The sequence below is a fragment of the Chiloscyllium punctatum genome, chromosome 5, assembly GCF_047496795.1.
Source record: "Chiloscyllium punctatum isolate Juve2018m chromosome 5, sChiPun1.3, whole genome shotgun sequence".
In the NCBI taxonomy this organism is placed as follows: domain Eukaryota; kingdom Metazoa; phylum Chordata; class Chondrichthyes; order Orectolobiformes; family Hemiscylliidae; genus Chiloscyllium; species Chiloscyllium punctatum.
The window spans coordinates 69113208-69689923 of record NC_092743.1 but is presented as its reverse complement, the minus strand read 5'-3'; the positions used below and the strand labels follow the sequence as shown (position 1 = coordinate 69689923).

The 576716-nt window shown below is 40.5% G+C and overlaps 1 protein-coding gene across 1 annotated transcript; it reads left to right on the top strand.

Annotated features, from left to right (window-relative positions):
• The first annotated feature begins 129683 nt into the window (after positions 1–129683).
• On the top strand, positions 129684–556759 carry st18 (ST18 C2H2C-type zinc finger transcription factor). Its single transcript, XM_072570512.1, has 24 exons — positions 129684–129894; positions 137640–137753; positions 223063–223188; positions 354604–354710; positions 356463–356517; positions 371053–371083; positions 402847–402986; positions 404966–405781; positions 412738–412872; positions 433784–433874; positions 460973–461074; positions 463120–463328; positions 465598–465800; positions 468881–469117; positions 476810–476925; positions 482211–482273; positions 505648–505716; positions 507692–507754; positions 507848–507931; positions 524443–524664; positions 540302–540393; positions 542904–543007; positions 543586–543729; positions 548590–556759. The coding sequence occupies exons 3-24, from the start codon at positions 223092–223094 to the stop codon at positions 548728–548730; spliced, it is 3321 nt and encodes a 1106-aa protein (XP_072426613.1). The 5' UTR covers positions 129684–129894; positions 137640–137753; positions 223063–223091; the 3' UTR covers positions 548731–556759.
• The last annotated feature ends 19957 nt before the right edge of the window (positions 556760–576716 follow it).

Below are 576716 nucleotides of genomic sequence, written 5' to 3'. Positions count from 1 at the left end.
TTTTACAAGAAGGGGTAGCAGATTTAAAACAGAGATGGGGGTCATGAATCTGTGCAATTCACTACACTAGAGCGTGGTGGATTCTGGGACACTGATTAAATTTAAGTAAAGCCAGAATTTTAATTAGTAATGGGTTCAAGAGTTCTGGAAAGTGAGCAGGAAAGTGGACTTGAGGTTGAGATGAGATCAGCCATGACTTTATTGAATAGTGGATCAGGCTTGAGGGTTGAATTGCCTATTGTTGTTCCTGGTTTCCATGTTCTTTCATCCGTGGGGATGGACATGCTGCTATATGGCACCACATTATTTCAATGTCACACTTATACCATGTGTCTGAAACGTTTTACTTAGCCGCTTTCTTTTCAGAAACAGGGGCAAGAGTTTATTCAGATAATAAAAGTTATTTTTGCCTTATTTTTAAACCAAAGAATTTGCTTGATTTTTTGGGGGTAGAAACAATGATGAGACTGTTCACCTTTATTGTGAATTAAGTTGACAGACATTTCCAGGGCTTGTTATTTCCTGAACCCACAATGAGGCTCAAATGTCATACACTTCCGGATGACTGGAGATAGGGTGCACTGAAACATATCCTAACCATTCAGGGAAAAGAGTTCACTTCAACCTCCTGCCCCTCAGATCGGCAGCAGCTGGTGTTGCTCTGCCTGTTGTCCCACCTTGCTCCCATACTTCATGTGGACCACTTTGTAGAACACCAATGTTCTGTTACAAAAATGACCCTGAGCTTCCAGTTGCCTGCCACTTCAACACATCACCATGTTCCTACACTAACATTGCTTTCGCCTGATGTAATGTTCCAGCGAGCCTCATTGCAAGCTCGAAGAATACAAACTCATTTTCCGCTTAGGCACCCTACAACCTTTGAGACTTAACACTGAGTTCAATAACATTAGAGCTTGACTCCATTCTTCCATGTCTTTCATCTCCCCCAACCTGTTATGACCTTTTAACACAGTCACCCATTCTAACCTACTCCTGGACTTATTATCACATTATGAGGATTACTTTCAGTGCAGCTCACCCATTCTCTCCCACTGTTAGCTCTTAATATCACTTATTCAGCTTTTCTTCTGTCATCGAGTCATACAGTCACAGAGATCAGAAACAGATTCTTTGGTCCAACTCTTCCATGCCGTCCAGATATCCTAAATTAATCTAGTCCCATTTGCCAGCACTTGGCCCACATTCCTCTAAACCCTTCTTATTCATGTAGCCTTTTAAATGCTGGAATTGTACAACCTCCACCACTTCCTGCGGCAGCTCATTCCGTACATGCACCACCCTCTGCATGAAAATGTTGCCCGTAATGTCTCAGGTAATCTTTCCCCTCTCACTCTAAACCTATGTCCTCTAGATTCTGGACTCACCCAACCCAGGGAAAAGACCTTGTATATTTACCCTATCCATGCCCCTCATGATTTTATAAACTTCTGTAGGGTCATTCATCAGCCTCTGACGCTCCAGGGAAAACAGCTCCAGCCTATTTAATCTTTCCCAATAGCTCAAATCCTCCAACCCTAGCAACATCCTTGGAAATCTTTTTTCAACCCTTTCAAGTTTCACAATATCCTTCCAATAGGAGGGAGACCAGAATTGCACACAATATTCCAAAAGTGACCAATGTCTTGTAATATGTCCTCAACATGTCCTCCCAACTCCTGTACTCAATGCTCTGACCAATAAAGGAAAGCATATTAAATGCCTTCTTCCCTATCCTATCTACCTGCAACTCCACTTTCAAGGAACTATAAACCTGCACTCCAAGGCCTCTTTGTTCAGCAACACTCCCCAGGACCTTAGCATTAAGTGATTAAATCCAAATTTGCTTTTCCAAAATGCAGCACCTCACATTTATCTAAATTACACTCCCTCTGCCACTCCTTGGCCCATTGACCAATCTGATCAAGATCACTTTGTTCTCTGAGGCAACCTTCTTCACTTAACATCAGCCTTGATATGAAAACCTTGATAAATAGAGAAATGTTTATAGTTTATAAAAGCTTATAGTTTATAATAGTTTATAAAATATTAGAACTACGTAGTCCAGAACAATGGGCAGATTGAATTGCTAAATTAAATTATCATTATTCTGAGTGGAAGAGGTGAAAAGTGGTATGCCACAAGGATTAATGCTGGAACCTCTGTAGTTCAATTTTGTTGTTATCTACAAACTTACTAACTATACCTCCTGGGCTGTTATCCATAATCTCCTTGCTTACCTATCCCTTTCATAGCTCTCTCTCTTGGTTTCAATCTCACCTCTGTCTCTTCCCCCACCAACCACCCCCACCCCACCCCCACCCCCACCCCACCAAATGCCCTAACTTCATCTTCAGCACAAATACCATATTTTTTGAGCTGCTAACAGTTCTGATTAAACTGACTCAAAACATTAACCCTACTTTCTTCCCACAGTTGTTGCCTGATCTACTTTCACCAGCAATTTCTGTTTTAATTTCAGAATAAATATTGATTGAATATTGGTGAGGTTATTACAAATTATCCCAGATTGTCGAATAATGTTTAAAATGTTTTTATGAAATGTGGAATTGAATTGTTACCTGAAATTGAATGGGTAGCATTATAGGGAGAAGGTGGGAATGGCAGCACAGTGGCACAGTGGTTAGCACTGCTGCCTCACAGCGCCAGAGACCTAGGTTCAGTTCCTGCCTCAGGCAACTGTCTGTGTGGAGCTTTCACATTCTACCTGTGTCTGCATGGGTTTCCTCTGGTTTCCTCCCACAGTCCAAAAATGTGCAGGTTAGGTGAATTGGCCATGCTAAATTGCCTGTAGTGTTAGGTGAAGGGGTAAATGTAGGGGAATGGGTCTGGGTAGGATGCTCTTCAGAGTGTCGGTGTGGGCTTGTTGGGCCGAAGGGCCTGTTTCCACACTATAAGTAATCTAAAGTTAAGATGGTCCTTTGGAGAACTGCTGTATGCATGATGCAGGTCTCTTTCTGGACCCTTACAATTCTGTAATTCAGAAACCCTGAGACAAATTAACAGTTTCGGGAGATATACCATGAAATGACATTCAAAAGCCTCTTCAATGGCTTGTTTATTCCAAATAGCTACTTGAAGAGATCATTAGGTCAAGTAATATGTGCTAAAATATTCTAACCCTCTTTAATCAGTACTACCAGACTGCCACAGTTGGCAGTCATCCTCTTAAAGATCCCCCGATGTCTGTTCCTTGTACAAACTTCAGCTTGTTTACCAAGATGGTGTCTAGTGCTAAGCCAGTGTTTCATTAAAACAAAGCCAATTAATTTGTTGTTTTTGCTTATTCATTTATATTTTGTTGTGAAAGACAAAGGAATGATTTTTGCCACACGGCTCACACACAGATGACGACAGACAGTTGGCAAGCTCCCCAACTCAGATTTCCAGTCATCTACTTTCTGTTAGAATTTGGCACCCTCTGCAGGGAATCTTTACACTAGCAAGCTTAACAACAATGGTAAAGATCTTGATAAATAGAGAAATGAATAACATTAGAACCATTGAATAACATTAGAATAACATTGTCAGGGACAATGAGCGGAATTAATTGCTAAATTAAAGTGTAGTTATTCTGAGTGGAAAGTGGTGTTCCACAAGGATTAATGCTGGAACATTTTCATTAATAATGCTTCATCATTGACCTTCCTTTCCTCATAAGTTCGAAAGTCGTGATTTTTGCTGATGATTGCACAATGTTCAGCATTACTTTTGGCTCCTAATATACTGAATCAGTCATTTTCAGAAGCAACAAGTCCTGGATAATAACGAGGATTGGGCTGATAAGTGGCAAGTAATGGATAACATTAGACCAGAACAATGGGCAGAATGAATTGCGTAATTAAATTATCATTATTCTGAGGGTGAAAATTGGTGTTCCACAAGGATTAATGCTGGAACCTCTGTAGTTCACCTCCAATTTTGATGTCATCTACAAACTTACTAACTATACCTCCTTGACTGTTATCCATAATCTCCTTGTTTATCTCTGCCACATGCCACACAAATGGCAGGCAATGACCATCCCCAATAAGTGACAATCTTACTACCACCCTTGACATTCAATGGTGTTGACATCACTAAATTCCCCAATATCAATATCCTGGGAATTACCATTGACTAGAAACTTAACTGGACTCACCAGATAAATACAGTGGCGACACGACCAGGTCGTATGCTAATAATATTGCTACAGTGTACCAATGCTACTCCACCTTTCAAGTACCAATGCTACTCCACCCCCTGAGTCCCCAAACCAAGTCCACCATCTACAAAGCACAGGAACATGATAGAATACTCTCCATTTGCCTGGATGGGTGCAGATCCAACAGCAATCAAGAAGCTTGACCCCGTCCATCAAAGCAGCCTGCTTCAATGTGCTACAATGATAATAGATTCAGATAAGGAAAAATCAGTGGAGACTGTAGTGGAGCATAATTACCAGCAAGGCTTGTTGGAGTCAATTGTACTGTATGTTCTCAATAACACTGTATTTATATATGCAATCCTATGTAATGCCTGTTAGCTGGACAAGTAGCACAGAGGCTATTCAATCGTGAGATTGAAGAATCCTTGTCAAGTACTAAATGGAAAGTAAAATCAGAAAATGTAAATTAAATTTAAACATTGTACAGAAAGCAAAATAAATCTTAGTTAACACATCAGATATTAAAAAGAAAGAGATGGAGTCATAGAGATGTACAGCACGGAACTCACCCTTCAGTCCAACCTGTCCATGCTGACCAGATATCCCAATCTAGTCCCACCTGCCAGCACCCGGCCCATATTCCACCAAAACCTTCCTATTCATATACCCATACAAATGCCTTTTAAATGTTGCAATTGTACCAGCCTCCACCACTTCCTTTGGCAGCTCATTCCATACACATACCACCCTCTGTGTGAAAAAGTTGCCCTTTAGGTCTTTTTATATCTTTTCCCTCTCTCCCTAAACCTATGCCCTCTAGCTATGGACTCTCCGACCCTGGGGGAAACATTTTGTCTATTTATCCTTTCCATGCCCCTCATGATTTTATAAACCTCTATAAGGTAACCCCTCAGCCTCTGACGCTCCAGAGAATACAATCCCAGCCTATTCAACCTCTCCCTATAGCTCAAATCCTCCATCCCTGGCAACATCCTTGTAAATCTTTTCTGAACCCTTTCAAGTTTCACAACATCTTCCAGATAGGACAGAGACCAGAATTGCAGGCAATATTCCAACAGTGGCCTAACCAATGTCCTGTACAGCCGCAACACAACTTCCCAACTCCTGTGCTCAATACTCTGAACAAAAAAAGAAAGCATACTAAATGCCTTCTTCACTATCCTACCTACCTGCGACTCCACTTTCAAGTACCAATGAACTTGTACTCCATAGAGTCATAGAGATATACAGCATGGAAACAGACCCTTCAGTCCAACCCGTCCATGCCGACACCAGATTTCCCAACCCAATCTAGACCCACCTGCCAGCACCCGGCCCATATCCCTCCAAACCCTTCCTATTCATATACCCATCTAAATGGCTCTCAAATGTTGCAATTGTACCAGCCTCCACCACTTCCTCTGGCAGCTCATTCCATACATGTCCCACCCTCTGAGTGAAAACGTTGCCCCTTAGGTCTCTTTTATATCTTTTCCCTCTCACCCTAAACCTATGCCATCTAGTTCTGGACTCCCCAACCCCAGGGAAAAGACTTTGCCTATTTATCCTACCCATGCCCCTCATAATTTTGTAAACAAAGCAGCCCCAGCCTGTTCAGCCTCTCCCTATAATTCAAATCCTCCAAAAACATCCCCAGCCTGTTCAGCCTCTCCCTATAGCTCAAATCCTCCAACCCTGGCAACATCCTTGTAAATCTTTTCTGAACCCTTTCAAGTTTCACAACATCTTTGCGATAGGAAGGAGACCAGAACTGCCTGCAATATTTCAACAGAGGCCTAACCACTGTCCTGTACAGCCGCAACATGACCTCCCACCTCCTGTACTCAATACTCTGACCAATAAAGGAAAACATTCTAAACGCCTTCTTCACTATCCTATCTAATTGCGACTCCACTTTCAAGGAGCTATGAACCTGCACACCAAGGTCTCTTTGTTCAGCAACACTCTCTAGGACCTTACCATTAAGTGTATATGTCTTGCTAAAATTTACTTTCACAAAATGTAGCCCCTCGCTTTTATCTAAATTAAACTCCATCTGTCACTTCTCAGCCCATTGGCCCATCTGATCAAGATCCCGCTGCAATCTGAGGTAACCTTCTTCACTGTCCACCAAACTTTCAATTTTGCCATCACCTGCAAACTTACTAACTGTATGCTCTTATGCTCGCATCCAAATCATTTATGTAAATGCAGTGGACCCAGCACCGATCCTTGTGGCACTCCACTGGTCACAGGACTCCAATCTGAAAAATACCCCTCCACCACCACCACCCTCTGTATTCTACCTTTGAGCCAGTTCTGTATCCCTGTATTCCATGAGATCTAACCTTGCTAACCAGTCTCCTGTGAGGAACATTGTCAAACGCCTTACTGAAGTCCATATAGATCATGTATGCTGCTCTGCCCTCATCAATCCTCTTTGTTACTTCTTCAAAAAATGCAATCAAGTTCATGAGACATAATCTCCCATACACAAAGCCAAGCTGACTATCCCTAATCAGTCCTTGCCTTTCCAAATACATGTACATCCTGTCCCTCAGGATTCCCTCCAACAACTTGCCCACCTCCGATGTCAGGCTCACTGGTCTATAGTTCCCTGGCTTGTCTTTACCACCTTTCTTAAACAGTGGCACCACATTAGCCAACCTCCAGTCTTCCGGCACCTCACCTGTGACTATCGATGACACAAATATCTCAGCAAGAGGCCCAGCAATCACTTCCCTAGCTTCCCACAGAGATCTAGGGTACACCTGATCAGGTCCTTAGAATATATCCACGTTTTTGAGTTTCAAGACATTTAGCACTTGTTCCTCTGTAATATGGACATTTTTCAAGCTGTCACCATCTATTTCCCTCCATTCTATAGCTTCTAGGTAAATAGTAAATACTGATGTAAAATATTCATTTAGTATCTCCCCTAAAAGAACAATACGCAAATGGATATACTGGAATAAGTTTTAAAGTAATTTGCAACATTAATGTTAATTTGATGGGAGAAGACTTCACACTTGTAAAAGTAATTTTTCAAAATCTGATGGGTTACTGAGTGCCAATCATGACCAATACAACAATAAAATCTCAGTTAGTCTAAATGTTTTAATATGTCTTCCATTTGAGAATATGTACAATAGTTTAGGGTTATGCCTTGCAATGAAATTCCTGTCGATTTCTGTTCCATTTTTGGACTATGCTGAGGATCAGGGTGTTTATTTACCTTCCAGATGCTCACATTTAACTGCACAAAAGTGGATCCCAAAAGTGGTTGACAGTTTTACCATGTAAAACCGTATATTATCACAGCTCACCATCACATTCTCAAGGGTAATTAGGAATGGGTAACCGAATGTTGACCTAGCCATTGACATACCACATTCTCGGAAAAAATTGAAAACATTGGCAAGTCTGACAGCTTTGCCATTTTTAATGTGGTAAAACCTGGGGCAATATTTTTTGACTAATACATAATGTAATACTGCTCCATATATGGGTAAGAGAAATCCAAACAATACCAAAGATCATAGTGAAATTCCAGATGTGTTTACAATGCATCATATAAACATTGAAACTTATAAGTTAAAAAAAATGCTGTTAAATCAGAAGACTTCTGATCACATCTTTCTGAATTGTGGATCATACGGTGCATATTTGAAAATGCTCTCATGCAGCATGATTTTGGATCTATAGTACTTTGAGAGATTGTTTGGGGCTTTGGAAGTAAAAATATTTCAGGCGTGCAAACTGTTTATTAGTCTATACTGGATTCAAAGGGATTCTGGTGAATTGTCAAACTTAGAATGCAAGAGAGAAAGATAATTAATTCAATCTGCAAATTGTGAACTGCAAAGAGTCTCTTGAATTGGATTAAAATGCTATTGCATTAAAGTTGGAAATCTGAGCAGTTAATCTAACCAACAGCATATCTCAAAACCCAACCGTGTCAGAAACAATGGTCTGAACTATCTGCCAAATTCAATTAACTTATTGCTTAATATATGTGCTAATATGAATTTGAATCAAGTATTCTGAAAGCACAGAGCATACCTTTTTAATTGCACTGCTTATTCATTGTGGGTGAAATGATAAACCTCTTTTGTAAATAATATAAATGGAAATGCACAAGTGGCTTGTGAGAAGATGCTTGTAAGGTCACAAGGAAACTAGCATGCTGTCACCTCATAACAGGCTCATCTGAGGATTGCGCTTCCCCGGTCCCCAACCCCTTATCTTCACCATGGACATCCAGTCCCTGTACCTCTCCATCCCCAATCATGAGGGACTCAAAGCCCTCCACTTCTTCCTTTCCCGCCGTACCAACCAGTACCCTTCCACTGACACCCTCCTTCGACTGACTGAACTGGTCCTCACCCTGAACAACTTCTCTTTCCAATCCTCCCACTTCCTCCAAACCAAAGGAGTAGCCATGGGCACCGCACGGGCCTCAGCTATGCCTGCCTCTTCGTAGGATATGTGGAACAGTCCATCTTCCGCAGCTACACTGGCACCACCTTTTCCTCCGCTACATCGATGACTGTATCGGCGCTGCACAGTTGAACAGTTCATCCACTTTACCAACACCTTCCACCCCGACCTCAAATTCACCTGGACCATCTCAGACTCCTTCCTCCCCTTCCTAGACCTTTCCAATTCTATCTCGGGCAACTGAATCAACACGGACATTTACTATAAACCGACCGACTCCCACAGCTACCTAGACTACACCTCCACCCACCCTGCCCCCTTTAAAAACACCATCCCATATTCCCAATTCCTTCGTCTCCGCTGCATCTGCTCTCAGGAGGACCAGTTCCAATACCGTACAACCCAGATGGCCTCCTTCTTCAAAGACCGCAATTTCCCCCCAGACATGATCGACAATGCCCTCCACCGCATCTCCTCCACTTCCCGCTCCTCCGCCCTTGAGCCCCGCCCCTCCAACCGCCACTAGGACAGAACCCCACTGGTCCTCACCTACCACCCCACCAACCTCCATGTACAGCGTATCATCCGCCGTCATTTCCGCCACCTCCAAACGGACCCCACCACCAGGGATATATTTCCCTCCCCACCCCTATCAGCATTCCGAAAAGACCACTCCCTCCGTGACTCCCTCGTCAGGTCCACACCCACCACCAACCCAACGTCCACTCCCAGCACCTTCCCCTGCAACCACAAGAAATGCAAAACCTGTGCCCACACCTCACCCCTTACTTCCCTCCAAGGCCCCAAGGGATCCTTGCATATCCGCCACAAATTCACCTGCACCTCCACACACATCATTTATTGCATCCGCTGCACCCGATGTGGCCTCCTCTATATTGGGGAAACAGGCCGCCTACTTGTGGAACGTTTCAGAGAACACCTCTGGGACACCCGGACCAACCAACCCAACCACCCCGTGGCTCAACACTACAACTCCCCCTCCCACTCCACCAAGGACATGCAGGTCCTTGGACTCCTCCATCGCCAGACCATAGCAACACAACGGTTGGAGGAAGAGCACCTCATCTTCAGCCTAGGAACCCTCCAACCACAAGGGATGAACTCAGATTTTTCCAGTTTCCTCATTTCCCCTCCTCCCACCTTGTCTCAGTCAAATCCCTCGAACTCAGCACCGCCTTCCTAACCTGCAATCTTCTTCCTGACCTCTCCGCCCCCACCTCCACTCTGGCCTATCACCCTCACCTTGACCTCCTTCCACCTATCGCATTTCCAACACCCCTCCCCCAAGTCCCTCCTCCCTACCTTTTATCTTAGCCTGCTGGACACACTTTCCTCATTCCTGAAGAAGGGCTCATGCCCGAAACGTCGATTCTCCTGCTCCTTGGATGCTGCCTGACCTGCTGTGCTTTTCCAGAAACACATTTTCAGCTCATCTGAGGATTCCTCAAGGACCCTTTAGAACAAAGAGTGAAAACGTTTATTTACACAATCTTTAAGAAGATCAAAATAAATCTTTAAAAATATTTTTACTCATGGATGCAAGAAAAACATCTGGAAAAGATGTTTTAAAAGATTGTAGTTTTGTTGTAAAATGTTAATTTTGTTGACACTTATGCCATAGAATTTACTTCCATAGCACCTGTACTTTTGACATGACAGATGCCATTTTGACACCAAAAGCATGTTTTTTTCTCCCTTCTGACATTATCTGTGCTGAATGTTGTCATGGTGTGTGAATCAGCATGAATGTTAGAAGTATGTATTGGAACTAGCAGAGCAGACGGATAATGAATTACGTCAGTATGCTTTGATGCCCTCACTGCCATTTTTGTATCCCATTGCCTAGCATGGGAAATCCACGGTCCAGAGAGTGGTTATCCCAGGACAAGCCTGAGCTGAGATTCTTCACCGTGTTCTTCTTCTTAAGATCTCCAGATCATCAGTGGATCATGATTGTGAGCAGAATTTGGAACATCGTTGGTTGAGCTGAGCTGTAATTGACAGATCTTTATGCAGGCTTTGGCCTAATGCCAATTCAGTAACCAGCCATCCAGAGCTATGACCTCTGCTAGTGCCCGTGCTGCAGGTCAGGGTGACTGTAAAGAAGGTGGAGGAGGAATTGCCAGTTGGACTCTGAACCGGAATTTCCTGGCTTCATTCTTGTCCCGAAAACAGAGCAATGACCCCAGTGAGGAACATGATGGCTACCTCAGCGCCGAGTATGTCCCAACAGTTCATCCACACAACAGGGATGAGGGGACTCTCCCAGTCACAAGATCATACGTGAATGGACATTGGGTCTATGGATAATTCAGTAAACTGTTAAAATGGGTATTAAAATTGCTAATATTATCTTTTGTATCATTAATTCTATGACCAAATCTGTTTCTAACTTGGCTTACCTGGCCAATATCAAAGTGGACCTGTTTCTGCAGGAGTACAGGATATCCCACCTCAACAGCTACAGGAAATGATCAAGCCTATGGGCCTTCAATTTTGTCATTGGAACTGATTGCTGTTCCTCTGGCCTGGCTATTCTGCTGCAGCTAGGCAACTTCACCAGCTCTGAGATGAAAGTGGTAATGGGCAGGTGCCTCCTCCGAGCAGATGCGATGCACAGAAATATCTGAGATTAGTTAACTTGTACACGCCGGTGGTAAAGAACGAGCGGCTGACTGTCCGCAGAAGTTCCCATTGCTGCTGGCCATGTCCAGGCCGGTCATTCTGGCCAGAGACTTCAACTGCATCATCGATGCAGATGGACAATCTAAAGGGGTTTACAGCAAACTAGATGCAATATTCAGATTCCTGATAGAAACAATTAAAGTTGCGCGATGTTCTATGACCAGAAGTGTGCCATAAGGATCGATACTGGGTCCACTGCTTTTTGTCATTTATATACATGATTTGGATGTGTATATAGGAGGTATGGTTAGTAAGTTTACAGGTGACACCAAAACTGGTGATGTAGTGGACAGCAAAGAAGATTTCATCAGAATAAAATGGGATAGGCTGAGGAGTGGCAAATGGATTTTAATTTAGATAAATGTGGGGTGCTACATTTTGACAAGGTAAATCAGGGCAGGACTTATATACTTAATGGTAAGGTTCTGAGGAGTGCTGCCAACAAAGAGACCTTGGGATGCAGATTCATATTTCTTTGAAAACAGAGTCACAGGTTAACAGGGTAGTGAAGAAGGTGTTTGGAATGCTTGCCATTATTGGTCAGTGCATTGAGTATAGGAGTTAGGAGGTCATCTTGGGGCTGCACAGGACATTGGTTTGGCCACTTTTGGAATACTGCATTCAATCCTGGTCTACTTGCTTTCAGAAAATTGTTGTGAAACCATAAAAGATTTACAAGGCTGTTACCAGGATTGGAGAGTTTAAGCTGTAGGGAGAGGCTGATAGCTGGGGCTGTTTATCCTGTAGCAGCAGATGCGGAAGAGTGACCTTACTGAAGTTTATAAAATCATAAAGAGCAATAGTCAAGATCTTTTCCCTCAGGTAGGGGAGTTCAAAACTAAAGGCATAGGTTTAAAGTGAGAAGGGAAAGGTTCAAAATAAACCTAAGTGGGAACCTTTTCATGCAGAGGGTGGTGCATGTATGGAGTGAGCTGCCAGCGCTGGTGGGGGAGACTGGTACAGTTACAACATTTAAATGGTATCTGATTGGATACATGAATAGGAAGGATTTAGAGGGGTATGGGCCAAATGCTGGCAAATGGTACTAGATTAATTTAGAATGTCTGGTTGGCATGAATGCGCTGGACTGAAGGGTCTGGTACCATGATGTCTCTCTCTATGACTCAGCACCCTTGCTGATGAATCAGAGTGTGAATAGACCTGTTCATGATCAGACAGGTTTATCTGCTCAAGATAGACTTCATAATGGCATCCAAAACATTCTTAGATCCACCAACATCAAACCAGTGTTCTTCCTCACCACTGCCTCCTGCTGACCAACTGTCACCTACAGGATGACCAGCAGACTGGCAAGGGAATGTGGAAGTTGAACAAATAACTATTGACCCAGAAAACATTGAGGAGCTTCAAAGGGATTACACAGGTTGGAGAATCATGAACCCCTCTTTTGACTCTCCAAAGGACTGGTGAGGAACAGTCAAAGAGAACATCAAGAGGTTCTTTATTCTCAGGAGGTGTTCAGAAGGTGCGGGAGGGACGGGGAAATCTATCCAAACTCCACAAAGGTATGCAGAATCCACTCCTGCTGCAGATGAATGGGTTTGATATCCCACAGAGGATCTCCAGGGCAAAACAAGCCTCACTCTTTGCCTCAGAGGCCTCAAAGATAATCTATCAGTCCAGGGTCCACAAAATGAAGCAAGTTGAGATGTACTTGTGTTTCTTCCAGAAAGTGCACAAGTAGAGCTCTGCATTCAGCATCCTGAAGGAAGAAGTTGGCATGGTAATGTCATCTCAGTCTGACGTTCTGGGGATCAGCAATTCCTTTTATGTCAGACTGTATGTCATGAAGCTCACAGAGTGGCCTCCCAGTCATTCTTATCCTCCATCACAGACATCTTAGATGACAGCATGCAGGAGAGGCTGGACCAGCTGTTATCTCTGGGTGAGCTGCCCAAGGCTCTTGAGTCCTTAGAAAAGAATAAAGCTCCTAGATATGATGGCCAAGTTGTATTCAGCCCTATGGGACTTGATTAGCCAGGACCTACTGGAAGCTTATGACAATCGTATGTGTGAATCCATGAGGAAAGAGCAGATTATCACCCTCATCTACAAATAAAAAGAGGACAAGGAGGGAATTAGAAATTGGTGACTGATTTCACTGTTAAACGTGGATTACAAAATCCTGTCTAATGGGACAACTGGGTCAGGTTGACTTTGTGACTGGTGACTCACGTTGGCCAAAACTGTACTGTATTGGGCAGGACAACTTCTGAAAGTCTCGCGCTGCTCAGCTATATCATCACCTACGTTCAAGACAGGAAGGGTGGACACCTATCTCATCAGCCTGGACCAGGAGAAGGCCATTAACAGGATATCACACCCCATGTGGTACATGTTGTCCGAAATGGGCTTTAAGGAGAAAATCCAAGTTGGATCTGACTGCTCTATACCAACATCAGTTGTGCAGTCTTATACAATGGGTGAAATTTAAACAGCTTTACGATCAGATCCAGAGTCAGGCAAGGGGTGACTATTCCTGACAGCAAAGAGCTGTAGGTCAAAGCCTCCCTACACATAGATGACATTGCCATTTTCTGCTCTGATCCACTGTCAGTGGTCAGACTCATAAGCATCTGCTGCAGGAGCCAAGGTAAGTTTGAAACAAGATCGAGGCCATGTTCTTTGGGAACTTGGCTGATCAAACTTTTATCCCCTTCACTGCCAGGACAGATTACCTGAAGGTGCTAAGAATATAGTATGTAGGGGCCAAGCCTTTTGCAAAAGCTTGGGAGGAGCATATCACCAAGATGAGGCAGAAACTGGGCTTTTCAGAGAATTGTTCCCTCTTCCTTGGATGGTCTTTAACGCAAGGAGTGTAAGATTGATGAATTGATGGTGTGGTTTGACACATTGAAGTATGAAATTGTTGCCATCACATAAACATGGTTGAGGGAAGGTTGGACTGGCAATTCAACATTCCGGGGTATAGGATCTTTAGGCAAGACAGAAGAGAACGCAAAAAGCACGGTGGTGTAGCTGTACTAATTTAAGGAGTCAATTACTGCAATAAGGAGAGGTGATATCTTGGAAGGGGCCTCAAATAGGGTTTTGTGGGTAGAAGTTAGGAATATTAAGGGACAGCCACTTTATCGTGAGCATATTATAGGCTCCGAAAGAATCAGCAGGAAACAGAGGGACAAATACGTAGACAGTTTATAGACGTGTGTTAGAGTAATTATCAACTAATTATACCAGGGAATTTCAACTTTACCATCATAAATTGGGATAGTCATAGTGTTAAGGGTTCAGAGCGATGAATTTCATGAAATACGTCCACAGGATTTTTTTGTATCAATACATAGAAGGCCCAAGTAGGAACAAGACTGTGCTGGATCTGGTTCTGGGTTTGATGTGGTAGTGGGGGAACATTTAGGCAATTGCAACTGCAACACAGTATGGTTCAAGTTTGGACTGGACAAGGAAAAATGTGGCCTGCAAAAGATGGCTTTGGACTGGCAGAAATGGGTGAGTGGTAGAGAAACTATTACAGAAAATACCCACATGGAAAGACATGGGTTAAATAGAGATAGTCAGCATGGCTTTGTCAGAGGGAGGACATGCCTAACAAATTTATTAGAATCTTTTGAAAATGTGATCAAGAATGTCGATGAGGGAACTTAAGTTGATGTAGTTTACGGATTTTAGCAAAGCATTTGGTCCCACATGGGAGACTGATTGAGGACATTAAAGCACATGGAATTAAGAGAAACTTGGCAAGATGGATCAGAAACTGTCTTCATAATAGAACACAAAGGGTAGTGTTGGAAGGCTGTTTGACTACAAGTCCAGGACATAGCATCCTTGAGACTATGCAGAAAAAGGAGAGGGTGAATCCTGTTGGGTTCTTTCCTGAACAGACTATAAACGTTATTTCACGGATTGACTCATCACCAGAACTTTCCAAAAGGCACCTAGACATCACTTGTCTGGTGGTAAGAAGTGAGATTCTTCATGTATGCTCGAACCCTCTGCACCATTGCATGCTGCCCTCAAAGAAGGGAGAGAGGGTAGAAATTGTCACACTTCTTCTTCTGGAATGTGCCTTTGCAAAGAAAGTTTAGAAAGAGATGCATTGGCTTTTGTCGAGATTCATCCCAAGCAGCTCCATGGCACAGGACTCTGTGTTCTACAGGTTGATCCCTGAGATGCATTCCAAGATAAACATCAACTGCACCTGGAGGACCATCCATTCAGTGAAAGCCGCTCTCTGGTCTGCCTGAAAATCCTTGATCTTCCAGAGCAAGAAGTTGACCGAGTGTTGCAGACTTGGAAATTTCAAGGTCCAGGATTACATGCTGAGGGACACACTAAACCTTGAGGTAGCTGTGGCCAAACACAGTGGTGAAAGATCAATGTCTCAGGTCTTTCTGAAATTCATGAGGGTTTCAGAAGTTAAATGGGGGTCTATTCAGTTATTGGATGACTCCTGGTGGCTCAAGTATATGTAACAATAGTCTTGTACTAATAAGAAATGCTTTTGGTTTGTTCATTAGATATCAAACCCCACTGTTTGTTTGTTTCTTCAAATGATACAGTGCAGAACCGAATGGCATTAGTGACTATGTAGGTATATAAAGATATTTTTATGAATAAAGTATATTTTGAAATAAAAAATGGATCTCACTGCTCCAGGTTACATTTCCGTGGACAGTTGAACATGCAGGAAGGGCATACAGCCTCCAACTACCAGTGCTTTAAAGGGGTCACCAACTACTTCCAACTTAACCTTTACAAGCCCTGTGTGATTTTGTGTGTTTTATGGATTTGTATGTATTTGCTGAAACCTGTAGTGAGTGTTGCTGCCAGTGAGAAGGCAGTGGTTGTAATTAGAAGGGCTCTGCACACACCTGTATTCCAAAGTGGCAGTCTGCATGCATACCCAATTTCCATAAATACAATGCCAGGTCCCCGTCTTGCACAGTCCTATATATTATCATCCTCACAATAATAATTTTGAAGCAAAATCTACAACAAGATAAGCATTCAATGATACACATTCTTCTGGGTGTCTTTGCTCTTACTATTTCTTCTGTACAATGCACACTGTTGGTTGCAGCATGGCCAGTGGGAGGCTGCTGGCTTTCAGTTTGCGAGGCTGCAGATGCCTTACAAGACAACCTCGGAGCCTAGGGAATGCTTGGCTTTGTAATGCATCATCTGGCTGTGGGCATCAGCAGTATCGACTGGCTAAGCATGAAATAACAGTAAGGGTATTGGCAGAACAGCAATAATGGAAGCACAAATATTGTTGTCCTAAGAGGGAACAGCAGGTTCATGCACCAAACAACCACTGTCACTTTATCATGGCATTTCATCAGCAATTTGAATAATCTGCTGCAGTGTAAATTGCTGTTAAATCCTGCAAGTCTCATTTGGGCCATTTATTGTCATGATGGCTACATCTGAGCTTCCACGGGCTTTTGCTTGTGCTGTACCAAGACCTGACAGCGCACCAAGCAGCTATGAGAGTGTATTCCATTGACCTTTCTTAACGCAATATCTTAAGTTCTTCTTTGACTGCTCTGAGCAACATCACATAATGGTTACAGTACAGAAGGAAGCCATTCTATCTGTGGTGTCCAAGCTGATTGCAAGAAATACTGAAGTAGTCCCATTCTCCTTAAGGATCTGTGGTTAATTTCAACAGTATCTCTTGGTGATAGCACACATACTACTGCTACAGAGCATAGGCAATGGAGGGAGTGGATGCTTATGGGTGGAGCCAATCAAGTGGGCTGGGTGGTTTCAAGCTTCTTGAGTTTTGTTGGAGTTGTGTCTATCAAGGTAAGTTGGGAGTATTCCAACACACTCCTGACTTGTGCCTCATTGATGATGGACAGGCATTGAGCCATCAGGAGATGAGTAACTCAACACAGTATTCCCAGCCTCTGACCTATCTAGTAGCCACTGTGCTTATGTGGCAATCATGTTGAGTTTCTGTTCAATGGTAAACCCAAGGATGTTGATAGTGAGGGATTCAGTGATGATACCAGCACTGATTATCAAGGGGCAATGGTCAGATTGTTTCTTCTTGGTAATGGTCATTGCTTGTCATTTGTGTGGCACAAATGTTACTTGCTACTTGTCAGCCCAAGCTTGAATATTTCCCAGATCTTGTCGCATTTGAAAATGGACTACAGTATCTGAGGAGCTGGGAATGGTGTTGAACACTGTGCGGTCATCAGCGAACATCCCCACTTCTCACCTTGTGATGGAGAGAAGGTGATTGATAAAGTAGCTGAAGAAGGTTAAACATGGGATACTGGCCTGAGAAAGTCTAGCATGGATGACCTAGAGCTAGATGACTGATGTTCAATAACCATAGCCATCTTCCTATGTGCTAAGTATGACTCCAATCAACAAAGTGTTTGCCTCCAAATCCCATTGATTCCAATTTTTCTAGGGATCCTTGATGTCAAGGGCTTTCACCCTCACCTCTAGAATTCAGCTCTTTTGTCCTTGCTTGAACCAGGATTGTAAGTGAGTCAGGGCCTGAGTGGCCCTGGCGGAACCCAAACTGGGCGTTGCTGAACAGGTTATTGCTGAGCAGGTGCTGTTTGATAGCACCGTTGGTGACACCTTCCATCACTTTACTGATAATCGACAGTAGACTGGTGAGATGGAAATTGGCTGGGTTGGATTTGTCCTACTTTTTGTGTACAGGCCATATCTGGAAAATTTTCCACCTTGTTGGGAGGATGCCAGTCTTGTGTCTGTACTGGAAGAGCTTGACTAGAGGAGCAGCAAGTTCTGGTGCACAGGCTTTCAGTACATTTGCCAGAAAGTTGTCAGGGCCCATAGCCTTTATCAATATCTCCAACCATTTCTTGACATCATGTGGGGTGAATCAAATTAGCTGAAGAGTGGCATCTGTAATGTTGGGGACCACTGGAGGAGGTAGAGATGGACCACCATGTTGGCACTTCTGGATAAAGATTCCTGCGAATGCTTCAGCCTTATCTTTTGCATGATGTGTTGTGCCCCTCCATCATTGAGGATGGGGTTATTTGTAGAGCCTTCTGCTCTAGTGAGTTGTTTACTTGTCCATGATCATCCAAGATTGGATGTGGCAAGACTGTAGAGTTTAGATCTGAACAACTGGTTGTGGGATTGCTTAGCTCTGTCAGTGGCTGCTTATGCTGTTCAGCTTGCAAGTAGTCCTGTTTGGTCGCTTCACCAAGTTGACAACTCATGTTTAGATAGGTCTGGTACTACTGCTGGCATGCCTCCTGCACTCTCCATTGAACCAGGTTAATTCCCTGTTTTTTTGGCAATGGTTGACCACTGTATTGGAGTACATCTCTGCTTCTGTTGGTGGCCAACAGCACCTCATGGATGGCTGAGTTGCTAGATTTTTGAGAAGTCTATATCTTTTATCATGGTAATAATGCCACACAACATGATGGACAGTATTCTCAATGTGAAGGCAGAACTTTGGCGCCACAAAGACTACGAGGTGGTCATTCTTAACAATACCGTAATGGACAGATGAATCTGAAGCAGGAAGATTCTGAAGAAGAAGTATGCTTTTTCTTCTTGCTGGTTCCCTCACCACCTGCCACAAAGTCACTCTAGCAATGATGTCCTCTAGATTCAACCAGCTGGATCAGTAGTGCTGCTGCTGAGTCATGTTTGGTGATGGACACTGAAATCCCCCACCCAGAGTATGTTGCTCCCTTGCCATCCTCAGTGCTTTTCAAACTGTTGTTCAACATGGAGGAATACGGATTCAGCAGCTGGGGAAGGATTGCACGTGATAATCAGCAGGATGTTTCCTTGCCCACATTTAACCTGAAATTTTGGGTCTTTGTGACATCTAGAGTCAATACTGAGAGTCCCAGAGCAACTCCTTTCTGACTGTATACTATTGTGCCACCACCTCTGCTAGTGGGAATGGACATACCCAATGATGGTAATTCTTGTGTCTGGTCATTGTCTGTAAGGTATGATTCTGTGAGTATGACTGTGTCAGGCTTTTGTTTAACTAGTCTGTCAGAGAGCTCTCTCAATTTTGGCAATGGCCCGAGATGTTAGTAACAAGAACGATGCAGGTCAACAGGGCCGTTTTGCCACTTGTTCTTATGGCGTCTAAGTTGATGCCAGGTAGTCCATCTAGTTTCATTTCGTTTTTGAAACTTCATTATGATTAATACAACTGAGTGGTTTGTTACGCCATTTCAGAGGGCATTTGAGAGAAAGCCATATTGCTGTGTGTCTGGAGTCACATGTTGGCCAAAGCAGGTGAGGATAGCAGGTTTTACTCCCTGAAAGAAGGAAGGAAGTGAAGGGCATTATGAGCCAGGTAGGTTTCATGGTCATCAGTAGATTTTTAATACCAGATTTTTAAAAAAATTGAATTTAAACTCCATCATCTGCCATGGTGGGATTCAATCCCAGTCCTAACAAGGTTAATTAAATTTCTGAATTAATAATCTAACAATAATACCACTAGGTCATTGTATCCCCTTCGCTGTTACAACAGTCAGATTAAAAAGAATAAATAGTTAATTGACAATGGTATAGGATTAATAAATTAATAAAGAATAACTGAAAAGGTACCCTTTCTTATACATCCTTGTACGTGTTCAAAATCTGTGGTGATCAAGTATTAGTCACTTCCTACATGGTCCACTCTGAGTGATAAAAGGATTGTCAAAATTCATAGACAGAGTCCTTGTTAACTGTTTCAAAATGCCCTTTTGTCTGGAATCCATGAACAGAATCTTCCATGCCACCCAGAGCTCTTACAAAGGCAAAAGGGAGAATTTAATTGGGTGGCCCGCTAAACTTCGACTTTCCAATACCAGATTAAAGTTTTAGTGCTAACTTGAATAGTGTGACTATTAGGGATGCTAGAAGAAACCTGGGGAATTGAAGTTAAAAATCACACAACACCAGGTTATAGTCCAACAGGTTTAATTGGAAGCACACTAGCTTTTGGAGCGTCGCTCCTTCATCAGGTGATAGATGAAGGACCGTCGCTCCGAAAGCTAGTGTGCTTCCAATTAAACCTGTTGGACTATAACATGGTGTTGTGTGATTTTTAACTTTGTACACCCAAATCCAACACCGGCATCTCCAAATCATGGGGAATTGAGGTATGTGACTGACAGGCAGTGGGGAAAATCACAGTGATTGAGCAAAACCGGAGCAGTAAGGGTAGGAGCTTAATAAATTAAAGTGTAGAACAGAATGGTGTAATGAGGTATGTTGGCAAGACTGAAGGTGCACGTAAGTTGAATAAGAGGTGATGTAAGAAAAAGGATGGTTACAGGGAGCTGGTTGGCTGACAGATTGGGGAAGGAACATCATTAATGGGGCCTCAGTTACAGGAGGAAGATTGAAGCATGATGAAGAGAATGCCAGAGAAAAGGATGATGGAGGTAATGAGTGTAGGATGGTGGATGAAGACTCAGGTTGAAAGAATCAAAAGAAAAATTTGCGCATTCATTCTCTTCAGTTTGGTCAATACAGAGTCCCTTAGTGACAATGTGGAATAGAAATGAGAGGATCCTAAATTCCATTTGCACTTATTCCTACACAGCTCTGCCACACAAATATATGTGTAAAGTAAAACCAAAACCAAACAAAAATAATTGTGCAAGCACTCAGTTAAGGACAGTATGCTGAAATTATGCATTCACTGCAGCATGGAAGTTTTACAAGCTCTAACCACTCATACTGCCAACATCTCAACCACACTCTTAACTGCACTGAACTTGAGCTGGTGGGCAACCCACTCTGAACAATATTGGTAGTGGTGTGTGTGTTGGAAGATGTAAAGCCATGCAGGAGCCTTCACTTGCCCAGGTATTAGAATCTTATTGACAAGGGAATGAAGTCATGCCTGCTGTTGATTCCAAGAAGGAAGAGTTGTTTCAGAGAAGATAATGAAGGCCAAGGTGCAGGATGGGCAATGTACCACATGCATGGAAAGCTCAATGACAATGCTCAAGGCTACAAATTTCCTGTACATGGCTGAGTGAGGGAAAGGACAAACTGTAGCAAACATATGGGATACTGGAGAAATCTAGCAGGTCCAGCACTATCTGTGGAGAGAGAAACCGTTAACGTGTCAAGTCTTCAGAATTTAACTCCACTTTCTGCTAGCATTTAAGTTATTAGATTGTACCAACATATCAAACTTAGACAGACCTTCTAGTTTTGAAGGGAATTAAATTTGCAGGAATAAAAAGAAGCCCTGCTACAGCAAATGATGGAAGTACTTAAAAGTTCTCAAAGAAGGTTTCCAGTAGTACTCATTGTGCCAATGTGGCAATCAACCATATGATAGAAAAGGGGCAACGGAATGTTAACAGGATGGCAAGATTGTTTAAGACATAGGTATCAATACAAAATAAGAATTTTAACTAACAGAGGTTAGGATGGAAATGCTTTTGACAATTACTTTTTTAAAAACCCCAGGGTGTAGACAACCACTATTTCAGTGTAATTAAAATGGCCATTAAATGATGAACTGAACCAAACCATATAAAAATGTGTTCAAAGGTTTGGAGGAAGACAGCGGAAATGTGGATCAAAAAGAAAACACTATACTGGTCATTAGAAGTTTTAGCCCAATGATGAATATGTTGGTGGTGGGACCGTTCAATGTAGATGTGCATCCATGATATAACTTTACAATGGGTGGAATAAATTAGCTAAAATGTTACCTAGACTATCTGAATAATATAGTTCAGTAAAATATTAAGAAATTTGAGAGTTCCACTGATTTCAGATATAAATGTGATTTTTTTTTAAAAATAGAGCAGTCATTTGTTGTAAAGTAACCAGAATCAATTATTTTTTAAGCACAGATATAGTATCCAGTGAAATACCATTATTATTGAGTAGGCCATCATTGAAAAAGTATGGGTGAATCAGGGGAAACAACAAAGCCATTGTTTTTGGAAAATCTATGCCTTTAATGGAAAATAACACCTTCACTAATGAAATTGAAGAAATTATACTGAGATGAAGAGGCAGACATTTAGAATATATTTAATTGTTAATTATGTTAAAGCTGCACAGACAATTTGCCGAACAATGCTCCAAAAAGTTAAAACATTTGGCAAAGGATGCAGGAAAAAGGGAGAAATACAATAAGTTTATAGTAGTGATAAGTGATAAATCAGATTTGTATGAAATGTCAAAGGACACTTTCATGGTCTTTATTAAGACTGCCATTAGCAGAAATAATGGTTGTGTCTCTACAGATGTGAGGTGAAGGCATAAAAGATTTTCATTTACATTGTACATTTGTATACTTGTAGATTCAGTCAGTTAACACATAACGAAAATAATGACAGATAAGATAATAAAAAGTGGATAGAGATAGGATTTGGAACTACCAGAAAAATTTCTCACTGTTGATGAGGGAACTTTACTAATAGAATTTAGAGATGTGTGTGCAAATATGAATACAATAGTAATGAACGGAGCATTAGAAAATCCTTTTTAGCAGCAGCATGTGTGAAAGGAACTATGTAGCACTGTCCATGCTAAGAATTTACTACAAATGATCAGAAGATATAGTTTATGTTAGACAGGTTTTGAATAAATATTTAAAGTTTTATCAGTAGTAAGAAGCCAGCTCTCAATTTGGGAAAAGACCGCAATTAGTCCTACCACTTTCGAGCACTTGAGTGGAGAAAGGCTATTATTAAGCCAAAAGTTTCAAAGAATTTGGCAAGTCTGAAGAAATAATGCAAGATCATTGTAAACAAATTTCACTCAGATGGATGGGAGCTTAAATATTGTGGTGGCACAGATAAGAATGTTGGTAAAAACACAAAAATAATAACTTTACAACATGGGAAACAGTCTGTTCAGAGACACATTTTACCTTAACCTGAAGATTCCATGACTCTAAGTATATCTCAATATTATATGAGAATCAGACTTTTGCAATTGACAGATTGGTTCCACTGATGAGGCCCTTGGTTTCAAAAGATAAGTACCAAAAATGGAATGGAAGTCAAATATTTATCAGTCTTCAATGCAGAAATACAACTATAAATAAAGCAGGGAAAGCCAAAGGAAAATACATAAGTGATTGTGTGTTCAGGATGAAGAGTAGTAAATCAGTATCAGGATTGAGAAATAAATAAATTAAATACAAAAATGGAAGGCAAGAAAATGCAAGACAGTGGCACTGGGAGCAAACATGTCCTTGGAAAGAGATTATGAACCATTGTAAGAAATCCTATTAATGGGAGGTGGAGATCAAATACCAACAGTTCAGAAAAACATAGGGTAGCCACTTAACATCGTCAAGAAATTGAATGTAGAACAAGAATGCCAGCAGCAGCGGAGGTCATATAATCAGAAAGTCTTGGTGATGACAAATAGATTAGCTTTTCGCAGCAGAGAGCGGCGGGAGCTGGGCGGAAGTTCAGACGGAGCGCAAAGCTGGTCGGGTAGGTAAGTGATTGTTATTAGAATGGGTGTGTTCTAAACCCCAGGTCCTACAAAGTAGGGTCTCCCTCCCTCCCTCCTCCTCTAACCTTAATTAAGAGTCCACAGAGTTGCCATAGGAAGAGGGTCTAAGGAAGTTTAGATCGAAGAGTGAGGCTTCAGCTCAGGAATCTTGATAAGGAGGTTGAGTAAAGAGATTACGCCACAGTTGAAGAGGGTGAAGACATGACTGCTCAGCTGGTTCAGTGCGCTACGTGTTTGATGTGGCAAGTCAACGACTCTGGTGTGTCTGGCTCGTATATGTGTGGAAAGTGTGCGCACATTCAGCAATTGACCGAGCATATTGCAGCGCTGATGAAAGAACTCGAAGACCTTAGGCTCATCCGAGAGAATGAGATCTTTCTGGACAAGACCTTCAGTGATGTTATTACACCAATCATGCCAGAAGAGAGCAGAAGAGTGCAGACGATGAGGAAGGCAGAGCGGAGACAGGTGCAAGAGACCACGGGAGAAGTACCTGTCAGGAACAAGTTGAAGCTTTTGGAAACAGTAGAGTCTGATGACACTACCAGTTCACAAGGTGGCCATGTTTGTCAATCAAAAGTTGCCGCAGAAGCAGAGCGGAAGAGTCGGACATCGCATAAAGCCGTGGTAATAGGGGACTCCATCGTGAGAGGAACTGACCGGGGTTTTTGTGGCAGCAGACGGGATTTAAGGATGGTGTGTTGCTTTCCTGGTGCTAGAGTGAAAGACATCGCGGACAGAGTGCAGGACATCCTCAAGGACGAGGGTGAAGAGCCCGAGGTGGTGGTACACGTCGGCACAAATGACGTCGGGAAGAAGAGGAGGAACATACTACAGCGAGACTTCGCAGAACTAGGAAGAAGGCTAAAAAGCAGGACGTCCAAGGTGGTTATCTCCAGTTTGCTTCCAGTTCCTCGGGCTAGTGTGGTCAGAAACTGGGAGATAATGGACTTGAACGTGTGGTTGGGGAACTGGTGCAGGAAGCAAGGTTTCAAGTTCTTGGATCACTGGGGTATATTTTATGGTAACCATAAATTCTACAAGAGAGACGGCTTGCACCTTAATAGAACAGGGATCGGCATTCTGGCAGGCAGGTTTTCTGCTGCAACACCGCTCCATTTAAACTAAGTAGCGGGGGGGAGGGGACAAGCTGGATGTTTAAAAAGGAAATTGAAGGGGTAGTTAGAACAAGAGAAGTCAAGAAAGACAACTGTATCAAGGAGGCAGAAAACTGGAAAAGGCATCATGCTGTAAAGTTGAGTGAAATAAGGGTTGAGGGGAAGGGTGAGAGCAGTAACAAATTAAAAATTCTATATATGAATGCACGAAGCATTAGACACAAGGTGGATGAGCTTGAGGCTCTTTTGGAAATTGGCAGATACGATATTGTGGGGATAACTGAGACGTGGCTTCATAGGGACAGGGCCTGGGAAATGAATATTCAAGGCTACACGTGCTATCGTAAGGACAGACTGACGGGCAGAGGGGGTGGGGTGGCCTTGTTGGTAAGGGAGGATATTCAGTCCCTTGCGCGGGCGGACCTAGAGTCAGGGGATGTAGAGTCAGTGTGGATAGAGCTTCGAAACACTAAGGGTAAAAAGACCCTCATGGGAGTCATCTACAGGCCCCCAAACAGTAGTCTGGATGTTGGAGGTAAGTTGAATCAGGAGCTGAAATTGGCTTGTCGCAAAGATGTTACTACAGTTGTTATGGGGGATTTTAACATGCAGGTAGACTGGGAGAATCAGGATGGTATCAGGCCTCAAGAAAGAGACTTTGTGGAGTGCCTCAGAGATGGATTTTTAGAGCAGCTGGTGCTGGAGCCGACCAGGGATAAGGCGATTCTGGATCTGGTATTGTGTAACGAACCAGAATTGGTCAGTGACCTCGAAGTGAAGGAGCCATTGGGAAGTAGTGACCATAATACAATAAGCTTCAATCTGCAATTTGAGAGGGAGTGGGTACAATTTGAAGTGACAATATTTCAGTTGAATAAAGGGAAATATGGAGCTATGAGGGAGCAACTGGCCAAAGTTCAATGGTTCAATACCTTAACAGGGAAGACCGTGGAGGAACAATGGCGGATATTTCTGTGTATAATGCAGAAGATGCAGGATCAGTTCATTTCTAAAAGGAAGAAATAACCCAGGAGGAGACATGGGCGGCCGTGGCTGATGAGGGAAGTAAAGAAACATATAAGGTTAAAAGAGAAAAAGTATAACTTAGCGAAGATAAGTGGGAAAACGGAGGACTGGGAAGCTTTTAAAGAACAACAGAGGATTAGTAAGAAGGAAATACGCAGAGAAAAAATGAGGTACGAAGGTAAACTGGCCAAGAATATAAAGGAGGATAGTAAAAGCTTTTTTAGGTATGTCCAAGGCAAAAAAATGGTTAGGACAAAAATTGGGCCCTTGAAGACAGAAGCAGGGGAATATATTACTGGGAACGAAGAAATGGCAGAGGAATTAAATGGGTACTTCAGATCTGTGTTCACTGGGGAAGACACAAGCAATCTCCCTGAGGTAACAGTGGCTGAAGGACCTGAACTTAAGGGAATTTCTATTTGCCGGGATTTGGTGTTGGAGAGACTGTTAGGTCTGAAGGTTGATAAGTCTCCGGGACCTGATGGCCTGCATCCCAGGGTACTGAAGGAGGTGGCTCGGGAAATCGTGGATGCGCTGGTGATTATTTTCCAGAGTTCAATAGAATCGGGGTCAGTTCCTGAGGATTGGAGGGCGGCTAATGTTGTGCCACTTTTTAAGAAGGGTGGGCGGGAGAAAGCAGGAAATTATAGACCAGTTAGTCTGACCTCAGTGGTGGGAAAGATGCTGGAGTCTATTATAAAGGATGAAATTACGGCACATCTGGATAATAGTAACAGGATAGGACAGAGTCAGCATGGATTTATGAAGGGGAAATCATGCTTGACTAATCTTCTGGAATTTTTTGAGGATGTAACTCGGAAGATGGACGAGGGAGATCCAGTGGATGTAGTGTACCTGGACTTTCAGAAAGCTTTTGATAAAGTCCCACACAAGAGGTTAGTGAGTAAAATTAGGGCGCACGGGATTGGGGGCAAAGTACTAGATTGGATTGAGAATTGGTTGGCTAATAGGAAACAAAGGGTAGTAATTAACGGCTCCATTTCGAAATGGCAGGCAGTGACCAGTGGGGTACCGCAGGGATCCGTGCTGGGACCGCAGCTTTTTACAATATATGTAAATGATATAGAAGATGGTATCAGCAATAACATTAGCAAATTTGCTGATGACACAAAGCTAGGTGGTAGGGTGAAATGTGATGAGGATGTTAGGGGATTATAGGGTGACCTGGACAAGTTAGGTGAGTGGGCAGATGCATGGCAGATGCAGTTTAATGTGGATAAATGTCTGGTTATCCACTTTGGTGGCAAGAACAGGAAGGCAGATTACTACCTCAATGGTATCAAATTAGGTAAAGGGGCTGTTCAGAGAGATCTGGGTGTTCTTGTCCACCAGTCAATGAAGGCAAGCATGCAGGTACAGCAGGTCGTGAAGAAGGCTAATAGCATGCTGGCCTTCATAACAAGAGGGATTGAGTATAGAAGCAAAGAGGTGCTTCTGCAGCTGTACAGGGCCCTGGTGAGACCACACCTGGAGTACTGTGTACAGTTCTGGTCTCCAAATTTGAGGAAAGACATTCTGGCTATTGAGGGAGTGCAGCGTAGGTTCACGAGGTCAATTCCTGGAATGGCAGGATTGCCTTACATGGAAAGACTGAAGCGACTGGGCTTGTATACCCTTGAGTTTAGAAGACTGAGAGGGGATCTGATTGAAACGTATAGGATTATGAAAGGACTGGACACTCTGGCAGGAGGGAACATATTTCCGTTGATGGGGGAGTGCCGAACCACAGGACACAACTTAAAAATACGGGGTAGACCATTTAGGACAGAGATGAGGAGAAACTACTTCACCCAGAGAGTGGTGGCTGTGTGGAATGCTCTGCCCCAGAGGGCAGTGGAGGCCCAGTCTCTGGATTCATTTAAGAAAGAATTGGATAGAGCTCTTAAAGATAGTGGAGTCAAGGGGTATGGAGATAAGGCTGGAACAGGATACTGATTTGGAATGATCAGCCATGATCATATTGAATGGCGGTGCAGGCTCAAAGGGCAGAATGGCCTACTCCTGCATCTATTGTCTATTGTCTATATAAGATAAATTAATAAAAGCTGCCAAACAACTGAACAGAATTTGGGTTTTACACAGAAACACCTGATTCGATGGATCAGTGAGACTTGATGGGTTGAATGGCGTCTATCTGCACTGTAGAGATTCTGTGTGTCTAGTTCTCGTCTCCTTGTTATAGGAATGATATTATTAAGCTGGAGAGGGTTCAGAAGAGATTTACTAGGATGTTGTCAGGAATGAAGAGTTTGAGTTATATGAAGAGCTTAGATAGGCTAGGAATTATTTTCATTGGAGCATAGGAGTTTGAGAGATTTATAAAACTGAGGGGTGTAGATAAGATGAATGGCAGGTGAGGAATTTCAAAACTAGGCAGCATTTTTTAAGGTGAGAGGTGAAACATTTAAAAAAGGTATGAGGTGCATTTGTTTTTTTACACAAAGTTCTTCATGTGGGGAATGAACTGCCAGAGGAAGTGGTGGGTGTTGGTACATTTACAACATTTAAAGATGCTTGGATAAGTACATGAATTGGAAAGGTTTGGAGAAATAGGGCCAAATGCAGGCAAGTGAGACTAGTCTACTTTGGGATTATGGTCGGTGTACATTGGTTGGACCGAAGGGTCTGTGTCCGTGCTGTATGACTCTGTGATTAAAGTCTACTTAAGATTAGGCTGCCTCCAGCTGAAAGTAGACATTTACAATATTGTTATTGTCAGTTTGGGGACATCTTTCAGTCCTGTTTAAAATGCACATACATTAAATTTTGGGGGCTGGGAGCATGAATATGAAAACATTATCACACATGGAATGAAAGCAGAATACAAAATTTGAAGTCAGACTTCTGGGGATTTTAAGCACTTTGGTTTTGAAAGCAGAAAGAATCGATCAAATGTCACTTTGCATCAGAAAACTTACTTGGAAAACATCAGACCTGTTGCTGTAAGTCAAAGGAGTGCCTCACAAAATGATGCTTCAGCTTCCAAAATTGATGTGGAGAAATTGCAAGGTCTAATTGAACAGCTGACTTGATTGGCACCCAAGATGTTTAGTTTGAGATCTTAGAGTTGAGTACAATGAAAAATCACAAGGTGGAAGATATTAATTGCGCAAGCAAATCATTGAAAAAATTTAAAATGCAGCATTGTGCTTTGAAATGTCCACTATTAGGAGTTGTCAGGAAGATGAGTCTTACTGGTTCTAATGAGGTTTTTAATGCAAATCTCTGTAAAAGGTACTCAAGTGGGGGAGCGTTTTAATTTTTCTTTTGAAGGAAGGAGGGAAGTGTTGCTTGGGAAGTTAAAAAGTTCAGACAAGCAGTAACTTTGCTCTTTCGTTAAGATTGTAGATAAGACATTTACCTGAGCAAAAGTACTGGAAGACATTCTGAAAATGAATTCAGCAGCAATACCTATTGTGTACAGGTAGTTCTTCTGTAATGTGATGGCTGCATCCTTGTTACAGCCAAGACACATTTTAAAAGTTTGCATTTTAGAAACAGTGTCCCCAATTCATCAATTGCGTTACAGCAAATTTGGGTTAATTAAAAGCGTGTTATAGCAGAACGACCTGTACTACAACTACCAAGTCACTGTGGAGTAATGTACATACATTTACCAAAATGTGTGACAAGAATAATTGAGGATCGATATCACAATTTTAAAACAGATGCCGGAGAATGAAGAAATCTCAAGACTGAAATGAGTGGAAAGAAGCAGTGGACTGTTTGCTTGTGATGAAACAAGATAGTTTTAAGAAACAAACACAGAATAGGCTGAATATACTCAGTGGTCTGGCAGCTCATTCAACCTATCTTGCTATAGTCAAAGGGAGATAGACCTATGACACCAAGGTGTGGGGAATTGGTTCATTAAGGACTACTGAAGTCAAGATCAAGATCATTGACATTCTATGCCACCTCTTATGGACATTAGCAACATTAAACAGTAATATTGATCGTCAAGCACTTCTACTAATACAAAAAGGGCCAATGAAAATCAAATCAGCAACTCAACTGAAAGCATTTGACAGTTCCTTTAAATAATACATGTGGAGCTTCTTCCTGTTACTTAATATATGTTTGCCTGTATCATTTGGAGGCAGTTGTGTAAAAATGTGTATGGACCTCTTGCAGTACAGTACTAGTGTCCCTACCTCTGAGCCAGGAGGCCTGGGTTCAAGTTCCACTTGATTCCCAGGTGTGTAATAACATCTTTGAAAAGGTTGATTAGAAAATGTACATAAATGGCTGTCCTAATTTGATGTAATCACAATGATGATTGGTTATGGTTATTAACAATGAAACTAACAAGTGTTAATCTGCATCAGCTCACCACTGCCTGAGAAGAATCTTGTCACATTGCTTATGATAAACTTAAAGGAGAACAGGAGTTGCTCCTAACGTCAAGATGGGGCTTTTCACGTGTATGATTGTCTGACCTAGTCTGCCATAGTCATGTGACCTCTACATTGAGGCTAGCACATTCTGTAGGTAGACATTTTGAGTTTACTTGTAGAAAGTAATTTTGTTAATATGTTGTTATACAGAAAAAAAAACACCTGTGTGAGAGCAAGAGAATGTATTAGCTGGATCATCAAGATCCAACACAGTAAAGCTAAAACAGTAACAGTAATGCAGTGTCTAGATTAGAGTGATGCTGGAAGGTCAGGCAGCATTCGAGGAGCAGGAAAATCGATGTTTAGGGGAAAATCCCTTCATCAGGAATGAAGGCAGGGAGCCTCTGGGGTGGAGAGATAAATGGGAGGGGGTGGGGCTGGGGAGAAAGTAGCAAGGAGTACAATAGGTGGATGGGGGTGGGGATGAAGGTGATAGGTCAGAGAAGAGAGTGGAACAAATAGATGGGAAGGAAGATTGACAGGTAGGACAGGTCATGAGGATGGTGCTGAGCTGGAAGTTTGGAACTGGGGTCAGGTGGGAGGAAGGGAAATGAGGAAACTGGTGAAGTCCACATTGATGCCCTGGGATTGAAGTGTTCTGAGGCAGAAAATGAGGTGTTCTTTCTCCAGGCGTCGGGTGGTGAGGGAGTGGTGGTGGAGGAGGCCCAGGACCTGCATGTCCTTGGGAGTTCAAATTTGGGTCATGGGGTAGTGGGGTTGATTGGTGCGGGTGTCCCGGAGATGTTCCCTAAAACACCCTGTGAGAAGGCGTCCAATCTCCCCAAAGTAAAGGAGACCACATCGGGAACAACAGATACAACAAATGACATTGGTGGATGTGCTGGTGATACTTTGCTGTATGTGGAAGGCTCCTTTGGAGCCATGGATGGATGTGTGGGGAGAGGTGTGGGCGCAGGTTTTGCAATCTCTGTGGTGGCAGGGGAAGGTGCCAGGAGGAAAGGTGGGTTGTTGGGGGAGTGTGGACCTGACCAGGTAGTCACGGAGGGAACGATCTTTGCAGAAAGCGGAAAGAGGTGGGGATTGAAATATATCCCTGGTGGTGGGGTCCGTTTGGAGGTGACAGAACTGTCGGCGGATGATATGGTTTATGCGAAGGTTGGTAGGGTGGAAGGTGAGGACCAGGGGATTCTGCCCTTGTTACAGTTGGAGGGGTGGAGTTTGAGGGCAAAAATGCGGGATATGGATGAGATATGTTGGAGAGCCTCAAACCACGTGGGAAGGGAAATTACGGTCTTTAAAGAAGGAGGCCATCTGGTGTGTTCTGTGGTGGAACTGGTCTTCCTGGGAGCAGATACGGTGGAAGTTGAGGAATTGGGAACACGGGATAGCATTTTTGCAGGAGATAGGGTGGGAAGAGGTGTAGGCCCAGGTAGCTGTGGGAGTTGGTGGGTTTGTAAAAAAATGTCAGTGTCAACTCGGTCGTCATTGATGGAGATGGAGAGGTCCAGGAAGGGGAGGGAGGTGTCAGAGATTGTCCAGGTAAATTTAAGGTCAGGGTGGAATGTGTTGGTGAAGTTGCTGAATTGCTCAACCTCATTGTGGGAGCACGAGATGGCGCCAATGCAGTCATCAATGTAGCGGAGCAAGAGGTGGGGAGTGGTGTCGGTGTAACTACGGAAGATCGACTGTTCTACGTAGCCGACAAAGAGGCAGGCATAGTTGTGGCCAATGCGGGTGCCCATGGCTACCCCTTTCATCTAAAGGAAGTAGGAGGATTTGAAGGAGAAATTGTTAAGGGTGAGCACCAGTTCAGCCAAATGAATGAGAGTGTCACTGGAAGGGTACTGTTGAGAACGTCAGGAGAGGAAGAAATGGAGGGCTTGGAGGTCCAGGTGTTGGCAGATGGAGGTGTAGAGGGATTGGTGAAGATGAGGCGTTGGGGGCTGGGGAAATGGAAGCAATGTGCCGCCATCTGAGGGCCACACTCTCTCAGAACTGCAAAGGACCCAGCCTGTACTATATCCTAAGCAGAATTCATATTCTCAAAAAACAATATTTCAACACCATCTCAAACATCAAAAACTATAAGTACCCACTGTATATATACCCAACTCCATAACCCCTCTCCCATTTATCTCTTCACCCCAGAGGCTCCTTGCCTTCATGCCTGATGAAGAGCTTTTGCCCGAAACATTGATTTTCCTACTCCTTGGATGCTGCCTGACCTGTTGTGCTTTTCTAGCACCACTCTAATCTAGACTCTGATGTCCAGCATCTGCAGTCCTCACTTTTGCCTAGTAACAGTAATGCAGTTAAGTCACTGATACAATCTGTAGTGTTAATCAGCCCATCTATTCAGCATATTTCTGGTGAGTATTCCTTTCAATTGAACTAACATTCTCATCAATACGGCATCTAGCATGGAAGCACCTGAAGTGTGTGCATGTACTAAAGATACCAGGTGAAAGGGCACTTGTAGCACTAAAAACATTGGGCACTAAGGAGCTGAATGCGGTAATGAGAATGCTTTCAACTTGAGTTAATTTCTAATCTTAGCTGGGAAGAACATAGAGGTGATAAGGATAAAGGGGATTTTTGAAAGTGAAATGGTTTAAAATAATTAAAACAATAAGAATTCTTCGACTTTCTCTTGTGAGGAAATGATAGAAACAAATGCTGGAGCTGTGAAAGCATGTATTAACTCTTAACATGAGCTTTAACTCTTAAAATTGGTGGATTTAAATAAAAAGGCAGTTAGCTAGATTTATATTTATGGACAGTAATGCATAAGTTTTATGATAGACGTACCTATGAGATTGGATTAGTGGTGCTGGAAGAGCACAGCAGTTCAGGCAGCGAAATCGACGTTTCGGGCAAAAGCCTATGAGACTAACACATGAGTTTTGTTACAGACAATTAGTATGAGTATACATTAAATCCAACACAGAAACTAAAGTTTGTTTGTGCAACACCTTTCAGGACACTCCAAACCTTGACAATCAACATTTGAAATTTAATCACTATTGTAATGAAAACACAGAAGCTAATTGCAGAAAGCTCCCACAAACAGCATTGAATAATAGAGCAGAAAAGCTGTTTTTAATTATTTTGGTTGAGGGATAAACACTGATCAGGATATCAAGGAGAACTTCCCTATTCCTCTTTCAAATAATGCACTGAATTATTAAATCCACTCAAAAGAGTGGCCTCCAAAAGATAACAACCTGTTGCTAAATTTGAAAGATGTTTGAAATATTCATGCTTCAAATGAAATGTTAACATTTTTGACAGTTTTTAAAAAAGTTATTTGATTGACTGGAACTCTTCATCAGTTTAAATTATAGGCAGGCAGGAATATTGCCAACCCTTCAGAATTGTCTTAGACCTAAATGGGGTAATAAAGCTTTTTATTCACTTCTTGAAACATACTTTTAGATAAGTTATCCAAATATTGCTGATGGACAACAGGCTGTCGGATAGTCAGAGGAAGCAGGTTGTGTGATAAAACCTCCAGAGTTGGCAACGATAAATGGAAGAGGAGAGAGATGAGGGAAAGAGAATTCATGGAGGTTAGGGGAATTAGGGAGTGCTGCGATGTGGGGAAGGTTGGGGGGATCAGAGTGATGGAAGGGTGAGTAAAGGAGGATGAACATAGAGAGAAGCAACAGTAGTGAGGGTGAGAGGTGAGAGAGCAAATCTCAGTGGAAGAGGAGAGACAGAGTAGGGAAGGAACTGAGAATATTTTGATGCCAATTTTCTGCCACTTTAACACCAGAAACAAAGGAATAATGCTGGAAGTGAGGAGAGAATGGAGATCTCTAATTAAATGAAAAACAGACACAAAACATAACATCTTATTTTAACTGGTTCTCCCTGTGAATCTAATGCAGATATATAGCTGGAAATCTGGCATGCTGAAGGTTGTACTCCTGCAATGTCTCATTGGAACTGGCCCTTTATTAATGAAGTTCAGAACTCAGTGGTCAGCCCAATTTCTTGATGTTCTCTGACCATCTCTTTTTCTAATAAATTCATTTTTATACATGAAACATTGCATTTTTTCATTAACCTATGGTATAAGAACTACTACAGATGTGCTTTCCAGTTTGACTAGTTTAAAAGATTTCAAAGTTTGCTTGGGTAACATTTGAGATCAAAATATAAATATAGACATTTTTATAGAGATGAGCTTTTACTGTAAGTTATTGTTAACATTTTAAAAGTCCATAACAGCATACATAAAAATAAGAAGTTAAGCCAGGATTTTCACTATCTAATTGTTAATATGGAAATGTTTATCTAAAATATAGGCATCAAAAAGCAACAAATATTTTACAGTTCCACTTGGTCCTCATCAAAATTCTTATGTTTAACTTACCATTATTTAAAAAGTTAAAGACACTTGAAAATCTCCAAATCTCCAAAGTGAAACAGCAGAATTTTTCATGCCTGTAAATATTTATTGCAATTATAAACACATCAACATGTTTTTCTGAGATAAGTGACTCACAGTGGAACTTTGAAATGTGAAAAGCTAAAGATGCTTTAAATATAGGAACAAGTAGCTCTAGATTGTTGCAAAGTATTCACTGCTCTCAAACAAAGTGACATTTTTTTCATATCAAACATTAATTAATAATAGTATATCAAGAGAATGTGGGCTTTGTTGGCTAGGCCAGCAAAATCAACTGTGGTTTCTAATTGCCCTGGAGAAGGCCTGGATGAGTTGCCTTCTTGCAATGGTTGGGGTATAGGTACACTCACAATGTTATTGGAAACAGAATTCCAAGATTTTGACCCAGCAACAGTGAAGGAATGACAATATACTCTAAGTTAGGATGGTGTGTGACTTAGAGGGGAAATTGCAGGTGTGGGTGTTCCCACATATCTGCTTCTCTTACGCTTCGAGGTGGTAGAGGTTACATGTTTGGAAGGTAAATTGTAATTTGATGTATACATTGGCTCTAAGTGGGACTTTGTAGTAGTGGACTTTAATGGGGACTTCAGCCGATGATTTCAAAATGTTCAACACCATTCACGACTCCTCAGTTACTGAAGCAGTCCATGTACAAGTGGACAATATACAGGTTTGGGCTCCATTTCCGAGAAGAGATAATCTAACTATCACCCCTTGAAAATCAATGCTATTACTATCTTTGAATGCTCCACTATCAGTATCCTGGAAATTGTCATTGACCAGCCATTTAACTGAACTCGCCATCTAAATATAGAACACATAGAAGGCACAAGTCAAGACTGTGATGGAATATGCCCCAGTTGCCTGATGAGTACAGCTCAACATTCAAGCTTGACACCATCAAGGACAAAGCAACCCACTTGATTGGTATCACATTCATGAATAATCAGTCACCCCACTAACGACAGTCAGTATTAGCAGTGTGAACGATTTACAAGTTACAGTGTAGAAATTCACCAAAGACCCTTAGGCGACACTTTTCAAACATATATTCACTTCCACCGAGAATGACAAGGGTAGCAGGTATATGGGAACATCACAACCTGCAAGTCACTCATTGTCCTGACTTGGAAATATAATCACTTGTTTCTGTTTCTTCAGTGTTGCTGGGTCAAATCCTGAATTTGCTCCCTCACGGCATTGTTGATTTACCCATATCAAATGAACGAAAGCAGTTCAAGAAGGCAGCTCCTCACTATCCTCTTAAGGGCAATTAGGGATGGCCAATGAATGCTGGCCAGTCAGCGACATCCATGTACCAAAACTGTATTTTAAAAAAAGACCTCTTTGGCCCAATTATGTAAATTAACTATGTCATTCAGAAAAGACTGTCAATGCTGTTTTGATGGGAGTAAATATGAGAATGTCCTTTGTGAATGTGTCAGACACACAAACTGTTCAGTCTAATATGGAACAGCTAAAAGGGTTAAAGCAGAGAAAAACAATCAAGCCACCCAGACACGAGCACGGTTAGGCATTCAGACAGTAACAAACTTGTTAAGGGGAAGAAGGTTAAGAGAAAGCATTACTGAGACTGTTATTCAACTGAATGACAGAAATCCAGAACAGGCTGAGTTGGGTGCAATGACACAGGTGGCCCTATGTCACACCTACGGCGAGTGGGTAGTAGGACAACTAAAAGTCAAGCCAGCCCAAATCCAACAAGGTTAAAGTACACAATTGGATCACACTTCCTACCTCCATGACAACACACAGCAACCAGGTTTGGTGAATGCCTACATTTTCAGATGAACAACCAGGGTCCACCTAGTTGTCAAAGCTGCGCAGCAAGTAACACACTGAGGGTGGGGGTGATATCCATTATCTCCATGATTGAATCAGATACACAACCTCTGTACCAAGTGGAAGACATTGGCCTAATCCAAGGGGAAACCGATTTTAGATATTGTCCAATGAACATCTATAACATAGGGAGGAATGGTACATTTAGAGGAATGTCCCTGACCAAATGTCACCGGAAGAGCTGCTTAACCATATGCCGATACTCATGTGCAAGGGTGCAAAGGATAAGTGTAGCTATAAGAGGACAGATGGATGTATATTAGAAGTATCCCACCAATCATCTCTATGCCTACACTGGGTAAAAATGCCACATCAGGCATTGCATTTTTACCACTGATCTTGAGTATCATTATGTGTAATATCACTATGCCATATTTCTTCTTTAAATCCTAGGTCCCTGTTACCATTGGACATGAAAGACTGGTATATAAAAACAAGGGAGCTGAATACAATAAATGCTACAGATTGGTTTGGCAAGAATGTGAAACAACATGAAGACACCTAGCATAGAATAGAATAGAAATTTATTGTGATGTATAATTTTACATGAAAGATACTGTGAAATGTTTTATAAGTCACCACACCATGGCACCTATATTAATGTCAGAAATCATACATAATAATAAAGTTAAGACAAAGTTCATCAGAATTTAGTTAATGACTCCTGGGCTTGGGAAGAAATGATGGAATGGCCTGAAGATGAAGCTGGAATGAAACTGCCGTTGTAGGACAAGAACACCACACTGGGCTGGAAGCCTTCACCAAAGATGACCACCATGTAAGGCAGCTGGAAGCCACCCTGTACTGGGCTGCTCTTCTAGACAACCACTGTGTATCTCTTTTGCTGATGCATCTGCTCCTTGGCCCACCCTGTGAGCCCAGGACCTGCTCCTCATTTGCAGGGAGACCCTGACTGGGGTGGAGCCATGTCCGGCTCATCGTGGTGTTGCTACTGGTACAGCTGGATGATACTTCCTTCACCCGCCACTCTCCAGGCTTTAAAGAAAATAAAATAAAGAGAAAGAACAAGAGCACAATGAAGAAAAGAAGAGAAAAAAAGCCAATGGGACTGGATGAGCTCCAAGCTTAGATTGGAAGAGTTTACCCCAATTACCTGAACACTGCCAAAAAAATTAAGGAGTGAAGCATCATTGAAACCTCTCATCACATCTGATTATGTGGATATGAAATGAGAGATCAGCCAGGCAGAGGGAAAAGCAGAAATCCTGGGGGAGTAGCAGGCAGGCAGCAAGTAAGGAGATCGTAAAGAACATCCAGGACAAAAAAGTTCTCAGTAAAGGTCACTGAACTCGAAACGTTTGCTGTCTGTCCACAGATGCTGCCAAGCTTGCTGAATTATGTTTTTGTTTTAGCCAAAAACAGTCTGGTTAATCTGGATCACAGACAGTGAAATCAAGAGCCAACAAATTAACCATTAGTCGGTTGTGGCTGTAGCACATAATGATGGAAATATAATACACTGCAAATTACTTGTATTCCAACAAAGACATAAAAGAAGGGCAGAAAGATTATAAGAACAGGGTCAATTCCAAGTTCCCCTTCAAGATACATCCATGCTTGAAGAGCTCAGAAGACAGAATAATATTCAGTTTCTTGCAGACTTATGTAACTTTGTAAGATATGTCCTCCTTTCTCTTATTACTACTTTATGATGTAACAGGAGATTTGAACAGATGGACAGATCAAAGGTCATGAAGCAGGATTTTTTATTTCACTAGCATCAGTTAGTTACAAACATGAATGGAAATTAAGGTTAAACAAGGAATAATTTATAATATGTTCATTGAATAAAGCCTACAAGTGGCTGAAGAATCCTTTGTCTATCTGCCCCTTTTTCCCATCAACTTTCTTTTTCCAAAGACACACGTTTTCTAACAAGGGTCCATTTGAGTGTTCCACCAGTCCTCTTTCACCATTAGCATCAGTTGGTGGAGGTCTTGGCACAGCCACTTCAACGTCCTTGCTTAGTACCCTCCTTCACTGTTCCTACCTGCTGCTTGAGGACCTGTTACAATGAATTACCTGATTTACCTTTGCATCTCCTGTGGACTAATGGAATGCAGGTGCTTCCCTTATTTTCATCAGCATTTCAAAGTCAACATTGTGTTTTCCCTTGCAGCATTGGGTAGTGCTAAGCAGCTACTATAATTTTGTGACCTGTAGTCTTCTCATTGTTTTTGTTTTATGGGTCTAATTGTAACAGTTAGCTGTGGAAGTTCTACTTCTGTCATCAGCAATGAGAGCTGTGCTTTGTGTCTGTTGGAACCATGCTAGTCTTTAGAATGGAATCATTCACTTGTTTCAGTGTTGGAAAGGTATGAATTGCTCACTTTCCTAAAAACAGCTTGCATGATATTCTTGATGCAGCACCATTTAATGTCTTTGGTACTTAGAATTCTACCAATCTCTGACTTGAAATTTTTGATGGCTTAGTGTTCAAACATCTGGGGTAGTGAATTCCAAGGTTCGCCAAGGTTGAGTGAAGGAATTCCTCCTCATCTCATCCCTAAATGCCCGACAACTTATTCTGAGCCTAGATATCTTAGTTGTAGGCAAACCTGCCCAGGGAAGTATCCTTGCACCAATTGAAAATTTAGATGGCAGTTCACATTTGAAAGGTTGACTGATATCATGAGATTTCCTCGCCCATTGGATATATAAACAGATGCACTGGAGAGGAGCTAACTAGTGGCAGTTTCCTTGTGCCAGGTTCCATATTGTAATATTAATACATACTTACTGTTAAGTGTAGCTTGAGGTTTCAACTAGAGATTATCGTGTAACTCAGGTATAACGTAACTAGCTCTCGCATACAGTGCTATAAAGTCTCTCTCCTGCCAAAGAGATGGATACACATCCTCATTTGGTATCAATAGTTTAGACTATTATCTAAAGGAAGTATTGGCAACATTGAAGATACCAAAGTAATTCAATTAGTACCACTGACTACAATTGCCACATGTCCATTGATGGTGGTGTAATTGGACTAATAATCTCGAAGCAGGAAAATCGACATTTCCAGCGAAAGCCCTTCATCAGAGCTTTTGCCCGAAACATCAATTTTCCTACTCCTCGGATGCTGCCTGACCTGCTGTGCCCTATACTCTCGACTCTAATCTCTAGCATCTGCAGTCTTCACTTTTGCCTAGTAATCTAGAAATCCAGAATAGTGACTTGGGGCTGAGAGTTTAAATCCTCATGGTAAAAGTTAAATTCAATTAACTTTAAGGTGCTCTTGTTATACAGTGAAAATTTTCAGATCTCTGAGCCAAGGGACATGAATAAAAGTCTCACTCGCATTACAGGTTTGTAATAACATTTCTGAAAAAGTAATTAGAAAATATCTATACCACGGTAGAAGCAGGTGGTCAGCTCTCTCTCATAATATGATAACAGTAGTTGGCTTTTGAAGAAATCTTCAGTTTTATGCAAGACGCATTCATTCCTCGAGAAAGAAGGAAAAAAATTTACTGAAATTTATCTTTCAGCAGCTGGCAGACCTATTGTTTCAACTCATTCCTGCCCCCTATCCTGACTCTCTCATTGACTTGTTCCATCCCTGAAGCTTCCCTTCCTTTCTTTGAACTCTCTGCTTCAATTTCTGGAGAAAGCTTGTCTACTAAAAAGATTACAAGCAGGCTGACTCCCAAAATCAGGCTGACTATATCTCTTCACACACTGCTTCCTGCAAGGATACTACCCAGTTTCTCTCTCTGCCTCTCTTTTTGTTCTGATGATGCCAATCTCTACTACATTGCCTCTAACAAGGCCTCCTTTTTCTTTAACCAAGGATTCCCCTTCACTGGAATAGCCAAGGCCCTCATTTGCTTATGACACACTTCCCACACTTCTGCTCTCAGCCCCTCCTCTCCCTTCCAGAAGAACAATAGCATTTCCTTTATCCTCACTTTCCATCACAGCAGACTCCATATGCACTGATCATCCTCCACCATTTCCTGCATTTGTAGCACATTACAATCACCAAACCTACTTTAACTCTTCACTCCCTTGTCAGCATTTTACAGAGATCTTTCCCTCCATAACACTCTGGTCCACTCTTCTGTCACTGCTAACTCAATCACCATGGCACCTTCCCATGAAATCACAGAGTGCATAGCACTTGACCTTTTACTTCTGCCTTTCTCAATGTCAATGGACATAAACAGTTTCCAGATGAAGCAGCAACTTACGTGCACTTCTGTGAAACTAGCCTACGACACTCACTACTCATGAGCGGTGGCTCAGAGGTTAGCACTGCAGACTAACAGTACCAGGGATCCAGGTTCGATTCCAGCCTCAGGCGATTGCCTGTAAGGAGTTTGCACATTCTCCCCGTGGCTGCGTTGGTTTCCTCCCACAGTCCAACCAAAGAGGAATGGGTCTGGGTGAGATACTCTTTGGAGGGTTGGTGTGGACTGGTTGGGCCAAATGGCCTGTCTCCACACTGCAGGGATTCCATGAATGAATTATTTAGATTGGTGAAAGTAAATGCACACCAGGGGGAATCACTTTCTGGAATATCTCCACTCTGACTGTAAGAATGACCCAACCTTCAGTTACTTGCCATTTCAATATGCTCTCATGCTAACATTTTCACCCTAGGCCTGCTGCAGTGATCCAGTGAAACCCAATGCACTATGAAGAAACAGTACCTTAATTTCACTGTCAGCTACTAATAATCCCCATGAGCAGGTATTCATTCTCCCAGGCTGACCTTTCCCCATTCCTTTGTCCAACAGTTTTTCTCTTGCTTTGGCTCTACCTCCAGCTATTATTTACTCTCTCAGCTCCCCACCTCCCCCCTAGCCTTAGGCAGCACCATGACTCAGTGCTTAGCACTGCTGCTTCACAGTGCCAGGGACCCAGGTTCTATTCCTGGATCTGAAGCATTAACACTGATTTATCTCCAAAAATGCTGCCAGATGTGCTGAGTTATTCCAGTGATTTGTTTTTGTTTTTGAGTTTCAGCAACTGCAGTTATTGACTTATACAGTCATAGAGATGTATTGCACGGAAACAGACCCTTCGGTCCAACTCGTCCATGCCGACCAGATATCCTAACCTAATCTAGTCCCATTTGCCAGTACTTGGCCGATGTCCCTCTAAACCCTTCCTATTCAAATACTCATCCAGATCCCTTTTAGTATGGGAAATACAGTTTTGTAGGCAGCACGGTGGCACAGTGGTTAGCACTGCTGCTTCACAGCGCCAGAGATCCGGGTTCAACTCCCACCTCAGGCGACTGACTGCGTGGAGTTTGCACATTCTCCCCGTGTCTGCGTGGGTTTCCTCCAGGTGCTCCACTCTCCTCCCACAGTCCAAACATGTGCAGGTTAGGTGAATGGGCCATGCTAAATTGCCCGTAGTGTTAGGTGAAGGGGTAAATTTAGGGGAACGGGTCTGGGTGGGTTCTGTTTCAGCGGGTCGGTGTGGACTTGTTGGGCCGAAGGGCCTGTTTCCACACTGTAAGTAATCTAATCTAAAGTTTCCCCCTCTCACCCTAAACCTATATTGTGGGGTAAAAACAATGACTGCAGATGCTGGAAACCAGATCTTGCACTAGTGGTGCTGGAAGAGCACAGCAGTTCAGGCAGCATCCAAGGAGCAGCGAAATCGACGTTTCGTGCAAAATCCCTTCAGGAATAAAGCTATGCTGTCTATTTACTTTCTTCATGCCCTTCATGATTTTATAAACCTCAATAAGGTCACCCCCTCAGGCTCCAACACTCCAGAGAAAGCAGCCCCAGCTTATTCAGCCTCTCCCTATAGCTCAAATCCTGCAACCTTGGCAACAGCCTTGTAAATCTTTTCTGAACCCTTTCAAGATGGCTCAGTGGGGCGGCATAGTGGCTAGCACTGTTGCCTCACAGCGTTAGGGACCTGGGTTCAATTCCAGCCTCGGGCGACTGTCTGCGCATTCTGCCCGTGTCTGCTTGGGTTTTCTCTGGGTGCTCCAGTTTCCTCCCACAGTCCAAAGATGGGCAAATTAGGTGGATTGACCATGCTGAATTGCTGATAGTGTTCAGGGATGTGTGGGTTAGGTGTATTAGTCAGGGGAAAATATAGAGCAGTCGGGTAGGAGAATGTGTCTGGGGTGGGATTCTCTTCAGAGGGTCAATGTGGAGTTGTTGGGCCAAATGGCCTGTTTCCACACTGTGGGGATTCTATGATCCTGTGAAAAATTTCACAACGTCCTTCTGGTAGGAGGGAGACCAGAACTGTACACAATATTCCAAAAGTAGCCTAACCAATATCCTGTACATGACCTCCCAACTCCTATTTCTTTCCATTTTTAGGACCTTATTTTTCCCTTAGATACCTGAGTTCAGCAACTATTAACCATAAAGGCTGTTGTCCATTTTGATGACACTCCCTTCCTTCCCTTTGCCTTGTCTGCCTGGATTTGTTCTTAGCTAAACTGACCTACTTTCTACTTTTCAAAACTACTATTAACACTAATTTCATATCAATCTACTGTCTGTACGACCATTTACATTCCCTTTGTCTTTTTCTCTGGTCACCCTCACTACCTGATCCCCTCAGTTCTTCTTTCCCTTTGGTAACAGCATTATATATATATTTTAAAAATCCAGCCCCTTTCAGTTCTGAAGATGTCATATTGGACCTGAAACACTAATGCTGGTTTCGTCTCTTCACAGATGCTGATAGACCTGCTGATTTTCTCTGGCATTCACAGTACTTCACTTTCACTTGGCATTCTACCATCTATAAACAGGTCAACACAAACTCTGCTGCATATGTCTTAACAGATACCAAATCAGATTCACTCTTTACTCTTATGCTCACTGATTTGCATTGCTATTGTTAAGGTAGCTTCAGTTTGAACATTCTTGTCCTTGCTTTCAAATCGGTATCTATGCAATTTCCTCCAGGCACAGAACCCTCAGAATTTGGCGGTTTGCAATTTTGCCACATTGAATATGCCCAATTTTATTTGCTCTGCCTTGGGCAGCTGTGGTTTCATTTTCCCTTGTCTACATTCTTGAACGCCATCCCTAATCTCTTCACGTTGTTATTTCACCTTCCTCCTTTTAGAAACTCCTTACAACCTACCTTTGCCAAAACATTTTTTTTGCCATCTGCCCTAAAACTCTACATGTATTTCAATGTCATACTTTGTTAGCATATTGATAAATTTTATATCCTAAAGGCAGTAATAAAGATCAGTTGTGGGTCAATGTGACTCCCGTACATGCACTAAAATTGACAGCTGAAATATTTAACAAAATAGAATGTGTGACAGGCAGGCATTTTTGACATGCTGCCATTTGTTTTTCTTCTCAAATTCACACCAAATCAGGTAATAATTTACTGGTAAATGTGTACTACAGACTTTAGATAGACTGCAGCTCATCACCATCTTTTCAAAGACAACTAAGATTTGGAATAAATCCAGCCAGGAACACCCACATTCCACGAATAAATAAAAATAAAATATGGTTAAAGCTAACTAATGATCAAATTGAGAAAGTTAGACTATTGATAAAACAATTTTGTTAAATGGCAGTCTTACCTCAGTTTGACTTTCCTTACTTTTTAATTTCTGAAGTCACATGACACCAAATTATAGTCCAACAGGTTTATTTGAATCACAAGCTTTTGGAACACTGCTCCTTGGAAGTGAAGTTCATCTGATGAAGGAGCAGCACTTCAAAAGCTTGTGACTTCAAATAAACCTGTTGGACTACAACCTGGTGTCATGTGACTTCTAACTTTGCCCATCCCAGTCCAACACCAACACCTCCACATCATTTTTAATTTCCAGTTAGCACTCTTTCGTTCTGATCTGATAATAAAGCTTTAAATACTCGGGGTATTACTACCTACAATACAATGTACTTTTGCCATTTCATATTAATTTGAGAGTTTACTGGAGGAGGAATCGATGGAACAAAGGTAGTTATTTAATAAAGTGCTGTTTAATATTTAAAATAATAGAATAGTTTAGTTCTGTTGAAAGAGTTTAGAGGTTGCTTTTTGTTTTGACTTGACTATTAAGTATATGAACAATTAACAGATTAGCATTTATAATGGTGAGAAGAGGAAGGGTTTCAACTATAAACCTATGCACTTAACTGAAAATTATTCCTATTATTACACACTCAGCATGATAAGCTTTCAGTATAATTAGCAGCAAACAATTTGCTTTTTCAGAAGCCATACTCTCAAAGGGGACATGTCCACTTTAAAGCTAGTACAGTATATAAGGTAGCAGCAGAAAATATTAACTATTTACAGGCTAAAATTAAATTTAGCAGAAAAATGACTGAAAATGCCATGAATTAACCTGAATCAATGTAAATTATCAGGTTTATTCCAAATTCAAATTCCCATTTTTGCCAATCCATCTTGCATAACAAATACCTCACAAATTAGCAAAGATATGTTCCTAGTTGGAGGAAGCTCTGCTACAAAAATGCTGAAGTAAATGTTTAAAGAATAGGATAGTTTTAACACTTAAACTTGAAGATTATTTGTTTTTACTCCAGCTTGTTGAAGACTTATGTTCACTTTCCACATGATAAAGCATTTCACCTTCAGTTATCATATCTGTGTCAATATTTCTCCAGGGAAAAATAAAGTTAAATGATTCATTTTACTCAGACTTTTTAATTGTAAACATTCCAATATCTTGATGAAAATCAAACATTCAAAGGCAATCAATCACTCAAACAAAGGTTCTGCTTTGTTTCTTTTACTTGGAATGCCAGAAGAATTGTATTAAAACTATTCAATGTTACAGATCTTTTGTGTTTCTTCCCCAATTACTTCATGAAATTACACTGATCACTTATCTTTGGGCACCACTTTACCTTCAACACGGAGCTTCTTGTACAATAAAGTGTGGAACTTCATGAGAACCTACCTTTTTTTCTAAGAATAGCTACTTAGCATATTCAAAAGAACCTGCCTCATTGTGACATTGGAGTTATAATCTGGAGGGTTTAGTAGCATGTCCTTTCATATCATGGGGCCCTTGAGGTTGTGGTTTATATATGTCGGAGGATTAATCAGTAAATTTACAGATGATTTAAAAATTGGAGCATTGGTAAATAGTGAGGAGATGGCCTTAGATTACAAGAGGATATAGACGGCTGGTCAGATCAGCTGATCAGTGGCAAATGGAATGCAATCTGGACAAATGTGAGGTAATGCACTTGAGCAGGACAAGCAAGACAAGGCAATACATGATGAACAATATTGTGGCCAATGGCCTAAGCAACACAACCCAGCATAAAATTGACTAAACAATTTCTGCAATCCTGATAGAATGCAAAAATGCCAAGGCTACCATAGGTCAAATGCCAGTGGGGATCAGCCTAGATATCTCTTGCATATTGATCAGAGGTGCTGGACCTTAACACACCATGGGCATCAGCCACTAGCACATCATATCCAAGTTCATTGGCATCTGAAATGTGCGAGCCTCTAACAATCCTCATGGCATATCTTGATGCACCTAAATACGTCTGACCAGACCCTGACTGAAATGTTTGCAGCTCCTCGATTAATGATACAGAATTTCCTTGACTAATGGTGGTAATGCTAAAGGACTGACTGCTGAACACCCCTCAGACCACACTGTGAAAAGTATAAAAGATAGAGTAAGATTAACTTGATGTTGCGATGGGCCTTGTCCAATTCTTCCACACATCTCACCAAACTTACGTTACTCAAACATCTATAAAATATCAGCCCGATTGAATCTTTTCAGATGATGGAGATAAAAAACTTGACAAAATATTGCTCTAGTGCAGTCAAAATAATTTCCAAGCACTCTTTAGATCTGCAGCGTGAGAGAATGTATTCATAACACTCAACAAATTCATTTGTTGGATCCAAACTGTTCTGATTTAAATGGGCAGAATCTTTGGGTCCACCAAAGGTAAGAATGAAAACACATTGGGCCTGCCTGACCCACAGGACCATCTATCCAAAAACATGTGTAATTAATTGAGCATACTGAAAGCCTTGTTAACACTAATTAAAAAGAGGGCCAAGCAAGATTTTCCAGGTGACAAGCCAAAAACCAACAGCTCAGACAGACTTGGAGGGTCTCCCTGCTGTTTGGAGGTTGGAACAGGCAGAGGCCAACTTCACAACCAGCACTACTCCTGCTTCCATCCCAAAACACACATCCACCAAATCCCAATGCAGGATTCTTTGTTTCTCTTACCTATTTGACATTTTTGAAATAGGTTGGGGGAGAGATAGGGGTTTTTACGTGATGTAAACACTTCATTGCTTTTACCATTATTTGCCTTTATTATTATTTACACTAAGTGCTGTTCACCTAAGATTCTAATACTTGCAACTTTAACTTTAAATACATTGATTTCTGAAGAAGCAACATTTTGGTGTTAAAGTACGTATCCATCTGTGGCTTCATCCCCTATTTCTGTAACTCGCTCAAACTCACAAATCTCTAAGGTATCAGCATTCACCATCTCATGGCATCTCCTGCTTTAATTTGGTGGCTGTACTTTCCACTGCCTCGGCTCTGGAACCACATCCCTAAACCTCTCAATCTCCATACGTTTCTTTCTTCCTTTAAGACGTGCTTTCAAAAATATCCCTGCCCAAACTTTGAAAAATCTGGCTGTTATAGTTTTACATGACTCTATGCTTTATAAACTTCCTATGAACCAACTTGGGAAATTTAATTATGTTAAGATTGCTAGATTAATGCAAGGTTATTGCAAACCGTTGTTGTGATGCAATGGCAAGTGTTTTGTCAAACTTAGAACATTTGCTTTAAAAGACAGGAGAACAAAGAATTACTACAAGAGACAATATACAGTGTGATAGCTTCACCTACAACACGTCAGGCAGAACAGTAAACCGAACAAACAGCTGACGCCGTAAATGAGAAACAAAATCAAAACTTTCTGGAAAAGCTCAGCTGGTCAGGCAGCAATGGGACCTTAATTAGATGGGCCAATGGGCCAAGGAGTGGCAGATGAAGTTTAATTTAGATAAATGTGAGGTGCTACAAGTTGGAAAGGCCAGTCAGGCCTAAACTAGAGGGCATAGGTTTAAGGTGAAAGGGGAAATATTTAAAAAGGACCTAATGGGCAACTTTTTCACGTAGAGGGTGTGTAAGTATGGAATGAGCTGCCACAGAAAGTGGTGGAGGCTGATATAATTACAATACTTAAAAGGTGTCTGAATAGATACATGAATAAGAAGGGGTTAGAGGGATATGGTAAAAACAAGGACTACATATGCTGGAAACCAGAGTCTAGATTAGAGTGGTGCTGCAAAAGCACAGCAGGTCAGGCAGCTTTTGCCCGAAACATAGATTTTTCTGCTCCTCGGATGCTGCCTGACCTGCTGTGCTTTTCCAGCACCACTCTAATCTTAGAGGGATGTGGGCCAAATTCTGGCCAATGAGATTAGAGTAATTTATGTTGTCTTGTCGGCATGGATAAGTTGAGGTGAGGTTCTCACCATGAGCTGTGGGAGCCATATTTGCATTAACATCCTTATGATGACATCCTCTCATTTCACTGACCTGGAGTTTCCAATTTTCCCAACCATTGCATAGAAACTAGACAGCAACAATTCTTAATAATCAAAGTAAGAGGGGTAACTTGACAATTCCAGTTCACCACTTGTTCCTCCAGAACACCATCAGTCACAATCTCAGGAAACTCTTTATGGGCAGTGACCACACAAACCATAACTCCACCCCTTTCCCATCCAGCAGTAACATCAATAAACTGGGGTGCCAATTAGCATCTCTCCAACATGTCCAGGACAAATTAAAATGAACCATTCAAGGCAGTTGTATATGACGTGGTGCATGTGTAGGATTTAAAGGTGGCATCAGCACCAGGAATCCTGAGAGGTTCTAGCAATGGTGGGTATTTCTACCTACAGTAAATGACAGAATATGATGATCAGGATCCACAAGGACAAGGTGCATAGGTAATGAGGCAAATTTGGGGGAGATAGTCTGTAAAAACTCATTTGGGCTTGTGGAGTGAAACATTTGTTGGTTAAAGTTTAGCCCAAAGTCACCATCATCAAATTTATTAACTGAATTTAAATCCCATCAGCATCAATGACGGAGAAGATTGGGATTTGAGCTCATGTCCCCAGGATACTGGCCTGGGCCTCTGCCATCTCTAACTAATTCTCAGAAATCTATTATAGATCTGCAGATAGCACTGAGGATTTAATCTCTATTATTTATGTTTCAGTAGAAGCTGTTGTTTATCTATTTATAACAAATGTAATTTGATTGCGTCCTGACCCTGAGTTGCTCCTACTAGCACTGGCAGCAGTAGAGAACAAAAGCACACATTTGTCTTCTCTGGTGCCATTGTTGGAGTGAAAGTCAAGTGACTTGCAATTTCTGACTACCATTTATTGTGGCACCAAATGTCATTTCATTATATTTCACACTTTCAGAGGGTTCGAATATAAATGGACTCAGGAGATATTCTCAAGGATTACCTTAAATCTACTCCAAGACAGGACAAAGTGGCACAGAGAAATCTGTGAGGTGCAAGTCATTTATATTTCAAAATATTGGAGAAATGAGCAGGGAAGAGCAAAGTGAACACAGATGGAAAAAAAGCTTTACCCAGCCAAAACAGAATATCAGGGACACAAGTGGGGAGACAGTTAATCTCAACAGATGCCCAGGAATGGGAGGAAGACAGACCTAGCTTTGGAACAGGAATAAGTTAATAGTGGCAGTCTCCACTGGTAACACTAAGTAGTTGGGGCTGAAATCAAAGCTATAATTCAAACAGACATGAAGATAGGACATTTAGCCAGATGATACAATTAGTGTATTCACGTTTACTGATATAATTAATTCAATATGTTCCAACATTCGTAATTATAGGTAAGTAAAATGAATCACCAAGCTTACAGTAGCTCTTAAAATCATTCTTACATTAATCTTTATTATTAAATAATTAATTTATCCAGTCATAAATTCATGTTAATTTGAATATATTGCCCATAGAAGGTCCCAATATCTTCTCTATTCAAAATAAAATGCAAGTCATTTACTTTAAAGTCAGGTAGTCAAATTGGAAAATGAATTAAATAAGTGTGTTGACAGTTATAATTCATCACCTCTAATCCATTAAATAAGTTTAATTTAGAAAAGCATTTTGGTGCATAGAATCTGGGAACATGAACACACTTGGTTGTGGACTAGAAAATGAATGTTTTTGTAGCTAATCATATTGTTTTACTGAATGGCCTGCCACATGCCACAGCAAATGTTGCCACTGTTCATATTTTTTCAAAATCAAAAATGCCTAATTTTTGACTCTGGAAGATATAATCGCATGTGAATTTAATGTCAAGGCAGTAAAGAATGTGAAACAAATTGTTCATGAAATGAGAAGCTCAATGCTAAGGTGAGCTGATGAAACCAAATGACTTTTTCTGGCTCCTGCGTTCTAGTTAGGTTTGCTTCAGTGATCAGATAAACACAAGAATACATCTCCACTCTGTGCAGTCATATTAACTACATTACTCTATATCAGAATCATTGATAAAATAGAGTGACAAGGGAATTCATTCAGTGTAAGATGACAAGGGATTGGGTGTGCATCATTAATTGTATTAGTACTATTGACAAATGCAAATAGAAACTATACAAAGCTTACATGCTAAATGTTTCATATTTGTAATACAAATGTTTCATGGTTTTGTAATTTTTAAAATCAGGACTTTTATAGGTGTACAGAGTACATTCACACCCCCACAAATCTATTTGGTGTGTTTTTCAACTCTCTTTATAATTTCTAACTATTATATTGAAAGAGATATCAGGATAAAATCAACATATAGCAATTACACTGCTAAAACAATTAGCTATCAATAACCTCACATACAGACTAAATTTGCCATTATGAATATGACAAATAATGAAGTATATTTTTTACACTGTGGTCTTATTACTGATTGTAGAATTGAAAAACAATATTGTTGAATTTCCTATTTCAATATCAGCAGCTTTTTCTGATATTCCTAACACGAAACTAAAGACAATCTGTCTCTCTCTTGGGAACAACTATATTATCTTAAAATAATTCAGATGGCTTTGATATTTACAACTACAATGTGCCATGTAAATTGAAATGTAGAATCAAGCTACTCTACGCATATTGCTTATAGAGGAATTGTACACATAGGCCTCACAGACAAATAAGTTTCAATTTTTTTGTGAAATTATCAGATTTGAGCTAGGATGGTAGATTAAATCCCTATGTTTTGGGAGCTGAACTCACCTTGGTTCCCTGTACTTGGTTAACATCTCAAGAGCAGGAGAGTAGACGTTTCGGGCATAAGCCCTTCTTCAGGAATGAGGAGAGTGTGCCAAGCAGGCTAAGATAAAAGGTAGGGAGGAGGGACTTGGGGGAGGGGCATTGGGACTGCGATAAGTGGAAGGAGATTAAGGTGAGGGTGATAGGCCGGAGAGGGGGTTGGGGCAGAGAGGTCGGGAAAAAGATTGCAGGTCAAGAAGGCAGTGCTGAGTCCGAGGGTTGGGACTGAGATAAGGTGGGGGGAGGGGAAATGAGGAAGCTGGAGAAATCTGCATTCATCCCTTGTGGTTGGAGGGTTCCTAGGCGGACGATGAGGCGCTCTTCCTCCAGGCGTCGTTCCGCAAGTAGGCGGCCTGTCTCCCCAATGTAGAGGAGTTTCAGAGAACACCTCTGGGACACCTGCACCAACCAACGCAACTGCCCTGTAGCTGAACACTTTAACTCCCCCTCCCACTCCGCCAAGGACATGCAGGTCCTTGGCCTCCTCCATCGCCAGACCATGGCAACACGACGCCTGGAGGAAGAGCGCCTCATCTTCCGCTTAGGAACCCTCCAACCAAAAGGGATGAATGCAGATTTCTCTAGCTTCCTCATTTCACCTCCCCCCACCTTATCTCAGTCCCAACCCTTGGACTCAGCACCACCTTCTTGACCTGCAATTTTCTTCCTGACCTCTCCGCCCCCACCCCCTCCTTGGATGCTGCCTGACCTGCTGCGCTTTTCCAGCAACACATTTTTCAGCTCTGATCTCCAGCATCTGCAGTCCTTACTTTTTCCTGACATCTCAGGAGCCCAACATCCTTTCCTGAAATGTCAGATGAGGAAGAAGACAACTCAAATGTAATGTTTCTATTATCTGATATCATGGAAACATAAACTATTGGTCACTTCATAAGATTTATCAGAAGTGTTATAATCTCCACAGAGACCATTAACATTTAAAGACAAATTTGCACACCCTGTGATCACTTGGAAGAACTACACCACAAGGTTTAATGCTTTTAAACAAAAGAAACTTAACTTTCATTTAAAAGTAATCAAAACTAACACTACTAGCTCAGCACTATAATTTCCCTGCACTTAACAGTATAATTCTAGTTCCCCTTTTAAATTCTACCCAAGGTTTCCTTAGATATTATATGAGCTTGAGGGTTATTCATTCTTTTCAGAACGATGCCAAGACTGCCCCATCTCTTCTGAATTCACATTGATTTCTTCTCCCCTTCCAGCTAATTTGCAAGGTTTGAGATTTCAAGAGTTGTTTTGGTTAAATGAGCCTCCAAAATTTCATTAAAATGGCATGACTGCAGGCTTTTCAGTTCAAGATTAGCTCTCACTCTATTCATGTTCAGTGAATCAAAATATCAGGAACACCCCTAAGCTTCTGAAGGCCTCTATGCATCTTGGCCCTGCTTTAGAATAAGCATAGACATTGATCTCCAAGTCTGCTCCCAAATCTTTTGTATAACTCTTGGTCCCATTGGTGGTTTGCAGCTCCTGGAAGACATTCTCTCTCTCTGCGTCTGCGTCAAAGCTCTAATCAGTCTTACTGCTGCCTATTTCTGTGAATAAGAGTACACAACTAAATTAAAACAAAATTAACTATTCTAATCCCCAGAGCCCATTTTCTTGGCAACAACGGCATAGAATGGGATGCTCCAAACAAAAACTAATCAACTTTCACATTCAAAAAAATTCTATTGATTCTGTGATGCACATGCATAAATTAAATCTATAATGGAATTAAAGGCTGTCTTTCCATATTTGCTGGTTCCATCAAGAAACCCTTTCATTTCTAAAGGTACTTTTATTTGATCTACAAGCTACATGACTAATTTAAATCCTTATATTAACAACTGTAGTAACTAAGGTCTTATTAAATAAGCACAAGTTTACATTCTAAACTAGAATTATCCTAGGTTTGTTTATCAGTTTTTCAATAAAATGTCTTCAGCATTCACAGTTTGCTACCTGCAACTTCACTTCAGAAACAACATATATAAACTATGATGTTCTTAACAGTAGCAGAATAACATCCAATGTTTTCACGGGATGGAGAACATTTTTGGAATAATATCGGTAACAATCATTTGAAACCATCCATTAAACTGAAATACTGAAAAACTACTTGAATTAGGGAACGCAAAAAATATTTCTGCATATTAGAAATATTAGGTAATAAATTAAGGCAAATGTGCTCATATGTTTTATGCTAAATAATTAATATGGCTCATGCCAAATCACCTATAGGACGTTGAGAGACATTTACTGAGATTTGATATTGGCTGATTACAATTGTAGTCGAGAGTGTGGTGCTGGAAAAGCACAGCAGGTCAGGCAGCATCTGAGGAGCAGGAGAATCGACATTTTGGGCAAAAGCTCTTCATCAGGATAGAATGATGAAGGACTTTTGCCCAAAACATTGATTTTCCTGCTCCTCGGATGCTGCCTGACCTGCTGTGCTTTTCCAGCACCACACTCTCGACTCTAATCTTCAGCATCTGCAGTCTCACTTTCGCCTGATTCCAATTGTATACCTTTGAAAGTTTTCCTGTTCAATTAGAGCCATAGAGTCATAGAGATGTACAGCATGGAAACAGACCCTTCAGTCCAACCCGTCCATGCCGACCAGATATCCTAACCTAATCTAGTCCCACCTGCCAGGACCCAGCCCATATCCCTCCAAAAATCATTGTGAAATGAAGATTTTTCTTCAGAAAGTGCAAGAAAACACCTTATAAAAAGAAGCACAACGAATTTCTGGCATCTAATAGATAATGGAGGTTTTACATTTTGAAGAGTAATGAGTGGGGGTGAGTCTTTGTTGGCACATGTAAATCCTGTTTTCAAATGGACTGGCAATAAATTGAAGTTACTGTTATCTCAAAATGACCAAACTCACTTCAGTTGAATCTATAATCTTACCAACCTCGCCTCAGTGACTACCTACAGGTAGTTCTTCTATAATGCAATGTTTGTGTTCTTGTGAAACCCTGTATTTTAGAAAAATTGTGCTTTAGAAACAGTGCATAAATAGTTCATGATGTAATCGTGTTACAGCCACATGTTTTAAAAGTTTACGCTGTAGAAACAGTGTCCCCAATTTGTCAATTGACTTCATGTTACAGCAAATTCATGTTAACGAAACATGCGTTATACTAGAATAACCTGTATCTTGCCATTATGGTGGCCCTCACATCCAATTCTATCCCCATCTTACTGTATGTTGTTCCCAGATTACTCGGTATCCCTGATTTGATTGGCATGCCTTGCACCTGTACCATTCTCAAAAATCCTTTCTGCACCATTGGCCAAATAACATCAGTCTAACTATCATAAAACAAAGAACAGTGAGTGCTTATGATCTGAAACAAAAACAGGAATTGCAGGAGAAACACAGCAGATCTGACAGTATCAGTGGAGAAGAAGCTGAGTTAATGTTTCAAGTTCAGTGAAGAAGGATGACTGGATTTGAAACATTACTGTGCTTTCTCCCGACAGATGATGTCAACCCTGCTGAATTTCTCCAACAATTTCTGTTACCATCAGACCAATCCCTGAAAGTACCAATTCTGCTTGCCCTCTTGCTGCTGCCCTATTCATTCACTTGGGACACTTTGTTACCTGCATCAATTTTCTAAATCCTGAAAAGTCAAAAGACACAGGGACCACGGAAATACCTTTTGTATTGAGGAAAAAAAAATCACAACTAACCTTCAGATCAAGGTGTGCAGGAGAGCACAGTTATCCTTGTGTGATGAATAGTTGTACCATACTCCAATGAACAGGATTCAGACAAATGTTTGCCATAGCATTGATAAACAGCCCCAAAAATAAGCAGCTGGGAAATAAGGTAGAAATGGTCAAGGGGTACAAGCCACCACGTTCTTGGCTGAAGACCAGGAGTTCCCCTACATCAGCTTGAAGGAAGAACAAAGGTGACTATCACCAAAAAATGTGATCTGAGCAAGTGAGTGGAACCTTTCTTTGGAGGTTTTGGCCCATGTATTGTTTACACAGCCAGGAGTCAGAGAATTGTTGTCATGCTAAAGACTCCTGTCCTCCACAATTGAACCTAATATAGAATCATAGAGATGTATAACATGGAAACCGACCCTTTGATCCAACTCACCCATGCCGACCAGATGTCCTAACCTACTCCAGTTCCATTTACCAGCACTTGGCCCAGGTCCCTCTAAATGCCTCCTATTCATATACAATTCCAGATCCCTTTTAAATGTTGCAACTGTGCCAGCCTCCATCACTTCCTCTGGCAGCTCATTCCATATTTGCACCACCCTCTGCATGAAAAGGTTGCACCTTAGGTCTCTTTTATATCTTTCCCCTCTCACCCTAAACCTAAACCCTCTAGTTCTGGACTCTCCCACCCAAGGGAAAAGACCTTGTCTATTTACCCTTTCCATGCCCTTCATGATTTTTAAAATCTCTATAAGGTCACCCCTCAGCCTCCGACGCTCCAAGAAAAAACAGCCCCAGCCTATTAAACCTCTCCTTTTAGCTCAAAACCTCCAACCCTGGCAACATCCTTGTAAATCTTTTCTGAACCCTTTCAATTTTCACAACATCCTTCCGATAGGAAGGAGACCAGAATTGCATGTAAGACTCGAAAAATGGCCTAACCAATGTCCTGTTTTGCCCCAACATGACCTCCCAACAATACTGTGACCAATAAAGGAAAGTATACCAAATTCCTTCTTCACTATCCTATCCACCTGCGAATCTACTTTCAAGGGCCTATGACCCTGGACTCCAAGGTCTCTTTACTGGATTAGTGGTGCTGGAAGAGCACAGCAGTTCAGGATGCTGCCTGAACTGCTGTGCTCTTCCAGCACCACTAATCCAGTATTTGCTTTCCAGCATCTGCAGTCATTGTTTTTACCTCCAAGGTCTCTTTGTCTAGCAACACTCCCTAAGACCATACCATTAAGTATACTAGTCCTGTGAAGATTTGCTTTCCCAAAACGCAGCACCTTGCATTTATCTAAATTAAACTCCATCTGCTACTCCTCAGGCCATTGGCCCATCTGATCAAAATCCCTTTGTAATCTGAGATAACCTTTTTCACTGTCCACCAAACCTCCAATTTTGGTGTCATCTGCAAACTTACGAACCATACCTCCTATGTTCACATCCAAGTCAATTATACAAATGACGAACAGTAATGGACCCAGCACCGATCCTTGTGGCACTTCACTGGTCACAGGCTTCCAGCCTGAAAAACAACCCTCCACCACCACCTTCTGTCTTCTACCTTTGAGCTAGTTCTCTATCCAAATGGCTAGTTCTCCCTGTATTCCATGAGATCTAACCTCACTAACCAGTCTCCCATGGGGAACCTTGTTGAATGCCTTACTGAAGTCCAGAGGGATCATGTCTACCACTCTGCTCTCATCAATCCTCTTTGTTACTTCTTCAAAAAACTCAATCAAGGTTTGTGAGGCATAATTTCCCACGCAGAAAGCGATGTCGACTATCGCTAATCAGTCCTTTCCAAATATGCATAAATCCTGTCCCTCAGGATTCCCTCCAACAACTTGCCCACCACCGACATCAGGCTCACTGGTCTATTGTTCCCTGGCTTGTCCTTAACACCTTTCTTAAATAATGGCACCACATTAGCCAACCTCCAATCTTCCGATGCCTCACCTGTGACTACTGATGATACAAATACCTCAGCAATCTCTTCCCTAGCTTCCCACAGAGTTCTCGGGTACACCTGATCAGGACCTGGTGATTTATCCACCTTTGCAAAAGACATCCAGCACTTCCTCCTCTGTAATATGGACATTTTTCAAGATGTCACCATCTATTTCCCTACATTCTAAATCTTCCATGTCCTTCTCTACAGTAAACACTGATGCAAAATACTCACCTAGTATCTCCCCCATCTCCTGTGGCTCCACACAAAGGCGAGATTGCTGATCTTTGAGATCTCTCCCTATTTACCCTTTTGTTCTTAATATATTTGTAAAAACGCTTTGGCTTCTCCTTAACCTATTTGCCAAAGCTATCTCATGTCCCCTTTTTTCCCTCCTGATTTCCTTCTTCAGTATACTCCTCCTGCCTTTATACTCCAAGGATTCACTCAATCTATTCTGTCTACACCTGGCATAGGTTTCCTTCTTTTTCTTAACTAAACCCTCAATTTCTCTAGTCATCTAGCATTCCCTACACTTACCTGCCTTTCCTTTCACCCTAACAGGAATATACTGTCTCTTGACTCTCATTATCTCATTTCTGAAGGCATCCCATTTTCCTGCCATCCTTTTACCTTCAAACATCTGCCCCCAATCAGCTTTTGAATGCTCTTGCCTCATACCATCAAAATTAGCCTTCCTCCAATTTAGAACTTCAACTTTTAGATCTGGTCTATCCTTTTCCATCACTATTTTAAAACTAATTAGAATTATGGCCATCGGCCCCAAAATGCTCCTCCAGTGAAATCTCAGCCTTATTTCCCAAGAGTAGGTCAGGTTTTGCACCTTTTCTAGTAGGTACATCCATATACTCAATCCGAAAATTTTCTTGTCCACACTTAACAAATTTCTCTCCATCTAAACCCTTAACACTATGGCAGTTCCAGTCTATGTTTGGAAAGTTAAAATCCCCTACTGTAACCACCCTATTATTCTTACAGTTAACTGAGTTCTCCTTACAAGTTTGTTTCTCAATTTCCCACTGACTATTAAGGGGTATATAATACAATTCGAATAAGGTGATCATCCCTTTCTTATTTCTCAGTTCCACCCAAATAACTTCCCTGGTTGTATTTCTAGGAATATCCTCCCTAATTACAGCTGTTAAGCTATCCCTTATCAAAAACACCACTCCCTCTCCTCTCCTGTCTCCCTTTCTATCCTTTCTGTAGCATTTGTATCCTGGAAAAGTAAGCTGCCAGTCCAATCCATCTCTGAGCCATGTTTCTGTAATTGCTATGATATTCCAGTCCCATGTTCCTAACCATGTCCTGAGTTCATCTGCCTTTCCTGTTAGGCCTCTTACATTGAAGTAAATGCAATTTAATTTATCAGTCCTACCTTGTTCTCTGCTTTGTCCCTGTCTGCCCTGACTGCTTGCCTCGCTTCTTTCCTAAACTGTACCAGTCTCAGATTGGTCTCTTTCTTCACTATCTCTCTGGGTCCCACCCCAACCACCCCACATCCCCCCACCCCCACACACCCCACCCCACCACCACCACACCCATCACCCCCACCATCCCCAACCCCCCACCACCAACCACCAACACCAACAACCCCCACCCCCAACACCCACCAACGACCCCACCCCCCAACATCCACCTCCAACCACCCCCAACACCAACACCCCCAACCAACCCCCCACCCCCCAACTGCCACCTCAACCACCACCACCCTATTAAACATGCTGTGAGAGCCCATAGCCATAACTGGAAGAAAGCTAGTTCCCATTCCACATTCCGTAAGGAAGTCAGATTAGCTGGTCAATCATTAACACTCACCAGGGGTATTATGTATAGCAATATCTCAAAACCTTCACTCTTCCAATCATGTCCAGAAAGGTGTATACGATAAGGGTTGGCTCCCATTCTTGTGAAACAGAAATTCTATACGGCTTAGATAATTTTAAACATGATGACGCTTCTGGTTATTTCAGACATGTGGCCAACCTCTAACAAGTGCAGCTTTTGGAATTTTGCTTCTATTTTTAAAATTGTCAGCTTAATTTCTTGTTATTACTCTCCTCCATGCAGTTTTCTAAAATCAGAAGAGGTTTAGTTCCCAGTCACATTATTGTGTTTTTGTTTCTTTTAGGATCAATTGTTCTCAAAGTAGGTTTTGCCGATGTTGATCTGAGAGTAGTCCTGCTCCCTTATCTGCTTTCCTGAGCAATTTTATGACTCATTCTTTCTCTCAAGATCTAAGGCAGCATATATTAATTACATTATTTGGAGAATTTTAGTATAGAATGTACATGTGTGCCCCTCTTTGGTTAGAACAGTATCATCTCTCACTTGGTCCACACCAAACTATTATTATTGAATTGTGGAATTGTTCCATTATGTCTTTGACTCAAAACTATCTTTGATGATATGAAAAGAATATGTTTGAAAATTTAAATAATATATATAAACAGGAGATTTAGAATCTCCTCAGTTCAGGAGACTGACTCTGAGTTGGCTGGCCATAGCCAGTGTACTGTGCACAATTAAATAAAGGTTAACTTGGTGATGGGATACCAGTCTCTACAATTATTTTATCAGGATAACAAGAAAAGATGGACAAAACAGAAACACAATCACAGATCATGGAATCACAGCATTATAGCATAGAAAGAGGCTATACAACCCATCAAGCTTGTACCATACTTTTCAGAGCAAGCTATTTAATCCCACTCCCCTGTTCTTCTCACAAACTTGCAATTTCTTGATTCCTTCTAGTACTTATATAATATCCTTCATAAAAGTACTATAGAATTGGTATTTAACAGTCATGTTGCTGCCGGCTCTCTTGCCAGTCACCCTACATCTGTGTCCACTGGACATTATCTGCCATTGGAAAGCATTTCTCTTACTCAGTAGAAACTCATGATTACATGAAACATGTCAATTAAGCCTCATCTTTGTCTTGTGTACTCTAAGGAGATCAAGCCCAGTTTCAGCCCAGGAAACTTCCTGATGAAGGGCTCTGGCCCAAAACGTTGATTCTTCTGCTTCTCGGATGCTGCCTGACCTGCTGTGCTTTTCCAGCAACACACTCTTGATTTGAGAATGATATAATGGCTGATGAGGAAACTGACAATGTATGTTCGACATGTGTGATACACAAGAAAGGAAACTTATCCGGCTAGTTCAGTCATGAGTGATATGATCCTAGATATTTATAAATAGAAATGCAGAACAATGTTGTTTTATTTATTTTTAAGTATAATATTTTACTTTTAAAAAATATATTGCCTTTGTCTGTTAAAATTACTAACAATCCTCTTAAATTTACTTGCAGGTCTGAAGATTCTACATTTGACCAGGCCCAATTGTCATGCTTGCAAGCCTAGACCTAATAGAAACTTATTGGATTACTGCAGGCCTGATTTCCCTGATCTTGAGGAAACTCAGAAGTGAGGCCTGTCCAGTCCAGGAATTGAACCTGACCCCACAGTGAGCCAACACTACGGAAGCCAACTCCAACCACGAGGAGACCCAATCAGCCCAGGAATAACACCTGACCTTAACGGTACTAGACAATGTGGAGGTCCAAAAGAACCGACTCAAAGCCCCCCCAGAGCAGCTGTGCTAAGGACACCATCAAATTTCCTCTTGGTGCAGCAGACTTCCATCACCATTGCTTGGGATCAACCAGAAACAGATACCTTACTGGTAAGTGTGAGAAACCTGCAGGTGAGACTGAAATAATGTGTTCCAAGTCCTCCCTTCACAGCACATTCCTGGTAAATGTCCAAGATATTGAAAACAAACTAGATGACCTTAAAGCTAGGCTTACCTTCCAGAGGCAACTGAGAGACTGATGTGAGCTCTGTTTTACAGAGACATGACTCACTCCTGCTACACTTGACTGTGCTATACAACTTGAAGGTATCTCTATACATCATATGGACCACACAGTGTTCTTGGGGAAGGTTAGGTCCAGTGGTTCTGCATCTTAATCAACACCTCCTGGTGCTCAGATGTGGTGACCCTGGTGAGTTATGGCTCTCTGACCTAGAATATCTAACAGTGAAATGTTTTCCCTATTAATTGCCATCCGATTTCACCTCTGCTATACTTACAATAGACTACATACCATTCCATGCGGAAGTGAATAGTGCATTAAATATACAATGCTACAAGTAGACTTGAGACGGAATACTCCAAGGCTTTGTTCATCATAGCCAGTGACTACAGCTAGAGATCAACTTCAAGAGTGGGCTACCATCAACATGTCTCCTGTCCCACCAGTGGGCCAAATTTTTGGCCAATGCTGCGCAACTATCAAAAATGCCTATCGCTCAATACCCTGGGCCCATTTTGGAAAATCAGATCACAACAGTGTGTCCTCCTCCCTGCTTACAAGCAGAAATTGAAATGTGTGGACTCAGTTCAGAAAGCAGTGAAGTACTAGTCTGAGGAAACATAAGAGCTTCTACGGTTCTGCTTGGAATTGGTGAACTGGTCCATATTCAAGAATGCAGTAGCCAACCTAAATGAGTATGCCACTATCAGTACAAACTTCACTAGCAAATGAATAGAAGACTGCATGCCAAAGGAGTTACTCCAAATGTTCTAGAACTGGAAATCATGGATGAACTGGGAGATCCTTTGTCTACTACAGTCCAGGTGTGAGGTATTCAAGTCAGACATCTCTGGCCTTTAAAGGAAATCCAGATATAATCTCTGTTAGGCCATTAGAAACATCAAGAGGCATTACCGGACTAAGCTAGAGACCCAGACAAAACACATGGACACCTACCATTTGTTGCAAAGTCCACGTGACATAATGGGCTACAATGCAAAGCAAAACAGACTAGTGGACAAAAATATATTCTCCCTGATGTGTTTGTTTTGGACAGAAGGTCATTGAAAATGATGTCACCTGTCCTGATAACCTCAGATACACCTGTTCCCTCAGTCACTGCATGTTGCAGACATAAGACTGGAGTAGGACATGCCCCCATCTACATTAACAAAGCTAAAGTGGAGAGGGTTGAGAGTGTCTAGTTCCTAGGAGTGACGATAACTGACAACCTGTCCTAGACATTCCACTTGGATGCAACAACAACAGCTCTTCCTCCTCAGGCATCTTAGGAAATTCAGCATGTCTATTAGGACCCTTACCAACTTTCAGAGATGCACACAGAAAGCATAATATCCAGTTGCATAATGGTCTGGTATGACAACTGCTCTGCCCAGGACCAGAAGAAACTACAGCAGGTTGTGTGCACAACCCAGACCGTCACAGAAACCAACCTCCCATCCATGGACTTCGCACTGCTGCAGTAAGCCTGCCAACATCATCAAAGACCCCTCCCACCATAGTAACGCTTTCCCATAACTTCTTTCATCAGGCAGACATTATAGAAGCTTGAACACATGCACTGACAGATTCAAGAACAGCTTCTTCCTTGCCATTAGTAGACTGCTGAAGGGATTCTTTAACTTCAAATAATGTTGATTTTTCTTTGCACATCACCTGTGCAGTTATAATCGGTATGCCTCGCTCTGTCTAAGCACCCTACGATGTGCATATTTTTGTTTGCTATGATCTGCCTGTACTGATTGCAAAACAAAGCTTACACTGTATTTAGGTCATGTGATTACAATAAATCAAATCAAATCAAATTGGCCTTTTGAGTGCGAACCACAGAAATTAAATATATATTAAAAGTAAGGTCTTGGCCGATGTTGTAGAACAAAGAGACCAAGGGGTTCAGATTCATAATTCTTTGAAGTTTGCATCACATTGGGTGATTAAGAAGGCATTTAGCATGCTTGCATTCATTTCTCAGGCCTTTGAATATAGGAGTTGGGACATTATGTTGTGGTTGCATAAGATGTTGGTGAGGCTTCTTCGGTAGTACTTTGTCCAGTTCAGGTCTCCCTGTTATATGAAGGATATTATTAAGCTAGAGAGGATTCAGCAAAGATTTACTAGGGTGTAATAAGGAGAGGCTGGATAGGTTGGCACTTTTTTCATTGGAGCATAGGAGATTGAGAGATAATCTTATCGAGTTTTATAAAATAATGAGAGATATTGATAAGGTGAATGGCATGTTTCTTTTCTCTAGGATGGGCAATTTCAAGATGAGGAGGCATACTTTTAAGGTGAGAGGAGAAAGATTTAAAAAAGACATGGGGGAAATTTTTTTTATGCAGAGAGTAGTTCATGTGTGGAACGAACCTCCAGAGGAAGTGGTGGATACGGATACAGTTAGAACATTTAAAAGACATTTAGACAAGTACATGAATTAGAAATGTTCGGAGGGATACGGGCCAACCACAGGCAGTTAGGACTAGTTTAGTTTGGGATCCTGGTTGGCATGGACTGGTTGGACCAAAGGAACTCTTTCCATGCTGTATGACAAAATGAAAGTGACTTGCCCAGATGGAATCTCCAGCCGTGTACCCAAATCCTGCATGTACTAGTTGGCGGAGTATTTGCTGACATCTTTAACCTCTCCTCATCAAGGTCTGAATTCCACAACTTTTCAAGAAGATCAACAAACTGGTACCAAAGTAAACTCAAGCACCAGCCTCAAAGACTACTGCATGATGGAATTATGAAGTGCTTTAAGAGGTTAGTCATGGCTCACAGCTCGTCTAACCTCCTAGTCTGCCTTGATCCCTTACAATTTCCCACTGTCACAACAGGTCCATGGCAGACAGCTTCACTCATCTCTGGAACATCTAGATAACAAGGATACCAATGTCAGGCTCCTACTTATTGACTACAGCTTTGCCTTCAACACCATAACTCCAACCAAACTAATCTCTAAGCACTGAAATCTAGGTCTCTGCTCTGCTCTCTGCAAGTGAATCCTTGAGTTTCTGAACCACAGATTGCAATCATTGAGAACAGACAACAGTACCTCCTTCTTGATAAACCTCAAAACCAGCACCCCGCAAGCCTGTGTCCTCAGCCCCTTATTATACTCCCTATACATTCATGACTATGTGGCCAAATTTTGTCCTAAGTTCACTGATGATACCATCATTTTAGGCTGGATCTCAAACAAAGATGAGACAAAATACAGGATGGCATGGTGCACAGTTAACAATCTCTCTCTCAATGTCAGCAAAGTGAAGGAGTTGGTCAAAGACTTCAGGAAGCAAGGTGGAGAGCATGCCCCTGTCTACATCAGTGGTGTTGAGGTGGAGATAGGGGATAGCATCAAGTTCCTGGGAATGATGATCATCAACAATCTGTCCAGGTCCACCCATGTTGATGCTACAGTCAAGAAAGAACAACAACGCCTCTACTTCCTCAGGAGGGTAAGGAAATTCAGCATGCCTATAAAAACTTTTACCAATTTTTATAGATGCACCATTGAAAGCACTTGATCTGGATGCATCATGGTTTTGTATGGCAATTGCTCTGTCCAGGACCGCAAAAAACTGCAGAGAATTGTAAACACAGCCCAATCCTTCACATAAGTCAACCTTCCATCCAGTGACTGCACCAATACTTCTCACTGCCTCAGGAAGGCAGCCAACATGATCAAAAGCCCCTCCAACCCCTAATCTCTTTCAATTTCTTCCGTCAGGCAGAAGATACAAGAGCTTAAATACATGCACCAACAAATTCAAGAACAGCTTCTTCCCCACTGTTATCAGACTTCTGAATGGATCTCTCAAATTTTAAATTTAAATTTTGAGCTCGCTCATTGTACTCCTTCTCTGCAGCTCCCTCACTCTGTTCAAATACCCTAATGCGCTTTTAATAATATGAGCCGTCTGTACTGCATGCAAAATAAAACTTATCACTGTACCTAGGCACGTGTGACAATAATAATAAATCATGTCAAAAAGTTGTTACAATATTTGATTGAGAGTTTTTTTAATAAGAAGATGAATTAAAGGTAGCCCATGGCAATTTACACACAATTGCTGTTCCTTGAATGGCGTTGAAAAGAAGTGATATTGCATTTGCAGATTTGAATTTGCATATATATTCTATTTTGTTAAAAAAGCACACAATCTGTAGACATTCAGTCCATGTGGCATTTTATAAGTTCGTACTTTGGAAGTAAAACCAGTCTTGACTCCAGGATGAGATACAAACAGACCTGAAATATAGCCTCACACCTGAAAGGCATTGTCTGACCTAAGGTGTCACCTTTATTCTGATAAAACCTGAAGTTATCTTGGGGCAGGGATTTACATATGAATTAATCAAAAACTGTTAAAAATCACACAATACCACGTTATAGTCCAACAGGTTTAATTGGAAGCACTAGCTTTCGGAGTGCTGCTCCTTCATCAGGTGGTTGTAGAGTACACAATTGTAAGACACAGAATTTATTGCAAAAGTTTACAGTGTGATGTAACTGAAATTATACATCGAAAAATACCTTGATTGTTTGTTGAGTCTTTCATCTATTAGAATGACCATGATAGTTTCACTTCTTCTATATGTAAATCACAAAACTTTTTTTAAAAGTTACATTCTCAGGTTAACTGTAACAATTGGTGTCAGCCAGATAATATGTTGAAGGTGTTAGCCCCCTGTGTACCCTGTCTGTGCCATAATGTTTAGACTGATGAGGGCAGAGTGGTAGATGTGATCTATATGGATTTCAGTAAGGCGTTCGACAAGGTTCCCCATCGGAGGTTGATTAGCAAGGTTAGATCTCACGGAATACAGGGAGAACTAGCCCTTTGGATACAGAATTGGCTCAAAGGTAGAAGACAGAGGGTAATGGTGGAGCGTAGATTTTCAGATTGGATGCCTGTGACCAGTGGAGTGCCACAAGGATCAGTGCTGGGTCCTCCAACTTTTATCATTCACATAAATGATTTGGATGCGAGCATAAGAGGTACAGTTAGTAAGTTTTCAGGTGATACCAAAATTGGAGGTGTAGTGGACAGAGAAGAGAGGGTTACCTCAGATTTCAACAGGATCTTGACCAGATGGGCCAATGGGCAGAGAAGTGGCAGATGGAGTTTGATTCAGATAAACGCGAGGTGCTGCATTTTGGGAAAGCAAATTTTAGCAGGACATATACATGTAGCAGGATGTAAGATCCTAGGGAGTGTTGCTGACCAAAGAGACCTTGATGTGCAGGTTCATAGCTCCTTGAAAGTGGAGTCGCAGGTAGATAGGATAGTGAAGAAGGCGTTTGGAATGCTTTTGTTTATTTGTCAGAGTATTGAGTACAGGAGTTGGAAGGTTATATTGCAGCAGTACAGGGCATTGGTTAGGCCACTGTTGGAATATTGCATGCAATTCTGGTCTCCTTCCTATCGGAAAGATGTTGTGAAACTTGAAAGGGCTCAGAAAAGATTTACAAGGATGTTGCGAGGGTTGGAGGATTTGAGCTATAGGGAGAGGCTGAACAGGCTGGGGCTGTTTTCCCTGGAGCGTTGTAGGCTAAGGGGTGACCTTAGTGGTTTACAAAATTATGAGGGGCATGGATAGGGTAAATAGGTAAAGTCTTTTCCCTGGCGTTTGGGAGTCCAGAACTAGAGGGCATAGGTTTAGGGTGAGAGGGGAAAGATATAAAAGAGACCTAAGGGGCAACCTTTTCATGCAGAAGGTGGTACATGTATGGAATGAGCTGCCAGAGGAAGTAGCGGAGGCTGGTACAATTGCAACATTTAAGAGGCATTTGGGTGGGTATATGAATAGGAAGGGTTTGGAGGGATATGGGCCAGGTGCTGGCAGGTGGGACTAGATTGGGTTGGGATATCTGGTCGGCATGGACTGAAGGGTCTGTTTCCATGCTGTACACCTCTATGATGCTATGATTCTAATCTAAAAAGTGAGTTAACAGAGTCTTACATGGATTCATGCAGTTTTGAGCAAAGTACAATGTAACTCTACAAGTACAAATTCACCTCACAAATGTATATGTGTGCATATGGGTTTTTGTGTGTGTGTCTGGGTTGGGGGATGTGAGTGTCTGTGAGAGAGAGTGTAAATGTGTGTGTGTGTAAATGAGTGCAAAGTGGTCTAAGTCTGTGGGAGAATGGATGTGTGAGTGTGGGAGCGTGTGTGCCTGTAGGAGTGTGTGTGAGTGTCTGTGTGCGTGTAAAAGTGCCTGTGTATGTATGTGTGTGTGTAGGAGTGTCTGTGTGTGTGTGTGTGTGTGAGTGTGTGAGTGTGTGTGTGTGTGTGTGTGTGTGTCTGTCTGTCTGTGTGTGTGTGTGTGTGTGTGTGTGTGTGTCTGTGTGTGTGTCTGTGTGTGTGTGTGTGTGTGTGTGTGTGTGTGTGTGTGTGTGTGTTTGTGTATGTGTGTGTGTGTGTGTGTGTGTGTGTGTGTGATATGAACCCAAGGTCCCAGTTGAGGCCCTCCCTATGGGTACGGAACTTAGCTATCAGCCTCTGCTAGGCCACTTTTCGCCACTGCCTGTCCCGAAGTCCACCTTGGAGGATGGTCACCCGAAGGTCGGAGGTCGAATGTCCTAGACCGCTGAAGTGTTCCCCAACTGGGAGAGAACACTCCTGTCTGTTGATTGTTGTGTGGTGCCCATTCATCCGTTGCCATAGCCTTTGCTCGGTTTCCCCAATGTACCATGTTTGAGGGCATCCTTGCCTACAGTGTATAAGATAGACAACGTTGGCTGAGTCACATGAGTACCTGCCATGTCCCCACGTGTAATGGTGGTATCTATGTCCACACTCTGACACGTCTTGCAGTGCCTACTGTGACAAGGTTGTATGGAGTTGTCCTGAAAGCCAGGCAGCTTGCTACGAACAATGATCTGTTTGAGATGTGGCAGTTGTTTAAAGACGAGCAGTGGAAGTGTGTGGAAGGTCTTGGCGATGAGCTCATCCCCATTGATAATGTGTTGCAGGCTGTGAAGAACATGGCGTAGTTTTTCAGCTCCTGGGAAATACTGAACAACGAAGGGTACCCTGTTGGTTGCAGCACATGTCTGTCTCCTGAGGAGGTCATTACGGTTCCTTGCTGTGGCACATTGGAACTGGTAGTTGATGAGTTGAACATCGTACCCTGTTCTTATGAGGGCATCCCTGAGTACTTCCAGGTGCCCGTCACATTCCTCTTCATCTGAACAAACCCGGTGCACGCGTAGGGCTTGTCCATAGGGGATGGCTATTTTCATATGTTTTGGGTGGAAGCTGCAGAAGTGTAGCATTGTGAGGTTGCCTGTGGGTTTGTGGTAGAGTGTGGTGCTGTGCCCATCCTTGATGGAGATGCATGTGCCTCCAATCAAAAACTGCACCTCCAATCAAAAAGTGCACCTCCATTCTAACTGATTACTGAGTTAATAGCTATCTAGGTCTGTTCAATACATTCACCCTTTAATCTTTTACTATAAATTCAGTGTCCAATGTATCCTTTCTCTCTCGTTGCCTGAGGAAGGAGCGGGGGCTCTGAAAATTTGCAATTTTAAATAAACCTGTTGGACTATAACCCGGTGTCATGTGAGTATTGACTTTGCTAGCAAAGCAGCTCCATTGTCAGATCTGCTGGGAAAGACTGTTCCATGAGAATGAATGGAACAAAACCCATAATCAGTCAGCAAGCTGAAATAAGCATTAGCTCAAGCTCCTGCACTATAGACTCCAGACCCACAGCTACCATTTGCATTAGAAGTAGCAGCCACTGTCACATTAGCAGCTGCACTGTTATGAAATCAACATCAGCATTTAGATTCTGTCTCTTATACCTCCAAGCTTAGTAACACCAGTAGAATTAGGTTTCTCGTTTGTTAAAAGCATTTGCTTTCTGTTTTTGGCAGTACAACATTTTTCATATCGAATTAGCCTTAATTAGTTTACTGCTCCTCGGATGCTGCCTGAACTGCTGTGCTCTTCCAGCACCGCTAATCCAGAATTAATTATTTTGCATTCTAACAGAACATAACCTATTGCACTATTCAAATACTGCTGAATCTTAAGGATTAGGAGAAAGTGAGGATTGCAGATGCTGGAGATCAGATTCAAAAAGTGTAGCGCTGGAAAAGCACAACAGGTCAGGCAGCATCCGAGCAACAGGAGAGTCGAAATTTTGGGCATAAACCCTTCATCAGGAATATGCGGGGGCCCCAAGGGGACTGAGAGTTAACTGGGAGGGATTGGGGCTAGGGGGAAGGTAGCTTGTAAGGCGATAGGTAGATGAAGGTTGCGGGGTGATGGTGATTTTAACGATATTAGTCAGAACAGAATAGCTTGATGGACACTATGTTACAAGGCTTACATATCAGAGACGAAAAACAAAAATAACATTTTTAACAGGCAATTTGTTTTATCAAGAGTGAACCACGTGTTTGTGCTGCACTTGAAGCAAATGACCGTAAAGGACTATTTGATGGGGGGGCGGGGGGGGGGGGGGGGGGGGGGGGGGGGGGGCGGGGTTATGGGGACAGGATACAGATGGCCAATTTAAAATCTTTATCAATGGCTTCCCCTATGGTAGAAGACAGTAAGAGGAAGACAGGAAATTCAACTGGGTAACACATTATGCTCTGTTGTAAAATTATCAAGAAATATGAGTACACAAGCAGCAGAATTGGCAGTGGCAGCCGGTACAGTAAGTTCTCCTGAAGGATTCTCAACCCTATCAGGCCTAAACTTGAGAGGGCAAGCCTTGGCAAAACCTGGTATTGACTGAGTTCAAAACAATGTTTACCATCAATGGTATGTGTTCCTTGACAGCATGGAAAGTAACACTGCAGACTCCAAACCACTGCCTCAAGAGCAAAAATCTGTTAGACCTGAACAGCAATTACCACCATCTCAACCATGTCAACCCCAATGTCAACAGGTGGTAACACCTACGGCGGTAAAGAAGACAAATGGTACATTGGCCTTCACAGTGACAGGACTCGAGTACAGGAGCAGAGGTAATTTGTTGCAATTGTACAGTGCCTTGGTGAGACCGACATAGTGTATTCTGGGCAGTTTTGGTCTCTTTATCTGAGGAATGATGTTCTTGTTATAGAGAGAGCACGGCAAAGGTTTCGCAGACTGATCCTTGGGATGACTAAATAAACAAAGGAAAAAGATGAAACCTTGAAGGGTTTTCGTTAAAAATTAATTTTCAAGTATAATTAGAATTTATTGTGGTAAAAATTGGTACACCTTCCGCCTGATTAGAAGATGCTAAAATGTTCAGTTCAACTTTTTAGTGGGCTGGGTGTGACTTTACAATGTGATACCTGATTTAGCTGAGTGAATTTCACTAAAATTAATGTTAGACTATTTGCTTGCTGTGAAACATAATACCTTTAAATTTTATCACTTTTCTCAGTGGTTTCTTAATCTGCCTCTGGAAGGATTGGGTAGGATAGGCATGTGCCAAGAATTGACTATCAGTATTAGGTAACAAGTTCAGTTACATCCATAGGTTACACTATTGTACAAGTAGTTATAGGGCAGCGTGAGTCAATTCTCATGAAGGCACTCAGACTACTTATCACACTCACTTTGAAATACTACATATTATGCAAAGATAAGCACTTTCACAAACTATGGCAACTGAGGCATTTATTTATAATTAGCATAAAACACTGAGAAAAATATCAAACATAAATCCAACAAAAAAGTATGTAATGGATTAATGTCCGGACATTAAAAAAAACTACTTCTGAATTATATAATAGCTTTGTGGTTTCTAAGCAATATTCTGGTTACATGTAAAAAAACATGACCCTTAAATTTTTGCATCATGTTTGGTACTGGCCAAACACAAATTGAAGCATCTACCTCAAGTAGGCAGTTAAATTAGAGGCTTTTAGTTTGTTCAGACACCAGAACTCATTAAAACTGTGCTGCTTTTCAATGTTCTGTTATCAAGCACTCAATTCTTTAAAAGTTAGGTTTCCAGGCAACCTAAGCATAATTAACAAAGCAAGTGTACATTTATGAAATCAGAGTACTGGATGTAATTCACATTAGCTGATATCATTAATGGTCCCTTTTCTAGCACTGTCCCAACCCCCTTTACACATGCCATCATTCAGCAATCTAAAAAGACTTGCCTTTGATGCTTCTTTCCTTGCAAATTACATCCTATTTATTGTGCAGAAGCAGGACATTCAGCCCTTTGAGTCCACACCAACCCTCTGAAGAGCATCCCATTTGTTCAATCAACCATTTCTCCCCTGCGCCCCTCAACCCTTCCCCCGTAACCCTGCATTTCCCATGACTAATCCACTTTGCCTGCATTTTCCTGGGCAATATAGGCAACTTAGCACGACCAATCCACCTAACTTACACATTTTTAGGCTATGGGATGACACCCAGCGGAAACCTATGCAGATGCAGGGAGAACATGCAAACTCCACAGAGACAGCCACCCGGAGGTGGAATCAAACGTGAGTCCCTGGCATTATGAAGTAGCAGTGCTATCCACTTAGTCACCATGCCACCCCTCTCTCTTTTTCTTCTTCAAAGTCCTTGAACAAGTTGTCACCTCCCAAATCCATTCCCAGCTTTCCTGTCTAAATATCTCCAGTCAGGTTTCTGCACCCCATGCCCCAACAGTCCTGTAAGTCTTTGTCAAAGTCTCAACTGGCATTCTAAGTGTCTGTGACACTAATAAAGTCTCCTTTCTCATTTCTATAATTTTCAATATGGCAGCAGTATAGTTCACTTCAGCCAGTCATCGTCCACTCCATCTGTATCTTTCTCTTCCTTTTCACTTCTTTCTTTCCTTCCTTTATTCTTCTTCTTTTCTTCATGCATGGACCCAGCAAGGCAGTCTCTCAGCAGGCTAGTGAGGGGGCCCTGTCTCTCAGTGGCCTGAGGCAGTGTCTCGACCTGGTCACTCAGTGGCCCTGTGGCAGCATTACAGCCTGGCGTGACAGTGTTTAGACCAAGTCTCTTGGCGATTAAGGGCGTTCTCTTAACTCAGCATGCTGGTATCTCAGTGTACGAGTGAGACCTGCCTGGGCATGTTCCAGAGTCAGCAGGAGACGATCAGGGAGGTGGCAGCTTCAGCAGCACACTGATGGCACCAGGGTAGAGGAAGCGGTGAGGGAGGTTCCCTGGTATTTGCGACAGCAGCAGTAACAGGTGACTGAGGTCTCCCGAAGAGCGAGCTAAGTGGAGGACTTTTCAAAGACTTTGAACTTTAACCTTGTTCCTTTGTTTTTCTAGTTTATATTACGAAGGGCTTTAATGTTAACTATTACCTTATTTCTTTATTTTTCTGTTTATTCTATAAGGGTAAGGCTTAATCTTTTAAGTTAGTTTATGTTACTGTTTTGTACCTAAGTTTTTTTGTATCTAGATACATTTGCGCCAAAGATGGCGCCATGTGTGGCGACATTATAAAGTTTTCACTGTGCTTCTAAATTTGAGTACATGTTAGAATAAATCTAAATCATTGTTCTCAACCTGTCTGCAGCTTTGACAGAATGACAACACCATCGTCCAAAGCCTCTCTTTTAAGACCATAAGACCATAAGACATAGGAGTGGAAGTAAGGCCATTCGGCCCATCGAGTCCACTCCGCCATTCAATCACGGCTGATGGGCATTTCAACTCCACTTACCCGCATTTTCCCCGTAGCCCTTAATTCCTTGTGACATCAAGAATTTATCAATTTCTGCCTTGAAGACATTTAGTGTCCCAGCCTCCACTGCACTCTGTGGCAATGAATTCCACAGGCCCACCACTCTCTGGCTGAAGAAATGTCTCCGCATTTCTGTTCTGAATTTACCCCCTCTAATTCTAAGGTTGTGTCCACGGGTCCTAGCCTCCTCGCCTAACGGAAACAATTTCCTAGCGTCCACCCTCTCCAAGCCAAGTATTATCTTGTAAGTTTCTATTAGATCGCCCCTTAATCTTCTATATATCTAGCTTCACTAGCCTGGTTCCATTCTTATCTATCCAATCATAGCCAAAGAATTATCCTTCCTATACTATTAATTCTGGTATCTTCCAAACATCAATTCTTTCCTTTCTTCTACTCCTCATAAACATGACTGGAAAAAACATAATGTTAGTTTTCACTGAAATAAAACAAAGGGTTGTGGATGCAAGAAGATGGTTGCTGAACTCAAAACTTTAACTCTGTTTTCTCTCCACAGATGTTGCCAGACCTGCTGAGTTTCTCCAGCAATTTATGTTTATGTTAGTTTTCACATGTATGTAGACAGCACTCAGCTTTACTACACACCATTAAATCTCTCTACTGGGACACCGTCTCTGATCTGCAACACTGTTTTCTCAATACTCAATACTAGATAAGCAGATATTTCCTCCAAATAAGCATGGGCTCAATTTAATCATTCTGTAAACCCTAACCACAAACTCAAGCTTCTGACCATATATCAGCTGTATCACCAAGAACATATGAACAAGGGTAAGCAACTTGGTCCTTCGATCCCTCTGAGCCACTCAATGAGATCATGGCTTATCTGAATTTAACATCAACTCTTCATTCCTGCATGTCCCTAATAATCTTTCATCTGCTTGTAAATGAAGAGTTTATCTACCTTTGCCTTAAATATATTGAAAGATTCAAGATCCACTGCCTTTTGAGGAAGGGAATTTCAAAGTCCCCTCAGGATCTTATATGTTTCATTTAAGTCACCTCTGACCCTTCTAGATGCCAGAGGATATAGGCTTATCCTGTCCAGCATTTCCTCATAAGATAATTTTCTAATTCCAGGTATAAGTCTAATAAACCTTCTCTGAACTGCTCCCCATGTATTAACATCCTTCCATAAGTACAGTAACCAGTACTGTCTCCAGTAATCCAGATGAGGTCTCACTAGTGCACTGTCTAACTGAAGCATAATCTCCCCTGCTCTTGCATTCTATTCCCCTCACAATAAAACATACCATATTGCTTGAAGAATCTGCATACTAACCTTTCCATGATACATGCAATAGGACAACCAGATCTCTGCATCTCAGAGTTCTGCAACCTCTCACCATTTAGATAATATGCTTCTTTTTTATTCTTACTAACAAAATGGGCAATTTCATACTTTTCCACATAGTACTCCACTTGCCAGATCCTCATCCACTGACTACCTGCTATCTTTTCTTTAAAAGCTTATCTGCATCTATGCCACAGCTTAACGACTGTTAGAGGTCTTGTCCATGCCTTTTCTACCTCTAGACTTGGTTAGTTCAAGCTTCCCATCTTCTACCTTGTTTGTATTCCTTCAAAGCTCTGCTACCCATACCTTAAGTAGCAGTAAATCCATTCACCACCAACTACATAGTCATTGACCTGAATTTGTTCTTAATCCAATTCTCCTTCTGTATCTCTGCTGTCAACACTTAAAACAAAAGCAAAACCAAGCAATTTAGTGATTGGACGTCTGTGCCAACTATGGACAGATGTTAGCCGAAGTGCTCACCTCACAAATCCCTTTCTTTTTTGCCAAGGTCAGAAAAAGACAAAGACATCCAAAAGAAGCATTAGACCTCTTAAATACATAAATTGGGTCTAGCATGTATTGAAGGATCTTACAAGGAAATTATTCAGTAATAAATACAAAGGTGTAAGTATCGTCCACTCAATTATTTTTCAGTAAGACTGGCTAGTTGCCAATTCCACACTAAAGAATTTCCTCAGGAGCTCAGAGCATAAGGCTTCTTTGAGGATCTAATTTTCTTTCTGAGGTCTTACTGAGATCTGCTGTCATCTGACTCACGATCGATGTCTCTGTATGTGAAGAATATTGTCAGCTGCACCTACCTTTAGTGCAGTTGAAGACCAGTTTCCATCAATTCTCAAGCCTCAAGAGTCATAGCCACCCAGGATTCCTAGTCTGCAGATTCTTGGGATTCACAGAACCCCAGATAGAGGCCATCTGGCCCATCAAGTCGGCATCGATTCTCAAAGAGTATCCCACTCAAACTCAACCTATCCGCCATGGCTAATCCACCTAGCCTGCACATCTTCAGACTATGGGAGAAAACCAGAGAATCCAGCAGAAAGCCAGACATAGGGAAAATATACAAACTCCACACAGTTGCCCAAGGCTAGAATCAAACCCAGGTCCCTGAGGCTGTGAGGCAGCAACACTAACCACTGTGCTACCATGCTGCTCCAATAGTAAAGTTGTTGTTATCATATACATATATTTATTATCAACACCTGGAAAAATAGTCAATTGTTAAAGTTGTTAAACTTATATTTTCAATGTTCTCAATGTTCATAAGACAGAAAATTACATTGTTCACCAGCAGAGGGGGGTGGTTGAACATCAGCTTCTTAATTTCCGAATGAAACAGAGTAAATGATGTACCTGTGTGAATAATTGCGTTGTAAAAATGCAATGAGCTCACTTGAGCCCAGAAAATCAAGAAATATTTGCCCATGATGTCACCAAGAGTGAATTAAAGTGAAATGGGAGGAGGAAACAACAAGCTGTTATTTGCACAAAAACTGTAATATTCCTGTTTATCTCAAGAGTTTCCCCACTTATCATGTGTTCCCCGAACATATGTAGAAAAGAGAGTAATGACATGGTCTCCTGTTGCAAAGTCCTGTCTCTAATGCCCCAAGATCAGATGGGCATGGTGCAAATGAAAAAGATATTTGCAGCAATTGCACTCACACAGTGATAATCAAATGGTTTTAATTTTATGTTTTTTTAATGTCTGGAAAAATAACTATTCAAAATGAACTACATTTTTCGTTCAGATGATACTTTAATTAAAAGTATGATAATCATGCTATTTGAAATGTGATTTATCTCTGAGCAGTTTTTTTTCCCAAGCCAAATTACTTCTGCCACCACAAGTACCAAATAGGTTAGGTATTCACTGAGGTCAAATAAGTCACTTTTGGTTGCAAAGCTAATTTGTTTTCACTATTAGATCTAATGCTCCATTGGATACATTAACTTAGCATCAGCAATAAATCTGCAGTGGATAAATTATGCACTATCAGTTGGATTGTTAATGTATGCGATTACACATTGTTTCCACTGTGAAAACAGCCACGTCATCTGTAGAAAGTGTAATCATTCCATGATACTTTAATGATTATGAGAATATATATCAGATATGAAAGATAACTTAAAAGGCAATGATTCCAAAAATGTCATGAAAAATTATCAGAATATCTCTGCCATAGAGTCTTCCTAATGTGTCTAATCTGGTGGCATCTCTGACAGACAGGATTGTACTACAGGGCCCTGAGAACTTTGTGCTTTGCATGCAACAAAACTACAAACCCATTGCTCACACAATTTATTCAACACAGAGCACAAAAGAAATCTTACCGTACAAAAACAGAGTAGGAGATACTATCACAATTGCAAGTTACCCCATAGATTTAAATGGGTTTAACAGAAGTACTGACTTATGTACAAAACAAAACACATATCTAAAGGAAATTACAGCACAATTATACAGCAATAAATGCTTTATCTGAAATACACTGATCAATTCTAATTATCTTGTACAATTTGTCTTTACTAGATTAGGTTGGGATATCTGGTCAGCATGGACGGGTTGGACCGAAGGGTCTGTTTCCATGCTGCACATCTCTATGACTCTATGACCTTGTCAACCTTAACTCAACAGTGATGTTTTCAGTCGAGAGTGTGGTGCTGGTAAAGCACAGCAAGTCAGGCAGCATCCAAGGAGCAGAAAAATCGACATTTTGGGCATGAGCCCTTCATCAGGAAGGCTGCCTGATGCTGCCTTGGATGCTGCCTGACCTGCTGTGCTTTTCCAACACCCCACTCTCGACTCTTATGTCCAGCACCTGCAGTCCTCACTTTCTCCTAGTAATGTTCACAGCTCTAACTTTAGATTTCATGGGTTCAAGCCCCATTCTGGCAACTAAATAGATAATCCAAGTAGATGTTTCAGGGTGCATTGTGAGCAGTGATGTTATATTTAAATGATATGGTAAACTAAAGCACCATCTGTCCTCTCAAGTGGACAAAAAATAAACTATAGTCGTATTTTAAAATGAACAGGGATTCGCCCAGTGTCTTCAGCAAATATGACTAAAAGTATTACAGATCATTTAAGCTGATTGCTGCCCCAAGAATCTTGTATAAATAAATTGACTATTCCTTTTGTTTCTTTAGCAACTGATTCTATGCAATAAAAAATATTTAATTGGTTGTGAGATACTTTAAGACAGCTTGGCATCTTGAGGATATGAAAGACATGTACTTTACTTACTCATTCCCTATCATTTTTGTAGATTTTACTTCCTCAGGTGCTTTTCTTCCTTTTCAAAATCAGCATCCCTCTGTATTATAACAATGCTGCCTCATCTTCAAATTTCCAAGCACTGCAAGGTTTTTAAATGCACTGTTGCATTATTGAAATCTGACCATCTCTGACTCACAACACTGTTTGAATCCTTCAGAACAGATTTTCACCCTTATCAATAACTGAGACTAATATCATAAATTACATTTTCCGTTGCTGACTCTTTGTGCTCTTTGGGCTCTTTGCAGCCTTTAGCCCAGTCAACCAAGCTATTCTCTTCCCAAGCTTCTCCTTGGTTAACCAGCTCCTCTTTGTTTGCACTGCCAAAGAGAACTGCCAAAACTGGCTTCTCTCCTCACCTTCATATCATTATTCCTGCAAGTCCTTTATCTTGTTCATCTATATGCTTCCCCTTTGTGACATAATTCACAGATATTGGACCATCTCTGTTGGCTGTTTGTCATGTAATTTTTGATTAACCTCAATTTATTTCACCTAAGTATTTGGGAACTTTAATTCACACCACAAACTCAATATCTCATTGCCCTTCCAATGGTAAGTAGACAATTAAAACTTCTTACATTACTTGATAGCTTGACAACAAAATACAAAAATTATCATGAATAGATATTCAGCCTTTTGGGCGTGCTCTTCTGTTCAATAAGATCATTGTTAATTGGATTGTAACTTCAATTCCACAGTCTTGTCTCCACTTTAGAACCCTTGATTCACTTGGCAATCAACAATGTATCTAACACAGCCTTGAATACATTCAATGAGCCAGCCTCACTGCTTTCTGAGAAAGTAAATTCACAAACTAATAACCCTCTGAGAGAAAAAAATTCTCTTTACAGCATTAACTGGAAAACACATAAATTTTAACATACTCCTTTATTCTAAGCTCCTGCTCAAGGGGAAACATCTTCCCAGCATCCATCCTGTCAGGTCCCCTCAGGCTCTTATATGATTTTAAAATGATTTCATTCTGCAAAGCACCAAATAGATATAGGCACATCCTCCAGAGCTAAAGCTTTCATCCCAGGAAACAATTGAGTGAACCTTGTTTAAACTGTCACTAAAAGCCCTTCATAAGAAAGAGATCAAAATGGTACAGAATACTGCAGATGCAATTTAACCAGGGTGCTATACAGCTGCTGTAGTACATGCCTATTCTATATTCTATTCTACTTAGAATAAATGCCAACATTCCACTTCGTATTCATAATGTACCAAGTTGGAACTACTTACTCACATTTTGTCATTCATTATCAGTTCATCCAGATCACACTGGTCCAAAGTTCTGCAATCTCCCTCTCCATCTCCATCTCCATCATTCCTGCCAAAATGGACAAATTTACACTTTCCCACAATATGCTCTGTCTGCCAGTTTTTTTCCCCTCTCATTTAGCCTATCTACATCAATTTCCAAACTCCTTGTGTCCTCATCACAACTTGCTTTTTTTAAACTTATGTGTGTCATCAGCAAATTCAACAACCATAAATTCAAGCTCTACATTAATTTCATTGATATGGACTGTAAATAGTTATGGCCCCAGCACTGATCCCAAAGTAATAACATATTAGAGTACTACAAATAGTTTGACAATGTGAAAATGACCTATTTATACAAACTCTTTGCTTTCAGTTAGCTAACCAAATCCTCTATCAATGTTAGTAAGTTACCTTCTATGTCATGAGCTTTTTTTTGTAGCAACTTCTGATGCCGCACTTTATTGAATGTCTTTTGGAAATCCAAGCACACCATATCTACAGGTACTCTTTTATTCACATTGTTTATTACCGTCTCAATGAAGTCTAATAAATTATCCATACAAGCTTTCTCTTTCATAAAACTGTTAACTCTTCCTGATTGTATTATGATTTCCCAAATGACCTATTACCTGCTTTATCATGGATTCAAACAATTTCCCAATGACAGATGTTAGGCTAACTGGCATTTAACTTCTTACTTAGGTCAGTTAACAAATCTAATATTTTAGTATTATAAGTGTTATTTCTGTTATGAAGACTACAGCTACCTCCATGAAAGTATCTTCCTTAAGCAATTCTCAGCCCATCAGCAGGTGAAGCCTTTTCCCATGAGCATTAAAACTCCGAACATTGATGTTACAATACTGTCTTGGAGATAATTCATCTTCTATCTGTCAACTCGAATATATCCATATATCTAATCCCAAAGCAAATCTGGGTCATCTAACACACCTATCTTTTGCTAATTTACATTGGTTCCTGAATCTCCAGCACCTGTATCACAACTGTGTATTTATTGTATTATACATTTTGAATGTGATCTAACCAGACTTTTAAAAATGGACACAGAATCTTAGAAGGTGATTCCTACAAACTGCACAAAATACTTTGTATTGGAGCATAAGATATAGGAGTAGAATTAGGACATTTGACCCATTAAGTTTGTTCTGCCATTCAACCATGGCTCATGTTTCCCTGCCTTCTCCTTGTAATGTTTCTGTCTTGAATACATTTAGTGAGTTGGCCTGCACAGTCTTTTGCAGCAATGAGTTTCACAGATTCACCACCCTCTGGCTGAAGAAATTCCTCCTTATCTCAATTCTAAAGGGTTGTGCCTTCACTCTGAGGCTCTTGGGTCCTTGTCTCTCCTAAAAATGTAAACATCTTCTCCACACCCTCTCTATCCAAGCATCACAGTGTTTTGTAAGTTTCATTGAGATCCCCCTCATCCTTCTAAACTCCAAATACAGAACCAAAGTCTTTAATTGCTCCTCACATATGAAAAGTCCTTCATTCTTGTAAACCTTCTCAGGACTCTTTCCAAAGCCAGCATATCCTTGGCTAGATATGGGGCCCAAAACTGCTTACAATATTCCAAATGTGGTCTGACCAGAAACTTATATAGCCTCAGCAGTTCATCTCTGCACTTGTATTCTCACCTTCTCAAAATGAATGCCAGCATTTGCATTTCCATCCTAACTGCCAACTGAGCTCTCGTGTTAACCTTAAGAGAATCCTGAATCCTTCCTCCTAAGTCCCTTTGTGCTTCAGATTTCCGAAGCTTTTCCCATTTAGAAAATGGTCTATATCTCTATTCTTCTTACCAAAGTGCATAATCCCACACTTTTCCACACTATATCCCATCTGCTACTTTGTTGCCCACTTTCCTAGCCTGTCCATGTCTTTCTGCCGCCTCCCTCAATACTACCTATCCCTCCACCTATCTTTGCGTCATCTGTAAACTTAGCAACAATGTCCTCAGTTCCTCCGTCCTGATTGTGAATGTATAACATGAATAGTTATTGTCTCAACACCAATCTCTGTGGAACTCCACTATTCACCACCTGCGATCCTGAAAAAGACCCTATTATTCCCACTTTCTGTCTTCTGCCAATCAGCCAATCCCCTATCCATGCCAGTACCTTTCCCCTAATACCATGGGCTCTCATCCTTTTCACAGTGTCCTCTGTGGCATCTTGTCAAATTCAGGAAAAAGACTTGGATCATGTCTGCTGGTTTTCCTTTGTCTAATTTGCTCAACACCTCCTCAAAGAATTGTAACAGACCTGTCAGGCATGATCTCCCCTTGATGAAGTTATGCTTATTCAGTGTTTTTTTTATCGGGCACTCTGTAATCTCATCCTCAATAACATACTCTAAAATCTTAACACAACTGAGATCAGGCTAATCAGCCTACAATTTCCCAGTCCTCTGCCTCCATTCCTTCTTAAACAGGGGTTATTACATTATCCATTTCCCAGTCCCCTGGGAACATCCCTGACTCCAGTGGTTCCTGAAAGATCACCACCAATGGCTCTATAATCTCCTCAGCTATCACCTATAGAACTCTGGGGTATAGTCCATCTGGTCCAGGTTATTAATCCACCTTCAGACCTTGCAGCTTCCCCAGTACCTTCTCCTTAGTGATGGCCACTACACGCACTTCTGACCCTAACTCTTGAAGTTCTGCTATGCTACTGTTTGTCTTCCACCATGAAGACTGATGCAAGTACGTATTCAGTGCCTCCACCATTTCTTTGTTACCCATTACTCTTTCTTCAGTCTTGGTTTTCAGTGGTCACTGTCTTACCTTTTAGATATCTAAAAGGACTCTTGCAATCTACTTTTATATTACTAGTCATATTTCATCCTCTTTTCCCTTATTGATTTTTCAGTTGTCCTCTGCTGGTTTTTAGAGGCTTCCCAATCCTCTAGCTTCTCATTAATCTTTACAACATTGTATGATCTTTGTTTTACTTTTATGCTCTCCCAAAATGCCCTTGTCAGCCATGTTTGCCTTGTTTTCCCCTAAATATGTTTCTTCGTCCTTGAGATGAATTTCCGCTGTGCCTTTCAAATTACTCCCAGAGACTCCTGCCATTACTGCACCACCCTCTTCCCTGTTAGGCTCCCCTTCAATCAATTCTGGCTAGCACCTCCCTTTCATCGAGGGCCAAAGGGCCTGTACTGCGCTGTATTGTTCTATGTACGTGTACATAATTGTCATACCATTACATTTGATTTCAGCTTCTCCCTCTCAAACTGCAGGGTGAACTCTCTTATATTGTAGTTACTGTCCCCTCTGGTTCATTCTCCTTCAGCTCCTTAATCAAGTCTGTTTCATTACACATCTGCAAATACAAAAGTGCATGTTCCCTAGTGGGTTCTACCACAAGCTTTTCCAAAAAAAAATCTTCAGGCAATTCACAAATTCCTTTCCTTGAGATCTGCTATCAACCCAATTTTCCCAGTCATCTTGCATATTGAAGTCACCAGTGATTATTGCAATAGTACCTTTCAATGTCTTTTCGATGTCCTGATTTATTTTCTTTCCAAAATTCTGACTACTGCTAGGAGGTCTGTACATAACTCCAATCAAGGTCTTTTTTCCTTTGCAGTTCTTCAACTCTACCCATTCAAATTCTGTCTTCTGATGCTTTATCGCTTCTTGTTATTGATTTATTTTCATTTCTTAGTATCAAATCAACCTCATCCCTGCTGCCCATTGGTCTGGCCTTTCAATAGAATGCAAATCATCGGATATTTAGTTCCTGGCTCTGATTCCCATGCAGCCACACCTCTGTGATATCCTGTGTATTAAATGTGTACCTGATGTCTCTGTGTATTCTATCAGCTATCTCTGTGAAAAGAAAAAGTCATGGGAATTTCTTATTTTTTTATTTCCAAGTTAATTATGTAAAAATGCAGATTTTATATATTATACATATATTTCTAAATCAGACAGAATGATGTATTATCTCAGTATTAATCATAAATGGATACACTTAAAATCTGACAATCCTTGGACAACATAGGGGTCTTTCTAAAAGCATGAGGATTTAAAGCTTTTGAGAAATACGTCCAGAGTAGTTATTTGGGTGGAACTGAGAAATCAGAAAGAGATGATCACCTTACTGTGATTGTATTATCGAACCCCCAATAGTCAAAGCAAAATTGAGGAACAAGTTTGCAAGGAGATCTCAGTTATCTGTAAGAATAATAGAGCGGTTATAGTAGGGGATTTTAACTTTCCAAACATAGTCTGGAACTGCCATAGTGTCAAGAGTTTAGATGGAGAGGAATTTGTTAAACGTGTACAAGAAAATTTTCTGATTCAGTATGTGGATGTACCTACTATAGAAGGTGCAAAACTTGACCTACTCTTGGGAAATAAGGTAGGGCAAGTGCCTGAGGTGTCAGTGGGGAGCACTTTGGGGCCAGCGACCATAATTCTATGAGTTTTAAAATAGTGATGGAAAAGGATAGACCAGATCTAAAAGTTAAAGTTCAAAATTGGAGGAAGGCCAATTTTGACAGTATTAGACAAGAACTTTCAAAATTTGACTGGGGGCAGATGTTCGCAGATAAAGGGACAGCTGGAAAATGGGAAGCCTTCAAAAATGAGATAACGAGAGTTCAGAGAGAGTGTGGTTCTGTTAGGGTGAAAGGCAAGGTTGGTAGGTGCAGGGAATGCTGGAAAACTAGAGAAGCTTGAGGTTTTGGTCAAGAAAAGGAAGGAAACATATTTGAAGTAGAGACAGCAGAGATCGAGTGAATGCCTAGAAGAGTACAAAGGCAGTAGGAGTGTACATAAGAGGGAAAGCAGGAGGGTAAAATAGGGTTATGGAGAATCCAGAAGGATTTTATGCATAGATTAAGGATAAAAGGGTAACTAGGGAGAGAATAGGGCCCCTCAAAGATCAGCAAGGCAGCCTGTGTGTAGAACCGCAAAAGATGGGGGAAGATATTAAATGAGTATTTTGCATCAGTGTTTACTGTGGAGAAGGACATGGAAGATACAGAACGTGGGGAAACAGATGGAGCCATCTTTAAAAATTACAGAGGAGGGGGTGCGGGTGTCTTAAAATGCATAATGGTGGATAAATCCCCAGGACCTGATCAGGTGTACCCTGGAACTCTGTGAGACCTAGAGAAGTGATTGCTGGGCCCATTGCTGAGATATGTGCATCATCGATAGTCAGTGGCGAGGTTGACTAACATGGTCCCACAATTTATTAAAGTGTTAAGGACAACCCGGGGAATTACAGACTGGTGAGCCTGACATCAGTGGTCTGCAGATTGTTAGAGAAAATCCTGAGGGACAGGATTTACATGTATTTGGAAAGGCAAGGACTGATTAGAGATAGTCAACATGGCTTTTGGTGTGGGAAATCATGTCTCACTCACTCCCTCCCACCCCAGGGAAAATACTTTGCCTATTTATCCTATCCATGCCCCTCATGATTTAATAAACCTCTATAAGGTCACGCCTCAACCTCCGACACTCCAGGGAAAACAGTCCCAGCCTATTCAACCTCTCCCTATAGCTCAAATCCTCAAACCCTGGCAACATCCTTGCAAATCTTTTCTGAGCCATTTCAAGCTTCACAACATCTTTCCAATAGGAAGAAGACCAGAATTGCATGCAATATTCCAACAGTGGCCTAACCAATGTCCTGTACAGCCACAACATCACCTCCCAATTCCTGTACTCAATACCCTGAACATTAAAGGAAAGCATACCAAACATCTTCTTCACTATCCTACCTACCTGCGACTCCACTTTCAAGGAGCTATGAACCTGCACTCCAAGGTCTTTTTGTTCAGCAACACTCCCTAGGACCTTACCATTAAGTGTATAAGTCCTGCTAAGATTTGCTTTATCTAAATTAAACTCCATTTGCCACTTCTCAGCCCATTGGCCCATCTGATCAAGATCCCGTCGTAATCTGAGGTAATCTTCTTTGCTGTCCACTACATTTCCAATTTTGGTGTTATCTTTTAACAAAGAGGATTGATGAGGGCAGAACAGTGGATGTGATTTATATGGACTTCAATAAAGGCACTCAATGGAGTTTCTCATGGTAGACTGGTTAGCAAGATTAGATCACGTGGAATACAGGGAGAACTAGCCATTTGGTTACAGAACTGGCTTGAAGGTCGAAGACAGAGGGTTGTGGTGGAAGGTTGCATTTCAGACTGGAGGCCTGCAACCAGTGGTGTGACACAAGAATCAGTGGTGGGTCCACTGCTTTTTGTCACTTATATAAATGATTTGGATGGGAACACAGGTGGTATAGTTAGTAGGTTTGCAGATGGCACCAAAATTGTGCCAGTGGACAGTGAAGAGTGTTATCTCAGATTACAAGGGGATCTTGATCAAAAGGGCCAATGGGCTGAAGAGTGGCAAATGGAGTTTAAATTAAATAAGTGTGAGACATTGCATTTTGGAAAGCATATCAGGGCAGAACGTGTACACTTAATGGTAAGGTCCTTGCGAGTGTTGCTGAACAAAGAGACCTTGGAGTGAAGGTACATAGTTTCTCGAAAGTGGAGTTGTAGGCAAATAGGATAGTGAAGAAGATGTTTGGTATGCTTTCCTTTATTGTTCAGGGTATTGAGTATAGGAGTTGGGAGGTCATGTTGTGATTGTATAGGATATTAATTAGACCACTTTTAGAATATTGTATGCATTTCTGGTCTCCCTCCTATCGGAAGAATGTTGTGAAACTTGAAAGCGTTCAAAAAGGATTTACAAGAATCATGCCAGGGTTGGAGGGCTTGAGCTATAGGGATGGGCTAAATTGGCTGGGGCTGTTTTCCCTGGAGCATTGGAGGCTGAGGGGTGACCTTAAATAAGTTCACAAAATCATGAGGAACATGGATAGGGAACTAGACAAGGTCTTTTCCCTGGGGTCAGGGAGTCCAGAACTAGCGGGCATAGGTTTAAGGTGAGAGGGGAAAGATATAAAAGGGACCTATGGGGCAACTTTTTCATGCAAAGTGTCATGCATATATGGAATGAGCTGCCAGAGGAAGTGATGGAGGCTGGCATAATTACAACATTTAAAAGACATCTGGATGTGTCTATGAATAGGAAGGAATGAGAGGGATATGGGCCAAGTGCTGGCAAATGGGACTAGATTAGGTTGGGATATCTGGGCAGCATGGACAAGTTGGACCGAAGGTTTTGTTTCCGTGTTGTGCATCTCTATGACTCTAAATCAAGAAACTGGAATGACATCACAGGGAGCTCCAGCATAATTGACTTTGCTTTGTTAAACAATGAGTCACTAAACTTTTTGTAGCAGCTATTTTATTTTGGTTGTGATAAGACAGGCTGTGAGACAAAATTTTGTCAGAACTCCAACAAGCACTCCCAGAAACACCGTCAGAAAAAAGGAGATCTCAGCAGAGAGACTGGTGGACACAACCCAGCTGAGGACTGTTGTACTGAACGAAGCTCCAATAGCCACACCTTGTATGCTGGGATTGTGAATAAAGGAGCTCTCATTTCCCCCCAGATTCTGTCCTGTTTAGTTACCTGGGTGATATATCAACTAATCAACTACAGAGTTGATTCACTCAGGGGATGTGGCATCATGGGCTGAGCCAGAATTTATTGTCTATCCCTAATTGCCCAGAGGGCGGTTAATAATCACCACATTCTGTGGGTCTGGAGTTACATGTAGGCCAGACCAGATAAAGATGACAGATTTCTTCCCCAAAGGATATTGTTGAAGCAGATGGGTTTTTCTGGCAATGGTTTCCTAGTCATCATTGTTCCTTAATTCCACCAACTGCTGTCTCCATGAAAAGAAAAGGTAATGGGTATTGAATCCAGAACATTAACTGAGCTTCTGGATTAATAACTTAGAAATAATACCACTAGGCCACTGCATCCTCTTATTGAATTCTGAGATCAGTTTTCAATTCCTTCACTTCAGGAAGAGGAGCACCAAACAAGTCACAGGCCTATAATGATAACAAATTGAATTTGCAAAGAACAAAGAACAAAGAAAATTACAGCACAGGAACAGGCCCTTCGGTCCTCCAAGCCTGTGCTGATCCACATCCTCTATCTAAATCTGTCACCTATTTTCAAAGTATCTGTATCCCTCTGCTCCCTGCCCATTCATGTATCTGTCTAGATACATCTTAAATGATGCTACCTTGCCCGCCTCTACCAGCTCTGCTGGCAAGGTGTTCCAGGCACCCACCACCCTCTGTGTAAAGAAATTTCCATGCATTTGTCCCATCAACCTTTCCTCTCTCACTTTGAACTCATCACCACTAATAATTCCCACTCTGGGAAAAAGCTTCTTGCTATCCACCCTGTCTATACCCCTCATGATTTTGTAGACCTCAATCAGGTACCGCCTCAACCTCTGTCTTTCTAATGAAAATAATCCTAACCTACTAAACCTCTCTTCAAAGTTTACGCCCTCCATAATAGGTAACATCCTGGTCAACATTCTCTGCACTCTCTCCAAAGCAGTTATGTCCCTTTGCAAATGTGGCAACCAGAACAGTACGTAGTATTCCAAACGTGGCCGAACCAAAGTCTTTACAACTGTTTACTTTCATCTAAATGAGTATCTTTGATCTGTACTTACTTTTAAACTTTGAACTAGTATTTTAGCGAATAACTATCACATTTTACTTTGTAACATTCAGTCATACTGAATAATAAACTAACCTTTTAAGTTGCTTGAGACTAAAGCTTTGCTTTGTTATTTATTAATTGGAGAACTCAAAAATCTACAAGAGGTGAAATGAGCTATACAAATTTGCAGTTCCTGGACCACTACATGGACATGCCTATTGCAGTTATGACACTAGCAAAGTAAAATTCACTTCTTTATGTTTCAAGTCTACCAAGGCATTACCCAATCTTTCCTTCATACATTTTTTCCATCCTTACAAACAAGCCTCAGCAAATCCCAGCAAATTTCCAGTCAGTTGTTCTTCTCCCTTTTCTCATCCCAATAGCTATTCCCTTAGTTGTCCTTCTTGGCTATCCATCACCTCCTTTTCTGATTCCCTCAATAAAATTTTCTGACCAGGATTTTGGTTATTCATTCAATGCTCCTGCTATCTTCCTTCATTTTTAAATAAAATGCAATGTGCTTTAGAAATGAAAGATATCGTTGAGAAACACCATGTGTACTAGGTACTCATTATATTGAAACCATTCTCAATCTGGGCACTGAAGTGCTATTATCTGTTGATGCTGTTTTGGGTGTGTAGGAGTGACACAAAATGACATGCAATGAATTTAGTCCTCAAGGAATATATTAAGCAAGTAGCTTGGAGTAATTAATGTGCCTAATAGAGTTAAGATAATTGTTGAATTTGATCAGTCGAATATAATAATGATCACACAAACAAAGAATAGCTTACTTAATGTAGTCTGTGTTTTGAACTACATCAATGCATAAATATTGTGATCTCAGCAATAAAACTATGATCTCAAGAGTTGACAGGTTTAATGTGGTGAAAGTGAATAAAGCTGCGAAATGAAATACATGATTTCCCAAATTAATTTCCACGTTATTTCTGCACTAGTTTTATGTTGTAAAAGCAAGATTCTCCCAACCCCACATTATTGATATTATAGGCTGCTTCTAGTCAACATTCAACAAGATTATAATCTATTGGGAAAGAAAGACTTCAAAAGAAGGATAAACCACTTGTGGCTAATTAAAGAGGTTAAGGATGGTAGCAAACTGGAAGAAAAAATGTACAATACCATGTAGAATCATGGTCAGGCAGAAGATTAGAATAAATTTAGAATTCAGCAAATGAACACAAAAAATAAAAGCGAAGAAGCTAGAATATGAGAGTAAACAAGGAAGCGAAAAAGACTGTTAGTAAGAACTTCTACAAGTATCAAGAGAGGAAGAAAGTAAATAAGCATATGTTGGTCCCTTAAGGAGTGATGTTGAGTAATTGTTAATGGAAAACAAGGGAATAGCTGAAATTTTAAACAAGTATTTGATTCTGCATTCATGGCACAAGATAGAAAAAGCACCTCAAGCTACATTAGATGTCAGACTATAAGTCAATCTTTGAATTTACCAAAAAATAACTCCAGATACAGGGGTTGACTTATACTGCAAGTACAAAACATGAATCACGAGCCTGAGTGCCATTTAAAACGTACAAGAAAGCATCAGTAATTTATAATTAATTAAAGTGCATGGTTTATTGAATAATTAATTGTATAATTGAATCCCTGAAAAAAGCATTTCAAATCCAGTCAAATTCATTGTTTTTGAAATTCAACTCAAAGTATTTGATAAATTCATTGAGAGTCATTTCAGCCTATGTTACCATTGTATGACTCTCACTCTGGATTAGATGTGGCACTTTTCGTTTTAGAATCATCTCAACTCAGCAAATCATCTTCACCTCCAGCAATTGAATTGGATATTCAGCAATCTAATAGCATCCTACAACTTGATAACAAAACTACACAAAATTCCAAGTAGTACAGAATGCATACTCTTACTCTTTGTGAAGTTTTTTTTCCCCCACTAACAAATGCAATATTTCTTTCTGGCATGCAAATAAAGGTTGAATATGGACATAAATACAATCTGAACAGTATTTATTTGCAGGTGCCTCTTGATTTCATATACAGTTGTGAAGATGACGCATATTAATAAGCTACATTCTTTGCATATGTGACTAGTACGTTTATTCTGCATACTATTAATTCAAAACTTCACTCCATCCTCATTCACCAGACCTTTGTCACGGACATCCACAAAGTCTCCTGCTGGAAACTTAATTTTGAACATATGAAATTTGAAATAGTGAAGAATGTTTTTCCATTGGCCATGCAGGTTAGTATCATCATGAATCTTGTCTTCTCATAGCATTATATAGTCCAGAAGTCACCCTACAGCTAATCGACTCTGCATCAACAAACACTAAATCTACACTGGTTGCATTTTTCTGCACTTGGCCCACAGCCTTGAATGTTATGGCATTTCAAGTGCTCATCCAAATACTTTTTAAAGGTTGTGAGGTTTCGCACAACAACTAATCTCCTAGTTAGTGCATTCCACCACCATCTTCTGTGTGAAAAATAAATTCCTCAAACCCTCTCTAAATCTTCTGCCTTTCACCTTCAAACTATGCCTCCTTGATAATGATGCTTCAACAAAGAGGAACAGTTGGTTCCTATTCACCTTGCCCATGTCCTTTATAATTTTACACACCACAATCAGGGCCCTCCCAGCCTTCTCTACTCTAAAGAAAACAATCTGAGCTTATACAGCCTCTCTTCATAGCTAAGCTGCTCCATCCTCTGCAACTCTTCCTGTGCAATTCTCATCTTTCCTATACCAAGGCAACCAGGACTGCACACAATGCTTGAGTTGTGGCCTAAACAAAGTTTTGTAGAACTCAAACATAGCCTCCCTGCTCTTATAATCTATTTCATGATTGATAAAAGCAAGTGTCCAAGCTCCCTTCTATTACCCTATTGACTTATCCTGCCACATTCAGGGATCTGTGGACAAAGTCTTCAAGATCCCTATGCTTCTCTGAACTTCCAGTGGCCTACTATTCATTAAGTATTCCCTTCTCCTTCCAAAGTGCATCACCTTAAAATTATCAGGGTTATGCCCTGCTGTTTTCATTTGAATTGTTTCAAAACATTTCCACTCCACAGTTCCATTACTGTGCATATCAGAATTCACGGTTGTTTCATCCTTGCTCTGGATGTGGCATGCGTGCTTATGTTTCCACTGTAAATAGATGATGAATCTCTGAAAATTAGTAATTTTGAATCATCATGAAGACCATCATGGTCTTCTGCAGCAATTAGCCATTTCCATTCCATAAAGTGTCTGCTGCAGTGGAATCTTTGCTAGACTCAGGATTTGATTTTGTTCATTCAGGTGTGCATATATGCATTTCTATGAGGTTGGTTAGCTTAGATGGCTGGTTTGAGATTCATATGATGCCAACAGTGTGAGTTCAATTCCTGCACTGGGCTGAAGTTATCATGAGTTCTCCTTCTTAACCGCCCCCCTCATTTGAAGCGTGGTGATCCTCAGATTAAACCATCACCAGTCACCTCTCTCTAATAGGACAGCAGCCCTCTAACCAGGTGAGACTATAGCAACTTTACCTTTATGTGATATGCATTTCAGTTATGGTGATGAAAATGACATTCTGGCAGCTTTCAAGGACTCACTTCAAAACACGCTCCTCAATAGATGGCCAGTAGCTGATCCCTGTTCTCATGACACATTTGGGTCTTGGGCATATTCTTCGAGGTAAATTTCTTCTTTTTTCAGTCTCATACCAATTTTTCACCAACACAGATTTCCCTCATTGCAGGAAACTTATTTGACAAATTAGCAAATATTGTGAATTGTAACTTGAATACTTTATTTATAACTTCACAATTTATTCACCTTGTTGAAAGGTTCATTTCTCTTTGTCATTCACAATATGAGGTAGCCCTATGTGGGTGTATCTCAAACTTCCATGAACCTTCACAACACACCATCAGCTCAATTCCTTCCTCTCAATTATAACATAAGTAAAACATGCATTTTTAGAACTGACTAATAATATGCGTATAGCATAATTGAACTCTCAGAAAATGTTTGCCAAAGTCCCACATAAAAGATGATTGTGCAAGAGTAAAACACATGAGCGTGGGGGAAGTGTGTTGAGATGGATAGTAAACTGGTTGGCAAAGGGAAAACACAGAGTAGGAATTAATGGGTCCTTTCAAATTGGCAGGCAGTAACAAGGTGCCACAGGGATCTGTGATGGAACCCCAGCTATTCACAATATATTTTATTGATTTGGATGAGGGCACAAAATGTAACATCTTAAAGTTTGCAGATGACACCAAGTTTGGTGGGAGGGTGAACTGTGACGAGGATGCAGGTTGGGTGAGTGGGCAAATCATGGTGGCATAATGGCTCAGTGGTTAGCACTGTTGCCTCACAGCACCAGGGTCCCAGGTTCAATTCCAGCCTCGGGTTACTGTCTGTGTGGAGTTTGCACATTCTCCCCGTGTCTGCGTGGGTTTCCTCTGGGTGCTCCGGTTTCCTCCCACAGTACAAAGATGTGCAGGTTAGGTGAATTGGCCATGCTAAATTGCCCATAGCGTTAGGTGCATTAGTCAGAGGGAAATGGGTCTGGGTGGGTTATTCTTCGCAGGGTCGTTGTGGACTGGTTGGGCCGAAGGGCCTGTTTCCACACTGTCGGGAATCTAATCAATGGCAGATGCAGTATAATTTGGATAAATGTGAGGCTATTCACTTTGGAAGCAAAAACAAGAAAGCACATTACAATGTGAATGGTCGTAAATTGGGAGAGGGGGGTGTGCAGCGGGACCTGGATGCCCGTGTGCATTAGGTGCTGAAGATAAGCGTGCAGGTGCAGCAGGTGGTAAAGAAGGCAAATGGTATGTTGGCCTTCATCACGAGAGGTTTCCAGTGCAGGAGCAGTGATGTGTTGTTGCAGTCATAAAGGCCTTTGGTGGGACCACACCCAGAATATTGTGTGCAGTTTTGGTCTTCTTTTCTGAGGAAGGATGCTTTTGCTCTTAATGGAGTGCAGCAAAGGTTTATCAGGCTGATTCCGGGGATGGCAGGGCTGACGTATGAGGAGAGATTGACTAGGTGGCTCAGTGGTTAGCACTGCTGCTTCACAGCACCAGGGACCCAGGTTTGATTCCAGTCTTGGGCAACTGTCTGTATGGAGTCTGCACATTCTCCCTGTGTCTGAGTGGGTTTCCTCCAGGTGATCCAGTTTCCTCACACAATTCAAAGATGTGCAGATTAGGTAAATTGGCCATGCTAAATTGTCCATCACGTTTGGTGCATATAGTCAGGGCAAATGAAGAGTAATAGGGGAATGGGTCTGGGTGGGTTACTCTTCAGAGGGTCAGTGTGGACTTGTTGGGCCACATGGCCTGTTTCCACATTGTAGGGATTCTATGATTTCTATAAGGTCAGGATTGTTTTTGCAGGAGTTCAGATAAATGATATTTCTTAGAGACTTATAAAATTCTAAAAGGACTAGACAGGGGAGATGCAGGGAAGATGTTCCCAATGATAGAACCAGAGGTCACAGTCTGAGGATTCAGGATGCATCATTTAGGACACAGATGATGGAGACTTCTTTACTCAAAGAGTGGTGAGCCTGTGGAATTCATTACCACAGGAAGTAGTTAAAGCCAAAACATTGAATGCATTCAAGAGGTGGCTAGATATTGCACTTGGGGCAAAAGGGATCAATGGTTATGGGGAGAAAGCAGGATTAGGCTATTGAGTTGGATTGTCAGCCATGATCGTGATGAATGGTGGAGCAAGGTCGAAGTGCCGAATGGCCTCCTGCTGCTCCTATCTTCAATGTTTCTATGACATGGCTGAGAAATGGGATGGGGAAATCAATTAATATGCTAAGTCCACCTATCAATCTATGCTAAGGGAAATCAAGAGCAAAACAATCAGTACAACTAGACAGAAAATACTAGGAAACAATGGAATAAAATTAGTGGGGGCAAGTCCCCTGGATCTGTTGGCCTACATTTGTAAGGCTTTAAAGAAATGGCTGCAAAGATAACCGAATGCATCGTTTGTGTTCTCACAAGGTATCCTACATTCTGAAAATGACCCAGGAAACTGAAAACGACGAATGTAAAATCTTTATTTAAAAAAACAGAGGGATGTAGAAAGCAGGAAACTATAGATTGGTTATTGGATGGAAGTCATTATTAAAAATAATGCAAGGATATTTGGGAAATCTTTATATTGTCATACCGATTCAACATAGGCAATCTTCCTTTGATAAACTCTTTTAATTTTTAAAAATGTTTTTAAGGATGTAAAAAACAGGGCAGACAGGGGAATCAGTAGATATAGTGTGGTAAAATCAGTAAGTGTTGGAAATACTCAGCAGGTCTGGCAGAATCTGTGGAGAAAGAAAGCACTAATGTTTTTAGTCAAATATGATATTTCTCTTCAGATTTCCACATCTCCCTTCAACTGACCGCTACTATTATGAACGTACACTCTGAGAATGAGAGTTGTGAGCAGCCATCTTTCACATGGCCATTTCAACAGAGACAGAGGAATTGGGAAAATGGAAGAGAGTCTTTACAGGAAGCAGGGTGTGAGGATGCATAGTCAAGGTAACTGTGGGAGTTAGTGGATTTGTTGGGGATATTGGTGACTAGCCTATCCCCAGAAATGGAAACAGATTTTGAGGAAAAGAAGGGAGGAGTCAGAGATGGACTAAGTGAAGCTGAGAGCAGGGTGGAAGTTGGAAGCAAAATAGATAAACTTTTCCAATTTTGGACCACAGCAAGATTTTTGTATCTTATAATCTGCCTGTACTGCATGGAAAACAAAGCTTTTCACTGTATTTAAGCATGTGACAATAATAAATCAAATCAAATTTCTGAGGGGTCACTCAACCAAAGTGATAACTCTGATTTCTCTCCACTGATGCCAGCAGATCTGCTGTGTTTTTCCAGCAATTTGTCCTTTTGTTTCAAATTATGTAACTGATTTTAATGAACCTGGGCATTTTTGCATTCATCTTTTAGCTGGTTGCATGTTCCTTTGGAACTTTGGAAACTTGATGGTAATAATGCGTACCTCATATTTTATCTTACATTATATCTTGAGCAGCATATTTACATTGTCACCGTACTCTATACTCTGCATTTGCTCAAACTTGTTGCTACTGTGAGAGATGGTAACAAATTGATTCAAATAGTAAACTAATTGACATTTCATGGGTATAAGCTGCTCAATTTATTTTTACTTATGATCTTCACTCCAGTCTGCAACAGGTGTCCTGCAAATGGGTATTGCCACAAAAGCTGCATGTAATACCTGCTAGAGCCTGGCAAAACTTGTCATAAAACTACAAATTAGTCAGCATATAAACCATGCAAGTTGAAACTCTTGTGGAATACTGGTTAGTGTCCCAGCCTCTGAGCCAAATGTTTTTGGTTCAATTCCACTTTAGCCAAGGAAAGTGCATTATTATATCCGCCAAACAGGTTCAGTATCAACTTGTAGATCCTTCCAACATACAATAAGAGCAAGAGAGACCATGTGATGGAAAGAATACTGCAGCCTTGACCATCATTATCCATAGCTCTAAGCTATAATATGCTTGTAAAAGTGCACTTTTGTACACTTACATGCATGTTGGCTCAGCAACTCAGATTACTTGAAGAGCAGCTGGTGTAGATTAGATCAGTGCCAATAATACAAGATTCAATTGTTTAATCTGGGACCTTTCTTGCCTAGCTGGTGGTGGAGATTACAGTCCTGTGGGTTGGAACTACCTCCAGGCTGAGAACTAAAGTAGGAGCTGTGTAACGAACATGAAACCATTTACGTTTCAACTTCCCAGCTCAGCAAACATAGCCACAACTACGGCAACCGGTACCCAAGCTAGAAATCTTTACACAAACCTTGAAAACTGTTTAGGTTGCTTTACAGATGCTTGGACAAACTGGGAATGAATTTCCTACATTTGTATCTCTTTTTCCATTTGATTAAGTGAAAATTAACTCCTTTATAATGTGATCATAATTGTAAAGATTAGTCCAAACATCTAAAAAATTGTGTCAGATTAAAGATGTATTGGGAACCCACCTGAAGTAATTCAAAATGAAGAATGCCCATATCACTAACTAGGGCATACACTGTAAAGAATTTTAAGATACTAATTTAGTGGTGTATTGCACACAAAATTGCCATTAAAAATAAATAACACAACTCTTAATTCCCAAGTTATGCTTTATATTTTGGAATCAGTTTAGTATGATTTCGTACCATCCATTGATGGCTGATACAAAGTACAATAAGAGATTGATTTAAGAGCTTGGCAGCAGTACTCAGACCACATGTAAAAGCTGGTTAAATGTTGCTAGTGTTGCAGCCAATGAAACCCTTGTCCTATGACCTTTAACTGAATACACAGGTGGTGTAGTGTATTCTTTTTCTGTTGCTCATTGCAAAATGAGTGACCTAATCTGTTATAGAAAATAGGTGCAGGAGTAGGCCATTCAGCCCTTCGAGCTTGCACCACCATTCAATGTGATCATGCCTGATCATGCAATTACAGTATCCCACTTTCACTTTCTCTACATACTCCACGATCCCTTTAGCCACAAGGGCGTCACCCAGTTTCCTCTTGAATACATCTAATGAACTGGCCCAAACAGCTTCCTGTCGGGGAGAATTCCACAGGTTCACAACTCTGAGTGAAGAAATTCTTCTTCATCTCAGTCCTGAATGACTTACCCTTTATTCTAAAACTGACCCCTTGTTCTGGACTCCTCAACATTGGGAACACTCTTCCCACAACAAGCCTGTCTAGTTCCATCATGATTTTGTGTTTCCATGAGATACCCCTCACTCTTCTCAATTTCAGTGAGTACAAGGCTAATTGAATCAGTGTTTCCTCATATGTCAGTCCTGCCATCCCAGGAATCAGCTTGGTGAAACTTTGCTGGATTCCCTCAACAGCAAGAATGTCCTTCCTCGGACCAGGAGACCAAAACGACACACAATGCTCAAGGTGTGACCTCACCACATGCTTTTGCTGTGAAGGCCAGCATATCATTAGCTTTCATCATCGCCTGCTGCACCTGCATGCCAATCTTCAGCAACTGTTCCACCAAGACACCCAGGTATCATTGCACCTCACCTTTTCCTAACCTGCCACCCCCTCAGACAATAATCTGCCATCCCTTTTTTTGCCACCAAAGTGGATAATGGTACATGTATCCACATTATATTGCATTTGCCAAATATTTGCCCACTCAGCCAATTTCAGTTACCCTGCAGCCTCTTAGCATCCTTCTCACAGGATACACTGCCACCCAACTTAGTACTGTCTGCATATTTGGAAATTTTGCATTCAATTCTTTTGTCCAAATCGTTAATGTCAATATGTTAATCACGGACATTGTGAACAGTTGGGGTCCCAGCACTGAACCCTGTGGTACCCCACTTGTTACTGCCTGTCACTCTGAAAAGGACTCATTTATTTCAACTCTCTGCCTCCTGTCTGTCAAATCTTCATATTATTTACCTTCATAATTTAATGTTTCATGTGCAGATAGAAGCTAATTATCAGTGTTCCTCAAATAAATTAAAGTGCACAGGGGCAATAGTCTATTTCCATTTCTCAAAAGTATGACCATTTGCAGAACTTAAACATTTGATGTTTTACCAAGGTCAGAACTGACAAGCTAACGTCATTGCGCAAGTTTGGATCTATTGAAGATAGTTAAATGTTTATCTATTCATTTAAAGACTTTTAACACTATACTTAAATTGGCAGCATTGAGATTATGTGCAGAAAACATTGGACTACTTCTGAGGATCAGAATATAATGGGCTGAATTTCACAAGGGATGTTTGGACCTTGATATCACAGTAAAGAGGACTCGTGGCAGTGTGACCTACTTTATTATTATTATTATTATTATATTATTACATTACCATCAAAGATGGCCTCCTAATTGGCTTCTTATGGGTTTGCCATCCAATTACGGATGCAGGGCAGGCTCTTGATGCTGCCAGTTCTGGCAGTTCCAAAGCCTCAGCGGCACCACCAGGAGAAGTGGTTGTTGCTGAAGTACGCAGGTTTGACTGTGTGTACAGAAGATAGTTAGAACAAAATCCTGGGGATCAGTGCCAAGGTCAAGATTATTTGAGCAAATTGTTAGGCTCATTGGCAGCAACCTTCCCTGCCCTCAGTCCTATGTTGGAAAGACCTCACCATCTCCACCTTTTTTCCCAATCTGGCACTAACTGGAAGTTTGCCTCTAGTTGGTAGCGTGTCCATGCATGGGGTGGGTGGAGGTGGAGGTGGTGTTTTGGTCTAACTCCAGTAACAAACCAATGGTACCATAAAATGGCCCCAAATAAAATGTGGCTGCTTTTGCCTCTTTGGAATACACTTCCATTTCCTCTGTTGCTAAAATGCCTCTATAGTGGAACACGGCTGCTCTACACTTTGACATGGCTGTCTGATTTCTCCTCAACACCCCAACTCACTCCTCATCTCCCAGGTAAAAGTTTGGCCAATGATCAGATCCACACTATTGTGCAGGCTGCGTTTTCTCTTTGTATATAAACCTAAAATCATAACATTAACGTACCATATCCAGTTCTGAAATTTTCTGTTTACCTATTGTCAATAGCAAGATCTGGGAGAGACTTTCCTCTAGTCTTTGAGTATGCAAATATGTTCTGATATGTCCTTCCAGCTTAAATTTTCTTGTGCACACTCCCAGCAGAGAAAAGATTCTCTCTCTCTCTCTATGAGATGAAATCCTTTAATCATCCTAAACACTTCAGTCTGATCACCCCTTAATCTGTATCTAAAAAATATAAATCTGCATTTACATCCTACCCTCAAAAATTAACACTTTCATCTCCAGTGTCATTCTTCTTTCTCTATGCTGCATCTCTTTAAAGGCCAATATAGCCTTCCTGAAATGTCCAGAGTTAAATATAATACCCCAGACGAGATTTAACCAGAGTTTTGTATGGCTGCAACATAGGGTTAAATGGCATTTAATCAGACTACTGGGAGCTGGAAACATGAAAGATGGGCTGACTTAACCAGGTGGGAGCAAAAACCTTGACTCAAAGATGCATTTAGTGGTGTCTCAGTTTCGAGTTGGGACTCTCAGCAGCTGGTGGCAGGAAACCCTTTTCCACAAATATTGATTAAATTACAACTTTGCCAAAATTAATCATGCCTTCAGGATCAAGTCTACAACAAGCAGGAGACTCGTGTCACCTGATATATTTCTTTTTCTCTAATTTTCCATGGGATGTCATTGGAAAGGCCTTGTTAGCCATCTCTAACTGATTTTGAGTTGAGTGGCTTGCAGCTTCCTTGGATATTTCAGAGAGCAGTTAAAAGTTAGCCACATTAGTGTGGGTGTGGAATTACATATACATCAGAGAGTCAGGAAACAGGCAGATTTCTCTCCTAATGGGCATTAATGAACCAGATATTAAATGCAGCAAGCAAGGTTGGATCATAGGTCAGCAGCTGTCCTTGTTGCACTGAATAAAATAAGAAGGGGAGCAGAAGAATTTTCACAGTCCTGCACTACCAGTAGCAGCAATATTGAAGAGGGCTGCTTTCCAAATGAGATCAGAACCTGAGCAGGGGAAATGACAAGATTTGCAAGAATTGATTCAATATAAGATTAGGAGTAACATGAAGATACGAGCATATACATGACTACAAGAGGACTAGTGGAAATTTTGATAGAGCAGACATTGGGTGTATAGGGCATGGTCCATATTGCCAGTGTCAGGCCCTGTGTGTCTAAAAGATACAGATATACCAAATAGGTAAGTTCCAAGAGGGATGTTGAAGTTTGGTGGAAGATCGGTCCATCTTGGAAGGAGGGCAAGTTAACAGTATCTGACAGTGAATGGAAGGCTGCAGAGGGCAGGTCAAGGAAGATGGAGTCAAGTTTCAGGATCACTGAATGCTGATCAAGGGTGAAGTTGTAAGGAGTGAGGGGGTGAGATGGAAGATCTAGATTACTGTCATTGCATTAGCGATGATGATAGGAAGCTTCGTTTGATAAGGCTCACAGTTGAAGTGTTATACTGGCTTGTCTGATGACACTGCAGCAAATCACAGGTTCAGTAGGCCAAGGTCCACTTTCAAGTTGAAAGATGCCACTGTGCAAAGGGAGATGTATTAGATGATTTGCAGTGGAGTCACCGTGGGTGTTGTCCACTCAATCTTTCTGCAATCTCAGGAGGAGCAGCAGAGGATTCACCAGAGGAACAATCAACAACAGAGGCCATCAGGCCATTAACAGACAGTACAAGAGGAGGACACCTGTGAAGAAGAGGCTTGTCAGGAGGCAGGCACCAAGACTGGACTTGGTTGCTGCTGAGCAGTATCACATTACTGCATGCTGCAAACCTGAACCAATGACATCTGTTTGAGAGGCAATGCCAGAAACAGCTAAGGATCTCCTATGAAACAGTCATCACCCATGTGTACTCCTTCAAGATGACCTGCAATCCCCTGGTGGCAGTTGACAGTAGTGATACATTTCTATACCATCAGAGCTTTCAAAGGGTTCACAGGGATCACATATGGCATATGCCAAGCTGCTACACATAGATATGTGAAGGAAGTCACCAATGCCCTGTTTAAAGGCATAGTTGAGGCTTCCAGCCAATGCAGAGAAACAGGTCACAAGGTCACTGAACTTCAGGTTATCATTTTGTTTCCATGAGTGCAGGTGTCATTGATTGCACTCATGTGACCATTCCATTAGTTTTTCCTGGGTACATCCAGAAGGGTTTTTACTCCCTTAATATCCAGCTGGTCTGCAACCATACAAATGGATAGCATAACGCTGTGCTGAGTTCCCAGAGAGCTTAATGGCTCCAATATATTCATTTATTCCCAATTCCTTGAGGCCCCTGCCCAAGCTGACATGCGGATTCTGGGTGACAAGGCTATTCTTTCAGGTATGGCTGATGACAACAGTACAACATCCCTCCAGACCTGTGGAGGAACATTACATTACAGCTCAGGCTTCAACCAAAGAAAACATGAAGCAGGTCATTGCGTTCTTGAAACTAAACTTCAGCTGTCTTGACCAGTCTAATGGAGCATAGCAATACACTCTGCAAAGGGTATCACAGACTGCCATGGCATTGCAACGAAGAGAGATACTGCATGATAAAGACATGGAGGAGTTGCATCCTAATCCAAAGTTAAAAATCACACAACACCAGGTTATAGTCCAACAGGTTTAATTGGAAGCACACTAGCTTTCAGAGGTGTTGTGTGATTTTTAACTTTGTACACCCCAGTCCAACACCGGCATCTTCAACTCATCCTAATCCAGGTGAGGATGATGCAGAGGATTGCTGCAACAACTTTCTAAAGAGATAACTTTACTTTAAATTGTTTTGCACTATTGTCAAGCACCTAACTGACCAGAACTTCATCGTTAATGAAACATAGCCTGCTTGTGATGGTTTTCCAACTTGGTCAGCTTCTTCACAAAGTCAACTTCAAACACAAAGTGAATCTTTTAATAACATAACCACAAGTTCCCCAGAAAAACTGCTGCAAATGTGGATATAAATCACCAAATATTCTATGACCCATTAATTTAGAATCTAGTCCATCTTGAATCCACATAGCATTTGATTTCCATCAGTTGCAAATGACCTCAACCAGTTTCCTGAAGAAGGGCTGATGCCCGAAACGTCGATTCTCCTGTTCCTTGGATGCTGCCTGACCTGCAGCGCTTTTCCAGCAACACATTTTCAGCTCTGATCTCCAGCATCTGCAGTCCTCACTTTCTTCTCAACCAGTTTCCAGACCACTGCATGTAAGGGAGGGCCAGCAGTGACTCCAATGTATATTGTAATTCCTGTCATATACATGAATAAGAAATAAAAAATGAATGTAAGCACTCCAACAATGTTCCAACTCAAAAACTAAGATTCCCTCTTTACCCCTGCAGCCATCAGCAATTGATAACCTTGAGTCATGTCAGGACAATGTTTGCTCTGCTTAAGTCAGTCCCAATAAGTAAACATAGTGTGCATGTAAATAAAGTACAATTTAACATATTCACATGTGAATAAGTACAAAGTAGTTGAACACCAGTTTCATGCTTGTGCCCTCATAAAATTGTCCTTTACATCCCAGTACATTATAATACATCCTGACATCAGACGAGTTGAGTCAACTGCTGAGTGCTGAGACTCACTGCCAGGGAAGATATTGGCACAGTCCTCTGGGGGTCTGGCCTTGAGAGGTCCCGCTTACTGGGGTCACCCGAGAAGCACCCTCCTTAGCTTTACCTATTGGAGGCATATGGTCACCAAAGTGGATAAGGAGTCGTTGCTCACTTTGACTGTGCCTCTAGCATCTCCTCCAGACTTCTCCTAACTGTCCCCTCATTTCAGTAGGCTTCTTGTGGCTGAAACCAGAGACCCATTACCAGAATAGAGCTCAGTAATGGCGGACTCTCTAGCATTCTTGGCCCTCTCTGTGCATTGTGGGTTAAAGTGATATTTAGTGCCATGCCAAGTCTGGAGGCATCTCCATGACACTTACTGACATGTCGTTTGTAAATCATGCTCATTCTTTTTCTCAACCAAAGCTCTCCCACAGAATGGCGCTGAATATTGTGCAGTTCCAAGACTGTGCATAATTTCATCTCCCTGCTTCTTCTCATACATACATTGTTTGATGATTTCCTGACAGCCCCACTGATGTACACCACCACAGCAGTTACTCTGTTGGATCACAGGATGATGTATGTCCTGCCCATCCTATCACATGATTCTACTTGCTCCACATTGTCACAGTCAAATTTTAAAATTAGCATTGAATCATGCAAATGCTGGCCCCCAACAAGCAAGCAGAAGGGGCCCAATTCCATATCGGTTACCACACCTCTCAGCTTAAATTCTTATTGTGATTGCCAGCCATTTGTACACCAGCTCCCTAATGTTCTACTAGCTTTTCTAATTAATTTTAGTTCAACCTACAAATGGTAGTGATTTCTATACTTGAACCCCCAAACCCCTCTGTCTATCTATAGTTACTAGCCTTCATCCAGTTTGAAATTACTGTGCTTTATCTTTCTTAGGTTTAATTTAGATGATCTCGCACCTTCCTGCATTGAATTCTATCTGTCACAGTTTTTATCATTTGCATAATCCAATAATGTTCTTTGCAATTTTCTGCTCCTATCCACACTTACAGTACCACCTAAGTTAGTGTCACCAGCAAACTTAAATATGTGCCTTTCCAAATAAGTTATGAATTTGGTGAAAATCTGTGGCTCCAGTACCAATCCACAGGGGCCAATGCTGGTCACATCTTAACAATGTGAGTACATGCTCCTTTATTCCTACTCTCCAGTTCCTGTGCCCTAAACAATTTCCAATAAGGCTGATCAGTTATCTCCAATTCTATGTGCTTTTATTTTGCTATTAGAGTTGCATTGTTGAACTCCACCTGAAAGTATATATAAACGTTCATAGATAGACCCTTTTCTAAGACACTAATTATCTCCTCCTCCTCATTCAGCCAAGTTCATTTGTCATAAATCAACCTTTACAAATCCATGCAGATTTTCTCGATCATTTCATATTTGCTCAAAGGTTGAACCATTGTGATCATAATAATAAATTCTAGTTATTCCCTTGCAATAGATATTACACTAATAGGCTATGATTTCTTATCTTGCTCCTCATTTTGTTTTTAAACCATGAAATAAAACAGAAAGCTTTCCTATCTGAGGTTAAATTTCTTCAGTCAGCAGACTTTTGGAAAATCATGAGTAATCATCAACTATTTCCTTACTTCCATCAGGTCCTGAAGATGCGATTATCTTCAATTTAGTTAGTTCTCCTATCACTATTTTTGTTTTATTGTTTCTGTATCTAGCTCCTACCTTGATTATTTTTAGTTTTCACCAAAACAAATCCAAATTAAAGATGACCATTAAGAGATAATAAAGACTGAGTATGATAACTAATTTGGAGGACTTTTGTTGCAGTAGTATTGGCATAACATTTCTCCCTGAGCCAAAACCTCCATGCTCAACTGTCATTCTGGAACCTGCTGGCCAAGGAAAGTGCAATCATAATGCGACTAAATAGGTTGACTATGAACATGTAATGACTTCCAGCATGTGCCAATGGCAAGTGATAAGAGTGGCAGAAATTCTTGGTTAGCCATGTGATGGAAGGAACTAGAGATCCAACAAATCACCATCTATAGCCCATACGTCTAACACTCATCAGTTCATTGACTAAGAGGACATAGAATTACTTGCCCTCTGAAGCTTCAAAACTGTCTGTGAGTAATTTCACAATATGGTTGAGAAAAGAAAAGTAAACCTCAGCTATTTTATTTCCAATTTTCTCTTCCCCAAATAATCTCTGTTGTATTTTAGGGATTCCTTACTATCTGCTCACTCAAAGAACCATGTTTCTTCATTTCAACCTGCTGACAATAGACAACAGTGGTGAAAGTCACTTGGTCACAACATGCCAATGTTGATACTTCAATTGCTGTACTATCTTTACAGAAATGCTAAAATCGGCCTCAAGAATTTAGATTTTACTCTTCTGCACCTACGTTACTGTTTCAAGTGGCATATTTTGGTGCATTGTGCAAAACGTGAGCCAGTAGTTTGTTGCAACAACGTGTGGAATTCATAGACCTCGCCCCAGCACCTGAAGGGGCAAAGAGTGCTGAATGAAGACCAAATTGCATTGTGAAATTATGACATAGAAAACTTTTGAAATACTAAACCCAATGGGCCCTGGTATGATGGAACATGCACTGGACATCTAGTCATTCTCAATTTTCATGAGATCCTTGCCATTCATTCATAACTTCAGTTTAGATTTATTCTAAAATACAGGGAAACGGCGGAAACTGAGACTAGGAGAACCACTTCAGAAATTCCAGTTCTTATTGCACAGGACTCGGGAAGAACAATAAACACAGAAGATATTCATTCAATTTCCCCGGACAGGACTCCCCTGAGAAAAGAAGACATAATATTTTAATGTAAATGGCATCCGAGTGCCATTTTGCCACTTTCAATGCTAAGTGTTTAAAAATCTTTTAAATTTTACTGTACCAAGAGTGGAGGACAGATTTCCCTGCATTTGCACCCAGATGCACTGGATCAATTGCAGTTGGGCTGAATATCAGTGAATTGAACATTTCATTTATGGATGAGCTGTCTAAACTGCCTAATTTTCTGAAATTTGTTGGGTCTTCCCAAATGTATAGCAAGGAAATCTATGTGTTTAACATTAATACTGAGGATACTGGAATCCTCAATTATATATGTTAAATTAATGTGGCGATAGAGGTTGGCAATTATGAAACCAGGTCAAAGGTTTTCTGCAGTAAAATGCAGGGAAAAGGAAGTTGAAAAGAAAACTTTTTGCAAAGTTGCATTTCTGTTTCAAACTTTGGAACAACATAAAATATCTGCGTTTTTCCCTGGTTTCATAAATTTGAATTGATAAGTTTATTATCACATTTTAAAAGCAATCATCAAATCTTAAACTGCTCTGTAAAATTTTGGCAACCTCTACTTTTCTGCACTTGATGCAGAGTTTTTTTTCCAATTTTAAAAAAGTTGCACTATCATTCCCTTTACCGATATCACCGTAATCCGTCACCCTGCACCTTTCCTCACCACTGTTTTTAACCACTTCCTCTCAAAAAGATCTGTTGCTTGTTTTTTTAATGACTCATAGTTCAACCCAAGAATAAAATAAGAAAACAGCAGAATGTTCTCAGAAAACAGGAAAGTTACCTACAGTTCACAGACTGTGTTCACACAGAACAAACTACCTGTAGATGAGAACAACATTTTAAGAAAATGAATGACCTGAATTGAAACTGAGCAAATAAATATTTAAAGGGATGGAAATTTAAAAACAAGAAAAACTGAAGGCAGCCACAGCAGGTGTTATCAGATGTTTGCAAATTTTTGCAGATGTACATTTGACCCCTTTGCATCAGGCAAATTAGATGTGCAAGTTTACAAAGGTTGCATTATCACACCTCAAGTCTTTTGAAAACAAACTGATTTAATTGTAAGTCTTCATTATGAATGCAATGTACTTTATGTTCTTTCTCATAAAAGGTAATTTTCTCAGTTTCAATATTAAATGAGTCAAACCATTTTAGAACACATAGCTAAGAATCATTCTGTGCATATGGGATGATTATAACTATCAAAATAATGAGTAGAATTTTACCAGGTGTGCCAAAGCAGAAGGCTGTTTTAACGTCCAAAGCACATTTTCGTGGTTGTGTCGATTTAAAGGAATGACTTCCTCATCTGCTGCTCCCAACATGGTTGAGTACTTATGGGCCCACTTTCCATCCACTAAAATTAACTCCTCCAGTCAAGAAATCAGCCTTTGTTTATAGAAAAATAAAAGATAGGAGAAAGAATAGGCCATTTGACCTCTCAAGCACGCTCTGCAATTCAAAATGATCATGTCTGATCAATAACCTAAGCCCACCCTCCCCATATTCTTTTAGCCACAAGAGCTATATCTACCTCGTTTTTGAAAACGAAATGTTTCAGCCTCAACCACTGACTATGGTAGTGAATTCCACAGGCTCACATTTCTCTGGGTGAACAAATTTTTCCTTACCTCGTCGTTATCCTTAAACTATGACTCCCTGGTTCCCCAGAATCGTGAACATCCTTTCTGTTTATACCTATTCGAACTTTACAGAATTTTATGACATTCTCCCTCATTCTTCTAAACTCCATTGAATATAATAGATATGTATTCAATGTGTATTCATATGCCATTCCTGCCATCCCAGGAACCAATCTGGTAAACCTTTGCTGCACTCCTTAGATAGCAAGATCTCTTTACTCAGATAAAAGACCAAAATAGCGCAAATTATCCCAAGTGTGGCCTCACCAATGTCCTCAAACATAATAGTGGATTTGTCAAGCAGGATTTTCCTTTCATAAATCTATGCTGACTGGTTCTACTGCTGTTTTCTAAATGCTATAAGATCCTTGAAAATTGATTCTAGCATCTTCCCTATTACTGATGTCAGATTCACTGGACTATAATTCCCTGTTCTCTCTGTATTTTCCTCCTTATATTAGTTATTTTAGTTAGCTATTTTTCAATCTGTAGGAACTGTTCCAAAGTCTAAAGAATCTTGCCACTAATACATCCACTATTTCTACAGCCACTTCTTTAAGTACTCTGAAATGTAGATGATCAGATCCTTGGGATATATCGACCTTCAATCCCATCAAATTCTTCAGCACTATTTCTCTATTAATAAAGATTTGCTTCAGCTCCTCTCTCTCACTAAAACTTTTCTTTCCCAACATTTATAATCCATTATTTGAGAGAAGACGGAAGCAAAATATGAAATTAGCATGTCTGCTATTTCTTTATTCCACATTATAGTTTCCTCCATTTCTGACTGTAAAGGTTACATTAGTTTTCACCAATGATATTCTCTTTATACACTTGCAGAAAATTTTACCATCAGTTCTTATGATCCTCAATTATTTTTAAGAAGTTGTCAGGAAATGTATGTGGTTGTTAAGTTGCTATGATCTCAATAGATCATGAAGAAGTGGCATTTATTTGCAGGAAGAACTTCATATTTTGGAATTTTCTACAGAAATTATATAAGCTAAAATAGGTTATATTCTCACATTTATTTTCACACTTTGTGTGAAATACCAATCACACAGAATATCTCAAAATTGCATTGTTTATTTTTGCTTCAGTTCAGTTCCATGTTTGGCAATTGATTTCAGCACTTCTTCGCATCTGATTTAATGGATGTGCCATGGAATTGTAAAGCAATATCAGAAAAGTTGGTTATTGGGTCTATCAAATCTGCACTCAGGTTACACAGCCAGAGTTTGGAGAGAGTATCGAGGAGAAGAGCTCTGTCAGCTATGCATGCATGATAGGTTGCATCCACAGTTATGCTGCCAACTGCTTACGGGCACACTACTTGATGGTAACAGAGGAGAAGAGGTTTGAGGATTCTGATTCAGTAGAAAAGCAGTGTCACAGAACATAGAACTTTACAGCACAATACAGGCCCTTCTGCCCTTGATATTGTGCCGGCCTTTTATTCTACTCTAAGATCAGACTAACCTACATACTCTTCATTGTACTATCTTACATGTGCCTAGCCAAGAGTCACTTAAATGTCCCTAATGTATCTGACTTTACTACCACTGCTGACAGTGCATTCCATGCATCCACCACCCTGTGTAAAAAACCTACCTCTGCTATCTCCCCTAACCTTCCTCCAATTACCTTCAAATTATGTCCCCTCTTGATAGACATTTCCACCATGGGAAAAAGCCTCTGGCTATCCACTTTATCTATGCCTCTCAACATCTTGTACTTCTCCATCAAGTCACCTCTCATCCTTCTTCATTCCAATGAGAAAAGCCCTAGTTTCCTCAACCTTTCTTCATTAGACATACTGTCCAGTCCAGGCAGCATCTTGGTAAATCTCCTCTGCACCGTCTCTAAAACTTCCACATCTTTCCTATAATGAGATGACCAGAACTGAACACAATATTCCAAGTGTGGTCTAAACAGAGCTCTACAGAGCTACAGCATAACCTCGTAGCTCTTAAACACGATCCCCATGCTAATAAAACCCAACACAGCATATGTCTTCTTAAAAACACTATCAACTTTGATGGCAACTTTGAGGGATCTATGCTCATGGACCCCAAGATCCCTCTGTTCCTCCACACTGCCAAAAATCCTGCCTTTAAACCTGCATTCTGCATACAAATTCAACCTTCTAAAGTGAATGACTTCAAACTTTTCCAGGTTGAACCCCACCTGCCACTTCTCAGCCCAGTTCTGCATCATTTCAATGTTCCATTGCAACCTACAACAGTCCTCCACACTATCCAAAACTCCACCACACTTTGTGTCATCGGCAAACTTTACTAAGCCACTCTTCCACATCCTCATCCAAGTCATTTATAGAAATCACAAAGAGCAGAGGTCCCAGTACTGATCCCTGCAGAACATCACTGGTCACTGAGCTCCAGGCTGAGCCCTTTCCATCTACCACCACCCTCTGTCTTCTTTGAGCCAGTCAATTCTGTATCCAGACAGCCAGATTTCCCTATATCCCATGCCTCCTTACTTTCTGAGTTAGCCTACCATGGGGAACCTTATCAAACGCCTTGCTAAAATCCATGTATACCACATCCACTGTTCTAACTACATCAATGTGTTTAGTCACATCCTCAAAGAATTTAGTAAGGTTTGTGAGGCATGACTTGCCCCTCACAGAGCCATGCTGATTATCTCTAATCAAACAATGATTTTCCAAGTAATCATAAATCCTGTCTCTCAGAATCCTCTCCAATACTTTGCCCATCATAGACGGAAGACTGATTGTTCTGTAATTCCCAAGATTATCCCTATTCCCTTTCTTGAACGAGGGAATATCATTTGCCACCCTCCACTCACCTGACACTACTCCAGTAGACTGTGATGATGCAAAGATCATCGCCAAAGGTGCAGCCATCTCTTCCTTCGTTTCCTGTAGTGATCTAGGGTATATCCCATCATGCCCAGGGTATTTATCTATTCTCATGTTTCTCAAGAATTTTTAGCACTTCTTCCTTCCTAACATTAATCTGTTCTAGCATATCAGTCTGTTTCACACTGTCTTCAGAAACATCAAGCCCCTCTCAGTAGTGAATACTGAAGCAAAGTATTCATTAAGGACCTCCCCTATTTCCTCCAACTCCAGGAACAAGCTCCCTTCACTATCCCTGATCGGCCCTACCCTTGCTTTGGACATCCACTTCTGCTTCACATAGGTGTAGAACGCCTGTGCGTTTTCTTTTTCATTTAGATCTGCACAGAACCACTATGTTAGGAAAAGTATGCTAGTGACATTTTTATTTAAGAGACATTCTTTTACATGTCTGAGCTGCCAGTAAATCAGCCACAATCTCCAGCTACACGAAACTGTGTGAAAATGGCCTTACCATCTCCTAACTATAACGACCATACTTTGATGTACTGAGTCTTATTCTCCATGAATAGAAAGAAAATATTTGCTCAAAGTTCAAACTGTAAAATCAATTTCTTTAACTGCATTAAACAATGTTTCAGTTGTGTTAGTGGCTTTTTTCCTTTTTGTTTAGTGTTGTCATATATTGTGTGATTTCTCACTCCTAAATCTGGCTTCCCATTGGAAAAATGTTGTTTGCTGCCTGGTCACAGGCTTTCTGTGAAAGCTATTTGACGTTCAGATGAATATGTAACCCTTTGTGCAGGTTACTCAAATAATCCTACTGAGAAGCAACATGTACTGTGGCTTTGATTTGACCAGCTGATCATTTTTAATCGAGGTAAATGTAAGGTTCTACACTTTAGATTCAAAGAGCTGTACAGCACGGAAGCAGACTCTTTGGTCCAACTCATTCATGCTGACCAGATATCCTAAACTAATCTAGCCCCATTTGCCAGCATTTATCCCATATCCCTCTAAACCTTTCCTGTGCATATACCCATCAGATGCCTTTTAAATGTTATAATGTAGAGTTCTTGAGAAGATTTGTAGCTCGGGTTGTGAATAAATTTGTGGATTCGTTCGCCAAACTGGGTGATATCATTAGTGCGTCTTTGATAAGGTGTTGGTGGTCTGTCCTGCCTGGTATTTATATGTCTCTGTTGGTACTTCCAGTTCTGTATCTAAGTGGTTTGTATACAAGGTCCAGTCCAACATGTCTATTAATTGAGTTTCAGTTGGAGTGCTAGGCTTCAAGTAAATCTCTGGCATGCCTCTGTTTTGCCTGTACCAGGATGGTTACATTGTCCCATTTGAATTTGTGTCCTTCGCTGTCTGTGTGGTTGGAAATGAAAGTGTGCTGGTCGTGTCCAGAAGTGGCAAGCTGATGTTTGTGCACTCATATTGTTAGTTTTCTTCCTGTTTGGCCAATGTAGTGTTTCTCGCAGTCTTTGTAGAGTATCTTTTTGATAACGTTCATCCTGTTGGATGTGGGAGTCACATCTTTAACCTCTGTGAGGAGCTGGTGGAAGATGTTTACTAGTTTGTGGACCACAAAGATTCCCAGGGGGTCTGAGTAGTCGGGTAGTTCTCTCTGATATGTCTTTGATGTATAGTATGGTTGCTATCATGTCTGATTGTGTAGTGCTTTCTTGTTTGGGTTTGTCTCATAAGTACCAGAGGATAGTGCTCTTGGGGTATCCACTTCAGTTAAATCCTTTAAATAGATGTTCCTATTCTGCCTTCTGGAGTTCCGAGTTACTGAAGTATGTCCTTGCCCATTGAAATAATGTCCTAATTCAGCTCAGTCTGTATATGCTGGGATGGTTGCTGTTATAATTCGGTACACAGTCAGTATGGATGTTGTTCCTGTACACACTGGTCTGGAGTTACCCGGTGACTATGCGTTCCACTAATATGTGAGGAAGGGAAGTCTGCTGTAATTTTCCTCTTCTTTAGTCAACTTTATTCCAGTGAGGATGTTATTGATGTGATGGGTGGGTTCTTCAAGTTACGTGCGTTTAATGACAACAAAGATGTTATCTGCATTCCGGATGCAGAGTTTGGATTGGCTGGTGGGGATGGCTTTCCATTCCAAGCTTTGCCTTACTACTTCTGCTGTCAGTCTTGATATCAGGGACCCCATTGGTGTGCCGCTGAGTTACCTGTATACTTGTCCATTTAATGTAAAGTGAGTTGTGAGGAATTTGTCTAGTAATTTTAATATGCTGTTCTTGTTGATGCTGTTAATGTCATCCGGTGTCATGGTAACTGCTTTTTCCAATCTCATTACCAACCACACTGACAATGAAGGACACAATTTCAACTGAGATGATGTAACCATCCTCACAGGAAAAACAGAGATATTCCAGAGAATTCCTTGAAGTCTGGCATTCCAACTGGAACTTAAACAATAGACACATTGAACTGGACCCCACATACAAACCACTCAGCTCCAGAACCGGAAGTACCAACAGTCAGAGAAATATAAATATCAAGCGGGACACACCACCAGTACCTTATCAAAGACGCACTGACAATTTCACCTGGTGAGGCAATGAAACATTTGCAGAAAAATACACTGGCTCAGTAAACGAATCCATGACTTCAATTTTGTAATCGTACTAAACTCCACCACTTCCTCTGGCAACTCATTCCATACCCTCTGTATGAGAAAGTTGCCCCTTCGGTCCCTTTTGAACCTTTCCCCTCTCACCTAAACCTATGTCCTCTAGTTCTGGACTCCGCCACCCCAAGGAAAAGACCTTGTCTATTTACCCTACCATGCCCCTCATGCTTTTGTAAACCTCTGTAAGGTCACCCCTCAGCCTCCAACACTCTCCAGCCTATTCAGCCTCTCCCTAAAGCTAAAATCCTCCAACCCTGGCAATATTCCTATAGAATTATTCCAAAAGTAATCTAACCCATGTCCTGTACAGCCAGAACTTGACCTCCCAACTCCGATACTTTCAAGGAACTATGAACCTGCACACCAAGGTCTCTTTGATCAGTAACATGCTCCAGGACCTTACCATTAAGCGTGTAAGTCCTGCCCTGATTTGTCTTTCCAAAATGCAGCACCGCACATTTATCTCAATTAAGATTCATCTGCCACCCCTCAGCCCATTGGCCCATTTGATCAAGATCTTGTTGCATTCTGAGGTAATCTTCTTTATTGTCCACTACACTTCCAATTTTGGTGTATCTGCAAACTGACTAACTATACCACTTATGTTCACATCCAAATCATTTGTATCAATGACAAAAACCAATGGACCCAGCACTGATCCTTGTGACACACCACTGATCACAGGCCTCCAGCCTGAAAAGCAACCTCCATCATCACCCTCTCTCTTCTACCTTCGAGCCAGTTCTGTATCCAAATAGCTAATTCTCTTTGTAAAACATGTGATCTAACCTTGATAACCAGTCTACCATGAGGAAACTTGTCGAACCCCTTACTGAAGTCCAGGTAGATCACATCTACCACACTGCCCTCATCAATCCTCTTTGTTATGTCTTCAGAAACTCAATCAAATTAGCGAGACATGATTTTTCATGCACAAAGTTATGTTAACTATCCCTAATCAATCCTTGTCTTTCCAAATGAATGTAAATCCTGTCCCTCAGGATTCCCTCCAAAAGATGCCAGGCTCACCAGTCTATAGTTCCCTGGCTTTTCTTTACCACCTTTCTTAAATAGTGGCACCACTTAGCCAACTTCCAGTCTTCAACACCTCATCTGTGACTATCGATGACAAATATCTCAGCAAGGAGTCCAGCAATCACTTTTCTATCTTGCCAGAGGTCGAGAGTACACCTGACCAGGTTCTGGAGATTTATCCACCTTTATGCATTTTCGGACATCCAGCACCTCCTCCCCTATAATAAGGACACCTTACTTATTTAAATCTTCCTGAGCAGCTGTAGCAAATTTCTCTGCCAGTGCATTAGTCCCCTTCCTATTCAGGTGCAATCCACCCTTCTTGTACAGATCACTTCTACTCCAGAAGATTCCAATGATCCAAAAATGCAAACCCGTCTCCTCGGCACCAGCACCTCAGCCACGCATTATTCTGCTCCATCCTCATATTCCTAGCCCTACTAGCTCATAGCACTGGAGTAATCCAATATTACTACCCTCAGGACCTCCTTTTTAAATTCCTGCTAAATTTCCTCTATTGTCCCTTCAGAATTTCATCTTTATCTTTCTTATGTCATTAGTTCCAATGTGTACAATGACCTCCTGCTGGCCCCTCTTCCGTTGAGAATACTCTGCACTCTCTCTGAGATATCCTTTGTCCTGGCACCAGGGAGGCAACACACCATTCTGATTTCTTGCTGTTGGCCACAGAAATGTCTGTCTGTGCCTCTGACTAGACAGTCCCCTATCATAATCAATCGCTTGGAACTTGACGTACCCCTTGTTACTCAGAGCCAGTGTCAGCACCAGAAAATTGGCTGTTCGTGCTATATTCCCCTGAGAGTCTATCACCCCCTATATTTTCTAAAACAGCATACTTGTTTGAGATGGGGATAGCCATACGAGACTCCTATGCCACCTACCTCCCTCTCCTACCTTTTCTGAGGTAACCCATCGACCTCACTCTATCTGCGGTTTTTGTCCCTTCCATCACAGCCCCTGGCTCCTGTAGATTACTCATTTCCTCAAACTGTCACTCCAACCGATCCGTGAGATCTGATAGAATTCACAACCAAACACACTTACTGCAGATATAATCATCAGTAACATGGAAATGCTCCCTAAACTCCCATATCTGATCAGAAGAGCACATCACTCTACTAAAGGCCATCCTTGCACTTTAACAATCTGCAGACCCAAAATAGCACAGTTTTGATTCTCTAAAATACACTGCTCCAGGCTAACTTAGTACTTATGTTTTATATGTTTAAAATTTAATCAAGAGACAGTTCTCAATTAAAGATATAATCAACAAAGAACCTACTCTACTCACTATTGTAAATATACAAATAAAAATACCAAAGTTACACTTAAAACTATGTACTTAGCTGCTCTGGTTGAAGGTTGATAAGTCTCCGGGACCTGATGGCCTGCATCCCAGGGTACTGAAGGAGGTGGCTCGGGAAATCGTGGATGCGCTGGTGATTATTTTCCAGAGTTCAATAGAATCGGAGTCGGTTCCTGAGGATTGGAGGGCGGCTAATGTTGTGCCACTTTTTAAGAAGGGTGGGCGGGAAAAAGCAGGAAATTATAGACCAGTTAGTCTGACCTCAGTGGTGGGAAAGATGCTGGAGTCTATTATAAAGGATGAAATTACGGCACATCTGGATAATAGTAACAGGATAGGACAGAGTCAGCATGGATTTATGAAGGGGAAATCATGCTTGACTAATCTTCTTGAATTTTTTGAGGATGTAACTCGGAAGATGGACGAGGGAGATCCAGTGGATGTAGTGTACCTGGACTTTCAGAAAGTTTTTGATAAAGTCCCACACAAGAGGTTAGTGAGTAAAATTAGGGCGCACGGGATTGGGGGCAAAGTACTAGATTGGATAGAGAATTGGTTGTCTAATAGGAAACAAAGGGTAGTGATTAACGGCTCCATTTCAGAATGGCAGGCAGTGACCAGTGGGGTACCGCAGGGATCCGTGCTGGGACCGCAGCTTTTTACAATATATGTAAATGATATAGAAGATGGTATCAGCAATAACATTAGCAAATTTGCTGATGACACAAAGCTAGGTGGTAGGGTGAAATGTGATGAGGATGTTAGGGGATTACAGGGTGACCTGGACAAGTTAGATGAGTGGGCAGATGCATGGCAGATGCAGTTTAATGTGGATAAATGTCTGGTTATCCACTTTGGTGGCAAGAACAGGAACGCAGATTACTACCTCAATGGTATCAAATTAGGTAAAGGGGCTGTTCAGAGAGATCTGGATGTTCTTGTCCACCAGTCAATGAAGGCAAGCATGCAGGTACAGCAGGTCGTGAAGAAGGCTAATAGCATGCTGGCCTTCATAACAAGAGGGATTGAGTATAGAAGCAAAGAGGTGCTTCTGCAGCTGTACAGGGCCCTGGTGAGACCACACCTGGAGTACTGTGTACAGTTCTGGTCTCCAAATTTGAGGAAAGACATTCTGGCTATTGAGGGAGTGCAGCGTAGGTTCACGAGATCAATTCCTGGAATGGCAGGATTGCCTTACACGGAAAGACTGAAGCGACTGGGCTTGTATACCCTTGAGTTTAGAAGACTGAGAGGGGATCTGATTGAAACGTATAGGATTATGAAAGGACTGGACACTCTGGCAGGAGGGAACATATTTCCATTGATGGGGGAGTGCCGAACCAGAGGACACAACTTAAAAATACGGGGTAGACCATTTAGGACAGAGATGAGGAGAAACTACTTCACCCAGAGAGTGGTGGCTGTGTGGAATGCTCTGCCCCAGAGGGCAGTGGAGGCCCAGTCTCTGGATTCATTTAAGAAAGAATTGGATAGAGCTCTTAAAGATAGTGGAGTCAAGGGGTATGGAGATAAGGCTGGAACAGGATACTGATTAGGAATGATCAGCCATGATCATATTGAATGGCGGTGCAGGCTCGAAGGGCAGAATGGCCTACTCCTGCATCTATTGTCTATTGTCTATTGTCTGGTGCTGACAGCTCTCTCACACCGGTTCCTCCAAGATCAATTCTGAATATCGCTCTTTGTTAATGATTCTTAAATGTACTCCAGAGATGCCCAGAAATACTTGACCTCAAACAGCAAAGGCAGTAGCTATACAGATTCACTGCTGTGTCAGACAGCAGTGTAGGTTTCTTTCTCGTTTGATTCACTGGCAATGTGGTCTCTACCTTTGTCTCCTTTTCCCCCTTTTTATCATGCCATTGTTTTGATTTTTATTCCCAAAGCTCCAAAACAATGCTACAGCTTATAAAGCAATAATTGCAGCTCCTGGAACTTGAGGAAGTCACCTAAAATACCTCAAAAAAGGAGCAGCTACAGGCACAATTTTTTCCTGTCCTCCATCTTGTTTGCTAGGGCAAATCAGGGCAGCACCTTTACACCTAATGGTAAAGGCTCGGGGAGTCTTGCCAAAGAAAAAGACCTTGGTGTGCAGGTCATAGTTTCTTGTAGAGGTGGACTGGGTAATGAAGGCAGTGTTTGGTATGCTTGCCTTTATTGGTCAGTGCATCAAGTATAAGAGTTGGGACATCATGTTACAGCTGTACAGGATATTGGTTAGGACACTTTTGGAATACTACATTCAATTCTGGTCTTCCTGCTATAGGAAAGGTGGTAAACTTGAAAGGGTTCTGAAATGATTTACAAGAATGTTGCCAGCATTGGAGGGTTTGAGCTATAGGGAGAGGCTGAATAGGTAGCAACTATTTTTCCTGGACTGTCACAGGCTGAGGTGACCTTACAGAAATTTATAAAATCATGAGGGGCATGGATAGGGTGAGTAGTCAAGGTCTTTTCACCAGGGATTTTTTCGGAGGTGGAGAGTAATAGTGCAGGATAACCTGTCTACACTATAATCTGGTGTGGAGAGTATGTCATAGATTCAAGGTGCGAGGGGAAAGATTTAAAAGGGACCTAAGGGATAACTTTTTCACACAGAAGGTGGTGTGTGTATGGAATGAACCAGAGGAAGTTCTAGAGGCTGGTACAATTCTAGCATTTAAAAGGCATCTGGATGGGGATAGGAATAGGAAGGATTTGGAGGGATACAGACCAAATGCTGGCAGTTTAGGATGTCTAGTCAGCCTGGACAAGTTGGACTGAGGGGTTTGTTTCCATGCTGTACGTATCTGTGACTCCACTGCTTTTACAGTATGTCTTTTTCTACTTGGCCTTCAAGACTGTTAAAAGTGGATCAGAGTATTTTGGATATTGCAGGCTACCTACTGTGCAGCAGCAATCTAAATATCCCTGAAAGGCAAGTTACCTGCCTGAAAATAGAATTTGTAACTCCACTGAATGTAACACTGTGATGACATACTCTCCACACCAGATTATAGTGTAGACAGGTTATCCTGCACTATTACACAACTATGTTAGGAAATTTCTGAGCGATCATATCAAGGCAATTCCCTGAACATTTGCCATATTCCTGCTCTTTTCAGCCAAACGTGCTGAGTGTTGCTGAATTGAATGGAATTTATTGTCAAGTTTACCGAGGCACAGTGAAAAGCTTTGTCTTGTGAGCAATACAGGCAGATCACATAGTTAAGTAGCATAGATAAGTAAATAATAGGTAAACAGTGGCAGAAACAAAAACACAGGTACAGGTGAATGTTAAGAGCTTGTGGGTTCATTCAGTATCCTAACAACAGTAGGATAGAAACTGTTTCGAAACCGGCTGGTGCGTATGTTCAGGCTTTTGTACCTTCTCCCCGATGGTAGAGATTGTAGAAAGAAATTTCCAGGGTGGGATGGATCTTTGGCATTCATCATGTCAGTTATCTGCTCCCATACTTATTTAAGCAACCTTTTCCAGGGAAGATACTCTTCAATGTCAAAGAGAGCAGCCTTTCTTTTCCTCCCTGATGCAACATTACTTCACGCGCACTACCTGTGAGTCTGTATTCCTGGCACAAGCTGACATTTTTCCAGGAACATGGCAACTTTACTGACATCTCGGAAAAGATAATGACACCCTTTCAATGACTACTGAAATTATTTCAAAACTTGGCTCTGTCAGTTAGCTCATAAAAATAATCATTTTATACAACTAATAACACTTACTTACAGAGCACATCACACATTCCTAACGTACCTAGCTCCTGGAATCAACTTCTGGGCAAGTCCCCACGTGCCTCCTACAGATTGTCCACTGTTTCTGATTGGACTAGTAGGTCACATGACTCCTGCTTGTACTTAAAGGAGCCAACTATTAAGTCCCTGATAACACCTCAGAATCACTAAATTACAGAAACAGTAATGATAATGAGCATTTTATATTAGTCCACCAATAACTCAGTCTGTCAGGTGACTTCATTCCCAAAGAGCAACATAGCTCAACTGGCTGAAGTTCTTCTAATGAGTTGGTTACTATTGGATTTATTTCACAAGAACTTGTTCCTTGTGCCATTGTTTCACCTTCTGTTCTTTCCTCTGTTTCCTGCAGGATGGCAGTCTGGCCTTTTACTCACTGATCTGACATTCCACTCCCCAGGCAACATACAATCCTATCCACTGGCACCATTGGAACAGATCATGACACTGGCTCTTGGGAAGACTCTTCTTTTAACAAGTAGTCTACATGCTTTTTTAAAAATCTTGTCTTGTGTGTTAGTCTCATAGAACACCAGCCCTGTTGTAGCCACAACTCCTGGAACTCAATATGGTCTATCAACAAAATTCTTCATGAATGCTGATCATCTACCTTGAATGCTTGGCATTTTTAAACAAATCATGGCTCCTCTTTTATTTCCACCCTTCCAAAGAAATTTGGGCACACCAAGCTTAACCTGACCCTCAATTGACAACCCATCAGTAACTCAGGTGGAAAGATTCCAGAGATTGTGTGTAGGTGATTCAATTTGTTAGCAGGAACTGAGTCAACTTGGTATTTAAATATGTGGGTGGTTGCTTCTGCAAGCCAAGCTTGAAAGTCTACATTGCTGTCTTGGCCAGTCCATTGAATAAAGGATGGTACAGTGTCTTTTTGATATGTTTTATTCTGTTATAAGTTATAAATTTCTGCAACTTGTCATCGGTAAAACTTGTTCCAGTGTCTGAAACAAGGACCTCTCATACCTGTGAAATATGAAACACTGGTGCAAGTTTTCAATTGTGGTACATAGTTGTGCATCTCTATCCACTTAAATGCCTCCATCTGCTTTGAATTGTCTAGTAACAACAAAACCTTTGTGCCCATAAATGGTCCCACAATTCCCCAACCAATAAAGGCAAATATGTCATACACCTTCTTTATCATTCTACCTACTTGCATGGCCACTTAAGCTATTTTTCCTGATCTGCTAAGGCTTCATTTCTTCTGAAAGTCTTTTGTTCTGCCAACCATACAATGTAATCAATTTCACCTCTGACAACAATGGGTCGCTATTAGTCCAGTACTTATTTTGTTGAGCCAACAACGACAAACTGTCTGGAAAAATTATAGACATTCTTATCTCATCTGGTATTGTGTGGGATGTACCCATCTCTGGCAGGGAATACAACTCAGGGCATTTACATTGGCTTTTTGTATTTCCTGATGATATTTAATGGTGTACTTATAAGCTGCCTTGAGCAATTACCAACGCTGTAATTGAGTGAAAGGTATTAGTGGAATTGCCTTATTACCCATGAATAAATCCTACAGTGGCTTGTAGTTTGTTACTACAGTGAAACATCTCCCATATAGATATATTGAAATGTTTACAAATACATAGAAATGTCTCCAATATAGAGAGGGCCTAGTAGGACCCAACTGAATGGCCACAAATGACTGCTAGGCCCTGTCTCTCAATGTAGAATATCTATTCTCTGCATCTGTTAAGGGTTCTCAACACATATCCCAAAGGTCTGTATGACTAATCATTCATTCTCTGGGATAAAAGAACCCCAACATCATATGGGAATGCATCATATGTAGTATTATCTGGATTGCAACACCATATCTGGTGTTTCTTTAATAAAACACACAGTGGAGCTACTATTGTAGACTATATTGGAAGAATTACTTGCCCAAAGTAGTAAACTATCTCCAGAAAATATGGGAATTCAGAGATAACCCAAAGGACCAGTGACTCCTTGATTACTTTTATCTTCTACTCCATGGGGTGCAACCCTTATGCATCCAACAAATCAACTATCTCACTAGCCTGGAAGGTACATTTCTTGGTCTTGAGGTGCATTCTTGTTTCCTGGAATTTTCTGGAATTTCCTTAATACTTCTTTCAAATTTAACAAGTGCTCCCTTTCAGTAGGTTCCATTACTAATACAACATCCAAGTACACAACAATACCCAGCAAGTCTTGCAATAAACTTTCCACAGTTCTGCATTGTATAGCACATACTGATGAAACTCCAAAAGGTAAGTAGGTCATTAGTACAAGCTTTTATACATGTTTGTGGTAACCCATTCACTCATGGCATTGTCCAGCTCCAGCTGCTGGGAGGCATGACTTATATCAAATCTAGCAAATGTATTACACCCATCCAGTTTCGCACATAGATCTTCAATTTTGGGAATGGGGTGCTTATCCAGCTTCGAGACCGAGTCCACTGTCAGCTTATAATCCCCATATATAGGAATGGTTTCATCAGGTTTCATTACTGACACAATGGATGCTGCCGACTCTGCAAATCATATTAGTTGAATGATACCAAGCTTTTCCGACCTTATCAATTCAATTTTGACCTTCTCCAAGGATGCATAGGGGGCAGGCCTAGATCTGAAAATCTAGACATGACTTCTAGGTTCACATGCGGTCTGCAAAAATATCTTTGAGCTTCCAGTTGCCTGCCATTTTAACACGCCACTGTACTCCCTGATCAATATCTCTTTCAAACTTGCTGTCATTATCCAGCAAAGCTCAACTCAAGCTCAAAGATTCCCTGATTCTCAGGAACCTGTAGCCTTCCAGATTCAATATTGAGTTCAACAATTTTAGAGCCTGAGTATCTTCTCCCAACTTCTTATCCCAATCCCTGGCTGTCACCAGGTCTTGTCATCACTAATGCTCCCCATTAGCTGCTGTTTATTCTCCATGCTGACCTTTACCTATTCATTTGTCTGCCCAATTGTTTTTCTCTCTCTCTGGGCTATACTCTGTCCCCCTCCCACCACCCATTCTTTTCCGAGCTACAATCAGTTCTGAAGATGGGTCACTTGCTCCAAAACATTGACTGTGCTTTCTCTCCACTAAAGGCAGCAGAATGGGTTGCTTTCAGTAGCTCACCAGAGCTACTGTTACACCTATTACCACAACCACCTTTCTCATATATGTTGCCAGCCTGGTCCTAGGGCTCTTCAACATCAGGGGTGGGCCCCTTCTTACACCTACTAGTAGGTTTGTTCCCGCACAATAGTAGCAAAGGCCCAAGTGTCCACCTTCCATCTGTAATACCTTTCCACCTGTCAATAATCTCACAGTGATCACAGCCACTTTACTCACCTTCACATTATTGACAGTCGAAAAGTGTGGCGCTGGAAAAGCATGACAGATCGGGCAGCATCCAAGGAGCAGGGGAATCGACGTTTCAGGCATAAGTCCTTCATCAGGAATGTCGGGGGAGGGGAAGATGCTGACAGATAAATAGGGGGTGGGAGTAAGGTAGCTAGTAAGGCAATAGGTAGATGCAGATGAGGTTGGTAATAGGTAGGAGGGGAGGATGGAGAGGATAGGTGGGAAGGAAGATGGACATGTAGGACAGTTCAAGGGTGCTGAGTTGAAGGTTGAATCTGGTATGAGGTGGGGGAGGGGAGATGAGGAAACTGGTAAAGTCAATGTTGATGCCTTCTGGTTGGAGGGTCCCAAGGAGGACGATAAGGTGTTCTTCCTCCAGTCGTTGGATGGCTTGGAATTGGTGGTGGAGGAGGCCCAGGACTTGCATGTCCTTGGCAGAGTGGGAGGGGGTGTTGAAGTGGTTGTCCACAGGGCAGCGGGGCTGTTTGGTGCGTGTGTCCCAGAGACATTACCTGAAATGTTTCACTAGTTGATGCCCTGTCTCTCCAGTGTAGAGAGACTACATTGAGAGGAATGGACACGGTAGATGGGTGTTTTGATGTGCAAGAAAATCTCTGTTCGGATGTGAAAAGATCCGTTGGGGCCTTGGATGGAAGTGATGGGAGAGGTATGAGCACAGGTCTTATACTTCTTGCGGCAGTAAGAGAGGTGCTGGGAATCGAGGGTGGGTCAGTGTGGGGGCGGTGTGGATCACACAAGGGAATCGTGGAGACATAACTGTCCAGTCTGCCTCACGTCTATATTCCATTTGATACACTGATGCTGTATTGTTCGATTACACTTACGCCTCAAATCTCCTTTTTGTCATTTGAAGCATTTAGTTTCCCTAATTCTGTACAGCTCTTGGGAAGGAGGATGGTGTCTTCAACTACATCTGTATACTCTGCACATTCAGAATCTATGCAAGGCTGTTAGTTTAGTCTCCTGTAATTTCTGGAGCTTCCAATTTCCAAATTGATTTCCTTGCTTGGACCAGTGCATTCATACTGGGTGCTGCTACTGCTAATATTTTCCCTTCCTAATTCATGGACTGCATTGCTTGGAGCATCCAGGACGTCTCCGACCGGGTGTATAAGGTTCTAAAAGGACAGGGCGAACAACCAGAAATCTTGGCATGTTGGCACTAATAATATAGCCAGGAAAAGGATCGAAGATATAAAAAGTGATTTCAGGGAGTTAGGATGGAAGCTGCAAAGCAGGATGAACAGAGTAGTGTTGTCTAGTTTCCTACCGGTGCCACAAGATAGCGAGGCGAGGAACAGGGAGTGGGCGCAGCTTAATACGTGGCTGTGCAGCTGGTGTAGGAGGGAGGGCTTCAGATATGTAGATAATTGGGATGCCTTCTGGGGAAGGTGGGACCTGTACAAGAAGGACGGGTTGCATCTGAACTGGAAGGGGACCAATGTCCTGGGTGGAAGTTTTATTCGAGTTGTTTGAGAGGGTTTAAACTTGTATGGCAGGGGGAACCTGAGCTGTATACCTGAGTTGATGCAGATGAGGCAATAGCAAGAGGTAGACCAGCTAGTGGGAAGGATTTTCCTGGGAAGGAACCAAGGTATCAGTTAAAGTGTGTTTGCTTTAACGCAAGGAGTATCAGGAATAAAAGTGACGAACTTAGAGCATGGATCAGTACCTGGTGGTTGTGGCTATAACAGAGACATGGGTTTCTCAGGGGCAAGAATGGTTGCTGGATGTTCCAGGGTTTAGAGCACTTAAAAAGAATAGGGAGGGGGGAAAAAGAGGAGGGGGTGTAGCACTACTAATCAGAGAGGCTATCACAGCTACAGAATCTTCCATTGTCGAGGAAAATCTGCCTACCTAGTTAGTATGGGTGGAAATTAGGAACAACAAGGGAGCAGTCACCCCTTTAGGGGTTTACTACAGGCCCCCAATAGCAGCAGGGAGATGGAAGAAAGCATAGGTCGGCAGATTTTGGAAAAGTAGGGTTGTTGTAATGGGTGACTTTAACTTTCCCAATATTGATTGGAACCTCCTTCAAGCAGAAGATTTGAATGGAGCTGTTTTTGTAAGGTGTGTTCAGGAGGGTTTCCTAACTCAGTACGTTGACAGGCCGACGAGGGGAGAGGCCATTCTAGACTTAGTGCTCGGAAATGAGCCGGGGCAGGTATCAGATCTTGTGGTGGGAGAGCATTTTGGTGATAGTGACCACAACTGCCTCACATTCTACATAGCTATGGAGAAGGAGAGGATTAGGCAAAATTGGGAGGATATTTAATTGGGGAAGAGGAAACTATGATGCGATTAGACGTGAGTTAGGAAGCATGGATTGGGAGCAATTGTTCCATGGTAAAGCCACTATAGACATGTGGCTTTAAGGAACAGTTGTTGCAAGTGATGAATAAATATGTCCCTCTGAGACAGGCAAGAAGTGATAAGATAAAGGAACCTTGGATGACGAGAGCGGTGGCGCTTCTCGTCAAAAGGAAAAAGGTAGCTTACATAAGGTGGAGGAAGCTAGGGTCAAGCTCAGCTCTACAGGATTACAGGCAGGCGAGGAAGGAGCTTAAAAATGGTCTGAGAAGAGCCAAGAGGGGGCATGAGAAAGGCTTGGCAGAACGGATTAGGGAGAACACAAAGGCATTTTACACTTATGTGAGGAATAAGAGAATGGTCAAAGAAAGAGTAGGGCTGATCAGAGATGGCATAGGGAATTTGTGTGTGGAGTCTGAGGAGGCAGGGGAAGCTCTAAATGAGTTTTTTACTTCTGTCTTTACGAAAGACTTTGTAGTGAAAGAAACCTTTGAAGAGCAGCTGTGCATGCTGAAATGGATAGAGATAGAGGAAGCTGATGTGCAGAAAATTTTGTCAAACGTTAAGATTGATAAGTCGCCAGGCCCGGACCAGATTTGGCCTCGGCTGCTTTGGGAAACGAGAAATGCGATTGCTTCACCACTTGCTAAGCTCTTTTCATCCTCGCTCTCCACTGGAGTCGTACCAGAGGACTGGAGAGAGGCAAATGTAATTCCTCTCTTCAAGAAAGGAAATAGGGAAATCCCCGGCAATTACAGACCAGTAAGTCTCACGTCTGTCATCTGCAAGGTGTTAGAAAGGATTCTGAGGGATAGAATTTATGACCATTTGGAAGAGCATGGCTTGGTTAAATGCAGTCAACACGGCTTTGTGAGGGGCAGGTCATGCCTCACAAACCTTATAGAGTTCTTTGAGGATGTGAGTAGAAAAGTTGATGAGGGTCGAGCTGTGGATGTGGTGTATATGGACTTCAGCAAGGCATTTGATAAGGTTCCCCATGGTAGGCTCATTCAGAAGGTCATGAGGAATGGGATTCAGGGGAACATAGCTGTCTGGATACAGAATTGGTTGGCCAACAGAAGACAGCGAGTGGTAGTAGAAGGAAAATATTCTGCCTTGAAGTCTGTGGTGAGTGGTGTTCCACATGGCTCTGTCCTTGGGCCTCTATTGTTTGTAATTTTTATTAATGACTTGGATGAGGGGATTGAAGGATGGGTTAGCAAGTTTGTAGATGACACAAAGGTTGGAGGTGTCGTTGACAGTATAGAGGGCTGTTGTAGGCTGCAGCAGGACATTGACAGGATGCAGAGATGGGCTGAGAGGTGGCAGATGGAGTTCAACCTGGATAAATGTGAGGTGATGCATTTTGGAAGGTTGAATTTGAAAGCTGAGTACAGGATTAAGGATAGGATTCTTGGCAGTGTGGAGGAACAGAGAGATCTTGGGGTGCAGGCACATAGATCCCTTAAAATGGCCACCCAAGTGGACAGGGTTGTTAAGAAAGCATATGGTATTTTGGCTTTCATTAACAGTGGTATTGAGTTTAAGAGTCGTGAGATCTTGTTGCAGCTCTATAAAACTTTGGTTAGACCGCACATGGAATACTGCGTCCAGTTCTGGTCGCCCTACTATAAGAAAGATGTGGATGCTTTGGAGCGGGTTCAGAGGAGGTTTACCAGGATGCTGCCTGGACTGGAGGGCTTATCTTATGAGGAGAGGTTGACTGAGCTCGGACTTTTTTCATTGGAGAAAAGGAGGAGAAGAGGGGACCTAATTGAGGTATACAAGATAGTGAGAGGCATAGATAGAGTCGATAGCCAGAGACTATTTCCCAGGGCAGAAATGACTAACACGAGGGGTCATAGTTTTAAGCTGGTTGGAGGAAAGTATAGAGGGTATGTCAGAGGTGGGTTCTTTACACAGAGAGTTATGAGAGCATGGAATGCGTTGCCAGCAGCAGTTGTGAAGACAGGGTCATTGGGGACATTTAAGACATTAGTACCCTTTGAGTAACTCTGATTCCAACCCTGTGAATGGTTTGATATCGGAGCATCTGGAGAGAATAAGCTTTGAATCAGAATACGTCTGTGCCTCACATGCAATTAACAAAATCAGTCCGTGTTTCTCTTCCCCCCTCTATCTCATTCACACTGAAGAAGGGTTTTAAACATTCTTCAATTGTCCATAGCCCTACTCTTCTCATTAAAGAATGATGACTGGTGGTGGGTGACCGTCTAACCTAAGGGTGAGGGAAGAGATTGCATAGTAGAATCCTTCATGATAACCTCAGCCAATGTGAGAATTGAACCCAAACTGTTAGCATCATTCTACCCTGCAAACCAGCTATCCAGACAATGAGCTATTATCTTTTGTTATTATATTAGGCCAAATCTTCGGTCACCAGATTGAATGGCTCTAATTTTCCAAAAAGAGGTATTTGAATGTTCTCTTCTGGACTTTTCTGACTTTTATTTTTTGCAATTTGACCAGCTGTTCTTTATAACCTTGCCAATGAAATAACTTCAAAGCTTGACTCTGCTATTAATTTATAGAACACAATGGTTTAGTACAATCAATAATACTTACTTACAGAACAAATTATGTTATTCTTACAGGCTTAACTCCCCAATCAATTGCTGGGCAAATCTCCACTGCCTGGCTCAGGTAGGTCCCTGAGTTGACTAGCAGGTATGACTTCTTCCTCCAAATTCATTCTTAAAGGGGCCAAGTACAACAGTTATTGAATCCTTTTAAAGTTTGACAGCTGGGCCCATGAGCAATTTTCCCAGTGGCAGTGATGCGAAGGTGGCAACATGATGGAACCTAATTTAGATTTGATAATTAACTGGTAATTTTCCAGTTTTTTATTCGAATGAGCAGCCTCCCACTGAGTGAAAGTGAGTACTGTAGATGTTGGAGATTACAATGGAGAGTGTGGTGCTGGAAAAGCAAGGGCTTTTGCCTGAAACGTTGATTTTCCCGCTCTTTGGATGCTGCCTGACCTGCAGTGCTTCTTCAGCATCAGCCTCCCACTGAGACCACATGTCAGTGATTTTTCCACATGCCCTACCAACAACTATCAGAAATTATGCAGGCATGCATGTCTGATCTGGGCACAGAATATTATTTACTTTGAGAAATAACGGAGGGTAGGCACCATTTCTTGGTCCCATTCCTATACCTGCCTGGGAGATCTTCCCAGAAGTGGTCACTTAAGAGATACTTAAGGATAATGAGTGAGCGTCTGAGATTACAGACTCATCAGAAGGCAGCCCCACAAGCACAGCCACTATCATAGAGAGACAGTGAAGCTGCTTTTATTTTGATTTAGTTAAATAAGTAGAAGCAGCTCCAGGCCACCACTATAGACAGAAAGCTCCACCAGTGTTGGCAGCTGTGGCTCTAGGCTGAGGATTAAACAGTGACCTTATGAGCCCACAGGCTAGCTGCCAGGTTACTGTCACCGCTGGACTTCACCTCACTGGGGGAAAATTCTTGTTCAGTGGGGTCCCTGCTGAGTCCTAATCATACCAAAAGTGGGTAGATAATTCTATAGATTGGTTATCTATTCTCCCAACACCAAATCCCTGATTACTAGGCAAGCAGCCTCTGCAGGAGGTGGACTGTCTCCCAGATGATAGTTCTGAGGCAGGAAAACATTAGCTCACTGACCTGTAGCCAATTTCTGTGTAAAACTACTTCATTCTACCCTCAGACCCATTTCTGTAGGACACAGAAGCTTCCAGTCTTGCTGAGTTAAGAAACTCTTGCTGACAAATTGCAAGATTGTGGCATTTTGTTCAATGTTGAGAAGGCAGGACCATTCATAGTTACCTCAGCCAGTACAAGATTGAACATGTGTTGTTGGCATCACTCTACATTGCCAACTGAGCTAACTGACTCCTGAGGTGGGAGGTGAATCAGGAGGACCTCCTTTTGGATCTGTTCCTGGGCCTGTTCAAGGAAGCCTTAAACAAGTCAGTAGAGAGGGACAACTTCATTCAACTGCCTGCTGCATCTCTGTGGATATGTCCACACCTGGGTGGACCTGGAGAAGAAGCATGCAATGGCTGCTGATACTGCTTGAGGGCTTCCACAATTGATAGTTACCACAGGGGTGCTCAAGAGCATCATTTTTCTGCTAAATCTTAACGTAAATTTTGCAAGTTTCTTTGAGAATTTGATTTTTGTTGTAGTGCTTCTTTAAGTGGTTGTAACTCATTATATATGTTTATTTCATGTATTGGTTCTTATGGTATAACTATGCAGCTTTGCAACCAGGGTGCCATTTGGCCCCTTGTTGGAGTGTTACCCAACATCCAACACTCTCTCACAACCTTCTCTGCTTGAAGTATTTAAACTGTACAGTGTCTCTCTAAAGAAGCAGTAGTTTCTGTCTGCACTACTCTCTGTAACCAAGTAGCCATGTTCCTTTTTTAACTTATTTGTTGTGAATTGGTTACGAATTGTATGTGCTCAAACAATAATGTAGTACTCTGTCATTTGAACCTTGCAACATTAGTATTTTATATCCTTCTGAGAAGGCAGTGGTCCCACCAACAGCACTCTGTATTTGATCCTATTGTCAAATTTAACTCAATCTTATTATTAAATTGCCAAGTAAAAGGTAGAAACAAACCATAGAAACAACCTTGGTATTATGCAAATAGTGCAATGCAAATATGATCACTGATTCCACTTCAATTCTGATTTGACTTTTCATGTTGACAAGTTTCCTTCAGTTGACAATTGCAAATGAGCAGAAAATGTCAGCGTTTGTATTCAAACATGAAAGCCTGACGTTCTCACTCTGCTGCGGTTTTCATTGTTTTGAATATTTCAGTCTAAACAACACAGAACCTCCATTGCCTAAGAAGAAAACGATAGAAAACATTTTACAACGATCAACGACTCTGTCCAACATGTGGGATTTTCTTTGGAGTTAAATGTTGGATTTAACGTTAGCACGGTAAAGATACTCGTTTTAAACAAAACCAGACGTTGGTGTAAAGCTCAGCTGGTCTGGCAGCGTCGATGAGGAGAAATCAAAGTTAACGTTTCGGAGACGGTGACCCTTCTTCACAAAATGCTGCCCGACCTGCTGAGTTTTTGTTCTGATTTATAGCATCCGCAGTTCTTTCGGTTTTTTTTTAAATAAGGTACTTGTTTTGTTTGGGAGTGGCAGTTGTAATAAATTTTCACCTTGATTCATTCTGACTTCTTCCCTGGACCTAGAAGTAACTCCTAAAAGAAGTGTGTGTGAATGCACACTGAACCGGTCCAGCTGAAATAAAAAAGTTTACGGTGAACTTTTATGTGGTTTCCTGCAGGAACCCGGAATTGAAATTGTAAAAATTTTCAAAAAAAAAACCAAAAACACGCCAAACCAAATGTATTGCTTTTGTTTGGGATGGGATGAGTGAATTCAAAGTAAACCTGTTTGACAAAAAAAAAGTCAGAATGCAAAGAAAGTCGTTGGTGCTGAGTTTACAGACAACTGAGTTTAGTCACATGGTGCACAAAGTTTGTTGTGAAGTTTTGCCTGAAGTCACTCAACAAAAAAAAGTTTAACAGAACAAACTCTGTAACTTCTTCCGCCAAACCACACCCAGAACTACTTCTGCACGAACACAGTAAGTTGTTTTTAAAAAACAAAATCAATGTAAAGCATCTTTTGCACTTTAGTTAAACATCAGAATCAATTTGCGAATTTGGTTTGCTATGGATGGAACAGAGTGCAGAGAGTAGAACTGAGAGACAGAGCGCGGGACGACTGGTCAGAGACCCAGACAGAAATTGAGACGCAAGGCTGAATGCAGACAGAAGCAGAAACTGAGGAAACGCAGAAAATCAAAGGGTATAATAGGGACAGTGCAACACTCCACATCAGACAAGGACGGGATAAACATAAACGGTTGTACCGGAGAGCATTGGTGATGGGAAACGTGGAAAATTGAACCAGATTGGCAGGAGATGAAAAGGATCCGACACAATTATAAAAGATTAATAATAGGTGCGATGTCTTAGCCCCGAAAAAAAAGCAGGTACTTAGGCAGCAATAAACCCAAGGAGCGATGGGTAGAAAGTCTGGCATTCGGAGACAGATATTCTGAAAAAAAAATAAGCAAGCAGGGGAAACCTGGAAGGGAACGGCATTAAGATGCAAATTAAAAGGTGCAGAGACCATCAGAATCAGGAGCAGACAAGGACTACCCCAGTGCAACTGCTGAGAGGGAATTTGAAGAAGAGAATCGAAGGGGATCGATAAGGATAGGCAGATTGAGATAATAAAAGTGGGGACCGCGAATCAGACAGAGGAACATGCAGCATGAGAGTTCTGAGAAATGCCCGACCGACTGTGGCTCGACAAACACCCGGAGGAATGAGAACAGATTCCGAGTCTTACGGTGTGGAAAGTGATGCTCTGACTCTGAACTGAATACATATACGCCGCCAGCTCTCCAAGGCTGACATCCCTCCAATTTGCAATTGCACAGGCCCCCAAAAGCTTTTTGCTGGGTGATTCGTTCAGATTTGACCGAGAAGGAAATAGACTACCTTTCTGTTTGAAAGCTATAAATCTCAGTTTAACCTTGAGCTGAATTGTCTGACACCTTTCGATCTTAAAGAAAAGTACTAGGATCTTGATTTTGTTAAAACAAAACTATTGTTTTAAAATGGTCATTTTATTTTTGCACCAACCACATGGATTAATGAATTAGATTTTCTAAAACAATTCCTGTGTGTACACACTTCTGTATTTTTATTACAAACAAAAACAGAAATTGCTGGAAAAGCTCAGCAGGTCTGGCAGCATCTGTGGAGAGAAATGAGAATTATTGTTTCAGCCGGTGACCCTCAGAACGCTCATCATTTTTATTGTTGATTGTAAAAGTTTGGAAGCAGCAAAGTTTCAAAGCTCTTTTTTCATTTTTCTTCTGATAGACTGCGGGTTGTGTTCATCAGGTGGGCTGTTGTTTCGGTTCTATTTCTCTCTTGTGTACAAAACATTGTTCCCGTCACAGCCGCGCTCAACTTGTTCAGAACTGGACTGAGGGAAGATCTGGCTGCTCTCGACTTTAGGCAGGCAGGTCGGGAAGCTGTGTAAGCATTATATTAACGTAAGAACCGTTCCCTCTCTTTTTTTTCCCGAGATCATACTGAGACCAGGTAGAAGCGCTTTCTCACCTCCGCAGCCACTGGAGGGCGTGATGTAAACAACTTGTGTCTCAAAGTAACAGATGGACAACAACTCTGGTGACTTTAAAAGTTGGATATACTCTCGAGAATGTAAGTGAATACACTTTTATGTTTCCGTTTTGGTTGAAAACACTGTGATCAATATTAAAATCGGAGCGGCCAGATTATTCATCTTCCAAGGAACTGACTGGAACAAAAACATCTGCTGTGACAGAAATGTCTGGAGAAACTTAGACTCGGCAGCATCCGTGGACATGGGCTCAAAACATTGACCCTGCTTTCTCTCCATAGATGCTGCCAGACTTGCTGAGTTTCGCCCAGCAATTTCTGTTTTTGGTTCAAATCTTCAGCATTTGCAGTCGTTTGTTTTCATTCCCACTGCAGTTGGACAGACCATCAGTAGAATGAAAACTCTTGATGATAAAGAATTGCTGACTTACTGAAATAAAGGATTGTTTAGAATTTTAAATGGGTGAACAGATGAGGAATACTAGGAGCAGTTTTTCAAGACATTAGAAACTAAGCTAATTGCAGGACGATCAAATAATGTGAAACCCCAGAATGGTGAATTGATGTTTTGTTGTTATAGAGTCATAGAGTCATAAATTTGTACAACATGGAAACAGACCCTCCAGTCCAACTCGTCAATGCCGATCAGCTATCTTAAATAAATCTAGACCCATTTGCAAGCATTTCGCTCATATCCCTCTAAACCTTTCCTATTCATGTACCCATCCCTGATGCCTTTTAAATATAATTGTACCAGCTTCCGCCATTTCCACTGGCAGCTCATTCCATATGTGCACCACTCTCTGTGTGAAAAAGTTGTCTCATTAGGTCCCTTTTAAATGTTTCCTGTCTCACCTTTAGCCTGTACCCTCTAGTTTTGAACTACCCTATCCTGGGGAAAAGACCGAGACTATTCATCTTATTGATGCTCTTCATGATTTTATAAACTTTTGCAAAGTTACCTCTCAGCCTGTGATGCTTTCGGAGCTCTGCTTAAAGTACCATTCCACAGGTTTTCCTCACAGAACTGTCGGCCTGTGGACATAAAATTCAACTCATATGTGGGATTGGAGAGGGGGTCATTTTATGAGATAAGGTTAGACTGGCTGAGCCTGTATCCATTGGATTTATCAGAATAATCTTTTAATTTATTTAGGAGATGTAGGCTTCAACAATAATAACCTGAACCTAATTTAGGATGCTGCTTTCTTGAACCATATGACCCATAATGCTGCTAAGGAGGGAATTCAAGGATTTGACCCAATGATACTGAAGGAATGGTAATATATTTCCTGGTCTGGGTGGTGAGTGGCTTGAAGGGGAACTTGCAGGTAGTAGTGGTTTTGGATGTAGGTTTGCTCACTGAGCTGGAACGTTTGTTTTCAGACATTTTGTCACCATGCTAGAGAATTCCTAGAAGCATGGCATTCCAACTGGAACTCTATCACTAAACACATTGACTTGGATGCCATTTACCACCACTGAGAAAAAGAACAGGAAATGACACCACCACAGAAAATGACATCACCCAACCAAGGAAACTTAAACACATACATAGAAAGTGGGCCATGCAACCAGTGCTTCATCTGAAGCCTCACTTATGTTGTTACCTAGTGTGGTGATGAAAACGTTTGAAAACGAACCTTCCATCTCAGTGAGTAAACCCATATCCAGAACCTCAACCTGAGCTACAAAATCTTCTCAAAACTTGCTAGCAGTGGTTTTCCCCTGCCCTTATCCTTGAGGTGGAAGTGGTAGTGGATTTGGAAGGTCTTTGATGAGTTTCTGTAGTGCATCTTACAAATGGCATCCTGCTGCTACTTAGCATCAGTTGTGGAGACAGTGGATGCTTAAGGGTGTCGTGCTAATCAAGCCGGTTGCTTTGCCCTGGATGGAGTCAAGCTTCTTGATTATTATTCAAGCTATACTCAGACATGTGGGAGTATACAATCACATTTTAGGCTTGTGTCAGGTAGATGATGGACAGGTTTTAGAGAGTTAGGTGGTGTGTTACTTCACTGCAGATCAGAAATAAAAGCAGATAATGCTCAATGCTAGAGATAGATATCTCACTACAACTGTGGAGATAGAAACAAAGTTAACATTTTGAGTCTAGTCACTATTCTTTGGAACTGAATGACACCTTTTATGCTGCTGACAAAGGAGAAGGAGCAGCGAATGGAACAACTAGTGAGGATGTCAAAGGAGGTGCTCGTGCTGGTAAGTTAAAGGTTGCAATATAAAATAAGTGTTATGGCTTGAATAGGAGAAAATTGGTCAGCTTTCCTGAGAGCAAATCCAACAAGTCATGGGGTGGGGAGGGATGATATAATCAAAATAGAGAACTGTGTTCATGTTTTAAAGCTTTTGAACTCAGTGTTGAATTCTAAGTGCTGAAGTGAAAAACAACATTGCATTTTCTCTTATGAAAGATGGCCATTACCTGTGACTTGTGACACAAATGCTAATTGCAACTTATCAGACCAAGTCTGGATATTACTTGTGTTTTACAGCATTTGGGCAGGGACCAATTCACTATCTGAGGAGTTGTGAATGATTGTGAACATTGTGCAATGAGTAAATATCCCCAACTTCTAACCTTACTATGGGGAATATCATTAATGAAAGAGCTGAAGATGCTTGGGTGTAGGACACTACTTTAACTGGAATTTAACTCTTTTTTTCCATGTTTGAACTGAGGATATAATGAAATCAGGAGCTGAGTGGCCCTGGCAGAACCAAACTAAGCATCAGTGAGCAGGTTATTGCTAAGCACATACTGCCTGATAATACTATTAATGATCTCTTCCATCACTTTATTGATGTCAAGTGTTGACCAGTAGTTGGCTAGTTTTGATTTGCCATTCTTTGGTATTAAGGACATACTTATGCAATTTTCCACACTGATAGGTGCCTGTATTGTAACTATACTGGAACAACTTAGCTAGGAGTATGGCATGTTCTGGAGCATGACTCATCAGTGTTATTGTTGTAAGGACTCATAGCCATTAGATTATCCAGTGACAGCTGTTTCTTGATATCACTTGGAGTGAATCAAATTGGCTGAAGACTGTCATTAATTATGCCAGAGATCTTTGGAAGAGTAGGATTCTGAGGGGCATTTACTAGGGTAAATGCTGAAGGGTTACTCCCTCTGATAGGAGAAACTCGAACTTGGGGACCTAGATTATAAATAAAGGGTCACCTATTAAAGGTGGAATTGAGAACAAACTTTTTACTTTCAGAGGTTTGAGAGTTTGCAGAACTCACTTTCCTAGAGAGCATTGAAGGTGAAATCATTGTCTATTTTTATAGATAGATTCAAATTTTATCATGGATAGGTGGGGATGTGTATTTGAGGGCACAGTCACATCTGCCTGAATGTATTAATTGTTGGAGAAAGTGAGGACTGCAGATGCTGGAGATCAGAGCTGAAAATGTGTTGCTGGAAAAGTGCAGCAGGTCAGGCAGCATCCAAGGAGCAGGAGAATCGACGTTTCGGGCATGAGCCCTTCTTTCCTGAAGAAGGGCTCATGCCCGAAACGTCGATTTTCCTGCTCCTTGGGTGCTGCCTGACCTGCTGTGCTTTTCCAGCAACACATTTTCAGCTCTGTATTAATTGTTGGGGCAGGCTCAATGGACCAAATGGCCTACTCCTACTCCTCACTCATGTTTCCATGTATGATTTGTCTTACACTGCTTTAGTTTTTTGTCAAATTGCAGCATACACTTTATACATTTAGTATTGGCACAAATTTTATGGTTTAATGTTTCTTACTAAGTTTCTTGAATGTTCAACCAATGGCTACAGCCGTCTGTTGGGAATAGACAGTAAGAAGTTATTTTTATCAATAAAGACATGGATAGCTGTATAAAGTGATTTATACCTCAGCTAACCTTGCATATTACAAGAATAACATACTTACATGGGAAAAGTTGAGATATTTTAACCCGAGGAAAGACAACAAAAATGAAATTCTGGATCCGGACAAGATGTGGGAAAAGTTTAATAAACTCATAGTACAGAAATGATCAATTCAAGGTGCAATTAAATCATGACAATATGGCCAAAGAGACTAGGTTCATAATGGTCAACTAATATCGGGAATCATAATCATTGTAAATCTTTGTGTGATTTGAGCCTGAGATAAGCCTAAGCTGATATTATTTTTTCTGTCATGTTTCCATGAAGACTAGCAAGATTTCTCATCATGTCATCGCATGATACTTCACTAACTATCTATCTCACCCTCATGTCCAATTCTAGCCTGATTCTACCACTAGTCATAGCTGGAATAACTTATCACTGATTGCATATCCTAGGAAAGACTAACATCCCTGATAAGCATGACATCTTTAAAATGTCATTACACACCAAGATAATTTATGGAAGTTAGCTCGCTGAGCTGGAAGGTTTGTTTTCAGCTGTGTCGTCACCATGACTAGGTAACGTCATCATGATAGCCCACAAACTTACCAACATACGTAAACAGTGACTAACGAACCTAAAAGATCCATTAGATACTACCAGCAAAACTGTCGTTTACAAAATACCATGCAAGAACTGTAAAAAACACTAAATGGACAAACAAACAGGAAACTTGCCACCAGGATACATGAACACCAACTAGCCACCAAAAGACATGACCCGCTATCACTGGTTTCCATACATACAGACAAAGAAGGACATCACTTTGACTGGGACAACACACACATCCTAGGACAGGTGAAACAAAGCCATGCACGAGAATTCTTAGAGGCATGGCATTCTAACCAGAACTCCATCAATAAAGACATCAACTTAGATCCTATCTACCATACCTTGAAAAGAAAACCAGAAATGACATCACCCACCTTAAGAAACCAAGACCTGTAAATAGAGGGGCGTAACTTACCACCAGTGTTTCACTGGACAGTCTCACTGATAATGTTACCAGATCATGGTCTGAAAATAACCTTCCAGCTCAGTGAGCTAACTTACATACTTATCATTAACCAAGATAAATGTCAAGCCGCCTACTTAGAAATGCTGCCCCTGCTCAGTGACCAACACAGAGTAATACATTGAAATTACATCGTGCACGCTGAACTTTTCTCATCCCTGCCCGACATCAACAAAGTTATTTTGCATCCAAGAACAAAAAAGCATAAAGAATAATGCAGACAGGAATAGACCCTTCAGCTCTCCACGCCTGCACCAACACATTTTGCTCTTCCATACTAAAACAGTCTTCACTTACAGGATCCGTATCTCTCTATTCTCTTCCTATTCATGTATTCATCCAGGTGCTCCTTGAATGCTGCTATTGTGCTGCTTTCACCACCTCTCTAGCAGTGTGTTCCAGGCACTCATCACCCTTTGTGTGAAAAACCTGCCTCCCACATCTGTTTTATCACCCCCCCCACCCCCACACACACACACGCACATCTTGAACCTATGTCTCTTAGTAATTCAATCCTCTACCCTAGGAAAAAGCCTCCTAATTTCCACTCTATCCATGCCATTCACAATCTTATAAACTTCTATCAGGTTGCTTCTCAACCTCCTGCATTCCAGTTGAAAATAAACCCAGTTAATCCAACCTTTCTTCATAGCTAAAATCTCCAATACCAGGCATCATCCTAGTAAACCCTTTCTGCACCCTCTTCAAAGCATCCACATCCTCTGGAGTGTGGTGATCAGAACTGTGTCCAATATTCTAAGTGCGGCCTAACTCAAGTTCTATAAAGCTGCAGCATAACTTGTCTATTCACTAGTGTATTTCATAATTTGCACAGTGCAGTTGCAGAGGGAATAGACTCTGTGTTCCATACCCTGAGAAATGATACATGAACTATGTTAATTGTGGATAGAACCACCACTTTACAAGGTGATACCATCTACTTCTCTAAGTTGTCTCTGAGCACTCTTCAAGGACTGATGACAAGGTAGATATTGTTGTTGACCAGCATATGATCCCTAAATATTTGTGCACTGTGTGCATTTCATATTTACTATGATATGATTACAAATGAAAAGTACTTGCATTCTGCAACTACTTGATTGAAACATTTCTCCCTTCACTGGTCTCCCATCCAGCTGAAGCGAAAATCCACAACAATCCTCACAACAGCTGTGCTGCACCAAGGGAGGCTGTGTAAGCGCACTAAGCTATGCTGAGGTACCCGTAAGACGGGCATTAATAGAAAGGGGAATAGTTCATTTCTGTTTGCATAGCTAAATCTGTATTGTGTGAAAATATATTTGTGGATGATTTTTGTTACACACTGTTTCGGTTGAGCCCATGACTCATGTTTTCCATGCGTATTTCAGTGTTGGAGGAGAATCATGAGACATGCATTCAAGGAATGGTCTCTAGTTCTCCATGGAGGACAGACTGCCTCAGAATGAAAGAATCATGGCTATTGTCTGGTTGTATACCAACTCCACTTTCATAGAATGGTAGCCTTTCTAGTTCTTATGGTGGAGTTTTCTGCTTCCTTGATTGACATAATATGAATGACAAGAATCTTCATGTTGAAAGAAAAGATTTCCTCTTTTCCACTTAAGTTTGAAACAGCAAATTCAGAATTCCCACCAAGCAGGGAATACCTTATTTCTATGCATTTTATTTAATTATTAGCCAAACTTGTACTGTTTCTAAATCAGAAATTGCCGGACAAACCCGACATATCTGGCATCATCTGTGGAGAGAAAACAGAGTTAACATTTGAGTCCAATGACTCTAACGGTTCTGAAGAAAGGTCACTGGATTCAAAATGTCAACCCCGTTTTCTCCCAATAGATACTGCCAGACCTGCTGAGTTTCTGCAGCAATTTCTATTTTTATTTGTTTGACATCCCAGTACCTGCAATTCTTTGTTTTGTTACATTGTTGCCAATTCTAAGCTACTTTCAATGTTCCTCTCTTTAATTGAGAAACTAGCTGGCATCACTTCCCAGATGGAAGTCAGAGCAGTTACCTTGAGACAGCAGCTTGCTACTTGCTTCTCTGGGCCTTTATTCAACTCCATGTTCATTGTAATGCCTTGACATGCTCTCCAGCCACTACACTCATCGAAACAAGTTGGAAAGCTTCATTCCGATTCTTGGATCAACGCACACCTCACTTTAACCCTTCAGGTCTTCACTTTATGACATACATGCTTCTGTCAGATCATTCTGTGTGCATGATCACATACATCCACATGGGATGCATTTTATGGCTCTTAGTTTTATTACTTATTGTTCACTCACTTTTCAGAGGCTGCTAACCTATGTGACTTATATTGTTAAGTTTTCTATCTGTGATGCAGGACCACAGGAGTGAAAGACAGGTACTGGCTTGCAACCTCTGAAGTGGTCTGCAACTGGGGTTTAAATATGGCACCAGTGGTGTGAATGTCAGAAGTCCGAGCTGTGGCGAGTCCATCTGGCTCTTCTGTTTCATGATGCTGTGAGATGGGTGCAGATATGTTGTTTGCATAATTAATGCAATGAAGAGCAACAGTGGGAAAAGTCACTGTTGCACCATGGTGGATCAGCCGTCATAAATCTCACACTGTGTCAAAAATGGGAAAATTAAGCCTTATATGTTGCTTCATGTACAATATCTGGAATCTGTCTATTCTACAAAAACATATGCCTGTCATCCTGGTTCCCACTGCCGAGTGAAAAATCTGAATTCCATGATATTTTGGTTTGTCTCCAATAAAATAATTGGATTGCACAGCCTCTTTCTGTCCCACCCTTATCTGCCACCCATCGAATTGACCGTGATGTCTGCCTAATCAAAATTCAGTCCCATTGTGTTGCTGAATTATTAACTTGTTACTTTTTAATGCAGGGAAAATGAGAAAGAAGAATTCTAAAAGATTTGGATGTAAATTCTCAAAAACATTTAAAGGAGAGCAAGACTGACCCGAAGTTTGTGGAACCAGAAAATGAGACAAATTGCAAGGTAAATTAATGCTTTTTAAATCTTGACTGTTCATGTTTGAAATAAAAATACTGGTATTACTCAATGATGAAGAAAATAGATGATTTATAAAAGTGCATGACTTGAGGCTTGAGCCACTAACATTTTGCTGAAAATATTATGAAATAAACATTAATAATCACAATAACCTGGTCTATCGTTAACTCCCACCGTGCTGCCAGAAATGTAATACAGTGGGATTTTCACGCCCATTTCCTGAAAGTGAGCCCATTGAGGCTGAGACCAGTTTTGTGGTGCATGCCTAAAGGTGAAGGGTGACGGTAGTGGGTCAGGAGAGGGACTAGCGGTGGGGTGCTTGGTATCTGCACCAGCGACTTTCCTCAAGCTAAAAGTAATGGCAGTGCGCGATGAAAAGAATTACATTTTCAGTGTTTTAAAAATTTACAGATGTTAGGAGTAGGTGTGGAGGTGTACCGTACGGCTCTTCCAGCTTCCCCAGTAGGGACCTTTACTTCAAATTCATTTTCACACACAATCCCAAGATCTGACTCTAGTCAAAGTGACACTTCAAACTTTAATACCCTTTGCCTTCATTCTTAGCAGTATATGATGACATGATTATATCTCAGGTTGTGATGACAGGAAATAAATTGAATGGTCTAATCCTATAATTTCTGATCCATTTAAACAACCTTGCTTATATTTGAGCAGATATATTGCATTCTTGACATAATGAAACACTGAAGAAATTAGTTCAAATCCCACTCTGACAGCTGGCAGATTTTAAGTTCAGTAAGTAAATTGGGAATTCAAAACTCATGGTCATCATGAAACCTTTTTCAATTGTCATGAAAAACACATCCGCTTCACTGATATATTTCAAGAAAAGAGATCTGCCAACCTTACCTGGAGTGATCTATATATGAGTCGAGAGTGTGGTGCTGGAAAAGCACAGCAGGTCAGGCAGTGTCCAAAGAGCAGGAAAATCGACTTTTCAGGTGAAAGCCCTTCAACAGGAATGTTCCTGCTCCTTGGATGCTGCCTGACCTGCTGTGCTTTTCAAGCACCGCACTCTAATCTCCAGCATCTGTAGTCCTCACTTTTGCCTATCTAATGTATATATGACACCAGGCTCAAAGTAATGTGGTTGACTCATAAATGACCTCTGAAATGAACCAGCAATGCACTCAGCTATATCTAAAAGCTTCAAAGTTGTAAAGGAATAAAACTGGACAAATCACCTGGCACCAACTGGGCACAAAATGTTACAGTGAGAAACTCAACCCTTCTGGCTCTGTGAATTTCATCTTACTAACTTCAAGGGACTTGTGCCAAAATTGGGAAGGCTTTCCCAAGGTATATCCCAAGGCTTTCCCAAGCCGGGGCTCATCAGCTCCCACCACTTTTCCTTTCTTTCTTTTTTTTTCTATTTTATTCTGGCTATTGAGGGAATGCAGTGTAGGTTCACGAGGTCAATTCCTGGAATGGCAGGATTACCTTACACTGAAAGACTGGAGCAACTGGGCTTGTATACCCTTGAGTTTAGAAGACTGAGAGGGGATCTGATTGAGACATATAAGATTATTAAAGGATTGGACACTCTGGAGGCAGGAAACATGTTTCCGCTGAGAGGTGAGTGCCGTACCAGAGGACACAGCTTAAAAATACAGGGTAGACCATTTAGGACAGAGATGAGGAGAAACTTCTTCACCCAGAGAGTGGTGGCTGTGTGGAATACTCTGCCCCAGAGGGCAGTGGAGGCCCAGTCTCTGGATTCATTTAAGAAAGAATTGGATAGAGCTCTCAAGGATTGTGGAATCAAGGGTTATGGAGATAAGGCAGGAACAGGATACTGATTAAGGATGATCAGCCATGATCATATTGAATGGTGGTGCAGGCTCAAGGGCTGAATGGCCTACTCCTGCACCTATTGTCTGTTGTCTATTGTTTCCTACAAACTAGTGAAGCAACAGTCTATCATTGTGAGATACTCAGATATATCTTGCAGACAATACTCCAAACATCACCATCATCACCGTTCACTATATAATGTCCCACCAGGACAGATCCAAAGAATTATCAGCAAAGTACTATGCAGTTAGAAATGCGTTGCCCTAGAAATCCTCAACATTAAGTCCTGACTAAATGTCATGGCATCAGGTCACACATGGACAGGGAAATTACCACCATCCACCTCAGTACTCTTCTGTGTTAAACACCAATTGGAAGAAGCTCTGATGGTGGTGTTATGTCTGTAGTTGGGTGTTTGTTGCCTTTTTCAGGTAGCAGATCAGGTGACCTGGAGGCAGGAGCAAAGGGAGGAAGTCTAAGACTGACTGTGGAGCTGAAAGGAGGTGCAATAAAGTATGCCCCATTTAAGCCCCATCTACTTCATCAAGATGGCAGTGGAGTAGGGGTTCCTGAGCCGGGGCTCATCAGCTCCCACCGCTTTTCTTTTCTTTTTTTCTCTCTTATTGTTTCCTTCTCTTTTCCTTTACTTAAACCTCTTGTCCTGAGCTTGGAAGGCATTGGTGGTGATGAGGGTTCCCAGCGCGAACCGTTTGGTGGCGATCAGTGAGCTCTGAGCACATTCCAATGAGCTCTTATTACCTTTTCCGGGATTAACATGAGACCTGACATCAGAATTGGTAACTGCTACATGAGCGAAAGTGACATTCGTGAGGTAGGCCCAGTGGCAAAAGAAGGCTTTTGAGGATCAGCAACTTTGTTGTTGGTCGAGTCCCATACTGGGAGTGTCAAAACAGTGACAGGAGTGCATCACATCTACACCAAAGTGGGCCCGAGAGGAGAGATGAACTCTGATAATGGTGGGACCGGTGCAGGCAGCAGCGAGGCAGTGGTGGAGGAGAATCAGCCCAGCAATGAAAGGTGACACCTAAAGAGTGACAACTTGAACATTGATTGTGTCCAGCGTAGATGATGACGAGGCGGTGGAGGAGGGAGGGTGGTACAGATGTCATTGATGATGAGCTGGCTCAGGACTTTTGGACTCCCTTTAAGCTAGATCTTTTTTTCCGCATCTTCTTAAGCTGTTCAAAACTAATAACCTGACCTAACCAGATCATGTTGACAGTGGAAAAGCCTTTCACAGTAATTTACTGGTTTTTTCATCATTCGTCATTCATGTACTATTCATGGTTCTAGTGAACCATAAACATAATAATTGGTGACAAGAATGGGATCAGGACACAAACCGCGTGCAAATGCAGATTTTGTTTGTCGAAGGAAGGATGTCACCTAGACTACGAAAATGGCGCGGGATTGTGGAGGTAATGTCATGGCAAGCAGTGATGAGGGGACTCAGGCCACAGCTGACTGCTGAAGAAGGGAGTACTCAGCCAGGATTTATGGAAGTCATTGTGAAGAGAGAAGTATTCACCCAGGATTTACGGAAATCGTTGTGAAGAGCGAGTGCGCAGCCAGAATTTACCAAAACTGGTTGGCACGGTGGCTCAGTGATTAGCACTGCTGCTTCATAGTTCCAGGGACCCAGGTTTGATTCCACCCTCAGGTGTTTGAGTATGTGGAGTTTGCTCTTTCCCCCGGGTCTGCGTGGGTTTCTTCCGGGTGCTCAGGTTTCCTCCCACAGTCGAAAGGATTAGCCAGGCTAAATTGCTTATAGTGTCTAGCAATGTACTTGCTAGATGAGTTAGTGATAGAAAATGCGGGGTTACGGGAATAGGGTGGGTAGGGTTGGGATGCTCTTGGGTGGGTTGGACTCAATGAATGGCTGAATGGCCTGCTTCCACACTGTAGGGATTCAATGATTCTATCACAAACAAAAACAGAAGTTACTGGAAAATCTCAGCAGGTCTGGCAGTACCTGTGAAGAGAAATCGAAGCTAATGTTTCGTGTCCGGTGACCCTTCCTCAGAACTTCTGATTTTGTTTCTGATTTACAGCATCCGCAGTTCTTTCAGTGTTTATACAATGATTCTGTGTTGTGAAGAGTGAATACTTAGTCAGGAGCTTAACAAATTCATCACGGAGAGCAGTCATGAGGGACTCGGGCTGTTGTCGATGCCAGGGCAGGATGATACACTAACACACTCAGTGAGAGATCAGCTAATGTGGACAGTGTTCACTGAGGGGGCTTGGAATGTGAATGGCTACTTGATTCGATTGGTGGGAAAACAAAATGTAGCTGATTTGGAGTGATGGGAGCATTTGACGAAGGGAATGCATGTTGAAAACTGTATACCAAACATTTTGATGCATATTTAATCATGAATAAAGTAGCTGAAGACATAATGATACCGATTTTCTTGAATACAGTTGGGAACAAGGCCTGCACAATTCTAAGGAATCTGTTGCAACCAAAGAAACCCACGGAGAAGACATAACAAGAACTATGTGAAGTGTTGGGAGTTATTTTGCTTCAAGGCCACAAATGATTGAGGAATGTTCCTGTTTTTATAAATAGGGACATCATGAATCACAGTCCATTATCCAATTTGTGACTGCCTTGAAGAGGTTAGCAGTAAATCAAATTCAGAGGGTCCTCCAAGATACCTTGTGGGACTATTTGGCGAGTGGCCTTCAACACAAACCCATACAACTGAAGCTACTAACAGTGATGTGGACAGAGTCATTTGTCTCTGAGTTAGGTATGGCCATACCCAGGTAGGCGATAACAGCAGGATCACAGTACAATGACAGCCTAAGAGAGAGACGTATCTACAGAACAACAGGAGTTTTCAGAAGTCTTGGAGACTGAACTAGAAAAGGTTTCTGAGACAAGGAGATGGTCTTTGAGGGATCACCATCCCCCTCAAAGACTGAAAAATTGATAATGTTGAAAAGTATTATTTTCTTTTTCCAAGTGTTTTTTTGTAAGTATTCCTGACGTTGCAAGAATGTTAGCTAAAATGCTTGTGTAATAGTTGTAATTGTTGGATATATTGATAAGGGGAGTATGGAAGTAAAGGTGTTATGTTTGTAGCTGGGAGTGCTACCTCTTTAAGAGAGTGGATCAGGTGTCTCGGAGGCAAAAGCTGAACAGGCAATCTAAGACCAACTACGGAGCTGAGACAACACACGATACAACATTCCCTGTTCAAGTTTACCATCCATCTAACTCGTGTTCTATTTATGGTCCTAGTGAACCACAAATGTAATAGATGGCAAAGGTGTAGAAGGTACTCTGAGTGGGGGTTTCAATATGTCTCTTTAAGAGTGGCTCAGTAACAGCACTATTGACTGCTGGCTGTGTTCCAAAGGACAAAGCTACAAGACTGGGTTGTAGCAGGGAGGGAACCAACAAGAGGGAAAAGTCTACTTAGTCTCGTCCTCAACGATTGATCTTGCTTTAACAGTATAATATCCTATCTTCACAGTGATGATACTCTCCTGCTGTTTCTGTGACACGACCAGCATGAAAAACAAGATAGATTTTGAATTGGGCTAGCAACTCAAAACTGGGCATCCCTGAGGCTCAGTGGATCATCCACGACAGAAGAATGTTTGTGGTGGGTGGTGTACATTCTTGACTAGGATTTAAATATAGGAGATATGATCAAAAAGTTCAAGATGGCATGAAATTTATTATTCATGGTAAATAGTGAGGAGGACAGCATAAAGCTCAGGAGGATATCAATGGACTGTCAGATGGGCAGAGCTATGTTAAATTGAATTCATCTTGGAAAGTGTGAAGTAATGCACTTTAGGAGAGCTAACAAGGCAGGAGATTGCATTATTAATAGTAGGACCCAAGAAAGTACTAAAGATCAGAGGGATCTTGGTGTGCATATCCACAGATCCCCAAAGGTAATAGGTCAGATGGATAAAATGGTTAAGACGACTACTATGGAGTGCCTATATTCATCAAGACATGTAATACAACAGTATGAAGTTATGATGCAACTTTGTATTATTAGGCCACAACTGGAGGATTGCATGCAACTCTGGTCACCACATTGTAGGGTTGCACCTGAGAGGACTCAATGAATTACTAATCTAATGTATTGCTATGGATAGGGGAAAGAGAGGACTGCAGATGCTGGAGATCAGAGTCGAGAGTATGGTGCTGGAAAAGCACAGCAGATCAGGCAGCATCCAAGGAGCAAATGAATCAACATTTCATCAGAAATGATGAAGGGCTTATTCCCAAAGCATTGATTCTGCTGCTCCTCGGATGCTATCTGACCTGCTGTGCTTTTCCAGCACCATACTCTTAATACTACGGATACAAATAGAGTCATAGAGTCAAACAGATGTACAGCATGGAAATAGACCTTACGGTCCAACTCGTCCATGCCGACCAGATATCCCAACCCAATCTAGTCCCCATCTGCCAGCACCCAGCCCATATCCCTCCAAACCCTTCCTATTCATATACCTATCCAAATGCCTTTTGAATGCTGCAGTTGTACCAGCCTCCACCACTTCTTCTGGCAGCTCATTCCATACGCGTCCCACCATCTGTGTGAAAAAGTTGCCCCATAGGTCTCTTTTATATCTTTCCCCTCTCACCCTAAACCTATGCCCTCTAGTTCTGGACTCACCAACCCCAGGGAAAAGACTTGTCTATTTATCCTATCCATGCCCCTCATAATTTTGTAAACCTTTATAAGGTCACCCCTCAACCTCCGACGCTCCAGGGAAAACAGCCCCAGCCTGTTCAGCCTCTCCCTATAGCTCAAATCCTCCAACCCTGGCAACATCCTTGTAAATCTTTTCTGAACCCTTTCAAGTTTCACAGCATCTTTCCGATAGGAAGGAGACCAGAATTGCACGCAATATTCCAACAGTGGCCTAACCAATGTCCTGTACAGCCGCAACATGACCTCCCAACTCCTGTGCTCAATACTCTGACCAATAAAAGAAAGCATACCAAATGCTTTTTTCACTATCCTATCTATCTGCGACTCCACTTTCAAGGAGCTATGAACCTGCACTCCAAGGTCTCTTTGTTCAGCAACACACCCTAGAACCTTACTATTACATGTATAGATTTGTTTTCCCAAAATGCAGCACCTCTCATTTATCTGAATTAAACTCCATCTGCCACTTCTCAGCCCATTGGCCCATCTGGTCAAGATCCTGTTGTAATCTGAGGTAATCTTCTTCACTGTCCACGACACCTCCAATTTTGGTGTCATCTACAAACTTACTAACTGTACCTCTTATGCTCACATCCAAATCATTTATGTAAATGACAAAAAGTAGTGGACCCAGCACCGATCTTTGTGGCACTCCACTGGTCACAGGCCTCCAGTCTGAAAAACAACCCTCCACCATCACTCTCTGTCTTCTACCTTTGACCCAGTTCTGCATCCAAACGGCTAGTTCTCCCTGTATTCCGTGAGGTCTAACCTTGCTAACCAGTCTCCCATGGGGAACCTTGTGAAACGCCTTACTAAAGTCCATATAGATCACATTTACCGCTCTGCCCTCATCGATCCGCTTTGTTGCTTCTTCAAAAAACTCAATCAAGTTTGTGAGATATGATTTCCCAAACACAAAGCCATGTTGACTATCCCTAATGAGTCCTTGCCTTTCCAAATACATGTAAAATGTTTAAACTGTTGCGGCAGATTGGAGAAGGCTCTTGAGGGAGTGACTAGTGCTCAGGGACACAGTTTTTGATAAAGAGATCTCCCAGTTAAGATGGAAATGAGGAGAATTTCTTTCTGTTAGAAGGTGTCAGTCTATGAAACAGTGTGTTTTCCCAGGTTGGTGCCTAGGCTGGAGGATCTGAGCTATGAGGATAAATTGCTGGGTTTGTTGGAAGTGTAAAGGTTGAGCAACACCTGATTGAGGTATATACGATTATGAAGGGCATATATAGAGTAGTTAGGAAGCTACTTTTTTGATTAGTAGAGGAGCCAAAACCAAGGTAAGAGGTAAAAGATAAAAGCATAGTTGAGGGAAGTTTTCATGCAGAGGGTGGAGAGAGTCTGTAACTCACTGACTAAAAGAGTGGTTGAGACAGAAGCCCTCATAAAATCTCAATAGACATAATAAAGTGCAAAGCCGGATTTCCTTGGTCAGGCTTGGGATTTTGATATGTGTCTCCAAGATGAGATCATTTTGGGCTCACTTTGCAATTTTAGGTGGGGCAAATGGTTAGTAGTTAACTTGACAGGTCAAGGTGGATGAGGTGAAATGCTTGGTAGAGTTGAAAACAGTAACACTAAAATAACCTATGAATTTGGAGGGACATTAAGAGATAAATTCAGCGGATCATAGCAATTGGAAAGTACACCATAAGGGGAACTGAGACAATTACAGTAATGTTGGAATATACCTATTAATGGTGCTATGGGGAATGTGGCAAACAATATCAAATTAAGACAGATGGATACAGTCAGTCTAGTAAAGGGAGTTTTATATCAGCAAAAGGAGAAAACTATAATTTAGAGAACATTGTATTGAAGGAACAGCTGTTTGGGGAGGATACAGGGTGCAATGAAGGATAAAGTAAGGCAAAATTAAAAATCACACAATGCCAGGTTATAATTCAACAGGTTTATTTGAAAATACAAGCTTTCAGAGTGCTGACCCTTCATCAGGTCACTAGCTATCTGACAAAGGAGCAGCGCTCTGAAAGCTTGTACTTTCAAATAAACCTGTTGGACTATAACTTGGTGTTGTGTGCGTTTTAACTTTGTCCACCCTAGCCCAACACTAGCACCTCCACATCAAAATAAGGCAAGACAGATGAGAAGAGAAGAAAAAGGTGAGAGATCATGGCCAAGAAAATGACAGCAATGGAATAGAGCTAATGGTTCTTGGCAGCTGCCACATGCATCAGCAAGATCATTCAGATTGCAATATTAACATTCAGGTGCCAGAGATAGAATAAGTCCATTCACTAGAATCATTAGATCGATGAATGGAGTCACCAGTTGATTTAACAATTTTGTGCTAGGAACTTGCTGGTTGGAAGCAGGGCCTTTCAAAAAAATTCATGAAGTCATGGTGGTGTAGTGAGAATGTCACTCAACTAAGAATCCAATATAATGAAAACTGAAAGAACTGCAGATGTTGGAATTCAGGAACGAAAACAGAAATTGCTAGAACAGCTCAGCAGGTCTTGCCGCATCTGTGGAGAGAAATCGGAGTTAATGTTTCAGGTCCAGTGACCAGTCTATTCAGAGGAAGGGTAACTGGACCTGAAACGTTAACTCGGATTTCTCTCCACAGATCATGCCAGACCCACTAAACCTTTCCAGCAATTTCTATTTTTGAATCAAAATTAATGCTCTAGGTACAAATGTTTAAATTTATTGGCACCAGATTGGAGGAGGTTCACTTGACTGATTCCTGGAATGGATGGGGTTAGTATGAGAAAAGGTTGGACATACATTCAGTAGAGTTTAGAAGAATGGGAGGTGATCTTACTGAAACATATGAAATCCTGAGGAGGCTTGACAAGGTGAATACGTTTTCCTCAACAGCAATGGAGGATTGAATATTTAAAAGGCTGAGTTAGAAAGATCTTGATTAACAAGGTAGCCAAAAGGTATTGGGGGTAGGCAGGAAGTTGGAGTTGAGCTCATATTGCAATCAAGAATGATCTCATTGAGTGGTGGAGCATGTTCAGGAGGCTGAATGGTGTATTACTGCTCCTAATTCATATCTTTTAAATTGACTAATTAATTATTAAAACCTATAACTTAAAAATAGTCTTAATAGTGGCAGTATGAAACTATAGAAACAATCCTGTTTACAGCATGTAGGTAGGAAGAGAGATGGGGATTTAAGGCAGAAATTCAGGGAGCTAGGGTGGAAGCTTGGACAAACAGAGTTGTTATCTCTGGTTTGTTGCTTGTGCCACGTGCTAGCGAGGCAAGGAATAGGGAAAGAGAGGAGTTGAACATGTGGCTACAGGGATGGTGCAGCAGGGAGGGTTTTGGATTCCTGGATAATTGGGGTTCTTTCTGGGGAACGTGGAACTTCTACAAACAGGATGGTCTTCACCTGAACCAGAGAGTTACCAGTATGCTGGGGGTAGAGGAGTGGGGGGGGGGGGGGTCGAATTTGCTAATGGGTTTAAACTAGTTCAGCAGGGGGATGGGAACCGAATTTGTAGTTCGCGTATAGAGGTGATTGAGAGTAGGGAGGTCCGAAATAAGGTTTCAGGATCGCAAGAGGGCACTGGCTAGCAAGACGTTGGTTGAAGTCTGTCTATGTCAATGCCAGGAGTATCCAGAATAAGGTGGATCAACTTGCAGCATGGGTCAGTGCCTGGGATTTCAATGTTGTGACCATTTCAGAGACATGGGGAGAGCGGGGACAGGAAAGGTTATTGCAGATTCCGGGATTTAGATGTTTCAGTAAGAACAGAGAAGGTGGTAAAAGAGGTGAGGGTGTGGCATTGTTAGTCAAGGACAGTATTACGGCTACAGAAAGGACGTTTGAGGACTCGTCAACTGAGGTAGTATGGGCTAAGATTAGAAACAGGAAAAGAGAGAGGAGTTTTATATAACCTCCAATTAGTTCCAGAGATGTACAGAAAAGGATATCAAAGATGATTCTTGATAGGAGCGAGAGTGACAGTGTAGTTGTTATCGGGGACTTCAAATATTGACTGGGAATACTATAGTTCAAGTACTTTAGATAGGTCAGTTTTTGTCCATTGTATGTAGGAGGGTTTTCTGACACAGTATGTAGACAGGCCAACAAAGGACAAGGCCGCATTAAATTCAGTACTGGGTAATAAACCCGGCCAGGTGTTAGATTTGGAGGGAAGTGAGCACTTTGGTTATAGTGACCACAATTCAGTTATGTTTGTTTTAATAATGGAAAGGGATAGGTATACATCAGAGGGTAAGAGATACAGCTGGGAGAAAGATAATTAAATTATGATGTGATTAGACAAGTTTTCAGATGCATAGGATGGGGAAGGAAACTGCAGGGGGTGGGCACAACAGAAATATGGAGATTATTCAAGGAACAATTACTGTGTGTCATTGATAAGTATGTGTCTGTCAGGCAGAGAGTACGTGGTCCAACAAGGGTGCCATGGTTTACTAAGGAAGTTGAATCTCCTGTCAAGAAGAAGAAGAAGAAGAAGGCTTATGTTAGGATGAGATGTGAAGGCTCAGTTAGGGAGATTGAGAGTGACAAGGTAGTCAGTAAAGACCTAAGGAGAGAGCTAAGACACATGAGGGGGGAACATGAGAAGTTGTTGGCGGATAGGATCAGGGAAAATTCTAAAGCTTTCTATAGGTATATAAGGGATAAAAGAATGACTAGAATAAGATTAGGGCCAATCAAGGACAGTGGTGGGAAGTTATGTGTAGAGTCAAAGGAGATAGGAGAAGCATTACATGAATATTTTTCATCAGTATTCATACTGGAAAAAAAGTGCTGCTGAGGAGAATACTGAGAAACAGGCTACTAGACTAGATGGGATTGAGTTCTCAAAGGTGTTAGAAATTCCAAAAAGTGTGAAAATAGGTAAATCTCCTGGGCTGAATGGGATTTATCCGAGAGTTCTCTGGGAAGCCAGGGAGGACATTGCTGAGCCTTTGGCTTTGATCTTTATGTTCTCATTGTCTACAGGAATAGTACCAGAAGACTGGAGGATAGCAAATGTTGTCCCCTTTTCAAGAAGGGTAGTAGAGAGAACCCTGGAAGCTATAGACCAGTGAGCCTTACTTCCGTTGTGGGTAAGTGTTAGAAAAGGTTATAAGAGATAGGATTTATTATCATCTAGAGAGTAATAAGTTGATTAGGGATAGTCAACACGGTTTTGTGAGGGGTAGGTCATTGCCTCACAAACCTTACTGAGTTCTTTGAGAAGGTGACCAAACAGGTGGATGAGGGTAAAGCCATTAACGTGGTGGATATGGATTTCAGTAAAACATTTGGTAAGGTTGCCTATGGTAGGCTACTGCACAAAATATGGAGGCATGGGATTGAGGACAATTTAGCAGTTTGGATCAGAAATTGGCTCGCTGAAAGAAGACAGAGGGTGGTGTTTGATGGGAAATGTTCATCTTGGAGTTCAGTTACTAGTGGTGTACTGCAAGTATCTGTTTTGGGTCCACTGCTGTTTGTCATTTTTATAAATGACCTGGACGAGGGCTTGGAAGAATGGGTTAGTAAATTTGCAGATGACACTAATGTTAGTTGTGGATACTAAGCTGTAGATAGTGCCAAAAGATGTTGTGGGTTACAGAGGGGCATAAATAAGCTACAGAGCTGGGCTGAGAGGTGGCAAATGGAATTTAATGCAGAAAAGTGTGAGGTGATTCACTTTGGAAGGAGTAACAGGGTAGTGTACTGGGCAAATGGTAAAATTCTTGGTAGTGTAGATGAGCAAGGAGATCTCGGTGTCCATGTACATAGATCCCTCAAAGTTGCCACCCAGGTCTAGAGGGCTGTTAAGAAGTGTGTTAGCTTTTAGTGGTAGAGGGATCAAGTTTCGGAACAATGAGGTCATGCTGCAGCTGTACAAAACTCTGATGTGGCTGCAGTTGGAGTATTGCACACAGTTCTGTCATCACATTGTAGGAAGTTTGTGGAAGCTTTGGAAAGGATTCAGAGGAGATTTACAAGGATGTTGTCACGTATGAAGGGAAGGTCTTATGAGGAAAGGTTGAGGGGCCTGAGGCAGTTTTCGTTGGAGAGAAGAAGGTTGAGAAGTGACTTAATTGAGATGTATAAGATAATCAGTGGGTTAGATTGGATAGACAGTAAGAGCCTTTTTCCTAGGATGATGATGGCTAGCACAAGGAGCATAGCTTCAAATTGAGGGATGATGTATATAGGACAGATGTCAGAGGTAGTTTCTTTACTCAGAGAGTAATAAGTGTGGAACTTACTGCCTGCAACAGTTGCAGACTTGCCTACTTTACGGGCATTTCAATGGTCATTGAATAGGCATATGGATGAGTATACGGAATAATGTAGGTTAGATGGGTTTCAGATTGGTTTCACAGGACAGCACAACATGGAGGGCTGAAGGGCCTGTACTGCACTGTAATATTCTATGTTCTATGTCCTGCATGGAAGGAATTAAATCATCGTAAGTGGTTTAGCCTTTTTATGACTCCAGATCCACAGCAATTAACTTTGTTTTGACTCCTAACTGCCTTCTGAAATAGCCTCACAAACCATTGGTTATAGCAAACCTTACAGAAAAGTTAAAAAGGAATAGGATTTAATAGGCCACCATCATAAAGAATGAGTTCAGAAACAAATATGGCATAACCAGCCCTGTCAATCATTAAAAGTGATACTAACATGTGGAACTTTGCCAAAATTAGAAGTACCATCTCTGAGCTTTACATTGTCATACTCACCAAATAACATCTTAAAGTCACTGACCTGAGCACCACAATTCATCTTCCTGGATGCACTCTGTTGGTGGGACAAACAGGGAAAGAGGTGCCACAGTGCTGTACAGTTGCGAGGGACTTGCCTGGGTTGCACTCGATATCATGTAGTCTTATGGAATTAAGTCTGAAATGGGCTGGACAAATCCCTATATAAAAACAGAATGCTGGAAAAATTCAACTTGTGTGGCAGCATTGGTGGAGTGATAAACAGAGTAAACATTCTGAGTGTGATATGACTCTTCATTGGAAAACGTCCAACTGATTCCCATCTACTTGCGGTTCACACAAGTCACAAAATATTACTGCCTAAAATGGAACGCTATTTGGAACAAGCACCGATGATGGCAAATGATTTCAACAAGGTCACCCAGGTGGACATCATAAAATATGAGATCTCTGATTGGGACTGTTAATCTGGACCAGTTAAGGACAGCTCTGACTGACATATAAAAAGAGGAGTGTCAAACATTCTGACCCTCTGAAAGCTGATTCTGAGAGAGTTGAACTAGTGTCAAGGACATTCCACATGTAAATAAAGGGTGACTTTGTGACAGGATACCAGGCCTCTGTGGAGTTATTTCAGCAAGAGTACAGAATCAACTCTGGGAGTGGGACTGAAATATCCATAAACCAGATACAGGTAGTTCTTCTATAACACAATGGTTGCATTTTTGGCAACCGTGTGTTATAGCAAAATCATGCTTTAGAAACAAGACTGAGAGTATTGGTGCTATAATTGGGTTACAGCCAACAACCTTTTAAAAGTTTGCACTTAAGAAACAATGTCCCCAATTCGCCAATTGTGTTACAGCAACTCGCGTTAAGGAAACAGACATTATTGCAGAACAACCTGTCGCTTCATTCGAATCACTATTGGCTGAGTCCTGAAAGACATGTCAGTGCTGAAGAAAGGTCACGGGATTCGAGATGTTAACTCTGTTTTCGCGCTACAGATGCTGCAGACCTGCTGAGTTTTTCCAGCAATGTCTGTTAGTATTTGTTTCCCATCTTAAGCATTTTGAGTACTTTGCTTTATTGTAGACATTTCTGCTATACTGAGTCTGCGGCAGGTGGTGAGGAATGCAACAAGAGGGAAAAATCTACTGGATCATGTCTTTGTCAATCTACCTATTGTTAGTACATCTATCCATGACAAATACTATTAATATAGAGTCCTTGTGAATACAAAGTCTCATCTACGCACTGAGCAAGAGTGGCAGTTAGAGTGACTGCTCTTGATATCAAGCCAGAATTTCATCAAATTTGGCATCAAGTGCTCCAGCAAAATTGAAATCAATGAGAATCATGGGTAGAATTCTCAATTGGTTAGAAATGTAATCAGCACAAAAGAAGATGTGTTTGTTGGAGGCTAAATAAATCAGTGCCAGAACATTGTGCAGGAGTTTCTCAGGATCATATCCTAGGTCCAACAACCTTCAAAGGCTTCATCAGTGATCTTCCTTCAATCATAAGGTCATAAGCAGAGATTGCACGTGCACACACTGATGAGAAACCAGGGGAAAGTAAGGACGACAGATGCTGAAGATCAGAGTTGAGAGTATGGTACTAGAAAAGCACAGCAGGTCAGGCAGCATCCAAGGAACAGGAGGATCAATGTTTCGAGCATAAGCTCTTCATCAGCATTCCTGATGAAGGCCTTTGCCTGAAAAGTTGAATTTCTGTTCCTTGGATGCTGCCTGACCTGCCGTGCTTTTCCAGCACCACACTGATGAGAAACTATTCAAGCAGATGGTTGCATATTGTGCAGTGACATTTATGTGTCCACAAGAGATACCTGGACAACATTCAAGCTTGGGCTGATAAGTGGCAAGTAATTCCTACCCTTTAAATGCCAGGCAATGACCATTTCCAACAAGTATTAATCTAACGATTGCCTCTTGACAATCAATGGCATTACCATCATAGAATCCATCATTATTTAAATCCTGGGATTACCATTGATGAGAACAAGAACTATCCATATAAATACTGTGGTTGCAAGGGAGGGTTAGAGGCTAGGAATTATAAGGTGAGTGACTCCCTAGATTTTGGTTGCCATCTACAACGCACAAGTCAGGCGTGTGCAGAAGTTGTCTTGTTGAGTACAGCTCAATAAACTTAGCACATGCCAGAATAAATCAGCTACTTGATCAGTACCTTATCTACTAACTGAAATATTAATTTCCTCTCCAATCAATGCACTGTACCAGTAATGTTTACCGTAGACTTAATGCACTTCATCAACTCACTTTCTCAATGACACCTTCCAACCTCATGATTTCTTGAAGATCAAAGGCAACAGGTTTATGAGAACATCAGCAGCTGCAAGTTTCCCTCAAAGTCTCATGTCATCCTGACTTGGAACTGAAATGCAGTTCCTTCATTCACTGGGTCAAGCATCCTGGAGCTCCTTTTCTCAGCAGCATTGTCGGAATGCTTGTTCCAGATATAATGCAGTAGTTCAAAAAGGCAGCTCATGATTACATTCTCAAGGGCAATGAGGCATGGGCAAACAATGCTAGTTTAGGCAACAATACACACTCCATCCTGTGTAATAATAGTAAAAAAAAACAGAATGCAAGACTAAATGTAAAATAGTGACTGTAAAATTTGATAAATGACTTTTTCATAATAATTGATATTTTAGTGTTGTTTCTCATTTTGCATATTGGGAAAAATGAATGACAGATGGAGATAATTTTCTGCATAAACACTAATATTGAAGAGCCTTACTCATTGCCAGTATATCTAAGAAACCTTTGGGTGTGTTGCTGCTAATTTTGGGATGTGCATTGGCCATGGGCATGATTCCATCTTGTTTGTACACGTTTGGAGGATGGAGACAAATTGAAGAGATTTTAGTTCAGTTGGATTTTTTCCAGTTTTCTTGTACTAAACCTCTGTTCCACTTGAAAATTTCTCTATAGCTAATGTCATGTGAAGTGCATGTGAAATGTAGTTGTATTTCTTTCACTACTTTTTTATTCATTCAAGGGATATGGGTATCACTGGCTGGGCCAGCATTTATAGTTGCTCTGTTCATGGTCAGCTGCCTTCCTGAACTGTTGCACTCCATTTTTTATGTGGGTAGACTCACAATACCACGAGGGAGTTTCCAGCATTTCCCTGGTAGATACCTAAAATTAGTGCTTCTCCTCAAATAGAGTGCAGCATTTGAACTATTTTGAACTATTGGGCTATTTTGACATTGATCAAATGAATGCATTGATGTTTTGGTAGCCTTAGGATTTAATAGACAACAGGAGCAATGTGAGCTCATGGTGAAGCTATTACCAAAGGCTCCACCATTGTCAGCCTTACCACATTGTTCATAGAGTTAACTGCTAATTGAATAGTTAACTACATTGAATGCTATGCTGGATGAGCCACGGAAGCTGAATCTAGTCTTCCTTGACTCTGTATACTAACAAATTGTTCAGTGCACTTAAGAGGGCCTGGTGTACAAAATTTTTAAAAAATTATGCTAAGCTCTTGTTGCATCGTTGCATATTGCAGCAGGTGAGGGTGAAAGCTATTCTCTAGCAATTTACATTTTGATTTTTCTCTTCCCTGATGATCCTGCGTAATTGGGCTGTGTGCTTCTACCACAAAACATTCTCCAGCTTATCTTTTACTCTTGCAGCTAACACTTTTCAAAGTAAGATTGAGCGACATTCTCAGCATGTCCTCTTCTAACTTGTTAGCTGCCAGGTGTTGTATATTTTCTTCACCTTTATCTGCCTTGCACTACCTTCCCTGTACAATGGCCATGCAGCCTTTAACTCCAAATCAGATTTTGGTCTGTACTTCTATTCCTTTGGCATTCTCCATTTTTAAACATCCAACTTTGTTTGACCCCACTTGCCTCTTCCTTAAAATTTTTATGTAATCCTATTATCAAGCCAAAGGTCTTCACCAAAAAAAAATCCTCTCTTCCACAGTCTCTAAGTAATTTATAATTTTTGGTAATTGCAGTTGCAATCTGAACTCTCCTTGGCACTTGTTCTCAGTTGATCTTCCTTTGATCTGTCCTTCCATGTAAACTTTCCCACTATAGCTGTGATCACACAAATAACCTAACTGTATATATTTACATATATGGGATGTATGGAAAAGAAACATTCAATTCAACCCAACAGATTAACTTTGCATTATTTAACCTTCCTACTGTCTTTCCTTGTCTAATGCAGGGCTTATGCCCAAAACGTCGATTCTCCTGCTCCTTGGATGCTGCCTGACCTGCTGTGCTTTTCTCGTGCCCCACGTTTTGACTCTGATCTCCAGCATCTTCAGTCGTCACTTTTTCCTCATCTAAATCTGTCAATGCAAACCTCCCTTTCCTTCTTGCACAAATCATTGTGCAGCTTCCTCTTAATTGTATCAATCTTTGATTTTATTTGTTAATGGGATCTATGCATCGCTTGTTAGATCAGAACTTATTACCCATTACTTGTTGTCCTGGAGAAAGTGAGCGTGAGCTATATTCTTGAACTACTGCAGTTTCTGGGGTACAGGCATATTGCCACTGCTGTTAGAAAGGGAGATTCAGAATTTTAACCCAATAATAGTGGTAGATCAATGCGACAGTTCTAAATCAGGGTTGTCTATGACTTTGTGGATAAAATATAGGAGGTGGTGCTCTAATGTATCTGAAATGTGCTGTTGAACAAGCCTTGGTGAATTATTATAGTGTGTTAGGGGAAGTACTGTGGCATAATGGTTAGCACTGCTGCCTCTCAGCACCATGAACATAGACTCAATTCTAGCCTTGAGTAACTGTCTGTATGGAGTTTGCCCATTTTCCTTGTGTCTATGTGGGTTTTGCCTGGATGCTCCAGTTTCCTCCCACAGTCTAAAGATGTGGCGATTAGGTGATTGACCATGCTTAAAACATGCCATGTAGTGTGCAATTTCGGTGGGCTAGCCATGGTAAAAACCCCATACAGAATTATGGGGATGGAGTGGAGGCACTGAAGTGTATTCCATCACACTTCTGACTTGTACTTTATAGATGGTGAACAAATATTGGGGAGACAGGAGATGACTTGTTCACTACAGCATTCTTAGCACTTAGCCATTGTATTTATATTGCAGATCTGTTTCAATTTCAGGTCAATGACACCCTGTAGGATGCCAATAATGGGGGAGTCTAGTGATTAAAATGCTGTGGAAAGTCAACACTTAGATTCTCCTGCTTGGAGATGGTCACTATCTGCCACTTCAGTGGTGTGAATGTTACTTGTGACTTATCAGCCCAAGCTTGAATGTTGTCCAGATCTTGCATATGGGCATGGATTCTTCAGTATCTGAGGAGTTGTAAACCATGATTTCTGAAAAATGTGCAATCATCTGCGGTAATCCCCATTCCTGACCTTACAGTGGAAGGAAGGTCAGTGATGAAACAACTGAAGATGGTTGGACATAGGACCCTACCCTGCAGAACTCCTGCATGATGTCCAGGAACTGAACTTATTGATTTCCTATAAACACAACTATCTTTCTTTGTGTTAGGTATGACTTGAAGCAACAGAGAGATTTTCCCTGATTACCATTACCTCCAGTTTTGCTAGAGTTCCTTGATGTCAAGGGTAGTCACTCTCACCTCACCTTGGAGTTCAGCTCAGTTGTACATATTTGGACCAAGGCAGTAACAGGGTCAGGAGCTGAATGGACCTGACAGCATCCAAACTGAGCTATAGAAAGCAGGTTGTTGCTAAGCAAATTCTTCTTGGTAGCATATTCAATGAGACCCTCCATTACTTTGTTGTGATTGAGAGTAAACTGACATGGTAGCAATTAGCTAGGTATACAGGACAAGCCTAACAATCTTCCATCATGTCAGATAGGTTCTGGTATTGCAGTTGCACTGGAACAACTTGGCTAAGGGTACGATTTGTTCTGATCTTTTAGTCTTCATGATTGTTGCTGGAATGTTGTCAGGGCCCATTGCATCTCCAACTATTTCTTGATGCTACATGGAGTGAATGAAATTAGTTGAAGACTAAGATCTGTGATGCTGGGAACCTCATGAGGAGGACAAATAAATCATTCACTCAGCACTTTTCCCAGATGTTGGACACAAATTCTTCATGTAGTCCTTTGCACTGGTGTTCTGAGTTTCCTATGGTTGAGAATGGGGATATTTGTGGAGCCTACTCCTACTACTGTTGGTTATTTAATTATCCTCCACCGCTCATGACTGAATGTAGCAGAACTGCAGAGTTTAAATATGATCCATTGGTTCGGGGATTGTTTAGTCCTATCTGTTTTACATTATCTCTGCTGGTTGGCATGTAAGTAATCCCAAATTGTAACTCCACCAGGTTGACACCTTACTAAGTATACTTGGAGCTGCTCCTGGCATATCCTCCTGCGCTCTTTATTTAACCAGGTTTAATACCTCAGCTTGATGGCAATGGTCGAGTCAGGAATGTATCAGCCTATGACATTACAAATGGTGATTGAAGAAAGTTCTGCTACTGTGAATAACCCCAGCATTTCATGGATGTCCAATTGTCAGTTGTTAGAAATGTTTGAAGTCTATTTACCACTGAGGAAGTGCCACATGATATGGTGGAGGCTGTGTGAAGATGGTTTCCAAAGTGACAGTGGTCACTCCTACCAATACTGCAATAGTTAGATTGCTGAGCATAAAGTCCTATTGTTGGTTGCCTGATTATCTGCCATAGACCAATTCCTGCAGCTTTATCCTTTAGGACTTGGCCAATTTGGTCAGCACTGGTGCTATTAGCCACTTTTGGTGATGAACTTTGAAGTTGCCACTGCACTTGCCACTTTGTACTTTCACAAGTGCTGTTCTACATGGAGGAGTACAGATTCATTACCTGAAATTTAAATTTAGGTGGTAATCAGCAAAAGGTTTTCTTATTCATATTTAACCTGATGCTATAAGACTTGATGGGATTTGAATTAAATGATGAGAACCTGTGTGGCAGCTTCCTCCCATTGTATAACTCTGAACCACCACCTGATAGTTCGATAGATTCGGGGTTGGTTCCTGAGGATTGGAGGGTGGCTAATGTTATACCACTTTTTAAGAAAGGTGGGAGAGAGAAAGCAGGAAATTATCGACCAGTTAGTCTGACCTCAGTGGTGGGAAAGATGCTGGAGTCTATTATAAAGGATGAAATTACGGCACATCTGGATAGTAGTAACAGGATAGAATATGGATTTATGAAGGGGAAATCATGCTTGACTAATCTTCTTGAATTTTTTGAGGACATAACTCTGAAGATGGACAAGGGAGATCCAGTAGATGTAGTGTACCTGCACTTTCAGAAAGCTTTTGATAAAGTCCCACACAGGAGGTTAGTGAGTAAAATTAGGGCGCATGGTATTGGGGGCAAAGTACTAGATTGGATTGAAAATTGGTTGGCTGATAGGAAACAAAGGGTAGTGATAAATGGCTCCATTTCGGAATGGCAGGCAGTGACCAGTGGGGTACCGCAGCTTTTTACAATATATGTTAATGATATAGAAGATGGTATCAGCAATAACATTAGCAAATTTGCTGATGATACAAAGCTGGGTGGCAGGGTGAAATGTGATGAGGATGTTAGGAGATTACAGAGTGACCTGGACAAGTTAGGTGAGTGGGCAGATGCATGGCAGATGCAGTTTAATGTGGATAAATGTATGGTTATCCACTTTGATGGCAAGAACAGGAAGGTAGATTACTACCTCAATGGAATCAATTTAGGTAAAGGGGCAGTACAGAGAGATCTGGGTGTTCTTGTATACCAGTCAATGAAGGCAAGCATGCAGGTACAGCAGGTAGTGAAGAAGGCTAATAGCATGCTGGCCTTCATAACAAGAGGAATTGAGTATAGAAGCAAAGAGGTGCTTCTGCAGCTGTACAGGGCCCTGGTGAGACCACACCTGGAGTACTGTGTGCAGTTCTGGTCTCCAAATTTGAGGAAAGACGTTCTGGCTATTGAGGGAGTATAGCGTAGGTTCACGAGGTCAATTCCTGGAATGGCGGGATTACCTTACACTGAAAGACTGAAGCGACTGGGCTTGTATACCCTTGAGTTAAGAAAACTAAGAGGGGATCTGATTGAGACATATAAGATTATGAAAGGATTGGACACTCTGGCAGCAGGAAACATGTTTCTGTTGATGGGTGAGTGCCGAACCAGAGGACACAGCTTAAAAATAAGGGGTAGACCATTTAGGACAGAGATGAGGAGAAACTTCTTCACCCAGAGAGTGGTGGCTGTGTGGAATGCTCTGCTCCAGAGGGCAGTGGAGGCCCAGTCTCTGGATTCATTTAAGAAAGAGTTGGATAGAGCTCTCAAAGATAGTGGAATCAAGGGATATGGGGATAAGGCAGGAAGAGGATACTGATTAGGAATGATCAGCCATGATCATATTGAATGGCGGTGCAGGCTCGAAGGGCTGAATGGCCTACTCCTGCACCTATTGTCTATTGTCTGTTGTCTATTGATGGAACAGAGCATTTCCAAGGACAGTAATGCTAGTGTCTGGACATTGTTTATAATTGCATGTGTATCACAATATCAGGCTGTTGCTTGACTAGTCTATGGAACATCTCTCCCAATTTTGACCTATAAAACATAGAACATTATAGTGCAGTACAGGCCCTTCAGCCTCAATGTTATGGCGAAACCAATCTGAAGCATATCTATTCTACACTATTCCATTTTCATCCATATGTTTATCCAATGACCATTTGAATACACTTAAATTTGGCAAGTCTATAACTGATGCATTCAGGACATTTCACACCCTTACTACTCTCTGAGTAAAGAACCTACCTCTAACATCTGTTCTATATCTATCACTCCTCAATTTAAAGCTATGCCCCCTCATGCTAGCCATCACCATCCAAGGACAAAAGCTCTCACTGTCCACCCTATCTAATTCTCTGATTATCTTGTATGTCTCCAATAAGTCACCTCTTAACCTTCTCCTCTCTATTGAAAACAGCCTCAAATCTCTCAGCCTTTCCTCATAAGATCTTCCCTCCATACCAGGCAACATCCTGGTAAATCTCCTCTGCACCCTTTCCAATGCTTCCACATTCTTCCTATAATGCAGTGACCAGAACTGTACGCAATACTCTGAGTGTGGCCGTGCCAGAGTTTTGTACAGCTGCAACATGATCTCATAGCTCCAAAACTCACTTCCTCTACCAATAAAACCTCACACACCTTACACCTTCTTCACAATCTTATCAACCTGGGTGGCAACTTTCAGGGATTTATGCATGGACACCGAGATCTCTCCACTCATCTACACTACCAAGAATCTTACCATTAGCCCAGTACTCTGTATTCCTGTTACACCCTCCAAAGTGAATCATCACACGCTTTTCTGAATTAAACTCCATTTGCCACTTCTCAGCCCAGCTGTGCAGTTTGTCAATGTCCCTCTGTAACTTGCTACATCCTTCTGCACTGTCCACAACTCTACTAACTTTAGTGTCATCTACAAATTTACTAACCCATCCTTCTACACCCTCATCTGGGTCATTTATAACGATGACAAACAGCACTGGCCCCAAAACAGATCCTTGCAGTATACCACTTGTTACTGAACTCCAGAATGAACATTTCCCATCAACCACTACCCTCTCTGTCTTCTTTCGGCTCGCTAATTTTTGATCCAAACTGCCAAATCACCCTCAATCCCATGCCTCTTATATTTTCTGCAATAGCCTATCAGAGGGAACTTTATCAAATGCCTTACTGAAATCCATATACACCACATCAACCGCTTTACCCCCATCCACCTTTCTGGTCACCTTCTCAAAGAACTCAATAAGGTTTGTGAGGCATGACCTACCCTTCACAAAACCATGTTGATTATCCCTAATCAAATTATTCCTTTCCAGATGATTATAAATCCTATCTCTTATAACCTTTTCCAACACTTTACCTTCAACCAAAGTAAGGCTAACTGCTCTATAATTACCAGGGTTGTCTCTACTCTCCTTCTGGAAACATTTGCTATCCTCCAGTTTTCTGGCACTATTCCTGTAGACAATGCTGACATAAAGATCAAAGCCAAAGGCTCTGCAAACTCCTCTGCTTCCCAGAGAATCCTAGGATAAATCCCATCCATCCAGAGGACTTATCCACTTTCACACTTTTCAAAACTGCTAATACTTCCTCCATATGATCCTCAATCCCTTCTAGTCTAGTTGCCTGTATCTCAATAACATTGTCTTTTTCCTTTGTGAATAATATTAATAAGGAGGACTTAGCAGGATTGATGGGGCTAGGTTTACCTTTGTTATTTTTAGATCTTACATCAATGTTGAGTGGCCCATTCAGTTTCATTCTTTTGTTTAGTCTTTGTAATGGTTTAGTACAACTGAATAGCTTGCTAATCCATTTCAGAGGGCAGAGAGGAGTTATGGGGCTGGAATTACATGTAGACTAGATATTTTTAGTACACCTCATGTGTTTTTATAGCAATTAACAGTGCTTGTTATGTCATCACCATTATATGAGCTTTTCATTTCAGATATTTTTTATTGATTAAAATTTAACGTCTACAATAGTGAGATTTGAATCCATGTTGATAGAGCTTTAGCCTGACTCTCTGGGTTACTAGTTCAGTCAGATTACCTCTATACCTTCACCTCTCCTAAACCCACCTAAATTACTCCTTGTTATAACTATTTCCATTTTCTTACCTTTCATTGGATAAAGAAGCTTCCTCTGATTTCCTTATTGAATTTGTTGTTGATGATCAGGGTGGCCTCTAATTTTGCTCTTCTCCAGAAGGGGAACCAATTTCTCTGGTCCACAATATCAACCTTTCACAGGATTTTCTCTGCCCCTCAAAATCAGTTTTGTTTCAACATTAATCTTTATTTGGCATACTTATGTCCCTTGCTATCATCATCTTAAAGTGTTTATAGAATGCTTACTGTTACCTAGATGTCCTCTACCTTTATTTCTCTGATCTGCTGTGTTTCGTTGCCCATTACTACACATAACAGCAAATGTTCCATGTTGAATTAGAAAGGATTTCTGTGCATATCGTGGTTAAGTGGTTATTTATTTAAACTTCCTTTTTGATCCTATTAATATATCGGCACAGTTGAAATCCCTCTTCAATATTATTTTATATTTTCATTGTATTTATGTATCTATATATTTCATTATATTATAATTCTCTAATTTGTCTGCATAATTTGACCTCCAATCTTTGGTGTTCTCTGCACCTAATTGGTTGATCATTCCTTTGCTTTCTTTTACCTCTTGAAGAGCCAGTACAGACAAGACACCCCAAATGGCCTCCCTCTACATCCATACCTATCTGATGATATGGATTCTAATTTTCCCTTGCTGTTAGCAGTGTTCGTTTTCTCCTCTGACATTATGTTATCTCTACTTGTACCCCATCTTTTTTGACCTGGGAAAGGACCTAAGTGGATTCTTTCCCTAATCATTGTCATTGCTTCAAAGCTTGCACTTCAATAAAGAGTAGAGAGTGCTAGTGGTTATTTGGTGAGATACTCGATTTGATACACAAAGAAGCTGTAGTTTTTGACAAAGCCATTGTGTGTAATTTGTGTATGAGTGGAAGTGATTGTCAGTCAGTGCTTTATCTGCTATAATTTTTTTGTTCTATACATTTTAGAACTATATTACTATATTACTAAGCATAGTCAAAGAGAGACAGTATTTTTTACAATCTCAATTCAATACATAAAAAAAACTTTGAATTTTTAAGCTGACTATCTCAATGTGGCTATAGCTGATGGTTATATAAAATTACTGTTTATAATTTACACCTGTAAAACAGATATTCTCATGTCAGAAGCCTATGAGAACAAGGAACAGAGAGATACAGAGACAGGGAAAGTAATAAATAACAAGCAATATCCTATTAATTGAGGGTGGAGTGTCGTGTGACTCATAATTTGCCCTCAGAACAGTCATTTGAGTTGGGGTTTGAGTGAATGATTACCAGTTAAATGATTTACAGTACAGTAGAGAGTAGGCAGGATACAAAATTTATGTTGTTAATTTAAATGGACATAAGAAACAAAATATGCAAAGAAAAAAGTGGTGAGTAAGATGAGTAAACAAGTGAAATGTATTCATGGTTACAAAATGAAAAAGCTAAAGGCTTTATTGGAAAGTGTATTTCAGGAACATTTCTTCCCAATATGTGCTGCATAATGTAATGACTTGTGCACTAATGTTTTATTTGATCAGTGCAGCCTTCTAAACCTTTGTACGTGATTTTATTTTTTCATGGTATTGGTATTTGCTTCATTCCTTTTGAAATAAAGAGCAAGGTCTAATGTTTGCCTTACTAATTGTTTCTTGTACTTGCATTCTGATGTTCTATGTAACATGTATGAGCACACTCTATTTTATGTGAACGTTTAATTGCATGCCTATTATAAAGTGTTCTGCTTTTCTGTTTTATGGCAAATGTTAATAAAGTCTTACTTTCTCACATTACATTCCATCTGATACCTACAACAACAACAAAACAGCAATTGCTGGGAAAGGTCAGTAGGTCAAGCAGCATTTGTGGAGAGAAATCAGAGTTAACATTTTGGATGGAGTGACCCTTCCACAGAACTGATATCTAGTTGCTTACTCACTTCATCTATCCACATCCTTCCAGCCTCTTTGTATTCTCCTCACAGCTTACATTCTCACCTATTTTTGTATTGTCAGCTAACGTGAAAAATTACTGTCGGTTTCTTTGTTTAAGATGTGAATACAAATTGTAAATAGCCGAGATCCCAGAACTTTGCAAACTGCAGTGGATACATCCTTTCATTGTGAATATACCCTATTTATCTCTACGCTGATTCCTCCATTCATACTAATATATTATGACCAAATCTATGACCCTTGCCTTAACTAGTAATCTTAATATTTCTTTGAGATAGACAAATGACACAAGGTTAGGTCATGAATTTTGACATGCTTCAGTTTAAGCCAGAAGGACAGGATTAAATATTATATTATGGAAACTTAGACAAGAATATTATACAGAACTATTATGAAATGCTTTAATTTCCATATTATAGATCATGTCATTGAGTGCATTGAACTACATTCATAGAAATTGGTAATTGCTTTGTCTGCTGGCTTGTAGATTTACATGAAATATTTACTGCAGTGGCTTTTTTGGGAGAGTTGTTCAAAGACAGGATGCAGGATAGACAAGCAAAATCTGACAGGCAAGTATCTATCAGTGACCAACTTGTTCAGTTTACACCACTTAAGTGTCTACCCCTTTCAAACATATAGGTTTTCAAAAAGTCCAGCATTTCCACAATTCATTTCAGTGGAAGCATTTTCAGTGAAGTGTACAGTAATGAGGGTAATTTTCTTTAAAGTGTGTAATTTTTTCAGTCCATGCCTCTATTCTCTACCATTACAACAGATAATTATTCAACTAGAATTATCGGTAGTGTAAATATCATACTCTAAGCTGGGAGTGTTAAAAGTTTAAATGGCTGAAGAATATCTAAATGGATGGATATGTTGTTAAATGTTTAAATGAAGACAAGTGCCATGCAGATCAGATAGAGTAAGTTTCAATCCTTTGGGATCATCAGTTTCATTACATTGCTCGAATTTTCATGCTTTTCTAACTAAGCAGAGAAACATACATTGCAAAACAACAAAAAGTAGATGTTAAAAAATTTCAATGTTTCACATTAAAGCTGCATCTTGCAATACTTTTTATCTGGGCTTAAACCACCGTCACTGAGATCATCTCCATTTCCTGACCCTGCACCATGTTGGACATAGTCACTTAATATATTTTTCCAAGAAATTATCATGAAGTGGCCAGAGGGTGGCTTGCTATCCAATTTAGGACAGCAACTGACTCCTGAGATTGGAGGGTCAATAGAAGGTTCCAGTCCTGAGTTGGCATCTTGCCAGCGCAGCTAAGGGAGAGAGAAAAATCAGAAGCATCTTCTCAGCACTTCTAAAAGATCTGAAATTAAAAATGGTCATGACTGCCTTTTGGGCTTTGTGAAGAGGAGATCTATCAGAAGAGGTCTTTTGACACAACTGTGCTCATCTTTCTGCATGACACAGATGGTTGGTGAAAACAATGACTGCAGATGTTGGAAACCAGATGCTGCCTGAACTGCTGTGCTCTTCCAGCACCACTAATCCAGAAAGATGGTTGGTGGTTTAAATGCCATCACAAAGCTATCTCCTTTCACTGGTCATATTTCAGACACCACAGTGACCTCACTGCAAACTGCTAAATTCAAGTTGGTGGGGATTGTACTGCCTTTATGCTTGCATTAGGGCAACCATTACATCCCTGGCCAGTTTGAAAATGGTGAAAACATCCCAGCAGACTGACATACAGAAAGAACATGATCAAGAAACTCAGCAGGTCTGGCATCATCTGTAGACCAATATAAAAAGTGTTAATTATTTCAAGTTCAACATGATTTTTTTTTAGATCTGAAAAGGGGTAGAAAATAATAGTTTGTATCCTGTCAATGGAAGAGGGAATGAGTGATTAGAACTGATTGTGAGGCCTCCCAAAGCAAAAGAAAAGTGAGAGCTATTGGCGATAAAGGAGAGCAACTGATGAAAAATTGATATAGGTGAAGGTGTGAAAGAAAAGAAAGGTCCACTCGGCTGACAGCAACGTCAGCAAGACACAAATAAATCATAGCTGGCGGAGATGATGTAGAGAAATGGAGGACAGGGATCATGCTATCAAGTTATGAACTCAATATTGGAAAATGAGTTGTAGCCCCATTTGCTTGCATTGAGGTCTGTTGGCACACAGATCAAAATAAGCCCACAAAAAATAAAGAACTATAGATGCAGAAAAACTAAAAGAGAAATTGCTGGAGAAACTCAGCAGGTGTGACAGCGTTTGTGGAGAGAAGGCCTGCTGCCATGAATATAAAGTTTCCAGTCCTTGACTTTGAGCCATGTCTCTGCTATTATCACCTCATCAGAGCTCCATGTGGCAGCTTATACAGCAGCTCAGCAGCTTACTTATTTAATATGCCCCAGTAATTAATTTACATGTACTCCACATCTATTTCAGTCTGCTTTGCATTTGTTCCTGCCTGATTCTTTCTATCGATTCACCTTTCTTATGTTTCATCTTGATGACTACCCACTGCCAAATGAGTTAAACCCTTCCCGACATCATCTGTAAACTTTTTACAAGAATCATGTTCTGAAAGTTGTTAGGTGCAAATTCAACAACTTTGAGTAGAAGGCCCCAGAAATCTGGTCCTTCCTCCTACATATTTCTTTCGCTGCATTTGAATTGTTTTATTCAACTGTTCATTTACTCACTAGTAAGTAACACTAAGAAGACCTTAGAGATAACATCCTTTGAGGTTCTGTTCGTTAGTGAACTCCCAAGTCTTTGAAACTCAGACTGCAGAACCTCAACACTTCTCTTTTCAACACAGAACTTCTCTTTCTTTCATAGACTGTGAGTTTTGGTTGGTGGATGCAGCATTTCACATGGCTGTTTTCAAAGAAGAACAGGGTGCTCCTTCTGTGTAGGGGTTAAAATATATCTGTCATTCAACATCACTAAGAGTAGATCACCTGGCCAGTACATACATATCTGGTCATTTTCAAGAGACTGTTCATGTAATATTCTGCAAATTGTTTGTCATGTTTTCTAAATTGCAACAGTGTCCAACATTTTGGAAGTTCTTTATTGACTGTAATGTACTTCTTTCATTGTGGTTCTGTTCGCCGAGCTGGGAATTTGTCTTGCAAACGTTTCGTCCCCTGTCTAGGTGACATCCTCAGTGCTTGGGAGCCTCCTGTGAAGTGCTTCTGTGCTGTTTCCTCCGGCATTTATAGTGGCCTGTCTCTGCCGCTTCCGGTTGTCAGTTCAAGCTGTCCGCTGTAGTGGCCGGTATATTGGGTCCAGATCGATGTGTTTGTTGATAGAGTCTGTGGATGAGTGCCATGCCTCTAGAAATTCCCTGGCTGTTCTCTGTTTGGCTTGCCCTATAATGGTAGTGTTGTCCCAGTCGAATTCATGTTGCTTGTCGTCTGTGTGTGTGGCTACCAAGGATAGCTGGTCGTGTCGTTTCGTGGCTAGTTGGTGTTCATGGATACGGATCGTTAGCTGTCTTCCTGTTTGTCCGATGTAGTGTTTTGTGCAGTCCTTGCATGGGATTTTGTACACTACATTAGTTTTGCTTATGTTGGGTATCGGGTCCTTCGTTCTGGTGAGTTGTTGTCTGAGCGTGGCTGTTGGTTTGTGTGCTGTTATGAGTCCTAGTGGTCACAGTAGTCTGGCTGTCAGTTCAGAAATGCTCCTGATGTATGGTAGTGTGGCTAGTCCTTTGGGTTGCGGCATGTCCTTGTTCCGTTGTCTTTCCCTTAGGCATCTGTTGATGAAATTGCGAGGGTATCCGTTTTTGGCGAATACCTTGTATAGGTGTTCCTCTTCCTCTTTTTGTAGTTCTGGTGAGCTGCAGTGTGTTGTGGCCCTTTTGAATAGTGTCCTGATGCAACTTCGTTTGTGTGTGTTGGGGTGGTTGCTTTCATAGTTTAGGACTTGGTCTGTGTGTGTGGCTTTCCTGTAAACCTTTGTGGTGAAGGGGACGAAACGTTTGCAAGACAAATTCCCAGCTCGGCGAACAGAACCACAACAACGAGCACCCGAGCTACAAATCTTCTCCCAAACTTTGTACTTCTTTCAGTCCAGAAGTCATGAGAAGTGCTAAATAAGTAAAGCTTCTTTCTTATGATTCATGTGAATGTTTCAGATTCTTTTAAATGCTCAGAAATAACACTTCAAAGTATTTGTTTAATCAAAACAATTTTGTTTTGAGTAGGCTTGTTGTAGGAACATTTTATTATTCATTCGTGGGATAAGAGCATTGCCAATTAGGTTAGCAGTTATTGTCCATTCCTAATTGCCCACAGGGCGGTTCAGAGTCAACCATGTTGCTTGGTTCTGGAGTCACATGTAGGCCTGGTAAAGACAGCAGTTTCCTTTCTTAAAGGATATTAGTGAACTGAATGGGTTTTTCCCCAGACAATCAATTTTATGATCACCAGTCAGCTCTTAATTCTACATTTTAATTGGATTTACAGTCCGCCATCTGCTATAGTAGGATTTGAACCCAGGTTCATCCAGAACATAACCAGGGTTGCTGGATTAATAGATTGGTAATAATACCACTAGGCCATTGCCACCCCTAACAAGGAAAAGTAGAATGTTGGTGGTACATGACCATTCAGTTCAGTAGAGTCATATAGACTTACAGCATGGAAACAGACCCTTCGGTCAAACTCGCACATGCTGAACAGAAATCCTACATTAATCTAGTCTCATTTGCCAATATTTGGCCCATATTCCTCTCAACCTTTCCCATTTAAGCACCCATCCTGATGCCTTTTAAATGTTGTAATTGTACCAGCCTCCACCACTTCCACTGGCAGTTCATTCAATACACACATCACTTTCAGTGAGGAAAAGTTGCTCCTTAGGAAAAGACCTTGGTTAGTCACCCTACCCATGCTCCTCAAGATTTAATAGACTTCTATAAAATTACCTCTCAGCCTCCAATTCTCCAGGGAAAATAGCTCCAGCCTATTCATCCTCTTCCGATAACTCAAACCTTCCAATCCTGGCAAAATCCTTGTAAGTCTTTTCAGATTTTACAATATCTTTCCTATTAGCAGGGAAACCAGAATTGAATGCAGTATTCCAAAATTGGCCTAACTAGTGTCCTGTACATCTGTAACATGACCTCCCAACGCCTATACTTAATGCACGACCAATTAAAGGCAAGTGTACCAAATGCCTTCTTCACTATCCTGTGACTCCACTTTCAAGGAACTATCAACCTGCATTCCAAGGTCTCTTTGTTCAGCAACACTCCCCAGGACCTTACCATTAAATGTATAACTTCTGCCCTGATGTACGCTACCAAAATGCAGCACCTCACATTTATCTAAAGTAAACTCCATCTTCCACTCCTCAGCACATCTGAACAAGGTCCCGTTGTACTCTGAGGTAACCTTCTTGGTATCATCTGCAAACTTACTAACCATGACTCTTATGTTCACATCCAAATCATTTATATAAATGACAAAAGCAGTGGACCCATCACCGAACCATATGGCACACCACTGGTCACAGGCCTCCAGTCTGAAAAGCAACCCTCCAACATTAGCCTTTGTCTCCTACCTTTGAGCCAGTTATGCATCCTAATGTATAGTTCTCCCTGATTTCCATGTGATCTAACTTTTTTAACCAGTTTATCGTGTAGAACCTTGTCGATCATCTTAATGAAGTCATATAGACCATTGGCATGCAATCAGATTGCTGACATTGGAAGTACATTTCAAAGATGATTTGGATGTATGAACATTTTAGATTGGGAGGTATAGAATATGCAGCTGTTCTTACATGCTTGCCCTACATTATGATAGCTTGACCCATTGTGCCTTTATGCATTTCTTCCCTCCTGCAAACCCCACTAGGTGTCCCCCACCACTACACCTAACAAGTATCCTGCAGTCAGGTAATCTCCATCCAGAAATGAAAAGACAAATTTGTAGAGGAAAATAAAACAAGGATTAGTAGGGAAAAATATATAAAGTTTTATTCATTAATGGAGTGTGGACATTGCTAGTGAGACCAGCATTTTCTCCATAACGATTACTTTTGAGTGACAGTGGTGAGCTGCCTTCTTGAACCAGTACAGTCCGTGTACTTGAGGATATAATCGCAGTGTTGTTAGGAAGGGAGTTTTCGGATTTTGGTTAGGTGACAATTTAAAAAAAGGATATATTTCTAAGCCAGGATTGTGAGTAACTTGATGAGATATTGAAATGGGGCTGTATATGCTTTATTCTTCTAGATTGTTGTTGAAGTGCATCATGTAAGTGATAGCTACTAATGTCATGGTCCACTGGTGGTGGAAGGAGTGAATGCTTAAGGCAGAAGATGGGGTGCCAGTCTAATGAGCTGCTTTGCCGTGCATGAAGTTCAGGTTTTTGAGTGTTGTTTGGACTGCACTCATCCAGGCACATGGAGAGTAATCTATCCTGAATTCAGTGGAGAGGTTCTGGGGAGTAAGGAGGTACGTTGCTCACTACAGCACACTTAGCCTCAGGTGTAGCCAAAATATTTATGTGGCTTGACTATTAAATTTCTGGTTTACGGTAACCTCCAACATATTGATGATGGGAGATTCAACTATGATAATGGTTGAATGTCAAGGGAAGTGAGTTAGATTATTTATTTTTGGAAATTGCCCTAACACTTTTGTGGCTTGAATGTTACACTGTCAATAATCTGCTTCAGCCTGAATGATGTCCAGACCTTGCTGCACTCATATCTATTGTTGCTCTCCAAGCATTCAAGTATTCAAAAACAGTACTGGGGAACACATGGACTAAAATGAAGATATTTGTACATGATCTTGGACACTGGGTCAGACTCTGATTCAGTTCCCTTTGATATCATGTTGGTTTAAATGGTTAAACATTGTTGCATCTGTCATATTTTTAAAAAAAGCAACAACCTGTATTTACACAACCCCTATGGATAGATTTTAGGCTGGAATTTTGCTGACCATTTGAGCTGAGTTTGTGCCTGTTCAGTGTTGAAAATAGAACTTCAGGCCTCACCATTATTCTTGGTGCAAAGTGCCAGCACCAATTTAATCAGGCAGATGATCCAAGCAAAGCCTCCTGTTGTGCCTCCTGTCTGGTGAAGAGCTACACTCACAAGAAGTGTACAGAGAAAATAATTGACTTCAGCCTGACATAACCTGCCCATTTTGGAAAAACACATTCAGCATATCTATCTGTGGGTTTTATTAACTGTTAACACGCTCTTCCTACAGCATATGACTGCAGCAGTTCAAGAAGGCTATTCACCAACACCTTCTTTACTAAGCATTGCAAAATATGTTGACTAACCAACAACACCCACATCCCATAAGTGAATTTAAAAAATTAAGAATCATCTCTCATATTCTTCAATTCTCCTTTTCTCTTAACAATGTCTCTTGATCTAATCTTGTATGGTACCTTATTCTATAATTCTGTTACACAAGAAAAAACTCACTAGCAGTTGTCTCTCCTTCTCTAATGAGAGAGTCATCCATGATCCTGTGGAACTGCAACAACTTTCACTTCAATTTCCTTGTAGTTGCAATATGCTGTCAAAGATTGGAGTTGTACTCCATGCCAAGCCTGCTGCAGGCTACTGCCTTATTTGTGGTTATATTTATTGCACCTGAACACAATGTAATACATTCATGGATTATTTTTTCACTATCCCTTAATTAATGGATCATTATGAGTGACATCTGTGATTTCTTGTCATGTAAATGGCTGTTAAGGTTGAAAAGGTTTATTATCCTCAAAGATTTTGCAAACTCAGAAAATCAACCATAAACTGCTTGACAAAGTCAATAAGAGAAGATGTTGAGTACTTAATCCATTCAGAACCTCCTTGTCCAGTGTTTGTTTGACTGTTGGTGCAGCAGAAGTTGTGCCCTGTGGCAAAACTGACTAAGAAGGGGCATAAAAAGGAACTTTGCAGATGACACAAAAATTGGCTACATGGTTGTTGGTGTGGAGCAAAGCTGTAAATGGCAAGAAGATGTCAATGAGTTGAAAAATGACAAATGGAATTCAATCCCTAACAAATGTAAGGTTGTGCATTTGATTAGATTAGATTACTTACAGTGTGGAAACAGGCCCTTCGGCCCAACAAGTCCACACCGACCCGCCGAAGCGCAACCCACCCATACCCCTGCATTTACCCCTTACCTAACACTACAGGCAATTTAGCATGGCCAATTCACCTGACCTGCACATCTTTGGACTGTGGGAGGAAACCAGAGCACCCGGAGGAAACCCACGCAGACACGGGGAGAACGTGCAAACTCCACACAGTCGCTTGAGGCGGGAATGTGAAGCATGTGTCAAGCATGTGAAAGGAATGCAGAACTACAGGAAGAAGGCTGAGTGATGAGAGACCTTGTTGTGCACTGAAATTATTAAGATAAGTTGAAAAGATACTTAAGGAAGCATATGGAATACTTTCCTTTATTAGCCACAACATAAAATATAAGAGCAGGAAAATTATGCTGAACCTATTTAAAATGTTAGTGTATAATGTATGCAGTTCTGATTAACTTCAGAAAGGATCTAATAGCGTTAGGGAAGGTTTAAAGGCGACTTACAGGATATTGTCAGTACTTGCAAATTGCAGTTATCAGGAGAGATTGGATGGCTGGGGTGGTTTTCCTTGCAACAAAGAAAGATGAGGAAAAGTTTGATTGAGGTGTACAAGGTTATAATCGGCCAAGATAGAATGGATAGGAAGGACTGTATTCCTTTAGCAAAATGACCAATGACTAGGAGGCATAGATTTAAGATGATCATTAGATGGGAATTTGGGAAATATTCTGTCCCCAATAGGGTGGTAAGAATCTGGAATTCATTGCCCTAAAGTGTAGTAGAGGTAGAATGAAGCCCTCAATTCATTTAAAAACAGTGTTTGGATATGCACCTAAGTCTTCTAATTTTCAGGGATACAAACCAAGTGCTGGAAAATGAGATTATGCTGGATGGTTCATTTATCAGTGGTTATCATAAACTGGATGGTATGGTGGCTCAGTGGTTAGCACTGCTGCCTTATAGTGCCAGGGACCTGGGTTCAATCCCTGCCTTGGGCAACTGTGCAGAGTTTGCACATTCTCCCCATGTCTGTGTGGGTTTCCTCCCACAATCCAAAGATGTGCAGGTCAGGTAAATTGGCCATGCTAAGTTACCCATCATGTTAGGTGCATTAGTCAGGGTAAATAATGGGTAGGGGAACGGGTCTGGGTGGGTTACTCTTTGGAGGGTCGGTGTGGAATTGTTGGCCGCATAGCCTCTTTCCATACTGTAGGGAATCTAATCTAAACAGGTTGACCTCCTTTGTGCCATAATTTTAAAAATATACTTAGCATCAGCTCTGATGAAGAGTCATCTGGATTTGAAATGTTAGCTTGCTTTTTCTACACGGGTGCTGCCTGACCCGCTTTGATCTCCAGCATTTTTTGTTTTCAGTACAGATTCCACACTGTAAGTAATCTAATCTAATCTAATCTGCAGTAATTTGCTCCTTTAATCCATTCTAATTGTCTAAAGAAGAGAATTGTGCAGGGATGCATGTAAAAGGCAGGGGAGCGGGCAGTGTGTGATTTGTTCTTGAAGGCCAGACTGACAAAACAAGTTGAATGGCCCTCTTCTGTGCTGCTTTGATTCTACAATTCTATGAGAAAAATGATTAAAGGATGACATTGTTACTTCCAAGGAGAGAAACTGACTATGTATATCAATTGCATTTTTGATAGTGTTTGTAGGCTTATAAGCTTTCATCATAACCACGTTTTGAGAGTTAATTAATGCATCAGCTTAATTAAATATAATAAATTAAAGTTTGAGGGTTTAATTTATTATATTTAATAAATATATTCAAATAAGTGGACAGTTTATAGCAACTTCTACTAATTGAGATGATTTTAATGGCTGAAATTTACCAAAGCAGTAGTTTAGAAAGAGTAACTTTTGAATAATAACAAAATAGATTGGCTTGATTTAAAACTTTACAAAATCCACCTACTTGCACAAAGTTAAAATTATACCTAATGTATATATTACTTTTTAATTTTAATTTTATAATTATGGGGGTGAAGCGGGGAGCTGACACAAGATGACAACCATGCTAGTTGAAAATATACTCATCTCTTCTGCCCAACACAGTACATTTTATTTTACATCTGTATAAAAGAACTCAGTGGATGTCTTGTCTAACTTCTGTTAAATGTTTGATTGAAGGAAAAATCAGAGAACAAAGTGAATGTTGTTGAAAGAGTTCCTATCAGTGTCTGCTCCTGTTTATCACACTGTTCATTTGAAAACATTTGGCTGTTTGTATCTCCTTAAATTGAGCCAGCTGCAGTGAGCTGAATTTTACAGGAAATTATATTTTTAGAACAGATGTCTGTATCGGATTCAAGGGCATGAAGCCAATAATAGTTAGTGGCTTATAATTGTGTTCTGTCTGCTGCATTTGGGTCATACTGAGCAACTGTGGTTAAAGTACAACTATTATTTTCCACCAGACATGAATTGTGTTTTGGAGATTATGCTGCTTGTTTAGCAGAGCTCAAACAAAAATAAATAATTCAAATCCTTTTATCACCTTATGAATTTTAACTCTATTTTGTCATTGTTCAGTGAGCAGGTTATGCAAAAAATACAAAGTTTGATAGAATATTGCATATGAATGAATAGCTTATCTATTTGTCAGTGGAACAGTTTTTCAACTACAGTTAATGCTATAATCATATGCCCACTGCTGGTATTCAATCACATTTTTTTTGTTTCTGCCTTCCTTTAGCTGAATATTTCACAGATAGTTTCTTCATTGAAAATTGAAATGAACAAGAAATATGGTTTCAAATCTGAATGCGTTCAAATTGTGATTTTTAGATTATGTCCAAGAATTAACTCTTGTGAATATTTAAAAAGTAAGATAATAATGTGCAAACTGTTTTATTGGGCTACATTTTACTAGTCCTCTGTGTGGTGGTGGTAGGGTAGGAGATGACGGGTGTGGCGGTGGCGTGGTATGATCAGAAAATTACAAAGGGCGACAGGGATTGATTGCCTGTCACCTTCACAACACCTTGGCAATCTGTCAGTGGTAGGGAGGGGGAAGGACAACTTTCACATCTCCAGATTGAATGTGTTATTGAGGTGACCAGTTAAGATCTTTTTTCACTCCAGCATTTTACCTGTGGACATCCCAATTAAAGATCGGGTTGAACTCTGGACTTGGACACTGTGGCTGATGGAGGAGTCCATTGCAGCCAATGCAGGCCCTGCAGCTGTTCTGGTTCTGTTTGTTTCCACATTATTAGGAATCCTAAACTAGAATGGCAATTACAGATGGGTTCTATTTAATTGAAGATATGCTACAAGAAAGCATAGCAGCACTCCCTCACTTATATGCTGCAAGCTAGACTTTTGATGACTGCTGGTCATATATTCAACATCATGGTTACTTGCTCATTATTATATTTCTCTTAAAGTGAAATCACACCATCCCCTTCCAAAATAACATTGCACATTTTAAAAATGAAAATACGTGTAAACACAAAAAGGGTTTTAAGAATTTAAAGGTTTGAGTTTAAAATTTAAGATAATTTAATTATACTCTGGGATCACATAATGTATCTCTCTTCCGGAGATATAAACTTATGAGCTGAAAATGTGTTGCTGGAAAAGCGCAGCAGGTCAGGCAGCATCCAAGGAACAGGAGAATCGATGTTTCGGGCATCAGCCCTTTTTCAGGAATGAGGAAAGTGTGTCCAGCACGCTAAGATAAAAGGTAGGGAGGAGGGACTTGGGGGAGGAGCATTGGAAATGCGATAGGTGGAAGGAGGTCACGGTGAGGGTGATAGGCTGGAGTGGGGTGGGGGCAGAGAGGTCAGGAAGAAGATTGTAGGTTAGGAAGGCGGTGCTGAGTTCGAGGGATTTGACTGAGACAAGGTGGGGGGAGGGGAAATGAGGAAACTGGACAAATCTGAGTTCATCCCTTGTGGTTGGAGGGTTCCTAGGTGGAAGATGAGGCGTTCTTCCTCCAACCGTCGTGTTGCTATGGTCTGGTGATGGAGGAGTCCAAGGACCTGCATGTCCTTGGTGGAGTGGGAGGGGGAGTTGAAGTGTTGAGCCACGGGGTGGTTGGGTTGGTTGGTCCGGGTGTCCCAAAGGTGTTCCGCAAGTAGGTGGCCTGTCTCCACAATGTAGAGGAGGCCATATCAGGTGCAGTGGATGCAATAGATGATGTGTGTGGAGGTGCAGATGAATTTGTGGTGGATATGGAAGTGTCCCTTGGTACCTTGGAGGGAAGTAATGGGGTAGGCGTGGGCGCAAGTTTTGCATTTCTTGCGGTTGCAGGGGAAGGTGCCGGGAGTGGAGGTTGGGTTGGTGGGGGGTGTGGACCTGACGAGGGAGTCACGGAGGGAGTGGTCTTTTCGGAACGTTGATAGGGGAGGGAAGGGAAATATATCCCTGGTGGTGGGGTCCGTTTGGAGGTGGCGGAAATGACGGCGGATGATACGCTGTACAAGGAGGTTGGTGAGGTGGTAGGTGAGGACCAGTGGGATTCTGTCCTGGTGGCGGTTGGGGGGGCGGGGCTTAAGGGCGGAGGAGCGGGAAGTGGAAGAGATGCGGTGGAGGGCATCGTCGACCACGTCTGGGGGGAAATTGCGGTCCTTGAAGAAGGAGGCCATCTAGGTTGTACGATTTTGGAACTGGTCCTCCTGGGAGCCCTTCCCTCCCCTATCAGCGTTCCGAAAAGACCACTCCCTCCGTGACTCCCTTGTCAGGTCCACACCCCCCACTAACCCAACCTCCACTCCCAGCACCTTCCCCTGCAACCGCAAGAAATGCAAAACTTGCGCCCACACTTCCCCCCTTACTTCCCTCCAAGGCCCCAAGGGATCCTTCCATATCCACCACAAATTCACCTGCACCTCCACACACATCATTTACTGAATCTGCTGCACCCGATGTGGCCTCCTCTATATTGGGGAGACAGCTGCCTACTCCAGGCGACTGACTGTGTGGAGTTTGCACATTCTCCCCGTGTCTGCGTGGGTTTCCTCCGGGTGCTCCGGTTTCCTCTCACAGTCCAAAGATGTGCAGGTCAGGTGAATTGGCCATGCTAAATTGCCCGTAGTGTGAGGTAAGGGGTAGATGTAGGGGTATGGGTGGGTTGCGCTTCGGCGGGGCGGTGTGGAGTTGTTGGGCCGAAGGGCCTGTTTCCACACTGTAAGTAATCTAATCTACTTGTGGAACATTTCAGAGAACACCTCAGGGACACCCGGACCAACCAACCCAACCACCCCGTGGCTCAACACTTCAACTCCCCCTCCCACTCCACCAAGGACATGCAGGTCCTTGGACTCCTCCATCGCCAGACCATAGCAACACGACGGTTGGAGGAAGAGCGCCTCATCTTCCGCCTAGGAACCCTCCAACCACAAGGGATGAACACAGATTTCTCCAGTTTCCTCATTTCCCCTCCCCCCACCTTGTCTCAGTCAAATCCCTCGAACTCAGCACCGCTTTCCTAGCCTGCAATCTTCTTCCTGACCTCTCCGCACCCACCCCACTCCAGCCTATCACCCTCACCTTAACCTCCTTCCACCTATTGTATTTCCAACGCCCCTCCCCCAAGTCCCTCCTCCCTACCTTTTATCTTAGCGTGCTGGACACACTTTCCTCATTCCTGAAGAAGGGCTGATGCCCGAAACGTCGATTCTCCTGTTCCTTGGATGCTGCCTGACCTGCTGCGCTTTTCCAGTAACACATTTTCAGCTCTGATCTCCAGCATCTGCAGTCCTCACTTTCTCCATATAAACTTATGACCTTGGTATTATCAATTGCGTTTTTTTTTTGGGCTGCCTGTTTTAAAGGTGGTCGCCCACAATTTTGCTCTCTGAATTTATCTTTAAATGTATCATTTTGATAACTTACAGTGTGGAAACAGACCCTTCGGCCCAATAATTCCACACCAACCCTCTGAAGAGCAGCCCATCCAGACCCGTTACCCTACATTTACCCCTTCACATAACACTACAGCAATTTAGCACGGCCAATTCACCTAATCTGTACATCTTTGGACTGTTGGAGGAAACCGGAGCACCTGGAGGAAACCCACACAGACACAGGGAGAATGTGCAAACTCCACACAGACAGTTGCCTGAGGTGGGAATTGAGCCCAAGTCTCTGGCGCTGTGACGCATCAGTGCTAACCACCGTGCCACCGCGCTGCCCATTGTGTGTGGGACACGTACAATGGGCAGCACAGTGGCCCAGTTCCACACACAATAAGGGTTTTGGGTTAACTTATTCCTTGAGTTGAGTTTCTCACTAACAATATATGATGTTGGACTTTGTAGGATCTAATCTGACTGCACTCTCTGGATATTTCTGCAGGTGACCAGTTCCCTTGCAGCCCATAAATGATTCCAACCTTTTTGTTCTACATTTAGTCAATACAGTTTCACACTTGTATGTTTGTCATGTGATGTCTTCATTTTCCCTTGTTTTTGATGAGTTTGTATTTCTCAGAACTTAGACAGGTGATGGCCTGGCAAGATGTCTTCATCTGCCTTCCAAATATCATTTCCATTTTGAGCAGAACCTTATTGGGACCTAAGCAAAGTGGGCTCAAATGATATCCGCAGCAGAATTGGCCAACAAGTGGGCTGTAGCCCATTGTGACACCGAGACCATCACCTTCCACATTTTATGCTTTTCATAAGTAACATAATATGTTTATTGCTAGGCACTAGCGAAATGCCAATTAATAGTCATTATTGTTCCTTAAACATTTTGTTAATGACACAGCTTGCCTCATTAATATTCAGAATCCCATCTTACTTAACTCGCCAAACAGCTGGATGAAAGGGAAACTTCAACTAGGAAACCAGAGCATATTCCTTGCAGATTCAGCTTCTACTTGCTCCAAATGACTACTTTACTGAACAATGGGCAACAGCATCTTAGGGCTCAATCCATGGACACCAGCCAAATGCGCTCCTCCTCTCTGTACATCGGCATCCAGAACCAAATAACTCATCATAACCATCTTTGCACTTTAATGTTTCATTAGCATTGCATTTTGGAAGTACGGACCTACATTTCAGACCAGAAACTAGCATTGAAAGGAGGCAGCTGTGTATATGTGACCAGCTAATGTATTGGACCAGGCTGCATCTCAGATACGCTTGCTTCATCTTTTGGTAATCATTCACTTAGCACTGACCTCCATGCTCACAACATCCCTGCCTTGCCATGTCATGCCAAAAAGAGCAGTCATACAACCACACAGCTTGCATTGCTGCTAAAACGTCTTCAGTCTAGAGGGCACATATCTTGCTGGATGGCAGTGTGCTATGTTGATCTCACATCTGCACCATTTGCCAGCAGCTTACAATAAAAACACATGTGCAGCAAACAGGCAGCCATTGATTTCGTCAATAGGTTAGTAATGGCAGGAGCACCTGGCCCCATAGAATGCTCCTCTTACAATATAGGGCAAATCAGGGTCCCTGGTAACTAAGTATGCAGGAATTGTGTGTTCAGCTGGAGCTCCTGATTTGCCTCCTGGAGCTGTGAATGGACTCACTATGGAGCATCCATGAAGCTAAGAATGTCATTGACACAATTAGTAAGTTAGTGACACCTCCAGTAAGGATGACACAGACAGACAAGAGGAGAAGAGAACCAGGAAGATTAGGGTGTGAGGGCAGGCAGGGCAGGACTCCTCTGTGGACATTCCCCTCTCAAACAGTTACCATATGCAGGACTGTTGGGGAGGATGGCCTTTCAAGGGAAAGCAGTGGCCAGATTAGTGTACCACGACCGGCTCTGTTGTACAGCAGGGAGGATCAAAGTGTAGGTGATAGGGGACTATATAGTCAGTGGCATAGACAGGCGTTTCTGTGGCTGCAAGCGAGACACCAGGGTGGTATGTTGCCTCTGGTTTAAGGATGTCTCTCTGAATGGACACAGGGTGTTCTGAAGGGGGAAGGTGAGCAGCCGGTCCATATTGGTACCAATGACATAGGCAGAAAGAGAGATGTGCTTCTCAAAGTGAATTCAGGGAGTTAGGTAGGAAGTTGAAAAGCAGAACCTTTAGGGTTGTAATTTCAGAATTACTTCTTGTGTCCTGTGCCAGTGAGGCTAGGAATGGGAAGGTAGTATATTTAAATATGTGGCTAAAGATCTGGTATAGGAGAGAGGGCTTCAGGCATGTGGATTATTAGTAGGTCTTCCAGGGCAGATGGGACCTGTACAAGAAGGGTGTGTTGCAACTAAATAGGAGGAGCAGCTATATCCTGACAGAGTGGTTTGCTAGTGTCACACAGGGACAATTTAAAAGATATGATGAAGGTAGAATTGTAAACCAGAGCAGTAGGTCAGCAAGTAAAATAACTGAGGAGCAATCAGAGACTAAGGTCAGAAAGGCTAAGAGGAAGAACAGGCATAAAGAGGTTACTCAATGTGGCAGGACTGATGGTCTGAGGTGTATTTGTTTTAATGCAAAGTATATGAAAGGTACGGCAGATGAACTTAGAGCTTGGATTAATAGGTATAACTATGGTGTTGTAGCTATTATAGAAACTTGGTTGAGAGAGGGACAAGACTGACAGCTTAATGTTCTGTGATTTAGATGTTTCAGGCAAGAGAGAGAGATATCTAGAAGAGGTGGGGGGAGTTACTTTATTTATAAGAGAGAATATTGCAGTTGAGAGAGGACAACTAGGAGGGCTCGTCCAATGAGACCGTATCGTGGAGCTCAGGTGTAGGATGGGTGCTGTCACTTTGATGGGATCGTACTACAGGCCTCCAACAGCCAGCAGGTGATAGAGGAAAAGATATATCGTAAGAAAAATGTAAAAACAACAGGGTTGTTGTGTTGTGTGATTTTAACTTCCTAAACATTGACTGGGACTTGCTTAGTGCCAGGTCTTGGATGGCAGGAGTTTGCTAACTGTGCCTAGGGTGGTTTTTTTGAAGTACTATGCGGATGGTCTAATAAGGGAAGAGGCCATACTAGACATGGTAATGGGGAATGAGCCCGGCCAGGTTATCGAAGTTTCAGTTGGGGAACATTTTGGGAACAGTGATCACAATTCTGTAAGTTTTAAGTAATTTTGATAAAGATAAGAGTAGTCCTCGGATGAAAGTACTAAACTGAGGGAAAGCTAACTACAACTGGGGAATGGAAAAGCACAGCTGGTCAGACAGCATCTGAGGAGCAGAAGAATTGACGTTTTAAACATGAGGTCTTCATTAGGAAGAGCTTAATCCCGATGAAGAGCTTAAAACCGAAACGTCAATTCTCCTGCTCCTCAGATGCTGCCTGACTGGTTGTGCTTTTCCAGTAGCATACTCTCGACTCTGACCTCCAGCAGTCCTTACTTTCTCCCAGGAACTGGGGAATGTAGACTAGGGGCAGCTTTTTGAGGCTAAATCCATATCTCAAAAGGCCAGTTGATTAGAGCTCAGGACCAACAAGTTCCTGTGAAAATGAAGGAAAGGAGTTTTGGACAAGCTCAGCACCATCCTTATGACCTGTCCTACCTGCCAATCTTCCTTCCCACCTATCCACTCCACCCTCCTTTCCGACCTATCACCTTCATCCCCACTTCCATCCACCTATTGCACTCTTAGCTACCTTCTCTCCAGCCTCACCCCCCCCTTCCCATTTATCTCTCCACTCCAGAGGGTCCCAGCCTCATTCCTGATGAAGAGCTTCTGCCAAAATGTCGATTTTCCTGCTCTTTGGATGCTGTCTGACTTGCTGTGATTTTCCAACACTACTCTAATCTTGACTCTGATCTCCAGCATCTGCAGTCCTCACTTTCGCCAAGTGGAATTGAGAGCTTAGTGAAAAGAATGGAGGCTTAGGAAGGTTTAGGAAGGTTTAGGAAACTGATGACAGACATCGAAGGATACAAAGATAGCAGGCAAGAACTCAAACAAGGAATAAGGAGGGCTAAAATGGGGCATGAAATGTCTTTTGCAATCAGGATTAAGGAAAATCCCAATGTGCTTTATATATACACACATATATATATATATATATATATATATATATAAGGAACAAGCTGGCGAAAGGATAGGTTTACTCAAGGACAAAGGAGTAAGTTATGTGTGGAGCTGGAGGAAGTAGGTGAGGAAAGGAGAAGCACATAGTGGATGGTGAGTCTTGGTTGGAATATGTTGATATCCTAGGCATGTTAATTTTAAAAAAAGAGAGTTTGTTGGGTGTTTTGAAAAGCATTAAGGGAGACAAGTCCTCAGGACCTGATGGGATCTATCACTTTATATTGAAGGAAGCACATGAGCCCTTGTATGAAATCTTTCTATCCTGTTTAGGAAGATGAGAGGTCTCAGAGGACTGCAGAGGAGACAATGTTGTTCCTCTGTTAAAGGAATCAACAGGGATAATCCAAGAAATTACAAGCCAGTGAGCCGTATGTCATATCTTATTGGGAAAGATTCTTAGAGATAGCACTTGCTCACATTTTGAAAAATATGGACCTTTCAGGGTTGTGAGTCTTTTGAGGAAGTGACAAGGATGATTGATGAGGTAAGGGTGGTAGATGATGTCCATAGATTTTAGCTAGACCTTTGATAAGGTTCTTCATAGCAGGCTAGGACAAAAGTGAAGTCATATAAGATTGTGGTGAGCTGATAAGTTGGATACACACCTGGCTTAGTCGTAGAAGACAGAGAGTAGTTTTGAAAGGTATTTTTCCGACTGGAGATCTGTGACCAGTGGTGTTCTGCTGCAGGGATCAGTACTGGGAGTCCTACTGTTTGTTATACATATAAATGATTATGAGGAGAATGTAGGTGCCCTGATTAGTAAATTTGCGGATGACACAAAGATTGGGGAAGCTGCAGATAGTGAGGAGAATTGCCAAAGGATACCACAGGATATAGATAGGCTGGAGACTTGGGTGGAGACAAAGCAAGTGGAGTTTAATCCACACAAATGCAATGTGATGCATTTTTGGAGATCTATTGCAGGAGGGATGTATACAGTAAATGGCAGAATACTTAGCATCAGTGTACAGAGGGATCTAGGCATTCGGATTCCCTGAAAGTATCAACACAACTGGATGAGGTGGTCGAGAAGGCATATGGCATGCTTGTCTTCATTAGTTGGATGAGTATAAAAGTTGGCAAGTCATGTTGCAGCTCCACAGAGCTTTAATTAAACCACATTTGGAATATTGAGTACATTTCTGGTCACCACACTTCTAGAAGGATGTGCAGGCTTTGGAGAGGGTACAGAAGTGATTTACTTAGGATTTTACCTAGTTTGGGGATTTAGCTATAAGGAGAGATTGTCAAACTTGGGTTGTTTTCACTTGAGCATTGTAGGATAAAGGGTGACCCACTAGAAATTTACTAGAGTATGAGAAGCCTGGATAGAATGCATAATTGGAATCATTTTCCCTGGGTAGATAAGTCGTTTACAAGGGGACATACATTTAAGGTAAAAGGGTATAAGGTAAAGGAGATGTGAGAGGCAAGTGTTTTACACAGAGGATGCTACGTGCCAGGAATGGACTGCCAGAGGAGGTATGGAGGCAGATTTAATGGCAGTGTTTAAGAGGCATCTTAATAGAGATATGAAAAGGCAGGGAATACAGACTAGATAGGGGCAAAAGGTTTTCAGTTTAGAAAAGCATCACGTGTTGATGCAGTCTTAGTGGGTCAAAGGGCCTATTCCATGCTGTATTTTTTTTTGTTCCTTGAAGGAGGACAGAAGGATTTGCAAGTGTGGAATATGCTGAAGCATTACTGTAAAGGGTGTCATGCCTTTAGTGGGGAGGGGTGTTGACCGTAGTCAGGAGCACCCTGGCTTCGAGGGTGAAGGTTGGAGTAGTGTCTGACCAAACTTCATATGTCAGGGTCATGGTGTGAAGGACAAGCAGATGTAGGCTATTGTAAACAGGATGCTGAGGACCAGGTGAGGTTTGTAGCCTGGGGGATTTCTCAGATGTCCCTGTGAGTTTATCAGAAGGATCGTGGCTATTTGGAGGGTCACAGACATGGTGAGGCTGAGGCTGGAAGCCACTGGAGGAGGAGTCCTCATGGCTGCCTTCCATCAAAACTCGAAAGTGAGCAACGGGGAAGAAAATAGCTGCAACCGCACTCGAAGTAGGCTTTGTAAGTAACATGGCCATTAAGGGAAATGACTGGTGGACACACTTCAAAGGGCTTTAAAAGGGGAACAACATCAGTCACAGACCTATGGAAGGTGGAGCACAGAAACAAGCAGACTGCCTACTCCCTGGCAATCCTACAGTATTGGGTTTCTGTATGTTGGAAATCTTTGTCACAGCCACTGTTGAACAGCTATTTGACACCCACACCTCTGCATGTGGGGGTGAAGGGCCTAACCATTTCTGCAGTGTTCTGACTGCAAACCGCGGAGCAGTTTGCATGTTGTTCCACCTTTAACTGGATGCCTCCTGACCCCACTCCAGCTCCTTGTTAGGAGATAGCACCTGGACTAAGGACAGGGATCCCCACTTCTCCTGAGGACCAGTGGCTGAGGTGTGGGAGTGCAGCATCTATAGTTGCCAATGAGGGTGTTGGGTGTGTCTCTCCATGGCAGCTCTCAACCTGTCCACGGAAACAGCCAGTAGGTCACATGATTCACTGCTGCAGCCTCAGGCAATGAGGGCATGAAGTCCCTCCCACATTCCTGTCTGCCGCTGAGACATTTGGATGAATTCCAGATTGCCAACACCCATAAGGTCATGACCTGGGACAAGGGCAATAGATTCTGTATCATAATTGTCATATCATTATCATTCTGTTTATCAATAGTGTGATTATGTTTTGTTCATTCCTAATTGCAGTCACTTACAGTCCTTTGGTTAATATATGAATATAACAGCAATTTATCCTCTATCAAATCTAAATATGTAGAGCAATAAATTTGGAATACTGTAAGAGACAAGCGGCATGAAGGATAACGGTGATGCAACAAAGTACTTTAACTCCCATAGCACGAGTTGTTATAGTTCATCATCACCACCTACTCTTTGCACCATTTTCTTCATGGTGTTCTCACTTGAATTCATTTCACAGTTGAAAATAAACATTGAAATTAGAGAAAAAAATATTTTTTTATCTAAAGGATTACCTCATTCAGTCTTAATGCTGTTTATTGGATCTATTTATGTTGTTTGCTAAAGTTATTGATTTTTTGGATGACTTTTCCCTGAAAATATTTCAAAAAGACATATATTTAAATATCATGCTCTTAAAGCAATTATGGTCACAGATATCTTTACAAAGGAGACAAAAATGGTATTGAAACTTTTTAGCACTTCAGGTCTTTTCCAAAAGGTTAAAAATAATAATCAAATAGTAAAACCTACACAATAATTGATAGATGTACTTCACTCATTAGCTATAATTCTAAGTTTAGCTACAGTGTAAAGTGAGTGATGTTGATTCCAGTGATCTTTAAGCACCTCTTTTTGTGGAATCATAAAATTAGCCTACACCTAAAATGGATAAGTGAATGAGGACAGAAAGGGGCCTGACATCCACAGCATAATTATTATTTCTGTCTTGAACATGTTTAATGTTTGAGCTTCCACAGCCCTCTGGGATAGAGCATCTCGAAGATTCATCACCATTTATGTGAATAATTTCCTCTTTCTGAGTGAGGGGAACAGTCTTATTTGCATCCACCCTGTCAAGCGTATATGAATTTTGTTAGTTTCATTGAGATAATCTCTTGCTCTTTAAAACCCTGGAGAATAGATACAGTTTCTTCAATCTCTCCTTATAAAATAATCCAGCCATCGCATGGATTAATCTGGTGAACCTCCACGGCATTCCGTCCATGGCAAATATGTCTTTTATTAGATTAGGAGAACAAAACTATACACAATACTCCAGATGTGGTCCTATCAAGGCTCAACACAATCAGAGAAAGACATTGTTACATCTTTCTGTGATAGAAGCCAACATGCAATTTGGTAGTATTCTAGTGCCTGAGAAACTCCTTCAGAGATGTCCTGGAGCTGAAATGACTGACCTCCATCAATAACAACTTTCTTTCTTTGTGCCAGGCATGACCCCAACCAGTGGGACTCTTCCTCCTGATTCCCATTGACTTCAGCTTTTCTTTGCCTCTGTGATGCACATTTGTGCATTATACTGCCTTGATGTCTGGGGCTGTCACCCTCACTTGAGTTAGTTTCCTTGTCCTTATCTAGACAAGGCTGCGTTGAAGTCAGGAGCTGAGTAGGCTTGGCAGAAACCAAACTATATGTCAGTGAGCAGTTATTCTTCAGCTAATGTTCCTTCACAACTACATCTCAGTAAGACTGTATACACGCACAGTTATCAAGGCTGTTATGTAAGATGCATGTACGTTTTCTCTGTGCTTATTCAGATTTCCTAAAATATGACCAGACATCAGGTGCAGTCAGAAAAAAGAATTTTGTGCTTCATGTGTAGTTATTTTGGGGCTATTAAAAAAGATATCTTCCCTATGATCTGAACAATATTTTCTTCCCCTTTAATGCATTTTTATTGCTTAAATCACATCTAAGTAGTATAGATCTCTTATTTTAGGTTCTTTAATGTGTTATGCCAAAAGTGAATGAATGATTATTGATCAAGATGGAACTTCAATTGGCATTCTTACAGAAGAACGACATGTACATTAATATGAATATACCTTGACCACCATTTGATTGTGCTGGTTTATACCCATATTCACATTTGGATATATTGTGCTTAGATTAGCAGGAAATTCTGATGTTTCTTGACATTGGGAGAATGGGCATGGCAATTGAGTGTTTTAAGGTATACATTTTAAGACGTACAGACAGGGAAATTCAAGCTAGCTTCAAGTTTGTTAATAACATTACTGATTTACATTTTATGATATCTCAGACTTATACGTACTTTGGATTCTGTGCTTACTGACATTATTATAAATCACATGTACATAACTAACTGACTGAACATGGTACACTGACTCCATTGCACTGAAAATGGAACTGAAGGTGAAGTGGGCACACTATTTAGAAATATAACATGCCGTGATGTCATGCAAATGGCCTGTGGAATCTGTGCCATCGCACAACACATTGAAATGAAACACTAAATGATGATCAGCACACCTGGAACCATATCTCAGTGAGAATTAGCAGTTCCAGAAGATGGGAGATAAAAGAGGAGTTTTTTTTTCAAATTTTCCACAAATGCAATGACAAAAAGGAATAAATAGCATATATAATGACAGTTACAGACTGAAGCTGTGCATTCTAAACAGAATGTGTGAAAGTACCACTGTCAAAGTTTGAAAAAAGTTTCAAAAAGAGGGTACAAAAAGCTCCCTGTAAAGATTACTGCCCGTGTCACTTGGTTCCATGCCCTGGAGCTATCACTGGGCCTCATCGGATGACTACAGCTCAGGGCATGAAATCATTTGTTCACTCAGTTTCTGTGAAAAGAGTTTAGAAATGTGTTTTGAATAGACAGCATTTTCTTTGTACAGCGAGTAAATAACAGCACAAAGTTGGTCAGCAAGTTTGTTTCAACATTTCCGGCTGAAGCTTTTATATTGGAAGGCAAGTTTTACAAATACGTTCCACTTTTAACTTGAATGAGAAATTAAAGGTAAGTTAAATTACAACTTGGTTACTAGGATGTCAATGAAGCAAAAATGATTTGTTTGAAGAAATATTATGATTTATAATGCTTTAAAAAGTGTGTTCTAAAGAAATGTCAGAATGTTACTTAGGGAAAGATTTCCTATGGTTGCTGTATGCTTATGTTTAAATGTAGCAGATTAATGAGAGTTAATTTGAGGTTACTTTGCCAAACAAGGGGTTCAGTTAACAACCCATTTTTTGTTCTGCCCAACAGAGAGCGAAGATGGGCAGGGGATAAAAAGATGCAGCTAATCTGAATTTGTCTAATAGAGAGCAAAGTTAGGCATGGTATAAAGAGGCACAGCTAACCTGAATCCACTATTTTCTACACAGCAAGTTAGATGCAAGTTAAGGGATAATCACTATTTTTAATAAGGTTATCAATATTTAATATTTTTGAACAGTTGAAGAAAGTGAACATAAGAACTCTTTGCATCAGGTTCAGGTCACTAATAAATAAAGAAGAGAAAGTGAGGACTGCAGATGCTGGAAATCAGAGCTGAAAATGTGTTATTGGAAAAGCGCAGCAGGTCAGGCAGCATCCAAGGAGCAGGAGAGCTCATACCCGAAACGTCGATTCTCCTGCTCCTTGGATGCTGCCTGACCTGCTGCACATTTCCAGCAACACATTTTCAGCACTAATAAATAAAGAGCCAAGGAAGTCTGAACGTGTAAATTCTTTGGGCCAATCTTAACTTCCAATTAGTTGAAATGCTGTGTGACAAGAGCAAAAGGCCATTACCCATCTGCTGTGTTCCATCTAACTTTTCCTACTATTGCACAGATCTCCAAGTTTAGTGCATAGCAGTGACTTCTGAAACTGGAAGTCAATGTATCTTCATCTCAATCAACATGCCTAGACATTCTGAAAGGCTATGTGTTTGCACAGCCACACAGTCTTGAGAAAGCTTTGTCTGTTTATATGAAAGTGTTTTGTCCTTTACCTTAATCATCAACCTATCCAGGCTGAAGTTTTCATCATTAAATTTTGAAAGTTCTAGCAAATTAATTATTTACTGTTAAAATTATACATTTTGGTTATGTTGAGTACGGATTAATCCACACTGCTGCAATAAAGGACTTCTTTTTAAACTGTTTGGTCAGCCATATGTTGAACATGAATGGAAATCCAATGCTGTATTTAAAGGCATTGGATTAGATTATTTACAGTGTGGAAACAGGCCCTTCAGCCCAACTTTAAATTAAATTATTGAAAAATCTGCACCTGTAGTATCCATTCTCTTAACATGGAGTGCACTGATACTTCAAGGAGACACTTAGCTAACTCAAGAAAATTTAGTTTTGTGGAGCCAAGATTTAGAAGAAGTAGGTAAAATTCTGTTGAAAATCTGAAATAAAAACAAAAAATGTTGGAAATGCTCAGCAGGTCAGGCAGGATCCGTGGAGAGAGAAACAGAATTGATGTTTTAGGTTGATATTCTTTTGACAGAACTTCTGACAAAATTTCAATGGTCATCAACCCAAATCATTAATTCTTTTTACCTTTTCCACAGATCCTACCTGGCCTGTAAAGTATTTCCAGATTTTAATGTGTTTTTTTTATTGCTGTTGAAGTTATCTATTAAGAGCCATGCAACATATCAGTACAGAACATTGAAGGGGTAGCAGGGCAAAACAATTGTGGCTTTCAGAAAGGAATTGAGTAAATGTCTGAAGATGAAGAACTTTTCAAGATTATGAGAAAATGATAGGGAAGTGACACAAGAAGGAGAAGTCTTGATGAACAAACTATCTTTCATCTGTGCTGTAACTGTTCTATGACCTGTGGTGTTAATTGATTCATTATAAGGCAAACAAAATATCTAGGCTGGTCAGCTTGGTGCAAGTTTGATTTATCGTGTTCATAAGACTAGCTGAATCTGGACTTATGGATTTAGTCTTTGCAGAACGTAGTGCTAGCCATTACATCCTCCCATTTCAATGCTAGGCTGTTTCATTGCTAGGTACAGCCTCCAGGCCTCAGTCACCTCTGAGATCCTCACTAGCCTTCGATCTAAGACTGAAACCCTGTGTACAAGTCCTCGCCTTGTATGATATTAGAAGGGGGAGAAAGTGAGGACTGCAGATGCTGGAGATCAGAGCTGAAAATGTGTTGCTGGAAAAGCACAGCAGGCCAGGCAGCATCCAGGGAACAGGAGAATCGACGTTTCAAGCACAAGCCCTTCTTCAGGAATCATGATATTAGAAGTCAAACGTTAATATATTCATGTGACATTTTAAATAAATGAGTTGACACCTGTACTAAAATAGCAGACAGAGGAATGATATGCAAATATAGACATTCATCTGGTAATATTGGCAATGAGGCAACACTGATTACTGAGCAGTCTTGCAGCCATTACGGAATATGAGTGAATTCCATCTTCATTAGCATAGCACCACCAAACAGAACTGAGTATTTCCTTTTTCCAGTTTTTCCTTTATTAATTTGGAAATGGTGGTCTAAGTGTTGGAGTAAAATACATTGCATTATTTTTATCTGTCAGTTTCAGACGCTGGTGTAATATAAACAAAAGAGTTTGATAACTCAGCAGGAAAATTAAACCAAAAGGGAACAATAGCAATAATTCTGGTTGCTTGACTATGCAGTGCTTTTAGTTTGTTTAGTTAGTTGATTTTATTTTACTCATCTTAGACTTGATAACTGCTGTATTAGTATATTGGTTTATATGCTGTAAATAACTATGCACAGCTGAAGTTGTGGGACACAATTTGATTCTTTTAATTGTTCATTTCATACAACAGCGTTATAACCCTGTACTGCAATAGAGTTAGTCTTGACGCTATAGAAACTCAGACATTCTCCTCATGTGGGTCTTGCAGTGTTTCTGATAGAAAGTACTCCAAATTGCAAAACAAAATAGTCTCTACTTGTCGTATTTGTGACAAATCAGCCACTGTGGCTGTGGCCATAGAGGATGACTGCTCTGTCAAACCTGTTGCAGAGACTAGATATTGACCATTGTGGTTAATGTTTCATACACAATGTTCCAAGATTGGGAAATGGTTCCACTCAAACTAGTAAACTTGTAGGATTGCTTTAATTAAAATGTAATTGACCTGTTATTATTGAATCTATCCTGAGAGAAACAAGATGATACACCATGAACAGTAACTGGCATATTGAAAGAAGCAATGAAGGTAATTCTCAAAGTCAAGGTGCTTTTGTATTGTGCCAGATGCTTCTTAGTAGTGCTGAGTTCCCCATGTGCAGTTTCTATGGAGTTGTGGTAAGTTTAATGTAAAACAAGTATGACTAGCCACCACTGGCTGTTGGTAAGAACACTTGTTTTGAGAGTTTTTTGGGCAACTAGTCTCAGTGACTTCCAATGATTTTACATTGGCATGTAGCCAATTGCTTGAGACCTGTTTTAGGGAAACCTGTTGTTAGCATATAAATTCGATGTCTGCAGTTTTCAAACATACTGCAGCTTGAAGAAGGAAACAAATAATTGCAAACAAATAGTGACTTAAAACTGTCAGAAATCAAGACATGGAAAAGCATATTTGAATTATATGTAAGTAAATCTGTATTGTTGTAATTCTCATTGTCAATATACGAGCCTTTGTATCTATTGGCAAACATTGACACCTCCTTATAATTTACCACCCCAAGAAAGAGCCAACATTCATCTGTTTGCAACAGGTTAACAGAATATCACTGCCAAGGAAAATGCGCTCAAAATAACTGCATAGAGGCAGTCACCAAGTCACCCTATATTTACTTGTGCACAGTACACTGCCTATGACCAACCAGCAGAGTCAGTCCCCTGAACTGAGGAGATTCTAAATCCTCTGTTTCCATTGTGGGAGGCATGGTGGCACAGTGGTTAGCACTGCTGCCTCACAGCGCCAGAGACCCGGGTTCAATTCCCGCCTCAGGCGACTCTCTGCGTGGAGTTTGCACATTCTCCTCATGTCTGCGTGGGTTTCCTCCGGGTGCTCCGGTTTCCTCCCACAGTCCAAAGATGTGCAGGCCAGGTGAATTGGCCATGCTAAATTGCCCATAAGGGGTAGATGTAGGGGTATGGATGGGTTGCGCTTCGGCGGGGCGATGTGGACTTGTTGGGCCGAAGGGCCTGTTTCCACACTGTAAGTAATCTAATCTAATTGGTCAGCCAGGTTATTGGCCTTCCTGACTGGTCCAGTTTAACAGCCCCAGTCAAGGATTTTGTAGTCAACAAGATCCACCTGGTTGCAATCATTGCAGTGCTCGATCTTAATTCTACACTGTTAAGGATAGAAAACCAAAGCGTCATTCCCCTCAGCCTGTTCCTAAGTAAATTCCTTATCACATATCATTAATAATGAGTATCTTCAGCTGTCACGCTGGAAAAACTTGCAAATTTAATCCTCCAAACAACCTGCCTCCCAGAAATATCAGTCTACAGAAAAACAGTCTCTGGAAATATTTCAGCCAAAAATGTTCAGTTTTCTGACCCTTTCCCTCTATAGATCCCCTCTCTTTATCTGCTCTGATGCTGACACAGATGTTCTTGGGTCAGCTAATTTAATTATTGTTGTCTGGGATTATTAATAAAGTTCCAGCTGTTCTTGAGTGAGGCCTGTTTTAAAATAGGGGAGGCTGCCTTTTATAAAAATTATAAAGTTGACACAGTATCCAAGTATTGTTGATTTATAATTGATTTCTGTATGAACGAAGGCGTACCCTTAAAACATAATTTCTACTTCCTAACCAATGCTGGACTTTGAAAAGCAAAGGGTTTTTGAGCATTCAGTGTTGTGAAGGTGATAATGAAGGACTACATGGACAACATATTTCTTTTGCCATCCATTTTGAATACAATGATGTAAGATAATGGTTAAGTCCCATTGTTAATGAATGTGTCTATCATAAGTGATGCTTGCTGAAATCAAGATGTACTTGTAACTTAGACCTGACCAGCAAGGTTGTAGGAATGCTCTCTCCTACCTAACTATATAATATACATTTTGAATAAAAGGTTGATAGGAAGATTGTCTCACCTCTCTGGACCTCATAACATAGTTGCAGTGTCAAAACCCTTTGCTTGATTAAACTTCCAGGTTGACCTGACTGCTTGAGGGAACAGTTAATGCAGCCAGTAGATCTCAAGGAATGCCTGAAGCAAAGTAGGGACAGGTACATTAAGGACACCTTGTATGATGACATCATGTCAGTTTGTGCAGAGAACTGGAATCATTAAGGAGTAAGATCTAACATTCAGTTCCTTCCCATAGTCTCTGTAATATGCATCATAACATTATAACCTGCAATTGTTGCTAACATGCAACAACAAATCCACCATGTCATGAGGGGTAGACTCTGTTTAACTGCACCAACAATCTCTGTCAGACTTAAGTGATGTAGTGGAGGGAGATATGCTCTGGAATCAATTACCAAGACAGTTAGTATATGGCAGAAGATTCATAGTGGGAGAATGCCAAGCACACTCCAGTTCCGGCTGCAGACAGTGACATTTATAAGGTCGATGGAAATGATACAATCAGTAATTGAACATAAATACATTAACTCACATGGTTGATTGACTGCAGAACATAGTTATGTCTTTAGAGATGGATAAGTGTCTATCTGCACCCGGATCTTTAGAGCCTCGGGGCTAGTTGTGAACAGGTCTCTTAATAGATAAGATAGTGCCAACAATTTACTAGATGATGTAGCACCTCAGACTTTATTTCCAAACCTAATTAAGGCAAGGTTGAATGCCATTAATTAGTAACATCGCTGTTTCAATTCTTACCTGACTTGGGGTAGATAAAAATAGGCAAGATTAAAATAAGGCACTTGACAATTATTTCAGCCTAAGGTGTAAAACAGTTATCCACCACATTAGATTTAATAGATGCAGCCAGGAATTAGAGAGAGCATGGATATTATTGTAAATGACGTCTATCATTCAGCAGAACACTGTGACTAAGGACCAAATAAGCACAGTAAGGCTATTCCAATAGCTTCACAAGCTGAAATTTATAAACAGAACAAACCTCCTTTCAGATGAGGAAGACTATTTTCCTGGAAGCCCACAAACATGTCTGTCCAGTGTGTCAATATCAAGCCAGCTGAGCTATTTGCAAATTGAAAACTTTGAGAGGAAGGCATGGTTGCAGAAAATGTCTGAATTGGCAAGAAAGTTGCCCATCCATTAATGCAGTGTGCCTGTAACAAAAAAGTTATTTCAGAAATTATTTGTGAGCCAGCAGAACTGTCCAAGCAAGACTGGCTGGTCAAAATGGCAAACATAAATGGCAACAAATTATTTTCAGCCGAAATGTTGTAGCTGTTCAAAATGACTCTTGTAACCTGGATGTTTTTGTCTATGCAAGAAGACCCATTTAAAACAGATACTGAGGCCAGCATGTTCATTCTGTACCATGGCTCAAGCTTCTTTATCCCTTTAATGTCCAACTGCAAGACACAGAAAGATTTTAATTCAAGTCAAGGAGAAGGTAAGTACCACATCACATTGTAATGATGTGTGTTAATGGACAATGTGTATATCTTTTCCAATCAAAAGCTCTCTTCACTGAATGAAGAATCTGATCTTTTCCTGCACCTCCACAGGAGATGGCATTGAATCCTTTCATTTGATAAGTCAGCCTGCAGATCAGCATACATCGATGACTGCTATTTGAGATGTTATGTTTTCAAGCATGTTAATACATCTGTCTATTATAAAGTCTATTTGTGCTGAGGTGATGTCACATTAATGTATTGAGTCTTTGGAGTTCATTGATTTGCAACTGAAGTCTTCCATACCTGAATCTCCTTTGACTTTAAACAAGCCCAAACCGCAAGATATTTTAAAAGTGCTTTCTGTTGATGCTTCTATAAGCATAGAATTCCTACAGGGCAGAAAGAGGCCATTTAGCCCATCAGGTCTGCATGACCCTCTGAAGAGCATCCCACCCAGACTCAGTTCCCCACCTTATCTCCATAACCATACATTTACCACAGCTAATTGACCTAACCTGCATATCTTTGGACTGAGGGAGGAGACTAGAGCACCTGGAGGAAAGCCCATGCAGACATAGGGAGAATATGTAAACTCCACGTAGTCACCCAAGGCTGGAATTTAATCCAGGTCCCTGCCGCTGTGAGGTAATATTGCTAACCATTGTGCCACTGTACCACAGTATATTATCAAAATGTATGCGTCAACCAGTGGATATGGTGTATTTGGATTCTTAGAAGGTTTTTGATAAGGTCTATCATAAGATATTAATAGGCAAAATTAAAGCATATTGGATAGGGGCTAAATATATTGGCAGAATATATATTTCCTGACATACAGGAAATAAATGAGTCTTTCTCCGAGTGACAGGCACTGATTAATGTATACAAAATGCATGGGCCCCAGCTATTCACATGGACACACACACCTGGATGAGGGATTCAAATGCATCATTTCAAGTTTGCTGATGATATAAAGCTGATTGGGATCGTGAGCTGTGAGGAGGATGCAAGGAAGCTTTAAGGTAAATCAGACGAGATAAGTGAGTGGACAAACATAGGACAGACTCAATGTTGCTAAATGTGAAGTTATACACTTAAGTGTGAAAAATAGAAAGGAAATACATAATTTAAATGGTAATATAATGAGATGTCTGGATGTACAAAGGACATGGGTGTCTTTGTATACCAGTCAATGAAATGAGACAGACAGAAATAGGGATATCTTACTGTAATTATACAGATTTTTGGTGACACGACACCTGAAGTTATTGTATCCAGTTTTTACCTTCCTACTTAAGAAAGGAAATACTTACTGTAGAGGAACTGTAGTGGAAATACTTTAGGACAACAGATGACTTATGAAGTGTGATTGGTTTGACCGAGCCTGTATTCATTAGAGGAGAGAGGATTTGATAAACATAAACTCTAAGAGAGCTGGACACACTCCTCCAGGGAGGATGTTTTTGCTGTTTGAACAGTCTAAACCAGAGGAAGCAATATCAGGGCATAGGGTGGACCATTTAAGACTGAGATGAAGAAAAGTATCCAGTCCTGTTGGATCCGTTCCAGAGAACATATGTCCATCAATTCTGTTATGCCTCGGCAAAGACAGAACTCTATTCTGGAATTCAGAGAGATAATCCTACACTCTAGAGCAAGCCTAACCTCCTGAATATCAATAAGTTACCCAGTACCTTCAGCAATGGTCATATCCAGTATAAGAATACCATGACCGGCCTAATAGAGATTCATCCCTTTTCTGGCCACTGGCCACCTTTGTGCCCAGAGGTGAAATTGAGTTATTCCTCCATTGACATTTCTACAAATCAGTGTAAAGTTAAGGCCCATTTCTCATTGCAACTGTTGAAGTTGTTCTGTACCTATAGAAAAGAGTCTGATCTATCGCCAGTCCCTTTCCTTTTTTCTCTTTTAATCTTCCAGGCATTGACAGTTTCCCTCTTCAGTTCAGTCTTCCTTGATGTCTCTTCAATGTCACTATCATCAGATCATTGTGACAGGTACACTCAAGGCACCAGCAGGCCATGCATACCCAATCTGCTCAAAATTCTGCCCTTTTACCAGCGGAAGCAGAACTACCAATGTTCCATTCTTTCAGAAGATGTGCTGAAAACAGAGTAAAGAAGGGACCTAGTACAGGCCGAGATTTGCATGTGGGAGTGGAGTGTGGGGGGAGTGGTGAATAATGTGGGAAGAGAAATGCTCATAGATCAAACTACAGGAAATGTTGATGGTAAATAATAAATGGTTTAAAAGGACAATATTAACAATAGGGTATATGATAATAATTAAGTCCCCATTATGTTAATAGATGAGAAAAATCATTAGTAAAATATATTCGCATCCAGACACACTTGGAGTTAGGATCGATCTAGCAAGGATTTAGGAATGCTCTATCCTATCTATTTCATGAACATAGTGCATATAGTTAATAAAAGGTTCTTATTTATCAGTCTGACAATCAATTTGAATCTTACCATAAACTTCAATATGACCCGTTGAACATTATTGATGCTTGTGTTTAGTATCCTCTGTCACTTATGAAGGCAATTGTGGAGGTGGCCGAGCAATGGAACAGCTTCCCAGCTGTCTTCTCTCCCTTGCTCCACCCTTACCTAACCTTTCAAAGTGGATTCTAATGGAGAAACAAATCTAGGCCATGATGTCTATGTGCAAGATTGTGTGATATGTTGACATTTTACACTTCCTGATGAGAACTTTAGGTGGAGATGACCCTTCTGCAACCACATGTCTGAGGTTTTCAACATATGCACCTGTATTTCTGTCATATCAGGTGCAAAATGTCAAATGATATTTTCATATTGACAAACACACACACATGTAGTAGTATGGGTATAAAAGCTTCTTCTACTCAAGATTCTTGACTGTTAAAACTATGGGCCACCATCCCATCCTTATGGTGACTGTATGGGACAAGCAACAGTAAATATTTACCTGTAGTAATGTTTGATCCTGTCTTATCCTCCTGGTCCATTGACCCTTTATTTCAATTCAAAGGTGCCATAACCAGAGGGCACTGATGGATGCAATCTAAACCAATATCATTCTGACATGAAGAATTTCAGGGTTATAGATATTTCCTTTGGTGACAGCCAGCATTGCTTTTATTGCTGAAACCATGTACTTGAGATATTTTTGTAGCTCATGCACTAAATTGTGATTTGAAATTAAACTGTGATTGTGGCACAAGCAGTTAACAGAGCTGTCAACACTGGGCAGATCTTAGGTGTGAGATTTTTAGTCGCGAAGCATATGTTTGAGGTACTGCTTTGCGCCAAAAACATAAACATGGTTAAAGACAACATTCTGCATCTGTCACATGAGCCGCAGGGGACATTAATGTACTTTTCCTTTCTTTTATTCTGTTCTCCATGTCTATTTTTCCTTTTATATGCTTTCTCTTTTTATGTATATTATTTCTTCAAAGCCTGCTTAGAATTACAAGAGAGTTGTGTTTTTCAAACAAGAATACAGGTTCATTTTTTACTCTCACAGCTAGCTTTCAGTTCCAAGCAGAGTCTTGTTTTTTTCACTAGAACATCAAGCGATCTTTCTAACCTTGTAAATGAGCTGTACTCTCTTTGGAGATTGATGTATATTGAGGTAACACTTCATGACTTTGAGGACTTCATGGCTAATCTGAAGAGAAATTCTTAGAAGATTTCAAGGTCCACTTGTTTGGTCACAAACCTAACTCCTCTATCTATATTTATTGGTGCAGTGTTTTTTGATCTGTATGTGGCAGCCCAATTCCAATGCTGCTAATTCTATGATTTATTTGATGTAAAGGCCCGTCAATACCAGTTGTTTAAAATAAATGTAAACTCATTTATAATTTCTGATTGCTTTATAGAGTTCACTGTGACATTTTGTTTCAATTTCTGCACTGCTCTTGTATGCCTCACTTTTCAGATTCACTGTTGTGTAATTTTTGGTTGATTTCCCTGCTCCCTTTAAACATTTCTACCAGTCATCAGGCACGGCAGTCTGATGATGAGCTCAGAGTTGGCCAACATCCAGCTCAATTTGGTCAAAAAATGATCTCTATTGCACCACTTCAGGGTAGATGTGAAGGAGACGTATGGTAAAAATGCTTTGCAAATCATGTTTCTTAATGTAAAACAAATGAAGGCGTAAAAAGAAATTGGACTGAAGGCAGCATTTCTGTTGGAAGTTTGAAAGTAAGAGCACGCCACCTGCTGCCATTCATACCATCTGCAGCTCCTCTTGTCACTTAGGCAATAACAAGGAATCAGCCCTCCATGCAGGAGATCGCAGTGTTCAGGTGGGAAGGTTGAAGGTTCTAATCTCCTGCATGAGATTCCTAATGCATACAGGAGGGTGGTTAAGTTGAATAATAAATAGCCTATTTAAGTTATGTGACCAAATCTCACATAAATCTACCTACATAAGGGTACAGCAAGTGTCTTTTATTATTAAGGTTGGTGGGATGAATTCATCAGGCACATATTGAATTGTGCTATTTATTGGATTATCAATTACTTGTAATAATAATAATTGCGGATAGTTCACAATTCACATTATCCCATATTTTAATTGAAGAGTGGATATAAAGCAAATTACTTTAGCTGATGGAACAAAAGCTGAAAATAATTCAACTTTATGGAAATTAAAATGTTATTTTTAAAATTTACTTCAGTTTGGACTTATGCCTCCATTGACTACTTGTAACGTTAGCTACTCTTCCACCTACAATTTATTCTGGAGTCAGGTGGATTCGGTGAACAAACTTATCATGACAATTAGTGTTGTTTCTTGATCAGTGTGGTAGGAGACAAACTTGAGATGCATGGGGAGGAAACCTGGCAGTCAGTTTTCCTTTCATGCCCCTGAGTAACCAGCTGAGAGTGTTAAAATGCTTTGTAGGAGCAGCAATGGTGTGAATATCAGTTAATACCAGTGCCTCATTTTTAGCTGCGCATTGGAGCTATTATCCAGCCTCAGCTTTCAAATGAAAGTTCGTGCTATTTGATTTGTGAGATGTTACCACAAACAGCTCCATGAAACAAGAGGCTTAATTCTCAATCCTATGCTCTTATTGTTAGTTAACCCTCATTGGCTATTAGTAGAAGTAAATTTTCTGTTGGATGTAAATCTTCTCTGCTATCGTTGCAGGAAGCTGAAAGATGTTTCTTGCTTGTATTATAATTTCTACAGATGCTGAGATTTAACTTCAGTGATTTTTTTTCTCTCAAAATGGCTGTTGTGAAAGAAAACTATTGTTTTATGCAATGAGTGTATTACATTAGTAGTTAATCATTATGCTTCCATTTTGAGGTAGCTAATGATATACAAAATATCCTATCACAAATTGAGTGGAACAGAATTAGGTTAGTGAGAAGAATGACTGAATTTATTATAAAGAAGTGCTGGAAGTATATTAGCAAGGAAACAGGGCTGAAGATTCCATTGTTTTTGCATCTTAAAAAACCTAATCCCAAGTGTTCTTGTGGTTTGACTCTAGTTTTGAATCCTATTTGGATGCCTTTTCAAGTAGCTTGTGGCCAGCCTCTATAGGAGAGTAACTATATTCTGACGCCAGTAGGTTTTTGCAAAATTCCTTTATTGACACAATAATGCATACATCCCTTTCTGGTACAGAATATTCCTTCTCTCAGATTCTAATGCATGACTGCTAATGTCACTGTGATTTATATGATGATATCCAACTTCATTATTTGACTCTTTGGAATTTTTGAATGTCTCACCATCTACCCAATGAGTCTCATTTGCAAATGTTAAAGTGCGAGCCAAAGGCATTACAGCTGGTGCTTTTCTGAGTTTGCCCTGATAATACAGTCTGGGCCTGAGGTGGATAAAGTTGTACGCAAGGATACAATCAGCTGATCAAGATGAAAGTGAGGTGAAAGAAAGGAGGAGGACATTCCCCTTATCTACATGAATGGAGCTGAAGTGGAGAGGGTTGAAAGCAACAGGTTCCTAGAAGTGACGATAATCATCAATCTGTCCTGGACCTCCCACATAGATGAGATGGCAAGAAGACACAACAATGCCTCTTCTTCCTTAGGAGACAAAACAAATTTGGCACATCCATAATGACCTTCACCAAATTTTACAGATGCACCCACCGAAAGCATTCTATCTTTTTCGAATGAAAGAGGAAGAAAAGCAGCACAGGTACAGGATAGAGGAAAGATGATTCAGGCACGACATGTAAAATGATGCAGACCACAATATACTTTGCACAAGCGTTTGGGGGAAGGTATATCCCGAGTGAGGTACAACCTTTGTGTGTGTGCGTGTTACTGGAAACTCAGTACACTGTGGGAATTCAGTGCACAGGGGAAGGGGGTGCTTTTTGATATTTTTGTTAATAATTTGTAAGGTCCCTTTTCAGGGTTTGGTGTTTGTAAGGCTATATCTTCAGCAGTGAGAAGGGAGTCCTAGTTTAACAGCTGCAGCGTAAAGGAATTGATTGAGGAAAATAAAGTTAGACCAGTAAAATCACAGGGAAATGGTGTATTGACTGGTTTATTATTTTAAAAAAGTACATTTTTTTTGGAAGAAGGGATAACAGCATGACTAAGTGAAAAGCAAGGGCCAATATAATAATGGAATATAAGCAAGCAAAGGAGGCTAAGAAAAGTACAGTTTCCATATGGGAAGTAAGTTAAAAATGAAGTTAAGAGTCTTCTTTCGGAAGTGTAATTGTATTTTTTAAAAAAAGAGAATTACTCAGGGGTCTAAAAGAAGTCAAGGCAGCAGAGCTCACACCCATGGTATACTCCTTCTGTACAAATCATGAACAAACCAGTTGTCCCTAGTGAACACTGATGAAAATACAACTGTATTTTGGAGCTGAAGTTGAAGGTGGTCCATCAGCAATGCTGAGCAAGTTGTGGATAGGCCATTCAGTAAGGTGAATGGCAGAGTTATGGTGGTAGACGTTCAATTGCAAGGGGAACAAACAGGCAATTCTGTGGCTGTAAAAGAGAGACTCCAGCATAGTAACTTGCCACCCTGATTCCAAGTTCAGGGATGTCATTGAACAGTTGCAAGACATGATAAGGGGGGAGGAAAAACAGACAGAGATTGTGGTACACATTGGTACCAATGACATGAGGAGGAAAAGGATGAGATCCTGAAAGCAGAATCTAGGGACCGAGGAAGTAGATTAAAAAACAGAACCAATGGTCATACTCTGGATTATTTCCAGTGCAACATGTGAGTAAGAAAAGGAATTGGAGATTACTCCAGATGAATGTGCACAGAAAGGATGGTGAAATAACTCTGTAAAGGCCAGTATCCCATCACCAAGTCACCCTTTATTTGCATGTGCATAGTACATGACACTGGTCTGGCTTCCTCTGATCCAGTTCTCAGAGTGAACAGAACCTTTGGCACTTCTGTTTATATCTTTCAGCCAGGGTTCCCTAATTGGACGAGGTTAACAGCCCCAATCAAGGAACTCATATTCTATGAAATCCACCTGGTTGACCTTATGACATTCACTATAACCCTCCTCTTCTAAGTCCAGGAATGTAGGCCTGTTCTTTTCATAGAGTCATACAGCATGGAAACAAATTCCAACCAGTCCATGCCAAACATAATCCTAAACTAAACTAGTCCCAGCTGCTTTTTCCTGGCCCATACCTCTCTAAACCTTCCCTATTGATGTACTTATCCAAATGTTTTTAAATGTTGTAATTGTACTCACATCCACCAGTTCCTCAGGAAGTTCATTCCACACGCAAACCACCCTCTTGTGAAAAGATTTGCTCCTTATGTCTCTTTTAAATCTTTCTCCTCTCATGTTAAAAACTTGCCCCCTCGCCTTGAAATCTCCCATCCTAGGGAAAAGACAACTACCATTACTCTATCCATACCCCTCATGATTTTATAAACTTCTATAAAGTTGCCTCTCAACCTCCTATGATCCACTGAGAAAAGTCCCAGCCTATCCAGTCTTTCTTTACAACTCAAACCTTCCATACCTGTCACATCATGGTAAATGTCTTCTGAATCCTCTCCATCTTAACAATATCTGTCCTATAACTGGGCAACCAGAACTGGACACAGGATTCCAGAAGAAGCCTCACCAATGTCCTGTACAACATCAACATGACTACCCAACTCCTACGTTCAAAGGAGCAATGAAGGCAAGCTTGTCAAATGCCTTTATAACCACCCTTTATATATGTGATGTAAACGTCAAAGAGTTATGTACCTACAATCCTGGGTCCTTCTGTTCTATAACTCACCTGGGGCATTTTCACACCGGGCCCAGTTCCTCCGTCTCAGATTTGGTCAGCATGTATTGGACCAAAGCCCGCCTCTTGTGCAGGGAGCGACTCAACAAATTCATCCTCTTATTCAGGTAGTAAAGACATCAAGACTGCGACATTTGCTATGTCTGTCTCAGACTATGAGGTTTCTTCAACCCTAGATAGAGGGGGAGAACCCATGGGTTCCAACAGCCTTTCCTGCTGTTCTGAGGGGCTAGGTATGTTCTGTCCTGCCCCATTTGGAGGTTTGCAGCTTTCAGGTGGTCTGCATGCTTTTTCATGATGGCCTCACCTACCTGACCTTTGTACGTTTTGGGACCTGACCTCACATCAACTGTACCTCTTTCCTATGCAAGTCTATTTTCATGATTTCAGCACCAAACGTTTTCCCCTGAAATAAATGGTCTCATTTAGTGGAGTCTTGAGTCTGGCATTGACGTTCCTGATGCCGTTCGTCCTTAACCCCGGAAGATAAGATTTAATCTGGTACGGAGCCCTCTCTCATTAGCCACTCTGCTGGAGCTATCCCTGTAGTTACTTGAGGGGTGGTCCCATAATCAAATAGGAATCAGGACAGTTTGGTAACAAGTGAAGCTGTAAGCTGTTTCTTTAAGTCTGTCTTCAAAGTTTGGACTGCTTTTTCTGCCAGACCATTGAATTATGGATGGTATGGAGCTGTCCTTATATGTCAAATGCTATTCAAATTTAGAAAATATTCTCATTCTCTGCTGGTAAATCGTTGTCTATGATCAATACTTCAGGGAGCCTGTGTATTGCTTTTCTAACCCCGTGTTGGAAGAATGAATTCTATATTGTCTAACCACTTTGAGTGGGCATCCATAATGACTAAGAGTGTTGAGCCCATGAAAGGTCAGGCATGGTCAACAGGTGACCCGAATCCAGGGTTTACCGAGCCATTTCCATGAAAGTGGGGGAGCTGCTGAAAGTAATTTTTGTTCTTGTTAGCACTCTGGGCACTGCAGTTTTGTCTGCATGCAATTCTGGCCACCAGCCATAACCTCTGGGAATCCTCGTCTAACTACAACTGCAGGTATGCATAGCTCATTTCCAACTTCATGAGTTCCAACTTTCAACACCACCTTTGCTCTAAGTTCTCTATGCAAGGAATTGGGTCTTTATTCAGCTGCATAAAGTGGTTTACCATCTGTTTAAAATCTTCACAAAAGTGAACTGACCTGTTAAGCTTCACAATCAGTATGGTTGGTGTTGCCCATTCCACAACCTGGACTGGTTTGATGATTCCCTCTCTTTCCAACCTTCTGATTTCTGCTTCTACTTTTGCACATTCGGTAAATGGCACAAGGCAGGTCTTGCAGGATCACAAAATTGCTTCCCAGTCAAAATGCAAGGTGGCCTTGGGTCCTTTGATAGCCCCTAGACCTTCCTGAAAATCCTCTGGGCATTTGGACTTCACTCAGGCAGCCATTTTCTAATCAAAAAATGTTGAGTTAATCGAGATGAATCTTTCTCAACCCATTTTGCGCTATCAGATTTGGCCCAAGCCTTTTACGACAAGGTTGGAGTCCAGAGAGAATTTTGTTAAAGATTGGTTATGCAATCTGATACAGCTACACTGGCGTCAAGCTCCATTAGAACCAGGTGACCATTTAACCAGATGCTTATTTTGATTGGTTCTGATTTGGATGTTGCTAACCAATTTAACTGTTCTAATCCAGATGTCGGTAGGCTTTCCAGGGTATGCACTCTCCTGGATACCAGCCTATGAGTTCTCTTACTCAATTTAGGTCTAGTGGGACTCTTTTGCTTTGTATAGTCTGCAAAACGGCATCAAATACAATGGCTTGCCAGCCCAAATCCTGAAAAAAATGTTACCTCTTTGGCTTCGGCTTGGCTTTGTTTTGGGATTTCGTTATGGGCTGACCTAAAGTTCCTCTGTTCAAGATATATCCTGACTGAAGCTATGCAGTTGCCTTCATTCAAGTGGTGTCCCCCAGATTTAGCTGGCCTAGTAAAGGTGCCCACTTCCATTGGCATACCGTGTAACTAATATGTAGCACTTACTGTATTTTCTAATGACAAAGTCAGTTGTAGTGCTTGTTTGAGGTCCCGTTGGGCTTCAGCTAGTAGGCACTTTTGCATGGTTACATCATTAATCCCACAAACCCCACAGTCTTTCAGCATCTCATCAAGTGTTAAACCAAAGCCACATGCCTCTGTCAGTCATCTTAATCTCATCAAAAATCCTGACATGGATTTCCTGGTTTTTGAACTGCGGAGTAAAATCAATAGCATCTCAGAGTTAGAGGAGGCTTGGGGTCATAATGTTCTTTAACTAAATCTGTCAACTCTTGAAAGCTTTTAGTATATGGTGCCTCAGTCGATGTTAGATTCCAAATAACCAAAAAAGCTGCAGGTGTACAAGTTGTCAGGAGAATTACTTTTTTGTTTTTCAGCTCCACCCCCAAATATCATTTACCCAAAAATAAAGAACAAAGCATTTTTTTCCACACCAAGATCAAATGAATCAAGCTTTCCAAATAATGGCATGATGCCAGAAATGCTTACCCCAACTCAAAGACACTGTTGTAAGTGAATTTCTTCAGGAGCATACTTTCATCTCTAGTTGCCCCTGAAATATCTCCTCAGAGGCTGGTATTCCATCACCAAGTCACCCTTTATTTATATATGCATAGATCTTGACCCTGGTCCAGCATCCTTAGAGCCAGCTCTCAGAGTGAATAGAACCTCTGACACTCCAGTTTATTCTGTCAGCCAGGGCTCCCTGATTGGACTAGCACCAGTCAGGGAACTTATATTCTATGGGGTCCACCTGACTGACCTCATTATAATTACTACAGATGGCATTAGATTTCTGGGATATTGGGTTATCTTGATCAGATAGCCAATGGGCTGAGGACTGGCAGATGGAGTTTAATTTAGATAAATGTGAGGTACTGTATTTTGGAAAGGCAAATCAGGGTGTTATATACTTTATGGTAAGGTCCTGGGGAGTATTGCTGAATTAAGAGACCTTGAAGTGTGGGTTCATAGTTCCCTGAAAGTGGAGTCTCAGGTAGATAGGATAGTGAAGAAGGTGTTTAGTATGTTTTCCTTTATTGGTCAGAGCATTGAGTACAGGAGTTGGGAGGTCATGTGGCGACTATACAGGACATTGGCTAGCCACTTTAGGAATATTGTGTGCAATTCTGGTCTCCCTTCTTCCCTCCCTTAGGAAGGGTTTTGTGAAACTTGAAAGGGTTCAGAAACGGTTTACAAGGGTTTTGCCCAGGTTGGAGGATTTGAGCTATAGGGAGAAGCTGAATAGACTGGGACTGTTTTCCCTGGAATGTCAGAGACTGATGGGTGACCTTATAGAGTTTTATAGAGTGCTATGTATAGGATAAAGAGATGTAGGAAAATTCCGAATGAGAGGGCATGAATTAGGGTGAGAGGGGCAAGATTTAAAAGGGACATAAGGGGAAACTTTTTCACGCAGAAGGTTGTGCGTGTATGGAATGAGCTGCCCGAGGAAGTTGTGGAGGCTGGTACAATTACAATATTTAAATGTCATCTGGATAGGTATATGAATCGGAAGGATTTTGAGGGATATGGGCCAAATGCTGGCAAATGAGACTAGATAGCATCCAGACAGCATGTTCAGCAGGGAAAGATGAATGGTCAAAATTGGAAGAAAGAACAAGTGAGGCACGAAGTGATATACACCTTAGGCCAGTTAAGGCACGTGAGAGGTTGACAAGGTTAGAAGTTATTTTTTATTCACTCATGAGCCATGGGCATCGCGGGCTGACTAGTAATTATTGCTCATCCCTACTTGCCCTTGAGAAGGTGGTGATGGCCTGCCTTCTTGAAATGCTGCAGTTGATGTGCTCTAGGTTGGTGTACACTTATGTAGGGAATTCCAGGATTTTGACCCAGTGTACAGTGAAGGAATGGCGATATATTGCCAAGGCAAGATGGTAATTGGCTTAGTGGGGAACCAGCAGGTGGTGTTCGCATATATCTACTGCCCTTGTCCTTCTCGATATAAGTAGTCCTAGCTTTGGAAGATCTTATCTAAGAATCTTTGGTGCATTTCTGCATTGCATCTTCTAGATCGTAGACACTGCCAGTACTGACCATCAGTGATAGAGGAAGCACACAAGAACATAAGAAATAGTAGCAGGAGTAGGCCATCTGACACGTCAAGCCTGCTCCCCCATTCAATAGGATCATGGCTGACCTTTTTGTGAACTCAGCTCTACTTACCCACCTGCTCACCATTACTCTTAATTCCTTTACTGCTCAAAAATCAATCTATCTTTGCCTTTAAAAACATTCAGTGATGTAGCATCAACTGCTTCACTGGGCTAGGAATTACACAGATTCACAAACCTTTGGGTGAAGAAGTTCCTCCTCAACTCAGTCCTAAATCTGCTCCCCCTTATTTTGAGGTTAAGCCCCCTAGTTCAAGTTTCACCTGCCAGTAGAAACAACCTCCCTGCTTCTATCAATCTATTCCCTTCATAATTTTATATGTTTCTGTAAGATCACCCCTCATTCTTCTAAATTTCAATGACTATAGTCCCAGTCTCCTTATTCCCTCCTCATAAGCCAACCCTCTCAACTCTGGAATCAACCTTGAGAACCTCTCCTGGATCCCTTCATTGCTAATACATCTTTTCTTCCAAGTAAGGAGACCAAAACTGCCCACAGTACTCCAGGTGTGGCTTCACCAGCACCCTATACAACTGTAGCATGACATCTCAATTTTTAAACTCCATCCCTTTAGCAATGATTCCATTTGTCTTCTTAATTACCTGGTGCACCTGCAAACCAACATTTTGTGATTCATGGATTCATGGTGTGGATGCTGGTGAATATGGTACCAATCATGCTGGCTGCTTTTTCCTGCATTATGTCAAGGTCTTGAGTGTTGTTGGAGCTGCTCCCGTCCAGACAAGTGGAGTGTATTCTATCACACTCCTAAATTACGACTTGAAAATGATGGACAGGTTTGCAGAGTCAGGAGATGAGTTACTTCCCTCAATATTCCTAGCCTCTGAACTACTCTTGTATATGGTGAGTCCAATTGAGTTTTTCATCACTGGTAGTGAACATTCCCACTTCTGACCTTATGACTGAAGCAGCTGAAAATGGTTGGGCCTGAGACACTACCCTGAGGAACACCAGTAGAGATGTCCTGAAACTGAGATGGCAGACCTCCAACAACCATGACCATCTTCCTGTGTGCCAAATATGACTGCAGTCAGTGGAGAGGTGCCCCGATACCAGTTTTGCTGGGGCTCCTTGATGTCACACTTGATCAAATGCTGTCAAGGGCTGTTACTCTTACCTCACCCCTGGAATTCAGCTCTTTTGTACATATCTGAACAAAGGATGTAATGAGGTCAGGAGCAGAGTGGCCCTGATGGAGTTAAAACTGGGCAATACTGTGAGCAGGTTATTGCTGAGCAAGTGCTGCTTGATAGCACTTTTGCGGATACCTTCCATCACTTTACCGATGATCAAAAGTAGACCGATGGGGCACTCAGTTGGATTTGTTCTGCCTTTTGTATATGGGATGTAACTTCCACAATTTTCCATATTATTGGTTAGATTCCAGTATGATAACTGTGGTGGAACAGTTTGGCAGGGAGAGCAAAACATTCTGAAGCACAGTCTTCAGGGATGTTAGTAGAATGTTGTCAGGGCCCGTAATCTTTTCAGTATCCAGTGCCTCAACTATTTCCTGATGTCATATGTAGTGAATCGAATTGCTGAGGACCACTTAGATGAGGCTGAGATGGATCACCCACTTGGCACCGCTGGCTGAAGATTGCCTTCAGCTTTATTCGTGCACTGATGTGTTGGGCTCTTCCATCATTGAGGATGGGATATTTGTACAGCCTCCTCCTCCAGTGAGTTCTTTATTTGTCCTGCACCTTTCATGACTGAATGAGACTGGACTGCAGAGCTGAGATCTGATACATAGGTATTGGGATTGCTTAACTCTGTCTATCACTTGCTGCTCATGCTGTTTGTCATACAAATAGTCCTGTTTGGTGACGTCTGGGACATTGTCTGTAAGGTATAATTCTGTGAGTAAGATAATGTCAGGTTGTTGCTTGACTAGTTTGTGAGACACCTCTCCTACTGGCCCCCAGTTGCTAGTATGGAGGACTTTGCAAGGTCCACAGGGCCGTTTCTGTCATTGTTGTTTCCACTGCCTAGGTCAATGCCAGGTGGTCTGTTTGGATTCATTTCTTTCTTGAGACTTCACAGTGATTGATACAACTGATTTGCTTGCTCAGGAATTTCAGAAAGCACTTGAGTCAGTCCCATTGCTATGGGTCTGGAATCACATGTAGGTCAGATCAGGTGATGATGGCAGATTTTCTTCCCTGAAGGACATTAGTGAGCCAGGTGGGTTTTTTCTAATAATCTGCAACAGTTTCAATGTCATCAGAAGATTCTTAATTCCAGGTTTTTTAAAAAAAAGTGAATTCAAATTCCACCCTCTGCCGTGGCAGGCTTCAAACTCAGGTCCCCAGAATGTTAGCTAAATTTCTGGATTAATAGTCTGGTGATTATACTACTAAACCAACACATCCACTCCTTTATTTTAATACGGGAAGCCTGAGGAGTAGGTGAGTTGAGGGCACTAATTAAAATATGATTAAAGTATGGTGTATCTGCTGCCACTGAGACATGGTTGAGAGAGAGGCAGAATTGGGAGCTCAACATTCCAGTATATGGGGTCTTCAGGGTAGATAGTGAAGGAGATAAAAGAGGGGCTTGTGTTGTACTTTTGATCAAGGAAGTAAGGATGGATCATATCTCAGAAGGCTGCTCAAAACATGCTATATGGTTAGAACTTAAAAAAAACAAAAAGGAGCAATCATCAATCATATTGCTGTGAGTGTACAATAGACCTTCTTGCAGTTTAAGAGAAATAGAAGAGTAGATGTGTAGGCAAATTTACAGGAAATGTAAAAGTAATAAGGTAGTCATGGTAGGGGATTTCAGCTACCCCAACATTAATTGGGGTAGCCATGATATAAAAGGTTTGGGGGGAGCGGAATTCTTAAAATGCACCCAGGACAGCTTTTTAACTAATACATATAAGGCTGTACAAGACAGGTGAATGGTTCTGGACTTATTTTTAGGTAGCAAAGCAGGGCAAGTGGTTGAAGTGTCAGCGGAGGAGTATTTTGCAGACAGCGATCATAACTCGATTAGATTCAAAATTATTGTGGAAAAGCATGGGCCTGAAATCAAATTTCTCTCTTAGGGGGAAGGCTGATTTTAATAAGATCAGACATGATTTATCCATACTAGACTAGGCGCAGATACTTTCAGGTAACTCTGTCTCAGAACACTGGGATACATTCAAGAAAGAAATATGAAGAGTAAAGGGCCAACATATTCTAACAAAGAAAAAGGATGGAGCCACCAAACCCTGTGAAACATAGATATCAAGAGACATACAATATTGTATTAAGAGAAAAAAAGGGAGGTTTATCGTAGACATTGAGGGTTCAAAACAGCAAAAGCTCTAGAAAAGTGTAGAATGTGCAAAAGGGTATTTAAAAGGGAGAGTAGGGGTGCTAAAAGGGGATATGAAAGGATGCTGGCAGGTGAACTAAAGAGAAATCCTAAATTATTTTACAGATACGTTAAGGCTAAAAGGATAATGAGGGAAAAAAATGGGATCAATTAAGGACAGAGTGGTAGTCTGTGTGTAGAGTCAAAGAATGTAGTAAGGTCCCAAATGAATACTTAGGGTTGTTACTTACTAATAAGAAGTACAATCTGGTGAGAAGGTTGAGAAACTAGCAAATACAGAGAGGAAGTTCTGAGTGGCTTGATGGGCTTAAAAGTAGTTCTTTGTTTTTCATGTCTGGCCAACTTGAAATTTTCAAAGACGTAGTCAGGTGTTTAGATGAGGTCATCTACTTGGACTTCAACAAGGCTTTCAATACGGTCTTCCATGGCAAAATGATAACAAAGATAAGAGCATATGGGATCCAAGGAAATTTGGATCCATTATTGGCTGAGTGGCAAGAACAAAGGGTGATGGTTGAGGGGTATCTTCCTGATTAGAGGTGTCCAGTGGGAGACCACAGGGGTGGTCTTAGACCCTTGCTGTTTGTGGTTTATATAAATGATTTAGACTTGAATGTAGGAGGGTTAACCAGTAAGTTCACAGATAATACAAAAAAAATGATGGGGTGGCAAACAGCGAGGAGGGTAGTCTTAGACTACAGGGAATTTATAATATGGGCTGGTCAGATGGCGGGTCAGTGGCAAACGAAATTCAATCTGCATAAATGTGAGTTGATGAATTTGTGCCAGATAAACAAGACAGGGGAATATATAATGAATAGTATGATCCTGTGAAGTACTGAAGATCAATGGGATCTTCTTGTGCATGCACACCAGACCCTTAAGGTATCAGGACAAGTAGATGAAGTGATTAAGAAAGCATATGGTATACTTGCCTTTACTGGACAAGGTACAGAGTTTCAGAGCAGATGATGCTGAAATTCATTGTCAATTATTGGAAAAACCCATCTGGTTCACTAATATGTTCCAGGAGAGGGAACTGTCATTCTTACCTGGTCTGGCTTACATGTGACTCCAGATCCACAGCAATGTGGTTGACTCTTAACTGCCCTCTGGACAATTAGCGATGGGCAATAAATGCTAGCCAGCAATGCCCACATCCTGTGAATGAATTTAAGAAATAGTTCTAGAATCCATATTACAGGAGGGACTGAAACGGACTGATAAGCTAGAAGAGATACCTGTTAGGAAGGAAGATGTGTTGGACATTTTGAACAACTTGAGGATAGACAAGTCCCCCGGGCCTGACGGGATATATCCTAGGATTATGTGGGAAGCAAGAGAGGAAATTGCAGTACCGTTGGCAATGATCTTCTCGTCTTCACTGGCAACTGGGGTGGTACCAGGGGACTGGAGAGTAGCGAATGTTGTGCCCCTGTTCAAAAAAGGGAATAGGGATAACCCTGGGAATTACAGGCCAGTTAGTCTTACTTCTGTGGTAGGCAAAGTAATGGAAAGGGTACTGAGGGATAGGATTTACGAGTATCTGGAAAGACACTGCTTGATTAGGGACAGCCAGCACGGATTTGTGAAGGGTAGGTCTTGCCTTACAAGTCTTGTTGAATTCTTCAAGGAGGTGACCAAGCATGTGGATGAGGGTAGAGCAGTGGATGTAGTGTACATGGATTTTAGTAAGGCATTTGATAAGGTTCCCCATGGTAGGCTTATGCGGAAAGTCAGGAGGCATGGGATAGAGGGAAATTTGGCCAATTGGATAGAAAACTGGCTAACCGGTCGAAGTCAGAGAGTGGTGGTAGATGGTAAATATTCAGCATGGAGTTCAGTTACAAGTGGAGTTCCGCAGGGATCAGTTCTGGGTCCTCTGCTGTTTGTAATTTTTATTAATGACTTAGATGAGGGAGTCGAAGGGTGGGTCAGTAAATTTGCAGATGATACAAAGATAGGTGGAGTTGTGGACAGTGAGGAGGGCTGTTGTCGGCTGCAGAGGGACTTAGATATGATGCAGAGCTGGGCTGAGGAGTGGCAGATGGAGTTCAACCCTGCCAAGTGTGAGGTTGTCCATTTTGGAAGAACAAATAAGAATGCGGAATACAGGGTTAATGGTAGGGTTCTTGGTCAGGTGGAGGAACAGAGGGATCTTGGGGTCTATGTACATAGATCTTTGAAGGTTGCCACTCAGGTGGATAGAGTTTGTAAGAAGGCCTATGGAGTATTATCGTTCATTAGCAGAGGGATTGAATTCAAGAGTCGTGAGGTGATGTTGCAGCTGTACAGGACTTTGGTTAGGCCACATTTGGAGTACTGTGTGCAGTTCTGGTCGCCTCACTTTAGGAAAGATGTGGAAGCTTTGGAGAGGGTGCAGAGAAGATTTACCAGGATGTTGCCTGGAATGGAGAGTAGGTCGTACGAGGATAGGTTGAGAGTTCTCGGCCTTTTCTCGTTGGAACGGCGAAGGATGAGGGGTGACTTGATAGAGGTTTATAAGATGATCAGAGGAATAGATAGAGTAGACAGTCAGAAACTTTTTCCCCGGGTACAACAGAGTGTTACAAGGGGACATAAATTTAAGGTGAAGGGTGGAAGGTATAGGGGAGATGTCAGGGGTGGGTTCTTTACCCAGAGAGTGGTGGGGGCATGGAATGCGCTGCCCGAGGGAGTGGTAGAGTCAGATTCATTGGCGACCTTTAAGCGGCATTTGGATAGGTACATGGATGGGTGCTTAATCTAGGATAGAAGTTCGGCACAACATCGTGGGCCGAAGGGCCTGTTCTGTGCTGTATTGTTCTATGTTCTATGTTCTATGTTCTATGTTCTATGTTCTACTAGAGAGAGCACAGAGGAAATTTACCGGATGTTGCCTGGGCTGGAGAGTTTCAGTTATGAAAAGAGTTTGGACAGAGTGGGGTTGTTTTCCTTAAAGCAAAATTATTCCGAAATCCAAAGATTATTATTTCTTTCCCAGATGGTCATTGGACTGAACAGTTCTCTTCCCAGAAGTAGTGGAAGGTCAGTCTTTAAATTTATCGAATACAGCCAAGGCTGTGTTAGATACATTTTTAGTAGACAAGGGACTCAAGGTTTATGGCGTTCAAGCAAGATAGTGCAGTTGAGACCACAACGTGATCAGCCATGACCTTATTGTAAAATAAACCAGGCTTGAAGGGTCAAATGATCTACTCCTCTTCTGGTGTTCCACTGAGTCCTGCATCTGTGTTCTCTTCCTCCTGGAGATTGAGTGTAGTTCTATCAACTCCTATTTCTGAGTTCAAGCTGCGTGGTCTACTCAGGGCCTACATTGTCACTGAGGAGCATAAGTCGCATTCCTACCTCGTCAAGGGCTGGTGTCAGAACTCAGGATATTATTTTAAAAACTGTCATCTAATGACCATCTTCCAAACAGGGGCCAAACAATACATCACAATGTTCACCACAAAATTCAGCCTCATGAGAAACAGGGCTTCGTGCAGATACTGAGGACCATTCTTTACAACATGGAAATGGTTGGAACACAGACCCAATCATAATGAACATCTAGGGGCTGTACTTTCAGTTTTTATTTCAGCACAAGCATAACCATGCAATGCTGTGCTCTAGTGGAAGGGATGCATGTATGCTGTAAGGCAAGCTTGGTACCATGCAGGCTTGGAATGCTGCCATTGTGACTGCTGAGAACAGTATTATAAGGTTCATACAGCAGCCTGGCAATCTGTCTTCCAAGAGAATAGTAGGATTGCTAAGGCTCCACCTCCGGAGAGTGACAGTAGCTGTGTGCAGCATTAACTTTCTGTACTCTCTCAGATTTATACTTTTCATGCTCCCACAGCTCCCACACTGTTGCCTGTCAATCCTTGCTATTGCCTGTCAAGCAGGCATGTTGCGAAGGCTAAAGATTTACAGTAAGAATTTGGGAATTCCATGTCTCAAGTTGTCCTGTGGATCCATCTATAGTCATTATCCATCTGTGTTATTATTTCAAAAGCTGTGTTGCTTGAGGTGCTGAATGTGACAATGAGCAAAGGGCCAAGATGAATACCATGGCCAACTCCCATATGCAGTCCAGCAAGACCAAGCTAAGGCCTGTGAGTTCAGCAACTTAAAAGCAAGTTACGGCTGAGCTGAAATTCTCATACAGTTCAATTTACTAAGAAAGCTTAATGCATGCTACTTAATCTGTGTTACTTACAAATAACACAAGAAGTCACAACGTGAACATCAGTGCGGGGAATTTTTCTTAAAATGCAAATGCAGTGATGTGAGCTCGCAGAAAAAGGACTCAGGCAAGTCTTGAAGCAGATGAGACAGGATATCATTGAGACCCCCAAAACTAAAGGGTCATGAGATTGACATGTTGCTTGAAGATTGCAAAAATGTGAAGTTATTAGAGCTGAGCAATGATATTATACGTAGTTACCAGTATTGGCAGGATAGCAAGGACAATCTGGGTGGGAAGTGTGGCCTGTTGTGTTCTCCTGCTTTCTAAGATCTTTGTATGTCAGGGGTGCAAAAGGAAATCTTTTTCCAAGTTACAACCAGGGACTATAATAAAGAGTCACCAATAAAAAGTATTTGTAGCATGCTATAAGCAATAACAGGGAGTGTGCCAGAGACCTCTTTAAAGGCAAGCACACATAGGGGGTTAGTGGGCAAGATGGACCGAGGTGATAATTCAGAGTGGAAAACCCTTCAATTATAATGGAAACAGTTAATATAACACGTTGTGTGAATGAAGTCAAACAGGTAGAAGCTTTTGTGATTATTAACATCATATCCTGAAGAAAACTGGTAAACACATACTGAAGTCCAAGTTCAATACAGGGGCTAGTGCAAACACTCTAATTGTCACAGTCCTGAAGATTATTTATCTGAATTATTGACAGCCAGTGATGTAACTTGCAACAGCATGACTGCAAGTAATGGACAGCATGCCTTGCATTGTTACTTAGAAATAATATTGACGATAAGTGCAGCTGTGGAACGTCTGCATGTAAATTCCAAGTAATTTATGTGGTGCTCACAAGTGGCCCAGAAATAGCAGGATTACCAACGATGCATAGATCTCAACACCATTCACAAGATCACCAAGATATCCAATGTAGCAGAATAAATTCTGTCCAATGTATGATGCAGTAGGAAATTTCAAAGCTGATGCTGTATTGCACCTCAAAGAAGATGCATTGGGAAGGCAGTGATGAAGTGGATATATCACTGGGCTAGCAATCCAGGCACCTGAGGTTCTGAGGACATGGGTGGCATATGTTGAAATTTGAATTCATTAAAAATCTGGAATTAAAGAGCAATTCTAATAGTGACCATGTAAGCACTGTCAATTATTGTAAAAACCTATCTGCTTGTCCTATGTAAGCAAATCCGCTGTCCTGACCTAGTCTGGCATACATCTGATTTTAGAACCATAGCAATGTAGTTCACTCTTGAGTGCTCACAAGCTATTAAGGATGGGTTATAGATACTGGATTTGCTGTGACACTCACATTCCATGAACACAGTTCTAAAAAAGTAAAATATTGTACCCAGTCAGATTCAGTGGAGTATAAAATTTCAAAGGTGATGCTGTATTGCACCCTAAAGTAGCTATAATTCGATCAATTGACGATCATAAAAGTGCATGGTTCAAATATAAATGAAGTTTAAGAGAGAGTGATGCTAATTTTCTTCACATGTCACATTCTTCAATGTGTCACATTCACAGGATGGAATGTAATTATATTATCCATTGTGTACACCAGAACTGATGCTGTTCTATTAGGAGCAAGATAAAGATAGTTGACAGCTGATTATCAGGATTTGTTTGGATACAAAGCTTTCTCTAACAAGATGCCCAGAAAACCTTCCAAAATAAGAGCTAATTGAATCCCAAATTTACGGGGATAAATTCAGTTCCAAATTAAATGCCAAACGTGGGTATTGGTCAGATCACTCGGCAAAAGAATCTCAATAAATCACTGTTTTCAGAATACCACTGGAAAATATTATTTCCAGAAACTGGATATACATGTATTGCTGACGATATCGCAGGTATGGGAAAAACCAAAGAAGATCATTACTGAAATATACACTCAGAAATGGAACACAATAGTAAAGAGAAGTTATACCAGACTTGAAACTTTAAATCTGGTTTTCTCTCCACAGATGCTACTAGAACTGCTGAGTTTCTCTAGCATTCTCTGTGTTTGGCCTGAAGAATCTTATATGTATAGGCCCAATCTATTTAACTTCTCTTTGTAAGGCAGTCATAGAGTCATAGAGATGTACAGCACAGAAACAAACCCTTCGGTCCAACTCGTCCATGCCAACCAGATATCCCAACCTAATCCAGTCCCACCTGCCAGAACCTGGCCCATATCCCTCCAAACCTTTTCTATTCATATACCCATCCAGATGCCTTTTAAATGTTGCAATTGTACTAGCCTCCACCACTTCCTCTGGCAGCTCATTTCATACACATACCAACCTCTGAGGGAAAAAGTTGCCCCATAGGTCTCTTTTATATCTTTCTCTTCTCACCCTAAACCTATGCCCTCTAGTTCTGGACTCCTCCACCCCAGGAAAAAGACTTTGTCTATTTATCCTATCCATGCCCCTCATGACTTTATACCTGGTAAGAATTGAGTGAACTTTCCCTTCATCCTTTCCCTTCCTTTCTGCCTTTCAAGTGCCTTTCCTACTTCTCCCCATTCACCCATCTGTGAAATCATAAAATTCAAAGTAAATCCTTTTTCATCCAATGATAGGAGCAGCGTCAAAATCCTAAGAAGCTTTAAGCTCATTTGTTTCACTCTGTCTTATGTGAATATTGTGGATAATTTTGCCAAATTTCACAAATAGCTTAAGGGAAATAAAGGGTAGATTTCACACTCTGTAAATTTTATCATAACTAGAAAGTAATGTTCTCTGTGGCCCCTGTGCATTGGACTAACTACATGCTGAATCAGTGAATACAATGAGAATACTGAGTGTATCACTAACAAACCTGAGCCACTGTATGTGCTGAGTCAGAGCATACGCTGTCTGATGATCATATGTGTGATTGTACCTACAGGTTTACGTTTTAGTGTTGAGGAAACAAGGGCATTTGAAAATAATTAAGCAGTAAATTTACAAAAACATTGCCCAAAGTTAATCAAGTGGAAGTGAAATCATGTAAGTGTGTGGAAAAGATGCATTGTAGCAACACTACGTCAAAGATATCCCCCAGGTCATGCAATATCCTGACTTGGAACTTTATCACTGATCCTTCACTGTCACTAGGTTGGGAGTGTTGCTGAACAAAGAGACCTTGGAGTGCAGGTTCATAGCTCCTTGAAAGCGGAATCGCAGGTAAATAGGATAGTGAAGAAGGCGTTTGGTATGCTTTCCTTTATTGTTCAGAGTATTAAGTACAGAAGTTGGAAGGTCATGTTGTGGCTGTACAGGACATTGGTTTGGCCACTGTTGGAATATTGTGTGCAATTCTGGTCTCCTTCCTATCGGAAAGATGTTGTGAGACTTGAAAGGGTTCAGAAAAGATTTATAAGGATGTTGCCAGGGTTGGAGGATTTGAGCTATAGGGAGAGGTTGAATAGGCTAGGCTGCTTTCCCTGGAGTGTCAGAGGCTGAGGGGTGACCTTATTGAGATTTATAAAATCATGAGAGGCATGGATCGGATAAATGGACAAAGTTGTGGGAGTCCAGAACTAGAGGGTATAGGTTTAGGGTGAGAGGGGAAAGATATAAAAGAGACCTAAGGGGCAACGTTTTCACTCAGAGGGTGGTATGTATATGGAATGAGCCGCCAGAGGAAGTGGTGGAGGCTAGTACAATTATAGCATTTAAAAGGCATCTGGATGGGTATATGAATAGGAAGGATTTGGAGGGATATGGGCCAGGTGCTCGCAGGTGGGACTAGATTAGGTTGGGATATCTGGTTGCCATGGACGAGTTGAACTGAACGGTCTGTTTCCGTGCTGTACATCTCTATGACTCTAAATAGGCTATCCTTCCCTGAACACCTGCACTGGCATTCAATATGATTATAGCTGATCATCCAACTCAGTACCCTGTTCCTCCTTTCTTCCCATATTCTTTAATATTTTTAGTCCTGAGAACTATACTTACACCTTTCTTGAAAATCTTCAATGTTTTGACCTCAACAGTTTCCTGTGACAGAGAATTCCGTAGGCTCACCACTCAGTGGGTGAAGAAATTTCTCATCTTTGTCCTGAAAGACCGATTCCTTATTCTTAGTCTATGACCTTCTGGTTCGGGACTCCTTAACCATCAAGAATCCTTCCTACATCTACTCTATCTAATCCAGTTAGAATTTTATAGGTTTCAATGAGATTCCCTTCATTCTTCTAATTCCTAATGAACAAAGTTCTAACTGACCCTGTCTGTCCACGTACTTCAATTTTGCCATTCCCAGGAATCAGGCAAACCTTCTTTGCCCTTCTTCAATAGCCAGAACGTTCTTTAAAAGTCTATTTTAGTGAGAAATGTAGCACAGCCAATTCCATTAGCAGTCTTCCAAATGAGAAATTACATCAGAGTCTGGTTTCATTACTACTGGTGTCATTTCAATTGTTTTCCAATATGTTTCAGAATTCTGCTTTCACATGGGCTTGTTTCTCTGGATCTAAGTGATAATATTGTTTTATAGGAGAGAATTTTCCTGCATTTTATTGCTAAGGTTTATCTCTACTGGCTGGATTGAATGTCATGAGCAGCTTTGTTCAGTCTTGTCTCTGTATCAAAATATGAAGGTATGGTGTATAATTTCCTCAATAGTTCAGTATTAGCTAACCAGAGAGTAAGTCCTTTTAATTTGCAAATTGTTTAGGCCTCCTATTGCCTTATCCTCATTGTCATCCTTCACTGACCTGACAATTTGATGTACCTCTGCTTGCTTACCATCCTCTGGGGGTTGTATTGCTTGTTGGTTCTTTTTTCCCTGTGATATTGGATTTTAATTAAATAATTTACTTGCCTAATCCTTTTGGCTTCTTACGTGGACTAATGAACCATGACTTGCCAGTAATATTAACACATTGTCTCCTGGATGAAGTATTTGAGGCTAAGCATGCTTGTCTGTCCATCGTGGTCCTTTTGAAGCATTAGAATGATCCAGAACCACTTTCCAAGCTCTTGTGAGTCTTTCCCAGAACACAGATACAGGATTCAAATGGAAAATTCATCTCTCTGTTCTAAAAGCTTTTCTTTAGTATCAGCTCTCCTGTTAGCTCATGTCCATAAACTAATTAAACAAAAAACAAAAAGTACTAGATTCATTAGGTGAATCCTGGGTAGTAAACAAAATAATTTCCAGTTCTTTGAATAAGTTGATGATTAGTAACAGCATGCCCTGTTCATTATTTTGAGGGTTTGGTAGTATATGGTTGACTTAACTGTGTTGCAGACAGGTTACTCATCACTTCATGAAGAATGTTAGACATCAAATTGAAACCTTGATCTAATTGGATCACTGTTGGCAAACAATCATGAGTGAAGGATTGGGTTAACTGGAGTCATGTATCTATATCCATGACAGTGAGAATGGGGAGACACATTCTTGTAATGGTTCCACACAATCCGCCAATAATTACCAAACAGTTCCCCAAAAACTGATGTTTTTAACCTCACTTGGCCTTTAATAACTATTGGCGGAGCTGCTACATTCACATTGCCAAATCATTCCTCAGGAGTAGGTCAACTCTGCCTACAAGTAAACTTCAGGCAACGTGTACAGTTACCATTCCGCACATCCCAGGTCACAGTCCCAGTACACCAGATAGAAAGCTACTCCCTATGTATGTGCTTCCCTCCAATTTTATTCTCTAAAATCCTTTCATTCAGTGCACTCTTCAGTGGAAAAATCATGTTCTTTTTCTCCAAAGATGTATGGGTGGCTCCTGTAACCCACATATTAAATAGGTTTACCTGCCTCACTTGAAGGATAAGGGGTTACTTTTCCTTTTGATAAGAAGCTTAGTTCTCAGATATCATGTTCACCTCCCCTCACTTATGGCAGTGTTTGTCCTTGACCTAACCCTATAGCTGCACTCAAAGCTTACAACTTTGTTTATCATACTTTGATTCAGGACATCTTTTTCTGCATTGACTTTATGTACCTTTGTGTCCCATAGGTATACATTTAACTTTTAGCAATCCACAAAAAGGACATTGTATTAATGGAAATACGCTTAAGTTTTTGGAAATCTCTTCTGATGTCAGCACTTTACTTTCTGGCTTGATGAGGCAATTCTGTGACATTTCCAGCCATCATTTTTCATCCTTGGATTATTTACCTTTCTTTCACCCTTCCACTTTCAATCTTCTCAGGTTTATTGGAGTGAACAAAAATAGGGTTTTGCTTTGTGCATAACTCAGACATCAGCCATTTCAGCTGCCTGTCTGGGTCTTGAAAACATTTGGTTTTCTATGTGCATCTAACTAATGGAACATGTAAATTTTTAACTTGCCATGGGAGAATTATTTTCCCACGCACTCATATTTGGCCTTTACCTTTACTGTCTACATTCAATTAATTTGCTTCTCCCTCTCAAATTCTACATATCATTTCTTAGGCTATTTCCATGGATTCTGAAACCCCTGCTTGTAAGCCGTGAGTATCTCTGGAGCACAGAGCCTAGCCTTTTTTGCCATCTTATAAACTGTAGAGGACTGCTGAGAAAGTCTGGCATAAATATCACGAGCTCCATCAATCAGCGTGCTTTGCATTTGCAATGACCAGTTTTCATCTAGCCAAGTAATTTGTTTAGCTGTTTTTTCAAAAGAAATCAAAAATGCCTATCTGTACTTTTCTACAAACTTGGGGAGGGCTTGCATAAATTTAAACAGATCCCCACTGGGTCCTGGGTAGGCATCAGATCTTTCCTAATCCGAATTTTCATTGGCATCATCGGCATCTTCTTTTAGTTCCAGCATTTTAAATTGGTATCTGCTTTCTCTCTTCTCTTTCTCCTGCTTCAGCCTTTCTTTCTGTTGCAACTCTCTCTTTTCTATTTTCCTTCGTAATTCTTATTCCTGCTTCTTATTTTTCCTTTTCTTCATCTAAATTCCCATTTCTCTGAAAAGCTCTTTATTTAAAAAAACATATTTTCCTCTCTCCACAATCCTCACTGTGACTTCATTTTGCCTAACTGAATCATGCCAATGTAATCCTAACTTCTTCTGATTGTCTGGCCCTCTCACTTCAGTCTCCGAGTTTCTAAGCCACTAGATTTGTTTTGTAGCTTTTGATCTAATATTTAACTTCAAGTGCTCTACTACAGTCAGCATGTGTGCAGTGGACAATTCCATTAAAGAATCATAATTTATCCCAAGCTTCCACGCAAATTAATTTGCACCACAATTAACAGTTTCAGTAGTATAAGCTTCACACTTATACACAAGAAACCTTCAGTTTTAATTTATCCTTTTTCAATTATTATTACTTCACTTCAATTACATGTATCTGGTTTTGGATTATTACACTTGACCCTCCAATTATATATTATGACTAACATTGGAGCAATGCATTGTCATTACTTTTCATTTCCGAAACATCAATGGTCATAATTTATTTTTTAAAAATCTAATCAACCTAGTGAAGATGATATCACACATCTGTAGATCAGGTGCAACTTGAATCTGTGCCTCCTAGGAATCACAATGTATATTCACGTTTTACGTACATGGACAGTCATTTTATCTATTTAGATTAAGAATTTAAAAAATCCATCAACTGGGTTTCTTTAAGAAACAACAAAATTATTAATATCTTGTAACAACCAATATTATGCAAAGATACAAAACTGATGAACATACAGCTTGAAACATGAAACTATAAATATTAGTCTCTCTGAGTAACCTGATACACAGACATACACACATGCACAAATGCATTAAAGAAAAAAAAAGGGATTTCCCTGTCAATTAAAAGATGGGTCAAATAATTATCAATTATTTAATAAAATAAAATGAGATATGAAATATTCCATATGTTTTTTGGTCTGGGGTCCTGGTACAGATAAATGAGTATCACTCGGTATATGTGGTTGTTATTGGAATATCTTCAAAAGCAGTTTGTTCAAAAAATGCTGAGAAAAAAATCTTTCAGAAGCTTCTCAGGAGAATTGCAGCATTAATTTTACAACTCACACACTGGGGTTGAAAGGATTTTCCCAAAAAGGTATGAAATCATGAAATTGCTGGCTTCTCTCTTAACAGGCTTTGTCATAGCTACCTTTTACAAACAAGATCCAAAAACTAAAGTGTTTGACATCTATTAATGTAGGCATCAAATGTCTTCCATGCAGGTCCATACTCTATACTTCTCCAACCATTTATAGATTAATTGTCTCTTCTAGAAAGTAATTTTTCAAAAAGTCCAATGTGCCCTTCGTCAAACATTTTGTTAACAAAAAATAAGTCCAGGCATCTTCAATTCTTTCAAATTAATCAATTTTCACAATCTTCTAAACACAAGTCCTCAAAAAAATTAAACAACTTCATAACAGTGCAGTTATCAGATTACACGATGATTGTTTTTCCTACAATTACACTTAGTTACTATTGTGAGTTCATAATGATGCAACACGGAACTATTCAATTTCTTTGTGTATTAGAGAATTATTACTGAACTGTTGTATTCTGTAATTTAAATTGTCACTTCTTGTTATAAGAATTCAATACTTTTTCTGTATGATTCAAAGGAATGAGAATCCAAATGCATTATTGATTTCATAAGTCTGATTCTGTGATGTTCTGTGAGCATAGTTTTGAATCTGTCAAAAATTAAGAACACATAATATTTTCCTTTCTCGTGCCACCGAGTGAATGCTATTTCTCTATTTTCAGTTTGGGTTGTAATCAGAAACATTCAGCCATGCTGCATCTTCTTTATATGAAATTATTGCTCCAGAGCCTCCTGAATTTATAAAATGCACTGATTAGATTACTTACAGTGTGGAAACAGGCCCTTCGGGCCAACAAGTCCACACCGACCCGCCGAAGTGCAACCCACCCATACCCCTACATTTACACCTTACCTAACACTACGGGCAATTTAGCGTAGCCAATTCACCTGACCTGCACATCTTTGGACTGTGGGAGGAAACCGGAGCACCCGGAGGAAACCCACACAGACACGGGGAGGATGTGCAAACTCCACACAGTTAGTCGCCTGAGGTGGGAATTGAACCCGGGTCTCTGGCACTGTGAGGCAGCAGTGCTAACCACTGTGCCACCGTGCCGCCCACTGCTATTCCTCATCCCTTAAATAAAAGGATCTCAAATGTAGCTGTCAGCATAAATTTCATGAGAGTTTATTGCTTAAGGAGAAACTTTAATTACCATTTGGATACCCTTTAAACAGCTACAAGAACTGTGGAACTGAGCAGTGTGATGGTGAGAGCAATTAAAAATCACAAGACCAACATGAGAAAACAAAGTGCTGAGAACCTATTGGGTCCAGAAGAGAAAGACAAGACACCTGGTAAAGGTAATGTAAAAATATTTTATAGCCTTTTACACAAAGAGGAGGAATACTTAATATGTTTTCTGAATTATTGTTTCCCCCCCTCTGTCTTTCAATGTTTATTTACAGTCTATACTTTGATGTCTAGCTTCCCTTTGCAATTACTACACTCTTGTGCTCACTTACACAATGTAGAGTTTCTAAATTCTGGAAAGACAGAGTTAGAGGGGAACATTTTTATGTTGAATTAAACTAAAAATCAGAAAACACTTACATTATTTGATAGCAGATTGGATTGTTTGAATTAAAAACAACTTGCATAATAATAAGTCGTTATCATTCATAATAAATACATATTTGGTGAGCCAAGTTTGATACCCATGGGGAGGGCCTCAACCGGGACCTTGGGTTCATGTCACACTACATGTGACCCCACTGCACTATACTCACACACACACACACTCAAACAAAAGTTTATGGGGTGAATTTGTACTTGCAGAATTATATTTTATTTTGCTCAAAACTGCTTAAATCCATGTAAGATTCTATAAACCCCTTTTTTAGATTAGAATCAGTCTGAACATTGGGGCACAGATGGCCTCACACAGGGCACTTACACTTTCAATGCATTATCTGAGACAACATGGCACTTATTGTTAAAGTTTTCCTGAGAATGTAACTTTTAAAAAGAAGTTCTCGGATTTACATATGAAGGAACCGAAACCAACATGATCATTCTAAAGGGTTCTAACAAACAATCCAGGTCTTTTTCAATATATAATTTCAGTTACATCACACCATGAACTTTTGCTATAAATTGTGTTTCCCACGATCTTATACTGCACAACCACCTGATGAAGAAGCAGTGCTCCGAAAGCTAGTGCTTCCAAATAAACCTGTTGGACTATAACGTGGTGTTGTGTGATTTTTAACTTTGTACACTCCAGTCCAACATTGGCACCTCCGAATCATACATATTTATTCAATAGCATGATAACCATTTTAAATGTTTTACACTTTTCAATTTGCAATTCCATTTTCCTGGTTTGATTTTGCTGTGAACAATTCATATAATGGTCTTTTTAATAACCAGTAAAGTTCATGTAAAAACACTCGAGATGATTTCACTTCTTTTCTCCATATGCTATGAAGCAGGTAGTAAGTCTTTTGTTTTGAATGAATTAATGCCTAACTATAAATAGCACACTGAAGAATATAGTACTGCTTGTATCATATTAAATACTTGTAACTGTCCTTTGCTGTTTGAAAAATGCACCTCATAATCAGAGGAAATGATTTAACACAGCACAACTGTAATGGAAATCATTGTGGAATGTCTTTAAGTGGGTATTTCTATAATCTGTGTACATCATCAGGCAGAATACAATGCCATCTGTCATGCTATACTGTAGTTGTTATGTGAAAGTTGACCAATCAGGATGTACTATTAAGAAGTGGAGAAGCAGTGCCATAGTGTAAATGTGACAATAATCCATAGCCCCATGATAATTTTCTGGGCACATAGGTTGAAATCCATGGCAGATAGTAAGATTTGAATTTAATTAATATCTGATATTAAATACTAACCTGATGGTGATGATTATGCACTGATTGTCATAAATCCCCATTTGGTACACTTTATGCCCTTTGGGGAAAGAAATATGCTATCCTTGCTTGATCTGACTTATATGTGACTCCAGACTCACAACAACATGGTTGATTTTTAACTGCCCATTGAAATTACCTTGAGAGCCAATCTATTAAAATCAACTAGGGATGGCCAACAAGTATAACCCATACACGAAAATCAGTAAATCTCCAGCAGTGTGCACAAACAACTGAAATTGTTAAAAAAAAAGACTCACAGTTTACCAGTCCTACTGAGTGATTAGTGAGTTTGTGGTTGAAAGATCATAGGAAACACAGCCGACATTAGATCATGTTTCAGACGATAGAGCTTAGAATGGATTGCTTGTGGTCCAATGGACTGGGATCATGAAACATTAATACCTACTGACCACTTGATGCCCACAGCAGAGGAAAATATCATGGAAGAATACCTGTTTCATTGATATTTTGTCCTCCAAGCAAATTTATAGGCTTATGAGTATCAACGTGATCAAGGGTTATGGAGAGGAAGCGAGAGATTGAGTTTGAGAAACTTATCAGCTATGATTGAATGGCGGAACACAGTCGATGGGGGAATGCTCGGATTTCTATTCCTATGTCTTATGGTCTAACTTAAGCCTTAAAAATTTTAAGAAGTTTCTTCCTTCATAATGTACCATCATATTCTGTAACATAGAGTCATAGGGCTATACAGCATGGAAACAGTCCCTTCAGTCCAACTCATCCATGCCGACCAGATATCCTAAATAAATCTAGTCCCGTTTGCCAGCACTTGGCCCATATCCCTCTAAAACCTTCTTATTCATGTACCCATCCAGATGCCTTTTAAAAATTGTAACTGTACCAGCCTCCACCACTTCCTTTGGCATTCCATACACACACCACCCTCTCACCCTAAACCTATGCCCTCCAGTTCTGGATTCCCACACCCCAGGAAAAATACCTTGTCTATTTACCCTATTCATGCCCCTCATGACTTTATAGGTCACCCCTCGGCCTCTGATGCTCCAGGGAAAACAGCCCCAGCCTTTCAGCCTCTCCCTATAGCTCAAACCCTCCAATCCTGGCAACATTCTTGTAAATCCTTGTGGAACCCTTTCAGGTTTCACAACATCCTTCCGAAAGGAGGGAGACCAGGAATTCCACACAAAATTCCAGAAATGGCCTAACCAATGTCCTGTACAGCTGTAACATGACATCCTAACTACTGTACTCAATACTCTGACCAATAAAGGAAAGCATACTAAACGCCTACCTCACTATTCTATATACCTGAGACTCAAGCGGTCATTGAGCACTTGGTCCATTCAACTACCACTTCCTATTTTTATTTAGAAAGAAATAATTGAAGAAACGTTCAACTTAGTGATTTAAAAAAAAATAGAGATTTTTGGCCAAACGATATCATTGTTTATTTCATCTCGCTCTTGAGATTCACTGTTGTACCGATTCACATTTCCTTAATTGGCAGATTATTTGCATTCTGATGATGTTAGCTGATTGAACTGCAGTTGAGCTAGTGAACATAGGTAAAAGTGGCAACTGTTGTGACCATTCAGAATATATTACAAATCATAAAGACCTGTTCTGAGTCATTCCAACTTGATGGCTTTTAACTCATCTGTATGTATTCAATGACTTGCATTTCCCAAATTAATTTGCAAGAGTTGAGTGAGTAATAAGCACAGACATTTTTGCATTTAAAGCTTTTTCTGAAAATGTTTTTAAAGGAGTCAGTTTGAGACTTCTTAATCATATTCAAGAAATTGCATCCAAAATGGGCTTGAAATTAGGCTGACTTATAGGGCTTATGCCCGAAACGTCGATTCTCCTGCTCCTTGGATGCTGCCCGACTTGCTGCGCTTTTCCAGCAACACATTTTTCAGCTCTGATCTCCAGCATCTGCAGTCTTCACTTTCTCCGACTAGACTATACTTCAAGTATTTGCAATGTACTTACATAATCACACATTTCCCTGACATCCCTGAAAAACAGGATCTTTAACCTTTTCCAGAAAGTCTAGAGGAAGCCTGGAGTGTTGCTGAACCATTGGACCACTCACTATCTGCTCCAAGATATCAGTCTAGTGGCAGTTGGTTTTCCACAAAGTTGAAAAATAGCAGAATTCAAACAGCCTCCTTTCTTAGCCACACTGATGTGGGTGGCTTGCAGGCAATGACTACCTGAGTAGCCTTTCATTATAGCTCAAGATATTCACCCCCATGAGGCAATGATGGGATATCAGTGAACCTGCGTAGCATTTGGCAGCTGCTGAGTGGTCACACATGGCCAGCCATCCAGCACCAAAGGGAAATGTGGCTCACTTTCTGTTCTGCCACTGCAATCTCACTACTATGAGGGGTTTTTGCCAATAAACTTGTCTATGAATCCGTGCAATAGGACAACACAATGGAGCATAATTTTTATTTTATTGGTCAAAACATTTATTTATTTAGTGAAGTAAATGTGCACTTTCTATAATGTAGCTAATGGGTTTAACAGCAAAAAGAATGCATTTATTAAAGCTGTCCAGTTCTCCTGCTGTGAGTAACCAGATTAAAAAAACATTGAATAATACTTTTAAAAAGTATTTACAAACTTTAGTGATACGCAATTGTCAGTTTCTTTGCTTTAGTATATATGAAAACCTTTTAAGACCTGTCTATTTACTGAACAAAATTACTTCAATTTAAAGACTATTACCCACCAGGCTCAGTTGACAATATCACATAGAATTGATGTGGAGATGTGACCAGTTTTGCAAGTGGCTTTGGTTACAGGAAAATTTAATCCAAAAACAGAGTAAAAGGTTATGGAAAATTTTGGTATTTTGAGCACAACTCACTCAGAATTGAAATGTTCCTATGTTTTGTGCTGCTTTGGTTGGCTACAATTATGCTAACGTATCAGAAACAAGTCAAAATCCTATTCCAGAGTTTCATACAGTACAGACAGGGCTGAAATTGGACTCCTATTCTTGCACAAAATTGATATAGATAAATATTCAACTTTTTTAAAACACCCACTCAGCCTTATTTCTCATTATGGTGCTTTGTTATGACTGTTCTTTGCTGCTGCAGAGACCCAATTTAACTCTAGGAAGCCCTGACATGCAGACCAATCTTGCTCCCATTTAAAGATGTGTAGAGGCTGTGGGAATAAGCATAGCTATAACCTATTGGTTTTGGGTTTCTTTAGCTGCAGAGATAGTTTTGTAATTTGCATGCTTTCAAACTCTTCTTTGGGTGGAAAATATGGTCACAATTATTTCTGAAGTGGAATTATTATAGTATAGGCATTTAACTGGTTTCTTGTAAGGTTTTGCAATTTCTATGTGTTCTCACAGAGAAAGAGAGAATGAGCTGAAATCAAATTATAATTGCTTTTCCCCTCTTAAACCTGAGCCAGTGATGTATACTTTGATTTACCCACTTTTTACTTTTTCATAGCTGTCCGTTAGGGTGCGCCACAAAAGATAACTGTTCTTCGGAAAATGATATCTGGACTCAAAATGTTAATTATGCTTCTTTCTCCATAAATGCTGCAAGATCTGCTGAGTTTCTTCAGCATTCTCTTTCTTTGTTTCCCACTGGTTACAGCCTGCCAAGCTGAGAATCACCCATTTATTTGTTCTCTCTGTTTTCTTTCTGTTAACTAGACTTCAGTACAATCTAGATATGTTATCTCCTATTCCGTGTGTTCTAATCTTCTTCACTACAGTGAAGCCTTATCAAAAGCCTTTGGAAAATTCAAATACACCTCATCCACTCATTCTCTATAAGCTACTCCACTAGTAAAAATTCTAATGTGTTTGTCAAATGTGATTCCCTTTCTATCAATCCATGATGACCCTGTCCATTCAGATAATTATTACCTTAGTACTCATTTATCACAAACTTCCCTAGGGATTCTGACATTTTCTGTCCTGCTTATGTCAGATCTGTAACTCTCTGTTTTCTCCATCCACCTTAAATTAGTGGACTTACATTTGCAATCTTCCAATCTGCAGGCACCATTCCAGAATCTGTACTGTTGTGAAAGATGATCACCAATACAATCACTATCTTAAAAACCATCCCTTTCAAAACTCTGGAATATAGATCATTGCATTCCACAAATTTCAGTCCCATTAACTTCTCGAATACTACTTCTGTTTTGCTAATATTAATTTATTTCAGTTCCTTATTTTTTAATAATACTTTGCATCTCATTCTTTCTGGGAGATTTCTTATAATAAAATGAACAGACACATGGCAGATGAAATTTAACACACAAGTGTGAAGTGATACATTTTTGTGAGGAAGAATAAGAGGCAATATAAACTAAATGGTGCAATTTTAAATGGAGTGCAGGAAGAGAGAGACCTGGGGTTTCTCATACACAAATCTTTGGCAGGACAAGTTGAGAAGGCTGTTAAAAAAGCATATGGGATCCTTGGCTTTATTAACAGAGAAATAGAATACAAAGCACATAGGCACTGAAATTGAGTGCTGTAGTACTTGTTTTTCTAACACTATGAAACCGTACAAAGAAAATCATAGAAGATTTTCATAAAAAAGAAAGCCATTCATCCAGTAAGACCATGCTAGCTGTCTGCAAGAACAACTCAGTTAATCCTACACTTTCACCTTTTCTCTGAAGAACGGCAGTGGTGGTAGCCGCTATCCTGAGAGAGGATAATTGGATCTCACACCTTAGAACCATTGCCTGTCTCCTGGGATGGTATTTTAAAAATCCTAGTGACCTCTTGGAGTATAGATTATGGGAATTCTCTTTACACACATGTATCACGTGCCATAATGGTAGCCCTCTGAACATCCAGAATGGCACTCAAATATTAGGTGAAGACTACAGTGTTACAATGGTAGCTTGAGATACTGGTAGCCAGACATTGGAGCATCTTGATGGAGATGGAGATAGCCACCCAGCTCATGCTGGAAAGGATGTGTTCCAAGTTTTGCCCAGAGGCCTGTGCCAATTTTGATTGTTCCTGCACACCTCATTAGTAGTCTTCTATAAACACCACCCAAGCCCTTACTTGATTTGTCTATAATATGTAACCTCACTCCCTGGTGAGCTAGACCTGCTGTATCTATGAATTCAGGAGTGGAAAAAATTGGCATAGAATTGGCACAGAATTTTGCATAATTCAGTGTGCTGATAACTAGAATAGATTTTTGATCCTCACATACTTTTTGGGTAACTATTAAGCTTAAGTGAGTCAGAACTCATTGAATTCTCCGACTTTAATTCACTCAGCAAGCTCAAGATGTGGGGAGTTATCCAGCAGGGTCTAGCAATTCTCATGGAGTCAGCTGTTAGGGATTCCATTTGGTCCTGATGTGCAATTCCAGTCCATATACCTCCAACAAATTTCTGACTATTGGAATATCTAGGCCACTAAATTTGAGTCCTGATTAGTTGAGATTGCTATTAAGTGAATGATGTAAGTGTAGTGAATGAGTAGTAGATGAGGTTAGTGGTACCAGTTAATAAGATATGACATTTGAAAATGTATTTGCTCACCTTATCAATTTGCTTGAGATAGTTAATTTTTAGCATGTATTGCATTCAGGACTTTGGCTTCACACTCATTGGATTGGCCTCTGGCGTCAGCTCTTGCCACTGTCTTTCAAGGATTTGCATGGAGAGATCGTGTCAGTCTGATGATGTATGATAGAACATAGTACAGCACAGAACAGGCCTTTCGGCCTACGCAGTTATGCTGAGGATTAAAATAAAATAACCTTACCTACACACCCCTCAATTCACTGCTGTCCAGGTGCATGTCCAACAGGTGCTTAAATGTCCCTAATGACTCTGCTTCCACCACCACCACTGGCAGTGCATTCCATGCATTCACAACTTTCTGCGTAAAGAATCTACCTATGACGTCTCCTCTATACCTTCCTCCTAATATCTTAAAACTATGACCCCTAGTCCCAGTAAATCCTGCCCTGGGGAAAAGTGTCTGGCTATTGACTCTATCCATGCCTCTCATTACCTTGTAAACCTTGATCAAGTCACCTTTCTTCCTGCTTCTCTCCAGAGAGAAAGGTCCAAGCTTAGTCAACCTCTCTTCATAAGACAAGCTCTCCAGTCCATGCTGCATCCTGGTAAACCTTCTTTGCATGATCGCCAAAGCCTCTGTATCTTTCCTATAGTAGAACGACCAGAACTGGACACAAAATTCCAAGTGTGGTGTCACCAGGGACTTGTAGAGCTGTCGCAAAATCTCGAGGCTCTTAAACTCGATCCCCCATTAATGAAAGTCAAAACACAATATGCTTTCTTAACAATCCTATCCACTTGGGTGGCAACTTTTGAGGGATCTATGTACTTGAACACCAAGATCCATCTGTTTCTCCACAATGCCAAGAATCCTGTCTTTAATCCTATATTTAGCATTCAAGTTCGACTTTCCAAAATGCATCACTTCGCATTTATCCAGGTTGAACTCCATCTGCCATTTCTCAGCTCATCTCTGCATCCTGTCTATGTCACACTGCAGCCTGCAATAGCCCTTGATACTATCAATGGCACCTCCAACCTTTGTGGTGTCTGCAAATTTACTAACCCAGCCCTCAATCTCCTCATCCACATCATTGATAAAAACTACAAAGAGTAGAGGCCCAAGAACAGAGCCCTGCAAGACACCATTCAACACTGACCTCCAGGCAGAATACTTTCCATCTACAACCACTCTCTACTTTCTGTCAGGCAACTAATTCTGAATCCAGAAAGCCAAATCTCCCTGTATCCCATACCTCCTGACTTTATAAATGAGCCTACCATGGGGAACATTATCAAATGCCTTGCTGAAGTCCATATACACCACATCTACTGCTCGACCTTCGTCAACCTATCTTGTCACCTCTTCGAAGAACTCAATAAAATTACTTAGGTGCGCCCTGCGCCTCAGAAAGCCATGCTGACTGTTTTTAAACACGCCATGCTTTTCCAAATAGTCATAAGTCCTATCCCTCAGAATTCTTTCCAAAACCTTGCTGACCACAGACGTATGACTGACTGGTCTGTAATTGCCAGGGATTTCCCTATTACTTTTCTTGAAAAGAGGAACATCATTCACCTCCTTCCAATACTACAGTATGTTTCTGTGGCCAGTGAGGAAGCAAAGATCTTCACCAGCGGCTTAGCAACCTCCTTTCTCGCTTCCTGGAGCAACGTAGGATAAATCTGGTCTGGCCCTGGGGACTTATGAATCTTAATGTTTGTCAAAATTTCCAACACATCAACTTCATCAATCTTGATCTGTTCAAGCCCATATCCCAGCTCCTCAAAGTTCTCATTCACAACATGGTCCATTTCCTTAGTGAAATCGGAGGCAAAAAAAACTCATTTAGGGTTTCCCTTATCTGCTCAGACACAGATGTTTGTCCTTTTCCCTTCTATCAGCAAATCCAGCAAAGAAATGTCTAAAAACATTTTCCTGCTCACTGAATTCCATGGACAGCCATTGTTGATCCTTCCATAGTATTTCATTGCCAATGATTTCAGCACCACTAGCAACCACCTTTTAAAAAAATACATACTATCGTTGAGTAACGCTAGGCAGTCATGATATTGAGTCCCCTTTTGGATATAGGTTTGCTCGCTGAGCTGAAAGGTCCATTTCCAGATGTTTCGTTACCTTACTAGGTAACATCTTCAGTAGACCTCATGTGAAGTAATGCTGAAACTTCCTGCTTTCTACTTATATGTTTGGATTTCCTTAGGTTGGTGTTGTCATTTCCTGTGGTGATGTTATTTCCTGTGGTGAAGTCACTTCCTGTTTCTTTTCTCAGGGGGTGGCGGATGGGGTCTAACTCGATGTGTTTGTTGATCAAGTTCCATTGGAATGCCATGCTTCTAGGAATACTCATGCGTGTCTTTGTTTGGCTTGTCCTAGGATGGATGCATTGCCCAATGACAATGAGCAAAACTTACATCATTTACAAAATACCGTGTAAGGACTGTAACAACACTACATTGGACACAGGCAGAAAACTAGCCACCAGGATACATGAACACCAACTAGCCACAAAAAGACATGGCCCTCTCTCACTAGTATCCTCACATATGGATAAGGAAAGACACCACTTCGACTGGGACAATACATACATCCTTGGACAAGCCAAACAAAGACACGCAAGAGAATTCCTAGAAGCATGGCATTCCAATGGAACTTGATCAACAAACACATCGAGTTAGACCCCATCTTCCACCCCCTGAGAAAAGGAACAGGAAGTGACTTCACCACAGGAAATAACATCACCACAGGAAATGGCATCACCAACCCAAAGAAACCCAAACATATAAATAGAAAGCAGGAAGTTTCAGCATTGCTTTGCATGAGGTCCAGTGAAGATGTTATCTAGTAAGGTAACAAAACGTCTGGAAATGGACCTTTCAGCTCAGCGAGCAAACCTACATCCAAAACCTCAACCTGAGCTACAAATCTTCTCAAAACTCATTGAGTCCCCTGCTGATCCGAACAGCCAAGGAACAATGCTGGAAATACTAGCAACATGCAGAAATCATGGAAACGAGTATGCATCTCACTGTTGATTACCTATTTTCCTTGCAGTGAATTGGAGTAGGTTAATCATTCACCATGATGCTTGCTCCTGTGTTTTTGTTTATTCATATTAACCCTAATAGGGATTTGATACCACAACAGAAAAAAAATTGCTATTGTTTTGGAGTTTATCATTTACTGTCCTATTGCATGTTCTGTCCAAAAACAATAGAGTAATTTAATTCTATTAAGAAAATACCTTATTTGCTATAAAAGCTATTCTAGCATTTTACAGAAAGTTTTATTTATTGTATTGCAATGTATTATAAGGCAGGAAGTTGGAATTCAAACGTTTAGTTTATTGCACTGATCTGGTCATTGGAACAGATTTCTGTATAAATATAAATTCTGAGAAAGTAAAATGCACACAACAAAAATTATCTTTTATACTTTATAATGTAAAAAATGTAACAAAAATCTTTATGGGGTAATACTCCTAACAATGCCAGGGTCATTTCAGACTACAGCATATTGAAGTCAGTAGTCTTAATTAATTCATGGTCCTCCCAACGTGTTGGCTATAACTTGTAATAATTAAAAAATTGAAAGAGCTTCAACTTGTATGCAGTTCTTTGTAAATCCAATTGTCTAGTTTGTCAGGCAAACCAGCTTGTAAGCTTATCTTGCTTCAACTTGATGGTTGACAGGAATTGAATTGTCAAGAGACAATCTTTCTTCTTCTGTTCAGGAGAAAGTCCCACTTCATAGAGCTGCCGGTAAATCAGAGGCTGGCAGCTGTGGAGTATGGATAATATCACAAAGAAATATGACTACTGTCATAATGCGGCCAAGACAAAGAAGATGCTTTCCATGATGGATCCAGACCTCCAGGTGTAGACAAATGAGTCATCACTAAAATGTATAATAATGATGATGATGGATCATTTTGTAATGATGGTCTCAGTGTCACATGATTATGTAGACCGATCTGCGTGGAGGCAGATGTAGATGCTATACCAGAGTCTGAGAGAATGTGTGGATCTACTGTGCTGCAAGTGAAGTGTTTTAAGGAATACACGTTGGACTCAGAAACCTGTAGTTTGGAGGCTTAAGCTTGCTAAACCCCACACACATGATAAAAGACAATTCCAGGGTCTTTCCAGTTTGGTAGGTGTCAAGAGTGTGGTGCTGGAATAGTGCAGCACGTCAGGCAGCATCTGAGGAGCAGGAAAATCAACATTTCAGGCAAAAGCCCTTCATCAGGAATTGCCTGAAATGTCGATTTTCCTGCTCCTCAGATGCTGCCTGACTTCCTGTACTTTTCCAGCACCACTCTCTTGACTCTAATCTCCAACATCTGCAGTACTCAATTTTGCCAGTTTGGTAGACTCCCAGTGAAAGCAGGGGTGGAGAGAGGTAAAATTTAGACAGTACGAGTTGAGGACAGTAGATGTAAGAAGAGAAATTGAGAGGAAGTTGAGAAATCAAGAGGAAGGGGCTTCCTTTTGGCAATGAAGAAATGAGGCCCTGTCACCCCCTCTTGTCTGGCCAACAGTTTATTGGGCCAAACCTCTAGGATCCCTTTGGTGTGGGCCTCACCCATTGTTTGTTAATTCAGACCAGCAGCAGGACTTGGTTCTTAATTGATAATCAATTACTTATCTAACTCCTCTCTCACCATAAAAAATCAAAGCCGGGCAGATCTGGGTAGCTCAGCAAAGGGCATAGCACCACACTTCTAGGCACACCAATCTGTATTCTCTCTCATGGATGACCTGCAAAACCCACCCTCATGACTTAGCAGTGATAACATGCCTTAAACTTCAGGCATTCTGATATATCTGGTCTCCTGTTCCTGCAGGCACAGGTAGGTTAATTTCTGCCCTTTTTTCACAATGTATACATACTCATGGTTTACACATTGACATGTAGTGATAAAAATTATTTACCATATTAAAAACTTCAAGTTTAACTTTAAAATGTAGATTTAAGAACTTGAAGTTGAATGCAAGGGAGAATATTCTGTTGTCAGTTTAGTGCTCTACATTGAGAATACATACATGATTATTTCTACATGGACTTCCCTCCTACACCAAAATTGAGTACTGATTTTTTACTCCAGGAAACACTAAGCTGTCAAACAATTCCAGAGTTGAGCTGTGCCATTAAATATCTTTATAACCTTCAATCCTATTTCTCAAGTAATATTGAATTTTGTGCATGTGTCCTCAAGTGATAAGCTCGTATTCAAGATGAATAGCTTCTTCTACGGTTGCATACACTTTTCATCACTTCAAACACCTTTTTATTTTCTTCAATGGAAACAAATTTAATTTTGAACAGTCTCCTGAGGTTGGAATTATCACTGGTGTTCACTGTTGACTAAAACTTTTCTCATATATTTGTATCTTCTCTGAGGTAAGATTACAAACCATACTTGCAAATGACTCTTACAAATTAGTTTGGAAGTAAACCACCTTATGACTGTGGTTCATTGGCCACTAAGTTTGAACAATACATGACTTGCCTTATCTATAACTGCATCAGAAAAGCCTTCAGGTTATAATGAATGGTCTTTCCTAAATTATTTCACTTTTCAATGCCTGACAATTACAACACTGTCATGTTCACTCCTCTTTTACTGCCTGTCCATTTCAAATTCTATAAGACCATAAGACCAGAAGACATAGGAGTGGAAGTAAGGCCATTCAGCCCATCGAGTCCACTCCACCATTCAATCATGGCTGATGGGCATTTCAACTCCACTTACCCGCATTCTCCCCATAGCCCTTAATTCCTTGCGACATCAAGAATTTATCAATCTCTGCCTTGAAGACATTTAGCGTCCCAGCCTCCACTGCACTCTGCGGCAATGAATTCCACAGGCCCACCACTCTCTGGCTGAAGAAATGTCTCCGCATTTCTGTTCTGAATTTACCCCCTCTAATTCTAAGGCAGTGTCCATGGGTCCTAGTCTCTTCGCCTAATGGAAACAATTTCCTAGTGTCCACCCTCTCCAAGCCATGTATTATCTTGTAAGTTTCTATTAGATCTCCCCTTAATCTTCTAAACTCCAATGAATACAATCCCAGGATCTTCAACTGTTCCTTGTATGTTAGACCTACCATTCCAGGGATCATCCGTGTGAATCTCCGCTGGACACGCTCCAGTGCCAGTATGTCCTTCCTGAGGTGTGGGGACCAAAACTGGACACAGAACTCCAAATGGGGCCTAACCAGAGCTTTATAAAGTCTCAGTAGCACAACGGTGCTTTTATATTCCAACCCTCTTGAGATAAATGACAACATTGCATTCGCTTTCTTAATCATGGACTCAACCTGCATGTTTACCTTTAGAGAATCCTAGATCCCTCTGTACTTTGGCTTTACGAATTTTCTCACCGTTTAGAAAGTAGTCTATGCTTGTATTCTTTTTTCCAAAGTGCAAGACCTTGCATTTGCTCACATTGAATTCCATCAGCCATTTCCTGGACCACTATTCCAAACTGTCTAGATCCTTCTGCAGCCTCCCCACTTCCTCACTACTACCTGCCTGTCCACCTAACTTTGTATTATCGACAAACTTCACTAGAATGCCCCCAGTCCCTTCATCCAGATCATTAATATATAATGTGAACAGCTGCGGCCCCAACACTGAACCCTGCGGGACACCGCTTGTCACTGGCTGCCATTCTGAAAAAGAACCTTTTATCCCAACTCTCTGCCCTCTGTCAGACAGCCAATCCTCAATCCATACCTGTAGCTCACCTCGAACACCATGGGCCCTCACCTTGCTCAGCAGCCTCCCATGTGGCACCTTATCAAAGGCCTTTTGGAAGTCTAGGTAGACCACATCCACTGGGTTTCCCTGGTCTAATCTACTTGTCACCTCTTCAAAGAATTCCAACAGGTTTGTCAGGCACAACCCCCCCTTACTAAATCCATGTTGACTTATTCTAATCCGACCCTGCTCTTCCAAGAATTTAGAAACCTCATCCTTAATGATGGATTCTAGAATTTTACCAACAACCAAGGTTAGGCTAATTGGCCTATAATTTTCCATCTTTTGTCTTGATCCTTTCTTGAACAAGGGGTTACAACAGCGATCTTCCAATCATCCGGGACTTTCCCTGACTCCAGTGACTTTTGAAAGATCTCAACCAACGCCTCCACTATTTCCTCAGCCACCTCCCTCAGAACTCTAGGATGTATCCCATCGGGGCCAGGAGATTTATCAATTTTAAGACCTTTTAGCTTTTCTAGCACTTCCTCTTTTGTAATGGCAACCATATTCAACTCAGCCCCCTGACTCCCTTTAATTGTTGGGATATTACTTATGTCTTCCACTGTGAAGACTAATGCAAAGTACTTATTAAGTTCTCCTGCTATTTCCTTATCTCCCATCACTAGGCTTCCAGCATCAGTTTGAAGTGGCCCAATGTCTACTTTTGCCTGTCATTTGTTTCTTATGTATTGAAAGAAACTTTTACTATCATTTCTAATATTACTGGCTAGCCTACCTTCATATTTGATCCTCCCCTTCCTTATTTCTGTTATCCTCTGTTTGTTTTTGTTTTTGTAGCCTTCCCAATCTTCTGATTTCCCAGTGCTCTTGACCACTTTATAGGATCTCTCTTTCTCTTTGATAGATTTTCTGACTTCCTTTGTCAGCCATGGCTGCCTAATCCCTCCCCGGATAATCTTTCTTTTCTTGTGGATGAACCTCTGTATGGTGTCCTCAATTATACCCACAAACTCCTGCCATTTTTGCTCTACTGTCTTCCCCGCTAGGCTCTGCTTCCAGTCTATTTTCGTCAGTTCCTCTCTCATGCCCTCATAATTACCTTTATTTAACGGTAACACCATTACATCCGATTTTGCGTTCTCTCTTTCAAACTGCAGACTGAACTCTACCATATTACGATCGCTGCTTCCTAAGTGTTCCCTTACTTTAAGATTTTTTTATAAAGTCTGGTTCATTACATAGCACTAGGTCCAGAATAGCCTGCTCTCTTGTGGGCTCCATGACAAGCTGTTCCAAAAAGCCATCCTGTAAGCATTCCATGAATTCCCTTTCTTTGGATCCACTGGCAACATTATTCACCCAGTCCACCTGCATATTGAAGTCCCCCATGATCACCATGACCTTGCCTTTCTGACATGCCTTCTCTATTTCCCGGTACATGTTGCGCCCCTGGTCCTGACCACTGTTAGGAGGTCTGTACATAACTCCCACTATGGTTTTTTTGCCTTTGTGGTTCCTCAATTCCACCCACACAGACTCCACATCATCCGATGCTATGTCATTCAGTGCCATAGATTTAATTTTGTTCTTAACTAACAAGGCAACCCCGCCCCCTCTGCCCACCTCCCTGTCTTTTCGATAAGTTGAAAACCCTTGGATGTTTAACTGCCAGTCCTGACCCCCCGTAACCACGTCTCTGTGATGCCTACCACATCATAATCATTCACGATGATCTGTGCCATTAGTTCATCTGCTTTGTTACGAATGCTACGAGCATTCAGGTAAAGTGCCATAATGCTAACTTTCTTATCATTAGAGATATTGGAAGTCATAAGATGTCCTAAGTTATCCTTCCTTTTTGCTGCATTCCCAGTCTGCCTCAAGTTTAAATCCGCCTGGACACATGCTATCCTGCCGCTTATCTTTCCATTTAACTTCAAACTCCCTGTCACTTTCACTTTCCCTTCCCCCAACTCAGAAGTTTAAAGTCCTACTGACCACTCTATTTATCCTCTTCGCTAGAACATTGGTACCTGATCGGTTCAGGTGGATACCGTCCCAACGGTACAGATCCCCCCGGTTCCAAAACTGCTGCCAATGCCCCATGAAGTGGAATCCCTCTTTCCCACACCAATCCCTTAGCCATGTGTTTACTTCCCTAATTTTCTTATCCCTATGCCAATTGGCATATGGCTCGGGCAGTAATCCGGAGATTATGACCCTTCAGGACCTGTACTTCAATTTCCTTCCTAGTGCTTGATAATCCCCAAACAGGTCCTCCACCCTAGCTTTGCCTATGTTGTTAGTCCCAATGTGGACCACAACAACTGGATCCTCCCCCTCCTGCTCCAATATCCTTTCAAACCGGTCAGAGATGTCCCGCACCCTGGCACCGGGCAGGCAACACACCATGCGAGACTCCCGATCCGGCTTGCAAAGGATACTATCTGTTTAATTCTAATTCTAATTAGCTGCCTTCACCATACTCCTCCAAAACCTACTGTTAACCCCTCCACCAGCTCCAATCTCCTTTCATAATCAAGAATTCTCGAAACATTGCTTCTTAACTTATGCCCATCTTGCCTGAAATCATTATTTGAACCATTTCCATTCTTTGACAATACTGAAGTAACCCTGACCAAAGTCACAAATATAACTGTATTATTGGTGGACTCCCCATCCATTGCATTTTTAACCTGTTTGTAGCTGAAATGAATAACTACATCACCTCACTTTCAATGCCACTCCTCTATGGTCCACAAAGGTAGAGAAACAGAGAGGCTTTCAGATGGAAATGCAGACCTTCGCCAAGCCAGCTGAAGACACAGCTACCAATAGTGGGAAAAATTGGGTGGAAGTTGTTAGAGAATTGTAAAAATGAAGGAAGTTACATCAGTGGAAAAGGAGGAAGGCTGACCTTTGTGCTTAACAATTCCAGTTGTGTTGAAAGAATTATTTAAAAGTTCTAAAATTACAGGTTATTCCATGTGATAATTGTGCTCTTTCAATGTATTAGAATTAGAATTCTTGAATTAGAAGCCCCACAACGTGGAAACAGGCCCTTTGGCTCAAAAAGTCTACACCAACCTTCTGAAGAGTAACCCACCCAGACACATCCCCTAATCCTATATTTGCCCCTGACGAATGCACCTAACCTACACATCTCTATAGGTAATTTAGCATGGCCAATTGACCTAACCTGCACATTTTTGGATTGTGGGTGGAAACCCACATAGACATGGGCAGAATGAGCAAACTCCACACAGGCTCCACACACCTGGGTCCTTGGCATTGTGAGGCAGCAGTGCTAACCATAGAGACACCTATGCCCACCTATGCCCATGCTGCTGCTCCTTTATGCTGTCCTTAATTTTTTTTCTCAGAGAGGTCGTAAAAGCAGCAATTCTGACAGGTCTAGGTTTGAAGAGTTTTAGGGCCAATTTGATTATAGCTAACAGACACTGCCTCAGGAAAAAGACTTTCAAAGTTTTAAAAAAGCACTTGTACAATGAAGGGGGAGTGGCCAGTTCTCTTAGCTCAACCCTACGCTGGTTTGGTTTTAGCAGTCTTGCTATTCACTGAAAGCAGTCAGTCAGTTTTGAGGCTGGTCCAAGAAACAGCTATATGGAAGAAAGTGTTTTGATGCTGGCTCTCTCTACCATCTCTCTCCTTTTAAGACCCTGTGTTTGATTTACCTTTTCTGCCAAGGGGTGTTTATGGGAATTGTTGCAAGTATTTGGAACAGCATTATTAAATTGGGATATCTGGTGAGTTTTCAGATAGGTTAAGTTATTCTATATTGTGTTCTCTTTTGTTTGTGTTTCATTTGGTAATCTTGCAAATAAATTCTGTTTTGTTTAAAACTAAGCAGTTTGACCACTGCATCACTCCTGGAAAATTCACTTCACACGTGCTTAAAACAACTAGCAAAGTTAGGATCCGGGCTACTTTCTTCATATGTTTTGAAGTGGTCTGGCCTGGTCCATAATAGATTGGGGCTCTTTGTGGGATTTGTTCTGTAGTTCCATTTGGGTTTAGAGTTGGTGGACTTGAAGGCAGTGAGTGGTAGGTGTTAGTGTCTTTTGTTCTAGGTATTGAATTTAATTAGTTTAAACAGTGCTTGGGATAGCAATGGCTCATTCAGTCACCAAGAGTTTTCTGAGGGTGGAAGAAGTGACTTTGAGGGTTTTGCAAAAGGTGATTAAGGCTAAGCTGCTGGAATTAGTAGACAAGCTGGGGTTGGAGCTGCCTCTTTCCCTGAGGAACCGAGAGCTAATTGCAGCAATAGTTCAGCATTTAGATTTGCTGGAAACACCATCAGAATCTTTGGAGATGGCTAAAATTTAAATGAAAATGAAGCAGCTTGACTTAAAGGCACATGACATGGAAAGGGCAACAGAAATGAAACAGTCTGAAATATGGTTCAAAGCAGAGGGATAAGAGAGAGAAAAAGGAGAGAGAGGAAAGAAAGAAAGAAAGAGGAGTTTAAAGCATAGGAACTCATGTGGAAAAGCAGAGAGTTAAGATGGCAAGATTAACAGTTTAGATGGCTGGTGATTATGAATTAATCCATAAAATAAAGTTTGACTTCCAAAATCAATTTCAATCTGTGAGGGATGGAAATTGGGGAAAAGCGAAATCCTCGCATGGTGAAGATCATGTGGATAACATACCACAGGGTAAAAAGGAAACCCTTGAAGGGGAAACAGAAATTAAAAAGCTGTGATGTTTTCACTGTAATAAAGTAGGCCACATGAAATCAGTGTTGGTGGGTTAGGAAAAGCATTGGGAAGGCAGATATTGGAAAACAGGATAAGCCAGTGAATTTTATTGGAGTGGTAATGGAAAGTGCAATGGAGGCTAGAAAGCTGCACCAGAACGTACAACATGATCGGAGTTTGGTTAAGGAATAAGTGCCAGATTTTCTTAAACCATATACCCGCAAAGGTAAAGTTTACTCACACAGGCCAGGAGTAGCAGGTAAAGAGGTTACAATTTTAAGAGATACAGGATCCTCTCAATCTGCGATGTTGAAAGATGAGGTATATACCTCTGAAGGACTATTGCCAGGAAAGGTGCGAGCAACAGGAATTCACGGTGAGACAAAAAGCGCTTAATTGTGTAGAGTGAGGTTAGAGTACTGGAGAAGTCATGGTAGGAGCACTGGACAAACTCTTAACTCCAGCCATACAATTTGTCCTTGCTAATGATATAGTTGGTTCACAGGTAGGAGTGCTGCCTACAATGGTTGAAAAACCTCTGGAAGCTCAGGCAACTGAGGATATCCTGGGATTTTTACTGACTGTGTGGTAATGAGGTCACAAAGTCACCAGTTGAAATAGGAAAGATCAAAGAGTACAGACAAGGAACTTGAAGTGGATTTAGCAGAGACCCTGTTAGATAAACCAGGAAAAGTAGATGACAAAGCAGACATTTTTAGCTCAGATAAATTAACTGAGTTACAGCAGAAAGATGAACATTTAAAGTGATTGTATTGAAAGGCATACACTGAAAAAATAATCCAAATGCATCTTTGAATGTTACTATCTTAAAAATGATGTCTTAATGAGGAAATGGAGACCATCACATATTCAGGCAGATGAGAAATGGGCAGAAGTTCATGAAGACATTTAGAGAATGGAGGTGAACTATTTGATAAGGATTCCAGACAGAAAGAAATCTCACAGAATGTGTCATGTGAATATACTCAAAAGGTATTTTGACAGGGAAGGAAAGCTAAAGTAGATTGTTTCATTGGTTACAACACAAGAGTGAAGAACCAAGTTCAGAGGATGGAGGAAGTTACCAAAAATTGAGATAAATTATTGAGTTACCTTCCAGAGGAAAATCAAAATGATCTGAAAGAGTTATTACAATTCCATGGGAACATATGTGGAAATAAGCTGGAAGTACTAACCTAATTATGCATGATGTAGATATAGAAGATGCAGTTCCAATAAAGCAATATCCTTACAGGCACAGGTTGGCACTGGTTCAAAATGAGATTGAACCCATGCTCCAAGATGACATAATCGAAGTGAGTTACAGTGACTGGAGCTCACCCATAGTAATGGTGCCAAAATCAGATGGTGTCCCTTAGTTATGTGCAGACTATCACAAAGTCAATGCAGTTATAAAGACAGATGCATATCCAATTCCATGTTTGGAAGATTGTGTTGAAAATGTGGGATCAGCAACTTGTATTTCTAAATTGGATTTGCTCAGAGGATGCTGGAAGATACCTCTGTCCAAAAGGATGAAGCCAATTTAGGCTTTCATAACACCGAATGGTCTGTATCAGTTTAAAGTCATGCCGTTTGGTATGAAAACATTTCAGAGACTAACCAATAAGGTCATTTCTGGATTACCCAATTGTGTTGTATATGTAGATGACCTGGTGAATTTTAGTCACAAATGGAAGGAACATTTGCAATATTTATCAGACTTGTTCGATCGACTCGGGGAGGCAGGTTTGGTGATAAACCCGGCTAAAAGTGAATTTGCCAAAGCCCAAGTTACCTTCCTGGGCCATATTATTGGACATGGACAAATGTCTCCATGGAATGCAAAAACAATGGGATTTGAGGTGTTTCCCATATCATCGACAAAAAGAACAGTACTACAATTCCCGGGATTGAGTGGATTTTATCGAAAATTCGCACCAAATTTTAGCAGTGTGGCTGCTCCACTCACTGAATTGCTAAAGAAAGGCAAGAAGTTTCAGTGGACAGCGAACTGTCAGAAGGCATTTGACAGCCTGAAAGCTTTGTTAACCACTGTCCCGGTGTTAGCCGCACCAAATTAGGCAAAGCCACTCAAGGTGACTATTGATGCAAGTGTTGTGGGTGTTGGTGCTATGCTCTTGCAGGAAGACAATGAGAAGATAGAAAGGCATATCAGGTATTTCTCCAGGAAATTGAATGTTCATTAGCAGAAATGTTTGGTAGTTGAGAAGGAGACTTTGAGCTTGGTATTGGCGTTACAACAGTTTAATGTTTGTATTATTAATAATGTATCGGAGACAATCATATACATTGATCATAACCCATTGAAGTTTGTGGAGAAATTTAAGGACAAAAATGTTTAGATGTGTTTAGATGGAGCTTGTTGTTACAGCCTTCAAGTTGAAAGTTGTGCAGGTGGCAGGATTGCTGACAAATTGTTGAGACTCGAATGAGAAACTGAGGCATTGGGTAGCAGGAGTAAAACAGTCTGGATCGAAATGTAGTAGTGGATGTTTGCATGATTATTGTCAATGTAATGTATATATGTGTTGTAGTGTACTAACAATTTAAGGTTAAGGGTTTTTAAAATGAAGCCATCTTTGGATATTGAAGGTTCTTTTGTTTAAGGGGGGAGGTTTGACAATGCTGCTCCTTTAACAAGGTTTTGCTGTCCATGGCTTTTTTTTTCTGAGAGATCATAAAAATAGTGATTCTGAAAGGTTTAGGTTTGAAGGGTTTTAGGGCAAATTTGATTATTGCTAACAGGTACTGCCTTAGGCAAAAAGCTTTCAAGTTTAAAAAAAAAGTACAATGAAAGGGGAGTAGCCAGTTCTCCCAGCTCAGCTTGTCTCTGGTTTGAGAGAAAATGAGGACTACAGATGCTAGAGCTCTGAGTGGAAAAGTGCAGTGCTGGAAAAGCACAGCAGGTTAGGCAGTATCCAAGGAGCAGGAAAGTCGATGTTTCAGGCATAAGCCCTTCATCAGGAATGTGGCTGGGATGTGGGGGAAGGTGGCTGAGCGATAAATAGGAGGGTGGGGTTGGGGAAAGGTAGCTGGGAAGGCCAATAGGTGGATGCAGATGGGGGTAGCTGATGGTGATAGATCGGTGGGAAGGTGGAGTGGATAGGTTGGAAGAAAGATAGGTGGGACAGTTCAAGAAGGTGGTGCCAAGTTTGAGAGTGGGATCTGCGATAAGGTGGGGGGAGAAAACTGGTTAAATCGGTGTTGATAGTGTGTAGTTGGAGGGTCTCAAGGCGGAAGATGAAACGCTCTTCCTCCAGGCATCAGGTGGCTTGTATTTGGCAGTGGAGGAGGCCCAGGACTTGCATGTCCTTTGTGGAGTGGGAGGGGAGGTTGAAGTGGTTGGCCATAGGGCAGTGGGCTTGTTTGGTGCGTGTGTCCCAGGGATGTTAACTGAAATGTTCCGTGACTTGGCGTCCTGTCTCCCAATGTAGAGGAGACCACATCGAGAGCAACGGACTCAGTTAATGAGGTATTTGGATGTGCTGGAAAATCTCTGTCGAGTGTGGAAGGAACCTTTGGGGCTTTGGACAGAAGCAAAGGGGGAGGTGTGGGCACAGGCTTTACACCTCCTGCAGCGGCAAGGGAAGGTGCTGGGAGCGCAGGGTGGGTTTATGGGGGGTCATAAGAACAGTATTGCAGAGGGAATGGTCTCTGTGGAATGCTGGTAGGGGTGGGGAGGGAAACATATGCCTGGTAGTGGATTTTGTTTGCCGGTGATGGAAATGGCGGAGGATCATGTTCTGTATCCAGAGATTAGAGGGGTAGAAGGTGAGGTCGAGGAGTGTTTTATCCTTGTGGCGGTTGGAGGGTTGGGGTTTAAGGGTGGAGATGTGGGAAGTGGAGGAGATGCGCTGGAGGGGATTGTTGATCACATGGGAGGGGAAATCGCTGTTCTTGAAACAGGAAGCCATCTGGGATGTCCAGGAGAGGAATTGCTCTTCCTGGGAGCAGATACGGCTGAGGCAGAGGAATTGGGAGTAAGGGATAGCATTTTTATAGGAGGGGGTGTGGTGGGAGGAGATGTAGCCCATCTTCGCAGATACATTGGCACCATCCCCACCTTTTCCACTGCTATATTGATAACTGTATTGGCGCCACCTCGTGTTCCTACGAGGAGATTGAACAGTTCATCAGCTTCACAAACACCTTATACCTTGACCTCAAGTTCACCCGGACCATCTCGGACACCTCCGTTCCCTTCCTGAACATCTCAGTCTCCCTGTAGCCTCACAGCACCAGCGACCCAGATTCAAAGACCACCTCGGGTATTTGAGTTTGCACATTCTCCCTGTATCTGCGTGGATTTCCTCTGGGTCCTCCGGTTTTCTCCCACAATTCAGAAGATGTGCAGTACAGGTGAATTAGATATGCTAAATTGCCAAGTTGGGGGTTAATATAGGGTAGAGGAATGGGTCTGAGTTGGTTACTCTTCAGAGGGTTAGTGTGGACATGTTAGGCTGAAGGGCCTGTTTCCACACTGTAGGGAATCTAATCTAATCAGAAAATAATGTCATTCCTTACTCCCAATTCCTCTGCCTCTGCCACATCTGTTCCTCAGGAGCATTGAAAAGTATCAACAAATGCATTGCTAATTTTAACCTGTAAATCCTCAAGGATTTGGGACATTTCAGTTGGGTGCAGAACCTTTATGCACTTTTGTTCTTCCAGCTTTTGCAAGCACATTATTTATTAGCTTCCATCGTGCTATGGATCATTTAGCACTGTTTACCTATAACAGGAGAAATGTCTTCATCCTTCCTTTCTGCACTTCTGGCTGCTATATAATTAATTAATTAGTAATTAGGTGAGACAGCAGTGTATTGGTAATATCACTGCATTATTGATCCAGAAATCTAGACTAATGCTGTGCAGACATTGGTTCGAATCCCACATGACAGATTGTGAAATCCGAATTTAGTAAAAATCTGGAATTTAAAATGAAGTTAACTAATGGGTTCATGAAACTATTATCAATTATACTTAAAACACATTTGGTTCACTAATGTTCTTGAGGGAGAGAAATCCGTTATTGCTACCTGTTTGGCCTGTGTGACTCCAGACTCACAGCAATGTGATTGACTCCTTACTATTCTCAGAATAGCCCTAGCAAGCCACTCAAATCAGGGAGCAGTTAGAGAAAAGCAATAAATACTGGTCCAGACAGTGTGACCTAAATCCCATGAATTAATAAAAAAATTGTTGGGCACCAACTTATTAATTTTGCGCTAACAGGGTCTACTTTATTCCAGTACTAAATTTCAGCAACCTTCTTCTTTATTTTGTTTGCTTCTCAGAGATGAAACATGGGAACTTAGCTTAATGATGTTCGTTAATTTGATAATAGATATCAACAAAACAAGTCAAAATCATATCGATGAGAAGTTGCGAATAAGATTCCCATTTTGCATTAAGTTACAATAAACCTCAGTGCTTCTGAGCAAGAGAATGTGTTTTAACAACACATTTTCCTACTCCTGGTCTATTGACATCTGGTGGAAAGTACTTTTATGTACATATTTCATGAATAGAAAATTAGTGCTGTGTGTGATCCCCTCAATATTTGAGTAATCCAAGAAATGTCATCTCTAGCCTAATGAATCGCACCAATGCAGTGATATCAAAGCAAGAACGAATGCCTTCAAATATTGAAGAAAGGGAAAATGAAACAGTGAAAGGAGATCAGGCTGAATTTAACACTTTTAGACAAATATTTTCTAACCCTATATTACCATATGCCTTTCCCAGAACAATTTACTACTGTCAGGATATCCCAGAATCAACAGCATTCCTGGCACCAACATCGCCTTTAAAAGGCTGCTGTGTGCCCAAGCAAGCACTGAAAGTCTGGGGCTGCCTTGCATGATTCCTGACGTTGAGAATAATTGAATCCCTGCTGTGTGGAGGTAGGCCATTTGACAGTGGAGGAGGCACACCTTTGGATTGTGTGAGGAAACCCACGCAGATGAGGGGCAGATTGTATAACCTCCGTACAGAGAGTTGCCCAAGACCGGAATCAAACCTAGATCCCTAGTACTGCAAGGCAGCAGTGCTAACCATTATGCCATTTGCCCAGATGCGACAGACTTGTGAAATTTCACAGCCAGTTGTGAGACAGGGGCTTGGTAGTCCTGCTGAATGGGGTGGAGCAGAGGTGGGATATCCTGTTCCTCTAGTGTCAGCAGAAGAGGATACTGGGCCAGACTGGCTTGGTCAGAGATTGCCACCCAAGTCAGTGGAGTCCCAAACATTTGGAAGAATGCACAACAATGTAAAAAAAATAGTCAATGACTTTCTCTGCTCTGCCAATGAAATTTCTACCATAATTTCTCAAAATCCTTACATTCTACCTCTGCTACTGTACCAACCTTCTTCTAAGGCTCAAGCTGTACCACTGTCACTATTGCCTGCAACATCTTCTCTTACTTGCTGTGACCCACATCAACTCCAACACTACAAACAATGCAGCCCCAAAGCACTGCCTTCTCATTTGCTTGGAACATCTCACCATCTGCACCAAAACAACAACTGCGCCATCCATTTTCATCTCCCTTAATACCTACCTGTCTCATTCCTGGAGAAAGACAGCCCATGGCAGGGCAGGTCAAGTTGAGATGGTTGCTGGACTGCCTGAAATTCAGTTTTTCACTGAACATGGAGAGGATTCTGATTCTGACTACCCCGAGCAGCTGACTGACATTTTCCAAACTCCTGGACTGTTACCAGAGGCTGTCCTTGACTTACTGCCCTGGAAACCTCCTACCAGAGATTATCTCCCTTTACTTGTCTGAGGCGTGCTGACAACCTTGATAGGCTTCCTGATCTTCTGCCTATACTAAACAACATGCAATACAGTAATAAAATGAACCTGGTATCTCTGGTTAAGGGGACAAAAAGTAAGGCAATGCAAGGCTGGGTTGCTGAGAGCATCCAGATTCGCTCAGTGAGTAAGCATAAGCTAGCAAATGAAGAGGCCAGAGCTAGGCATATGTCCCTGTGTGCAATGTCTCCTTGCAACATGGTAATTGACAACACAGCCTGAGGGGAGCATTAAAGTGCAATGTGTACTGTAATTGGATCTGGAACCCTCATCAGAATATGTTGGATTCCAGCATTCGTAGACATGGGGTACCTGTGCCCAGTACCCATGGGCATACCCTAAAATGTTTTTGCTTAGTATCCACCATGGTAGTCTTTTGGAGAAAGTGGTGATCTGCAGTTTTCAGCCACCTTCTCTGTCTTCCAAGTTGAGAATTCTTGACTTCTAGCATTTTGTAAGATAGTAAGTTAGGATAGGACAGTAATGAGGTCATTTTCAGCCTCAATAAGGCATTTAACAAGTATAATCCTTCTTAATTAGCAACTTACTGCTGCTCAGCTAAAAAATAAAAATACATTGAATTGTTCCCCACACCAAGATAGACCACACCAGACTTCTTGTCCGAATCTGCCGCAAATCTTGACATGGCCAGTATGAGTCAGGGACCCAATAAAATTTTGCCCATCATGTTGGGTAAACTGGGACTTCTTTCCCTCGAGCATAGGAGACTGAGGGGTGACCTTATAGAGGTTCATAAAATCATGAGTGGCATGAATAATGTGAATAGCCAAAGTCTTTCCCCAGATTAGGTGACTCTAAAACTAGAGGACATAGGTCTAAGGACTAGAGGACATAAGTTTAAGGTGCGAGGGGTAAGATTTAAAAGGGACCTGAGGGGCAACTTTTTCTCACAATGAGTGATGCATATATGGAATGAGCTGCAAGAGGAAGTAGGGGAGACAGGTACAGTTTCACTTAAAAGACATTTGGATCGTTTCATGGATAGGAAGGGTTTAGAAGAATATGGTTCAAATGCAGGCAAACGGGACTAGTTGAGTTTAAGAAACCTGGTCGATATGGATGAGTTGGGCTGAAGGGCCTGTTTCCTATCTGTATGCTTCTCATGTTTTAATTTACAGACTTATTAAATTAATATGTTGTCAAATATAATATTATTTCACATTGAGATTTATGATTTTAAAATAATCAGAGAGGAATCAATTTTAAATATCTGCAATCATTCTAGTATCGTCATGCTTTTATTCCCCTGGACCTCCTTTGGACATCCAGAAGCTAAGATAGACCTAGATCTCCTTCATAATCTGTTGGGGACAGAATTTCAACATGTCTTAAATATGAACATTGTTATGAGGGGCAGTGCTAAATACTCAAATTTCCATGCTTTATACTAATAGTAGGACCTGACACTAGTCAGACAGTATACTATAGTGAATGGAGTTGCAGTGTGTCTTATTAAGAAGTTCAGGCATCGCTTCTGGCTTGATCTTTGCCTCAACACCAAGAAGATTCATTTTTACCCCAAACAAAATTTTAAAACGACTTTATGGTATCCAACTTAGAGCAAAGTAAAGTGACTTCTAGCAGTTGTGAACCGTACACATTTACAACATGATGTGATTGTAGTGACACAGCTCCTTGTTACTGCAGCTCTGTCTGAGACATAAGAAAATCCATTGCTACTGCTGAAACTAAGTTCATAGTGGGAGTGGACACATCTCTACGTATATTGGAATGATCAACTGCTGATTTTTTTGAGGCATCATGATTATTGTCTGGATTGGTTAATGATGCCTATTGTGACTAATATTTTGAAAATCCAGAAATACATTTACTAATTTCAGCTGCTGGTGTAGGTGTTCTCATTTCTTAACTAAAAGAGTTGAATCCATCATAAATGGCTGTGTAAATAAATGTACCACTTAACATGACTTTGACATTGCATAGATTAGAGAGGTCCCAAGTTTGATTATTTTAGTTGGCTATGATTTAGTTGGTCATTGGAGACCAATTCTAAACAGTACAATTTTGGTTGAAATCTCCTGGAAAATTTAACAACAATCATACAAGAAACACAACGGGAAATCTCTGGGCTGTCCAAGATCCTGTTTCCTAAAAGAGATTGTGGGTGGCACGGTGGCACAGTAGTTAGCACTGCTGCCTCACAACGCCAGAGGCTCAGGTTCAATTCCCACCTCAGGCAACTATCTGTGTGGAGTTTGCACATTCTCCCCATGCCTGCGTGGGTTTCCTCTGGGTGCTCCAGTTTCCTCCCACTGTCCAAAGATGTGCAGGTTAGGTGAATTGGCCATGCTAAATTGCCTGTAGTGTTAGGTGAAGGGGAAAATGTAGGGGAATGGGTCTGGGTGGGTTGCTCTTCGGAGGGTCGGTGTGGACTTGTTGGGCCGAAGGGCCTGTTTCCACACTGTAAGTAATCTAATCTAAAATCTAATTTGGAACAAGGATGAGCCAGCTTACAGACTGAAGTTCTGATGTACATCATTGAGGCAAAGTTCAAGCTCAATATAAAGGAAAATTAGGCAAAATAGATATTTTTAATTAATTTGTTTAGATGTTTTATAATACACTTCTAGAGCAGATTGGAATTGAACCCTGGCCTCCTAGCCCAGAGGTAGGGACACTAATCCCCTCCCCAAAAGTCAGAACATAGCAAACAACTAATCCACTATTCACAGCTTCCCTCACTAAAGTTGAATAGTAGCACTTATCCCTGTATGACTGTTACACTATTTATTCCAAATGATTGAACTCTAATTACAAGAAAACAGTTATAAATCATCAGGACGTAACTCTACAACTTAAATTACTCTTAAACTCCCCTTTAATACACATATATGCAAGCACTCTAATTCCTTCAAATGTTGGTAAAGAATGACTATGCGTATTCTTGATTTGTTGTATATTTGGTGAATGTTGTGTTCATCCAAGAACAGAATGTTATTAGATTAGATTAGGTTCCCTACAGTGTGGAAACAGGCCCTTCGGCCCAACAGATCCACACTGACCCTCCGAAGAGTAACCCACCCAGACCCATTTCCCTCTGACTAATGCACCTAACACTATGGGCAATTTAGCAAGGCCAATTTATCTGACCTGCACATCTTTGGATTGTGGGAGGAAACCGGAGCACCCAGAGGAAACCCACGCAGACTGGTGGTTGAAACATTTTTGGTAACTTTGCCATCAAATGGGCTGGATTTTTCTGTCCCAGTTCAGGGTCAATCCATATCAGGTGGGATTAAAAGAAAGATGGGGGCACCTAATCTCCATTCTGGACTCCCAATATAAAGGGTGTGTGGATAATTTCACAGACTACAGTTGCTCACAGTGCTGCCTTGATGTTGCTTTCTCCATTTCAAAGCTGAAAATGTGCTGCTGGAAAAGCGCAGCAGGTCAGGCAGCATCCAAGAAGCAGGAGAATTGACGTTTCGGGCATGAGCCCCGTCGATTCTCCTGCTCCTTTGATGCTGCCTGACCTGCTGCGCTTTTCCAGCAACACATTTTCAGCTCTGATCTCCAGCATCTGCAGTCCTCATTTTCTCCTGCTCCATTTCAAACCCCTCTACACATTCATAAATTTGGAATCTACCTGGTTCTTGATGTGAGTTAGCTTACTGAGCTGGAAGGTTCGGTTTCAGACGTTTCGTCACCATACCAGGTAACCTCATCAAGTGAGCCTCCGGTGATGCACAGATGTTATGTCCCGCTTTCCAAGATGGATGTGTTGTCCCAGTCAAAGTGGTGTCCTTCCTCGTCTGTATGTAAGGATACTAGTGATAGTGGGTCATGTCTTTTTGTGGCTAGTTGATGTTCATGTATCCTAGTGATTAGTTTTCTGCCTGTTTCTCCAATGAAGTGTTTCTTAGAGTCCTTGCAAGGTATTTTGTAAATGACGTTTATTTTGCTTGTCGTCTTTTAAGTTCATTAGCTGCTGTTTAAATGTGTTGGTGGGTTCATGGGCTACCACGATGCCAAGAAGTCTGAGTAGTCTGGCAGTCATTTCAGAGATGTCTTTGATCTGACAAGCCAAACAGAGACACACATGAGAATTCTTCGAAGCATGGCATTCCAACCGGAACTCTATCAACAAACACATCGATTTGGAGCCAATCTACCATCTTCTGAGAAAAAGAACCAGAAATGACATCACCAAAAATGCGAAGAAACCTAAACACATAAGTAAAAAGTGGGACATACCACCAGCGCTTCACCGGAGACTCCTGATGATGTGACTTAGTATGGTTACAAAACGTCTGAAACCGAACCTTTGCAGCTGAGTGAACAAACCCACATCCAAAACCTCAACCTGAGCTATAAATCTTTTAAAAACTCTCTAGCCTGCTTGGTATTTGAAGGTAGCATAGTTTACACCAGCTCAGAAGTGCTGTGAATCATCACAGAGTCCCTTTTCTGGAATAAGGAATCATTTAATAGGCAAGTTCAAAAAATGTTGACAATTTCATGTGTCGTAAGGGAATGCTGTACAATAAGTTATATTTATTTTAAATGTGGTCATTGGCAATAGGGCTTTGCTCTTAAAATATGTGTTCCCAATAAATTGACCAGCATTGTGAATGTGCAAACATCTTCAGATGTGTTAGAATACATTGTCCAATGGATAAAGTTCCTTCTGCCTAAACATTATTGGAGTTCAGATTTGATAGTGTTACATAACACCTGTGCTTTAACCATTTTTATTGAGTTTCACCTTGGTAATCTGTTTCACTCACTGCTTCACAGATTAAATTGTTGTGGTTCTGTTCACCGAGCTGGGAATTTGTGTTGAAGAGGTTTCGCCCCCTGTCTAGGTGACATCCTCACTGAGGATGTCACCTAGACAGGGGACGAAACGTCTGCAACACAAATTCCCAGCTCGGCGAACAGAACCACAACAACGAGCACCCGAGCTACAAATCTTCTCCCAAACTTTGATCACAGATTAAATAGATGTCAAAATGACCTCTGGGTAGCTGGATAGCTGGTTTGCAGTGCAGAATAATGCTGACAGCACGGGTTCAGTTGGGGTGGCACAGTGGCCCAGTGGTTATCACTACAACCTCACAGCACCAGGGACGCACCATCGATTCCAGTCTTGGGTGACTGTGTGGAATTTGCACATGCTCCCCATGTCTGCATGGGCTTCTGCTGGTTGCTCTGGTTTCCTTCCATAGTCCAAAGGCATGCAGTTTAGGTGGATTGGCCATGCTAAATTGCCTTGTTGTGTCCATGGATGTGCAATCTAAGTGGATCAGCCATGGTAAATGCAGGGTTATGGGGATAGAGTGAGTTACTCTTCAAAGGGTAGACTCAATGACTAAACAGACTCTGGTTGCCCTGTCAGAATTCAATATGTTTGTTTAAATGAAAGTTCAACCATCTATTTCACTACTTAAAAGTTTAAAATGATGGCTGAGCTCTTTGAATTAGTTCAAAGGCTTTAATGTTTTTAGCTCTGCAAGTTTTGTGGACACGGTTATACAATGAATTTTCACTAAATTATTGTCAATACAATTTCATCATGAATGCTTAGGATACTAGGATACTAGCTTCTTAAGTGGATTTTGAAAAATACTGACAGTTATATCATTATCTCAAATACCTTGCATTTTCAGACCTTTGAGTTCCATACATAATGGATGAGGGATGTTAGTGTGGAGGATTATGAAAGATGGCAGTAAGGGGGTGTGATGAGGATTCATAGAGTTTGTCACATGAGTTGAAGAAGTAAGGAGTGAGGGCTGGGTGGATTGGTCTATTGTCTAAGGGACAAAGGTGGGCCTTGCAAGCTGACTGCTTCAATGTTCACCCATCTTCATTTTCAACTTGGGCCCTGAGTCCAACCCATTACTGCCACAACACCATGAAGATAGCATGGCCAGGTATTCCTGGTTAGATGATGTGATTACATCAGGAAATGGTCTCAGAATGAATTCCTGCTTTCAAGATGTAAATATTGCCCACTGCTATAACCTTTGTAACATCAAGCATTAGCTTGCAAGTGTCAGTTTTTATCTTATTTTAGCTTACCTGTCTTTGTGATACCTGTAATTTATGTTGGTGACTTGAGTATCAAACAACGCTTATTATCTGTTATGGGACTTGGATCCTATTTCAGCAGACATTTAGCAACCAATATTTTTATATCACCAGAGAATTTGAATATATTACACTCAGTACCACAGAAACTAAGCCTCATTTGACACAAAGTTACTGACATCATTGCAGAGTCTAGAAAATAGATAAGATTCAAAAATAGATAAGGTTCAAAAAAAAAACTGACCACCTCCAAGTAATTAATATTGATAGTAAATAATTGAGGCTGTAGGACTGATCCTTATGGCACTCCATTAGTTATGTCTTTCCAACCTGAAAAGAAGCCATTAACCTCAACTCTTTGTTTTCTGTGTATTAACCATTCCTTAATCCATGCTATTACATTACGTTTAATGCCATGTGCACTAACTTGTGCAATAATGTTTGATATGGCGTCTTATCAAGTGCCTACTGGAAATGAAAAGCAGTTCTATCAATTGGAAAAAAAAATTCCTTTGATCCTCTCAACTGATGATGGTCTTTTATTATATTTCTAATGTTTTCTGTTTCCAATTCAAGATCCCATCTGTCTGTTTTGGTAAAGGAGATTTTGTAGCACTCTTTGCTGCAAAGCAGAAGAGACCAAACTAAGTATCCCAGCTATAATTTCCGTCATGGAATGCCTTACAACATATTGATTTCTCCAACATGCTGGATAAATAAGATGTATAGTCTCATTTCATTATATTGTTTACGCATTGAAATGAATGAGTAAGTGCTTTATGTACAACATTCAATTACTATAGGTAAAAGTTAAGCAACCCTGAGAATTGTAAGAATTTTTTTTAACATGTGAATTCTTACAGCACTTCCAGATTTAAAGCTATTGACAATTGTGCATTAAACAGCAATCAAGTAACCAGCAGAGGTCATCCTACGCTTAAGGCAAAGGATTTGTAATCTAATTTTCATATAAAACATCTAAACTAAATGACTTAATATAATTTCTTTTGTTAAAGTAAGTCATAGGCATCCCAAAAACATGAAGTCAATTTGCTGCAAATCTACTTTTGATTTCAAAATTACATTTCAATAATGGGAAATTTAACATACCTTGTTCATTGGGAACACAGTGGAGCTCTTTAAAATTGTACATTGAGCCTTAATGGCCATTCCTGGTGGTTTCTTCCAGTGAAACCATTACCTGTGGCTTACTTGACTCTCAGACTTCCTTTGCCTCTGGCTTGTAGTGTCTGCCTGTGCAAAGTCTTCACCCAGCAGGGGCTGGTTCCTGCTTTCCACCTGCTCCAGGCAGTACCATTAGCAAGGACAGAACACAGAATATGGGTGTAAGTCTGTGATTTTTTTTGTAGCTATGTAAATAGTTAATTGTTGTTAATAAACCTGAAGACATCTGTCTAGGTTAGAACCCAATCTCTGGTGTGTTACTTACGTGGTCAAATAGTAGAAAACCACAAAGCACATCCAGGAGAGATTTATACTTTGGGTCTCCTTTTTCACATTGCTATTAGCCCATAAAGTGGTCATATTCTTATAAGACCAAAGGGGTACTCTCTCAATAGAAAAAGACAACTGATAATGGTTTTACCTGAGAGTCATCACACCTCAATGGACAGAAAGATTGAGAAGGAGAGGCCTCCAAGGTAATATCAGTGGGTGCAAGAATTGAACCCATGCTATTGATATCAGTCTGCCTCACAAACTATCCATCCAGTAAACTGAGCATAGGCTGAAAATAAGAGTTGCTTTAGTGCTCAAGAGCAAGAAGGCATGTTATTTCTCTTTAGCAACACATTAGGTGCAACATATTGACATGTATGTCAGCTAACGACATCTTATCATTAAAAGGTAAGGTTCATTGGATTCGAAAGCTTAAGCTAGTACAGTAAGTAGTAGTGCAAAGAGACAAGACTAATAGACAGGTGATATGTTATGATTTCAGAAGGAATATCTTGGGTGCTGGTGTGATCCAAACCAACCATATTTGCAGTATATGTTTGGATCTTGAGCTACTTCATCTCAACATTCATCAGCTGAAGGTAGAACTGAAGACAATAAAATACATTAGGGATGGGTAAAGTTATTCCGTGGTGTGGTCACACCCCAGAGGATAGAGTCTTCTGATTTGGTCAATGTGCAGAGAAAGGAGAATGTGACTGTGCTTGAGTAATATACGGGGACCTATTTGGCATAATGGAATCGCCTCAGTCTTTATAATAGACTATAACATGTGAGGTTTGTTGAGGCTCATATTTGGATGCGAGAGAGTATTACAGGGTATTTGAGCTAACTGACCATGGAATCATAGTGTAAGATGTAACAAAATGTGGGGAGCAAAAAATGATTTAGTGTTTGTCAGGGACAGTATCCTGAGGGGGATAGTTATTGTTCTCTTCAGCAAATAGCAGGAGTCCAGAAGGCGCAGTGCCCTGCCTGATGCCAGAGTTTGACTGATCTGTTCGTATTGAACAGCGTGGTATAAACTCTGTGATTTATATATATTTTTAATATAATTTATTTGAAGTTTGGGTTACTGACATGTGGGTTTTCTGTGTTTTCTTAACTCATAAGTATTTCTGTGGTCATGGTACTTTGTTTTAACCAGTTTGTGAGAGCTTCTTTGGCAGTACTAACGGATTTTTGCTTACTTTAGGACGTTTAATGACTCAGCAAAGTAAACTATTATGTTGTAACGTCTTTAATTTTTAGGCCTAGGGCGATTTTTAACCTTAGACAAAACATCCATATATTAGAAGGTGATACTTTTTAATTACTTTGCTTTGTTGTGTGCAGTTCTCTGAAATCCTTGAAGAGACATGGTTGTATAGAGCAATTCTCTTGACAAGGGGAAGAATATAATAAGAGTAGATTAGCTCAGAGAAAGGAATTAGTGATGATAAGAATCAAAAAAAAAAATTTTAGTTTAATGCTAGAGCAGAAAAGATATTGAATGAATTTACTCACGTGAGCTAGTGAAAGATAGAGAGAGTGCAGATAGACAGTTTATCAATGACTTCAGTCTTAGTGACCAAAATATCTATGAGCCTCTTGTATTTGTTTTTGTGCATATAACAACCCAGTCTCCAAAAAATGTTGCAAATAACCAGGACTGGTTACATACCACAATCCATGTCAGCAGTGGATTTCATAGAAAGCCAACAGAAAGAAGCCATTTGGCCCAAGTTCATAATGACCCTCCTAAGAGTATCCCACTCAAACCCTGGTTCAATAACACCTCCACCCCCCTTCCCCCCCCACCACCATCACCCCCACCCCCACCTATAGCCTCACATTTACCATGGCCAATTCACCCAACCTGCACATCTTTGGACTGTGGAAGGAAACCAAAGCACCCAGCAGAGACGCACACAGACATGGGGAAAATACGCAAACTCCATATAGACAGTTACCCATGACTGGAATCAAACGTGTGTCCATGGCACTGTGAGGCAGCAGTGCTAATTACTGTGCCAGCATGCCATCCAGTGATGATGTTTGGACTTGATCATTCATAAATGGCAAGAAAGATCAAACAAATTCAGGGTGGTGGCCAAGGGGATCGTTAGCACTGACACATTTGTGAATCGTATGGAAGAAGAGAGGATAACATGAGCCAGTGGTTGGAGAGGATTTGAGGGATTGTTGGTAAACATTTTAAATTACAGAGTGATTATAATAGTTATAAGATGGAGGTAGTGAAGAAATGTGATTGTCACTGGACTACTAAAGACATTGAATGAATTTACTCAAGTGAGCTAGTGAAAGATAAAGACAATACAGATAGACAGTTTATCAATGGTTCACATTCCACAATAGCAGATGATGAAATATGGACTTCAAAGTAACCCATAAAACCCTCCTTATTCAATAATAGTGTCTAAGGAAACAAATCTACTATCCTTCTTGGTTGAAATAGCCTAGCAAGCCATTGAGTTCCAGGCCAATTAGTGATGAGTAATTGACATGAGCAGAGTCAGCAAAGTACAATTCCGTGATATATTTTTTAAAAAAGCTTTTGAAAAGGATATATGCAAGGTTTAAGCCATTCATCAGAGTGCAGAAGTAGATTTCGGAAGTATCTTATTTAAGGTGAAGTATTTTGGGATTTCCTAAGATCTGGAAAGGGACATATTGTGACACTTTAAAAATGTCATTTTGTCCTGGATTTTTTTGAAGAGAGGTTGCAAATACAGAGGTGCCGAGGAGAATAGGAAGTTTAGTAGTTTAACAACGATAGAGGAGTGGCCAGTTCAGGTTTTTTTCTATTTTGTTTTTTTCTTTACCTGCAGCAGTCACAAGATGTTGGAGTCCAGAAGAGTTGGAAATTTCAGTACTTCCTCTGACTTTCGAGGAAATCTCTCTCTGGATGTTGTTCCCTCCTGCCTGTTTGAAATTATCTTTTTTGCCAAGGAGAATTTATGGGATGTTACTATACTGGAATGATTAATTAGTAATAGTTACTGTATCAGGTGGTTAAGTTTTCCAATAGTTAAGTTATTCTAAATTCCAGTTTCTTTTGTGTTTCAACTACAGTGTTTAAATAAATTGTTTTGCTTAAAGCTGAGGAGTTTGACCAGCTGCATCACACCTGGAATACCCACTTCACATCTGCCTTTAAAATAAGAAAATATTAGGGTCTAGGCTACCTTCATAAAATATTTTGAAGGGGACTGGTCTGGTCCATAATGATATCATGTAAATTATTTATTTTCTTCACATGAGAAAATAGCAGCCCTAACAGTTAGGTTGATTATTTTTTTAAAAAATAAGAAACCAGTGAGCTAAAGGCTGGAGTGCTGCCATGAAATAGGGCAAATTTCAATGTAACTCTACTTATATGAGACAGGGCAATTAGGGATGGGCAAAATACTGGCTTGGCCAGAGACATCCATGTCTTATAAAGATTTTTTTTTAAAAATTGCACTGCGAATTTAATAAACAAAAAACGAAAGCTTGAGGGAAGATGTTGCATAGAACACTTAGTACCTGAAAGGCTTAACTGACACCATGAGAGAAGCTCTGTCTATAAAAACATAAAGGACTAATCTTGGGAGGAACTGACCAGATTTGTGTGTTTGTGTATTAACCAGTTCTGTTTCTGGTTTTGTGTTTGTTACCAATAATGTGCATGAATCTGTAGGTATCTTTAATATGAGTTTACTTTGAGTCTGATGTCTCACAAGAAACAATCATGTATATTGAATATAATGTAACGAGTTACTAAATAATATGAAATAAACCTATTTACTATTCCTCAAGATTGAGCTTATCGTCTGCTTTAGGCATTGAGTAGGCATCCTACCCCACAAGATATCTGAAGCCGAGACTAGTCACAAGAAGGATTGGCGGCAGTGAATCTATCCAAGATTTACCAGATTATATCTGACATTACCGATGGTGACCACTGTGAGTACTTTGCTAATTACAAGAAAAGAAACATCACTTTTCATAATATGTGATTATTAAAGGCTGAAGCTGAGTAATTTTAGTGGAAGACAAATTTCAGTACTCGCATTAGTCCTCTAACTTCTCCTCAGTATCAGCCCTAATGGCATCCATGTACTATTGACTATCAAATGTCTGGTGGACATTGATAAATAACTATATATAACATTACATCAAAGAACTTTAATTATGTTTTAGAAAAGATTTTCTGGTCAAAATTAGTTTCAATTAAACCATAAATTTAAAAGCCATTGAATTTCAATCAGACTTTAGTCTTTTGCCATGTTACACAAATAACTGATGTAAAGGTAATGTAGTGAAATTTAGATATTTTCTAAGCAATCTGTTCAGAGATATTTTTACACACCTCTGGAATAGGTTGGACCTGAATCCAGACCTTCCAGTTTAGAGGTAGATACTCTACTACCACACAAACAGAACCCCTGAAACCTAAGCTTAGATATTTTCTAAGAGTGTGGTACTGGAAAAGTACAGCAAGTCAGGCAGCATCTAAGGAGCAGGAGTATGAATGTTTCAGGCAAAAGCCCTTCATCAGGAATGAGGCTGGGAGCCCAAGGGGTGGAGAGATAAATGGGAGGGGCGTGGGTATAAGGGGAAGGTAGTTGAGAGTGCGATAGGTGGATGGAGGTGGGGTTAATGGTGATGGGTCAGACGGGAGAGTGGAGCGAATAGGTGGGAAGGAAGATGGACAGGTAGGACATTTTAAGAGGGTGATTCTCCTGCTCCTCGGATGCTGCCTGACCTGCTTTGCTTTTCCAGCACCATACTTTCGACTCTAATCTCCAGCATCTGCAGTCCTGACTTCCGCCAATAGATATTTTCGATTTTCTACAAAGCTCTGGAGAAAGTGGAACTTGAACCCAGGCCTCCCACCTGGGCTAGGGATATGACAACTGTGCCACAAGAAGGCCCTTGAAACTTAAACCTATCAGCTCAGTTATGATGAATTCCAAGTGAACCTAATTAAATTCAAGTAGGCATGTCCCTTCAAAAGGAGGCCTCCTGTGATCTGAAATTATTAATCCTAATATACTGAGTTAACTAAAAAAAATTATAAATAGGACTGAGGTATCAGTGTAAGAGCTCAACAGTAGCCAATTAAGTATCTTTACTCCCCCAAACCCTACGAAAGTCCCAGTTTTCAAACCAGTATGCAAGACCCTCATTGTAAACATTAAATTCAGGCCATTGTCAACAAATTTTCATTTAATAAGTGTGTCAAAGTTGTTGTAAATTGCAAACATGGTGAAATCTGGGAAGTACGTGTAAATAGATAATGTTTCCTTAATTACCAGCTCACTTATGATTCTAACCACTTCAAAAATGGTTAAACCAAATCTAACAAAAAATGCTTTATCATTTGCTGTTACAATTTAATCATTGGTCCAGAACTGCAAATGCTCACATAATTTGAAACAAAATTTTAAAATTTTAAACAAAATAGAAAGGCACATCTCCAGTATCCGTTCATATTATTTGAGTGATAATTTCGAAAAATGGAACAATGGAGTTATACATTGCTTTTATCTCTTTTTGCCAGTTTGACAGTGAGTGGTACAAAGACAATTTGTAACAAATTTAAGGAAATCTTACTCTTCACTTCGTGCTTCACGATGATTAACTGAAAATAGGAGACTTCAGAGAATGTGTCAGAACTTTTATAAGTGCCCTAATAGATGATAATTGCGTGCATGTTTTTGATTTTTATAGGTGTTACATACACACAGATAAAAGTAATAGTATCTATGATGAACCTTTTACATATGAAGTGCTTTATTTCACGACAGGATGTTATTAATAATATATGATACAATAACTATAAAGCTATCTAAAATCTGGTATATGTTATGGGTGGAAATTTCCTTTCCTGCTATGGTGTGACAATGGCAGTGAAGATGAGAAAATGTGTACAAATAAAAAAAGTCAGATAGAGCCATAGACTCATAAAGACGCACAGCATGGAAACAGACCCTTCAGGCCAACTTAACCATGCTGACCAGATATCCTAAATTAAACAAATCCCATTTGTCAGCATTTGGCCCGTATTCCTTCCTATTTGTATACCCATCCAGATGCTTTTTAAATATTGTAATTGTACCAGCCTCCACCATTTCTTCTGGTAGTTAATTCGGTATGCACATCACTCTCGACGTGAAACAAGTGCCCCTTAGGTCCCTTTTAAATCCTTCCCCTCTCACCTTAAACCTCTGCCATTTAGTTTTGAACTGCCCTAGCCTGGAGAAAATGCCTTGACTATTCACTATGTCCATGTCTGTCATGATTTTATAATCCTCTAAAAGGTCACCCCACAGCCTCTGATGCTTCAAAGAAAATAGCCCCCGCCTATTCAGCCTCTCCCTATAGCTCAAGTCCTCCAAACCCGGCAACATTCTTGCCAATCTTTTCTGAACCCTTTCAAGTTTAACAAAATCTCTCCTATAGCAAGGAGACCAGAATTGAATGCAGTATTCCAAAAGTTACCTGCCCAATGTCCTGTACAGCTGCAATATGAGCTCCCAACTCCTATACTCAATGCACTGATAAATAAAGGCAAGTGTACCAAATGCCTCTTTCACTATCCTGTCTATCTGTGACTCCACTGTTAAGTAACTATGAAGCTGTACTCCTTCGCTGTCTGTTACACTACCAATTTTGGTCTACCATGCAAGAAACTTGTTGAATGCCTTACTGAAGTCCACATAAACAATGTCTACTGCTCTGCTTTCATCAATTCTTCATCACTTCTTCAAAAAAACTCAAGTTAGTGAGACACTATTTCCCATGCACAAATCGATGTTGACTATCCCCAATCAGTCCTTGCCTTTCTTAATACATGTACATCCTGTCCCTCAGCATCCCCTCCATGAAACTGACCACCATTGATGTCAGGCTCACCGGTCAATAGTTCCCTAGCTTTTTCTTACCACATTTGTTAAATAATGGCAGCATTAGGCAACCTCTAGTCTGCTGGCCTCTCACCTGTGGCTATCAATATTACAAATATATCAGCAAAGGGCCCAGCGATCTCTTCCCTGGCTTTGCATAATTTCTAGGAAGTACTTGATCTGGTCTATGGAAATAATCTACCTTTATGCGTTTTAAGATGAGCAGCACCTCCACCTCTGTAATATGGACACTTTTCAAAATACTGCTATATTTTTCCCAAAATTCTGTAGCTTCTGTATCCTTCTCCACAGTAAACATTGATGCAAAATATTCATTTATTATCCAACTCCTGCAGTTCCACACATAGGCAGCCTTGCTAATCTTTTGGAGGCCCCATTTCCCCCCTAGTTACTCTTTTGTCCTTAATGTATTTGTAAAGGTGCTCTGGATTCTCCTTAACCCTATTTGCAAAAGCTATCTCATGTCACTTTCTGGTGCTCCTGATTTTCCTCTTAAGTATACTCCTACTGCCCTTGTACTATTCCAGGTATTCACTTGATTACAGATGTCTTTACCTGACATATGTTTCCTTCCTTTTCTTGACTAGAACCTCAATTTCTCTCGTCATCCAGCACTTGCTACACCTACCAGTCTTGCTCCTCACCCCAACAGGAACATACTGTCATTGGACTCTCATTATCTCATTTTCTAGCCATCCCTTTACCTGAGAATATCTGCCTCCAATCAATTTTTGAAAGTTCTTGCTAAATACCGTCACAATTGGCCTTCCTCCAATTTAGAACTCTGACTTTTTGATCAGTTCTATTCTTTTCCATTACTTGTCTAAAACTAATAGAATTGTGATCACTTGTCCCAAAGTGCTCCCCCACTGATACTTCAGTCACTTGCCCAACATCATGACAGTCCCAGTCTATATTTGCAAAATTAAAATCCCCTATCATTACCACATTAATATTCTTACTAGTAACTCAGATCTCCTTACAAATTTGCTTCTCAATTTCCCACTGACTATTGGGGGGGGTGGGGGGCAGGGGGCTCTACAGTACAATCTCAACAAGGTGATCATCTCTTTCTTATTTCTCAGCTTCGCCCAAAATGTACTCCCTGGAATATCCTCAAGTATAGCCTTAATGTTACTTTTGATCAAAAATGCAACACCGCCCTCACCCCTCTCATTTCTATTCTTCCTGTAGCATCTATATCCTGGAACATTAAGGTGCTAGTCCTGTCCATCCCCAAACCACACCTCTGTAATTGCTAAGATATCCCAGTCCCATATTCCCAGCCATGCCTTCAGTACTTCTGCCTTACCTGATAGGCCTTTTGCATTAAAATAAATGCAGGTTTAACATCAAGAAAAACATATCTTATTTCCCTTTTTGCTTAAAAGATGGTTTCAAAATCTCAACCATGAATGCCAACAACCTTATTTCAATGCATTTTCATCTTCCTCTCTCCCCCAATATGTTGGAGTGCAGTTCCAATTTCTTAGCTGGATGAATATTGCCTTCTTGGCTTGGATATATTAGGGAATTGTGCCCCAGGCCCTATGGGCTTCAAATGCCTACTGAGACTCTTCTGGCCAGCTGCAACTCACTTTCACAGTTAGAACTCCCCAGGCTTTAGAATCATAGGCAGAGCACTATCAGTGATGTGCACACCAGACTGCGATCCCAAATCTCATCTACCACTGAGTTGAAGGTCACTTGAGATGGTAGTGGGTAGCAGGTGAAAGCCTTGTATGTCCTTTGAGAATTTGGTAGTTTCCACATAGTGGAGATGTAGATAAGGCTGTGCGACATTATACCCTTTGTAGAAATTTACTAGGTACTACCTAGTACCTACGTAATAGAATGTAGAACACAGAACAGTCCAGCACCAGACCCTTCAGCCCACCATATTTGTACTGACCATGATGCGATTCTGAACTAATCCCCACTGACTGCACATGGTCCATATCCCTCTGTCCTCTGTTTATGCATCTGTCTAAATGACTCTTCATAATAATGGTTGTGCACCACAATCTGAGATTCAGTTCCTGGCTTGCATCATCTGAAGTGTCATGTGTATGGGTATTGAATATGGTGCCAGAGGCATGAAAACATAAGGGTGTCAGCATGAGTGAGCACTCCACCTTGCCTCCGAGCAGTTTCCTGAGAAAATGTGCCCATGAGAATGCTTGCATAATTAATAAATTGAAGAGTAGAAGATTGCTCAAAGACAATATGGATTGGATACCATGACTCTCACTTGACAAAGCACTTTAGTGGAAAGTGGGAAAAGTCAGCCCCTTTTGTTCAATAACTAGGAACTCTAGCTGCCCAAATTAACAGGAACAATACCTGATGCTGGCCGTGGGATAATGTAAGCTGTATCTAGAAAGGAAGGAATAGGTCGGTTCAACAATTGATTTTCCACAGATTTTCATGATCTATTGAAGTCAATCAAATAAACAAGCTTCAAGCCAAATCTTCTCATTCATGTGAGAAGGTTTGGTTACAATTATCCATTAGGTGATTTGCTTGAATTGTTTTTTGCATTTCTCCCAGAATAAACAGAAAGTTTGGTGGTGAAAATTTTACTAGGCTTCTTTCAGTGAATGCAGCAACAATAATGTGCCACATAGAGGGGACCTGAGGCTTGTCCAAAATTGGTCCATGGATCATATTAACACTTTGAAGGTGCTAGCTGTTAGGTGGCTTGCATTGCCAGAAGCAGCCCAAAGGTATGTTCCGAAAGTAGTGCTGGGGCGTGGACAACTGGAAGTGGCCTGGGGGAATGGAAATGACAATGACTGTAGTGAGTCAAAGAACTCATATTTCGCCTGATTAAGTTTGCAACCTGTGTGGTAATCTTTCCATTGAAAATCATGTAACTCACAAATCACGTGTACTGATCTTCACATCTGAATTGCCAATTTGCATTATCATTGTATGAAACTCCGCACTTGGAACACCATGTCAAATCATTTATTTCAGTGTATTAGTAGGATTGTTTATGGACTAACAAAATATTTACTTAGCAGGTAGCAATAAGGTTTCAAAGCAAATCCACTAGTTAAAAGTAATAGAATCTTGGTGTGCACTGTTTGTTCACATTGTTGAATGGTTTGCTCAAGTGATGTTTTGTTAATGAGCATTAAGGGATTCAATAAAAATGCTTGTATTTCATTGTACCCTGTTGGATTTAGAGCTAAAAAAATTGTATTTGGGCTGCTATATTCAAAATTGTTTTATAGTTAATCACCATAATCATGTAAAGTGTAAGAGCTCATAATGCTGCCGTCCATTTACGTTGCTTCACTATAATTAGCAACCACAGGTACACTTAGAATTAATTGTCCTTGAAAATACTGCAAGGTTTATCACCTGTAACCTTATAAAACAAAGCATCAGTAGAATACTAATTTATGTTTTATCATGTGGCATACAAAACTTGTAAATTAACTGGAGCAACACCAGATGTACTTAAAAATAATGTGTCAACCTGGTGAAGCTACAACACAGGACTACTTGCGTGTCAAACAACATAAGCAAAAAGTAACACACAGGGCTAAGCAACTACACAACTAACAAATCACATCTAAGTCATGCCAGATACTGTTGTGAATGGTGGTGGACAATTAAACAACTCAATGGAGGAAGAGGCTGTACAAACATATCTATCCTCAATGATGTGGGAGATTGATACGTACACCATTGCAAAAGATAAGGCTGAAGTAATCGCAGCAATCTTCTGCCAGAAGTGTCAAGTGATTGATCCATCTCAGCTTCCTCCAAATTCCACAGATTCCAGTCTTTAGCCAATTCGATTCACTTCATGTGATATCATGAAACAGCTGAAGGCACTGAATATTGCAAAAGCAATGGGCCATGCCAACATTCCAGCAATACTATTGAAGACATGTGCTCCAGAGAATTGCCCAGGAATTCCCTGCACATAATAAACAGGATATAGCCAACAAGCCAAATTACTGCCCCATCAGTTAACATTTATCAGTAAAGTGATGGAGGTGTTATCATCAGTGCTATCAAATAGCAACAACTTACTCGCTGACATCCAGATTGGAATCCACCAGGGCCATTCTAATCATTATAGCCTTGATTCAAACAGGGACAAAACAGTTAATTCCTGATTCCGTGGGAGTAACAGCCTTGACATCAAGTTGGATCTGACTGCGGCATTAAAAAGCTTTAACAAAACTGGATTCGATGGGAATCGTGGAAATATCTCTGCTGGTGGAAATCATACCTGACACAAAGGAAGATGGTTGTGGTTATTGGAGGTCAGTCATTTCAACTCCAAATCGATGTAGGAGTTTATCAGAGTCATATGCATTTCTAGGCAAAATTCTCTTTTTATTTTTCCATTGACCTGTCATGGCTGTGTGAGGTTGGGGTATTAGGGCAGAAAGGGTCAAGACGGATGGTCTGCAATCTGTTCTTCAACTCTTCATCCCTTATGCAGTGAAGATCCTGACTCTGACTACTTGAGCAGGGCCTGGATTAAGTATTGGAGCTGTCCATGAATTACTGAACCCCTGAATGAAGGCTATCATTCTAGATTTTATAGAGGTCTTAAATAATAAAGAGTTGGTATCTCTCTGGTTTCTGGATGTGCCAATCAGCATGTGTGTGTATTTACACAATCTTCAGCATGATTCATCACTCCTCAGATTCTAAAACAGTTTATATCCAAAAGCTGATTCACCAGAGCTCATCCAACATCTGCAGGCCACAAGTGAAGAGTATGATGGAACACTCCTCACTTGCCTCGATCAATGCAGCTCCAACAATATTCAAGAAGCCTGTCATCATCCAGGCCAAAGTAGCCCATTTGAATGAAATCGCATCCACAAGCATTCATTCCTTTCACCAATGTTGCTCAGTTGCTGTAGTGTACACCATTCACAAGTTGCACTGCAGAAATTCACCAAGGCACCTTACAATCACATGACCAGAACCACCTTGACGGACAAGGGACAACATGCATCAGAACATAATATTTGCAAGTTCCACTCCAAGCCACTCGCTATCCTGATCCGGAAATATAATATTGTTCCTTTCATTCCGCTTGGTCAAAATTCTGGATCTCTCTCCCTAACAGCATTGTTTGGAGAGGTTGTGGGGATTACCCACACGAAATGGACCTTAGCAGTTCAAAACACAACTCACCACCACATTCTCAGGGGAAACTAGGAATGGGAAATAAATGCAAGCCCACCCAACGATGGCCAAATCTCATGAATGAATTAGAAAACAAGTCATACTGCTTTCAAATTACTTGTAATATTTTGAGTATTTATTGTTTGGCATGTATTTGTGGTCTTTCCCAGATGACTATAATTCCTGGTATATATATTTGCCACACTTTGCCAGTATATGGTACTGGGTAATGTTTGTTTAAGGTAGTTTGCAGCTGCTAAGCTTCCTTTGTATTTGTTTTATCGTGGGCCCACCTAGAGATTAGTGGGAGAGGATATCCCACTGAAGAGATAACAGAAAGATTTTCTGCGTGATTGCAGTATGTGCGCCTACAATTAATTACACATAATCACTCGCACCTTCGGGAGCTTTTATAGAAACATTGACTATAATGGGAAGCCAACTTTGAAATTTAGAACTTGAAAAGTGTGTTCATAGGAGTTTATTATTGTTTCTTATTCCTGAAGAAAACAGCTTTCAATAGAGCAGAAAGGGTCAAGATAGATGGTCTACAATGTGTCAGTCAGCTCTTCACCCTTTATGCAGAGAAGATCCTGACTCTGACTGCCTGAGCGGGGCCTGGACTAAGTCTTAGAGGTGGCCCATGAACTACCCTGAAACAAGCCCAGCCTTCTTGATTTTATTGAAGACTGTGTCATTGGAAGCTAATATCACTGGGTAAGAAGGGGTGCACTGCAAAAAAGGAACGTTTGGGAAGGGAAACCTCCAAGTAGGCTCAGAGTGAGTGAGCACTATAAGAGCAAGTGAAGAGCCCAGAAATGCAACCTGGTTCAGTTTCGGAGCTGGGTGAATTCCCCTGAGTGCACAGTGTCCTTGCTGCAGCATTATAATGATAGTTGCTGGTGCAGTCCATCTTGTAGCATTGAAATCCAGTAAGTGGTTCAGAGACGTGACATGAGTATTCTTAGACACTGGCATTTGTCAGATGAGAATATCCGAGAATATTGTTCATGTGTGTGCCCAGAGAGGTTGCCCAGTTCCAATATGGAGGCTTTTCAGAGCAAATCTGAACCTGGCAGGTGCTCACTCGGGCTTCCTTTTCGAGTCTTCATGATGTTGAGCTTGTTAATGAGTTTAGTAAGATAGGAGGCTGAACAATAATGAGGTGAGGTGGTTTGTTAACAAACTATTTAATAAGCAATAATCATTGTCATTTGGCAGCTCACCACTGCCGAGCAAGAATCTTGCCATACTGCTTGTGAAAAGTATAAAACATAGCATGAATTGCTCCTCATGATAAGATGGGCCTCACCACACTTATTTCTGATTCTGATACACATCTCCTCATAGCCCATGTCGCTCAGACCCCTATAATATTCCACCCATCAATTTCTATGGCATTATGTTGGCATTCAAGTGAACTTAATAAATAAGTCAATCACATAACCAAGACATTAACCATAACCTTAGTGTTCACAATTCACATACTGTTTTAAGGGGCATGTAGCAGTGGATTCACAAAGTAAAACTACCTATAAATTCAAGAGATTTGTCTCAATACCTTATGAAAGAAATCACTAGTACAATCAATACTATTCTGAAATTGCGTTAAAGTCATGTCTTTGAGGAAGTGTGGAATGAGTTTAGTTGAATGTATTCCGAGTACTTTCCATCTTTCTGAAGTTTCCCTTTAAGAAGATTGTAAGGGGCTTACAAGCCAAGTGACTCACTGACAATAATCCCAGCTGTTCCTGTCCAATAAAGAAATGCAAAACACATGTTGTGGTAGTTTGGCCTGGACCTCAAGCATTACAAGGTACTTCTCACAATATGACTGTGGATCCACTATCAGAGCACTATTACTACTATGCATGATGAAGAAAGTAACACCAAAGTAAAATCAATGTTCAATATTTCAAAAGGAAATGGATCACATTTGCATTGATACCACAGCCAAAACCTACTAATCAGTGAAATTTTCCAAGAAACTACATGGATACTTCACAGAAATCTGGATATACATTGCTGGCTTATGTATTCAACAAATTAGATCAAACTGACCTGATCAAACCAAAAGAAGTCTACTGTTTGAGTGTTAATTTTAAATGAGTTGACATTAATTTTGTTTCCAGTTATTCCGTTCTCGATACTCACTCATTAAAGATATAACTTAAATTATTTTATGATTAAACATAAATGATAGTGGATGCAAAAAGGAATGTTTGGGAAGGGAAACCTCCAAGTAGGCTCAGAGTGAGTGAGCACTATAAGAGCAAGTGAAGAGCCCAGAAATGCAACCTGGTTCAGTTTAGGAGCTGGGTGAATTCCCCTGAGTGCACAGTGTCCTTGCTGCAGCATTATAATGATAGTTGCCGGTGCAGTCCATCTTGTAGCATTGAAATCCAGTAAGTGGTTCAGAGACGTGACATGAGTATTCTTAGACACTGGCATTTGTCAGATGAGAATATCCGAGAATGTGTACGTGTGGCCATTGTTCATGTGTGTGCCCAGAGAGGTTGCCCAGTTCCAATATGGAGGCTTTCAGAGCAAATCTGAATCTGGCAGGTGCTCACTCAGGCTTCCTTTTCGAATCTTCATGATGTTGAGCTCGTTTAATGAGTTTAGTAAGATAGGAGGCTGAACAGTAATGAGGTGAGGTGGTTTGTTAACAAACTATTTAATAAGCAATAATCATTGTCATTTGGCAGCTCACCACTGCTAAGCGAAAATCTTGCCACACTGCTTCAGATTTTCTTTTCTTCAAATATTTAGCCAGAGATTTACAAATAGTAATATCAATTGAGTTCAGAGGAAAAAAAAATCCATCTTATTAGCTTTGGTATCATCACCAGTAAAGTTTACATGATTTGTGCCAAATGAAAATAAACAATCTATATCTTTGATTTCTTAAACTAGATTTTAGCCAGAAATTATTTCTTCAAAAAATGCAACCATTAATCTTTTACCTTCATATAAAGCCAATTATGTTGCACATGTCCTGTCAAACAGTAATGCATGATTGCACATGATATTAATGTGTGGAGGGTTGTCCATGCAGTTCAGAGGTGCATAATATTAATTCAGAATATGTTGACGCTAAATGGAGTTTCTATTAGTTATATGCAGCTTTGTAGCCTGTAGCGTATTATTGATAGCATTCATTTACAGACACAATGAGTACTGTCCATGTTGACAGGTGCATACATATTAACTAGTTAGAGGCAAAGTAATATGTGTACACCAGAGGATAAAATATTGTTATGGACATTAATGTAAAAAGATGTTCATTCATGCAGATTAAGTGTGTCCACTTCCCCAGTGTAGAATGAATCTGCTTTCCTGACAAATGAAATAACAAATTTGTACTTTGTAACTATTCAATGGTTATTTAATAATTTCAAGTAATTATCTTAGCATCTTAATTTTACTTCAGTATAAAGGATATCAGCTGTGATTTAGAAAATGGAATATGAGAAAAAAATTATTGTTTTACAATGTTTCTGTTCACCCTGCTCCTTAAAAAAATGCATGAAATATCGAACAATCTTCAGAATAAAATCTTACTTGATATTAACTTGAGATATTGGCATCTTTTTTCAGTTTTGTCCCATTTTTCTGACACTTCAACAGTAACTATTTGCAAGCAAATTTTACTTAATTGGCCATAAGACTCTTTAGAAATCCTGTTATGGAAATGTAAGTCCTGCTTTCTTATTTCTTTACTTCTTTCTTCATTTCTGAATATATTACAACAAGATGTCCATATGAGTCTTATATTTAACAGTTTTTTTTATTGAATCAACATCCTTCAAGATATATGTTTAACAGTGAACACTGCCATGTTTATGAGTTTATTTACAATATAAAATAAGTAGCCATGAGGATTTTCTGAATTTGTATGAGTGGCAACAGCCAGGCGCGTACTGGCATGCAATCATTAATAATGCTAAAGTCAGAGCTCACTGATTGCAAAAGTCCACACCTAAGTACAAAAAATGCACCTTAACCATATTTACTTAACTCAAAGGGCAAAGCAGATGTATTTGAAAGCTCATGGGATATCACAAGGAAGTATAATTCCTATCTCTTTATTCCTCAAAGATAAAGAAGGAAAATACCAGTTGAACTGATCCTCAAAGACAGAGATTGGGAACTGTCGTACATGTTTAATCTACATATCTCTTTCCTTAGGCAGATATTTGAGACAAAGGATAACTTGCTTCAGCTCTGATTTGATGGTCGCTGAAGTTGTTGATAAATACAGTGTATAATTTGCTGATGCTGTCACATGTAGGGCAGGGGCAGCATTCAGTGTTAGGTAGATGGGTTATCTAGAGGTTCATTTGAAATTTGGGATTCCTGCATTGTTGAGTGCAAGATGAAAATCTTAGTGAATGTGTTTCTTTTTCCAGCAACATATGAGTTCTGTAATATTGTGTCTTCATGTGTTCAGTACTCTCCTAAATGAAATTTTGAATTTTGATTGGTCATAAGGCAAGGTTTTCCATGAGTTCGAGATATATTTATCCACATGGATGCTTTAGAGACATTCTCATTAGTCCTCCTGAAAGTCCCATGCCTTAATCGTATTCTAAGTGGAACAATTACTTTGAAAAGCTCATGTCAGGTATATGAATGACATGTCCTACCCAGAACTGGTTTTGAATTATTAGTTCAAGGAGAAAGTGAGGACTGCAGATGCTGGAGATCAGAGCTGAAAATGTGTTGCTGGAAAAGCACAGCAGATCAGGCAGCATCCAAGGAGCAGGAGAATCGACGTTTCGGGCATAAGCCCTTCTTCAGGAATGAGGAAAGTGTGTCCAGCAGGCTAAGATAAAAGGTAGGGAGGAGGGACTTGGGGGAGGGGCGTTGGAAATGCGATTGGTGGAAGGAGGTCAAGGTGAGGGTGATAGGCCGGAGTGGGGTGGGGGCGGAGAGGTCAAGAAGAAGATTTCAGGTTAGTGAGAGTGTTGTCCTGAGCTGGGGTAGGGCTGACTGCAGGGAATGTAGGTAGCGGCGCATGGCTGCAAGCGTGGAGCGAAGGATCCGGAGGGATGAGAGTGTTGTCCTGAGCTGGGGTAGGGCTGATTGCATCCTGTTCCTTGGATGCTGCCTGATCTGCTGCGCTTTTCCAGCAACACATTTTCAGCTCTTGACTTATTAGTTCCTCAAGTAAGTTGGATAAGTTGGCTTGGGAGAGGATGTTGCTGTCAGATTATCTTTCCTGGAAAATCGTACAAAGGCTGCTCGAGTGACACATCAGATTTGGCAATTTGTAAGTTTTCACAATCCACAATGACAGACATGCTGAGATCCTCAGCAACCCAATCACCACAGACCTTGTCACAGTGAAATTTGAGGTCAAATGGTTCTTTGAACAAATTATCTTCTCAATTTTCCTCATTGCATTCCTCCACTTCACCTCCAACAAATTATTCACATTCCTAAAAATAATTTATTGACCAGTTGGGATAGTGTTCCATCTACCTGATCTTCAACCCAAAATCAAAACTACTCCAACTGTCGTATGCAGATGATAATCGAGATAATACCAGAAACTGAGCACCTGGTCATTATCAATTTCTCTTTAAACAATGAGAAAATTGGCCTTTTACTAAACACCCACAAAATAAAGGTAATCTTTCAAACAGCCACTACAGCATAATACTTCCCCATCAATTAAGATCAACAAGGAGATTCTTGAAAATGTTGACCATTTTCTATAACTTGGGAGTTTGCTCTTGATCAAGATGGACAAAGATGTCATAATTCATCACTGCTAGACACTTCAGACACTTATACATTCTGTGATGTAGACCTCAAAATTCTGGAAAATACATTTGCAAAACTCTCAAAATCCACATTTGTCCATTGTGCTGCAGGCAAGACATTAAATTGGTGCTGCTTGCTGCTTTAAAAATTTGCCGTGCACTCAATGGCTCTACCAGAGGTTCATTATCATGAGTGGTTATTACTACTTAGATGCAGTTGAATCTCTTAACAGAGTTGGCTACAAGAAATAATGGGGGTTACTGGAAGAGTACAACTGAAGACTGATATTTTAAACTGAACATGTGAAGAATGAGTACCAAGGTTTTCTGACAATGCACTATAAGTCTTGTTGAGAAGAACTGAAATTTATGGTGTCAACTCTTCCCTTCTCGTCATCCAAGGCCGCAAAAATTCCTTGCAAGTGAAACAGTAATTTACTTCCATGAAGTGTGCTATATTTACTGTTCATAGTGTGGCTCTTCATTGAGGAGATAAAGCATACATTTTGTGATCACCTCCATTAAGTTTTACGAGTATGAAGCTGAACTTCTGTCATTGATTTTAATGTTCTTCTCTGCAACTGGATCCTCAGTTTCCTGACCCACAGGTCACAATCAGTAAGATTGGGGACAATATTTCATCCTCACTAACAGTCAACATTGGAGTCCCCCCAGGGATGTGTACTCAGCCCCCTACTGTATTCACTGTATACCCATGACTGCGTCACCAAATAGCAGACTAATGCCATTTACAAGTTCGCTGATGACACCACCATAGTTGGTCGAATCTCAGAAGGTGATGAAATAGACTACAGACGGGAGGTGGAAGACCTGGAAAAAGGTGCACTGAGGACAACCTAGTTTTCCAACTATGTTGGCAAAACCAAGGAACTCATTATTAACTTTTGGCGAGATGTTGCTCATGCCCCCATATATGAACAGCACAGAGGTAGAACGAGTGAAGAGTATCAAGCTCCTGGGACTGATCATCCACAACAAGCTTTCTTGGCCTCTTCATGTGGACACACTGGTTACAAAGGCCCAACAATGTCTCTTCTGCCTCAGGCAGCTGAGGAAATTTGGCATGACAGCGAATGCCCTTGCCAACCTTTATAGGTGCGGCATCGAGAGCATTCTGTCTGGATGTATCACTACCTGATATGGCAACTGTACCATTCAAAATCGGAGATGACTACAGAGAGTGATGAACTCAGCCTGGACAATCACAAAGGCCAACCTCCCATCTATAGAATCCAGGTACCAGGCCCGCTGTCAAAGAAAGGCCACCAACATTCTCAAAGATCCATCCCACCCTGGCAATGCTTTTCTACAACCTCTACTATTGAGGAGAAGGGAAGTCTGAACACACACACCAGCCAGTTTTGTAACAGTTTCTACCCTGCTGTTGTTGGAATACTGAATGGACTCACAAACTCTTAACACCCGCCTGTACCTGTGTTTTTGTTTTTGCCGCTGTTTACCTATTATTTACTATCTATGCTACTTAACTATGTGATCTGCGTGTATTGCTCGCAAGACAAAGTTTTTCACTGTGCCTCGGTACACATAACAATAAATTCAATTCAATTCAACAACCCATTTATGGCTGTTTGTCCACCGCCTGGTAAATGTTCCAATGAAGCTTAACGTAAGCCCAAGGAACAACACTTTTCTCTGAGCACTTTACTGTCTTATGGACTCAATATTGAATTCAACAACTTTGGATCATGACCTCTGCCTCAATTTTGTATATTTTTTTTGTGGGTTTTTCTGGCTTTCATTTTCTTTATCCCACTCACATGTTGCACTCACATGTTTGTGATATATTTATTCATGCCTCACCTGAATGGTGTTTATTTCTTTACCATATCATTACCATTCTCTTTGGCTCTTGGATTGTGAATTGTTTTTTTCTTTAATCTCTCCTTTCCTTCTAGTCTATGACAGCCTATCTCTTCTGAAGAATAGGAGAGGTGATGACCAAGCGGTATTATTACTAGACTATTAATACAGAGACTTGATAATGTTCTGGAGCCCTAGGTTCGAATCTTGATATGGTAGATGGTGGAATTCTAATAATGACTATGAAATAATTGTCAATTGTTGGAAAATTCCATCTAGTTCACTAATATCCTTTAGGGAAGGAAATTGATGTCTGGCCTCCATGTAAGTCAAGGCCCACAGCAATGTAGTTGACATTTAATCATCCTCTGGGCAGTTAGAGGTGGGTAGTAAGTGCTGGCCTGGCCAATGATGCCCATAACCCATGAATGAATAGCAAAAAGGGGCCTTGGATTTGAAGCATTAATTCTGTTTCTCTTTCCACAGATACTGCCAGAGCTGCTAAGTTTCTCCAACAATTTCTGCTTTGTTTTATAAACCTTCCCTATTGTTCTTCCTTACCCTCTCAGTTCTACTGACTTGAAATCACTGACTTTTTTTCTTTACTGTTCAAAGATCATTAACCTAAAATTTTAACTGCTTCCCATACAGATTTTGCATATTCTGTTAAATGTTTTCAGCATTCTTACTTTATTCTTACTTCACATTTCAATTGTTTACTGTTGTGCTAAATAGGGCATTGGTTACACTTAGGATGCAGCAATGGCATCAAATCAGCATTTCACACTGATTTGTATTTTATCAGCCAGTGGATGATCCTTTGGTGTGCAAGCAGAAACCTCTCTATAGAGATTATGTCCAGCAAACTTTCCATCACAGGTGACATGTATCTCTGTCATATCTAAGTGGTAGTGGCTTGAAGAGACCTAGAAACAGGCACAATACCTTCTAACCTAGTCTCCATTTTCTTAATCAAAAATTGATGGAAAGAAAGTTTTACGTTGGATCGCAAAAATTGCCTTCATACAGTTCATAAGACCAAGCTGCTCTTTGCCAATATCAGGTGGAAATGTCATTTGATAACCTATATGTGTCCATTGTGACTCCATTGATGTAATACTTGTTTGTGAGTCACAAAGAACTGGATTCAAATCTTACTTCAGGATCTGAGCATACAAATCAGAGGTGATACTCCAAATCATATGCTAATTATGACACTATTTTGAAAGAATTATGAATACAAGTTAGTTATCACATTTCCTACATTATAAAGGCAATGCTACTTCAAACAAATACTCACTGGATTGTGAATGCTATGAGATTCCTGTAGATTGTGAAAAATACAAGCTTTTCCTTTTGTATTATCAGAAAATCATGTACACGAAAAAGCATGATTTATGTACTGGTTCATTATGTTTGAACCTATCAAATTACTTCACACAATCAATCAGTTTTGGACACAACTACTTGTGCAGCACAAGCCCCCCTATAATAAATGAGAAGTACGTTGGTTTTTTGTTGTAAGTAGGACTGTTGACCATGACACCAGAAAAACATGCTCTATTTTTTTGAATATAGGTCAAGGGATCTTTAATATTACCCTGAGGTGTTGGTACTGGTGCTGGCAAAGAGCAGCTTGGTCTTACAAATTATATGAAGGTTCATTTTACAATGCAATACTGCCTCAGCAATACACGGGTGAATCAGTACACAGTGAGCATGAACCTTAACATGGGATTTGAACCCACATTATTGACCTGCATAAATATAGAATGCTATCAGTTGAGTGACTGGTCCCCAACTAAGCAGAAGGGGCAGTTCCATACTGCTAGTTACATTAGAAGTAACTTTATTGATGTGTCTGAATTGCTTTGCGATACTCACATCATATAAAAATAGCGATGACACTAGATTTCACATTCAGAACAATTCTGAAGACTGAAAACAGCTTTCTCTTCAACACATTCTTCCCTCATGTAGATAAACCAGTATGTTTGTTTATCAGAACCTTCTTGACTGAACAGCTATTGCACCAGCATGTAAATTTTTCAATCTCCTGCTGAAAGCCAGGAGGTTTAGTGTGACTGGCATACTGTGATTTTTAGCATTGTCCAAATTTTAAGCTTCTCTAACTTGCAGGTGGCAATATGGAACATAAAATGTCTGGAATCAAAAATTAACTGATTCAAGTATGAAAAAGAAAGATATTTATCACTTTGAATAAATTCAGGAATTTATGGCTCTCTATACCTCCCTCAATCTTTCTCATAAGAAAGCATACTCCACAAACACTGAGTGAACTAGAACATTTTAGGTTATAAGGAAATTAGCTTGTGAAGAATTAGGAAGATTTGTGACTTATGGCATTGCAATGTCACTTCATGTGATTTCCCCCCCCCGCCCCCCACTCTTAACTCAATATAGGACAAAGTGTAATGGTCTCTGAGAATAGATTAAAAAAAATTAAAATCATCTTTACTATTTCTATTTAGGTCTTTGAAAGACCCCAAGAACAAAAAGAGTGAGCTAAGTGTTTTCATTTGAAAGAAGGGCTGTCAATCTCCTCATTGAGCTGACCTAAATTATTAGACCATTGACCATAAGACACAGGAGCAGAAATAAGTCATTCAGCTTGTTGAGTGAATACAACCATTCAATGAGATCATGGCTAACCTGATAATCCTCAACTCCACTTTCCTGCCTTTTTCCCATCACATTTGATTCTCTAATTGATTAAAAAGAATCTACCCATCTCAGCCTTGAGTGTAATTAGCAACCTTGTCGCCACAGCCCTACATGTTAAAGAATTTAACTGATTCTCTGCCCTCTGAGTGAAAACAAAAATCCTCCTCACCTCCATTTTAAACGGTTGAGTCCTTACTTATGCTCTCTGGTCCACACAAAGGAAACAACCTCTCCCAAATTACCCTGTCAAACCCCCTAATAATATGGTGTGTTTCAATCTTCTAAAATCCATGTGTACAGGCCCAACCTACTTGATCTCTGCTCATCAGAAAGCCCCTCCATATTTGGAAAAGCTAGTGAACCTTCTCTGGGCTGCGTCCCAATGCTAATCTACTTTTCCTTAGATAAGGGGACCGAAATGTTTCAATGTTCCAGCTGCGAGTTGACTAATTCCTTACATATTTTTATACTTAATTCTGTTTGAAATAAAGACCACCAATCTATTCAGCTTCCTTGTTACTCACTAAAGTTTCATACACTTTTTGTGAGTCATGCACAAGGACTCCCAAATTCCCCAGTGCAATAAATGTTTGCATTCTTTCTTTAAATAATATACAGCTCCTCTTTGCTTGCTGCCAAAGTGCATAACCTCACATTTTCCCACATTATATTCCATAGTCCAGGCTTTTGCCCAGAAATTTAACCTGCACCTGTATCTCTCTGTAGATTAATTGTGCCATCCTCTTAGCTTCAACAAATTTTTGTGTCATCTGCAATCTTGTAAAGGAATACTTAATTCCATCATCCAATTTATTAATGTATATTATAAATAATTATGGACCAGCACTAATCTATGTTGCACTCTACTAGTTATAGTTTGCCATCCTAAAAATGCTCCCTTTATCTCAACACTGTATCCTCTATTGGTTAGCAAATCATCTATCAGTGCTAATATACTACTTCAGACACCATAAGGTCTTATCAAGTAGCCTTATTTATGCTATTTTATTATGTCATTGGGAAATCCAAGTATGTTACATCCATTGACTCCCCTTTATCTGTTCTGTTTGTTAGTTCCTCAGATAAAACTAAAATATTTGTCAGGCACAATTTCCCGTTTATGAAGCTATGCTGACTCGGCTTGCTTCAATTGAATATTTCTAAAAGCTTTGCTATTACAAGAGGGCACAATGGTAAAGTGAGAGGCAGGAGTTTTAAGGGGACTCGAAGAAAAGCATTTTCACCCAGAAAATAGTGAGGATCTGGAAGAAACCTCTCAAAGTTGAAGTGTAATAAGATCAAGGCTCTGGACTTAGTGCAGGAAAGTGGGACTAATGTAAGTAGGTGTATACTTTTGGCAGTACAGACTTGATGGACCAAAGAGCCTCTTCTGTACCGTATGATTCTATGATACAGCTTTATAATAGAATCCACTATTTTCACAATTTCGGATGCTATAAACCAGAATAAGAGGGAGAAGAGAGTTAGAAATCTGGATAAAAGGTTAGCTGCTCCAGTACTTGTTTATCTGAAAGATATGGGTAGGATCAATATGAAAGAATAATACTCCTTTCTATCTTGTTGTGATTTTTAGTTCTGTAGGAATGATTTTGATATTTTTAGATAGTGAAAAAATGTTTCTGAACCAACAACCACTTTGCATCCTCCTAGTCCACACTTTGTTTGCTGCAATTCATTTTGCGTTGTTGCATAAAGTTATATATGCTCTGTTATATTCATTATTTCTAAATTTTTTTTAAAAAAACATTCTCTCTTATATCTCTAAAACTAATTTCTACTTCACTCTTCTATCTTCTTCTATGTTCTATGTGTTTATTTGTATTGTGATTTCTGATTAACCTCTATTCAATTTCTGCCTCTGTTTATCCCTCATGTTCCTATTTAATGTCTTGTTTGCTTCTTATTCTAATTCTAAGCCTGATTTTTTCTTTCAGATGGATACGCAAATCTAATTTTTTATTTCTACTTCTCATTTCTCATGAGGTTTGTGATTCATATTCTGTCTTTTCCTGAATTTTACCCTTTGTGTACCACTTCTCCTTAGTTTTTTTCCCCGAACATCAGTTTGCATCTCCTCTTACTTTGGCATCTATTTTTCTTTCTTCACTTAGTCTTTTATCATCCTGTTTTGAATTTTCTTCATCTTAATCCTATTGTGTAATTTTGAGTTCATTTTTATCCCATTTTATGATTTCTAATTCATTTTTATCCCATTATATGATTTCTAGTTCCCCTTTATCCCATTGTATGATTTCTAGTTCATCTCTATCCTATTGGAGAAATTTCTAGTTCCTCTTTATCCCATTGTATGATTTCTAGTTCTACTTGTTATAAATTTTACTGCTTTTATTCCTTTTTTCTCCATTCTTTGTAATTCATGATTCTGTTTCTTTTCCTCCACCCATTTAGTCTGGTTCATTTTCTTCTCTTATGCTTCGATCTGAATTTTTCCTTTTTCTCTTATTTCTCCTTCCTTTCTATTTCCTATATCTCTTTTCTTCTATGCTGAGTTCTTCTATGGTTACCACATTTATTCTGGATTCTGCTTTAAGTGTTTGTTTCCAATTCTTTATTGATGTATTTACTGGTGCATTTTCTATCTGCTTCTCATTGTTGCTTTAGTTTTGATTATTAATACTATTGTAATATAGTAGATTAGAATTAACAATGTAATTATGAATAATAATATAAAAATACTGAGGATGCTGTAGATCTGAAATACAATCAGAAAGTGCTGGAGAAACCTAAGAGGTCTGGCAGGATCTGTGGAAAGAGAGTTGAGTTCCAAAGAATAGGTATTTTGTAATAGCATTATCCAGTCTAAAAAGGTTTACTTAATTTAATACATGCTGATGATACATGAAGTGTTCGAGAATTTGCTAACTACTCGGATTACTTTATTTGATGCATCCTTGAACCTTCTTCAAACTATAACATGTTATAAATTCTGCATCATTGATTGCTCATGAACCTAAAGGGTTGTGCAGTATGCCATTTTTAGTCAGTCTTTTTTGAATATTGCTGCTAAATAGTGTTTACAGTATCAGTGTCAAAATTTATAATTTTTTTCTAGTACTTCAATAATTTAATTGAACGTATGTGAATGCATTATCTCTGTGGATCCTTGAACTCTTATCATCTGTCCCCATTTGTATGGAAGTACAGAAATTGGCACAAAACTGTGTTATCTCTAATATTCCAAATGTATTCTCGTGCTGTGCTTTATTTTGTAATTGCTTAATAATATCTTCCAATTTACAACTGCAAAATTAAAGAATCTATTTTTTAAAATATTGTTCCAAGTGCTGTCGATTATATGGAAAATGAAGATAACAAAGTTTCATGTGAGTTTTGTGTTCAAGCAAAAGTCTAGGGAATAGAATGGAGTACTATCACATTTGAGACTAACACATGAGTGAAATTAACCAACAGTGCACCAGATTCAATATCCCTTCTCTTTTCATTTCTTACATTACAATGACATAACTGCATTTTTGTCTTTCCTTTTTCTTTTTTCCTGTCATTGTTGTTTAATAAGTACGTTCATTTATTAAAAAATGCATGATTTTATGCTCTTAGGCTTTACATCAAGATGCTTGAAATATAGCTAATAATGATAATCAGTCAGAGTAATCATGAAATACAGATTTCATATTTTGTGAAATTCCATTTTTTCTAAAGAAGTTTAAGTAAATGTTGTTAAGAGTCACTATATAAAGCAAACAAAATCTATATAAAAAACAAACTTAGATTTTTTTATTTCAGAAACTTTAATTGAAATGGTGAGCCCTTGAATAAATATCAGTTTTGTTTTGAAGATATAAATGTTATAAACAATGAGCTATATTGTTCATAAGGACCAATTGATTAGCCGTGTCATTAAAACTGAAGAATTAATAGTTGCTGCAATAGAAGGTGCATTTCAAAAGATGACAAGACCATAAGAAATAAGAGTTGGAGTGAGTCATTCAGCTCATTGAATATACCCACCCTTTGAATAAGATCAAGGATGATTTCATACTGGCCTTAACTCCATTTTCCTGCCTGCTGATAACTATCAAAGATTCTTTGTAGATCAAACATCTGTCTAACTCAGCTATGAATATATTGAATGACTGAATCTCCACTGCTGTCTGGGGTAGAAAATTCAAAAGACTACTGACACTTTGAAAGAAGGAATTCCTCCTCATCTCCATCTGAAATGGGAAATCCCTCATTTCTAAATTTATCCCCCACATTTCTGTATTCTGCATGAGAGGAAACATCTTTTCAGCATCCATCCTGTCGCATCCCTCAGAACCATACATGTTTTGATAAACTCACCTCTTATTCTTCAATATCCAATAACTATAGGTCTAACCTGCTAACCGTTTCCTACTAATACAACTCCTTCATTCCAGGAATCATTCCCGTGAACCATCTCTTAACTGCTTCCAAATCAAGTATTTACCTCCTGAAGTGGGGTGACGAAAACTGTCCACAATTTTCTCTCAGATTTATGGATAAGATGTGTTTCTTTGAGAGGAGAGGTAATGTATTTAAAAGACAAAGTGTTTGTAACAACTGAACTGGCAATTAGTACTCAGTTCGCTCCAAATCCAAAATCATTAGAAATGTAATATTCAGAAAGGACAGCCACAGTCAATCAATAATTGATATGGTAGTGAAACATCTTAATTTATTGAATGTGTTAAATTCAAACCTGGTGAAGTTTGATTAGGCTTATGTAGAAATACCATACAAGATGCTTAAAGTGTCAAACAGTTTGATAGATCGAAGTTTGAGCATATCACCACTAATTGAGACATTTATGCCATTCTCTATGGCCTAACAAATGATCGTCCATCTGAATGCGGTTGAATAGATATTTTAAAATTTAGAATTTCATTAGAATCATACAAGAAAAAAAATAAGGCACTTATTTTCCCTAATTCCATTTTCACATATTGCTGTTCATTCATGTAAAATTACCTCCTGTTTTCCCACTCATTGAATGGGAAAGCAAGGGGAAGTTTTTCCCCTCCCTCCTTGCAGAGAAATACCTGGCCTGCACTCATAGCTGTTCTGACAGCTCAGTTGAGATCAGGAACTCGCCATGTGGGAAATCACAGGCGTGAAGCCACATCCCACCATTCAGCTGTGCAGGCAATAATAAGCCAATGTGTTGTGGCACTGGTCCACCCTGAAGCTGTATATACTTATTTTATCTAAACACAATCAGTGCAACAAAGGCTCCTGCCGTAATCCAAAGGGTAAGTAGCCTGTGTGACTTATTTTCTTAAATTTCATAATTTAGTTTGCATTTTTCCTACTTGTGTCCTCAAATCCCAAAATGTCACACAACACACCCTAGGGACATGTAATATGCCTATTCCCAAACTGCCAGCAATGTCACTGCAAGGAAAAGCTTTAAAGTGGCCCTTGGTGACAAGTTCTCTGACTTTCAGCTTCTTCTTGGCTTCCATTAGACATCATAATCTCATAACTGAGATTAACAGCTCACCCAAAGGGAAATCAGTATCATAGTACTCTCCAGCAGGTTGAAGCTTCAATGAAGGATTCCATTCACCACAATTATTAAAAATATACATATATTTATGACAAGATACTCTTGCCAGTGGACTTTCATTGGCGTGGAGGGAGGGGGCAGGCCAACAGACGACTGAAATCACAAAGGTACCTAGCCTGAGTGAGCAGGTTCAGACCCTATTCCATCTGGGATCATAATGAAAGTTTACACTTCCTGATGATGGTGCTTATCTCAAGAAATGAAAAAACTTTCTATGCCTTATTGTGGATCATTTACAGAATCTGAGTGCTACTGATTGTGTCCCCCTAAGATAAACGCAGGTTTTAAATGGATCTAAATAATTAACTTTAAATTGATATGCCATTTAATTTGATGCTTAGCTATAAATTATCACTATAGCAAATATTAACTCATTTTCACATGCCACATATTAACTGGAGCTTGTTAATTATGTTATTTAACATCTAATAAATGTGAAAATAATTTTAATTATTCCTGAAAAATGAGTGGACAGTCAGAAAAAGGTAGATGTGGTGTCAAAGAGACATTCCTTGTTTTTAATTGCTTAAATTAATGGAAGAACATTACTGGGGCATGGATCAAAGCCATAAGGATTTTGAAAACAAAGACAAAGGCGTTTTTTTAACTGTTCATAAATAAATGATTTTGAGTAAATTAGAATTAGTTCCAAGATGTTTACATTCAATATGCTAGTGGCAAGATATCGTTAGAGTGACAATACATGTGTAGGCAAAACAATTCAATCTGCTTTGGAGCTACTTAGAATAATGAGGACTCTATTAAAGTTGTCAGGTAAAATGCTGGAGGTAAGGGTTTCAAGCAGTAGTTGGGTGAGGTTGGAGACTAAGCAGATGATATGCCAGGTTTGGAATGAAACAGTATTTACAATGGACTAAGTGTGGAATTTGAGTTTAACTCCAGGGTGAACATGCAATTCAAAAGTCTGTTAGAACTGCTGGCCAATCAGATAAGATGGCAGCTCCAGAGAAAGGAGGAAGTCCCACTCTGGACTAGTTTAGCCCACTCATAGCACTTTATGGTTACAGCTGTCTGTCAGCTCAGTACATAGAACAATCCCACCACGCCCCACCCCATCACCACCCCAGTAAATGTCCATTGTTAGTCAAGAATCTATCTGCTTTTGTTTTAAAAAATATTTAGTGTCCTCATCTCCATCAATTCTATGGAAGATTATTCCACAGACTCAAAGGCCTCTGAGAGAATAAATTTATACTCAACTCCATTTTAAATGGAACACTGATTATTTTAAACATGAAATATAAAGCACTGCGAATGCTTGAAATCAGAAACCAATTATGTTGAACTGTTTCCCCTATTCCTAGTTTCTTCTGCATCCTACATCCAAGGTGGAGCATTCTTTTAGCATCCACTTTGCCAAGTTATTCAGGATCTTTATGTTCTAATAAGATCATCTCTCTTTCTTGTGAACTCCCAACATGCCCAACTTGACTAACCTTTTCTCATGAGATGGCTCAGGATTTAGTTAAGTGAACCTTGTCTGAACTACTTTGAAAGCAATTGCATTATTTTTTAAGGCAACTAATACATTCTACACTTACTCTAGATGTGGCTTATCCTATGCATTGGACAATTGAAGCAAAATTTCTAAACACTTATTTGCTATTCACATAGCAAATAATTACAGCTCCCATTTAAATTCCATTCAGCATTATAATCATTTGTGGTACCTGCATGTCAACATCTTGTGATTCATGTAGTAGGACACATCGATCTCTTTGCACCTCGGAGTTACAAAATATCTTCCCATTTAAGTAATATGCTGTGCTTTTATTCTTTTTGATAAAGTGGGCAATGAAAGCTTTCGAAAGGTATGATGATAGTCATGGAAGATTTTAATCGACATAATGACTTGAAAGGTTAGATAGGCAAAGATAGCTGAGATGAGGAGTACATAGAATGTTTTCATGGTAGTTGTTTTTAGGACTGTACAATTCAAAGATGACCGGAGAGCAGGTTATACTAGACCAGGGTATTGTGTAATGAGATAGGATTAATTAATGGAAGTGCCACTAATGTGTCATCCTCAATTATGCATTACCACACCACCTTGTCCTCGATTCATTTCCTTAAATGTGACATCAGGTTCCAGTCATTGTCATTTTGCAATATCTCTCTATGATGGTTATCAGATCACAAATTTATTTCTTTGTAAGCTGCAAGTTCTTGCATTTTGTTATGCAGAGACAGAATTTTTAGTTTATTTATTAGTTTCACAAACTCTAGCCCTCTCTGCTGGAACATTCTTTGCACACTCAGTTATCATTTTCCTTTCAGCTACTTTGATGTCTTTCCTTGTCCTCTGTTTTTTGACAATGGCGGCAATTGAATTGTACACTGAAGTAAGAGGCAAAGAAACACCTTCAGTATCATTGATTAAACTGAAAAAATATTCTTAGCATCAGATAAACAGACTAAATGCCAGATAAGAATGAGAATAGCTGAGTGAGATCAGCTTATAATGTGATGTTTTATAATGCAATATTCAAAAATGGAAGATGAATGACATGCAGTTGGGTAGAGACAGTGTTTAGAAAAGAAATTGAGATTGAAGTTTGGTAATAGACTGAGATGACAGAAAGGTCATTATTTTTATGAAAATGGCTTAAACTTCTTTGTTGAGAAAGAGAATGATGTTGAAGGAAAAGAAGAGATTAAGAAATAATCATGCATAAAAGTAGGCAGCAGTGTTACAATGATGAAGAGTTGAGCCAGTGATTGGGAACTGAGAGAGCAGATTGTGGAAAAAGTCATGTGGTCATTTTATTAATACAGTATATTGACACATTATTGATGCCAACAACGAGTGAATATCACTGATTGCCCACTATGTACTAAACAACTTCCTGAATGTTGAAGTTTGGCACTCAAGAACAAAAACGAAAAAGAATGGCTAAACTAACATAATAAGAGCATTTGTAATTTGGACACAGATATCTAGCCAGCAGCTGGGGCAAAAGGTTGCAAAAGACAAAAGATGCACATATTTTACTAACTTAAATATGAGTTCCAGCAGCAATAAAACAAAATTTCTTAGCTGCAGGTCTGCTGAGAACAGAAATATAAAGATTATAAATTTGTGAGACTAAACAAACTAGTGCACAATTTGTGGAATAACATCTCGAGATAAATTTTCAATTTGTGGAAATATAGTCTGCACTCTCGTGTAAACCTTGACCAGCTATATTAAATTAACCATTTACAAATTATGGTAACTGAGGAAATACTGCCACAGTCTTATAGAATCTGGCTGTGGCTTCATGTAATGTGATGTCATTTTGACGTTGTTCCTTTAGCAAATGATCAGTAGGGAGTTTTGGATAAAATGAGAATGAACCTTTTACTGTACATCTCCCCCCAAATTCTTTTATAGTATCTGATTTGAGCCATTTCTTCCCTCATCCATCCCTTTCCAGATTAGTCTCTTTGATTTGAAATATTACACTGCAACAGTTCTCTTGGACGATGCAGGGAAAGCTAGGACTGTCTTGTCATTACCTGGGAGTGTGAATACATGAATGCAGTGGGCAAATTGATGCTATGCAGACAGAATTGTTTTTAAAATTGTATTAAAAATTATAAACACTTCATCGAAAAATGCACTCTGGGTCAGGAACAATAAGATGTTCCCACATGGCACTCTAGTTTACAGAGTGATGGGTTGCACACTCATGTATTTGTAAGCCTTCTTTCAAAAGGTCATCTTTGTACTGATTATGTATCAAGGGATTACTTCTCTTTGCTAGACTACTGCAAACTGAAAGGAAGTTTTGGTTTCTCTTTCACACAGTAAGTGTCATTTTTAAATGTATGAGTATCACTTAATTGAAGCTTTTATCATCTAATAATTCATAATCAACGGTGAATAATAAGAAGAGCTTAAAGATTGCATCTGATCAAAGAAAGTTTATTATAATGTTGCCAAAACACATGGTAAGCCTGAGAATGAGCTGCAATTGAGAATCTAGCAAGTGCGGTCCAAGAAACTGATAAAGAAAGGGAAATGAGAAGGTAGGTTAATGAGAAACATAAAGGTGGTTGGATAAAGCTTCTTCAGGCATGCATAAAGAAATAATTTCAATGACACAAGTTAGTCCATTAAGGCTGAGAGAGGAGAATTTGCCAAGGAGAATGGGTGTTTGGTAGGAAACTAACAAGTACTTTGTATCTGTCTTCACAAAAGAAAACATAGAAAATCTCACAGAAATGCTAAGGAATCAAGGGACTCATGGAGTTGAAGCATGAAAGGAAATTAACATTAATAAAGACGTAATACTCACAAACTTAGCTGCATTTAAAGTTGATAAGCCCCCTAGACTGGGTGGGCTACATCCCAGAATGTTGAAGGAAGTGACATTAGAGAGAATGGGTGCATTGGTGGTTATCTTTCATAGTTCTGTAGATTTAAGAATGGTTCCTGCAGACTTGCAATTAGTCAGTGTAACCCTACTATTTAAAGGAAGTAGGAATAAACCCATTAATCGAGAATGGAATGCTGTTACTAGATTGTACTGCAAGCAATGCTGGAGCCACAGCTGTATATAACCTACTTAAATGATTTGGATGTGGGTATCAGGATTTTGTACGACAGTAGTGGAAACCCTACCTTCGAGTCAGGAGGCCCGGGCTCAAGTCCCACCACATAAATATCTACAACAGACATGAAAACAGTGACTACACTTAAGAATTTTAGTAGTCATGAACAGGAGGTAGTTGTATACTGGTAATGTCACTGGATTAGTAGTGATCTGGGCATTTGTGTTCAAATCCCACCATAGCAGGTGTTGAAACTTGAATATAGCTAAAAGCTCACCTCACGGTGACCATGTAACCATTAGGTCTCTTGTGGCACAGTAGTAGTGTCCTTACTTTTACGTCAAGAGACCGGTTCAAGTCCCACCTGGTCTGGAGGTGTGCAATAACATCTTTGAACAGGCTGATTAGAAAATATCTGGATCTGGAGACCAATTGTAATATTTCCAACTTTGTTGATGGCACAAAACCAGGTGAGATTGTAAGTTGAAAAGAGAATGCAAGGAGGCTTCCAGGGAACTTGGGCAAGAGCATGGAAGATGCAGTATACTGTGAATAAATGTGGCATTACCCACTTTGATGGAAAAGGTACAGAAACACAATGAAGTATTTCTTAAATGGTGAGCAGCTGAGAATTGTTGATGTCTTTAAAAGGACTTGGTTATCCTTGTTTACCAGCCACTAAAAACATGTGCAACAAGCGATTAAGAAGATAAATGATAGGTTAGCTTTCATCACAAGGGGATTTGTATATCAGAGTAAAGATGTTTTGCAACAATTATACATAATATTAAGGAAATCTCACTTTGAGTATTGTATAGAGTTTTTGGTCTCTTTATCTAAGGAAGGATAAACTTTCTGGAGATTCAGAATCTTATCCCTATGATGATGTGATAATTTTATGAGGAGAGATTGAGGAAACAGTGTCTATATTCCCTAGAGTTTTAAAGAATGACAGGCAATCTTATTAAAACATAAAAAATTCTTACTGGCAATATCAGGGTGGATGCAGATGTGATGCATCCTCTGACTGTGACTCTAGAACCAGGAGGGATATAACCTTACAATAGGCGTAGGCCATTTCAGAGAGAGGTGGAGAGGAATTGCTTCACTCTTGGGGGTGGAGGTGAATCTTGGAACGGTATAGTAGAGAAATGTGGAAGCTAAATAACCAAGCATGTTCAAGATAGAAATTGATAAATTTCTTGAAACTAATGGCATCAAGGGAAGTAAGGATAACTTAGGAAAGTCCACCTTAAATGTTTGTCTTAAATCTGAGCAAAATAAACTATGAAGGTGTGAATGGCAAGTTACCTGTGGTCAATTGGAAAAACACATTATAAGATTTGATGGTTGGCAAACTCACACCAACAAACATACATTCTTTAAAGGCATGAACAACTAATGGTAAAAGGTGGATCAACTGTTTTTAAAGAAAGAAAGTAAAGCTTACATAAATCAAAGGAAGTAGTTTATAAGAATTCCAGATTGGGGAAAAATGTAGAACCCAACCAAGGAGAACAAAGAAATTGATAAGGAAATGGAAAAGAAAATATAAATACAAGGTAGTAAGGAATATAAAAACAAACTGCAAACACTTCTGTTGATATGTGTGAAGAAATAAAATAGCAAGGAGAAATATGAGCCCTCTACGGGTAGGGCAATCAAGTCTAATAGTGGAAAACAAGGAAATGGTGGTGAATCCAAACTGCTACTTTGATAGATACAGAAAATTGCCCAAAAATACTAGGCTATTGTGTGTAACTGAAGAGCTAAAAGAAGAGCTAAAAGGAGGTTAAAAAAAAGTGATTATTAAGTAAAATAAGGGAGCATAGGATTTGGGGTACCAGTGAGCATTGAGAATTGACTTTGAAACAGCAAGTAGACAGTAGAAATACATTGATCATTCTCAGAGAAAAGCGGGGTTTCCCGGGGCTATAACTTCTAAAATCGATATAAATTATTTGGCTGTCAAAACCAGTTGTAATATTTCCAAATTTTCCAATGAGTCCAAGAAGGGTGGGAACCTAAATTGTGAGAACTTTGCAAGGAGGTTTCACAGGAACTTGGGAAGGCTACGTGAATGGGCTAGAACATGATGGAATAAATATTACATGAATAATTGTGAAGTTAGTCACTGGTGTAGAAAAAAAACAGGCAGAATATTTCTTAATGCTGAAAGTGTAGGTGTGCAAAGGGATCTGGATGCCCTTTTTTATGAGTCACTTCAACCTAGCATCCAAGAGCAGCAAGCAATTGGGGAGGCAAATGGTATGTTTGCATTCATTTCAAGAGGATTTGTTGTGCTTTAGTTGCATAGAATCTTGGTGACATTGTTACCTAGAGTATTGTGTACTGTTTTGGTGTCTTTACCTCAGGAAAGTTATATGTACTACAGAAGGAGTTCTACCAAAGAAAACACTAATGACATTAAGGGATATGGGATATTGTTGGAACATGTTATTGAGGTAGAAGATTAACCAGAACCTAATTGAATGGCAGGGCAATTTTGCTGGGTTAACTAGCTTACTCCTATTCCAATGTTCCTAATGATTTTTGACTTTGAAACAATTCTGTGAAAGAGAGACTTTTTTCTCCACTAATGTATCTATTTGTTGTGTTCATTTGGACTGAATATTCAAATATCTGTATAAAGGATTTCCAGTCATCTGCTATAGCCTATTGGGTTTCAGTCTCCAAAACGTGACTACATAATGTAATTGTTACTAGCTGGGCATCTAAGTAGTTAGACTACCCTAATTTTAGTTTACTTTAATCTGTTCAAGCACTTCTCTATGCTCGATCTTAACCTTTGCCAAAGTGATCCAAGTCTTGAGTGGCTCTGTAGCTTGGTTCTCTTTTTCTTTGCTGAGAGATTATTTGAGTACTTCCTTAAATTGTTGCTGGTGTTCAGCTATAGATTATTGTTTGCTTTTTATAAAGTAACAATTTTTGAACTTTGAACATAGGTATGATCCATTCTGGAATTAAACAGCTTCTTTCCTCTGTATAGCTTTCCTGTAGTTAATTGCTGTTATATACCTAATACTTTTCACAGGAAGGATTTTTCTTTGTCCTTGGCAGTATTTATCTCTTGTACTGTTGTAGACTCGGGTGGCATGTTCTAAAACTTTCATGCTGTAGGTTGAAATCACCTTTTACTGCTTTAGCAAACATTTGAAAATGGTCCCCCTCCAATGCCATTCAGTATTGATGGCTGGGAAGATTCAATGTCAACACTGAGTTTTCCAATTATAATGGAGGCTAGAAGTAATGATAGGATCCCTGCACTCTCCACCTTGAAGCTCATGTCCCCTGACTCATTTCTAACTCTCAAATTAATAAAGTGGTTGTGTCAGAGTCAGTGAGCTGATTCAAGAATAATTCTCTGACTCCTCAGATCGGACATAAAACATATGAACATATAATAAAATATATGAACATATATGAACATAAAACTTAGGAGCAAGCATATGTCATTCAGCTCCTCAGGACCACTATTCAATAAGATCATGCATGATCGGATTGTGGCCTCAACTCTACAGTACTGTTTATGATGGGTAACTTTTGACTCCTTTGTTAGTCAAGAATCTATCCACCTTATCCACCTTTCCTTAAAAGTATTGAAAAACCCTGAATCCACTATTCTGTGTGGAAGACAGTTCCACAAACATGACCGTTTGAAATAATAAAATTCTCCTAATCTCTGTTTTAAATGTTCTTTATTTCAAAGCTGTGTCTTCTAGTTCTAGTCTTTGTCACAAGGGGCAATATGTTTTCAGCATCGACAATGATAAAGCCTCTCAGTATCTTTAGTGTTTCAATAAAGTCAGATCTCATTCTTCTAAACACCAATGAACATAGGCTCAGTCAGTACAGTTTTTCCTGAAGTGGTTGCCTCTCGCTCCCCACCACATCCCTACATTCCATTCCAAATATCAGTTGAGTGAATCCTTTGTCTATCTTGCTTGCAATGTTCAGCCTACCTGGAAGATTATACTTTTTGATATAGTGTAAGATCTTCCATAGAATGTAAACATTCTGAAAGGACTTCAACCTGCATCTCCAATATGATTTGGTCATAAAGAGCTCCTCCTACAAATTTCTATATAGTACAGGTAATTATCCATGCCTGACAGAAGAGGTTAGAGGAGAACATTGCCGGGGTGGGAGGGGTCTTTGATGATATTGGCAGCCTTTCTGCAGCAGTGGGAAGTGTAAATGGAGTTGATGTATTGGAGGTTAGCTTCTGTGATGGTCTGGGCTGTCCACACAACCTTCTGTAGTTTTTTGTAGTACTGGGCAGAACAGTTGCTGTACCAGGCTGTGATAGAATGCTTTCTATGGTGCAAATTTAGAATTTGGTGAGGGTCCTTATGGACTTGCCAGATTACTTAGCCGCCTGAGAAAGAAGAGGCATTGTTGTGTCATCTTGACCATCACATCTACGTGGGAAGTCCAAGACAGGTTGTCGATTATTGTCACTCCTCGGAAGATGATACCCTCAACCCTCTCAATCTCTGCTCCATTGATGTAGGCAGGATGTGTCCTCCTCTTTTCTTTCTGAAGTCAATGTCACTTCTTTTATTTTGCTGACATTGGGAGAGAGAGATTGTTATCATTGCATCATTACAGCAAGCCCTCTACCTCCAAATCTTTGCGTTTAAACATGAACTACTTTGTTATCTGAGTCATCATGAATGATGCAGAACATTGTGAAATTACCAGTGAACATCATCAATTCTGACCTTGTTTTTATAATAATATGGGGTTGTTACTGGCCTATAGGAAAATCCCAAGGTATTTTGTACACATATAAGGAACAAGAGGGTAGCTAGGGAAAGGATAACAAGGACAAATGGATGTATATGTGGAGCCGGAGAATGGATGAGGTCCTTAATGAATACTTTGCATTAGTATTCACAAAGGAGAAGAACATGGTAGATGGTGAGGCAAGGAGGGGTATGTTGCTACTCTAAGGTGTATCAGTATTTAAAAAAGGTGATGTTGGGTGTTTTGAAAAGCATTTAAATAGATAAGTCCCCAAGACCTGATGGGATTTATCACAAAATGCTGAGGGAGGGCGGTGAGGAAATTGCTGAGACTTGTATGAATTTTTTGTATCTTCCTTAGTCACAGGAGAGGTCTCAGAGCACTAGAGAATAGTCAATGGTGTTCCTTTGTTTAAGGGATAATGTGGGAAATTACAGGCCCGTGAGCCTTACGCCTGTAATAGTGAAATTATTCGAGAAGGAATTACTATATTTCAAAAAATATGAACTCACTGACAATAGGGAGCATGGCTTTGTGCGGTGGATGTCATGCCTCACAAAGTTGAATGAATTTTTTGAGGAAGTGACAAAAGTGATTGGTGAGGGCAGAGTGGTGAATTTTGTCTACTTGGACCCTAGCAAGGTCTTTGGTTAGGTTTCTCATGGCAGGCTGGTACAAAAGCTGAAGTCGCATGGGATCTGTGGTGACCTGATAGAATGGATACAGAACTGATTTAGTCATAGTGTTGTCAAACAGAGACTTACGGGTACACAGTTCCTTGAAAGTGGGGTTACAGTGAAACAGAATAGCTAAGAAGATGTTTCACACACTTGCCTTCATTGCTCAGACCACTGAGTAAAGGAATTGGGACATAATACTGCAGTTGTACACAACATTGGTGAGGCCACTTTTGGAGTACTGTGTACAGTTCTGGTTGCCCAGCTCAAGGATGGATATTATTAAGCTGGTGACTGTGCAGAAATGATTTACAAGTATATTACCTGGACTGGAGACTTTGAGTTATAAGGCTGGATAAGCTGGGACTTCTTTCACTGGAATACAGGCGGTTGAGGGGTAACCTTCTGGAAATTTATGAGGGGCATGGATAGGGTGAATAGCCAAGGTCTTTTGCTAAGGGTAAAACAGTCTAAACTAAGGACATAGCTTTAAGATGAGAGGGGAAAGTTTAAAAAGGGACCTGAGGTGCAACGTTTTCATACACATAGTCAGAATGAAGTGCCAGAGGAATTGATAGATGCAGGTACAGTAATGACATTTAAAAGACATTTGGACAGGTACATAAAGAGGAAATGTTTAGAGGGATATAGGCCAAACACAGGTAAATGGGATTAGTTCAGTTTGATTTGGGATACTTGGTCAGCATGGACAAGTCAGATCTTAGGGTCTGTTTCCATGCTGTATGACTTTACGAGGTGTTACAAATCAGGACTCAATGGTTACTGCAGCTTTTGGATGCACCAATTAAACCCTACCTAGTCTATAAGGTGGTTTCATTTTAAACTGAAATAGAAGTCAAAGGCTTTAATTGCATGTTCAAATCTTGCAGTTTATTCCACAAAACATTGTCTTACTAGGATGGTGTCAGCACTACCACTAGTCAATTACTGGTCTTTGTATTGAAGCCTGAAGCAATGCAGTATCTGGTAAACCATCAGCACCATCAATACACAGTCTGGTTGGGCACTTTACATTTTCTAGAAGATCTGGTGGCTGTGGTGACCAGAATGCTTCCTTCTTCCCCCACTCTTTTGCATGAGGTTCCATCCCATGGTCTGTAGAATTGCACTCCACTCTTGTCGGGTTATGTCTTTCTGTAGGTCACTGTTGTTTACTAGAATTTCTTTTTTACTCAGGGCACTTCTTGCTTCTTGTTATTTGCCACAGTCTTGGTTATGGACTCTGTGCTGCACTTTTACAGCTTTTATGTAGGCTTAGCCTCACGGCCTAGGTTGTTCTTGATGTCCATCACTTATTGCCAGTAGTGCCCTTGATCTTTTCTTCCGGTACTTCTTCCAGTTCTGGTGTCAGATATATAGAGCTGACACTGTGGTTTCCTTATAGCACTGAATATAAGTCATTAGGTTTCATTTTGGGCTTCCGCTTGCTCTTTTCTGGAGGGCTTGGTAACTACCTGCCACCATGTAGAAAAATAAAGTCTACATTCTCATGAGTGAACTTTAATAAACCTTAGTAATACTTCTGTTTTCAAGGTATAGTAAGAGAGGACACGCTGTTGCTGTCTTACAGGCTTTTCAGCTCCATGTAATCGAATATCTAACATCCATGACAGAGTTCCTTTCTCACATGTTCAGTGGCTACACTTGGCGAAGAGGTATAATTAACGCTTTACCCTGAAGTGCTTGATGTCTATATCATGCTCCAATCGCACATCATGTGTTGATGATGCAACACAATTTGTATCTACAAAGGCTGGAGATGCACCCAATTAGTGGCACCCGGAGTTAGGAAATGACTCGAGAGGATGATTTTTCAAAGGAGATGGCTTTGACTGGGTATGACATTGTCTAGATGAATGGAGAAACCAGGAAAGCAGAGGGCCAATAGCCTTCTTGTCCAAAGAAGTGGTCAAATGTTCACTTTTCAGGTAGTTAATCTGTTCTGCTTTGTAATGGAAACCTTGTGGTGCCACATGAGCACCTTTGTTTAATTATTCTTTTACATCAAGGTCTTAAACCTGTTGTCACAACTAACAATGGCTCCTCAATATGCATCTGTCAGTTGTTCACTAATGTGTCTCAGACTAAGCCCTTTACCAGTTCGACTTTTGAACATTGGATTCTGTTCCCATTCATGGTGTTAACAATCTCTTCAATGAGCAGAACAGATAGTTATTGGGAGCTGTGTCTTTTACTGCTTTCCCTCCTCATCCTTCTTCAGAAAATTAATATGCATCACAACAACATCTGAAAGTTGGTACATCATCCAGATTTTAAAGTCATCTCCACATTTGATCCCAGCACTATAGGCACTTGAAAATCCAGCCCTGGACTTGTGTGCATGTGCCCACACTGGATCACATTAAGTGACTCAGTTATTTGCTATGATTCATTCAAGGATGTTGCATATCATGCAGCTCTGTGCATCCACTGATTCCTTTGATGTTAGTAGTTTAGCTGAGGAATATCCCAGAATAAGATCCAAGTCTACACTAAAATAGATAATATTGTCTACACTGGCCTTGGAATTCTGGGTACATAGCTTTCAGCTATGCTTTGCACAAGTGTGGATATGTGATGATGTTGGGACTGTGCTGATCTTTATGATCAAATGGATTGTCAGTGTACATAAACAATGGACATTTGAATGAGATAATAGATGGGAATTGTGGAACTATCCCTGCATGTCAATAGGTCAACCTAATCAATAGGTTGTGTGGAGTAAAGGAAATATAAAGGATCTGGAAGTGCCACTGCGTACAGTGGTCAGTTAACAGACTGCTGTATATGTATTTAAGTACTTAACAACAACAGTTCTCTTGCATTAACCAACAAAAGAAGGTTGATCAATGATGCTGGTTCACACCATTTTCAAAGTTGGCATCTTTAACACAGTAACTGCGGGATAACTGCCTCAATAACAAACCTGCCGACTGCAGTACTTGTCCATTCCAAAGCTGATTATTTCAATGACTGCAGAGTCATAACTTGCCAATAAGGAAACTGAGAAACAAAATATATCAGGAACTGTTTCAAAATAAAGTTTTGGGTTAAGAATGAAGAAAGTAGGTACAGTTCATAAACCAAAATAGCTACAAAACATGAAACTTCTTCCATTGGAAATGAGGAAGCACAGAGTTTAATATTTTAAAGCATGAGATGACTGACACCTTGAACTTATAAAGAGGTCTATATAAACTCATTCATGACCAGTGAGGGTGGGACATTTACAGATAAATTTGAATAATCTCATTTTGCTCTCTACTCCTGAAGGAAATAGTTACACTACACATAGATATAAATCAGGAAAATTGAACCCAATTCTGTTCTTGTTTCAATGCTTACTACCATGAGGTGAAAATTGAGCTCTAAATCATATCAGCTGCCTCAATCAAAAATGAATAAGGTCGCTGGTTTTGCACTGAGGCTACTTGAGAGTTCTACTTAGTATTCTGTGTCTGCTTAGATTGTTCAATTAAAATGCGTCGTACCAATATTTAGAAAGATTTGCACTTCACCTTGTTGTTCATTTCTAGTCCCCACTAAATAAAAATGAATTGGTCAGTTTTAAAATCTTTCAGCTAGACTATTACATAGTCATTTCTGGATCAGTCAGGTGGATAAAAATGAACACCTGCAGTGACCGCTATTCAGCCAAATGACTCTTGAGGGCAGTATCGTGACTGAATGGTTCATATTGCTGCCTCGCAGCACCAGGGACCTAGATTCGATTACCCCCTCAGGCAACTGACTGTGTGGAGTTTTCACATTCTCCCAGTGTCTGCATGGTTTCCTCCCACAATCCAAAGACATGCAGATTAAGTGAATTGGTCATGCTAAATTGCCCATAGTGTTCAGGGATGTGTAGGTTAGGTCCATTAGTCTGGGGTAAATGTAGAGTAATAGGGGAATGGGTCTGGGTGGGTTCCTCTTCAGAGGGTCGGTGTGGACTTGCTGGGGCAGCACAGTGGCTCAGTGGTTAGCAGTGGACTTGTTGGGCTGAAGGGCCTGTTTCCACACTGTAGGGATTCTATGATTAATGCACTGCCCTGCTGTTCATTGTTCAAAAACACATGGATTCAGTTATTTTCAACTCCAGTGTTAAAAATCTCTTCAGTTTTTTTTTTGTATTTTACCCACCCAGCGTTCCTGTTCCTAAGAATAAAAAGGTATCTTGCCAGGAATTAGATAGTAGTGTTTACTGAGTTCAGTGTTGGATGTGATTCCATGTTATAAAAATCATGCTGAGAAAATGACTTTTTGTTAACCACATGGAGTTTATGGACTAAATTGCATCCAGGTTTCCTAACTAAGTAACATTTCTGACCATCTTCCAACATTGATTCTCTATTTTCTAAATTCTCTTAATTGAGCTGAAAATACAGAGTGAGGGGAAAGATAATTTTCAATCTGGTTTTAAAAACATTTTTACAGTTTGCTGTGTACTTCATTTTGCTGTCTCATTGCACTCACCCTTTATGTCAGCCTAATAAACAGTGCTGTCTGATGCACAGGATTGTCTCCATCCTGGTTAACAGTAGGTCTGCTGTCACCTAGTACAGTCATCACATTAATTTTGCAGAGCATGTTTAGTAAAACTGTTTAGCACTGAAAAGGTTAATAAAAAAAAACTTGCCATTGACTTGGTGCACACATTAATCTCTAGGGAGGAAGCTTGTAACCCAGAGACAAGCTTGTACTGGTGTCCCACAGTGACAGCTGGTAATGGAAATACTTGCTGCTCCAGAAAGGCCATTAAGTGTGCCACTCATTCAGAGCCTTGTGCTGCAAAAGCTTCAGCTCCACCCATAAGTGTGGCAGGCTTTGTCATTCTAATTGACCTGTGTATGTGGAGTGCTGCCATTATTTACTTCTGGCTGGGGGCTTATGTTTACACAGCATGTTGGATTCCTGATGCCATGTCACAAGGGTATAGTGTGTGCAAGTTCTGCAGCAATATCTTTAGGCACTTTTCTTTTCAATGTCTAATCTAGGTCTGTCAAATACATGTGCTTCTAGACTCAAGAGCACAGAAGGGATGTAAGGCCTACAGGGAGGAATTACTCCTAATTTCTCAAATAATTGCTACGCTGTTGCCTTGTTAGTCACTGGAAATAATATCCTAGTCCCTGGCTTTTATAGATAGTCTTCTAGGGACATTAGCTGGCAGCACCTTTTTTAACTGAGCCCATTCACTCTCAAAATCAGAATACCAGAGCCTACAAAATTAATCAACGCAGCTTCCATTATATATATTTTAGATTGTTGTTGCCGTGGCAATAAAGTCAGGGACATTGAATCTCCCCTCTTCAGCCATTGTTATCTTCCCTGGCCATCTGCTGTAGAGGAGTAATATTCTATCTCATTTGCATGATGACTGATATATGGGAAGCTTGGAAGGACATATGCTGCAGCAATCATGTGATGAAAATTAAAGTGAAAGTTTTGGGCCCAGAGCCGAAATCTGTGTGTGAGGCTGTTGATGTGCAAATGTAGAATATTGAGGGCTATGAATAGGGATGTATGACGTAGAAACGCACACAAATGCAGGTGCTTATCTCTATGCAGTCAAAGGCACTGGATATCGCATCTTGGGGACTGCTACAGCTCCAGTACAAGCAGATGAAAAGTAAGAGGTGTGAAGCATGTGCTGAGTTTAGATTAAACTTTTTTCTTGTTCTTGTTTGGAGTGAAAATATTAACATTTATTCTTTGAAGATTAATCTTATGAGAAAAGAACAGAATGTTTATAAGATTTAATGCACATGTGATTCAATGTAGACGATTCAATCTGCTAAATGTAATTTTCTGTAATCAGTTCGAGCTAATTAATGATTCAGTGAATCTAAGTGATTCTAAGCTTTTTGATATGAAATTCTGAAAGCAGCATTATTATCACTATTTTAAAAATTCATTACAGAAATGATGCTGCATTCATCCTGAAATTTATTAAAACTTTTTTTAAGAAACAGTTTCTTTTTATGTACTTAAGTACAAGCTTTTGGGCTTTTTAGATAGATTTTTTTCACAATTATGTATAAGCATTGCGAAAGCTTCTATTTTAAAGTTAGACTTTGCTTATGTTTTTGGAAGAAGGGAATGCATCAGACAAGAATATTTTTTACTAAGTACTGTATCTCAATGCATGACCTATTTTGTACATTTCTGAATAGCCTTCTACAGCTTATCAGCACAATAACAATGTGAATGAACTAGCCTTGGGTCAAAAAGTAAAAAGGAATATATATGTATATTTTGAGAAAGACCAGCCTGGTTATCAGTAGAAATTCTGTTGGCTGGTTGTTTTCTGGTGAGTGGTGCATCGATAATTATCATTATTATCCAGGAAGTTTGTTCAGTAAACGAATGCTGCATTTCCATTTGTTCAGCTTTTTAGTATGCAGTGATTTTCAATGATTTTCAAAATATTACTTATATTTCAATTAGGTGCATGATATTATGTTTATATACACAATACGTTTCTTGAAAATGTAGTCACTTCAAGTTTAATGCTCTGATTAATATGAACTCTTTCAAAAAATAATTTATTGCAAAATGTTTAAAATATGCTATCAAAGTGGATATTGAAATTGAAACTAACTGGTATCACTTACATTTAATGGTAATTTTCAAATACAGTACCTCACTTCTAGTAACAATAAACTTCCAATTGGCTAAGTTGATGAAGAGCAAGGAAAGGAAACATTTCATACACATAGCCTAAGTGTTTAAAGATTTCAACTAAAACACAAATCTCCAATAAAGTGTTTTTATCAGTTAGTGAACTCTTTTTATAGATAGCATATTGTAAACCCCTGTAGCCAAGCAATTCGGATTTTCTTCTTTATTTCCTCTAAGACCAAATTGTATACTAATATCTCTAAGTGTTTGAGTTTGGGGCTATTCATGTAATCCTTCTCACAGATGCTGATATTACTGCACTTCCTTTATAAAGACATACAAAATGCCAGCATACACTACTTTCCTCAACATTTATATTGGTAACATTATTTTGGGGTGGTTCATACAGCTAAATTGGACACCCCTGAAAATGATCACTGGTTTGAGATGCACGATTAATCCATGACTATTATTTCTGATATAGGCAGCAGAGTAACTTCACAGCGCCTGGTAATTTGTATGATAATTGCATGCAACCAGTGCAAAATGCACAGTTCGGTTCCTGAATGCCTCATCAGGATAACCAAGTTTGTGTGAGGCAAGACCAAGTTATAGTTAACTGGGACTGCACAAAGCCAGCCTGTTTCTCCTAAAAGGCTCATTCTGGCTGGATTAGGTCCTGGAATTGTTTGTGATAAAAGGCGGTCTGAGCCAGAGGAAGAGTTCATTATGATGTAATGCCTTGGTGAAGAAATTGAAGAGGGGATGGATCTGATCTATTCACATGGGATCAAAACCTGTCCAGTTAATCCACTTGAAGGCAGTGGGATGAGACAGACATAATGACCAATACCATAAATTAAGTAAGAAAGACCGAGACACAATGCTGCAAAACCTTCAGTGACCTCCAACCAGTGGTCAAGGTCATTGACTGTACCTTCAGATGCCATATCCCACCAATCTCCCAACCTTCTCTGTCACTCTTCGATCAACAATTCCTATTGCTCATCACTTGTACTTCACATTCATAGCTTCACTTCACCCTCTCAGACTTGCTGTTGTAAGCCTCACACCCACATCTCACAGATTGCACACACTGCCTGCAATTCAATTATGACAACCATATCAGCCAAACAGATTGCACAACACTCAATGAAACAGTTCCCTGTCTCTTTCAGGACAAATTGGTGTATAACTAGAATCAGCAGGAACTAACCAGACGGAGACAGACAGGGCTGCATCTCCTTTACTGATAAAGGCATCTTGATAGATTTGTTATCATTGAGCTCATAACCATAACCAGTCGCTGAACTGAAATGATCAAAAATGATAGTACTTTCATACTTAAGACCCCTTATCACATCTACTCTTCTCCTATTGCTCAAATTCAACTGATTTACAAGCTATGGTGTAAGCAAACACCTCTTGCATTCCTCATTCTTCCTTTAACACAACCCTATCAGATACCCAAATATTGTAGCCCAGTATTGCCGTGGGAAAAAGCAAGTGGTGGAACTGGAGGAAAAGATGGAAATAGTGACAACAAAGATACAGTATCAATTACAGCTAACATCTCAGCTACTGACACTGCACAAAATGTAGAGGTAGTTTAAGAGGCAAATTTATAAATAGGTGTGACATCAGGGAAGCATGGCTCATGGTAAGGACAAGAGTAAAGATATAGCAAATATTCATTCATCAGAATACAAGGTTACATGTGAATTCAATTGCAGATTACTGAGATGAAAATATTCATGGTGCAGTGTACAGGGAAAGGAAATGCTTGATAGATTAACAGGCCAGCCAATGTTAAGTAAGATGGTGGAGTCTGGTACCAATTTGACACATGACTTTGTGAAAAGCCAGACCCTAACCTTTACAGTTTGGCAGTAGTTCCCAACTCTATTAGCATACTTGTGGATCAATCTATGGTGCAGTATTTAACACTTTTGCACTAGAAGCTCAAAGATAATATCAGTTAAACTCAAACTGCTCTCATTCAAGCTCAGACTGCTGCCCAATAACTGTAGATACGAGTATTCAAAAGAGGCTTCTTGTGAATCACAGGATTGATTAGGTTATACCTGAACGCAATATAGCAAAGTTTGAATTATAAATTTTGCTTGCATGTTTATTTTGTAGTGACTTTTATTTCATTGTGACCAAGTGAATTCTATGCTGTCAGTGACAGAGTGTGGTATAAGTATTGAATAGGTGAATTTGAGGTTGTGCGTATGAATGAAGATTGTGGTCAGATGAGTCAATCATGGACAAGCTCTTCATCCTCATGCTCATCAGTTATCCACTTCATTGCTGATAAAAAGTTTGTCTCTGCTTGATGGCACAAATGTGTGACATGCAAAAGAACACGATAAATATTGGTATTTGCTCTGTCAGGTGCTGCAGGACCTCTCCAGCCTGAGTCAGACAGAAATGTTCTTTCAGATACCCAATCTCCTGCTGCATCACATTTAATGAAGTAACATGGGTTTTACTTCCCAAGTCAGGTTATGCAGTAGAGTTGTGAACCATGTTGTAAAAGGACATGACCCCTTGCCCATTAGCCTCTCTCTGTTTTATGATCTCAAATACAGATGCTATAATAGACTGCTGCAAAATGAAGGCATAATGTCAGCTACCAGGATACTGGGTATTGACCTATGTAATGTGCTGAGCACATTAACTGGGTGTTGAGGGACTGGAATCACTTCAAATTACAGTCCGTCTCAGTATTGATACATCATATCCGCAATGCAATATGCTGTCAACAATACTGTATATCATGGGGAAGTCTGCAACTCTCAAGCCAGATACTTGTTTCGCCTGCTTTTCTTGAAAAAATTGAATTAAATACATTCAACTTTCTTATAGTACAGAACCTTAATGACCTCCCTTATGTGTCTGTGAAAGTAACAGGGTTATCTGGCAAAAAGTCCAACATTGGGCAGCACAGAGGCCCAGTGGTTAGCACTGCTGCCTCACAGTGTCAGGTACCCAGGTTTGATTTCAACTTCAGGCGACTGTCTGTGTGGAGTTTGCACATTCTCTCTGTGTCTGTGTGGGTTTCCTCTGGGTACTCTGGTTCCCAAAGTCCAAAGATGTGCAGGTTAGATGAATTGGACATGCTATATTGCCCATAGTGTTCAGGCATGTGTAGGTTAGGTGCATCTGTCAGGGGAAATGTAAAGTAATAGGATAAGGGAATGGGTCTGGGTGGGATACTCTTCAGAGGGTTGGTGTGGACTTGTTGGGCCAAATAGCCTGTTTCCACACTGTAGAGATTCTACGATTATAAAGTGTGATCAGTACAGCCAATGGGTAACTTGAAAGTAGCTGATGATACCTTTAAATAACACTGGTGAGGAATCAGTCCTGCTTCTGGACATATATTCAGTTGGACAAGATTGAACTTAAAATTTAGAACTTAGAATCCCTACAGTGTGGAAACAAGCTTTTCGGCCCAACAAGTCCATACCGATCATCCAAAGAGTAACCCACCCAAACCCATTCCCTTATTTCTCTACATTTCCTCTGACTAATGTACCTAACACTAAAGGCAATTTGGCATGGTTATTGCACCTAACCTGCACATCTTTGGATTGTGGGAGGAAACCGGAGCACACAGAGGAAATCCATGCAGACACAGGGAGAATGTGTAAACTCCACACAGACAGACAGTCACCCGAGGCTGGAATCAAACCTGGGTTCCAGGTGCTGTGAGGCTGCAGTACTAACCACTGAGCCACTGTACCACCCTAGCAAGTCTACACTGACCCTCCGAAGATTAACCCACCCAGATCCATTCCTCTATTACTTCACATTTTCCCCCGACTAGTGCAACTAACCTACACATCCCTGAACACTATGGGCAAATTAGCATGGCCAATCCACCTAACCTGCACATCTTTGGACTATGGGAGGAAACCCACGCAGACTCAGGGAGAACGTGCAAACTTCACACAGAACCTGGGTCCCTGGCACTGCAAGGCAGCAGTGTTAACCACTGAGCCATCATGCCTTGAGGGAAGGCATTAACTGAGTTGTTAAGCTCTGTAATAACACCACTGATGTCAAGCCGCAACTATATGCTGATTGACATTACAATCTGCCTTCCCTGCAAACAACTGGTGGATGCTACCTGAACCTGCTTTAATACCATCACTAAAATGGCATCCATGTGACATACCTTTATGATTTATGAATGCTAAGGCTACAAATGAATCATGCAGACAAAGGTTATTTATTGACCATAAACTATATACAAAGGCCAAAATGTAATGCTCCATGCACTGTGTGGAAGTAGGCATCTTCCAAGGTAACTGATTTCCCTGGGAGAAAGTGAGGACTGCAGATGCTGGAGATCAGAGCTGAAAATGTGTTGCTGGAAAAGCGCAACTGATTTCCCTGCCCTCACCAAAAAGATAGCTAGCCAGATTAAGCTCCAATAAAACACTTAATTGCTGATGAACAAGCTTGTCAGTAAATCAAGATCCTTGACAGTGAAGTTTGACCCCACTAGAACCCAATGGGAGATGGATAGTCTCTGAGATCATTGCTGGAGACCCAGGCTTCAGAGCATCCAGTGGCAAGAAGGTAGATTATTTTCTTTCAGATCTCTCAGCGTGGGGAACACAGACAGGTGGGGGCTCAGGTGGTCAGAGGCAAGGGTAGTGAGAGAATATCCTTCCAGAGCCAATTTGCCTTCTCACTATTATATTTGTCCCTTTGACAGAGAATAATCAATCCCTGAGCAACTAAACTGTAAAATATGTTTGTTTGCCAAATTGATCTATGCCTGATACAATAATATGGAAAAGTAAGACCCTGAATTCCCTAGATTAAATAAATATAGAAGCCCTGAGTATCTCAGCATAATCCAATGAACTCACAGAAAGGAAGAGATTTTTAATGCAGTAGGTTATAATGGTAGCAACAGATGATATTGAAGTAACTTTACAAACTTTTGAGGACCTGTCATTTGAACCTATCTTCAATTTATTGACAAAGTGAATTATTGCTTTTCTGCTGGTTCTGTTACGTTCTCCTTATCCGGTTTTTGCATCTTATCTGTGCTTGTGACCATAAACATTCATAATAGCAACTAAATCAGATAAAATGGAGTGAATTATTGAAGTATTTTACCTCTGAAGGGTTCCATTTGAATATCAGACAACATGATTTTGGAAACTGCCTTTTCCTTTCTGTTCTTCCCTCATAAAGTCCCACTCTTACAACAGTGAATTTACGAAGCAGTATATTAGTTGTTCATGGGCTACTCATAAAAAAAATTATTAAAATATAAAAGCTACCAAAGAGTTAAGCAGATAACCTTTTTGAATATATTGAATAATTTACAACAAAATGATCTAAAATAGACATATATTATTACCTTGGCCCAAAAACTTAAATCAACACTAATCTGGAATTGCGCTTCATAAAGCATTAGAAACAGCTAGATAAGTTCAACAGGTCTGGCTGCATCTGTGGGGAGAGAAACTGTATTAATATTGAGTCTGATATGATGTCTCTTCAAAACTGAAAGGGGCTGGAATTATTCCACCATTACTTAATAATTGTCTATAATTTGCTGTGTTGAACTTCTCTTGACTTATATTGTGCTGCAGAATTATTGATTTATAATGAAAATAATGTCAAAGAAGGAAGTTCTCCAGTCTCAATACTTTTTTTAATCCACTCATGGGACGAGTGCTGCTGGCAGGTCAGCACTTATTGCCTGCCTATAGTTGCCTTTGGAAAGTGTGATTGTGTTGGCGCGCAATCACAAAAAAAAGTCAGTCAGTCTGAAATGGGCATGATAGCATCAGCAAACTGTGCAATATAGAGTGGCCTATGTAATGTTTTGAAAAACTCAGGATGGATCAGTGCACTGAAAAAGTGACCATCATGTGAAGTTTATTCTGTACCTAACTACTTGATATAGTATACTGAGTTCTTCACTGTTGATCACTTCTTTTTAAATTAGTTTCAGTCTTTCAGTTTATTAGTTGTGGAAAAACATCAGTTTCTTGAATAATAAAGGCCAAGCTGTTACTAGAAACAAGAGTTTTGATAGAAAAAGGAAGTAGATTACATACCAAAACAATCAACTATTTTTGTGTATGATGTCTTCATTTAAGTAAATTATTTTCACAAATTATTTTCCCTTGCTTGATTTCAGCTTCTTTAATTTGCATTTGCACAATTAACCATTGCACTACTGAGCCACTTGTGGAAGTGGGAAGCTTCATTGCCACTGATACCCGACTATAAAACATGATTGGAGTCATAGAGATGTACAGCATGGAAACAGACCCTTCAGTCTAATTCCGACGTGCTGATCAATCTAGTCCCATTTGTCAGCATTTAGCCCTTGTCCCTCTAAATACTTCCTGTTCATATACCCATCCAGATGCCTTTCAAATGTTGTAGTTGTACCAGCCTCCATCACTTCCTTTGGCAGTTCATTCCATACACATTCTGTGTGAAAAAGTTGCCCCTTAGGTCCCTTTTAAATCTTTCCTCTCTCAATTTAAACCTATGCCCTCAAGTTTTGGTCTCCTCTAGCCTGGGGAAAAGACTTTGACTATTCACCCTATCCATGCTCCTTTGAATTTTTAAACTCTTCTTAATATGTCATGAGGGGATATACTAGCAGAAATTGCAATAACACTGTTGGACAGTATTTTCCATATGTGTCCTCAACTGAATTTAAAAGTAAACCATTTAGCCAAAAAGAGCACTGTATTATTAAAAGCTCCAACTGACACAGCAATGGAAAGAAACACTATAGAATAACTGCTTTAGAAATCTGTAAACTATGAATTGAAGTTGGATATAAGTCTATGTCCCTTGATAGTTTCCAATCATGGTGTCATACAGGCCATCATATATGGAAAATACCATCCAACAGTGTTATTGCAACTTCTGCTAATTAATCAGAGCAGAAATATAAACAGCATAATGAGATGCTTAGTAATCCACTTCCTTTTGAAGGAAAATCCAGGTGGTGAGCTAGTTACTCACCTGCACAGAATAAACAAGTATTTGTTTCAAGTGAAACTTTGAGGAACTGTCCTTGGTGCTTGTGTCTTTTACTGGTTCTTTTTATTTGTACTGTTGAATACTATACATGTAATATTCCAACATTATTCTGTATGAACATATTCAGGTCATATCACTATGTTTCTACCTTTGCCTTGTTGTGCTTCAGTAAAAGTAGTAGTTTCTTTATTCCTCTGACATTGTTAGCAAGCCCAGTGAGTGTAATCAAAGATTGCCAACTGTCTCGCACATTCGAAGGGACCTTGTCACTGAAAATGAAGCCCTTCTTGTGGCAGATGGTGATGTGATCTTTTAGAATGCATTTTGTAATATTTGCATTAATGTTTCTACTTCAATTAATTTAAACTCTGGAGGTAATGTGAGAGAAGGATACATTTGTGACATGATCTTGTCCTACTAAAAATTTTAAATCAGATAATGGTAGGTATAACAAATATGCAGTTTTATAATCGTCAGGAAAACTGAAGTCAGCTAACCTTGATACCTAAGAGCTTTAATTTGTTGTTGTTCATAAAGTTTTGAATCAGCACCTTTTTACATGATATTAGGTTTATTTTCTATTGAAAATTATCTTTGCTTTGTAAATATACTCAGAAGTCTAAAGAATTGATTTATGATTGTAGCTTGTATCAAAGAAGATGATGACACTAGAAGGGACTTAAGCAGATGGTTAAACTATTTTTCCCATCAATGCACGATGAGTAAACTTTCCTTTTTATAGAATCCTGCCTAGTAATCCATTTCTTTTTTAGCATTTCCACAAATTCCGACTATCCATATTTCACATACAGGGGCATTTGTAAAAGAATTTCATGACAATCAAACAATTGCAAAGTATCCCGGAGACTGTTATTTCTGAAAGATAGGAGTTGGAAATATTACGGTTGATATTATATGGACACAATAGATGGTTAACAAATATTTGCACTTATATACATGTTAGTTGTACTTAGCATTATATATGTCTGCACATGTATAAAGCAGTGAAAGTCTCTTTGACAGTTTCATAGTTGTTGAAAGAAAATACTGATGGCTTGCATCATTTGATCAGACAGGTCACATATTAATATGTTATAAAAGCTCCATCCAGTGTAACGTCATGCCATTTTAAATCCAATGCTGTCCCTTAACAGTAAATGAAACTTTGGATGGATAATCCTACAAAATGAGTTTTATGGATTGAATTCAACAAGGCTTCAAAATGGATCCATCTGCTGCACAACAGCTGGTGTAGGAATAAATTTAATTCATTAAATCATTTTAAGGAAATAGCCTTTCAAAGAATTCATTGCTTAAATATTTTAATTTTCCAAATTTGATAAATTTATAACAATGAAATAAGGAAACGTACATAAAATACAACAAGCTTTTTTCCCTCATTTTATCTCTTTAATAATTGTGATAAGTAAAGATTTTTTCATTTGTTTAATTTCAATAAATATTGAATATAAAACATGGAAGATGTTTGTTTATGACTTGTGACTAGATCTTATAAAACTTGCACAATTGAAATAATTTTCTCAACTTGAAACAACAATTTTTATTTTCTGTTGGCAGTAACAAACTTGGTAATGAAAGTGACTGACTGCTTCTGGCACATTTTATAGATATCAGAATACATTTTCCACGAGTATGTTTCTTTCTAATGAGTTGGCTTTTAAAAAAAATTCAGGGTTTTGAATTAACCTGTTCTGTTTCATTGTTTGCACAGCTTGGGCTTTTTATCCTTTTTTTGCCTTTGAGGTTGTGGCACCGTGTCAGCTGTTGGCTGATTGTAAAAGAAAGCCATAGTTGTGTGGAAGAAAGAGAAATGGTGGTTGGTAAACAGAGATAAGGCCTGAATGGAGTCCGGGCAAGAGGAGATAGTTCTGCAACAGCCCAGATTGTGCACAGTCTGTTAAAGTGATTCAAGCAAAGCTTGCCCTTTCACACATGACAGTTGAGAGAGAAATCTCCAGTGACCCAAGTGAAAATAACCCCACCCAAAAATGAGGGTCACTTCGAACAATAACACTACATATGTATATAAAATTTAAATCTGCTGGAAGAGTTTTATTTTCTTGTAAGTTGCTGGGTGCTGATATTAGCAGTATGGGATCAGTGTAACTTTAAAGTTGGCATGATCTTGTTAAATGTTATTTTTGACCCAGATATAGTTTTCAAATTAATGTTTGTTGACAGCATCAAGGGAACTATCATCTTGAACAAATTTTTTTATATTATATGTTATGTGGAAAAGAAGGGCTTTTTAATATTACCATGCATTCATAGAATGGTTACTTACACTTTCATTCATTTGCTCCCAATTGTTTACAAATCACACTGTAAACAGTACGTCTTCCTCAACAAGAGTGGATGAGAACTGTAGCTGATTCCCAGGGAAGTTTACAACTGCTTTTGTTTTCATTTTCTGATTGATCTGCAGAAGATGCAATGTGAAGGGAACAATGTGTTTTCCTGCTTTATTCCTACAGTAGGGCATTTTATTGTACAAATAGAAAAAAAAATGATAAACTTGTAACTGGGGTATCCAGTAATATACAGCTGTAGGGCTTAATTGAGTGCTAAAGTGTATTTCAGTTGGCCTATCAAGTTAGTTTGAAGTTGCATTGGATTTCTTTGCATAGGCAGAGGGTTTTAGGGAAAGAAAAAGATTGCATAAATACATATGACAGGGAAGCAATGTTAACTGTTGCATCTGAAAGTAGAGGATGCTTTAAAGTCTGCACATCTGATGGGATTGATAGAGGTACATGGCTAAATTGGTTGCCACATGCTATTGCAATGCAATCTGCCTGCTGCCATTTTAGTCACCGATTTTCAGCAGCATCAACAATGTCAACCACAGACTGGCAGACGTTCATCACATATTTGATTATCAGGGTCCAGTAATGTAATTAGGTTGTTGATCAGGTCCCTCTTGTAGTGCTGGGATATTCTCGTAAAATATGTGCAATAAAATTGGAACTTAGAGATGCCCTGGATCATCAGCTTGTTTAATATTTTATGGACCTCTTGTGGGTCACAAGAAGTGGCAGTGCTTGTCTATGTCCGACTAAGAAACATTGGTCTCAGATTTCTATCCCACTCTCTCTTTAGCATCTATCTAATGTCAAGGACTGTTCTCTCAGGTCCCATGTAATAGCTACCTATCACCCAAAACTTTGCTCCCATTCATTGGGCCAGGAAAGTGATTCCCAACTAGATCAGGCAGTATGCAAAGTAAAAGAGGCATTGAAATTAGAGAAATGCTAAGCTTACATGATGCATGCAATCACATAAAATTTAATGTGTATTTCAGTCTCAAGATCAAATGTTTACATACTTGAATTTAGAAATTAATCCTCAATCAACATTTGAGGTAGGATTTTCAATTGGATGAAAGTGTGTTCAGGAGTGCAGATGCACATTGATGCTGAGTTCCTGAATGGGATCACTGAAGCACAATGCTTGAAATGTCATAAAATTTCAAAGGGCGGACTGGAGGGGGGAATCTAGCAACTTGCTGACATCCAGTTGATAGCCCACTAAAAAAGGACAGGAAGGCCCAAGAGGCATTAGCAAAACAAAAACTGTCAAAACCAGAAAATTTGGAATAAAACAAGCAAAAGCCAGAGAAGTTCAGCAAGTCTTGCAGCATCTGTGGAGAAAGAAAGTGTTAAAGGTTTGAGTCCAGTAGGAATCATCTTCAAAACTAGTTATTTTGGTGTATTTTAGTGCTCAGTGGAGCTTTAATTTTGGAAGCTACAAAACTTTGTTTTTTTTCCGCACTGGATAAACATTTTCCACTTGGCAATTTTCTATGAGATTGAATGCATTACCCTTTAAATTCCTGTCTCCAATATTGTGTAAGGTAGCAACATGCACTGACATGGCTGCCATCTGCTTTTACTGCGACTCTCGACCAGGCATCTCCCACCTCCTCATAAAGCTTGGCATCACTAATTGGGGAGAAGTTTCACTTTCAACCCAATTAGGGCATTAATATTTGAAGATTATATTGCAGGAATGATATATATGTAATATGGGGTCATGTTTCAGAAACGACACAGGCATCAAGTTCTGAAGCTCAAATTAATAATCAAATCTTACAATTGAGATCCTTTTCTATTTTAATGTAATTTACTCTAATGCTGAATTGCTTAGAAGGAAGGAAAATTCAGCAGGGCTCTCGTTTCTTTAGTATTTTTTCCACCTTCCTCATGCTTGGGTGGTTATAGACTGGCATTGGTGGAGACCACAAAGATATCTACGAGTCAATTTCATACTCCTTCAGTAAGAGGTCACACCAGGAAAAAATATATAAAACAAAACAACTAAATCTGTTGGATCATTTAAAAGAAATAAATAAACATAAAAGTTGCAAGTAGAGTGGTACAATAAAGGAAATTGTTTAAAAATAAATATGAACTATGACCAAGGCCTAGTTAATTCCTGACTTTAGAAATTGTTAGAACTTCTAATGTCACATATATGTCATTAATGACAATTCCTTTTGCAGATAGTAAGGTACTGTTTTGCTTCGCAAAACTAAATATGTCATTAAAAGGAAAGAAACTGATCTCCAAATACCTTTCATATCACCTTCAGTGTATATTCGTCTTCTGTCACTACAAATTAAAATCTTAAAGCTGAATTTCAAACTTTGCTTTTGCAGATTGGAAGATTATTGAGTAATGGGTGAAAGCATTTTATGTCTTTATTGATTGAACAGATTTATGTAGAGTCATTATGATGTGCATATGAAGTTGATAGCATCAAATACTATGCAATTTCTTAGACCAAAAAAGCCATGAAATTGAAGTCACCTATTTGAAATTTCCTTTTCTCCCTCCTTTTTGCCAGATCACCTTAAGTTAGATTCAACTGTATTCTTTCCATAATAACTTCTGTTTTCATCATTTTACATTTATTAGTCTGTTTTGATAAATAAATAGATAAATATATTTTTTACTTTTTTGTCAGATATATAAAACATTCCACAATTTTGATGATTTACAGTAAATATGCATCTCTGAGCAGACCAAGAGTGACCCCAAAGGCCACTGGGTACTGTATTTACACAGAAAATGCATCAGCCCATTGTACTAGCTAGCTAATGAGATTGGTCGTTAAGTAAATGACACAAAGCCTACAAAAAGCTCAGCAGCTCATTGGAGTATCACAGAGAGTCCCCATACGTTGCATGCGACACATTGGAGTAACCTGGCCCACCCCTGTTTGTACTTCATCATTGGTTCCCTGGTGTCAGTTTTAGAAGCAGAACAAAGACTAAAAGGGAAATGGTAAGTCAGTCTAACAATTGTACCCTGGAGAACAGAAGAGCAAATCCGCTTTCCCTTTAACTGCAGCTGAGTGGAGTTTAGAGGAAAAGTAATAATTTATCACATCAAGGCAAAGTTACATTATTATTCCAAACAACCTAGACTTCCAAAAGAAAGACAATTATTAATTTTCTGTATTGGTTTATCTGTTCCTGGAGTAAATATTTTCTCAGGAACTCCATTTTGTAACTGATTTTATTTTGCTTGGTAATTGGTCTAAATTCACTTTTTTTCTACTGCCTACCGTTGCATTTGTTTTTCACATTGTAAGTTGAAAATGTGAATAAATAAGCAATGTATGTTAACCGTATTGCAATTTTATTTTGAAGACCTTTTCACTTAATTGTCATTAAATAATAGCAAAAGAAGTTTCTGTAAAGGTTCGGTTTTATTTATACCTTGTCCATTCTAGGTTTTATATTAAGCCAACCATTCTAGTTTATTTCACAGATACTATGTAACATTTATGACTTTTCAACTATCATTTTATATCTTCAGATCTGCATTAGCTGACTTTTTATTTAAAATAGGACAAAACATGATGAATGTACGATCTGGTAATTGTGAACAAGAACTAATATTTTTGGTTCTCCCTCTGTGCTTGTTGTTAAAATCATAACTTGTTTACATCAATAAAACACCTATGGTTCTAGCAGTGAATGAACAGAGTGATGTGTTGACAGGACTTTGTGCAGATGGCACTGTTTGTATTACTATAAGTATGTTTCTTTCCCTGTGCTGTAGTTCTACACAGAAAGATGTTATTTAGAAATTAGTTAGGATGGCCTAAGTAACAAACTAAAAAAGCTATTGTTTAGTGCTCACAGTAAATATTAACCAGCTGCAATGTATTGTTTAACAAAATAGGAAAAATATTTCAATGTGATGGTTTACGGCGGCTCTGAGTTTGAACTATGCTGATGGCATAAAAACAGATGTGTGTTTAATCATTGGCTTTAAACTAAGGCTTTGATAGTTTGAGGGTACACTTCTGTGTGTTAGCTGAGCATCGTCAGTTAACACTTCTTAAAATAATTTGATTCACATTTTTAATGAACTTTTATTGTTAATTGCAAGACAGAGCACATTCGTTTTGTTTATCACAAAGCAAATTGTACATGCTGAAATCTCTGATATACCACTGCACCATGTTTTCATAATGATTGCATGGTTGTTACAATAAATATCATCAGGAAAGTAGCTACCATACGTCAGTTCCAACATTTTAAGTATTCGTCTTTGGTAAACTAAGGTCTTATGTTACACACTTTCCCGCTGAATCACTTGTTCTTATTGATTCAGGACAAATTCAAATTTTGCACAGCTTATGCATTAGAGTGTTGTTTTTTTTATGCACATAATTATAATCATGAGCCATCTGGTGATTTGGCAGGCTTCTCTAAATTGCAATGGAAAAGAAAATCCCAAACTAACCCTTACTGGCATAATATCGATTTTTCTTTCATCTACTGATATAGAAATTACTGTCTGCTGCTCGGTAATTTATTTTTCTGGGTTACACTGTCCAAACAGCAATACTTGTTGCCTTTGGTTTGAAAATCTACAGTTTACTAGCCCACATCTCTACGGTAGAGTATATGTGGCACATACTCACTACTAGTGGTGCGTTATTGTCCAATTCAAATGCAGAATATTGCATTTCAAAAATGACCAACAATTTTGAAAATATACTGTAAATCTACCTGTACATAATTGTAAGGAAACCCTAGTTTATAGTTAAAAACATCATTGTGCATTGGCACTTTCTCCAAACAGGACATGGATTATTTTTTGGTTTTTTGTGCATTTGTGAACCTGATATTTAATTGAGTGAGATTTTGTCTCAATTCTGTGACAAGTGATACAAGCAACTTCTGAAATTAAAACAGGTAGTGATCAAAAGTTTTGTTTACTGTTCTATTAGTTGATAAAAATATTTGAAATATTTAGTTTGAAGAAAATTTCCGCCTTTCAAAATAAATTCTCTCATTAAAGTAAAAAAATTTAAAACTGGAACCAAATTATTGTTCTTTTTGTCACAACATTATTACTTTGGCTGAAAGGAGTTTGATTTTCAGATTTTGGTGCTGCTAAAAACAGTTGAAAAGTGGCAACATAAAATCTAATGAATCTTGCAGCTGAGATCGTACCATTATAGCAGTGAGGCATGGACACCACTCCCCCAAATCATTTGGACTGTAAAACTTGGTTGCAATTAGAAAGCAACTTAGACCCAAAGAAATAAACAGATTAATCATTTTAAAATCCTTCATCAAAAATTATTGGACTAAAAGTTATCTATATTTTTACATTGCTGAATAATGAAATGTTTTATACATGAATGGTGAGATTTTACCAGTGTATATGATCTTTATGTGTGTGTATTATATGTGTGTGTGTATATCTATATATATATTATTTGCAAGGAGCATTATACTACTAAATGTGCTTTTGGACTATAACAGTAGTAGTCTTTGTTCATGGCTAATATCAGTGAGCAGTAGCCAGAGCCACAGATGAACAAAGTGAAGTTGTGTAATGACTGGAACAGCTGACTCATTAGGAGAGAGCAGCAAAAGGTAATTAACCCTGGGAAAAGTACAGCTGCCATGCGAGCTCCCCGTTTTTGTGAGACCTGATTAGGAATTAGTGTTAAATCAGTGATTCTTCTCCAAAATGGCATTGATAATTCAGAATCACCATCAGGTGCAGGCAGAAAAAAAAGTGGGTTGAACATTTACATACAGATCTCCACTACAGTACTAGTGGGAATTTAGCACTTCAGAAAACCTGTTTCTCGTTTCTTTCCATCCAAGTCTATTTACGTATCATCAGTTGACTGCTGTGATATTCAGCTGTAATCACTGAATTTCACTTTCTCCATGTTGACAATATTAGCAACTATACATTTCTAAAACATGGCATATTTACCTTCGGTGAAAAAGCTTTGCCTTTTAAGACACCTCATTTATTATAAGTGGGCAGCACAGTGGCAAGCACTGCTGCCTCACAGCACTGGGGACCTGGGTTCGATTCCAGTCTTGGGTGACTTTCTGTGTGGAGTTTGTATATTCTCCCTGTGTCTGCACAGGTGCTCCAGTTTCTTCCCATAGTCCAAAGATGTGCAGGTTAGTGGATTGGCCATGCAAAATTGTCTCACAATATCCAGGGATGTGCAGGCTAGGTGGGTTAGCCATGGGAAATACAGGGTTATAGTTCTGAGTGACATGCTATTTGGAGGGTCAGTACAGATTGTGGGCCAAATGGCCTCCTTCTGCAATGTGGGAATTCAATTTTAAAAATGGTCTTAGAGACTGTTTTCTGAATGGTTTGAAAATATCCTTTTTTGTTGACTAGAAGATTCTAATACACACTAACACACTTATATAAAGTCACAAACCCCTGTATGAGTTACCATTCCTATAGTACAGTACTGGTATTCAACACATTGGTCATTTCTTCTTGCAACTTATGTGGTACCAAAGAGCCTCACATCAAATTTGAGATATTAAATTTACTAACTCTATCTCTTACTCAGTTGAGAATGCAAAAACTGGAGACTACTTCAGGTTGCCTTTTGAAAAGAGAAATTAATGTACACAGGTTTTGTTTTTAAACTCAAATTTGTCAAATAGCCCATGTTTCATGAATATAGATGTTGAGTTTGTTACTAGGAGATGCTGTTTTTTGCTTGAGTTGAATAATGACCAAATATTTATGACTATCTAATTTTTCATGTGTCAATTGGCAGTCGCACTGAGTCATGGCAGTAAATTATGTCGACTGTTAGTCAAACAAGATGGCAGTGGTAGAGTAGGCAGCATCTGGGGTCTGAGCTTGTGATTTGTCCACTTCGTACATTTTTTTAATCTTTTCTCTTTTTTTAGTTTCTTAGTTTGTTCTTTTTACTTACCTTCTGAAGAGAGCTCAGTCATGGACGGTATTGGGATCCAGACCATGACAGCAGATCGGGTCCAGAGCAGGACTTTGGCACCTGGTGACAAGGTGCTGGAGAGCCGGACAGGACTAGAGTAGTCGGTGGCATTGTGGTATCATGGAGGTCCGGAGTAGTCAGTGGCAAGATGGCTGGTGAACCCAAATGGCAGTTTGTGGTGAAGTGCTGGTGAGCCTGGTCAGGTCTCTAGCAGTTGGCAGTGAGATGGTAGCACAGAGGCGATTGAGCTTTCACTATAAGTACAATCCCTAGAAGGAAAGCCTAATTTGCAGCATCTGCAGGGCCCTGGCTAAAGAAGGACTGTAATGTTTAACTTCTAACATTTCTTTATTTTTCAACTTTGTCCCGAATATTTTGTACATGGGTACATTTGAACCTAAGATGGCACTGGGAATGGTGAAATTATACACTTTCACTGTGCTCCTGTATCCCTGTATTTGTATGCACGTGACAATAGAAGCTAATTCTAATACTAATTCTAATTCTACATTTCATCAAGTCACTATTCTTTGTATTCAGCTTGTGTCACCATTGAGACATTAGCATCTGCATCAAATTCTGAGGAAATTGCCCATCAACACCTGAGAATGCAGGGAAGAAAATGCAGTAATCTATGGTAACCATTTTCACCCTTTGATGTCAAACTATAGGAGTGATATGTCAAACACTTCAGTTAAAATGATGATCTGTGATATTAAAGACAAAACGGTTCATGTATTTCTGTTGATTTGTTTTGCTTGATAATATAAAACAAAACTTTTTCTAAAAATTAGTAGACAAAGGAAGTTTATCTGAATACATTAACAAATTCATTGATATTATCTCACAATACAGTATTAATTAATATTGTTAAATAACATGACTGTACCTGTGCACTACATGAATCCTATTTTCACCTGCCCACCTTCCTTGTGTCCACCATAGTAAATTGTAGTATAAATATTTCACTTAAACTATCAAATGCAGTGCAACACAACGTAATTTATTAAAGGCGTTGCAAAATGTCAATTTACATTGTTGTGGCCTATTTTCTTGAAGAAAGGTCCTCATTCATATTGAAGGACAGAAAGTTGATAGAGAAGAAAGAGATGATGGTACCACATGAAATAGTGATAATTGAGCCCTCAGAAGACTGAGAGTTAGGAAAGGCTAGTTTTGAGGTAATAGAAATTATGAAATAAGTGTCAAACCATATAACAGCATGTGCTTTCAACATGGATTAAAATAGTACATTTCTAATTTTAAAAATCAAGAGAAAAAAGTTTCAAGGAGGAATGACTATTTTAGTGAAATAAAGATAGACAAGAAAAGTTGTGATGAGTTCTACAGCACTGAGATAGGCTCTTCAGACCAAACTGGCCATGACAACCAAAATATCCATCCATGCTAACCTCATTTCCCTGCAGGCCCGTAGCCTTGTAAAACTTTCCCATCTATGTATTTGGCCAAATGCCTTTTAAATGTTGTTAATGTACCCATCTCAACCACTTCCACTGGCAGCTCATTCCACATGCATACTACACTGTGTAAAAAAAGTTGCCTCTCAGCTTCCCTTTTAAGCTTTCCCCTCTAACCTTAAACTGATGCCCTCTAGTCCTTGATCCCCCAAACCTGGGGAATAAAAAAAAGTGTCTTCAGCCTGGGCCTATTTCCACATTGTAGGGAATCTAATCTACCTCACCAATGGCTCACAATGATGTAAAAATATCAGCCAGGGCCCCTGCAGTTTTGTCTCTAGCCTCTTACAGTGTTCCTGGATAATATCAGGACCAGGATATTATCCGCCTTCATACATACTAATACTTTCAACACCTCCTCTAGAGTGATATAGACAGTTCCCAAGATATCACCGCTAACTTCCCCAAATTCCCAAGCCTTCATGTCTTTTTCCATGGTAAACATGGTAATGGACAGAGAAAAGTTGAAGGAGGAAGGTGAAAGGAGTGGCGATAACCAAAAATCTGTCCTGGACATCACATTAAGATGCAATTGTCAAGAAGACAAAACAATGCCTTTTCTTCTTCAGGAGACTTAGGAAATGTGGCATGTCCATAAGGACCCTTACCAATGTTTACAGATGCACCATAGAAAGCATTCTATCTGGGTGCATAATAGCTTGGTACAGCAACTGCTCTGCCCAGGACCATGTGAAACTACATAAAGCTATATGCACAGCCTAGACCATCACGAAAGCCAACCTCCTATCCACGGACTCCATCTACACTTCTTGGTGTCACGGAAAGGCTGCCAACATCAAAGACATCTTCCACCCCAGTAATACTCTCTTCCAACCTCTTCAGTCAGGCAGAAGGTATACACACACCACCAGGTTCAAGAACAGCTTCTTACCTACTGTTATTGGACTGCTGAATGGACCTCTCTAATTTCAAACCTAACATTGACCTTGCTTTTATGCACATCCTGTGCAGTTATAACCTTATATGCTTCACTCTGTCTAAGTACCCTATAATCTATGTGTCTTTGTTCGCTGTGATCTGCCTGTACTGCTCGCAAAACAAAACTTTTCACTGTACTTAGGTATATGTGACAACAATGAATCAAAGAAAGCTGAGAAAATATTTCCTGATATGTTTTCTCTTGCATGCCTTGCTGTATAATTGATTATTCAAAAACATTTTCCAGTGTTAAGAGCAGCTTTCGGGTGTTAGACATTGACAGTGCTTCTTTTGGCCAGCCACTGTGACTCTAATTTATTTAACTTCTTAATACACCTGCAATATTAAAGAGATATCCTATATGCCTTTGAGGAAATATAAATTTGTTTGGTTTATCCTGGTTTTATATCAAAAAAATCTGTGCACATGAATTTTCTTAAAGATTTGCTATGTTTCTGAGATATGTCTGATGAAACCCTCTGCTTCTCATTTACATGATCCTGCCCAATGTAGATATTCTTGGGAGTTCATTTCATATTTCCAATGAATAAGGTACTGACATACATTCATGCCTAAAAGCTGAGACAAAGCGTGGCCTAAAGTCATTAGTGTAATTGAGATTTTTGGTATTTGTCAGCAATTATCTTTGCACTTTTTGAATTTTACTTTCTATGTAGGCCTGCATTACACTGAATCAAAGTGCTTTTGTTTACATCCATCTTTATTTTAGAATTCTGACACATTCAGAAGGAAGAAATAACTAGAATGGCCATCCCAATGGGAAACATCACCCTTCTCTTTATAATAGGAGGAAGAAGGGCAGCAGAAGGTAGAGGGTCTGAAGACTACTTTTGCTATTTCTACTATTGGTGGCATTCTACCTGCATTATGCTGGTATTTACATTCCAGAGAGATAAATGATGTCCACAGGGAATTCTGGCACAATAATATAGATAAGGTGAATGGCAGCTGTCTTTTCCTGAGGGTGGGGATTTCAACTCTAGCCAGCATAATTTTAAGGTGAGTGGAGAAAGGTTTAATAAAGTTATGAGTAGTAATTTTTTTTTACACACAAAGAATGGTTTGTGTGTGGAATACACTTTCAAAGGAAGTGGTGGATGTGGATACAGGTACAACATTTAAAAGATTTTTAGATAAGTAAATGAATAAGAAATATTTGGAGGGATAAGGGGCAAGCACAGGCAAGTCAGATAGTTTAGTTTGGGATGATGGTCAGCATGGACTGGTGGGACCAAGGGTCTGTTTCAGTGCTGCACGATACTATAACTCTATCTCTGCAGGATCAGTGCTGAAAATAATGCAAGTGTAATCCCAGAAGTTCTCGGTGGATATTTAAAATATTCCAACTATACCTCTTAGAAAGCCATTTACGTTGATTTTCCATTTCCCTGGGATGAGAACTAAAGCATAGACCAAAGGGTATGTTTTGAGTTTAATAAACTGAAACAATTTGGCTTTATCACAAAGCAATGTTAAACTTCTTTATTACCAGCTAGAACAATCTTGTACATTAGGGCATTGGCATGAAACAAATATAATTATTTCAAGTTATTATAGATTTTCATGATCAGTTATGTAAAATAACAATGTTGTATTGAAATTAGGCTCCATAGTGCCAGTGATGCCAGTAAACAGAAGCCACAAACTCAAAGTGATGGTCGGAATGCATTCACACACAGCCTGTGTACCATGCCCTGTCTAACAACAAGTATAGGCATGCCATGCATATACCAAATGCATGTAGAGTGAGTGGATAATGAACAAGTAGATTTCAAGAGACAGACATTCATCCCCAAAAGTCTGCCCCACTATTCAACAGCCTCGTGGTCACTCAGTTCTTAACTTCAATTCTACTTTTAGATCTACCCTCTAAACCCTTTGAATTCCTTGTTTATTAAGACTAACAACCTTATGAAAGAGAAACATTTTTCTCTTCATCTCCAGCTTGAGTGGGAGATCTCATATTTTTAAATTATGACTGCTCATTGCAGTTTTTCTCACAAAGACGTTTATGATGTAGCCTCGATATGGCACTTAATTTATCAGTTTGAACTGTGCAGATCCAATTAATGTTCCATTGATACTAAACACATATTCAGCTGTAATAGAGTCCTCTCATGCCCACACCTCTTATTTAACAGCTAACTGCACAACTTCTTGACTTACTTTCGTTTGATAGAAAATTAGTGGAAGCATATTATAGAAAGGCATTTGAATTTTATTTTGGATTTTCAAGCAAAGCGAATGAGAACACTTTTTTACTCCATATGAGCAGAAAGTGGGCTAAAGCTTCATCTTCAAGCTGGATATCTCGAGTCAGGAAGTCTCCCAATCAGTGCACCTACCTTGGAAAAAAGTGCCATAACTGACACAGTTTGATCTAGTGAAGGGAATGGCTGTAGGATAGAGTTCAGCCTGTCATCATGGACAAAACATTCAGCGGCAGCCACAAAAGCTGGTTAAAAGGGTGACCTGTATTCTCTGAGATTCCATCCACATTGTTTTGTTACAAATTGGGCATCCACTCCCAACCCCTTTTCTTCCATGGCACCTCATATTATCCATGCCAACTTAATACTAAATCATGTTAAACCAAGCTCATCTACCACTCTTTGTTCTTATATCTTCCAATACTAACTTAGAATGGACCTCAGGACCCATGTTGAAATAAAACTCGACAAATGTGCATCTTTACTGTAATAAACAAATATCATCATCATTCATGAAAGCCCATTCAAAATTTTAAGCAGCTCTCAATTACTTAATTGCTCATCAAAACAAACAGTCCTGTTATAATCTCACATTAAAGTGAGCTATTATATTACTAACCTCTTTGAGCTGTCAATCAAACTTCAAAATTACAACTCCAATGTTGGGCAAATGAGGGTTGCAGAAAGCAGCCAACTATTAAAAATTACATAATAAATAATATTAGAGTTTAGGAACTTAAATAGTTTTGTCTGTATTAAGAATTAGACCAGAAACAAATGTATGATGATAACTGGGCTTGCAAAATTACTCATTTGCTGTAAGTTGTGTACATTAACTCATAGCACCTTGTTTTTTTTTAATTGAAGGAAGGGTTAAAGAGTCTACCAATCCTTCCCTCATTCTCCATTTAAATGCCCGATCAATTAGAGTCTGACTAACTGATCTGAGTTTAATCAGCTAACTATGATTGACAGTTAACAGTTCCTGTGGCATCTCCCATCCCAAATAGGATCTAGCTGATCAGACTTTTTTTCTCATGTTGTAAACATTGGTGCTCCCTTTCTCAGTTTGACATTTTCAAACTGTGAGTGCAAGATGAAAATTGACTTTGACTTTGTACCTCCTATTCATAATATTAAATTCAATACTACCAATGCCAACAAACAGCTATTATAACTTCAAGAACAGACTTTTGACTCTCACTGACATAGGCATTTCACTGACACAGTGAAAGTGAGGTCTGTTTGAACTTTGCACTGAATTAAAGTAGCCAATAGAGTTTGTGTTTTCCTGTCCATGGTTTTTTTTGAAAGTCTAACCCTCAGTCTTTGGTTCCCTTGCAATGCCATTGCTCACGTTCCACAATTCCCCATCTTTTAAGCCATACTGACCATCACAGTGTTGCCTTGGCCAACATCCTGGAAAAAAGGCTATAATAACTGTACCCAATAACAACTTCAATAAAACATATAAACTTAACCATTCATGCCAATGTATTCCACTAATACTTCTAGGTTATTTTCCCTGTCTTGGTGTTCCTACTCAGTGTAACTGAAATCATACTGCATGGCTCATAGGAGAATACCGAATTTCACTGCTGATGGTTTTTTTCAGGATAGCCTTAAACAGCTTTATTAGCTCATCTTTATGCAGCACCTCAAAATTGCTGGTAATGGTATTCAAATAGATCTTTGAAGACTGGCATGGACAAGATAGGCCAAAGGGCCTCTCTGTGCTATAAAACTCTTTAACTCTATGACAAGGGAGCAGTATGGGCTGGCTGAATGAAAGCTAACTGCAAGTGGACTGACAGAGTGGCAATGATAAGAACATTTTGAAGGATAGAAGTTTTATACACTGTATAACTTCTACCATTTCCCCAGATTTGCCTGTCAGTAATCTTAGCACTGTATTGGAGGACAGATAAATCAACTGCTCTGAAGGCCTCCACTGGTAGAAATCTGACCTTTTCATGGCATCAATCATGGTTCTTCAAATGCAATCTGAGATATTGGGTGAATTCAACCTGTGCTGCCCAGAAACTGTGACCTCTGCTACTAAAATCCAGGCAGGCCTGCAAGTGCCTTCATTGGCAAAATCTTTATGCTGGATGACTATGGGGTTTGAAAAGGAGCAGCAAAGGATGCCATGGCTTCAGGTTACAACTAGCTGCACTGTATGGAGGACTGTCTTGTCAAGGACGTCATTCAACGATGGTGTGCTTGTCCTCAACTGCTTTCTGTGGTCTGGGTCACCTTGTCCTACAGGAGAGAGAGAAAGAGGTCAGTAAGTGTGCTGCTATGTGTATTGTGTAACGTACCAGCTGTTGCTGAATAATTCAGGCATGTGGAAGCTGAAAGAGATGGTTTGATTGATTTTTAATTGATGAGTGATATGGCTATGGTGCATGTTGGTCGATTGATGAGTCGGAGATGCTATGTGTAAATGCATCCACTGACAGTCCTGATCCACAGGTCTGTGACATTAGAAGCCCCATCTGCCATGAAGGTGTGCTGAACCTTGCAGAAACATGACATCTCTCCTTTGTCAACTTTAATATCAATGTGTCCAGTGCTTCATAAAAGAGCCTGGGGGCCTTTTATTCCTCTTTGCTTCTTCATTTGCTGTCTTTCCTGTCAGTCAGGTGGTCCAAAGACACTTACAGCAATCTTTGTTGCTAGAGTGCAACTTTTCTTTAAGAGATGAAGATGCCTTTCAAATGTCCAGGATATCCATTGGCCTGCCCAATGAGGCAGCCATGCTAGCTCATACAAATAAACCTAAGTAAGGCAGACAACTATGCCTGAGCTCAAAAAGGGATCAAATTAACAAAAGCTTAATAATTAAGTAAGTTAATAAACTAAATGAAGGTGCAACTTAAAAGGAGGACCCACAGAGAGCATTGAGACAAAGCTGGATTGACTTCAAAGGAAAGTGAAGTGAATTTACTTAAATGGTCTAACCATTGGGAATGGAGCAAGTAAACTGGATTGGAGAGGGTAGAGTACAGTTGTAGGGTAAATGGTATAACCACTGGTGGGAGCAGGATATTAACAATGTGGAACACAGAGAGGTAACTTGGTGAGGCAAGAGGAAGAAATGCGAGTGGAACTGAATGAATGAGTTAATTGGGAGGCAGTGTTCATGCACTTGCCTGTCACAGGTACAACACCAGACAGAATGTGGGCACACTCCTCTGCCCTTGGCTCCAGTCTGTACTTAATCACTAGCACCTCTGCCAAACATTGAAATGCTTCCTTCTGTATTTCTATTAGCTCAATCGTGGCTGAATTCAGCGATTCATCATCTGTATTGGACTCAGGAGGTGCCTATTCTTCACCAGTCATCAGAGACATCAATGTTTCTTTTACCTCCAGCTGTGGGCCCATTCAGGTTCACTAGAATGTGATCCTCAGCCTAATTTAGGCACATTACCCACTGAGGTGAATGTCTCTGCAGGGCAGAGGTAGGCAAAAAATGCACAAATGGTAATTTCTCCCTGGCTGTTCCTCCTCAGGGCTGTACTCCATAGCCCTGGGAGAGATGAGCCTGGGGAAATAGGGTTCTTCCTTGTCTGGCCCTGAATTGTGAGATTTGGAGTTTGCAGACAGAAGCAGATGTCCAATCCCCCTTTCTGCACCTGCACATTATCCTTCATTATCCTGCGAGTTCAACTGCCTGCTCCTCAAATATAGTGATCACCCATCTTCTAACATGTCCTCCTGCTCTCACGCAGCCCGCACACACCATCTTGTTTGCCAACAATGATAGCTACTGATAGAGATATGCTTCCAAAGGAATGCTGCTGGAGAGTGTTCATGAATAAAGGGAAAACCTGTCTCCAATGAACGGGAGACTTAGGCATCAAGATGGCCTCGCTAGAGGTGACTGCAGCAGTCAGTGTCTGTCATGCACAGAGGCATGACTGAATGCAGTACTGCTAGAGAACGTATCATCTCTTGTGCACCCTAGAAATTGTGAATCCTAGAGCTGTGATTGTCATGATGCAACATTGCAAAAATAATGTGATATGGTGGCTATTATGTGTGACAGAGTTCTGATTAAAAGCTGGTTGAGTGTAGTGAAAGAACCGGAGGTAATGAAAATCAATAATGCTTTACATGATGGGTGTGTCCAACATTTGTGTGAGGTGCTCATCCCAAAGCCAGCTTTTGAGGTGGTATCCTTGTTCCATGTAAGCATTGGTGATAAGCTTTTTGAGGTGTAAGTTCCTTCATTTAGATCACCAGATCAGTGCACTGGCGGTGTCTGACATGCTCATTGTTTCTGTTTTAGATGTGACCCATGGGAGTATAGGAGAGAGGCAGGAATAACTGCCCTAGACAGGAGAAGGGTACAGTTGGGTGCAATGGGTGGCAGATATTGATTGCACATGAAGTATTTGATTAAAGATGCTGAGCACACAGTCTTGTGTGTGATAGTCCTGTGCAGTGGCAAGCTCACTCACCTACCTAGGGACATGAAATATTGGGATGGCAGTGGAACTCAGCCTGGTGGTGCACAAGAGATTATTTCTCCTTTTGCAGCAACCACCTCCATCCAGACTGCTTTGGTGACTGGGGCCAGCAACCTGTTCCCATCCATTGGAAAGAGGATATCTCTTTATTCACAAATTCACTCCAGCGGCAGCCCTAAAGAAGTATTGCAGAACCATGGCATTGTTTTTACTGGTTCTGTGACATGTTGAGTAGTGGGTAGAAGCTGATGAGCAATGGTTGGTTGTTGTTCCTGGGTTACAGAGAGATCAGTGCTGTCCAGGTATCTTTTAAATATTGCAGCTGGAGGTTGGAACCCCAAAGGCCCTAGTACTGGGTGGCAAAATATCCCGCAGCCCCGCTCCACCAGACATTTAACCTTCCACCTGCGTTTGCTAATATAAGTTTTGAAAAAATATATAATTATATTAGAAAATCCAGTTTGCCTTTAAGCAGATGTTCCTCTCACCATTAGACCCATTTTCACACTGTCTCATCTCAGAAAATGTGTGCCCTTGTTGCTTGTAGTTTTGATAGTCTCATTACTGCAGAAACCGTAAAATCCATATTAAGCACATGTAAGCATGGAGTAATAGGAGAGGTGAGCATAAAGCTGGATAACAATACCATAACGATACCAAACACATAAATAGAAAGCGGGCCATAACACCAGTGCTTCACCAGAGGCTTACTGATGATGTTACCTAATATGGTGATGAAATGTCTGAAAACAAACCTTCCAGCTCAGCGAGCAAACTTACATCCAGAACCATACTCCACAGTGTTAGAGATGCAGGGATGTTGGATTTTAGGGTATTAGTTAGGGATTGTATTGTCTTGAAGTTTTTATTTTACAGAGTTGGGTGAACGTTAAAGACTTCAAAGAAGGGTTCAGCACCTGAGGAATTGGAACAGTTACGATCTCACAAAATGTTGCTCTTTGGAACTGCTCAGGAATGGATCTCATAAAGGAGAAGAGCTCAGTGAAGCCTCTGGTAGAAATTGGGTGAAGCTATAGAAATGTAAGATCATAGTAAGAGAAAATGGAGGAGAAAGCCTTAATTTTAAAGCTATCAATATCCATGAATCCCTCACAATTGACATCAAATATGAGAATGAAGAGACTTAGTTGCAATGGAGAGAAATTTAACCTGTAAAACACTTGTTAAAATATTTATAGGCTTAATATATGCTGTGTACCTTTGGGCTCCACATTACTATCATTGATAATAACATGTTAACTATATTCTGCCACTTTTACCTCAGTCATTATCTACATAATAACAAAGATTAGAAAGAAGAATTATTTTTCAAAGTGAACACATCTTACTGAGAGTGATAACATAATATTAGTCAGTTTAAGTCTGTAACTGAGGTTCAGGTTTAATTGATGGCAAATTACATGAACTTTGTTCTTACAGTTGATATCATGAGAAGCAGTGAACTGAGCTATCATCTTCAAGCTTAGTACCAGTCACATATTTACTCAACAGGTCACAGGAGAATTTTTGTAAGAGTACTTATAGGAATGTTACTGAATTTGAAAATAATGAGACATGATATGAACAATCCTCCCCTTTTAATAAGGCTCACAACACTTTACTTTTGACATGTAAAGCAAAGTACTTTTCAAGGATTTTTTTTTCCATTGACCATCACAGAAAGCTAAGGGTCAGTCATTGAAATATTCACATTATTGTTATTTTGTGTAATTGCATTTTATGCAAATCTCTCTCCAAGCTTTGTAAGAAGGCACTAGGGTGATCTGTAAATATGTTTTTTTTGGATTCATGTATCTTCGTAGCTCCAGCATAAAATCATCACTGAATACATTTAATGCAAATTATTAAATCTACAAACGAATGTCATAAAATAGGAAGGTGCAAGAAACATATAGTGAGACTTTGCTCCTTTGATTTAAATGATTACTCGTAGTGCTAATTCTATTTACCAGATCACAAATACAATGGAACATTTTCATATCCTCTTCTCCAATCCATCCCCTGTGGAGAAGTTGTATGAGTAATCCCTCCTTTAATGGAGTGTATCAAATAGCTGATTTTCTTTTGCTCGGTAAGGCTAGCAATGGCAATAAAGTAACCTTGGAACCCATGGCACAATGCTGCCATTTCCCTGTTTTTACTGCCCAATTTACTTTTATTTTCAAATTTTGCAAGGACCCCTTCATAAGGCAAGGATCTTGACTGGCATTCACAACTCTTCAAATTTAATTATCATGTGTGATTGCATAATCTAGCAGAAACCATTTACATTAAGATTTAAAGAAAAATTCTGCAACATACTACTTTGTTGGATCACTGAAAGATCTACTTTTTCAGACACAATGGGACTAAAAATCACTAGTAGAGTCATTAATAATATGCATAAGGATGAAGTTTTGTCAATAGAATATGGCTCATTGGAAGGTCATTATTATTTAATTCAGCAGTGAGAGTACAATCTCAAACTTCCTACATTGTCACTTCCTACATTTTTCTTATACTTGTAAAGGTTGCAACGTGACATTATACATTTTGTCACAGCATCCAATGTTAGTATGCCAGCACTTTTGGGCTCACCTTAAAAATCAGAAAGCAAATGTGTTCCATGATGGAGTAGATGGGCATATACTACATTTTAAAAATTATTTATTGTGTAATATTCCTTCAGATGCTGGTGTTGGAAAATGATTTGTTCTTGTTTACACTTAAGCTCCACTACAAAGCTTTGTCATTGTTTAAACACAGCTTAGAATATTATTTTAAACAAATGAAATTTGTCTACTTCTTAACCCTTAGTATTTGTAGAGTACTGATTGTGTAAACTTGAGTGTATATTTATTTCACAGATTGAAGGCTGGTGACTGTAATTTATGCTCACACAGGAAAATATTAGGGTCATTATGTGATTTCTGTTGGTCAATAGAAAAAAAACATGTTCCACATAATCTGAACAACTATGCTGAGAATACAGGAGAAACTCAGCAGGTCTGGCAGAATCTGTGGAGAGAAATAGAGTGAATGTTTTGCGTCTGTTGTGACTTTTCTTCAGAACTTTTATTCAAATATTTTTATTCAAGAATTGCACATAGTGTTTGCCTTCTATGACTTTTGGTTGATTTGCTGAGGGCACTAGCTCCCTCAAAAGCTATAGACCTTAACAACATTGCAGCAATAGTACTGAAAAATGTCCTCCAGAGCTAGACTGGCTCTAGTCAAGTTATTCCAATTCAGATAAAACATTAACATCTACCTGGAAATATGGAAAAGTGCCAATGCATTTCTTGTCTGCAGAAAGTAGAATATATCAAGTCCAACTTCACTCATACAACTTCTCCACAGGGGATGGATTGGAGAAGAGGATATGAAAATGTTCCATTGTATTTGTGATCTGGTAAATAGAATTAGCACTACGAGTAATCATTTAAATCAAAGGAGCAAAGTCTCCAGCTTCACCAGTACTTCTTCACCAGTTTACTCTCAATCATCAGCAAATTGATGAAAGATGTTGCTGACAGTGCAAAAGGCAGCACTTCTGACTCGCTTAAGTTTCAGCCCGCTTAGCTCCAGACTTTATTATAACCTTGGACCATACATGCAGGAACATGAACACAAGGGGAGAATTTGAGTGACTGCTCGTGATTTCAAGGCAGTTTTTGACTAAGTGTGGCCAAAATGTAGTATAAACAAAACTTGAGTCAATGGGTATCAGATGGGGGTGGATAACCTCCATTGCTTGGAATCATAGGTGGTGCAAATGGAATGGCTGTGGATGTTGGAGGTCAGTTATCTGAGCCATAGGAATATGACTCAGCACCAGCCAAAGAGTCCAGGCTTAACCATCTTCAACTGCTTTGTCAATGATTTTCCCTCTGTCATAAAGTCAGAACTGGGAATATTTGCTGATAGTTGCATAATGTCAGCACTATTCATGACTTTTTTGTTTTTGAAACAGTCAGAGTTCAAATGCAGAAGGACCTGGATAAGCAGCAAGTAGAGTTTGTGTGACACAAATGCCAAGCAATGACCATCCCCAACAAGAGAGAAACCAAGGAATGTTAGAGAAACTTGACGGATCTGATAGCATCTGTGGAGAGAGAAACAGAATTAACATTGCTAGTCTAATATGGCTGTTCTACAGAATCCCTCTTCTTCTGCTTCTTACCTTTGAAACCTGAGACTGCTACTGTCTAGCAGGACAGTTGAAGAGAACACGGCCATCTGCAAGTTTCCCTCCAAGTCACACAGCATTCTGAATTGGAAATATATATCAACATTCCATCACTGTTGTTGGGTCACAATTCTAGAATATTCACCCTAATAGCACTAAGTGTGTAGCAATACCATGTGGACTGCAGTGGTTCAAGAATGTAACCCACCACCATCTTCTCAAGGAAAATTCGGGATGGGCAATGAATACTAGACTGGCCAGTGATGCTCGCATCCTGTTAATGATGCGAGTAAATAAATGCGTGACCTATGCTAAAATGAGGGGGGAAAAGACAGCAGTTGTTATTTTTCAGCGTTTTGGTTCATACTGTATCAAACAGTTTGAAACACTCGTGCTGTTTGTTGCATTATATTCAATTTACAGCTGGTCACTGATTAATTTATTGCAATAAGATTGTGAGGTAAATTATACTATCGACTGCTGTTTACAGTTTATTATGTTTGTGTAGAAAACATACCATATGTGAAATGAATGTAGAAATTATGCTTGGGTATAAACATGTGGAGATTTCCCACTCTCTTGCCTACTCTTTCTTACCTCATGGATCAGAGTGTAATTGTCAGTAATCAGGCCTGTTTGCTGCTGATAAAAAGCACTCTGAATACTAGCAGGCTTCTTTGTGTGATGACTCAATTATGCCAGAAGTGCCTCATCAAATCTCTTCTATCAGCTGGGCTAATAAATGAGGGGACAACTGGCCTGAAGCTTATCATAAATCCATTTGCATTAACCATTGGAGTTCTGAATATTGTTTAGAACATTCAGTATTCTAGACATCAAAACCAAAAATTGATATACTTTAAAACAAACAGACTATCATACAGATAAATGAAGGTGTACAAATGGATGTCTTTGTTAAATCTAATATATGCTGCAGGGAACTATATTGTGACTGCTTTTGGCATGAGCTTTGAAGGATCACAAAAAAAAGTTTAGCCCTTTTTATTATTTTGTACATTTATCCTTGAAGAAGTGGAACAAAATATTAAATCAAGAGTCATTACGTGTATGGAACTTCTTTCAAAGAACAAATAGCCATTGAATTCATTTAAGATCAAAAAATACTCTGCTGATAATCATAGCTATGCAATGCTTTTGCATAAATGTAAAAAGACAGTGACCATGCAAAAATAAAATCAATGATTTTATATCAATAAAACAAAGTGCAGATTGAAAACTAGTTTTCCCAAAAGCCATTTTCATATTCCATTTGTGTAGTTGTCACTGAACAGAAGTGGGACTGAAGTAGGTATTATACAGAAAATCTATTTCTAATATGCCCCAACGGACTTTACAAGATTTGGCTGGCTCAGGAATACAATTGTTTACAAATAAACTGATTAGTAGAGAAAATGATTTTCCTTTGCACATTACATTCCAAAGCTCCTTTTGGTTTAAATTCAAATTTGCAATGGGAGTAACTCAAACTTTGATAATTTCAAATGTATGGATATATAGTAGAATATTTTAGGGATTGATGTCTAATTAGCACTCTCTTTTCAGTAGCTGCCTTTTGCTAAACTGAGGGATACAACATGGTTGAAATTGTTTATGATGGAAATATGTATGCAGTTATTTGGATCGGAAATTACATGCAATATTAATATAAGCTTTAGTCTGTTGTTGTTTCTGTAATGTATTTTAATACAATTATCCAGAATTCATACAATAACAAACTATGGCCCATCATGGTATAAGTGGAACCAATGAAACAAAATAATTAGAACATTGTGCTTTGTTATCTCTATTCTGTCATATTGGTGTAAGTAATGAAAGGTATATAATTGAAAGAAAGGTAGTTAACACACTTATTGAATACAACAGGATTTCATTCTCCCCCACCCCCCATCCAAAATGAAACCTTTTCATCCACCATATGTTACATAATTCTTGAAAATTTTAATATAACAAGAGTTGAAAATTTTGTGATTCACACTAACTTTTCAATGAAATTGCAATCTAAACTTTTAGAATTTTAATGTTGTTATCTGTTGTTGTCCACAAGTTGCTAATGTTAGATCCCAGTTATATAACTAATTACATTATTTCACCTATGTGATTTGTTATTTCCCGTGAAGCATTCCCCTGAGTTTGAGGTAAACTTTGTATCAGCATAACCAATGAGAAGCAAACAAATCAGAAGGTGCAAAGTAGGCTGTTGATTCTTAAAGACTCAAATTTTAACTTTCTTACAAAGTCATTTTTACCTTATGTATAAAATCTTTAGTTATAAGAGTAAAATATTATAATATTATTATTTTATGTGTTTATAAAATGTTAGTGCAAATGTGCTAAGAAAGGTATGAGTCCTCTATATTATTTTGGTTTTGAAAAGAGTAAAGGGGTGATATATTAATCCTGTTTCATCAGCAACAGAAATTCAGAGCATTATATATAAAAGAGAGTACTCATTTTTAGGGTTCAATTTCAACTAGTGTAAGCATTACAGTAGATTGTTTTAATTAAAATATCGGTACAGATATTTATTTTCAGTTACCTAGTGAACAAGAGTGATACGTTGTCAAAGCATAGAGCAAACCCCTCCCAGCTTCAGTATAACCAAAATACTATTTTAGATATAGTTGCATACATTTGTTTGTTGTCGCCAATACAAGTTCTCCATTTGTATTGTCAGTGTGAATATATCATTCATGTTTTGGACAGAATTGACAGATATACTATCATTCAATAGTTCAACAATGGTAACTCATTAATAGTTATGTAATATAGTTAATATCAGAAATTTAATGTACAAATACTGAAGGCAAATATATAAAAGTATGTTTGCACACCTTATTAAATATGTTAGCACATTCAGCATAAACAAAGACCAACAATATTAAAAAAAATGAAGGATTCTATGAAAGTACAATATGTTTGTATAAATTCACTGGCATCACATTTTGGAGTCAGCTTTGGCTCAGTGATTCTGAGTTCAAGGGTTGTTGGTTCAAGCCCAACAAAAGACTTGAGAACATAATCATGTCTGTCCCTTCACTGCAGTACTGAGAGAGTGCTTCACTGGTTGTGGTTCTGTTACAGATTACTTTTTTTCAATCCAGGCCTTTCAATTACACTACCTTGACATTGTTTAAAGAAGAATAGGAGAGTTTTTCCAGTGTCCCAGCAAATACCTAACATCACTTAAACAGATCAGCTGGACACATATCTCATTACTGTTTGCGGATGCTTGCTACATTCAAACTGACTGCCATGTTTCCCAAATTACACCATAACTACTGTTGGCTGTAAAGCACTTTGGGATGTTGTTAGGTGGTGAAAGGTGCCATATAAATGCAAATTATTTCTTACATGCTTATACAGCTTTCATATTTGAAAAATAACATGCTCTTGTACTTTTGAAATGATGGTTCTAGTCTTAAGATGTACTTTCCTGTGAATCTTTAATTACAAAGTCGAAAGAGAAAAGATGAGTAACATTGTTTATAATCAAAGAATAATATTTGTAAATTCAAATTAACACAGATTAAATCTTTTCAGTAGATAAAGAGAAGTTGAAGAAATCACAGCTTTCATAAAAATGAGAATACTTGCTGCTTTTTCTCACTTACTAATATCATGTCAGTAAATCTCATGACTGTACTATGAACTTTCCATCCCCAGGGATAGAAAAGGCAGCAGATGGGGTTAGGGCAAAGTGCTGATGCTTTTGACAACAAACGTTCTGGTTGCTGTGCAGGAGCGATGAGCATCAGGATGACGCTTTCCCCTGAGAATCGGTGAAGTACTGAATAAATTGAAAACAACTCCTCTGAGATATATGGTTATGAAAAAGTACCCAAAATTGCACTTTAGCAGATGACGTCTGTTATGTTGTTATCTTTATGCTAATTTGTCAACATGGGGAACTTGAGTATTAATTACATAGATACAATGACATTATCTCTCAGTTTTCCTCATAACTAAATTCCATAAACTCCATGCAATATGTATGTTAGGTAAGTTAGCCTCCATTCCAAACTTTCTGACAGCTGCAGCTAAGATGGGAGCTCTGGCTTGAGCCTCCTATGTTGATATCTCAATTGTCATACCACTTAACAGTTGGCATTTCTGATAATGAAAGAATGAATTACACTTCTATATATAATGAATTAATTATTACTAAGAGAGAATCAAGCAGTTCCAATTTTTACAATGATAAATTCTATCCAGCTGAATTTTGCACTGTAAAGCCAGTCCAAAGGTGCACAAATATCACACAGTAAGATGCTCATTGATGTAATGGGAAAGTGGAAGTCACCAAAGTCTAGAGGACTATAGGCTGCTCTTTCATGAGAGAGAAATAGCTGGTAGTGAATTTAACCCAAGAATAATCATACCTCAAGTGAGGTTGAGAAGGTAGGGCCTTCGTGGTGACATCAGCTAGGATAGAAATTGAATTTCCATTGTTAACGTCGCAACCAACCCTCTAATGGACATGGCGTAATCTGTGTTTTATTGATAATACAAGTCTCTCAATGTACACAATGTACAGGACCTGATCTAGGAATGACAAATTATTTTCAAACTATTGGAAGATTGCAAATTAAAGCTCATCTGTGAGAGCAGCCCATGAATTTCCTTTCTCTATTCTTGTGTTACTTTCTTTAACACAGAATTACACACTCAAACCAATTGACAGATAAAAGTTCGATTTACTTAATAATCTTAACAGACAAATAGATAATTTGCATTTACAAAACAACTTGTGTATGCATCCTTAGTCTAAAATGTTGGTGCTTGGAGTCTTGGTGCTTGATCATATAACGCCATCCTGGTCCTAGGCTTATGAGCATACTCAGGCCTTTAAGCAGTAACATGACTTTCCAGTGGTTTCTTCAATAAATAGTTGAATTTTCTGGTAAACAGAGGAGTGTTTATTATGCATCAATATTATGTATCAATAAAATAGAGAATATAAATTGGCCATGCTGTAAAAGACTTCCAACATTGCTTTTCATGGTGAGTATGATTCTATTTTATCAAAATACTGCAAAAAAAGGTCATTTAAATTCGAATTTCCATTTTTTGTATAACTTCCTTCCTTCCTTTAAAATTTTAGAAGGTGGACAAAAGCATCCATTAAAAAAAAAAGGAAAATGTCAAAAATATATTTGAGATTGCTCTCTGATTGTCTTCAGGTAATTTTCTTCCCATAATTTCCTGTTTAGTTTCATTTCCAATCAAAACAGAATCTGAACAACAAACATATTTCAATGCGACCCAAGAAGGTTTGATAAGCATCATCCCCTTTGGAGTATTGTCAGAAAAGAAAAGCAAACATACGTGTGGTCCCTAAAACTTTTGGATTTTATTTTGCAGCAAGCTATAATGTGAAAAGAAACATGGATTTTCACCATTTCTGGAGCATGCCCCATTTGAATGGCACATCTTTTGGATAGGTATTTTCATAACCTGTAAAAGGCAGAAGCATTAGTGTATAATTAGTATACCATTATTCATCCTATACCAGCATTTCCTGGGGTTTTTGTTGAAGCCAGGATAAGTGGGTTATCATAGCTAGACCATCTTGCATAATCCGGTCAACTCAATGCCACTCCTGAATTTACTTGATTTATGTTAGTCTTTCACTTCAACCATTTGAAGAAAAGATCTGAAGAAGATAATGGAGCATGTGTTTAAATGCATGAGTTTGAAATAATTGCTTAAAGACAAATAATGAACAGGATATTATGTCAAGGAGGGGAATGATTTAGCTGCAGTTCTCGAGGTTGAAATTATGATAAATGGTGTCAGGTTAAGAACCAGACATGAAATACACTCAGTTCACCAGCGAATGTGTTTCCCAAGCTGTGTGGAATTCACCAGGGCAAACCAAGTGACATGCTAGCTTGTAACTTCTCAGGACCTCTATATTGTCCAACATTCCCCTGCATCTCATGGTACAACCACCTCCACCTTCTTGCCACTTAAGTCACTATTGGCTAAACACCAGGATCATCACATCATCTTAGTAAATCTTGGACAATTAAGAATCTTTTGGAGTTCAATAACACCTGACAATGCAACGATGTTGCCAGGCCATACACCATCTCTTGTATTGAAATAGGTTGTATCTCAGGGCTCTTAGCTTGCTTTCTTAACACTCACTCACTTGGAAGCTCACAGAAGTTCCGGCTTGCCTTGTCTTTTAGCACAGTCAAAAAGCCAAACAGCCTGTCATGCTTGTCAGCACTGAATAGTCAAGGGTCAGACATGTGTACTGCTCTGTTAATGTTACGTCTACACCATGTGGCAGCAATTTACACAACAAACACTTATGCATATGCTTTAACCAAATGGTCACACTGAAAGACTAAGGGGAGTAGACCTTTGTCCATTCAGTCTGAATTATGGTCAGTCAGGGGTGCCACCATAGAGAACAAAGTCTGATCTCAGGCCATAGGATTGGCCATGGTCATATATGTACTTGATGCAATCAGGGTTTAGAAACTCTTGTCTTTATTATCTGGGATTGAACCATGGTCAGTACTGAGGATTAGGTTAAACCAATCAAGGAATTACCAGTACATCAGTCAGAAATCTGGTCCATTCTCAGTCAGACAATTTGTTGAGGTGTCCTGAGTGTGTGAGTAGGAAGTGAAGAGGACAGAAAGTTTTGTCGTCTGAAGGGATGGGTGTGTGAGAGTCACTGATAGAAAATATTGGATGCAATATTGAGAGTGGTAGACCAAGAACCTTGTTGTGAAAGGGTGCAGTGACAGAGTTGGAGGGAGTGCGAGGTAGCAGAGAGAAGGCAATAGTATTTACCCCATGGAGAACACAGCTGATCATTAGTCCTTTTGTGACATTGTTGTATATTTCTTAGGACTATGGGTGCCATAACGACCATGATGGCTATCTCCATTTGGACTAGCAAGATCCAGTATAATGGCCTCCTTTGGCAGTCCTGGAAAAAGGAGAGCCTTCCTTTCCACCACTCATTCAGGATCTCTAGATCCCTGTCTGTGAAACAGGGTGCAAATTTGCCTCTGCCAGCCATGATATTTGGAATTGCACAGAAACACATTAAGGGCTATTCCTGTGCTCCATTATTTGAAATGGTGCAATTCTGGGGTTCAAATATGGCATCTGCAGTTTGAACAGTGTAATAGCCCTGCCCCAGCAAGCACCTCTGTCTCTGCTGAGCGCATGATTGTATGAGTGCATCGCCACGGAAACACGTTGCATATTTAGTAAGCTGAGCTGAAGAGAATTGCATTCATTTTGGCTCTCAGAGGGAAATCCTCAATGAAACCTGTCTAAGTTGAGACTTAACCGAAATATAGGAACATTTAGGCCTATGAGTTTGGGCTCAAGACAAACTGGTTGAAGAGAAAGTCAAGAACTTTCCTCAAGCTTAGATTTCAAACACTATTTATAGTAATCTTAATACAAAGCACTACTATACATGTTAATCCTACAAATAACAGGCACTGACCTAGATCAGTTAGATAAGGACTAATCTGTCTTCAAGTGTTCATGTTTATGTTGTAGTCTAGTCTGGTGTAGTGTTCTAACTTCTCCCACACTGCTACTTATGCTCAGTGATGTGCGGTGATCATTGCAAAGTTGCTCCAGGTTTCTGAATTCGATACAAACCACCCCTCCACAAGCCTTATTCTCATGTCGGAAACAGTGATACACTGTTACGTACAATCTCAAATAAGTTACCAACTTTATTTATTTTTATAATCTTTATGATACACTTTCTCCTTGTCTATCCCATCCCTCCCCAGTCTTTCATTTGAATCAATTGTTTGAAAGACAGATCAGGGAAGTCTATGACTTCAATGCTATAGAAACAGGAGGTAAATTTGGTGATCTTGCATTTTCTCTGCTGGCTTCTATTCAATCAGTGTGTTTGAAGGAACTGGTAGCAATTAAACTGCAGTAGCGCATGAGAATTACAAGGTGGTGCTACTATTCCTGCTCCATTATTAGCGTTGAATATCATTTTCAATTATCCAAAGAAGAAATGAGGTGTTCTTATCCATGAATTGTTCTTGTTTCTTTGATATATTGAGCTGTCTTTCATGGTTCTATTCGAAGGCATGAATGTACATGTTACGTTAACAACAGTTGTGACAAGATATTACAGCATTAGATTGCTTGGGGTTTTGCATTGATATTGTCACATGTGATATGTTGTTCTAGTAAGAGGTCCATTTTCTCTTGTCAAATGGTTTGTTGTGCTTTAAGTAGTTATTAGGCTTTGTAGAAAGTTCTGCACTAAAAATAAAAAATGTATAATACTTCTGAAACAATTTTCTACATTCTGCATTTGATGTGATGCCTAATCTGTAAACTGTTTGAAAACTTAGGAATTATGCTTTCCAAGACTGCCGATCTAAAACTTAAATTTTCCTAGTGGCAAAATGGGTATGGTGAGTTTTGTTGCAACGTGTGATTAATGATATGCATTTGAAGGTCATAATTATTTTCTTAATTTGAAGGAATATTGTACTGCTCTCATTTTGTTGTCTCATTATATTCTTGGTTGCTTAATATTGCTGTTGAATCTTTATTGATGTAAAATTGTTTTGCTGGTTCAAAAACTGAAAGCTGTAAAAGCTTCTACTCTTTGCAATGTAAATTTTGATGTTCCTTAACCAATATGGCACACTCATATAGAAATATGAAGATTTTCCTTTTCCAAGATGGTTGATGGATTTCCCAAAGCTCTGTCAGTAGAACTTTCTCAGAAAGGCTTTACTGAATAAGGTTCAATGAAATTTTGATATTCACAAATTCATGCTCTTTATCTAATTCTTCATATTTTAATTTATACAATTGAGAACATTTTATATTTGATGAATTAAAATTTTGCATTTGTCTTTCAATCCGTAGAAATAATAAATTCCACTGACTTCACGGGAGCTCTTATAACTTGAATAATAGTAACAATTTTTATTCCCACTATGTGTTCCATTTTTAATATATTTTATTTAAGCCTGTAACTTAAATGTTATTTTAACTAGCTATTGTTTATCATTGAGTATATAGTTTGGAAATGTGTTAAGTGTGCTCTTGAGCCTAGGTTTTTTGGGTGGAAAGAGTCAAATTTGCTCTGAGTGTGCAGTGTACAGTGAGAATCCTCTTATCACGGGTACCCAGTTTTGAATTTCTTATGAGGCTAGATGGCTTTTACTGCTTTCAAATTTATTTTCAAGTTTATTTTTCTAATTCTGATTGCAAAAGACATTGAAACTTACAGTTATCTGGTATTTTTGCTGGAGGACATTTGTGCTCAGAGATGGTTCATTCACAACGGCTGTTCAGTTTGGTGGTTTTTCTGGCTGCTAACTGGAAATGTTATGCTACTTGCTTTGTTTTGGTCCTTGTACCTCTTAAGTCTTAGAGTTTGTGTCCCTGGCTTTCTGCATCACAAATCCCCCACCTGCCAATGCGTGAATACCAGCGGTGATGGTATGAGGTTCTTAAGTGGTTAAAATTCCCTATTTAAGGGGATCAATTGACACCAGGGCAAGAGGACCAATGTCTGTCTTCCGTGACATAATTAATCAGGACAATGACAGTACCCCCCTCCAAGCTTTTCTCACCTGTTTAAATGCCTTTGATACAAAATGAATAATTAGGGGAGGCATTTAACTCTGCCCCTTATGCTATTAATGTTTGTGCTAATTGAAAGTATTTATTTCAGCAGTGAGCAAAGTTAATGTTTTGTTAAGTTTCTTTGTATTCTGCTGACATTCATCAAGATGAATCTCTATTACAAAGTTTCTGTGTGTGTTCTCATTTCAATCAAAGGAAGTACTCCAAAAACACTTTGAAGGCTTCACTTAGGTGTATTGCAATTGACTTTGAGACTTAGGAGGAACTCAATCAGAATCACTGCACCTGGCACAACCTAATTATGTTTGTCATACAAAGTATATCGAGCTTTGAAAAAGAGACAGGATCACATTGTTTGTATATTACTCATCTGTTAAGACAATAGTTAGATCCTTTACATTCGATAATTTAAAAATAAATAAATGTTCAAAGTATTAAAGTAATAGATGCACAGACTTCTCCTCTCAGCATTGCTTTGGTGAGCTTCATCTTTAGTTCAAGCTGAAAGATTTTTAATATTGTCCTGCTGAAAGCTTTTTTAGAATAATTAATGGAAATGAGTGGAAGTGATGACATGAAGTCCAAAATATTTATAAATAAGGTGAACATATTGAGTCATAGTCTATTTCAGTGCAGTATAGCCCTATCTCCCCAGGATTTAAGTAGCAAACTCACACCAAAATCAATACAAAAATGTTGTTAACTAAACTTTGAATTTCCAACTCTATAATTAATGCCAGCATCCAAGAAATGTACTTTGTAAGTATCAGAGGAATAGAACATGTGCACACTTTGAAGACTGACTACAGCAGGTCTGAATACTTGGTTGTAATGGAGTAACTGCCTAAAGATGGATCAGAAATCAGTCTCACTCCAAAATATATTTGCTACAATGCAAGTGAGCTGGAGTAGTACATTGTCACAGCACAATCTATTTGGCAGTGTGCCACGGCATAGGGGTGGACAGAGTTATTAATACAGCACCAACTTAGTTCTGTTCTTCTGTTAAGTTGGCACAGCTGCCATGACTATCACATCACACAATAGCATGTTTGTCAGGGGAGTATGGTTCCACAAATGTCCAACTTGCTTTGTTATTTTTATTTAACATTCCTATTGACATAAATTTACAATTATGCCACTTGTTCTTCTGTCTCTATGTTTTTCTAGTTTTTGAATTTTCTGAAAAAAATGTACAGTGATATAGACATAAGAGGCTAGCTCATAAATAAAAGAAAATCTCCCCCTGTTACAAGTACATGAAGTAATATTGTAACAAAAATTCCCAGTGGCTTTGCAAGTAATGAGGGGCAGTTCAGAAAAAGAGACGGAACAATGTAATAGACAAGGTTAGATCCAAGTATTCCGCCCACACACGTGGAATGTGAGGTTAAATACATCTTCTAGAGTGCCATTACCTTCTTCTAGTCCCACCAAAGACTCTTTGGGGATTGTACAAAAAAGGATTTGCATTTATATAGCACTTTTCATGACCTTAGGATGTCCTGACATGCTTTCCAGTCAACAAAATACTTTCAAAATATAGTCACTATTTTAATATAGGCAAGCAAAGCTGTCAGTAACGTTATGCAGCCATCCAAACAGAAAGACTTTTATTCAATAAACTTGATTCACCCACAGAGTCCATAATGGTAACACTACCTCCTGCTCCCCAAATTGAATACAGAGCTACAGATTTCAGATGACAAGATTAGTAAGCTGAACCATGTCCTTGTGTTTCTGGCTGTTCATAGAATCAAACAATATAGAAATAAATCATTCATTCTGTTGTGCCTATGCCAGTTCATTGTAAAAACTAACCCACTCTCCTACTCCTTCCTCACTGTCCTACAAACATTTATTTATCAGTATATTTTGAAAGTTATGATGGAAACTGCTTCCAATATCCTTCCAGGCAGTTGTTTGAAATCATGATAACTTGCTACTTAAGAATAATATACTTCTCATTCCTCCTATCGTCCCATTGTCAATCTTCGTAAGCTCTTTGGTTACAGACCCATCCATCAATGAAAGCAATTTCTTCCAAATAGATGTTACATTTTAAAATATTATTTACTTATTTGAAGAAGGTGGATCGCGCTGATGAGTTCAGTATTTATTGTCCAAATCTAAATGGCCTTAAAGTGCTGTTGAGTAGAAACACAGTGCTGCAAAGAAAGGATTCCAGGAGGTGGACACAGTGACAGTGAAGGACTGACAATCTAGCTCCAAGTCAGGCTTTTGTATAGCTTGGAATATAACTTGTAGGTGGTGGTGCTCCTATGTATCTGTTGCTGTTTTAAAAAAAAAAGAAAAGAACTGCAGATGTTGTAAATCACAAACAAAAACAGAAGTTTCTTGTATTCTTACTGAAGCTGAACTCATCTAGACAAGTGAAGAATACTCCACCACATTCTTGAATTGCACCTTATTGATGGTCAAACAGGCTTTGGAGAGCCAAGAGGTGAATTCTTTGCTGCAAAATCCAAGTCAGCTGCTACATAAAGTAACCTCCAGATCAGTTGATATTGAGGGGATTCAATTATGGTATTTTAAAATAATTCTTTTTTGGGATGTAGGCACAACTGGTCGGTCCAGCATTTATTGCCCACAGAGATGTTAATAATGGACTACTTAGATTAGATTTTTTAGATTAGATTTAGATTACATTACAGTGTGGAAACAGGCCCTTTGGCCCAACAAGTCCATACCGACCCGCCGAAGTGCAACCCACCCATACCCCTACATTTACCCCTTACCTAACGCTACGGGCAATTTAGCATGGCCAATTCACCTTATCTGCACATCTTTGGACTGTGGGAGGAAACCGGAGCACCTGGAGGAAACCCACGCAGACACGGGGAGAACGTGCAAACTCCCCAGTCAGTCGCCTGAGGCAGGAATTGAACCCGGGGCTCAGGCGCTGTGAGGCAGCAGTGCTAATCACTGTGTCACCGTGCCACCCACCCCAGCCCAGCCTTTTGTACTTGAACCACCCCAGCCTTTTGTATGTAGGTACACAATGTAAGGGTACCAGTTCCAAGGTTTAGACCTAGTTTTACCGAAGAAACAGTTATGTATTTCCAAGTCAGGATGGTATGTGATTGGAAGGGATCTTGCAGGTGTTGGTGTTCCCACTTATCTGCTGGCTTTGTCCTTCTAATTGGAGGACTTTGTAGATTTAGATGGTGCTTTTGGTGGAGCCTTGGTTAGTTACTGGAGTCCAACTTGGAGATCATACACACTGCTATCAGCGTCCATTAGTAGTGAATGGATGAATATTTCAATATGGAGATTTGGGTACGAATCAACTCTGCTCCTTGCTAGCTGGTGTCAAGCTTGTTGAGTGTTGTTGGAACTGCACTCATCCAGGCAAGCACAGAGTATGGTATCATACTAGTTTGTAGATGATGGGCAGGCATTACACAAACATGACATGAGTTACAAACAACAGGATTCCTGGTCTCTGACATGCTCCTGTGTCCAGAGTACTTGTGTGGCTGGTCTAGATTAGCTGCTGGTTAATGATAAAATCCTGAATTTTGACAGTGGGGATTTAGCAATGTTAGTGCCATTAAACATCAGGATTTGATTGTTAGATTCTGTCTTCTCATTGGAGATGCCCATTGCCTTGCACTTGTATGATGTGACTGTTACTTGCGATTTAGCAATCTAAGCCTGAAGATTGTCCAAATCTTATGACATATGGATACAGACTGTGTTTCAGCATCTGAACAGATAAATGGTGCTAAACATTGTGCAATAATCAACGCAATCAGCCGCACACTTCCACTCTGATCTCATGATTGAGGAAAGATACTGATGAAGCTGAACATGTTTGGGCCTAGCACATGACACTGAGAATCTCCTGCAGAGATGACATGGATCTGAGATGACTGACCTCCACCAGTCACAACTATTTTCTCTGTCAGGTATGACTACAACCCATGGAAAGCTTTTGCCCCAATTCCCAATAATTTTAGTTTCAGTAAGGCTTCTTGATGTCACATTTGTTAACAGATTATGTCAAGGCAAGTCACGCTCACTGCACTTCTAGAGTTCAGCTCTGTTGTCCATGTTTGGATCAATGAAGTCAGCTAAAGTTTGTTATCTCTTTTTAAATATTGGGAAACACTTAAGATATATTGTATAACACTGAAGAAGTCTGTGTCCTTCCTAGCTGTCCTTTAGAGTTTTACAGATGCAATGTGGAATTGTGCTGGACCAACTCATTTATGTTTGTTGTCTTGAAGAACAAACAGTGTTCTGAGGTATTGTGAGACTGGGTGTCTTAATATCAATGGCAGTTTACGAGAATAAACAATGGGTAGAATCTTTCACTCCCTACTTGGTAAGTATCATGGTGGGTTTGGTGACAAAATAGAATGGGAATTAATAAACAGAATTGTCAATGGCCAGAAGAAATGTATTGATCTTCCTATCAAGCCTGAAACGGTTACTTCAGAAACTCATCCTTGAATGCTGACCCCTGCTTGTTCATGGATCTCATTGAAATCCCAACATCCCCTATAATACGTACTTGCAATTCTTCTTACATTCAGCTTTCATAGCAAACATGCAGCATTTACCTCAGGCAAATGGTGATGTGTGAAGTCAAAGGGGAAAAGTCCTTTGTAGGGTGAAGATGGACTCTCGACAGTCAGGGGTACCATCATAGTCAGTCAAGGGGTTTGTCCAAACAAAATGCAGGGAGTTGGCCTCAGTTAGTCTTGTTCATAGGAATGTCAGGGATGTCAGAAAGGATGGTGTTGGGATATCAGCCACAGGGATGGACCATTGTTTTCTACTCTGAGACATAGGGAGGGATTGAGTACAATGGAAGTGGATATAAGAATAGTCAGTGGCTATGCAGCTGCAGGAGAGATGGTGAGATTTCCAATCTGAGTAAGAAAGATGTGCAGAGACAAAAACAGATTAGTAGCTTGGGAGGATGAGGTGGATGAGAGCCATTGACATGGTGTATACGATACTGACAGTTGTAGTTCATGACCTTAGCGAAATGCTTCTGCAGTGGTAGAGTTAGAGTGACCAGTGGTTTTTTGAGTGTGTGGTAGCAGAGATAAGATAGTGGCACTTACCCTGGCAGAGTGCAGAAAATCAGTGACCTTCTTGCAGCTTTGTCCATAAGACCATAAGATGTTAAAACAGAAGTAGACAATTTGCCCCATTGAATCCGCTCTGCAATTGATTGAGATTATAGCTGATATGGTAAATCTTATTCTTATTTTTGTGCATTTTCCACAAAAACACTGGATTCCCCTATTTATTAAATATCTGTCTATCTCATCCTTGAATATACTTCTACAGCCCTCTATGAAAAAGCATCCCACAGATTTTCTCTCCTCTCCAATTCATGCCTTGTATAGTTTTAGCAAGACTTCTCTATTTTTGTGAAAGCAAAATACCTCAGGTCCTGTAAACTTGAAGCAACACCGAGAATATGGGAGAAACTCAGCAGCTCTGGTTACATTGTGGAGAATGAAAGAGAGTTAACATTTTGACTCTGGTGTGACTTTTCTTTAGAATGGAAGTTGTTAGTGGTTACCATTAATTAATGGTAAAAGATGATGCTAAAAGATGATAACAGCAGTAATAGTTGTAAAGAGTTATTTTCCCTAGCAAGAACTTCCCCTTGAGTACAGAGTTGACAATTACAACTATAACGAAGACTAAAAGCTATGACCACACTGAAGCATGGGAACCACAATGGAAGGTCAATTATGAATACAATTTCTCTCTCAAAATAAAATGAGAGGCTGCAATGTGTGTGCTTCTTAAAATAACCCAGCAATTTGCAAGAGGCGTAGGATAGCTCTGTATGGCAAAGCAATCTGAGAATGAAGTTCAACTCAAAATGGTAGAAAAATCCATTCTACATATCATCAAGGTCTTACCTGTGCAATCACCATTTTTGTTTTCCTCAGAAAAAGCATAAAACAGAAGGTGCAAGAGACATTACACAAAGATGTGCACGTTAGGTGGATTGGCCGTGCTAAATTATCTATAGTGTTCAGGGATGTGTAGGTTAGGTGTGTTACCCATGAAAAGTGCAGGGTTAGAGGGATAGGGTAAGAATCCTTATTTGACTTGATAAGTCACTGCCAAATAAGCCACTGCTGATCTAGTTCTGTGAAAATTAAAAAAGATAAAATGAAAGAAAACAGCAATGTCTTAAACAGCAACAAGGAGAGACACAAATGTTCAAAAGCTAACAAAACAAATCAGAAAAATGTTACTGTGTAATACAAATATTTATTCCGCATATTACAGAGCATGGAACTACAAAAAGAAGATGGAGAGTAAACATCTGTGCATTGATTATCATTGCATTGACATTCTGTTCGAATTTCATTTATTTACAGAAAAAAACAGTCATTGCTTCCTGGATTAACAAATAGCTGAGAAATGAAATCAAGCAGTCAAGCTCATTACTGCTTTGGGAAAAGAAGGATTAAGAAGAGAAAAACACAGTGGTATTACTAAAGATGACTACAAAAATCTTGACGGCATTTTCCAAACTTAAACTTTTCCAAGACCAGCTTAACGTTTGAGCCAGCTTCAGGATTCAAAGACTTGAATTTATGTTATTATCACTAATAGCCAGTTAAACATTTGACCAGTTCATAGATGGGTATTGACACAATTGTAGAGAATGCAATTTCACCAAGTTCATTTAACTGAGAGGCCTATGGATCTGGTCATTTCCACTATGCTCATTAAATCCTTTAGAAAAGCACATCAAGACAATTTCAAAGAATACATCTTTGATGCTCACTGCTGGAAGAAGGATCCAAGCTGGAAGCAATTGTAACAGGCCAGCAGCATCTAGCAATATTTGATTCTATTGTAACTATTAACAAGTTCAACAAAACATCTAAATCTTGTATGAGTTGTTGCACCTATCCAAACAGTGTAGTCAGCATTTCATGATATTTGCAAGATATTTTCTACAAAAAGACATTAGGTTAAAATGTGCAAGAGGTCCAAGTACCCTGAGGAACTCAGAGTGCAACATTATGTTACTAAGCAGCATGTAAAGAAGAGTCAAACAAGGAACAGTGTCAAAGGCATTTCCAAGATTCCATCCCTGGCATGTAAACATATCAATGAAGTCCAAGATGTATCTGCAATAACCACAGCTTCCAGACCTGTATCATAGTAAATGTGGTTAATTTGGCACACCACATGGACACTGACAGAAAAGCTGAAGTCTTTACTTTCATCCAAGAAAGATATATTGCAAAAGGATTGCATGTAATATATGCCAAAATTGAAAGTGGTAAAAATACAAGTGTCATCTCTTTTCATGTATTACAAGAGATTTATTATTTGTCTGCCAGTATGTATGGATCTCCAGTGTTCTGACCCGTGAGGTAACAAACCCATAAGTTACAGCGTCAATGATTCCAAGACACACCACTGAATCTGTCCATCACTTGGTTAATTTTTAACCAGACAAGTTGATGCTATTAGCATCTTTTAAAGGTGATACAGTATTACCTCTGAAAAATAATGGACAAACTAGCTTTGGCCCTCTTCACAAGTGCAAGATTCACATTCAAGCAAAGCTTAAACTAGAATTGGGATTTGTAGTACTAAATAACATCAGCCAGAAAGTCTATCATTATACTGGATGGTGCAGTTCCATTACTTGTGTTTTAAAGAAATATGGCATTAGGTCCAAGGTGACTAAATATTGACTGAAGAGATTCCCACACAAGATTTCTACCTTGGAAGAGCTTAATCCCAACTTCTCAGCTGCCAAGTAATTTTTCAGGTTGATGATAAGAATGAATATTGGTCCACATATCATTCCTCAGAGTTGCAGGAACTCTCGATTCTAGAATAGCTTTTTGTAGATATTGTTTCCTCAGATTATCATATGGATTATTTATCAACCAGAATATATTCTGACATGTGGATCATATAATTGGAAATTGGCTTATCTCTGTAATTCAGATAATATTGAGACAGATTATGCAAGCAGCTAAGTTTAAAAAAAAACAAATGAACATAAGCTCAAATCAATTTCTTTGGTCAGAACTCAGACAACACCAGATATTAGTCCAATAGGTTTGTTTGAAAACACAAGTTTTCAGAGCATTTCCACTTCATCAGGTAAAGTGACTTCACCTGACAAAGGGGCAATGATATGAAAGCCTGTGATTTCAAATAAACGTGTTGGACTATAACCTGGTGTTGTCTGACTTCTGATCTTATCTACCCCAGTCCAAGACCGGCACCTCCACATCAATTTCTTTGAATCAATGTACTTGTCAACTGTCCTTAGACCTGAAGAAATCATAAATAGAAGATGTGTAGAAGATGTCTAAACTGCAAGATAAGATGACTTACAAAGGTGTCCCAAGGTCTTCAATTTCCTACATTTTTATCATGAATGTTCTGAATTTTGCAACTCTTTAGAATTTTTCCACAAACCACACCAAATATAAGTCAAGAAAATCGTCAGTATATTTTTCAATTTCTAAAGCATGCTTTGTAATCTAACAAATGTATTCTTCAATATTCTTATCCTTGCTGAGCACAAACTAGTACATCTCAAAAGGTCATTGGAGCATGGGACTCAGTGGCTCAGTGGTTAGCACTGCTGCCTCACAGCACCAGGGACCCAGTTCAATTCCAGCCTTGGGCAAATGTCTGTGTGGAGTTTGCATATTCCCCCGTCTCTGCTTGGGTTTCCCCTGGTGCTCCAGTTTCCTCCCACAATCCAAAGATCTGCAGGTTAGGTGGATTGGACATGCTAAACAAAACCCATAGTGTTCAGGAATGTGTAGTTTAGGTGCATTTGTCAGGGGTAAATACAGGGTAGGGGAAATGGGTTACTCTTTGGAGTGTCGGTGTGAGCTTGTGGGGCCAAAGGGCCTGTTTCCCTACTGTAGGGACTCTGTCTATCAAATGTGATAACCCTATTACACTTGGTTTTGAGGTCCTAATAACAGTTCAGGCAAAATATTTGCCCACTGAAAGAGAAACTTTTCCCTTGTTTTCAGAATACAATGGTTTCATGCATACCTATTTGATAGTTTTTACTGACCACAAAAAATTTGAAATAATCTGTCAAACACCTCTCACGTACACCTCTACTATGCCAGCAATTACTTGTGAAGATGCAAGGGTAAGATTTAGAAGCATAATGCAAATCAGGCTTATTCTCAATACTTGTAGCTGGCTTTCAAAGTTTACTAAGATCAAAGGTATTCCCATGGGTGGATATCATTGAATCTGAGCTACAAAAATAGTCTTAAAATTTATCTCATTCATTTTGCTTCAGGCCAAGCAAAGCAGATTCAGCAAGCAATGTCATGTGATTCCAACTGCTATAGCTTTAAAAGGTCATCATCACTGAGTGGCCTAAATGTATCCAGCAGGTCGCTGAGCAAGCACAGTCATTCAGAGATGAAGTAGGATACTCTGGGACAGTATTTTGTGAAGGTTATAATTCTTTAAAGTCTACTTCACGAAATGAACAACATGATTTTGTCTAACCTATGCCATACGACTTTATGATGAACAATGGTCAAGCCCTGCAAAAAAATTAGGTGACAAATCCAAACTCTGTATGATCAACCAACCACCACATAAGATGATGGTGACTCAAAAACTGAAGCTGTCACACTAGATAATAACCACACATCTACAACAAATGACATATGCCCATTTGTGATGACAGATAGCACACCCCAGAGTGAAACTATACCACCAAGTCATAATAATTATGTAAGAACCAGATCTAGTCAATGTTTTATGTCCACCAAGGTGTAAATATGTTGATTTATTGTATCTTTAATGTCCACATTCATATTTATTACAAAAGGACTCCCAGTTTTTAAAAGGGAGAAGAAAAGGATTTAATATTAATGCATCGATTCCAGACTGGCCAAAGGCAATGTGTCTTTAAGAAAGTTACATGACATAATGATGTGATGCTCACGTATAAAGATTCTGGTTTTCAGTCACTCCCTGCAATGGAGCCATGTGTTCATCAGTCTGTTATGTATAAGTAATGCAAGGTAATTTTGACTAAACATAGGACCCAGACTATCAACAAAGTTGAGATATTTTGAGAGTGTAAATAGTGCATTATAGAATTCCTACAGTGTGGAAACAGTCCATTCAGCTATCAACTCCATACAGATCATCCAAAGAATATCTCACCCAGATCCACTTCTCTTCCCCTGCAATTCCCATGGCTTATCCACTAAGCCCACAATATACTTAGACACTACAGGCAATTTAGCATGAACAATCCATCTTACCTACACATCTTTGGACTGTGAGAGAAAACCAGAGCACTTAGAGGAAACCCACCTAAACAAAGGGAGAATGTGCAAACTCCACACAGACAGTCAGCGCAGGGTGGAATTAAATCGGGTCTCTTGTGCTAACCATTGAGCCACTGTCTTCAGGACACCTTTCTCAACAAGAATACAGTATTTGTAACATATGTTATGTAAAATACTGTATGGCAAAGAACACAAATGGCATCATACCCATGGTATTGTTGAATCATTCTCCACCACCTGTTCACCATCACCTCCAGATCCCTCTGATAGAAGTAAGCAGTGATCTTGACTTTCCTCTAATGCATTTTCGTGTCAGATGCTGCAGTATGTGAGGCTGTTTCTGGATGGCATCATTTGAAGTGGTGTAGATATGTTGCCAAAGGCATGTGGGCAGGAAGCCTCACGAATGGCAAACGTTTTCTCCTCTCCAGCCATGTGATTGTCCAAGAAATGCTTCCAACATTTTGATTGGATAATTAGTGATGTGAAATATGGAATGTGACATGAGAAAATTCACCATGTGTCATGGCAAACAATGCAAGAAAGTCACCACCAAATTTTAACTGCAAATTGGACAATTCAACACTGCTGTACATTGTGATGTCAGTTGTTGCGCAAACAGCAGACTAAGTCTGAAACAAACTTACAACCTTTCTAGGAGTAAGTGCATTGATGACCATCTTATCTATCTTTGATTTTATTTATATATTATAGTCTAACAAGTAAAGCCACATTACCATAGTAAAGTGATTCTGATTTGTGTCATTATATTTTATTTCGAACTTTTAAATTGCTACTTTTGGAATTGATTTGAAATCCTCCATTATCAACATCCTGGTAGTCACCATTGATCAGAAACTGAACTGAACTTGCTATGGATATAAAGTGGCTACAAGAGCAGGTCAGAGGCTGGGAAAGCTGCAGCCAGTAGCTCACCTGCTGATTCCCTAAAGTCTGCCTATCACCCTCAAGTCATAAGTCACACCCTCAAGTCATAAGTCAGGCGTGTAATGGAATACTCCTCAATTGTCTGGATGAATGCAACTCCAACAATGCTAAAGAAGTTTGACACTATCCAGGATAAAGCAGCCTGCATGATTGGCATCACTTCAACAAGCATCCACACCATCCACCATTGATGGTCAGTAGCAGCAGGGTATACTGTCAACACGATGCACTACAGAAACTTGCCAAAGATCCTTAGATAGCACATTCCAAAACCACAACCACTTCCTCCTTGAAGGCCAAGGGAAACAGATACATATTTACCTGCAAGTTTTCCTCCAAGCCATTCATCATTCTGACTTGGAAATATATTCACAGTTCCTTCAGTATTTGCTAGGTCAAAATCCTGGAATTTCCTCTCCAACAGCATTGTGGGTCTACCTACAGCATGCATACTGTAATGATTCAAGAAGGCAGCTCACCACACCTTCTCATGGCAACCAGAGACAGACAATAAATGCTGGCCAGCCAGCGATGCCCACTTTTTTTATTCATGTATGAATAAATAAAAAACTTGAAGTCATGACACTCTAAATACTGAATGAAAGATGAACAAAAGAACTATTGAATACTAAAAGTTATTTTCCTTGTATCAACAGCAAGTTTCATCAGCATCAATCATTAGTTTTGCCTCTTAAAGCTGCTTCTCAAATCGGAATGATATGGGCACTTCTTTACTTAATAAACTTCCCACCAAAATCACACGTGCCACTACTTAAACATTTAACAAATTACAAGCACTACCCACCAGCAGTAGTGCAATAACATGAAATGGACATACTTTTCTCAGATTACTCGTACAGATCTGGTTACTTAATTGAATTATAATTCAATGTTAGTAGGCTGATATGAAAAGCTTTAGTGCTGAGGTCTCTACCATGCTGAGAGTCCTTGTACTGTATCTGAACATGATGTAAAAAGTAGCTACTGCTCTAGCACTGTGATTCTTTAATAGTTTATTTTTGCAGTAGTAAAATAGCATTATAGACCCTATCACTTTGCAATGATCAGTAACTAAGCTATATAAAGTATTGATTCAAATTGGTTGGGTTCTTGGAGTAGTCTACTGGATCCTTGACTTTACGAATGCAGGCAAAAAGAAAACAACAAAGATCCTTTTTAAGTCACTGTTTAGGCCAGTGAACATTGTTTATTCTGCTGTTTAAACAGGCATAAAATGATTTAAAATAAACAGGGATATCTTCTGTTAAAATAGCAGGCAAACAAGTTCCATCGAATTATGCAGCGTAGAAGCAATGCATTCATCCCACTGTGTTTGTTCTTGGTCTTTCTGAGGGCTATGTACTCACTCCCTGCACTTTCTCCTTTAGCTTGCATTTTCCTTTTCCATTTCATGTATACATTTCATTTTTGAAAGATCTGCTTTCACCTGCCCTTTCAGCAATAGCATTCAACTTCATAATTACTTGCTGCTCATTTTGCCAATTATCTTAGACATATTATCTTTTCCTGCCAGTGGAACAAATTGTTTTATCAGAGCATTAGAATGCTGAAGCAAGCTTGCAATGGTATCATTTTTGAAATGCATTCATGAGACATGGATACCACTGGCTGACAATTATTAATTGCATATCTCAAATCACCCTTGAGAAAGTGAGCTGCCTTCTTAAGCCACTACAGTCTATTTGATATAGGTAGGCCAACAATGGCATTAGGAAGAGAATTCCAGGATTTTGATGCAACAACACTGAAGGAACAGTGATATACTACCAAGTGAGGATGGTGAGTGGCATGGAGAGGAACTTGTGGTTGGTGGTGTTCCCATGTATCTGTCACCTTTGTCCTTCTAAATGGTAGAGGTTGTGTGTGGAAATTGCTGTCTAAGGAGTCTTAGTGAATTGTTGATATACATCTTTCTAGCTATAGTTGGTACATATTCTGCTACTGACCATCGATGGTGGGGGGAATGAACGTTTGTGGGTATGGTGCCATACAAATGGGCTGATTTGTTTTGGATGATGTCGCATTTACGACAAGGATAAAATATCTTTGGGAGGGATGTTATGTAAGGGCATTTGGAATCTGGAATGACCTTGTGATTATATCTGGGAACTCCACATAATGAGAATGGATACAACAGAGTGGGTGGAATTAGCATAGTCTGGAACAAGAATGGACCACTGAACATTTTCAATTGAGAGAAAAAGACTCTTGATGACATTTTGACATGAACATATAAAGAAGATAAATTAGTCCTTACCTAATCTAATATGTTAGAGCCTGTATATCTAGGATTACCATGTATTCCAATATTTAGTATTAATGCATAATAAACAGTTATTTTGAAGTCTAAGCCTGAAGACACTTCTTAACTTTTCCTTCGTGATTGGTTTGTAGACAATCCAACCATATAGTATGGCATAAAACTATGTAACAAGAGAAAAAAACCCTTCCTAATATTGAATACTATTTATAAATCTCCTCTAAATTTCTCTACTTTAAGGAGAACAATCCAGCTTCCCGAATCAAATTCAAGTTCACAAAATTCTAGAATAAGGTTTGAATTCAGGATTGGTAATTACCGAATAACTAGTCTAAGAACAAATCATTGGACTGCCGATCAGTCGTATAGTAGACATCTGCAACTTCAAAACATTTGCAACAAAACCTTTTGCTAATTGGTTTAAGGAAAATTAACAAGAATTGTAAATATTGCAAATTACCTCCTAAACACTGCGTCACATTTCACTGAACAACAATAGCAAAAGGTGAGGAATAAAATGGTTCCTATTATATTACTGTGAGCAGAAGTCCATATAAACAAAAAGTCAAATCAAAATGCTAAAATTAAAGAATGTTTGGCCCAAATACTTTGTTGATAAATTGGGAGTCATTATTGAATGCTGGCTGATTTGTATATTATAGTAGATGCCTTAATCTTACCACGTATTACTTTAACAACAGTCACTCTAGTCTAATCCTTACAGGTTCAAAACATTTTTGGTTAAGTGAACTCCAGTGTTGTTGAGCATATTTATCTTAGTTTAAGAAATTAGAAATCATTGTGACAGTAAGTGTAACTAGTACAGCTTGACAATCTTCAAGATGGTTACATAAGAGCAATAAGTTTTTTTTAAAAACTGACCAAAAATATCCTGATAAAACATTGTGATAAAGCACTCAGGCCCTTTTTGTTTTGTATTTTATTTTATTTTCAAAACAAAGAATATACTATTGATGTTTTTAATTTTTGCAGAGAATGAATGTCAGGATTACCTGTTAAAGCAGCCATTGATATGTGAAAACAGTGAAAAGCTTGGACACTGTGAAGCACCAGATAATTGTAACAACAATTTCATAAAGGTGAGGTTTAATGCTTTCATTAAATATTTCCATTGCAAATGCACCCATTGATGAGTGATCCACTGATAACACTAAGGTCCAAGAAGTAAGTGCTTTATTTTCAACTAGGGTTACTTCACATTTTGCTGTACAATAAAATTAGAGACTGCTAATTGGCTTTATTAACAATTCATTCATTCTCTATTTTCAAAGATGCTCACTGTGACAGTATTCATTCATTTTCCTTCTGTTCATTTAAAAAGAGGTGTTGTTCTGTTTGAAATAAATGCAACCATTCTTTTGTTAAAGTGGTAGAGAGTCAAATGTTATATGTAAATGGTACAGTAATTTCAAGGCTGTGAAGTCTTAATGTATCGAGGATAGGCTTGATGTTAAAGAACAAGACTGATAATCGAGCTGAAAACTGCACATATCAATGACATTATTGCTAGTTAATTGCATTATGTGTGACATCTTATCCACTTAACTTTTATGCTACTTTTCAAGTTTTTGTTGTTTACTATGAAATTGCTCACTTGGAAAGGATTGCTTCACTCAAATGTTCCTGTGCTGCTTTTGTAAAATTTGAAGTGTTGTATGTTGCAAAATAAATCATACTTTTAAAAAAACACCTTGGTCAGATTCAACCTGGCTGCATTCAGATTAGGAAGGAAACCTTCAAGAAGGAGTATAGGAGAAGTAGAAATTGCGGCAAGAATTAGTTGAATTTATTTGGCGATTACAGATCTGCACTTGATGCCATACTTTACTAGTTTTTTGAATAACTATAGCTGGCCAAGATTGTATTTTTTTTAAATAAAGCCCGTAAATTGTGCATTTTATTGCTACATATTGAAAAGCAATTTTATCCTTTAGTGGCGGCAACCAAATTATACACAGTTTTGATATGCTGCAGAAATTCGTTCAATTCAGAGGATGTCATTCATTTAGAACAGAAGTGATTTTCCTTCTCAGAAAGGCTAGTAAAATAGAATGTCTGGTCAGGTCAATCTGAGCTGATTTACTTTTCCACCAGATATTATAAATTCACTCTTCATCTGTTTACCACAATATGATATTTCAAGAGATTAAAGATTTATTATTGTTATACACCACCAAATCAAATTTAAAATAACTTGAGCAATGGATGTCACAAGAAAACAGATCACATTGATGCTAATTCTACCAGCTATAAAACATGGCAGTTGCATCTTTTGATAGTTTAATTTATGAAGGCTAGTTTTTAAAATCAGCATAAGTGCCACACATGCACTACTGAAAGAAAATGAATAAATGGTATATATATTAGTTTAACAGCACATAATATAGTGTGTTGGGGAGTTCTTTCTCTCAATAGACCATAGTAATCAAACGTAATGAACCTATTATGCATAGGGCCTCAGAGAGCATCGTATTGCCATATGAGTGCAGCACACAAAAGGTTTATTAAAGGAAATTAAGGTCCATCATAGACACACCTGCTCCCCTATTATAAATCTAATACAGGTCACTGCTTTCAATCACAACACAACATTAGATAAAAGAGTCATGTTTCCCATTTAAACTAAGGTAACAGCACATCCTGTTCGCTCAGCCTTTATCCGAGAATGCAAAAAATTAGAGATGATCTGCATCCACCAAAAACTCATAAGTTTGGTGAAAACAGTACATAACACTGCAAACTATTGTGCAAAAATATTTATTACCATATAGTAAGGTGAGTCTTAGAAATCATAGGCATAGCTGCTCCTAACAACTCTCACTATGTTACAGATGGATACAGACAGTGAGGAAAAGAGACTGCGTACGCGCTCTAAAGGATCTCGGGGTGAGTTGTTGAATAGGTCTAAAATTTGCTTTACACAGTAGAAAACAGGTCAGTTCCAGTGGAGAACTCTTGATGAGTTGGCACTGAATTAATATTGGATTTGCCAAATGTGAAACATTCAACAGAAGAGAGGTAGTAGGGTAATTTTACCAGATATTGTACTGTAAAGTTTAATAAGTAAAAATAATGAAGCACATTACAGCCTGTTTACAGTAAATGACATTTTAAAAAGTGTATATAAAAGGTTTCTTTCATTTTTGAACCTTAGCTGTAAATAATTTTACCCACTTAAAGTGCAATTACTAGCATGCTGCCTGCAATACTTCAATGTTTGGTGATGATTGTACCACTTATTTTTGAATACAGTTCAAACTGCTGGCAATGACCACCAACAGGTAAAGAAGTTTTCCTGCTGGGATTAACGCTAGATAATAGTTTAGTATTGAGGGACTAAAAGAAGATAATTGACAGAGTGTGGTGAATGATTAACTTGCCTCCCTGGATTCATAGTTTCCCAGTCACAGAGGTGGCGGAAATCATAATTGCATCACTGAATTTAAAAATAAATGATAATTGTTTCTCTGATTCAATGCAACCTTATCCCTAAAGTGAGAGCTGTACAATTTGACGGGAGCAAGGTGAAACCAGTTGTCTGAAAATCATTTTCTTTGTTCCAATCCCAATTTACTGTTTGAGTGAAGTTTTTATTTAATTGCTTAATCATATTTATGTATGAGCATCTAAATTAAATCCTACAGTATCCTGAAGACCCTCTTGGCTTTTACATATAAATTTCCTCTGCCTCTAAATGCAAAACTATCATTTTTGATCAAACTTCCAATGATATTGCACATTGCTTTGGGCTCAAAGATGTCTGTTATGATAGCTGTAAAGTCTAGTAACTTTAAAAAAGAAATTTTACCATTCAGTTGATCACTAAAAAAATGACAATGAAAAAATTTAACATTTAAGACACTTACTTTCATAAAGATTATAAATACTATTGACTACCTATTATTTTTGCAGTCAATATATACTTTAAATCACAAAATTTATTTTTAGTACAATCATAAGAAAATAAAATTCACAGATATACATTACACTGTTCTTTAAGCAAACATTCAGATCTTTCAGAATCAATCCAAACTGATTCTTAGTTCCTGAGGGTTATAATTTTTTTGCTTTCTCTGTCTGGTTTTCTCTTGAGCACAAGCTAATCAGTTTTCCAGCTTCAACTCCATCCGAATCTGGTTTTTCCAAAGTGAATGTGCACCTCCACCCATAGTGAACCAGAGAGACAAATCAGAAAATGCTAGACAAAATTCAGATTTCCAGCATCCATAGCATTTCGCTTTTTTTTTGAACTGCTGGGACATTTTTGTTTCTAGCTTTCTCTACTTGAATCTGACAGACTAACTCATCTAACTGTGATATTCAGCTTTATTTCCCAAAGTAGAAATGTCAATAATTAGGAGACTTAGGTTTAAGGTAAAAGGAGGAAAGTTTGAAATAGTTGTGAGAGGCAATATTTTTATACAGAGGAGGGTGAGTGCCTGGAATGTGCTGCCAGAGAAGGTGGTAGAAGCAGACATATAGCAACTTCTGAGAGGTAGCTTGAGAGATATATGAATAGGCGGGAAATAGACTGAGTGAAGACAAAAGATTTTCATTGAGAAAAGGCATCATGTGTCGGTGCAGACTTGGTGGCCTCTTCCTGTGCTGTACTTTGTTCTTTGCATTTCAAAGAAACCTGGAACCTGAACTTTACAATGAGTTCCTTTGCATCTTTCCCTTTGCAACATCATTCACAAGTCTTTTATCCATATAGCAATGTTGATCAGCTGTTCTTTAGGCCCCAACTCTATTCTATCCTGGATTCAAATGGATATTCCTTTTACAACCTCATGTTTTTAACAAAGACCCACTCACACTGTCCATTGGCATTACAGCAGCCTTTGCCATTGTTTGCAATTTGTTTCCCCCCAAAATCTAGGCCTTCCATTATGTTTTAGCAGCTCTATCATTCCAACCTGTGATCAGGCAAGCACAGGTCGCGTAACCTCTTTCATTTTTACCCTAAATGTAAAGACACTATCCCAAAACATAAAAATATTACAATTCTCATAATTGAAGTATACTTAATCATATTTATTGGTCCTTGCTTTGAATTCAGGGTTATCCAATCTTTTTTGCATGAGATGCCATGTATAACATTTTTTCTCAGTCAAGGGACAGATTTTCAAAAAATAATGTTTGGTACAACATTAAACATGAATATCAAAATAAAGTTGAGGTACAAAAAATTAATGATTTGCTTAATAAAAAAGTATCAAAATAATAAAATAATAAATAATTTAAAATGCTAATTGATGTGACATTTAAACTTTCCAAGTAATAGAACTAAATAATGAAACCAAACTTTTTTTTTGCTTACTCACTTCAGAAGCAAAGCTGTAAAAGCAGATTAATACCCAAAGTATTGATCACTGGGCACACATCATAGATGCAAAGCGTCTAATTCACTCAAATTCAGGAGCAGATGCACTCACTCACTCACTCACTTAGGAACACAGTTAGACTCTCTCTGGACGCTCTCAGAGAACACCTCTAGGACACCCGCACCAACCAACCCAACCGCCCTGTGGCTGAACACTTTAACTCCCCCTCCCACTCCACCAAGGACATGCAGGGCCTTGGCCTCCTCCATCGCCAGACCATGGCAACATGATGCCTGGAGGAAGAGCGCCTCACCTTCCGCCTAGGAACCCTCCAACCACAAGGGATGAATGCAGATTTCTCCAGCTTCCTCATTTCCCCTCCCCCCACCTTATCTCAGTTCCAACCCTCGGACTCAGCACCGCTTTCTTGACCTGCAATCTTCTTCCCGACCTCTCCGCCCCCACCCCCTCTCTAGCCTATCACCCTCACCTTAACCTCCTTCCACCTATCGCATTCCCAACGCCCCTCCCCCAAGTCCCTCCTCCCTACCTTTTATCTTAGCCTGCTTGACATACCTTCCTCATTACTGAAGAAGGGCTTATGCCTGAAACGTCGATTCTCCTGCTCCTTGGATGCTGCCTGACCTGCTGCGCTTTTCCAGCAACACATTTTTCAGACTCTCTCATAGACAAACACTCAATCTTACAGCCCTGGGCTTAGGTAGTCTGGTCCACCACCTCAACTGCAGTCCTGTAGTGAGCTGGCACCTTTGTGGGAGGGTAAGAGCTTTGTTTTCCGCCTGACCAAATTTCTGTGTATTGCATGAATTCTTCATGATCTAATGCATGCTTTTCTAGACTCAAACATGTTTTCCTCCACACTCCAGCACAGTGTCTCCCACACGCTACCCCCCCCCCACCCCCCCCCAACCTCCGCCAACACCAGTTCCTCACAATACTCTTCTTCTCTTACTGACAACAATGCCCTTCTGGCCACAGTGCTAAAAGAAAAATCACCTGAAAACAAACAACAGATTTATCAAACATTTCTATGTGGAAATCATTATTCAGCCTTTTCATTTCTCAGAGGATATAAGGCATCAGTGGCTAAGTCAATATTATTTGTCCAGACCTAATAAGCATTGAGAAGGACTGGTGAATTCTCTTGAAACAGAAACAAAGAAAAAATGAATAAGAGCAGTCCATTCAGACCATTGAGCTTGTTTCACTATTCCATGTGATTGTGGCTGATATGCTATCTAAAAACCTTTCTCCAGCTCTCTACCCATACCTCTAGCCTCTAGAAATCTATCTGTTCCAAAAGTTCACCAGACTGTGAGTGAAGATATTTATCTTGAATGCTATCCAAAATTACTTATTATGTAGAAGCATTGAAAATGAGAATAGGATTAGGCCGTTCGGCCCTGCAATCCTGCTCCACCTTTCAATACAATCATGGCTGATCACCCAACTCGGTATCCTGAATCTTCTTTTGCCTCATACTTTTTGATCCTTTTAGCCGCAGGAACAATATCTATCTCCTTCTTAAAAACATTAAATGTTACATCCTTAACTGCTTTCTGTGGGAGACAATTCCACAGGCTTACCACTTTCTGGCTGAAGAAATTTATGTTCATCTCAGTCCCATTGTGACTCTTGGTTCTGGATTCCCTGGTCATTGGGAACATCCTTGCTGCTAGGATACCTTCATTCATCCTGATTAGTCCTGTTAGATGTTTGTATATATTGATCAGATCCCCCTTATTCTTCTAAACTCCAATGAATATATTAATTTATTTCTACTCTTTGTTTCCTTTTTGCTACAAGTTCTCTATCCATGACAGAACATTGTGCCCAGTCCCATGCACTTTAATTTTATATTATAATCTTTGATGTGGGACCTTATCAAAGCCTTCTGGAAGTCCAAGTAAATTCCATTCACTTGTTCCTCCTTTTCATTTCTGAGTTACATCCAAATCCAATCTCTCTTGATACATCAGTCTTGCCTTTGCAGGAATCAGTTGAGTAAACTAATGTTACATTCCTTCCATAATAGAACATCCTTTCTCTGATAAAGAGACCAAATCTGCACATATTACTCCAGAAGTGGTCTCACCAAAGCCATGTACAGTTACAACAAAACATTCTGTTACTGCATTCAAAATCCTCTCCCTATGAAGGCCAACATACTATTTACCTTCTTCACCACCTGTTGCACCTGCATGTTTACTTTCAGCGACTGGTGTGAAGTACACAAGAACCTATTGCACCTACCCCATTCCCAATCTGTTGCCATTCAGACAAGAATCTCCCTTTCTGTTTTTGCTACCACACATTTATCCATGTTATACTTCATTATGGGGGAGTCGATGGCCACGAGATATTATTGCTTGACTATTTATCCAGAGATCAATGTTCAAAACCCACCACAGTAGATGATAGAATTTTAATTCAATGCTCACTATCTGTAATTAAGATCTTAATCATGATCATAAAACTATGATCGATTATTGGAAAAACTAATCTGGCTCACTAATGACCTTCATGGAAGGATGTCTGCCAACCTGCTGATAACTACGTACCATGCTCCTTCAACTGATGAATCAGTACTCCTCCATACTGAACAGCACTTGGTGGAAACACTGAGAGTAGCAAGGGTGTAAAATGTACTGAGTGGGGAATTCCAATGTCTACCACCGAGTGGCTTGGCAGCAGCAGTAGTACTGATCGAGTTGGTCAGGTCTTAAAGGACATTGCTGCAAGTCTGGATCTGCAGAAGGTGATGAGGGAACCAGTAAGATGGAAAACCATTCTTAACCTCACCCTTACCAATCTTCGGCTGCAGTTGCATCTGTGTATGACAGTACAGAGGAACCTTGATTATCCAAATATCAATTATCTGAATATCGGATTATCCGAAGTGGATCTCAAGGTCCCGATTAAAACATTACGCTAAAGAGCTGTTTCAACCCTGATCGTGTCTTTTGTTTACAGGTACAATAATTAAAAATGAACTCGGCTCACTGAAAAGCTGCCGAGAACAGTCGTGGACAGTCCAAATGACTGACCCTCCCACTCTCTCTCTTCCCCCCCCCCCCAGCACTTTCCCTGGAGTTCTACACAGGTGCGAACCCTAACCTGCTCTCCCCCCCCCCCCCCCCCCCCCCCCCCCCCCGCCTCCCCCCAGATAATCTCTACACCATTGTCCTAGAGCAGAGATGGAACCTGTCAAAAAGTTGTGTGTGTCCATGCATGTGTGCTATTTAGAGACCTACCCCACAAAGGCAGCAGCAGTCTTACTGTCGGTGTCCAGTCCTGGCTGCCCTGGAGTGGAGAGGTGTTGGGGGGGAGGTGTAGTGGGTCAGACGGGGTGCGGGGGCCCAGACATGGGTGGGAATGGATGAGGGTGCGGGGTTGGGGGAGTGGAGTTGAGGCTGTGGGGTTGGTGGTGGGCGGAGGGGTGGACGGGGAGGGGGGAGGGCAGTGTTGGATGGATTAGCAGTGGACGGGGGGTGTGGGGTGGGAGCGGATGGGGGGCCATGTTGGACGGGGTTGGGGATGGGCAGGGGCCGTGTTGGACGGGGTTGGGGACGGTGTTGGATGGAGTTGAGTGTGGACAGGGGATGGGGTGGAGCAGACAGGGGCATGGTGTTGGACGGAGTTGGGGGCAGGGTGAGAGTAGACAGGGTTGGAGATGGGCAGGTGGTGGGGGCAGGGTCTTGCACACAGTTGCTTTTTGCCTAGTCTCCTGAATGAGGAGCAGACTTCACGTAAAACTCCGAGCCCCAGAGGATACCAATAAACTGAATAATCAATTATCCCAATTAAATAGTGCCCGCCCACCTTGTTCAGATAATCGAGGTTCCTCTGTATTGGGAAGAGTGACCACAGCACAGTCGTGGTGGAGACAAAGCCCTGCCTTCACATTGAGAATACATTTCATAATATTTTGTGGCACCATCACCATACTAAATGGACCAGACTTCAAAGACCAGCATTCAAGACCAGGCATTCATGAGGCACTGCTACAGCAGCAGAATTATACTCCAGCACAATCTGCTACCTCAGTGTTGTATCCGAGGCACAACTACCCTAAGCTGCTTCATCAATGACCTTCTCTCCATCATAAGGTCATAAGTGGAGATATTCACCAATGATTGCACAATGCCCAACACCATTTTCAACCCATCAAGTATTTAAGCATTTCATATTCAAATGCAGCTGGATCTGGACAACACATCAGATTTGGACTGACACATAACAAGTTATACTCAGACCACAAATGTCAGGTAATAACTGTCTAATAAGAAACTATCTATCCATCACCCCGTGACAATTTCGTGGGCGGCACGGTGGCACAGTGATTAGCACTGCTGCCTCACAGCGCCTGAGACCCGGGTTCAATTCCTGCCTCAGGCGACTGACTGGGGAGTTTGCACGTTCTCCCCGTGTCTGCGTGGGTTCCTCCGGGTGCTCAGGTTTCCTCCCACAGTCCAAAGATGTGCAGATAAGGTGAATTGGCCATGCTAAATTGCCCGTCGTGTTAGGTAAGGGGTAAATGTAGGGGTATGGGTGGGTTGCGCTTCAGTGGGTCGATGTGGACTTGTTGGGCCAAAGGGCCTGTTTCCACGCTGTAATCTAACCAAAATTTCATCATCACTGCCCTACTATCAACATTTTTGGGCTTAACTACTCAACTGGACTCACCACATAAACACAGTGGCTACAAGATCAGGTCAAAGGCTCGGAATACTGTGGTGACTAACTTACCTTCTGCCTCCCCAAAGCCTGACTGTCAACTATAAGGTGCATGTCAAGAGTGTGATAGAAAGCTCACTACTTTCCTGGATACCTGCAGCTTCAACACCACTCAGGAAGTAAACCTACGTGATTGGCATTACATCTACGAGCATCCACTTCTTTCATCAATGGTACTCAGTATCTACTCTAGAAATTCACCAAATGTCCTTAAATATAACATTCCAAACCTATGATCACTTCCATCTAGAATGACAAGAGCAATAGATATGTAGGAACGCCACCATCTGCAGGTTCCCCTCCAAATCTCTTACCATCTTGGCCTGGAATATATTGCCATTCTTTCACTTGTCACAAAATTCTGGAATTTCCTCCCCAGCAGCATCATGGGTCTACCTACCGCACACGGAAGACAGCAGTTCAAGAAGGCAACAACTTTCTCAAGGGCAAGTAGGGACAAGCAGTAAATGCTGGCCAGCCAGTGACATCCACATCCCACAAATTTAAATAAGATAAAAATCTTCTACACTTCAGTGATGCAGGAGTAAACCTGCCAACCAAGGAATCAGGCCAGTGAACCCCTGCTGCACTCTTTCTGTAACAAGCATATCTTTTCTGAGGTAAGGATCTGAGACTGCACACAGGACATCTGGGTTCATTTGCATATCAATTTTTGTTCCTACCCTTTACCATTTAAATAACATTCTGCTATTCTGTTTTTCTTATCAAAGTGAACAGCTTCACATTTATCCATATTATTTACCAAGTTACGCCCATTTACTGAACATGTCTAAATCAAAATACTTCTTTACAGTCTTTTCACCACTCATACTCTCACCCGTTTCTGTGTAATCAACAAACTTGAAAATTTTACACTTGTTCCCTCATACAAGTTAATGATATATATTGCGACAGCTGGAGTTCAAACACTACACCATGAAGAAAATTCATTCTGAATATGACCTGTTTATTAATATTTTCAGTTTCCTGTCTACTGAACTGTTCCCAGTCCATGATATTACATTGCTGCCAATTACGTATACTTTGATTTTGTCCAGTATCTCTTACGTGGGACTTTGTCAACATGATTTCCCTTTCATAAATCTATGTTATCTCTGTGTGATAAAATTGGCCTTTATAAGTGTCATGTTATCACATTCTTTATAAAAGACTCCAGCAATTTCCCTTTGACTGATGCTAAATTACTAGTACCTAATTCCCGGTTTATCCCCTCCATCCATTTTTTAAAAAAGTTCTCCTTCCCAAAAAACCCTTGTTTCCCAAGTACTTCTGGGAAGGTGTGTCACCTTGTCATCTTTGTGTCATCTTCTGTGCAGACAGAACAAAAATATTTGTTTAACTGTTCTGCCATTCCTTGGATTACCAATTCTCTTGTTATTGATTGTAAGGGGCCCTAGTTATGGATTGCACTACTTTATTTTCTTTTCCAATCATAAATTCTCTCGCATAATAGTCACTTTCTTTCTAAAAGACTTCTCATAATAAGGTTATTAATTAACTCCATTTCAAATCATAAAACCAAATCTAGGATAATTTGCTCCGGGTTGGTTCCTCAACATGCGCACGTCCATCTTGTGCATACTCCAGAATTCATCTGTGACAGTATTATTGCCAATATGGTTTGTTTAGTCTAGACTGAAGTGATTACTGTATCACCTTTGTTGCATACATCTGTAGTTTCCTTTTTCATATCATCCTCCACCTCACCATTACTGTTTGGAGACCTATAAACAACTCCCTTGTTTTCCACTCATTGTTGCTTCTGAGCTTCATGCACACTGATTCCACATCTAGATTTCCTGAGCCAATACCCTTTCTCAATATTGTACTCAATTCTCTTTCGTTAACAACACCACCCCATCTTTTCCATTTTCCCTGTTCTTCCTAGATTGAATACTCCTGGATGTTTGATACCTAGTCTTGGTCACCCTGCATCCATGTTTCCATAATCAGAATCATATCTTGCCTGTGTACAGTTATTTGCACTGCTAATTCCTCTATCTTATTGCGAATTCATTCAGGGATAATACTTTTAGATTTGCCTTTTTGACATTTCTACAAGCTTTTTTTGTACTCCAGCTCAGTTTGCTGCTAGCCCTTGTTTCTTTTGCCTTCTATTTTTCTATCTTTTATTTCCCTTTTTGATTTCCTCCCTCTTATTTCCCCAACCAGGTTCACTTTACCCTTCCACTGAACACCACTATTATATGAGTCAACACCCTGAGAGAATATTGTTTCTGGTCCAGCTGGGATGCAGCTTTTCCAGTTTGGTCTGTACCTGCATTTATTGCTCATCCCTAGTTGTTCTTGATAAGATGGTGGTGAGGTACCTTCATAAACAGTTGCAACTGATGTGACGTAGGTATACCCACAATGTCATTTGGGGGAATGAGTGCCATGATTTTGGTTCAGCAACACTGAAGGCGATATATTTCCAAGTCAGGATGATGAGTAGCTTGGAGGGGAAATTGTGGGTGTTTGAGTCTCTGTATTCTCTTCGAGGTGGAGATGGTCATAGAATCATAGAATCCGTACAATATGGAAACATGCCATTTGACCCAACAAGTTCACACCAATCTCCAAAGAGCATCCCACCCAGACTCACCCTTTACCCTATCTCTGAAACACTGCATTTCCCATGGCTAATTCACCTAATTTACACATCCCAGAATACTATGGTAAATTTAGCATGGCTAATGCACCTAACCTGCACATCTTTGGACACTGGGTGAAAACTGGAGCACCTGGAAGAAATCAGCACACACATGGGGAGAATATGCAAACTCCACACAGATAGTCACCTGAGGCTGGAATTGAACCCAGGTTCCTAGCACCGTGAGGCAGCAGTGCTAACCGCTGAGCTACCCTGCCTTCCCGTGGTCTTGGATTTGGGAGGTGCTGACTGAGGATCCTTGGTGATCTTTTGTAATACATCTTGTAGATAGTACAAACCGCAACTCTTGAGCAGTGTTGGTGGAAGGAGTGAATGTTTGTGGCTGTGGTGACAGTAATGGGGGCTGCTTTGTCCTGAATGGTGTTAAGCTTTTTGAACATTTTTGGAGCTGCACTCATCCAGGCAAATGGGGAATATTGTATCACACATCTGACTTTGTGCCTTGTAGAAGATGGATCAAATTGAATGAATTAGCAGCTAATTAACACATTGCCAAATTCACAGGCTGCTCTTGGACCCTCAGTATGCATGTGACTGGGTCAATTCAGTTGCTGGTCAGAATGATTGCAAAGTCTTTTTGTATGTTTGGGTCTAAATTCATTTGGTCTCCCAAAGTAATGTTGCTCAGATCAAGGAACATTCTGCAAAAACTCTTTTTTAAACACTTCAATCTATACTGATATTCTCTTCACACTAGGTAAGAGGGTTTCTCCTTTCCAGCTTTTGTTATTTAATCATGTAACTCTAACATAATTGCCTCATTGGCATCATCATTATGTATGTTTCAGTGTTAAGCTCATTATTATAGCCCCTGTTCATCTTGAATAATAGAAAAACAGTTCTATAAAAAGTATGATGAAATGTTTTAGAATATTGTTTATCTAAATCATAAGCACAAAACATAGATGTTAGTTCATTTACTTCTGTAGCCAATAGTACGATGTAATGTATATATGTACAACCTTACATGGAATAGACTGTCTCGTGGAAAACATTATAAGGCATAAGATAGAATTTCACAGACTCTGTTAGTGTGATGCAAATAGCTAAATGCACCAGAGCATAAAAATATAATTTTATTCAGTGATGTGCCATGAAGATCAACTGTGGCATCTAAATACATAGATAGATGCCAGTTTGTCTGTTCTGTATTGGACTTGCTTATTTACAACTGAATCCAAAATCATTTCCTTCAGTAGTTCAAATTTATACAAACTGTTCTTCTAAAGCAAACAGTCAATTTAATGTTAGCTTTTGGTATACTCTTCTGAAATGTTTGTTTGCCTTAGATTTACCTGTGTTACAGAAGTTATGAAAATATGGAAAATGGTACACTTTGTAGGTGCCATATACCAAAGAATGTTTTTCTTTTCAATGTTGATGTTTTGTGATGCTCAGATAACAAATAATTTATTCTCTTTTTGCTCATTTCACAGCTTTCTAGTGCATAATTGCAATCATGGCCTATGAGATGCACTAAGGTGCCATATATCATTTGTCAAAGGGAGAGTATTTGCCATGCAAAGCCTGACCATTCAGCATTCTGTCTATCTAGTCTCATTTGCCTACATTGATATAGTGTGAGCATACATATATATCCACATTTTTCCCTGATTTTTATATTCAGTCATAATATTAAAGTTTTGCTAGCTGGACCATCATTTATTGCTCATCTGTAATTACCTTTGAGAAGCTGGTGGTGAGCAGCCTTCTTGAATTGCTCTAGTTCATGGTCAGTAGGTACATCCACAGTGCTATTAGAAAGGGCGTTTCAGGAATTTAATTGATTGATATAGTCCCAGGGTAAGATGATGTGGAGCTTGGAGTGGAACTTGCAGATAGTGGTTTTCCCAGGCACCTGCTGTCCTTGTTCTTCTAAGTGATAGAGGTAGAGAGTTTAGAAAGCAGAGTTGAAGAGGCCTGGGTGAGTTTCTGCAGTGCATTTTGGAGGTGGTACATACTGTTGTCTTTGGGAATAAATAAATGTTTTAGGTGATAGATGGGGTGCCAGTATGGATCATGTCAGGTTTTTCAATTTTTATTGCAGCTGCACTTATCCATACAACTGGATGTATTGACAGTATTCCATCACTATACTGAGTCATGCCATTAGTGTACTGGTTTTTGGAAGGCAGGAGATGAGTTACTCACTGTAGAATTCCCAGCTTCTTACCTGCTTTTGTCATCACAATATATGTATTTAGTCCAGTGCAGTTTGGTAACCCCCAGGACGCTGATAGTGATGGTAATGTCATTGAAAGTCAAGGAGAAATGTTAGGTTCTCTCTTATTAGAGACAGTTGTTCCTGAGCACTTGTGTTGCCATTATTTAATTTTGCTTACAGTATCTTTTGTTGTATTTTTAGCATCGGAACATAATGACAAAAAAAATTACATAATTTAAAAAACGTCTTCTGGACCCAAAACTTTTCTCAATCTCAAGATCTCAGTATTTAGTTTGTAGCAATATTTAAACAGAAGGCAGTGGAGCACTGGTGGCCAAGGAGCATTGACCAGAATGGTCTGCACTTCAAGTAAACTGCTTCTCAATTTACACTAAAGGAATTCAGATGGTAGCAAACCTCAGTTAAAAAACATTCTGTTTGATTCAGTTGTGCTAGCATTCATACGTCAAAATTGGAACATTATTGTTTATGTTCTGTTACAGAATTTAAGTGTACAATATAGATTGATATAGAGTCTTAGTGATGTACAGCACGTAAACAGACCCTTCAGTCCAACTTGTCCATGTTGAACAGATATCCCAACCCAATCTAGTCCCAACTGCCAGCATCCAGTCCATATCTCTCCGAACCCTTCCTATTCATATACCCATCCAGTTGTCTTTTAAATGTTGCAATTGTACTAGCCTCCACCACTTCCTCTGGCAGCTCATTTCATACATGTACCACCCTCTGAGTGAAAATGGTGTCCCTTAGATCTCTTTTATATCTTTCCTCTCTCACCCTAAACCTATGCCCTCTAGTTCTGAACTCCCCCACCCCAGGGAAAAGACCTTGTCTATTTTCCCTATCCATGCCCCTCATGATTTTATAAACCTCTATAAGGTCACCCCTCAACCTCCAACGTTCCAGGGAAAACATCTCCAGTCTATTCAACCTACCCCTTTAGCTCAAATCCTCCAACCTTAGCTACATCCTTGTAAATCTTTTCTAAACCCTTTCAAGATTCACAACATCATTCCAATAGAAGGAGACCAGAATTGCATGCAATATTCCAACAGTGGCCTAACCAATATCCTGTAAGCCGCAACGTGACCTCCCAACTCCTGTTCTCAATACTTTGACCAATAAAGGAAAGCATACCAAACACTGTCCATGACACCTCCAATTTTGATGTGATTTGCAAACTGACTAAATATTCATCCTGTGTTCACTTCCAAATCATTTATATGAATGAATATAATCAATGGACCCAGCACTGATCCTTGTGGCACACCATTGGTCACAGCCTCCAAGCTGAAAACCAACCCTCCACCGCCACCCTCTTTCTTCTACCTTTTGAGCCAGTTCTGTATCCAAAAGGCTAGTTCTCCCTGTATTCCATGAGATCTAACCTTGCTAACCAGTCTCCCATGGGGAACCTTCTCAAACACCTTATTGAAGTCCATATAGATCACATCTACTGCTTTGCCCTCATCAATCTTCTTCGTTACTTCTTCAAAAAACTCAGTCTCAATAAATTATGAGCTATGTTCTTTGAGCCAATTTTTTTCAAGTAAGATTTTTCAGACTGTTTCAGTGAATGTAAAAGATTCCTTACAGATCTTATCTTCATCAAGATTATAAAATTGTTTTTATGTCCAAGCCAACACTTTTCACTTAATTAACACAATTAAAAATAGATGGACATGTCAGTATTCATGTGGTGCTATGTGATCTTTCTGTGCACAAAGTGTTTACTGTGACTAATCCTCAGGGATGATCTGTTGATTGTGAAATACTTCTGAGTCACTCTGAGGAAGTGAAAGGGGCTGTATAAATATGTTATTTATTTAATTATTCAATATCATCATCTAAAGCTCATATCCATCATTTTTATGTGCTTTCTTAGCTCCTTAGAATATTAAAAATTAAACCAAACAATGAGCCATAGAAATTAACTTGAATGATAACATTGTTTAATAGTTTAAAATATTCTTACAAAAATAGCTTTATGGTTCTTTTAAAATAACAGATGCATTGAACATTTTACTACTGTTTTTGCACATTATTATCTACAGTTCTTACTTCATTGATGTATTATGCTAAAATAGCTGAGCAGAAACTTTTTAAACTGAGCTATAAATATTAATTTGGCCAACACGAGAGAAATTATGTAACATAACCTATCAAAGTGCTTTAGTAATGTTGCTACTAGAATTGAGTCTGACATCATAGACAGGAAAACTGTAATGACTGTATGTTACATCACTTGGAATTAAGTGTGTATCATGAATCAAACATTCGTAGTTAAATAAGTTTATAATGACTTACCTGTTAACATATCTGTGAACTTAAACCCACCAGTGGTTTCAACACTACAGCTGGAGTCATTGCAGAGAGACAAGCACAAACAGCAAAAGCCCTTGTAGCCGAAATGTAAACTTACCTGTTTTTTCTTCTCATGTTCCCTCTGTTGACAGTTCCAGTGGAGCCCATGACACAGGAGCTGAGGTAAGAAAGCTCTGGATCATATAACCCCTCTTGCCATTTGACACAGTCATAATTATTTATTGATTGCCAGAATGCATTGTTGAATTTTAATTATCTGCAGAACTTCTGAAGGCTCGCAATATTTAACTAATAAATTAGTGATGAAAGACAATTCACAGGTAAATAATGAAACTAAATTAAAATGGCAGTAACACTTGCATCAAATGATCATTACTATTCCAGAAGAAACATTTGAGCAGTTTGTTTTAGTCCTCTATTTCTGTACAATATATGGAAATTAAGAATAACATGGGATACAAAATCATGGAAAAAATGTATCTGTACAAACCAATAAAACACTTTGTTAGGCTTTCTCTTTTTAAGACAGAGAATCTCAACTTTAAATAATTAGACAATACATGTGCACCAGTGATGATGAATAAGATTACTACAAGGCATTGATTTAATGTGAATAGATTTCAACTAAATTTAAACAGTGCAACCCTTAAATGCCTATTTCCATCTGAAGATCATACCAATGTTGATAATATTATTGGAAATATTGTACTGATAGGATGGCAATTCATCAAAATATGGATCAACAAATTTTCTTAAGTTTACAGTTTGAAATCAACAGAAACTCTTGAGAAACATCTAAAACTCAAATGCTAAACATTATGTCCCCAAATAGTGCTGGAAAATACAAACCAAAGTTTGGTACTTAGGACATGTCTTGTGATTACAGGATGTAAGGGAGACTAAAAAGTTTGACATAATGGCCCGAAATTTAACGAGTACTTTCACTTGTAGCCACTGCTCAATTCTTCTGGCTAGAACATATGTTTGAGTCTGGTGATTGTAAGGGCAAAGATTGGGTTTGGCTTTGATTCCATCATGGATGAAAGGCCACTTAACATTCACTGACCAGACTCAAATATGCTTCGGAACACGACACTAGAAGAAGGTTGGCATCTGCAAAAGGGCACTCTGCAAGTATTGGAAAGCTAAGACAGGCAGAGTTTATAACTGTTTCCTGAGCAGATGTCAACGGTTATATGCTACCATGAAGTTTATCATGCTAGCCATATTTTTTAAAAAATGTATGGATGTCTTTTCAGAAAATATGCAAACTATTTATTAAAAATGTACATTAATCTAAAATTTTCCACATAATTATTGTGGACACTTAAGAAATATTACATGTTGTTTCAATATTATTTTCAAAACAATGTTAAATCATTTAGATTACTTACAGTGTGGAAACAGGCCCTTCGGCCCAACAAGTCCACACCGCCCCACCGAAGCGTAACCCACCCATACCCCTACCCCTACATCTATATCTACCCCCTACCTAACACTACGGGCAATTTAGCATGGCCAATTCACCTGACCTGCACATCTTTGGACTGTGGGAGGAAACCGGAGCACCCGGAGGAAACCCACACAGACACGGGGAGAACGTGCAAACTCCACACAGTCAGTCGCCTGAGGCGGGAATTGAACCCGGGTCTCTGGCACTGTGAGGCAGCAATGCTAACCACTGTGCCACCGTGCCGCCCATTATAGAGGCGGCCACATCGGGTGCACCTCTATATTGGGGAGACGGGCCGCCTACTTGCGGAACGTTTCAGAGAACACCTCTAGGACACCCGGACCAACCAACCCAACCACCCCATAGCTCAACACTTCAACTCCCCCTCCCACTCCACCAAGGACATGCAGGTCCTTGGACTCCTCCATCGCCAGACCATAGCAACATGATGGTTGGAGGAAGAGCGCCTCATCTTCCACCGAGGGACCCTCCAACCACAAGGGATGAACTCCGATTTCTCCAGTTTCCTCATTTCCCCTCCCCCCACCTTGTCTCAGTCAAATCCCTCAAACTCAGCACCGCCTTCCTAACCTGCAATCTTCTTCCTGACCTCTCCGCCCCCACCCCAATCCGGCCTATCACCCTCACCTTAACCTCCTTCCACCTCGTATTTCCAACGCCCCTCCCCCAAGTCCCTCCTCCCTACCTTTTTATCTTAGCCTGCTGGACACACTTTCCTCATTCCTGAAGAAGGGCTTATGCCCGAAACGTCGATTCTCCTGCTCCTTGGCTGCTGCCTGACCTGCTGTGCTTTTCCAGCAACACATTTCCAGCTCTGATCTCCAGCATCTGCAGTCCTCACTTCCTCCTCCTACGTGTATAAATGAGGCTATAATTTTTACTGATAAGCAATATATTTGTACATATTTTATAAAATTAAATAGAACTTTTTGTGGCACTCCAGACTTTTTTTTTCATTTCATTTGGTCTTTCCATACACTTACTGGGTGCCTGGTTGGTTGCTAAGGTTGCAATCCCCTTGCTCCATCAACACATTTACCCTCACCAACACACAATTCCAATAAGACTCATTTAACAATGGACAAAATAGACATGTTAACCTTCCTGCTTAGTACAGGGATGGTTGGGCCAATTTCAGAACTTCCTCTGCCTTCCAGGATGAGATCAGTTAACTTTGCACAAAATGAAATTATGTCCTTGGTGGAGTGGGAGGGGGAGTTGAAGTGTTGAGCTACGGGGTGGTTGGGTTGGTTGGTCCGGGTGTCCTAGAGGTGTTCTCTGAAACGTTCCGCAAGTAGGCGGCCCGTCTCCCCAATATAGAGGTGCACCCGATGTGGCCTCCTCTATAATGGGGAGGCAGGCTGCCTACTTGTGGAACGTTTCAGAGAACACCTCTAGGACACCCGGACCAACCAACCCAAATAATTTCATTTTGTGCAAAGTTAACTGATCTCATCCTGGAAGGCAGAGGAATCAATCTGCCCATGAATTGGAAAAAAAATTGGGTAACCTATCAGTTTACAGGGAGGAAGGTAATCTTGTGTGACAGCAGCCTTGCTTACTTAGAAAAAGTGAATAAACAGCGCTGTTTCACCCACAAAGGACTAAATGTATACATAGCCTTTCCCCAAAAAGCAATGGATGCAGAATCTTTCAATATTTTAAGGCAGAATTAGGTAGATTCCTGTTTACCAAGAAGAACAAAGATTATTGGGAATATGCAGGAATATAAATTTGATGTTAACATAAGATTAGCCATGATGTTATTGCATGGCAGAGTGGCTCAAAGGGCTGAGTAGACGACTCTCGTTCCTTGTTCATATGTTTGTATTTCAGTTGGATCATTGACTGACTGATATTCAGTGACTCTTAGGTGGTGCATGCAATAGAATCGGGTTGTATCCATATGACAGGACTACAGTTTACATATCTAAATTGATCAGGTGGCTGCTTAGTTTGATATTTATCGTTCAATAGTTCAGAGACTGCTGAACTGGTGGTAGCCACAGTAATAGAAGGATTGGGATAGTATGTCCTTTACAAATTCGTTAGTTACTATTATATTTTGTCAGGTAGGAGGCCTCAAAATCTCCCTCCTAAGTTTCATCTGAAATAAGGTTGGTTCATTGAGAGGTTAGACTGGCATTCTGGGTCGAAAATAATATCTATATATTTAATTCATCACCACAAGAGGAGGAAAAGCAGCTTGATTGTGACCCTCCTTCTGATTTCACCTGGTTCTTTATTGAGAAATACTTTGCCTGTTTTTTTTTTTGCTGCTATACACCAATGGCTGGAAAATGGTTGAGATGGAGCTTTAATATGTTGATGCTCCAGCATGTGGTATTGAAGAAGTATTTTCTGTTTATTATTTATTTACTTATTAGACAAAACCTGAGGTGCATTACTGATCATACAAGACATTCAGAAAGATAATATTCTGAACATGAAAATCTGATGAGCAAAAAAACAATTATTTAAAAGAATTAGTGTTGTAAATTTGAGAAGTACAACAGGCAGGAATATTTTTTTTGATAAGATGCAAACAATGTTGGCAAGGTCAATTTTTGTTACTTATCCCTAATTGCTATGAAGAAGGTGGTCTTTTTGAACCACTGCAGTCCAGTTAGTGTAGGGACTCACAGGGGTGTTAGGAAGCAATTACAGGAGTTTGACCTAGCAATGGTAATATAGTTCCATGTCAGAAAGGAAAATTTGCAAACAATAATGTTCTCTTGCTTCTACTGCCCTTGTCAATCTGGATGGTGGTCAAGATCGGGTTTTGTTTTGGTATGGTGAAAGGAGCCTTTGAAAGTAACTGCAAATTATCCTGTAAATGGTATGCACTGCTGCCACTATGCATCAGTGGAGGAAGGAGTGAATGTTTCAAGTGTTAAATGAGGTACAAATGGAGCAAGTTTTGTTGTCCCAGTTGATGTGAAACTTCACACATCTAAGCAAATAGCGAGTATTTCAACACATACTGTCAATGTTCATCAGTGATGCACAGGAGATGAAGTATTTGCCATGGAATTTGCATCCTCTGACCTATCCTTAAAGTCATAGTATCTCCATGATAGCTCCAGTTAAATTGTGAATCAATAATTACCCCAGGGAGTTGTTGGTGAGGGATTTGTGATGGTAGTTGAGCTCAAAAATAGCCAATTAGACTTTTATTTTAAAATAGTCATTGCCTTACATTTCCATCATGTGAGTATTCCTTGTCACATATAAGCTCAAGTTTAAATGTTATCCAGGTCTTCTTGCAAGTCAACATGAACCAGTTTTATATCTATGAAGTGGCAAATTGTGTAAATGTCAGCAAACATCCTGACTTCTGAGCTTATGACAGAGGGATGGTCATTGGTGATGTACCTGTAAATAGATGGGCTTATGACAATTCCTATAGGTAATGGAACTATTATTTGAAAACAAAATGGTTGACATGGATCTCATTGTTGCACATTTGCCCAAATAGTTTGTTTGGTAGAGAGGAGTCATGGCCCATTAAGCCCTTTCCACCAAGTGACTAATCTCCAGTTCATTGTGGTGGCTTGGATTTGGTGGGAATAGTTAATTAACTAGATCAGCCTCATGGCAACTGTCATGATCGTGAGCATTCACCAACTTTATTACTTACACATGATTGCATTTCAAGTGAAATATCATGAGGTATCATCATTTTTTATACATCTCCCTACTAAGATGTAGCACATAACCATGTGAATATGGTTGATGACTGCTTCCTTTTGGGAGTTCTGCTAATCATGTAAATTCAAATGGTGACTAGTCCTGTATCTCTCAGAATAATCCAAAGTTTTCAGACACAGAATTTGTACTACCTCCTTGATGTAGTGAGAATGCAGGGGCATATAATTTCCATAGCTTTTGGCTGCTCTATCCCTCCTGCTATGTGGTTGCAAGTCTGATTGTAGAGATTGGCACAGGTCAGTCATCAACTCCTTGGTAAATATCTCAGACACTGATCCTGATTGAAGTGGAAAATGTAAAGAGCCTTCAAGTCAACTTAGATAAGTTGAATGTATGAATAAATATGACAGATATACTGTAATGTGAATAATTATGAATTGTTCACTCAGTAGGAAAAAAAATGAATGGCACAGTATTCTTGTTAAATGGCATTTGATTGTGAAATGTTGATATCCTGAGTGGCCTTGTTCACCAGTCACAGAAAATGAATCAGCAGACATAGGGTATGTTGGCCTTCATTGCAAGAAAATTTGAGTATGTGAACAAGGATGTCTTAAGGCAGCTGTGCAAGGTCTTGGTGAGACAGGTCCTGGAGTATTCTATACAGTTTTGGACTCCTTACATCAGAAAGATTGGGCTTGTCATAGAGGGAACGCAGTGAAAGTCCACCAAATTTATTCCTTTGGTGGCAGGCTGTCATTTAAGGAGAGATTGGGTCAGCTGGGCATATATCCAATGGAGTTTAGAAGAATCAGAGGCTCATATAGAATTCCATGAGGGCTTGACAGGATGGACACTTCTTCACGCAAAGGATGGTAAACCGGTGAAAGTCCCTACTAAGTCAGACCATGGAGACCAAGTCACTGAATATATTTGTATTGAGGCAATAAGTGCAATTGGAAGAGAACTTGGTTTGGTTTCAAGCTAAATAATCATATTGAATGATGGAGCAGGCTCAGTGGATTGAATGACTCATTCCTGTTTCCATTGTCCACACTTTTATGTAAGAATACTTTAATAGGAATCGCAAAGGTCGAAAATGGCAGGTTGAATGTCAAATTAGAATGAGCTTAATTATAGGAATCTGCGCTGAGAAATCCCACCCATACTTTCACCCACACACAATACATCTAGCACCCTCCCAATCAAGACTGAACAAGCAGTTTGCATTGGAAGTGACCAGAAGCAAATCAGGCACCACGTTTGGGATTTGTAGCATTGACACTGCTCACAGCTCAATTGTGTTCCCTAAATATCTCATGGTACATTGGAAGAAAAATCAAAAGGTTTCCTCAAGTCCAGGTCAATGCACATCATAGTCATAGAGTTATAGAGATGTACAGCACAGAAACAGACCCTTTGGACCAACTCATCCATGCTGACCAAATATCCTAACCTAATCTAGCCCTATTTGCCACTACTTAGCCCATAGCTCTCTCAACCCTCCTATTCATTTACCCATGCAGATGCCTTTTATATGTTGTAATTGTACAACCCTCCACCACTTCGTCTGGCAGCTCATTCTATACACACATCACCCTCTGTGTGAAAAAGTTGCCACTTAGGTCCCTTTTAAATCTTTCCTCTCTTGCCCTAATACTATGCCCTCTACTTCTGGACTCCCCCACCCCAGGGAAAAGATCTTGTCTGTTTATCTTATCCGTGCCCCTCATAATTTTATAAACCTCTATAAGGTCACCCCTCAGCCTCCAATGCTTCATGGAAAACAGCTCCAGCCTGTTCAGCCTCTCCCTATAGCTCAAATCCTCCAACCCAGGCAACATCCTTGTAAATCATTTCTGAACCATTTCAAGTTTCACAACATCCTTCCAATAGGAAGGAGACCAGAACTGCATTCAATATTACAAAAGTGGCCTAACCAATGTCCTGTACAGCTGCAACATGACTGCCCAACTCCTACATTCAATGCTTTGACCCAAAACGGAAAGCATACCAAACGCCTTCTTCACTATCCTATCTACCTGCGACTCTACTTTCAAGGAGCTATGAACCTGCACTCCAAGGTCTCTTTGTTCAGCAACACTCCCCACTACCTTACCATTAAGTGTATAAGTCCTGCTAAGATTTGCTTTTCCAAAATGCAGCACCTGACATTTATCTAAATTTAATTCCATCTGCCACTTGTCAGTCCATTGGCCCATCTGGTCAAGATCCCTTTGTACTCTGAGGTAACCTTCTTCATCATCCACTACACCTCAAATTTTGGTGTCACCTGCAAACTTACTAAATAAACCTCCAGTGTTCACTTCCAGATCATTTATGTAAATGACGAAAAGCAATGGACCCAGCACTGATCCTTATGGCACATCACTGGTCACAGGCCTCCAGTCTGAAAAGCAACCCTCCACCACCACCCTCTTTCTTCTACCTTTGAGCCAGTTCTGTATCCAAATGGTTAGTTCTCCCTGTAATCCATGAGATCTAACCTTGCTAACCAGTCTCCCGTGAGGAACCTTGTCGAATGCCTTACTGAAGTCCAAATAGTTCAAATTTACCGCTCTGCCCTCATCAATCCTGATTGTTACTTCTTCAAAAACTCAATCAAGTTCATGAGACATGATTTACCATGCACAAAGCCAGGCTAAACATCCCTAATCAGTCCTTGCCTCATGTAAATCCTGACCTTCAGGATTCCCTCCAATAACTTGCCCACCACTGATGTCAGGCTCACCGGTCTATAGTTCCCTGGCATTCCCTTACCACCTTTCTTAAATAGTGGCACTGCGTTTGCCAACCTCCAGTTTTCCGGCATCTCACCTATGACTATTGATGATACAAATATCTCAGCAAGTGAACCAGCAATCACTTCCCTAGCTTCCCACAGAATTCTAGGGTCGACATGATCAAATCCAGGGGATTTATCCACTTTTATGCATTTCAAGACACACAGCAACTCCTCCTCTGTAATATGGGCATTTTTCAAGATGTCGCTATTTATTTCCCTCCATTCTATAACTTCCATGTCCTTTTCCACTGTAAATATTTATGTAAAATACTCGTTTAGTATCTCCGCCATTTTCTGCGGCTCCACACAAAGGCTGCCTTGATGATCTTTGAGGGGCCCTATTCTCTCCCTAGTAACACTTTTGTCCTTAATGTATTTGAAAAACCCTTCGGATTCTCCTTAATTCTATTTGCCAAAGCTATCTCATGTCCCCTTTTTGCCCTCCTGATTTCCCTCTTAAGTATACTCCTCCTGCCTTTATACTCTCAGGCTTCAATCGATCTATCCTGTCTATCCCTGACACATACTTCCTCCTTTTTCTTAATCAAACCCTCAATTTCTTTAGTCATCCAGCTTTCCCTACACCTACCAACCTTTCCTTTCACCCTGACAGGAATATACGTTCTCTGAATTCTCGTTATCTCATTTCTAAAGGCTTCCCATTTTCCAGTCGTCCCTTTACCTGTGAACATCTGCCCCCAATCAGCTTTTGAATGCTTTTGCCTAATACCATCAAAATTAGTCTTCCTCCAATTTAGAACTTCAACTTTTAGATCCAGTCTATCCTTTTCCATCGCTATTTTAAAACTAATGGAATTATGGTCGCTGGCCCCAAAGTGCTACCCCACTGACACCTCAGTCACCTGCTCTGCCTTATTTCCCAAGGTCATGTTTTGCACTTTCTCTAGTAGGTACATCCACATACTGAACCAGAACATTTTCTTGTACATACTTAACAAATTCCTCTCCATCTAAACTTTTAACACTATGGCAGTCGCAGTCAATGCAAAAAAGTGAAGACTGCAGATGCCGGAGACCAGAGTTGAAAAGTGTGGTGCTGGAAAAGCGCAGTAGGCCAGGCAGCATCTGAGGAGCAGGAGAATCGACGTTTTGGGCATAAGCCCTTTTTCAGGAATGCCCTGAAGAAGGGCTTATGCCCCAAACGTTGATTCTCCTGCTCCTCGGATGCTGCCTGGCCTACTGCGCTTTTCCAGCACCACACACTTCAGGCCCAGTCTATGTTTGAAAAATTAAAATCCCCCACCATAACTACCCTATTAATTCTTAGAGATGACTGAAATCGCCTTACAAATTTGTTTCTCAATTTCCCTCTGACTATTAGGGAGCCTATAATACAATCCAAATAAGGTGATCATCCCTCTCTTATCTCAGTTCCACCCAAATAACTTCCCTGATGTATTCCCAGGAATATCCTCCCTAAGTACTGCACTAATGCCATCCCTATTCAAAAACACTATTCCTCCTCCTCTCTTGCCTCCCTTTCTATCCTTCTTGTAGCGTTTGTATCCTGGAACATTAAGCTGCCAGTCCTGTCCATCCCTGAGCCAGCCACATTTCTGTAATTGCTATGATGTCCCAGTCCCATGTTCCTAGCCAGGCCCTGAGTTCATCTGCCTTCCCTGTTAGGCCTTTTGCAATGAAGTAAATGCAGTTTAATTTATCAGTCCTACCTTGTTCTCTGCTTTATTCCACCCTGCCCTGACTGCTTGACCCATTCCCTTTCCAAACTGTACCAGTCTCAGATTGATGTCTTTCCCCTCTATTTCTCTGGGTCCCACCCCCACCCAACCTTACTAGTTTAAATCCTCCCAGGCAGCTCTAGCAAATCTTCCTGCCAGTATATTAGTCCCATTCAAATTCAGGTGCAATCCATCCTTCTTTTACAGGTCAATTCTACCCCAGAAGAGATTCCAATGGTCAAGAAATATGAACCCTTCTCCTTTGCACCAGTTCCTCAGCCATGCATTCATCTGCTCTATCCTTCTACTCCTACCCTCACTAGTTCATAGCACCAGGAGTAATCCAGATATTCCTACCTCAAGGACCCCCTTTTTAAATTCATGCCTAACTTTCTATGTTCTCCCTTCAGAATCTCATCCTTTTCGCTTCCTATGTCATTAGCTCCAACATGCACAGTGTCCTCCTGAAGGTCCCTCTCTCCTTTGAGAATATTCTGTACCCTCTCTGAGATATCCTTGATCCTGGTACCTGGCAACACACCATTCTGATTTTTCACTGCTGGCTGCAGAAATGTTTGTCTGTGCCTCTGACTAGAGTGTTCTCTAACTTGGAATTTGCTGTACCCCTCATTACTTTACAGCAAATCTGGATCCCAGAAACTCGGCTGTTGGTGTTACATTCCTCGAAAATCTATCACCCCCTACGTTTTCCAAAACAGCATACTTGTTTGAAATGGGGATAGCCACAAAAGACTCCAGCACTACCTGCCTACTCCTCCTACATTTCCTGGAGTTAACCTATCTACCTGACTATATCTGCTGCTTTTCTCCCTTCCTATAACTGCCATCCATTGCACCCACTAACCCTTGTAAATCCCTTATTGCCTCTAACTGCCACTCTACCCAATCCATGCTATCCGATAGGATTTGTAAAAGACACTTCCTGCAGGCATAATTATTGGTAACATGTAAACTGTACCTAAACTCCCACATCCAACAGGAAGAGCATATCAATCCATTAAAGGCCATCTTTGCTCCTTCACAATCTAAAGACCCAGAAATTAGCACCATTGTTTTGCTCTAAAAAAAAGAACTTCAAGCTAACTTAGTACTTACGGTTTATATTTTTAAAATTTAATCAAGAGACAGATCTTAATAAAACAGATAATCAGGAAAGAACCCACTCTACTTACTACTGTGGACTTACAGTAAGGTTACACATTAAAACTGTGCACTTATCTGCTCCTGTGCTGTGAGCTCTCCCACACAGGTTCCTCCAAGGTCAGCTATGAATTTTGCTGTTTGTTATTTTTTCCTAGATGCACTCCAATGTCTAGAGATATGACCTCATGAACTCAAACAGCAAAGGCAGTAGCTGTGCAGATTCACTGCTGTGTCAGTTAGCAGTGTAGGTTTCTTTCTCTCTCTCCCTTACTGGCCACGTGATCACCGACCCTCGTCTGTCTTTCTCATTTTAAAAGTGCCGGGGGTTTGATCTTTTTCCCCCAAAGTTCCGAAACAATACACTGCATAGAAATCAGTAATTGCTGCTCCTGGAATTCGAGGAGATCACTGCCAACACCTAAAATACCGCAAAAAAAGGAGTAGCTCTTACAGCCACAATTTTTTCCCATCCTCCATTTTGTATTACCCAGAATCCTCTGTCCTTCAACTAATTTCATTAAGAAGCAGGCAGTGATTCATATCATGTCACTGATATGAAAACTGGTTTCTGTAATCCTTTCAAATCATCGTGCTTAGAAATAATTCATTGTTTATAACATATTTCTAGATGTTTCTGAGATTGTAACAAGGTGCAACAACACTGTTAGTCTCTTTCTCTGCTCACTGCTTCACCATTTTTTAATTTGACTTGAGACTTATTCTGATTTGTGGGTGGATTGGTGATCTTGGTTTGTTTCTGTATTTTGCTTTTGACCCGCTGTCTATGCCTTTACAGAAAGATATGCCATTAAATAAATTATTCCCATTGTATTTTTCAAGAAGTTACAAAAGTAAACAACTAATATGATTTGTTGCAGTTTGGTTGATGACCTTTGACCTTTATAGGATATGAGTCAGTCAGTACCATGCTGTGCATTTGCTGTTTGCTTGGCACAGAACTCCTGCACAGGTTGGAGTAGTCTGTACATTTTAAAGGTTAGAACTAATTTATGTTACTGTGTCTTTGAGCTTTCTGTACAAAGTTAAGTCTGCTTCTTCTTCCTGTTCTTCAGCAGTAGAAATGCAAACAAGCTTACTGACTGTGTCTGGCAATATTCCATGCTAGATCTGCTTTAAAAAGACAAATTACGATTCAAAACTAGAGTCAGAAGCCATAGGATTATAGGTGGGCATCAACTAAATTTGGAACAAGCTGAAAACTCTGTATTCCTATGGACCAGGTACAATTAATGGTAAAAGGGGGTCATTTTAAAAGTCCAGTTGAAAAATCAAATCCAGTCAAAGTCCTGAATTTGATCTTTGCTGTCAGTAACAAGGTTCCCAGCCAGAAGTGACCACTTGAAAACTGACTCTGAATCCTCAATGTCTGTAAACTTTGAATAAACAGGAAACTGTAGGCCTTGAGGCTTGATACAATTCAAGTGTCAAGTAATTTATTCAAAGTCTTATTTTCCTGTTTGTCTTCTTTCCCTTTTGTAACTGTTTAGACTCATACTATCACCAGTTAACTGAATGATAGTCATGTCTGTGGATCTTTTTTCCTGTAATAGACTCTTGTGCCCAATATGCCTTTCTGTAACTGCAGTACAATAAACCAGAGCATGTGCAACAGCGGGTGGCATGAATAGCTAAAACAACCACTGATGCAAGATTTATACTCACTTTGCAGTGAATGAGAGTAGTTTGGGAGAAACCCAACAGTTATTTACCCCTATCTCTCAAATACAACAGTTACGTTTAGCGACTGGCTTCATTCTGATGTAAGCTATGGTTTTATTCATATCTCTCTATCTGTAAACTTAAAAAAATAATGGATATATTTGGTAAATTAACAATAGGAAAGAAAAAGAAAAGAGAGAAAGATAGACTGCCAGACAGATAGAAGATAGATAAATAGATCAATAGCCAGACTGAAAAGCAGATGGAAAGACAGACAGGTGGGTAAATAGATACATACTTACATATATACATACATACATAGGCAGACAGGTTGACAGACAGACAGCTAGGTAGACAGACAGAATGGATAGATAGATCGACAAACCGGCAGACAGACAATTTTCTCCATAAAACATCTGAAGCTGAAGCCATCTGAAATTACACACAATTTCTTTTCTTCCAAAATGAGGATCATCCACTACCCATGTGAATAAAAAAGATAATTTCTCTTGTCATGCTAGCTTGATATTTTAGTTTAGCTGCATCATCTTTGCCAAGTACTCTCCTCAACAAATGCATCATTGCAAAACAGCCTTTTATTTGACCGCCAGTCACATCCGATGTCTCTACTGCATTTCCACTAACAGTGACAAGATATCATGTGAATTCTTCCAACATCTCTGAAAAAGTAAAAGAAAATATTCCAGCAGCTTTAAGAACTCATTACTTCCTGGAATGGCAAATGTTTTTTAATGGTTGCTGATGGTCCGTAATTCTTTGTTTCTCATCTCTCCCAATGGAAGCCATACTAAGGAGTACCAGAAAGGAGAAATTCTGAACTTAATGCATCACCACAAAATCTTATGACTCTGAAGTCCTATTTTCATCAACATTCTCTTCATTGAAAAAGGTGTCGTTACCATAGAATTTAGAAAATTGCAAGCAACAAGAGGAAGGCATTGATTAAAAGTTGTGGTTGATCACTTGGTGCAATGTGATGGAGGGTACTGAATTGAGTTATCCTGGACCTAACACCTGGGAGGTAGATCTCCTATGACTTATTTGCAGATTGCCTTTGTAATTGTAATTTTCTTTCTTTTGAAGAATTTCACAAAATCAAATTTGAGTATGATGGAAATGTTGATGGAAATCATTGCTGGAATTTATTTTTGCACAGGCTCTGCCCAGTGGTTTTATTTAGGGAAATACTTGTGTTTTTTTTATATCTTATAACCATTTACTCTGCTCAGTGCAAAATTCTGTGGAGTAAACGGGTTCTATGGATTACAAATGACCCAAATGATTCATTTTGAATTTGTTCTGCCAATAGGTTAGTTGGCAGATTTGCAACGTGTTTTCAGACCTGAGAATTGTTTCCCCAAGCCACATGACACAAATATTTCTCCATGTAAAGCTGATGAATTGCCAAAGTATCATAGTACTTTCAAATAAGTCATCAATGTACTAGACCAGGTTTTCACATTTCCAATTTCCTGAAATTGAAGTAAAATCAAAATTGGAACTTCACAGTTTTAATGTTTCTAAATCATGAAGTTTCTCACTACATTGTGATGTAATTTTCACTGTTCCTGTCTTTTTGAGTGAGATTTGTAATTTCCCACTGTCTTCTAGGACTGACATCTGTTTATATGTGAGTATTGAGATTGCCAGTGGGAAGTGTTACCATTCCTGTACCCTCTGTTGCTTGCATGACTCAGAGATACTGTTGATGTGTTTAAAGCAGAACACTGCAATAGACCTATGGATCCCCAAAACAAGGTTTGTTTGTTATGTGCTTGTGTACAACAGCAAAGTGCAAGTAAAAGAGGCTTATATTGCAGCACAATGAAATTTGCTCGAACAATTTTCATACAATACAAATCACCAATGTGTACATAGTTTCATCTATGTTTCACAGTAAAACTATATATTAAGACATAAAAATATTTTTGCTTTTCTGTGTTAAATCTTTTTAAATCAATCTCGGACTTTTAATGAACTTGTAAGAATTGATTCTCTCTGTTTTAGAAACTGTTTTTTTTATTTATTATTAGAGCCATATTATGGCTGTACACTCATTTATAACCAAGAAATACTGAAGAGTGCATATTTGTCAAGTACAGTTATTGTAATAAGCCACTTGGTAATTTATTTGCACCACTTTCCTCACCGAGATAGCACTGTTGCCTCACCGTGCCAGACATCCAGGTTTGATTCCAGCCTGGTGCAACTGTCTGTGTGGAGTTTGCACATTCTCCCTGTGTCTACGTGGGTTTCCTCCGGATGCTCCAGTTTCCTCCCACTGTCCAAAGATGTGCAGGTTAGGCGAATTGGCCATGCTAAATTGCCTGTAGTGTTCAAGGATGTGAAGGCTAAGAGCATTAGTCAGGGGAGTGTAGAGTGATGGGGTAGGGGAATGTGTACATGTGAAATACTCTTTGGAGGGTTGGTGTGGACTTGTTGGATCAAATGGCCGTTTTCCACTGTAGGGATTTTATAACTTTAACATGAAATCCATGGGATTTGAAGTTTTTAAGAATATTTCCATTAATAAATGAAAAGCATTGCTCTGTTAAAATAGTTAACAAAATAAAAGCTGTAACGTAAAACATTGTCAGTATCTTAAAGGTGATTTCCAATATATTGTTAACGATAAAATAGACAAGCTAACATATCAATAAAAATGTTCTTTACTTCCATATTTATATGTCTTGATTAACATTAGTTATTGTTAATTATTTATACAATGGTCAAAACTCAATATACATTTTAAATATTTTCTGGGAAGATAATTTTAATTTGAGAGTATTTAAGGTACACCTTTGAAGTATCCACTCAAGGACTCTTCTTTCCAGTGTGGTCTCTACCACAGTTGGTACAGCCAATTCAAAAATTACAAATTTGAAGTATAGCTGGCTTTTAGTGCAACCTGAATTGATGATATTCTTCATCAACCTTAAAAAGAAACAGCCTTCAAAACTGGCCAGACCTTTGGAGTGAATTCACTACTACTCGGAGTTTTCATTAATTGCTTTCATTTGTAAGATCTGTAAGTTAAAGTCAAATGATTGGGTACAGTCATAAGCAAGTTTTGAAAGATTTTGATTTTTTTAATTGTGAAGGAACAGACCACTGTACCTTAATCTATGTAGAAAATTGATTCCACATACATTTTGGAAGTCATTTTCACCTATTTAAAATGTAGTGAATTGTGACTGAGATTTTGAATCCTTATCTGTTGTGAAGAACCTAATCCAACTGTAAAAGTCAGACTTTATTAAGTTGTAACTCTGATATCAAAGAACATTTTAAAGTAATTTTTAACAGCCATGCTTTAAAATGTTGCCTGATTGCACTCACTCAATCAAGCAGACTGCTATGTTCTGGATGGAGTCAACTTTCTGAAGTGTTGCTGGAGTTGCACTCATTTAGGCAAATGGGAAGTATTCCATTCCAACTTGTGCCTTGGAAATATTGGCAGGATTCAGAGAATCAGGAGGTCAGTTACTCGCTGCAGAATTCCTAGCCTCTCACCTTGTAGCTACAGTATTTATATGGTGAGTTCAGCTCAGTCTCTGGTGAATGATGACCCCCAGGAGATTGATGGTGGAGGACTCAGCAATGGTAATTACTTCCATTATTACTGTTGAATTGCACTTTATAATGGTTACATTCTCTCTTTGTTTGGAGGTGACCATGGAGATGGTCTTGTATTTATGTGATGTGAATGTTACATGCCACTTCCCAGCCCAAGCCTGGGTATTTTCCAACTCTTATTGAATTTGGACATGATTGCCTTTCGTATTCTGAGAAATCATGAATGATTCTGCATATTGTGCAATCATTGTCGAATATCCCGCTTCTGCATTATGACGGAAGGAATGTTATTGATGAGGTAGCTGTAGATAATTGGACCTTGGGCTGAGGAAAATGCTGAACTACAGAGAACTGTAAATCTAAAAATAGATATTTCTGTTAGATATAGATGCAGAGGAGAAGAGCAGAAATAGACATCATTAATAAAGTATAGTTGCCAACCCAAAGTCAACAGGGAATTCCGTTCTTTACCCAAAAAGTGCTGCAAATGTCCCACAGAAAAGAGGTAAAGCAAAAAATTCATAGGCATTGAAGGAGCAGTTAGACAAATATGATAAAGAAGTATAGATGGTACAATGGTAAGTTGAGATATGAAAAATGGGAAATGGCTTGAATTGAACATAAACATCAGTATGGACTGGTTGGGCTGAATGGCTTTATCCTGTCCCATTTAATCTGTGGCAATCGACAATGGCTTTCATGTTCTTAATGTGCTGTTAAAGTGCAATAAGCCTATGAATAATCTTTGTATGTCTTCTGTATTATCAGGTTTGAGCTATGATGCAAAATCAGAGGGTGGCTTTTGGGTAACAAGGGTTGTCTGCTTATCATCCAGTTCTTCACAGCTGCTTAAGTATTGCTTCTCATGCCAGGACCACTTTGCTGAAGGCCAATCGTATTCACCAGAGAATGTATCATAATTTATGATGGTCTGCTGAATCCTGCAGAACATTGCCATCATGACTGTACCATCCTTCCAGCATGAGCAAGTCAGGAGCTGGAGAACAAAAGAAGAGAATGAGAAAGAGAGGAGGGAAGAAACACATTTCTCTTTCCAGCTACGCCAGCTATGATTGGTCTACCAGAGTGTCTTTTTGGCCATAAAGCTGAAAGAAAAGCAACCACAAAACAAATATTCCAAACAAATTGACCAGTATTTCCACACAAAATTTGACTAATCACTTTTGTGCATTTCCTTAGTACCTGTCTTGCAAGTGACCTTGCCTATACTGTTCTGCAGTGTTACCTCTGTGATTGTCATCTAGTTGTGGGAAGATTGATAATTTTCAATATGGGAGGCTAAGACTGATATGCAAAATTTTCTCTAACAGCTCAAGATCTGTACCAGTTGGGCGTTGCAAACTGAAATCTATTGGCTGACAGTCAACAATTTGTGTTATATTTTTCTTGGGATATGAACATCACTGGCAAATCGAGCATTTATTTCTCATCTCTAATTGCTCTGGAAAAAGTGGCGAGCTGATGAACTGCAGCAGTTCATGTGGTGTAGGTGCTCCCTCAGTGCTGTTGGAAGGATTTTCAGGATCTTGACCAAGTGACAACAAATGGATGGCAGTATAGTTCCAAGTCAGCATGCTGGGTAACTTGGAGCTGATTATATTGCTCTATGTCTGGTACTTTTCTTCATCTAGTTGATCGACAGTGCAGCTCTGGAAGGTCTATTGAAAGAGCCAGGGTGACTTGCTGCAAATTGTCTTGTTGATAGTAAACTATTGAGGAGAAAGTGAGGACTGCAGATGCTGGAGATCAGAGCTGAAAATGTGTTGCTGGAAAAGCACAGCAGGTCAGGCAGCATCCAAGGAGCAGGAGAATCGACGTTCCGGGCATGAGCCCTTCTTCAGGAATGAGGAAAGTGTGTCCAGCAGGCTAAGATAAAATGTAGGGAGGAGGGACTTGGGGGAGGGGCATTGGAAATGCAATAGGTGGAAGAAGGTCAAGGTGAGGGTGATAGGCCAGAGTGGAGGTGGGGGCGGAGAGGTCAGGAAGAAGATTGCAGGTTAGGAAGGCAGTGCTGTGTTCGAGGGATTTGACTGAGACAAGATGGGGGGGAGGGTAAATGAGGAAACTGGAGAAATCTGAGTTCATCCCTTGTGGTTGGAGGGTTCCTAGGCGGAAGATGAGGTGCTCTTCCTCCAACCGTCGTGTTGCTATGGTCTGGCGATGGAGGAGTCCAAGGACCTGCATGTCCTTGGTGGAATGGGAGGGGGAATTGAAGTTTTGAGCCACAGAGTGGTTGGGTTGGTTGGTCCGGGTCCTTATCTTTCATCCTCACAGGAGCATACTGGGCCTGAATTCTGATCAATTGGCCTTTTATAGACCCCCATATGTCAGATGTGGACTTACCCTCAAGCAGCCACCCCCAATCTAATTTCTCCAACTCCTGACTAACACTGTTGCAATTAATCTTCCCGCCAATTCAGCACTTTCACCCCAGGACCAGTCTTACCCTTATCCATAACCATTTTAAAACCTACAAAATTATAATCACTGTTTTCAAAATGGTTCCTTGTTGAAATTTCGATCACCTAGCCAGGCTCATTCCCTAATACCACGTCTTGTACAGCCCTTCCCTAGTTGGACTATTTACATATTGTTTCAAGGAATCCTCCTCAATGCATCTAACAAATTTTGCCCCATTTAAGCCTTCGGCACAAAGGGAGTCCCAGACAATATTGGGGAAGTTAAAATCACACACTATAATAACCCTGTTATTTTTACAATTTCCCTTGATCTGTTTACATATCTGTTACTTTATTTCCTGCTGACTATTGAGAGGCCTATAGTGTAAGCCAATCATTATGATTGCATCTTTATTATTCCTGACTTCTACCCATATGGCCTTTCTGGATGAACCCTTCAAGATGTCTACTGTTAGTAGAATGTGATATTTTTCTTAATTAGTAATGCAACTTCCCAACTCTTTTACATCCCTCTCTATCTGAAACGTCTAAACTCTGTAACGTTGACCTGCCATTCCTGACCTTCTCTCAACCAGGTTTCTCTAATGGCTAGCATATCGGAGTCCCATATACTAATCTAAGCTCTAAACCCATTTCCCTTGCCTGTTATATGCTTTGTATTAAAATAAAAACACTTTAAACTGCCAATCCCACTGAGTTTATTCACATGGTCCTGCCTGTTCTTCCTATTAGATGTAATTGACCAAATGTTGACCTTCTCCTCAATCATTCCACATGCTGATTTACTGCTCTGATTCCCACACCCCCTTCCCTGCAATACCAGTTTAAATCCTCCAATGAATTAAAATTATTTTCTTTCATAGAGTCATTGGTCTTTGAAATTCTGTTTCTGAAAGCTGGTGGAAGCAGAGGCATATATTTGTATATTTTTGAGGCAGAAGTTGATAGATTGTCACTAACCATGGGTGAAAGCTTAGTAGTGGTAGGCAGTGATGTGAATTTGAAGCTGCAATTAAATTAGATATAATCTTACTGAACGGTAGAACAGGCTCAAGGGCCTGAATGCCTACTGCTGTTCCTAACTCATATGTAACCAATGTACTATCCTCTTAAGCACTAAGGTCACAGTCAGAGTGGCAGGCTGCCTTGCAATAAGCTGAACTTAGAGTTGCTCTGAGTTTCGACTGTAGCAATCAAATGTTGATTGGTATCTGTTTGTGCTGCAATGAAAACTGAGAAATTGGCCATGAAACATTGCATCATGGTTAGGTCGGCAAGTGCTGTATGGATTTGGCCACCAGTTTAATGTTAGAAACTATAAGCTCCAAACTCTGTGTTAACCCATGTATTAAGGTAGTGCCAACTTACTGAATGCTCCATGACAGTGACTTCTGTTTTCTGGCAAGCTTGCTAATGCATCAAGCATATCTATGTCCCTACATGTTTGTCTCCTCCTGAATATCACTCCATCAAAGTGAATATTTACCCAGGTAAATAGTGCAGTGAAGAAGGCATATGGCGTACTGGCTTTTATTGGTAGAGGAATTGAGTTCCGGAGTCCTGAGGTCATGCTGCAGTTGTATAAGACTCTGATGCGGCCGCATCTGGAATATTGTGTGCAGTTTTGGTCGCCATACTATAGGAAGGATGTGGAGGCACTGGAACGGGTGCAGAGGAAGTTTACCAGGATGTTGCCTGGTATGGTAGGAAGATCCTATGAGGAAAGGCTGAGGCACTTGGGGTTGTTTTCATTGGAGAAAAGAAGGTTTAGGGGTGATTTGATAGAGGTGTACAAGATGATTAGGGGGTTAGATAGGGTTGACAGTGAGAACCTTTTTCCACGTATGGAGTCAGCTATTACAAGGGGGCATAGCTTTAAATTAAGGGGGGGTAGATATAGGACTGATGTTAGGGGTAGGTTCTTCACTCAGCGAGTCGTAAGTTCATGGAATGCCCTGCCAGTAGCAGTAGTGGACTCTCCCTCTTTATGGGTATTTAAGCGGGCATTGGATAGGTATATGGAGGATAGTGGGTTAGTGTAGGTTAGGTGGGCTTTGATCGGCGCAACATCGAGGGCCGAAGGGCCTGTACTGCGCTGTATTCTTCTATGTTCTATGTTCTAAAGTCTTTATTGGAATTCCCTGCAGCTGAATCTATGTGTCAACTTGAACACTTGCAAATTGGAATCTGTACCACCCTTGTCCCCTGCAATTTAACTGCAAACCACCTGTCTTTGGTGACTCACCATGCATGCTCCTCTACCTTTATGCTGATCCTTAAGATCTCAGAAGTGCCAGTGTCTGATGTGGTAATTGTGAGTTTGGCACAGGGTGGAACAGTGCCTTAGCAGATAGTACTGCTGCCTCAGTACCAGGGAACTGGGTTCAATTCCAGCATCGGACAACTGTCTATGTGGAGTTTGCACATTCTCCCCATGTCTGTGTGGCTTTCTTCTAGGTGCTCCAGTTTCCTCACACAGTCCAAAGAAGTGCAGGTTAGGTGGATTGGCCATGCTAAATTGCTCATAGTGTCTAGGGATATGTAAATTGGGTGGATTAGCCATGGGAAATGCAGGGTTACAGGAATAGAGTAGAGAGGTGAGTCTGGGTGAGATGCTCTTCTGAGAGTCAGCGTGGAATTGTTAGGCCAAATGGCCTGTTTTCACACTGCAGAGATTCTTTGTTTCCATGAACTGATAATATTTCATCATCAACAACCTCCTCTTCCTGTTCCAATTTCCACTCCTGTGCCATTACCTGGCCAGGTAGAAATTTTTGGGTATCTGAAAAGACCAAAGAATCATAAGACATAGGAGCAAAGGTAGGCCATTCAGCCCATTGTGTCTATTCCACCATGCAATGAGATCATGGTTGTTCTGTTTCAACATTTAATATTCTTAGTGAACCAACCTCTACAGCCCACAGCATTGCCCTATGACAGAAGAAATTCCTCCTCATCCCTAAATGGGAGATCCCATACTCTGAGATTATATCTCACTCTACACTCTCACACAAGGGGAGAAATGTTACCAGCATCTAATCTGTCAAGTCCCCTAAGAATGCTCTATTTTAAAAAGGTTTCTGCTCATTCTTCTAAACTCCAATGAGTAAAGGTTAAATCTACTCAACATCTCCTTGTAAGACAATCCTTCCATACCCTGCATCAACCTAGTAGACCTTCTTTATATTATTTCATTGCTACTAACCTATCCTTAGATAATGGGCCCAAAGCTATTAATGGTATTCAAGCTTTTGTCTAACTAATGTTTTATATTGTTCAGGAAAACTTCCTTATTTTTATGCACATTCCCTTTGAAATAAAAGCCAGCATTCCATTTGCCTTCCCTATTAATAGCATAAGGTTTGCGATGAGGGTGGGTAGGGATAGAGGAAATTAAGAGATGCATATTTACAGCATAACCAGCCTGAGCAATCTGAATACAATGTATGGTAAGGGAGAAGTGGGATGTGAAAAGGAGCATCTTTGATCTTTGCAGACCTACCACTAGCCCTAGTCTCAGTATGGTCACTTTGATGAGTACTGCCTCCGGCATTGTGGCTAAGAGACCTAGTCATTCCTGTTCCCCACCAGTTAGCTGCTGCTGTGCCCAATTATGTATCACCTCACTCTGCAATGGAGAAAGAGGTGTATATCTGACTGTATAAGGTGTTTGGATCACGAGGCTTTCATGGTTGACCAGCTGGCAATGTTTTATGACAGTAATGTGGGTATGAAGCTTACTACTGTCATCAGTGCGTAAGGGTAAAGAGAAGTTACAAATATTAGCATAAAGCAAAGGGTACTGGTCAAGAAAAGGAAGTGAATCTCTTGAAGAGTATAAAAGGATATGGGCGTTCTTAAGAGGGACGTCAAGTGGGCAAAAACGAGACATGAGATAACCTTGGCAGATAAGGTTAAGGATAATCCAAAAAGATTCTACAAGTACATTAAAGGTAAAAGATTAACTAGAGAGAGAATAGGGCTCCTTAAAGATCAATAAAGTCATTGTATGTGGAACCACAGGAAATGGGTGATTGGACAACCACCTTATGAAGGAGCAGTGCTCCAAAAGGTAGTGCTTCCAAATAAATCTGTTGGACTATAACCTGGTACTGTGTGATTTTTCAACTTTGTTCACCCTAGTCCAAAACCAGCTCCTCCAAATCAAACTGTGGTGAAAGACATAGAAGCTAGACAACTAAGGAAATAAATATTGATGTCTTGAAAACACTCAGTATTACAGAAGAAGAGAAGGTGGACGTTATGAAAAGCATAAAGGTGGATAAATCTCTGGGACCTGATCAAGTGTATCCCAGGAAATTGTGGAAAGGTAGGGAAGAAATTGTGGGGCCCCTAGCAGAGATATTTGTATTATCTACAGCTACTTCTGAGGTACCTGAAGACTGGAGAGTGGCTAATGTTGTTCCTTTATTGAAGAAAGGCTACAAGGAAAAGCCTGGGAACTATAGGCTGATGAGTCTGACTTCAATGATAAATAAGTTGTTGGAAGAGATTCTGAGAGACCGGATTTGCATGCTTTTGGAGAGGCAAGGACTGATTAGGAAAAGTCAGCATGGCTTTGTGCATAGAAAATTGTGTCTCACAAGCTTGATTTGAGGTTTTTGAGGGTATGACCAGATCGATAGATGAGGGCAGACTGGTAGACATTGTCTACATGGACTTTAGCAAGCCCTTTGACAAGATTCTGCATCGTAGACTGGTTAGTGGTTAGTAAAGTTAGATCATTTGGAAAGCCAGGCAAATGGATACAAAATTGGCTTGACAGTAGGTAACAGAGAGCGGTGGTGGACTGGACACCTATGTGAATGGTGTTCAACATGGATCAGTGCTGGGTCCACTGTTGTTTGTCATTTATATGTACAATTTAGATGAGAATATAGGAAGCATAGTTAATTAGCTTGTGGATGACACCAAAACTTGGGTATAGTGGAAAGTAAAGAAGGTTATCGAAAAGTACAATGGGATTTTGATCAACTGGGCCAATGAGCTGAGGATTGTCAGATGGAATTTATATACATGCAAAATGTTGCATTTTGGTAAGATGAACAAGGGTGGGACTTACACAGTTAATAGTAAGGCCCTGAGCAATGTTGTCGAACAGAGAGATCTAGGAATTCAGGTACATAGTTGATTGAAAGTTGTGACACAGGTAGACAGGATGGTGCAGAAGGTGTTTGGCACACTTGTCTTCAATGTTCAGAGCACTGAGTCTCGGAGATGGGGCGTCATGTTGTGGTTGTACAGCATGTTGGTGAGGCCTCCTTTGGAATATTGTGTATAATTCTGGTAGCCCTGCTATAGGAAGGATATTATTAAATTAGAAAGGTTACAAAAAAGATTTACAAGGATGTTGCAGGGTACTGGAGGGGTTGAGTTATAAGGATAGGCTGAATAGACTGGGGTGTCTTCCTTAGAGTGTAAGAGGTTGAGGGGGTGACCTTATAGAGATTTTAAAAATCATGAGAGGCATAGATAAGGTGAATAAAAGAAGTATTTTCCCAAGGGTAGGGGAGTTCAAAGCTAGAAGGCATATTTTTTAGATGAGAGGGGAAACTTTTAAAAAGGGTATGAGAGGCAAATTTTTCAGACAGAAGGTGGTTCCTATGTGGAATGAACCGCCAGAGGAAGTGATAGGTATCCGTACAGTTACAACATTTAAAAGACCTTTGGTCAGGTACATGAATAGGAAAAGTTTAACGGGATATAGGTCAAGCACAGGCAAATGGGACAAATTTAGTTTGAGGAACATGGTCAGTATGGATGAATTGGAGTGAAGGGTCTGTTTCTGAGCTGTATGACTTTAACTGTGGATATTGAAGTTCTGAAACAAAAAACAGGAAATGTTCTGAAACAGAAAAACAGCAGGTAAATGGTAGCATCAGTGTAAAGAGAAAGCAGAGTTAATGTTTCAAGTTCAGTGATCTTTTTTCTGACAGATGCTATCAGACTTGCTGCATTTCTCCAGCAATTTCTGTTTTCGATATGAATATTAGGCCTGAGTTATGAGTGCTAGAGTTTTTTGAACAATGAAATATGTGGGTGCATTGAACTAAGCAGTGTATGAGGTTAGTGATGCAGTTGATAGAACATGGTATTTTACAGATGCAAGTACGGACGACTTGTATAGGGTCATTAAACTTTTTTCAGCATTGGATCTACATCCTCAAGGAAAAAATGCCTAGTATTGACTGTTGTGGATCATGCTGGCTTTAACCTGCACAGCAGTTCAGTCCCATTGCCTTTTAAAAGATTGACAGGATTGTATTCTAGCTTAAAAATGTGTTGCTGGAAAAGCGCAGCAGGTCAGGCAGCATCAAAGGAGAAGGAGAATTGACGTTTCGGGCATAAGCCCTTCTTCAGGATTGTATTCTAGCCCTCTGAGTTCAAAGATACTTCCTCCCTCTTGTTCTTCTCCTGAACAGATCTCCAAAATTGTGTCTGAGAACTTATTTTCTGCCACATTGTGCCATTCTATGTTTTCCCAGGTCATCATCTCTTATGCAGCCATTTCCCAAATCTACTGTATCAAAATTGCTTCTTTTATTTAAGAGGTACAGGTTTGAACTCATACTAGCCTTTCATGATTTTGTGCCTGCTACTCAGGTTCCAGCTGCTCTGTATTCTGTATCAGTTTGCTGGATATTGCATTCATGATAACATACAGATAATACAAGATTTGTGTACTGGCTGTATCAAAAGGAATAGGTGAAGGTTAACTCATATCATGATTCCTATTTTCAAGCTGTGTCCAAATTTTACTCCAGATCTTTGCTGAATATTAAACTAATAGATTATGCTAACTAATAGAAATGTAAATACTGGAATTGGAATCAAAATCAACAGTTTCTGAAGCAACTCAGGAGATCTGGCAGTATCTGTGGAGAGAAAATAGACTTAACATTTCGAAGTTCAACAATCTTTCTTCAGAATTTCCAAATATTAAGTCTGCTTCCTCTCCACAGAATCTGCTAGACCTGTTGAGTTTCTCCAGCAATTTCTGTTTTTGTTGTAGATAGCACCAGTCACATTTTAATCAGCTGTTACTTCTAACTTTTATTTATTTTTATTTTGTTAAATAAATTGCTAATACAAGTAATCACTTCTGAGCAAAATTTAAATAAAAAGAATAAATTTACAGTAAGTTAGCAATGATTAAATATTTTGGCAGTCAGTTTAAAGGCATCCAATTTAATGAGCAAAATGTAGCATAATATGTTTAAAATGGAATACTAGAGGTCTCAGCCAATGAAGTGGTTATTTGAGGAGTTATATTACATTCTCACTACTAGCACAGTGCAGCATGCTAAACAGTTAATTATTCAGCTAACTGTTAATTGACAGTTAATTGTTCTTACAAACAAATCACTTTAACCTGAAAATTATATTTCCTGATTTGTTTCATTGATTTACTTTTACACTTTTATCTTTCTGTCTGTCAAGGAACATGTTTAGCACAGTTTTCAAGGATTGTTCCTGAGAGGAACAAAATATAGGATCTTAATACAACATATTCAGACATTATTAATGGGGGCATAGAGTATAGTAAATCTGCACCTGCAAAATCACAAATTGCAAATTCGCCTAACCGCACTAAAAAGTAAATAACAATAAGAATCAACAACTGCGGACAAAAATTGCATATTTGCAATATTTTAAACCTTCTTAACCTATTTTTAATGACTTCTGCACTCCTGAATCCCAACATTTGTGGGGATTCTCAGGAATGCAACTCTCATGGATACAGCGGAATGAGTATACAAGAGTAAGAAGATTATGCTGAACTTGTATAGAACACTACGTAGTCCTCAGCTGGAATACTGTGTGCAGTTCTGGGGCTACAAATCAGGAAGGGTATGAATGTGCTGGAAAGAAAGTATGCTTGATTAACTGCTCCCTCCATCTGTTCAGCCATTTTTAATGACTAATAACATATATACACCCAACCTGCTTGCTTCTGCACATCCTTTAGAGTACTACTATTTGTTTTATAATGTCTCCCCTGTTCCTTATACCAAAATGTATCCCCTCATACTTCTCTGTTTTGAATTTCACCTGCTACTTATTGCCACTTCATCGACATGTCAATGTATTTTTAAAGTTCTGCACTGTCCTCCTCAGAGTTTAGTGTTTCAAAATGTTGTATCATCCTGAAACTTTGAATTTTTACACTCAGGTCTAGATTAGTAATACATATCAGGAAAATCAACGTTCCCAATACTGGTTCCAGGAAACTCCAGTAGCAATCTTTCACATTCCAAACATATTCTTTAACCATTGTTCTCTGTTTCCTATCACTCACTGAATTTTTGTATCCATGTTGCTCTTGTCCCTTTGATTCCATGAGCTATAACTTTGTTCATAGGTTTGTTATGCAGCCTTCTGGAAGTCCATTCACATCGACAGCATTATCCTCATCAACCATCTTCAAAAATCTCTAACAATTTACTTAAACTTGAATTTTCTTTAGGAAATGCACTCTGGTCCTTCTTAATAAACTCGTCTAACCATATGGCTGTTAATTCTATCTTAAACTATTGCTTCTAGAAGTTTCCAACCACCAAAGTTGAACTAACTGGTCTGAAGTTGCTTGCTTTGTCTTTGTACTCCTTTTTGAATAAGGACGTAATGTTTGCAATTCTCCGGTCCTTTGGTACCACCCCTGATTTCAGGGATGACTTAATAAGTATGGCCAACATTTCTCTCATTTCCACTATCCCCGCCTTCAATATCCTTAGATGTAGCCCATCCAGGCTCAGTACTTTATCAACTTTCAGTAGCGACGTCTACCCAAAACCACCTCCTTGTCAATTTTGAATGTTTCTAGTTGCTGCATTTCCTCCTCTGTCACTGTTCTCTGGGTAGAATCTGCTCTCTTGGTAAAGCTAAATGCAAAATATTCTTTTACTACCTTAGCCACACTCACTGCATTTGTGTTTAAATCGCCTTTATGGACTAATTTTAATAATTAGTATTTTGTTAATAATCCAATAACCTTAGTGTCCAAACTATTTCTGTTGGGTGTGCTTGGATGAAATTTATACACAGGTAAAGCATTCACTCTTAATCCAGATAAAATAGATCTGACTTTGGAAATTTCTCATTAGTATGTCCTGGATCTCAAGTTCTTTAAGACATAATCACGTCCTTTTTCCTTTGCGCTATATTCATAACTTGGGCGTTATAGCTGACAGAGGCAATAAGTAACATTAAAGTGAGGTCTGCTGTTAAGGTGCATTCCAGCCTGAACTTAAAGGCTAGAGTTAAAAATAGCAGTACAGAAATAAAGTGAGAACAAACATCTGTTTATAACAAGAGTTCTTACTAAGCAAAGGACAAAGTAGTAGCAAGAAAATAGCTTTTTATATGGTTGTTTTAAAGACAACGTAAGTATTTCCCTTTAAAGTGAGGTTATAAACATCAAGACCAAAACTACATAAATAAAATGATCAAACTTACAAATGGTGGCAAGCAGGTACTTTTTTTGTTCTCCTTGTCCTCTTTTATTCTTTCATGATATGTGGATGGCTTTGGCAAGCCCAGAATTTGTTGTGCATTCCTAAATCTGTGGTTTACTTGGTCATTTCAGAGAGCAGTTAAGTATCAACCTGATTGCTTGGGTCTGCTGTTACAGCTAGGCCAAAACAAATATGAATGGAAAATTTTCATCCCTTAAAGATGTTAGTGAATGAGATAGGTTTTTAATAACAATTAAGAATAGTTTCATATTTGCCACTGAGATTAGCTTTCAATTCCAGGTTGTATATACTTAATTTCTGCCACTTGCTGTGATGGTATGTGAATCCTTGTCCCCAAAGCATTGCCTAGTTTACTGGGTTGCTTGTCTAATGATATTGCCCCACACCAACATCTCTCCTTTGCTTATTGTATAAATGTAACATAGCTATGATATTGGTTATAAAGATACTTGAAGGCTTCCATTGCCTCATGTAAAGAGCACCATTATATTTGAAAACAGATTAGTAGCTTTGCTGTAATGTTTCACAGTGGAACTCACTGTCTGAAATGATGGTAAGAGGTGGAGGCTCTCAAATCACTTAAAAATTACTTAGATGAACATCTGAAATACTGGAAAATAGGATTAGGATAGAAAAATGTTGCAGACATGATGCAAGGCCTCTTTCTATGCCATTAAAAACTGTATGATTCCATACGATGATGATTTTGTACACATGCAATTCATTTTTCTGTTAGGTTTTTTATTTGGAGGAACTTCACAGCAGAGAGGCAATTTTCATTTTTATTTTCATTCTGCTTTCAATTGGCTGTCCACATGTTCCTGTTTTCAGGCAGACCTGTCGCTGCCACTCAGACCTGGAAAACAATGCAAGCCCCTAAACAGTCTGTGCTATTATACAGAGGATGTGACACTCACAAGTTGCATTATACAAAATGTCAGCTGCTATTCAAAATAGAGGCATTTAGGTTACAACAATATTGCTACACTTTGGAACACAGTTACAGAATGTATGAATGGGATATTTTTATTTTTTTCTGAATTAATTATTATATATATATATATGAATGATCAAGAAGTTTTTGCTTGATCATTGAACTAGTCCAGTGTATATTTTAAAGCTTGGATGTTTTTGTTATAAGTTGTGTACAACCATTAGAGTCATATTAATGTAAAAATACGTAGGATAAGAGGGACAATGAATAGGAGTGGGCCACTCAGCCCGTTCCAACACTCATTTAGGTCGTGAGAGGTATGTGGCCTACCTCCATACACTTGCCTTTGGCCCATATTCTTTAATAGATAAACTTTTGTTAAGTAAATGTATCTCATATTTAAAATTAACTATTTCCCTTCGTAGAAGAGAATTCCAAACATCAATTTTCCTTTATGTATAGTAGTGCTTCCTAGTATCTTTCCTGAATAGTCTGGCCCTAAGTTTTAGACTCTGCCCCCTAGTTCTAGAATGTCCAATGAGTGGAAATAATTTAAAGAAATAGATAATGAACAGTGCAGCACAGTAACAGGCCCTTTGACCAACTACATCTGTGCTGACCACAATGTCCATCTGCATATCTTTATCTACCCTGTCTTTACTTGTTCATATCACAATTTGAGACAATATTCTGTTGATTTTAATGAATACCTCTGGGATTATCACTACCTGCAAAGTCCTCTTCAAGCTCCACACCATCCTAATTTAGAAACATATCAACATTCATTCACTGTCGCTGAGTCAAAATCCTGGAACCGCGTTCCTAAGAGCAGTTCCTCAGTTCCTTTAGGTGTACCTGAAGCAGATGGACAAGAAGAAGATTGCACACTAGTATCTTCTCAATAGTGAGTGGGAATGAGCAACAAATTCCAGCCTTGTCAGTGCTATCCATATCCCAGGGACAAAACAAAGGAAGGTTCCCACTGTTTTCAGTATAATTAAAGGTATTATACTGAAATGTATTCACAGGGCACACTTCTAGTGGCACAATGCAGAAGGATTTGACCATACTTGCAAAAAGGAATCCACATGTTTAGTCTAATTGGAATGTATTGCAAGAGATTTGAGAATAAGAATAAATAATTCTTGCTGCAAATGTACAAGTCTTTGTTGGGATCACACATGGAACATTGTACAGTTTTTATGGAAGAAATATGGAACAGACAGTTCAGCGAATGATCACTAAACTGGTCCATTAGACAACAGGTGTGAAAAGCCAAGTACTGATGTTATCTGGATTTTTGAAGAATGAGAAGTGATCTTATTGATGTATTCAGGGCTTGGCAGGGTAAATATTAATTTAGTTTTTGCAAGGAAATCTAGAACAAGGAGGCACAGTTTCATTAGGTACAATCATTTAGGATGGAGATTAAAATAAATTTCCTCATTCAATAAAATAATTATAGTTAAGACTGGGATAGCGCAGCAGGTCAGGCAGCATCCAAGGAACAGGAGAATCGACGTTTCGGGCATAAGCCTTTCTTCAGGAACGGCTTATGCCCGAAACATCGATTCTCCTGCTCCTTGGATGCTGCCTGACTGCTGCACTTTTCCAGCAACACATTTTCAGCCCTGATCTCCATCATCTGCAGTCCTCACTTTCTCCTTTAAGACTGGGATAGACAATTTTAGGTCTTGCAGGGGATTAGGGGATGTAAGAAGTGATTTGGAACATGGATTTGAATTCCAAGATCAGCCATGACCATAGCAAATGGCAGGACAGGCTCAGTGGACGGAATAGTTTACTCCACCTGCAATTTCTTATGTTGTTATGCAGATTTATTTTGATTCATGAACAGGCAGTGTGGTGGCTTTTACCAATGTAGTCTGCATGGCATTGGAGAATACTGTGACCCATGCAAGTAGAGTCCATTAGCACTGCCTACTCAGCTTGAATCAATATAATCCATATAGCTGTAAATACTGGTAATGCATAACACTTAAAACTGCACTGCATGTACATTTTTTCCTAAAACTGTCTGTAACGTGTCAAAATTTCCCACAGATTTCAATAACCATTGTGTAGTCAAATAATGAGAAAATTAAACAGCAATAAATAAGTTTTTTTGCAGGAAGAAAGTAAATTGTATAAAGGGAAAACCTTGACCTTGTACTAATCCAGTTCATTAGTTTACAAAGTATTTTGCATATTTCATGCATTCCAGTCTTTATAGGTTCTGAGTCAATTCTTGTAATATATCTTTATATTTCAGCTTTATACTCAGTCAAAGGTCAGAATATTATTTGCTCTGTGCATAAACTTAATACAACTATCATTCAGTAATATCTTCAGTATACTACAATTTACCTCATAGTCTCCAACTGTATTGTTTGATAATATTGATTCACATGTAGCATATAAACTAGAGAGGGCAATTTATATGTCTTTATGAATTATAAATGAATTCCAAAGAGGTAAATCTTAGAACTATGTTTATGTTTTAAAAACAGGATTACATTTGCCGTGGGAGATTTGGATTGGCTGAGAATTATGCCAAAGCACTTCAGCTTCAGAATATATAATTATGTCAAAGTTTCTCTTGCAAAGTGAATAAATGCCACACATGTTATGTATTATATGTACAACATGGTACATATGAAAAACTATACATTTTAGTACATAGGTACAATTACATGCAAAGATGCGTCATATGACCCAAAAGAATAAAAAGATATTTACTTGCCATTGCTTCCCTTTTCACCAACAATATGGGCCTACTGATAATTCTCACTCTGAACTGGTACCATTTAATATGCCTGTGTTGCCACTTGGTTTGCCCACATAGTAAGGGAGAAATTCTCTCAGTTTTGACAATCCTGCAATGTACAGTAATAGTATTCAAAGATCACATTATTTGTTCAGCTTGTTAATTTTACAAAAAAGAAAGTATATTTAATCATTCATGTCCTTTCCCTTTAAAGTTCACATAATTGTTCTGTGGCAAGAAAGAGAAAGATGCAAGAACAGAAATTTGGAGCATCGGTAAACAAGAGAAAATCCCTGCTGATGAAACCCCGTCACTATACTCCTAGCAATGACTGTGAAGAAGAAAGCAAAGAGGGTAAAGACTCTGATGAGATTCTAACACACATAGATGAAGTGTAAAACAACAGACGCCTGTTAGGTATTATAGCAAAGATATCCCATATTGTGTTGCAGTCCAAGAGCTATTTCAGAAGTAAGTTATTTAAATATATTGTAAATCTAAATAAAATAATTACTGAATAATCCAACAATGTTCTATTAAAGCAGGTCCCTTTTCTTTAGTGTTTTTGGTAGCATAATTAAAAAAAACCATTGTAATGCCTGCAATTCCAGTAGTCTGGCTAATAGGGATGGATCAAAGCTGTGTAACTTAGCAACAATAGTAATTGTTGCTTTCTAGTGCTTTACTCAGTAAAATCTTTCTATTAGTAATATACAGATGTGGCCAATGCAGTACATTTAAAAACAATTTAATGATTCATGCACAATCAAATGCATTTTCTTTCCATTGTGTACACCTGGTTACATTTGTATTGCATGGTATTTTCTAGTTCTAAGTGAGAATTATAGCTACATTTCATTTGCCTACTATAATGCCAGAAACATTTGTATTATTCTTCTGTGTGTGAAACAATAATAGTTACTTGGTACATTTAGATTTACATATCGCAATATGTAAAATGTGTTACTATATGCTACTTTCCTATAAATCCTATACATATTTTAATAGTTTATGGCTGAAAATGATAAGTTATTGAAAGTTGCTTGCCCTCAGCTTTATTAACCATATTAGTTTAATATTAATTAGCTGTAATAATAGTAGCAGAGTTCTCTATTTTTCAGCACAGAAGGGAACAATTTGGCTAATCACATCTATTCTCATTTTCTGAAAAATGAGGGCAGATAATCCAATTTGGTTTCCTTCTTCAATCTACAGTGTATTAAAGATACTACATCTGTACACATTTTCTGTTACAAAATCCTATATTCTGCTGTCATTTTGCTGTGACAGACATAATAACATTTTTTTCACGTTAAATTCCTATGTGCTTATATCTAGTTATATTGCTCTGTTACAGCCTCCCACTACAGGATGTACTAAAATATCTCATTTTCACATCTTTCAGCTTTTTATTGAGAAATTCCTTGGGCCAACCACCTGTACTTCCCAAATCACAATAAATTCTGCTGTAACATTGTAAACAATAACTAATAAAGGCATGGTGTGAATGAAAGTATAATTTCAAAATGAGGACTGAATTATGCCTGCAAATCCTGCTCCAGGAGTCCCTGGCCTACTAACTCCACTTCACCTAAAGATGTAAATTGGTTTTCACTTTCCATTTGCAACGTCACAGGAGACCTTTTTTTTCCTTCTAAAGTTCACCTTTTCAAATATTTATCCATTTATGACTTTAAAAGTTGTGTTAATTCTGTGTCCACCTGTAACAATACTCTGTATAAATAAATTCTCTTAATTACTCCCTTTGTCCATTTGTTAATGATCTCAAATTTATGATTTCCAGCTACTAACTTGCAGAAACCATTCATTCCTCATTTCCTTACTAAATCCCTCCCATTACTTTGTACACTTCTATCCCCTGAAGCTTCTTGTAATAAATTTTCAATCATTTGAAAATAGATAAATATCCTATTCTTGTAGGAATTGAGTCGCACAGGTCAGGTTTACAGTCCCCCATTTATATTTAATTGGTTGATCACAGCACAGTAATACTTGGACTACTAAAATTGGTCTCTGATCACTGACCTTAAAACTGTTGAAAAATCAATCCTGATTTTTATTCCTGATTACTGACCATGTATGTACATGACGGTGAAGACAGGATAAGACTTGACTATGACCTCTGCAGTGGAAACATAACACAACAATACTGACAAGGCTAATACATGATGGATAGCCACTGCTGCGCACCATCAAGCTGGAGAATCAGTTCCCATCAAGTATTTGCAGGTTTAGAAGATTAATAAGGGAAATGTGAGAGAGAAGTTGATTTTATTGAGCTAAAACTTTCTAACAATATTCTTGTTTCCTAGAAAACAGACTTCTGCAATCAGCACATGAAGATCTTCAAATGGACCTTCCAGAGAAAGATACCAATAATAACAGTGATGATTTTAACAGCTACCAGGAGTTGGTAGCTAAATCACTTCAGGATCTGGGGAAAATAGCAGAAGATGCAGCAATCCAGAGATCCGCTGAAAGCAATTTAAATGACAGTGGGGTCCAATCTTTGGAGGGGGAAAGTGATGCAGATGAAAGTCATGCGTCTGTAGTTTTCACTAAAGATAAGTCACCTGCATGTGAGAAACAAGTGATACTGCATTATTCTTGTGGAGTAAAGAATCAAATGCTTTCTGAAGATATTTATGAAGACTGTGAGCAACCCCAAGATTTAAGAAAACCATCTAACATGAGCAACCTAAAACCCTTTGCAGCCCACGGTTATAACCTGGGCTGTAAATCTACGAACAGTTTAGAAGCAAGGGGGAAGAAAATTGAGATGATCGAAGTCATCTCACAGGAGACTGCCTACCAAAACAGTGTCAACAATATTGGAGAAGCACAAAATTCAAAGCCAGACATTTCTGTCAATAAGATTGGGTCTCCAAAAACTGATGATGACTGTGCATCTCAGATTTCTACAACCACAGAAGGTACAGAAGATTTTGACACGGCAAAGGGAAACCTAAGTCTTCTGGAACAGGCTATTGCTCTGCAGGCAGAGCAGGGATATATCATAAAGGGAACACACAAGGGAAATGAAAGCATCTTACTAGGCAAGCTAACTGCAGAGAGACAACATTGCAAAATCATTGACACAGGAATCAGAAAAAATTACTCTAACAAAGGTAAACTGCATTTGATTCATGTTTTTAGGACCAGTTTTCAAATCACGCTTTTAGATTTATTTCTATTTAGACTGCTCTGCATTTATGTTATCTTTTTCAACTGGCATGGCCATGACCTCTATTTCTCAGAGCCAAAGTCATTGCTGGTGAAAGGTGGAATGTAGAATTAGTCTTGAAATATATTTCTTTCCTCAGAGATAGAATGCTTCACTGCCATGTCTTCTTCTTTTTAATGGCAGATTAATTAAATTGAGTCAAGGCAGGTGAGTTTTAGTACCATTCATGCCTACCATTCAAATTTACAAGTTGGTAATTCAATATCCAGTGAATAAACTGCCATATTAAATGTGGATTTCTGTGGTTTTTCTCTAAATCATTCATCATTATTTAGGCAAAATTGCTATGAAATGGTTAGAAAAGATGATATAATTATCAATGCAGTCAGCTCAAATCTCCCCAACTCTTCTTCCAGAATTAGAGCACACCATAGAGAAAACCCCCTAGAAATTCATCCCCTCGATATTTATGTGCATATTTAATTTCCTATTGTCAACAACTATTAGTTGTAGGACTATAGAAAGCCATGCATAAAATTTATTCTTGCTAATAGTTGTTACAACATCAATTCAGGAGCATTCAGGTATTTCTTCCACTCATTGCATATCACATTCAGTGGTCACACAGTAGGTTAGGATTGCTGAGGGAGAAAGGGAATGGGTGACCAAATGGCAGAGAAAGAGCAGGAAGACTGTGCAGGCGTCCCCTGCGGTCATCTCCCTCCAAAACAGGTATACCATTTTGTTTACTGTTGGGGGAGATGGCTCACCAGGAGAAAGCACCAGTAGCCAGGTTCATGGTACCATTGTTGGCTCTGATGTACAAAAGGGCAGATAAAACAGTGGAAGGGCTATAGTCACAGGGATCAATTATAAGGGGAGAAGATAAGCGGTTCTGTGGTTGAAAACGAGAATCCCGAATGGCATGTTGCCTCCAGGACAGGGATGTCTCAGATCAGTTGCATGACATTCTCAGAGGAGAAGGTGAACAACCAGTTGTTGTGGTGCATATAGGCACCAATGATATAGGTAAAAAATGGGGATGAGGTCCCACAAGCAGAATTTAGAGAGTTAGGAGCTCAGAGGAAGTAATCTCAGACATGAGGGGGTGAATGGCCTCCTCCTATGCTGCAACAATGCCATTGTTTCTTAACTCAGTTCAAGGGCACTTAGCAAAAGGCCACAAATACTTTTGCATTATTACAAAAGCTTCTATTTAACAATATTAATTATTTGCCAATTTGATAGAATGCTCTCTCATCAGTGGTACAAACATCTTGCCAGTTAAGAAGACAACTTTATTACACATTTCTGCAGCAGATTTTAAATTTATCCAGAGCTCACACTTATGTCGTGCACAGGAGATGAAGATGGTGGAAAATCAAGCAAATCTCCAGAGAATCTTTGTTTTACTATATTTATCTCTCTTAATTTTAACTTTTATTTATGCTTTCTTCAACTGCAAATTTTGGTGTACTAATAGAGATTCATGACAATGGGCAAGAATATTGATTCCATTATGATTCCATTGGAATTTCCAGTGGAATACTGCAGAGATGTCTTAAAATACATTTAAGGAAAATCTTGATAAGTGAAGGTATGAGAGAAGAAAAGGATCTGATTAAGAAAGGTGGAGACATGAGTGAAGTGTAAATGCCAAAATAAACAAATTAGACTGGATGCTCTGACATAATTCTCTGTTCAGCTCTGTTTATTTAGTCAGAACAAAAGAACAAAGAAAATTACAGCACGAGATTAAGACCTTCGGTCTTCCCTGTCACCTAATTTCTAAGGATCTTTATTCCTTTGCTCCCTGCCCATTCATGAATCTGGTTAGATACATTTTACATGATGCGATCGTGCCCACCTCTACCACCTTCACTGGCAATGCATTCCAGGCACCCACCAACTTCTACGTACCCTTTCTGCATAAAGAACCTTCCATGCATATCTCCCTTCAACTTTTCCCCTCCCACTTTATACTCGAGACCCCTTCTAATTGAGTCCCCACTCTGGGAAAAAGCATCTTGCTATCCACCCTGCCTATACCTCTCATGATTTTGAAGACGTCAATCAGGGCCTACCTCAACCTTCGTCTTTCTAATGAAAATAATCCTAATCTATTCAACCTTTCTTCATAGCTAGTTCCCTCTATATCAGGCAACCTCCTGGTGAACCTCCTCTGCACCCTCTCCAAAGCGTCCACATCCTTTTGGTAATGTGGTGACCAGAACTGTAAGCTGTATTCCAAATGCAGCCAAACCATCAGTCTTATACAACTGTAAGAGAAAGTTAAGATTGCAGTTGCTGGAGATCAGAGACAAGACTGTGGTGCTGGAAAAGCATAGCAGGTCAGGCAGCATCCGAGGAGCAAGAGAAGCAACGTTTCGGGTAAAAGCTCTTCATCAGGAATTAGGCTTGTGAGTCAAGGGGTTGGAGAGATAAATGGGAGGGGAATGGGGCTGGGGGGAAAGTAGCTGAGAGTGCAATAGGTAGATGAACATGGGGGTAATTGTGATAGGTCAGAGAGAATGGTGGAGTGGATAGGTGGGAAGGAAGATGGACAGGTCATGAGGGCAGTGCCAAGTTGGAAGACTGAATCTGGGATAAGGTGGGGGTGGGGAAATGAGGAAACTGGTGAAATCCACATTGATTCCATGTGGTTGGAGGCTGCCAAGGCAGAAGATGAGGCATTCTTCCTCCAGGAGTCGGGTGGTTAGGGTTTGGTGATACAACTGTAACATGACCTGACAACTCTTGTATTCACTACCCCGTCCAATGTAAGAGAGCATGCCATATGTCTCCTTGACCACTCTATTGACTTGTGTTGCCACCTTCAGGGAACAATGGACCTGAACACCAGATCTCTCTGTACATCAATTTTCCCCAGGGCTTTTCCAATTACTGCATAGTTCACTCTTGAATTGGATCTTCCAAAATGCATCACCTTGCATTTGCCTGGATTGAACTCCATCTGCCATTTCTCTGCCCAACTCTCCAATCTATCTATATTCTGCCATATTCTCTGACAGTGCCCTTCACTATCTGCTACTTCGGTAATCTCAGTGTCATCTGCAAACTTACTAATCAGACCATCTATACCTTCCTCCAAATCATTTATGTATATCACAAACAACAGTGGTCCCAGAATGGATCCCACTGGTCACAGGTCTCCATTTTAGGAAACTTCCTTCCACTACCACTTTCTGTGTCCTGTTGCCCAGCCAGTTCTCTATCCATCTAGTTAGTACACCTTGGGCCATATCCGACTTCACCTTCTTCATCAGACTACCATGGGGAACCTTATCAAACACCTTTCTGAAGTCCATGTATATGACATCTACAAGCCCTTTCCTTATCAATCAACTTTGTCACATCCTCAAAGAATTCTATTAAGTAGATAAGACATGACCTTCCCTGCACAAAACCATATTGCCTATCACTAATAAGCCAATTTCTTCCAAATGGGAATAGATCCTATCCCTCAGTATTTTCTCCAGTAGCTTCCCTACCACTGACATCAGGCTCATTGGCCTGTAATTACCTGGATTATCCCTGCTATCCTTTTTAAACAAGGGGACAACATTAGTAGCTTTCCAGTCCTCCAGGACCTCACCTGTGTTCAAGGATGCTGCAAAGATATCTGTGAAGGCTGCAGTTCTTTCCTCTCTCGCTTCCCTCAGCAACCTAGAATAGATCCCAACTGGACCTGGGGACTTGTACAACTTAATGTCTTTTAGAATACCCAATAACTCCTCACTCTTTATGCTGACTTAACCGAGAGCAAACAAGCATCTATCCCTAACCTCAACATCCATCATATCGCTCTCCTTGGTGAAGACAGATACAAAGTACTCATTAAGAATCTCACCCATTTTCTGACTCCACATATAACTTTCATCCTTTCTCCTTGAGTGGGCTAACCCTTTCTCTCGTTACCCTCTTGCTCCTTATATATGAATAAAAGGCGTAGGAATTTCCCTTAATCGTGCTTGCTCAAGATATTCATGACCCTTTTAGCCCTCTTAATTCCTCATTTCAGATTTGCCCTACATTCCTGATATCCTTTCAAAGCTTCATCTGTTTTCAGTCGACAGCTGCTGCCAATCTACATTCCCCAGCTCCTGCCAAATTTTGGTATAGTTGGCCTTTCCCCAAATTAGCACTCTTCCTTTGGGACCACCCTCGTCTTTGTCCATGACTATTCTTAAACTTATGGAATTGTGATCACTATTCCCAAAGTAATCCCCTACTGAAACTTCAACAACCTGGACAGGCCCATTCCCCAATACCAAATCCAGTATGGTGCCTTCCCAAGTTGGACTATTTACACACGGCTCTAGAAAACCACCCTGAATGCTCCTTACAAATTCTGCTCCATCTATACCTCTAACACTAAGTGAAACCTAGTCAATATTGGGAAAATTAAAATCTCCTATCCCTGTTGCTCTTACACCTTGCTGTAATCTGTTTACATATTTGTCCTTCTCTCTCGAGCTCACTGTTGGGAGGCTTTTAAGATAGCCCCAACATTGTTACCGCATCCTTCCTATTTCTGAGCTCTGCCCATATTGCCTCATTGCTCAAATCTTCCATAGTGCCCTCCTATAGCACAGCTGTGATATCCTCTCTGACCAGTAATGCAACTCCTCCACCCTCTTTACCTCCCTCTCTATCTCATCTGAAGCATCTAAATCCTAGGATATTTAGTTGTCAATCATGACCTTCACACAACTAAGTCTCAGTAGCAGCAATAACATCATACTCTCAGGTACTAATCCAAGCCCTAAGTTCATCTACCTTACCTACTACACTTCTCACATTAAAACAAATGCACCTCAGATCACCAGTCCCTTTGTGTTCATCGTCTGCTCCCTGCCGACTCTTCCCCTAACTCGCGCTGACTTCATGATCTAGTTCCTTACAGGCTTTAGTTACTACCCCCTATCTGGATTACTGTCCACTAACCTGCTCATTTGGTTCCCATCCCCCTGCCACATTAGTTTAAACTTTCCCCAACAGCATTAGCAAAAGCACCCCCAAGGACATTGGTTCCAGTCCTGCTGAGGTTTAGACTGTCCAATTTGTAAGAGTCCCAGCTCCCCCAGAACCAGTCGCAATGTCCCAAAAATTTGAACCCCTCCCTCCTGCACCATCTCTCAAGCCACCCATTCATTCTCCCTAGTCTTTTGTTTCTGCTCTGACTAGCACATGGCGCTGGAGCAGTTTACTTAATGCTGCTCTTCCCATAACTCTGCACATATTTCATGTTCAAATAACTGTCTAATTTCTCTTTGAGTGCCTCAAGTGAACCTGTCTGTGCCACGCTCTCAGGCAATTCATTCCACTCACTGCATGAAAATGTTTTGCCTTGTATTACTTTTGTTTCTTTGCCAATTGCTTACAGTTGCATTGTTTCATTTTTTATCTTTTCACAAGTGGCAGAGGTCTCTCCCTATCCAACCTGGCCAGACTCCTCAATTTTGAATACATCTATCAGATCTTCTGTTCACTTTCTCCTCCTGTCAGTCTGGACTGTTATGTAGGCTAGACATGAATGGTAGATTTCCTTTGACAGGGCATTAATGAGCCAGATTGATTTACAATGATAATTGGCCTCGTCACCATTACTGAGACTAGCTTGATATTCCAGATTTCTTAATTCATCTTAAATTCCACCAATAACAATGAGGGAATTTGAATCTATTTCACCAGGGGATTCAACTGGGCCTCTGGATTGCACCACCACCTCCCCGTGATAATTATATTGAAACCATTCATCACTACAAGGTGACGCACAGACTCCCTTACATTTCTGCAGATGAAGATTTGAATTCCAAGTTTTACACAATTCACTTTTGCATTTGGGTCACTTATTAAGGAGTGATGGAGAACTGTATGCTATCATTTTTTTGTGCCTTGCAAGTTGGATCTTCAAAATTAATGTTCCTTCTGCTGCTTTCTCTGATGCTTACAAATATCTGTCAATTCACCTTTTAATGACTCTGTGTTAATGCCACTCCAGAAGTTTCACAACAACACCTACAGAGAATGATTCACCATATAGTCACATAGCAGAGAAAAGGCCCTTCATCCCATCAAATCTGTGCTGAACTATCAACCCTAACCTTCTGTCCTTCCATGTGAAATACCTTCAATTCATTTTTGATTCCCAAAATATAACAAATTGAAATTTACACAGTATGGAAGAAGAATTCTCTAAAAAGACAACTAGAACCTTGTCATGTTATCATAAAGTAAATTGAAATTTCAGTAACTTGCAGCATTGCATTATGGAGCTGACCATAAGGCTATATTGAACTACATCTATAGACTTATGTACAACAATCACACTGGTAAGTGGTTCTTTATAAAATACTTCTCTCGAGTTCTTTGAAGTAATTTTCAGTTATTTAAAATCTGACTTTTCCTAGTGACGGACTAGAAACTTATTAAGAATAAACTTTGTATTAAACTCATTTGTAATTGTAATAATTAAATTTCCTCTGTTTATTGCCTAAATATGTAAACAAATGTTTTTCTTGGAAGCAAACACAACACGTATGTACCAAAGGAAGATGGTTTGTGCTAGTTAACAGATTAATTTATGTTTGTATATGTAAATGATGAGTGGAAAGTTACACCATAAAGTTAATTCAAAAACTGACAAAATTTCAAGAGCAATTTGTACCCAGATTGCTGATCTCAAGCAAAGCATAAACTCTGTCAAAAATTGTTTGATTAAGGAATATTTATTGACATGTCATTTTATCCCAATACCTACACAGTTCTGACTGCCTAATGTTCCCAATCCTCAAATGCAATGTTTAAATGTTCAGATTATTGATGGATGTACTTCTGTTAGTTATGTCCCTGTTAATGCTCTTCTGACTCTTACAGATTCTATTAGATGTGACAAAAAAGAATCAAAGTGTCCAACTCCAGGCTGTGATGGCAGTGGTCATATTACTGGGCTGTATCCTCATCACCGGAGTTTTTCAGGCTGTCCTCACAAAATGAGAGTTCCACCAGATAGTGAGTAGTCAGCAGTGCTATATACTTTACCAACCTTAAACCAAATGTTTTGGATGTAGGTTTGTTCGCTGAGCTGGAAGGTTCATTTCCAGGCGTTTCATTACCCTACTAGGTAACATCTTCAATGGGCCTCAGGCGAATCAATGCTGAAAATTCCTGCTTTCTATTTATATGTTTGGGTTTCTTTGGGTTGGTGATGACATTCCCTGTGGTGATGTTATTTCCTGTGGCGAAGTCACTTCCTGTTCGTTTTCTCAGGGGGTGGTAGATGGGGTCTAACTTGATGTATTTGTTGATAGAGTTCCGGTTGGAATGTCATGTTTCTAGGAATTCTTGTGCATGTCTTTGTTTGGCTGCATTGTAACAAACACTACCTTGGACAAACAGGCAGAAAACTAGTTCCCAGGATACATGAACACCAACTAGCCACAAAAAGACATGACCCTCTCTCACTAGTATCCTCACATCCGGATGAGGAAGGACACCACTTCGACTGGGACAACACATCCATCCTAGGACAAGCATTGCTTTGCCTGAGGCCCAGTGAAAATGTTACCTTGTAGGGTAATGAAATGTCTGGAAAGGAACCTTCCAGCTCAGCAAGCAAACCTACATCCAAAACCTCAACCTGAGCTACAAATCTTCTCAAAACTTATTTAAGCCAAATGTAATGCGTACATATGGTATATCATTCAAAAAGTATTTTTTAAATTTTGAAGATGTGATATTAGAAGTATCCAAAATTTCTGTATTACCATATAAAGATATGCACAATATTTATGTTAAAGAAGTAAAAAAGTCTTAATCTGAGAACTACCTACACTTCAGTTGAATAAATGAGGCTTTAAGAGACCAAATGTTCTACTCAACAAACCCAGTATACTGGTTATAATACTTAGCTCCACCCTGTTGTATAATAATTCTACAGTCAGCTCCTGGATAAAAAAAAGGAGGGAAGCTGAGTCCTCACAGAGGAAATCTGCAACACACCTGTTGGCTTACAACCCAGTGACAGCTCATTTCATTAACTTAGTTGACAACGCTGGTTAGTGGGAAACAGTAAATTGGTTAGATTTAAGCTGTCTTGATTATTTATTTGTGTTTATAAAATGGATTAGAATATGGAATCTACATCAAATGGTAAGAACAGAATCAAGTATTATAACAAGCTATAACAGTAGTGCCAATGTTCTGGAGTCTGGTTCATTGAGCTGGCTAAGGTACTAGAAATGCTTGCATGGAGTGCAATGCTACATTTAAGATAGTGCAGCCCCTGTAACCCTTCAACTCTCATCTTATCATGATCTCTCCCAATTTCTGTGGTTCTTAGTATCGAAAGAGGCACTGATAAAGTAGTGAACAAGAACCCCTGAATGAAATGAAGACTGACAACTGAAAGAAAACTAACAAAATAAATAGATGTTATATTTCAAGAAAACCTTTCCCATTACAATCATAGAATATCACTTTAAAGAAGCACAATTCAGCTCTTTTGTGTATGTGAGGAAAAAGTGAGGACTGCAGATGCTGAAGATCAGTCAGAAAGTGTGGTGCTGTAAAAACACAGTCAGGCAACATCCAAAGGGCAGCTCTTCACCAGGAATTTGGATGCCCCCCCTCCCCAAATTCCTGATGAAGAGCTTATGCTTGAAACATCAACTCTCCTGCTTCTCAGCTGCTGCCTAACCAGCAGTGCTCTTTTCTGTCTGTGCCAGTTCTAAGGAAGGGATTTCCAATTAGTCCCACAACCTTGTCTTTTTTCCTATACCATTGTAACTTTTATCATTATAGAAAAGTAGGAGAGGTGGTAACCAGACTTTAAAATCATAACTGTGATGTTGAAGTTAGTATAAATTTGATCGTAATAAATCAATTCAAACAACTCGGACAGATTTTACATCCCCTTGCACAGTGTGGGTAATGGCTAGAAAGTTGGGAAAATATGGCCAAAATAAAAAATTGGATTCATGACATTGAGAAAAGTTTCCAGTTTAGTCTTTAATATTTAGCTGTGTGTTGTGAGTCTCGCAAATGAACAATGACTAACTTATTTTCATGCATTTTCATCTCATTGTTAGCACAACTTGTCTTATTTCTATGTAGCTTCCAATTTTCATCGTCTTCCCTAAGGATCTAGAAGTCACCAATTTCCAACATGAAAGTCAGAGTAGTTAATGTTGTCAGGGTTGGAGGAATTGAACTATAGGGAGAGCTTGAATAGGCTGGAGCTGTTTTCCCTGGAGCATCAGAGGCTGAGGGGTGACCTTATAGACGTTTATAAAATCGTGAGGGGCATGGGAAGGGTAAATGGACAAGATCTTTTCCCTGGAGTGGGGAGTCCAGAATAGAGGTCATAGGTTTAGGGTGAGAGGGGAAAGATTTAAAAGGGACCTCAGGGGCAACATTTTCATGGAGAGGGTGGTGCGTGTATGGAATGAGCTGTCAGAGGAAGTGGTGGAGGCCGATATAATTACAACATTTAAAAGGCATCTGGATGGGTTTATGAATAGGAAGTGTTTAGAGGGATATGGGCCAAGTGCTGGCAAATGGGACTAGATTAGGTTAGAATATCTGATTGGTATGGACGAGTTAGACCAAATGGTCTGTTTCCGTGCTGCATATTTCTATGAGTCAATGACTCTAATAGTGGCAGCAGCTCACCAGTTGCTTCTTTGGGCCCTCCTCCAACTCTGTCTTCCCTACCGTTTTCATGCATGTTCCAGGGACACCTTCCTCTTCTATCCTTCATCCAAGCAAATCGCCATCACAAAACTTGAGGCTAAAGTAACACATCATTATGGCTTTCAAACCAACTCTCACTCCACTTCACACCCGAAGGTCTTCACTCTGGAACTCAGGGACATTTATGACTTGCATACCTCTGCCAGGTTACCTTGGATACGCACTGCATCCATCTAAGTACAAAGTATTCTTTTGCCCTTTGACTTTATTAACACTCACTCGCCTTGCATTTACGTTCTCTCTCAGCAGCTTTTGCTGTATGGCCTGAGGACTTTGGAAGGCTTGCATTGCTTTCTAGTGCAATCTTGTCATGATTGGAAGAGCTGAACAGCCAAGTGGGTGAACATATCATACTACATCAATGTCACATCAATACAATTTGCCAACAACTTAGTGCTTCTACCAAATGGCTATGTCTGAAAGTCAAAGGGCACCAGTCCTTAATGGGGACAAGTTGTATTACAGTCAGTCAGAGAATACTCCACACTCAGTTGTGGTACTTGTCTGATTCTACTCCAGAATGTTGACCATGGCGAGTCAGGCATTTGTGCTATCAGATTCAGAATGTGCCCTTTCAGTCTGTGTATTGGACACTAGTCAGTCCTGTAGGTCAAATGCAACCAGTCCAGATTTACAGGTACATTAATTAGGGTAAAGTGGAGGCATTAGTCTCTGAACTGGGGACACTGGGTTTTAGGAATTATGATCAGTATTTTTTTTCAAAGGACAGTCCATGGAGAAAATGAATTTCAAATTTGGGGATGTTGTTTCTTGAACTAGATTACTGAGGCAATGGTGACACAAAAGGGAGAATCCAGGATAGACCAATAGCGTTCTATAGAGCATAAGAGGGAACAGGGTATTTTCAAGAAACAGAGTTACTGGGGTCTCCAGTTAAGAAGAGTGTATCACTCCCCAATACTGCAAGAAAACTTTGGTCCCAACACAAACATTTGGGTAACATTATCTATCTCAGAGCTCCTTATTAAGGCATGACTTTGTCCTTTGAAGCCTCCTTGGCATACCATGTCTCATTGTGATTGATATGAGGGCTCAGGAGACCCACTATTGAAATGGTAATTCCCCACAGATTATTAGCTCATGCATCTGACATGGACACATCATTGCTGGAGTCCTTATGACTTTGCTTTGCTTTCTGTGACAAAAGAGTCAGCAATTATAAATTGGTCCAATAAATCCAGCAGGGACAGTAACCACAAATGGCCTCTGCACAGCCTGAGAGGGAGAGGTGGTAGATAAATTTTGACCCAAGAAGGTGAAGGAGAATTGCACAAACCTGCAACTACAGATCTTGCTGTCACTTTCTACAGATTTTGGAACTCAGTGCAGGCCTGGACTGAGAAAGTATTGAAGTATTATCACAAAACCTACCATCTTGAACATGGCATGCACTCAGATGACTTGGGTAGCCAGACCGTCCTGAATGCCACCAAGGTCTCAACAGCATTCATGTTTATGGCAGTGTCTTGTTTCTAACAGCAACTGTGCAGCACTGTGACAGCTTCCAATGCTCAACACACAGATACATCTGGGATATCATTGATTCCATCTTCCCTAAATAACATTGTTCATACTCCTTTCACCATGATGAGGAGAGTCAAGCATTCAGTCAAGTGTGATTCTTCACTATCACTGGCTTCCCTCAGGTACAAGGTAGTATAGACTGCACTCATGTTGCTTTGAGAGTGTCCAGTTATAAACCTACAGAGTTCATCAATAGAAACGGCTTCCACTCCTTCAAAATTCAACCTGTGACAATTGATACAAGATTTTAGAAGTGTTTGCCAGATATTCTGGAAGCTACCATGACTCTTACATATGAAAGAACTCACAGGTCTCCTTCCAAAGTCCTTGGACCATACAGCAACTGCTGCTGGGAGACAAAGGCCATCAGCTCCAATAAAAGGCAGACACCTTGAGTAAAAAGCCTCAGGCTAACATAGAACAAAGATACAAAGCTGCTTCCATTTCCATCAGGATCATAATGGAACAGAGCATACGTCTCTTTCAAATGAAGTTTCAATGCTTTGACAAGTCCAACAGGATCTTGCAGTATAGCCTAAAAAGGGAATGTGAAAGAGCAATGCACTGGCAAGTGCAGGAAGACAGAGAACCTAAATGAAACTCACTTTCAAGATGAAAGATCTAGGTTTGAACTTCCTTCAACTTTCTGTCAGTTATATAGCAAGCAGTCCCAGTTGATGCAAAATATCACATGGACCTGTTTATTTTTGCAGTGCTTGAATATTTCTGCTGTAGAATAATGCTTTCTTATCTGTTTGATTAAATGCTTTATAACTCCAAGTGATCTCACTTTTTACAAGTCCCACTTACCATTAGGGAAAAAGCAGCTGTCAGTGAGACAACACATTAACAGTAGATGGAGCTACAGTTAGGTTGCTTATAAGACTTCAGTCAGGATATAACAACCAAGTGTTGAACAGTGAGGCATCTCATAATAGGTAGCAGGTTGAGAGGAGTCCTGAGATATCTCCTTGTCTACCCTTCAACATTTTGGAGTTTGCGTAGGCTGCAAAATTGCCCTGACATGCTTGAGCATTCTGTGTGTTTAACTTGAGAGAAGTGGCACTTTGTGCAACTTCTGTCAGCAGACAATTGTGCTATGAGGGAGTGTGGGGAGTGAACTGTTCACTGTATTCCAGTTGTGGAGGTGCTAGCGTTGGACTGGGATGGATAAAGTCAAAAGTCGCATGATACCAGGTTATTTCACATATACCTGTTGAACAATGACCTGGTATTGTGCAACTTTTGATACTGTATGCCAGTGAGCATTGACTGGGAACTTGAAAAGCTGAAAAGTAGAATAAACCTTTGCCTCATGAGATAAGTAGAATCATTACTGATTCTGTACTCCCATTCACAAGTTGGGTGTAAGTGTGGAAGCTATGTGTAGGCCAAACTCTAATACATTCCTTGTTTATTCATTTAAGCCTCAGTATGAATCATATTAAAGTGCAGTGCCTAAAATGTAGTCAACAATATTTATATATGTGACATAACATTGCTGGATGCCTCATCCTTTTGACCTAGTTTGCCAATGGCTTCTGACTGGCCTGCCTGCTGTTGATGCCTGCCTGCCCGCATTTTGATGAAATTATTCATTACCAAGACCACGGGATTATCTTGTGCCTAATCTCAGGAGGCCTCTAAACGTCAGAAAGGTCACTCTCCCCGAAACGTTTAACTGCCTTTTTTCCCCAGATGCTGCCAGATCTGCAGAGTTTCTCTAACAATTTCTGGTTTTGTTTCTAATTTCCAGCATCTGCAGTTCTTTTTTTTTTGTTTAGTGAATTTGTGAAACTCTTTTGCACAGAGGGCTGAAGAAGTTATGTAGTTAAATATGTTCAAGGCTGAGATAGATCAGTAAGGGAATCAAGGATTTTGGAGAAAAGGCAGGCAAGTAGAAATGAGGTTTATCAGATCAGCCATGATCTCATTTTATGGCAGAATAACACTCAATCAGCTGAGTTACCTGCTTCTACTCCTGCATCTTATGGTCACATTATATATGTGGCTGGTCAATGGTACTCCCCAATATATTGACTGTGAGGATTCAGTGGTGGAATGTCAAGGGGCAAAGATATTCTCTTTTGGTGGATATGGTCATTGCCTGGCTCTTGAATATTGCAAATGTCACTTGACATTTCTCAGCCCAAAACTGGATATTGTCCAGAGCTTGCTGTATTTGCACATGGACTGCTTCAATGTTTGAGTTGTCATAATTGGTGCTAAATGTTTAGCAAATCATCAGCAAATATTCCCACTTCTGATCTTATGACGGAGGGAAAGTCATTGATGAAGCAACTGAAGAAACATGGACTCAGGACTCTGGGGAATTCCTATAGTTTAGAGCTGAGATGACTGATACCCAACAACCACAACCATCTTCCTTTGTGGCAGGTATGGCCCAAACCAGTTAAGAGTTTTCCATGATTCCTATTGACTCTAGTTTTGCTAGTTGATGCCACAGGGAGCTGTGGCCTTGAACCCCAAGATCCCTCTGTACATCAATGCTGTTCAGGGTCCTGCCATTAACTGTATACTTTTCCTTAACATTGGCCTCCCAAAGTGCAGCACCTCACACTTATTAAACTCCATTTGCCATTTCTCTGCCCATATCTGCAACTGATCTATATCCTGATATATCCTTTGACAACCTTCTACATTATCCACAACCCCACCAGTCTTGGTGTCATCTACAAACTTACTCAACCATCCATCTAAGTTTTCACCCAAGTAATTTCTATATATCACAAACAGTAGATGTCCCATACAGATCCCTGCGGACTACTAGTCACAAGCCTCTGGCCTGAAAAACACCCTTAGACTACTACCCTTTATCTTCTTCAGGCAAGCCAGTTCTGAATCTAAGCGGCTAAGTCCCATGCATCTTAATCATCTGGATGAACCCACCATGATGGACCTTGTTGAAAGCCTTACTAAAATCCATGTCATCTCCTCAAAAAATTCAGTCAATTTAGTCACCTTCCCTGCACGATGCCGTGCTGACTGCCTATAATTAGACCATGTTTTTCCAAATGCTCATAAATTCTATCCCTAAGAATTCTCTCCAATAGCTTCCCAACCACTGATGTGAGACTCATTGGCCTGTAGTTTATTTGATTATTCCTATTTCCCTTCTTGAATAGAGGAACGACATTAGCTACTCACCAGTCATCCAGGAACTCTCCAATGGCTAGTGAGGTTAAGGCCCCAGCAATCTCCTCTCTTACCTCTCTCAATAACCTAGGGTAAATACCATCAGACCCTGGGGACTTTATCTACCTTAATGCTCTTCAAGAGACACAATACAACTTGCTTCTTGATTTCAAAATGTCCCAGCATATTGGCATATTCCACACAAATCTCACTGTTCTCCCTATCCTTTTCCTGGGTGATTACCAACTCAAAAGTATTCATTCAGGATCTCACCCATATCCTCTGCCTCCAAGCACAAGTTCTCTGCTTTATCCTTAAGTGGCCCTACCTTCTCTCTAATTATCTTCTTGTTTTTAATGTATGTCTAGAATGTCTTGGAATTCTCTTGATTCCTATTTGCCATGGTCATTTCATGGCCCCTTCCTGCTTCTTTTATATTTCTCATGAGCCCTGGACAATTTTAGTTTCCTAAACTTTGCATGTGCTTCTTTCTTCCTTTTGACTAAATTCACAACCTCCCTCGTTATCCAAGGGTCCCTTTCCTTACCATCCTTGTCTTTCCTACTCACTGGAACATGCTGGTCCTGAACTCTCATCAGCAGTTCTTTAAAAAATTCCTGCATGTCAAATGTGGACTTGCCTAATAACGACTCCTCCCAATTAACACTTCCTAGCTTCTACCTACAAATGGACCCCACCACCACAGATATACTTCCCTCCCCACCCCTATTCACGTTTTGTAAAGACCATTCCCTGCATGACTACCTCATCAGGTCCATGCCCCCCCAACAACCCACCGTCCCCTCCTGGCACCTTCCCCTGACACTGCAGGAAATGCAAAACCTGCACCCACATCTCCCCCCTCACCACCAATCAAGACCCCAAAGGAGCCTTCCACATCCATCAATATTTCACCTGCACTTCCACACATGTCATTTACTGTATCCGTTGCTCCCAATGCGGTATCCTCTACATTGGGGAGACAGGATGACTACTCGCAAAGCACTTCAGAGAATATCTCTGGGACACCCACACCAACCAACCCCACTGCTCTGTAGCCAAACATTTCAACTCCCCCTCCCACTCCGCCAAGGACATGCAGGTCCTGGACCTCCTCCATCACCACTCCCTCACCACCCTACGCTAGGAGGAAGAATGCCTCACTTCCACCTTGCGACCCCCTAACCCCATAGCATCAATGTGAATTTCACCAATTCCCTCATTTCCCTTCCCCCCCAGTTTATCCCAGTTTCAACCTTCCAGCTCAGCACTGTCCTCATGACCTGCCCTACCTGCCCATCTTCCTTCCCACCTATCCGCTCTACACTCCCTCCGACCTATCACCTTCACCCCCACCTCCATCTATCTATCACACTCTCAGCTACCTTCCTCCCTAACATCAATTTTCCTGCTCCTTGAATGCTGCCTGACCTGCTGTGTTTTTCCAGCACCACACTTTTGACTCTAATCTTCAGCACCTGCAGATCTCACCTTCGCCTACTCCCTAGTTTCTGCCTAATTTGCCAACCCCCAATTTATTACCTTTCCACTTGTTGTAGCTCACGGAGGTCCTAACAATGTACATAGAAAGTGGAAAAGGTTCTGCTGAGGAAATATGGACAGTTAGAGGCTAAATTAGAATGCAGAACCAAAAAGTTCATAATCTCTGAATTTCTTCCTGAGCCACAGGGGTCAACAAAATTAAAGAGGTGAATGTGAGGCTCAGAGATTAATGTGGGAGAAACTGATCTGAATTCATAAGACATTGGCATTAGTACTGGGTACAGAGGGAGCTGTAATAATGCTGGAACCAGAGTCCTTGTGAATCACATAACTAGGGCTGTGGATAGGATTTTAAACTAAATAGTGAAGCTTGGTGTTTGTTGTCATGGTGGTGTGGCTGGTGGTGTTCAGTTGCATGAATAGTTATGGAAAATGTTAAAAGGGTGAGGGTTGCTCAGCAGAGGGTTAAAGTTTCCAGAACAGGTAATAGGAGAGACATTATGGAAGCGCAGAAATCTAACATCAGACACATCAGATAAGGAGACAACAATGAGAAGGAGGCAATTAATGCAGGTATGAGGGTGTTGTACTTAGTTAAGTGCAGTACATGAGACAAGGTAAATGAGCTAATAAAGCAAATTGAATTTTTCAGGAATGATGTGGTGGGTATCACAGTAACATGACTGCAAGGGGTAATGCAAGGATGCATGTTGTATAGAAAGGACAAACAGATGAGCAGAGGGAGCAGAGTTGCCTCATTCATAAGAAATTGTTAAGTCAATGTCAAGAAATGATGTCGAGTTGTACAACATAGAATCTGTGCAAGGAAGCTCGTGAAGACCCTCATGGGAGATGGGTACAGGCCTTCTACCAGTAGACAGGATCTTGGAAAGAAAATAAATTAGGAGGTAGAAAAGGCATGTAAGAAAGGCACTAATGCAATAATCATGGGGGCCTTCAATCTGAAGGTAAAATGAGAAAATCAGGTTGGTATTGGATCTCAAGAAAAGGAATTCATGGAATGTCTACTTAACGTCTTTTTGGCACAGCTTGTGGTAGACCCCATTTAGGAAGACTGGATTAGTGGTGCTGGAAGAGCACAGCAGTTCAGGCAGCATCCAACGAGCAGCGAAATCGACGTTTCGGGCAAAAGCCCTTCATCAGGAATAAAGGCAGTGAGCCTGAAGCGTGGAGAGATAAGCTAGAGGAGGGTGGGGGTGGGGAGAGAGTAGCATAGAGTACAATGGGTGAGTGGGGGAGGGGATGAAGGTGATAGGTCAAGGAGGAGAGGGTGGAGTGGATAGGTGGAAAAGAAGATAGGCAGGTTGGACAAGTCTGGACAAGTCAAGGAGACAGTTACTGAGCTGGAAGTTTGAAACTAGGATGAGGTGGGGGAAGGGGAAATGAGGAAGCTGTTGAAGTCCACATTGATGCCCTGGGGTTGAAGTGTTCCGAGGCGGAAGATGAGGCGTTCTTCCTCCAGGCATCTGGTTGTGAGGGAGCGGCGGTGAAGGAGGCCCAGGACCTCCATGTCCTCGGCAGAGTGGGAGGGGGAGTTGAAATGTTGGGCCACGGGGCGGTTTGGTTGATTGGTGCGGGTGTCTCGGAGATGTTCCCTAAAGCGCTCTGCTAGGAGGCGCCCAGTCTCCCCAATGTAGAGGAGACCACATCGGGATCAACGGATACAATAAATGATATTAGTGGATGTGCAGGTGAAACTTTGATGGATGTGGAAGGCTCCTTTAGGGCCTTGGATAGAGGTGAGGGAGGAGGTGTGGGCACAGGTTTTACAGTTCCTGCGGTGGCAGGGGAAAGTGCCAGAATGGGAGGATGGGTCGTAGGGGGGTGTGGACCTGACCAGGTAGTCACGGAGGGAACGGTCTTTGCGGAAGGCGGAAATGGGTGGGGAGGGAAATATATCCCTGGTGGTGGGGTCTTTTTGGAGGTGGCGGAAATGTCGGCAGATGATTTGGTTGATGCGAAGGTTTGTAGGGTGGAAGGTGAGCACCAGGGGCGTTCTGTCCTTGTTGCAGTTGGAGGGGTGGGGTCTGAGGGCGGAGGTGCGGGATGTGGACGAGATGCGCTGGAGGGCATCTTTAACCACGTGGGAAGGGAAATTGCGGTCTCTAAAGAAGGAGGCCATCTGGTGTGTTCTATGGTGGAACTGGTCCTCCTGGGACCAGATATGGCGGCGGCAGAGAAATTGGGAATACGGGATGGCATTTTTGCAAGAGATAGGGTGGGAAGAGGTGTAGTCCAGGTAGCTATGGGAGTTGATGGGTTTGTAAAAAATGTCAGTGTCAAGTCGGTCGTCACTAATGGAGATGGAGAGGTCCAGGAAGGGGATGGAGGTGTCAGAGATAGTCCAGGTAAATTTAAGGTCAGGGTGGAATGTGTTGGTGAAGTTGATGAATTGCTCAACCTCCTCGCGGGAGCACGAGGTGGCGCCAATGCAGTCATCAGTGTAGCGGAGGAAGAGGTGGGGAGTGGTGCCGGTGTAATTACGGAAGATCAACTGTTCTATGTAGCCAACAAAGAGACAGGCATAGCTGGGGCCCATACGTGTGCCCATGGCTACGCGTTTGGTCTGGAGGAAGTGGGAGGATTCAAAGGAGAAATTGTTAAGGGTGAGGACCAGTTCGGCCAAACGAATGAGAGTGTCAGTGGAAGGGTACTTTTGGGGACGTCTGGAGAGGAAAAAACGGAGGGCTTGGAGGCCCTGGTCATGGCGAATGGAGGTGTAGAGGGATTGGATATCCATGGTGAAGATAAGGCGTTGGGGGCCAGGGAAACGGAAGTCTTGGAGGAGGTGGAGACTGCATTGGCGCCACCTCGTGCTCCCGCGAGGAGGTTGAGCAATTCATCAACTTCACCAACACATTCCACCCTGACCTTAAATTTACCTGGACTATCTCTGACACCTCGCTCCCCTTCCTGGACCTCTCCATCTCCATTAGTGACGACCGACTTGACACTGACATTTTTTACAAACCCACCGACTCCCATAGCTACCTGGATTACACCTCTTCCCACCCTATCTCTTGCAAAAATGCCATCCCGTATTCCCAATTTCTCCGCCTCCGCCGTATCTGCTCCCAGGAGGGCCAGTTCCACCATAGAACACACCAGATGGCCTCCTTCTTTAGAGACCGCAATTTCCCTTCCCACGTGGTTAAAGATGCCCTTCAACGCATCTCGTCCACATCCCGCACCTCCGCCCTCAGACCCCACCCCTCCAACCGCAACAAGGACAGAACGCCCCTGGTGCTCACCTTCCACCCTACAAACCTTCGCATCAACCAAATCATCCGCCGACATTTCCGCCACCTCCAAAAAGACCCCACCACCAGGGATATATTTCCCTCCCCACCCATTTCCGCCTTCCGCAAAGACCATTCCCTCCGTGACTACCTGGTCAGGTCCACACACCCCTACGACCCACCCTCCCATTCTGGCACTTTCCCCTGCCACCGCAGGAACTGTAAAACCTGTGCCCACACCTCCTCCCTCACCTCTATCCAAGGCCCTAAAGGAGCCTTCCACATCCATCAAAGTTTCACCTGCACATCCACTAATATCATTTATTGTATCCGTTGCTCCCGATGTGGTCTCCTCTACATTGGGGAGACTGAGCGCCTCCTAGCAGAGCGCTTTAGGGAACATCTCCGAGACACCCGCACCAATCAACCAAACCGCCCCGTGGCCCAACATTTCAACTCCCCCTCCCACTCTGCCGAGGACATGGAGGTCCTGGGCCTCCTTCACCGCCGCTCCCTCACCACCAGACGCCTGGAGGAAGAACGCCTCATCTTCCGCCTCGGAACACTTCAACCCCAGGGCATCAATGTGGACTTCAACAGCTTCCTCATTTCCCCTTCCCCCACCTCATCCTAGTTTCAAACTTTCAGCTCAGTAACTGTCTCCTTGACTTGTCCGACCTGCCTATCTTCTTTTCCACCTATCCACTCCACCCTCTCCTCCTTGACCTATCACCTTCATCTCCTCCCCCACTCACCCATTGTACTCTCTGCTACTTTCTCCCCACCCCCACCCTCCCTCCTCTAGCTTATCTCTCCACGCTTCAGGCTCACTACCTTTATTCCTGATGAAGGGCTTTTGCCCGAAACGTCGATTTCGCTGCTTGTTGGATGCTGCCTGAACTACTGTGCTCTTCCAGCACCACTAATCCAGTATTTGGTTTTCAGCATCTGCAGTCATTGTTTTTACCCACTTAGGAAGAGGCAATTCTGGATTTTGTGAGATGTAATGAGGCAGACTTGATTAGGGAACTGAAGGTAAGGAACGCTGAGGTACCAGTGACCATAATATGTTAAAACTTACCTTGTATTTTTAGAAAGAAAAGATTGAATCAGATGTAACAGCATTACAATTGAGTAAGGGTAACTACAAAGACATGAGGGAGGAGCTTGCCCGAGTTGGAAGGGGAGCCTAGCAGGAAAGATCATAGAGCAGCAATGACAGCTGTTTCTGGGGTAATTTGGGAGACATATCAGAAATTCATCTCAAGGAAGAAGAAACACACTAAAAGGGTAAATGAGGCAACCGTGGTTGATGAGAGAAGTCAGGGATAGCATTAAAGCAAAAGAAAAGCATATAATTTGTTGAAAATTAGTGGAAAATCTGAGAATTGGGAATCCTTTAACAAGCTGTAGAGGATAACAAAAAAGAAATATGTGGGGGATGAAATATGTGAGTAAGCTACTTAGTAATAAAAAAAGGATTACAAGAGTTTTTTTATACATCTAAAATTTAAGAGCAAGGCAAGAGTGGACGTTGGACCGATGGAAAATGATGCTGGAGAAGTCATAATGGGGAAACAAAGAAATGACAGAAGAACTGAATCAGTACTTTCCTGTCAGTTTTCACAGTGGAAGACATCAGCAGGACTTCAAGAGAGTCAAAGGAAGAGGAGAAAAGGAAGCTGAAAGGTCTGAAGGTAGATAAATTACCTGGACCCTAGAGGTCTGAAGGAGATAGCTGAGGAGATTGTAGAGGCATTTGTGATGATCTTTCAAAAGTCACTGGAGTCAGTGAGGGTCCCAGATAATTGGAAAATGACTGACGTAGCACTCCTGTTTAAGAAGGCAGGGAGGTAGAAGAGAGGAAACTATGAGCTCGTTAACCTGACCTTGGTCACTCTTAAGATTTTAGAGTCCATTGTTAAAGATGAGATTGCTGAGTATTTGGAAGTTCATGGTAAAATAGGACTGAGTCAGTGTGGCTTCATCAAGGGGTAGTCATGCCTGACAAATTCATAAGAATTTGTTGAGGAGGTAATGAGCAAGTTGGACAAAGAGAGCCAGTGGACATGGTCTATTTGGATTTACAGAAGGCCTTTGACAGGATACTGCTAAATAACATTAGAGCTCATGGTGTTTGGTGCAAGGTACTGGCATGGACAAAGAATTCTAACTGGCAGAAGACAGAAAGCAAGGATAAAAGGGTCTTTTTCAGGATGGCAGCCAGTGACTAGTGGTGTTCCACAAGTGTCAGCATTAGGACCTCAACTATTGTGGCGGCACAGTGGCTCAGTGGTTAGCACTGAGCACTGATTCTTCCCGGGTCTGCATGGGTTTCCTTCGGGTGCTCCAAAGATGTGCAGGTCAGCTGAATTGGCCATGCTAAATTGCCCGTAGTATTAAGTGCATTAGTCAGGCGTAAATGTAGGGGAATGGGTCTGGGTGGGTTACTCTTCGGAGGGTCGGTATGGACTTGTTGGGCCAAAGGGCCTATTTCCACACTGTAGGGAACCTAATCTAATCGTTCACATCATACATTCACAATCTGGATGAAGGAACTTAGCATTGTTGCTAAGTTTGCAAATGACACAAAAATAAGTGAGGGACAAGTGGTGTTGAGGAAGTAGGGAGGCTACAGAAGGACTTGGACATGCTAGGTGAGGAGGAAAAGAATAGAAGTGTAGACTATTTTCTAATTGGGGAAAGGCTTTGGAGATCTGAACCACAAGGGGACTTGAGAGTTTTAGTTCAGAATTCTCTTAAGGTTAATATGTAGGTTCATTTGGTGGTTAGAAAGACAAATGCAATATTGGCATTCATTTCAAGAGGGCTAGAACACAAGATCAAAAATGTCCTGCTGAGGCTGTATAAGGCTCTGGTCAGGCCACATTTGGAATATTATGAGCAGTTTTGGGCCCTGGCAGGTGTTGAATAGTGCCAAAGGGAATTTTACAAGAATAATCAGAGAGATGAAAGGCTTATCATATGAGGAGAGGTTGAGGCCTCTGGGTCTGTACTCAATGCTGTTTAGAAGGATGAAGGGGGTGGGGGGGGATCTGATTAAAACTTGCAAAATACTGTGAGGCCTGGATAGAATTGATATGGAGGAAATGTTTCTAAAAAAATAGGAGAGTCTTTGGACCAGAGGGCACAGCTTCAGAGTGAAAGGACAACCCTTGAAGATTGAAATGAGATTTTCTTCACTGGCTAATCGGTGGAACTCATTGCTGAAAGGAGTTGTGGAATTCAAGTCATATCAGCCATGATCGACTGCTGGAGCAGAACCAATAGGCCAAATGGCCTAATTCTGCTCCTATAACTTCTGGTTATGCTGATCCTGTATAAATTTCTAGTTAGAGTACTTATTCAGTTCTGCTTATGATGCTTTACAAAGAATATGAGAGCCTTTGAGTATGTGCAAGAATGATTCCAGAATTGAAGGACTTCAGTTACAAGGTTAGGGTTAAGGTTAATTTGAAGACGTTTGGAGCAACGGAGTTTGGAGGAGTTTTGGGAGAGATGTATAGGATTATAGCAGGTTGAGGTAAGGTAGTCAAAGAAAAGGTGTTGTCATTAATCGATGGTATAAGAACAAAGGGAGAGAGATTTGTCAAGAAACGCAGGGGGAATGTGAGGAGAAACTATTTTTACACAGTGAATAGTGACGGCTTGAAATTTGCTGCCTTTAAGGGTCTTGAAAATGAAAATGATTAATTATTTCAAATATGATTGAATGGATATTTTTGTGAACTAAACTTACAGAGCTTTGGGGTTGGCACAATAGAATGGATTCGTGGTGCTGGAAGAGCACAGCAGTTCAGGCAGCATCCAACGAGCAGCGAAATCGACGTTTCGGGCAAAAGCTTTTGCTGCTAAAAAAAAATTGAAGGGCTTTTGCCCGAAACGTCGATTTTGCTGCTCGTTGGATGCTGCCTGAACTGCTGTGCTCTTCCAGCACCACTAATCCAGTATTTGCTTTCCAGCATCTGCAGTAATTGTTTTTACCACGATAGAATGGAGTTAACTGAATAGCTGTACAGAGAGCTGACATACACTCAAGGAGCTGAATGACTTCTTTCCATATGATAACAATGACATGAGTCAATAAAAGTTAAAAAGTTTTTTGAAATTAAATAAGACCTTGATTGAAACTAAACCTGACATAGACATTTACAGCTTTAGTCTCCTTAGCAAAGAAAGGAGATGTTTGCTTTCAAAGAATTACAATAAAATTTAACAGGCTGACTTATGGAAGGAGAGATTTGTCTCATGAGAAGGGATTGAACAGATTGCGCTTATATTACCTAGCATTTAGAAAAATAAGAAGTGTTCCAGTACAAACATATACATTCTTAAAATAATTTTTACAGGGTAGATATTGGGAAAATGATTGGGCTGACTAGGGAACATAGCACCAGTGAGCATAATCACAGAGTAAGAGGTTTGGACTGAACTAAAGAGAAATGTCTTCACTTGGTTTGGATATGACGATGTTGGGCTGGGATGTACAAAGTTAAAAATCACACAACACAAGGTTATAGTCCAACAGGTTTATTTGCAAGCACTAACTTTTGGAGTGCTGCTCCTTCAACAAGCAATCACCTGATGAAGGAGCAGCACTCCGAAAGCTAGTGCTTCCAAATAAACCTGGTTGGACTACTACTTGATGATGTGTGATTTTTAACTTTCTTCACATGAAATTTTGAAATCCTTGGAAATCTCGACCCCAGAGAACTGAGAATGTTTATTTGTTGAATTGATTCAAGTAAGAAAGGTTTTTGAGTACAAAGGGAATTAAAGCATCTGAGTATGGTGCAAGAGGTGCAGCTGAGGAATGACGTCAGCCATGATGTAAATGAATAACAAATAGGCCAAATGGTGAAAGGCCTACACAACCTCCTATTTCATGTAATGCTTACCACCCACATCTCTTCAATTCCTTACATTCTACTTCCTACTGCACCTGCTCCAGAGAAAAGGTCTCAACATTGTCACTTAAAAGACGCACTTTCAAAGTAACAAATAAATCACCTTTACCTTTCTATTTCCCATGAAACTTCTGTAGTCATAAATTTACACAACTGCTTTCTCATCCTCCATTTTGACGCCTTTATCTCTAGCACAACTGTTACTCCTGATCATTCCTGCAGCATGTTCCACAACTTCTCTCCCAATAAGGAGGTGCAGATTTTACAACATCAGACAGAGGATTAGTTTAAATATCCATCACTAGGCATTGTTAGATTCATAATTCTCCCTCAGGTTTTACTTTCCTTTTGTCAAAGCTGCCTACTGCTGTATGGAACAAACTGTCTCTTTAAACACCTTTCCATAATTTCCTCTGCTACAGCTCTATTCCAGTTTCGAAGATTCCATACATTTCTTTCTCCTGATTGTAACCATTTAGTTAATTACCATTGAAACCCCTCTCGTTTTGTTTAACAAACAAATTGCACTCTGGCATATGATGCTGTAGATCTTAACTCCTAGATATTTACTTTTTTTTTCCTAAGTCCACTCTGCGAAAGTTAATCTATTGACTCAGATGCTTATTCCACTACAAAATCTCATTCATGCTAAATTGCTGACTACCCAGTTCCCTTTCTTTGCCCCATGCTGGCTGATATTGCAACTGGTCCCAATTATCTCCCTAACAAAGATATCCTTCCTTTTAAAAGTACCATCATTCTGCTCATTCTCAACAACTTGTTCACAACTATGTTGTAATTATAGCATCTGAAACATGTATTTCTGCACAGAGTCCTTGATTATATTGTAACCTCTCAAGTACTTCCCTGTCTGATCTGTAATGTCATGTTCATGTTTCCATTTCTCCAGTTTTCTGTTCTTGCCACAGAATGGAATCAGCTCTAAACGTAGTCACAAATGACATTTTTCATGTAGCCACGCTGCATTTATTTCCCTGCACTGAAATCAGTGGAGCATAAAATTGAAAGAGGTGTATAATTATGTTTGTTTTTTTTAATCTTAAATAACTTCGCAGTTTATGAACCTCTTGTGAATCAGATCTCCATTTTAACATTTTCCCAAATAGTGACAGTTCTGTTATTTTGAGGAGTTTCATGAGAATATGAATGGCACCTATTTTTGTCTGGCAACTATCAGTTTACCAATGAGGCCTTTTTTATATCAAGATCTCATGGCATATAGAAGATCCCAGCCCAATTTTGACATACATCTCACACAATTTGTGGCGACCAGAACTGGATGCATTGCTTCAGTTAATGCCGGAGCAATACTCTATCCATGTTTAACATAACTTCTTTGTTTTGATATTCTGTACCCCTATTAATAATACCTCACATACTGTATGTTTTACTAACCATTCTTTCTAACATCCTGCGATCTTTAGTGATTTATGCACATTTACATGCAGGTCCTCTCTGCTCTTGTAGCCCTTTTTGATTTGTATGCAATATGTTATATTGTCTTTCTGTGTTCTTTCTACCAAAATAAATCACTTCACATTTATCTGCATTAAATTTTATCTGCCACTGTCTGCCCAAGCTGTTTATGTCTTTCTGGCACTCTATGCTATCTTTCGCAGTTTCCAGTACTTGCAAGCTTTGTATCATCTGAAAATTTTGAAACTGTGCCCCGTCCAGCAAGGTCCACATCACTAATATAAATCAAGGAGAGCAAGAGTCCCAGCAACAGCTTCTGAAAATCTCCACTTCAAACTCTACCCCACCCCGATCCATTAATCCATATTCTCCTTTTCCTGTCACTCAACCAATTTCTATTAATTTTGCTACTATCCCTTTTATAACATGAGCTGTAATTTGATCACATGTTGTGTGGCATTTTAACAAATACGTTGAGGAAATCAATGTGTGCTACATTGACAACTTTTACCAATTACCTTCCCACCGATAGTTCCCTGAGCATATTTAAATGAGGCCTGGAAAGGAAAATGGTTAAGGACACTCTCTGGTGCTATCAGGTGAGCACTGCAATTGATCAGCCTACTCCTTGGCCAGTGTGTATTGTATATGAAAATGAGCCCTTTTACTGAGTTGCTGTAAACTTGATTTGGATGCTGGTGAAGGATAGCATTATATTTATGTATCATTTGTTACTTTCCCACTGTTAAAATAATATTGTTAAAATAATATATGTTCCTGATCAAGTGACACTTTTTTTTATTCATGGGATGTGTGTAGCACTGGCTAAACCAGAATTTATTGCCCATTGCAGTTAAGAGTCAACCACTCTCATTGGGGTCTGGAGTAACCTGGAGGCCAGTCCAGGATGGCAGATTTCCTTCTCTGAAAGACATTAGTAAGCCTGATGGGTTTTTAACAACAACTAACAGTGGCTATAGGGTCACCAATAGTCACCAATATTCCTTCTTTTTATGGAGTTCAGTTTTCACTGTCTACGATGGTGAGGTTTGAATCTCTATCCTCCAAACATTAGTCTCCAAAGGCACTGCCACTGCCTCTGCTTAATGTTTGTAGATTTAGGAATGATTCCATCCCAGAGAATCATTGACTGGGAAAACCAACTTACACTTCAGACTTAGAATAGATGAGAAGATTCTGGGCAGGAACTTTGGACCATCCCAGGCAAGAAGAAACCTTATCCTTTCTGAAACTTACACAATTCTTTTTATGATCCTATCAACCATTGGGATCTAAATTTCCCAAATCACTGATCCTTTTTACAACAAACTTTGAGGTACACTGTGATGTTATCCTGCAACTTGTGCAAACATCTAGATAGTCGGATATTAAGACAAGATCATACGTTGTGGTGTTGCCTGTGTAGTGGAAGAACTGGCCATCACTTCCGAGTGATATGTATTTGTGGTAAATGGTTCATTGGTCAAATATCACAGGGCTATCAATGGGCATGGAACAATGTACCAACCAATGTTAGGTTTTTCAAACAAATGAAGAAAATTGAATATTAGATTACATTACAGTGTGGAAACAGGTCCTTCGGCCCAACAAGTCCACACCGACCCGCCGAAGCGCAACCCACCCATACCCCTACATTTATCCCTCAGCTAACACTACAGGCAATTTAGCATGGCTAATTCACCTGGCCTGCACATCTTTGTGACTGTGCAAGGAAACCGGAGCACCCGGAGGAAACCCACGCAGACATGGGGAGAACGTGCAAACTCCACACAGTCAGCCGCCTGAGGCGGGAATTGAACCCGGGTCTCCAGTGCTGTGAGGCAACAGTGCTAACCACTGTGCCACCGTGCCACCCATTAATCTTACATAAAATTACCATCAAACAGAATTCAGTGTTTCAATTTGCATCTTTGCCTTCTCATATTAAGCAGGTATTGTTATGTATAATATATCCAATGTAAGTTTCTTACTTTTGAATATTATGTTGGGGTGTGGACTGTTTTTCTCATTTGGCTAACTGGCTAGTGTATGGTTTAGATTAGTACCGACAATGCCGGTTCAATTCCTGTTCCATCTGAGATAGCCTTGGGACCTGCCTGCTGGCCCTGGCCCTGTGAATGGAAGGCAGTGTCAAACCACTCTTGACAAAAACATGATGAAATAGCAACAAACAATAAGCTAAGGACCCGCCTCTGACCAGACTACACCTAAAGATGAATGGTTATTACATGCAGATATGCACTAAAGTAGAAAACAGTGAAATAAACCAGCATTATTACTGACACAGACATGTTTTGTTGCATCTTTTTCTATATTCAGTCCTTGCTATGCATGAGAATGTGCTCAGGTGTCCAACCCCAGGCTGTACAGGAAGAGGGCATGTGAATAGCAATCGTAATTCCCACCGAAGGTAAGCCATATTACTTAGTGTACTTAATTTGCAGTGAGATGTCAGATAATTAACGAAGTTATTTCATTCTATTGTTTAACTCATTTTAGAAATGTTTGTTTAAAAGTTGTCCTATTTAACTAAGAGCTCTAAGTGTGTTTTGGCATCCACAATCCAAACATTGACAAAAATTGTATCGCGACCAAACTCTCAGTTTTCCAAAATCATTATGAATGAACTTGATAAAAGGAGTACAATTGGTATTCTTTTTGTGAGGTTGGAACTGATGGAGACATTGGGAAAAATGTGGGAAAAAATATTTTCTGTTCAGAGCAGTCACTTAAAACATTACCCTAGGAACAGAAAATACCTTCTGATTAAAAAAAACTTTTAAGTTAGATTCCTCTGAAGACCATCATTTGTGACTTCTACCTCTTGTCAGTCATTTCAATACTGTGAGGGGGATTACATGTCCCATAGAAGATGCTACACTCACTGGTAAATCCTTTAAATATTCCTCTGATACTTTAATAAAAAAAGGTGCATCAGAAAAATCAAAGGCAGAAGTTAGTCATTTCATCATCCATGCTAGGATGCTACGACCTGGCTTACTGCCTATTTAGGATATTCATGGCAGTCTCATAGCAATAGCCTTATCTCTGTAAGGAAGAAGAGTGAAGGGGATATAAGTTAGGGTTTGCCATATCTGTTGCTATTATTTGCATGTAGCCTATGGGGGAAGTGTAACCATAAGTAACTACAGAAGCAAAATTAAACTTGGGATGGAAGATGTCGATAGGTTGTGTCAGACAGATTTACCTACTGTTTTCACAGGATTCTGCACCGAAATTTAGTTAAATCAATGAGTGAACTTGACATGGATGGTCTCCTGCTCATCCAACCTAAGCTCGGCACACAAGCTGTGGAAGAACATTTAAACTGCTTTTATTTGGCACATCTGTCAAAGTAATGACAGCCAAACTGAAGAACCATTGTGAAATTTACCTCGATGTGGCAATTTAGTTCTTCTAACAGTACAAGTTAATGATCAACAGAACAATCAGTTTAGCACATTGTTCTGATGCTAAAAATGCTTCCCTCATATTTTATTAATTAGTCAATAACTAATTTATTGCATTTAGCTATTCACTTGTGATTTTTACCTTTTCATTCTTGTAGATCAGGCAAAAGCTGTTGAAAAGGAAGCTTTCCAAATTGTTCATGCTCATCACAGTTCTAGTCTTGGTTACGCATATATCTTATTGTGCCTATGTCAAAACACCTTTGATTCAAGGATTTGAGCTTTTTGATATATATCAAAAAAAGTTCCCTTTGGCAATACAAGTACTTGAAGACCAAGCTGTGAGCAGAATTTGTGATAAAAGGAGAAAATTGTGAGAAGACTCTGGCCTAAACAAATGTGCTATTCAGCACCCTGGAGAGGGAGACAGCCTCACAGTGGGCAAGAGCCTTTGGCAAGGATGGATTAGAAAGATGAGAACATTGATTAAACAGTTGGCGATGAGTAATCATGATACACAACATTCAAATTGGATGTCTATGATATCAGAATGGCTAGCACAATCAAGATGGGTGTGCAATTCATGCCAGGCAGTAAAAACTGTACTCAGATGGATTTCTGCTTAGATTATTTTGCAGACTTTGGAAATTTATAATATGGTGAGATTATTACCGCCACGGAGTTCGTTTCTCAGATGACTCATTTGTTCATGCACGACTCTTAAACCCCACATGCCTAAAATAACAAGTCATTTTCAAAGATTGCATATTGTTCAACTTCAAGAATTCTTGATCTATGTCAATGAGAAATATATTATGCCCTTATATGTACACATTTCATCTACACCTGAGCTCAATATTAGAGAATGAATAATAACTTAAATCACAACAAATCTTAAAATTAAATGGTCATGCATTTTCATGCACAAGCAAACAAATAACATAAAGAAAGGGCCCTTTGAATAATCATCCCAATAGCTCTAACAAATAACATAAGACAGAAAATCCCCAATCTACTCAATAGCTATTTGATCTTCAGGGAAAGAGAAATAATAGGTTACAAAAAAAGGAGGACAAGCTTAGAATAGATAAAAATGACACTTGCAACAATTCGTTATGTTTAAGCAAAAGTGAGGACTGCAGATGCTGGAGATCAGAGTCGAGAGTGTGTTGCTGGAAAAGCACAGCAGGTCAGGCAGCATTCGAGGAGCAGAAGAATCAACGTTTCGGACATAAGCCCTTCATCAGGAATGATGATGAAGGGTTGATAAAGGGCTCATGCCCGAAATGTCCTTGGATGCTGTGTGACCTGCTGTGCTTTTCCAGCACCACACTCTCAATTTTGTTATGTTTATTCCAATAACCCTCTTTCCTTTCTGATGAATTTTTAGAAGTTTTATTTTCTTGCTATGACTTCTAACTCATTTGTTGATTTATTCTTAGTCACATTTGGTCAGTCACAGCTTGTTGATTTTCAATATCAAATATTCTACATGTTTAACATTAAACTGTCAAGGTGCTTACAATTGCAAGTTATATATCTGATTCCTGGTCAAAGCTGTTTGAAATTCCACACCATCTTCAACTTTTCATTTCCAAGTTATTCATTTTTGTATTTGGCTGTGTTAAATTTCCTGAGAAAAATAAATTTCTTGTTCTCAGATAATCTATCTGAGATTTGTACATTATCTAAAACACATCAATGCCAACTTGTAGCTTTACCTTACCACACCTCTTGCAAACCCACCATTGCATCTAATTTATCTGGCTACTTGTCCAAAATCTAGTATTAGATAAGCACAATTCCTGCATTTAGATATTAAGAAGATTGAAACTATTGGCCCAAATCTTCTGATTAGGGCTTGAATCATTGTTTCCAGCATAGATAAGTTAAGGAAAGGTTGCACCGTTAACTTATTTGTGATTTTTCTGGGCTTGTGTTCTGTGGAGGGTCCTGTAGAAGCCTCAAAGCACAGGAATCCTTCAATAGAACAATGTAAGAAACCTTTGTGCAAACCCTCCTACAATAGTAGCAACCTTATTCCAGTAGTAACCACAATTTAAATGTACAGGGTCTGTTAGAAAGAGTACAAGAGAAAAGTGTAAGATACGTAGGTGAAGATGTAAGGTGGGTATGTGGGTAGGGTGTGATGTAGCTGGATGTGGGGTTAGAGGGGCAGATGGGTGAATGGGTAGGGTGACAGGTAGGGGAGGAGGTAGTCAGGTTAGGGGATGTTGTTCAGGAATGGGGGTTGCTGTCAGGTCAGTACGAGGAAGCAGTAGGGTCAGGTAGGAGGCTTCTCAGGGGAGTATTTTGGTTGGGAGGGTACTTGATTCATAGGGACTAGTCAAGTCTAGTTGAGAATTTCATCAGGTGAACCAGGCTGTGTAGTTGAGTCAAGTTGGAGGTGTGGTCAGTCATGTCGAATTATATGGTCGAGTGGGATCATGGAGGTCATCCGGGAAGGAAATGGGGGTTCCAGCGGAGAATAATAGGTAGACAGTTGTGTAGTTACCAAACATTTAGAACTGGTAGTAAATCCTTTAGCTCTTCCTAGGTAACTATCCTGACAAGTAAGTTGGAATCCTCTGAGGTCTCTGACTCTAGCTCACAGATAGAGATGTTTTTGGAAACTACCAGATCGAAGGTGCTGGAAGTTTAAACTTCCCAGATAATTTCCACAAAGTCAGTGTGTCAAGTCTTCATCAAGATTTCAAGAATAATTCCATTTTTTCAGAAGTGAAGGAGTAGGAAACCGGAATGCTATCGACCAATTAGTTGTGGGAAGTCACAACTATTTAATCATCAAAGTCATAGTGAGGAGAGTGATGTGATCAAAACTTGGCAATGTAGATTTACTAATGCCGGATTGGTAAATTAAATATTTCGAACTGGTCACCAGCTTAATGGAAAGGGGCTGTACATGTTTATTGTATATATGGATAGAATTCTTTTGACAAGATTGCATAGAAGACATTGTTAGCAAGAATTTGGGTGGGCTTGTGATGTGTGTCCATCTCAAAGTGTTGACAGTAATGGTCAATGGATACTTCTTAGATTCAAGGAAGAGAGTATTGGAGTTCTCCATGTATTGGGACCTTTGGTTTTCTTGATATGTGTTAATGATCTAGATTTTGGTTTGTAGGAGGCAATTTCAAAGTTTGCAGATGACACAAAACTTGGAAGAGTTGTAAACTGTGAGGAGTTCTTCAAAAGGACATAGACAAGTTGGTGGAGTGGGCAGATAGGTGACAGATAATGTTAAATGTACAGAAGCATGAGAGGATGCACTTTGGTAGGAAGAACATTAAGAGACAATACAAAATGGGGAATACAATTCGAAAGGGGTGCAGGAGTTGGGAGAGATGAGTGTACATGTGCAAAGATCATTGAAGATGGCACAACAGGTGGAGAAAGCATTTAATAAAGATTACAGAGAACTCTGCTTTATTAGTTGGGGTGATGAGTCCAAGAACAAGGAGGTGATATTGTACACTTTAGACCTCGCTGGAGTGTTTCGTATAGTCGATAGTACCATGTTGTAAGAAAGATGTGAATGCATTGAAGAGAGTACAAAAGTGATTTACAAGAATGGTTCCAGGAATGAGAAATTTCAGTTATGAAGATAGATTGAAGAATTTAGGATTGTTTTCCTTGAAGAGAAGAAGGATGACAGGAGATTTGATAGAGGTTCTCAAAGTTAAAGTAGGCTGGATATATTAGATAAGGAGAAGGAGTTCCCAATCTCAAATTGAACATGCGGGCATTGATTTAAAGTGATGTGCCAAAGAATCACAAGAGGGATGTGAGAAAAATAAACTTTCACACACTGAGCAGTTAGGTTATGAAATGCAGTGCCTATAAATGTAATGAAGGTAAGTTCAATTGAGGCGTTAGAGAGGGTCTGGATGATTATTTTGGATAGAAATAGCATGCAAGGATATGAAGATTGGCACTAATGATGCTTGTTGAAAACCCAGTGCAGGCACAAAGGGCCAAAATGACATTCTTCTACGTTTGTATGATTCTGTAATCTACAGCTTTTCAATACCCCCACCCCGGGTCTGTTTTTTTTTGGACTGTGGTTGAAATTTTCCTATTTTCAGTTAAAACATTTTGTTGAGCAAGATTCACAGTATTCAGACTGTCATGGCTTGAGCAACTTTTCTGATGCAGTCTTTTGCTCTACACTACACCTGATTAACTATCCAACCAGGCTCTTGCACCCCTTTCTTAGGAAATCACATGGCTGGAGAGGCAGAACTGCTTGCCCTTGTCAGAACTTTCTTGTATTCATCTGGCACTATATTTAAAGACAAGGTCAACATTGTTTCAAAAGCTGCATTCCTGGAACTGGCCCTCACTATTGCGGTGCTCAAATCTCATCATTCAACACATGGCTTCAAAAACAGTGATTTGAGATGTTGGTGTACAGGGTAAGTGGAGATGAGAGCAGTCCTTTCCAACTGACTGCCCCAGAAGATTATGACATCAAGCACAGTCAACCTAGGTACAAAAGCAGTCTGGATCAGTGCTGTGTCCAACATGAAAAGGAAGTCCTGGCAGTCGAGGAACAAAAGTCAATGATATCCTGTGCTCTGCAAGCGTGAATGCCACCATTTTCCCTCTGCTGCCTCACAATCACACTGCCTCCATTCGTTTTAACTGTATTACTGCACACACCACTTACCAAAGCTCATGGATCATAACTTGCACTATTTCATGCATCATATCCACTGAACAACTCTTATCCATCTTATCCATCTCATCCTCCCATTTGCTTCTTATTCACTCAATGGGGGCACCTCACCACCTCTCCTGCTCACACATCTCCATTAACTATAATTGCATCCACTTCCATCATTCATCTCGTTGTAGGAAACATTGGCCTATAACTGGTTTGAGACATCCAAGACCCAGAGGTTAGAGGAGGGCAGGGTTGATGGACATCATTCGGCACGGTGGCTCAGTGGTTAGCACTGCTGCCTCACAGCACCAGGGTCCCAGGTTCGATTCTAACCTTGGAAAACTGTCTGTGTGGAGTTTGCACATTCTTCCCGTGTCTGCGTGGATTTCCTCTGGGTTCTCCAGTTTCCTCCCATAGTCCAAAGATGTGCAGGTCAGGTGAATTGGCCATGTTAAATTGTCCATAATGTTAGGTGCATTAGTCAGGGGGAAATGGGTCTTCGGAGGGTAGGTGTGGACTTGTTGGGCCGAAGGGCTTGTTTCCACACTGTAGGGAATCTAATCACTCCCTAATTGGAGAAGTTCTAGCCCAGGAATGAGCATGAGCAATCTTGGGGCATGGAGAGATGTCAATGGCCAATCAGCCCAGTGGGCTTAAATATTCTATGCTGTATTCTTCTCCCAGGCCTACTATCAAACCTAACTCATTATTCATCTGTTTGAGCTTTTATCTCTCTTTAACAACTAATTCCCTCACTTTTCTTGTGCAGATAGCAACAGCACCCAGTGAACAGGTACAAAGAGGTGAGCTGCTGAGTTGCTCAGCTCCTCCTTCTCCTTGGAGGAGGAAGCCACTGTACTGTCAAAGGATGTATTAACAATATTTTAACCTGCACTCTCCACTGGTGTGGGACTTGCAGCTCGATAAGCCCACTTTCTAGGTTAGACTTGGTAGCATAGTTGGTGACATGTCCCCACAGCATGTTGAGGAATAAATGCACAGGTCTCCCACACTCAGAAGACTGCTAAAGATCAGTCCCAAGCTGAAAATGAGCTCCTAATCCCAACCATTAATGATTTTGACAAAATGTGTGGACAAAGGTATGAAAGTTAATCATATTTGTCAGAGACACTCAGTAACTTGGATAGAAGAGTCCATCAAAGTTATGAGCACAGTGCTGCCTCCAGCATTCATTCATCTGCTGACTCCCTGGATGGGTTTACAAACGGCATGGAGACCCAGGTCCAGTACAGTCTGTGCATGGAGATATACGTATGGACAAATTTATCATCACACTAGCCATTGGTGTTCAGCATCCAAAGCAAGGCAAGGCAGGCACAAGGCACTTCAGGTTCTCCTTCCTCTCAGAGAGATAGAATAGTTCAAACAGGCACCCAAAGAGGAGAAGGGACAGACAGACTTCCCAAAAGCTTCTTTTTGAAATAATTGTACGGTATTCAGCCCCTCTACCTCCTCCCTGTCTGTAAACCCAAACCACGAGGAATTCAAGCCAAGGAGGATGAGCCTGCTTTTAGGTAGGAGACTGTCCACACCCCTTTCCACCTTCCACAAAGACTGTTCTCTCCGCGACTACCTGGTCAGGTCCACACCCCCCTACAACACATCCTTCCATCCTGGCACTTTCCCCTGCCACCGCAGGAACTGTAAAACCTGCGCCCACACCTCCTCCCTCACCTCTATCCAAGGCCCTAAAGGAGCCTTCCACATCCATCAAAGTTTTACTTGCACATCCACTAATATCATTTATTGTATCCGTTGCTCCCGATGCGGTCTCCTCTACATTGGGGAGACTGGACGCCTCCTAGCAGAGCGCTTTGGGGAACATCTCTGGGATACCCGCACCAATCAACCACACCGCCCCGTGGCCCAACATTTCAACTCCCCCTCCCACTCTGCCGAGGACATGGAGGTCCTGGGCCTCCTTCACCGCCGCTCCCTCACCATCAGACGCCTGGAGGAAGAATGCCTCATCTTTCGCCTCGGAACACTTCAACCCCAGGGCATCAATGTGGACTTCAACAGTTTCCTCATTTCCCCTTCCCCCACCTCACCCTAGTTCCAAACTTCCAGCTCAGCACTGTCCCCATGACTTGTCCGGCCTTGTCCTACCTGCCTATCTCCTTTTCCACCTATCCACTCCACCCTCTCCTCCTTGACCTATCACCTTCATCTCCTCCCCCACTCGCCCATTGTACTCTATGCTACTTTCTCCCCACCCCCACCCTCCTCTAGCTTATCTCTCCACGCTTCAGGCTCACTGCCTTTATTCCTGATGAAGGGCTTTTGCTCGAAACATCGATTTCGAAGCTCCTTCGATGCTGCCTGAACTGCTGTGCTCTTCCAGCACCACTAATCCAGAATCTGGTTTCCAGTGTCTGCAGTCATTGTTTTTACCTAGGAGACTGTCAGCTGGTCTGGGGCCTCTAAGTCCAGAGGGCTACTGCCCAAGTCTCCCATATTATCAAAGCCAACCACGAAGCAAGCTGCCTCCACCCTGGCTGTGAAGGTTGGGCCTGTACCCAGCAGGAAGGAGAGGAGGACAAAAACTTACTGAGGTGCATAGGTTTCATGGGTAAAACAACATTGGAAATAATCTTGTACTTTTATGAATATATGTTCATTTGCATTGCTAAATTATGCTCTAGCATAATTTTCAGTGTTGGACCTTATTAAGTCATACCCATTTAAGAGATGAGCATTCTCTTCAGATGTCCCAAGGACGAAAGAAACTGCAATGACCAAACATCTCTCACAAGCTGGATTGCAGATAGCCTCAGACATCAGGGATCTTTGAGAAGGTAGCCAAGATGTTCTTTTTCATTTGTACAGCAATGAAACTAGATACCATCCGTGCTACACATGCTACAACACTAATACCCACCTTGTGAGAGAGAATGGAATCAGTGATGATCCTGCTTATCCCTATACGTCAGCTTTTCAAAAAAGTGCACTGCCATTGAAGGCTGATAGATGTATCATGTGTAGCTCACATGCTCATCCTCCACCATAGTGCATTGGTCTACTGAGAAAAGCTGCATAAAATGCTGCCTCTTTCAGATTCATTATCGTCCAATAGGATGTTCAAGAATTTCCGGACAAATTAGCAGTCTTCGCACACTCTAAATTGGCAAAATATTACTGATGATGATAGAGATAAAAGGATTCCGCAAGACTCCCCTCAACCTTCTATTCATCATGTGAGATTTTGCTACACAAATTCAGATATGATGCCCTGATGGGAGCCTTAGGAATTAGATTAGATTAGGTTAGACTACTTACAGTGTGGAAACTGTACTAACCTAAGCACCATGCACCATTAGGGCAAAATCTCATTCACTGCTACTTTTTCCCTGAACAATCAATGTGCCATATTACATGTATATAACATGACATATAATGGGCAAAATGGTGGCTCAGTGGATAGCACTGCTGCCTTACAGTACCAGGGAGCTGGGTTCAATTCCTGCCTCAGGCAACTGTCTGTGTGGAGTTTGCACATTTTTTCCATGTCTACATGGGTTTCCTCTGGGTGCTCCGGTTTCCTACCACAATCCAAAAATGTGCAGGTCAGGTGAATTGGCTAGGCTAAATTTCCCATAGTGGTAGGTGCATTAGTCAGGGGTAAATATTGGGAGTAGTCTGGGTGGATTACTCTTCGGAGGGTCGGTGTGGACTTGTTGGCCTGTTTCCATACTGTAGGGAATTGAATCTAATCTCATATAAATATTTTGAAGTGCAATCACCCAAAGGTATCAAAGATACAATCAAATGGATAGTGAAACAGTTCTTCAGCAATGTAAAAAAGTCCAAGGGTTGCAACAATAAGAAAGGTCCAACAGTTCTTTGCAATATTCAGGTGCCGCTTGCTATATTACCAACCAAATAATCATATAAAGGTACAAAAACAGAACCTTCGCTCACACGTCCATGCTGTCCAGCTATCCTAAATTAATCTAGTCCCATTTGAAAGAATTTGGCCCATATCTGTCGAACCCCTTCCTATTCATGTGCCCATCCAGATGCATTTTAAATGTAATTGTACCAGTCTCCTCCTCTTCCTCTGGCAGATCATTCCATATATGCACCACCCTCTGTGTGAAAACGTTGCCCCTTAGGTCCCTTTCATATCTTTCCCCTTTCACCCTAAACCTATGCCCTCTAGTTTTGGACTCCCCTGCCCAAGGAAAAAGACTGTGGCTATTCACCCTATCCATGCCTTGGTGATTTTATAGACTTATATAAGGTTTCCTCTCCGCCTCCGCCCCTCCAGGGAAAAGTTAAAAATCACACAACACCAGGTTACAGTCCAACAGGTTTCTTCGGAAGCACTAGCTTTTGGAGCATTGCACTTTCATCTGGTGGTTGTGGAGTGTAAGATCATAAGGCACAGAATTTATAGCAATAAATTCTATTGCTTTATTGTGATAAATTCTGTGTCTTATGATCTTATATCTCACAACGGAAGCTGAGGGGTGACCTTATAGAGATGTACAAAATCATGAGGGGCATGGATAGGATAAATAGACAAAGTCTTTTCCCTGGGGTCGGGGAGTCCAGAACCAGAGGGCATAGGTTTAGGGTGAGAGGGGAAAGATATAAAAGTGACCTAAGGGGCAACGTTTTCACATAGAGGGTGGGACGTGTATGGAATGAGGAAATGGTGGAGGCTGGTACAATTGCAACAACTAAAAAGCATCTGGATGGGTATATGAACAGGAAGGGTTTGGAGGGATATGGGCCGGGTGCTGGTGAAGGAGCAGTGTTCCGAAACCTAGTGCTTTCAAATAAACCTGTTGGACTATAAACTGGTGTTGTGTGATTTTTAACTTTGTTCACCCCAGCCCAACACCAGCTCCTCCACATCATGGTTCTCCAGGGAAATCATCCCCAGCCTATTCAGCCTCTCCTTATATTTCAAACTCTCCAAGTCTGGTGTTGGGTTTGGGTCTAGGGCATGAAAGAATTCAGGTCACAAAATTATTGAACTCAATATTGAGTCCAGAGGGCTGCAGGGTCCCCAAGCTGAAAATGAGTTGTTGTTCTTCCAGCTTGCACTGAGCTTTGCTGGAACACTGCAGCCAGCCTGAGACAGTGGTGTGTTAAAATGGCAGGCAACTAGAAGCTGAGGGTCTTTTTTGCAGGCAGTACATAGATGTTCTGGGAAGTGGTCACCCAGTCTATGTTTCGTTTCTCCAATGTACAGGAGACCACATTGTGAGCAGCAAATGCAGTAGGCTGTATTGTATGAAGTGCAGGTAAAGTGATGCTTCACCTGGATACTGAGGAGGGAGGAGGTGAATGGGCAAATGTTTCACCTTCAGCAGTTGCAGGGGAAAGTGCCATGGGGGTGTGGGTGTGTGGTGGGAGTGAAGAAAGATTGAACCACGGTGTCATGGAGGGAATGGTCCCTGCAGAAACCGGATAAAGGAGTGGAGGGCAATATGCCTCTGGTGGTGGCATCTCGCTGGAGGTGGCAGAAATGGAGGTTGATGATCTTCTGGATGTCGATACTGGTGGGTTGGAAGGTAAGGACACGCAGGACCCCATCGGCATTGTGGGAGGGGGGAGATGGGGAGCAAAGGCAGAAGTGCAGGAGATGGGTCGGAATTGGTTGAGGGCCCTGTCAACAAAGGTGCAGGGTAATCCTTGGTTGAGGAAGAAGGTATTGGAAGCTCCCTTGTTGAAGTTGGCCTCGTTGAGACATATGCTTCTGAGTCAGATGGAACTGGGAGAATCGAATGGAGTCTTCACTGGAAGTAGGTTGCGTGGATGTATAGTCCAGATAGCTGTGGCAGTCAGTGGGTTTACAGTGGATATTAATGGCCAGTCTATCCCCAGAAATGGAAACAGAGATGTCGAAGAAGAGAAGGGAGGAGTCAGAGATAGACCAAGTGAAAGTGATGATGGGGAAGTGGATTAACTTTTCTCATTCCGGATGAGAAAGGGAAGGAGCACTGAAGATATCATCGATATATCAGAGAAATAGTTGTGGGTGCGGGCTGGAATAGGACTAGAACAAGGAATGTTTCACATATCCCATGAAGAGACAGCATAACTAGGGCTGTGTGGGTAACCATAGCCGCCCCTCTGATCTTTAGAAAATGAGACCAGATAAAAGAGAAGTTGTTCAGGGTGAGGACAAGCTCAGCCAAGTGGAGGAGAGTGATGGTGGGTGGAGATGGTTTGGGCCTTTGCTCCAGGAAGAAGCTGAGAGTCCTGAGACCATGCTGGTGGGGGATGGAAGTGTAAAGGGATTGCACGTTCATGGTAACGAGGAGGCAGCTGGAGCCTGCAAACTGGAAATTCCAAAACTGGCATAAAGCATCAGAGGAATCATCAATGTAAGTGTGCAGGGACTGGACTACGGGAGAACAGTCTGAGTCAAGATAGGAAGAGCTAGGTTCTGTGGGACAGGAGCAGAGTGAAATAATGGGTCTGTCTAGATAGTGTGAATTTTCAGAAGGTAGAAGTGGGCTGTGCAGGGCAATATCAGCTTAGAGGCAGTTGGGGAGTGGGGGGGGAGGTGTGGGGTGGAGTGTTGGGGGCAGATCACATGATGAAATGAAGTCAGTGACTCTGGTTGATACAATGGACTGATGTGCCATGGTGGAGTCATGGTCTAGGGAAAGATAGGAGATATCTGAGAGTTGGCGCTCAGCCTCTACAATGTAGAGGTCACTCCACCAGATTACAACAGCACCATCCTGATTAGCAGGCTTAGTAACAAAGTCAGGGTTGGATCTAAGCACACAGAGTGCAGTCAGTTTGGAGAGATCCAGACAGATCACATCCACCCCTCTGCATTCATCAATCCTCCTTGTTACTTCTTCATAAAATTTAATCAAGTTAGTTATACATGATTTCCCAAGCACAAAGCCATGCTGATTATCCAGAATCAGTCCTTACTTTTCCTAGTAAATGTAAATCCTATCCCTCAGAAGCTCACCTCTGATGTCAGGCTCACTGGTCTATGGTTCCCTGCCTTTTCCTTACCACTTTTCTTAAATAATGGCATCATGTTGGCCAACCTCCAGTCTTCCGCACCTGACCTGTGGCTATTAATGATACAAATATCTCAGCAAGAAGCCCAACAATCACTTCCCGAGTTTCTCACAAAGTTCTTGGGTACTGTCTGTGTGGACTTTGCACATTCTCCCCGTGTCTGCGTGGGTTTCTTCCGGGTGCTCCGGTTTCCTCCCACAGTCCAAAAATGTGCAGGTTAGGTGAATTGGCCATGCTAAATTGCCCATAGTGTTAGGTGAAGGGATAAATGTAGGGGAATGGTCTGGGTGGGTTGCGCTTCAGCAGGTCAGTGTGGACTTGTTGGGCCGAAGGGCTTGTTTCCACACTGTAAGTAATCTAATCTGATCAGATCCTGGATATTTATCAACCTTTATGTGTTTTAACATATCCAACACCTCTTCCTCTACAATATGGACATTCAAGACGTTGCTATTTATTTCCCCAAGTTGTCTATCTTCCATTTCCTTCTCCACAGTAAATTCTGATGCAAAATACTTGTTTAGTATCTCCCCCATCTCCTGTGGTTCCACACAAAGGTGGCCTTGCTAATCTTTAAGGGACCCTATTCTGTCCCTAGTTACCCTTTTGTCCTTAATGTATTTGTAGAATCCCTTTGGATTCAGCTTAACTCTCTTTGTCAAAGGTATCTCATGTCCCATTTTTGCCCTCCTGATTTCCCTCTTAAGTATACTTCTACTCTCTTTATAATTTTGTAGAGATTCACTCACTCCCTGTTGTCTGTACCCAACATATACTACCTGCTTTTTCTTGACCAAAACCACAATTCCTCTCGTCATCCAACATTGCCTACACCTACCAGCCTTGCCCTTCACCCTAACTGGAATGGACTGTCTCTGGACTCTCATTATCTCAGTTTTGAAAGTTTCCCATTTTCCAGCCTTCCCTTTATCTACAAATCTCTGCCCTCAATCAACCTAAACTATGGGCATTCCTTCAATTTAGATCTAGTCTATCCTTTTCCAACACTAGTTTAAAACTACTAGAATTGTGGTCAATAGCTCCAAAGTACTCCCCCACTGACACTTCAGTCACCTGCCCTGCCTTATTTCCCAAGACTAGGTCCAGTTTTGCACCTTCTCTAGTAGGTACATCCACATACTGAATCAGAAAATTTTCTTGTACACACTTACACTTCCAATCATGTTTGGAAAGTTAAAAATCCCTACCATTACCACCTTAATATTCTTACAGATAACTGAGATCTCCTTACAGATTTGCTTCTCAATTTCTGGCTGACTATTGGGGAGTCCACAGTACAATCCCAATAAGGTGATCATCTCCTCTTATTTCTCAGTTCCACCTAAGTACCTTCACTGGATGTACTCCCTGGAGTATCCTCCCTATGTATAGCATTAATGTTACCCCTCATCAAAAATGCAACTCTCCCTCATCTCTTGCACTCCCTTTCTATATTTCCTATACCCTGGAACATTGAGCTACCAGTCCTGTCCATTCCTGAGCCACATCTCTGTAATCGCAATGAAACTATAGTCCCATGTTCCAAACCATGCCCGGAGTAAATCGGCCAGATAGGCCTCTTGCATTGAAATAAATGCAATTTAATTTATCAGTCCTAACTCAATCTCTGCTTTGATCCTGCCTGCCTTGACTATTTGACTAGCTCCTTTTCCCAACTGCACCAGTCTCAGACTGATCTCTTTTCTCAGTGTCTCCCTGAGTCCCATTTCCCCATCTAGTTTACACCATCCTGAGTAGCTCTAGCAAATCTCCCCTCCATATATTAGTCCCCTTCCAATTCAGGTGCAATCCTTCCTTCTTATACAGGTTACTTCTACTCCAGAAGAGATTCCAATGATCCAAAAATGTGAATCCCTCTCCTGCACCAATTCCCCAGCCATGCATTCATCTGTTCTATCCTTCTATTCCTACTCTCATTAATTTGTGGCCCTGGGAGTGATCCAGGTATTACTACCATTGATGACCTACTTTTTAACCTCCTGCACAATTTCCTATATTCTCTCCTCAGAGCTTCATCCTTTTCTTTTCCTATGTCTTTATTTCCAATATATAAACGACCTCATGCTGGGCCCTCTCTCCTTTGGGAATATTCTGCATTTTCTGAGATATCCTTGACCCTGGTACCAGTGAGATATCACATCATTCTGATTTCTTGTTGTCTGCCACAGAAATGTCTGTCTGTCTCTGACTAAAGAATTTCCTAAAACAATTGATTGTTTTGAAGCTGACGTAACCACATTTCATGAGAGCCAGTCTTGGTTTCAGAAACCTGGCTGTCAATGCTACATTGTCCTGAGAGCCCATCACTCCCTACAACTTCCAAAACAGCAGACTTGTTTGAGATGAGAAGAGCCACAGGAGAATCCTGCACTACCTGCCTACCCCTTCTACCATTCCTAGAGTTAAACCATCTATAAATGTCAAACAATTAAAATAATTCCAAGTTCAACTCATTACTTCTGGAAACCGGGTTCAATTCAGTTACCTCTGGTCTTTTCAGTGCAACAAAACATTGCTTTGTCGTCCTTCACAGAACACTCCACAAGTTCAATGTCCTGACCCCCATCCTTATCTTCATCCTCAGAAGATTGCTGTCGATCCCCTAATTCCTCTGCGTACAAAAGGTTGTACAGCCATAGAGTCATAGAGATGTACAGTATGGAAACAAATCCTTCAGTCCAACTCATCCATGCCGAACAGATATCCCAAGCCAATCTATTCCCACCTGCCAGCACCCAGCCCATTTCCCTCCAAACCCTTTCAATTCATATACCCAGCCAGATGCCTTTTAAATGTTGCAATTTTACTAGCATCCACCACATCTTCAGGACACAGCATGCCACACCTTTTCTGGACTATGCTGTAAGGACCTGCTATGGCAGTGAAAATTCATTTTCGAAGGGCTCATGATCTGTACTACAACTTGAAGCATAACCAACATTATATTTTCATTCTGTATCGGTCTTAAAGGGTTTTATATATCCTATTTGGAGAGTGTAGACAATCGCCTCTTGTTAGCCACCCCTGTATGAACCAAGACCTTGGAAGAAGAAAGAAACTTATGAGCTCTCTTGTCTGAAGTAGTCGGCATTCTGTCACTGAAGTCCAGAATTTGGCATGAAGGGCAACATATAGTTTGAGCATTGATGGAGTGGAAGCTTTTTCTGTTGACAAATTTTGTATGTTGGTGATAGAGCCATCTAAAAGCAAAGTGGGCACAGTTGATAGCACCCTCTACCTGAGGGAAGCCAGCAGTGGTGAATATCACTCCTGAGCTACTAGACTCTCCCCATCACAGAAAATGGATATATAGAATGAAAAAAACTGCATCAATAATATCATTGATGCTGTTGTGAGTTGAGTATTAAAAGATATGACACAGGTCCTTGAAATGAGCTGTTGGCATAAAACATCAGTGCAGCTGTTAAATTGTTGACCTTTGTAATGGTAAAATGATTGCCTTCTATGTTGTCTTTGGAGAGGCACAAGGCTACAATGACTCCAGCAACAGCTTTGTGTACGTGAGATATGCGAGCAGGTAATCTGTAGGAAACATCAGAAAAAAAAAACACATTTAAAAGAATGTTACTCCTGAGCCCTCACATCCATCACATTGAAGCCACATGTTAATTATTCACATATGTGGCATGGAAGCTTAGCAAGGAGGTTACTGTCATGCATCCGTTAAAAGCTTGGAGGTATGCCACCATTCCAGATGTTTATTTTAGATTAGATTACCTCCAGTGTGGAAACAGGCCCTTCGGCCCAGCAAGTCCATACTGACACTCTAAAGAGTAACCCACTCCCCTACATTTGCCCTGACTAATGGAACTAAACTATGGGCAATTTAGCATGGCTAATTCACTTGACCTGCACATTTTTGGATTGTGGGAGGAAACCAGAGCACCCAGAGGAAACTCACGCAGACATGGGAAGAATGTGCAACCTCCACGTAGACATTGACCCAAGGCAGTGATTGAACCTGGATCCCTAGCACTGTGAAGCAGCAGTGCTAACCATTGAGCCACCATGCAGCCCACAGCTGCTTTATAAAAATGCTTTGCTGTAATGTGAGTTAGAATTCAGCTCGTAAGCCACCATGTTAGCACCCCAACCAACTAAAAAGGCCTCACAGACCATGTTCTTGCATTCTTGCAGTTCATTATGAGAACCTGTAGCTGTGAGTATTCAAATGGGAACTTTAGGTTCCTATTTTAAATGCCTTGTTTTCATAACAATTGTTTAGCTGATATGTCAAGGAGGCAACATTTCTCAATTTATTGGTAATTATTGCTTGAGGCTATAATTTTTAATGTGCACTGATGCATTACAAATTGAAACTAGTTGAGTGGCATTATTGAATCAGTGGAAGCACGATTACTGCAATTGCTCAAGGAGGGATTCCAATTTCAAGAGCTTTACTACACCCGCATAGAAGGAAACAATAACTTACATAGCCCACTTTGTGTGTGGTATCAGCAATTTGTGTAATTACTGCACAGTTGACTTTAAATCTAACATCACAAGTTTCCAATTCCATTTCAGTGTGAGAATAGTGCAGATTCTGATCATGGCTAATGAATTTCATCCTATCCTTCATGTTTCTTTTTGTATTATTATCCCTGTGGCTTCAATGGCCTTTCACTCTGAACCCCATTTCCATTTATATAGCTATTAATGCTCCCAGTCAACTCCCAGAACCATGACTTTGGAAATCCAATGCCCTAATTGGCTGTACACCATTCCCATGTAGAGGACAGAATTACCATAACGTACGTTGAGCCCCTTCTCTGATTGTTCACTATGAGGTCGCATCTACTATCTTCAATTGCCTCTTTCATTGTCACTACTTTCTCCGCAACCTAGTGCAGTGAGACCCATTCCCAGATTGAGTTGTAGAGCTTCCCAAGGCACCATGGGCTGCCACCTGATAAGCCCATGACTGTTATTGACCAAACAACTTGGACTGCCTGTAACCTGCACACCCTGGCTGGGTGACCCTGACTGATCACTGTCCATCTACCTATCGTGACCTACCCCTTCCCTGCAACCCTCCCCCCACCTTCCCCAGCCTTCCAACCTGAGTGATATCTCTTGGACTAAAATTAGATGAGCCCTTGACTAACAGGCCTGTACCCCTAACTGACTGTAGTCCCCCTAAAACCCACTAAGAACTTTTCTTTGTATTTCATACATTACCATTTGCTCAAAGCACATGCAATTTGCTACATAAACTGCTGGCATATACTGAAAATCTGTATAGTTCAACACAATCTGGGCGAGAGTATTTTGTAGTCAAGATATTTCTAACTGGTAAGAGATTAGAAATTGTATCTGCCAAGATATTTGCAAGTACAAGTACACAATGTTTTTAAAAATTCATTCATGGGATAAGTATGTTGCCAGGCATTTATTGTCCATCTCTAATTACCCTGGGGAAGGTGGTCGTGGGTTGCCTTCTTAAACCTGCAGACCTTGGGGATCTAGAGACACCCACCTGTTAGGAAGGGTGTTTCAGAATCTTCACCAGCGACATTGAAGGAACAATGATATGTTTTAAGTCAGGAAGGTGTGTGCTGTGACAAGGAATTTGCATGTATTGGCATTCCCAAGCATCTGCTGACCTTCTCTTTCTAGGTGATAGCGATCACTGTTTAGACAGATGCTTTTCGAGGAGCCTTGATGAGTTACTTATTGAAAGCAGCTCCTTGAAAGTGGAGTCACAGGTAGATAGGATAGTGAAGAAGGCGGTTGTTATGCTTTCCTTTATTGGTCAGAGTATTGAGTCCAGGAGTTGGGAGGTCATGTTGCAGCTGCACAGGTCATTGGTTAGGCCACTATTGGAATATTGCATGCAATTCTGTTCTCCTTCCTATCGGAAAGATCTTGTGAAACCTGAAAGGGTTCAGAAAAGATTTACGTGGATGTTGCCAGGTTTGGAGGATTTGAGCTATAAGGAGAGGCTGAACAGGCTGGGGCAGTTTTCACTGGAGAGTCAGAGGCTGAGGGGTGACCTTATAGAGGTTTATAAAATCATGCGGGGCATGGATAGGATAAATACACAAAGTCTATTCCCTGGGGCAGGGAGTCCATAACTAGAGGACATAGGTTTTGGGTGAGAGGGGAAAGAAACACAAGATACCTCAGGGGCAACTTTTTCATGCATAGGGTGGTATGCGTATGGAATGAGTTGCCAGAGGATGTGGTGGAGGCTGGTACAACTGCAACATTTAAAAGGCATCTGAATAGTTATATGAATAGGAAGGGTTTGGAGGGATATGGAACAGGTGCTGGCAGGTGGAACTAGATTGGGTTTGGATATTTGGTCGGCATGAACAGGTTGGAATGAAGGGTCTGTAACCATACTGTACATCTCTAAGACTCTAAGCAAGTATAAAAGGCAATCAAAATTATGGGATGTCTTAAATCAGTTCGGATGGAACACAAGGGAGATAAAGTCGTACTTCACTTGGATAGACCATTTGCTAGACCTCATGAGAAATATTGCATTCAGCTTGGTCATGCCAGGTCAGGAACGACATACTGGCCTTGGAGATGGTGTAACACAGATTCACCAGAATGATAACAAGTCACCAAGGGTTAAATAAGGAGGGCAAGTAAAGTAAACCTTGCAAGCTTTCCTTTGGTTGTAGATTGAAAATTGATTGTTCTAACTGCAGCCAATGGTAACACTGACCTGACAGATCTCAGAATGACACCTGACTTGATTGTTTAATTTTTGCAGTTGGTTTAAGTGGGGTTAGTCACTGAAGTGTCGTCATACGAGTCTGCAGATATGCTTTAACAATAGACAAATTTTATTACACTAAAGAATAAAACAAAAGTTTTAAAAATGGCAATTGGAACCAAAACTAAAACAAAATAAAGTTGCAAACAGACACTGAAGATGGTGGAGAAAATCAGCAAGTCGGCCAGTGTCAGTGGAGAGAGAAAGGTAACACTTCATATCCATTTTGACTCTTCTTCAGAGCTGAAAGGTGTTTGTAAATGTGTTTTTTTTAATGTTTTGGAAAAAGCAAAAAGCCATTGCAAAATACTGAGGGGTTATCTGAATATTATCTGAATGGTGACAGATTAGGAAAGGAGGAGCTGCAACAAGATCTGGGTGTCTTCGCACACGTGCAGTTGAAATTAAGCATGGAGGATTTTTTTATTAATTCACTTATCATGGTGTTGCTGGTTAGGCCAACATTCATTATCCATTCCTTAGTTGCCCTTGCCTTAGGTAAATTCATAATGCTGTTAGGGAGGGAATTCCAGGATTTTGACCCAAAAACACTGAAGGAAGGGTAATATGTTTCAAGTCAGGATGCGAGTGGTTTGGAGAGAAAACTGCTAGTTCTTATTTGATACTACGTCTTATATTTTCTCACTGTAAACAGTGCTACTAGAGACTATGATGTCCTGTGATTAATAACACTTCTTGTCAGTTTGCTCGCTGAGCTGGTGGTTTTGTTTTCACGCATTTCTTTACCGTGCTAGGTAACATCATCGGTATCTGCTGCTGATGTCCTTCAAGATGATAGTAATTATGGGTTTGGAAGGTGCTATCAAAGATTCTTTGGTAAATTTCTGCAGTGCAACTTGTAGATGATGCGAAAGTGGGGACCGCAGATGCTGGACAAATCAGAATTGAAAGATGTGGCACCGGAAAATCACAGCAAGTCAGGCAGCATCCGAGGAGGAGATGAGTCAACATTTCAGGCTTAAGTCCTTCATCAGGAATGTGGGGGGAGCTAAGAGATAAATAAGAGGGTGGGGAAAGATTGCTGGGAAGCTGTTAGGTAGGTGCAGATGGGAGGTTATCGTGATAGGTCAGAGGGGAGGGTGGAGCAGATAGGTGGGAAGAAAGATGGACAGGTATGACAGGTCAGGTGGGCGGTGCTGAGTTGGAGGATTAGATCTGGGATGAGGTGGGGGGGAGATAAGGAAATGGAGAGCTTTGGAGGCCTTCACCATGGCGGATGGACATGTAAAGAGATTGGATATCCATGGTGAAGATGAGGTGTTGGGGCTGGTGAAACAAAAGTCTTGGAGGAGGCAGAGGGCATGGATGGTGTCCTGAATGTATGTGGGGTGTTCCTTGATCATGGAGGACAGGAACAGTGTCAAGATATGAGAAGATGAGTTCTGTTGGGCAGTAAGTGGAAATAAAAGAGTCGACCAGGGCAGTCAGGTTTGTGGGTCTTGGGTAAGAGGTAGAACCAGGCGGTGTGGAATTCTGGGACTGAGAGGTTGGAGGCTGTGGATGGAGATCCCCTGAGATGATGAGGTTGTGGATGGTCTGGGAGATGATGGTTTTGGTGATGGGAAGTGAGGTCGTGGTGAAGGGAGCGGTAGGAGGAGGTGTCCATGAGTTGGCGCCTGGCTTTAGCGGCGTACATGTCAGTCCATCAAACTACCACTGCAACACCCTTTGTCTGCTGGTTTAATGGTGAGGTTGGGGTTGGAGTGGAAGAAGTGAAGGGCTGTGCTTTGTGAGGGTGAGCGGTTGGAGTGGGTGAGAGGGGTGGACAGGTTGAGGCGGTCAGTGTCACCCTCCACTCCCTGCACCTTCCTTTGCCACTACAAGAGGTGTAAAACTTCCCCTCACCTCCGTCCAAGACCTCAAAGGATCCTTCCACATACAGCAGAGATTTTTCCGCACATCCAAGCACCTCATCTACTGTGTCTGTTGCTCTCGATGTGGTGTCCTCTACATCAGGGAGACAGGACGCCAACTGGTGGAACATTTCAGGGAGCATCTCTGGGACACATGTACCAAACTATCCCACCACCCTGTGGCCGACCACTTCAACACCCCCTCTCACTCTGTCAAGGATATGCAAGTCCTGGGCCTCCTCCACTGCCAAATCCAAGCCACCCAAAAACTGGAAGAAGAATGCCTCATCCTCTGCCTTGGAACCCTCCAATCACATGGCATTAATGTTGACTTCACCAGTTTCCTTATCTCCCCTCACCCCACCTTATCCCAGATCCAACCCTCCAACTCAGCACTGTCCTCTTGAATTGTCCTACCTGTCCAGTTTCCTTCCCACCTGTCTGCTCCACCCTCCTCTCCGACCTATCACCATCAACCCCCATCTGCATCTATCTATCGCCTTTGGAGCTACCTTCTGCCACCCCCACCGTCTTATTTATCTCTCGTCCCCTTCCCATCCCCACATTTCAGATGAAGGACTTATGACCGAAACTTTGACTATCCAATTCCTCGGATGCTGCCAGACCTGCTGTGCCTTTCCAGCGCCACAATTTTCGACTCAAACTTGTGAATGGTACACATTGCTGCTACTAAGCATCAGCGATGGAGGTGCAGCAAGTGTCGAAGATTACAAATGTTGCGTTGGCCTTCATATCAAGAGGATCCAAGTACAGTAGCAAGAATGTCTTGTAGCAATTGTACAGGGGCTTGGTGAGACCACACCTGGAGTATTGTGTGCAGTTTTGATCTCCTTACCTGAGGAAGAATGTTCTGGCTGTGGAGGGGGAGCAACGATTCTTTAATGTACTGATTCCTGGGATGGAAGAACAGAGGTATGAAGAGAGACTGAATTGGTTAGAACTACATTAATATGTAAACTTTCTCGAGTTTAGAACAATTGAGACACGTAAGATGTTAAAAGGGATTGACAAAGTAAATATGTAGAGACTATTTCCTCCTATGTGGCAATCTAGAATGAGAGTTCATAGTTTTATAATAAAAGCTAGCAAGTTTATAACCAAGATAAGGAACTACTTTTCTCAAAGAGTTGTGAATCTATGGAATTTCAACCCCAGAGTATTGTGAATGCCAAAATATTAAATAAATTTAAGGGGGAGACAGACAGATGGGTGGAATGGCAAGTGAGTAGGAAAGTGTAGTTGAGGCCAAGATGAGCTCTGATCTCCAGCATCTACAGTCCTCACTTTCCCCGCCAAGATGAGATCAGCCATGCTTCCTAACTCACTTGTATTTACTGTTATGATTCCTGTGTAGATCAACAAATTAAAATAATCAAAACATTGAACAATCAAAACGACTGAATAAATCTTTGCTTTTTATCACTGTAACTTTAAAAATCAAACTACAATCAACATAAATTAAAAGCAAGTAAACAGGAAATTTATGGTGGATGTAGAATGTAAATTACACATTAAATAGCATATGCAGCAAAAACAAAGCTCGCAACTTTACTAGACAGTCACAGGGAAATTGAGAAACAAACTTCTCAAGAGATATCAGCTGTCTGTAAAAATAATAGGGTGATTGTGGCTGGGGATTTTAACTTTCCAAACATAGACCAGGACTGCCATAGTGTTAAGGTATTAGATGGAGAGGAATTTGTTAAATGTGTACAAGAAAATTTTCGATCTCAGTATGTGGATGTACCTAATAGAGAAGATGCAAAACTTGCCCTACTCTTGGAAAGTAAGGCAGGGCAGGTGACTGAGTTGTCAGTGGGGGAGCACTTTGGGGTCAGCGACCATAATTCTATTAGATTTAAAATAGTGAGGGAAAGGGATAGACCAGATGTAAAAGCTGAAGTTCTAAATTGGAGAAAGGCCAATTTTGATGGTATTAGGCCAGTACTTTCAAAAGCTGATTGGAGGCAGATGTTCACAGGTAAAGGGATGGCTGGAAAATGGGAAGCCTTTAGAAATGAGATATTGAGAATCCAGAGAAAGTATATTCCTGTCAGGGTGAAAGGAAAGGCTTGTACATTTAGGGAATGCTGGATGACTAAAGGAATTGAGAGTTTGGTTAAGAAAAAGAAGGAAGCATGTATCAGGTAGAGACAAGAGAGATCGAGTGAATGCTTAGAAGAGTATAAAGGCAGTAGGAGCATACTTAAGAGGGAAATCAGGAGGGCAAAGGGGGACATGAGATAGCTTTGGCAAATAGAATTAAGGAGAGTCCAAAGGGCTTTTACAAATACATTAAGAACAAAAGGGTAACTAGGGAGAGAATAGGACCCCTCAAAGATCAGCAAGGCGGCCTTTGTGTGGAGCCACAGAAAATGGGGGAGATACAAAATGAGTATTTTGCATCAGTATTTACTGTGGAAAAGGACATGGAAGATATAGAATGTAGGAAATAGATGGTGACATCTTGAAAAATGTCCATATTACAGAGGAGGAAGTGCTGGATGTCTTGAAACGCATAAAGGTGGATAAATCCCCAGGACCTGATCAGGTATACCCTAGAACTCTGTGGGAAGCTAGAGAAGTGATTGCTGGGCCTCTTGCTGAGATATTTGTATTATCGATAGTCACAGGTGAGGTGCTGGAAGACTGGAGGTTGACTAACGTGGTGCCACTGTTTAAGGAGGGTAGTAAGGACAAGCCAGGGAACTATAGACCAGAGAGCCTGATGTCAGTTGTGGGCAAGTTGTTGGAAGGATTCCTGAGGGACAGGATGTAAAGTATGTGGAAAGGCAAGGACTGATTAGGGATAGTCAACATGGCTTTGTGCGTGGGAAATCATGTCTCACAAACTTGATTAAGTTTTTTGAAGAAGTAACAAAGAGGATTAATGAGGGCAGAGTGGTAGATGTGATCTATATGAACTTCAGTAAGGCATTCGATAAGGTTCCCCATGGTAGACTGGTCAGCAAAGTTAGCTCTCACGGAATACAGGGAGAACTAGCCATTTAGATACGAACTGGCTCAAAGGTAGAAGACAGAGGGTAGTGGTGGAGGGTTGTTTTTCAGGCTGGAGGCCTGTGACCAGAGGAGTGCCACAAGGATCGGTGCTGGGTCCTCTACTTTTCATCATTTATATAAATGATTTGGATGCGAGCAAAAGAGGGACAGTTATTAAATTTGCAGATGACACCCAAAATTGGAGGTGTAGCGGACAGCAAAGAGGGTTACTGCAGATTACAATGGGGTCTTGATCAGATGGGCCAATGGGCTGAGGAGTGGCAGATTGAGTTTAATTCAGATAAATGTGAGGTGCTTCATTTTGGGAAAGCAAATCTTAGCAGGACTTACACACTTAATGGTAAGGTGTTAGAGAGTGTTGCTGAACAAAGTGACTTTGGAGTGCAGGTTCTTAGCTCCTTGAAAGTGAGTCACAGGTAGATAGGATAGTGAAGAAGGTGTTTGGTATGCTTTCCTTTATTGGTCAGGGTATTGAGTACAGGAGGTGGGAGGTCATGTTGCGGCTGTACAGGACATTGGTTAGGCCACTGTTGGAATATTGTGGGCAATTCTAGTCTCCACACTATCGGAAAGATGTTGTGAAACTTGAAAGGGTTCAGAAAAGATTTACAAGAATGTTGCCAGGGTTGGAGGATTTGAGCTATAGGGAGAGGCTGAAGAGGCTGGGGCTATTTTCCCTGGAGCGTCAGAGGCTGAGGGGTGACCTTATAGAGGTTTGCAAAATGATGAGGGGCATGGTTAGGATAAATAGACAAAATCTTTTCCCTAGGGTGGGGGAGTCTAGAACTAGAGGGCATAGGTTTAGGGTGAGAGGGGAAAGATATAAAAGTGACCTGGTGATATATCTTCCATGAGCCCTGGCTCATTTCCAAATACTAGGTCCAGACTGTCCCCTCCATTATTGGGTTTTCTGTGCACTGGTTAAAAAGATTCTTCTGGGTGTAATTTATGAGCTCTGTTCCCTCTTAACCTTGCACACTAAATAATATTAATAATACTAACTTTTTCAGAGTTAAAATCCCCTGCTGTTACTGTCTTACTATTCTTACATTTCCCAGAAATTTGATACTTGATCCTCAAACTCTCCTGCAACGTTTCGGGGTGGCGGGTATAGTACACACCTAGCAGCATAGTTGTTCCTGTTGTATTTTTTACTTCTACCGAAATGATTAATATTGTGAACACCCAATTCTCTTCCACCTTCCTCTTTATCTCCTCTGAATACCATACCACCAGGAATATTGAGCTGCCAAGCCTGCTATCTTTCAGCCAAGTTTCAACCACAGTGATGATATCATACTCCCATGTTTCTATCTGTGCCCTCAGCTCACTTACTCCCCTGGCTCCTTGCATTTAAATAAATTCTATTTCGTCTTATTCAACTCACTTCTTTCTTATCTAGTCTATGCTTTCTCTGCCTTCTGAACTCACTTGCATTTTAACTTCTAATTCCATCTCAGCTTCTCTCTTCTCTGAACTATTTATCAGGATCTCATCCCTTGCCGATCTAAATCTGCCCAACATTAGCAGACATTCCATTCAGGACATTGGTCCTGTTCCTGTTCAGATGTAAACTGATCTAATGATCTATGATCTAATCTAATCTAATCTAAACTGTCCACTTTGTACAATTCCTACCTCCTCCAGAAATATTCCCAAAGCCTTAGGAATACAAATTCGAATTTTAGCAAATTGTATAAATGGCTTTGATGAAGGGATGGTTGGTAAGGTTGCTAGACTTGCTGTTGACATAACGATAAGTAGGAAAGCAAGTTATGAAGAAAATCATGAGGGACGTGCATAGGATAAATGGACAAAGTCTTTTCCCTGGGGTGGGGGAGTCCAGAACTAGAGGGCATAGATTCAGAGTGAGAGGGGAAAGATATAAAAGAGACCGAAGGGGACACCTTTTCATGCAGAGGGTGGTATGTGCATGGAATGAGCTGCCAGAGGAAGTGGTGGAGGCTGGTACAATTGCAACATTTCAAAGGCATCTGGATGGGTATATGAATGGGAAGGGTTTGGAGGGATATTGGGCAAGTGCTCGCAGGTGGGACTAGTTTGGGTTTGGATATCTGGTCAGCATGGACAGGTTGGACCGAAGGGTCTGATTCCATGCTGTACATCTCTATGACCCCATATGTGGGACTAATTTCAGTCTCAAAGTTCTACAAAGGTCTGAACTTTTGCTGGTCGAATTCCAGCTCCTTTTCTTTGAGTACCTACCCTGGTCCCCAACTGAAAGTAGCTAACCTGACTTTGAAATGTATTGTATTTACCAAAATAGTGTTCATCTTCAGTACCTCCTCAACTCTGCTCAATACCATCTTGATAGCTTGGATCAACTAATATTATCTTCCAGTAACAGAAGCAGCTGCATTAAATATGTTTTTACCTATTCCCAGCTCCTGAATCCACCCTCTGTCTTTTACTATCTGCCTCTTCTGCCCAAATGAAATCTGAGTTTGCCTGCAGCTGTATCCTTTGAATGTGGTTTCATGTTAGTATGCCCAGAAACCTGAAGTTTCAATGTCCATCTCTCTTTACATTTCTGTTTCCATCATAGTTTTCCTTGGAAGCTAAAGATTCAGTTTCTTTTACATTTAGTTGACATTTCTGTTTCAGCCCCCATTATGAGTTGTCTCAAGTAATACAAGCTTTGAAACTATCAGCCCCATCTCAGTTTTGTTTTATTTTTAATAGTCTCTCTGGTTGCCCAATTGCTGCAGCAGAAAAATTGACTAAATGCCAAGACAAGCAGAATGAGCTGGCAAAGGTTGGACAAAGTCCAGATCAAATATTCAGGTATGTTCTTATTTGATGCTACTGACCTACATTTTCTCACTGTAAACATTGCTACGAGAGACTATAATGTCCTGTAATTAGTAAGACTGGTAGTTGGTTTGCTCGCTGAGCTGGTAGGTTTGTTTGCAGACATTTCATCACCATGCTAAGTAATATCATCAGTGAGCCTTTAGTGAAGCATTAGTGTTCTATCCCACTTACTATTTATGTACTTTAATTTGTTGTGGTGGGTGATATCATTTCTGGTTCTGGTTCTGGCTCTGAAAGGTTGGTAAATGGGGTCCAAATCGATATGTTTGTTAGTAGAGTTCCAGTTTGAATGCCAGGCCTGTAGGAATTCCCATGTGTGTCTTTGTTTGGCCTGCCCCAGGAGGGATGCATTGTTCCAGTCGAACTGGTGAACCTCTTCATATGCATGTATGGATACCAGTAATAGCTGGTCATGTCTTTTGGTAGCTAGTTGGTGCTCATGTATCCTGGTGGCTAGTTTATGGCCCGTTTGTCCACTGTAATATTTATTGCAGTCCTTCGAGGTATTTATTTTAAACAAACCCACCAACTCCGCGAGCAAACCGACAACCTGATCCACAACCTGAGCTCCAAATCTTCTCCAAGATTTCGATTGTAAGACGATTAGTTAATTTCAAGTTTCACTGCCTATCCTGTCCGCTAGCAAAGTGGATCATCAACCTGCATTTCACTATCAACTCATTGAAACCAAGTAAACCTGAAGCAAAATAAATTATTACAAAATATGTAATATATCTCAAAATGATTCTTTTTCTTACTGTTTAATGCAGAATCTTTTGTAGTGTTTTGTTCAGAATTTTACAACAGTACATTCTGATCCAGATAAAATTTAGAAATTGCAGATAAAGTGGAACTAATTCATGACATCATCTGAATAGGTAACTATCTGTATTATGAGGCAATTTCATAATGGGAGTGGAAAGTTACTTCTCAAACCTCAACTGTGGAAAAGTTGGGTACATTACGGAAGGATTACCTGCAGTGGGTACCATTGCATTTGGCCTTCCTCCAATTTAAAGCCTGGGAAAATGAGGTAAATTTCCTCATGTTATTTCTACCTCACTAGCTGGATAATCCAGGAAAGAACTTTGAGGAGTGTGTATGAAATACAGAGGAAATAGGGATCTATCAGGAATACTGTCCACTTGATTTTCATCTGTTGTGCATCACAAGATAGGTATTACTGGTAAACAGATTGGAGGATAATTGGCACCATGCCATATTATTGCCTTCAATGTCACAGGTAAGTAGAAAGTGGATTGCACCTTTTGATTTCATGCAGGCGGATGACTTAAGGGAGGAGTGAGAGAGGTTGGAAAAGATATGGCAAAATAGTCAGAAGAAAGCTGAGAGAAGAAAAAGATTTTGGAGGAAAGGCATACATGCAATACAAGAGGACTAATCCAAGAAAATCTGCTCTTGAAATTTTGAATTAGTTGATGTAAAGATACCACCAGCAGGAATAAATTGTGTACTAGGTACTGTTCTGGAGATCATCTTGATTCTGAAATGAGAAAATTATTACTATTCAGTTTAGGCTTGTCAGTATTGGAGCATTGTTCCAGAAAATTGGAGCTGCCTTCAGTCTTTCTGCCAACAAGGCTTCAGGACTCACCTACAAAGTGAATGTACTGTTTAGCTGGCCTGGTCAGTGCCACTCTGTTGCTGTTATTGACAAGGGTACCTTTTACACCATGTTAATCACGCATACCCCAAATCTGGATCAGAAGGAAAGCAGACTAGTCACTGCTGTATCCTGCACAGAATTTTATCCTGAGCAATGCAATTAAAAAATATAGCCTTTACCAATCTACATCGAAGTTATCCTAAACTGTACATATTCTCAATAAGTGTGAAACTGAGGGAGAACAGATTCAAAGAACTTTACCCATATGATTCAGGATGTCACTGACCACAGCTAAAAAGGGCTGGAAGAACCTTCTGAAGGAAGGGAGAAGAAGTCTTGGGAGAAGAAATCGAGTAACATCATAACAGCTTTTCTGTCCATTGTGTAGGCCAATTTGTCTGGTGAAACAAATGGAGATTTCTCAGTTCAGTTATGGATCCACACAACCCATCAGCACATCCCATACCAACATATCAAAAGAGCTGGACAAATGTACTAAGGCTCCCTTTGATTATGCCAGTTTTGATGCACAAGTATTTGGAAAGCACACGTTTACATCAAAATTTCCAGAACGGGAAGCTGTTCAATTTTGTGAATGTAAGTATTGAAAATCAAAATGATACAGCACTCAAATTATAAGTGAAAGAGCACAAATCATAGATAAGCAGTAGGGTTGAAATTAATTCTCCAAGACTTCCACTGTTACTCCAGCAAGAAGTGGGCAAATATCCCAGGAAACCATTGGGGCATCACAATAATGTGTGCAAGATTTCAGAATGATATATAGTGGCAGGTTCTCCATTCCACCGCTGTCTTCACAGGAACTAAATGAAGACCAGAGTATGGAATCCAAAATGAGACCTTTCTAACTGTTCAGCCAATGAGATCAGGGCCAAGCAAGTGTCCAGATCATCCAAACAGTGTTATAATTTTGTTGTTTAGTCCCATTGCTGAGAGTTGAATAATATTTTTATTTTATCAATGCCCAGGGGTACATGGGGTGCTCAATTGTTCCAAGATATCCTGAGATCTAGAGATCTTTTCCCACTGACTCATCAACCTGATGAGGGCAATAGTAGAGATAAAACTAAAGTCACAATTTAGAGAATCTTTGGACCATCATATTGCAACAGCAATAATGTAGTTTTGCATTGGACTATCAGTTTAAACAGTCAAATCCGGGGAAGTTCCAAGCTTCTTTGGTTATCCACTTTATATACAGCTGGCACACAGAGATTTTAAAACAAACCTACTGCAGCAGCAAATCTACTGATACATAATAAATAATTTCACTATGTTTATAATTGTCCACTGTGACATAATTATATGTTATTTTTAAATTGAATATTAAAATTTAGCCATTTACTTCAGTTTATCCAACATTTCTCTTCTTCCCAATCTCTTCCTTCTATTTTATTATCTTATTTAACTTCAGTTTGACTTTGAATTAACAAAGCTTATTTTAAGTATTTTTGAAATTCTAAAATACTTTCATTAATCTGATTTTTTTTTCTAAATTGCCAAATCTACCTTAGTAGTGGGGCTGGTTAAAAAACAGAATTGAATTTCAGACCAATTGCATTTTTAATTCGCACACTCAAGGATTTTTAATTTAATCTGAATTCAAACAGCTACAGGAGGAGTTGAACCCACAGCTTGTGAATAAATTCCTGGCCATTACTCTATATAAGTGTACATAAAAGTCATCAAACTGAATCAAATCCATATAACGAGTCATAGCCATAGAGTCATACAACATGGAAACAGACCCTTCATTCCAAGTAGTCCACGCTGACCACGTTTACAAACTAACCCAGTCCCACCTGCCTGTGTTTGGTTCATATCCCTCCAAACCTTTCCAATTTATATACTTATTCAAATGTCTTTTAAACATTGTAACTATATCTGCATCCACCACTTTCTCTGGCTGTTCATTCCACACACTAACCGCTCTTTGTGTAAAACAAAGTTGCCCTTCATGTCCTTTTTAAATCTTTCTCCTCTCACTTTAAACATATGCCTGCTGGTTTTGAACTTTCCCACCTTAGGGAAAAAAGCCTTTACTGTTCACCTTATCTGTGCTCCTCATGATTTTATAAACCACAATAAGGTGGTTACCTCAACCTTCTATGCTCAAACATTCCAGCCTACCCAGCCTATGTTTATAATTCAAACTCTCCAATGCAAGCAATATCCTGGTAAATCATTTCTGGACTTCTCCAGCATCTTATCGATCACCTTAAAATATCATTGAATAAATATAAATTATCCCATTTAATGCATTTTTAATTACCAGCAATCTGACAATTCATATTTAGTACTTGACAAGTTAAATGATGAATTTAGTTTTTGTTTGTCATAATATGTTGTATTGAAATATTATATAAATTGGGATAGCAAAGAGACTGTGGGAATAGTCTCATATCTTTAGCAAAAAAAATGAAGTTGCCATAATCTTAGTGGACCATAAGTCTGCTGTCTCAAGAGAGAGAGAGAGAGAGAGACAACTGGTGGTCATTTAACCTAAAGGTTACTATGCCTCAGATGAGGGGAGAAGATGAGATGTAGAGTCCTTCCTAACTCAAGTCAGTTCCTCAGGTCATGGTATCAAATGCTGAATTCAATATCAATATTCCACTGCACCATTTGTTCAATCATCATTGGATTTTATTTTTCCTACAAATTGAATAGCGTGCAACTTGTGTATTCCTCTTTAATATCCATTTGGCTTTTGTAGATTTTGTTTTATCTTTTATGTTCGTTAAATAAGAAAAATAATTTACAGATTAGGAAATAAGTTGAACTACAAATATAATTAGATTATTACACTAATATTAATGCATGTGTTTTCTGCACCTGTTGCCAGCTAAACACTTTTCAGGTCCAGTGACTTCCTCTAATCGAATATCCAGTGCCTCTGTACAAAATCCATGCCACTCCAGTATCTACACCTACAGTCATGATACTGAAGCAACTCATATAGCAGCTGCAGCTATCCTCAACCTATCCACACGTTGCAGAGAGATACCAGAGAACCTCTCCACAAAAGCACAAGATTTGTCAACCAAGGTGAGATAATATTTACAAAATGTTCATTTGCACTCAACTAGCGGTAAGGAGGAGATTCCTGTCAATCACGGTGAAGTTACTGATCGCATAGCTCTTACATCCATGAATGAGCATGTGTAGAAAGAGGTGTTAGACACTACATTAGAGAGCTATATTTGAGATCCTATTCATAGATGTGAATAAAAGAGTGTACAGTACATAAGAGTTGTAGAACCTTACTCAGAGATAAGGAGTAAGCAGACTCAGGGACATTGTATGTACGGACACCCACAGCCCAAGATACTCCAAGCTGGTATCTGAATGTGCAGTCAATAACATTGGCTTAAGATAAAGCACCAAGACAAGCACAAAACTAAATAACTTTCTGAGGAAGCATTGAAAGTATAGCTATCACAATTATCTTCATAGTGTCCAGTACTTTATTCAAATAAATGGAAATGTTGTTACTCAAATTCAAATATGTCAAAGTACTAAGAGGTGGCTCAATGGTTAGCACTGCAGCCTCACAGTGCCAGAGACTTGGGTTCACCCCAGATGACTGCCTTTGTGTAGTTCACACATTCTCTGGTGTCTGTGTGGGTTCCCTTTGGGGGCTCCAGTTTCCTCCCACAGTCCAAAGATGGGCGGGTTATGTGGACTGGCCATGCTAAATTGTCCATAGTATCTAGGGATGTGCAAGCTGGCTGGATTTGCCATGGGAAGTGCAAGGTTAAAGGGTAGGGGTTTTGGGTCTGGATGGGATGCTTTTTGGAGGGTCAGTGTGGACTGGATGGGCTGAAGGGCCTGGTTCCATACTCTAGGGATACTATGTACTACAAAAAGGAGTTAGATTGCATTGTTCAGGTTAGCCACAATCCAAATGAGAATACATTTATAGAACATTTTAAATTCTCTATAAATGTATGGACAAGTGTTTGGTTCATTAATTGTGAATATTATTACTAGTGGTAGACAGAAGATGGGTAAGTTTTAGAAAGTAGAATCAAAAGCTAAAGAAAATAAAGAGGACAATATTAGAGTTTGAGTGAAAACTAGCATGGAAGATAAAAAACAGACAGTAACAGTTTCTGCAAGATAATAGCAAGTTGGAAATCCACAAATGTAACAAACATTCTTTGAGATTGTAACAAGGAACATGGACAAAGGAGAACCAGTAAATGTAGACTCCAAGTTCTGGTTTCCTGTGCCATTGGAAGGCCTATGAAAGAAGTCAGATGTCTAGACACTGTGGATGTTCTGATTGTCGACTTATGTGGGGAATTACCCAGGAATATGAACTTGGAGTGGGCAATTCTTCTGCTATCTCTGACTCTGACCTAAAGTTGAAGACTTTGGATGAATCTGCATCGCTTACCTTAATAGTGTCCCAGGACATGACCCAGTTTAAAACCTAACTTAATGTTAAACTAATGCCTCAACTGTCCCCAGTCCCCCATGCATGCTCCACAGTTCCTGGCTATTCCAAGCCATAACCACATGTGACTACATTCAGACCTCCCAAATATCCTTGTGACTTGACCTAACAACTCCACAACTTCCCAAATACCCTTCAGACTTCCCAACTAACCACCAACCAGATCATATTACCCCTAAGCTGACTACCTATCTGATTCGAAAAGTGTGGGGCTGGAAAAGCAGAGCAGGTCAGGCAGCATCCAAGGAGCAGGAGAATCACGATTCAGGCATAAGATCTTCATCAGGAATGACTACCTACCTCACCAGGTTCAACTGTCCTGAACAACCAATCACCCAAACTATATATTGACCAGACCTGATTTGTCACTCCAGAATCCCACTATCTCCAACCTGTCCTGACCAGACTCAGATCAACCAAGCAACTACCCAATCCAACCTAATCACCCCAAACCCACAACCAGCTCACCAATTCAACACTATTTCCCCACAACCCAACCCAATGAATCGATCCAACCCATCCAGCCATGATCACCTGACTAACCCCAACTAGATGCAACCAGACTACTAACCATCTATCCACCCAACCACTCACACCTCATCTTCCTATCCTTAAGCATGAGAGGTGATATTGTTGAAACTAATGTGAATCCTTGAAGACTTGACAGAGTAGCTGCTCAAAGGATGTTTCCAATCATGTGGGAATCTAAATCTAGGAGGCGTTGTTTCAAAATAAGGAGTTTCACTTTTCAGGGAAAGATAAAGACGAATGTCTTCTCTCAGAGAGTCTTTAGTGTTTGGAATTTTTTCCCCAGAAAGCAGTGGAGGCTGGGTCAGTGTTTAACGCTGCGTTAAGTAGGTTGCTGATTAGTAAGCAAGGGTTAGACAGGAAAGTGGAGTCAAGGCCCTGATCAGATTACATATAATTTTACTAAGAGGTAGAGCAGGCTGAACGGACTGAATGGTCTATTGCTGCTTTTTAGTTTTGTTCTTATGTTCTTATTCAATCACTTTCAGGTTTGAATGCTTGTAAAAAAACATAAAAAATTTATGGTTCGTTTTCTTTCCAAGTATGTGAGATGTATTTACAAACCTACTAACATCAAGATTATAAAACATAAGTAGATTATATGATTGCAACATGTCCTCAATCTGACCCTGTGAAGTTTTCTTTTGGAAAATTGTCCTGTTAAATTTTAGCAGCAAAATTGTTTAATGTGCAAAATGCAAATGTATTTTTCTCTAGAGTTTGCAAAGAAACAATCATTTGTATTATGTACTTTTGTACAGTACAGCTTGTAACTGTGAACTTGATGTTTTCTGTCTCACTTGTGTGATAAGATTTTATATATAATATATAAACTACACTTTTCCAAGCAGCTACATTACTACTTATTAGAACTTGCCAGAACCTGCTGTAAAAATGGTTATTTTTAGGTATTTATTAAAGGATTAAAGGTCATCTACAACCTTTAAAATTTGTCAGAGCTGGTCATCAATTGGAGTTTCAGGATTATAGTTGAATCGAAGCAACAAGGAACGAATACATTACACTGGGAAATTATGCTTCATAAAATAATCTTCAAAGTAATGTAACCCCTTTAATACATTATAATAGATCACATATGTATTTCGAATAATAACAGTTATAGGCCTTTTTAATGCAGAACACAGACATAGAAGTGGATGAAAATGGAACACTTGACTTAAGCATGAACAAGAATAGGAACCGAGACAAAGTTGCCACTGTTATCTCTACAGCAAGCACACCGGAATCTCCCCCCTCTTACCTGAACAGTATCTTGATAACTCCTCAGTACTACCAAGCATTGTGTGAGCAAGAAGGATGGGATACGCCTGTCAATTACACTAAAGCACAGATACGTAAGGAAGAAGAGAAAGAGGTAATACAGAAGGATTTCTTTTTGATCATTTATGTAAGTCATATGTAAATGAAGATTGCAATTGTCAGCTACCTTTGTGTGGACTAAACTTGACGTAATAACAGAATTTTGTGAGAGAAATCAAGTAATTTTGGGGATGGGGATGGTTCAGTCATCCGTTCCCAGCTCCCACCCACCCACCCACCACCCCTAGCCCATGCTGCTAGTCAGGGTTCATCTCTGTAAATTACATCTCTAGCTCATTATTTTACATGTATTCATTTTTCCAATTTCACAGTGCCACTTGTCTCCACTGGAAGAGGTCAATTTTAGTGCATATGGGATCAAAACTTACAATAAAAATAACAGAGGTTAATGGCACTAACTGCTATTTAAGCACAACTCAGCGAACAACGTTTAAGGAGTAAATCCAAGGGTAATCCAAGATGGAGGACAGGAAAAAAATTGTGGCTGTAAGAGTTGCTCCATTTTGAGGTATTTTTAGTGTTGGAGCAGATTTTCTGAAACTTTTGGTGTAGTAATTACTGTTTTATAAGCTACTGCATTGTTTTGGAACCTCTGGAAAAAAGACGTCAAAACAGCAGCATTTTAAAAAAGGAGAAAGAGAGAGCAAGCAGGGATCATGTGGGAGATGAAACAAACGGGAGATGAAGTAAACCTGCACAACTGTGTGACTAAGCAGTGAACCTGCAAAGCTGACTGCCTCAGCTGCTTAGTTTCAAGGATCTTCAGACATCGGAGTTTGATCTAAGAAAAATAAACAGTGAAATTCCTTGGAGCTGACGTTGGAGAAACCTATGTGGGGGAGCTCACAACAAGGGAGCAGCTAGGTGGCTTTTTTAAAAGTATAGCTTGCTTTTTTTGTGTAAGTCTACATTAGTGAATAGAGTAGGGTATTTCTTGATTATGTGGTTTTTTTTGAGATCTGTCTCTTGATTAAACTTTAAAAATATAAAACATACGTACAGAGATATTCTCGAGCAGTGTTTTTAGAGCAGTAAGATTGTGCTATTTTCTGGGTCTGTAGATTGTTAAGATGCAAATACAGCCTTTAGTAGAGTGATGCGCTCTTCCTGTTGGATATGGGAGATTAGGGAGAGTTTCTATGCTACTGATGATTATGTCTGCAGGAAGTGTATTTTGTTGTTAATCCTATCGGATCGCATGGATCAGTAGGAGCAGCAGTTAAAGACAATGAGGAATTTACTGGCACTAGGGGGCTAATGGATGGCAGCTTCAGGAAAGGAGAAGAATTGCAGATCAAGTTGTATAGATGGGTTACCTCCTGGAAAGGTAGGATGAGTAGACAGGTAGTACAGGAGTCTCCTGTGGCTATCCACATTTCATACAGGTATACTGTTTTGGAAAATATAGGGAGTAATGGACTCAAAGAGGAATGTGGCACTGACGTCCAGATTTCTAGTACCAACACTGGCTCTGATGTATTTAGGGGCATGCCAGGTTCCAAGATTGGAGACTCTCTGGTCAGAGACACTGACACAGACACAGTGACAGCAGAATTGCCTCCCTGGTGCCAGGATCAAGGATATCTCGAAGAGAGTACAGAATATTCTCAGAAGGGAGAGGGGTCAGCAGAAGGTTGTTGCACACGGTGGAACTAACAGCATATGAGGAAAAAATGACAAGTTTCTGAGGAGAGAACATAGGAAATTACACAAGAATTTAAAAAGGAAGTCCTTGAGAATAGTAATATTTGGTTAACTCCTGGTGCTGTGAGCTAGTGAGAGTAGGAATAGGAGGATAGAGCAGCTGAATGCATGGCTGAGGAGCTGGTGCAAGGGAGAAGGATTCACATTTTTGGATCAGTGGAATGTCTTCTGGGGTAGGATGATTGCTCCTGAATTGGAAAGGGATTAATATACTTACAGGGAGTTTTGCTACAACTGCTCGGGAGAATTTAAACTACTCATAGGGGACAGGGATGGGACTTAGGGAGATACAGAGAAAAGAGATCAGTCTGAGACTGGTGCAGTTGGGAAAAGGAGTAAATCTAGCAGTCAAGGCAGGCAGGAACAAAGCAGAAAACGAGGTAGGACTGATAAATTGAACTGCATTTATTTCAATGCAAGAGACTAATCGGTAAGACAGATGAACTCAGAGCATGGTTGGGAACATGGGACTGTGACATCATACTGAGTACAGAAACGTGCCTTGGGGATAGACAGGACTAGCAGCTTAGTGTTCCAGGGTATAGCTGTGATAGAAGGAATGAAATGGGGGGCAAGAGAGGAGGGGAAATCACATTTTTGATTAGGAATAACATTAAGGCTGTACTTTGGGGGATATTTGGAACTAAGAAATAAGAAAGGGATGATCACCTTATTGGGATTGAACCATAGAACCCCTCCAAAAGTCAGCAAGAAATTGAGAAACAAATTTGTAAGGAGGTCTCAGTTATCTGGAAGAATAATAGGGTGGTAATAATGGGGGATTTTAATTTTCCAAACATAGACTGGGACTGCCATATTGTTAAGGGCTCGGATGGAGAGGAATTTGTTAAGTGTGTACAAGAAAATTTTATGATTTAGTTTGTGGATGTACCTACTAGAGAAGGTGCAAAACTTGATCTTCTCTTGGGAAATAAAACTGGGCAGGTGACTGAGGTGTCAGTGGGGCAGCGCTTTGGGGCCAGTTATCATAATGCTGTTCGTTTTAAAGTAGTGATGGAAAGGATAGACTGGATCTAAAAGTTAAAGTTCTAAATTGGAGGAAGCTAATTTTGACAGTATTAAGCAAGAGCTTTCTAAAGTTGATTGGGGGTGGATATTCACTGGCAAAGTGATGGCTGAAGGTGAGAATCCTCCAAAAATGAGAAACGAGAGTCCAGAGACAGTCTGTTCCAATTAGGGTGAAAAGTGAGGCTGGTGGATGTAGGGAATGCTGGATGACTAGAGGAATTATGGTTTTGGTCAAGAAAAAGAAGGAAGCATATGTCAGGTATAGACAGCAGAGATCAGGTGAATCCTTAGAAGAATATAAAGATAGTAGATGTATACTTAGTGGGAAATGAGGAGGACAAAAAGGAGCCATGAGATAGCTTTGGCAAATAGAGTTACGGTGAATCCAAAGGGTTTCAACAAATACATTAAGGACAAAAGGGTAACTAGGGAGAGTGTAGGGCCCGTTAAAGATCAGCAAGGCTGCCTTTGTGTATAACTGCAGGATATGGGGGAAATACCAAACAAGTATTTTGTACCAGTGATTACTGTAGAAAAGGGTATGAAGGATAGAGAATTTGGGGAAATAAATAGCGACATCTTGAAAAATGTCCATGTTACAGAAGAGGAGGTGCTGGATGTCTTGAAATGCATATGGGTGGATAAGACCCACCCATCTAACAGAACTTTGTGAGAAGCTAGGGAACTGATTGTTGAGCCATTTGCCAAGATATTTCTATCATCAATAGTCATAGGTGATGTTCTGCAATACGGGAAGGTGGCTAACTTGGGTGCCATTATTTGCGAAAGATGGTAAGGAAAATTATATACCTGTGAGCCTGACATCAGTGCTGGGCAAGTAGTTGGAAGGAATCCTGAGGGACAGGAATTACATGTATTTGAAAAGGCAAGGACGGATTAGGGATAGACAACATGGCTTTGTGCATGGGAAATCATGGCTCACTAACTTAATTAATTTTTCTGAGGGAGTACCAAAAAGGATTGATGAAGGCAGAGTGGTGGACATAATCTTTATGGACTTCAGTAAGGCATTTGACAAGGTTCGGCATTGTAGACTGGTTGGCAAGATTAGATCACATGGAATACAAGGAGAACTAGACATTTGGATACAGAACTGGCTCAAAGGAAGAATGATGTTGAGGACCCAGTGCTGGACTGGGGCGGACAAAGTTAAAAATCACACACCAGGTTATAGTCCAACATATTTATTTAGAAAAACTACCTGATGAAGGAGCAGCGCTCCAAAAATTAGTGCTTCCAAATAAACCTGTTGGACTATAACCTGGTGCTGTGTTATTTTTAACTTCGAAGGTAGGAGACAAAGGGTAGTGGTGGAGGGTTGTTTTTCTGTCTGGAGGCCTGTGACCAGTGGTGTGCCACAAGGATTGGTGCTGGGTCCACTGCTTTTCATCATTTATATAAATGATTTGGATGTGAATGTAGGAGATATGATTAGTAAGATGACATCAAAATTGGAGGTGTAGTGGACAACAAAGAAGATTACCAAGAATACAATGGGATCTTGATCAGGTGGGCCAATGGGCCGAGGAGTGGCAGATTGAGTTTAATTTAGATAAATGTGAGGTGCTGAAGTTTGGAAAGGCAAGTCAGGGCAGACTTACACAATTGTTGGTAAGGTCCTGGAGAGTGTTGCTGAACAAAGAGACCTTGAAGTGCAGTTTCATAGTTCCTTGAAAGTGGAGTTGCATATAGACAGGATAGTGAAGAAGGTGTGTGATATCCTTTCCTTTATTGGACAGAGCACTGAGTATAGGAGTTGGGAGGTCATGTTGAGGCTGTACAGGGTATTAGTTAGATCACTTTTGGAATATTGCATTCAATTCTAGTTTCCCTGCAACAGGAAAGATGTTGTGAAACTTTAAAGTGTTCAGAAAAAAATTACAAGGATGTTGCTAGGTTGGAGGATTTTAAGCAATAAAGGCTGAACAGGCTGGGACTGTTTCCCCTGGAGTGTTGGAGGCTGATGGGTAACCTTAAGTTAATTTATAAAATCATGAGGGACATAGATAGGGTGAAATAGCCAAGATCTTTTCCCCAGGGTGGGGGAGTCCAAAACTAGAGAGCACAGGTTTAAGGTGAGAGTGGAAAGATTTAAAAGGGAGCTAAGAGGTAACCTTTTTTCACACAGAACATGGTGTACGTATGGAATGAACTATCAGAGGAAGTGGTGGAGGCTGGGACAATTACAACATCTAAAAGGCACCTGGAAGGGTCCATGAATAGGAAATGTTTAAAAGGATATGGGCCAAATGCTAGCAAATGGGAGTAAATTAATTTCAGATATCTGGTTGGCATGGATGAGTTGGATCAAAGGTTATTTTCCATGCTGTACAGCTCTATGACTGTACAACTGCAAAAGATACGAAGAAAAAACAAAAGTTGCTACCTGAGATGCAGTGCTCCTCCATAATATGTGCGAAACACCATCTCATTGTCTCATTCCTTTTTTCAAGGTATTGTGCACATGCAGTTATTGTACATATAGCTTCGGACTAAGCTCATCTCAGAAATCTGGACCTGTCCATTTCAACTTTAGTAATCTATTTTAATAGCCTGATAAATCATTTTTTAGGCACTTGAAATGAACTCTTTTAAATCTGGGGTCATATTTCTCCCGATTTTTAATTACAATTAAAAAAAGCACAGAAACATGCCTTTCAGCCCACCAAGCCTGTGTCAATTCCTGTTCTTTATTTAGACCCATTACTTAATGCTCCTGTGTGGTATCTATTCCTGCTTGCCTCACATTCATGTGTCTGTCAAGATATGCCTTAAACGTTGCTAATGTGCCTGCTTCCACAACCTCCACTGGCATGTGTTCTTCTGTGTGGAAAGCTTTCACGCACTTCTCCACTAAACTTTTCCTCTCTCACCTTGAACCTGTGCCCTCTTATAGTTGACCTTTGCACTCTGGGAAAAAGCCTCTGACTATCCACCCTATCTATGCCTCTCATAATTTTGTAGACCCTTATCAGGTCACCCCTCAGCCTTTATCTTTCCAATGAAAACAATCGAAGTTTATCCAACATCTCCTTACAACTAAAACCTCCAGACTAGGTAACATACTGGTAAACCCCTCTCTGCACACTTTCCAAAGGATCCACATCCTTCTGATAGTGGGACAACTCGAACTCATGCAGTATTCCAAATGTGGCCGAACTAAAGTTTTGTACAGCTATGACATAATCACCAACCTTTAGAGTCAGCGATCTAGCCGATGAAGGCAAGCATGCTCTATGCCTTCTTGACCACCTTATCCACCTGTGTTTCCACTTTCAGGGGTCTGTGGACCTGTATGCCCAGATCCCTCTGTATGTCAACGTTCCTAAGGGTTCTGCCATTTACTGCATAACTTGTGCCTGAATTTGATCTTACAAAATGCATCACCTCATATTTGTCCAGATTAAACTCCATCTGCCATTTCTCTGCCCAAATCTGCAATCTATCAATATCCTGCTGTACCCTTTAACAAGCCTCCTAACTATCTGCAACTCTGCCAAACTTACTAATCAGACCCACCTACATTTTCCTCCAGATCATTTATATATATTACAAGCAACAAAGGTCCCAGCACTTTGATCCCTGCAGAACATCACGAGTTATTTATCTCCTTTATGAAAAGCACCCTTCCACACTGCCCTCTGTCTTCTATGACCAAGCCAGTTTTGTATCCATCCAATCATCACATCCTAGATCTGTACAATGAAGCACCTTATCAAGTGCCTCGCTAAAGTCCATTTTGACAATATCCACTGCTTTCCCTCATCAATTGTTCTTGTCACCTCCTCAAAAAATGCAAACAAGTTGGTGAGACACGACCTTCCCCTCACAACAAGACCATTTGCTTCCAAGTGTGAATAAATACTGTCCCTCGGAATCTTCTGCAACAGCTTCCTCACCACTGACGGGAGACTCGCCGGCCTGTAATTACCTGAAAAAAACGATGTTTCAAGATATTTCAAGAACAGTTTGTTTTTCTTTCTGCCATTCCTCTGTTTGTACTGAGTTAACCCATTTTTCATTTTCCTTATTTTGATTCTACACCTAACTTGATATTGAATTAAGTAATTTATATTCCCTGTCCATTAATGATTGGTCAACCTCATTGATTAAGGAGATGCCTGTTGGTTACCCTGTTCACACAGATCTGACCTCCCCTTTAGAGGGCACTAGTTCATTTTGAAGTCCCACTTATAGCAACTTACTGTGCAAACACTAGTGGAGACTAAATATGCCAGGGAAAGTTTAATGAACACCAGATATATTTTTTCTGGTTACAGTAAATCCTGACCAATGTGCTTCTATGATATTACAATATTTTTTCATAGAATCCCTACAGTGTTGAAACAGGCCATTTGGCCCAATAAGTTCACACCGTTCCTCGAAGAGGAACCCACGCAGACCCATTCCCCTACCCCATCACTCTACATGTACCCCTGACTAATGCACCTAATCTACACATTCCTGAACACTATGGGGCAATTTAGCATGACCAATTCACCTAACCTGCACATCTTTGGATTGTGGGAGGAAACCAGAGCACCCGGAGGAAACCCATGAAGACACGGGAAGAATGCGCAAACCTCACACAGGTCGTCGCCCGAGGCTGGAATCAAACTCGGGTCCCTGGCATTGTGAGGCAGCAGTACTATCCACTAGGCCACCATAAACATTCCAGTAAACACCTTAGGTGTGTCACTTCTGGAACATTAGTGGCAAATTACTTCTTTCAAATATATTAAAGAGTACTTGCTAAAGCTTTTGTAAATTTGTATTTTTTCAACTTTTCATTTTCTAAAGTTCTTAAAAATGATTTAAGCGTTTGGTTCATGACAGAATTTACACTTGGAAATATACTAATGTGTTTGAGCAGAAACTCAATAAAAAAAGCACTTTAAATGTTGGATAACAATTTGCACTGGAAATTCGACTATATATGTATTTTGTATTATTTGATTTGTTGTGATTGCAGAAAGAAGACATTGGCCCAGAAGAAGGTATGGAAGAAAGGAGGTACCCTGGTGAGGTGACTGTCGCAAGTTCGCAGTCCAAAGTTCTGAGCAAAGATTCAAAGAAAGAGCTCATAACGTGAGTCATGAGCTACCTGTGTACAAAGACATGTAGCTATTATTTTAAAAGAATGAACATTACAGGTACAAAAAAGCAATGGGGGTGGATTGACTTTGGGAAGGGTGATATATAAGGAGTCAAAGCAAATTCAAAGTTTTTTTTGTTTGCATTAATGTCAAATTAATGGGGTGGCGCAGTGGTTAGCACTACTGCCTTACCGTGCTAGGAATCTGGGTTTGATTCCACCCTGGGTGGACTGTCTGTGTGGAGTCCCAGTGTCCCAAATTTCCATTTAGAATCATAGAATCCCTACAGTGTGGAAGCAGACCATTCAACCCATCAAGACCACACTGACCGTCCGAAGAGCATTCCACCCATACCAACCAACCCTAATCCTCCCACTTCCTCCAGACCAAAGGCGTAGCCATGGGCACACGTATGGGCCCCAGCTATGCCTGTCTCTTTGTTGGCTATGTAGAACAGTTGATCTTCCGTAATTACACCGGCACCACTCCCCACCTCTTCCTCCGCTACATTGATGACTGCATTGGCGCCACCTCGTGCTCCCGCGAGGAGGTTGTGCAATTCATCAACTTCACCAACACATTCCACCCTGACCTTAAATTTACCTGGACTATCTCTGACACCTCGCTCCCCTTCCTGGACCTCTCCATCTCCATTAGTGACGACCGACTTGACACTGACATTTTTTACAAACCCACCGACTCCCATAGCTACCTGGACTACACCTCTTCCCACCCTATCTCTTGCAAAAATGCCATCCCGTATTCCCAATTTCTCTGCCGCCGCCATATCTGCTCCCAGGAGGACCAGTTCCACCATAGAACACACCAGATGGCCTCCTTCTTTAGAGACCGCAATTTCCCTTCCCACGTGGTTAAAGATGCCCTCCAACGCATCTCGTCCACATCCCGCATCTCCGCCCTCAGACCCCACCTCTCCAACCGTAACAAGGACAGAACGCCCCTGGTGCTTACCTTCCACCCTACAAACCTTCGCATCAACCAAATCATCCGCCAACATATCCGCCACCTCCAAAAAGACCCCACCACCAGGGATATATTTCCCTCCCCACCCCTTTCCGCCTTCCGCAAAGACCGTTCCCTCTGTGACTACCTGGTCAGGTCCACACCCCCCTACGACCCACTTTCCCCTGCCACCGCAGGAACTGTAAAACCTGTGCCCACACCTCCTCCCTCACCTCTATCCAAGGCCCTAAAGGAGCCTTCCATATCCATCAAAGTTTCACCTGCACATCCACCAATATCATTTATAGTATCCGTTGCTCCCGATGTGGTCTCCTCTACATTGGGGAGACTGGGCGCCTCCTAGCAGAGCGCTTTAGGGAACATCTCCGAGACACCCGCACCAATCAACCAAACCGCCCCGCGGCCCAACATTTCAACTCCCCCTCCCACTCTGCCAAGGACATGGAGGTCCTGGCCCTCCTTCACCGCTGCTCCCTCACCACCAGGCGCCTGGAGGAAGAACGCCTCATCTTCCGCCTCGGAACACTTCAACCCCAGGGCATCAATGTGGACTTCAACAGCTTCCTCATTTCACCTTCCCCCACCTCACCCTAGTTTCAAACTTTCAGCTCAGTAACTGTCTCCTTGACTTGTCCGGACTTGTCCGACCTGCCTATCTTCTTTTCCACCTATCCACTCCTCCTTGACCTATCACCTTCATCTCCTCCCCCACTCTATGCTACTTTCTCCCCACCCCCACCCTCCTCTAGCTTATCTCTCCACGCTTCAGGCTCACTGCCTTTATTCCTGATGAAGGGCTTTTGCCCGAAACGTCGATTTCGCTGCTCGTTGGATGCTGCCTGAACTGCTGTGCTCTTCCAGCACCACTAATCCAGTATTTGGTTTTCAGCATCTGCAGTCATTGTTTTTACACATACCAACCCTATCCCTATAATCCTGCATTTCCCATGGCTAATCCCACCAACCTACATATCCCTGGACACAGTGGGCAATTTAGCATAGCTAATCCATTTTAGCTCCATATCTTTGGACTGTGGGAGGAAACCCATGCAGACACAAGGAGAATATGCAAACTCCACACAGTCACCTGAAGATGGAATTGAACCCAAATGCCTGGCACTGTGAAGCAGCAATACTAACCACTGAACCACCGTGCTGCTCCTTACTGTTTCCAGTACAGACTGTAATCATGAAATAAACAATAAATAATAGTACATCTTTTAGATTCGCAAGTGCTTTATTCTCTAATATTGCTCATTAGATAGGGTCTTGACATAGTACAGAGAAAGGTGGATAGGTAGCAGTGAACAATCTCAAATAACTATTATCTGGTGCCAAATACTGGTAGAGGAGGCAGATATCACAAGGTGCCAGCAGTGGCTAACAGGGCAAATACTGTAGCAGTATGTCAACTCACATATTGCAAACCAAGAATGTTTCAAGATAACTATAGATTATTTTGAGGTATATGTTAGGGACATATTCTATCACTATGCCAATTACTTTATCATTTCCATTTGGCTATACTTCCACATTTGTTATAACCCACAGATTATATTGTTATAATGCTTAAAACTTCAATTTCTCTCAGTGTTTAAATGTTCACATCTCCTCCATGTCCTTTGATGGAGTGAGACAAGTTTTGTTTCTTTCAGTTCTTCATTTAATTAAAGAAGCTCGATTGACAGAGATTCCCTTTTCACTTTGATCATAAAATCATGAATGATTCTGGAGCATAAGGAGACCACTGTCATGCTCATCTTGCTTTCTGCAAAAACAAGAGATTCTGCATTATCCAATCGTCTATTACTGCTTCAGTCGCAATCTCACCTGGAACTCCATGATTCAACTAATATTGTTATTTTCACAAAAAGTGTCAAATGCTTATTTTTGTTTCAAAATCTCTTAATGACGCCCAGTTCCTTTTCTGTGCTCAAACCATGGATTGGCAGAATGTTTGAAGGAGTAAATTCAAAATTTGAAAAGTATCACACATGAAATCATACTATTATTACTCCCTAAACAAATACGTAAAATATGTTTGTAAAATTTTCCCATGTAACCCTACAGCAGGACTCTTTCATAAATTGTGGTGTGCTGTGAAATTATGTAAAATGCTTTGCTTATACAAGGATAAGTCCCAACCATCATGTATTTTAAATACAGAAAATTTGACTTGCATTCAGTTCAAATGCTGATTTACACTTATCAATCCATCAGCACAGCGCAATAGGTTTCAAGGCTGGAACATCTACAAGGAAGTCATTCGTTGCTTGGTGTCATATTTCCGATAAAACCATAAGACGTAGGACCAGGAGTAGACCATTCAGCCCACAGTTTGTTCCACCATTCAATGAAATCATGGCTGATCTGATAATCCTCAACTATACCTCACTTCTTTTTCCTAATAATTCTTGATTCCCTTACTGATTAAACTCTGTCCATCTCAACTCTAATTGTTCATAATGACCCAGCCTCAAATGCTGTCTGTGGTAAAGGATTCTACTATCCACTGAGAGAAGACTTTTTCATCTCATCTTTTATGGAAAACCCTTTATTCCGAGATTAGGTCATCTGGTCCTTGATTCTCTCACAGGGGAAAACAACCTCTCCACACCTACCTCCAAGTCCCCAAAGAATCCTGCGTGTTTCAATAAGGTCACCATTTATTCTTCTAAACTCCAATGAGCACAAGTTCAACTTATTCAATCTCTCTTTTTTAAGAAAACCTATTCTTTATTAGGATCAACTTCTCTGGACTGCCTGCAATACTAGCGTAATTTTACTTAGGTAAGGGGAACAAAGCTGTTCGCGGTATTTCAGTTATGATCTGAGTACAGTAGTGCTTTATATAGTTTTAGCAACACTTCCCAGTTTTATACTCTTTTCACTTTGAAATATTGCCAACATTATATGTGTTTGGTATTAGCTGCTGAACTTGAATACCAGCTTTGAATGATTTATGATGAGATCCCCCAAAGTTCTCTGTGGTGTAGCTTACTGCAATCTTTCTTCATTTGAATAATATTCAGCTCCTCCATTCTTCCTGTCAAAATGCATAATTACACATTTTCCCACATGATTTTACATCTGCCAAGTTTTTACCCACTTGCTTAACCTGTCTATATTCCTCAGTGGATTCTTTGTGCCATCATCGCCACTTGGTTCCCACCTACTTTTGTGTCATCCAGAAACTTGGCACTCACTTCCCTCATCCAAGTCAATAATATATATTGGAAATAATTGTGGCCCTGGCAATGATCCCCGTGGCACTCAACTAGTTACAGGTTACCATCCAGACTCCCTTTGTTCCAACTTCCATTCTTTTCTTAGTTTGCCCATCCTCAATGAGTTATTGACCCAAGGACCTATCTGCACTGTCAGGTTGGTATAAGTAATCCCATGGAACTGTTTGAAGAAAAACAAGGGAAATCCTGGTCAATGCTAAACTCTCCACCAAAATTGTCATAGGATGAATGGATTGAGTATTATCTCACTCCTGTTTGTCGGACCTTACTCTTTGGAAATTAACTGCTGTATTTCCCTACAACAGTGATTTCATTTTGAGCGCACTCCTTGGGCTGCAAATCATTTTACAACGTACTGAGACCATGGAAAGTGCCCTGATGAATAGACGTCTTTATTTATCTATTAATTTTGAAATGAGTGCTTTCTAATTTCGAAAAGTAATTATTGTGAAGAAACCGCTGGAAACTATTATTCGAATCTTGAGCTTCTTGTATATGTAGGAACCCTCCTGATTTACAGATTTGCTTTCCCCCTTTCTACAGGTGTAAGATAATCATTAATGGATAGCAAAAACTCTGTGTGATAAGTGGTTACAAATGATTTCCTTTAGAATGTTAACAAAATATCAATTATTCAGACTTTAGAGTTACCATTAAATGCAAAACCAAAATGTTAAATCATAGCACAAATTCTTAGTAGTGAAATTGTATCTTAACCACCTTCCTGGAATATTTAGGCATGGATATTTTTGATTGAAATAATTTCAGTAAATCCTCTGTATCTGTGAAATCACGAATCACAAATTCACCAATACGTACCAAAAAATAAGTCACAACAGAAATTAACATCCACAGGCAAAAATCATGTATCTGTGATATTTTTAATCATTTTAACCTATTTTAACTTACAAATTTCATCATTTGCAGGGTTCTCGGGAACAGACCCCTCACACATATGGAGTAATGATTGTATATTCTTGAACGCCTGGAGATATTTTGTCTTATGCTGTCAATTTGATCATTTTTTTGTAATGTTGTTTCCTAGTTGCCCAACCCCAGGATGTGACGGTAGTGGCCACGTAACTGGAAATTATGCATCCCACCGCAGGTATGTGAAAGTATCCCAGCATCCCAAAGAAACATTAATTTCTTGAAACATAAACCATGAATACTTTAGTAGTATTTATTGCAATGGGCTGCTACATTAGTCTGCTTACATTTTAATTTTTGAGTGAGATTCAATAAGCTGACTCTGCCATCACCAGTATGTCTTTTGTCTTTTCTCATGCAATCCTTTGCTCCTCATTTGGTGCTCGCCTCATGGAGTCATGTGGCAGGAGGGGTGGAAATGCTCGCTCGCTGATGCAGCCTTCATGCTGCTGGCTCCATTTTTAAAACGCTACAAGGTAGAAAGTCACACTGTGCTCCTGCACTATTATCCCAAAGGAAATAACGCAGGAAGGCAAGTTAGCTCCACGGTTCATCTGCAGAGGGTTGGAAGTGCTGATGGATGAGATGGTAGAAAGGATGGCAGTGCCAATTCTTGCTGACTGGTAAAACAGGCCCTGCCACCAAACTCAGTGCACCTGGAGAAAGCCAGTTGTCCATGGCAGTGCTGTTTTTCCAGAAAGAAGGTCACTGATCTTCTGCACTCCTCATGCGATAAGTGACGCCATCTTCTCTCTACTACCTCACATCACAGGGCCACCAGGCATTCTGCCACTGCATGTGCATCTCACCAGAGCTCATGGGCTACAACCTCTTACTATTCAATTATTCAACTATTCAACTGTTATGTGTATTAAATAGCTTTCACCCACCTAGTCTTCCCAAAAACACTAACACTTCCTGCCCTCTGCACTTCCTACTCACTGGGGACTTTACCACCTGACCAACTTCTGTATCATCAATAGTAATTTTCCCATAGCTTTCCAAGCACAAGCATAACCCTAACCTTGCCATAGCTGGTTATTTTAACACAACATCCTGCCCACTTGTCTGTCCTTGGTATGCTGCAATGCTCCTGTGAATCACAGTCCAAACTGGAGGAACAACATCTCATCATCAGGTGAGGCACCTTACAACCTTCTGAACTTAATCTTGAGTTCAGTAGCTTGAAACTGTAAACCCACTCCGGTATAGTGGCTCGGGTGGCATGGTAGCTGAGTGGTTAGCACTGCTGCCTCACAGCTCCAGGGACCCGTGTTTGATTCTAGCCTCAGGCAACTGTCTGTATAGAGTTTGCACATTCTCCCCATGTCTGTGTGGATTTGCTCCGGGTTCCTCCCACAGTCCAAAGATGATTTTGAGATGCCGGTGTTGGACTGGGGTGTACACCCCAGTCCAAAGATGTGCAGGTTAGGTGAATTTAAGTTAGGTGCATTGGTCAGTGGAAATGTAGAATAATAGGATAGATGAACGGGTCTGGGTGAGTTACTCTTCAGAGGATTGATGTGGACTTGTTGGGTCTTATGTCCTGTTACCACACTGTAGGGATTCTAAATAAAAAAATCCTTCCCTTTCTTTTAGTTTTACTTGTTACATTCTGTGTCACCATGTCCTCTTTCCCCTCCACCCATTTCAGTTCTTTCCAGTCTGGCAGTTAGACACTCCATTGTTCTGTCATTCTCACATTCTGATCACTTAATCTGAACTATAAGCATTCTTCCTCTAGCACTCCACTTCCCCACTCCCCCAACTATTGCATAAATGCTGCCCCCTCCACACTACTTCAGCTCTGATGAACAGTCTAGATTCAGTAAATTAGCTTTCTTTCTTTCCATGGGTGCTGCCTTGCCCACTCTGATCTCCAGCATTTGTTGCTTCCAGTACAGATTCCAGCATCTGCAGTAATTAGTTTTCCCATCAACTTGTTTCATATTGGATTCTTCCTTTTTATTCTCATTTTTGGAAATATTGTCTCACAACTGGAATGAGAGAATTAAAGCCAGCTTATGACAGGGAGAGGGTGGGCATTCAGTTCCTCATCCCATATAAGAAAAAGATGTTGGAATTTACCAGAGAAAATCACGACCACTCGTGAAGGAAGACCAAGACTTCAAGGCCAAGTAACCCAGTAAAGCTCATTGTGCTGTGCTATCCTGCTTTCCCATTATCACCAATGTTAAGCCATTCTGAAATTGTATCACTCTTACTCAACTAATGTTGTCTCTTCTCTTATGTAGCCATTAAAACACTCAGCCTCTAAGAGGTCAGCTTTGGAAATCCTCAACTCTGCTCATCTCAACTTCCCTCAACTCTGAGGAAGAAGCCTGTGAATCCTAAGAGGATGCATAAGCAAGGCTTTCATGTGCATCTTCCACCAGTTCCCTGACTTTCACTTCAGCGGATACACTATCTAAATTAGACTTAGTGAGCACATCACTAACACAACTCTGCAGTTAGTCAAGGAAGAAATGCTCCAGGTTTCTGACACTTAGAGCATTGCTGGAAACCAAGTACACGCTCTGCCCCAGGCAGAAGATGATTCCATGGACTCAACCACTCATCAAAATGCCCAGATTGGCAGAGGAACACCAGACATGTTTGTGACAGGCAGTCAGCAAACTAGACACAAGGATGGAGGAGTCCACCAGTGTTATCAGTTCTGCACTAGCTCCAGTGTGCTTCTGTCTGGTTGCCTCCATGGATAGCTTGGTGACAGTCACGGAGATCCAGGTCCAACTCTGTGTCAATCAGCTGTGTCTACAGACTTGCACATTATTATTGTAGCTATTAAGTGATCAGCATTACTGGTCAGGTGAATGTGAGACAATGGAGCCTGACCTTATTGCAGGAGTCCATTCAACACAAGGAAACGGTGTGGTGCCAGAAAGCACCCATTGAGAAGCGGAGCCATGCATAGGGCCAAGCTGAGGAGAGTGAGCCTACAACTAGGCAGGATACTCTCGGCAAACCTGTGCTCTCTTGGCCCAAATAACGCTGGAAATGAAGGCCCCAATCTTCCCACGAGGAGGTTGAACAGTTCATCCACTTTGCTAACACCTTCCACCCCGACCTAAAATTTACCTGGACCGTCTCAGACTCCTCCCTCCCCTTCCTAGACCTCTTCATTTCTATCTCAGGTGACCGACTCAACACAGACATTTACTACAAACCGACCGACTCCCACAGCTACCTAGATTACACCTCCTCCCACCCTGCCCCCTGTAAAAACGCCATCCCATATTCCCAATTCCTTCGCCTCCGCCACATCTGCTCCCAGGAGGACAAATTTCACTACCAAACAACCCAAATGGCCTCATTCTTCAAAGACTGCAATTTCCCCTCCGACGTGGTCGACGATGCTCTCCACGCTTCTCCTCCACTTCCCGCACCTCCGCCCCTCCAATCGCCACCAGGACAGAACCCCACTGGTCCTCACCTTCCACCCCACCAACCTCCAGATACATCGTATCATCCTCCGTCATTTCCACCACCACCAAACAGACCCCACCACCATTTGTAAAATGAGCAGCTTCTTCAGACATTCCAAGGATGAAAAAATTGTCATGGCCAAGCATTTATCATTTCGCACGAGCAACTGACTCCTTGACTGCAGATGGCCTCACATATGGGCGGCACGGTGGCACAGTGGTTAGCACTGCTGCCTCACAGTGCCAGAGACCCGGGTTCAATTCCCGCCTCAGGCGACTGACTGTGTGGAGTTTGCACGTTCTCCCCGTGTCTGCGTGGGTTTCCTCCGGTTGCTCCGGTTTCCTCCCAAACTCCAAAGATGTGCAGGTCAGGTGAATTGGCCATGATAAATTGCCCGTAGTGTTAGGTAAGGGGTAGATGTAGATGTAGGGGTATGGGTGGGTTATGCTTCGGCGGGGCGGTGTGGACTTGTTGGGCCGAAGGGCCTGTTTCCACACTGTAAGTAATCTAATCTAATCTAATCTAATATCAGGAGCCCTTGAAATGTGATATCGATGACTGTCGAGGGGGTGTGGTATTCTCACTAATGAAGGACCCCTTTCCTGGTCTGTGCTGCAAAGTCCAGTGTGACTGGTCCAGGCATTGCCACATTGGCCCCGGTGAAAGGATGTGCAGCATTGTATCATTGTGCTGAGAGTTGTCAGAGAACTTGGTAAAGGTATCATCAACCATGTTTGAAGAAGGCAGTCCTAATCTCCCAGCAGTCCAAGGCACAAGAATTTTGTAAGGAGGCAGAAACCTATGTGTTCTCTAATGTTTAAGTATCATAGCAGCTCCCAGGATATGTAGCACAGACCTTCAAATTCTGATATCACTGGCCTCAGGTAAGGTGAAAATAGATGAGATGGAAGCTTTTTCTGTTGATGAACTCGGCAAGTTGCTGAAAGGTCACTGTCAAAACGATCTATACAATGCTCTGTACCAGTGGGAACAAAGTACCATTTTGAGAATCTCATGTGTGTGCGTGCGAATGCACATCCATGTGAGTGTACCTGTGCCACCAGTTTAGGAAGGTTCTGGCTGCCACGGACTTGCTTCTCCATCATGTCTCAGAGGGAGTGTCGGTATCACTGCCTTCATAAAGGTAGTCTAATCTCTGGGCTACAGTGCCACATAGGACACTTTCACAGGTGGACAGAGCTCATTTCATTTCAGGGCTGCTGCACTGAGGCTACCTCTTCTGACCAGAATTGGTAGGATCAGGTTTGGTTCAATTCCTGAGGTTGAGACCTCAGGTGGGACTGTGTCCAGGGCTGGTCCAGGATCCTGGTCTGGATTGGAAACTGGGGTTGGTCCTGGATTGGGACCAGGAATTTAGATTGCATCTGGATCAATGACTAGTCCAGGATCTTGATTAGGATTCAGGTGAGGGTCCACTTCTCCAGTTCTCTTAAACGCACATAGATTTGGTGGCAGTTACTTTGGACTCCATAAACCTTTAACTGATTTACATGATACCACCTTTTTTACTGTATGCAGCAAAATACTGCACATGAACAGGCTAGCCTTTTCCACCACCATGTGAGACCTGAATGGTGGGGGCAAGAATGTTCCTGGCTGGAAACTGTGTAAATTCACCCACTGCTCTACCGGCTTCTCTTTCCCATCAAAGTACACCTTTCTCTGTTTCTTTCCTTTTTGGCATTCTGATGACTGCTGCTATGTGTGCAGCCTGGACATTTTCAAATAGAAATTTTAGTTTTCTCATGGCAGAGACCTACGGCTCTGTCAAGACCAATCCTATTAACAGTTCATGGGGCATACGGTTATTAGAACATGAGGGTGGATCCAGTATAACTGGTGGGTGATTTCTTTATGAGCAAGAGGACAAAGATCAAACTATCTTCCAGGTCAAGTTGTTTTGTTGGGCAACCTTCTGCAGACACCCTTTCAAGGCATGATTTATCCTATATGCAATCCTGCTTGATTGAGGATCTGGAACCTTTTCATCTCTTCATCACCAGCTGCATTATCTGGGCTGTGAAATAGGGTCTCTGATCCAGATCTATATTACAGCGAAGACCCCCATCTCATGAAAGCGTGCTGAATTAAGATGTCCACTGGGGAACTTTAACCATAGTTGTTCAAGTGGAGAATGCTCTACTTATTTACTAAAAATGTCCACAATGATCAGGATCCAGTAATAACCCACTTCACAGGATGGTAGGGGGCTAAATTCTACTTGAAGGTCAATCCATGGTCCTGCTACTAGCTCAGTATGCCTTAACTTTTCTTTATTGGCATACTTGTCTGATTTGTTCTGGGCACAGATGATACAATTCTTGACATAATGCATCATGCATTTTCACATTTCTGGCCATCAACACAGTCCTTTAACCCTGTCAACCATTACTTCTGTCCAAAGATGACTCTGTATTTGCTTTAACTCATCACTGCTCTGACCTGTACCCGATCTTCAACCTTGGATTGTCTCACAGTGATGGCATCTGTTTTTTTCTGGAATGGGGATGCTGCCATGGTTCTCCTTCATGGGCATCCTACTAAGCCAATTCATCTGCCCTTATGTTCCCACTTGGGGACATTCAATGATGAATTCCAACCTTAATGATTCCATATGCGTGACCTTGGGCAGTTTGAATAATAAATTTGAAAGGGATGCAAATGGTAATGGTTTCCTGTTGGTAGAGATGAATCCTTTACCTTCCCATAGTGCCAGAGAGTCAGATAAACTGTTGCAAATATAGATGTTGTTGTCTCATTATATGTCTGATGGGAGGCCACATTTTTCAGGATGGCTGACCATGTAAACTACAGCTGCTAGTTCATCTGTCTGAGCACTCATTTTGTTGGGAAGCATCAATGCTGACTTTGTGTTTCTTCATATTATATATATACCACATCCTATATTTTGGTATTCATCCTCCATCGTTAAGGACCGAAATATAAATATTCTTCTGGAAGGGTTTCTCTTCTGCTTCCCAGGTTCCCTTGGGTCTTCCTTCATTTTGTTTGAACGATCTCTTGGGGACATTTATTGCCACTGCATGACTTTCATGGGGTTCTCCTCTATAGCTCAAATTGTCAACTAGGAAAGTGGTCACTTGGGTACATTTAACCATATTGTCACAATCTTGTAACATTAGTAATCAGCACGCTATGGGGTTTTGACTGATTGGTATCATCTTTAATCCCACTTTCCAGCAAAAGTTAAATGGTGTTTGCTCCATTAGAATGGTTAAGGGGTTCAGGCCAATAACACAGAGAAAATGTTGTACTACCCAGAATATGGCTAGCAAGTGTTTCTCACACATAGTAGTGAAGCCCTGCTCTACTGGTGAAAGAGATCAATCTGAGTTTATTGTTTCTTGGAGATGTATGGCTGCAGCGTGGCACCTATGGCTGCGAATTCCAAGGCAAAGGGAAGTTCTGGACTGGGTATTTGCAGTGTGGCACCCTAAACTAGGGTCTGTTTTAATTCAGCAATAGCATCCTTGTACTGCACAGTCCATTCCCACATAGACTTCTGGAGAGTGGGGCTGCTTTGGTGGGGAAGCCACTGACGTGGTTCCAACCACATCCTACATAGCCCAGAAAGCAACACACTGAGCTTGCATCCCTGAGGATGGGCAAACAGCTTATGGTCTCTATGTGATTTCCTACTTATTTCACCTTTCCCCTAAGCCAGTTCAGTTCTCAAAAATGAGATGTGGGACTCAGTCATCTGCACCTTCTTGGAATTAACTTTTAGTCCGAGGGTGATAGAGAGGGTGAAACTTTCCTCTAACAGTGTCAGATATTCAGTCCTTGTCTCTGTCTGCAGGTCAAATGTCCCCACACTATATCAAGCAGTACAGTTGAGAAAATATCTCCAGCCCTTTAGCCAGCCTTTGATAAAATATTGATGGAGAATTGTGAAAACCCTGAATCAAGCAGGTCCATGTGTATTGCTGGCAAATTTATATTGGCAGTGTCGGTGAAAGTGGATACATCAAAATCCACTAATAATGTCCAATACTATGAAATATTTTGCCTGTAGGACCTGCTCACCATGGTTTCAGGGCTAGTCACTTTTGTCAGTGCTGTGATTGGGATGGTTTTGTGGTGAGCCACTAAGAGTCACTGGTTTCTTAATTTGCCATATTAACAAACTATTGGTCGATGTTACATTTTTGCTTTAACAAGTTGCTAATGACTTTGGCCACCTCCCCCACTGCCCGCTTGGGGTCCAATCCATCAATATCGAACCATTTGTGCAATTGCAATCATATTTGTGACTAGCCTTGAGCTCTGTGAGAATTGCCTGTATTCTGATCACTGACTATGTATTGCCCTCCTTGTATGCTCTATTGCATTCGTCTGAAACTGTCCCAATGTACCACACATTCACCTGGTGTCTTCACTCCCGCTCTTGCTCTGACGCTTTGACTCTTACTTTCTCCAGTTCTCCTTCAGTTCCTCCTGTACATTACTTAGCTTTGTCTTTTTACATTCTCTGACTCTCAGCTGCTTAATTCAGCTGACTATCGCTGTGGCCTTGCTGAGGTCTAAAGTACATTTCCCTTCAGCTTTCCATGCCATCTGGCAGCAATTCTGTCCTATGGATCCCAGACCAAATAGTTACTTAGGGGAGGCAATGGTCTAGTGATATTATCATCGCACTATTAATCTAGAGATGCAGGTAATATTCTGGGGATACAGATTAGAATTTCGCCATGGCAAATGGTGGTATTTGAATTCAATAAATACCTGGAATTAAGAGTCTAATTTTGACCATGAAACCATTAATGATTGTCAGAAAAACCCATCTGGTTCACTCACCTGGTCTGGCCTACATGTGACTCCAGACCCACAGCAATGTGGTTGACTCTTAACTGCCTTCTGGGCAATTTGGAATGGGCAATAAATGCTGGTTTAGCCAGCAATGCCTCATCCTGTGAATGAATTTAAAAAACTCACTGCACCAGTTGAGCCTCCTGGGCCATTATTTATTTAAAAATGTTTTTTAGTACCACCTCTCACTCTGGGCATGGTGCTATTTTTATTGTTTTCTTTAAATTTACTGCTCTCGCTCTGTTGTGAGTACCTGCACTTATTTCAGCTGGTTTCTCTCTCCTGCAACATTGGGGTGCTGACCCCTTTTATTCTCTCTTACCTCATGGGTCTTTGACCCCAATTTCTGACTCCTTGTCACCTGTGAGTCCTGCACTTGACTTCCTTGTCTCTGTTTTATCGAGGTCCCCAACTCTGTACCAGCCTTTGTTAGATTTCCTTTTCCATAGGTTCTCATCCTGTAATAAATCTGGCTCATTCTGTTTTCTCTGTGTCCAATCTCTGAACTTTGGCTGTTTGTTCTCTTCACGTTATAAACACTTAGAGTCATGAACCATACAGCACAGAAACTGACCTTTTAGTCCAGCCAGTCCATGCCCAATATAATCCCAAGCTAAACTAGTCCCACCTGCCTACTCATGGCCCACATTCCTATAAACCTTTCCTATTCATGTACTAATCTAGGTGTCTTTTGAACATTGTAACAATGCCCCCATTCACCACTTCCTCAGGAAGTTCACTCCACACACGAACCACTCTCTGTGCAAAACATTTGCTTCTCATGTCTTTTTAAAATCTCCTTCCTCTCACCTTACAAATATGCTTCCAGTCTTGAAATCCCCCATCCTAGGGAAACGACACCTACCATTAACTCTATTTATACCACTCATGGTCTATCAGGTCACCTCTCAACTTCCTATGCTTCAGTGGTAAAAGTCTCAGCCTATCCAACCATTCATCATATCTCAAACGTTTCATACGCAGAAATATCCTGGTGAATTTCTTCTGAATCATGTCTAACTTAATAATATCCTTCCTATAACAGGGCAACCAGAACTGGATACAGAACTCCAGAAGAGGCCTCACTGATGTTCTGTATAACCTCAACATGGCTTCCCAACTCCTGTATTCAAAGCACTGAGAAATGAAGGCAAGCCTGTCAAATGCCTTTATACCATCTTGTCTATATGTTATACAAACTTCGAAGAATTATATACCTGAACCCTAGATCCTTCATTTCAACAACACTACCGAAGACCCTATTATTAATTGTATAAGTTCTACCACTCTTTGTTGCATCAAAATGCAATACCTCACCTTTATCCAAATTGAACTCTGTCTGCTATTTTTCAGCCCATTGACCCATTTGATCAAGATGTCTTTATAATCTTAGAAAATCTTCTTCACTGTCCACTGTGCCATCTGTTCATGAACTTACTAACCATGCTATCTATATTCTCATCCAAAGCATTTATATAAATGGCAAACAAAACAGAACCCAGAACTGATCCCTTGAAATACCACTGGTCACAGGCCTCCAGTCCAAAAGCAACCTTCTACCACCACTCTTTGTTTCCTACTGTTAAGCGAATTATGTTTCTAATTGCAAGCTCACCCTGAATCCCATGTGACCTCACTTTCCAAGTTTGTCTACCATGCAGAACGTTGTCAAAGGCTTTGCTAAAGTCGGAGTAAACATCATCTACCACTCTGCTCCTCAAAAAATTCAACTAAGTTTGTGAGACACGATTTTCCTCGCATAAACTAAGTTGACTATTCCTAATCAATTTTTGCCTCTCTAAATGTTTATAAATCCTTTCTTTTAGAATCACCTCCAACAACTTACCCACTACAGTCAGACCCACAGGACTCTCGTTCCCCAGTTTCTCCTTACAACCTTTCTTAAACAAAGGCACAACATTAGCCACCATCCAGTCATCAGGCACCTTGCCCATAGTTATAGTTGATGCAAGTATTTCTAAAAGGGGCCCCACAATTTCCTTCCTTACTTCCCACACCATCCTGGGAGAAATTAGATCAGGTCCCGGAGATTTATCCACATTTACATTCTCTAAGACCTCCAGAACCTCCTCTTCTTTAATGTGAACTGTTTTTTTAAAATATCAGTATTTATTTCCCTGAGTCTTCTAGCCTTTATTTCTTTCTCCACAATAAAATGGACACAAAGTATCCATTTAATATCTTCCCCATCTCCAAGGTTCAACACTCTTTTATCTTTAAGGGGCCCCACCCTCTACTTCGTTACCCTCTTACTATTAATGTAGAATCAATTCATCTTATCTGCCAAGCTATCTCATATATCCTCTTTTCTTTTCTGATTTCCTTCTTAAGACTGCCCCTACACTCTTTATTTTGATTAAGAGATTCATTTGAACCCAGTTGTCTTTATCAAATACAAGGTTCCCTTTTATTCCTGACTCAAACCTCAATAACTTCATTCATCCTTTGACCTTAATCTTACCAGGCCTACCCTTCATTCTAACAGGAACATACTGCCACTGAACACTCATCATCATATTCTTGAAAGCCTCCCACTTGTCAGATATCCTTTTACCTGCGACAGTCTACTCCAATCAACTTTGGAAAGTTCTTCTTTCATGCCATTAAAATTAGCCTTACTCCAATTAAAATCTTTTGTGGAAGGTTTATCCTTTTTCATAACCATTTTAAAGCTAAAAGAATTATAATGGCTAGACCCAAAGTGTTCTCCTACTTTCGCTTCTGTCACCTGCCCTGCCTTCTTGCCCAAAAGGTCACGTTTTGTTCTTTCTCTAGTAGGAACATCTGCATATTCATAATGAAAATTTTCTTGAACACATTTGACAAATTCTTCATCTTGCAAACATTTAACACCATGGTAGCCCGAGTCAATGTTTGAAAAATTAAAATCTCCCACTATTACAACCATTTTATGTATACTTGAGATCTCTCTACATGTTTGGTTCTCAATTTCTCTCTGACTATCAGGGTCCTATAGTACAACCCCTTCAAGGTGATCTTTCCTTTAATATTTCTAATTTCTACCCATATATTTTCAATGAATGATGCCTCAGAAATATCTTCTCTAGTTGCAGCAGTGATCTTTTCTTTAATCAAAAATGCCACTCCTCCTTTCTCACCTCCCTTTCTATCCTTCCTATAGAATTTAAAACATTGAGCTGCCCATCTTGTCCATCCTGTAGCCAATTTTCTGTAATAGCTTTGACATCTCAACCACGTGTTTCTAAACATTCCCTGAGTTCATCAGCCTTACCTGTAAGACCCCTTACATTGAAATAAATGCAGTTTAATTCTTCAGTTACCATGTTCTCTGACTTTCTCTTGTCTTTCTTTGCTAATTTACTTGCTCTTTTCACATTCAAAACCATCATCACTAATCTTTCTCTTTACACTACTATTTAAAATTCCTCCACCCCACTTCTCTGGCAGGATAAAGTCTCCTGAATGAAACTCGCAAATTTCCCTACTAAAATATTGGTCCCTTTCCAGTTCAAGTTAAACCCATCCTTTTTGGACAGGTCTTTTCTGTCCCAGAAGAGATTCCAGTTGTCCAAATTCCTGAATCCCTGAACAACACACCACTATAATAACCTCCTTTATACTTTTGTTTGGTCCCTGATTCAAGTTTGGCATCGGGAGTAAACCAGAGATTACTACTTTTAAGGTTCTATTTTTTAATCTTCTACCTAATCTCTTATATTTACTCTGTAAAGCTTTAATCTTCTCCCCAAAAATGTAATTCCTACCAATGTGTGCAATGATTTCCAGCTTTTCAATTTCCCTTTTAACAAACATGCTTGAAATATTTGGAAATATCCTTAATCCTAGCACCAGGGAAGCAACATACCATCTAATTTTACACTCACTGCCACTGAATCTCCTGTCTGTGCCCCTGACAGTAGAATCCCCTATAACAATTATTCTTATAAATTTTGTCAAACGCTGCCTAACAGAAGAATCATTTCTAGTGTCCAATAACTACCACTACTTCTATTTTCCTCAGAGAGATTATCACTTTTGATAGTACCCAAAACTGAATATCTATTTGATAGGGGAGTAGCCACTGGAGACTTTTGAACTAACTTTTTACCTTTCCTACCTGAATGATTCTGCTGTGTAATCATTTTACTAAATCTACTAGCCGTCTGACTCTGAGCCTCTTATATGCCCTCAATAACATTAAGCCTAAAAAAAAGTTACTTTCAATAACGTCTTATATATAAAATAAACTACCTTTCATTACCTATGGAAAGTAATGTTAAAAAGCAAATTTTAAAAAAAATTCAAACATCTAAATCTGAAATAAAATCAAGCAGTTCGCTGATTAATTGAATTAAAACAACTCCTCTTCAATAAATTCCTCGGGTTTATTCAAGAACCAACCATGTGAAGGATTTCCCCCAACAAAAACATAAGTCTGTTTAAAAGAAACTCCTCAGCTATTCAAAAAACCTCTTGCAATGTAAAAAAAATCTTTAAAACTGGTACAGTTTTTTTTCAGCTTCTTTATATGTAAACACAAAACTTCATCTACTCACTGTAGGTCACTGAAAAGCTCGTTAAAAAGTCCTTTTGAAAAAACGTCATGATTGTTTTTGTTTGTTTTGTTTCTTTTAATATTGAAGAAACTAAATGAATAAAAATCTTACATTAGTGAAATATTATAACCAAAATAAAGTTATAATAAACAATCACTAGGTCAGAAATCTTTACTTTCTTTCAGTCATTTGAATCCTGGCTGTCAGATGAGGCAGCGGCCATCTTAATTTAAGCTGGGTCTAAATGTCCAATAGTTCAAGGTTGATGTGGTTTGACTTTAGAGATTATACAAACACTTCTAATAGATGCCCACTCAGAGACACCAATGTTGTCTTTGTTTTGGACATTTTGACCAGTTTATGTATTAAAAACAGTTTACCTAAGTCTTTTGCCAGTGAGGCCAACAAAGGGACAGAAACAAAAACAGAAATTGCTGGAAAAGCTCAACAGGCCTGGCAGTATCTGTGAAGAGAAATCTGTGTTAAATTTCAGGTCAGAACTGAGGAAGGGTCACTGGACCCGAAATGTTTACTCTGATTTCTGTTCATAGATGCTGTCAGACATACTGACCCTTTCCAGCAATTTCTACTGACCCTTTCCAACAATTTACAGAAGCATGCTGTAAATGCTTCTGATTTACAGCATCTGCAGTTCTTTCAGTTTTTAAAGGGGCGGGGAATTCATTTGCAGTTCACCTCAATTTTATTAACATAATATTCCCTTAAAAATGCATGTGAGCATTTCTCACAATATTTGCTCCCTGACCAGCTCTAACTGTCTGAGAAAAGGTATTACCTTTAACAATCCATGTGTTTGAGCTGGGCAATTGGAAACTCCTTCCTCTCCAATGTGGGACTGACTCTCTTCCAAAAAGGTTGTTCTCCTGGGTCAAAGCAGATCTTCTGTCTCGCTCTCCAGGTGGTTGGATTGCCGCTGCTGGACTAGATAGAGTCTTTACTGCAAGTCTTCACTGAGGGGTTGGATCCCAGGTGTGTTTTTATGCCCCTTGCCCCAGACCTTCCAAAGTATACTATGGCCTTTGACCAATAGTGTTATGACTGGTTCAAATCATCCAGTGCGGTCACTGTTGTCATGCCAGGAGGTGTAAAGTGCATATATTCAGGTTATACACAAACCTCGGACTGATTGTAACTGGTTCCCTTTGAAATGTTATGACTTCTGTTCTCTGTAGCTGATAGATGCTGGTTGCTGTTGAATTTAGTTTGGCCAATTTTCTGTGGGGCCTGATTTCTCCAGCCTATGGGTCAAGTTAGAATGTCCAATTTTGGGCCTCACTGGATTTAAACAGGTGTGTTCTGGAGAAAATTTCATCAGTGACATCCTGGATGCATTTGCAAGCTGAGGATTTGGAGATACCATACAGGTCCCTAGTTGTCCCTTGAATCGAGTCACTGGTGTTAAAAAAAAGGCAGTTGACACCCTGATGGCCATGAAGATGTAACGTTCACACATTCCTTCAGAGCACAAGTCCTGCTGCAGCAGATGGCACAGATCAGTGATCTGGGACATCCTTTGAATATGCCTGCACTCTGTGTCTGAAAGATATAGAAAATAACAGAGACGTCAGTAGATATGGGATCTCCACCTCTGCCTTCTAAGGAGTTCTTCACATGCTGCATTTCCCTCAGAAGGTTATAACTGCTGTCTCATTCTGTTTTCACCTGTGAAACAAGGCCAAGAGCAATGTAGCGATAGCGACATCTATTAGAAATCATTGAACCAATAGACTTGGAGATGTCAGGGATAGAACAACGTATCAGTAATAGCAGCCATGAACCCTCAAATTACAGCAAACTTTTTATTAAGAAGTACCTGTGGAACCAGGAGTCTGTCAGTTGATCAAATATTCCGGTTGACCAAGAAGTCTACACAATCAATGTAAAAATACAACTAAGTAATAGAAACATCATGCAGAGGCGATGCACATCACTGTTATACTTTATTTACACCATAAATCACTTAAGTAATAAAGCAACTTTGCCTTAAATAAAACTTACCAGCAGAGAGTTTTCTCACTCGCGCCTCAACTGACTACTTGGACATCAACACAGAACACAGAACACAGAACAATACAGCGCAGTACAGGCCCTTCAGCCCTCGATGTTGCACCGACCGAAGCCTACCTAACCTACACTAGCCCAATAACCTCCATATGCTTGTCCAATGCCCACTTAAATGACCCTAAAGAGGGAGAGTCCACCACTGCTACTGGCAGGGCATTCCATGAACTCACAACCCGCTGAGTAAAAAATCTACCCCTAACATCTGTCCTATACCTACCACCCCTTAATTTAAAGCTGTGTCCCCTAGTAACAGCTGACTCCATACGCGGAAAAAGGTTCTCACTGTCAACCCTATCTAAACCCCTAATCATCTTGTACACCTCTATCAAATCTCCCCTAAACCTTCTTTTCTCCAATGAGAAAAGTCCCAAGTGCCTCAGCCTTTCCTCATACGATCTTCCTACCATACCAGGCAACATCCTGGTAAACCTCTTCTGCACCCGTTCCAATGCCTCCACATCCTTCCTGTAGTATCATAATCAAGGAAATTATGATAATACAGTAAACTTCCAGTATTTTACTTATATAATTTTTGCTGGTTTATCCAGAGTGCCACTTCATAAGTGCCAGTTAAAATAAGGTTTGCTGTATTACAATGAAGTGTTGCATTTTGCTGTTGACACAGTGGGCCATAGAGGCTTTGCAAGGAATCCAATGACAGGCTTTGTTAAGGAGCTGCTGGCTGCTGTTGAACTTAGTTTGGCCAATTTTCTGTCAGGCCTCATTTTTCTGGCCTAGGGTCAATTTAGAATGTTCAATTTTGGACATGTGGTCACTTGACATGTGTATATAACCACATCCAGATCTATGCTGCAGAACAGAAATATGGACGGCACGGTGGCTCAGTGGTTAGCACTGCTGCCTCACAGTGCAGGTTCAATTCCCACATTAGGTAACTATCTGTATGAAGTTTGCACATTCTCCCCATGTCTGCATGGGTTTCCTCTGGGTGCTCTGCTTTCCTCCTATAATCCAAAGATGTGCAGGTCAGGTAAACTAGCCATACTAAGTTACCCATAGTGTTATGTGTGTTAGTCAGGTGTAAATATAGGGTAGGGGAATAGGTCTGTGTGGTTTACTCTTCGGAGGGTCACTGTGGACTTGTTGGGCTGAAGGGCCTGTTTCCACACTGTAGAGAATCTAACCTAAACCATCATTGAGCAGGAGAATTGATGTTTCAGCAATGTGCTCTTCATCAGGACTTTCCTATGAAAGGTCTATGCCTGAAAAATCAATTCTCCTGCTCCTCAGATGCTGCCTGACTGCTGTGCTTTATCAGCACCACATTCCTGCCTCCGATCTCCAGCATCCGTAGTCCTCACTTTCTCTAAAGGAGTTGAGACGTCTTGTTGCAGCTGTACAAGATATTAGTGAGGTCACATTTGGAGTATTTGCATGCACTTCTGTTTACCCTACTATGGAGAGGATATTAGTAAACTAGAAAGAGTGCAGAAAACAATTACTAGGATGCAACCTGAACTGGAAGATTTGAGTTGTAAGGAGAGGTTTGATAGGCTGTGACTTTTTTCTCTGAAGTGTAGGACACTGAGGGATGACCTAAGACAGGTCTATAAAATCATGAGAGGCATAGATAAGGCAGATAGCCAACAGCTTTTCCTCATGGTAGGGGAAATCTAGAGGGGATAGGTTTAAGGCGAGAGGGGAGAGATACAAAAGAGTCTAGTGGGGCAATGTATTCACACAAAGGGTGGTGAGTGTCTACCACAAGTAATGGTGGAAGCAAGAACAATTTTGTCATTTAAGAAACATTTAGACAGGTACAGGTATAGAGACAGTTATGGAGGAATATGAACCAAATGCAGGCAAGTGAGACCAGTTTAATTGTGACAACTGGGCAACACGGACAAGTTGAGTCAAAGGGCTTGTTTTCATGCTGTAGGCCTCTATGATTCTATGACCCTAACCAAGGTCCATGCTTCACTGGGAGAGTGATATCCTGAGAAAACAAACCATCATTGAACTAAGCCCTTGCATGCTTCCAGTTCAGTGTGAGGATGTGGCTGCTGTGGTGTTGTTTTCCAGTATCAGATATTAAAAAGTACTGCAGAAACAGCAAACCCAGGTCAATTTTAAGTTAACATTGGTTTAGTTATTTATCTGGCAAGACAAGGATGCAATTTATGTTAAAAATATAATGAGCATGATTGCTTATAGCCATAATGTTCATTTGTATAAAAAGAGTGACCAGCACATAAAGTCCCAGATGGGTAGCATTACTGAATCAGCAGATGCATGATTAATGCAATTGCCCCTAGCAGAGCCTCAAATTCAAACAAATTTGCTCGTTGAAGAGAAAAACAGTGGATTACTTTATCACACGGCATGTCGTGGCAGCAATTTTATATTGCTATGATGCAGTTGACACTGGATCAAAGTTGGTATGTTTTCAACCTTGTGTGTAAGGACACTCCCCCACCCACCAAATAAAGAGCTGTGGAGATTCTGCCCATTATTTTGCCTGGGATTTTTTTCCCTGATATCATCATTGTGTGTATGCTGGAAGTACTTATTTTTGAGTTGTAGTTTACTCTTTCACGTAGGAGAGTTAAGCTTTCATAAGACAAACATATTTTGTGCACTCTGTGTGATTACACACTCGCTTTTGCTTCCAAAGCTGTTTCCATCTACAATTAAACAATATAATGTCTGAATCAGTTCCTGAATTTGAATGAAATGCATTCATGTGACATCTTGTGAAAATCATCTCAATTTTTGGGTCAAAAGGACCTTCAAGATCTTTTACAATTTCATTTTTCTTTAAAGTTTTGACAGAAGCAAAAAATTCAGATATGATTCCTGAAAGCATTTAAATTTTACTGGCTAGGAATAAGAACCTGCAGATTCATATCGTGCATGTGTTGAAGGTATAGTACTGATGAACAACCTGAAGTTCTAGTCTTGCTCATAACACATGGTGCTCTATAGCTGCTGCTCTCATACACAAGTGTGGATAACCACAGCCTGGATCACGAGTTATGAAAATGATTTGCACAAAATATGCATAATTTCTCCATTATGTGTTCTGCCAGCAACTGTATCTTTTAGAAACAGAAAATTGGCCTGCGGTTTGTGGCTAAATTAAAAACTGCTCTCTTGTAAGCTGCATATTTGTTTTCAAAATGTCTCAAGTGGCTGTTGTGCTTATCTAACTGGACACACTGCAATAGTATCGCACATTTGTGATTTTAAAAGAACTACATCTGAATCTTAAGTGATTTAAATTGAGTTTTCTCTTGGAGTTTATCCATTGAATGAAAAGCCACAAATATCTTTTTTCCCCAGTAAATGAGAATCTGGTCTGTTTCTATGAGCAATAAAAAAAATTATATTTATGAACATCATTGTTAAAACATACATAATGTATAAAGAAATGAGCCCAATTTAGTATTTATTTGCGTGGTAAAAATTTAGTTGTATTGGGCCCAGGTTCGTGGCAGCATATTGGTAACAGATTGTGTAGTCTTACAGACAGTGGAAAAAATGTTGCCAGTTTTAATATTTAAAATGTCATATGAAGAAAATGTTTATTTGAAATACTGTACTTCCAATACTAACAGAAAATTATGTGTACATGCCTGAAACACAACGAGACGCAACCACCAGACACACATTCACCTCCCCACAGGGACCATTCCCTTCGTGACATTCTGGTCCACTTTTCCTTTGCTCCCAAGACCACCCCACAGCCCCAAGACACCTTCCCCAGCAACCGCTGAATGTGTAATACCTGCCCATTTTCCTCCTTCCTCCTCAGTATCTGAGGGCCCAAACATACCTTCCAGGTGAAGCAGCACTTTACCTCCACTTCCCATGGTCTAGTCTGTTGCATTCACTGCTCACAATGTGGTTTCCCCTACACTGGGACAACAAAGCCTAGACTGAGTGACTGCTTTGCGTTACATCTACATTCTGCCTGCAAAAAAGACCCTGAGCTTTCTGTTGCTCGCCACTTTAACACACCACCCTGTTCCCTGGCCAACATCTCTGTCTCAGGCCTGCAGCAGTGTTCCAGCAAAGCTCAGTGTAAGCTGGAAGAACAACACTTTATTTACTGCTTGGGGGCCCTGCAGCCCTCTAGACTCAATATCGAGTTCAATAATTTTAGTACCTGAATTCCCCTTTGTCTCAGCCCCTACCCCACACACCAGGCCTTGATATCACATAGGTAAAAACAAGGACTGCAGATGCTAGAAACAAGAGTCGAGATTAGAGTGGTGCTGGAAAAGCACAGCAGGTCAGGCAGCATCCGAGGAGCAGGAAAATCAACATTTCAGGCAAAAGCCCTTCATCAGGAATAGGGGCAGGGTGCCTGCAGAGTGAAGAGATAAATGAGAGGGGGTGGGGATGGAGAGAAAGTAGCATAGAGTACAATAGGTGAGTGGGGGTGGGGATGGAGGTGATAGGCCAGAGAGGAGGGTGGGGGAAGGTAGCAAAGAGTATAATGGGTGAATGAGGTTGGGGATGAACGTGATAGGTCTGAGAGGAAGATGGAATGGATAGGTGGAAAGGAAGATAGGCCGGTAGGACAGGTCATGGGGGCAGTGCTGAGCTGGAAGGTTGAGCTGGGGTGAGGTGGGGGAAGGGGAAATGAGGAAACTGGTGAAATCCACATTGATGCCATGGAGTTGAAGTGTTCCGAGGCGGAAGATGAGGCATTCTTCCTCCATACGTCAGGTGGTGAGGGAGCGGTGGTGGAGGAGGCCCAGGACCTGCATGTCCTCGGTAGAGTGGGAGGGGGAGTTGAAATGTCGGGCCACGGGGCGGTGTGGTTGATTAGTGCGGGTGTCCCGGAGATGTTCCCTAAAGCACTCTGCTAGGAGGCGTCCAGTCTCCCCAGTGTAGAGGAGACTGGGCGCCTCCTAGCAGAGTGCTTTAGGGAATATCTCCGGGACACCCGCACTAATCAACCACACCGCCCTGTGGCCCAACATTTCAACTCACCCTCCCACTCTACCAAGGATATGCAGGTCCTGGGCCTCCTCCACCACCGCTCCCTCACCACCTGACGCCTGGAGGAAGAATGCCTCATCTTCCGCCTCAGAACACTACAACCCCAGGGCATCAATGTGGATTTCACCAGTTTCCTCATTTCCCCTTCCCCCACCTCACCCCAGCTCCAACCTTCCAGCTCAGCACCGCCCCCATGACCTGTCCTACCGGCCTATCTTCCTTTCCACCTATCCACTCCACCCTCCTCTCTGTCCTATCACTTTCATCCCCACCCCCATTCACCCATTATACTTTTTGCTACCTTCCTCCACCCTCCTCTCTGGCCTATCACCTCCATCCCCACCCCCACTCACCTATTGTACTCTATGCTATTTTCTCCCCACCCCCACCCCCACTCTCATTTATCTCTCCACTCTGCAGGCACCCTGCCTCTATTCCTGATAAAGGGCTTTTGCCCGAAACATCGATTTTCCTGCTCCTCGGATGCTGCCTGACCTGCTGTGCTTTTCCAGCACCACTCAAATCTTGTTATCACATTGTCTGCCATTGCACACTCCCTAGTGTTAGCCACTAACAGTCTCCATTAACAGCTGTTCACCCAATCAGATTGTTATTGACTCCTTTGTCTGTCCAACTGTTCTGTCTCTCTTTGGGCTCCATCCCTATCTATTGTTTACTCCTTACCTCCTCACCCCACTCTATCTTCTGCATATAAGCCAACATTTTTCTCGCTACCATCAGTTCTGAGAAAGGATCACGTGATCCAAAATATTAACTATGATTTTTCTTCACAGATGCTGTCAGACCTGTTGAGCTTTTCCAGCAACTTCTGTTTTTGTTTCTAATTTACAGCATCCATAATTCTTTCAGTTTTTATTTTGTATCTATGTAATTCAGTCATATCTACATTGTAATAACACAATTTAAGGAAATTAAAAGATGCATTTTTTGGTATTCATTATCACATTATTTTAAAACATATCTTTCTCTAGTTTCTTGGTAGCCATGTGACTTTAATAGAGATTGATAACTGATAATGGTTATTCCAGTGAATAATTGAAATTTGGACAACTTAACTTCGAGTGCTCCAAACTGAATTTACTTTATAATGCAAAAGGTAAGTACTGACAGCCAAAGAAAAATCAGGACATATACCTTGACTTTATATTAGTATTGCTGTAAATGCTTCCATTAAAATTCAAAGATACCATGAGGTTTATTTATTTATTTAGTGAATGCAAATTCCCAGAGCCAAATGATTGCCTTCTCATGTGTTAAATTTAAGGTGATTAGTCAGCCATTTAATGTAGGGACAAAAGGGACACTCCTTAGCAATATGTTTCATCACAAATGCATGGAGGGTTTGTACTGAGCCCCACAGGAGTGGAGGCTGTCTTCATAGAGACCTTGGTTAGAGTCAAAAAACTGTAGATGATGGAATCCAAAGTAGACCAGCAGGAGGCTGGAAGAACACAGCAAGCCAGGCAGCTTCAGGAGGTGCAGACGTTTGGGGTGTAATCTTTCTTCAGGACTGTGGATGGGTGTAGGGGGAGCAGCAGATAAAGGGACTGATGGGGAAGTGTGGGAAAGTGGGGATAGGTGAAGGCAGGTAGAGGGCATGACATTTTGGTCAATGGGAGCAATGAATCCTGTTGGTCTCAGGGACTGCTGGAAGGGAGGGGCAGGGGCTGGAAACAAAGTCAGGGGATGGGGAGAGAGGTTATTTGAAATTGGAGAACTCAATGTTGAGCCCTCCGGCTGTAGGGTGCCCAGGCGCAAAATAAGATGTTGTTCTTCCAGTAAGAGCTGTGGTTTGTTTTGGCAATGGAGGAGGTCAAGGATGGTCATGTCAGAAAGGGAGTGGTTAGGAGAATTGAAATGGGCGGTGACTGGGAGATCCAGTCAGCCCCTGTAAACCCGACTGCGATGCTCAGCGTACCGTTCCTAAAGTTATGATCGGTCTCCTCAATGTAAAGACCACATTAGGTGCACCCGATGCAGTAAACTAGGTTGAAAGAGAGGCAGGTGAACCTCTCTCTCACCTGGAAGGACTGTTTGGGACCCTGGATGGATGAGAGGTGGTGGTGTATTGGCAGGTTTTGCATCTTTTCTGGTTGCGGGGAAGTTACCTGAGGGTTCAGTGGGGATGTTGGCATGAACCAAGGACTGTCAGAGGGAATGGTCCTTGCAGAAGGCAGAGAGGGATGGGAAGGGGAAGATATTCTTGGTGGTGGGATCTATTTGGAGTTGGCGGAAGTGTTTGAGGATGATGCATTGGATGCAGAGACTGGTGGTAAGTGAGGACAAGGGGGACTCTGTCTTTATTGCGTTGGGGTGAGGAATGGAGGGGTGCAGTGGAGGGCTGTCTGGGTGACAGAGGGGTAAAGCACATTGTTCAAAATAGGTGGACATCAGGGATGCTCATGTGTGGAATGTCTCCTCGTCCAAGCAAATGCAGCGGAGGTGGAGGATTGGGTGAATGGGATGGAATTCTTGCAAGTCACTGGATGGGAGGAGGTGTAGTCCAGGTAGTTATGGGAATCTGTGGGTTTGTAGTAAACATCCGTCTGCAGACTGTCACCAGAGATTGAAATGGTGAGGTCAAGAAAGGGGAGGGCTGTGTCCAAGATGGACCAAGTGAATTTGAGGGCAGGGTGGAAGTTGTGGGCGAAGTCAATGAACTGCTTCAGTTCGGTCTGGATGCAGGATGCTGCACCAATGCAGTCATCGATGTGACGGTGGAAGTGTTGGGGTACATTACCTGCAGAGGGACTGTTCGATATAGCCAGCAAAGAGGCAGGCACAGCTGGGGCCCATCTGGGTACCTATGGCCACTCATAGAGACCTTTGCTTGTCCTGAATGTGTTTTGCAAGGAACATTCTAACTTGCATAGTTCAGATTCTGGATTAGTGGTGCTGGAAGAACACAGCAGTTCAGGCAGCGTCCAAGGAGCAGCGAAATCGACTTTTCGGGCAAAAGCCCTTCATCAGGAATAAAGGCAGAGAGCCTGAAGATCTCTCCACACTTCAGGCTCTCTGCCTTTATTCCTGATGAAGGGCTTTTGTCCGAAACGTCGATTTCACTGCTCCTCGGATGCTGCCTGAGCTGCTGTGCTCTTCCAGCACCACTAATCCAGAATCTGGTTTCCAGCATCTTCAGTCATTGTTTTTACCTTGCATAGTTCAGAGCCTGCCATTAAACAGATGGAGTTTGTCTTAAGGACCTTGTAAGTGACTAAGCAGCAATGATAAATAATACTTTGTAATCTCATAATATATTTCATAAAAGTAATTTGTGGTGAAAGATATATATTAAGCCACTCATTCAGTGTTCAGTGCTATTTAAATATTTGTTATCATTTTGAATTCAGTAAGGAAGTTAACTATAACCTTGAACAAATTAATCTGTAATATGTGCATCAAAATTCAGAATAATTATTGAAATTTGAACTTTTTACATATCCAGTGAAATAGTCAGAAACAAATATCCTATAACGTAATTGGGTCATCTGAATCTAAAACCGAGTCTTTGTTTGCAGGCAAAGGTTTCTCCAACATATTACTTTTTTTCTTGTTTGGAAAATGCTAATGTATCATCAGAAAAGTAATGGAATTTAAATATTTGCTTTCCTTTTGCAGCGTGTCTGGTTGTCCTTTGGCTGACAAGAGCCTTAAAAGTCTTATGGCAGCCAGCTCCCAGGAACTGAAGTATGCTTTAAACTTTATTTTATATAATTTTCCAATAGCTGTCCATAGCTGTTGTTAATGTCAGGCATGAGGGACTGACAGGAGATACAGTTAACATGGGGAATGTCCCTTTTCTGTTTTTGGCATGTTAAAGATTATATTCAAAGTGTTCAGTCACCAAGAATGTTTTGATAATAGGTCCTTCAAAAAAATCCTTGATAATAGGTTTCTCCAAAGGTGTTTTTAGTATTTGCTCATCTCAGAAAGCAAAGCTGTGATTGGTCAGTGTCCCTGATCTATGGAGAAAAGAGATCAGTTAGGGCTTACATTCTTGGTTGTTCTCTAACAATACTTATTAATTATTGAATCAATTTGAATCTAGAGAAGATTTATTTAGATGAGAAAATAGTACTGTATAATTAAATTAAAAACCAAAATATTTTGACTCAAACTTGGAAATAGAATCAAATTCAATTGCTTTCATTGTCAAATCACTGCTAATTATGGAGGGTCATCAATTTAGAATCTTGCTCCCTTCAAGAAAGCAATAAAATAAATAATATGCTACTTTAATCTGGACACCTCTTTAACAATGTCGAGGGTGTACTGGAAAAGCACAACAGGCCAGGCAGCAACCAAAGAGCAGGAGAATCGATGTTTCGGACATAAGCCTTTCATCATCATGCCCGAAACATCGACTCTCCTGCTGCTCGGATGCTGCCTGACCTGCTGTGCTTTTCCAACACTACATTCTCGACTCTGATCTCCAGCATCTTCAGTCCTTGTTTTCTCCTACCTCTTTAACAAAACATGGTTAAAGAAATGTGCTGCCTGATGAATTGGCAGAATGTGAGGCTGTATGTGGTTCCTCACATTTTGCTTCCTAATATTAGCTATGGTTTTTGAGGACCGATAGTGCAAAGTGGAAGTTAGCTGTTTCACCACAGTAAAGAACACACAGGTTGAAAGGTCATTCTTTAATATCTCATAGTCCAAGGATAAGAGTAAAAATGGAAAATGTTGGAGACAAACAGTGAGAGAACAACAGAGTTAATGCTTCAGGTTATTCCCTTTTTGTTAGAATCTCCTTCTTTCCACTGAGGCTGACGTCTCTGCAGATGATTAATCAGATCTGTAATAGACTAAAGATTATCATAAATTTCAGCATGTATGGATCATGCAAGGCTCAAGTCTATATTCAATCCATTCAGTGGCAGTGATTGGGAGTATTCAATGTTTTTCTTGCGGACAATCTCAGGAATTAGGTTTTGTGTTATAAAGGGTTCTCATTCCCATGTGAACAAAGGCACTAAATTGTGCCTAATTATGTAATTTTTAAGGAATTAACTTCAAAGGAAGTATCTTTCAAATTATGTGTGTAAATATGTACAATTTTCTCTCTAGTGCAGTCAAGTAGCAAATTCTATGTTGAATAGCTGAGCAAATAAGACTTTAAACCACAAGTATTTTCTTTGTGTTTGAGGAAGGTGCTAACCTCTGAATGTTTCCTCATATGACTTCCCACCTCCAGCTACCCCACCTTCCAAGCAACCTTTTATCTTTTATCTCCAGCGTTGGCTTAGCTGATATATAAAAACATTCAAGAAATTCTTCATTTTTATAGAAAGGCCATTCAATAGTTTTTTTTCTGGGTTGCACACAGCAGTCTCCAGTCTTGGTAGTTTGCCACTTAGCGTTAAAATATTAACTTCACAAGATAAAGCAAAGGCTCAAGTTTCTTCAAGGCAGGCAGAAGATATGAAGCACACCCTGACAATATTTTGAATGTCTATTTAGCTTTTTTTTGCCAAATGGAGAGTTTAAAGTTCACATGGTTTGTAAGTAATGTATATTTATCAGTGCTGACAATTATTTACTTTGTTCTTAGTAATCTTCTGGATAAGGATTTAATGGATCAGTTGCTAATCCAACAAATGAAGTAATTTTTAGTAGACAGTATAATTATGTTTCAGATATTTTTCTCTTATTATGTTAGGTGTCCAACACCTGGTTGTGATGGCTCTGGTCATGTGACTGGAAATTATGCTTCACACAGAAGGTAAGTAGAGTAACAAAGCGAAAAACACAAAGGCTATGTTAATAAAAAATCAGATATTCCATATGTGAGTTGACAATCAATTTTATCTTGCAGCCTTTCCGGATGTCCACGTGCAAAAAAAGGTGGAATTAAACTGGCATCCAGTAAGGATGATAAAGAAGACTCAGAGTTAGTCAGGTAGGAAGGCAAAAAAAAGCTCATAATTTTGAAATATTGTTAAATGATGATGATCTTGACGTCACCTTTTCTAAAAATTGCATCTTTGTTGAGTCTTCATTTATTTCTTGGATCTAATCTACAGATGATGTTTGAGCCCAGATTGCAGATAAACATCAGACACTTTTTGTATCTTTTTGCCCCACAATGAATTAAAATTTGAAGGCACCCTGAACTTGTTAAGGTTAGAACAGTTCAGGTCAGTTGTCACTGAGCAGTAATGCTCTGACTCAGAGGATTGTGGCTTCAAGTTTTCTTTCAGAGATTGGAACACTGAAATCTGGGCTACACTTTACCATGTTGCTAAGGGCCTCATAAACTCAGATACAATGTCTTTCAGATGAAATGCTAAAGGGAGGCCTTCTCTACCTGCCTGCATTGATGTAAAAGATCCTTGGCACTGTTTGAAGGATAGTATGATTTTTTTTTTCTGTCCAATACTCACCACACAAACATTATCTGCTCACTATCATATAGCTGTTTGTGCTTCCTGAATCACAGTCACAATTACACTTCAAAAGTAGTCCAGTGACAGTAAAATGCTTTGGGATACAGAGGTTCTGAAAAGCACTATATAAATGCAAGTCTTTCTTTATAGACTTTAAAAGTAAACATAAAATAACATTTTATACCTAAAGTATTTACCTTTTGCTGAGTACATAATGCATGTTTTACAGTATGATGAATCACATGAGTGAGTCACCATAAAATCATTTTTTTCAGAGTAGGATTTGTTCTGTTACTTAACATTACATAATAACAATGTATACTTATGTGGTTCCTTTAAGATAAAAAATAAATCCACAGATACTTTACAAGAGAATACTAAACCATAAAAGAAGAGGTAGGAGGGGGGGAAGTGATTGGAAGGTTAATTGATATAGTCAGTTTTAGGAAAATTTTTAAAAGCAAGCAAATTGTTTAGTGGAGGTGTTCCAAGATATAGGGCATGTATAGCTGATCAAGTGATGCATAAGTAGAAAGCAGGATGTCCAAAAGCCATGAGGATAATACAAAATGATGATGGAGCAGCTATAAGGCTTAAGGTTTACAGTTAATGTGATTAACATGGAGCAACAGCAAAGGACTTGAGACTTGATTTTTGATGTCAGTTGGGAGAACAACAGTGAAATAATATGAGCTCCACAAATCACACCAGGGAAAAGGAGGACTGGAACTTTTGGATTTTCATACCAGAATGGCGGACTTCCCTAGGAATTGGGGTGGCTAACCCCTGAAGAAGTGCATAGGCAACTGGATATGGATGTGGAAACAGGCCCTTCGGCCCAACAAGTTCACACTGACCCTCCGAAGAGTAACCCACCCAGACCCATTCCCCAACTGGATATGGATGAAGATTGACCAGAAGACTGATTAATTTAAACAAAAAGAATGAAGTCAAAATAAAGCCATTCTGCCCACATTCCTCCCCCCACACATTCCTCCCCTTGCTCCATCTGTACCAATCCATGGTACCCATAACCCCTCCTCATATTGTCCATGTGAACATATGCATCTCCACCATGGCTGTTTATAGCCCCTGTGCCAAATTACTGCCAACCCAACTCCCTATAACCACCCTTTGCCCTTTGACCTAGTGTGCCAATTAATTTAGTATCCATCATTGTCAGACCACAGGATTCCTACAGAGATGAGGAAAACTAATGTTTTTTATTAAGTAAGTGTGCAATTATATTGAAAGTATAAGACTTGAAAGTATTCTCATTAATAAAAAACTCAGCTGAACTCTATAAAACCCTACAAAAACAAACCTTTTTTGCTTTGACAAGATAGATCAGTCATTGTCTTATTCAGTTACAGTGCAGGCTCAAAGGGCCAATTGGCTAAAAAGTCATGTTTAGAGTCATAGTCATAGAGATATACAGCATGGAAACAGACCCTCATCCATGCTGACCAGATATCCTAAATTAAACTACTCCTACTTGCCAACACTTGATCCATATCCCTCCAAATCCTTCCTATTCATATACCCATCCAGGTGCCTGTTAAATAAGACCATAAGACCATAAGACATAGAAGTGGAAGTAAGGCCATTCGGCCCATCGAGTCCACTCCGCCATTCAATCATGGCTGATGCGCATTTCAGCTCCACTTACCAGCGTTCTCCCCGTAGCCCTTAATTCCTCTAGATAACAAGAATCTATCAATCTCGGCCTTGAAGACATTTAGCGTCCCAGCTTCCACTGCACTCCGTGGCAATGAATTCCACAGGCCCACCACTCTCTGGCTGAAGAAATGTCTCCACATTTCTGTTCTGAAATGACCCCCTCTAATTCTAAGGCTGTGTCCACGGGTCCTAGACTCCTCGTCTAACGGAAGCAATTTCCTAGCATCCACCTTTTCCAATCCATGTATTATTTTGTACGTCTCTATTAAGTCTCCCCTTAATCTTCTAAACTCCAACGAATACAATCCCAGTATCCTCAGCCGTTCCTCATATGCTAGACCTGTCATTCCAGGGATCATCCGTGTGAATCTCCGCTGGACACGTTCCAGTGCCAGTATGTCCTTCCTGAGGTGTGGGGACCAAAACTGGACACAGTACTCCAAATGGGGCCTAACCAGAGATTTATAAAGTCTTAGTAGTATATCTCTGCTTTTATATTCCAACCCTCTTGAGATAAGAGACAACATTGCATTCGCTTTCTTAATCACAGACTCAACCTGCATGTTTACCTTTAGAGAAATGTTGTAATTGTACAAGCCTCCACCACTTTCTCTTCCAGCTCATTCCATATATGCACCACCCTCTGTGTGAAAAAGTTGCCCCCTCAGATCCCTTTTAAATCTTTCCCCTTTCACCTTATATCTATGGTCTCTAATTTTGGACTCACCCACCCTGGGGAAAAAAAGCCTTGTCCATTGACCCTATCCATGCCCCTCATGATTTTATACACTTCTATAAGGTCACCCCTCTGTCTCCGATACTCCAGGGAAAATAGCCCCAGCCTATTCAGCCTCGTCCTATTGCTCAAACCCTTCAATCCTGGCAACATCCTTGTAAATCTTTTCTGAACCCGTTCAAGTTTCACAACATCCTTCTGATAGCAGAGAAATCGGAATTGCACACAGTATTCCAAAAGTGCCGAACCATTGTCCTGTACAGCCATAACATGACCTCCCAACTCCTCTACTCAATGCACTGACCAATAAAGGAAAACATACCAAACATCTTCTTCACTATCATATCTACCTCCGACTAAAAGGCAGCTTAAAAGGCAGCGGGCCTGGACTTTCAAGGAACTATGAACCTGCACTCCAAGCTCTCTTTGTTCAGCAGCACTCCCCAGGACCTTGCCATTAAGTGTATAAGTCCTGCTAAGATTTGCTTTCCCAAAATGCAGCACCTCACATTTATCTGAATTAAACTCCATCTACCACTCCTCGGCCCACTGGCCCAACTGATCAAATTCCCATTGTACTCTCAGGTAACCATCTTCACTGTCCACTACATCTCCAATTTTGATGTCATCTGCAAACTTACTAACCATACCTCCTTATGTTCACATCCAAATCATTTATATAAATGATGAAAACCAGTTGACCCAGCATCGATCCTTGTCGCACACCACTGGTCACAGGCTTTCAGTCTGAAAAGCAACCCTCTACCACCACCCTCAGTCTCCTTTGAGCCAGTTCTGTATCCAAATGGCTAGATCTCGCTGTATTCCATGTGATCTAATCTTGCTAACCAATCTACTATAAGGAACCTTGCTGAATCCCAGAATCCCTACAGACTCTTCAGCCCAACAAGTCTACACTGACTCTCCGAAGAGCATTCCACCCACACCCATTCCCCAATTACTCTACACCTGGGGTCAGGGCATCCAGAACTAGAGGGCATAGGTTTAGGGTGAGAGGGGCAGAGGGTGGTACGTGTATGGAATGAGCTGCCAGAGGATGTAGTGAAGGCTGGTACAATTGCAACATTTAAGAGGCATTTGGATGGGTATATGAATAGGAAGGGTTTGGAGGGATATGGGCCGGGTGCTGGCAGTGGGACTAGATTGGGTTGGGATATCTGGTCAGCATGGACAGGTTGGACTGAAGGGTCTGTTTCCATGCTGTACATCTCTATTTACTCCTGATCAATCCACCTAATCTGCACATCTTTGGATTGTCGGAGGAAACCCAGTTGAAACCCATGCAAACAGGGGAGAATGTACAAACTGCACAGTCGCCCAAGGATGGAATGCTTTACTGATGTCCATATAGATCATGTCCACTGCTCTGCCCTCTTCATTGCTTCTTCAAAAAACTCAATCAAGTTCGTGAGACACAATTTACCACGCACAAAGCCATGTTGAATATCCCTAATCAGTCCTTGCCTTTCCAAATACAGGGAGAACCTTGATTATCCAAACAAGATGGGCAGGCACTATTTCGTTCGGATAATCGAATATTCGGTTAATCAATTAAATACCTTTCCTCTGGGGTGCGGAGTTTTTAAACTCTGCTCCCCATTCAGGTGACTGCAGCAGCACAGTGCACAAGCTCCCGCACCCAAAACAGCCTCCCCATCCCCAGCAAACAGTGCGTGAGATCCCGCCCCCAACACTGCCACCTTCAAACCTGTCCAACACCGTCCCCGCCAAACCACCCCCCCCTCCCCGCACCTTCTGGGGCAGCTGGACTGGACACCAACAGCAAGACTGCTGCTGCTGCTGCTGCCTTTGTGGGGTAAGTCTCCAAATAGCACACACACAACTTTTTGCTGCAACATTTTGACATGTTCCACCTCTGCCCTGTACAGGACAATGTTGGTCAGATTATCTGGGGAGAGGGGAAGGGTTTTAGGGTACACCCCTCTGTATGACTCCAGGGAAAGTGTGGGGACAAAGAGAGGTTGGGAAGTCAGTCATTTGGAGACAGTGCCTGTTTAATCACTGTAAACAAAAGATGCGATCACTGTTGGAAACACATCTTTGATGTATTGTTTCTATCGGGACCTCGAGATCTCCTTCGGATCATCCAATTTTCGGATAATTGGTATTCAGACAATCGAGGTTCCTCTGTACATGTAAATCCTGTCCCTCAGGATTCCCTCCAAAACCCTGCCCTCCACCGATGTCAGGCTCACCAGTCAACAGTTCCCTGTTTTTTCTTACCACCCTTCTTAAATAGTGGCACCACGTTAGCCAACCTCCAGTCTTCTGGCACCTCACCTGTGGCCATCGATGATACAAATATCTCAGCAAGGTGCCCAGCAATCACTTCCCTAGCTTCCCACAGAGTTCTAAGATAAACCTGATCAGGTCCTGGGGATTTATCCACTTTATACATTTTAAAACCTCCAGCACGTCCACCTCTGTAATATGGACATTTTTCAAGATGTCCTATGACAGGCTTAATAGATCCTTTTGACAGCTTGATAGCTCTCAAACAGATTGAGTGTTCTTTGGCAATTTGGCAGCTGAACAGTTAAAATTAGTGTATGCAATTTTTAGGCACATTCTTGTCTCTCACTAAGCATTCAACTCAACCACAGGGCACTTGGTACCCACTAAACACACCTAACCCCCTCAGAGCTACTGAGGACCATATCTAAAGAGTTTTCTTATTTCTAAAAAGGGGAACACTAGGTATCCAAACAATTCCACAAAGTTCAAGTCTGCTCTTAGTGGATCTAATGTGCAAACACTAGGTTCCACACAACAGGGATGCCAAAGTTCCACATCATTTGAGGCAGATGATGATTTAAATGGCAAGCTGCCTCTACTAAACTTTCAGAGGCAGTATTTGGCCAGATTCCACTCTTTCCCATGTCAAACTGGAAAGAATTGTTTGTGAACAGGATTTCTCAACTTTGAAAATTTCTGCCATTTTTGTTGGAATGAAGAGGAAGTCTTGTGAAAGAAATCGGGGCTTCTATGTTTATGGTGAAATGATAGCCAATGCATTTGAGCAAAATTTCAGCCAGATCGAATTTGCAGTCTGAAGCTCAACTCTGTGTCCAAAATTACATCAGCACTCTTCCTGGCAGTTGAACATTTCATGGGGAAGGAGTGTGGAGTCAGTAGAAAAATGCGGAGTTTTGAGAAGCAAAGAATAACAGTCTTTTTTCTATCTGTTCATGGGATACGGGTGTTGTTGCCTGGGCCAAAATGTATTACCTATCTCATATTAGCCAAACTGTGGTAAGAGTCAAACACATGCTGTGGGTCTAGAGTCAATTGTAGGTCTCATAAAGGTGGTTTATTTTCTTCACTAAAGTACATCAATGATCCAGGCTTTTAGAAGAAACGTGTATATTCCAGGAATTATTTTGAAGTTGAATTCAAATTTCATTATTGGCTGGTGTGGGATTTGAACTCTTGCCCCCAACATATGAACCTGAGGGTTCTGCATTTCTCATCCAGAACTTTTCCCTTATTGCACTGCCTCCCCTTGGAATAAGTTGTGACTCATCCATGATATTATGGCTAGCAGCTGACCAAATAGCATGGAGATAGTAATGGGGTTAAGAGGGATGGTGAGTTGGAAGATCTCCGTGCTATCACCATGGATATGAAAATTGATATTCTGCATGTAGATTATGCCATTAACTGCTGCGTGTTTGAAAAAGAAAGTTTGAAGTTTGGCCCAAATATCCTGTGATCAGATTAAACCATTTTCCAACTGTATCTTAAAGAAAACATTAGGCTGAATTTTATCAAAAAACAACTAAGTACCAGTTTAGGAGAGTTTCATGAAACATTTCCCTCCATGAGTACTAATGAATTCTTACTCAATTATACACCAACCCCTTTATTATATAAGAACCAGGCTTCAATGGTGTCACACTTGCTGTAATATGTGCTTACCTGAGGCAGAAGTACTTAGCTTCATCAGAACCTTCCAGGACTTCCAGTATCAATGCCATATTTAAAGCCTAGCTATGTGCCAGATCAATTGTTGCCAATATTGCCCTGCAGCATGCACATTGTGGGAGGGGAATTAAAATGAGCTCTTTCTATGGGCACATAAGTGACATAGATGACACCACATTGCCGATGCAAGCTCACATAACTACAGAGGACAGCTCTAACCAAGTACATGATACCATAGCTGACTCAATGTAACAGGACGGTTAGGGAAATAATAGGAGACAACAGTGATAAGGTATTCTACAACTAGGAGAGTGGGCAATGGCAAATATGATTCCAGATTGCTAAGTTGTTTCCTAGATGCCAGGGTCAGTATATCACACAGCAGCTATATAGCACTTTGCGAAAGAGTAATGAACAACCAGAAATAATCACCATTTGATACAAAAGAGAGAGTTAGAAAGAAGGATGAGATTCTGCAGGAACCTTTTAGAATGCTTGGAAGACCAGCAAGCAGCACCTGAAATGTAGGAATCTCCAGATTATTTTCAGGCCAAATTGTAGTGTGTACAGTGGTTGGAGGATATAGCAAATAAGTGCATGACAAGAGAGATGCTGCAGAAAAGAGTACTTTCTGAGACATTTGGACTAGTCCTGGGAATGTGGAATCTTGACAGATGCTATGTGAAGAGAGTCAGTAACAACTTTCCTCAGTTTGATGGTGCCATTGGGTGTGTTTTCTTCCCTGGTAACAACAAACTTACAAATTACACAATTAGTTCCAGAATTATGCCCTTCACCTCCAACCATAAATCCCCTATGAGATTGGCCCTCCTTATTATTTGTTCATGAGATGTTGGCATCTCTGACTGGACAGAAAGGTTGATTGAGGATATTATATTTTGAATTGAATTGAATTGAATAGAATTGAATTTCTAGTCTCATGTACTGAAGCACAGTGAAAAGCTTTGTCTTGCAAGCAATACAGGCAGATCACACAGTTAACTAGCATGGATAAGTAAATAATAGGTAAACAGTGGTAAAAACAAAAATACAGGTACAGGCGAATGTTAAGAGTTTGTGAGTCCATTCAGTATTCTAACAACAGTCAGGTAGAAACTATTTCAAAACCAGCTGGTGTATGTGTTCAGGCTTCTGTACATTCTCCCCGATGGTAGAGGTTGTAGAAAAATATTGCCAGGGTGGGATGGATCTTTGAGAATGTCGCAGCTTTTCCTTGACAGCAGGCCTGGTAGATGGATCCTATAGATGGGAGGTTGGCCTTAGCAATTGTCCAGGCCGAGTTCATCACTCTCTGTAACTGTCTTCGATCTTGAGTGGTAGAGTTGCCATGCTAGGTAGTGATACATCCAGACAGAATGCTCTCGATGGTGCACCTATAAAAGTTGGCAAGGGTATTCGCCATTGTGGCAAATTTCCTCAGCTACCTGAGGAAGAAGAGATGTTATTGGACCTTTGTAACCAGTGCATCCACATGAAGAGTCCAAGAAAACTTGTTGTGAATGACCATTCCCAGGAACTTGACATTCTCTAAATAGAGCCACAGAGTCATAGAGATACACAGCACAGAAACAGATCCTTCGGTCCAACCTGTCCATTCTAACCAGATATCCCAACCCAATCTAGTCCCATCTGCAAGCACCCAGCCCATATCCCTCCAAACCCTTCCTATTCATATACCCATTCAAATGCCTTTTAAATGTTGCAATTGTACTAGCCTCCACCACTTTCTCTGTCAGCTCATTCCATACGTGTACCACTCTCTGAATGAAAAAGTTGCCCCTTAGGTCTCTTTTATATCTTTCCCCTCTCACCCTAAACCTATGCCCTCTAGTTCTGGACTCCCCCACCCTCAAGAAAATACTTTGTCGATTTATCCTAACCATGCCCCTCATGATTTTATAAACCTCTATAAGGTCATCCCTCAGCTTCCGATTCTCCAGGGAAAACAGCCCCAGCCTGTTCAGCCTTTCCTTATAGCTCAAATCCTCCAACCCTGGCAACATCGTTTCTGAACTCTTTCAAGTTTCACGACATCTTTCCAATAGAAGGAGACCAGAATTGCACACAATATTCCAACAGTGGCCTAACCAATGTCCTGTACAGGCGCAATATGACCTCCCAACTCCTGTACTCAATATTCTGATCAATAAAAGAAAGCATACCAAACACCTTCTTCACTATCCAGACAGAATGCTCTTGATGGCGCACCTATAAAAGTTGGCAAGGGTATTCGCCATTGTGCCAAATTTCCTCAGCTACCTGAGATGTTATTGGACCTTTATAACCAGTGCATCCACATGAAGAGTCCAAGAAAACTTGTGGATGACCATTCCCAGGAACTTGACATTCTCTAAATAGAGTCACAGAGTCAGAGAGATACACAGCACAGAATATTCCAACAGTGGCCTATCCAACATACTGTACAGCCGCAACATGATGTCCCAACTCCTGTACTCAATACTCTGACCAATAAAGGAAAACATACCAAATGCCTTCTTCACTATCCTATCTACGTGAGAGTCTACTTTCATGGTGCTATGAACCTTCACTCTAAGGTCTCTTTGTTCAGCAACACTCCCTGGGACCTTAGCATTAAGTGTATAAGTCATGCTAAGAATGCTTTCCCAAAATGCAGCATCTCATATTTATCTGAATTAAACTCCATCTGCCACTTCTCAGCCCATTGGCCCATCTGATCAAGTTCCTGTTTTAATCTGAGGTAACCTTCTTTGCTGTCCACTACACCTCTAATTTTAGTGTTATCGGCAAACTTACTAAATATACATCCTATGCTCACGTCCAAATCATTTATATAAATGATGAGAGGTAATGGACGCAGCACTGATCCTTGTGGCACACTACCGGTCACAGGCCTCCAGTCTGAAAAACAACCCTCCACCGCCACCCTCTGCCTTCTACCTTTGAGCCAGTTCTGTATCCAAACAGCAAGTTCTCCCTGTATTCCATAAGATATAACCTTGCTCATCAGTCTCAATGGGGAACCTTGTCAAACGCCTTACTAAAGTCCATATAGATCACATCTACCACTCTGCCCTCATCAATTCTCTTTGTTACTTCTTCAAAAAACTCAATCAAGTTTGTGAGACATGATTTCCCATGCACAAAGCCATGTTGACTATCCCTAATCAGTCCTTGCCTTCCAAAAACGTCTACATCCTGTACCTCAGGATTCCCTCCAACAACTTGCCCACCACCGACGTCAGGCTCACTGGTCATTAGTTCCCTGGCTTGTCCTTACTGCCCTTCTTAAACAGTGGCACCATGTTAGCCAACCTCCTGGCTTCTGGCACCTCCCTTGTAACTATCGATGATACAAATACCTCAGCAAAAGGCCCAGCAATCACTGCCCTAGCATCCCACAGAGTTCTCGGGTACATCTGATCAGGTCCTGGGGATTTATCTACTTTTATGCATTTCAAGACATCCAGTACTTCCTCCTCTGTAATATGGAAATTTTTCAAGATGCCACCATCTATTTCCCTACAGTCTATATCTTCCATGTCCTTTTCCACAGTAAATACTGATGCAAAATACTCACTTAATATCTGCCCCATCTCCTGTTGCTCCACACAAAAGCCGCCTTGCTGACGGGTCATATTTTCTCCCTAGTTACCCTTTTCTTCTTAATGTATTTGTAAAAACCATTTAGATTCTCCTTAACTCTATTTGCCAAAGCTATCTCAAAGGTAGAACACAGAGAGTGGTGGTGAAGAGTTGTTTTTCAGACTGGAGGCCTGTGACCAGTGGAGTGGCACAAGGGTCAGTGCTGGGTCCAGTACGTTTTGTCATTTACATAAATGATTTGGATGTGAGCATAAGAGGTACAGTTAGTAAGTTTGCAGATGACACCAAAATTGGAGGTGTCGTGGACAGCGAAAAGGGTTACCTCAGATTACAACAGGATCTTGACCAGATGGGCCAATGGGCTGATAAGTGGCAGATGAAGTTTAATTCAGATAGATGCGAGGTGCTGCATTTTGGGAAAGCAAATCTTAGCAGGACTTATACAATTAATAGTAAGGGAGTGTTGCTGAACAATGAAACCTGGGAGTACAGGTTCATAGCTCCTTGAAAGTGGAGTCGCAGGTAGATAAGATAGTGAAGAAGGTGTTTGGTATCCTTTCTTTTATTGGTCAGAATATTGAGTACAGGAGTTGGGAGGTCTTGTTGCGGCTGTACAGGACATTGGTTAGGCCATTGTTGGAATATTGTGTGCAATTCTGATCACCTTCATATCGGAAGATGTTGTGAAACTTGAAAGGATTCAGAAAAGATTTACAAGGATGTTGCCAGGGTTGGAGGATTTGAGCTATAGAGAGAGGCTGAACAGGCTGGGGCTGTTTTTCCTAGAGTGTCGGAGGCTGAGGGGTGACCGTATAGAGGTTTACAAAATTATGAGGGGCATGGATAGGGTAAATAGACAAAGTCTTTTCCCTGGGGACAGGGAGTCCAGAACTAGAGGGCATAGGTTTAGGGTGAGAGGGGAAAGATATAAAAGAGACCTAAGGGGCAATGTTCTCACACAGAAGGTGGTGTGTGTATGGAATAAGCTGCCAGACAAAGTGGTGGAGGCTGGTACAAATGCAACATTTAAGAGGCATTTGGATGGGTATATGAATAGGAAGGGTTTGGTGGGATATGGGCCGGGTACTGGCAGGTGGGACTAGATTGGGTTGGGATATCTGGTCAGCATGGACGGTTTGGACTAATGCATCTGTTTCCGTACTGTACATCTCTATGATTCTATGACTCTATCTCATGTCCCCTTTTTGCCCTCCTAATTTCCCCCTTAAGTATACTCCTACTGCCTTTATATTCTTCTAAGTATTCACTCGATCCATCCTGTCTATACCTGACATATGCTTCCTTCTTTTTCTTAACCAAACCCTCAATTTCTTTAGTCATCTAGCATTCCCTCTACCTACCCACCTTTCCTTTCACCCTAACAGGAAAATACTTTCTCTGGAGTCTCATTATCTAATTTCTGAAGGCTTCCCATTTTCCAGCCGTCCCTTTACCTGCAAACATCTTCTTTCCAATCAGCTTTTGAAAGTTCTCGCCTGATACCGTCAAAATTGGCCTTCCTCCAATTTAAAACTTCAACTTTTAGATCGAGTCTACCCTTTACCAACACTATTTTAAAACTACTAGAATTGTGGTCACTGGCTCCAAAGTGCTCCCCCACTGACACCTCAGTCACCTGCCCTGCCTTATTTTTCAAGAGTAGGTCAAGTTTTGCACCTTCTCTAGTAGATGCATCCACATACTGAATCAGAACATTTTCTTGTGCACATTTACACTTCCAGTCATGTTTGGAAAGTTAAAAACCATTACCACCCTAATATTCCTACAGCTAACCAAGATCTCCTTACAGATTTGCTTCTCAACTTCTTGCTAACTATTGGGGGATCTATAACACAATCCCAATAAGGTGAACATCCCTTTCTTATTTCTCAGTTCCACCCAAATAACTTCCCTGGATGTATTTCTGGGAACATCCTCCCTCAGTACAGCTGTATTGCTATCCCTTATCAAAAGTGCCACTCCCACTCCTCTCTTGCCTCCCTTTCTGTCCTTCCTGTAGCATTTGTATCCTGGAACATTAAGCTGCCAGTCCTGTCCATCCTTGAGCCACATTTCTGTATTTGTTATGATTTCCCAGTCCCATGTTCCTAACCATGCCCTGAGTTCATCTGCCTTCCCTGTTAAGCCTCTTGCATTGAATTATTGCAGTTTAATTTATCTGCCCTACCTTGTTCTCTGCTTTTGGTAGTACATGTGCTGTACATGGAATTTCAAAACAGATTTGATAAAATATCAAACAGTAAACTTGTCAGGAATATTAAATCCCATCATTTAAAAAAGACAGTGGCAACATTAAGATGAAGGAAGACATCTTTTGCGAAAAGTTTTGCAGCGGCTGCTATTATGTCTATTGCTTTCCTTAAAAATGATCCATACCTGATTGTGAACCTACATTGTGAAAACAGGCCATTTGGCCCATCGTGTCCATACAGATATTCTGAAGATCACCCTACCCAGAGCCATTCCCTCACCCTAGAATAGAATGGAATAAAATTGTCTTTATTGTCACATATATTCAATGAGTATAGTGTAAAGTTCATATGTCACCAATTATACTCCCAAGTTAGATACAAAAGCACCTCGGCACAGCTTCTTTAATTGCAAGATTTTAGACAATACAAAATTAAAATGTCTAGCATTACAGAATAAAGGTTCAGGACAATAGACCACACTGGCTTTCAGTCCATACCGGGCTCTGGCTCCAGACTGCACCAGTGACACGTCGCGCCAGGAGGCTGGGTGGTCACCACTTCACACCAGGAGGCTGATGTGGGAGGCGTCTGTACTGGGCCAAGAGGTCACACCATCACATCTGGAGGCCCCTATGGGAGGAGGCCATAGCGGGAGGCTGGAAGTTTATCACGCCATGCTGGGAGGCCACTGTGCCAGGTTGAGATGTTGCCACGTCATGCTGGGAGGCCCCTACAGGGCATCTGGAGGTCACCATTCCACCATTGGGAGGCCACTTTGGTTACCATGCTATGCTGGGAGTCTGCTACAGGACACCAGGAGGCCACCATTCTGACATTGGGAGACCGCTATGGGTCGCCATGCCATGCTGGGAGGCTGCTACAGAGGGCTGCTGCACCAGGCCAGGATTCATCACTCGTGGAGGCCAGAAATTGTCACCAGAGGCTGGAGATAAACAGAAAAAAAAGAAGAGAAAAGCACGAGGAGAAAGAAAATGAGAAGAAAAGAAGAAGAATGGGCAGAGGGGATGAATACTGGATTAGTGGTGCTGGAAGAGCACAGCAGTTCAGGCAGCTTCCAACGAGCAGCGAAATCAACGTTTCGGGCAAAAGCCCTTCATCAGGAATAAAGGCAGTGAGCCTGAAGCATGGAGAGATAAGCAAGAGGAGGGTGGGGGTGGGGAGAGAGTAGCATAGAGTACAATGGGTGAGTGGGGGAGGAGATGAAGGTGATAGGTCAAGGAGGAGAGGGTGGAGTGAATAGGTGGAAAAGAAGATAGGCAGGTCGGACAAGTCAAGGAAACAGTAACTGAGCTGCAAGTTTGAAATTAGGATGAGGTGGGGGAAGGGGAAATGAGGAAGCTGTTGAAGTCCACATTGATGCCCTGGGGTTGAAGTGTTCCGAGGCGGAAGATGAGGCGTTCTCACCACCACCAGGGATATATTTCCCTCCCCACCCCTTTCCGCCTTCCGCAAAGACCGTTCCCTCCGTGACTACCTGGTCAGGTCCACACCCCCCTACGACCCACCCTCCCATTCTGGCACTTTCCCCTGCCACCGCAGGAACTGTAAAACCTGTGCCCACACCTCCTCCCTCACCTCTATCCAAGGCCCTAAAGGAGCCTTCCACATCCATCAAAGTTTCACCTGCACATCCACCAATATCATTTATTGTATCCGTTGCTCCCGATGTGGTCTCCTCTACATTGGGGAGACTGGGCGCCTCCTAGCAGAGCGCTTTAGGGAACATCTCCGAGACACCCGCACCAATCAACCAAACCGCCCCGTGGCCCAACATTTCAACTCCCCCTCCCACTCTGCCGAGGACATGGAGATCCTGGGCCTCCTTCACCGCCGCTCCCTCACCACCTGACGCCTGGAGGAAGAACGCCTCATCTTCCGCCTCGGAACACTTCAACCCCAGGGCATCAATGTGGACTTCAACAGCTTCCTCATTTCCCCTTCCCCCACCTCATCCTCGTTTCAAACTTGCAGCTCAGTTACTGTCTCCTTGACTTGTCCGACCTGCCTATCTTCTTTTCCACCTATTCACTCCACCCTCTCCTCCTTGACCTATCACCTTCATCTCCTCCCCCACTCACCCATTGTACTCTATGCTACTCTCTCCCCACCCCCACCCTCCTCTAGCTTATCTCTCCATGCTTCAGGCTCACTGCCTTTATTCCTGATGAAGGGCTTTTGCCCAAAACGTTGATTTCGCTGCTCGTTGGATGCTGCCTGAACTGCTGTGCTGTTCCAGCACCACTAATCCAGTATTTGATTTTCAGCATCTGCAGTCATTGTTTTTACCAGAGGGGATGAAATCTGGCTGGAAAGTCCTACTCCACCGCCACTTGGCAACTGATCTGTAACCTTTTATGTCCCATGGCTAAACCACCTAACCTGCACATTCTTGGATACTATGGGCCATTTAGCATGGCCAGCTTACCTAACATCTTTGCACAGTGGGAGGACACCAAGAGAGAATATACAAACTCCGTACAGACAGTTGCCTGAGGCTGGAATCACACACAGGTCACTGGTGCTGTGAGACAGTAGTGCTAACCACTGAGCCACTGTTTGCAAAGGAATAAAATGGAGAATTAATGAGAACTGTGAGCAAAATAGTGATAAACATCAAAAGGACATATGTGGGCTGCTGGATTAAGTCCACACATGGTAAATGAAATCTTTTGCTGAGAATTGTTAATTGATACATTTAGCTCAAAAGAATTAGGAGAGGCTATTGAAAAAACAAAGGGTGCAGTTTTGAAGGCTGTGCAGGAACAAAGAAACCTTGAGATTGCTATGTAGGAATTATTAAAGGTGACAAGATAGGTTGAGAAAATGATTTTTAAAAATGAGATTGTGGGCTTCTTACACATTGACAGAGTAAAACAAGAAGGAAGTTATGATGAACCATTGGTTGTGTTTCAATTTGAACATGTGCTATAATTCTGGACATCACACTTAAGGAAGGGTGGAAGTCTTTAAAAAGAGTGCAGATATAGGAATTATTTCCAAGAATGAGAGACACCAGATGCAATAAATAGATTAGAAAGTCTAGAATCGTTTTCCTTACAGAAGAAAGGTGATTTGGAAATGCTGTTCCAAAATCATGAGTAGTTTACTTAAAATAGATAGAGACAAATTATTGCAATTGTTGAAAGAGTGAAGAATCAAAGGGTGATAATATAATGATGATATAATAACAGTGGAACCAATGAGATGACGGACCTGGAATAGAAAGAATACCAAATGGTGACACTGTGAATTGTTGTAAAAACCCATCTGGTCCACTCATGCCATTTTAGGGAAAGAAATCTGCTGCTTTGGCTTCCATGTCAATCCAGATCTACAGCAATGTGGTTGACTCTTGACATTCCTCTGTGCAATTAAGGTTGGGTAACAAATGCTGGCCGAGCCAGCAAAGCCCTCATCCCATGAATGAATTCTTTAAAAAATAAAGTAAATGGCAAAAGAATCAATGGCAGGATGAAGATTTCCTTTTTTACACACTGAGTGGTTTGGTTCTGGATTGAACTAGCTACAATTATGGTGGTTGTAGATTATGGCTTTCAAAGAGCAACTAGTTAAGCACCAGAAATGTACAATTTTCAGGGTTATGGTAATAGGACTGGGATATTGGAGCTGCTGTAATGCCATTGTACAGTGCTGGCATGAGTATCTTGAACCTATCACCCTTCTTTAGTGCTGCAGCCATCTTATGGTTCTTTGATTGTATGATGACACAATTTTCTGCATGGCATTAAACAATAATCCATAGACAAGGTGGTTTACAGCACATTTTTACTGTTTTTTTAAGGTGCCCAGTGATAGGTTGTGATGGACAAGGTCACATATCTGGGAAATACTCGTCACATCGCAGTGCGTCAGGTTGCCCCTTAGCTGCAAAGAGACAAAAGGAAGTTTCTCTGAATGGATCCCAATTCCCTTGGAAATCTGGCAAAGCAGAAGTTACATCCTGCCCTACACCAGGCTGTGATGGATCTGGTCACATTAATGGCAGCTTTGTCACTCACAGAAGGTCAGTATGGAAACAGTCCTTTTTGTTAGGTCTGTAATGAAAATGCATGTATTTTGGAACCACATTTGTAATGAGTAACATCAGACAGCAGGACCTGTTCTGCATTGTACTTCATACCTCAATGCAGATTAATTTCTTTAATTTTCATTGACTTGCATAATTATTTTTACTGGGAAAATCCTAGTACTGTACATTTACAAATTAAAATTATTTAAGAAATATGTTATATTTGTTTCATATTTACTAACTGAGTTAGAATGTGAAAAAGTTGGAAGACAGTATAAGAGACAAAGAGCCATTGTTATGATATGGGATAGGAAATGTTTTCTGACTGTAAACACTTCAAATACTCAGACAAAATATTTTTATGTACTTTTGAAACCAATACAATAACTCAAATGTGTTTTCTGGAAAATGTAGCCCCCCTTCATATAAGTTTAACATGGATAGTCACCTACTTTTGGAGCTTTTCAAGTTGGCTGCAGGATGATGGATTATATTGTTGCGATTTAAGCACTTACTGGATATAATATAACAATTAGAGAAAATGAAATTAATCAGAAGGATTATTAATTGGTAGTACTGTGATATCCAGGAGTGATGCCCCTGCGAGTGTTTCATTTTAACTTTGAACCCTATGAATACTTACGTCATCACATAAACAAGAAAACCTTCCTTCAACCTCCCTCAACTGATAAATCAATACTCCTCCATGTTGAACATTACTTGAAAGCAGCACTGACTAGCAAGCAATGTCAGTCACCAACAATACCTTGTTAGAAACTCAAATGATAGATTTGGCCAATCTGTGAAGAGCTACGCTGCAAGTCTAGACTTGTGGCAGATAATGAGAGAATATATATGTTGGAAATTACTAAGATAAAAGATAGATTCTGTGGATGCTGGTGATCTGAAGTAATAACAGAAGTTGCTAGAGAAACTAAGCAGATATGGCGACATTTGTGGATAGAATCAGAGTTAACATTTCAAGTCTAATGACTCTTGGAGCTGAAGTTAAATGGAAGAGTGACAGAGTTTGTGCTATTGAAAATTAGAGAGGGACAAGTGAAACAGAAGATCAGGTCATGGAAAGATTAAGGAGTATCCTAGGCCCAAACATCTTCAGCTGCTTCACCAATGAGCTTCTTTGCCTCATAAGGTCATGTTCACTGATGATTACACAATGTTATTACCATCTATAACTCTCAGATATTGAATTAATCCATGTCCAAATGCAACAAAACTAGGAAAATATCCAGCTTGGGTTGACAAGTGTCAAGTGACATTCACCCAATCAAATGCCAAGCAATGAACATCTCCAGCAAAAGAGGAACTAACCATCGCCCCTTGGCATTACATGGTATTACAATTGCTGAATTCCCCTTTATCAACCTCCTGGTTGACTACAAACTGTACTGGACTAGCCACATAACTACTCTGGGTACAAGAGCAAGACAGATGCTACAAATCCTACAGTACACTACCTACAAGGCACAAATCAGAAGTGTAATAGAATACTACCCACTTGTCTGGATGAGTGCAGCTTCAACAACATTTAATATAGTGTGCTGTTTTGGTCTCCTTTTCTGAGGAAGGATGCTCTTGGTCTCGAGGGAGTGCAGCGAAGGTTTACCAGGCGGATTCCAGGGATGGTGGGACTGATGTATGAGGAGAGATTGTCCAGGATAGGATTGTTTTTGCTGGAATTCAGATGAATGGAGTGGGTGGGGGGTGAGATCTCATTGGCACTTATAAAATTCTAACAGGACTAGGTAGGGTGCATGCAGGAAGGATGTTCCTGATGGTGGGTATGTTCAGAACCAGGGGTCACAATCTAAGGATTCAGTAAGACAGAGAAAAGAAACATTTCTTCACCCAAAGAACAGTGATCCTGTGGAATTCATTACCACAGGAAGTGGTTGATGCCAAAACATTGAATTGTATTCAAGAGGTGACGAGATATAGTACTTGGGGCAAATGGGATCAAACTTCATGGGGAGAAAGCAGGATTAGGCTATTGAGTTGGACAATCAGCCATGATTGGCATGATGAATGGCAGAGCAGATTTGAAGGGCTGAATGGCTTCCTCCTGCTCCTATCTTCTTTGTTTCTATATTAACATCCTAGACACCATCTAGGTCAAAGCAGTTGGCTTGATAGGCACCACTTCAACAAACATTCCCTTCCTCCACCCCAAATGTTTGGTAGCAGTAGTAGGTACAATTTACAAGATGCATTGCAGAAATTCACCAAACCTTCTTACACATCATTTTCTAAATCTATGACCCCTACTGTCTAAAAAGACAAGGTTATCAGATACATGGGAAAACTGCCACCTGCAAGTTTCCCTCCAAGACACTAACCACACAGATATGGAAAGATATCATTATTCCTTCACTGTTGCTGGGCCAAAATCCTGGAATTCCCAAACAAAAATTGAAAGATTGTGGATGCTGTAAATCAGAAACAAAAATGGAGATTGCTGGTAAAGCTCAGCAGGTCTGTCAGGAGAAATCAGAGTTAACATTTTGGATTGAGTGACCCTTCCTCAGAACTTCCCCAGCAGTTCTGAGGAAGGGTCACTTGACCTGAAACTTAACTCTGATGTTTCTCCACAGATACTACCAAGTCTGGTGAACTTTTCCAGCAGTCTCTATTTTTGTTCCTGGAAGTTCCTCCCTAATGGCATTGTGTTATTATTACAACACATGGACTGCAGTGGTCCAAGAAGGCAGCTCACCACCATTTTCTCAAAGGCGACTAGGTATGAGCAATAAATGCTAGCCAAACAATCAAACTCACCTGCTCTGAATGAGTAAAACATAAGGGAAATTAAAGATCAAATGTGTCAAAAAACATAAGGCAAAGGCAGTGGTAGGTAGTTGTTGAGAAAACAAGAAGGGTTTGTTTCTGCACAGTGGGGATAACAATATCAAAATGGAGGACAGAGTTCATGATCTGAGGTTGTTGAACTCAAGGTATTTTTAATAGATACTTTTATTGAAAAAGAAGATTTTTCATTTTTTTTTACAACATTACAAAAATAATACAAACTAGTGTATTCCACTTTACAATATAATAACAATGCCAATATAAGATTTTTTTAAAAACTAGCTACTAATCTATTCTACAAACAACCAAAACATAAAATAGGATATCATACATTACTAACAATAAACAAACAGGTAAGTAAATAACTAAATACATACTCAAGTCATAACAAAACCCGTATTTATAAGGGATTCCTCCTCCTGAGGGCGCCCCGAACCAGCCAGAACCATTACCACAGCTAATCAAAGGCCCTGGACAATATGGCTGAAATATCTGTGTCAGTATAGTTCAAAAAGGGCTGCCATGTTCTTTAAAATAATTCCATTTTTTGGTGCACCATATTCATAAGGAAGTCAATGGGGATTTGCTCCATGACTATCCTGTGTCAGTTTGAAAGTCCTGAGGGACCTTCGGATACCCAATTCACTAAAATATTTTTCCTCGCACAAAAAGAAAAGATAGTGAATAATTGAGAAGAATATACTTGATGTTCTGTTTTGAAGTTAATTGCCTTTCCGATGGTTACAGTATGTGTGAGTGGGTTTCGATTTGAGTGTCTGTGTAGGGCTCATACTCTCTGCACTGGATAGCCTGATGTGTAAACGTTAGTTAATATTGAATGTCCTCTCAGAGGTGTTTATTGGAAATCCAGGCTGAACAATAGTTCCAGACAGCCATCTCAGCTCTGTGAGTTGTGTTTGTGTATTCTCCACAGAACTCATTCCAGCTTCCATTTACCTTTTAAAAGATTTGAAAAGTCCAGGGTTCGTCCAGTATTTCAGATTTATTTATTCATTTGTCAGATGTGGGTATCTGTGGTTGACCAGTATTTATTGTCTATTCCTAGTTGCCCTTAAGAAGGTGATGGTGAGCTGCCTTTTTGAACAGCTGCAGTCCCACAATGCCATAAGGGAGGGAAATCCAGATTTTTGCTTGATCCTACATATCCCTCATTTGATACTCTACGCCCTAGAGTATCACTCTGGGTGAGCAAAAAATCATTACGACCCATAAACCAACTCCCCAAATGATCTTAAACCCAACACACACACATATCCTCCCTTGAGACACAATATATTGCCTCTTGAAAGGAAAATAAAGGGCAGGATGAATGAAAATCACAACATACAGTTGTACAGTAAACAGTGGACATACATAAACCTTAAATACATTTTGTCTTTACATAGGAAAACAATGTACAACCCCACCAAAGGTCCCTCCAGGAAGACAATATTCATACATTACACCAACAGCCCATGTATATTCTCTGGTGTTGGGATCACACCAGATGGCCTCCTTCTTCAAAGACCGCAATTTTGCCTCCCATGTGGTTGATGATGCCCTCCAGTGCATCTCGTCTACATCCCGCACCTCCACCCTCGAATCCCACCCTGCCAACCGCAAAAAGGACAGAACCCCCCCAGTCCTCACCTTCCACCCTATCAACCTCTATGAATACATAGTATCATCCTCTGCTATTATTTCCACCACCTACAAACGGGCCCCATCACCAGAGATATATTTCCCTCCCCACCCCTATCCACCCTCTGTAAAGACCTTTCCCTCCGCAACTACCTGGTCAGGCCCACGACCCCTAACAACCCACTGTCCCTTCCCGGCACCTTCCCCTGCCATCACAGGAATTGGAAAACCTGCATCCACACCGCTGCGCTCACCTCTGTCCACGGCCCCAAAGAAGCCTTCCACATCCACCAAAGTTTCAGCTGCACTTCCACACATGTCATTTACTGTATATTTTGCTCCCAATGCTGTCTCCTTTATAGTGGGGAGATAGGATTCCTACTCGCAGAGCCCTTAAGTGAACATCTCCGGGACACCCACACCAATCAACCCCACCATCCCATGTCCGAACACTTTAACTCCCCCTCCCACTCTGCCGAGGACATGCAGGTCCTGGGCCTCCGCCATTGCCTCTCCCTTACCACCCAACGCCTGGAGGAAGAACGCCTCATCTTCCACCTCGGAACCCTTCAACCCCATGGCATCAATGTGGACTTCAGCAGTTCCCTAATTTCCCCTCCCCCCACCTTACCCTAGTTCCAACCTTCCAGCACTGTCCTCATGACCTGTCCACCTTCCTTCGCACTTATCCTCTCCACCCTCCCCTCCAACCAATCACCTTTACCCCCACCTCCATTCATCTATTGCACTCTCAGCTTTCTTCTCCCAAGCCCTACCCCCTCCCATTTATCTCTCCACCCCCAAGGCTCCCAGCCACATTCCTGATGAAGGGTTTTTGCCCAAAGCATCAATTTTCCTGTTCCTCGGATGCTGCCTGACCTGCTGTGCTTTTTGAGCACCATACTCTTGGCTTTAATCTCCAGCATCTGCAGTACTCACTTTCACCTTGAGACCACACCCTCCAACTGATCCCACTTGGGTTAGTGTCCCCTCATGTATTTGGTGTATGTGTCTGCTTGGTTTGTGTTTCCTGAATTCTCGCTGCTGGAACCTTTGGAAGGTTGGAGTAGGGTTTTGTGCAGTCACCCTGTCTCCATTGGGCACCATTCGGGTAAGTGAACTTCAGTTTAAGTTTTCGTGTAATGGAGGCCATGGAATTATGACCCCTCCCCCAACCTCATAGAGTACCAAAACCATTTCCTGGTCCCTTAGGGATGGACAGGACACCTATCTAGTTAAATATTCCCCTTACCACTGAGGCTTACCCATTTCTTCACTTAGTAGGACAACTCAACAGCTGAAAACCTTGTCTACTGGATTGTCCTTCCCTGTAGACACTGAACACAAATACAGCCTTGCCTTTCAGTGGCACTCAGGCTCAGTTCCATATTATTAAATTCCCACATCAGCCCATCACCATAACACAATGTGCACCTCTAACCTAACCTTAGACTAAAGCTTTTGACTGGATGGCAAGGCTAAAATCTGGTAGGTCTGTCCTTGCTGCCCCCTCTGAGCAGCCAGTATCATGAGGACCACAGTGTCCTCACCTTTGAAGTTTAGGAGGTCCTCCGCAAGTCCTAGTCTATGAGCGGGCTGACCTAACCTGTGAGGCAGTTTGCTGCCCTTGGCTCTGCGGCATTTGGAATTGTGGCCTGGGTTCTATAGTCCAAACTATAGGTGGGCTTACCTGCCCTGTGAGGCAGTTCATTGACCCTGGCCTTGTGGTCTGTGCACTGTGGCTTCCTCTCAGTGTTTGCCACCATGTGAGGTAGCTGCCTAACCTATGCACTCTACTGGGGGCTTTTCATCACCTGGGACATATGTACGCTTCCTGCAGCCTCTGGCAAGTACACCAGGGCTCACAGTGTCCTCAGCATCGGGGCCCAGGGAGTTCACCTCAGCACTCCCCCCCTTTCTAACAGAGGAATGTCCCATGTCCCAAACTATGGGTGGGCTAACCTGCTGTGTGAAGCAGTTTACCAGCCTTGGGCATGTGGCCTGTGGCACTGGGGCCTCTCCCCAGTCCACGGCTGCAGCCTGGTTGCCTGTGACCTGATCACAGCACAGAGCTTTCAGCGTCCTCCTCCACATTGTGATGCCTGTTATTTTGTGAGAGCCCTCTACATTCTCAGTCCAGCCAGTGATCCCAGGAGAGGATTAAGGATGGGACCCACTGCCTGGACCATCTTCAGGTCTGGGTCCATTGCTACCCTGTCAGCCCCTTTCGCATCCAGCCCAATCCCCGGCTGTTGCTGTCAGACCTGAGCCACTCAGGTTCCAGCAGGTATCTTCTCAGGCGCCTTCCTTGACCAGTGTGTCGTCCTGGTGGTTGCCCTCAGCATAGGGTCTAGTTTTTCCTCGGTTCCCCTACCTGCACAGTCAGGCCCAGGAATTTCCCTTCCTGTTGGCTCACCTGTCCTTCTCTGGGTTCAATTTGAACTCTTTTGGCTTTGAGGCTAGCTGCCATGCTTAGCATTCCTGACCCTGTGAGTGTGCTTCTAAAGCCCCTCAAAAGAGTTAGGGCGCCCAGCGCTACTGGACCTGGTTCCCAAACAGGAACAAGAGGATCCCTCCCCTCCTCCTTCTGTGGGTTGGGAGCAATCCTTCCTGCAATGTCCGCTCCAGTCGCACACAAAGCAGGTGGGCTTCTTATTGGCAGGGCTAACACCCTCCTGGTGCAATGCTTTCTTACCCTGGGGTGGGCTTTAGCTCATGTACTCTGCCCTTGGTTAGCCCTTCCTCCCTCTGACTGTGTTGAAGTGCTAGGCCATTACTGCCTCCTCAGTGGTCTGGGATCTCTGGCGTCAAACCAAAGCTTGGCCTTGGTCCACAACCTCGGTAAGCTGTCGTCCCTCCAAATATTATTCTCTCAAGGGACCCTTCACAGAAATGCCTGTCCACAGATGCCTGCAGGGTTTCACTGTGAACTGGACAATAGTTTCCACTCAGGAGAAGGAGCTTTCAGCATCCATTCTTGGATGGCAGCGAAAGTACTCCGCCCTTTCTTGCTGTCGGCCAAGAGGGCCTTGTACAGCCTTCTATCCGGGGAGAATAGCAGTAACTTAGCCATCTTGGTATCATCACAGCTGTTTCTTTCACCCGCTTGTTCCACCTCCACCTCCTCTTTTTGTGTGAGCTTGTCCGGGGTGCCACCATAGCAGCAGAGCTGCTGGGTTCCATGTGAGAACACAAAACAACTCTCATGGTCCTGCTGCTGCTGGCCATGTGGGTTATGCTATATTTGTGCTGCCATATCAGGCATATAGGCCCTAGTCCCAACCCTTCCCTTACTGGTTCTGCGCTGCCATCGACATGCTGCCTAACCAGGCCTGGTCCCGGCACCACAGGTGATCAAGCATCCCCGACTGCCCTACAGTCCTCAGCCTCACACCCTTGCTCTTCCCTGCCTGCCTGGGCCACACCTGGGATTATCAGGCAAACCATGCCTCTGGCCTGGGAGAGAGTTTTTAGGTCTGCTCCTGGCAGCGACCGTGCTCTCCCCTTAAAAATTCTCTCGCTGCCTGGATGTCCCTTAGCTTCTCCTCTTGCACTTTTAATTGCTTCCCCAGATGGCTATTTTCCTCCTTTAGTGCCTGTTCACTACTCTTGGTTTCTGTGACCTGACACTGCAGGTACTGTAGCTGGTTTCTGAATCTTTCCTTTGCTTGCCACCTCTCTTGCCTCACTTGCTGTAGGTATGCATTCAGCATTTCTGCTGCCCTGGCCCTCATTCTAGACCCTTCCTCCTCCTCCCTTAACTCTGCCTTCAGTTCCTTGACTTTCCTATCCAGTACCTGGACCTGTTGCTGAAGTCAGAGGAACCAGATAGCTTTCTCTATGGAGCGCTTATGCATCTTGCTGTCAGTCCACTGTGCTGCAGCAACCCCTGGACCCTCAGCTCACGAGACCCACTTCTCTGATATATTTACCTTTTCGAGATCATTTCCTCCATCAGAGATTTGGCTTCTGAAACACCCTTTACCACATCACATTCCTTCAGCCAGTGTCCTACCACTGGTTCTGCATTGCAATTAGTTATTTCCTGATTTTTAAGTGGTTCAAATCACCTCCACATCCCTGGTTCTAGACACTGGACTTATCTAGGGAAAGTGAGGACTGCAGATGCTGGAGATCAGAGTCACTGATTAGAGTAATGTTGGAAAAGCACAGCAGGTCAGGCAGCATCCGAGGAGCAGGAAAAGCGATGTTTTGGACAAAAGCCTGAAAAATTGATTTTCCTGCTCCTCTATGCTGCCTGACTTGCTGTGCTTTTCCAGCACCATTCTAATCTTATCTAGGGAATGTGAAATGGAGAAGACAATAGACAGGTGTTTCAGGGCAAAAGAATCTCTGCTTTTATCTAAAATACAAAAGGTAACTGTGATACAAGAAATACAGGTAAATGCAGTAGACAGGGAAATTAACCCAACTATACAGAGGACAGTAATACACCCACAGCTACTTTAAACACTATTAGAACCTAATACTTACAAAAACTTTAATCAGGCGTCCTACCCTTGGAGTCCTAATGTACTGTCACCACCTCCTTCCCTTCTCTGTTAGCTAGGTCGGAACTTCCGGTCTTTGGAAGTTTCAGCTCACCACTGAGGAAAATACAGTTTTAAAGTGCACCTGGTTGCTGAGATTCTTATTGTCAATTCTCTTGGTGTGGAACAGGCCTGTCTGGTAGCTCTTGTTCAAGAAGCTCTGGTTGGCTTTTCCTCTGAGATGTCTTTTATTCTGATGAGGCCCTTTTTTAACTTTCCAGTTCTTGGTTCTCAGTTTGGACTTTGTGATTCTTGGTTCAGAAGCTGCTTGTTGGAGCTGGAAGCCTGTGGGGAAGCTGTTTGTGCAGAAGCATGTTGTTAAAAAAGGTTTCCATCAGGTGTGATCAGGCCTGGCAGTTATACTTGATGTTCTGTTCTGAAGTTAATCGGCTTTTCAATGGTTAGAGTGTGTGTGAATGGGTTTTGATTGAGCTTGAATGTCCAGTCTCTCTGAAGACTCCAAACTGTCTGTGCTGAGTTGCCCTATGTGTAAAAGTTAGTAAATTTTGATTGTCCTCTTAGAGGTGTATATTGGAAATCCAGGCGGCACAGTGGCACAGTGGTTAGCACTGCTGCCTCACAGCGCCAGAGACTTGGGTTCATTTCCCACATCAGGCGACTGACTGTGTGGAGTTTGCACGTTCTCCCCGTGTCTGCGTGGGTTTCCTCCGGGTGCTCCGGTTTCCTCCCACAGTCCAAAGATGTGCAGGTCAGGTGAATTGGCCATGCTAAATTGCCCGTAATGTTAGGTAAGGGGTAGATGTAGGGGTATGGGTGGGTTGCGCTTCGGCGGGGCGGTGTGGACTTGTTGGGCCGAAGGGCCTGTTTCCACACTGTAAGTAATCTAATCTAATCTAATCTAATAGTTCTAGACAGTCATCTCAATTCTGTGAGTTGTGTTGTGTATTCTCCACAGAACTCATTCCAGCTTCCATTTACCTTTAATAAGTTTTGAAAAGTCCACATTTTGTCCAGTTTTTAAGATGGTGGGGATTTTTGCTTGATCCTACAGATCTTTCTTCTAAACTCCAATGGATATAGATCTAATTTCTTCAACCTTACTTCTTAAATTAAGCCTTTCATCACAGGAATGAGTAAAGGTTCAATGAACTGTGTCTAAAGCAATTATATGTATTTTCAAATTAGGAGGTCAAAGTTTTATACAGTGCTCTAGATGCAATCTCACCAACGGACGGTACAGCTGCAGAAATCTAGCTGCATTGTATCATGCCACCTCACTTGCCTCTCTCACTGTAAATCTGTGGACACTGTTTGTCCTGCCTGCCCAGGCCCTTCCCTACTTTTACATTCCATTTGTCTTACCATAAACCCCAACATCCATTTGCATTTCTAATCACTTGCTGCTCCTGCATACTTAATGTGATTCCAGTACCAGGAACACAGATCTTTTTGTAAACCAAGTCTTGCAATCTCGCCATTTAAATAACATATTGCTTTTCTATACTTCTTGCAGAAATTAACAAGTTCACATTTGCCCATGTCATACTCCATCTGCCATTTTCCTGCACTCACTTCACCCTTCTATATCCCTTTGTAGACTCTTTTTGGACTCTTTACCTCCTCTTGATAACATAATTTCCTTCTATCTTAGTGTCATCAGTGAATTTATCAGTCATACTGTCATTCTCCTCATCCAACTCACATAAATGGTAAATAGTTGAAACTGTAGCACTGACATTATACCAGTTACAGCTTCTGAACGTAAAAAAGCTATTTACCCCTGCCTCTCAACTTCCTATTGGTGAACTGATTCTTTATCTATTTTAATATTTTAACCTCTATACCACATGCTCCTCTCTTGTGCTACGACCTTGTCAAATGCCTTTTGGAAATCCACATATACCACATCTGCTGATTTCTTTCTATCCATTGTGAATGCTGCTTTCTCAAAAGATTCCATTGTGAATGTTACTTTGTCGAAAGCTTCTATTATTGAATTAAACATGTTTTCCCTATCTCAAAATCATGTTGGCAGTGCCTAATCTCATAATTTTTTAGTATCTAGCCCAAAACCTCTTACCTATGAATTCCATTGCCCTATGATAGTGTTAGGTTAACTGATCCTTAGTCTTTTGCCTTCTTCCTCCCTATTTTTTGGAATCCACGTGGAACCTTAAACTTTAAGGCAATTTGATGCCTTATAACTAATGCATCTAGTACATAGCAATGGCTTCTTTTAAAGTTCCAGAATGTAGGTCATCCATTCCTGGGGACATATTAGTTTTAGATTCAATAGTTTTTCAAGCACCTTTTCCCTGATTGTTTAAGGGTCATCAGTCCCAACCACCTCTTCATTTTCAGTTACTTTTGGGAAGTTTCCAAAGCCTTCTACTATAAAGACAAGCTTAAAATTCCTGAGCAAAGCCATTGCTATTTCTTTGTTTTCCATGATCAGTTTCCCAGGCTCACTCTCAGAAGGATCAACACTAGCTTTAGATATCCTTGTCCTGTTTTTTCCATTTGTAGAAACTCTTGCTGTTTTTGTATTGCTAGTTAGCTCTTTCTCTCTCTCGTATTTTGCTATTGTTTATTTATCATATTTTTAGTTATTGTTTTATGGTTCTTAAAAGCTGCCCAATCCTTTGACTTACCACTTACATTTGCAACACTGTATAGTGTTTTTTTCAATGTAATATTATCCTTAACTTCCTTATTTAGCCATGGAAGATGCATCTTTCTCCAATTGCCTTCCTTTCTTTTCTAACTGGGATAAATCTTCGCTGAGTTATTTAACATCTATGTAAAGCTCTGCCACTACAAGTAGATCTGGAATAACGTGCTCCTTGTTTGGCTCTGGAAATTATCCTCAAGACACTCTATAAATGCATTTTCTCAGCTACCTTTGCCAAACTGATGCTCCCAATCTACATCTAGATGAAAGTTGCTAATGGTTTGTAGTATTTTTCGCCTATATATAGTTCTCCCTGTATACTCTACCCTGCAGTGAATCTACTGTTAAAAGGCTAATAAGCTACTCCTACAAACTACTCTTAGCGTTCCAATTCCTTATGTCTACCCAAGCTGATACTACATCTTCATCTTTCAAGTTGAGGTCATCTCTCAGTACTGAATAATACTGTCATTAATAGACAGAACTATCTTGCCATCCTTTCCTAACTTCCTTGTCATTCTGTTATGTCAAATATGCTTCAATAGTCAGGACCAGGCCTTGGTCATCCTTCAATCAAGTCTTTATATTTATGTACTACCAATCTATCTCTTTTGTTATTGATGCTGTGTGCTTTTGAGTAGAGATGATTGCTTGTTTGTTTGTTTATTATTTTAACAATCTCTGGCCTTCTAAAACACTGTCACACTGAGGGTGCAGTGAATGTTTACGAGGATGTTGTCTGGTATGGAAGGTGGTAGCTATGAAGAGAGGTTGAGTAGGTTAGGATTGTTTTCATTAGAAAAAGGGAGATTGAGTGGGGACCAGATTGAGGTCTACAAAATCATGAAGAGTATAAACAAGGTAGATAGCAATAAGCTTTTTCCCAGGGTGTGGGATTCAATAACCAGAGGTCACGCATGGAAGGTGAGAGGTGAAAAGTTTAAGGGGGATATACACAGCAAGTACTTTACACAGAAGATGCCTGGAGCATGTTGCCAGCAGAGGTAGTAGAGGCAGACATGGTAGATTCATTTAAGGTGCGTCTGGACAGATGCCTGAGTAGATAGGGAGCAGAGGGATAAAGATGCTTAGAAATTGGGCGATAGGCTTAGACAGTGGATTTGGATCGGCTCAGGTTTGGAGGACCAAAGGGCCTGTTTCTAGGCTGTAAATTTCCCAAACTTTGTTCATTGTTCTTTGTACTAGCATCTTCTGCTGCTTCCTTCCACACTCTGGTAATCATTGCCTAAATTGCTGCCCTGCCTTACTATTTTGTTGTTTCCCTTTTCTTTATCATCTCCTTAATGAATGTCTTCCCCCTACTATTAAATTTGGAACCCTCTCTATTATCCTAGTTACATAACCCACCAGAACACTCGTCCCTGTATAGTTCAGGTTGTGTTATGTGGCACTACCACTATGTTAAATGAGAGAGAATCTGCATAGATCTCGCACCCCAAAATTGGACATGCACAAGGTGCTCTGGATAACCAGCAGCAGTAATATATTTACCACAAGCTGTAACTTTATGGCCTGGAATGTCCTTGTACCATTATCATCAAGCAAGGGGACCTATCTTTGTGCAATGAGAAATGTAAAAACATCCACCAGGAGCAGAACCAGACATACCAAAAAAGCATGGGTTAGCGCCCTGCTGAAACTATGATACAGTATGAAGTTCAAACTAAAGAAGAAGCAGAATGAAGCAGACAAATCTAAATGACTGCATAACCCAATCAAATTCTGATGTCCTACCGAGCCTTGTTCTGAATTTTAGAGGAAGGGAATCAATTAAGAAGAGATAGTAAAGGAAAGGGAAACAACTAAGTAGTAAAGCAGGGCAGCAGTTTGGGAAATGTGATAGAGTCGTGGAGATATACAGCATGGAAACAAACCCTTTGGTTCAACTTGTCCCTGCCAACCAGTTATTCTATACTTATATTATCCCATTTGCCAGCATTTGGCCCAGATCATTCTAAGCCTTTCCTATTTATATAGTCACCTAGATGCCTCTTAAATGTTGTAATTGTACCTCCACCATTCTCTTTGCCAGCACATTCCATATATGCACCATCCTTTTTGTGGAAAAGTTGCCTCTTAGGTCCCTTTTAAATCTTTCCTCTCTCAGCTTAAACTTATGCCCTCTAGTTTTGGACTCCCTCACTCTGGAAAAAGATGTTGATTATTCACTCTATCCATGCCCCTCATGACATTATCCTCCAATGCTCCAGGGAAAATAGCCCCAACCTATTCAGTCTCTCCTGATAGCTCAAACCCTCCAACCATGGCAACTTCCTTGTAAATCTCTTCTGAGACCTCTCAAGTTTCACAACATCCTTCCAATAGGAGGGAGACCGGAATTAATTGCAGTATTCCAAAAGTGGCCTATCTAATGTCCTGTACATTCGCAACATGATCTCCCAATTCATATACTCAGCATACTGACCAATGAAGGCAAGCATACCAAAAACCTTCTTCACTACCCTGTTTACATGTGACTCAACTTTCAAAGAATTATCAACCTGCATTGCAAGGTTTCTTTGTTCGGCAGCATTACCCAGGACGTTGCCAATACGTGTATAAGTCCAACCCTTGATTTGCCCTATCAAAACACAGCAACTCACGTTATCTAAATTAAATTCCATCTGCCACTCCTCAGCCCACTTGCCCATCTGATCATGGTCCTGTTGTACTCTTAGTTTAATGATTATCACAATATGAAAGGAATATATAAATGGGGCAATGCATCAGCAGATAAGGCCAGAGATTTTAAAAGAGAAAGCAAACAAAACCTCGAAGTGAGGGTCACAGAATCCCCACTATGTGGAAGCAGGCCATTCAGCTCATCAAGTCCACAACAACTCTCTGAAAAGCAGCCCAACCAGACCCATCCCATCATCCTGCACTTACCGTGGCAAATCTATCTAACCTACACAACCCTGAACATGATGGGCAATCTAGTATGGCCATTCCACCTAAGTTGCACACCTTTGTACAGTAGGAAGAAACTGGAGCAGCTGGAGGAACCCAATGCAGACATGGGGAAAATATACAAACTTCACACAGCCCATCAAACTGGGGTCCTTGGCACTGTAAGGCAGCAGTGCTAACTACTGAGCCACCATGCTGTCAGTTATCTCAGGTTATCTCAGTTGCTGGACAACTTGTTTGCAATACAGTGTGACACCAACAGCTTTGCTCAATACCCATTCTGGATGAGGCCCCATGAAGGTCTTGCCTTCTCAACCTCACCCCTCAGGTTAAATTCACCAATCTCTAATGAGAGCAGCCCTATGGTCCTCTGGGATGATGGTGACTTTAGCTTTAGTTGTGAATAGTGGTGGACAATCAAACAATAAACATGAGGAGAAAGTTCCACCAATTTTTCAAGGTCAGTTATGGATGGACAAAAATTGCTGCTTTCACCAGCAATGTTCACATTCCATGAATGAAGAAATAAACATGATTATGTGGTAAATACATATGAAGTCAGGTCGCAGACTGGATAACATCCAATTTTAAACAAGTCTCATTTGGTTATATATAGAATGCAATTATACTTCATTTTTTTAATGTCATATGTTTAAAGACTAGACATCACAGTCAACAATAGTAGCAGATGAGTCTTTAATGTGTTTCTATGATATTCTTCTGTTCACTTTTTTCTTAAGTAAAAGGGTTAACATATCTCTCAAAGTAGCTGTAATGCATCAACCAATCACTTTTTCTTTTATACATTGTAATTTTTAAATATAAGTGACTCTATATTGATTTGTGGTTGAAATTATTGACACCCACAGATGAAAGGCACATGTCCCTTAATTGAAATGCTGCTTGATTTAAATGTACTTATGTAACTGCAGCACAGTATTCAGTGTTTGACTTTCCATTTGTACAGCTTCTTAAGCTGTTCCACTTAACTGAATTTGTTTCTTTAAAGTGCAAATTGTTTATTTTTATCATTAGATTTTTATGTTTCCAGTTTGTCAGGGTGTCCCCGAGCTTCCCTCGCACTGAAGAAAGGCAAATTGTCAGGTGATGAATTGATGACCATCAAGCTCAGGGCAAGTAGAGGTAAGAACAAATACTAATGGTAAAACATGATCAGATAGAAGAGAAGAAGGTGCAGTAATAATGGTTATGGGCTTGTGATCCCAATTCACATCATTCCATGGCAACTCATGGAGCTTGCATTCAATTAATGTGAGCTCCTGTGGATATAGTGGTAGTCTCCTTTTCTCTGGACCAGTAGGCTTAGGTTTAAATCTACATGCTCCAGAGGTGCGTAATAACATCTATGAACGGTTGATGAGGAAAATATCTAAAATATTTGTTCAGATCAAAGAGAAACACCACATTATCTCAGGTACGCACCCTGTATCCCAATCTTATCTAGACCCTTCATTTATCAACCATTCTCTGATTAAATTATCTCTATTTTCCAATGTCAGGACTTGACTTTCCTATGATATTAATTTTACCATTTTCTGATTTAAATTCATGACTATTTTTCTTAAGTGATCTCACAAATACAAATCTAATTCCAGTCCTTAAATTCTTTTGGTTCTGTTCTACCTGTCAAAGTTATAGAGTCATGCAGAACGGAAACAGACCTTCAATCCAACCTGTCTATGCCAAACATAATCGCAAACTAATCTAGCCCCACCTGCTTGTTCCTATGCCATATTCCTCCAAAGGAGGAATTTTCCTGTTGATATATTTATCCAAATGTCTTTTAAATGTTTTGATTGGACCCACTTCCACATGCAAACCACCCTCTGTATAAAAGAAATGCCTCTTATGTATTTTTAAATCTCTCTCCTCTTACCTTATAAGTGTGCCCCATAGTCTTGAAATTCCCCATCCTAGGAAAAAGACAACTATTATTAACTCTATCTATTCCCCTCATGATTTTATAAACTTTTAAAGGTTACCACGTATCTCCTATGCTCCAGTGAAAAAAGTTCCAGCCTTTCCTTATACCTCAAACTTTCCATACCTGTCAACATCCTGATAACTCTCTTTTGAATCATCTCCAGCTTAATAGTATCCCTCCTCTAACTGGGCAACCAGAACTCGACACAGTATTCCAGAAGAAGCTTCACCAATGTCCTGTACAATTTCAACATGACTTCCCAAGTCCTATATTCAAAGGGCTGAGCAATGAAAGCAAGCATGCTAAATGCCTTTTTAACCACCCTCTCTATATGTGATGCAAATTTCAAAGAGTTATGTCTTTGGTCCCCTGGGTCCCTCTGTTCCATAACAGTACCCAAGATCTTATCATTAATTGTATAAACCCTAACCTTGTTTGTTGTACCAAAATGCAATACCTCAAATTTATCATCTCCTCTGTTATCCCTCCCAAACTAATATAATTGGGTGATAATCTGTTCCAGTTCATTCGGGGATTTCAAGTTACTGTGGTAACATGTTACAATACATACATATTGCAGTCGTGGTGGTGATTGTAGAGGCTCCAAAGTTCATTCTATTATACAGACCTGTTTAGCCACATTATGAATCAGTCTTCCTTGTCCAATAAGTATGGGACTCAAACCTAGAGCTTCTGACCCAGAGGCAGTGACATTATCCATTGGACCTCAAGATCACCTTAATGTGAATGTAATATTACAACAACAATGTGCATTTACATAATGATTTAAAAGTCGGGAATTTTTCCAAGAAGTATATAACAATTTGATAGTCAAAGATGGAAATATTAGGGGAGTGACTAAAAGAATTGTCAAATATGTGGGTCAAGGAAGTAAGAAGAGATGAGGGAGCTGAGGAATTTAAGGATACAATCAAATCCAAGATGAGGATTTTGAAAACACCTATCTGCCAGAAATAGCCCATCTCAACAAAAGGTTTGTGTTACAGTTAGGATGGACATTCCAGTTCTGGGATTTGCTCTTTCCTTGAACTTCTCAGTTGGTCTGAACTCTATTCATGGATGTAACGAGTGTCACTAAAGACCCAAACTTGGTAAATAATGATGAGAGGGAACACTGGGAGACTCAGATCTCTGTTTCAGTCAGGAGTCTGGAGAAAGAACAAAACGTTGCTTTTTTTTTGGCTTCCTTACAAATGTGAAAAGATAAAAATCACACAACACCAGATTATAGTCCAACATGTGGAGTACTTGCTCCACAACTACCTGATGACGGAGCAGCACTCCGAAAGCTAGTGCTTCCAAATAAACCTATTGGACTATAACCTGGTGTTGTGTGATTTTTAAGTTTGTCCACCCCAGTCCAACACCAGCACCTCCAAATCATTACAAATGTGACTTCTTGTTTCTTTTTAGGGGTTGATTTTAGTGGACTGGGATAGGGGAGACAATTGAGGAATCCTCCTAGTCCTAGCAGAGAATAAATGTTCCTGTGGTTTGAAGGAAATGAACAGATGCACATTGAGGGACCTTTCCCACAAACATACATGAAATCAGCACTAAATATGTAGTTCACATGGTCCAAGCTATACTTAACAAGTGAACTCCAGATGACACCTCTCACTGGATTGTTTGCGCCATCTATGGGTATATTCTATATCAGTAAATAGCATGTCTTTATTTCTTATAGGAGCTGAAAGTGATGAGGAGATCAATCATTTGGATGATGAGATTAAGGAGCTGAATGAATCAAACTTAAAAATGGAAGCAGATATGATAAAGCTTCAAACACAGGTAAAGTTTACCAGTGCTATAGCTCAATCGAACACAAGAACCATTTGATGTAATTTTTACAGGACAGTTAGTAATTGTTTCTTTGAAGAAATTGATTTACTACACAAGATTGTCTTTTTTCTCTTAGCCAAGTCAATGCTACAAGTTTCCTTCCCTTTAAACATTTGAATCTATTTTCCAAATTATTATTCCAAAGTGTTGGATAAATACCACACCTTTATAATTTAACTGAAACCCACATCAATAAACTCAGTTAAAAATCACACAACACCAGGTTATAGTCCAATAAGTTTATTTGGAAGCGCTACCTTTTGGATTGCTCCGAAAGCTAGTGCATCCAAACTAACCTGTTGGACTATAACCTGGTGTTGTGTGATTTTTAACTTTGTCCGCCCCAGTCCAACACTGGCACCTCCACATCATCAATAAACTCATCATGACGTACAACTTAATTCTGTAGGCTAGTTACTGCAAGAATCTTAGTCCTACATTGTCAGTAATAAATCAACGGTGTATTTCTGTGAAAATTGTAAACCGCCCATTATGTAATTAAAGAAAAATTATTTCTAAATTTTTAGATTACTTCCATGGAGAGCAATTTGAAAACAATTGAGGAGGAGAATAAACTAATTGAGCAGCACAATGAGAGTTTGTTAAAGGAGTTAGCTGGTCTGAGTCAGGCCCTTATTAACAGCCTCGCTGACATCCAACTCCCACAAATGGTAAGGTATCAAATAAGTAACTGAAACTAAAACATTTGTGAACAGCATAATGACTGCGAAAATGTGAATATTTACGACCCCTTAATACAATTTTTTAACTGATATGCTTTGTGATGTCATTGTGACATTTCAGAATTCTTAAAGTATATATCTGCCACTCATTTTTCCCTGTCAAGTTAAAAGCAAAATATATTATACTTTTTTTTCATGTATACTGCTGGCACAGCCATGTTAACTTTTACTGTTGGAATAAAATTAAAGAACAGTGTGCTATCATGCTTTTTTTTAACATATTCCCTCCTCCCTTTAAGCTTCTCTGCGCCCATTAAAGCACAGGTCAGGACTCCTCCATCCAAGCCTCTGCCAATGAACGTTTTGAGGTGGTTGCTTGGAACTGTGCAAGAGCGTTTTAGGAATGAAGGGGGCGGGAGATGTTGTCAAGATTGTGCTTCCCACTCATTGCACAGGCAAATTCAAATCCATCACTATGTTGGAAAATACAACCCCTTTTTGAGGTCCACAAAGGGGTGGAGAACTAGAGCACTACGACAATCAACCATTTTAATGGTCAAATTCTTTGTGTGTAATTATAATGAAAATGGAAAGTGAGTGTTACTTTGTACTCACACTAGCAATTTTACTAAAATCATTGGAAGGAAGAAAATTAGTCCATTTTCCCAATATCAAAACCATAAGGAATTTATAGGTTTCCAGCTAAGGTGGGAGTGAGGGGTATTTTAGAAGCCAGAAGAAAGTGAGTTAATCAACGTTGTAGGGTTTTTAACCGATTAAGAATATAGTTAGATCATTTAAAATGTATGGTGAACCCATTTCCCTCTGGAATGTTGACAGTTTTTTTTCTTCAGTTTTATGTACAAAATAACATTAGTTGACGTTAGATGTAGTGTGCCTTGTAATTAACAAAATGGAAAGATAAACAAAATACTGCAATTGGAAATTAGAAATTAGGACAAAAATACTTTTTGTTGTTCATATTATAAATGAAAAATGGACAGGTCTGTGGTGGAAAAGGATTGTATTTTTAATCTGATAGAATGTAAAACAATCAGTATTTAACTGAAGGAAGGTTTATGCCATGTTTTACTGTGTAACCTTAAAATTCAACTAACTGATAACCTATTTTCAGGACAAACTTAAGGTGAAGTTTTAAAAAAACTGACAATGATTATAAAATTAAATAGTACAAACTTGTTCAATAATGATTGGTGTTGTATGAATATTTCATTGAATTAGTATGTGTAACTGGTGCAAGGTTTGTGAAGGTTTGTAGCTCAGGTTGAGGTTTAGGATGTAGGTTTGCTCGCTGAGCTGTAGGTTTGATATCCAGACGTTTCATTACCTGGCTAGGTAACATCATCAGTGGTGACCTCCAAGTGAAGCGAAGCTGTTGTCTCCTGCTTTCTATTTACATCTTTCTCCTGGATGGGGTTGCTGGGGTTTATGGTGGTGTCATTTCCTGTTCGTTTTCTGAGGCGTTGATAGATGGCATCTAGATCTATGTGCTTGTTTATGGCGTTGTGGTTGGAGTGCCAGGCCTCTAGGAATTCTCTGGCATGTCTTTGCTTAGCCTGTCCCAGGATAGATGCACTGTCCCAGACAAGATGGTGTTTTTTTTTATCCATGTGTAGGGCTACGAGGGAGAGAAGGTCATGTCTTTTTGTGGCTAGCTGGTGTTCGTGTATCCTGGTGGCTAACTTTCTTCCTGTTTGTCCTACGTAGTGTTTGTGGCAGTCCTTGCATGGAATTTTGTAGATGACATTGGTTTTGTCCATGGGTTGTTAGTTTTTGTTTGAGAGTGTTCGTGGGTTTGTGTGCTACTAGGATTCCGAGGGGTCTCAGTAGTCTGGCTGTCATTTCTGAAACTTCTTTGATGTATGGTAAGGTGGTTAGGGTTTCTGGCTGTGTTTGGTCTGCTTATCGTGGTACCACCAATGATACCATATTAACCCACAAACCCACCAACACTCTCAAACAAAAACTAACAAACTTAAAAGACCCAGTACAACCCAGGGACAAAACCAACGTCATCTACAAAATTCCATGCAAGGACTGCCACAAACACTACGTAGGACAAACAGGAAGAAAGTTAGCCACCAGGATACACGAACACCAGCTAGCCATAAAAAGACACGACCCTCTCTCCCTCGTAGCCCTACACATGGATGAAAAAAACCACCATTTCGACTGGGCCAACACATCTACCCTGGGACAGGCTAAGCAAAGACATGCCAGAGAATTTCTAGAGGCCTGACACTCCAACCACAATGCCATAAACAATCTCATAGATCTAGATGCCATCTATCAACCCCTCAGAAAATGAACAGGAAATGACACCACCACAAACCCCAGGAACCCCATCCAGGAGAAAGATATAAATAGAAAGCAGGAGGCAACAGCTTCGCTTCACTTGGAGGTCGCCCCTGATGATGTTACCTCGCCAGGTAATGAAACATCTGGATATCAAACCTACACCTCAGCGAGCAAACCTACACCCAAACGTGCAACTGGTGTTTTATAATTTGGTATTTAGAGAAGTAAATGTGTGTCTGCATTGATTATTTTATAAAACATTTGTTAATTTAAATGATGTGAAACAGGAAGGCTTATTTTAATTTTGAATGATAATGCATTGGCCACCCATTATACACCCTGGTTAATTTTCAATGACAGCATTATAGAGGCTTTCAAGTCAATTAAGAGTAAAGTTATATCATGTAAAATGAATGACAAACCAATTTCCCTCTGGGAATGTTGATGGATTTTGATATATTTGACATAAATACTTGTTTAAGAAGGTTACAAAATTCCTATTGCTGCAGATAGTTACTAGAGAGATTTAATTTTTATCCTGATCGTGTGTCATTGGAAAAAAAGGTACAGTATTCCTGCCACTGACATTCATTGTAGCATAAAGAAAGCCTGCCTCCTATAGGTGATGATTCTGAAATGTAAGGAAAAGGGATTGGAGATATGAAACAACAATAACTTGCATTTATATAGTTCTCCTATTTGGTGAAGCATCATAGGAGTGTTAACCAACAAAATTTGACATCACACCACATGAAGGGCTATTAGAATAGATGACAAAATGGTTGGTCAAAAAAAAGGTTTAAAGTGCCAACCTAAATTGAGAAATAGCAATGCAGAGGCAAAGAGGATTAGAAAATAAATTCCAAAATGTAGGACATTGAGCTGAAGGGATGCCTGTCAAATTTGGAATCAAAGTTTAGGACCTGTCGGAAGGGAGAATTGGAACCAGGTATTTGTTTTAGCGGGTTATTGGGCAGAAGAAGTTTATAATGATAAGGAGGAGTGAAGCTATGGAAAGATTTGAAAACAAGGAGAATTTTAAAATGAAGATTTTACTTATGTGGGAGGCATTATTTTACTGTGTGTAGGGGTGTTGTGAATAAGACATAAATAGCAAAGATGTGACTGAGAATTTCAGCAGCTTATGAACTGGAGTCAGATGATATGACAGAAGTAGAAATCGGTTGACTTGACAATGGAGTGAAAATGTGGTCAGACCTTATTTCGGGATTAGAATGACATTGAGATTGCAAACAATTCAGCATCAATCCATTGCCACATACAAGATAAAGTCAGTAACTAGGGGTCAGAGTTTGTGTCAGGCACTGAATACATAAGTTCACTACCAGGAAGTGAAACCATAACACGTGATTATCTGGCACTGAATTAATAAGTTAATTAATCATGGACATGTCATCACACAGATAAAAGGTGCAGGAGAGGCATTGGAGGATGATAGCATGATAAATTGTGTCAAAGATTGCAGATAGGTCAACAACAAGCACCTCTTTCGAATGCAAAAGCAGCATACTATGAATTGTGGCAGTCTGCAATTAAAGCAGACAATGCTAGAAAAACACAACTGTGAGGAGTGAAACAGCATTACATTTCAGATCAATGACCTTTGAATTTTTTATGACTTCCTTCTTGTGGTCCAACAGATACAAATAGCATATAGATAGAAAAATAAAGTTAAATCAACACAGTGAGGTTGTGGGATTTCAGTTTTAACAAACCCATCCTGGAGTATTAAAGGAGTGCTTATTTTATGTTAAATGGGAAGTATTTACAGGGCATTGAGTGAACTAGGTGCAGAAAGATTCTAAATCTATTTTTAAAGACAGGTTTAAGATCAAATGCTTCTGCTTTATTGATGCAATTTTTGGAGATGCTGTATCTGTAGAAAAGGGGATGGGGAGGGCAACACCACAAAGGTTCTGATGGATGTTAGCCGACCAAGGTAACTAGTAGAAATTTATAGAAAATGGCCCTGGATTTCCTATGTAACTTCCACGATTTCCTTTTTTTACTTCAGCAGTAAATTAACAACACTTCAGCGAAATGATGTAAAGGGATGAAAATGACCTCGACACAAATTTCTGCTGGTTCAGGGAAGGATTTTACCAATTTCCTACTTAGAAAATTTAGACCAAAGCATCAGAAGTAATGTTCACAATTCAGCAAATAGAGGTCCATGGACAATTAAGAGAAGTGCAAAGTGCAAGCAGCAAAGGGAGACTAACTCTAAGAAAAGGATGTTTTATTTTTTTCCTTATGAACTGCAGAAATAATTGTTATGAAATGTCTAATTATCTTTTATGTTAACAGTTTCCAGGATCCTGGATTAGATTAGATGAATTTGTATAAGCTAGCAGAAATCAGAACATTTGCCAAACATCACATTTGAATGTCCCTTCTGGCATTAACTTCTATTCTTTTTAAAGAAGTTTTGACTTGTCTTTATTTTTGTATAATCCTCTTAAATGTGAATTGCATATTAATTGTATTAAATGTGAATTTTCCATTTAGGAGCCAATCAGCGAACAGAATTTTGATTTGTATGTGAACACATTGACTGACATGTACAGCAGTTTGGAGAGGAATTACACCCCTGAGAGCAAGGCCCTTCTGGAAAGCATAAAACAAGCGGTAAAGGGTATCCAGGTGTGAAATTTGTCCATGCCATGCTAATGACATTTTTTATTCATAAACAGTGCACTTCAGCTTCAAGTGTTTATCGCGTATGCAATGCTGACCTGTCTTAGGAAATGCAAAAACCATATTTACTACAGTCACTTCACAACACGAATCACTATCCTTCCTTTATGGACACAAATTGAAGGTATCAGAACAAAAGCTAGAAAACATGCATAGAATACTGCTATTTTTAATGCCCAACAATGCTGTTGTAGTTACAGACCCTGTTGAAATAAAACTAGAGGTGAATTTCTGTAATATAAATTTCAGATTAATTACAAAAAAACAGTCTTCAAATTATGCAGTGATAGCATATGAGCAGTTAACATGTTCATCTAAATGCTTCACTCTGCTATTTCAGCAGAGGTGTTAACCCATTAGAAATAAATGGGTTTCACACCCCTACCAAAATACCAGAGTTCGGAATTACAGATAGATTAGGCATTCATATGTCAGGATCTAAATGCTTGCCTTCAGAGTATATTTAAAGTATCTTCAACTGTGTTCATCATGAGTGACATTTAAAGAAGAATGTTGTGCAGTACTGATTCTTAATAGTTTTCCTAACCAGCCCATGTAGGTCTTATGATGGGACATTGACACTTTTAAAGCAAATTAGGAGGGATGACAACATCTAGATCACTGCACTGACTTCAGATACTTTCCTTTTGCACCAGTTTTTTAAAAAAAATGATTTGATGTAAAAAGAAGTATGATTAGGTTATTTTTTATAATATTATTTATTGTTTTTAATTTAATTTTTTTAGTTGTTTTAATTATGCAAACCATATTATATTTAAAGAACTGACTTTCTGGGAGAGGTTTATAAAATTATTTCCAGATGTAGATTCTAGAAAATGTTGAGAACACTTTTTTTTAATAAGTGACAGTTCTGTTTGGGCTTGAATGAGAAATAACTAAAAATATTATTTAGGTCTTTTGTGAGTTTCAAATTTTTTTTCATTCTGGTCATTTGTGTTCTGATGCATTTATTTTCTTATCACTGTGTTTTGCTAGATATATATATATTCTTTACTTTTTATATTGCATTTTGTACAACCAACAAAGCAATCAACTGTCAAAAGATCACGCAAAAGGATAAGTGTAACATGAAACACTGCCCTCTAATGGAAATTTAAATGCAGTGCATCTGTTTTCCAAAATACTCTTTCTGACAACAGTTCATTACAGATCCAATCTGTAAATCAGGGACTACTGTACAGTAACAGAGAAACAAAACTAGAGAAATCTCAACAAATTGCTTATACAAAAATGTTTTTATTGATTTTTTTAAACTGTAAAATGTCAGATTTCTTGTACACTATATTACGTCATAAATGAGCTAAAAACTGCCTTTGTGCGTGAATGGGTATAGGTACCACATGCACACACGAGCATGTATATGTTCTTGTACCTGTGTGTGCTTGAATGAGTCTAAGTGTGTATACGTATTTGTGTTTGAGACAGCAGCTGATGACTAAAAGTGACTGAAAATGTTTGCCTGTTAAGTTTGCATATTTATTTGTTGCTAACACACAGAATGTAATTTTTTTAAATCAGTGGTGCTAGGTATAATATTTGTTCTATGGGCCATGTTTTGTGCATCTTTTTCCTTAAGTACATAATTAAAGGGCTACTCTTGCGATCTGACTTTTTTTTGCACTCTATACTAGGACTACATCCTTACCTGTACTTTCTGTGGGTTGTTTCATTTGAATATGAATTACTTGGTGATCTGTGCAATGTCATTTGTGGCATTTTTTTGAAGATGGTCACATTAGTAGCATCATTTGGTTCTAGTCAAATTCATTGCATTTTTCCATGAGGGTTGAACTTCACCAAACTTAATAGAATTCCTTTAGGGTTATTTATTATTCACAACTGTGAAATCAAACCTCTGAAAGTCTCAGAAGTAGCACTAAAAATCAATCCTTTCAACAGCAATAAGAAACTGGTCATTACTATAAAAATATTATTAAAGGAACTATAATTTCATATTTTCAGCAATGTGGTATGAGGTAAATCTAATTTCACAGCTTGCCATCTATCTGCATTATTTTTAGTATCCAAAACAGGCATTAAGTCTGTTGCATGATATTTCTAGTGCATCCAGCTTGAAAAGGTTATCACTAGAAATGCCATCACCTGCTGTACTTCTGATTCTTAAGATATGGCAACCTGCTTAGCTCTTGCAGCATCTTCAGACACTGCTCTACATTTTCAAAGTCACATGACCAAAGCAAATATTGTTCACATCTTTTCTGTCAACTGAATTCCTTTTTGCTGAAAAAGTTTCAGTTACATATTAGAATTAACATTAGTAAAATGACACTATTTATGATAGTATTTGTAATGGAACAATCATAGCTATACCAAATTAAAAAAGCTGTGCATGCAAACATGTAAAAGAAGGCTGCAACTGGGGACTATTGGAGGTAACATTGCTCTGTAGGCTTGTGAAGGATGAGAAGACAGCAATAATTAGGTAGGGAGAGAGGAATGAAGTTCTTCAAGGACAGAGAGAAGGTCATGATGGCGATATGGAATGAACATTGGTACTTGGGATAGGTAACGTTTCTATTTATGACAGGGTGCAAGTGAGGTGGTGATTGACACAGGAAAGCCAAATGCTTCTGTTAGACACTAGGGAAAGCATTCTTACTAGTCCTGATGGACATGGAGTGTAGCAAAAGATAACTTCTTGACTCAGCAACTCCCAAGTTCTTTCTACTGCTTTGTTTCCCAAGACCTGTAAACTTGCGCAGGAAATATTAACATTCAATCAGGCTCCCAATTCTATAGTGGGAACCAAATTTAAATTCATTACTGAAGTCTTCCACTTTCCAATAGTAGGACACCAGTGCAGACGACATACGTGTGCTCAGCAAATTGGAGATAAGCTTGCAGTTTTGCAGTTTTTAGGAAAAATTAATATTAATAGTTATGTTCTTAAAGTCTACTATACTTATCTATTAGCCATGTATCATTCTAAAATCAATACATTATTTAGATTTGAAAGAAGATTTATAACTGATTAAATTCTGGTATTAGTAGTCAATAAAATGGAAAATATTGTTTAGATGCAATTAGTTTCAGCAATCTAGGTACAAATGATTATTTTCTATTTCAGAGTGTTTTCAGCTTCAAACAGGTTTTTCTTAGCATTTCATTCTGGGAATCTAATATATTTTGTTTGAGAATGTTGTCACAGACAGAGGAGAAATAGGATGGATTTAAATTGGGATTGCTTTTCCTCTCTTGCGCTGGGGTAGCATGGTATTGTTTGATTTACTCCTTGCCTTTTTTACTCCCGTTCCTCACTGAGGAGTTCAAATATTTACAGGACTTTTTCCAGATCACGATGGGTGTATGGAGGTCTCAGGATCACCCAAAAGTCAACATTTGGCTATTGTTATGATTATGATTAAGGAATAGAAAAAAAAAGCCATCTTTTCATTATGATGATTCATTTTCTTCTTAAGGGGGGAGGTATTATGAAGTGTCGGTGTGTACTGTACCTTTAAGAGAGTTGAAAGCTGGTAAGAACTGACTGTAGGCACAGAGAGTGCTGAAGAATTTAAAATGTAACTTTGTGCTGTGAAACCAATAGTGCAGATGAGTTGCCATGGTACACAACAGATTTGAATTTGGCCAATCAGTTTAAATTGTGCCCCAAGATACCAAAATCCAATCGAATTTCAAATATAATGTTTTGATGACATCAAACCAATGAGATGGTCCGATGTTTTGGGAGTATAAAATCGGGTATTTTGAGCAGTTAGCCAGAGTGGCAAAGAGCATCCACAGATTCGCTCTCTGAAAGGTACCTGTTCATATGAAAGACATGTGAAGCAGAATACTGAAGAAAAGATGACAGAGGAAAATCTACAGAGGAAGGTAGAAAGAGAAGATTCAACAGCTGGCTGGTTTTGAAATTTGAATTTTTTTTGTAAATCTTAATCAGGGTTTTTATTGGATCAGTATTATAGAGTGGGGAGGTAAAGCTAAGTTTAAGAGAAAGGAATTGTAAATAGTTGTTAAGAAATAAAATTATGAAAATTTGTTTCTTTAAGTGATAATATTTGGGAGTTCTTTGCCACTTGAAATTTTACAGATTACGGCACAAGGTGAGCTTTTCTGTGTGTCTGGTTTAAATTAGTAGAAGGATTTACCCCGTGTCGTAACACTGCAGATAACAACCTTTTCAATTGTATGTGCAATCTTCAGTTTTAAAGGCTGTTTATGCATGATGTCAATGGCCAGAAATAGATCTGACGTAGACACCGGTGTCTCAGGCCTGTGTGTATGCTTTTACTCCACTCCTATTTACCGAACATTCAGTCAGGCAGACCGGTTCCAGTTTTACAGGCTACCTCCAATCAGACGGAGGGGTCACCTTACTAACAAGTGGGCCATCTCCAATCCTGCAGTTCATTCCCTCCATCCCTGTTCTCACACAAAATACGGCTTTACCCTGTCAGAATGACAATCCGATATCATCCTGATAGTTTCCAATTGGACAGAAGGGCAAGTGAGTGCTACAGTCAGAAGCCATTCTGAACACAGTCATAGGGCAGAGACTTGCCTGATTGGAGATAGCTGGATAGAGGGAGAAATGGCTCCAAGTTTATGTCACTTCCTTTTTCAGTTAGACACATGGAAAAGAACCATTTTGATTGATTGGCATCAGGTATGAAGAGGCAATAGAAAAGCAGATGAAAAGGCTAGCAGACAATCAAAGCCTGCATGTATCAGCTGAGTTTGTTTCTGAAAGTGACAGTGCTTGGCTGTTAGTAAACTTTTTGTTCCCTCAGTTTTTTGAGGATGAAAGCAAGGAGGCTTCAATGTACTGATGACTCCAGTAGAGATATAGTGATCACTGTCTTACTGGCAATTTTGCCCTCTGAAGGCAGGTCCTTCACTGTTTACAGGGATATGGTGCTGTTTAAGAGCCAGAATTCAACAGATAACTAGGGCTGTTATCTTGGTAGGAACAGACTATGCATAGAGTCTACAGGCGAAGGATGGATTACCATCAGTGCAGGATGCTAGTATCTTCACAGACAGTGAGCTTTCTCTGTGAATTGATGGTTGAGGAGATCAGTGAAACTGCATTGGTGGACACTGTATGCTTGTCACTCTCACGGTGTCTGCAGCCTTGAGCTTTTATGCATTGAGGTCATTCCAATAACCAGTTGGATATGTTTGTGGCAAATTTGAAACTGCAACTCATCATTAAACAATAGGGTGAATGTTACAGAGCAATACTTTCACCACTGATGATGTTAACGGTAAGAGAAAGAGCCAGAGGTTCTGTGCATGTTCCTGAATTCCTGAAGTTCGAGCAGTGGAAGGTTGCATGCATATGTCCATATGCATATGCCCTGACTGCATCAGGACAGTCAAGGGCATTGGTCAGTTGTAAAGTGCTTTCATTTCATCAATACTCAACTTATGTGTGACCATTGATAAAGAATCAGGCAGACGATTGCCTCCTATTCCGAGAGCTGTAATGGCTTTACATGCTTGGGTGCTCCCATATGCCACAGATATTCTGTTTACCAGTTCCATTAGAAGGGTGGCTTCATGGAAACAAATACAAGCCTGCTGAAGAAATGCATACAGAGGCTGAGATACAGTACAACGAGAGACACGCATCTACCAGGACTGACCACTGGTTTACTCAAAAAGAGGTATCGATGTTTGAACTGTGCCATATTCTCTGGCAGTTGTCTCACTAATCATCATGGCCTGTTCTGTCATATGCTGCCTGCTGCTCCAGAGTGGAGAGTCCCTGGTAGACTGTGATCTTATGGGGCAAGACACCTCCTCTGACATTGAGGCTGAGGAGCAGCAGCAAGTCTTCCCTGGAACCATGGGGCTGTCCCTGATCTGACCCTCACCATGTGGCATGGCAGCTTCAATAGGTGATGAGAATAGGAAACAGAAATAGACAGGCAGAGTTAGAGGGTAGAATACAAGTCTTTTCCTGAACACTTATTACTGAGACAGGGAATAGGACAGACATGCTGTGATGGTATATCCTCCCCAAAAGGGTCCTGAATGAGATACTGCTGGCACAATGGTCCACAAAATGAAAAAAATACATGATGAGTCTACTGCTGCTCTAGTGCTACATTGGATGCTGCTTTCCTCAGATGTGAATTTCGTGTGGCCTTAACACTAACCCAAGGCCAACATGTCTTCAAATGGGTGTCAGTGATGAAATTCTAGTTCAAGACTTAACTCCCCTCACACTGATCATCCTGTCCTACATACCCAATTGGGCTCAGAGTCCTATGTTCATGTTTAGCCTTCTTGCTGGGTGACTGTTAATTGGTTGGGCAGCACTTAATTTGCTGTGCTAAATCAGCGAGGGTTCAGAAGCAAGGTCTGAAAGTTAGTCCCAAATTTTTGTGTAAATGTATTTACCTTTTCTAGAATGGTAAGGTCAGATCATGCCAGAAGCTGAGTTGTTCTGGGTTGCTTGGACGCTCCAGTTAAATTTGAATTCAGCAACGCCTTTAACTAGTCAAGAACCATTTGCTTGAATGTTACAAAATGAAGTTAACCAATTGATTTTTAATTCATTTGAATAGAATTAGGTTCTTAATAAACAGCTTGAAAGGAGTAACTTTGTGTTAAAAAGATCCAAGCACATTTTAAACTTTATATCGGGTAGAATTAATTGTTAAGAGGAATGATTTGTTTTCTGTCTTTATAGCTACTGATTTTGTTATTGAAACCTACCCACAGTGCAGAAGATGATAAACTTGTTTCAACTTGTCACACAACAACTGTGGTTTTCATTTGCTCAAACTGAAAAAAATCCTCAAATAGAGCTCAAACCGCACTACTCGTTCAAGTAGTGGCAAATTTGACACTATCAGGTTACTGGTTAACGCAGAACTTTCTGTTAATGTATTTTGCATGAAAATTTATCCATTTTTAAAAAAAATCTATCATTAAGTCCTGTATATTTTCAATTCTACAAATATCCAAGGAAACCATTTCATTGAATTATTATCAACATTCTGCTCGCTTTGCAAAGTCATTTATTCCCACTTCCTGTCTATTTCTGGTTGTTTTCTGTATTGCGACTTATGCAGAGGTGCAAATACCACTATTAGATCTTATTAACATACTGATGCCTTGAAGGATGTGATTGTTAAAATAAAGCAACCCACCAAAAGTACAAACAGGACCCAATTCCTCCAGAGCATCAAGGCAAATCTGTAATGCAGTGACGATGTGTGCATTGAATTCTCATTCTAATATGACATATGCCGCATCATTTTTCTATGATCTTGCCTTAATATTTGGGAGCATTGGATTCTGAACCAATTTTATCTATAGTTTTGAGAAGATTCCCTTCAAAAATATATGCAAGAGCACAGAGCCCTGATAAAGAGTACAGACCCGGAGCCCTAACAGATTGTTACTGCTGTCATTATGTATCTGCTGAATATAGTGAGAATCATAGAATTAATTGCTACCACCCATGAAAATAATTACAGTTTTATAAATACAATATTGTGGTAATATACTGAATCTTAAAGTACAGCACTGCTTTTAAAAAAACTTCTAAGTTCAGTTTTATATATAAAATATAATTATTTTGTAAATGTCTACACTTTAGTGTACTCATTCATAACTATTATTTGTAATTGCTTGAAGCTAATTTAAATGTGCTGTTCAATGTTTTGGCTCAGGTATCTCTGTGTAGTACATTAATATTTATTGTTTCCAACTGGTTCACACTTGATGTGTTTTGTAACGTGCACTGAATTGTTTGTTGTGTCAAACCGCATTAATAATGCTAGACTTTATTGTAAAATTTGCATTTTTCAGCCCTGATGATGTGTACATTTTTATGTTTGTGTAGGTTGTACATTGATGGCTGTTCACGTAATTGCTATTTCTTACAAGGAGACAGAACATGTGTTGTATACTATACAGTTTTTTTGTATGGTAGCAAATAAAGTTGATAACCAAATGTTCATTGGAATTTTTTTTAATTGTTAAAAGGAAAAATTGAGAACAATTATATTAACTAACTTTAAAGGGCAAAATCAGAAATATTTGCACATTGTTTTAACATCATTGCTTAAAGGAGCATTGTCAACTCTACAACATTTTTAATTCCACCCTCCATCCAATCCTTTATGGAGATACATTTTCATAACTGTAGCAGGGTTGTCCAATATTTTTTGCATGGATGCCACACTTCAATTTATCTCATACTTGGAGGGAGGGAATGGATATTTTTTTAAAAATCAGAAAAATAAGGATTGTGTAGCAGGCCTGGAGGCAGAGAAGGAATGGCTGACCATCAGGCAGCCCAGGGATAAAAGAAGCAGATAGTGCAGGAGACTCTGGGGTCCCACTCATAATTTGGTTTTTCCTTTTGCAAGTTCATAATGGCATTGGTTACTCAAAGGATTTCAGTCAAAATCATGATTGTGTGAGCTGGACAGGAAAAGAAAGGAGTAATAGTGATAGGGGATTCCTTAGTTCGGGGCAAGACAAACTTTTCTGTGGCAATAAATGTACTCCAGTTTGATCTCCTGTGTCCTTGTTGCCAGGGTCAAAGATGTCACATAACATCTACAATACATTCTTCTGGGAAAGAATGAAAAGAGGTTATGATCAGTGTGGTATCAATGACTTAGCTGGGAAAAGGAATATAGTCCTGCAGTTAGACCCAAGGCAGCTAAGCAGAAAATTATCAAGCAGCACCTCAAAAATGCTAATCATCAATTTGGAAGTTGAACTTAGAAATATATCACTCTTCCTTTAATGTTACTGAGTCAAAATCCTGGAACTCTCTCCCTAACCTCATTGTGGGTAAACCTACTTTAAGGAATAGCAGTGATTCAAGAAGACAGTTCATTACCACTGCAGATCAGTAATAAATGTATGACCCAAGCAGAGATGCCCACATCCTGTGAATGAATAAAAAGCAACTCCCAGTCTCATGTGCAAGTGAATACAGAAATAGAAGACCAGGCAGTTGGGCGGTACGGTGGCACAGTGGTTAGCACTGCTGCCTCACAGCACCAGAGACCGGGGTTCAATTCCCATGTCAGGTGACTCTCTGTGTGGAGTTTGCACATTCTCCCCGTGTCTGCGTGGGATTCCTCCGGGTGCTCCGGTTTCCTCTCACAATCCAAAAATGTGCAGGTTAGGTGAATTGGCCATGCTAAATTGCCCGTAGTGTTAGGTGAAGGGGTAAATGTAGGAGAGTGGGTTATGCTTCGGCAGGTTGGTGTGGACTTGTTGGGCCGAGGGGCCTGCTTCTACACTATAAGTAATCTAATCTAATGCGTTGCAGGAAAGAGGTGCTTAGACACTGGAACAATAGGGAAGATGGCACCTTAAGAAGCCAGAGTTGAGAGTGTGGTGCTGGAAAAGCACAGCAGGTCAGGCAGCATCCGAGGAACAGGAGAATCGGACCTTAGGGCAAAAGTCCTTCATCAGGAACAAGGCTTGTGGGCTGGGGGGGGGGGCTGAGGCCTCCTAATGAAGGGCTTATGCCTGAACCATTGATGCTCCTGCTTGTCGGATGCTGCCTGACCTGCTGTGCTTTTCCAGCACCACACTCTCAACTCTGATCTCCAGCATCTGCAGTCCTCACTTCCGCCTATAGAAGCCATGGGGCGGCACTGTGGCTCAATGGTTAGCACTGCTGCCTCACAGCGCCAGGGACCCGGGTTCAATTCCAAACTTGAGTGACTATCTGTGTGAAGTTTGCACATTCTCTACGTGGGTTTCCTCTGGGTGCTCTAATTTCCTCCCACAGTCACAAAAATGTGCAGGTTAGGTGAATTGGTCATGCTAAATTGCCCGTAGAGTTAGGGAGAATGGGTCTGGGTGGGTTACTCTTCGGAGGTTCGGTGTGGACTAGTTGGCTGAAGGGCCTGTTCCACACTGTAGGGAATCTAGTCATCTAGTCAAGCCAGACAGGACAGTATAGACTGGAACAAGAGGTGGGCAGGAAGAACTGCAAATGAATCTTCAAACAGGAGAATGTTCAGCGATAGTTGTCCTATATTCCCTCAAATGGGCAAAACAGGACAAACAAATCAAGAACTCCCTGGATGACATTAAGACAAAGAAGAAAAGGTGTACTTATGGCAAGTGTCAGGTAGATAATACAATTAAGAACAAGAGGAATACAGATGATTCAGAGAAGTGGTGAGAAAACAGATAAGATAAAGAAATAATGGCAGCCAACATAAAGGGGTCTCCTAAGATTTATCTATTGGCATATAAATAGTAAAAGAGTGGTAAAAGGAGGACAAGAGCCAACTTGAGAGCAAAAAGGGGATTTACAGTTACAGACAAGGGATATGCCAGAGGTGTTAAATGAATACTTTGTGTGAAGATTTCTATGGCTTTAAGTATTTTGAGTTAGTTTCTTTTATGAAGAGAGGTTGAGACAGAGGTCATAGAGTCATAGAGATGTACAGCATGGAAACAGACCCTTCGGTCTAACCCGTCCATGCCGACCAGATATCCTAACCTAACCTAGTCCCACCTGCCAGCACCCGGCCCATATCCCCCCAAACCCTCCCTACTCATATACCCATCCAAATGCCTCTTAAATGCTGCAATTTTACCAGCCTCCACCACTTCCTCTGGCAGCTCATTCCATACACGTACCACACTCTGTGTGAAAATGTTGCCCCTTAGGTCTTTTTTATATCTTTCCCCTCTCTCCCTAAATCTATGCCCTCTTGTTCTGGACTCCTCCACCCCAGGGAAAAGACTTTGCCTATTTACCCCATCCATGACTCTCATAATTTTGTAAGCCTCTATAAGGTCACCCCTCAGCCTCCAACACTCCAGCGAAAACAGCCACAGCCTGTTCAGCCTCTCCTTATAGCTCAAATCCTCCAACCCTGGCAACATCCTTGTAAATCTTTTCTGAATCCTTTCAAGTTTCACAACATCTTTCCGATAGGAAGGAGACCAGAATTGCATGCAATATTCCAACAGTGGCTTAACCAATGTCCTGTACAGCCGCAACGTGACCTCCCAACTCCTGCACTCAATACTCTGACCAATAAAGGAAAGCATACCAAATGCCTTCTTCACTATCCTATCTACCTGTGATTCCACTTTCAAGGAGCTATGAACCTGCACTCCAAAGTCTCTTTGTTCAGCAACACTCCCTAGGACCTTACCATTAAGTGTATAAGTCCTGCTAAGGTTTGATTTCCCAAAATGCAGCACCTCGCTTTTATCTGAATTAAACTCCATCTGCCACTTCTCAGCCCATTGGCCCATCTGGTCAAGATCTTGTTGTAATCTGAGGTAACCTTCTTCACTATCCACTACACCTCCAATTTTGGTATCATCTACAAACTTACTAACTGTACCTCTTATGCTCGTATCCAAATCATTTATGTAAATGTCAAAAAGTAGAGGGCCCAGCACCGATCCTTGTGGCACTCCACTGGTCACAGGCCTCCAGTCTGAAAACAGTCTCAATCAAGTTTGTGAGACATGATTTTCCCACACACTAAGCCATGTTGACTATCCCGAATCAGTCCTTGCCTTTCCAAATACATGCACATCCTGTCCCTCAGGATTCCCTCCAACAACTTGCCCACCACCAATGTCAGGCTCACTGGTCTATAGTTCCATGGCTTGTCCTTACCACCCTTCTTAAATAGTGGCACCACGTTAGCCAACCTCCAGTCTTCCGGCACCTCACCTGTGACTATCGATGATACAAATATCTCAGCAAGAGGCCCAGCAACCACTTCCCTAGCTTCCCACAGTGTTCTAGGATACACCTGATCAGGTCCTGGGGGCTTATCCACCTGTGCATTTCAAGACATCCAGCACTTCCTCCTCTGTAATATGGACATTTCTCAAGATGTCACCATCTACTTCCCTACAGTCTATATCTTTCATATCCCTTTCGATAGTAAATACTGATGCAAAATACTCATTTAGTATCTCCCCCATTTTCTGCGGCTCCACACAATGGCCGCCATGCTGATCTTTGAGGGGCCCTTTTCTCTCCCCAGTTACCCTTTTGTCCTTAATGTATTTGTAAAACTGCTGAGTGGTATGTTCCAAACTAATAAAGTAAACAACTTGTGAGGCCTTGGATTTTCTTAAAAAGTTCGAACAATAGAACCAGCATGAATGGTTTGAATCAGGCTTCCACGAAACCATGGTTTTAGTTTAACTTTCAGCAGTTGAGTTTTGAAGCTGCCATACATTTCTCTCTTCTACAACACAATGCTTGAGTTCTCTCTCTGTTAGAATTTTCTCTTGATGTTCTTTCCTCCTGGACTGGAGAAACATTGCATGTGAGACAATCTATTTCCTGAGTTTGCCTTTGACAAGGGCAGACTTATGGAATGTTATTATATTGAAACAATTGCTGTTTAGAAGTTAAATAATCTATTCTTTTATTAGGTTTTCCAGTAGAGTTAAACTTATTTCCATTATTCTGTATAATTCTGGGTAGTACTTATAGGAAGGATGTGAGTATATTGAAGAGTGCACAAGCAACAGTTGTAAGAATGGTTGCAGCAATAAGGAAGTTCAATTAAGAGGATAGATTGAAGAAGTTAGGACAATCCTCATTACAAAGAAATAAGCAGAGATCTAATGGAGATTTTGAAAATCAAGAGTGGGCTGGTGAGAGATTTCCTGCCCAGAAAAGGGCATAGGTTTAAAGAGATTTTCAGAAGGCACAAGTGTGATGTGAGAATTTTTTTTCACTCAGCAGGTAGTTAGGGAATGAGTGCACTGCTTGAAAGTTTGGAGGAGGAGAAAGTTTGGTGGAGGCAGGTTCAGTTGAGACACTCAAAAGGGCATTGGCTGACTACTTGGATAGAAATTAAATGCAAGAGTATGGGGGGAAAGTAGGAAATTGGCACGAGTAAATGAGCCTTGTTTGAAGGTAAGGGAGGTTTAGAGGGGATTTAAGGAATTTTTTTTCACCTAGAGAGTGGTGAATCTGCAACGCACTTCCTGAAAGGGTATTACAGGAGAAACTGTCATAACATTTAAGAAGTATTTAGAGATACACCTGTGATGCTAAGTCATATAGGCATTGGGACAAATGCTAGAAATTAGAATTAGTTAGCTGGTCGTTTCAGCTGGCACAGACTGGATGAGCCAAAGGACCTTCTTTTGTGCTGGAGGTAGAGTCACAGAAGAACAAAAAAAAGGAACAAAGAAAATTACAGCCTACCATGGGGAACAGGCCCTTTAGCCCTCCAAGCCTGCACAATCCAGATCCTGTATCTAAACCTGTCACCTATTTTCTAAGGGTCTGTATCCCTCTGCTCCCTGCCCATTCATGTATCTCTCTAATAAATGATACCCACCATTCTCTGCATAAAGAACTTTCCATGTGTATCTCCCTTAAACTTTTCCCCTTTCACTTTGAAATCATGACCCCTAGTAATTGAGTCCCCCACTCTAGGAAAAAGCTTTTTGCTATCCACCCTGTCTATACCTCACATGATTTTGTAGACCTTAATCAGGTCCCCCCTCAACCTCTGTCTTTCTAATGAAAATTGTCCTAATCTACTCAATCTCTCTTCATAGCTAGCATCCTCCATACAGGCAACATCCTGGTGAACCTCCTCTGCATTCTCTCCAAAGCATCCACATCCTTTTGTTAATGTGGCAACCAGAACTGTATGCAGCATCCAAATGTGGCTGAACCAAAGTCCTATACAACAGTAACATGACCTAACTGTTGTACTCAGTACCCCGTCAGATGAAAGAAAGCGTATGGTAAGCTTTCTTGACCACTCTATTGACCTGCTTTGCCACCTTTAGAGTACAATGGACATGAACACCCAAATCTCTCTGTCCATCAATTTTCCCCAGGGCTGTTCTATTTACCGTATAGTTCGCTTTTGAATTGGAACTTCAAAAATACATCACCTTGCATTTGCCTGGATTGAACTCCAGCTGCTGTTTCTCTGCCCAACTCTCCAATCTATCTATATGTTGTTGCATTCTCTTCACTATCTGCTACTCCAGCAATCTTAGTGTCATCTGCAAACTTGCTAATCAGACCACCTCGATCTTCCTCCAGGTCATTTATGTATATCACAAACAACAGTGGTCCCAGGACGGATCCCTGTGGAACACCACTGCTCACAGTTCTCCATTTCAAGAAACTCCCTTCCACCACTACTCTCTGCCTCCTGCTGCACTACCAGTTCTTTATCCATCTAGCTAGTACACCTTGGACCCCCTGTGGCTTCACTTTCTCCATCAGCCTACCATGGGGAACCTTATAAAAACCTTACTGAAGTCCATATACAGTCCTTCACTCATCAATCAACTTTGTCACTTCATCAAATAATTCTATTAAGTTGGTAAGACACGACCTTTCCTGCACAAAACCATGCTACTTCTTACTGATAAACACATTTTCTTCCAAATGTAAATAGATCCTATCCCATAATATCTTCTCCAGCAGCTTCCCTACCACTAACATCAGGCTCACCGATTTATAAATACCTGGATTATCCCTGTTACCCTTCTTAAACAAAGGGACAACATTAACAATTCTCCAGTCCTCCAGAACCTCACCCATGTACAAGGATGTTGCAAAGATATCTGTTGTAAGATAGCGTTGTACAGCATAGAAACAGACTCTTCGGTCCAATTCATCCATGCCAACCAGGTATCCTAAATAATGTAGCTCTATTTGCCAGCTTTTGTCCCAAATCTCTCTAAACCCTTCCTGTTCAAGTACCCATCCAGCAACCTCTCAAATGTTGCTATTGTCCCAGTCTCTACCACTTCGTCTGGCAGCCCATTCCATACATGCACCAACCTCTACATGAAACAGTTGTCACTTAGGTCCCTTTTAAATCTTTCCACTCTAACCTTCAACCTGTGCCCTCTAGTTTTGGGCCATCCTACCCTGGGAAAAAGATCTTGACTATTCACCACATCCATGGCCCTCATGATTTCATAAACCTCAGATGCTCTAGGTAAAATAGCCCCAGCTTATTCTGTCTCTCCTTACTGGTAAACCCTCCAACCCTGGCAACATCCTTGTAAATATTTCCTGCACACTTTCAAGTTTCACAACATCTTTCCTACAGCAGGGAGACCTGGACTGAATGCAGTATTCCAAAAGTGGTCTAAATAATGTCCTGTACTGCCACAACTTGACATCCCAATTTCTATACTCAATGCACTAATAAAGTCAAGCATACAAAAATATGTCTTCACTATCCTGTCTCCCTGCAACTCAAATTTCATAGAACCACAAACCTGCACCCCAAGGTCCCTTTGCTCAGCAACATTCACCAGGGCAATACCATTATGTGTATGACTCCTGCTCTGATTTACATTATCAAAATCACAATTATCTAAATTAAATTCTGTCTGCCACTCATTGTCCCACTGATCAGGTAATCTTCTCCACTATACCAACAATTTTCATGTTATCTAAAAACCTAGTAACCATTCCTCCTATATTCACTTCCAAATAATTTACATTAATGACAAAAAGAGTGGATCCTGCTCCTGTCTCTAAGAGCCAGTGTAGGTATGATGGGCCAAATGGATTCATTCTGCACCATAACATTTCTGCGATTCTGATGTCCCTGCTCTACCAACTGCATTAATGTCTTTATAAGGATGGCACTTGAACAAGAAGGAAGGAACCCACATTCCCTCCCAACTCAAGTTGCCTTCCGCACATCCATCTCGAAGATATCCTATCCCCGGTGGTCTCTCTGCCTTCAGCACCTGAGCAAACTTGCCACTGGCTTCAGGTTGAATTATGCTACTCGCATTCATACAATTCACACTTCCTCCAATCAAATACCAATTCTTTCCCATATTTGCCACTGATAAGTCATTAGTGAACATGGGATCAAAGCAGTATTTGATTGGAACAGCATCTCCTTGCAGAATCTTAAGGTTTTCTTACCTACATTTTGGAATAACTAATTGCTGAAAGGATACTGCCCTTTGGGGAGTATGGTCCACCTGTTGTACTAGCCCGTTCTACAGGAACCACTGACCATTCTCAATCTTGCTCAAGAAAGTATTTTCCATATAAAACTTGACTGCGAATGTTGGTAAGGTATCCACTCCATAGCCAATCAAGCCTGAACCTCTCTGCACTGTTGTACAAGAACAGATTCCAGAAAAGGAAACTGATATTTCAACACCAGGTACTTTGTCCTTTTTGATATACGTTCCTTCGGCTAGCTTTGATTGTTGCCATAGGATCTTGCATGCAGCCGTCATCAACTTTTGAGTGCTCCATACTTATTTCATGAGAGCACAGGGAGGGGTTACATTTGTGTTTAATATTAAAAATAAACAGAGACAGATAAGTAGCTGCTGAAAGTAACTGCAACTTGTAAGTTAACATATGTGAGAGTGAGGTTTTGGTGAGAAAAGGTGTTGTACCATGAACATAAATAGATGCATAGTTTACAACAAGGAAGATGTGCTGAAATTTTATGAATCAATGGTTAGGTTTCAGCTTGAGTATTGTGGGTCAAATAAAAACATTCAATAACAACTTTGAAAAATAAATTGAATATATTTTTGAAAACTAAAAAGCTGGTTGATGGGATAAGAAAGTAAAGTGGCACTATTTTGATTCCTTTCTTAAAAAGCAAGTCCAGTGGACTAAAAATATTATATACTACCTTCTTAGTATATTTGGCTGCCTGCAGCCAAGGTGTCCTTTAGCCCAATGACATTCAAGGCAATTGAAAATTACATAGAGAGCTTGAAGTAGGTATTAGCCCCCTAACTTAAATACGCAAATTGCCTTACCTTTGTTTCAGGCATGAGTCTTCAACACTGATTTTCTTGCCTAAGTTAACAATCACACAACCACCTGATGAAGGAGCAGCACTCTGAAAGCTAGTGCTTCAAATAAAGCTATTGGACTATAACCTGGTGTTGTGTGATTTTTAACTTTGTCCACTCCAGTCCAACACTGGCACCTCCACATCATTCCTTGCCTAAAGCTTTGTCCCAGCTTTTAAATCAATGTGTAATTCTGCACACCATAGGATTTAAAAGACAATGTCGCATCTTGTAAAGGTCTTTTGCATGACCAAATCCAACCATATTACCTTCCCCAAGGTTATCAGGAGCAGAATCAATTTTTTAAAAAACGGAAATTATAATAGGGACACCTGCTATTTGGCCGAACCAGTCACAATAGTGTTTACCCTTTACCAGAATAAAGAGTCCTAATCATATTTCTCTCCCCTGCACCTTTAGGCTGCTCTCTATGTGATATCACTAGTTCTGTGCACACTCTTTTTGTGCTTTAAAACTGTAATCATGCTCCTTCAATATTTTCACATTTAAAATGCATATTTAAATAGTTTACCTCCAGAAACAGAAAGCATTACTGTTACATCAAGTCACAAGTGTGCATCCAAGAGACAATTGAGGTTCCTCCATCTCCCATGCCCTCAAATACATGCACGCACACACACACATGCACGCACACATACACAAACATGAACACACATACACTTCACTTTTGCCATGTATCCATTTTCAGATTCAAAATGATTGATCACTTTTCAAAATTCATCCCTAATGTATCAAGTTCCATTCCAATGTATGAGTTCTTTCCCACAGTTTTTCCCAATTTTCAAAGAGATTCAGAGCCGCACAGCGCTAGGGACCCAGGTTTGATTCTAATCTTGGGTGATGATCTGTGTGGAGTTTGCATGTTCTCCTGAGTCTGCGTGGGTTTCCATTGAGTATTCCAGTTTCCTCCCACAGTCCAAGGATGTGCAAGTTAGGTGAACTGGCTATGTTAACTTGTCTTGTAGTGTCCAGGAATGTGTAAGCTAGGTAGATTAGCCATGGTAAATATGGGTTATGAGATGGTGGTGAGTGGGTTGGGTCTGGGCAGGATGCTCTTCTGAGGGTCGCTGCAGACTCGATGGGCCGAATGGCCTCTATCTGCTCTGTAGGGATTCCATAATTCAATCATTCTTGGTGATCAATTGAAGCTGATTGCCCTCTTACAAAAATAAATATAAAGGGCCAAACTAAACATTTTCAGTCACACTTTTCTAATACGTAGTCGAGGACTGACTTTGCAATGAGTGTGGTAAAATTTTCATCTCATTGAAGATATTCCAGTATCTGAAAAAAACAATCTCACAAAAGTTAAGTTGTAACTCACCCTTAAGTTACTTGAAATTGTTTATCTGTTACTGTAGTATTATAGAACTCCCACCGTCCCCACCCCAATTATAAATGAAACAAAGCCCACAGTATACATAACAGAATGTATTTACTAGATACTCATAAGAACTCATTTACTGAAAGATCAGTAGGCTGCAAGTAGCCTTTCTAAGTAATTGAAACTTTTGAAGTCGGAGGGATGAATTCAATTATCAGGCACAACTGGTCTGTACTCAGCAGTCCCTTATTCAATGCCAGTGATACCTCTCTAATACTTGAACCAATATTGTGTCAGATATGTTCCTGACCCATTGAAATGTCACAGTACAGAAGGAGGCCATTCAGCTCATCATTTTTTTCATGGCTGACTTTGTTTGCTATTGGTCTTTGGCCTGTTAAAATTGACCTCCATGCTTCAGTGTTCTTTCTGGAGAACTATCCAATGAAGGCCCAGTTTTATTTCCATTCATTTTGAAACCCGTCTTTAATATGAAAATTATAGAATTAACTAGTGCTTGAAGAAAATTATACTGTAGAAATATTAAACTTATTCTGAGTCAGGAACATTCATTCTAAAAGTTCTAGTGACATTTATAGGCTCCATGAAAGACTGTTAAGTATTAGAAGTGGTGAAAACTTGTTTAAATAGATAATTTTGATGTTGTTACTAAACATTATTAGCTTATGCTGGTTTTTGAAGGCCCGTTTGTAACCGTATTTACAGTTTCCTCCACTACATTTCCTGTGTTAATAAAAAAATCTTGCTTTCACCAATACAACTGAGGAAATCGTGCCCACACTTCACTGCAAAGAGAACAAGTGGTTTCCTGCAGGTAGTTCAGGGTCAGAAGTATTGCAGTTCTGATCATAAACAGCAACTAATTATTACTATGCTGTGGGCGCACATATACAGCACACTGACTGTCTCCCATACTAATTCCCGGTATACTCATGAAGGGCAACACTGCCTGTCAAACACTGGAGTCTGTAGCAGCTGTGTGAGCATTAATGATAATGTCTCTCATTTGTGTCATAGTTTTGAAATCATAGTATACTTCATGATAGCCTGCAGATCAGAAAGATGGCAAATAATATTGCACAGATGTGCTTAGAGGACACTTTCACACATTCTACCACTTCTTGCAGACTGTTTGACCTATTCTGAAGGAGCTAAGAAACATATTGGTGGAGTAAACAGATATGGTTATGCAGACTCTTGGTCCCTTTTTTTGAATACAAGCTTCATCATGTCTGAATCCCAGAATTTTGCATTTGTTTTGCGAGGAGTTCATGCTTCTCCAGTGGACCCACGACATGGTCCTGATCATCAATGTCCTATAATCCAGTGTTAGCTCTTCAAACTGATTGCCAGAATCCACTAGAGAGATGGATGCTAATACTTGTAAGAGGTGGCATGAGCTTTTTTGAGTTGTTATCCATTAATGGCAAATTCGGTTAGTTCCTGAGAGATGCCAATGAAAGCACAAAACAATAATTTTATATGGCTATGTAGATGGTCATGACTGGACTGAAACAGGTCATGAGAAATCTTAAGTTGATCTAGGAGATAATGATTTGAACCACAAAGATCTTCTACGCCAGTCAACAATCTACACCACACTACGCAGTGGTAGAGAAGACCATTGCCATCACCCTTAAAGAGTATGCATCAGATTGCCTACAAATACCCAAAAGCAGCATTAGAGGAATTAGTCAGTTTATTGTTTTTTGGAAAATTAACTCATCGTGCCTTGCACAAGGGAAGAATGGCATATGAACCTATGATTATTTTATTGAGTCGCATAATTAATAGTGCTTTACAGGCATTACAATTCGGTGTGCCTTTTTATTAAATGTTCCCAGATAAAGTAAGTGGAAAAGTGGGTAACTGCTACCATGTTTCAAACATTTGAAAACTATATTGCTCATATCTGTTGTTGTGGTTCTGTTCGCAGAGCTAGGAATTTGTGTGGCAGACCTTTCGTCCCCTGTCTAGGTGACATCCTCAGTGCTTGAGAGCTCTATCACGTCTAGGAATGGGAGTTGGTTGTTCTTTTCTTAATCTCTAGTGAATCGGATTCCTGTGAGTGTGGCGTTGTGAGGCTCCCAAGCACTGAGGATGTCACCTAGACAGGGGACGAAACATCTGCAACACAAATTCCCAGCTCGGCGAACAGAACCACAACAATGTGCACCTGAGCTACAAAGCTTCTCATAAACTTTGAATTGCTCATATCTCCCCCAAGAAATGCTGTTCACTAAATAGGATTCAATCACTCACCCAATCAAACTGTGGCAGATTCAGACTGTTTATAACCTTGGATTTTTATTTGGCACGGAGATGAGTTTCTGGTTCTATAATCTCTCTGAGTCGAAAACAATCTTTTTCCATCTCTGTAATAAGATTCTTCATGCGCCTGCTTTAGTTCACTTCTTGACCAAACCCCCACTATTCTAATGCTGTTCTGGCTGGTCTCTCACAATCAATGTATCATATCTGGTATCTGTAGTCCTGCCACATCCACCATAAATGGTGGTAGACTATTGTAGATACAAGAGTATGAGGTTCTACAAATATCCCCATCCTCAATGACAAGAAAGTCCAGCACGAAGTCAGAGCAAAAGGTAGGGCTGAAGAATTTGCAATAGTATCAAGTGGATGATCTATCTCAGCCATATCCTGAGGTCCCCAGCATCACAAATGCCAATCCATTAATTCTATGTCATTGTAAAATGGCAGAAGGCATTATATACTGGAAAAATAAGATGAAACATTCGCTGATCATTCTACAATGTTGATTGAATGATTTATGTACTGAGATATAGTGAAAAGTGCTTTGCATACTCTACAGGCAGATCGTACCATACAAAGTGCATCAGGGAGCAGAACAGAATACAGTGTTAAAGTGCAGAGAAAGTGCAGGGAGAGAGGGATCAGAAATAACATTTGTGAGCTCCATTCAAAAGTCTGATAACAGTGGGAAGAAAGTGTTTTTGAATCTGTTTGTACATGGATTCAAACTTTATATCTTCTGCCTGATGGAAGACGGTGGAAGAGAGTACAATGGGGGTAGGAGGGCTTGTCTTTGATACTGTTGGTTGCTTTCCCAAAGTAATGGGAAGTATAGTTGGAGTCAATGGATGGAAGGCTGATTCGCATGATGGACCTGGCTGTGTTCATGACTTTCTGTAATTTCTTGTAGTGTTGGAAAGACCAGTTGCCACACCATACTGTGTTGCATCTAGGTAGGATGCTTTCTATGGTGCTTTTATGAATACAGGTCCAGTTAAACCAATTACTCCTCACAGATCAGTCCTGCATTCCTAGTATCAGCCTGCTGAACCTTCGCTGCACTTCGTCTATAGCTTTGATGTGGAGGTGCTGGTGTTGGACTGGGTGGACAAAATTAGAATTCACATGACACCAAACTATGGTCCAAATGGTTTATTTGAAATCACAAGGTTTTGGAACACTGTTTCTTCATCAAATGAACTTCACCTCCAGAATCTTGTGATTTCAAATGAACCTGTTGGATTATAACCTGGTGTCATGTGACTTCTTCCTCTATAGTAAATAGGTAGGGAGGCAAAAACTGTACAAGGTACTCCAGATGTGCTTTCATTAAGGTCCTATAAGAGATCACAATTCTGAATTCAAATCCTCTTACAGTAATGACCAGTATATGTGCCTTCCTAATTGCTTGTTAAACCTGCCCAATTACTGGCATTGACTAGTGTAGAAGTACACTCAGGTCCCTTTGTGCATTCACATTCCACAAAATAACACTGTGAAATAATACCCAGTGTTTCTGTTTTTTACATCAAAAGTGTATATCTTCACATTTATTCACACTTGCCATGTACCTGGCCATGCACTCAACTTGTCAATCTTGAAGCCTCTTGAATTCTCCTCGTAACACATAATCTCACCTACTTTTATATTGTCAACAACCCTGGAAATATTGCATTTGGTTCCCTCATCCAAGTAATTTTTATATATCATGAATGGTTGAGGCCCAAGATCTGATTATTGTTGTACACCATGAGTCACTATCTGCCACTACCCAGAATAAAATACCAAAAATTTCCATTTTCTTTTTCTGATCTGTCAACAAATTCTCAAACCATTCCAGCCCATTGCCCCAAATGTGCATGCTTATCAAAAGCCTTCTTGAATTCCGAATATAGAACATCAACAGATATTCCCTTTCATTTTCTACAAATTACTTCTCAACACTACATGAAACTACAGAGAGTTGTGACCACAGCCCAGTCCATCACGCAAAACAACCCTCCACCCATTGACTCTGTATATATCCCTCCCACCCCAGTTATAATCTCTTCCACTCTCTTCTGTCAGGTAGAAGATACAAAAGTTTGAATACACATATGAACAGATTCAAGAATAGCTTCTTCCCCGCTGTTGTCAGATTTTTGAATGGACCTGTCAAACGTTAATATCAATGAGGAGAAAGTGAAGACTGCAGATCAGAGTCGAGAGTGTGGTGCTGGAAAAGCACAGCAGGCCAGGCAGCATTTGAGGACTGGCCGAGGAGCAGGATTCCTGATGAAGGACTTTTGCCCGAAACGTCAATTCTCCTGCTCCTCGGACGCTGTCTGACCTGCTGTGCCTTTCCAGCAACACACTCTCGCCTGTCAAATGTTAATCTCTTTCTGAACATTCTCTGTGGCTGTAACATTGTATTCTGCACTCTGTTCTGCTATCCTGATCCACTTTATATGGTACAATCTTCCTGTATAGCACGCAAAAACATCACTGCATTTCAGTACATGTGACAGCGATAAATTAAACTGAAACTGAAACTCATTCAATGACGGCAGAACAGTGGAGGTGATCTATATGGTCTTCAGTTAGCTATTCAACAAGGTTCTTTATGGTAGACTGGTTAGCAAGGTTAGTTCACACAGAATACAGGGAGAACTATCCTTTTTATATAGAACTGACTCAAAGATAGAATACAAAGGTTGTTGGTGGAGGGTTGCTTTTCAGGCTGGAGGCGTGTGACCAGTGGTGTGCCACAAGGATCGATGCTGGGTCCACTGGTTTTCATTACTTATGTAAATGGATGTGGACAAAGGAGGTATGGTTAATGAATTTGCAGATGTCACCAAAATTGGAAGTGTAATGGACAGTGAAGAAGGTTACCTCAGAGTAAAATGGCACCTTGATCTGATGGCCCAATGGGCTGCAGAGTGGCAGATGGAGTTTACTTTAGATAAATGTGAGGTGTTGCATTTTGGAAAGACAAATCAGGGCAGGACTTATACACTTAATGGGAAGGTGCTGCAGAACAAAGAGATCTTGGAGTGCAGGTTCATGCTTCCTTGAAAGCGGAGGCGCAGGTAGATAGGATAGTGAAAAAGACATTTCGAATACATGCCTTTATTGGTCAGTGCATTGGTGTTGGGATGTCATGTTGCAGCTGTACAGGATATTGATTAGGCCACTTTTGAAATATTGCATTCAATTCTGGTCTGCTTGCTATAGGAAAGATGTTGTGAAACTTGAGAGGGTTCAGAAAAGATTTACAAGGATGTTGCCAGGGTTGGAATGTTTGAGCTATAAGGAGAGGCTGTATAGTCTGTGGCTATTTTCCCTGGAGCATCGGAGGCTGAGAGGTAACCTTATAGACATTTATGAAATCATGAGGGGCATGGATAGGGTGAATAGATATAGTTGTATCCGTTGGGTGGGGAAGTCCAGAACTAAGATGAGAGGGAAATGATTTAAATGAGACGTAAGGAGCACATTTTCACACAGAGATTAGTGCTTGTATGGAATGAGCTGCCAGAGGAAGTGGTGAAGGCTAGTACAATTACATCATTTAAAAGCTATCTGGCTGGGTATATGAATAGGAAGAGGTTGGAGAGATATGGGCCAAATACTGGCAAATGAGACTATATTAAGACATCTGGTCAGCATGGACAAGTTGGACTGAAGAGTCTGTTTCCAATGCTGTGACATCTGCAACAAACTCTTGTAGATTAGATAAGCATGATTTTCCTTTCATAAACCTATTCAAACATTGTCTAATCCTGCAAGAGTTTTCTGAACAATCTGTTTTAACATATTTTATAATAGATTTTACCATTTACTCCTCATGATGTAGCTAATTGGTCTGTATTTTTCAGTTTTTACTCTCTTCTTTATTAAATAGTGGGATTACATTTGCAACCCTTTAAACTGTAGGAATTGCCCGGAGTGTATAAAATTTTGGAAGAGGACTAACAATGTATCCAATACTTTCAGGTTAATCATGTTTCGTATTGGAGGATACAAATTCTCAGGATCTGGGGATTTGTCGACCTTTAACCCCATTATTTTCTTGAGCATCATTTTTTCACTATGACTGATTTTCTTCAGTTTCTCCCTCTTACTAGACCCTTGGTTCCTTAATATTTCTATGGAATTAGTGGGTCTTCTTTTCAGAAATCCCCAACCTCTGACTGTAAAGGTAGTTGAAGGTCAGTCACCTCAGTTACAGGATAACCCTGCTGTACTCCTCAAATGGTCCTAAATCTATTTTCTGCTGCTTCATCAATGATCTTTCCTGCATCATTAAGGTCATAACTACAGATGTTTGTAAATGGTTGCATAATGTTCATCATCATTCATGATTCCTTGGACAGTGAAAAAGTCCGCATCCAAATGTAGCAAGACCTTGTACTGACAAGTACCATATGTACTAAGTAAGTGGCAGGCAATGACCATCTCCAATAAGAGTGAATCTAACCGGTGTCTCTTGACATTCATTGCAACTATCTTGCTGAATCCCACACTATTAACATCCTGGAAGTTGCATTGACCAGAAACTGCACTGGACTAGCCAAATCAATACTGTGCATTCAAGAGAATGACAGAGACTAGAAATCCTCCAGTGAGTAACTCACCTCCTAATGCACCAAACTGTATCCATCATCAACAAAGCATAAATCAGGATTGCGATGGAATACTATACTTTCTAATGGGCTGAATAAGTGCATAACTGAATAACTCAAGAAGCTTGACACAATCCAGAGTGGGATTGGTCATGGTCAGTCAAGTGCATGGTCGAACCAGAATCCTAGGTTCAGTATGCTCACAACCCTAAGGTTGGTGCACGGTCAGTCCTGCAAACCAAGTGCATGTGGTTTGGGATTACAGATACATCAGTTGTAGTGAGGTAGGAATACCCTTCTTGAGGTTGGACCATTCTCAGTTGACGCTGTCCTGCCAAGTCAGAGGAATGGATCATAGCGGTTTCTCATAGTACGCACAATATTGGCTCGGGGCCTTATCACAGGGAGGAAAGTAAGAAGTTGGAGTCAAAGTTGTGGTTCTTTAGAATGAGTCACTGAGGGAATTATATAGAAAAGAAGAAAATTCAAAACAAAGCTCAAGGGAGGACGCAATGGTGTGGGAACAGAGTTTTCATAGTAAAAATCACTCTGGCCTTATCATGGGGTAGAATGTATAACCAAAAAGGCTTTGACAATTTAAAAAGCATGGTCTCAGGGGTTAAACTGCAATTGGGACAGGGTAAGGTTTAGGTGTAGTTATATAAATAAGTTAAACAGAAACAGAGAAGGCTAAATGTTCATGTTGGGTGCAAGGACAGCAGCACAAAAGAAAATATGAAGAATGGAGGGAAGCAGATTTCATCTCAGGTGGGCCCTGTAAGTCAATCACAAGGACACAAAGCATCCCAACCCATCTTTGCAGCAAACTCAACTGCACATTATCAGTACAAAACGACTGCCATGACGTGATGGGTGGGCAGAGTATGTTATTATCTTTCTCTGCCATGTCAGAGTGTAATCCTGTAAATATGAGGTTATGCTTGATGCATTTGTAATAATCATGCATTCACTGATTCACTTACACCAGCTATAGAACTATAGACCGGTGAGCCTGGCGTAGGTGGTGGGCAAGTTATTGAGGGAATCCTGGAGTACAGGATGTACATTTATTTGGAAAGGTAAGAACTGATCAGGGATAGTCAACATGGTTTTGGGCGTGGGAAATCATATCTCATGAACTTGATTGAGTTGTTTGAAGAAGCAACAAAGAGGATTGATGAGGGCAGAGTGGTAGACATGATCTATATGGGCTTCAGTAAGGCATTCAGTAATGTTCCCCATGGAAGACTGGTTAGCAAGGTTAGATCTCATGGAATAATGGAGAATTGGCCATTTGGATACAGACCTGGCTCCAAGGCAGAAGACAGAGGGTGGTTGTGGAGAGTTGTTTTTCAGACTGGAGGTCTGTGACCAGTGGAGTGTCACAAGGATTGGTGCTGGGTCCACTACTTCTCGTCATTTATATAAATGATTTGGATGTGAGCATAACGGGTATAGTGCGTAAGTTTACACTTGACATCAAAATTGGAGGTGTAGTGGACAGTAAAGAAGGTTACCTCAGATTACAACAGGATCTTGACCAGATGGGCCAATGGGCTAAGGAGTGGCAGATGGAGTTTAACTTAGATAAATGCGAAGTGCTGAATTTTGGGAAAGCAAATCTTAACAGGAATTATACACTTAATGGCAAGATCCTAGGGAGCGTTGCTGAACAAAGTGACCTTGGAGTGCAGGTTCATAACTCCTTGAATGTGGAGTCGCAAGTAGATAGAATAGTGAAGAAGGTGTTTGGTATGCTTTCCTTCATTGGTCAGAGTATTGAATACAGGAATTGGGAGTCATGTTGCGGCTGAACAGGGCATTGGTTAGGCCACTTTTGGAATATTACATGCAAGTCTGGTCTCTTACCTATCAAAAGGATGTTGTGAAACTTGAAAGAGTTCAGAAAAGATTTACAAGGATATTGCCAGGGTTAGAGGTCCTGAGCCATAGGGACAGGTAAAGTAGGCTGGGACTGTTTTCTCTGGAGTGTCAGAGGCCTTATACAGGTTTATAGAGGGTGACCTTATAGAGATTTATAAAATCATGAGGGGCATGGATAGGATAAATAGACAATGTCTTTTCCCTGGAGTGGGGGAGTCCAACAACTAGAGGGCACAGGTTTAAAAGAGACCTAAGGGGCAACGTTTTCACAAGAGGATGGTAGGAGTATGGATTGAGCTTCCACAGGAACTGGTGGAGGCTAGTACAATTGCAACATTTATAGGTATCTGGAATAGTAAATGAATAGGAAGGGTTTGGAGGGATATGGGCTAGGTGCTGGCAAGTGGGACTAGATTAGGTTGAGATATCTGGTCGGCATGGACGATTTAAACTGAAGGGTCAGTTTCCGTATTGTACATTTCTATGACTCTATGATTCTCTCTGGCATTAAATTGGATTTCATTGAAAGGTTGTTCTTTTTGCAAGAATGAGCATTAGAAATTATGACATCAAGCAACCATGCACATACATACTTTGCATTAATTGGTCCTCTGGTATGTCAGAAAAGCAAAGCTATGCAGAAAGCAACATGAAAGCCTCACATGAGTTTGCTGTTTTTGCAAAACATTTCAAACTTGAAACAGGACGTCAACGCTTTGGAGCTCCCACGCTTTCACCCTGAATTGTATGAAAGAACATGGTCTCTGACGTTCATGGGTGTTTATTTTTGGGAAGGGATGCTATTACAGTGGACAAATACTTTACTTTCAATCATCAGTACAGTAATAGTATGTTGAATCTGTAGCATACATCAGAATAAAGTTATATAGCTCAGAGCACCGTGTTGAAGCATGACATTGGCCTCCTTCAGAAGTCTCCAGAGTGCATTATGTTGGGGCATTACGTGTTGATTCATCATGTGAGGGATC

Coding starts and splice junctions, on each gene's coding strand:
- st18 (XM_072570512.1), top strand. CDS start 223,092: ATGGTGAGAGCAATTAAAAATCACAAGACCAACATGAGAAAACAAAGT. Junction 371,084..402,846: donor CCCATGACACAGGAGCTGAG/GTAAGAAAGCTC, acceptor TTCCCTTTAAAG/TTCACATAATTGTTCTGTGG. Junction 402,987..404,965: donor TGAAGAAGAAAGCAAAGAGG/GTAAAGACTCTG, acceptor CTTGTTTCCTAG/AAAACAGACTTCTGCAATCA.